The sequence below is a fragment of the Strix aluco genome, chromosome 5 (genome assembly GCF_031877795.1).
Source record: "Strix aluco isolate bStrAlu1 chromosome 5, bStrAlu1.hap1, whole genome shotgun sequence".
Lineage (NCBI taxonomy): Eukaryota > Metazoa > Chordata > Aves > Strigiformes > Strigidae > Strix > Strix aluco.
Window position 1 is genome coordinate 75,154,989 of NC_133935.1, and position 554,810 is coordinate 75,709,798.

Consider the following 554,810-nt stretch of genomic DNA (forward strand, 5'->3'; position numbering starts at 1 on the left):
TACAATGAGGCACTTAATCTGACTTCTTTTTCCGGGTAAGAGACCAGCATAACCAGAGAAGCTGCTTTTCACAATTGTATTTATTTTCTTTGAGTAACATATGTAATCATGTCTACTGAGGAATCCCACGAAGCATTTCACCAGAACTTACTACAAACTGTGCATAGGCTTTTCTCAAGAAAATCATCCTCTCTGGTAGATTCCCAAGTGACATTGTCATTTGCCCTTTCCAGATTCTAGGAAGTTCTTCCTTTTTTTCCATTCCTACAGCACACAAGGTAGCATGTGCATATGGCATGTTCAGTGTATGTGCTGTTTTATTTTTCCTCCCATATGACTGAAAACAATGAGTCATCTGACATTATATAGTTGTTAAAATAGCAAGGGTGACATAGCGCATAATCAATGGCAATAAAACAGTGACACTGCTATAAAATGTACTAATAAGCTTATCTACTGGTATAAAACTTTGGCAGACATAACTATGAAAACTGATACTTTTAGTCTGCCTTATAGACTTCGTCATTTCTCCTATCAGCTCATTAACCCATGTTTCAGTAGAATACGGAGAACATAAGAGAAATTAAATAAAAATACAGGAAGATGAAGCTCAGACCTGCTGGAGTTCCTGGAGTAATCAAAACCTGGAGTTCTCATAATTTTGCCTAAATGTTCTTCTCTTGAGCTTGCTTCATCCAAAGGTGACAACACTACCTTAACGGGCAGAGCACAAGTATTCTGAAGGACCGAATTAGGCTCTGCATGAACTTGACAATTTAGAGAAATACACAGAAATGAAATAACATAGCAAATAACATTCAAGGACAAAACATTGTCAAAGAGCAAGGTACCAACACACAAAGTGGATAAATACCCGGCTAGGCAGCAAAACTATAGGGGGAGAATCAACAGCATAAAGCAGTTTAAAAAATGCCATTTTTGCACTGTATCAAATAGAAGCATTTATGGTAAAACACAGTAAATATACATATGGCTGCCAGTGCTGGTAAAGTAGACAGCAGTTGTCCACTGTTGAGCCCTTCACTTAAATACAGATGTAAACAAGTTGGAGAGATTGCAGAGTACAGCAGCTGAAACAAGACCCTTGAAACCATGAGCTTCTAAGTAGAGAGAGCTGGTTTGTTTAGTCTAGAAAGGAAAACATTTGGAAAGAGACAGGACAACAGCCATAAACACGGATCTATGTTTTATTTACTTGCTAACCCTTCAGGGCAAATGTCACTGGGTGGAAATGCTGCCACAGCATCACCTCATCATTTATCCATCAGTGGGGAATGGGGTTTGGTTATTATCCAAGCAGGAAGCTTGTGTGGGGCTCTGTGACCTCTGCTGACAGATGCAGGAAGGGCCACACACAAGCAGCAAGGTACAGCAGATAAACCCCACTCAGTTCAGCTCTGTAGCAAGGCTTGACTAAATATGACTCAACGCTAGAGTAACAGGAACAAGCCAGCTGTAGAGGGGAGCTACCTTAATCCTCAGCTGGTGAGGGAGCCTCAAAATCAAATGAGATCAGCAAAAGGGCTTACCTACCTTAAGTGTGGCCCTAAAGAGCTTTTCAAGGACTGTTCGCAATCTGGAGCAGCTGAGACCACAGGACCGATTGCGGCACATCTCCTGGGAAGGAGCGGACAGAGCACCCACCATCCGCAGGTGGTGGATCTGCTGCTAGAAGAAACAACCATGAAGTCTGAGGCTGCAAAAGTCATATGGGTGACATGTGGACAAAGCGCCTAGTGTTCTCCTGGGTTACTGATGGTTTATGACTGTTGTTTTTTCTTCCCCGTGTTCTTCTTGGTTCAGCTGAAAGGACCAACCTGGCACCAAGCCTAAGGACTTAGGCTGGTGCATGCCTAATTACCACAGAGCCTGAGGCAGGGAGTTTGAGCTGGCACCTAGCAAGGAGGGGCCCAGTAAAAATGGTATGCCAGGGATGGAGGAATATTGTGGTGGAGGATGCTGATAAATGCTGAATCTGTATTTCTTTTGAAAGAAAACAAGTTTGTTAAGCTTCTTTAGGAAAAAATAAAAGGATGTGGTTGTGCTTTTGAGCTGTGCTGCTCAGGGGGGATCTGTGGAAGTTAGTGGCAAAGAAGCTATTTCAGAGGGCTCGGCTGCTTCCCTGATTCCCTCTGGGCCAAAGGCAGGACTCTGGGAGGTTCTGGGCAGTCACAGGTTTCTGGGCTGCTTCTGCATTAGGATGCTATTGCTGATACCTGCAGAGTTGGCTGATAGCCCCAGGTCCCTCTTTCCCTGCACACTGACTGTGCACATACACTCCAGCCTTCTGCTCATACCATACTGCATATCCAGATGTGCTAGAAACAGCACGTGCAAAGCCTTTCAACTGGTTTATATTCATGACTGGACATCCAACTTAGCTCATTTAAAATTAGACTTTTCTTGAGGGACGTTTTAAAGGATTTGAATTCAGCCACTTTCAAGGAACTTCGCACAGTAAAAAGGAAAATGTCCTAATGTTTGGGTCTCTGCTAGAATAATTGTGTTATTATGAACAATAACAAAGCTTGACATGACTAATGTATCTGTATAGGATGTGGGCAGCAATTAATTAACAGGAGCACTTCAAGAACCAAGCCAACTGCCACTGAAATCAGTGGGGAAATCCCTGTACATCTAAATGCATTTCACTGCCATCTGGAAATGTCCACCTCAACTTTACTAATTCAGCTGGTTTGACCTGTCCTAGGACCTATGTAAGACTCCATGGTCAAATATATACAGGGCTTTTTCTGACTTAGGAAGTTGTCTCATTATTGGAACTCTGTGTAGTTAGGGAGCAGCTGGGAGCGACCCAGTCCATGGAGCCCATCTGACCCAGTTTGCTAATTTGGGATGTCCATGCCAATGAGACAACCAGAAGAGTCAGAAGCCTCACATTCCCCAGCCCCTCAAGCTAGCTCCTGTGCCCGTACTCACTATCAGCGGTTGTTTGAGGACGTTGTGAACTAAACAGCCCAATGACTGGAGCTCTAAGCAGCTGTGAGCATGGAACTGGCCTTTGACAGTGCCTCCCTGCTTTCCTTATGCTACTGGAGAGCAATGGCTCCCGCTGCTCCACCCCCTGGGAGCCAGATGAGCCCTCAAAGCTCACACTGGGCTGTCTGTCATCACACAGCTCCAGTGGTGTGTGTGCCATTAACTAATTTCCCCCAATTATCCTCCACGGGAGTTTTTTTAGTCTAATTGTCCATGTTGTTTATTCTGTATTAACTTCCCCTCCCTTTTTTGTTTTGACAAAAAATCCTCTTTTCATCTTGTTCCTACTGAGTTCAGCACTGTATTAATCCTTGCCCTCCTCTTAGAGCTGAAGAACTGAAGCATCTTTTACCATTTTAGACAATGCTGGAAAGAAGCAATAAAAAGCTATTAACCTTCTCAGTGGGTTATGCTAAAATGCGCACAAGAAATTAAAACCAGCTTGTATTTAAATGCAACCATTGACACAATTAGTGTAACATAATCCACAGCGTGGATTACTGTAACATTCAAAATGATTTACATCTTTGTGGATTTTTCCAGCAGCAAATCTGCTATTCCCATGTTTGTTTCCAGCTTTCTCCTCTCCCTCTTTGTGCAGGGTTGTAGTGGTTTGAGCCCAGAGGGCAACTGAGCACCATGACGCTGTTAACTCACCCCTTCCCCCTCAGGAATGGCAAGAAAAAAATAAAGGCTCCGGAAATGAGATAAGGACAGAGAGGGATAACTCACCCATTATGGTCTGGGCAAAAGGCAAGACTCCTTAGGGGAAGAAAAAAGATCACTTTAGTTCAAACACTAACAACACCACCACAGACAGAGTGAGACAGTGGGAAGCATTACTACATCTTAAAAACACCTCCCCCCAGCCCTCCCTTCTACCCAGGCTCAGTTTTGGTCCCAGTCTCTCTATCTTCTCCCCCCAGCGGTGCAGGAATGGAGGTTATGGTCACTCCAGCTGCTTGTTCCTCCTCAGGGGGAGGGCTCCTGGCATTCTCACCCGCTTCAGCATGGTTCCCGTCTCACAGGAGACAGTCCTCCACAAACTTTCTCCAACACGAGTCCTTTCCATGGGCCACAGACGCTCCCATGCTGCTCCAGAAAGGGTCACCCCCGTGTGTTTCAGTCTTCCCAGTGCCAAACTACAACAGCAGGGGCTTCTTCCCACAGAGTCCCGGCCTTCTTCAGTGTGGGGTCTTCCATGGGCTGCAGGTGAGTCTCTCTCCACCACTGACCTCCATGGTGGCAGGAGGGGTGGCCCTGCTGTCTCACCACGGGATATGGTGTGTGGGGGGGTGTGTCTGCTCCGGTGCACCTCTCCCCCTTCTCCTCCTTCCACTGATGTTGGTGTTTGCAGTGATGTCCTCCTCACAACTCCAACTCCTCCCAGGTTCCCCTTCTTAAATACGCTATCGCAGAGGCGCAGCCACCATCGTTACTTGGCTCGGCCTTGGCCAGAGGCGGGTCCGACTTGGAGCTGGGGGAGCTTGGAGAAGCTTCTCACAGAGGCCACGGCTATGGCCCCCTCCTCCACTACTGAAAACCCCACCACACAAACCCAGCCCAAGGGTGTATAAGCACAGGTCTGCCTGTGGTATGTTACTGCAATATATGCTTATATAAAGCATTTCAGAATTTCATTACATCAATGGTGATGCCACACCGTCATAAGGTAATTAAACCTGCATTCTAATACAAGATACAGATACCCAAGTTCAGAAAAAAAACAGATTTCTAGATATTTTTTAAAAATTTAAATTTGGATAAATATTTTAAAAAACTAAAGTACTGTACTTCAGCTTGAATTAATTTAAATTTTACTTAAACTAGTCTTAAACGCTAAAAAGGGCTAACATGTCAAGGAATCATTTTAACGTTTTTAAAATAATACATGCCTGTAGGGACCAGTTTTACGATTTTTTTCATGGTCTCACTGCATAAGAATTCAAAAAAATTTTTTTCCTACCACTTTTATATCCAAAACCAAATCTCTAAGAATCTGAGAGGTGGGTCTGTTCTCCTGGGCAAGAGATAAAGCTGTCATTATGTTGGAAAACATTTATAAGTCAAGGACTGAAAGATGAGCTCTACGAAGACATTTCACTACTAATTCCTGCATATTCACAAGGAAATTGATCCCTATGTACCCTTTGCATCCCTAAAGAAATAAAAAACTACATCCAGTCACTTGTGAGACCGACCACTCTGAGGCCCAGGCTGACAATGTGCTTCTCAGAGAGCAGAGCTGGCAAAAACATGCTCCTCATTAAAAAAGAAGAAAAATAATTTTAAGTCTCTTGAAGCATTCAATCAACATGAAATCTTTCAGAAATTTCCGGTTTTACATTCATTTCATGACTGGCACATCTCCGATGCCTGGTGCATATACTACATTTCTTAAAGGACAGAGCACTGGTGCCTGCTTTTTCAAATTAATTTTAGGCAATAAATCCTGAGGCTTTTTCACTGCAATTTCAGGACAACCCAACTGGGGTTTATTTAACAAACAACACGGCGTTCCCCACGTGAGCACACCAAAACCAGCCAGGCCGTGTGCTGTATTGCATCACTGCCGGCCAGTGCCTGCCCCGTGCTCCCCAGCGGTCTTTTTATAAAATTTAAGTTCCATCTATGTTATGTAGTTCGTGTGTGTGCATACACATGCCAAAGGGAGGGCTGAGGGTGACCCCCCGGCTACACTCAGGGCCGCGCCCACGACGGCCGCAGCCACCGCCTTCCCCCCGCCCGCCCCGGCTAACGGTAACGACGCCGCCGGGCGGGGGCGCGCATCAGCCCCGCGCACACGCGCGCCGCGCGGGCGGCCCCGCGGCATTCTGGGACTTGTAGGCCGCGGCGGGCGCGCGCCCGGCGGGGGCTGCGGGGGGGACTACGAGTCCCAGCCGCGCCCGCGCTCGCCCGCGGCCGGCAGGGGAGGAGGCGGGGGCTGGCGGCCCGCCGCAGCCCGCCCCGCACCCCTTGCGCTCACCTTGGGCGCGGAGGGGAGGCGGTGCGCGGCCGCCGTCGGGCGTGACTCGCCGCCGGGCTAGAAGGAGGCAGTGCCTGGAGGTGAGTGAAGCGCGGGCGGGCTGGCGGAGGTGAGCGCGGCGCTGTGGGGCTGGTGGCGGGGGGTTCCCTCCTGAGGGGGGTTCCCTCCTGAGGGGGGTCCCTCCTGAGTGGGCGAGCCTTGCCGTGAGGAGCCGGGTCAGGGTCGCGCTCTCCCGGTGCCTGCGGCTCTAGCCCGGTCATTCCGGGACGGGGGCTGGTCTGGGGGGCGGGGGTCTCGCACGGTGCTCCTGCCTCTCACGGTGCCTTCCCTGCTCCCTTCGCCCCCTCTCCCCGCCGTCCCCTGCCGCCTCACCCCGTGCCCTCCCTGCCGGTCCCCGGGGAGCTGCCGGAGCTTGGTGGGTGGCGGGAGCGGTTTAAAAGGCACTTGTGAACGCGGTGCTCGCCTCGGCGCCTCACCGAGGCAGCGGGCTGGTCTGCGCCTCCTCCTTAACGCGCTCCTTAAAGCTCAGGGGCTGTTCGGGCAGCAAACAGCACCCACGCTGCTGGTAACTGTAAGATATACGCCAAACACCCGGGCTAGCTTGCAAAAAAAAAAAAAAAAAAAAAAAAAAAACCAAAAAAAACACCAACCAGAAAAAGTGGAAGGGGAAACCAGAGGAAGGTGGAGGGATCAGTCATTTCCTCGTCTAGTGACTGCAACTCGCTGACGTTAAGCTGCCGGCTGTCAGTTTAGGTCAGAGCGACTGTCCAAGAAGTCTTATAATTACAAGAAATAACCGTTTTGTGCCTTGTTACTAGCTTCAACGCAAAGATCTTCAAAACCTTGACTGAACTATTCCCCATCACCACCCCAGTTTTCTGGCAAAGAATAATGTTGTGGCTTTCCCTATGTCAGTATTTTTCAACTTCTGGTCTGCGAACTGTGGGAACATTTTGAACTCCTTAGAAGGGATCAGTGAAAGTAACCAGGGAAAGCCAGCCAGAGAAGTAAGTAGGCTTAAATTTGATGTGCTGGTGCCCATACAGCTGTTGCAAAACTTTTAATTGTCTGAACGTTGAAATACGGCTGAAAGTTGTTTTCAGGATGCTTCAAAATTTCAGATAACCCGATGGCTGTTGCAGCAGGCATTTAGAGATAGTCCAGTAGTAAGAAGAAGAAGGAAAAAAAAATTACTGCCATTATTTTTGCAGATGATTCAGCAGAATGTACATTCATAATTCTTCATATCTATCACAGTAACAGTTGCACAGCATTGGTTTGGATGGGAATGACTGACAGCCTTAACAAGGGTCTGGCCACTGGAATTTTTTTGGCCGAAGTTTTCACAAAGGAAGACTGAAATGTTCAGACAGACTTTTAAAATGTCTTCTACTAAATGTGCAATAGAATGTATTGTGGGTTAACAGGAGTCTTGATTTATATTACAGAATTTTCATAAGTGAGATGCTACTTTACTAGCTGCTGTAGAAATGGAAAAACTAAGATCGTTACCAGTGCTGTTTCAGAAGCAAGCATGTGTAGGTGACTTGCACTGCATTAACTCTGTGGGGATCAACTCTCGCATTGGCCTTCCTCAAGTGGTAGTAATCACACTTTGAAATACTTGGTTTATGGCAATTCCAAGTCTTCTCAGGATATGGTAGGTGTTCCAGTTCTGCATTTAGCAGTATTCCTGAAGTGTTTTATTAATTGTCCTGCAGTGTACTGTGAAACATCTCTGAAATGGAATGGGGAAAGAGTATAGGGAGAAAATGGAGTTTCACCCATGCGAAGCTGTTCTTGGTAGCTGATAAAGCATATTCATTTGAGGTAGCATTTACTCCCTTGTATAGACTTCAGGACCTTAAACTCAACAGTTTCATGCTAAAAGCTTCACTACGCTTAAAGGTATATTTGTGGGGGGAGCTGTGGCAATATTGGGTTATAACTAGAGTCACATTTCATTGAAAGAAAGCTCTTAAGTCCAATAAGAAAAAAACCTGCTACTACTTCCAGTCTTGGTTCTAAGTATATCTGTCCAGAGCTGATGGGTTTTTTTGATTTTACTGTACAAACTCTGTGTAGGGTAACAGTTTGCTTAAAGGCTGACATAGTTACAGTTTAAAAAAAAGTGAAGATGGCTGAGCATAGATCTGGAGGAAAGAGTTTAGGAAATGGTGAAGTCTTTAGCCTCTGCCACAAACTGAGCCCAGTTTATGAGATGAGTGGAAACTGAAGTGCTATGTCAGGTTCAGCCATCATATCTTAAGACTTGGGGCACCAAACAGCCATCAGGTATTGCCTTTTGTTTGGAGTTTCTAGTCCATTACGGTGGTTCAAATCATATCTTTAGCACACAGTTCTTCATAGGTATAGTAGTCTGTCCCCAAGGATGCAGTGTTTTTAGAACTTAATTATTCCAAAACCACATGGGAACTTGGTTATTATTTAACATGACACTAAAATCATACGATACTGAGGCACAGATGTAGCACATGGCTGCAGTACCATTGTTCTTTTGCTAGTAACTTGAGAAAGAAGAACTGAACATGTGTTTATCTGCTTTGACTAGTATTCTAATATAGACAGACCATTATTGTCTTAAACTGCTATTTATTTGGACTGTACCAGTAGGCTCTGTAAACATGACCAAGACTTTTGTGCAGCCTAGAGAACCGCAGAATCCTTTGAGCTCCCCTGCCTCTCCTGGTTTGGCTGATCATCTGCTTAAGTCAACCCTGTTGGGGAGCTGCAAAGGAACTCGTGACTCTGGAGCCTGGTACTTTTTCTGTGTCTAGAGGAACTTTTCCCCTGGAGAAAACAAGCCTCCAACTGGTGGGGGTTTTCTGTTCCATGTTTTCTCTGTGTTACCCCTCCCCTGTGCAGGCTGTCCTAGCCATGATGGTTTGCTCAGCTTGAGCTTTGGTTATGCCAGTTGTTACCAAGCTAGAGGTCAGTGTGGTAGTAGCAGCTACAAGTAATGTTGTAAACTTGACAGGATTGGCCTGCAACCAGAAATAATTAGGCCCAAACTATGTCTGATTTAATAGGCAGCTGTTAAGGCTTAATATATCATTGTCCCCTAGTTCCCTGTTTGAATGCACAGTGACTGAAGCATTTGCATTATGGTAACTTGCCTGGCAACTTCTTAAGGGTATCCAGACAGTTTCTCAAATTGTTGTCCTGTATGGTAATGTCAGATCTTTAGCTGGGCAGTGGATCTCAAAGAATAATGAAATTACAATGACATTGTATCTGTGCATGTACATTAGATGTCAGTTTGATGATTAAATCATAGTATGCAAAATTCCTAGAAAGAGCCTTTGTCACTTCAGCCATTCATTCTTCCTGCACTAACATTAGCACATGGGGAGAAAGCCAGAAAGCCTTTCATTCTTGTCTACTAATTAATGCCATCTTCTCTCCAACACTGAAGTGGGTTGGTTTAATTCATAACTCAAGGTTCAGTAGCTTTCATGGATTCCCTCATTTCTTCATACTAGTCACTTTTTTTCTGAATAGCTTTACACAAAGGTCTTTTGGCATCTCATGCGTTTCCCCACGATCCAGTGTTTACTTCCTTCTGAATCTGATGAACTGCTGACTGCTATTTTTTCTTCTATTTTATTGCTGATACAATTTTTCCATAAGAACTGGATTTCTAAAGCATGTGTTTTTCTGTCTGATCATTTGGTAGATCTATAACCTTTAGCACAAGAAGACCATGCTGAAGCTAAAATTCTCAAGCTCAAGTTAGCCTAATGATTTCCCAGTTAAGTTTAATGAATTGAACATCTTCCTTAGGCTGATGTGTTTCCTTCCCTAGATCTGTTAGCCAGCAGGATCTTTTCCTGCTAGGTGGTATTTCTTGATAGTCCTTCTTGATAGTATTTCTTAATATGGCTACAAGAACTGCCATTGCTATTATTTTATAGCTAGTTATCTACAGCTTTTTGCTTTTCAGAAGTATGAGCAGCAGTGAAGTCCAGGTCTTGTAGTTATTTTCCATGTGCCCAGGTAATGAGAAAGCTATAGACAAACAGACGGTGTCAGGCATTTCCATGGGTTTTACAAGTCAGTTGTATTGGTAAGATTTAGATTTTGTTAATGATCATAAGATCATTATATGAATAACTGGCCTATGTGGGAACTTGGACTACTATTCTCAAAGACTTGCATTAACTATTTCTTTTGTGCAGTAGCACCTTCCATGTGACAAACAATAGTGTGATTGCCATCTTGGAGCTTTTTGACAATGATTCTGTATTTTCACTACTGTGGTGAAGTCTCTCTTTCTCCAGCCTTCACTAAAGAATTCTTACTAGTTTTGCACAGGCGTTGGATCAAGTTTTGCTGCTCTGCTTTGGTTATTGCCTACCATTTTGTGTGTTCAATTTTGTTTGCATTCTTGTGGTGGTGTAGGTTGGTTTGGGTTGTTTTTTTTTCTTCACTAATTAATAGATTTTAACCTTTTAATTGAAAACCTGAGATTCTGCCACCCAGACTGGGCTAGAGATAAAGTCAAATTGTTCATTTTCATTTATTGTATGGAAATCAGATTCTGAGACAGGGCTGGGACTTTGGAGAACTTATCAGAAAATCTCTCATAACTAAAGCATGGACAGAATTTTCCAATCCAAATCAAAGATTGCAGTGTCTGTCATTTGAAACATCCTTGTTGGAGTTCGGTCTGGTAGGGCCAGACCAAATTAAGGATTGAGCTGATTAGGCATTACAAAACTTCAGTTTTGGGCACCTGGTTTTCATGGAGCAGAATTCAGAACTCCATATACCATTCAGGAGAAAACTTGGATTGCTGCTCAGAGGTGCCCACAGGCAGCTGCCTGTTCCTGTTCTCACGGAGCTCTGCTGAGCTCAGGCGTGTCTGAAGAGACATGTCTGAGGAGTCATGTCAGGAACAAAACCACAGATCTTTCATAGATACAGGCATCTGTAATATCTTCTCTAAATACTGAAGTTTTGCTGTTGCTGTCATAACTTTATGGCATAACATAGTTAGTCATTTCCCAGAGAAAGCTAGACCTGAGTTCAGTTACCACTTGAGCATGTTGTGATTTAACCCTGCATCTCGTGCTTTACTAGGATAGTGTCATAGCTACACAGCTTTGACTTAACATTGTTTTCTAAGCCCTCCCTATTTCTTTCAGGTTTATTGTTTCTTCTGTCTCTGGTCCATTTCATTGTTCAATTTGAATTTTGTTCTATACCACTTTTCTTGTTTTCAGTTCTGGATTATGTATTTCTGTTTTGATTTCTTTGCCAGTTTTGCATTTAAAATCAGTGCTATGATCTTTTTTTCACTATGGCATTGCAATGCTATAGATGGTGCTGTATTTGTGTCTACATAGCTGAACAGATGGCCTGAGTCTTTAACTTACTACAGATGTAGTGAGTCTGATTATTTTTTTTTCCCTTTCTGGTGACATTTGTTTCTTTTGCATATGTGTTTCTGAGGGAATGTTCTTACAAGAAGTCACCAGAAAATTACTCCATGAACCTTTCTTCATTTCATTTGACGATCCTCAGCCCAGACACCCTTGTTGCTCTTCCAGTTCCTTCCTTACGACACCCTGTTTTACTGTTAGATGTTGCAGGAATCAGTTCATGCTGGGCTGTTCTGTGAAACACACTTGAAGAGTCGGCTGGAGAACTCTTTGCCTTTACAGACCTGTTTGAACTAAACTCTGTGACTGACATCTTTACAAATCTGGTATAGGTGATGTTTTGGTAGGTGGATTCTTAGCTTACTGCATGATTGGATGATGAACACCACTCTCTTAGAGCTCTTCACAGAATATACATATCTTCAGTTCTACCTAATAAATGCCACTGATTTATGAAGACCTGACCAACACATCTGAGGGTCCTGTGTGCTTCAATAGCATAGTAAACCTAAAGTATAACTGCAAGGACATTGGCCTGGTAGGTTGTTTTATCATTCCTGTACTCTATAGCATAGAACCTTCAACATATGAACATGTTGAGCGCCAACCAGTAACTAGCATCAGGCCAAAGCAATTTCTGTATATTGTCCATCTTGTTTGATTGTTCGGTTTGGGTTTGTGGTCATTTCTTTAGCTGTGTGAAGGTTAGTCTTTTTACTTGTGTAGTTAAGAACAGACACAGGGCTCTTCACATTAAAATGTGAGCTCTGTCATGAGCTACAGAAGAAATGCAAAGCCACAAGGTGAGTCCGCAAATAAAGCGGGGGGGGTTGCTCTGAAGTACTTATCAGAGAAACTTCTCTACATGTTCATTTTGCTTACTATGAATTTTAAATATTTCAAGGAAAAGTAATGTTGGCCAGTGTTTGTGCACTCATGGCCTTTATATGTAGCTTTGGCATCAAGATGTTGAGGAAGGTCATTCCCACTAGTTGGCAATCACCTTCAGAACATGAAGCAACACCCTTAAGTACATAGGAGACAGGAAAACTCTATCACTTGGATAATATAATCTTAACCAAGCAGCAGTTGCATAATTGGGAACAGGATCTGTCACAATCGCGTCCTACTTACTGCTCATGTAGGATTTGGTTTGATACCCAGTGCACAAAAGATACATACAGAAAACATGTGTTATAATGTAGTGCTAAGAATGAAATATTTCTTCCAAATGCAGATCCTAACATCGATAGGGAAGTTGAACTTTTCAAAACTAGCAGGAAGAGAGTTGCAGCTTAGATAAATAGTTATCATTACTACTTTCCCAGAGAGTGCCTGCCCTATGCTGAAGTTCTTTGGCTTTGTCAGAAACAAGTTCTTCAGGAATTTCTTCAGTCATGGCAGTGACTGTAGCCCGTTCTGCAGAGGGGCAAATCCTTTCAGAAAGCATTAGGAAGAGGGCCTTGTAGAGAATGCTTGGAGACATTTCAAAATCTTGTGTTAGTTAAATAAGGTAGTTACTTGGTGCCTTGTTTTCAACAGTGAAACTGGAATATAAATTTATAATCCCATCCTACACCCCCTCTTCTTCCCTTCCCCCACCCCAGTCATTTCTTCCTGTGACCACACTGTTTTACTGTCCTCCAGCTTCCCCTGTGACTTGAGAGGTTTGCACTATAAACATGATGACTGAAATGATTCTGGTTATAAATAACAACCTTCTGCTTTGTTTTGTTTATTTTTAGCTTGATGCAGCACTTCAGGGGCTAGTGATGTGTGTAAACAGGGTTGATGAAGCAGATAAGGAGGGGGGACTCTTGGTGGCTTCTCTGCTGAAGGAGGTGTATCATGTAACTTCTCCCTTCTGCACAGACACTTGTTTGATGTCTGCTTGTTTCACTTTGCCAGAAAAGATGAACCAGCTGTTGGAGGTCACTGGTGCACTGAGGTCACATGAGCTATAGAAATTATTCTGAGTTAGCTTGGTGCGTATGCATGATCTTGATTTATGTTCTCTCCTTTGGTCATCAACTGGAGCTTTATGATGAAGACTGCTCCAACATTTTTTGGCAGTGGATTGCCTCTGGAAAAATGAAGCTAGCTAATGATTACCTGTCTCTGAGGGGGTGTACATCCTTATCAGATGGCTTAAGCATGACAAGGGGGTCATTGGCCATGGTAGCATTCTGATTAACTTATCTGATTCCACTATCACTAGCTACTGCTTTTGGATTTCAAAAGGGATGAGGATGGCAGATTCAGACCCAAGGTCACTAAAGCCATAAAAGGCAGGAACAAGAATGATCATATTTCCATGGGTTCTCATGGTCATCAACGTGTTTACACTGAAAACAGAAGCCATCTCTTATCTATATCTGAGAGGGAAGGAGACCAGTGTTCTGCTGCTCAAAGTGCTCCAGGTGTTTGCTTTATGTGGAATTGATTAAACAGCTCAATCATCATAACAGGTTCCCAAAACATTCTCTTGTTGAAAACAAACAAGATTGCTGGTTGATAAGAGATACCATTAAGATACTAATGAATTTATTAGTCCATGGAGTAAATCTTTAGAGGCTAAAGTATTTTTTGTCAAGGAACATGAAATATAAAGTACCCCTTATCAGTTACATAATTTTTTATATATATATATATATATATATAGGCCTAATTTGTTACCATTTTCTGAGACAAGAATCTCTGTGCCTCACATGTTGTTATTATGCTCTTTTCAGTGGATAAGATCAGTTTATTAGGGAAAAATATATTCCACTGAATCCAACAGCCTAAGAAGGCAAGGCTGCTGCTGCTCCATATCCCCAGGTCCAACCAGTATCAAGGCTGAAGATGTATTCCCAGCAGGCATACACACACAGAATACACAACATATTTCCATATGTACATGGCAAATTGCACAGATTAGACAGGCAACACAGCCTCATCCTCCTCCCCTCTCTGACCTAAGAGGTCCAATAATGAGACTATATATACATTTGAGGAGATATAGGTGCACACACACATCTGTACAAAGTGAATCCCTCCAGCAACTGGGCTCAGACACTCAGTCTACCCAGTGGGTAGTTCCTGCATCCGAGCCTCCCCAGTTGCTGGCAGCTGGGCATATGAGCCCTCAAGGCTGCAGCCCCACTCCAATTGCTGGTACAGACCATCACATGTGCATACATGTGGCTGTCCAGGACTTCGTAGGTCCCAATAGCTGCCTTGCTGTGCTTTTACTCTTAGAGGTATGCAGATGCTCTCACACCCAGAGCTGGCAGGGAATCCCATGGTCCCATAGCTGACCCTCCTATGCTGCTTTGGACTGGTGGAGATGAGCCTTTGATGGGCTGATGGCTCCTGTGATGGATCTGGGAATAGCCCAGCAGGATATTATCCAGGCTCTCTGTCCTGCCGTTGTCCCTCTGAGTAACTCTGTGGATGAGTGGAGCAGCTTTTATCACATAACCCAACACAGGTTATGTAGCCATCTTGCCTTTCTGTGTGGTACAGAGTGGAAAATTTGCCTGCCTAAAAGATGTATAGGATTTCAAGGGCCTGATTTTTATTTTTTATTTTAATTTTTTTCACAAAGGTTCTCTCTTGGAGTGCATTACTTAGCTTAGGACCTACACAAGGAAAATTCTATTTGCTTCACAAGTTATTTCTAAATTTGTGAAGCTTTACATGAAGGCTACAGGTCTAAACCATCTTTTTGTTAGTGGGTTAAGTGGGAGTAGTGGAGGAAGAATGAGGATGATAAGCACAGTCCAAGAAAACTAGGAGAATGCATTCCTTATGACCCCACCCAGTCATTTTACACCTTTGTGCTTGTTTTTAAAAAAACTTCTATTCCGGCTTGGTCTAGTTTTATGCATATCACTCAAGGTGATAAGTGGAAGGGCATAGGGCACTGGGGAATGAGGCCAGAGAGGAAAGAAAGAAATGAAAGAACATGTGCTTCCTAAAATTGCCTCGGTTTTTCTGTCTAGCATGTTCAGACAGTAGGAACAGACCTTGCAGTAACTCTGCTTTTCAGTGTCCATTTGGGAAAACATATTTTACAGAGTGGCAGTATTTCCACCAGCCCTTTGGCTGATGGCAGTCGCCTGTATTTGTAAGCTTAAAGGTACAAAATACTTCATAGACTTTGCAGCTCATAATCAAATTTGGCATTCCCCAGCACAGATGCATTTTTCTACTATAACACTGTACTAGTCTTGTCCACCTGTGCTTTTTCCTCTATTTAAAGCAACTCTGTGCTTTGTTCCCAGAAGAAAGATTTTCTGCTCTTTTAAAACAGGCAAATCAGTGGATCTGCCACTGACTCCCACCCGTTGCATTAGGTAGCTCAGATACATTTCAGGTTAGATACACAAGGTTAGGAGCAAAAGTGCCCCATTTTGTAATTATAAGCCTATTAAAACTGCAGTAGCCACACGGTACACTATTCTTGTTGTCTCCGGCTTTTTTTGTTTGTTTTCTCCCCACAGTCATATTTTGAATCTAAGGAACAGCAGCCAAGTCATGGTCCTTATAAATTTTGTGGCTGCATTCTAATTCATGTGGACTGGATCAAAAATTATTGTCCTCTACAAGAATCAGTATAGATGCTTAACAGCCCTCCTTTATCGTCTAAGATTGGGAAGAGAAAGTACTTAATTATTAGTGATAGTGTTAAAACTTGATGTTTGCTTTACTTTTTTTTTTTCTTTAACACCTTCAATTTGATAATAGCAGTAAAGACATAAGACAGGCCTTTATCAGTCAGATAAAGAATTGCCAACTCCTAAGTCTTTTGCATGCAGCTTTTAACTACTTCAGCTCAACTCTTATCTGGCTGATAAGATTAATGGCAGTGTTTCTTATAGCTTTTTAATGTTATTCTTGCTATGAAGTTCAAAGGTTGTCCAAGAGCAATATTCCACTATTAATTAAGACTCAGATGCCCAGAGATTGCTTTTCTCTTCCTTTGGGTAAAGGTCTGGCAGTTTTCAGAAATCATAGCAGTAAGCTTTGTCTTTATGAAAATGACAGTACCTGCTTTTGCCCTTCCTTGAGCATGCTGGGTGTGAAGTGCAAGGCTGAATTTCCAAGCCTTGGATATCTCTGGTGGTAGTTTGTCATACTGCTATGCAGCAAACACATGGAGAGACTCTTCAACCAGTCACCAAATGCTGCTATTTTGCTACCCTGTGGACAATGCATATTATCTGTTGTATATACAGACATCTCAATCCTTGTTCTGTGTGTGCTTTTGCAAAGGAGGTGGATGTCTTTATTGTATTATCTACAGCTTAGTATTCAAAATGGTCATCAGAGAACATGGTTGTGTACGGCTGTTAAGATTAGGTTGGTGACATGACATGGAATATAGAAAATTATGCAGCCAGCTGTAGTTTTGGGGTAGATTTAGGACCTCCTTTAATGGCATGTGATTTGTTCTCTGTGTTCTGGTATCCCCTGTGAACCATACCTAAACACAGGATCCTACTGTATCCTCCCTCAGGTTTCCTTTTGTGTTAGATGATTCTCGTGATTCAGTGCAGTATAACTTCCTTGTTCAAACAGAATCAGAAATGCTCAATTAAAAACCTTCAGACTGAGTGATGGTGAAACTTGAGTTGTGACCCCTGGTAGTATTTCAGACTAACACTTGCCATCATCTGGATAACTGATTGAGAGTTGAGCCCTGTTCAGTTAGTCAAATACATCTGTATCATTTATTTCACCATGACAAACCAAGCGAGGACTGAACTTCTGTTGTTCTGTATATTCTCACAGTACCTGGAAGAGTCTGGGCATGTGTACAGAAATGAAAAAGGAACTGGAGATCTTAAGACCTCTCCACGCCCAGATTTACATTAAAAACCTGTGTGGCTGTTCCAAATATTCACCAGTCTACTTGAAGCTTAACCAACTTGAATGTGGAAAGTATGTGTCCTGATCAGGACCTGAATTGTTTGGGGTTAGCAGGGGGCTGTTTTGTGTTGCTCCCTCTTTAGGAAGAGGATAAAAGGGGTGCATGCTTTTAAAATCTTCGATAGAAATGCTTTGATATTATATTCTCATTTTATTGGAACAGTTTGGCCAAAAACAGGACTCTGAACTGATTTGGTTTTTGCCTTTTGCGTGCAGCTGTAGTTCTTATTTGTTCTGATCTGAGTGGGTTTTCTGTTTAAGACTGATTAAAATTGCTTAATTTGTAAATGAGGCTGATGTTGCCAGAATGCACCAATTAATTACCGGAAAAGATATGTTCTGTGTGAATAATGACATAAGGGACCATTATGGAATCACAGAATTGTTGAGGCTTGAAGGGACCTCTGGGGATGATAGAGTACAACCCCCTTGCTCAAGCTGGGTCACCTAGACCAGGTTGCCCAAAACCATGTCCAGTCGGCTTATGAGTATCTCCAGGGATGGAAACTCCACAACCTATGTTCCAGTGTTTGATCATGCTCACAGTAATTTTTTTTCCTTATGTTTAAACATAATTTCTTGTATTTCAGTTTGTGCCCATTGCCTATTTACTCCCTGCTGCATCAGGTATTTATATCCGTTGATATGATTTCTCCACCCCCTCCTCCTCTCTCCAGGCTGAACAATCCCAGCTTCCTCGTACATCAGGTGCTCCAATCTCTTAATCATCTTTGTGGCCCTTTGCTAGATCCTTTCTAGGATGCCCGTGTCTTTCTTGCACTGGGGAGTCCAGAACTGGACCCAGCACTCCACATGTGCTTCAAGTGCTGAGGAGAGGGGAAGAACCACCACCCCCAGCCTGCTGGCCATGCCCTGTGTAACACAGCCTAGGATACTGCTGGCCTTCTTTGCTAGAAGGACACATTGCTGGCTTATATTCAAATTTTTTGTCCACCAGGACCCACAGGTCTTTTTCTGCATAGCTGCTTTCCAGGTGATTGATCCCCAGTGTTTACTGTTGCATGGGGCTATTTCTCCCAAGTGCAGGACTTTGTGTTTCCCCATGTTGAAGTTCATGAGGTCCCTGTCTGCTCATATCTCCAGCTTGTCAAGGTACTTCTGAATGACAGTGTAACCGTCTGGTGCATCAAACACTCTCTTCAGTTTTGTATCATCTGCAAGCTTGCTGAAGGTGCACTCTGTCCTATCATCAGGGTCATTAATTAATATACTAAATTATATTGGCCCAGGGTATCAACATCTGGGGTACTCCAGTAGTGACTGACCTCCAGCTGGACTTTGTGCTGCTAATCACAACCCTTTGAGCCTGACATCTCAGCCAGTTCTCTGTCCACCTCACTGTCTGTTGACCTAACCTGTATTTCATCAGATTGTCTTTGAGGATGCTATGGGAGACAAAGCCTTACAAAGCCTTAAAAAATACAAGATAAAGAATATCACTGATGTTTCCTTTTCCACCAAACCAGTCATCTTATCATAAAAGGCTATGAAGTTAATGAGGTGTGATTTTTTTTTTTTTTTTTTTTCCTTTATAAATCCATGCTGACTATTCTCAATCAGCTTCTTGTCCTTAACATGTTTGAAAATGATTTCCAGGGTTACTTGTTCCATCACCTTTCCAGAGATTGAGGTGAGGCTGACCAGCCTGTAATTCCCTAGATCCTTCTTGTCTGTCTTGAAAGTGGGAATGACATTGGCTTTCTTCCAGTCCTTAGGAAGCTCCCCAGTTGTCATAACATTTCAAAGATAATCGAGAATGGCCTTGCAATGACACTGGCCAGCTCCCTCAGCCCTCATGGGTGTGACCTTTCAGGTTCCATGGACTTGTGTATGTCCAATCTGCTTTAAATGTTCCCTTACCTGATCCTTTTGCATTGATTGAAGTTTTCCTTGCTCCACACTTTCCCACTGGTCTCAGGGGCTGGGATTGCTGAAGGCTGATCTTACTGATAAAGACTAGCAAAGTTCATCTTCCACCATGTCCTTTGTCACCTTTTCAGTAGAGGGCCCACATTTTCTATAGTATTCCTCTTGCTGCTGATATACCTGTAGAAGCCCTTCTTGTTACCATTCATGTCCTTCTCCAGATTCAGCTCCAGGTGGACTTTGGCTTTTATAACCCTATCCCTGCATGCTTGAAGTGTCTCTACGTTCTTCCTGCATCATCTGTCCAGCTGCCACCTCTCATACGCTTCCTTTTCATGTATGAGTTCTGTCAGGGGCTCCTTGTTCATCTACACAGGCATCCTACCACTCTTGCTTGAATTCCTGTTACTCAGGATGGACCATTCTTTTCATCCTTGAAAATTGGCCAGCTCTCCTGGATCCTTCTCTTCAGGACTGTATCCCATGGGATACTTCTAAGCAAGTACCTGAACAGGCCAAAGTCTGCTCTCCTGAAGTCTGGGGTTGTAAGCCTGCTATATATCTTATTTCTTTCAGGATCCTGAACTCCACCATCTCATGGTCACTGCAGCCAAGGCTGCCCCCAGGCTTCATATTCCTGACCAGTTTTTCCTTGTTTATAAGTATCAGGTCCAGCAGAGCATGTCTCCTTGTCAGCTTCTCCATCACCGGGGGCAGGAAGCTATCATCACTGTGCCTCAGAAGGTTCCTGGATTGCTTGTGCCCTGCTGGGTTGCCTTTCCAGCAGACACTAGGGTGGTTAAAGTTTCAGTTTCACTGGGCAGAAGTTAATACACTAGGAGTCATGGGATGTCACTGTCTGTGACAGGGCAAGATGTAAAGTAGGAAGTGGTATTTGTGGGTAGGTATACATTGACATGGAAAAAAAGTGCTGCAGATTTTAGTGGCCAAACATACATCTTAGTATGGATGTCATTGCTGTAAATATGAAATAAGATGCTTCAAATACGCAATGTGATAATATGAAGGTGAGAAAAAAGACAGAGGGCTGCCCAGATGGAAATTGCTGGTAGAACAATCCTATTCTAATGTTGACTGGATGAAATTCTGCAGGTAGACAGAAAAATTGTAATGCTGAGAGTTAGAATTTGCTAAACAATAACATGAGAAAACAGTTCACAAAATGTCATTTAGGCTTCTTAATTAATTGAAACTATGGAAAGATGCAAAAGAAGCTTCAGATGTGTTCCAGGAGTACAATGGTAACAAGCTCTGATAGTACCCTTGATATGATACTGTTCTTATAAGTTTTAAATATCCTATTTCACATGATAAAGCTGAAGTAAGGCTTGAATGTGGTGTAAATAAAAAAACTGTAATTTTGGTAAAAACATCCTTTTGTGACTATGTAGGAAAATGTTGCTTATGAAATAATGAGAACTGAAGCGATGCTAGGCAGTGTCTGTCCTAGGAGATGGAGAACAGCAAGCCCTGAGTGGAAAATTCCACCACCTTCATCAGACTAAAGGCTGAAGTAGCGATATTGGTATTTTGCTGCCGGGCAGACTGTATTTGCTGAATCAGAACGTTGGACCAATTGCGGTTAGCTTTGAATGTTTAGGTAGCCATTTGTTTAATTTCAGTGTGATAACCCTTTTCTAGGAAAGTATTGATGAACAGCTAAAAACTAAACACCTCTGGGTTAGCTCCCTTGGTTGAAGGCAAACACATGCTTAAGTGACTTGCTGGACTTGAGCCCAAGGGCCTCGTTCACAATTATGGCTCTGTTTCCCGTTGCACTCACGTTCTGTCATCAAATGTAGTGCTAGCCAGCATCTCTGCTTAACGATATAGCAGTCCTGTCATTTTGCTCATAATTTGAATGTTTCTTGCTCCATATTTCTAGAAGCAGCCAACATGGGGCAAAGGAATTAACAGAGTATCTCCTAAACATGTTAAGATGTTTATGGCACTGAATCAGACTGACTAATGTGTGTTTACAAACCTTCTGGCTAGTTTTAAAAATGTGTACATCTCCTGACTCCTGTTTTAGTAGGCGCAGGACTGAGAATAGCAGTAAGTGACACATCCATTGAAAGAATAACTTTTTGAAAGTAGTGAGTTGTGCGTCCTTGAGATGCTGTCTGGAAAAAGAAGACTCTGAAATGGAGGAGAAAGCAGGTGGATGGATGGAGGAAGCAACTGGCTATCTGGAAGAAAGAAATGGCTTTCTCAGTGTTAAAATTAGAGTTCTGTCTTTTGGGAATGAACGTGACCATTTGTGAGTAAGCAGGAAGTAACTCAGCAACGAAGTAATCATCTTTGGACATTGACATTTTCTTTAAAAACTGGGGAGGGAAAATCCAGATAAGCATGAATATAACCTTCCCATTTTGTTTCTGCCATTATTGACAGAGTAATTAATGCAAGAGCTTTCTTTACCTAAGAGAAGCATAAATTAATGGCTTTCATACAGTAAAGATTGAGTGTGGTTTATTTACTTACTGCTGTTAGACTATCTAATTGGTGCCTTTAAACTGCATTCACAGTTCTTGTCTCCAGCTTGTCAAAATACAGTCTTTGAAAGGAAATGCCAAATCCGAGGTTAAAAAAGTAACCAAACTTATTTTGTCTGCAACCAGGTTTTTCAGTAGAGACTGTGGAACTGTTTTTCCTTGGCTCCTGCTCCATGAGATCAACTATGGAACATGCTCAAGAGCATGAAGCATGTCTTGAGCAAACCCAGAAGTATTGTGTGGAGAGACCAATATATAACCAAGAGCTCTTGCAAGGACAGCTGCACAGACGAGAAAGAACACCTCAGACTTTAAGGCAGAAGATTGCACATTCTTGTCGGTAGGATTTTTTGTCTTATCTTTATTTTATTGGTTAGAAATATTCTAATTCTTAATTGATTCATGCACATAGCTCTTCAAAGAAATCTAAAAGATAAAAGCACTAGCTCTACTTTGATTATTCAGCAAGACTGTGATGAAGTTGATATGTGTTTCTATATGTTAATATATAACCATATTACAGTATGTTGGATAATTAGTTGAACTGTCTTCATCAAAGTGCAAAGGAAAAATATGAAGCATAGGAATGTGAAGTATTAGTCAAATCATGTGTCATGAATTCATAAGACACAGAAGAATATCTGTTCTATTTACATGGAAACACTTACAACCAAATCTGTGCTTCACATGAGCCTTTCACGGAAGAAGAACAGAGATGTATGACAGCTGTGTAGAAATCTGAATTAGTAGTCTAATAAGGACTTAATAGAGGCATTCTGTAGCTTTTAATTAACTGCCTTGGCATATAAGTATCATCTGGATAGACAGAAAATGTTTTTAACTAAGCAACTCTTGCTCTATGGTACCAGAGGACAGTGAAGAGAAACTTACTCTAGTTAAGTTCTCATTAGCTTTACATTTATCTGTGATTCATTTGCAGAGTTGATTTAATTTCTTGCTAGAACCTTGTTCTGCAAGATAACAAATGATTTCAGCTTGACTGCTTGTCTGTAAAATATTCCTGTTCACATGATTTGACATTTAGAGATTTGTTTTGGTCAATGAAATGGCCATTCTAATGGTAATACCACATAATTTCGCCTCAAAAAAACTTACCTGTCCTGAATAAAATTATGTGGATCAAAATCCTCCTGAGCTATGCCTTCTTGTGATTCAATCTGCTTAAATATGAAGAAGTGTGGATGACTATTTCTTCTCTCACTTGTAGCAGTAAGCTTCCTCACTATGCAGTTTAATCCCATGAGAATGCAGAAATGTTAACAAATCTCTGCAGTCCTCTTGCAGTTCCCCTACACAGAAAAGCATTTTTATGATCCCAGTGTTATATTTTTACCCAAGGTTAAACTTTCTTACCACACTACAGTCAGAGTATGATGCATGGCATTACTGGATAGAGATATTTATTTCCTGGCTCTGTTCAGTTGTCATGAGTCAGGGTTTCAAAAGGTTAATAACTCTGCTAAGAGATGCAAGGATCGGTGTTCCTGGCTTCAGTGCCTTTCCTTTCACAGTAAAGAAGGATTATGTTCTCAAATAGTCTTAAAGTTAGCCTATCAGTACTAGTGATAGTAACAAGCATTAGTAAGATAATAGTTTGGAAAAAAAAAAAAAAAGGCATAATAATATAGTGTTATAATCAAAAAAGTAAAAAAAAGTATAAAGCACACAAATAGTAAATAAAAAAAGGAAAAAGCATTGCAAAGTACTTTGAGTGAAAGCCGCTATCGGAAAGAAAGCAAGTTATCCTCAGGAGATTGTTGCTAGGAATGATTTCAGCAAAAAGTGTTGTGTGACTGCTCAATCGTGCATGGACTTGAATGGTTTCCTTCCCACTGATCTCCAGCCTCACAGGACTGTCATTCTCTTCCAGTTCCATAAGGTTTATGAACAGCAACCAACATGTGGTAGAGGGCTAAATTAACTGGAGTCATAGCTGTTTGTGCTTAAACTTTGTCCAGAAATTACTGTCATCAGGGGTATGAGCCTGCCTTTAATGAAGCTGTTTCCCTGCATAGGGATAAAAGACAATTTTTTGGACCCATTTGTCCACTGCTAGTGTCTAACTCTTTCTTTCTGCTTGGTATTTTCAGTTGTTCTTCTAAGAAAGCCAAGTCTCATCTTTACAGTTTCTTACCAATTTTAAAATGGCTTCCCCGTTACCCAGTGAAGGAATACTTACTAGGAGACATTATCTCAGGTATAAGCACTGGGGTTATGCAGCTTCCTCAAGGTGAGTATCTCTCTGGATTTATTTATGCTCTTTGCTTTTTCTGTGTGTGCTTTTATGGTAGTGCTTGACTTCTAGAACAGGTGCTCATGAGAATAGGAGGTGTATTTCAGGTGTGTGTGTGGAGATCAGTACAACATTCTGCAGACCAGCCCATAGTGATGATTCCCTTGAAACTGCAAGTCAGTGGTATGCAGCTAACTCTGAAAGAAGCTTACCTCTCTGATCAATACCAGCAGCTCTCGACAGAGCAACTTTTCACTGTTTAAGTGCATGTCTAAACCTTTGCTGAATGCACCCAATTATCTTCCTATCTCCTCATCCTAAAAGTTGTAGCAAAGTTCCTACAGAGGGTAGCAGTATTTAATAACCATATAGACATAATGTTTCAGGAGAGAAGCTATTGCAAAGTAACCAAATGAAATCAACCAGAGAAGAACCTGCAAGAAATCAGAGACTGATCCCTCTTTCTCTCTTAAGGCTAGAAGTCACCAGTTTAAGCATAGTAGTGGGCAGTGATTTACATGGTGGAAATAAATCAAAAATATCTTCTATAACAAGACTGTAAATCTGTGGAATTTCTATTAAATTACTTGGAAATGTCACCCCAAGTGGAGACTGGCCCTGAAGCAGGAGCAGACTCTGTGGAAGATGAACGCAAAGCCAGTGTTCACTGTTTTGTTCAGCTCTTGGTGACCAGACCAGTGGAATCTTTTGTTCAGGCTGACAAATTACTATCAGCAGTTCCAGAACTGCTATGGGGTTAGAAAGTGACAGCATTTTTACAGCAGTATCATTATGGGGTGCCATCACTGCTGTGGGAATGGCAGCTTCATGCCAGCTGCCACAGTCCCAGTAGATTTCCCCAGGAGGTCTTGGAGTAGAGGGGACTTGTGCAGAGCCCAGTCCAGAGGAGTCCTCATGCTAAGGGTAATGTAATTAAGCATATATAAGTTTACTTGCATTTTGGCTTATTTCATACTTCCACCTCAACTTGTTCCACTTCAGGTTGAGGCAAACCTGAAGAATTAATCTGTAAATCCAGGAAGCCTAGATTTTAATAGGTGGTAACCGTTAAAGCAATGGAATATCCTAACTTAGTCTGTGCAGTTGACTATTTCTGTAGCTTCCTGGTTTTGTGCAATTTTTTTATCATTAAAGATATTTTTTCTTACACAAATATAAACATCAACTTGTCTTAAACTGATAAGTAATGTGGTTAACTGTCAGGCAAATCTGTCATATACTAGACACAAACATTACTGGTTGTATACTGAAACACAGTTTATGTGATGACCAGATAAGGTACTAAAATTTAGGTGGTCAGCAGTGAACTTTATACTTAACTTTGTGACTTTGTTTTAAACTAAACATTATCCTTTCCTTCTGGTGGCTGCAGACATGCCCTTAAACTGCTCCTAATCCTTCCCTTTCTAAAAAGACAAAAGTTGAACTTTTATTTTTCTAGAATGGATGTAATTATAGCAAGCATGAGTTCAAAGAAGCCTGGGAATTATTCCAGGCAGTACTACAATGACCAGGGTGTTTAAGCCATGAACTCCTGTCATGTCAATATCTCTTTATTTCCTTGGCACTGACAGCCTTTAAAAATGCCAGTACAAATGAAAAAGAATAAAATGATATTCAGATCAGGAACTTCACATAGACCCACTCTCCTGGTTTTGAATCCACTGGTTTTCAATTCTGGTCACTTGCACTGTTAAGTTCATCACCATGGCTGTTTATAGTACAGGGTGTTCTGCTGATACTCTTGGCATGAGAGGTAGCACCTGGGGCAGAGAATATATGTGGAATGAGTTTCAGAAGTACTTAATGACAAGCTCATTACTGTAAGAGAATAATTGATATTATCAGTCCAGTTTGATAGGAATATGAATTCTTGGTTAGGAGTCAGACATTGCTTAGGGCATGAGCAAGGCTGTGTGAGCTATTACACTGTGCAAGCATGTTTGGATGACGCAGAAGATCCCTTCCTGGTTTTATTCTTTCATTTTAACCCGATGCTTTGGGTCTCAATTTAAAAATAAATTAATAGGGAGAGGTGTTTTCGAGTATCACTGGCTCTCCATGGTGGGTGAACCATTGCTTCCTTTTGTCATTTGCACCGGACCGTTGAGCTTTTTGGTCCTAACTTGGAGCAGTCTGCCCAAGTGTGGTAAGAACACACAGCTTCCTCAAGTGTTATGAGTCTGCACTTATGAAGGTGAATTGCAGAACCAAGCCAAGCCAGGATACAACATTTTCTTCTCGAGGCTCATTTGTTCAGTTCTGGTGTCTAATTCTCATTAATGCAAGCCATGTAGAACTATTGATTTTGCTGGAACTGCTCAGGACAGTTACACACCATATCACATGGTGCACACTATTTGCTTCTGAGGCTGGTCCCATGATAAGCACACGCTCAGTCACGCAGAGGGGGAGCACTGTGGGAGGTGTTCCTCCCTGGCATCCCTTAGAGCTGCTTCCTGCACAGCTCCATTGCTGTGCTTACCAGCCCCCCCTACAAATAGGAATGGTGTGGATCGCACTTCCGCTGTGTGGAACTGGACAGGGCTTAATAACAAAAAGGACTTAATTTTTGGGAACAATACCAGACTGTATAAGCTCTGTGACTTTACAGATTGTAAAAAATGATTCTCTGCTTATTTTACATTTTGGACCATGTTTTGTGGAAACATAAACTGTTACATCATCTTACTCATTCTGGGGTGAGGGAGGAGGGAAGTGTTTAACCAGTCATAGAATACCATGAAGATCATGTCTGATGAGAAAAAGAGGAGAAGAATCAAACATGTCCCACTAGTTACGGGGTTTGGGGTGTTTCTAATTACATGCTTTGACAGATGAAGACAAAAGCAACAAAAGTGTTTGTTGGCTATTAAGAAGTGCTTCCAACCACAAAGGCAAACCAGAAAGTGCACAGATGTACACACAGACATGCACGCACCTGCAGTGCCTGTGATTAGAGACTTCTGGTTTCCTGACTCAAGCTATTAGGTTTCTAGGCACTGCCCTACAGTATTAGACATATTATAGACTATTCCCTGCAAGACTTCTTGTTTTTTAAACCTGTGATATGTCACTAGATCTCCTATTAAGTGAGTTCAGTTTTAGTAGGCTTAAATCCTTTTGCTTCAGATGGTTTCTTTCTGTTACTTGCCTAACATACGTATTTGTGTCTGTTTTCTAGGTTTAGCCTATGCTTTGCTGGCAGCTGTTCCCCCAGTATTTGGCCTATATTCTTCATTTTATCCTGTCTTTCTATATACTTTTTTTGGAACCTCCAAGCACATATCAATAGGTATATCTGTATGGATAACTGAAAGTTTGTGTGTTTGCGTGTGTTTAATAAAGTTGTAAAAAATAAAATTGGATAAATAGAAAGTGTAGTTTTCCATAAATTCAAATTTAAGTGAATAGGAGAAACGCAAATGTGTCAAATATTAGCAATATTTTTTATTGTTCATTTGTCCATCCTACTTAGGAAGGAATAGAGGAGCATCTTTTATCAGATTAGATCTAGAAATGTGTGCTGTGAACTCCTGAACTATAGTTTCATTGCCGCAGTCAACCGTCTGTGTGGTCAGGATGAATCATTAATTTGCATAATAGAAACTGAGACTCAAAAAAAATGATGGTGTAGAGGTGTGTGTTCACCATCTAACTAGTTTTAATGGTGATGAGTACTGGAGCAGATTTTGGGACTAAAAAATACAATATTTAGGTAGAAAACTCTGTTATAGTTTAATTCCACATATCTCTTAAGAACCACTCCTAAAAAAACCAGGATTTTAACCAATTCTTTTCCTCTCCTAATTTCAGGCACCTTTGCTGTGATTAGTATGATGGTTGGTGGTGTTGCTGTGAGACAAGTGCCTGATGAAATTATTTCTGTAGGCTATAATTCTACTAATGTTACGGATTCCCTTGAATATTACCATGCTAGGGATACCAAGAGGGTACAGGTAGCTGTGACTCTCGCCTTTCTTTCAGGAATTATCCAGGTATGTGCTTGCAGTTTGCTGTAAGGGCAAGTTCAGATGCTGCTGCTAGACTTGCAGTTGCAGGGGGTGCTGGGTCATGGTGAATACCCTGTCAGTAGACTTGTGCTTCAGCACTGCACTGTGTAGAATACAGGCTGCTTCATGGCAGCCACATAACAGAAGTGGGGAAGGGATACACTGGAGGCAAGTCTTTCTCTGGCATCTTGGCTTGACTGGGAAAAATTAGACCTCCTCCCTTTCATTTTATCCCTATTCCATCAGAAAAACTCAACCTGATGTTCTCTAATAAATGAGTACAAACACATATGTTTACCTGTATTCCATACTTAACCTGCCAGTGGCATGGAAGATTTGGTGCCTTTAGGGCTGCTTACTGAACTGTGGCTTTAGAAAGTCCAAGTTCAGGTTTGCCTGATCTGGCTTGGGCATCAAGGTAAGACAAGGTGTCCTGTGACCCATCTGCTATGTAGCGGTGATGTTCAGGCTACAGTGGGAGTCACATGGTTAATATTTCTCTTCTTCGTTAGTTGTGTTTAGGTCTCCTTCGATTTGGATTTGTAGCCATCTATTTAACAGAGCCTCTGGTGCGAGGGTTTACTACTGCTGCTGCGGTTCATGTCTTTACTTCTCAATTAAAGTATCTCCTTGGCATTAAGACTAACCGATACAGTGGACCCCTCTCAGTTGTATATGTGAGTAACTACATTTACTAAACTTGAAAGTTTTGCATTGTCTGGATATAGTATATAAGGCTTTTCCTATTTTTTTAAAATTCTTTTGGCACTAAATGGAATAATGCTTCAGTATTCAAAACTGGGTATGAGGTCTTTAAGTGCCATAGGAATATTTGAGCATCTTAAAGTGCAGCTTGGGTGCAACTTGATAGATCAGGATGGTCTGAGATGGGCAGATTTTAGGATTCTGCTAAATGTAGTTTTGTAATATGAACAGATAATGTTCATTGAAGCAAGTCTCTTGTACATCTTCACTGAAGCAAGTCTCTTGTACATCATGGGAAAATGTGCTACTAAAATGCTTCACGGTAGACCAGACATGTTTTGCAAAGCTAGGAAATGTTTTTCTAAGAACCTTGCATAGTCTGTATTTCTTTAATATCACACACAATTCTTGATGGGAGTATTCTTCATTTCCTGTTTGTGAGCTATTTTGTAGTGTGGCTGGATGCAAAGTGCTGTGTCATCATAAATGTACCTGCTCTTTAGAGTAATGGGAAAAACTATTTTGAAATAGGGACACTCAGTGTAAAACATCACTGTTTATCAAAGACACTGAGCATTAAAACTGATTGTACAGAGCGTGTAGGGATCCAGTGTTTGACATAGCTCATAGACTAGCATTCCACTCACCTTCTGTCTAACACATAGTGATGCGAGAAGACAAAAGAAAAACTATGCAGTGTAAAGCTATGATTTGGTTAGTATGACTTAAGTAAAACTAAAAGCTCTTGTTCACTTGAATTTAAAATTGACAGTTGTGCTCTGAAAAAAAATGTAATGAATCCCATGCAGCAAATTATTAGTTTGTTTAAAGGGACATTTCTAACTGAAATCACAACCAAAGCTTTTAAGTTTCTATGAGCATTGCTTTCTTGCTGTTGTGAACAAGCAGAGTTGAAATGCATCTGAATCTAATATGCCTGCCAGTCTAGGAAGCCCCAAGTTGTTAACACCAAATCAATGCTCTGATTTTGCAGACGAGAACTCCTGAGTGGAAGAGTAGGGAAGATCTCAGATATCTGTGAAAACATAAGCTTTTGAGCAGACTGGTAGCTCAGCAATAGCGAAGCGTTAGGATTTTGGCTACACGGAAGCTACAGAAAATACTTTGTGGGAATCTTTCTTACACATTTGTACAGATAAAACAAACCTTTTGGAAACAAGGCTGCACTAATGATTAACTCCTAAATTTGCTGTTTGGTTCAGTAATCCAGAAACCAGACATACTAACTGCCAAACAAGTAGGAGGGAAGGTATACATTCAAGAGGTACTACCAGGACATCTTGAATTTATGATATCCTGATAGTTGCTGTAATTTTCCTTCTGTCTAAAGAAGGGTATGTATGTCTTCTTTCAAAGACCTCTCCAGAGGTGGTGTTTTTTTTTTTTTTTAAACAGTGGAAGAAAGAGGGGTAATTGGTAGGGGAATCATTTACCCTCTAGAAACTTGGGTGTTCCAGCAAGCTTTCTTTCCTAACACCTTTAATAATGTTTTCAACTAGAAGATATTTGGAATAATGGCCAGTTCAGCAGTGTTGCAAGATCACTGTTATTTAATCGTATTGCTATGGTAACCTCAATGGTTGTATCAGCTGCTTTACCATTTTAGAATGGTTTATGCAGCTCTAAGTAGATGTGACTTGCCAAAGAATATTTGAAGGTATTAGAAAGAGTTTGCATTTATTGCTTTCAGGTAGCTGCCAGTATGAAATATGTGTGAAAACCTTGAGGATAAGAGATGTGGTTTAGTTTAGACTTTCTCCCCCGTTATAGTTTTTTTCCTCCAAATTTTTGACCCATTTGAGGAAGACTGATACTGTAAATGATTGCAAGTGCATCTCCCTCATTGAGATACTCTGAACTTACATGTTTTGTGGGAACAATGGGGATTTTGGTGAGGCACTGATTCACTGTGGTTATAAATGCAGAATGAAAACACAGCTGAACAGCAGTATATAATTTGCTTTTTTGTGGCAAATCTTCATTAAGATTGTATTTTCTTAGGAATAATTATGATTCTTCTGTTGTGTTACAGAGCATTGCTGCTGTGCTTTCAAAAATAACAACAACCAATATTGCTGCATTGATTGTTGGATTAACGTGCATTGTTCTATTGTTGATTGGCAAGGAAATCAATCTCCGGTTTAAGAAGAAGCTCCCAGTTCCGATTCCTATGGAGATCATTGTGGTAAGCCAGTTGTGAAATTCTATAGCTAAATTATATAACTATTCTAAAGCTGTAGACTATCTCATTTTCTGTCAAGTCTTACTGAGCTTTAGAGTAACTTCTGTTGAACATAATTCATTTGAGGCTTGATCCAGTTTAAGATTTGGATACTCATAAGGTTAGGGACTGACATGCCCACGTTTTAGGCGTAAAGTCCCAAAGAAGAATTGAAAACCCAGTTAAACACCCACAGTCCCTTGTGGCAATGGGCAGGTAGAGATTTGTTGTAAAACCCACTCTATCCTGGAGTTTCGGCACCTGAATAATTCTCTGCAAGACGTGCCTCTGAGTGGCATTTCCCACTTGGAGTTCAGGAGCTCGGAACCCCCTCCTGAAGGAAGGTGCTTACAGATGCCCATTTCAGAGGTTCTGCAGGGCTTGCTTGCTTTTTAAAATGCAGTGGTAGAGCAGGAACCAGTGGGACTTACTACTTCACCTTCCTTTCTCTGTTTCTGAGACTGATAACTCACCGCAGCATTGATTCTGTTTCAAATGACTACTCTTAAAATACATGGGTAAAGCAGACTATCTTAATACACACAAAACCCACATCTCTGATAACCTTTCACCTTTAAAATTGGTCGAATTTAAGAATGATTTCTTGGTTAACTAGAGCTCTCAAACAACCTGCACAAAATCAGAGGCAAGAAGGGGAATAACTGAAGGTATAAGTACAATCTAGATAGAAGGAACAAAGAAAAGGGATGCTGTTAGATGATGGAACTGGTGTAATAGGGTATTGTTCGATAGTAAGGCAATAGCAAAGCACTTACACCTGTTCCTTTCACTGCTGCTGCACCAGTTCTGTTCACGGAGAGCATGCAGGTTATGCATGTGAAAATATGGCAGTGCAGACATCCTTGGCTTTTGTCCTTGCATTTAATTTTGCTATACACTATTCTGCCTGAGCTTGGCTCAGGCAAAGAAAATTCAAATGATTCAGATCATACCATAGCGTGTTCCATTTAACTGTTTCCAAGAAAACTTTATAAAATCAGTGGGGGTTGAACATGATGGAAGGAAAATTATGATACTTCCTCCTTTTTATCTGCTTCTTTACCCCCTAACTCTTAGAAAATTGATTGACAAATAAGTGTTATCCCTTGTATATTATTCATAATCAGCTAACTGTTACTAGTTCTTCAAGTGGCTTTATCTCTTTCTAGCTGATGTTTACAAATGTGTTTGTGGATTTTTAGGTAATTATTGGTACAGGAGTTTCAGCTGGAATGAATCTGAACGAGTCATACAGAGTGGATATTGTTGGGAATATTCCTCAAGGGTAGGGGTGATATATTCTTATTCAAACTATATCTTTTCCATATGGCATGTAGCTTTTAGTATAGTAATTTGTAAATATTTATTTCATCTCCAAGGTTACGTGCACCAGCAGTTCCTGAGATTCAGCTCATCCCAGCAATATTTGTGGATGCAATAGCAATAGCAATAGTTGGATTTTCAATGGCTGTATCAATGTCCAAGATCTTTGCCCTTAAACATGGTTACACCATTGATGGGAATCAGGTAAAAGTATTGGGATTGCTTTGTTGAAAATTCTCAGTAGCACCTTTGTTACCATTAAAGTAGAATGGGATATTGGACAAAAAAGTAGTTTTTCTTTCATTGTGGAATCAAGTCAGGTTTTTGACAGCCTACACATTTAAATGCCAGGAATTATTTGAAGTTCTTCTGGCTGTGTTTTAATAACCAGATTCACTTTTAGTTTCATTTTGGGAAACTTGCATCTGTTAGACTTGGACGTATGCATGAATATTAATTGTTGGTACAGACATTACTTAGCCTGCTGTTCTGATGGGCAGCTACTTTATCTCTGCTTTCTGTAATAGAGTGAAGCATAGAGTTCTCACATGATAAATACAATGCTTTATGTGTCAAAGAACTATTATCTAAGGTTTAGAAATTCCAATTATGTTTTATAGTTTCTTTTTATTCCCACCCATTGCAAATATGAGGCTTGTCATTTTCTGGGGTAGCAATTGGCCCTGTCCGTAGTTAGCATTCTGATCATGATTTAAGTGATAAAGACTGTGGTTAGGGACTTTCTAAAACTAAAATGATATGTCATCCTCACCTACTCTGTCCTTCCTGTGCAATTTACAATCAATATTGCAGTTGGATTATTGGTTGATACCATTGTGGTGTCAAGGGAGACAGAAAGTTCCTATGCTGTAGTGCATTTCCTAGAGCAAGCATCTGACACAGCGCCGGTCAGCTGTTCCCCCTTCTCAAAATGACTATCTTCCTCTGAGAGTAAATGGAGTTTAAATGATTTTTACTTCTGCTCAGATGAATCTCATCCTTCACGTTATTGTTCTCTGTTACCCAAAGAGAGAAGAGGGCAAATCCTTAGCTGTGTGAATGGAATCAGCTCTGTTTACATTAGTTAAAGTAATCATCACTGACCTGAGTTAAGCATCTAGCTCTTTTTCTCAGGAGGTGCCAGATGCTACTTCACCTGGATGTTAAACTATAGAACTCCTTGTCACGAAATGCAGTGCATGCTGTTTAAAAGAATCAAAAAAGGATTGTACAAATGCAAAGAGGAGAAAGTCACTGAGAACTATTGAAAATCTATAACTCAAATCACCTCAGTTACAAATAACGGAATGCAGAGTAATCTGGGGAGGCCTCATGAAAAGCAAATACTTCCTCAGGCATCAGAAACACAGTACTGAGGTAGATGGAGCTCTGATCTCACTCACGATAACAGTTCTCATGTGGGATCTTCCTGGTGAAGCAGTGGACACACATGGTTTTTTTCATGTACAGCAAGGGGTTACCACCCATGGAAACACAGCCAAGGCTGCTCTTGGTTCTAATAGTACTAAACAGAGAGTTTAGGGTGGGAAGCGAAGAACAGTGTGTGTATGAGAAGCCATTTTCCATGTATATTCAGGGTTAAAATCCAAGTTATCCCCAAGTTAAATCCTTAAACAAGCAATGCTGTCATTCATTTTAGTTTTCATTCCGACTCAGTACTGTAATATTTAAGGATGGGAAATGTCTCCAGCACTTCATCAGATACGTTATTTTACAGATGATTTAACATGCATCAACTTGTCCATGTGTGAGAACTACAAGTATAAGTAGGGCTGCTTATTCTTTACAGTAAGATTGCTAGAAAGCCCTGTAAATAAGATGTGGTTATTAATATGTATGGATAGCTCCAGCTTTGTACAGTTGCTAGGTATAACTGCCTTTTATTTTACTCTGTTGTTTAACACAGGAACTTATTGCCTTGGGAATATGCAACTCTGTGGGGTCATTTTTCCAAAGCTTTTCAATCACTTGTTCAATGTCTCGGAGTCTTGTTCAGGAAAGCACTGGTGGGAAAACTCAGGTATGTAAACCCAAATTTTGAGCCAAACAGAGTTTGCTTTTTGGAGCTTCAAAGTCAAAGTCTGAAGCTTTGCTAGATTGCCAGATTCCTCTGCCTGTGGCAGAAGGAATGACTGGAGTTTCCCATGATTCAAATCCAGGTTGGGCCAGGATAGAAAGCTGCATGACAGCCACAATGGGTGAACTGAGTGGGAGGGATCAGAAGTCACTTGAACAACCAGCCTGTGGAAAGCTCAAGAGGGGTTAGCTAATCGGTAATACTGCCCTTTGGGAGCGCTTATAAATTATTTCTGGCTTCTTTTGTTCAGATTGCAGGTGCTCTCTCTTCAGTTATGGTTCTGTTGGTAATTGTGGCTATTGGATACCTCTTTGAACCACTTCCACAGGTAAGGGAGTTTTGCCTGTTAGGCATTGCATTGTCTGTGAACTGAGGCCAGTGAGTATTGCTTAAAATAGAGGTTGTGGGATGATTAGTAAGTAACACAGTTAGGCCTAGATCCAGAAACCTTTAAATTTTGTATGCATTTTTGCTGTAAGTTAGGCTAGAAACTAATAATATTTTTAAGCATCCAGCACGCCTTTTGTTGTAGTTTTTAATACTGGACATTCTGGAGTCTGTCTTCAGAACATTAAAAATGATACCTTCATACACAGTTCCTTTTTAGAATCATTTATATTAGAAAAGACCTTTAAGATCATCAACTCCCACCATAAACCTAACGCTGCCAAGTCCACCACTAAACCATGTCCCTAAGCACCACATCTACACGTCTTTTAAACACCTCCAGGGATGGTGACTCAACCACTTCCCTGGGCAGCTTGTTCCAATGCTTGACAACCCTTTCAGTGAAGAAATTTTTCCTAATATCCAATCTAAACCTCCCCTGGTGCAACTTGAGGCCATTTCGTCTTGTCCTATCGCTTGTTACTTGGGAAGAGAGACCAACACCCACCTTGCTCTAACCTCCTTTCAGGTAGTTGTAGAGAGCAATAAGGTCTCCCCTGAGTCTCCTTTTCTCCAAACAACCCCAGTTCCCTCAGCTGTGCCTCGTAAGACTTGTGCTCTAGACCCTTCACCAGCTTTGTTGCTGTTCTTTGGACATGCTCCAGAACCTCAATGTCTTTCTTGCAGTGAGGGACACAAAACTGAACACACTATTCAAGTTGCAGCCTCACCACTGCCAAGTACAGGGGCATTTGATTGCAGCATAGGAATTCTGGGAAGAGGTTAAAAAGTTAAAAGAAAGTCAGAGCTCAGCAAGGAAAGGCTTGGGGCTGGGTGATGGCTTAGTATAATGGGTTGGTTTTGTTAAGCAGTTTTACTTATTTGTATAAAAATATATTTACACGAATAAATGTAATCTGACTAAAAAAGAAAGTTTGTTTCTGGTGACATGCATAGGATGATATGCATTTCCTGTTTCTTTTTATAGGAGATGTGTCTTGGGTTACGCTTACATGACTGTTGCATGAATTGTTGTAGTATGTTGTAGAGAAACTTGAATTTGATATTATAGTCTACCTATTTCAGGCACTAAAGGCACTATAATGGCAGCAGCATGGAGCTCAGGAATATGTGATTTCTCTTGCTAGGAAAGAGTAAATGGAAGTGTTCTGACTCTGGCTTGCCATTTCTGCAGTTGTAGTAAAAACATACCTCCACTGAACTACTTGAAAAGTTGGGGTTTTTTAAATGGAACATCTGTTCAGTAGACTTATGAGTTGTACAAAGCAGAGAAATACAGTTATTTGTGATGCTTTTAAGTTCTTATTTGGCATTTGGATTATTTTGCTTCTGAAAATTGCATTTGTGTAATATTCTTAGACAGTGCTAGCTGCAATTGTCATGGTGAACCTGAAAGGAATGTTTAAACAGTTTGGAGATGTCATGCACTTCTGGAGAACCAGTAGGATTGAGCTGGTGAGTAATGCACAGCACAGTGAATAGATTTTACTGTATTAGATTTGTGGCTTCTCTTCTTCCTAACCCCCAAAACAGGGTAGAAACTTATCAAGGAGTTTAACTGATGTTGCATTGCAGATGGACGTAAGACATGGAGCTGTAAGTACCCTACGAGAGTGATCTGTTGCAGACAAAAATGTTTTTGTTGTTGTTCAACAACCTTTAACTAAGGTCAGAAGTAGCTTGGTTGCAGTAAAAGCAAAGCTTTTGCAGTGTTGCTATAGGAACTGCACTGAAGGCTGTGGGAATGTCTGAGAAGAATTTGAAAAAGAGTAGCAAAGAAAACTACTTGAAGGTATTTGCCATCTTTTAAGACAAACCAAAATCCTGGCTGGAGTGGGCCAGAAGTAAGAGTTTATCAGAGGTAACATTTTGGTGGCATTTTTCTGGTGGATTGACTGGCTGATGGAAGTAAGTGAGAGCTATTTGAATTTTTTTTTTTATCCTAAGGTATTTGGAGTCTGATGGTAACACAGGATTCCTTGGAGAACAGGACTTAAGGCATTAATTAATATGTGACAGTTTGTCAGATGTTATGTTAGTGCGCCTTGACCTTTTATGCCCTTCTGAAAGGTTAAGGCAATTACAGTCTGCTATCATGGTGGATTGATTACATTATAGCCTATTCCTGAACAGAAGTGATATGTAGGTTTTGAGGTTGAATTATGCTATTGTTTTTGCTGTTAACAGAAAAGGATGCATAATAATTCAGACCTTTTCTTTGTTTTAGGCCATCTGGCTGGTAGCTTTTGTGGCTTCTCTTCTCCTGGGACTAGACTATGGTTTGCTTACTGCAGTAGCATTTGCAATGATAACCGTTATTTACAGAACACAAAGGTCAGATTTCTTCTTTGTCAAAATTAGTGTTTGCTGATCTTCTGTGTGGTTTTGTTTGTTTAAGGGGTGCAAATAAGGAGAAGATCATTCCACCCTCTTCAACTACATGCAGTATAGAATCTGCTTCATAATATAGGTCATGCCCTGTGTCTCTGATCCAGGGTTCACATTTTGTTTTCTGAGAACAAAATTTCTAGAGGGCATGAACTTGCAATTTCAATAATAAACAGAAGATTTTCTATTTCTTATAGTGGTTAATCTTCTTGTTTACTTTTTTAAATGACTAATGACTTTAGAACTTCAAATCTGCTTGATGCCAGTAAATGATAATATTTCATCTGCACTAGTTGTCGCAGTCAAGCAGAGGTTGTGTAAGGTTATCACTAGATGAATGTTTAGGTATTTGATAAGAAAGTTCTAATTCATCAAAAAACTGTGCCTGCCCTTCTAGTTTTTCAGATCACTTCTCTCCCCATTCAAAGTGATAAAGCTTTTACTGTGAAGCTTTTGTAGACCTGGAGGTCTACAGTGAAATTATTTCTTACATTTGTGGACAGAACTGCATGTGAGGCTTCTAGGCACAAGGTCTGGAACATCTAGGTGGAAAATGTGTAAAAGTCTTGGTTTTGGTCTGCATTGGAATGAAACCAAGTTCTGAGATTTCCACTCTGCATAAATAAGAGTATTTTTCTGCCATCTCTATACGGTTTTGTTCTTGCAAACAGAACATTAATGTACTTCACGGTCACACTGCTTGTGAGTTGGGAATATTCATCTGCTCAGGCATTGTCCTGGGAGTAGAGTGGCTCTTTGAAGCTGCAGCATGTTTTCTGCCGGTATGAGGTTTCTATATTTGCAAGATAGTTAATGGAGTCACACCAGTTCATCCCAAAGAGCATTTGCCCTGTATCTTTGCATGCTTTGGCCCATGCTTTTCAGAAAATGACAATGTTGCAGTGCTGAGTTTATAACTTGTTTTTGCACTGGCAGAAGCAATCTTGTCTAGTCACCAAATGGCCCCTTTACTGTGTTTCTGCCATAAAATGCCCACTGCATTTGACCATGTTTAGATAAGCCTGTACCAGACAGGCACTGCAGAATGACCATTTAAAATAAGTTTCAATGTGTATTGAACACTCACTTCTCCATTTCTCTCTAGCCCTCAATACAGAATTCTTGGTCAGATTCCTGACACTGACATCTACTGTGATGTGGAAGAGTACGAAGAGGTAGGAGTGTATTCTTCTGCATTGAAAAGTAGAGCAAAGACAACTGTGGCAATTTGCTGCTTAGTCCTACCCTACTGCATGTACAGTGCTGTCTGGCTAGCATTCACCTGTGTTGAAGGGAAAGAAAATAAATTTGATTTTAGTAGTAAAAGCTATTTTGTTCAAAATGCTAGCTTTTTGTACTGCATGTACATTTAACCAGGAAGTGATCAAAAGTAACCTTTATACTAGTTCCATTGTGCTAGCTTGTACAAAATGGTGAAGTTTATAGGAATGCCACTGCTAAACCTGCTGTGTACACAAGTGCATACAAGGCACCTTCTTTACTTGCATGGCCGTATTGCATGAAATCCATGGAACCAGGATCCAAACCGGTATGTTCTTCAGAATTGCACAAACTGTTCAAATCAACATCTCCCTGCCTCCACCCGTCCCCTACTCATTCAGTATACATGATTAATGGCACAATTGCTTGCCATGCCCTTAGCTTCTTATAAATGCCATTTTGTTCAATCAAAAGTTGGTGAAAGGAGTATATTTTGTCAATATAATGGATATAAACATTCTGTAACAGCAACTAGAATTTTCTGTGCTCTCTGCCATGTTCTCAGAGTTGCTGCTACAAAGGCTACATCCCCCTTTACTGAGGAACCAGTCTGTAAATGATGTAAATTGATGCTGTAATCTGAAAACATTATCTCACCAGCAGTTCTGCTTTGAATATTATACAAAGCAAAAGCATATGTGGGCATGTTTATAGCTGTGTGCAAAGAGGAGACTCCATTCTTGTTGCAGTGAATGCAGTTAGCATTTCCTCCTCCGGTATAAAGATGGGGTTGGCAACATGTGGCAGGCTGCATCTCTGTTGCTGGCCAGGTCATTTGCATGTAAAATGTCAGAGTGCAGCCTGTTTAGAGATGACTTCATTTAAAGTAGAGGAAAGAAGTGATATTGAGACCTATCTGAAGGCCTGTTTAAAATGAAAGATTTGAAAGGCTCTTCTTTTGGTACCTGAGGAGACAAGAAAAGAGAAAGAGAGAATTACGTCATTATGCCTGTAGAAAGGGAGGCTAAGAGGAAGCGTTCCTAGATCTGCATCATTTCCTCATGGTAATACCAGATGCAGATAGCAACATCAGAGAACTGCAAATATGTAATTCCTTTTTATGGCTGTACATTTCATTGTTATAAAGGAGAAACGTCATGTGGCATTAATGGTGTGCAGCATTACACCGGGAAAGGGGGAGGTTCTGGTCTTCTGATTGGCTTTGCTCACAATAGTGCCAACCTTCTTTATTTGACACGTGCTGATAGCCATTCAGGGTTGGCTGTTGGGCTGCTGCACGCTCATATGTCTTGTGATCACACAGGTGCTTTTCTTCTAGTGCAGGCAATACTTAACTGTGAACATCCAATATTCTTTTCCTTAGGTTAAAGAATATCCTGGAATAAAAATATTTCAAGCTAATGCGTCACTTTATTTTGCCAATAGTGAGTCATATACAAGTGCACTGAAGAAAAAGGTGAGTAAAGCAAATTCTTTAATGTCTGTATCTTGAAAATTCAGACTGGCTTCTGAAACATGCTCATCTTTCAGCTCCTTTAGTGTAGCGTCTAGCACAGTGTTTCTCAGCCTGAAACATGAGAAGGGGACCCTCTAGCCAACTGCAAATCATCTTAGGAAGCAACAACATGGTGGGAGGGAATAAATGGACAAAGTGTAGCTTAATACTAACTGCTTGTGAATGGAAAGTCTGCTGGTTGCAGAGCACAAACTGGTCAAACACTTTTTTTTTCAGAAGAAAATAAGTAGACGTTGAACTGAAAACAAAATGTCTGGGAGTAAAAGCTTCCTTCTTGGGTGACAAACTTTACTGGAATGTAAGACCATGGAATACTGTGGGCATTTAATGGTTCTCATGAGCAACAAGTTACCTGCATACAGAGTATGCCTCACCTCTTGTGTAACCGGTGTTTGACTGGGTGGGAACGGCAATAAAAGAACTAGCTAAGGGCAGAACTGCCTGACCCAGTAGCAATTGCACCCTTACTAACTTCTGAAACATTTTTCTGTAGCTCCCACGATGAGTCTTATGCAAAACAGGTGGGTGGTACTTACCTTCACAAAGCAAGAGGTATTAGTGATTTATGTCCAAATGCACCTCTCTCCCCTTTGCTCTGTGCACCCGAATCAGCATTTGGTTGAAACATGGCACTCTGATTTCAAGAAAAGAATGTGATGCATCTATTCCTCATCTTGTTAACACAGTGCTTGCCAAGATTATTCTTTCTTACTTTATACTGTTTTCACCCCCACCAAGGAAAGCTGAACAATGCAGGCTTGTGTTTTAAATTTATGACAGTGATGAATTCAATGCTAATTGATACTGCAATGTCATCCTAACAAGCCGAATCTCCTCTGATCATACTTTCTTTTTATGACAGACTGGAGTGGACCCTTGTGCCGTATTGGCAGCAAGGAGAAAAGCCCAGAAGAGGCACGCCCGGGAAATAAAGGCAGCAAACGAACTCAGAAAGAAAGCTGTACTCAAACTAGTGAATTCTTCGGTAAATATTTACCTCTGCTTTATCAGCTAACATGCTGCTTTCTTAAGTTATCAGTTTTGTTTATACACGGTGCAGAGTGCTACTCAGGTAGGAAGGCTTAGGGAACAAGCACTGTGCAATGTGGACAGGCTACTGAGGGGACAGCGTAAGGATCAGGGGCTCATGGCTGGATTGGATAACTGTGTTGAACCTTCATTACATTCTGGTAGCTCATAGCAGAGCAGAGCCCTTCCATGCTGTCATACTGTCTCAGCAGTGATGTCAGCTGAAATTGGCAGAGACCTTACCTCTGCCCCTCCCCACACAGTTGTAATAATCATGCAGAAATAGGATATCATAGACTCATAGAATGGTTTGGGTTGGAGGGGACCTTAACAACTTCCAGGGAGGGGGCAGCCACAACCTCTCTGGGCAACCTGTTCCAGTGCCTCACCACCCTCACAGGAAAGAATTTCTTCCTTATACCTAATCTAAATCTACCCTCTTTCAGTTTAAAACAGTCCCCCCTTGTCCTATCACTACACTCCCTGATAAAGAGTCCCTCCCCATCTTTCCTGTTAGCCCCCTTTAAGGAAGGCCGCTACAATGTCTTCTGCAGAGCCTTCTCTTCTCCAGGCTGAACAACCCCAACTCTCTCAGCCTGTCCTCACAGGGGAGGTACTCCAGCCCCCTGATCATCTTTGTGTCCCTCCTCTGGACCCACTTGAGCAGGCCCATGTCTTTCTTACAGTGGGGGCCCCAGTGCTGAACACAGTACTGCAGGCAAATAATATAATACTATATAAATTTATATAAATATATATAAATATAATAAAATTAATTCAAATTAGCAGCCCCTGTAATAAAAAGGTGTCATCCTCACTGCTGATCTTGGTGTGGTTAAGTGAGGCAGGTACATTGAAAAGGGTTGTTTGAAACATGCTTGTGCTTTTGTGCATGTTTAAATTCACCCTCATGGTGGGAGCTGGTGTGTGCTTTTTACCATGGGAAACCAACCAAATGCCTCAGTTAAGAGCCCAATTGCTGTTGCTTCTTTTGAATAGATAGGCCTTGACAGGATCAGCAGGGATAAGGCAAGGAAATGGAGTAAAAACATATGAACAGGTGTCAGTGTTTGAAGGAAATGTGTAACTCATTCCTGAGATAACAGCTTTAAGCTGCTTGCATGTGACTGTAGAAAGGCTGGGTCTAAGAGAATAAACCTTGATATACGTAAGATATGGAAGTATGTGTGCGTGTAAAGCCAGTTTCTGTAAGGGTTAGGAGCTGTACATCTTTTAAAGGCTGAAAGAATAGGTGAGTATGGGGAAGAAGGGGATCTATGCTGAAAAAGTATTGGCTGTTATTAAGCTTTATTTATCTTCTGTCCCAGACTAATGACGTGGAAGCAAGTGTAAAACATGAGATAGCAACTGATGAGTTACCTGTAAATGGAAAATTTGCATCTGCAGATGCTAGTGTACAAGACAAGTCTCCTGATGAGCATGAACATTTTGTGGAGCCCAAACCAAACATCCACTCTTTAATTCTGGATTTCACACCGGTGAACTTTGTGGATTCAGTTGGAGCAAAAACATTAAAATCAGTAAGTAGAGCTTTTTTCCCCAGAAAAAAACAATAGAAGACTTCTGAGATACCTGATAGGGCACCTGTCAGCATGAGACATAAATGCCAGCTCAAACGCAATCCAGTATTTCACCTAATCATGGTTTTAATTCTGTAACTCTGCAAGTTTTAGCTGAATACTGGGGAATGTGGACTGTGCAGCTTTCACGGTAATTGGCTTACATCTTCCAGGACTGCAATGTGTACACTGATATACCTGTGTTTAACTTCAGTTTAACTCTGTTGCAGATTATAAAAGAATACAAAGAAGTTGGTGTCTGTGTCTGTATTGCCAGCTGTAGTGGTGAGTTGAGATTTTGATTTTTTTTCTGTGTGCTTTATGGAAAAGACTGTGTTTTATCTCTTTCCCTCTGGCCCCAAACTTCCTGCTGCCAAGTGCCTCAGTAGTACCAGCACTTACTTCACATAAAATTGGATTAAAATTGCATTTGAGGAAAAGCAAGTCCATATGCATTAGAGCCTTCACTTTTGTGAAAGTAGAGCACTGATGTAATGAGTTCTGTGAGGACTAGATCCCCTTCCCATTTATTCCAGCTGGCAAATTGTAAATGCCACACGGCACTTCTTATCTTGAAATTGTTGTAATAATGTCATAAGGAGAAAAGCCTGCAATGTTCCAGGTTTCTGATATTTGAAATTGTAACATCTTCTGCCAAGAATAGGCCTCTGTGTATGTCTGGATAAGAGAATTACCCATTTGGAGTAGAAGTAGTATGTGATCCACCTGGCTATTTTAAATTTAAATAAAAAGTACGAGATCAAGTTGGCATCTTCTTCCTGATATACCATTGTCTTCCATCTTTGTACTTTAGTTTATGCACTAACGCCATGTTTGGTTTTATTTTTTAGGCCCTGTTATGAATGAGCTGACAAGACTGAAATTTTTTGATAACACTGTAACAAGAGAGCTGCTGTTTCACAGTATTCATGATGCTGTACTTGCTTGCCAAGTGAAAGACAGGTCTGCTTCACAGACTAACTTTGACCTCTGAAGAGTGGCATCGAGCAGAATGGAAGCCAGATTTATGCTGATGGAGACTCTTTCTGAATATTTAATTTGCACAGTTTAAAGAGAGCCTAAGGCTATTTGTATCTACGGGTATAGGGTGGTGCTTATTTTCTGTAGGAAGAGTGAATAAGGAATTGGAAGCCTTCATGCTCTTGAATTTTTTCCTTCGATCAGGGTATATCCTTCCAAAACATATGAGCACAAAATTATGCAAGACAAGAAAATTCAGTGTATTCTGCTACAATCAGAATCCAATAGACAAGGTGACATTCCTACTCCTGTTGAGAAAACAGGCACTTTAACTCACTGAGGTGGGATCTTGCAGGAAACAACTGTTCTGCAATTGCAATGCACTGTACCAGTGTCTTTAAAGAACTCTTAGATGACTTTTAAAGCCTGATGTCAACATCTACATACAACAGATTCATATAAATTATAATGATCTGCCAGCTGGATTAATGAATTCACACCGGTGGCATTTAGCTGCTACACTTTTTAAACCTGGATGGTACAGTTATTTTTTTTTAAATATCTAACCTGTCTCAAGCATACTCAACTCTTTGTTGCCTTAACAATTTCACTCTAATCTGAAGTTCACTTAGAAACCCATTGTTTAGTTATTATATTATCAATAATGGTACTTTCACTGCCAAAACAAAATTATACTTTCTACAAAAGAATACAGCTGATTTTAAGCTAAAATTAGTTTAGCTTCAAAGTGTGAAGACAAAACTGGTTTAAGGCAGGAATGAAGCCTATTAAATTATGAACTGATGCCCTATATGCAGTCTCGTAAGCTGGAATAAAAACATAGACAGGGTCTGAAGTCTCAGTGGTCTACAAAAACAACTTTCCTGTGGCCTGAGATCTTCCTACCAGCAGTGCTGCTTCTGCTTCAGCTTTTAAGTGCTTTGAGAAATTGTCATGGTTTAACCTCAGCCAGCAACTAAGCACTGTGCAGCTGCTCACTCACTCCTCCCCCACCTAGTGGGGTGGGGAGGTGAATTGAAAAAAAGAGAAGTTAAAATTGTGGGTTGAGATAAGAACAGTTTAATAATAAAATATAATAATTAAGATATGTTAATAATAGTAGTAATGAAAAGGAAGATAAAAAAAGAGAAATAAAACCCCAGACCCAGAGAAGTGATGCACAATGCAGTTGCTCACCACCTGCTGACTGATGCCTGAGCAGCAATCAGCCCCTTGGCCAACTCCCCCCAGTTTATACACTGAGCATGGTGGTCTATGGTATGGAATAGCCCTTTGGCTAGTTCGGGTCAGCTGTCCTGGCCATGCTCCTCCCAGCTTCTTGTGCACCTGCTCACTCTCCTAGGAAACTAAAAAATCCTTAACTTAGGGTAAGTGCTACTTAGCAACAGCTAAAACATCAGTGTATCAGCATTATTCTCACACTAAATCCAAAACACAGCACTGTACCAGCTACTAGGAAGAAAATTATTAACTCTAGCCCAGCTGAAACCAGGACAGAAATAGATTTGAATAGAACTCAAAAATGTTAGGTTTGAGTTTTTTAAAAGGAGGAGTGTGGGTGTTTTTTCAATTGTCTTCACAACCTGGCTGCTGTGGTACTGCTTAACTTCAGATGGAAGATGAAAAACAGGGAAATGTAATTCAAGCAAAAGAGAGCAATCTTCAACACCTGTATTTCCCTAACAACAATCACTATGAATCTGAGCAGAGGTGGGAACCTAAAAGTGTTTCTCTGTGGGTTATTTCAACAGCACAGGGGAAGTGGAGCGTCAGTGACATTTCATTTAGCACCCTCAAATCAAAGGTCCTGTGCATAAGGTAATTCAGACAACTTCCTCTCTTCTGAATGCAGAACTTAATACTTTCCTTTTGCTTCAAGATCTGTTGCCATTAGGCCTTGCTTCAGGTAAACCAAGTTTCCCAAGAACCGGGGGCAGGTGGGAAGATGTTTTACTTCCTCAGACTCCCCTGCCAATAGGGATAGGAAGCTTTCTGCATCAGAAATTACTGCTTAGCTGGAGTTCAAAGGATTAATTGAATGCATGTTAACACATTGTGTGTGTTTATTTAAACAACTTCTGGTACATTTTTATAACTAGTTTAACAAGCCTTTGTATCTACATACAGTATATTTTTCTACTTTCAGCTTGTCGCAGCTTCAGTTTTTAACTATGTAGTCTCTTCAGTTCATGTCAAAATCCTGTCAACTCCCAGAATAAAGTGATGATCCTGACTTGTCAAAATTTTCCACTTTGTCTTGGTGAGATGTTTTTATGTGGGACAAGCCAAGGTCCCCGGAGGCAAGTGTCTGTTGCCAAGGGGGAAGCTAGGAAGGGTCACCACCTCCAGGTCCTCCCTGCTGCTCAGGTTCCTGCTCCTCACACACACACACCCCCCCCCCGGCTCCTCTCCCTGCCAGGCCCCACAACGATACAATTAATGCTGCGTTTCCCATCCTGGCAGCAACAGCTGCACTTCCGGGGAGCTGCGGAGACGTGAGACTGAAAACCTTTGCCCAGGAAGGTCCTAGATCCCAGGCTCTGAGGCACTAGTACTCTGTCACCCACACCTGGGTGCTACCAGTGTTGCTGGTAACTCATCCAGCAAAATGAAATCGGGCAGCTTTTGACCAGTCTCTCCGGTGCTTTGCTGCCACCAGCGGAAGCATGGCTCCCTACTCGCCAGCCTCACTTATCTACTAAAAAGTAAACTGACTTCCTCTTTCCTATACTGATTAACAGACCGCTCTCTAAAAATTTAAATCCCACTTTAGGCTTGTCAGTGCTAGATTAAACAAACCCCCATCCTTTAAACTCATACTCTTTCCCCTCTCCAGTGTGTCGACAGTGACAGAGTAGTTAGTGCCTCTACCCACTCACTGCTGACGCCCCACCACAGCAAAGGTCACTGGATCGCCCAAGTCTGGTTTGACACCTCTTAATGATCAGAATAATATTCCTCTCCCCCTCCTTTTTTTGCAAGAGTACTGATGATAATTCAGGATACCCAGTAAGGTCCAGACTCCTCTTATGTACTTCACTTATCCTTCTTCACTAACAGGTACACTTAATTTCAAGTGCTGCTCTTGGTAAATAGATAACTTCCAGTGCTGTTCGCTTTCTTCTCAGGCTCAGAATGAAAAAAATTCTGTCCCACCAAAAAACTTGTATCCCTCCCTAAAATGTTCTTACCAAAATAACACATAACAGTTGAGATCAGTTTTTCAAGGAGGTATGGGCAAAACCACAGGATTGCTTAAGTTTGCATATCAAGTTACCGACACTGGCCAAATTCCTAATGAAGTTCACACACCACATACCCTCTTTCCCTATTGCACATGCTTCCTCTTTCAAAAAAAATAAAGTAGCTTCACAATCTAAGCTTGATAAATTGATGTTTGTTATATCACAATGAGACCTGATAAAGACCAAGACAAAGCAGTTCCCAAAAGCATTTTTCCCCCAGTTATTTCTTTGAGCTCTTCCCACACCCTCCCTCAAAAAAACTTTAATGCAACACTTGAACAAAAGACAACGAAAGGCTGTTGCTTTTCATTGTCCAAACCATCCAGCTCCGTAGGAACATGGCAGATGAGTGAAGATCCACCTTTCAACGTTGCCTGCCGCCAACAACTGTCAGCTATTGCCCAGCTACCGGAGCACCAGGATGCAATCAGGGTCCTCCTCTGTGCACAGTAGCATCTTAGACAAGAAATACAATGTATCAAAGTGCTCCTTAGTAGACTGATGTCTGTTAATAATCTTTTTTAGAGCAGGAAAAAGGAATCTTCCTTCCCTTAGCACTAAGAAATTATGCTTACTACTTCCTCCTTCTTGACCCACTTACTATTTTTTAAGAAATAATCTCAGCAAAAGAGATGAAGAAAACCACTGAAGAAAAACAAGTTATGATGGTACCAGAGGGTTCACCTAGGGGGAGAAAAAACATTCCTTCGTGTCTTCCCTAAGCTGGGCAGTCACTGCCAGTGACCACCAAGCACTGGAGCTGAGCTGAGCTATGTCTGACTTCTCCTCAGCTCAGTTTCTGCGAGTTTTCTTGGGACTCACCTACATCTCGGTGCTGAGCATCACACAAGCATTTCTGGGTGCACCCACAAACACTGCAGTCACATGGGGATCTTTCAGCACCTCTACAGCTTAGATGGTAAATTTTGGGGTGTAAATGGTCACTAGGGATCTAAACTTTGGATTTCTAACATTGCCCAGGTATCTGGTTTTAAAATACTCACTGGTTTAGGCTGTGTTGTTAGAATCTCACTGAGATTTTTTTCCTACAGCAGCAATACTCCACTGGTGTAGAACACACTCATAATGAACTCACAGCTCCTGTTTGAAATACTCCATTTATTTTTAGCTTCCAAGAACAAAACATGAACTACTGCACTTGGATTTTTGCTTCACAGCAAGTTTAACAACAGGAACAGGAAAAGCATCCCAAGATATTAGTTGTAGGTCATGTAGCGGGGGGTAGCACTGAACTTTGCATACGATTTAATGACTTTGTTCACTGCTTCTAAGAAGTCTTTCTCTGTTGCGATTTTCCGACGCGCTCGGATAGCAAACATGCCTGCCTCCGTGCAGACACTGCGAATCTCAGCCCCTTTGAAAGAAAGGGACAAACAAATTCAACACTGACCACCAGTGGAGATGAAGCATACAGAAAATTGTTTAAAAAAAAAATAAATTCAGCTTACCTGTGCTATTAGGGCACAGCCGAGCCAAGAGCTCAAATCTGATGTCTCTTTCAACACTCATGGAACGAGCATGTATTTTGAATATGTGAGTTCGCCCCTGAAAAAAGGATGAAGGACAGAATTGTTCGCAGTATGAAAGAGGTGGTGACTCTACTGTGCAGCTGTCCATATCCAGAGCAAGGACAGATGGAAAATAAAACTTTTATTTGCTGCCCAACTATAGCTTCCCATATCTGGACTAGCGTATTAACGTGTCCGTTACTAAGTTAAGAAAATAACTTTTAAAATAGCTTTAATGGTAGAAGTACCTCAAGAAATCTCTCTCAAGAGAGCCAAACAAAACACATTCTAACTTAAGAACTAAATCATGGATCTGGTTAAGTGATTCTTTATCTGTTGAGTCAGGAATATACAGTCAATACAGCTATTTACCATAGCTTCTTGGCCAGGGATGGAATCTGTGCAGTGTGGGAAAACCTTTTTGGCACATCTTTAATCCCCCAGCTTTCCATGTAGTTTCACGGAAATGAAGAGTGCTGCTTTTGTTAATTCTTGTAAACTGCTTCCAGACAATAATGCCCCAATTGAAGAAACACTCTGATATCAGAATATACTTAGCTGTGAAAGAAAGCATTCTCACCTCAAGATCAGGCAAGCTAAACTCTATCTTCCTATCCAACCTGCCAGGCCTCATCAGCGCTGGATCCAGAGTATCGGGTCTGTTTGTAGCCATCAGCACTTTGATGTTGCCTCGTGGGTCAAAACCATCCAACTGGTTGATCAGCTCCAGCATAGTACGTTGCACTTCGTTGTCACCCCCAGCCCCATCATCAAAACGAGCCCCTGGAGAGGAAGACACACGAGTTTTACAAAATAAAAGAGGGAGCTTCAGAGCCTGGAGGAGGTGTCGCAGCTGCTACACAGAAGACACTGGGAAAAATAATTTTAAGTTACATACAAATATTTGTGATGAGTTTAAAAAAAGGTGTGAGGGGGTTATTTGAAAATTACACATTTCAAACAAAGAGTGAGCAGTGTTACCCATCCGTTACAACAGGCGCTGTATCTTCATCCTTAGTACAAAAGGGCCTATCTCCCTGCCTAATAACCGGCCAAGCTGCTGACATTTATAAGTGTAGCTTGTCTGTTTTGCCTCCCCCTCAACCAAATCCTCCCCACCTTGTCTGTGTAAAAATTGTTCTATTTTCAAAGGACCTTTTTTTTTTTTGAGATTAATTTTCAGGCAGTAATAAAGGTTTAGTATGTAGTCCGGAAGCTGAAGGGGCTTTAAGTTAACAGTACTTTTTGCAACATAACACAGAGATTGTTCACTGAAGTTCAAATAATCTGGGTGTTCCAAATATGCAAAAATGTCTCCTCCTCTGGGCTAAATACATTCAAGATATATAAATCACTTCTTGATAGCTGCCCAGACACGGAACATGCTGGTAGTAGTTTTGCTAAATAGGTATCTACAAGCACATTTCTTGAAATGCAGCAATACAGATAAAGAATTACAACATGAAAAGAAAACCTGAAAGTTCTCATGTGAGATTAGAGCTATAGATACTACAAACATACCTCCAATGGCATCAATTTCATCAAAGAATATGAGACAAGCTTTTTTAGTTCTGGCCATTTCAAAGAGTTCACGAACCATTCGAGCTCCCTGAAAGCAAAAAAATCAAGATTTTGTTAAAGATTCAAGGCACGTTAAAGGAAAACCATCAAAATTAAACTTTTCATGCTTCCAAACATGTCTAAATTTCCAAAGATTAAACTCTCTCATTTGTACACATATATACAATGGAACATTCACAAATCTTAAAGCAATTTATAAAGCAGAGACAAATTGCTAATTTAAATTCAGAAGTGCAGATCAAGTCATTTCTCTCAGGGCCAACTGAAAAATAAGTGGCAGAGTTCGGAATAGAATCCTAATCCTAGAGTCCTCCTGAACCGCAGACTAAACTCTGTGCTGCAAAATCTGTTTCGTCAATGACAAGATACTTCAGGTCTCATAACTGATTGCCTGATCTGCAGCGATTTGTTTGACAGTTCCTCCCCCCCACCTCGTGTACATTCATCCACCGCACCCACTATGGCCTCTGGTCCCCACGACTGGAAATCTGCAAATCACTCCACACTCCATTTGCTCTTACCTCTCCCACATACTTCTGCACCAATTCAGATCCAATTACTCTGATGAAGCAGGCATCAGTCCTGTTAGCAACGGCACGGGCACAAAGCGTTTTGCCTGTACCAGGTGGTCCAAACAAAAGTACTCCTTTGGGAGGCTCAATTCCAAGGTTAACAAATCTTTCAGGCTGTAATGGTGGGAAACAGAAAGCAAGGCTATGTGTGAATTAAACATAATTTGCATATACTCTTTGATGCACATAAAGAAAATCATCAATGAAGAACAATATAAGCCAGGCTTGGCTGGATTTCACTTTAAAACTAGACTCCCTTTTATTTAGGTGTTTACATTCAGCTACAATATTTTTTCTTGCTTTTTTCAAATGCTAGCAGATGACCAGAATACTTTCAAAATAATAAAAGTTTCAATCTGGAGGTTACTTACATGAAGCAGAGGGGTTTCAACCACCTCTCTCAGCTTTTCAATCTGCTCTTTACAACCACCAACATCACTGTAAGTGACATCTGGTTTTTCTTCTACCTGCACAACAAAAAGATGAGCAAGCAGTTAACACCCTGATGCTGTGCATCTCTCTGGGCTTTCAACAGCCCAGAACAAAATCCAATCAAAGTAATCAAAATTACAAGACAAAGCAATGTCATAGTAAGTAAAGGCAGTTCTCACTTGCATCATGGTGACTGTGGGATCAATCTTTGGAGGCAAGGGGATATGGATTTGATACTTGTTCCTGTCCACCCTGGTGAGAAAACACAAAGACCATTACTTTAACACCGGTTAATTAAACTGTTATGTATAAAACACTCTGTAAATTAAAAGCTGAATTCTTAAACTGTTCTTTTCTCTGGCATCAAGACAGCCCAGCCCTGAAAGCTAACAGTCAGATGGGCTAGAAACTGAAATTCCTTCTGCAGGGAAGTTTAAGGTTTCCAAAAATATTAATTCCAAAGTATTTTGAAAACTACATTTTGAAATATCCCACAGAGCAAAGTGGCAAAATATTGATTCTAAAAAGTAACGAGCTTCACCTCCTCAGCGAACATGTCCTGTAGCCACCCTGTGTGTAACTGTGCAGCCAGCCAGAGGAAGCAGGCTACGCAGGCTCCCTGAAACCTGGGACTATTGGGGCTCAAACTGAAAGGTTTCCGTTCATGATGCACAGTTTTTGTCAGAATGACATCAAAATCAAAATATTTCAGCATAGCATGCAGGTAAATTACTGTCTTCCAACAGAAAGACATTAGTGTTACAATTTCAACCACTGCAAAAGTATGAAATGATAGTTGTTGATATGCCAAACTAATGGATCAGATGAGGAAGCTTTGTCTCCAGGAAAAATCTTAAGAACACAAAGATTTTGCTTACCCAACTCGCATGCCTTCTTCTATGTCAGTAGGTGCCACCTGGTCACTGAGATCCACCACGAATTTGGCAAACTGCTTGACATTGATAATGTACTTGGGATCCTCCGAGTCTGCATTGATTATCTTTGTACACCTAATACAGAACATACAATTAACACCACCAGGGAGAAAAACTAATTGGCTGGCTTGCTATTTGTATAACCATCAAGATGAGAGAGTCATATTTTCCACATACACTGAAATAGATATTGTACTTGTGATTCTATTATTATAGCATCACACAATAACTATAGGAATAAGTATAAGCATGAAGTACGTAACACATCATCAAACACAACACGGTTCCTTTTTGATACAATGGTAAAAAAGCACTTTCAGTATGCACAACGCATGAACCTTTTTTAAAAAAAAAGTCTACACATAAGCTATAAGTCACATTTTTAACACTATGCAGCTCCACTGCAAAGAGGAAGAGTACACCCACCTTGCAACCTGCAATGGTTGCTCACTTTGGAGAGTTTGCTTATCTGCAGCCAGATCCCACAGGGCAGGAGGAGCCAGGCCAGTGTCGGATTCCTTGATTCCTATGTACAACACACACAGCTGAGGAGGAAGCAGCTAACCCGTACGTCAGCGATCCTTCCCACACCAAAAACCTTAGACGTAACCCTGCAGGAAGCTTTCTGAGAGACCTCCAAAACACACGCACACACATCTTTGATAGACTTCCTAAAAACCAAGTTTCCTAAAGAAATGAGGCTTACGTGACTGTGCCAGCTGAACAGGCAAATACCAGTCTAGCCATCCTCTAATACAATTTTGCAGTGTGGGGACAATTACAACCAAGCTTGACAGAGATATCAAGAGAAACGTATTTCTGAAAGTTTCAGAAAAGGAGCGGAACTCTGCAAGTGCTTTCACTCAAGGAAAGCTTTAGTGCAAGATATCAGAAGCTAAAGGATTGACACAGATGAGAAACTTGATGAATCTTCCAAACCATGGATATAAAAAGTACCATCTCCATGATGTATTTGAAAGAATCAAGGATTTTACTGGAAAAGAGAAATTACAGCCTTCCTGGCAGAACTGAGGGCCACTAGAGGATTAGTAACAGGGCAACAAACATACATCAGCAAAACAAAGAAAAGTTAGGAAACAATTTTTATTCTGTCATAACCGATCAGCTGATTTTAAACCAGCTGATTTTAAATGCTCACTGCTCTGATACACATTTTTGCTTATACAAGGACTGGCACCACTACTTAATACATTGGGGTTTTGCAGTCTATGAAGTTCACTCACTATTCAAACGCAACTTGACACAAATCACAAGAAATTATCTAGTGAGAAAGGGGCATTTGTTTCATGCCACCATATAAATAAAAATTACATTTTTGAATAAAAATGTGTTAAACTACAAAATTAGATAATCATATGTACAGATTAGCCCTGCCCAATTGAGAAGACCATCACCTACAAAGCAAAAACCTCAGGTTACCAAATAAAGAATTGTATTCTTTTGAGAAAAATAACAATAATAAACCAATGCAGAAGTTGTTTAAAATCAGCTCCTTAAAACACTCATTTTGGTATATGTGGCTCTTCTATTGAAAGTTATCTTAAGAAAGAAAGATACCAGTGAGCTCATTGATTTTCTTAAGCAGTTGTTGAATATCATCTTCTACTTGCTTGATCTGCCTTGAGTATGTGCTCTGGCCCTGGAAAACAAATATGTAGATTTCGTAACTCAAATTATTTTATGTTTAGGAAAAAATGCCAATAGCTGCTAAGCATCAAGATGTTCAGCAGACTGTCTTGGTATAACAGCCAACTATTGATCACAGCCAAAAAGACAGTATTAAGTTCCAGTAACAATATTTCTGTTTGCAAAAACAGAGTGCAGCTACACACAATCAACCAATTGCGCAAGTGGAAATTTTCCACATTTGTAAACTTCAAGGACTTGTTTTTCTTTTAAACCTGTTCAGCCTTATTTTTTAGTTGTTTTTTTTCTAAAATTTAAAAAACACTTAGTAAAAATTGTATCTCAATAGAATTCTGTATACGTTATCTGTATACATTATCTGAAAATCATCTGTTCAAGTTCTTTAACTACTTTACCCAACCTTTCCATCACCCACAGAAGATAGCAGAAAGATCATGGGGCAAATCAGAAGCTAGATTCTTGCCTGGGATAAAATGCTTTACTATCTTGCCCTGCCTAAAGCAGGCAGAGCTGAATCTGGATTTCCTCTATAAGATCTCCTTGATATCAACTTGGCAACACAGAAGCCACCACAGTGGGCAGAAGCCATATTTCAGAGCTTTGTAAAGGGGTCTCAGTGTCAACAAAATTCAGACTTCTGGCAAACATACCCAAATGCAGACATACACCAAGTTGTAAGTTTCACAGACCCACTGTACTCTCTGGTGGAGTGAAGATTTGCATTTTAAGCCTTATTGTCAGTGGAAAATGCCTCCCAAGATTACATTCTTTTTGACAAGGTCCATGGATTGCTCACTAACAGTTTTTTAACTTGATGGCTAAAAGCAAGTAAATTTGATGGAAGAAGGGCTGTTATTGTTCTTTATAATGCAAGAAAATTGGTTAGCGAAAAGCCCTAGAAAAGCCCTTGCTGTTAGACCCCTATGACAATCAGCTATGAGATACAAAACAAAAACAGAAGGAAAAAACAACCTTCATTACTTTCAAGCTAACAAATCTACTGGATTTTTTTTAGGGTTTGGTTTGAGGCTTTCTCGTCAGAAGGCAGAAAGGGAGAAAAGATTTTGGTAGGAGAGAAAAGCATTAGGAGAAGCAGATTTACTAAGTACACATCCCTCCACTCCTGCATTCAATTCCTAACAGGACTTGCTTTTTTTTCTTTAACACTCTTGTGTATATATATATATGTATGCTACTTACATATGTTTTCAGCAAGGCAATATCTCCTTCATCCAGAGCTGAAACAAGACAGGAAAGACTTAGCTTCCAATTTTAAAAACAAAACCAGCAGTATCAATTCTGCTTCTACAAGATGAAAACATGTATTTTAAAGGGATTCTCTTGAGTTTCTACTTTTTCACTTAACCCAAGTGGAACAAAAAAGTATCAGACAGTCAAGAAAAACAAAACAGGGTCTCCAGCTACTCTCTTCAGTCCAAAAATCTGTACCACCCACAGCTCACAGCAGGCAAACTACTTAAACTTTGCCTTGCTCAGAGTAGCTTACTGACCTGTGACTACACAGAGAAGGAATTGAAGATATCAAAACTTCGTCTTTGTAACTTTTTGTTTCTTAACATGTTTTCTTAAACATCAGTGAAAAACTGTCACCACTTTCTACCAGTGATGTCTCTTTTCCAAAATGCCCAGTGTGAGCAGGAATCAGCAACCAAATCTAAGCTGGTCCCGGTAACAAAAAACTACCATAAACTACTAAAGCAGCCTAGAATCAGTAACTAACACATGCTGAGTTTTAGTATTATAAAATGGAAAACATGTGAATGGCTGTACCAGATGAGATAAACACTCTGGCCCAGTATCCCTTCTCCAACAGAATGGTCTACAAACGTGGCAAATACATAGTGAGCTCCCATTCCTGGGTCACATGTTGTTACCAAGAGCCCTTAAAAAAATCTTCCTTATGCAAAAATTTTTGTATCCCTGTAAACTTTCAACAACTTTCAGCAGAATACGCAGGAAAGAATCCCCCAGTTTAAATCAGCATTGTGCTTCCTTTACTTGACTTAAACTTGGAATCTAAAAATTGTACCTAAGCCTCATAATTCCTGCATCAGAACAAGCAGTGTGAGCTGTTAAATGCGTAAGCTTTTTGCACAGAGTCCTGCAGAAATGCTCCAGTGAACTCTCTCACTTAACTAAGAAAAATATAACTATTAGTGTCATCCCCTATTTACTCCCATATCACTTGACATTTAACAGACCTTTAACACTCTCCCTGCCTTCCCCCAAAAGCTATCTCTTCTCCAGACCAAATGACAGCCTTCACCTTAAGGATCCCTGGCCTCAGTTTTCTCTCTTTTCTAATTCCACTGTACCTTTTTAAGATAGAGGGAGTCCAAACCACACAGTATTGAAGATCTGGGTGCAGCATGTATTATACAGTATTTTGAAGATTTTTTTTAGTGTTGATCCTTATTTCTTTCCCGATTATTTGTACTAACCCATTGATTTTTTTATATGTAGTAAACACTGTTGCTACAATTCAAAAATCTTTCTTGAGCAGGAACAGTTCAAAGTCCATCACTAATTACATATAGTATTGCTTTTGCTTCCAGATGCATTATTTAATATTTACTAACATGAAATTAAAAGGCAAATGAAATTCAAACACGAGGAGCAACTGGTAATTTTCACACTATGCTGGTATCTCCAGAAAGATTTGCCATCTCATTCTCTCCCGCTTCCACTGAATGACTTATGAAAGTGGCAGCGCACAGGATTGGACAGCCAGCTCTGCAGGACTCCACCAGGGAAGAAAAAGAAATTACCGCATTTTATTAGGCTGGTCTTTTAGCTAATCATTAAACCACAAAAGGCCTTTTGTCTTACGAAGAGCAAACGAAGCTTTTTAGGAGCCTTTTATAAGAAAGCCTCAGCCTTGGAAACAGCGAGGCCAGACAGCAGCATGTGGATCCGGGCCGCAGGCGGCCAGCGGCTCCCCCGCAGCACCGGCCGGGCGCTGACAACCCCCCCGGGTGTTTGCTACCCGCTCCCCGATCAGTCCTTCGGCTTCAGCAACAGCCTTCGCGGACCTGACCTCCCGCAGTTTCCCCTCAGAATCCTGAAAAACCTGACTGATGTTTACGTTTAACACCACCGCCCTCTCCTTCCCTAGGCCGCTTCCCCCGTCAGCGCCGCAGACGCGGCACCGACCGAGGCCGGGCTCCGGGCCGGGGGCGCCGCGCCAGAAAGCGCATTAGAGGGATTTTTACGTCTTTTTTTCCCTCCAGCCGCGCTCCTTCAACCCCACCGCTCCCGGCACCGAAATGGCGGCCGGCAGCGCCGCCCCCGCCCCGGCGTTGCTCGGGGAGTTCCCCCGCCACGAGCACAGGGACCACCTCACCGCGGATGGGTTTATCCTCCTTCTCCTCCTCCTTAGTCTTCCTCTGGTCGGCGCCCAGGTAGTCCGGCATCCTGGCGGCCCCGTCCGCGGCCCGCTCTGCCCCGGATGCGTTACGCAGCACCGCCGGGGCTTCCGGCCGGGCCGCGCCGCGCCGGGGGGACACCAAAGGAGGGTGCACCGGCCCGTGCGCGCCGCGGGCCCCGCGCCACCGGCATCTCCTTCCCCCCCGGCACCGCTACCGCCGCCGCAGAGTTCCGCTCGCCGTCGGCGGAGCTGTGTGCGCCGCGCCGGTTAAACCCGCCCCGCCCCGAGCCGCGGGTCTGAGCTCGGCTGCTGCCGGCCCCGGCTGGGCCCCGCCGCGGATGCCGGTCCTGCTGCGGAGCGGCGGCGCGGAGGAGGCAGGGGGGCGAGGGGGTCGGCGGAGGGGCCGGGCCCCGCCGGGCCGCTTATCCCGCCGCACGCCGCCGCCGCCCCGGAAGCGCTCGCCGGGCGCCTCCATGCGCCGGCTCCTGGCAACCGGCGAGGCGAGGCGAGCGGGGCCCGGTGCCCAGGCCCGAGGCTCGCTCCGGCCGCCCGCCCGTCGCCGCCATGCTGCGGGGGGCGCAGGAGGGGCAGGTCACGGCCGTCACCAGGGCGCTGTCGGCCGGTAGGTACCGCCGGCCCCTCAGGCGGGGGGCGGGAGCGGCCCGGCCGCGGGGCTGTAGCTGGTGCCGAGCCCCGTCGGGGAGGGGACTGGGGCGGCGCTGCTGGGATCTCCCGCTGCCGGCCGGGGCGCAGGGCACCCCTCTGGGGATGCTGTCAGGAGCGAGGCTTCTCCCGCTCCGAGGAAGTGCGCGTTCTAGGGGAAAAACCTACCCGCCGAGCACCTGCTTAGGCGTTAAGAGTTGAAAAATGTTCTGTTTCTGAAGAACTTGCCTGTTTGATTTACTCTGATTCTATCCTCTTCACGTGTTGCATCTGCCTCGGTGCTCGTTTCAAGTCAGTGTGTGAGCAACAAGTCTGGTTTCGCTGCCAGAGGGAGTGGCCTGTAAAAGGGGGAGCGGGAACGCAGAGCAGATCAATCCAAATTTAATGTTTCTGCCGCATTTATCTTCTCTATTACCGAAGCAAGAAAAATATTAAATATCATTTAACACGGGCGTTCCTTTAACTTGAAAGCACCTTTCAAGATCTGAGAACACAGTGAAGTGTTTGGAAGATACCATCTGATAGACATGTGTGCTGGTTCTTGCAATTTTTAAAGCAGTCCGGTGTTTTTAGAGCAAACTAGAAGATTTGGCAGTCTGTGGCCTTGTGTGATGCAGTACTTTTATGGGCTTTAATTTAAAAAAGAAGAAAAAAGTAAACCACAGAAGGTGAAGTTGCTTTTATGTTTTTGCTTATAGCATCAGTACTCTGTCAAGTGGAACCTGTGGGAAGATGGTTTGAAGCATTTATTAAGAGGAGAAACATAAATGTTTCTGCCTCTTTCCAGGAGTTAGAAGATGAGAAGGAACTTTCTGAAGAATCAGGGGATGAAGAATTGCAGCTTGAAGAATTTCCTATGTTAAAAACCCTTGATCCAAAGGACTGGAAGGTATTCAGTTGTTATAGATTAGTGTTAATTTATTTTTGCTGGGAGTCTCCTACATACTTACCTGCCATTCCCAGCTAAAGATCCCTTTCCTCCTCCTCTCCCACCCCATCTGAATTGGTTTGTCTCCTTTATAGTGTTTTATCTGGGTTTATATTTTTCACGTGTAACAGTTGATGAGGGCAAACTCAAGCACACATCAAGATAAGATCTTAGTCTTGAACTGCCTGTAAGCACTAAAAGTCTGTCTTCTTCCTGTTACTGCCTCCCTTATTCTGCGTCAGCACTCTTAATATTAGAGACAGCAATTCAATTTTCTAATAATTGAACTTTCTGGGATTCAGTGCTTTAATCCAATTTAGATTAAGCTAATGGAATTTCTGTAACTGTGGCTTAATGTATTGATATTTGGTTATTCAATAATTACGGCCTTTACAACAATTTTTCTGATATTTATTGGGAAAAGGAGGAATTCTGCCGCTTGTTTTTAAAACATGGGAGGATAACTTTTTCTTCATGTGTTGTGACTTTTTAGGTTGTATTTATCAATGTTCATTAAGGTTCTTTGGTTGTTTTTTTTCCTCAGAATCAAGACCATTATGCTGTTCTTGGGCTAGGAAATATACGATACAGGGCTACTCAGAAACAAATCAAAGCAGCTCGTAAGTACCTTTCTTTCAGATGTACACAACAGTTTTCCACATGAAAATACACACATGTCACTGACAAGCTTTTTACTATTTCACAGGCCTAAAAATCCCTGCCCTTTGATTTGTGTTGCTTACTAGCCTTCCAGATTCACATCACAGATCAAAAATCCCCAGGCCTAAAGCTAGGGAATTCAGAAATTTCACCGAGTTCACGTGTTAGCGTTCTTGCCTGTGTATTTTTTTGTCAACAACCTTGAGACTGTAACTGTACATTTCTGCATTTTTGAGTCTGCAGCCAGGCTCAGTGAGAGGCAGAGAAATACAGGTAGCTCTGCCCTGTATATTTCAGTAGGTTGGTATCTTGAAGCCCCCTTACAGCGGTTAGCTGCCACATTAATGCTAGTGAATGTTCAAGAAGTACGCTGCTGTTACCATTCTGATTAGACTGAGCATTGCATGGGAATGGAGCAGCAACTCTTGAATTTTCAGGTATTCAAGTAACTAAAAGTTACTTAGGCCACTGAGAAGCTCAGGTTTGCTCTTCTTTGGTCATTTTACCATGTGAAAACTAGAGTTCCTCTGGCTGGATCTCTGGGGTATTCCCAAGCCATTAGTCTTGTGAGGTTAAGTTTCTTTGACATTTTGTGTAAGTGAACAATAGAACCTGGAAGTGCCAGTGTGTTGCTTAATGATACCAGGGTCCTGTGTATTAAATCATGACATGATTCAGAAATGCATGCAGGTGATTGGGGGTGTTTTATGGTACTCGCATGTGAAGGAACATGTTGGGCTTCAGAACGTTTTTTCCTAGAAAGCAATGCAATTAAGGGTTGACTTTGCAAGGAGGATGCAAGTATTTAGTGGAGGAAGATTTAAAAGTACTCTGAAAATTGTTTGATAGCCCGTATGAAATGAGCTGATGGTTTTGTGAATTGATCTTGCGGGCTGTTGCCTGTATAACTGTACTGGTGCGAGTAGAATCACTGTCCCCAGTGAAACCACAGGTGAAGATTAAGTTACTCTCAAATGAAAATGGGTGGAAATTAGCAGTTTATCGGCTGGCACAGGAAATTATGTTGCCTCAGGTACGTGTTGCTTAGCAGCACCACTGTGGAGCCTGTGCTAATACAGCATAGAGCAACACCTGTTCTGGTGCTGATTAGTGGTCTCGCTAATGTTGCTGAGCAAGAACTGGGGCATCTCTCTCTTTAGGATCCTAACAGCACTCAATTATTACATGGTGGTATAGAGAGGTGAGTCTCACCAGTATATACTGTGCTTTCCTATTTTTAACAAGGATTCTGATTTGTTTCTCAAAAGGCAGGTTGCTGTAACTACTCGCATGATACCTTCTCTCTGATATTTTATAGTGAGCCAGGAAGGTACATTTTATGTTATATGGTAATATGGCTAGTCCTTTTGGGAAAGAAGTCAGTTTAAAATCTGTTTTTACTGTTTAAACACTAAGACAACCTTGGTAGCATCTTTAGTAGCTACTCTATATGTGTTACATCTTAGGATTTAAGGCGTAAGCAGAGGGAGAACTTGACCACAAAGTCTTGTCTGTGTGCTTAATGTTATCCATGGATAAGTGCAGCAGTCTTCACAGGCTCACGGCTGTAATTTGCTTGCTACATTTCATCTTGGGTTGTGTTCAGAACTTGAGTAAAGGGATAGAATACAATTTTTATTTTATCTGAACTACTTTGCTTTTCATTAGAAATAGCAACTAAAATTACATTAATTGTTTTTCTTTATTTTTCAGTATGATTGCACAGGGAATTGTACAATCTTGCACAATTAAGGTCCTGAAACTGCATTATGCTTTTTGAAGCTAACTGCACACTTAGAGTTACTGAAGCACTTGGCTATGCATAATATTAGAATAAGTCTCAGAAAATCAGTACTTCTTCAGCTGGTGAAAGTGGAATAGAGTTTCAGTTGTGGTTATTTTGTGTCCCAGCAAAGCTGAAATAATTTTAATTCTGACAGTAGTGTTAAATCAAAGAAAGTTCATTAACTCATATCTGTTTTCTTCCCAATGTTTTGTGGGGTTTTTTAACTATCTAATTAGAGAAATGTCAGTTGCACTTATTGTATTACTTTGTAGTTTGTGAGAAATAAACTGTTGATGATGAAGCCTTTCTAAATGTAATGCATCTATTTGGTAGATAAATCCATGGTTTTGAAACATCATCCAGACAAGCGAAAAGCTGCAGGAGAACAGATAGGAGAAGGTGATAATGATTATTTTACCTGCATAACTAAAGGTAAGCAATTGATCTCTTTTATTAGATACACTCTTGATCTACTTGATAATCTGGAACTTATTTGTAGTGTTTTACTAGGCTTTTATAGAATTGTCAATTACTAAAAAGCCAGAGAAGTTCTTACTCTATTTTAGAAAACTGCCTCAATAAATCGAGATCACACTAATAGAACTTCCCTGCAGGTAGAAGCAGTACGGGAATGCAACTGATAGGCGGGAATGCAACTGATGGGCGTTTGTCGGCCATGCCACTTGGTGCCAAAATGTGAACCCTTGTAGCAGCAAAGATGAACCACTAGAGGTAGCCACGTACCTGGGATGAACTGGTGTGCTCTGAAGTCATTCCCCTGGGACACCAACAGCAATTGGAAAAATCTGAATTGTAATGCGCTTACTCTGCCGACAGAGCATCTGTTGATTTGGTGTAGGATATCAGTTTCTTCAGCTGCTCTTTTTGCCCACGGATGATGGAGGGAACTCGGTTGAATAACATTTCCCTTCTGGCCTACAGTGACCTGGAACACCACTGCTGGCTGATTCCAGAACCGTAGGGAGTGCTGTAGGTGTATGCCTTAGGCCTCTGGAAGTGCTTTGGAGTTTGGCGCTTTTGTTTATTTTAAACAATTTTGTTTGCCTCACTAAGGTTGGGGTGGGGGGAAATCTTGGAATTTGTGTATTCTAAACTTTCTTCCTCTGAGTGTCTTCTTGCAACGCTAGTTAAAATGTTAGATGCTGTGTTAGACAAGCTAATGATGTTTTTCAGCCTCGAGAGTTGTCAGAAGGAAAAGAAGTTGCCAAAGGAAACTTTTTTCCATAGTTGCAATCCTGTCAGAAACTGGCAGATAGTTATAATAAGAACAACCTGCATCGGAATTCAGGAATATGTTCTGTGCTCTACATTCAAGGAGCAAAATAGGTTTCCCCTTCACCACTTACAATCTAGGTTTAAGAATAAACAGAAAGGAAAGCACAAAGCGGCATGGAAGAGGAGTAATGCTCCCAGGCAGCACCTTGGAGGAAGGAAATGCAGTGGCAGGGAAGGGGAATCTGGAGTAGGAGCAAGTGGTAATGGGAAGGAGAGAAGAAACTTGGAAAGGCAGGAGTACGTAGGTGGGATTCAGAACTGGGTCCGACAAAGGAATGAGTGCGAGGTACAGTGCTGGGGGAACTGAGTATGTGGGAGTAGAATTGGGGATCTATATGGAAGAAGCATCTCTTAGGTGGAAGAGGAACCAATGGATGTGCACAGAATTTCTTGCATCAGGAAAATGGTATGAGGGTTATTGAAGCTCCTAGCTTGCAATGTAGAGAATCATTGGGGTCATTTAGAGTATTGGTCCCTTCCCAGACAGGAAGGGAAGCCTGGCAGGCAGCAGCTCGTTGGTGGTCCCTTGCATTCCTTCCTCTCCCCATTAACAGGTGCAGTGAGATCAGTTTACAGAACCACAGAGCATCAAGGTCTCCCCCAACTTACCACCTTCTAGATCTGACCGTCACGGTGCAGTGATCTCTGTCCAGGGGTGCAGTCAGAGAAGCCCATGAATGATCACAATGCAAATTTGATTCCTTCGACTTTTCACTCTTATTAAAAAATAGTGGGTATGCTAGAACTGACAAAATAATTCCATGCTTCCTTGAGAGAAAACAAGAATTACTGAAGCTACAGTGTGTGATTTCCAGGTTATAAGATTCAGTAATGTGATGCTCCCCAACTGCAGGACTGTAAGGAACGGGAAAACTGGGAGCACATGCATGTTTTGGTTAGTAGCTATGTGGTGTTCTGCACTCTTTCCAAGTGTCCTGGTTTCAGTTGGGATAGAGTTATTTTTCTTCCTGGTAGCTGGTATAGTGCTGTGTTTTGGATTTAGGATGAGAATAATGTTGATAGCACACTGATGTTTTAGTTGTTGCTGAGCAGTGCTTACACTAAGTCAAGGACTTTTCAGCTTCTCATGCTGCCCTGCCAGCGGGGGAGGCTGGGGGTGCACAAGCAGCTGGGAGGGGACACGGGCAGGACAGCTGACCCAAACTGGCCGAAGGGATATTCCATACCGTATGGCATCATGTTGAACAATGAAACTGGGGGGACTTGGCCGGGGGGTGGCGGCCCCCTGCTCAGGGACTGCCTGGGCATTGGTCAGCAGGTGATGAGCAACTGCATTGTGCATCACTTGTTTTGTATATTCTTCTATCACTATTACTATTTTCCCTTCATTTTCTGTCCTATTAAACTGTCTTTATCTCAACCCACGAGTTTTACCTGTTTTCTGATTCTCTTCCCCATCCCACTGGGGGGAAGTGAGTGAACAGCTATGTGGTTCTTGGGTGGGTTAAACCACAACACCACCAAGTCTCAGTACAACTTCATCATGAGCTGCAAAAATTCTAATGAATGGCTCCTGTTCTTGCCAGTTCTGACCTCATATTAACTCAGGGACTGCTTTTACTCCATGCCTGTCTTAGCAGACTGTTTTGTGAATTTATCTGCAAGGATCTGGTGTAGGATAAAAGCCTGAAGATGTCATGTCCAAACTCCCAGTGCCTGAACCAAATTTACTGCTATAAAATTATTTAAAATATAAACTAGTTTGTTACATCGTAATGGTTAAATGTGCTGTTTTTCATAAACATTTTTCCTTCTACTTATTAACAGCAATGCTATTTGGTGTCACTAAAAGTATTAAATATCAAGTTGTAGAGAATGATGGATCAAACAGATCTGAGAGTATCTTTTTAAACATTTAGAACCTTTTCTGTAACATTCTCACCCTGTGGGGAAGACTCACTTTGGTCTCACATTTTATGTCTGGTAACTTTTTTTTCAGCTTATGAAATACTATCTGATCCTGTGAAACGACGAGCATTTAACAGCATAGACCCTACTTTTGATAACTCTGTACCTTCCAAAAGTGAAGCAAAAGAAAACTTCTTTGAAGTTTTTTCACCAGTTTTTGAAAGGAATGCCAGGTAAGCTATGTCAGACTGCCTTTGCTGTTACTGGAGAATCAGCATTTGCAAGCTCTTCTGGCATTGTGTTTGTAACAGGTGTGAGTTTAAGGGATGCTGGGAGATGCATTAATTTGCTAGAAATGTAATACAAGTAAAATAGTGCATTCTTTATTTCATTTTAAAATAATCTGAACTGTCACACTGGTGGCATTGAGTGACCCATGAAATAATTAAAAAAAAAAGTCTGTTCTCAGCTCCATATTACTTACTGTCCTTTTTGTACAACACATTGTTTCATCTTATTTATTTACTATACCAAGTGTGTGTATGCTACTGACTAAAAATTCCTTTTTTTTATGATTTTCTTATGAGGGTGAGACATTAACAGGAGACAATAGTTATGTTCACAATTTAGCTGGTTAAAAGAGAAGATAAATGTAACTATCAATATTTGGTGGTTCTCTCTTAAGGTGTGTGACTTTTTTTCTGCATTTGATTCATGCTTGCCAATTAACTTTGTATTAAGGCTGTCACAATTGAAGTCTATTTCACCTTTTATCTGTATGAAAAAACGTTTTATTGTGTGAGGCACTTTATGACACATTCCGAACAATCTGTTGATTATTTAAAGACAATTTATTGAATGTTTCATCAAGTATTCTAGAGATTCAGACCTGGATCTGTGGTTGTCAGATGGGTCGTTCCCTTCTCTGCTTGGAAATGGATGCTGTGTCATGGAATAACAAATTCTAGAGCCTATGGAAGATTTCCCTCTTTGTAGGGAAAAAATGGAATGGAGGCAGAGCATGCATTATTCCTTCGTACTCCATTAGAACCTGTGGGAAACTTCCTGTAGCCTACCACAGAGCCGAGTTACTCACCGAGCACCTTTTGTCCACTTTCTGTAAGCTGCTCTACCAGGAGAATGTGTGTGGAGAATTGAATACCTACAAAGATAGCTTGTGCTCCGTCAAATCTCCTTGTAGGCACACCAAACTCAGGCAGGAGGAGTTTGCTTTTCTGGGGGAGCTCCCCAAAAAAGGCCTAATCTGGAGGATGTTTAAAAGGAACGCTTCTGTTTTCTCCCTCTTTCCTGGTGCCCCTCTGTGTTGGGGGGAGGGAGCCTCTGATCTGGTATTTTGATTCTGTACTTAAGACATGCCATGTTATGAAGTGAGATTGTAAATATTCTTTCTTGAATTATATCCATTTATTTTCAGGTGGTCAAATAAGAAAAATGTTCCTAAACTTGGGGACATGAATTCATCATTTGAAGAAGTAGATGCATTCTATTCATTTTGGTAAGTTAGCTGATACTGTGAATAGAAACTGAGGTATTCAAGACGTGTGATATAAAGGGCTTGCAGACCCTTTTGTATGTAGGTTGTTGGCTGTGGTCTGTTCTGACCTAGTAATGTCACAAAATTACCCCACAGCTGTTTGGTGCCTTCCACAAACCAGGCTGGCTTTCTCCTAGCTAAGGCATCCGTGTTGTAAATTCACAGTTGCAGCAGGAGCCTCTGACGCTTCTCTGACCACAACGGCTGTGAACCGAGTTGACCCATGGACTAGAAGTGGGGCTCATATCACTTAATTCATGTTTTCAGTGAAGGTGTCTACTAGGTATTTAAGCTCGTAGTTAAGGGGGGTCTGTCTAGTCCAGTAAAGTCAGTAGAGTTTATGGCTTGACTTACCTGCTAAATATGGATGCTTATATGAAGATTAAATTAATTTATCTCTAAACTTTACAGGCTGCACTGTATCTCCACTGCCTATAATGGGAGCTTAGAAAATGGCACTGTAGGCATTTAGAGTTGGTGATACTGATCCCGTCCTAAAATACACTCTGTCCTACAGTACAGATAAATGTAAATCATTACTTTCAATAGCCTCTTGTGTTTTGACTTAACACAATGGAATCACTGTAGGTGCAGTATAATTGTAAATTATGTATTATAAATTGTAAATAACAGTGTCATTGCCTCCAGAAACCTAATAGAAAAAAGGTAGATTGTTTGTAATAGTTTTGCTGTTTTCCTTTTTCATTCCTTTTAGGTATAATTTTGATTCCTGGAGAGAGTTTTCCTATTTAGATGAAGAGGAAAAAGAAAAAGCAGAATGGTATGTAAGTAAAAATAAATTTGACAGGAGACTGAGAGGTTGATACAGCAAGATTTTCCAACTTTCTATTGGACTGTAAGTCATAGGAAGAAAAGTAGCTGAACTAGGACTGAATTCCACCCTCCTAGCTTAGTAATCAGTCATGGACTTGAACTGGACTGACTGTGGGCTTCTCTTTGTTTTATTTGTGTAATTTGAAATAGTTCTTGCTTGCATCACAGAGGTGTTTCTGAGGTGCTTTGAAATGTGTGTTCATTTAAGTTCAGACTTGCAGTTCTAGCAAGTCCCAAACACAAGGTTGAACCTAGAGCCAGAACGGAGTGGATGAGTAAGCAGATATCATTTCTCACTCCAACTGTGCTGAGACGAGTGATACTTTCTAGAATTTAGAGAGAGTAGTTCTGATGGTTTGATGTTAATAAAAATTGTGTATTTGTTAATGTAGTGATAGTTGCTGAATTACATGGACCATGTTGCCATTGGAAAATACATTCTGTTTTTATCCTTCCTACAGTTATAAACACAGAACGTTCAAGTTAGAGCACCAAATCATTTAGTCCAATGTGTATTTCACAGGATGCAACCTTTCCCTTAGTCATCCTTGTATAACCATAACTTGCACTGTATGAACCTCTTCCAAGTTTGAATAGAAATCAATTTTGTAGTTTGATTCAAACCTGTGTCATTTAGGCTGTAGCTAGGCATTCATTCTTCTTCTGTCTTTTTCTGCTGTTAACTCTTCTGAGCCTCTCTGGACCCAGTGTTCTGTCTCCTGTGAAGATTCTGTGAAGGCACTGTAATGAATTCCTTATCACTTGTATTTTTGATATTTTTGATAAATTATACAGATTAATCTCTAGGCTTCTCGTTGGAAGGCTCTTGAATTATTTGCATAGCTCTTTTTTGTGCTTATTCCTGTCACTGGTGTCCTTTTAAAAAATGTTTAGATAAATGGTACATAGTATGCTGTACTTGAGAGACAACTACGTTTCAGCTTCTGTTTAGGTGGTCGTGATTTTGTTACCGCTTCTTGCCAAAGGTGATGTTGCTCGTGTTTTAAACCTTCTATCTACTTGTAGTACTCTCCTACTCTTATGGGGATTGTTTTCTTTGTTCTAAGATACTGTTCTGTATTTGGTTGTGTGGATGAGGATATAGACCCCCACTAAAAATTTGCCTCTTTACCGCACTGACAAATATTTCCAGATTATTACATCAGCCAATTTTTAATCTATTTAACCTGAGCTGTATTTTACTGGAGTGAATCCAGCATGATTTTACTAGAGCGTCAGGGTACTTTGTAGAAAGTGTTCTTTCTGTGCAGATGGGTTTACTTGACATGACTCGTATTCTGTAAAATAGAGATAATTGCCATTGATTATCTTGCTGCCCTTTAATTAAACTATACCAGCATTTCAGTTGTTTTGCTTGGGTTTAATGTTAGGTCAACAAGTGGATTGCATTTTGGAAATCAAGTCCATGATCTCATTCCCTGCAATGACAGATAAGCAGCTTGTTTTGTCAGGTTTATGTAATTGTGTAAACATTTAGCATTTTTGACAGGAGCCTGAGGCCTGGAACATAATTTTTTGAAGTCTATTTTTGAAATATTCAGAGAAGAGCATCTGTGTGGGGAAACATTTTTTTAAAAAGTTTGATGATGAATTTCTAGCAGAGTGACACTGTAGGGTATTACATGTAGGGAACTAACTATGCTTTCCCTTTTTAGTCGAGATGAAAGGAGGTGGATTGAAAAGCAGAACAGAGCTGCCAGAGCATTAAGAAAAAAAGAAGAAATGAACAGAATTAGGACACTTGTTGGTGAGCATGCACACTGCTGCTTTTTAAAGACAGATTTGTTAACTAGCAGTGGAAATGTCTTGTTTTTCTTTTGTACATGATGCATCCTTTCTTCTACCAGACAATGCATACAGCTGTGATCCCAGGATAAAGAAATTTAAGGAGGAAGAAAAGGCAAAGAAAGAAGCAGAGAAAAAAGCAAAGGTAGAAGCAAAACGAAAAGAACAGGAGGCAAAAGAAAAAGTAAGTTAACTACTTTGAGTTGAAGAACCTTGCTTCATTCACACCTGATCCACTGCTTCAGCTTCTAGATGTGTCAGAAAGCTACTGTTAGAATTGCATTGGGGTTTAAAGATGTGTTGTCTCTGATCCCTGTGCAACAGGCAGTGCAAGACTGACAGCCTTTTGAGAATGAGAAGAAAACAAGGAGCACAGATCTGAAACAAAAAACCTTCTAAACTGAGTTCTGTTGTTGCCTATACTTCCTCTGGTTTAGAGGTAGTTGTTAAGTTCTCTGGCCTACTTTCCTTTCTCGTAAAATGGATACAGCCACTTGCCTTGGGCATATGGTCTGTGAATGGTTGATTGGTATGAAAATCTTTGAGGTAACATAACATGTCTGATTAATATTAACAGCTTGGAAAAGATGGCTCTGAAAACAGTACCAGGAGTGAAAGGGAACTGTAAGGTGCTAAAAAGTGACTTAAAAGACAATACTGGAGCACTGCAAGATATTATGTTAATAATGATGCAGGAGAAGGGTTGGACCACTGCATTTTTCCAGACTTATACTCTTGGAGCGGGATAGGAAACTTCATACAGTTTTGTATCTTCATTGTCAAGGAAGCAAGGAAGTCAGGATTTATAAACTAGGGGTCTTCATACTGAATATCTGAGCTGATGAACATATACCAGTTAGCATTACCTCCCTCAAAATTCTTGGAAAACCAAACATTAAAGTATTGATGTATTAAAAACCACAAACAGCATATTTTAATACTGAATGGCCCTGTAACAGTGTGACTTTGAGGTTTTTTTCTTTGTTTATTCCTTTTGATTACAGCAAAGACAAGCAGAATTAGAAGCAGCACGGTTAGCAAAAGAAAAGGAGGAAGAAGAAGTTAGGCAACAAGCATTAGTGGCTAAAAAGGAAAAAGAGATACAGAAAAAAGCAATCAAGAAAGAAAGGCAAAAACTGAGAACGACATGCAAGGTATTTAAATATTATTATAGTAAAATACAGGTTACATCAGTGAAATTACTGTTTGCTTAGATCAGACCCTATCACATGCTTACTTGTTCTTCTGGCTGGAGATGGGTACAGAAAGTGGGTTTACTAAAAAGCAAAATACTAAAACACATACTTATCATACAGTTTTGAGTTACGAGTAAAGCTCACCAAATAGGTCAAAACACAGCAGTGGCTGAAGAATGCTGTGTGTTAAGCCTTTCTCTGAAGGAACAGGGCAATAAAGTTCAAGAACTTTGTAGAACATGTATTTCTGCTTCCAGAACTGGAATTACTTTTCTGATAATGAGGCAGATTGTGTTAAAATGATGGAGGAGGTGGAAAAGCTTTGTGATCGTCTTGAGCTAGCAAGGTAAGTCTTCCTGCTGCTGATTTCTGCTCGTTTTGATACCCATCTTTCTACTAGCTATCTGTTGTAACTTAATAATTTATTTTTAGTCTGCAATGCTTGAATGAAGCACTTACATCCACAACAAGGGAAGGAGGAAAGGCGGCTGTAGTAAAACAGGTAATTATGCTGAGTGTCAAATCAAAATAACAGAGTAATTTGATTTGTGAAATCTACATGACTGAATCGAAGTAAGATACAACATAGCTGCTGTGGAATCCTGCCCATTAAACACAAAGACCTGAGCTTCAGAGTCCCCAGGCGTTGATCTCTGCTCCATTTTACATAGTGCAGTTCATGGCTGGTGAAATAACCAGGGCCAGCTGAGAGAAAAGTATGCATTTTTAATTAGTAAAGGACACAAAACCTACCATTTGTACAGTATACATGAACAGTAGAGGAATTTAATTTTGCCCAACAATGGGTTGCAATTACCTAGAGGGGAAGGAGGGCAGCCTTAACCTATTCTGTTAGGAAAGAAAAATCCTGTCTAGGATCCGTGACCTGGGGCTAGATCCACAAAAGGACTTAAGTGCTGCAGGCCCTGGGCACTGGCAGGGCCAGTGGGTTGGATACCGAAGTATGGGAAAAGCAAGACACTTGTGATCAGGACTTACAAAACACAGCAATGATCTGCCTATATTTGGCAGCAGGGAAAAGCCATTTGGACTAATAAGGCTGAACCTAACATCCTGCAGAAAGAATAAGGTGCTTTCTCTCATCCACTTTGGATTCACAGCTGTGAACTTTCTTTCCTGGTGGGGAAGATGATCTGTCCCCAGTGGAGGGTCAGGTTTACTCATCAGACAACCTAAGACTCAAATCCCTCTTGTTCTACAGGGGACTGAATCCAAACTCCCAGTCTCCAGGAGAGTGTTCTAAATACAGGACAGTCACCTTTCTGTCTCTGTTAAAACTGTTCCACTTTAATAAAAATTATCTATCAGTCAGGTAACTTTCCTTTTGCCAGGAAGATTTTATTATGAGATAGACAGCAAGAAACCTATTTTGAGCATCCTGCCAACAGGCATAAGTACATATCTTTTTTAATATTGCCAAGACTGGACTGGGCATACTCAGATACATTAAAGATGTGTCACACCACAGTCTCAAGATGTGATTACAGTTCACAGAGATGTGTGATGGATAACTTAAGTTCTGCTGAATTGCTTGCTAACACACTACACATGGCCATCTAACCCTAAGCACTTAGTAACTAAAATCTGGGTTGTTGTAGTTAATGCTAACTTAGTACAACCATAGTAACAGAATTTCTGGCATAACCAGGCTTAGGTAGCAGTTAGGTTGGAAGATTTGGGAATCAGTGTATTCAACATGGATGTTTAACTGCCCTCACTAGTCACTTTAAGTCCTTAATACTTTTGTGGATCTGTCCCTGTAAATAAGGTGTTAGCCTGGACATTCATGCTAGATTTAGAAGTTTTGCCTTAATCCTGGGAATGTTCATTTAACTTCCTGGTGAGCTTGTGATGGATTCCTGCTCTAGTTCCTAACCTGGGATGGCCAAATTTATGCATGGGATGGAGGGAAATAATACTGGAGCAGATAAACTCCTCAATTTCCTTATGTATAACGTACAGAACAGAAACTAAGTAAAATTCAAGGCTCAAAGCAATTCCAGAGAGAGGGGTTTGTGTCACTGTAAAATGTAAAAATAAATAAATAATGCTTGTTTACAATCCTTCAGATAGAAGAAATAAATGAACAAATAAGGCGAGAGAAAGAAGAGGCAGAAGCTCGTATGCGTCAAGCAACAAAGAGTTCAGAAAAGTCAACTACTGGTGGTGGAGGGGGAAGCAAAAATTGGCCAGAAGATGATTTACAGTTGTTAATTAAAGCTGTAAACCTCTTCCCAGCAGGGACTAACTCAAGGTACTTCTCGGGTTTGGTGTTAAAAGCCCTACTAACAATTTTTAATTAAATAACAACCGTAATACAACTTATTTTCAGACCATCCAAAGTATGATGTCAGCATGAGGACTCCTTAAACTTCCTCCTTTTCTTTGTTGAGCACCCTGTGGTTTGTCTTCTCTTAATACCATGCTCTACACATCACTGGAGTTAGCTCTGGGCCTGTATTGTTTCCCCCCAGACTGGAGCCTTAGTCCATCAGCAAGATTGTGCTAAGGTGCTTACTACAGCATAGGCTCCGGTCATCAAAGCACAGAACAGTGACCATGGGTAGGAATACAAGCAAACTACTGCTAGTAGCTCCACAGTGAATGTGTGGCTGGTTTCTCCTCTACATGGTAGGAGGAAAACATCCAGAGATACAAGTTAAATGCCCCAGCTCTCTTTAGGGGAGAGACAGGGAAAAAGGGAAAGGCTGGGATTCACAGGAAGCAGCACTGGCAACTGGCTTACTAATAAGCATCAAGAACAGGCACATGCCTTAAATCCTGTTCTTTCCCAGGAGTGAAATGCTGCCTTCCACTTGGGATTTACAGACTTGAATCTTATTACAAGATTTGGATGCTTGCTTTTTAAAAAAACCCCAAGCTGTCATACTCTTTATGGAGATGATACCAGTACCTGTTTCTGTACTGCAGCTCAGCAGTCGAGTACTCATTGAGAACACAGGCCTAGATACAATCCTCCTGTCTGATCAGGTGCAAATATTCCCTTCTATTTTCTAAGAATGCACTGGGAATAATTTTGGGGCTAGGCTGTTCTAGCTCTCTCCTGTTGAAGCACCTTTATCTGATGTTTAGGTATTCTTCTGGGGGCCAGTGGACACAGGGTTAGTAACTTCCCAGCCCTTCCAGTGCAGCCTGTGGTATTTAATCACAGAGGTGTTTAGGGAATTCAGGAAAGCAACAGCTGAGCAGAGTTTTGAGGATTAGAGATTTGCACTTACATCTACATTCTACCCTGTCCTTTTTCTGTATTGGAAGCCAAGTTCACCCAAACTGACTGAATTCTTAAGGGAAATATCCACATGTAGTGACTAAAGCTTTCCAGAATAGTTATGATGAGAGTTTATATGTATTTAAGTATGGTTAAACTTAGGAGTTGATATAAATGTGTACAGGAGCTTGACCATAGCTTGTATGAAGATAAGCTATTATGTAATATGCTGGTTTACCCTTTCCATTCTTGCTTTAGGTGGGAAGTTATTGCCAATTATATGAACTTGCACTCCACTACTGGAATAAAACGAACAGCAAAAGATGTCATCAATAAAGCAAAGAGCCTCCAAAAGCTTGGTATCTATATTACCTTATTTTTGTAATAAGATGGTCTGCATGCTTCTGTACAGCTTGATTTTTCTTTGAACTGCATTGTTTCTATTATGTGAAAATCCTCTGTCTATCCTCAAAAGAAATGTAGTTCAGAGGGAAGATTAGAGGAGCATTTATGTGATTCAGTATTTTCAGCCTAATGGCTATTGTGTAGGTCACCACTGTGAGAGACTCTCAGGAACTGTCTTAACCTAACTTGATACACAGATGTTGAGGCCACATGTGTTGTCTAGGCCCCTCTACACTCACACAAATTGGCCTCTGAGAAAGCTCTCTACGAAGGAAGGCATTCAGAACAAATGGAGTTGATGAAGCTATAAAGATACTTTAAAGAGAGGAATGGGACTCAACACCAGAGTAAGACACCTAAATTAATGTGGCTCATCTCCTCTTGTGGTAAACGGAGCCTATAGAGCTCTGGAATATGTTCTCAAGGAAAATCAAAACATTCCACTATAGAAGAAGAAAACAAAGTTTTCAAGAAGTTTCACCATTCCAAACCACATACCTGCACAAGGAGGACCCAGATATTCCCAGTGTTCCTGCCCCTCTGACATGCTTGTACTCTGTGAGCTTTGTGCCACAGCCCGAATTTGAAAGAATAATCCCTCTTGATTTCACTGAAATTGCAGATTCAGGCTTAAACTTATACAGAGAAAGCATTCATCTGAGCAGTATAAAGCAGGATAGGGGGTGGACAGTCTGACACTTTGAGCAAAGTTTATTGGACCCTGAAAGACTTTTTTTTTTTTTTTAATCTACCAACCTCTTTACCATCATTTTAAAGGAACTACGAACTTGGTTTTTTGATTATTAGTTTACAGTAATCTGCTGCACAATGTTTTTCTTACTATATCTGGCTTTCATTTTGTTGCAATAATTATTCAATGTCTGTTGCTTACAGACCCTCATCAAAAAGATGACATAAACAAGAAAGCATTTGACAAATTTAAAAAAGAACACGGTGTGGTGCCTCAGATGGACAGTGCTGCCCCCTCGGAACGATTTGAAGGTAAAGGTGAACAGGAAGTCCTTCCTGCAGAGTTGTCTCCCCTGTGCATCTTAGTAAGAAAGTAATCCAGAATTTACTTAAGACTTGATTACTTACAAATTTACGTAGCAACTAAGTGATCCAGGCTCTGTGACTGGATTTGAGGGTTTCTGGTAGAGACAGTACAAACCACAGTTAACTAGTGACAGTTTGAAGTGCTTCCTGGTTCAGTCTGATGCTGAGATTATCCGTTCCTCAGAGGGTGTGACATTTTCAGGTAAGAGTAGGCCTGAGCAGATGCACTTGGGATACAGGATCATCCTACAGCTAAGTTTTGGTCTCCTCTTAAACCACAAACACCTCCCATCAAATTTTCCAGACACTTGCAGGAGGCTGTGTTTCCTTACTAAGCGTTCCTTAACATAACGCAAAAGCATTGCTGCCCTAATGCTGTGGCTTCCCGGGGCAGTTACAGTGATCTAACACCCAGCTGACAATGAAAGATGTTACCTTCTATAACTCCTCTGGGCTTTAAATAAAGATCCCAAGGGCCACTTGTCCAGTCAGTTTCAGGGTTGTTTGGGTGTTTTTTTCGGGTTTTTAGTTCTGGGTAGCCCTTAGGTCAGACTACTTGTATCACAAAACTGCAAGGATTTTAAATCAACTGTAATCAATTTTACAGTATTTTCTTAGGCTTATCTCATAGACTCATTTTCTTACTGTCACTTTTGCATTTAAAACCAGGATCACCTTTAGATTCATCCCCTTGGACTACAGAAGAACAAAAGCTTTTAGAACAAGCATTGAAGACTTACCCAGTAAATACTCCTGAAAGATGGGAGAAAATAGCAGCAGCTGTTCCAGGCCGGTCAAAAAAAGACTGCATGAAGCGATATAAGGTAAGGTACCTCACCTCCTTCCAGGACTGTAATTACCCAGGTCTTGTTAGAATCCTTTGCTTCTAATATTGCTTTCCCTACCAGAGACAGTATCTGACAACAGCAAACTAGCATAAGATGGAGCCTTATGGAGAAAGTGTTTGGTTTGGGGTTTTTGCTAACTCACTGCTCTTTTGGGGCTAAGGACTAAGTTCTCCTCAGTGAAAGTAGTGGCTCTGGAAGCTCGGAAGGGAAATACGTCTCATGAAGTCTGTCTTACAATTTGTCAGCAAGCTCTCGTAGATGGTAAAGTCCTATCCCTAGTCTTCTGTAGGTGATGTTCCTGCTACAGAGGAAGTAGATATGCATTGACCTTCCATGAATTTATTTGTTTCTAAGAGAAATTGTTTTAAGGTATTAAACTGTCTAGATTCCTCACTAGGTTGAGAGCTAAAGTGTTTCAGGCTGAATATATGTAGTGTTCTAAACCACAGTATTGTTAGCAATTTCCACATTTACGTAAGTTGTGTTTTTGTTTTCCAACTCTCCAGGAACTCGTTGAAATGGTCAAGGCGAAGAAAGCTGCTCAAGAACAAGTGATGAATGCTACTAAAGTCAAGAAATGACTCTTACTGACAATCTTTTGTTTTATAATAAAAATGCAAATACTGTACATGTTTTCATTCCTTCCTTAATTATACAGATACACAGGACTGGCTGGTTCTTGAGTTTTAATCTTCTCAAATGCACTTCTCCAACTCAAAAGCTTTAAACAGGGGTAGAGTTGTTTGTTGGGGGGGTTTTTGGTTTGGTGTGTGGCGGGGTTTTTTTAAAGTTCTTGTTATTCACTCACGAAGCCAATACATGCCACTGCAGATTTTGTTATACTCTGGAAGCTGTTCAATGGGACCTGGAAGTTAAAGAAAGTTGGCTATGACACATACTAAACTGATACCAATTGGTGTGGAGGGGTTATGGGTGGGTCGAGAAACTTATACAACATACCCACAGCAGCAACTGCAGGATGCTTATCATAGATGTACTTTGTGCAAACATCTCTAATAGTCTGGGCATCAATAGCCTAAAAGGGGCAAAGAGACATCTTTGTTACCAATCCCATCTAAAAAAGAACTAAGAGCTAGTCATCTTAATTTTGTATAATCCAGGGGAAGAGGCAACAAAACAGCTGAAAGTTTTCTCAGGTGGAAAGAGTCTAACTTCTCTGTGGTTACTTCCTGCAGCAATTAAATTTCTCAAGAGCCTAATTTAAAAGTTGCAACATGACTGCCACTTACTTCAATTCTTGCCTCAAGTTCTGGAATTGGGATTCGGCGCTTATAGCACAGCATTTGTCTTCCAATGTCTTCACAGATTGGTGTGGACCCTAAAATAAGGGAAAATATGCTTCAGTTATCAGCATACAACTCCACTAAGAATAAAAAGCTCTCGTAAGTCTCACCATCAAGTTGTAGCAGCATATTTGTCTTCAGAAGATTTTTTGCTCGAGCTACTTCATTTTCTGTAACGCTTGTGCAAAGTCTTATCCTAAAAAATAGTTTAAATCCAAAGGCATTAAATAATGGTAACCTGTAGCACACAAGATTGCCTGTGGTAAAGAGGTGCATATACATTAGTACACCTACCAGGCACATCTTTTCTACAGACAGAGCTGGTAAGAGAATCTGGTATGGAAACACGCCACAGCATGCAAAGCAGCAGCATAAGAGTAGGGTTTTTTGGAAGCATACCAATATACCCAAGAGCAAGTTCTTCACCTTGGAAGAGCTGTATTTCATTTTATTAAATGAAGCCAAGTGTAGTCCATACTTGCTATCTTGATAATAGCTATTGCTAAGATAGTAGGAGCCAAACAATTAGAGGTGATTAGCCCAGAAGGCAATCCTTTCCTTCCTGCCTCTTGCTGAGACAATGATTCACCAAACTGCATAAGGAACATTTCACTAGGACAGGGGGATGTACTCTATATCCTAACACGTTCTTGTCACAGGGATGGTTCCTATCTTCCCTAGTGCTAAGCTGCAGCAAACAGCTAAAATGATGCCATTTTTCTCCACAAGTTATCATTCTATGAGATCTTTGTAAATAAGTGAGCTATGTGATTAAAGAAACTCCTCATCTGCAATTCTTTCAACTTTTGTTTCAACCTCCCTCACTTTCAATCAGTGCTCTTAAATAGCATATGTCTGTTTCTAATCATATCTGCAATTCAAGCATTACACTTGCACCTATGGACATCTTTTCAATTTAGATTTAAGCCTTAGACAAATAATATTACCTAGAATCCCAGGTTTCAAAATTCCATATATAACAGCTCACCTACCTTACATGATTACACATTACTCCCTGTGTACTCACTAGAGCTCTATGTAACACCACGCCTGCTATGTCATGTGGGATACCAACTGCAGAATGGGTAACTACTAATGGTGTTTGTAGGTAATTGCACATTCAGTCTCTTGAATACTCTCTCAGTTGTCAAATACACAGTTCATGGGCACTATACACTGACTTAGTATTCTAAAAGGTGTGATGTATTTTGGTAACTCCTGGACTTGCAAGTCAAAAAAAAAAAAAAAAAAAAAATCACTGCCCTCTGCCCTATTTTCTTGTACAAGGAATACTATTATATTAACTACAGTTACTATTTATTCTTTCAGGACAGAACAAGAAAACCAAACCTAAACTTTAACCTATTTGCTCCAAGTAAGGGTGCCAGAAACTGGCTGGTGGGACTGTGCTTTGCGTGTCAAAGTTTAGAACTTCATGCATTTGTTTTTTCTAGGCAAACCTAAGCCGAGAAACAAAAATATTCTCTTTAAATGATTGCTATGTTTTATTTTATTCCTCCACTGAAAACAATGTTTTTTGGAGAAAGAGTTGTTAGCTTACCACTCCCTCTGAACAAAGTGCACCATGTCCTGTATAGTGGATGGCTCACAGACCATATAGAGTCCCCACAGCCCTGTATCAGTATAGCAGGTGTTGAAGGACTGGAAACTGTGACACAGGTTACCATGGCAGGCAATCTGAGCAAGTTTACTGGATAAATTCTGCTGAGGCAAAAGAAAAACGCATTATTTTATGAAGATGTTTAAAGCCTACTAGTCACCTCCATGGTCTCCTGTTTTCATTTCAATGATGAAGGACATGCAGTAGTGTCGGAGGCTCCAGCAGAAGCTACGAGATTATCAGCTCTTCATCTCAACAGTTCTTTTCCTTGCATGTAATCTCACATTTCCAAGTAACAGCCCAAACTTAAGCCAAAATCGTAAAGCTACTTAGGTTCAAGAAAGGGATAGTTACTGATACCCACAGGTTCTGAAACATCCTACTTTCTCTGAGGGCTGGCAGACCTCAAGTCACCTCTATTTTGGTGGTTTAGAACCACTTCCCAAGATTTTTCTAGATCTTGGGCAACAAATTCTCTCAGACCCACAATTTAATCCCCTCCTCCCGCTCAAAAAAAGGACCGTAAAGAAGCAGGAATGCCATCAGACAGGTTTGAACAGGTCTGTATGGGCAGTGCCCGGGTCAGAGAGATCTCACCAGCCCACCAGCCTCACGAGGAGCAGGAAGGTGCTTGCAGGTTCACTCACCACGCCTCCTCCAAAGGAACGATCCCAGTTACCTATCAGAGTATTCGCTACCATGAGGGGGATCGTATCTGGGTGCGACCAGCCAGCTGCTTCAACAGCTATGGCAATGTGTGCCAAGGGCATCTTGTCATCTCTTATACGGATCTGTGGGAACACATGAGAGTAGCTGTAGCACAACCTCTACACGGTAATGTATACAGGAAGTTACATATCAGGACACAGGCATTTCCATCACATCTGGATTATAAAGCATGCACATAAAGAACAAAAAATTAAAGCCTATGAAGCTTTATTTAACATCAGCCTTAACTAGTCTTTCCTGTGGTGATTTCAGAACACTTCACCAACAGCAAGCCTAATGCCATGTACATAAAGGCCATTACAAGTCATTTCATGACAAACAGCAGCAAGGAAAGCCGATGACTTTTCAAAATCCGAATAGAGCTGGGAATAGAGCACAGATGCCTCAGTTCTCTGCCCTACCCTTTAAATTAGCGATTCCCAACAAGTGGAAATGCTCCAACACTGCAGACAAGGGGATAAAAGTAAAGTAGCAGCAGGGGTAAGGGAGGTATTCCTCCAGGAACTGATGGAGCAGAGAAAGCGGCAGCAATGACGCTTGCCCAGGAAAGGTTGGCAAGTACTGCCTTGGAAAGCAGCTGCTCCATTGCCCCCACTGGGGGCAGGAAACCTTTTAACCTGCTGAGTCCATGGCTGAGAAGCACACTCTCCTTGGCAGAGAGCATGTGTCAGTTGTGCTCACAGGGGATATAAGGGCCAGCTCAAAACGCCATCTAACAGCTTACCTCACTACCTGTGAAGCTGCAAGGCGGCAGGGGTGGCAGTCCTCCTTCTGGAGCAGATGGCAAGTTACCGAAGTGGCACTTCGCTAGGTCAAGGAGCTCATCATGAGAGACCCCTGAACAGAGATGTTTCACGTACTTTGTAATGTTACTCTGTAAACAGTTAATTTAAAAGGCTGTGCAGTTTAAAGACTAAACCAAGCAGTAATATATTGTTCCCCTCCTTTTAATGCCACACTTTCAGATTTCTCAAACCTCCCCATTAGAGAGAGTAAGATCATTATTACCCTCCTTAATTCTCTTCAATAGCCTCTATTAACATTACATCAAATCAAGCCTTTTGCTCTCAATTTCAAGCTTTGATGTTACTTCTCTTTCTCTGCTTTCCCCTTTTCACACTAAACCCCTTCTAGGCCCCTCTTTTCCTGGCCAAATGGAAGAATGACCTTGGCCTCCAGTTCACTTCTAGTTACCGGTTTAAGAATGTTTCTGGAATACTACTGAGGGGAAAAAGGAACAAGAGTTCAAAGGGTATGAAGGCACAAAACATGCAGGGCTAAAAATGAACTTCCAGGACCTGCTGAACAATGGGTAATTCATCATGTTGTTCCCAGAAACTTAAAGACCATGGTTTTAAGCATAGTTTCACATGACCCAGGGTGAATATCTCATACTAACCTCCAGCAGCAGCCAGGACCATTCTGGGTCCTTTGTAATGCGTTGTTATGTACTCCACCAAGTCATTACGGTTTATGGATCTAGAAACAGTCAAGGAAACATCACTACTGTATCAGTAAAGTTTATTAGAGTAAAAAGAGAGAAATGTATAGAACAATACATTATCAAAATAATTATAAGTTCTGCCAATGCACAGAGCTGTGCACAGAGGTAGAAAGGTAAAATAAGAGTGACTTCCTGAAAAGGAAATAGCAACTTGACACATTTTGCCTTTCAAAGCTCTAACTTCCTGAGGAATGAGAATTACAATTCAGTCAGGTGGAGACAGCATCCATTAACAATCTCATGCCAATTTGAAACAGCACATTTAGCAGTCTCCTGGTCTGCACTGGTATAAACAAATGCTGAAAGAGCAGTTGTCCTGTTTTGGCTGGGCTAGGGCTAATTCTTCTTCTTAGTAGTTAGAATAGTGTTGTGTTTTGGATTCAGTATGGGATTTGGTATGAGAAGAATGTTGATAATACACTGATGTTTTTAGTTGTTGCTAAGAAACAAAGGACTTTTCAGCTTCCCATGTCCTGCTAATCTGCAGGTGCACAAGAAGCTGGGGGGAGCATAGCCAGAGCAACGGACCCAAATCAGCCAGTGGAATATTCCATATCATATAACATCATGCTCAGTATAGCTGAGGGTTTGCCAGGAAGCTCACTCTCTTCTGGGGTTGTGGTTTCAAGATTTTCTCTTCCCCGGGATGGCTAGCTGGAAACGGGCTGGGCACTGGTTGGCAGGTGGCAGGCAATTGCACTGTGCATTACTCATTTGTATCTTCTATTATTACTATTATTGTTATCATTATAATTTTATTTCAATTATTATGTTGTTTTTATCTCAACCTACAAGTCTCCTTGCCTTTACCCCTCCAATTCTCTCCCCCATCCCCTGGGGCAAGGGAGGGTGATTGAGTGGCTGTGTGGAGTTTGGCTGCCAGCCCGGTTTAAACCACAACAGCAATGCAAACACAGTTGTATTTATGATAATGCCTAACACCTGACTGATGGGAAAAAGGAACATTCCAATTTTGTGTCATGTGCATTTTTAACAAACAAGAGAAAAATACAGCAAATAACGAAGACATGCAGTAGACATCTGAAGTTCACGTACCCCCTGATGCTTGCATACAGGAGAATTAAGGCAATAGGAGAATTCTTATAGCTATATCCAGTGCAATTTCAGCTACCTTCCAGGGTAAAAATGAAAACTGACATTTCCCTACATTTTCAGATGAGTCTTTTCAATATATAAAAGTTACCACACAATTAAAGACAGTCACAAATTTGGACATACTTGATGTTTTCAGTGGGTCCTAAAATTGTCCGTCCTAGGGCTGTCTTCTGATAGGCTGTAGCATGAAGGTAATCAAAGACAACTTCTTGTAAATTGGTTTCAACTTCTTGCATCTCTCGAAGTATAACTCCTCGCTCACGCTCAATCTCTGCTTCTCCCAGGGTACTGTTCTGAATTATGTCGGCAAGAATTTCCACAGCTAATTGAAAATAGAGATGGGAACAGAAATCATATTTTCAGACTACCAGAAAAATCTGATTCCAGAAGTAAAACCCACCCCAAAGACCAAGTGGCCCAAGATTTGCTAGTAAGATTTGCAAGGGGACAAAAGACTTGTTCTGCAGGAAGGAAGAAGTCCAAAAGGTATTTTCTTTTGGGAATCTAAAGACAAAAATGTTTCAAACATCAACTTCCCCGGTGGCACTCTCCCTTTCCAAACCTGCATTCTCACATTCCTGTGCAGTTCAAGAAAGGACTTTTCACCCAGGAAGGAAGGGACTGTTATGCTGCGAAAGCATCATTCTGTGGTTTCTCATCAGGAGCTGGATAAGCATTTTGTTCTTTGCTGCTTTTCTGAAGAATGAAAGAAGTTACCTCTTGGTAAGTCTTTCAAAAAAGCCTTTGCATAATACACGGTTTGTTCCCTGGATGTATACGCATTCAGATGAGCTCCCATGTTCTCAATCTCTAGTTCAAGGTCTAACTGAGATCTCTTTTTTGTTCCCTGAAATAAAACAGTAAGACAAATCAAATTAGACCCTTTAATTCACTTACCCATCATTACTACTTCTCGTCTGGGTAAGTCAGGGTCAAAAGAAAGAAAAAATCTTCTGGAAAGAAAACTGTCGTATGAATCTCTCCAAGCTTGAAAGTCAGATATAAATCCTACTATGCTCCTAAATGAAAATAAAAAGCTGGCAAAAGGGGGACTGTATGTCTTATAAGGCTATTACAAGAAATTAAAAGTGAGTTAAAATTAGACCTGTGTTACTGATCTATAGTTGTGCATCAGCTACACAGAACTAGGACTTTAGCTTCATTTTCTGATGGAAACCAAAGTCTAAGTTGTCCACTTTTTTATTTTTTTCCTCTCCTCAATTTGGAAAATGTATTTATACAATTCTGACAAAGTTCTTATCATTGGTCTTTAAAGATAAGTAAGTCTGAAATCCATTGTAAGCTTCTACATCAATACTCATACTCACCTTGAAAGCCATGTGCTCAAGGAAGTGAGCAGTTCCATTGTTCTTCTCATTTTCATACCTACTTCCAGCATCAATCCAAAGTCCAACCTCATTGGGGAAAAAAAAAAAAAAGTCATCATTTCACCAGCTGACAATGCAGCTTTGCTGGTTTTGTGTATGAGCTACACTTGGATTTTCAAGACCTATTTTTAAATGGCTTTTTCCTTAAACAAAGAAAATCATATTCACAAAAAAATCTAATCACAAATAATTTACAAAAGCCTTAAGACTTCTATTTCCCAGCTTAAGTTTTACGAACAATTGTTAATTGCATTCTTTCAATGTTTATTTAGTTTCACAAGAAAATGAACACACATGAACAGTTACCAAAAAACCTTCCCTTTACAAGTTACCTACTGTGCATGTTGAGAGTCCAGAGTCTTCAGACGCTACTTGCAAGCCATTTTCCAGAGGACTCACTCTAGTTTCAGGAACATTTAAGATCACTTCTGTTGCTGCTTTGGAAGCTCTGAGCCTGCCTGTTCCAACATGTACACACTGTAAAGAAAAAGCATCAGTCATGCTCAGATTGTTAAGCTATATCCTAAGATGCTCTTCTGAAAAATGTATTCCTGAACTTGAATTTGTGGATCTTTTTTAAAGCATGCATTTAAAAAGAAAAAATTCAGCACTGATTTACTCGACACTACTTCACATCAGCAATGCATTAACCTAACTCAGAAGAAAAACATGAAGATAACTAAAATGGAGTAGACTGCATCTGCTTCCCTCCAATCAAATGATCTGACAGAAAAGCATGTTACAATCCTCAGCCAGCCACCCCGAGAGCCACGCTTGTTTCCCAGTTCTGCCAGCAAGAGCCTGCAGGACCTCAAATATATCCTTTAACATCTGAAATTCTTTTGGGTACCTGCTTTCTAAAGCAAAGTGAGATATAGTCCAAGGGCCTATGTCCAGGACTGCAAATCAGTCACCCGTTTTTCAGAACAGGGACAGATATTGAAACTGCCATCTTTTATACGATCATCTGACAGTTAAAGCACATTAAATCAGATTGGGGCAGAAACGGGAAGATGTAGATTAAAAAATAGGAAGTTTATTGCACTTTTTCAACACCAAGAAATTTAAATATGTATCCCAAATACATACTTCAAGCAATAAACTATTCCAAAAAATTTTAAATGTGTCAAATAAACAAAGGTTTCCCTCACCATGTGACTGCCCTAAACATGCAAGTACAAAATCCAGCTCTCACTCACTCTCCTCCTGAAATACCAATAGGCTAGATCTCTCAAAATTTGTGTATTTTAGGATTATTCAAGTCTGAAGGGACCTCAGGAGGTCTCCAGTCCAACCTCCTGCTCCAAGAAGGACCACCTAAGGGGTCAGACCATTTTGCTCTGGGTTTTCTGCAGCTGGGTACTGAGTATCTCCCAGGATGGTGACAAACTGCACAGCCTCTCTGGGCAGCCTGCTCCACAGCTCGCCTACCTCACGAGGAAAAGAAGTTTTTTATATATCCAGTTTTTCCTCTCTTGTTTCAACTTATGCCCATTGCCTCTCATTCTGCCACCATGCCCCACTGTGAAAAGCCTGACTCCGTCTTCATGACAATCTTCTCATAGGTACTGGCAGACTGCTGCCAACCGAAGCTGCATCTTCTTTAGGCTTAACAAGCCCCAGATCCTCAGTTTCTCCTCATAGGGCACATGCTCCAGTCCGCAACCATCTCTGCTGAACACGCACATTCACTAATGTCCTCCTTACACTCAGAAGCCCAAAACAGCTGCCCTAGTCCAACTGCCTGGCAAGTGCAAACTAATCACTTCCTTTGACCTACTGGCTGCTGCCAGCCTGCTCTGCTGCCAGGCACACCACTTGCCTGCACACAGCTTGCTGTCCCTTCTGTAGCCCCAGGCCTCTTCCACAGAGCTGTTCCCCTGTCAGTCAGTTCCCAACCTGTGCTGTTGCAAGGGATCACTTTCACTGCTAGTCTGCATTGCAGGGAACCAAAACCTTGTGTTTGAAAACAAAATCTCCCTCTCCTGTTTTCTGAAGGAATAGCTTAGGCTTCAAACTGGAAGGATGGGGAAAATGACAGAAAGGGAGAGTGCTGGGATCAGGGCCTCTGGTGGCAGCCTCCATCCAACCACGAGAGAGAAGGAGAGCGTAAACTTTCTCTGAGCATCCCTGGGGTGAGCACAGCAGACCCCGTGCTGGGGTGGAGGCCGCTGCTGCCCCTCTCTAAGGCATCACGCCCCAGTACTGCACCGCTCCGGCTGCCAGACGCCGAGCCAGCCCCGACGCCTCGGCCCCGCGGGGGACCACAGGGGTTAACAGCAGCCCCAAGGAGCAGGCAGCAAACCCCGAGGCCGGCGGCACCCTGGCTCATCCCGCAGACAACTGTGTCCCGCCGAGGGCCGCCGCCGCCTCCGCCTCAGCCAAGCAGAGACTGCCACTCCCGGCATGCACCGCGGCACGGCGCCCACCCCACGCCACCACTACAAACCCCAGCGCGCACCGCGGCCCGGCCGCCAATCCCCGCCCCCATGGTGGCAGCCTGAGCACCAGCGCAGGGAGCCACCGCGGCGCTTGGGCCCTCCGCACCCCCTTCCCCGAGCCGCCGCTCACCCGGTCGCCCGAGCCGGACACTCGCATAAGGCAAGCAGACCAAGGCAGGAAAAGCCGCCGAGCCGCCAAGCGAGCGATAGACGCAGCCATCTTGGCGAGCGGGTGGGCGGGGCGGTGGCGGCGGCCTTCCGGCGGGTGGCGCGCAGGCGCACAGGCAGCTGCGTTCCTCCCCCGCCGCTTGACGCTCCCTTTCTGTGGGTCCACCGTGGCCTGGCAGCGCTTGAGAGTGTCACCCCCCAGCCCCCGGTTAAAACTGCCTCCTCGCCTTTACCTGCCCTTCTCCTAGCTAGCCACCATGGCAGCGTGGTAATCTCTCCTCAGAGCCCCTTAGGGCGCTGCTGCTGCCCGTGGCCCCGGGAGGGGGTTGAGCCCTGTGCGAGCAGGTGTAAACCGGGGGGGGGGAGGGGGGGGAGGGGGGGGAGGGCCTCGACGAGGCCTCAGCGGTGTGGGCCCAGCAATGGGAACGACGCCCAGTACCTGATCCGAACTACAGAAAGTTTGTATTCTTCACAAAAGCACTACTTCCCCTACAATTCCTACTTTCAGTGGGATGCTCCCAAGCTATTCCAGAGCTGGCTAATTATAAACTGCGCAAAAATGGCCCTGCTTTCCTAGTCGCTCCACAGAACAGTGCAACTCAGGAAAGGCATCTTTCAATAAACCATTATTGCCAGTTTTAGTAACCACAAAGTCCTGCATTTCTTCAGTTAGTTTGTGGACTGCTGTGGGTAGAGCTTACCGCCCACTGAGGCTCCTTTGGCCACGTGTTTCCACGCAGCGTTGAACAAGGCTGTTTTGGCTAGTTGAGGGCGCTGCACTTCCTTCAAGACGGATCCACCCTAACTGGGGAAATCCCGAGACTGAGACATGATAATATGCTAAAGTTTTGTTTTTAAAACTATTCTGAATATATGCAACGTACCTAAAAGACTGAACTGTTACAGATAGGAAAGCTTCACCAACACCAGTAAATTCAGTGCTCCACCGCAGCCAGCTGGCAGGGAACTCCCTCAGCTCCCAGCACAAGACTGGCCTGTGCAAACCACCTGCTGGGAATGGTCCCTCCCAGCTGCCAGGGGCTGGGAAGAGCTTGTGGGAATGGTACTGGACAAGAGCCAAATTTGGGCTGGAAAAAGTTCTGGCAATGTACTAGTAGAGGCAACTTAATTTCAGTGCCAAAGATCATTCTTGAGTATGTTTGGAGTGTATGGCTGTAGGTAAGTAGGTATAGACATGCAGAAAGCAGTGCTCTTAGTTTTTACTTCCTGTTTACATTTTTTACTTTCTTCCTGGAGTTCAGGCTGTTCATTTGGCTAATCAAATATTATCTCAAAAATGAAGGAAAAACCGAGGTGACACTCTATTACTTGTACAAGTCCCACAGTGTGTTAAGTGTGACAGAATACAAAGAAACAAAATACTACTTAAAAAAAAAAAAATCTGTACTACTTATGCTGGGGGGAAGGCACTGGTTTTTTGGTACTATTTTCCTAACCCATGAAACGCCCCCTCTGCCTCAGAGTGTAGCACAGTACTTCTGACATCCCCTGCCTAAGTACAGATACTACAGACCTTCCCTACTGCTGTCTTGCTCTGCTCCAAAAAGAGAGAGAAAGCTGGGCTCTCAGTAGATGACCAGAAAGAAGATGATCTTGGGCCCCAGATGTAGTATTGCCTTTTCCCAGGTCCTTCAGCACCTACCTTCTGTGGATCCTGTGCTTTCCTTTTTTATAGATACAGCCAGTTTCTGAAGGAGCTCAGAGCTGAGTTGATGAGTGCCCGCAGTCACTCCTTCTCTTGCTCAGGGCTCTACTTCCACGCTGGGTCTCAAAAATGGTGGGAACTGGGGATCCTTTTGCTCAGTGTGAGCTGTCTCCTACAACTGCCAAGGTCCTCTTACCTACAGTTGATTTACAAGAGCTGTCAGAAGTGGTGCTCCCTTCCCCCTGAAACGTTACCAGTCACATGAAGATTTTAGGTGGCAAAACTACTGTAACTCACAAATGACAGTGACAGTTGTCCGTAGCTGCTGAGCTGTCTCAGATGCTAAAGCTTCAGAAGGCTATTCACCATGATTTACCTTCTCAGACTCCAAAACATGGAGCAATTTCAGAAAAAGCAATTGTATTTTAAATATATAGCTTTTCTGGAATATTTTTTGTGTGTAGGCAAGTTCTTACTCCCTTGGCAGTTCAGAATGGAATTGTACTGAGCAGCCTAAAAAGTTTGTGCTGCCAGTTCATATGCTGTGTGCTTAAACAGCAGCTTTAATCCTGCAGCAGGGCCTGTCCAGTTCCTGTCACAAGGACTGTAATTGCATGAAAACAGTAAAACACAAAAGCATGATATACTGCATACATTGAAAAATAAAAGTGGAAACTGTTGTTAACACACTCCTTAAAATACAAACCTAAATTCCAAGAAACCAGATGCTGCCTAATTTGACAATGACCCCTTGATCGTGTATGTAACTGTAGATCTCTGTGACTGAAATTATTATTGTTACTGTTAGTTTGCTGCCTGTACTATTTTAGTACCCACATAACCTATGTAAGAAGGATCTTGCAGCTGCAAAGTAGGCACACCCTTTCATCAGAGAATTTACATTGGAGGCAAATTAGTTTCCATGGAATAGAAAATCTAACCTTACATGAAGCTAGCTACTTCTTCTTTCTTTCATTTACTTTCTCCCTTTTAGTTTATGCATATTCAAAAGATCCATCCAGTTCCAGCATTTTTTAAATTTCAGATATATCTGTGAAGTTGTAAAATAAAAAAGCAAAGCAGCAAACTGTGCATTTGAAAATTAAAATTAAGTTTCTCTTCCATTTTACAGTTAGATCTAACTGATCTCATTATGCTGGGATTTATCTCAAAGATGTTTTACCAGACTTCACTAAGCCATTAGCCATCCTCCATCCTAGAAATTTGAATCCTTGCTAGACATAGAATTACAGCTTAAGATAAACTGATTATCCTCATAATATGTCTCCTACTTAACAAAATAGCAGTGTCTCATATGTAAATGCAATCTAAAGTTTAGCATCCAGCAAAGGTCATTAGAGAGATGCAACTTTAAATCAAGAAATGTCATTATTCAGCTAAAAATGCAGTATAATAAAACAAATACTGGTGTTCTAACAGTAGGAGCTGAATATATAACCATTCACCACTGAATTCTTACAAAACACTACTTTTTAAACAGCTTTAACAATCTCTTTTTACAATTAGATTATTTATAAATGGACTATTATAACAATGAATGCTCACAATATCCCTCTGGTTTAGGTAAACAATATTATCTGCAGCTTCCAGATGGAGAAAAGGAGACCTTTCTTCATAGTTCTTATGTGTCCAGTCTCGAGCAACAAAGTAGAAGGGCCAGGATTAACACAGGGGGTTCTATATAAAAAATGTCCTTGTTATTTATCCTGCAGTCAACAGCATGATACATAAATAGTTGCCTGTCAAGTTCAGGATGCCATGGAGCCTTGTGAAATGGGTGGATGATACAGGTGAGACTCTCAGGATGACAATCTGGTTCATTCAAATCCAAACTCCAGATTTCACCCCAAGTATGAAGAGCATTGTGCTTTACACTAAGTAGCTATTTTAGATTAGCATCCCTCATAAACAGGTTTCTGGAAAAAGACCAAATGGCACTTTCAGTTTTTAAGCAGGTTTTACCCTTCAAACTCGTCAGGAACTTCACCAAAACCAGTAGTAATATACAGTCTGAATTATACAATTCCAACTGGTTTTCTGAGGAAATGAGGTTTCCATGCTCATTATGGTACAATATCAACGAAATGACAGAGAGATCTCTAAGATAAGGCCATTCCTATGTCTCATGAAAATGAGCAGCCAGAAGCCGCCAGCTGAGGGGAAGGCTGCAGTATCAGCGCACACACACAGGGAGAGACTCTACGATACCCAATATGAAAAAAGTTGTGGCTGGTTCCAGCACTCATAGAACTAGCTGGTTGCTTCTAGAGTAATACTTCTACTTTATAAAACAATTCCATGTAGTAGCTGTGAAAGTGATATAAATCAGAAATCTCCATATACATACCTGATGCATGTATAACCATGTGTCAACACAGGGGCTGAACACAATACTTTGAAATCAGCACTGCTATAACTCTGAACTAGGATGACAATCTTAATATGAGCAAAGAAAGCATGATGACATTGAAAGGTTTTTCTTTCAATTATGTAGATAGAATATTTCTTCTGAAATAAAGAAAAAGTTCATATCAGCAAGACACACTATCACAATCAGGTTACTATAGAAGTAGTCGGGAGGAGCTACCCTGAATTACAGGTTGATTCAACTCCAGACAAGAGGCCACAGCAACTGAGCATCAGAACAGCATTGCTCAGGAAAAAGACCTTCAAAACTGCTGAAACCAGCACACAGTAAAAGCATTAACAATTGAAATTGCCTTCAGCTAAACTACTGTTTAGTGCTGTGTTGGCTTTTTGTAGAGTCATCATGTTCACTGTTTATTTACAATCCACTATGTTTTTAAAGCAATGATACAGTATTGCACTTAATGAATATGCCAAAATTCTGCTGCCAGGAATTGGCTTTAGCTTAGCCAAGCAAGCAGAATTCAAGCAAGCCTAAAAACATGGGCTCAAGAAACAATACTTTTTTGCAGAGGAGTGGGTTTTTTTGTGAATAAAGCTGTTTTGAGATTACAAATCAAACTTTATGGACACTGTGTTGTCCAATTTTCATACCAGCTGCTCACTGGCATCCAGATGATTATATTTATCAGTATCACCTGCAGGTTATCCTTCAGCTAATTAAATTGCAAATAGCTTTTCTTTCCCATGGTTAATCAGCGGGCAGCAACTGCAAAGGCCTACAGGCCACTGACAGTGGTCTTTTGTACTCTCAAACTGTAAGGATGGCTGTCTAAATTAAACATAAAGGCTGTTGGCTGAATTTATAACATTTCAGTTGCTCATTAACAGAGCACTCTTTTGAAGCTGCCGATTAAAAACTTTCTTCAGGGAATGTTATAGTATTCCATCTGCATGCAGGTTTTTTTCCTCATAGGTTATGCACTGAAATAAGAAAGAGGGACCTGTCTAAGTACCAACTTACTACATGACTTCTGAAGGCTTTATCAGAAAGATAAATTGAAGGATTTTGGATAGTTCATAACAACACTTTTTCAAGAACATGCCAAACAGAAGATTCAGCCTGATGCAGTAACTCAATAGGAAATTCCTGTGGGTAAGTTAATCTGATTTAGCAAAACAGATAGGTTTCTTCTTGCCTTTTAGCAGGCTCACTACAGAACAAGGATCTTAGAAATTAGTCCTTTTTTGTGGCATTCTGTACAAGTGTCATTTCCGTACCTCCCTTTGATTATAACCACATACAGGTGCATTGTTTTATATCATTATTCTGATTTGATGGTGGATGAGCTCCCAAAACTCCAACGTTTATTACAACGTTTTGCTCGTTTTAAGAAAAGGTCACTTTTCTTCACTGGTCACTTCTCCAGAAAATATTTAAAAGGTCACCCAAGTCTCTAGTATAATTCAATAGAAATGAACACAATGAAAAATTAAATTAATGCAATTACTGAAAATCTCAGAATCAGGCAGCCAAGACAGCCACCATTCCTTGAATCTGTGATTCATTCTTCTTCTATTCAGACATCGTTCTGGTAGCAATGCTGTGAGCAGCTTTTCTTAACAATCTATTGGAGGAGAGTAGATTTTCCATTACACAAAAATGCTGTTAATGCTACTTGCCACATCTTATAATATAGTAAATGTACAGTTACATGCTATTCTAATATCCAGATAACTGAGTTTTCTCTTTTATCTCCTCTCTTAAACCCTGTTTTCTCAATCTCTAATCCCCATAATCTCAGTAATGCTTAAGTAAGCATTAGCAAACACAAACTACAGACCATGTGGTTTTATACAGATATTAATACAGTGTGAGTATAGACTTACACAAAATAGTCATTGATCCAGGGCAGTTTTTCTTTAGCTACCACAGTCCCCTGTTGCAGTTTTAACTGTGGAAGGAATATATATAAGCATTCAGTTTTTACATCTGTGTCCAGCTTCTTAACTGGTTCCATAGCCTGGACTGATTGCCATGATGCTGTAGACTCTTCAGGGTCCATGATGCAACTGCAGGCTGGGCAAATTTGAGTCCTGGCTCATCTGAGTGTGCTGTAGGCCTGCCTTGTGCTCATGTACTAAGGTGGTATCACACATAACTGCAGCCGTATAAAACTAGTTCTTTACACTCTCTCAACAGGGAAACAGGCACCTCCAAAATGTGGATTATCTGTTGTACTCTGGACACCCCTCTTTGGATGATTACTAAGGAATATCTCTTCATGGTACTTCTCTCTCCCAGTGAATGTAGAGGAACAAATGACTAGTTCAGCAGACTAAAGATACCCAACTTCTAAGCAGCTACCTTCAGGCAAAACAAATCTTATCCTGAGCTTCAGGCTAGTAGCTCATCCCAGGCTTCCCTTATCTAAAGATCAGATACATATATTTTATTAAATTATTAGAGGATTCTCAAGGGCACAAGTTGAACTTATATTCTGTAAGGGCCTCCAGCATTTTAATGCAACAAGCTGGAAATTCTGCAGCATCTTTACTTCAATTTAAATACTGAGTTCTTGTCATTCATTAAATACAAATAAAGAAATCACTTGAGTATTCATTGTGTTATTTATCTTTATATTACAATAAGTTTATTTTTTGATGCTTGCACATGTTCAAGGTTCAAGACTCTGGAGCAACTGTATTTTGTGCTGATTTTTGTGCAACGAATAACTACAGTGTAGAAGTTATCAAGGGAAAAGCTAGGAGTGTTGACAGATGGCTGGCAAAGATAAAGTTGGGGATTTTGTAACCTGAGAAGCCAGCAGAAGGAGTTTGGGAATGTGGGATAACATTAGTTGGATATTTCTGCTCGCATCAGCAGCTAACTTGCTAAAGTTGATTTTTAAACTTTTACATATCAAGTTAACCATTGGATTGCACTGAGTTTAGTGGTGCACGTCACTAAAGACATTTTTTCAGACTGATTTCAGATTCACTGGCCTTTTTTTATAGTCCTCTGAAGGAAACAATTTCTGGAGTTTCTCAAACCCACTGTGTTCTATGTCCCAGAATGATGCCTTTCTCAAATCCTATTATAGCCCAGAGTGCCAGACCTACCTTTTTTTTTTTTTTTTGTGGGAGACAGCTGCTTTTGATGGTCATTTTCTTCCCTACCACTTTTCTACATTTTTCTACTAACTTCCAGATGTTTGGCAGCTAGTGCAGAGCAGTAACTCCAAGCAGGCTGCCAAACACCTACTAATCCCAGACATTGTGCATGCACAGGTTTTCTCTGTACTTGATGTGCATTGTGATGCTTCTTCAAAAAAGCCGTGCAACTTGACACATATGGTCAGAAAACCATCAGGTTTGCAATGCAGGAATTTCAGTGCATATGTTACTAAGTTGGTCTGTAGACAAGCAGTAAGTTTGAAATGTCCAGAAGACATTCAAATTGATACATACGCATAAAGATCCAGTGTGCCTTACATTTTCTTCCACATTTGCCTTTGGAACTTCATGGAAGGCATGAGAGTACCTGCATACCTCTGGAATATATGGGTTTTTTTTATTTGAAAATCCCATTTGACTAAGTATATAAGGAAGAACTGGGCTAATATGAGAGGCTGTTGTGGTTTAACCCCAGACGACAACTAAGTCCTGCTTGCTCACTCCCCTCCCTGGTGGGATGTGGGAGATAATCTGAAGGGTAAAAGTGAGAAAACTCGGGGTTGAGATAAAGACAATTTAATAGGTAAAGCAAAAGCCGTGCACGCAAGCAAAGCAAAACAAGAATTCAATCACTACTTTCCAGCAGCAGGCAAGTGTTCAGCCATCCCCAGGAAAGCAGGGCTCCATCACACGTAATGGTTACTTGGGAAGAAAAATGCCATCACTCCAAACATCCCCCTGACTCCTTCTTCTTCCCCCAGCTTTTTATTGCTGAGCATGATGTCATATGGTATGGGATATCCCTTTGGTCAGTTGGGTTCAGCTGTCCTGGCTGGGTCACATCCCAGCTTCTTCTGCACCCCCACCTCACTCGCTGCCGGGGAGATGTGAGAGGCAGAAAAGCCATGACTGTGTGTAAGCACTGCTCATCAGTAACTAAAACATCCCTGTATTATCAACACTGTTTTCAGCACAAATCCAAAATATAGTCCCATACTAGCTACTGTGAAGAAAATTAACTCTATCCCAGCCAAAACCAGTACAGAGGCTTAAGAGATCTACCCAAGAGGCATTTTCAAACACAACATGGTCTTCATAGCAGATGAGCTGTAGTATGTCAAATGAAAGAAGGTTTGGAATAGGAATCCGAGTCACTACTCCTAAGTAGATTCAATAGAATTAGGGGATGGGCAGTTACTCTCTAGCTGGTTGCAGTTACTGCATTGATGGTATTGCATCATGGTTGCACTACTTTAAGCATTAGCCATAATCTCATGTGTTTCTGACTATGACTATCAGTCATTCTGCTAGTCTACTAATGCTGGCAGATCTACTTTTTGTACTATGTAATGTATTTATCCTGAAACATTTTTCCCAAATCAGGTATAAAAAATAAAACCAGAAATCTTCAGAATTTACTGCCAGATGCACAGTGCACAAATTTCAGAGCTATTCCTTTTGACTTTCCCCCCTTTTTTTTTTACTATGATAACCCGTATTTTCTAGTCTTGGCTTTCTACCAGTGAAATTATTTAGTCTCAATCTTTTCTTCTTGAATTACAATTTAAGCACTAGGAGTAATTTTTTGTATAATTATACATATAAGTTGATCACATGGGATTTACTGTGAAACTCTAAATTCCCCGAAGCTTCTTGAAACTATTCTTTTTTACTATTTTTCAAAGTTTTCAGCAGCCTCTGGATAAATAAAAGAAAGAATATGTGGCATTTACATGCAATTTTTATTTCATCCATGTAAGGTCCTCATACATTTCTCAGAAGTTTATGGATTGGCTCTCTTACCCCAAATCATGTATATTTGAATAAGGAAAACCCATCTACACAGTCTTCAATAAAGCAACAGGAACTAAGTGCATAGTTAAGATTTGCTATCTGATCTTTACAGGCAAAGGCTCTAAAGGCCTGAATCAAAGTTCAGCACAGTCAATGAGATGTTCCAATTTAATTCAAAGTACCTGCCTTTAAACAGACGACTTGACTTGCATGAAATGGTGGCTGACACTCACAAGCAGAACATGGAATGGAATGGAATATTTCAGTTGAAAGGGACCTACAATGACCATCTAGTTCAACTGCCTGGTCACTTCAGGGCTGACCAAAAGTTAAAGCATGTCATTAAGGGCATTGTCCAAATGCCTCTTAAACACTGACAAGCTTGGGGCATCAACCACCTCTCTAGGAAGCCTGTTCCAGTGTTTGACCACCCTCTCGGTAAAGAAATGTTTCCTAACGTGTCTTTTTTTACCTCTTTACTTTGACTTCTGCAAATGCTTGTGTATGATGCCCTGCTTTGATTTGTAAACATAAGGGAATAAGACTTCCAGATAGAAAAGGGAAAGAACAGATAAAGACAACTTAGATAAATTACATGTTCTAAATTGTGTTGGCCTGATATAACTCTCTTAACCATTCTCTACTAGCTCTCAGAAGTAACTGCTTCATTCCCACTCTAAATACTGAATGTGTAAGTTAAATAGGAAAGGAAATGGTCAAGCATACAACAGGAAAAAAGGGAGAATACAAAACTCAGGAATTCAGGAAAGGGAGTTCTTTGCCTTCTGGTTCCTTTTGCCAAATAATAGGAAAAACAAAGTATGCCTAAGCCTCTATACAACAACAAAGAGGAGACTATCAAGAAGATGGAGCCAGGCTCTTCAAAGTACTGTACGGTGGGAGGATGACAGACAATGTGCATAAGTTGAAATGAGAGGTTCAAACTGGATTTAAGGGAACACATTTTCACCTTGATGCTGTCAAGCCATGGAAATGGTTGCCCAGAGAGCTTGTGAAGTCTACACTCTCGCAGGTTTTCGAAATCTGACAGGATAAAGTCTGATCTGAACTCACAGCTGACCCTGCTTTGAGCAGGGGGTTGGCCTAGAGACGTCCTGAGGTCCCTTTCAAACTAAAGTATCTGTAATCCTGTGGTGATAATTAACAGGTAATATGGTTTTATCAGAAAAGAACCTATTAAAAGCAACATTCCAGAACCAGGACATAGGCCTTGGGTACTAAGGAGGAGCAATAGATGCTTCATATCTTGCCTATAATAAGGCTCTGAACCTGGTCTTGCAGGAAGCATGCATGGCTAGCTAAGGAAATACTCTGGATCTGTTAGGTACCAGATTTAATTTTCCTTGAAAATTCCCCCATCTCATGCCCCATTCCCTTTTGTCTTCTCCTGAGGGCCACATGGAAGTGGGCAGGGAGTGGTAATGGCATGCATGAATTGTGCTGGTTCTGCCCCATGACACCTTCCTTCATGAGGGGTGCGTGGCCTTTCCTCAGGAGTCAGGAAGATGAATCTGTCACGTGGTCTTAATGCAGTGGACTAAGTGCTATGAGTGCACATCTACATCATATAGCATAAATATCAGAATAAAAAATGGTAACAAACCAGAGAAATGGTCTGAAAAAAACAGGATGTTGTTGAAGATGGAAGGATGTAAGGTATTATTTTTAAGACTAATTAGCTGCACAGGAAGATGACGGAGAGTTACTGGTAAGCAGCACACCCCTCAGAAAAACACCTAGAGCTAGTATTGCATCATAAACTGCATAAGCCAGTGCTGTCATACTGTTTGAAAATAGATAGACTTCTCACTGGGGTGTATAAACAGCTCTATAAAAGACACATGAAGAAAGGTTCTGTTCAAATCAGCACTGATAAGACCTCAGCTGGAGTACAACATCAATTTTGGGGCACCTTACTTGAAGAAAGACCAGTAACGAAACCACAATAGAGCCATGTAATTTTCAGGGGTGTAGAAAATGTGGCCCATGAGGTAAGATTGAAAGAATTCATTTGTTTAGTCTAGCAATGAGAGGACTGAGGGAAGATATGATATCTGTTCTCAAACACATAAAAAGTATTGCAGAGATACAAACTGTTCTTTATGTCTACTGATACATCAAGAAGTAATAGCCTTAAATTGCAACATGAAGATTTAAGTTATATTTTACAAAACACTTTTGAACTGTAAGGGATGTTATGCAGTAGCTCGCTCTGGAGAGGTCTGAAGAATCCGCATGACTGCAAACTTTTGAGATAAGGTTGAACAAATATCTGTCAGGAGCTGATTAGATAGAGTGGATTCTGCTCTGAAGCAAGAACTGGAAAACACTTTCAGATCTCTTTTTTAATCATGTCTAGAGAAGCAACTCCATTGTCCTCATTACTAAATTGGCATGGAAAAGGAAGAAAAAATGTACTGGTGTCACCTCTCCAAGTTTTCTTAAATTATGCCAAGAATTTTTTTTCCTACTTGTTAAATCTCAATCTTGTTTTATCTAGAATTAGGTGGAAGAACAGTACAGCATACATGAAACCAGAAAATTATTTTTATTATGGTTGTTCTATTTTGTGTTTTGTAAATACTTTTTAAACTTAAATCACATGAGCAGCTGGGATAAAAGAACCCTTTGATTTGTAACTTCTCATTTTGTTTAAATGACAGGAATGGAAGGGATAAGAGAAGAACCCTTTGTTTAGCTTTATCTGTGCTGGAGAACATCCCTTGCAATTGCTTTGTAAACCACCATTTTGTCTAGGTCTTTTTACACTGATTTCTAAACTCCCCAGAGTTCTCCTAGTGATACAGGTACACAGCCACCAAGATTTGGTGTCCTTTCAGCTAGGCTTGAAAACATGCTCCCAGTCAAACTTCTTCATTTCAACTCTAAAGAAACTTACTCTTATCTTTGTAGAGGTCCTGGTGAAACTAGGGGAAATCCCACTTGAAATTTTAATACTTCTATGATTAAACATAAATAGTGGAGTTAAACATCAGTAAGAGAACGCTGGTCCCTCACTTCATTTGCTACAAAGAAGCAAGTCACTTGTTCTTTATCTACCCCAAAATCCATAAAAGCTGTGATTTATAAAAGCTTCCATCCCAGGAAGCAGGAAGCTTAGAAGCAATCTTTTTTTTTTTTTTTTTTTTTTTTTCCATTTTAGAGGTAATTTTATCCTCTACTTATGTTATTTAAGTACTCTTAATAAAAAATATCTTTTATTAATTAACACCATTATTTTGTTATCTGACTCCAAAAGCATTTTCTATGGAAGAAGCTTACCACTGTGCAGCATTGTACTGTATGTTTGAGTCATTTTCTTTTTTTCTTTTTTTTTTAAGAAAAAATTGTCTATACCAGAGTACTTAAAGAAGCATCAGTCATTTCTCAAGTTATAAATTACATGATAATTACATTCCCTTTAAAAAAGACAATGGCACTTTTGTAGCTCTGTTACCTTCATAGAGTTTACATTGTCAGTAAACCACCATCAACAATTATGCATTTTAAGTAACAGTTGTGCAGTTCTGCTCTAGTTTTGCCAAAACTAAAAGACTTGGTTCAGATACATCTGTTTTCCAGTGACATCTATGCTTGCTTTCTTCCATTTATTCAGTGAACCAGCTGTGTTGACTGATGTCTGAGAAATCAAGTTCACTCCCAGAATAATTCCATTGTAGTCAATTTAGTTGCAGTGAGGACCAATTTGACCCATGGAGCTCAGTATATTGTAGAAGGTCATGCAGCCTGTCACTAGCTCAGACAGGATTTAAATAGAGGATCCTCCTGAATCCCAATTCAAATGAGCCTCTTTTGACATCATCATCGTGTCTATACATTCTGAGTGACATTTTGTCAAATGCCCCTCGGAGCATTGCTCATCTGTTGGCATACCAAAAAGTGACCTTCATGGCTTTAGTCACATGCCCTCATTCTTTATTTCTATTTATTTATAACTTGCTCCTCTATTCAGTGCCAGCTGTTAAAACCAAAGCGGATTTCCTTTCCCTCTCCCTCCCGGGAGCTGTGGATGAAGAAGAGGTTTCAGGCTCATTTCAGGAGGGCGGTAGCAGGGTACTGAGGTCAGCCTGGGAACCCAGCAGTTTCCATTAGTGCCAGAGCAGCAGCTTAGCAGCTGAAAGCAGCTTCATGTAGCACATAGCATGCCTGCATGGGGTGTTGACAGTTACAATAATACTCCAATTATGAAAGATCCTCACTGAATGTAGTGGTTTGGACTATGGGATTTCTTGAAGCCCTGTATTTCTAAGATGCTTGTATAATAAGTCCACAAAAACAGTTTGTGTAGGCAAGGAAAAGGATGGTCCATGATTCTGAATATCTACAAGCAATCACAAAGAGGCTGACTTATCTCATTTTTATACACCTTCTTTCTTATTCATGATTATTTCCCTACAGTAACTTTACATGATTTAAAGAGTCATTATTTTTTCTTGTTTTCAATTTCACAATGTATTTTTCATTATAATCTAAAAACTAACTTATTTTAAATTATGCAGAAGTTCTTGGTTACAATATCACCAGCATTATCTGATTTTAACCAGCTTTCTTGTGAAACCATGGTCTGTGCCTTTCTGTCAAACTAATCGGCCAATTTCAATGATATTTGAAAGAAGGAAAGAAATTTCAAGGGCTTTCTGTGGATTAGGAAATCTTAGAGCATTCCTTGGTTTCTTAGTAAAGGTGGACAACCCAGCTACATCCCAGTTCACACTGTGAAGAAAGCCAGAAATGCATCTGTCCTTTTCTCCGCAACCTTGTCGTCATAGAAAGTAAACTTTAAAAATTTGTGTTTGATGTGATCTAAATGATGCTCCAAAGGCATCTGTTCTGGCCAGTCAAGGGACCAAGGCCTCAGAGCATGTAACAGTACACCCCTGAAGTAAGCCTAATACAGCCCAAAGTAATGAAGTTCCTATAATTTTCTTTAACACCAGTATTTGGATAGAGGAATGAGACTCAGATTAGTTGCCTGAGTATGGGAAAAGTAGGTAGACATGGCAGCATGTATTATCTTAGCATGAGCCAGTTGGCCATGGACACATGCACTCGCTGGCCAGTCTGCCTGCACATACAACTAACTGGATTAACCACAGCACACGCTGTCTCTTGACCAAACAGATGTCACAGAAGGCATGGCAAGAAGTGGGCTCGGATTATTGCACTGGGAAGGTGAAACTACAGAGGTTTGAATAAAAATGAACAGGACACCAAGCTTGCTTAGTTTCATTCTTTCTGAAAAAGCTTGTTTATATATGATTTTATGTTTCTATGTGGCTTTGTCTTTCCATATGTGCTCTGAAAGTATATGTGTAAACAGTGGCCCCAGTTCTTCCATGACCATCATTGGGTTTATTCTACATTGTTGTTGGAGGTATTACACCAACTTTAAACTCAAAAATGAGATAGACAGTAAATTCAAACAAGTTGTTCCAATCCTAGGATCTCTGAATGGGTATGTCTTTGTTTAGCAGGAAATAAGCATCTATGAACCTCCAGCATTGTCTGTCTGTAAGACTTCAAAGGTGTTCTGTTCAAACACGAGAAGGAAGACGCTGCAGTTTTAACACTGCAGCTTTACAGACAGCTCCTTTGAAGCGTGTAGAATAAATGGTTGAACTGACTTGTCACACTCCCATGATCAGCTCATCACTGTTATTGGTGCACCCCCGAAATCATCCTGAGAGCAGCCTATTTGGGACACTGCTGGTGAAAGCTCAGGCCTGAGCACCGTATCAGCATCCTCTTCAGGCAGTCTAGATACTCCTTCTGCAGATGTACGCAGCCTGGAACACCCCCAGTCAGCATATTTCCACCATGAAGTCTGTAAGAGTATATTCTTCCCTACCATGCCTCCTTCCCTTCCTACACACTTGCATCTCATCCCTCTCTGTAGGCACTCTGTAGTACTGCCAGTGCAGTAACCCTCTCATTTTGCAGGCTGACTGTATGCCAAACAAGGAAGTGGTGTCTTGGCAGGATGAATTTTCCTCCGACATTCCAGAGGACTCACAATGGGCACTCCCCGCTGAAGGGCTACATTCACAGCCATGAAGGCAGACAGACCACCTTAAAGACCCGCTGAGACCCAGCATCGGGGTTGTCAGATGATGCGTATCTGCCCCACAGTAACCCACTTGCTCTGTGGTGAATAAAAGCACAGAGCTAGAGCCAAATACTTCTTAGAGGCACAAAAAAATGAAACCGCAGAGATATAAATGGCATGAGAATAAATCGTTACATCTACAGACAGCAGTCTGGTCATATCAGAAATTAAACTAGAAGGTATAGTTAAGATCTTAGCAATTGCCAACATTCACATTCAAGCCATGGCACTATGTGTAAGAAATGCTCGCTTAAATAAAGGATAGTCACAAACTCAATCCATTTTAGCATCAGTCTAAAATGACTGTTTGAGAGACACTTTTCAGAATACATTTAGACACAAAGAAACAGTTTGTCATCATCTTGTCTGCAATGAAAGTAGCACAATGTTCTACAATTTCTAATTCACAATTAAAAGTCAAGACACTCATAACAACCTAACCATGTTAGGAGCTACCCTACATATTCTTATTTTTTTCTCCTTTGTACATCCAGAAAGTCTTTTTCCTGTTTATTAAACCTGTTACTGTATCTTGTGCCCAATCACAAATTCAATTTTAAAAGGTCAAGGATTTTTCTTTCTGCGCTGTGCCACTGACAAGGGAATCTGGATCTGATCAGGCCTTTTAGACACTGTAATTGAATTTCCTAAATAAATTTTAGTGATAGTAATTTTGCAAAACGTTATGCAATATTACAATACATGATCAGGTACTGTAATGACTACACAGCATCATCTCATGGCACTGCTTCTTCACAATGACACTGCCAAGCTTCACCGATTTTGGAAACAAATGTAACAGCTTTAATTTCCCCTGAGATACATAGTTAAATCTCAAAATCAGGTGCTGTCTCAGGCTAGATGTGTTCCAGTAAACTATGGCGTGGGCCTGGACCTCGCCACACTTCAATAACCGTTAAATCGCTACTACGGTTGCTACCTGAGTTTTGGATCCTGCCAACTAGCGTTCTCCCAGATAGCGCCCAAGCATGCTTCAGGGATTAGTCTGGGCCAGGGAAGACTTTCAACAGCAATTTTGATGCAGCCACCTGCTCTTCAGGGCTAGGAAGGTTCATCTGTATGAAAATACATGCATTGTAGAATTTGGTGTCAGGGCTGCAGAATGCTCCTGGCCCATTACTCGTATAACATGGCTTAAATGTCTCTGTTATGGTTCCAGTTTATTGCCTCCCCCAGTTTTATTCCCTAAGTAGAAGTTAAAGAAATACCAGCTAGGCATCAGAGAGTATTTCATAGAGTATTTAGAAGCACACATTTGTTTAACTGTAGTTTTTAAGTTCCTTCTCTGGAGTCCCAAAGATTGTCAAATTCTTTATTATGTAAGAGGTTTGGATTTGTAATGGTAAACATAACATTTACAGCCATTTTATTAAGTATTGTACATTGATTATATATCAATTTTGTAACTAAGCCAATTTAATGTTTTGATTAAACATTACTGTGAAGCATTTTGTACATATATATATATATATATAAAATATATTAGCTGGTTGTTCAACCCTCTTTCACAGGGTAACTTAACATCCAACATGATTTGAAACTCCACCTGTTTCTGCCTGTAACAGGTTCCAAATAACTTTTCTCCCTTCTCTCCAAAACAGTGTGGATACCATAAGGGTAGTTTCCTCTCCACACTGTAATTAGAAGGGCTAGGTTAGGATTTTTGGTTATCTCCCAATATGGACCACTTTTGCCAGAGAGGCTTTTATTAGCCTAGAAGATTTTCCTTTGATGCAAAATTTCCATGCTACTAAAAATTTCAGTAGAGCTAATATTAAAGTGGTGAAAGACTTCTTTGCTAAGGATAGTTTATTTCACTCAGAGATTCAGCACAAACTGTTCCAGCAAGTGTGCTTTTTTGCTGCGAGAAACCGTATCTGCACTATAACAGTAAACATTGCCTAGCATATAGCAAGCCTAAGCCTAAAGGAATTTTGGACTATGACTCGATGCTCTAAAATGGAGCAAGAGATGGTACAACATTTTTTATTTTGTTATCTAGAAGGATTTTCAATCAAGTTAAGCCAGCTCAGTTATAAAACTATACAAATTTTAACTTTAAGGATTACTACCTTTTCCTACTTTAGATTGTGCTTCAGTTACTGCCCAAGACAATAAGCATCTTCCCCTGACACAGATTATGTCAACCAACTAAATTAAACTTTGTGAAAAAGATATTAATTCTACACTTTATAGATCTAAACAAAACACTCATAAACCTCAGTTGCATAGAAGGTTAAACCCTTCATCAAGAGAAGTTTTATAATCCAGTTAGTTGAGCTGTCCTGCCCATGATTAATGTATACACTATCTCCAAGGGAAAGGCACCACTGCAGATACAATTCATGAAACACTAACTGTGTGATTCTCATTAAGATATAGGTTGTTGCATTAAGCAGATTAAGCTACATTAAGGAACTCATCCTTCCAAGTGGTTAATGAAATGGTATACCCCAAAAACTTCTTAAATAAAAAATGATTCTATTTCAGCTGTTAAATTTCACTGTGAGAAAATAAAATGCACTGACCCCAAAATAACCCCACTTTGCTATCCCTCAGTATCTGTGCCTCTCTGCAGTACAAAGAAGCTCCCAAATCTTTTTTATTTCCATATATAGTGGACAATATATAGGGCCAGTCTGAGTAGTAAAAATGCCAGGAATGCGTGCCACTGAAGAAAATAAAATTATTAAAACTCCCTTTCTTAAGACTAGGTGCCAAGCAAAAAACTCTTACCTCATACACAGATGGCTGGAACCTTCCCATCTATTAGTAACTTCTGGCCTCCAACTCCTGCAGGATCCCAACCTCAGTCCTCTGAGCATATTAGCATGTCTGGGGTGTATTAAGAGTCAGAGAGATCTCTGTTCCGGATTTACACAACTATTTGAGCGCAGATGTCCCATTGGGACTCTTCCTCAGTTTAAATGTGTTTGTGTGCATAAGACATTGAAAGATCAAAACCTACCAAAGCAGCAGGACTAGACTGAGATCTTAGTTGGCTCACGGGAACACTGAAATAGGAAACTAGTTTAAAATTCAGGTTCTGTTGAAGAGCACCTCTGAAGTAGAATTTTATTGTGTACACTGGCATGGCAGAGTAGGTAATAGGTGCTGATATATACTTCTAGCGGGGTCAGAAATTACTTGAACATTATAATTCCTCACCAGTTGTTATACTAGAAAAGAGATGTTCCCTTTCAAATTGAAAACTGCATGGTGCACAGACACCAGTTGTCTTTACTTACAGCCTCCAAATGTTGACATCTGTATCTGTGAAGTGAGGAACCTTAATAAAATAGATGCAGGCCTCTCAGCAGGGTGGGCTCTCAGCAGGATGGGCTCTTGAGATAAGGGAGGAGCTGCAACTACTGAGTCCCAAGATAAGGAATGGGGATTCAAAGAATGCTAAATTGACATGCTGAAGAGACCTAATTGGGTGAAAAGTCACAAGAGGAAGAGGAGGCATCTTCAATCTTCATCCTGAAGACCCCTGCCCAAGACCACCAGGAGCCACTGCACAGGCACAACGGGGAGGAACTTGAGAAATCATTATCATAAATCCCGCCCCAAGACTAATCGTAATATCTCTCCCTATTCTTGGGATTATCATGAATATGTAAACACTTTACGCTATAGAAAGGAGTTGCTTTTCGCTCCAAAATGTGCACGTTTGTGGAGGAGGGATCCCCCATGCACTCAGCGCTGAATAAACATATCTTCTTTATAACCTTACTGGTTGTAAAGTCGATACTCTGCACGTCATCTGTAGTACCCACAAAATGCATTTAGTAAAGCAGAGCCTCCTGAACTGTGGCTTTTGCAGCACTGGTGACATACAAACTACTTCCAAATGACATGTGGAGGCAGGTCCACCTACCAGGAGATACTCAGCTGAAGTGTAGGATGAGCATCCCAAACCTGCTACTGTTGGCAATCAGTTACCACCAGTCTGGAGGCACTTACCTCGTGGCTTACACAAATTTCTATACATAGGCACTAAGTATTACTAACTGTTAACGGCCATTGATCAGAGCTATGGAGAGCAGCTTTATCACCTAATGCATTTACTAGGTCTTAGAATCCATACAGTAGAAATAACTTCAATCAATATAAATTTGTGGTTAATAATGTATGAGTAAAAGTCATTGCTACAAGGCCAGTTTAGCATTAGACGTACTGATAGGAGATGAAATGATCAGGAAATACCAGGTGAGAAGAGCCAGAAGTAAAAAATAAATTAGGATTTTTCACTGGCAAATCTGCCTGACTGTAAACAACAAACACATACCTCTCTTCCTCATACAGAACAAGATAAATTGGTGGTATTATGCTTGCTCTACCTTACCTAGACTAAGAGAATGATAGATTAACGATAAGAAGGGTAAGGCTTAAATTTCTAGCATCCCAATACCTACCTTGAGAGCTTTATGTCTGAATATAGGTAAGATTTATTCACTAATCAACTGGACATCCATTCCTGAGCTTCAAGATTACATGTACATAAATGTGTTTTCGGAGCTCCAGATAGTCTTAGATTTCATATTGCAGCTATATATGATTTTTTTCCGTATCACAGTTGCATAGCTTTGTCCTTTAACTTCCATTGTATTATGTGCTTAAGGAGGTAAGGAAAGATTAAAAAAATGCATATTTATTTCTAAGACCCTAATTTCTCTGGATTGGGTGCTTCAAAATCCCTCACTTCCCAGCCAGTCGGCTGGAGTCGCGTGTGAACTACTCACAAGCGTGAACAGGGAGGGAGGCGGTGGCTGTAATCCAGCACGTGGAGGAACCTGGGCACGAGTTTTAACTTCCCAACATTGGGGAAACGGCGACGGGGATAGAGGGGCCTGCGAGGCGGGAGGCGGCTCCTCCCGTCAGCGCCGGTACCCCCCGGCGATGGCGGCACCAGTTCAGGTTCCCAAGAAAACCGGGTCTAGGCAACTTTTCACTGCAGCACCAGGTGGTCAGAGCAGCTCGTACTCCCACGTGGGACCGCGGGCAGCGTTTACCAACCATCGGGGCCGGCCAGGAGTGGAACCAAGCCCTTCCCTTTCCCCGGTGCCGACGAGCAGCCCGGTGGCAGCCCCGCCACGGCTCCGGGCCCGAGGGCGTCCGGCCGCCACGGCTCCCTCAGCGCCGGCCCCCCCGCCGCCATCTTGCTAACGGGCGCCCGGCGGGGCCCCGCCGGGTGCGGGCAGGCCGCCGCGCCATGGTGCGGGGCAGGGCGCTGTGGAGCTGCTGCTTGCAGCTGGCCGCGCTGCCCTCAGCGGCGGGCGGGCCAGGTGGGAAGGCGCAGCCGTTCAACGGCTCCTGCTGGAGAGCCGCGGAGCCGCGGAGGGGGTGGAGCGGCACCATGGAGGAGGAGGAGGAGGACGAGACTTCTCAGGGGCAGCGGCAGCCCGGGAGGTGAGCGGCTCTCCGGCGGCAGGCAGCGCGCCGGGGGCGGGGGTCGCTGCCCCCGCGCCGTCCTGTGGGCAGGGAGGGACCGAGCCGAGCGGCGGCTCCCGCCCCCGTGCCCGTCCGGAGGAGAGGCACCTGCCCGACCGGCCGCCTTCACAGCCCGCCCGGCGGCAGGCGGGCCGGAGCAGCGCGGCGCTGCGCACCTGCTCCGAGCACGGCGGCGGGGCTCGCCCGACACACGGTACCGGCGTTCGCCGGGTGAGCGTGGCGGGGGGACCGGGCTGTGCCGCCGCGGGAGGCGGCGGGGAGCGGGGCCGAGGGGGAACCCCGCCGGCGGCAGCGGGGAAGAGCGTCCCGCCCGGAAAAGTTCGGCGGTGGGCGAGGTGCCGGGGGCGGCCGAGCCCCGGCTGCCGGCCGCAGGGGAGCTGTGCAAGGCGGCTCCTCCGGCGCGGCCCGGCCCCTGGCAGGGGTGGAGGCTGGCGGCGGCGCGGGCGCAGCGCGGGAACCGGCCCGGCCCGGCCCGGCCCGGGGAGCGGCGCCGCGGCCGTCGGCGAGAGCCCCTGCGGCTGCCTGGGACGGGGAGAGGCGTTTGCACCGGTGAGAGGAAAAAAGTCCTGGAAGGAAAATGGAGACTAAAAATACTGTCCGTAAATTGACAGTAAAACATGCTGCGGTGGTGCTCGGAAAGAAACAAGTTATATAATCGCCTATATAAAAAAAACCCGCTTTGTGGTATTGACGGTGTAGCGAATGTTTTCCTTTGAAGGGGAAACACGAACAGTTGTTTATCGCGAGCATTTTTCTTGCGTTGTATAGTGAGAAGTGGAGGATACTGACACAGTCATTTAGTGTCATCAATTCAGTCAAATAGTCTCAATGATCGGCAATTATCTCTAGTAAGGATTTAGGGAAAGTATTTGTTGAATGTCTTGACGGCGTGCAGTGGAGTCCATATTAAACTTCTGCAGTTTTTCTAGTGATGGTTTTTCTAGTGATGGTTTTGGTTTCTTACTCTGCTAAATGGCGATTGTGGAGCAAGTTTTCAGTTTTAAAGGAAAGTACTTAAGTATTTTTTCTTTATTTTTAAACTACACGGACTAAAGTGACATCAAAAATGAAAGGTAACGACAGGAAAATCACTTCTGTTTTCTGGCAAAAGAGCCTTGAAAAGAGTCATGTATTTTTTAATTCATAGTAGCAGCTTTATCGGTTATTAAAGTAGGAAGCCTGATCCATTTTATAGGTAAGAGTTTCAGGAATACAAGAAGAAATAAGATTTTTATCTTATTAATGCAAGAATTATCATAACAATTGCTTTAGAAATGCCCCAAATGATCTGAAATTGAAAAACCTCTTATATGAAGATAATGGGAATTTTGAATACCTGGAGATTGGAAAGCCCTGTCTGATTCACTCATTTAGATGGACAGGACACATTCAGGAGAGGAGGAAGGGATGACAGTGAAACTCTTCAGGTATAAATAACAGTTAATTTGGCTTCATTTTGGCCCAAACCAAAAGAGATCTGCAGCGTTTTTAAAAGGAAGCAATCCATTATTATTATTTTCTTCACTTGTATTGACTAAGTAGATTTGAGGAATTACCTCAGCAGGAATCTGCTATTTCCTCAGCCTTTATAGGCTCAAGATTAAACCAAAACTGCTAACTCTCCATTCAGAAATAGCTTTTCTTTTCTGCAAATGGGAAGGCAATTGTTTTGTCTATGATGAGAAAAATGGAAATGCTGCAGTATTAATTAGTGCCTTTATATGTAACACCTGCTGTGAAATTATTTTTTTCCTTTCCTTACATCTATGAGTCCCTTCCTGATCTCACTTTAATTTTTTTCAGTCAGTTGCTGCAAGTATGTAGTTTGCAGTATGCTGGTTAGCACTGTAATCAGAATCCTACTTCTAATACACTCAGAGCCAGGACCATGGTAAATCACTTGGTCATCTTGTGTCTAAATGCAGCTTTGGGTAAAAAGGATTTTTCTGTAAACCAAATGTTGCACTTGTTTCCTAGATTTTCTAAAAATATTCAAACCAAGTTACATTTTTTTACTGATTGCTTGTAATATCTTAATATTTAGCAGCTGTATAAAGAAAGGATGATTTGGGTTTGAATAGCATACAACTATGCCCAAGCAGATAAACCTTACAAAGCTGTTCAGCAAAGAGAATTGGGCGTTACCAAGTGGCACTATGAAAACACTTTGCTGCCATTGTGTCCCTACTGTGAAAAACAAGGTTTGATCAGATGTTGTGCAAGTGAAAAGTCAAGTGATAAGGAATGTATATCAAGAGATTTTTCTTGTTTAAGACCTGTTACCATGGTTGGAGCTAGTAGTGCTACTGTCTGCTGAGTAAGGCTTACGATAAGATTTCAAATTTTATTGCTTATACTCTTTGGAAATAGTATCAGTTGTTGCGGCAGAAACCTCCTGTGCTGTGGACTGGTTTTTGAGGGAGGGTTTCAGTGAGGTTCAGCTGTTTCTCATAATGTGATTGTGGCAATAACAAGTTGTTTATGTGTGTCTATTTAGGTGTGTTTAAATTAAACACTTAGTCTCCTTAAAACACCTACATATTTAGGATGGTGCCTCCAAAATTAGTAGATGGCTCACATTTGTGTTGGAAAGGTGCCTTGACTCTTCCATAAGAAAAAAAACCAAACCAAAACAAAACACCAAACCAACTTTAATATTAACACTTTTGTTGTTGACTAACAACCAAAGCACTTTGCATTTCATTTAGAGCACATGAAGAGACATCATAATCTAGAGTCACAGGGATAGAGTAGAAGGCTGGTTACCTATAGGAAAAAGTGTTGTCTTGAAAAATGTTAATGTGTTGCGACATTTCCAGTTTCCTTGGGTATTTGTGTTTTGTTGTGTCTGGTGTTCTATCACTTGCAATTTCTTTTAATGGCTGTGTTTCAGTTAAAGAACCATAAGGGTGCTGTATCGCATATGCTTTCTGGCTTTCCGGTATGAAGTTTTGGTGATTCAAAACCTATATTTGGAAAGGCAGATGACCTTCTAGCTTAACTCATGGGAACAGTTGCATTCAAGACAAACATATTTTTCAACAAAGAGAAACTTATGATTTCCTTATCTTAACTGACCTGGAAATGATTTGTTTGGATTTCAATAAATTTGAAGTCAAACGTTATAAATAGTTCTATAAAATTCATATATCTATGGGGTGTGTGTACATGCATACACAGACAGAGGGAGAGACAGAATGTTGCTGGGACAAGCAGAAGTTGAGTTTATGTTGAAATCTAAGTAGATGTACAAAGAATTTAGGGAAATAGTTTTATATTGCAGAGCAATGACATTGGGTCCTTCGTGCTTGGACTTTGAACTGAAGAGAAGAAGTCAAATAGACAAGCATTTAAATATGTATATAAACAAAATTGTATGACTATGCATTAACTTAAAAATAAAAACTAGTTTAGTGCTTGGGTGTTGCTGCACTTCCTGGACAACTGAGGTTTTATAGGGTTTTTAGGGTTTATTCTTGGTGTGAGTCTAGAGAAAGTTTGCATACGACTTTGTTCCCTTCTGGCATGGAGAGGAAAGGAAAAAGTAAATTAAAAGGCTTAGTAAATGAAGTGGAGATAGCAATTGCACAGTTGCAGACATAAAAGTGCCAGAGTTGTTTATAAGTGAACTGCTTCAGATCCTGCTTTGCCCTGTGGATCCTACGGATCAAGGTTTTAACATGATTTCTATGCATTTTTATGGAAACAGTTCTTACCTTGCCTCTATGGACATGTGTTATGAAGGAAATCAGATTTCTACCGTAGTATGTTAAAGTGGAGCCTTAGTTTCATAACAGGTAGTAGTATTTATTTTTAGTCATATCTAATTGACATAAGATGATAGATGGGAAACCTTTACTGTCAGGATGGAGTGCAAGCTTGTAATATATTAAAACTTTATTTTAGTTAAGGAAAATCTGTGCTAGCAGCTTCAACATTACATAATAACTTAAAATACTAAAACCAAGATGCGTAGGCTATTAACGCATGGGAATGGCTAAATTGTGTTTATAAATGCTAAACTTTAAAGTTTGGTTGTTTTTTCTAACAGTAAGCCCCATCCTGGAAAGGTTTGCCTTTTGTTATTACCGGTAGTCACATCAGTAGACCAACTGAAACCAATGACCTACTCGTTTGCATAATTACTTACAGGAGTGGAGCTGGGCCAGAACACTAAAGTTGGGGTCTAGATCCTGTAGCTGGGTTGGTACAAATTTCATGTTTGCTCTGTTGGAAAAGCTTTATTGAAATTCTGTACAAGTGTGAAGGGCTATCCATGGAGATTATCATTGCTGTTGGAATCCAGGGTTTATCTGCCCAGCTGTGCGCATGTGCTACCTTCTATTATTTTTCTGTTGATTTAAAAAATTGTCTGTATTTGATTTGTGATCCAGTTATTGTCTTGCATACCATAACACAGCTGTAATGCACAAACCTTGCTTCTGTTGTCAGTCCGAGTCCTGCAGAGCAGGTAAGAAAGCTTTCATTCCAGCTCTTGTGTTTTCTACATTCTTCACTATACATTATGTAGTCATATGGAATCAGTTGTTTAGAGAGAGCAAAAGAAAGCACTTTCTGTTCTGGTGCAGGGAAAATTGACTCCTGCTTTCCTTTGGTGGCTGCTTCAGCAATAGCACAGAATTACGCTGCTCTTGTGCTTAATCATAATGATAGTCTAGGCTGCTCTTTTAAATGTGATGGCTACATGCCAACTTTTGGATACTTTTATTCAAGACTGCAGTAAAAGGTGAGGGTAGAGAGGGAAAGAATTTATTTTAATAGGTTTGTATATCTAAAGAAATTGGCTACTGGGTCTGTCATCTCTGTTAATATTTGTAGCCTCTATGGACAACTACTGTCATATCAGGGATCATAAGCTAAGCAGAATATGCATGTAACAGAAAACTTCTATAATATTAAATACAGTTCATGAACATGTCTGGGGACTACAAAGTGTTCATATTGGAGAGGGACAGCCCCAGCTGGGGCACCTGGAAACAATGGGAAAGTAGTTATGTATTTTCCCAGTTCCAGGAAGAGGCATCTTTATGCAGCTGATAAAATGCCCATAGCTGATCAGGTTTAACTCAGGGTTGAGAAATAGCTGGCTCCAGGTACTACTGATGGACCTGACTGTGCAGCCTATTTGCATTTGTATCCAGAGGCATATAAGGGTGTAGCTGATAGGCACTCGTAATGGCTATGAATAACTTTCTGTTGGTTTGGTTCCCTTAATGAGTGCCAGGAAGGTAGAGGTCGGAATGTGTAGTAACGGGAGTGGGCTGCCTTTTGGGTGATAGGTAGCTATTAAATTTGATTATAATATGAAAGTTTAAGCAGCTTTAGTACTAAATGCGAATGAAACTTTGGATAGGGAATAGATTGAAAATGAAGCATATTAAGGGTAGGGGGGGAATCGTTGAACCTAACTTGGACCTGATTTGGTGGTGTATGAAGCTGAGCTACACTGCGTGAATTCTAAATGGAGGGTATTTAATGAATTAGTTTTTTTATAGCAGCACTGGCATAAGTAGTTCTTGTTTACAAGAGTAAATTCCTGTTCTCACCCTTCCCTGTCCTAGCCAGTTTGTTGGTATAAACACTTGCATGGTTACACAGTGATGCAGGTGAAAATTAAGTGCTTCTCTAGGGGATGGGAAGGTAAAAACTGACTATCAGCTAGATCAGTTTCTTGAACTAATTCACCATGTGGACACAAATGTTTGTTTTGGCAAGCCTGGGGGTGTAAGGAGGGCAGAAATGGCTTGGCTCATGGTGGCTGCTTAGGTAATACAGCTGTTGTAAGAATATGCCTAACAACAGAGGACCATGGGTAGATGCTTCACATTTGTTTTATTTGTAACTAAATTTTTTTCTCTGTTATTTTGCTTTGTTTTACTGTTGATCCTCAAAACTATATAAGAATGGTGAAGGATTCATCCTAATTCTATGAGGTTGTTAATAGAAACAGAAATAACTCTCCCCATTATCAACTCCATTATTCATCTTTCTTGAACAGTACACAAGATCACTGTAGAGTCAGAATACTTACAGATCTGTTGGGAACAGAGAAGAACCGGGCTGGCAACCAACAGCTGTGCTGTGCAATGGGTACATCCGAAAATGGAAGAAGGCTGTACTAGCATGGATTTTTTTGTTTTGTGCATGTTTGGAAAATACGGAAGTAAGATGTCACACGGAATCCCAAGCTGGCTATTGAAATATCAAATAATATGAATTAAAGTTTCTGCAATGTTTGTTCTTGCTTGCAACTTTTAATGGGAAATCTGTAGAAGTATTTATAGATCAGCTAGTTGTAAGCTAGAGAGATTTCTTTCTGTGAAATCCTAAGACCAAGAGCATCTGGAATAATTGCTGTTGCAAATGATGTTGCAGTCATAAAAAAGAATGTATAGTGAAAGAAAAATTCCAAGTTGTGTATCAGTATACAGTTTGCAGAAGGCTCAGGTTCTTGCTTTGGTAAGTCTACAGTGGTATGATGCTGAAGTACTGCACAATAAAAGTTTAAATGCATTCAGAATTTTCCAGTCTCAAACTGTTTGTTAATTAAAGCAGACAATTTCAGACCTGAAGGAAAAATAAAAGCACAGCCAAAACTTAGCTGACAGTTGTTTGATAGTTGAGCGTGCGGAAGCCTTTTTTCAAAAAATTACTTATATGCTCCCTAGTGTTTGCAGATATCTTTTAGCTGAAATATTTTTTAAGTTTCAAGCCAAAAAGTATGCTTTTTGCAGTCATAAAAAAATATGTGTGTTGAAAGAAAACTTCCAAGTTGTGTAGCAGTATATGGCTCAGATTCTTGCTTTGGTAAAGCTACAGTGGTGTGAGGAAGTGCTAGGAATTGTGTGCTGTCCCTTTTAGTTGATGTGTAGTGCAGCCCAGCTCTGGGTGTAGTCTATACAGAGAGGCAGTGGTTAGAAATGAACCAGACTTGTTACTTCAAAAATAGAGAAAATTAAGGATATTTGGAAAGCTATGGAATGTTTGTAAGGTAAGTGTAAAGTTTTGTGGATGTTACTGGGTTCCAGTAAACCATAGCTTCATAGTAACTCTTTCTTAAACTTTCTAGCTTATGGATTTGTTAAATAAGGACCGTGTTTATGTGTAGAAAAGAAAGATAAATCTATTCTGGTAGACTTCACAGTTAGTAGCGTGTCTGTATGCTTAGCAGGGGAACAACATCCATTTCAGTTGTGGAGTAGTGGATGTTAGAGGAGGCTGGGTGGAAGAGGTGAAGACTCACACAGTAGATTTTTATGTTGATGCATTTCTTCAAATAAAATTAAAATAATTTGGCTTGAAGCTCAGCTGTGTTTAAAAGACCATTTAAAAAGAAAAAAATTAATGTTAGAGTGCTTCTTGTAATGTTAATGTATCTTGTTTCCAACCTTCTTTTAGAACAGAAAATATTAAAATATTTAGTTAAACTTTTAATTATTTTCCTATATAAACAGAAGACTCAAAGCCAAAATATTTGTGTCCATGTTTCAGTTATATAAGCAATGCTAAAATAAAGAGTCTTTAGGACAACAGGTTTGGGGTCATATCCTGTTTGCAGGTGTAAACCTGTTTACTGGGACATAAGACATGGGTTTTCCATGCCATGCCCTGCCTGATCTACAACTTCTCTCCTGCTTTGTACTAGGGGCCCCTTAGTATTTGGTGCTGGAAAACCAGTTCTGTGAGCTCTGCGCTTTGATTCATGTTAGGCTTCATCCTATTCATCAGACGTTGGTGTTCTTCCCCTCTGTCTAGAGTACCTTCTGGCCAAGTGGATTTGGCATGACTAATGGTCTCCTTTAGTAGTCTGTACGTCTTGGTCCATTTCCTTTTCTGAATTCAGTCGAAGCAGTAAAGCATCTCTGAGCACAGAGAGGGTAGTTGGGTTGCATCTTGCCTGAGGCCCTCTCACAAATGGTGACAATCCACTTGCCCTTGTTTGGGGGTAAGTCACCTCATCCTGAAGGATGGGTTCCATTTGTTAAGAAAGCAGTTTAAGGCTTGTGAGTAAATAGTAGTTTTCCTCTTCCTCTTTGTTTAAAAGTGTGGACAATAGAAGATTTCTTGTGGAACCTTACAATAACAAATACTCATCAAGGACATGACCCCTTCCCCCTGCCCCTCCCAAGTGAACACAACTCTACTCCAGTTCGATTTTGGTGTCTCTATTGCTCATAATTTGGCTGGCAATCCAGTGCTTAAATTTATTTCTCAAATGTCAAACTGTTTTGTTGGGGGGGAAGAATTCAGGAAGGCTGGATGAAAAATCAGCTCATTTCTGGTTTTCTAATATTTAAAATATACCTGCCACATCTCCTTGTCTGTAGAGGCTTTCTTTTGCAAATGGATAAAAATTTCCTTGGATGAACAACTGTTTGAGTTTTACTTTAAGCTAATGATGAGTGGCTTTCAAGAAATGATCATGTACCTTTTTTTTTTTTTTTAATAAGAAAAATTAGATTTCTTTATTCCACGAATATTCTAGCATGTATTTTACCAGTTTAAATGAAACAGAAACGAACTGGCAGGATTGATACTTCAGAGGACTCTACAGTTTGTCAGGAATACTTTGTCAGTTAATTGTTTGTAAATGTGTCCCTTTCTTTCTTATGCATGTAAAAGGGTTTAAAGTATTCTGTGAGCACTGAGGTCTTTTATCCCATCAGTTGCTTATGGAATACTAATGAAAGCCATGTATGTGCATCATGTGGAAAATATGTTGGCAGACAGATACCTGCAGTGCCTTAAATGCTTTGGCATTGTCTTTGTTTAATTAGCGTAGTTGATCCCTACTTCCCCTAGAGGTTTATACTTTCAGAATAAGATCAAAGGTTTATATGAAAATTTAAGCAAAAGTAGAATTCACCTATTTTAGAGATGAATGAATAGATAAACAGAAGCTTAAAAACAAAACCTTAGGCACTCTAGTCTCTAATATAAAATGGCTCGTGGGAACAATAATTACGGGAGTTATATATATTTAAAAATCAGACATCTGAGATGTAAACAGAAGAATTTCCTGGAATTAAATACCTATCTGATTAAACTTTTGTGATTTGTTTTCATGATGCTTTCTAGAAGAGTAGATGTTTTATGCTGTGTCTGCGTGCTTTGCTAAATTAATAAGCTGACTTGGCATTGAAAATGCTCTTTGAAGAATGCCAAAAAAAAAAAAAAATCTCTTAAGTTAAAGTAACAGTTAAAATATCCATTACAATTTTTTGAGTATTCTGTCTGTCTTTTAGTGGTGCTGATTATTTCTGTTACTATTTATGTCTGCCTAAAATGATATAGAGCAAGTTGGGTGGCTGTTCCATTGAAAGCTGATTCCAGTAAATGTTTAGTGGAATAGAGGAAAAAATCCTAGGAGTATCAACAGTTAAATTAAAATTATGATGCAGGTGTGGTATCTTATTGCTAAATAGAAAAAACATAAATGGAGTAGTTTCAGTAAAACTACAGGGAAACTAGAGAACAAAGCAGTTACATTAAAACAAGATGATGACCAAGGGTGGTACTAACAAAAAAATTCTGTCAGCAATGTTTTATGAACATAGTTCATGCTTCTTTATTAGAAGTGAATTTTGATATGTTAATGTTTTATCTATACTGTATGGCAAAATTATGGTTCTTTTGTTAAGAAAATTTCACAATATTTATCAGTTGTCATATCTTTGCAACTGAAACCATACTTTCTGTTTGGTAATCAGTTGTTGATGAAATAGCAGGGACAGGCTCTGCATTTGAAGTTGAAGCATCACCAGTAAATGTATTTGGGTTCAATTTCATAACACTTATATCTGTATAAAATCTTAGCTGTAATGTCGCAGTAACATATTTCTTTTTCCCTGTAATTATGAACTTATGAGGGGCACAACGAGTTACACAATTTCGAAGACTGTGGGCTTGAATTCTGTTCTCTGAAAATGCTGTTTGAGTGGACTGGCTTTGGTACATCAGCCTAGTGCTTCTCGTATGAGTATGCAGCTAAAGTTTGAGTATCTGAGTTGCTGAAATAGTAGATAGGCTAAAACATGTGGTGGAGAGTTTTCCACAGGACAGACTTCACAATTTCTTATTTAAAATTATTCCTGCACCTAAGCAGTATATCATGCTGTCTGTTCATTACTGGTCATCTTCTAGTTTTTTATCAGGTAGAGTCTGTAAGTACCAGAAAGTTGTGCGATCTTTAAAATATCAACCTATTTTTTTTAAAAAACTGTCAGAACAGTCTATTTACTTTCAACTGAAATATTGAAAATAATTATAGAAAGCATTTAGCTTTAGCAACTTTTAAAATAAAGTAGGGATATTTGTTTCTTCTACCTTGGATATAATGAGATAGTAGGACTCCATATTCCTAAACTCTGCAACACGTAAGTGCAGTTTGGAATAAGAGACTCTGACTACTGGGTTTGCAGTTTTCAAAGAAATGTGCCAGAATTGTGGCTTTATAGAAATAAGCTTTTGTCAGTTATTTTCTCACTTTTTTTTGTATTTCACAATGGAAGTAAGAATAAACATTGCTGCCACGATTTGAGATGTTCCATTTTTCTGTGGCCTTTCACTAGTCAGTTCAGTTAAATGTGTATCAGAATTGTATTTGAAACAGTTACTTTTACTGTTTTTACAATGAGCTTTTCCTTCATTCTTGACAAAATAGGAAATAGGACAAATGTCTTTTGTGTTCTGACTTTTCTGCATGTATGTGCATCTTGTCAGCTACTAAGTAGTGTGTTATTACTGCTACATGAGTCTGGTGCTCTTACTACAAAACAAAGTCACTATACAGGCAAATCCTGAGGTACTGTATAGTTCCAATATCTATTGGACAGGTTTGCAGGATCATATTACATCAGGCACTAAATGTCATAAGTTTCAGGAGGAACTTACTATTCTTCCAAAATGTAAATTAAGGAACCCTTCCCCCTCACTTTTGCAGTTAGTAGACAATAGTGTTAGTATCTGAAGCTGTGCATACCGGGGAGTAAAATTCTGCCTGAACTACAAAGAGATCTCATGTCTGCTTGCCACAGCATGTTTTTGAAGTCTTTTGTGTAATAGCTACTGTTCTAAAAGCATATTTTGTTGAGGTAGAAATACAGTAGATCATAAAATGAGAAGGACAGGCTTGTTTCTGATGTGTGTGAGAACATTCAATCTTATTAATGTTGATGTTAGTCCAAGAAAAGATTGATTAATTTAAAATTTATTTTAGTTCTCCTCAAAAAGATATGGATAAGAAAACGGATGAAGAGCAGCCTTTGACTGCGTGTAACCAGTACCCTAAAGAAGCAGTGAGGAAACGTCAGAATTCAGGTCGAGGTTCCAGGGGCAGCGATTCTTCCAGGACCTCCAGGAAAAGCTTCAGACTGGACTACAGATTAGAAGAGGATGTAACTAAATCAAAGAGAGGCAAAGATGGGAAATTTGTCAACCCGTGGCCAACATGGAAATCACCAACCTTGCCAAATATTTTGAAATGGTCCCTTATGGAAAAAAATAACAGCAATGTGCCATGCTCAAAGCAGGTAAATACTTGCGTGTTTTCTGCTCTTGATTTAGACTGCTTTTTCCTCTGCTCTAATCAATAAAACAGGACAGTTTCTGACTAATACTTATTAGGCATCTTTTGGAGACTTTTCTAAGTCTTGTTTTTCTGATTTTATTATTACTTTATCTTTTCAAAAGATGGGTTAATACTTTCTGCCTCTTTAATTTTTTTCTCCTTTCTGTTAGTTCCATACCTTTTAATTTATTCAGCTAGGTTTATATCTACAAAAACAACAAAAATGGCCTCCTAGTTCAGTCATAAACTACAGTTACACTCTTTTTCATAGGTGTTGCCTTATGAAGCTTACTACTAACATCATTGGTATTGCATGAAATAGCTGTGGAATACCTAATTTTAAAAATTTTGCCTTTTTTTCCCAGATTGCTGTTTACTATGTACGTTACATCTTTTTCATAAAAATGTAGTAAATAGTTGCTGTCATTTATGTTGCTGTCATGTTCGCAAATCTATGTTTTTCTGTTTCTGTATACCAGGAGCAAGTATTTGTATTGAAATACTAAAGATGCAGTGCCAGTTTACACCAAGAATAGATAATGGTGTTTCCCTGTATTGCTTCTGTCAGATATTCTATATAAAGAAGGAGGCGGGGGAAGCAAGCTCTGAGGAAAGCTTCTTTTCCATGAAGAGTAATGGATACTGGAAAGCTACAGGTTATCTTTGTGGCCACAAGAAGTGTTACGATGGCTACAGTTCTGACAGTTAGGATTACTTCTCAGTGTATTTTCTAATGTGTTGACTGCATTCAGAAAAGCTGTGCTGAACTGTGCAGAACCAGGGAAAGTGTTTTTGAACAAATAGGTGTTGTTAATGCTTTTAAGCATCCAAGCTTTTCATTTTTTATCTTTATATGAATTGCCTGTGAAGGAAGGAATTTGATCAACTTCATGGATAGGAAGGCCATGTTACTTATTAATACATGATGGTCAGAGGTTTAGGGATTTCTTTAAGGATATTTAGTACTGAACACGTTTAAGGGAGAAATAATCTTGGCTGTAATTGTTCTATAATAATAATAATAATAATAATAATAATAATTTGACTTCAGAAAAAAGCACAGGAAACCTATGTTGGTTTTGGGATCCCTTCCAACAATTTACTGTTTTAAATTTGGTGTCTTGCTTCTAGACACTATCTGCACCTTGTAGTAGTAACCGCAGTTGTGCCTCTGTGTGTACAGCTTTCTAGGCAGTGTGGTGCATAGTGATACTTGGGCCACATTTGTGTAAAATTCATGCCCTGGCATTTTCAATTGCCTTTGACCGCTGCCCTATTCCGTATGTGCACAATAGACTTCGTATCTGGCCAGCACCAGTGAGAAGCCTGGTTAGTGACTGAAGTACCTAGAAGGCAGTGCTAAGGAGTACTACAGAGTGCAGAATATATAGCTTTCTGATGGCAGTGGACAACTGCAGCACTCCCCTTTAATTTACAGATTATCCCTGCAATAAAGGATGATTACAAAGAAATCCACGCTGTACCAGTTGCAAAGCTGTCTCTCTGACCCACTTGGGATTCATTTTGGACTAAATTTATTGCTTTGCATATGAAATTTTTTTAATTAAGTGCCTGCAATTATTAAGGAGCTCGGTGAAGTAAATCAGAAATACAAAAACCTAGATAGGGATCAATGAAATGCACTTCTGGAGTTCTCAGCCATTTTGATGCTTCTTCCAGCTATGTTGTTCCACACCTAAATCAACCTGTAAAGTACTTCTGAGCTTATTTAAAATTCAAACTAAGGACTCCATACTTTATTTAGCACTGCTAGATAGCATGTCCTTTGAGCAGACTCCTACTTTAATTTCCACACTGAGTGAGCCTAGTGATACCCTGCTATGCTGAGCAGGTTCAGTTTATCTGTACCAAGTGCTTTGCATATGTAAAAAAAAAAAAAAAGGCATATTATCCAGGATATGTACTTCACTGTGTAAAAGCTGTATGTATTCTAATCATGCCTTCACAACAAGCCTGTATCATTATCTAGAATGCATAGACTTCTTGTATTTTCATTACAGTCTCTATTAATAACTTTTTTCAGTGCTGTTGGAGTATCTTTAGTTGTTGGATCAGCAATTTAGATTGTTTTCATTTCTGCAAAGTCCAGTGGTATTCCAGTATGCACTAAGCACCAAAAATCCTAAGCTAATTAGCTAGTCTTACCAAAGCCTGTCATGTGTTTCTTCTTGCTTTGCATTAGGAAGGAAAGAACATGGGAGGGGGGAAAGGGCACAGCAGGAGGAATTTTTGTATTACTCCAGTGATGAAGATAAGACAGTATTAGGCACATTTTGCTTCTGTTGGTAGCTGATTTGACATTAATGCCATATTTCAAAGATCTGTTAGGATTCTTGTAGTATTAATATGTTTCTGGTTAGTCTGACAGAGAACAAAATGTACTATAGCAGGATAAGAGTTCCATAAGATTATGTATTTCGTTCATGATGTTGGTTTATCCTGTTGTATGAGTTTTAAGAATTTAATATGAAGTATACTACCAGTAGAACTTGTGTTCTAGTTTGAAATCTTAGAGTTGAGTAATGAGTCCTTATTGCTTTAAAAGGTAATTCTGGGGATTTTAGTGTACTTTTGTAAAATATTAAAAAAACACAACCCCAAACACAAACTCCATGCACTGAGAAGTAATTTCTTCAGCTTTTTCCCTGTGATTTAGTATGATAGCTCAACAAAATGCCTGATTTCTGATCTCATCCTCTGAGGAATCACTGATTTGGATCAGAGGCCTGTGTATCACAAGCATGTAGATCTCATTCAGAGTTTATGCTTTCCAAGTTACACTGCCTTTGTGCTCTTGGTTTGCCTTGGACTTTTGTTCACAGAATTTCGTTTAAATAGGTCAGGATACCGGTTTCTCGAACTGTGCTACTCTTTATTTGTCAGTCTTCCTGTCTGTGTGTCCTTTACAAATGCCTTTTATAGTGATTAGTTCTATCTTTAAATCAACTGTTTGAAATACTTAATAGTGTCGATCCTAGTGACATCCCTGTAAAGCCTTTAACAGTGCAAATGTGTTGTCGTTTTACCCTGGTAGGCAGCTAAGCCCCACACAGCCACCTGCTCACTTGCTCACCCGCAGTGGGATAGGGGAGAGAATTGGAAGGTCAAAAGTGTGAAAACTCATGGGTTGAGATAAAGGCAGTTTAATAGGTAAAGCAAAAGCTGCATGCACAAGCAAAGTAAAGTAAGAAATTGATTCACCATTTCCCATCAGCAGGCAGGTGTTCAGCCATCTCCAGGAGGCAGGGCTCTGTTGCCCGTGACAGTTACTTGGGAAGACAAGTACCATCACTCTGAACGTCCCCTTGCCTCCTCCTTCCCCCAGCTTTTATTGCTGAGCGTGATGTCATATGGTCTGGCATATTCCTCTGGTCAGTTGGGGTCAGCTGTCCTGGCTGGGTCACCTCCCAACTTCTTGTGCACCCTCAGCCTACTGGCTTTGGTGCTGTGTAAGCACTGTTCAGCAACAGCTAAAACATCAGTCTGTTATCAACACTTTTCAGCACAAATCCAAAACATAGCACCATAGGAGCAACTAGGAAGAAAATTAACTCTATCCTAGCCCAAACCAGTACAATATATTTGAGTTGCAGTTAAGAACTAATTGTTCACATCTGCCAATCAGCCAGTTCTTCATCCATTTAGTATTGTTAATATTGTATTATGCTGATTTTAAAAACTAGTTTGTGTCAAATGTCAGCAAAAATAAAGTGGATTCATTTAGAGTTCTCAGAATAATTTGTTGTCTACCTCTAAAAACAGCTACTTAAAAAGAACATTTTCCATAAAAAATGTATTTACTGACCTAAATTGCATTATGACAATTAATTATTAAATTCTATATCTGAGTTTAATTTCTTTGATATAATCTGACTTGTTGACTTAACCATGTGTAATTTGGTGGGTTGTCCTAATTTCCATTTTTGAGTATTATGTTGGTTTTATGGATCTTCCACTCTTTTTTAATTGAAATGTCACAATATAACACTCTCTGTGGTCCAGATTTCTGCTGCCAGTGTCATTCCCATGTACTTAGAATGAAATAGATGTAAGAAAGTGATGCTTTCTTGGAGAAGCAGCAGTTTGTCTCAGTTTAATACTCATACTTTGTTCTTGTATGAATTAAGTGGTTGTATTGTACTAACCTTAGATTCAGCTTTATAGAAGGTTATCTATTTTTCGTTTCTGGAGACAGTAATCAAACTCTTCCTGTAGACATGTCTTGTCCATTAGCTCTCAGAAAAAGCAATTTCATCAATATTTTATTACTTACAGTAGAATTGCAGGGGGATGGAGGTGTGTGTGTTTTGTTTTTCCCCAACATATGCCCTCCAAATCAATAAAATACTGTGGAGAAATTAACTTTCCTGAAGCTGTCAAGACTGTTTTAGCAACGGAAATCCTAGACTCCGAAACTGTCACAGCATCGGCTGGACTTTTAAGGGAGCAGGAGGTCAGCTCTGTATAAGCTTGCTGATAGCACTGATTTACTATCCTAGACCTAGAGAATGAGAGCACCAACGACTGCAGGGAGAACTTGACCAGGAACCAGAAGTACTGGGACATCTGTGATTACCAGGGAGGGAAGAGTGTCAGGAGTCTGTAGAAGCTGCCTAACACGGGAAAATTCTTCTAACGTGATGTGAGGAGTTCAGACTAGAACTGTTTGGGAGGAGACCCTTAGCCACACTGTGGCAGAGCTGAAGGTGGTCAGGAACTCTGAGAAGGCTTTTTGTTTGGTTGTCATTTTTAATAGGAAAACTCTTATTTATTATAACTCAAACCTCTGCTTAAGCATCTCAACCAAATTGCAGTGAAGAATGTAACTGGTTCAAATGAGATATTGAGTGGTGGTTGGGCAGTGAGTTTCAGCAGATAATGTACAGCCATGGCCTACTTTGTGCCAACTTGAGCCTACATACAGAGTCAAATTTGGAAGCTGATCAAGCTGAAAGGTGTTTATTTTCCTTCTCTGGATTAATGTTCAGCTGGATCAGTTCTCTCGCCCATCAGACTTGAGTGGGGACTGTGTAAGTATTTCTGCTGGAACAAGACGGGAGGTGGGAGAAGGTTTCCATAACTTCGTTACACGGGAGTATGGATTTAGGTTGATTCGAAGTCATTCATGGGACTGTATCCTGTACGTACAGGGAGTTCAGTACAGTGATTTATTAATAATTTTAACTACCTTGAAGGCTTCAATAAAACATCACAAGAATAATAGCTAAGTGCCTTAAGATCCATCTTAAAAATGAGTTTGTTTTACAAATGTTCATTGAATTATTGGCAGATGAGAAGAGAGAATTATAAAAGCTAACACTAGCCAAGTGAGGTTAACCTCCGTGTGCTGCTTCTGTATGTAATGGGGAGAAGAGAGGGGGTCTGCTAAAGGCTTTTGTGGAATGTTGTTGGGAACATGGCATTCTCTTTCATCGGTGGGTTTGCAGCTTGTTTATGTTAGGACTTAAGGGATGCATCATTTAGTTGCACAAACTAGACTTGAACATTTGTTACAGTAACAGTAATGTACATATTCTTTTCCAGGTTAGGAAGGCCAACCCATTGCAAAGCCTTTCCCAGGATGCTGTTAGTGCCTTGCAGTGCTTTCACTGCAATGCTTTGAGACTCTCTCTCTCTTAGTAGGTCTCCTGGCCTGATGGGATACTCTCAAGTTCTCTCTTCTCTCTCTCGACAGAGAAGTGAAAATGTTACAAAAACCTGAGACGAAACTAGGAGGAAGTAGCTGGGAAAGTGGCCATTAAAAAGGCATCTGTTTTGTGTTGCAGTTCTGTGGTTGCCTAAAAATATAAACAAAATGTAAATCTTGACTGTAATGATTTGTGCCTTGTATGCAGTTTTTGTTCCATGGCTAAGTACATTCTGAAATCTCATGCATATTGTGTTCTTTTTTGCTAGGAACTTGATAAAGAGCTTCCAGTGTTAAAACCTTACTTTGTTCAAAAGCCAGAACTTGCTGGGAAGACAGGAACTGGTATGCGAGTCACGTGGTTGGGACATGCCTCAGTTATGGTGGAAATGGATGAACTTATATTTCTTACTGACCCAATCTTCAGCCAGCGAGCTTCCCCTACTCAGCTGATAGGTCCCAAGCGCTTCCGAGGACCTCCATGCACAGTAGAGCAGCTCCCCAGAATAGATGCAGTCATGATCAGCCACACCCATTACGATCATTTGGACTACAACACTGTTACGAGTTTGAATGAACGCTTTGGGAGTGAGCTGCGCTGGTTTGTGCCTCTGGGGCTCCTGGACTGGATGCAGAGATGCGGTTGTGAGAACGTGATTGAACTGGATTGGTGGGAAGAGAACTGCGTCCCTGGTCACGATGCCGTAACTTTTGTCTTCACCCCTTCTCAACACTGGTGCAAAAGGACTGCGACAGATGACAACAAGGTTCTTTGGGGCAGCTGGTCTGTCTTGGGACCTTGGAATAGGTTTTTCTTTTCAGGAGATACTGGGTATTGTGTTGCTTTTGAACAGATAGGTAAAAGGTTTGGACCTTTTGATCTTGCAGCCATCCCCATTGGAGCTTATGAACCAAGGTATGAAAATCAAAGTTTGATCAAAATACATAAATGAGATTATATACTGATGACAAAGAAATACACCCAGAAGTAAAAAATGTAGGTATACTTTATTAAGAATATACATTAGAATGTAGAGGCAAAAGAAGGAAATTGCTGAGGCGAAAGGACACTGCTGAATGACAAAAAAGAAGCAGGCAATTGGAAGAGCTGAAATACCTAGGATGCGTGCCTGTGTATGTGTGATGCTCTTGAAGAGTTTTTTCTTCAGTCTTAAGCACAGCAAGATGACTTTCTTCCATGAAAAATATGGAGTAAAAATCTGTAATTACTTTGTGGGTTTTTTTTTCTGAAATAGCATCACTTAATCCAACCAGTTTAGATGCATGCAATTTGCTGCATTTTTCTCTTGCTTCAGGCTTTACTCTGTTTTTGCAACTTACCTGGAGATAAAGGTGACTCCTTTCTAGGGTATGAAAGATCCGTTTGTTTAGGCATCTGTATCCTACTTACGACAGGGTTCTAAACTTTTAGATGATAATACTCATATAAGGCTGGAAGCAAAGCCTGTATAGGCTGGGAAAGGAAAATAGGAATCTGAATAACATGGTAAAAATCCAGTATCTTTCAAGAATTGCCAGGTTCTCTTCTGTTTTACCACCGTTCCCTCAGGCTATCTTCTGAAGCACACACTTTTTGGTGTGCGCTGCTAGCATGAAATTTTTTCAGGGATGGATTTAAATCTATGGCCTTAATGCCTCAAGGCACCAGTAATATGTCCGTATGCTATTAAAAATATAGATAAGAAAAAATCCATTTGAAAGGGGAGTGAAATACATGAACTGCTGTTTCGTGGGTATGTTGGTATATTCCAGCTTGTTGATTTTGAGGGTTCCGTATGTTGTTCAGACATACATGATCCGTAATTTTTTTGATTAGGTGAGTGTTTAGACGGGGATTTTTTGTTTGTTCGTTTATTTAGTTAGTTAGTTAGTTTTAGATTCTTTGTCTCTTACCCAATGAAAGTAAAGAAGAAATCTTGCACTGAATTAGTGACACAAAAAAAATGTACTTTGTGTTTTGGTAGGTGGTTTATGAAATACCAGCATGTGGATCCTGAAGAAGCAGTAAGAATCCATATTGATGTTCAAGCAAAGAAGTCTGTAGCAATTCATTGGGGGACCTTTGCTTTAGCAAATGAGGTAAATTTCAATGCTATACATGAGCTCAGATTTCCTGTGTACACAGCATTAATGAAGGTTTGCTCTTGCAGTTTAACCTAGTATCTGTAAATGTATATTTAAAATGTAAACTTTGTATAAGTGAAAAGTCGTTACTATATGTACTGCAGTTAAAAACAATGTTTAGCTTTTCATTTCCAGTTACATAAAATATTTCTGTTAACATTTATTTGAAAGTACAGAGTTACTGAAACAAATGTGGAGGATTTCTGACATCCAAAAGGTGTGGACATGCATGCAATAATAAAAGTAAACTCAGCAGTGCATCACCTGGAGACAGTAAGAATTGCATGCCTGTAGGTCAATACAGTATTTATTAATCATGTCTGTCTCATAAATAAATGGAATAGTATTTTTAATAGTTGATTTGTAGTTAAACCAGCAAGAATATGAAAAACTAAGTTATTCTGAGATGCTGATTTCTTTTTTTTTAATAAAATTTTTTTTCACTCCCCTCCCACCCCGTCCCAAGTCCCCAGTTGTAATAAGGAAGTTACCCAGGTACATTCACAATGACTAAAAATGCATTGAAAGGGAAGTATCTACATCACCTTTGATACACCTTGTCTGGTAGCTGTTTTTCAACTTTGTAACTTTGTCTTTGTATCAGTTGTGCCACTTTATTTTATAATTCAGTCCTGATGCTGTTACCTATGCTTACCTGATATGTTTTCCTTAACTTGGATATAACATTTTCTAACCCGATGCTTCCAATAAACAGTCACTAGTGCCCACAGTACAAATGCTGCTATGCATTTAGAAGCACAAAATTGGATGATTTCTTCCTGATGATGCCTTTTCAGAAATGTAACAAATACAATGAAGTAACTTCAGGGGGACCTTACTGAAACGGCACTAGTTTTTAAACAGCAAAGCTGACAACTTTGTTTTACTGCCCGAGAGAAAGCGCCATCTGCTGACCTGCCAACTCTTACCGCATTTCTGCTTCTAAGGGAGCTACTTCAATACGTGGAAGACTGAATTTTGGATGCTAAGTTGTGCCTTGCTAGTTACTCTACAACTGTAAATCAGTATTCTTATCATTTAATAACTGCAAATGAAACCAAACATTTTGACAAATGTCTCTCCCCCCTTCCCCACTTTAGATAACGTTTAAAATATAAACCATGTCTTGTTTAGAGCAGCGATATTCTTTTTTTTTTTTTTTTCTTCCCCAAATGCTGCAATGGTATCTTTTCCCTCATATTATTCTTATTTTTCCAGTACTACTTGGACCCTCCAGTTAAACTGAATGAAGCTCTTGAAAGATACGGCTTGAAAAAAGACGACTTCTTTGTCTTGAACCACGGAGAATCACGGGAGTTGAGTACAAATGATGGGTTTGAGTAATGAAACAGTAGCAGTTCCTTGTACACCCTGTTTGATTTGAACTAGCAATTAATGTTACAAATATTAATATGATGTACTTACAAAATAGACTTTCTGGAGTGAATTGGATTTTCAGATGCCAGGTTTGTCAGTTTCAGAACTAAAACTTGCATACCAACTTCGTGATAAATTTTACTAGTTATATTGTTTATAAAATTTGAGAGGTGATCTAAAAAAAACTGGTTAATATTTAAGGTATTGTCTGGGAATAACTTGCAGTTTCAACTCTTATGTACACCACTGATAAATTACTGTTTTTTTAAAAAAAACCTCTTCATCTTACCTGCAGCAGCAATAATAACCTCAGCACAGGACATATTCTTAGAATTAATGGCTGACTTGAATTAGTCATTGTTAGAATGTCATCTCCCACTTGTTAGTCATTAATCTTCAGGTTATGTCCTGTGCCTTGATAGCTTCACTGTATGTTTTGTGGGGTGGAGTCTTCCAATACAGCTGTGTTGTTAAAGCTCAAGCACAGTAAAATAATTATTTTACTGAGTGCTTCTACATTTTCATATCTTGACGAACCACAAAAGCTGAATTTTACAATGATCTAAAGAAATGTGCCTTTTAAAGAGAGAGATAATTTAATATTGCATCATTGATGTGTAAAACTTACTGCTGGCCAGAGTATCTGCACACTTTCATTGTTTTGTCAATGTTTTTAAGTTAGGCCTGAATGTGTCTAAAATAACTTTCTTGTCAAATGCAGTACCTGAAATGGAAGAATCCCTTAATGGCGCTTGTCTTTGCATTGACTCAGCCTATTACTAAGTACTTTTTTTTTTTAAAGTCTTAAGCAAGGGCTGCGGTATTTTTTCTTATAACTTCCCTATAATTTTAAAGTTAAATGAGAGATTACAACATTGTTCAGTATTGTAAAACTTGGCTAAATGTATCTGTACCAAATTGCCATGCTAATTTATAGAATTAAAGCCTATTGTTGCCAATAAAAAGGCATATTGTTGTTCTTCATAGTTCACTGGCAAATCATTTTTTCTTGGTCATGATTTGTTTTGGTCTCTGGGATATGTGTGGGTTTTTTTGGTCTTGCTGTGCATTACATTTTATGTTCAAGAATATAAATAAAAAAGAGACACATTATTTCCCTGCAATTCAGATATGAACTTCTGGCAACTAATTAAAACCAGTTAATGAGACTTCATGCTAGGACCAAAACTGTGGTAATCTTAACTGTTGCCAGTTAACTTTTAAAAATTTATATTGGGAAGTCCTAGAATTCTTATAGATCTTAATACCAACAAAGAACAGCACAAGGAGGCAAAGATCAGTTAGTCCAAGTTCATACAGAGGATTACAATTTTATGTTAGGAAAAAGTAGCTTATATTTCTTTGGTGGGATTCATGTTTGACAAACACCAAGATTTCTTTATTTGAAGAGGTAATTCTAGCATGATCTGGATGTATTCACCAGAATTTGTTCAAAACTGGTTTAAAACTACTCTCAGTCATTCAGTGTTGATTTTGGGAGGGTATTTCAGATGAAGTCTCTGTTGGGCCACATATTTACAGAATAGCTTCAATAACAATTTGGATAATATAATGCATATTACATGTTCATAATATTGTGGAGGACATCAAGCTGCAGGATGTTTTGAGTACTTTGAAGGACATGGTTAAAATTGAAGTTGTTGGGGCTTTTTTTTTAGTTTTCAAAATCATCAGTAGACTATTCTATGAAATTCTGTACTTTAGAAAGAAAGAGTGAAGCTAAAATACAGCATACCTAGATAAGCAGCCACATGGCAGAGAAGGATTCGAGACTAAATGTCAGTACGGGCATATGTTTTGGTTTGCATCTATTAATTCATTTGTATGTAGAACAGTGACTGTTATGCTTTGCTTGGTGCTGGTAAGCTTCCATCTAGGGTGTGGGATAAAAAAGTTAGACACACTTGCATGAAGACACTTTGGAGAGTCCTGCCTGAATACAAAACATCTCAACAGCATTGCTCTATGAAGAAAGCATTTAAAAATAGAGGTGTTTCTAGACCAGAAGATGATGACTGAGACAACACTAATAATTTTCATGTTTTTTTAGAAAAGGGAACACTGGTCACTTGTTTCTGTTGGCTAGCAAATCAGAGGATGAAGAGATCAACTTTTAATTATCAAAAAGATGATACTTGAAAAACTTATTTTTGGGTTGGAGAACATGGGGAGGGACATCTAGACATCTCTTGTTGCTGAGCGTACAAAAACATATATACATCAGATATACCTAGAACAGACTAATCTAAGTCCTTGTCAGAAGAGAAGGGTGGGATTGGTAAATTCTTGGTGTCTGACCTAGCCTTTCTTTTCCTTTGTTAAATACAGAAGCAGAAAAAAATTAAAACTACAAAAAGTGACAAAACATTGATTGATTGTAATGTAACTTGCTTATTACAAAATAAGCAGGTTTTGGAGCAGTGGGAAGGAGAAAGGGAAGTTCATTGTCAATACAGCAATTGTCAGGTTCTGACTGGGAATCATGCCAACTTCGATTTCTGCCTTAATTGTAATCCTGATGAGTTAAAGCTACCTAAGTAGATAAATTGGATACATGTAGCTTTACCCCTGTATTGATCAGGGCATTAGATACATTGTTATTTTCAAGGTCATGTTTTTCTTGCAGTTTTAACTATGTGCAAAGTCACCTACTGAAAATAAGTATCTATTGAATTACAGAAAGAGAAGAGAGTAGCATTTTTATTAACAGCAGAGTGGATATATTAATTTTAGAAAGATGAAGCACCTGTAACAGTTTAGGTAATACAGTTCTCTTAAAAATGGTACAAGGTGGAAAACTTGTTTTCTAGCCTTTACATCAGACACTTTTTTACTTTATGATGTGTGTTCAGGAAGTTTTAGTAGTCTCTTTTTAGTATGAAGTGTTTTCTAGTATATGTTCACCAATGAAACTTCCTTCAGGTTCTTTTACAGTGATGTTTATATGTATTCCACTTCATTTTGAATTATCGATGGATGGATGACTAAAACTTTATGGGAGCTAACTCAACAGAAGTACTTACTCCGATGATGTTCTAGTTGCAGAGAAAAAGGAATAAATTTCTCCAAGGAAAGCAGGCTTGAGGGCTGCTACAGAACAGGAAGCTTTTGTAAAAATGTGTATGATACTGCTCTTGTAGACTTATAAAGATGAGAATGTTGAATTGCAGTTGCAGACAAGCTTTGACTCCCACTACGTTGAAAAATATGTATGCTTTCCTTAAATTGATAATTTTAAAGCAAGATAAAAATTCTTTCATTTTTTCTTTTTTTTTTTCACCTGTAGAAACCTTGCACAGTTGTGGTTAACTGCACTGCAGTTTGGCTAAACGGCATGGATATACTAAGCGTATGAGAATAGTTTTAGAATATATTCTGTACAGGTGAAAAAACATATGCTGGGTAACTTTAATATGCAGTTTTCATTGAAACTACTAATTTTGTAGGAAGCCAATGCTAGTTTGGTTTTCTAATTCAGTATTTTCTAAGATTTGCCTGCACCCATTTAGTAGATATCAGACTAATAAAATGTAAATGTCTAATCTCTAATTGCTAAATCTTTAATGCACCATTCTATAGAGGTATTTATTCAACAGGTGTAAATACTTAAGGCAACAAAAATTCATTATGGTATTGAGAAGAACACTTTAATTGACTTAGCCATCTAAAATGTTCACTGTACATATGAAAGTTCTCATGTTTTAAACTACTCCTCCCCCTTTGTGTACATGTACAGTGGTTTCTCAGTACTAATTAAGCTCTTGCTTTTATCCTGCTCAAAAAAATCTGTTATGCTCTCTATATTAAATACATTGTATTCTCTTTTGGAGTAACTGATTTGTGCCTAATAATATGGCAGTATTCAGTATTTTTTTGGTTGTTTTATTGTTTGCTTGTTGGGTTTTTTCAGCATAGCATTCCTAAGATTAGATATTTTCACCAGGTCAGTTTGTTTTTTAAAAAAATCACTACTGTGTTAATATTCTCACAACTTGCTCTTTCACTTCTCTATCAGGGTGATGCAACAAAGATGCCAGTTTCTGAGCAAATGGGGTAGAGTCCCTGCAGAGTGTAAAGAAAATTGAATCTTTACTGTATTGGTCCTGAATCATGGTGCCATCTTCATTGTTTACATTCTTCTTCAAGTTTGCTGCAAAAGCCAGGGATCTAAGCAGAATATCTCTGTTTATACAGTTGTCAAAAAGTAACAGCAATGATGGCACCTAGGATATTCAAGAAATAATCCATACTTAATCACCAGCAGTAAGTACATGTAATTAAATCTAACTTTAAAAAAAAATGGAAAAAAAAAAATCTGCACTGAAACCTTTTAAAACAGAAACCCTATGAAATACCAGAACTCCATATGCTGTGAAAGCATACCAGAAACTTGCACAGCATGCACATTTCCTCTTTAGAAAAGACTGGCTTGTGCATCACAGGCTAATAAATGCTTTGTAGTTTCAATCTTCAAAATGTGGCTGTCTGGAAAATTCCCATTTGGAAGAGAGGGTCTGGCTTTCCTTCTCAATAATGTTGCTTTTGCCCTCTGCAGTGATCTGAATGTTTTTAAGTTAGCATATCTGATAAACAAGAAAAGGGTATGTTTTTAACAACTGAATATTTAGCTACCCTAACCTTTTTAATAATGACATTTTTAATAATGAAAAGCCAGTAGTATCTAAACCAGCTTTGCTCATGGCAGATAGCTCAAAAATAAAAGCCACTGCATTTTTTAAGAAACTTACTCTGGGAGGGGGAGGAGGATATAGCACCATTCCAGCCCCTGATTCTTTGTTTTGGTGTGAGGAAAAGATGTAACTGAAATAAACCTGTACGCCAAGGCCAGCAATAGCAAATGTCAGATACAGTTCTCCACAAAGACGTAAGCAAATCCACAGGGACAGTTCACTTACAGTGCTCAGAGACAACAGTTTTATGGCTGCGTTCAAGTAAAGGGGTGGGGATTTCAGTGGAATTGGGTCATCTTAGGTAGAGTATGTTAGCTATAGAAATGGCTGTTGAGAAGGATCATTTACAGCACTGGTTGCAGTTGATATTTGTTCCTGGTCTTCAATCTGTATACTAACTGCATGTCTGGAAATGAAGTTTTGGGTTTGTTTTTGAAACGTACTGGGGTACCTTATGTGTATTACATACAAAAGTTCATGGTACTACCCCTTTGGTGGAATGCGAAGGTGAGAACAGGCTTCTGCAAGATGTCACTGATTGTTTGGAATGGTTCACAGCAGTATGACCAACTTTCCTCCAGTGCATAGGCCCTGTGACCCCTCAGCAAGCACGGTATCTGTACTACCCTAGCTCTGGAAGAAAGCTAGCCTGTGGAAGAATGCACCCTTCTACCTGCTGATTTTGACCAGGTACTACCTAAAATTTTACTCTGGCATTGTATATATACCTCTAATACATTAAAATTCTTCCAATGCATGCATCTACCTACACACATACACATCTATAAATGCTAAAAATACAACGAAAGAGCAAGAACCTTACTTCAGCTCTGAGGAGATGTCTTGTCATGGCTGGGTTTGCAGATAAGTTCACAAGTACTTTCAAAACTTGAATCTGAAATAGGGAACATGCAAGTTCATTGCAAGCTCCAAAAACAGTAAGTACAGCAGTAATGGGCATCAATGTCAGCGTTGACTTGGAAAGGAAACTGTAGAATGGGTCAACTAACATCTTGAGTTGCGTGCTTCAGTCTTTGGTATAGGAAAAAACAGCTTATGGAGTTACTAGCATGCATGTACTAAGAACTGACATTTTAGAAGCAAATTCAGTTTGACTTAAACATCAAACAAGGCAAGATACATACACAACTCACAGTAGGCAGAATATGGAATATTTTTTAAATGTACAGAGGATAGCTAAGTACTGTATTTAAAATGTGATCAGAAGCATATACAAATACACCTTTGTACTTTCCTGGACCTTGTGACACTAATCTTTTAACTAAATGCTAGGAAAAGGCCAAGTGCTACTTAATATACTTAATAGGTCTGTTAAGTTTAATGGAAATTGTTTTGAAAAACTGTTTTTGATCTGATAGAGCAACTAAGTGCGTTGATATTGATGGTACTGTGACATCTTGAATAAACGCTGTATTAGGTCCCTATCTGAAGCTTTTCTCCTCTTTCAACATTACAATAATTCACAAACAAGCACAATTTCTCATTGCAGTCACTAGTGTTGAAAGAGATGTAATAAGCATAAGGGAAGAGAAATCCGTAACTTAGGTTATCACAGCTTGGCATATTTCCCTACAGAGATTCATGCATCAGTGAAGCCTTTCACGTGCAGATTCTCCTTGCCCTGCGATGCAGTAGCAACATTTAGTGAGCAGAAGAGAATTCGGGAGTTGCTATAGGCATGGGACAACAGCAGTGCACACAGCACTGCTTTGGTAGAGCTCTAGTCCAGCAGTTCCACTATCGAGATTCTCTTCCTCCTCTCTTCTGAATTTACATTGAGAAAGTAATACAGATTCATATTTTACAGATTTTATGCACTATTTGCTACTATTAACAAATATTTGATTTTCTAAGCACAGTCTAAACCATTTTACAAAAGCAGTGAAAAGGAGGCAAGTAAAGCAGCTTTATAAAAGGTTTGTAACCCAGTACCTGTGTCCTTTCAGTTCCTTCTGAAAGCAAATGAAGAAAGCACGGAATTGAGTTTAGCATCTTATGGTGGTAGTTACTGGTAACAGACATATTTGTCAACAATCTGAGTCCAGCTAGCTGCAGATCAGAATTCAGGGGAGCTGACTCAACGTTCCTACAAACTTGTGTAATATACACCTGGGGGAAGAGGAAAGAGGATGAAAAGAGAAGACATTTTTTTATACAAGTAGATTCTCTATTCACAAATAGTATCGGTGGCCTAGCTACAGTAGCGTAAATACCTCTTGAACACCGCTGGCTGAATACATATCCTGATCAAAGTTCTTGGAAACAAGTACTTTTTTGGTTTGTTTTGAATATATTCAAGCATTCTATTGGCGTGATAGAAGCAGACGTTACAGAGTTATGCTCACTAACCTTCCTGAAGCATAAATTGCTCTGAAAACCCAAATTGCTTTGACTCCATCTCAGAAGTGGTACAGCTGCTCTAAGGAGTTATTTAAAAAAAATCACTTACAGCAACTAACATCATCTTAAATGTTGAGAACAAGCTAAGGACAAGTCTTGGAATGAAATCCTTTCTTCCAACCATGTGGCCCATTCACTGGAGTACTCCTCAGGAACAGTGATGACAACTGACATTAACAACTATTATTTACCATATTTTCTTCTGGATGACAGTATACAACGAATCTTGGAATCTTAACTAAGAAAAAAATTACTTTGCCTTTACCAAAGGAGTTGGTTTTTACCTATATGCCTATACAAATATTTGCTGTTGGCACTACTTTAAAAAAAGTTCCATGCTAAAGATGCTGCAAACTACCATGTACAGTCAAACTGCCTTTTCATCAAGCTAATGAAAAAACTAGTAAAAATCTTCAAATGTGCATCAGCTCACTGCTTGGACACTTCTTGACCTATTGATTAATCTGATAATGTCAAAAATGGATGCTTTTTTGATGGTTGGTCCTTTCACATGCATAGCATCTACTATATTTTGCCAGTGGGACTTGTTATTGTTTTTACATGCTATTCTTTTAAAATGAAAGTATCACCCTGAAAAATTGGTCTCATACGAACCCAGGGGATCAACTACTATTTTCTTCTCCCTTGCCCAAGAAGTCATGCTAAGTTCAGTCTGTAATCCATCCTATTAAACAACCACTGCTGATGTTCTAGACATGTTTCGAAATCATCTTGCCTCACATAATTTTACTATAAATTAGCAGCACAATCTCTGTTTAATAGCATTTGGTGAAAGCTGAACACAAACTGCCTAGTTTCCTAACCATCTTTTAAAAAAAGTGTCAGTGATACAAGGCAGTTTTAAGTAATCCTTTTGGCCTTGGGACGCACAGATCTTCCAGATCCGCTGACTCGTATGTCTAACATCAAAACATTTGGGCATCCTGGCTTATATTTAACCAATATGCTGAAAGCCCTGTACTATCTCCCGTGTCTTAATTACTTTGATTTTGCCCTTTAAAAAACTTACCTGTATCTCTTCCTGATTTTTAACATTCATACTCAAATTATTAAGTGCATTTAGTGCTTTTTCTTTAACTTTGGGAATGCAATCTGAAAGCATCCCTCCAATAACAGAAAGGCCATCCAAATTTCGGATTATATCCTGAAATATAAAACAGATATTTAATAAGATTTTTAAAAATTTCAATTAAATGCTGAGGGCTCTCCTCAAAGTTTACATTTTAACACAAATGGAATGTGTGAATAAAGACTTCCAGAACAGACGGTTTAAAGAGAGTGTTTGCAGATATTGCTTTACTGCTTCAAAATTTAAATTAAGAAAGTAGTCCTTGCTTAGGGTCAAAGTAATATTTGACATTATTTGACTATGGCACAACACCTTTACTTTTAAAATCCAGCTGCAAAGCATGTTTAAAGCATTCTAGATTATAAAGAATCAAAGGTAATTATTGCATAATGACTTTATAGAATAGCTGAGCCAGGTCACAGTACCTAAACATCCTGACTGAACAGAACAGGATGTCAAGACACAGCTTTATATTATTATGAGTAGAAGTTCTAAAACTTTATCTTTCTTTTTCATTACATTTCATTTTATTTTTTTTTAAATCTTTCTCACTTAAGACTCTAACCATCACTGAAAAAAACATGTACTGTTTTCAAGAAAATGAAAAATGGGCCAGTGGGCCTTGGGATTCAGTTATGTTCTGTTCTGAGAGATTTATATTAAGAAAACAGTTTTGAGAAGCCAGAACAAACAGCTATCATAAGTGCCATACAAAAAGGAAATACAAAAACCAAACAAACAAAGCAGGACCCTGGAGATTAAACCTTTATAAAGGCATGAAAATCTACGTCCAGCTCAAAGTTTATCGGCATCGTATTTCCAATTGATTCAGAGATACCTGGATAGTTGGAAGGTTGCTAAGATGTAAATGGCATATAACTTTGTAAAGATAAAAAATTAATTTAAATTATCTCAATAAATTTCAGATCTGATCCTGAAAGTATTTAACCCTTCTCCAATTCAACCCTTTCATTAACATTACATAACTGTAAGTAACAAAAGATCTATTTACAGCACTTTTAAAATATAGAACTCTGTACAGACTTTAAGTTGTACAAACATTAAGCTCAGATAAATTATGTGAAGCTGGTAAATTATATTATTTGGGTTAGCAGAAGTTAAGGCATGGACATAAATCAGATTTTCAAACACAAGCTATCCTAGCTCTCAGTCCTGTATCATCCTTCAGCAAAACAGCACCTCTTATCTTCCATACTGACTGGTATTGAAACAGTGGTGTTTTCTACAGAACAATACTTACTTGATTTACGGAGAAGGCAGCACTGTTGCTGAGAGTGATTAAAGCTTGCTCTTGAATTAATGGATCATCTGTGGCCTGGAGCAAATGAATAAGTTTCTGTAGAGCATCCGCATCCATGGTATGGGCTGATGCTGGAGGACTGTTGCCTGTCAGTATTTAAAAATGAAATACTTGATACCAAGTTTGAGACATTTCACATAGTTACCACTTAACTTTTTTACAAAGCAGAAGTTTAGTTCTCAGTTGTAGAACGTGTTGTTCTAAGTTTGATTGTACCCAACCGTCATATCATGTCAAAAAGTCTGGTGTTTTACAACAGCAAGACTTACATTCTTTTTCCCCTCCCCGAGTCCTCTGACTACCTCTTTTCAAAGTAGAAAATAAAAGGAATATATAACAAGAGCTTGAAGTATGTTACTCTTTGGTTAACCAACAGCAAAGCTCCCTTCAAAATTATTAGGAATATTCACCAATCATGTTAAGTTTTTACTTGTGTTCCCTGAAATGAAATGTGGAAATCTGTCTGGACACTGTAGGAAAACAAAACTTCTCACTTGCAGACTACTACTTCCAGAAATTATGATCATGTCAATTTGCTAGTACCGTGATGTCATTTGACAAAGTAACAGCCCCAGCATTAAGAACACTGGCAATCATGCCATCACTCAACCTGTGAAGGCTGAGGAAGGCTGTTTCTGAGTCAGGGTGATGTTATGGAGTACCTGACTTTCATAAAAGGGTGACACAAATGCCATCAAAGACCATTTCCAGCCAGGTTGGAGGCAGAACTATTTAGCTAGCTGAATAGCCTGAAGTCCCCATCTACGACTACTGCACTAGTCATAGATGACTTGAGATGACTTTTGAGAAGCTAACCAGTCCTTTATAATTCCACATATTTGCTGCCATCACCTCACCAGGCAAACATCATAGTATTCTTGGGGGAGGGGAAATCAAAGTTAATTATGATAATCCATGAGCTGGCTTGAAAAACAAAATTGTTTACCCTCATCTCATCCTTGTCTAAACACTTGATTTAGCTTTGAATTATAGGGGGAACACAAATAACTTTAATAACAGAACAGCAAATCAGCCCATAAAGTACATACACTGATTGGACGTACGCTTTAGGAGACTTTAAAAAAAATAAATTGGGCTTTTCTAAAAATAAAACATGCCTAGAATCCTTTAAAAACATCGCATGGCTGTCAGAGGCCGGTAAGCAGTACTGTGGTATCCCCTCGCACAGGCAGCAGACCTGCCTCCGAGGCCACAGGCGGGCAGCAGCCCGGAGCCGCGCTCCAGAGCCGCGGGCAGCGGCCCGCCGGGAGCTGGAACCGCCCCGGGCCCTCCTCCGCGGTCACCGGCGCTACCGAGGCCCTGCCGCGGCCGCTCCGCCTGCAGCCGCGCCCCCGCCCGCCCTCACCTGACGGTGGGCCCCGGGCGGCTCCGCTCGCCGCCCGCCGCCCCCCCGCCGCCAGCCGCCACAGGCAGTAGCAGGCGCCCGCGCCGAGCACGACGGCGGCCGCTCTCACCGCCGCCCCCCGCGGCTCCCCCATTCCCGGCGGCCGCCCCGAGGGCCCGCGGAAGCCACCGCCCCATCCGGCGCGGCGCCGGCCCCGCTTCCCTCCTGCGGCCGGGCGTGCCGAGGCGCTGGCGGGGGCGCTGAGCCCACGGCTCTGCGTGTGGCACTGGGGGGAGGCCTCAGCCTGCTGGGGGCAGCGAGGCGCGAACCCACGTAGCGACGATGCGATGCAGCTTGTTTTAAAAGAAAAAATAACCCGCGCCCCGAAGCCAGGCAGACCACCTGCACCCGGGACCGAAACAGGCTTCCCCTTTGGGAAGGCTGCTGCAGCCAGGCACCTGGGAGGAAAATAAAAATGCACTCTGTAGGCACTACGTTATTTGTAAACACATCAATTAGACCACATAGAACCCCTGTAAACATCTATTTAAAGTTTTAACAAAATACAGCAATATATTAAAAACATACATGCTGACAGCATTTGCTTCAGGGGTATGTATACCTGCCGGGCAAATCCTTCCCCTGCTAGTGCTGTCTGTCCGTGTTGGCTTTAAATATTAACACAAGGCCACAGTTTCTCGGCTGCCATCTTAGCTGCTGCCCTCTCCGACACCTGCGTGCCTGCCAGGCCTCCGCGCTGCATGCCGGCCGCAGCAGCAGCAGCAAGCCCCGGGAGCGCTGCGCTCGGCTGCAGCCCAGGCCGGGCCGGAGGCCCAAAGCACTGGAAGGAGATGCCGCAGTCAGGGCTGGAAGGGCTCTCTGGGGCCCCTCGGGTAGCAGCTGGTAGATGCTCCTCTCCCGCCTCTCGGTACATGGCTGCCTCTCTACCGCTCCTTGCCCCGCTCGACGGGGGAGCGGCCACCCGGCTGGGGCGGGCAGGGGCGCGCAGCCGTCCGAGGAGTGAGGACCGGGCGCCTGTCCCAGCCGGCTGCAGGTGCCGCGCAGGGCGGCAGCGGGGACCGCAGGGCACCAAAGCCCGGGCAGCTCCAGGCCGCGGGCCCGTTGCTACGCGACCGCCGCCGCAGCTGGGCCCAGCGCCGCCATGGCGTCCCTCAGGACCGCCAGCCCCGAGCTCCGAGCTTACTTCAGCCGCCACAACCTCCCCGACATCTATGAGGTAAGGGCGGCAGACCCCGCGGCAGCGGGCGGCTCACGCATCGCCGCCCCTCGCCATAGCGATCAGCGGAAGGCGGCCGCCCCCGGGACCCTCCGCCCGCCCCGGCCCGCGCTCCCGCTCTCTGCGCAGGCGCTGCCGCCGCTGGCGGGCGGGAAGGGGCGTCCCGAGCATGGCGGGGTCGGGCCGCGGCATAGCAGCCGCTGAGGGGAAGGCAGGCCCCTCAGCCGCCCATGGCTCTCCACCAGCCGGCCGGGCGTCCTCGCTGGTCGGCAGCGTGGTCTCCCCTGGAGCCGGTGGGACCACAAACTCCCCCGGTAGCATCCGCGGGGGGCAGGCGACGCCTCCGCCCCGGGTCCCCGTTACCCCTCAGCAGCTCGTTGGGTCGCTCAGTGTTGGCCCACCAAGCACCCCTAATGCGGCGCTCTCCTCGCGTGGGACATGTTTTTGTTCTGCTCCTTGTATTAAGCTTGCTTCAGACAATTGATGAAAACTTTAAAAGTAGAAATAAGATGGAACCAAGTAATTCTGCTTCTTAATCCATATTGAAACTCAAAACAGTAACTGAAATGAAGGCAAATGCAGTGAAGTGCGTTGACGCCTTCCCTAGATTGGCTGAAGTTCTTCAGTTTTAATTACAGAAGTACCTCTAGATTTCAGCTGGATACTTCCCTCCTCTTTGAGCACTGCGGGTGCCGTCTGTGGTTTTTAATGGCCTGTCAAAGGTAAAGATGGTGGTGGACCACGTTTCAGATATTGGTGGATTAGGTATTTATTGGCACAGGAGTAAATTACCATGAAATGTTAGAGGATAAAACTGTCACAACCTGAAGGACTGGGGGAGATGGGGTTGGTGGGTTTGCATGTAGGATTCTTACCTCATTCTCTATTTCTTTAGTTTCCTCCCTGTTTGTCACCTCTGCCAGTTCCAAAATCTGCAGCAGCTGATTTTCAGTTTCCTTAAAACAAAGAAAGGCACAATGCACAAATACAAGTTAAGAGCCATCCTTTTAAGCTACCAAAAATAGACCCCATTTGCAAGCAGCTATTACAGCCAGGATTTCCATGGAAACATTAATAAAGAAATCTTGAGCCAATTAGAGTAATTATAGAGCAGCACTGCCACGTAGACTGAGTACCTCTCCTGAGAGTCTGTCTCTTGATCATTCTTTGTTTTTTTAAGCACAGAATAACATAAAATGTATCTGCGTGAGGTATATTTCTTGATTCAGCACTTCAAAAATAGCTCATATTTACATTTCCAAGCAAAAGTTATAAACACCTTTATAGCAACAGTGACATTAAGTCAATAAACTAAAAATGAAAGAAGGTTAAGATTGAAGGGACTTTCTTAAAAGAAAGAACCAGTTAAAAATTAGCCTGTGTAAAATCTTTTTATGATTTTTTATCTTGTTTCTTAGAGGTTGGTGCTTGCTGATATCTAGCCTTGTTTCTTATTTCATTTTATTACATTTTAATTTCTTTATGAAGTTACAGTATGCTTGGCCTGAAGATAAATGAGATGATACTGATCCCTGTATTAAGGAACATCAAAGCTAAGCTGAGACCTATGAACATTTATACACATATTCTCAGAATTAAGGATATAGAGATCTAAAATGTCCATTTGCTTAAGTCTTTTTATGATTAGGCTGTGGTTTGGACATTGTCCAAACACAGTTGTAGTCCAAATAATCATGTCCAAATAATTTGGGATTCCCTGCTGCGTCTGTTTCATTCCTGTCTGATTCCTCTCTTTAGTTGTCATCCAGATTTGCTTTTAAACAGAATCCATAAAAAGTCAGGCAGACTGTAATCCTGCAAACACTACACATATGACGACTTTTCCTGTTGTTAGTAGCTGTATTCTTAACTGTGTTAGAATTAAATATGGATGCAGAGCTGGTTTAAGATTTTTCTGCTGTACGACCCAAGTGAATTTTGCCGTGAAGGGTAAATGGCTAAAGGGGTCGAAAGAGGAATGGGGTCATGGCTGGAAGAGAGAAGCCTTTGAGACAAGCCAGGCTTTCTACTCTGGGTTAGGGAAGGCAGAAGCTCATGGCCAGTCTCGGCTTCATTATGTGTTTCTCACACCCTCGTCTTTTTCGCCTCTTCCCTTCACAGGAATAGCAGTAGCGGACCAGATTTTCTGCGTCTCTGGAAGAGACAAAGTTGACAACCGTTTTGTCACTGTTTTGCATCAGTTTCATTACCATTGTTAATTTGCTGCTTCGGGCTGCTGCCCACCTTGCTAGGACTCCTCCTGGGGATAGCAGGCTTTCGCTGCCTTTGCAAAATACATCTGATTTTAGGGTGTAGTCTCTTATTGCAGGTAGATATGGAATAATAATAATACTTATAACTGCATTGACGTTGAAGCAAGGTGTTACAGAATAGCTAAAATGTATAATTGGTAATGTAGTTTGAATGTACAGTGAACAACACATCTTCAGTGCTGGAAGTATGATGCTGGGAAATAACGCACATTTGTAGCAACAAATAAAAATAACAAAATTCATACCTTTCTTGGTACTTTTTTTTAAAAATATTGATCTCACATGCTACTTCTTGTAATAGTTATCATCATTGTAATGCTTAGAAACCTAGGTAATGACTCAGGATATTATGTTGTGCTAGGTGCTGTACATTTATCAAGTGACATTACCTGCCCAAGTGCCTTATAAACCGATGGTGAGTCAGCAAATGGACATAAGAAACACAGTGGGCATGAAAACACAAAGACACAGTAAGATCATTATGGTGAGCAGGGAAAGGCAGTAGTCACAACACATCAAAACTGACCACGGTCAAGGGCTTTTATCCAAGCTTCACAGGAAAGAGAGTTTTTTGGGGAACCTATTTAGTTCATTTTTTGATATTCAACAGGAAAACATACAGTCTCTTCATTTTAGTAGGTGCTCCTGGAAAAGCACTGCACATTATGAGGGTTTGTAAGAAAACAACAGGAGCTGTTAACAAAATTACATCTGATTCTGGATAGCTTAGGGCGTTTGGGAGGATCATTACGTTTAAAGCTTGTTATATCTCTTACAAATGACTGTTGAGTAGATGCTGTGTTGATTTGTCCAGGATTAGGAGTAAGAGAAAATGATGAAAATAAGCCACTGTTAAGAATTTTTTGGTAAAATGAGTATGTTGTGTTTAGATTACCTGATATTTGGGGCATAGAATTTAGGTCTTGAAACATCTGGCTTTGGAAAACTTTATAGGCAAGACATGGATGTCTCTTCATCCTCTTAGGGAATATTTTCTAAGGCACAGCTGGTAGTCATCATCCATGCCACGCAGTCGTGCTGCCTATTTGGTGGTGGAAAGAAATGGAAGTTACTATTTAGAAAATGTCAGTGTCAACAAAACTATTGCTCTGTGTACTGAGGTCATTTCAATGATGAAAAAATGTTATAGCTGAAGAGTTTGTAGAACTTGTTAGATATCAATATATTTTACTTTATTCAGATGATGAATATGCTGATTCTCAATAACTCTCACATATGAATAAGGAATAAGAATATATATATGCAGGTATGCATGTATTTTTAAGAGTCGCTAAATGTACACAGGAAGGGAGGCTGAAAATGGTTTTCCATTACTGAACTTTAAACTGAATGCTGTACGATTTTAGGACTTTTTCTTTGTGAACTTTTAAACAACAGGTGAGCTTTTTCAGATTGATGAATAGGAACAGTTCATATAAAAACATGACCTAAATATTTAATTCAAGCCTGCTAACTTAGTTGCACTGTAGCAGTTTTGTTGATAGTTTTTTTAAATACTTGTTTGTTAGTTGGTTAGCTGGGGGTTGTGATGATATGTGACTAACGATCATTTGACATATGAGTATACTTTTAGTTGTTTAATGTTATGAATGAATACGATTTATAGATTGAGAAAAATTGTCAATGGACTCTCAGATTGTTGAGAGTTTTGTAGAAGTTTAATAGAAGTATCCAGACTTGTACAGATTTGTCTTAATTGTTTTTGGTTTTACACCTGGCCCAAGTATCACTGAAAAGTACCTGAATGAGGACTTCAAGACCAGGTGTTACAATCCTTCCTTATTTAAATTTTCTAAAGGAATTCTCAAATGTTAAACTGAGGCCTTGCACTCCAGTATATGGTCGGATAGTTTGGATTTCCTGTGTTGGAGACCTTTCAGAACATCCAAAGAAAAAAAGTTGGTTTTGTTTGAAAAAGGAAAAAAAAAGGTAAACAACACTTGAAATAATAAAAAATGGCGTTCATATGGAAGACACGTACTGGCTTAATCCAGCAGAGGGAGTAGCCGACCAACATTGGAATTGGCTTTGGGAAATCTGTCCATGGGAAAATTTGTGATGAAAGCCATTTAACTGCCTATATATTCTTTAAAATTGTATGTCATCAGAGATAAGTGATGGATTTATAATATTTTCTTAATATAGTCAACCATTAAGATATACTTTGCAAATTACATTTTTCATAAAATTGAAGATATGCTAAGGTTGGAATCAGTGTGTGGATTAGTGTTATAAATATTCAAGGTGTCTAAACTGAAGACAGTTGCCTTTCATTGTGTCTGTGCATAAAGAAATATTTTTCTTTGCCTTTTCATATTGGTCTTAACACAGAATCACAGAAGGTTTGAGTTGGAAGGAACCTTCAGAGATCGCCTAGTCCAACAACCCTGCTGTGGGCAGGGACATCTTTTGTTAGATCAGATTATTCAGAGTCCCGTCAGCCTGACTTTGAACACTTCCAATGATGGGTCCTCCCCAATTTATGTTCCACAACCTTCAGAGATCTCTTCCAGTTTACATTATTGTCTGATTCTGCACAGTATTCTGATTAGCATCTGGAAGATCTCTTTAGCATGCAAAAGTTCCCAGGCTTCTCCCTCTACCTGCCTGCCCTGCCCTCTGCCTCTTCAGAGTGAGGGCCCACTTTGCAGGACATTGAATTACTGGAGCGTGTCCAGAGAAGGGCAACGAAGCTGGTGAAGGGTCTGGAGCACATGTCGTATGAGGAGCAGCTGAGGGAACTGGGGTTGTTTAGTCTGGAGAAGAGGAGGCTGAGGGGAGACCTCATCGCCCTCTACAGCTACCTGAAAGGAGGTTGCAGAGAGCTGGGGATGAGTCTCTTTAACCAAGTAATAAGTGATAGGACAAGAGGGAATGGCCTCAAGTTGTGCCAGGGAAGGTTTAGACTGGATATTAGGAAGCATTTCTTTACAGAACGGGTTGTTGGGCATTGGAATGGGCTGCCCAAGGAGGTGGTGGAGTCCCCATCCCTGGAGGTGTTTAAGAGTCGGGTCGACATAGCGCTGAGGGATATGGTGTAGTTGGGAACTGTTAATGTTGGGTTGATGGTTGGACTGGATGATCTTCAAGGTCTTTTCCAACCTTGACAATTCTGTGATTCTGTGACAGGGTGCCTTTTTTTGCTCATGCTTTGCATGGCTTTTGCTCTATATCCATAGCATGTTTTTGATATAGAGCCTTCCTCTTTTCCCTTGTCCTCTCAGCATGCTTCCTGAAAAGGATTCAAGCACATGCTCCACATTAATGTAATAATAGTGAGAGACTGTATCTTCAAAGGAAAGTAGTATTGCATCATTTGAGTTTGTACAGTGAGTAAACCATTATATTACTGTGTTGTCTTGATCCATCAAACATGTAGCTGTTGCTTCAGATATTTCCTGGTTTTAAAATTTAGTTTTATATTTATATAGACCAGTTGTATTACGGTAATAACAAGTCAGAATCAATATGGATGTTAGAAAATGAAGAAAGTATTTCTACCCCCTGAGTGCATAGGTGAAAGGCCGTGGTTTGGGAAAATGAAACGTAAGTGGATGGTGAGATTGCATACTCAGAATTTTGGTGGTGAGCTTATCAAGGCCTGAGCAGACTCTGAATGGCAAAATTTAGATGTGTACCATCCATCTGCACCATGGAGGGTGATGGTAGTGAAAAGTGGGCAGAGGCAAAGAAAAACAGTTTTCTGAGAGTCAGGGCTGAAAGAAAATCTAAAAACTGATGTTGTGATAACTAATAAAAGCTAGTTTCTTTATAACAGAGGGAAGTATAAACAAGAGAGTGTCCCAGGACAGCATCTTTTGCATTAACATAGATTAATGACCAGTTAAACATATACAATCATGTTTTGAAATTTTTACCAGATGCAAAACCTTCCAGTTTATAATTTTCATTAAATATTCACTTAAATAACTGTAATTTGCCTGTATACTTTTAAAAATCAATATACTTTGGACGTTTTTGCTGTATGTGAGCTCACAATCCAAAAATAAATGATCTATGAACTTTAGCTGATGACAGCTAAAGAGCAAATGAGAAAAATGGTTCATTGGTTATTGTGCATTATTTCTAGAAGATAATACAAAGTAATGTGATAACACAATCCTGAAAAGGAAATATTTTTTTAAACTGCATTTTGTTTTCAATATTGGTTACAAGATCAATTTCTGGGCATGATTCCCATTCAACATACTCTTTACTACACAGGATTAATCTTCTTTTAAATTCTGCTTTTCATTAAGTAAATAAAATTATGCAATCTTCTATATATTCTTTCTTTAATGCACATTAAAAGCAATTAAATTCTTAGTAAGAATTGTTAAAGAAATACCACATATTTTATTACTATCCTAAACCCAGTGCTTTGAAGTCTATCAATTGAAATATGCTGATACATGCAATACTACCTTCAAAAATAGAATGAAAGGTAAGGTAAGTGATAAAAAGAAAAGCCTCTATTTTACAATATTTTAAAAGATGCTAGTAAACTTGTGTTTATTTTAACAGTTTCATGTCTAGATGCTATTTTGCTGTTAACACAAAGGCATTAATTTGCAGTTTCTTCTTGCAGGTGCTGCTTTGTGGTGTAATTGTTATGCGTCCAGAAGATCCACTTACATTTTTAGAAGAAAAGCTCAGAGAAATAATGGAAAAGGGATTAGATGCTGTCCTTTGGTACATACTAAATGATTGTGTGTGTGCTATGTGGTTTATAGTATTGAACTTGGACTTTTAAAACATGCTAATGGCACAGCATCTACTGTGTGGATGGCAAGTTACATGCTGATACTGCTTTTTTTTCAAATATTAATGGCATATGATATAGCAAATACAGTAAGACAATATCTTCTAAAAACAGAAAATACTTTCTTTTGATATCTATGTCTTTTTTGCCTAGAGGATACCTAATGAATATAACCTTTACTTAAAGCTCCTCCTTGTTTAGTTAATATATTAAACCCGTACTTTTGCAGTAATTGAAACAGAGGTAGTGTTAACTTGTTCATTGCTGTCCATGGTATACTTACTTATATGAGCCAGGGATGTGGCCTTCAAGCACTGAATCATTTATTGTAGTATTTCTCATTTTTTCTCTTCTCTGTGTGATCTTTCACCCTTTTAAGTGAAGTCATCACAGGAGGCGATAAAAAAGACTTAAGGATTTAGTTCTCTCTACACTGGAATCTTAGAAAATATTGTGATTGATTTAAATGGGAGGAGGCTTTGGTCTCTAAAATACGTGCAACTTCTATAGGCTAAAAATGCCATTCTGAATTTTTAAAAATATGTTTCACAGCAAGTGCTTTTTCTCAGACTTGTTAGTGCTTTTTGCCCACTTATAGAAAAAAGCCCTTGATTAATTTGGAGCTAGTCTGTACCTGACAAGAGAGAAAACGTGTATGTGTATTCTTAGATTACTGTGCAGAAAACAAGACACAAAGTTTTACATTAGTTTTGAGTACTGTGAGATCATATGTTCTTACCTTTTTTTGAAGCATGTTCATTACTGTTGGTGCAGCTCCTGTGGAAGTTACTTCCCCTCCTGCTTTAACTTACACATGTAATTAAGTAATTTCATGTGTGTTTCAAGAAAAGTTGTGTTTTGTAAATATGCCATCTTTAAGGTTTATAAATTCTGGTTCATTGAAGGTTTTTAATATCAGGATGAAACTTCAGTAGATGCAGAGGGAAGAGAAACAAGCTATAATGGTATTTGTGTTGACATGAATCACTAAGAAGATGAAGTACCCTCTTTTTTTAGTTGCCGAACTTCATCTAAGAATGCGGTTTCATTTGTAGGTGTCACAGCCGTGCAATATCAAGCCTGATGTTTTAGGATATCATCAGGATTAAGTTGCAGGAAAACTTCAAATATTGAGAAGAATTTCTACTGAGATAGTAGTGTAAGCAAGTAAGAAGAAAGATGAACAAAATTTCATAACAATAAGGATGCTTGGAGGAAAAAACTGCTGGGGAGTGAAAGAACTTTGTACAGGAATGAGATGGAAAGTGTTAATTCAATATGAATTATATTCTGTGTTACATGTAAAGTCTATACAATATAATTTTTCAGAGTTCAGGTTAAGTAGATAAAACTTTTTAGTAAGGGACTGTTCTGTTGAGATACTGAGTTCTGTAAAATGCCTCATTGTTGTCAGAAAATTGCAGTGTTCCTCACTTGATTAAAGCACCCCAAAAGACACTGCTGATCTATTTAGATGTGACCTAGAAAATCTTAGAGAATGAGAACTGGAAAAAAGAGGGAAGCCAATATAATGGACAAAGTCATGGTTAATGGTAAGAAAATAGGCGTGTTTTGCAGTGTGAAGAAGCTGTAATTTCAAAGCTGGTGAGGTACCTACCTCACTTTTATATTCTGTGCAATTGTCACTTCTGGTTGAAGTCTTCAGTAGGAGGTGGATAATAAATCCTTAATCTTTGGGCTCACTCAAGCAGAGATCTCAGGAGTTGTCTGGACCCCCAACCACTCTGCATGCACTCAGACAGACTTAAGTACGTTGTGGTAACAGGTAAAATCATTACAGTGGGTGATGCAGATTTGTGCCCTTATTGTGTCCTTTCCCTGGGGTTCTCATGGGGTAACACAGTTCCTCATATCACAAGGTGCACCAACAGCCTGAACCATAATGATGAGGTTTTGTTGTTTACTTTACAGTATTTGTGATGTCTTTCCTAGAAGTTGGAAACTGACTTGATTTCTCTTTTAATTTTGGCTCTCTGGTAAATACTTTTTATTTCCATATTTTTCATGGAAGTATAATGCAGCGTAGTCTTTTTTTGATTGGCTCTTGCAGTGTGTCTTCTTTTTTTTTTTTTAATGAAAAAAATCTAGTTTACCTACCTAGATGTGGTACAGCCTGTTTGCAACAGCAGGAAACTTTGCTCCAACTACTGAAAATTTGAAATGGCTGTTCAGTCAGTATTAAGATGAGAAATAAAGCAGTATAATCTGATGAGAAATGTCTAAAATACAGGGCTTAATACATAGAATACATGGAGTGTATTAAGCTCTGATGTACACAGTATTTCAACATAGATCTAAGAGCAGCAATAAAACATGATAATTTGTTTTCATATTTTGTAAACATTTAAAAAATGGGTGCTATAGGTATTTGTAATGAAAGTGAGATACGTCTTAATCTTTTAATAATGACAATATAATACCATAACATGTAACTGTAATCTATTAGGTACAGAGAAAAGATGTGTTTTCTTTTGGGAATACTAATATGGTTAATATAATTTACTTCTCTTTTAAAGGTATATGCATATTGATCTGTCTTTACACCCAAAATTAAAGAGGATTTCAGAAACTTACCTGAGCGCTGTTTTTGGACTAGATGGTGAACAACTGGTAAAAATTATTGAACATTTGCTGCATTAACTCTGTGCTGTGAACAAATCTTCTAATACAGAATACTCATTCTGGTTTTAAGTTTTCTCATTTTACTCTTCTATAGCTAACGCAAGGAGTATGATACTTTGCATTTCTTTCTATTGATACTGATTTGTATACAAAAACTGATGTCATCAGAGGTGAGCATGGCATCCAGGTATATGGTAGGGAACAAGTAGTTCCTGTTTCATATTTGATCATAATTTTAAAAAGAGTTCCACATAAATATGAATCTAGTTTCTGTAGCATGTTTTTTCTATGCATTATTTATTTTTACTTAGACCGATTTCTAAAATTACACTTGAACTAATACATCTTGGAAAGTGCTGTCAATGCTAATGATTAGTAGTTACAGGTAAATGCAGTATTATTGTACATAAAGCAATAAGGAGTTTTGCCAATCAAAAAATGTCACCTGTAGAGAAGAAAAGCTGTTATTTTAAAACATTCAGAGAAGGAGAAAGTTGCTGTAAGACCATGCAAGGAAGCAGTCTAAGCAATTTAGTCAGTAAGCTGGCATGCAGTGTCACCAGATTTTTCTCTTAGTTATAAGTGTATAACTGTACTTGATTTTGTCTTCTCTTAGTACATCTGTACTGTGAGTGTACTGCAATTTCATTTCAGCTGTTTCCTCTTTTACCAACCACTCAAATATTAATCAGTCTAAAAGTGGAATGGTTGATTTATATACTATATCTATAAATATACAAACGTCTCACAGTCAGATTTTCTCTCATAGATTTTCTTAGGAGTAAGAACAATAAATGAGATAAAAGACAGTACTTTCTGAGGCCCAATTGCTATTTGCACATTCAAAGGACCATATTTTCTTTTACAGGGATATTCTGATGCAGTTTGGTTTTGTAGAAGTTCAAGCAAGTTTATTATGAGTTAGAATCATATGATAAATTATTTACATAGCAATGGGTCATGAAAAGATTTTTGCAAAGAATAACTAAAGTATTTGTTTAATGTGCTAAATTGCTGGATACAGCTGGTCAAGAAAAGAGTGGATATGAGGGATGAAAGACCGAATTTCAGTTATTGAGCTTTCCCTCAAGCACACATATTAATTCTGTTTTGTATGCTAATGTAGCTTTTCCTTTAACTTCTGTATGTAAAAACAGAAGTATAATTTGGTAGCAAAGTACTTCTAACTATACACAGAATTTGAACATTTGTCTCTTTAAAATAGATTAATTTGCACCAGTCAACATGGAAAATACAAGATTTCATATTTTTGTCTGATTTTTAAATATTCATAACACAGCACTGTTTTGTGTACTAATGTCATAAATGATTTGTTTAGATGACTGAAGAATTATGTACCAAAGCATGGGACTTTTACAGCAGAAACTTAATGAAGCTGTATTTTGGGTAAGTACATGCATTTTACATATACCTCAGGAACATCTTGGAAAAATCTTTTACGAAAGCACTATTTATGTAGTTCCTTTGGGGAAGGAAAAAGTTTTAATTTTAGTAGAACAACGTGAAGAGAGATTAGAAACTTAGATTTGGCTTTACTTTTCTTCAGCAATGTTATTCTATGTTAAAACTAGTAAATTCTGAGTTTCTGCCTGATCCAGACCTGAACAAAGTCCTTTGACACTTCTGTACTTTAATCAGTTCTATTTACCAGGAATATGGTAGTATACCCAGGAATAAAAGGATAATTTGCATTTGGGTCTGAAGGTAAAAGATTTGCATTCTCTTCTGCTCTTTCTTCGGTTTCCTTTATGCTTGGAATTATGTAACTCATACTTTATGCAATTCAAATTTTCCTTTTAAAAATGGGGATAATATATAAATATGTTTTAAAATATGATAATCACAACACATTAACTGATTTATTTGTTATAAGCATGTGTATCAAAATGTAATGATCCTCCATTTAGAACAGATAAGTTTGGGCTGTTTTGTTTTGAAAACCATACAATGCTAATTAGATAGGAGGTACAACTCTGTAGGAACACTGTGTAAATCCCTGCTAAGAATCACAGAACTGCTAGGGAGGTGAAGATTTTCAAGCTATGCTGTGGTTAGTCTTGGTGAACATTTGTCTTGGCTGGTTTTAGTCGTCTTAAAAATCACAGGTGTTGGAGACATGACAATCTCTGCAGGCAGTTTATTCCAGTACTGCACAGTCATTTCTACTAGAAATGTTTTCCTAACACCTGAGTCGTTCTTGCTACAAGAGAAACCCTTTTTCTTCCCCTTTTTGTCTTATACATGAGGGACATGGAAGATTATTCCTTTTTCCTTTGCAGCGGTATTTTGAAGATTGTCTGAGCTAACAGTTTTGTTTAATTATCACAAAAGTCAGACTGAACAGTAGAATGTTACATTTATAATTACTCCCAACTATATGAAATGAAATTCTTTTTTTTTTTTTAAATTTGAAATGAGAGAGATTTTGGCAAATGAAAGTAGTCATGTAAAGTCTAATTTATTCAGTAGTCTTTCCAGCAAATCAGATATGGAGAGATAGTGTATTTTAATATATCAGTGAGATGTGATTAATTTGAAATACATTTTTTGTTCTGAATCTAATTATTCCTCATTACTTAGCTTAGAAGAGAAATGAGATTTTTACCAAAGGTTAAAACTGTTAAGTTATAAATTGAATTTGTATTCTATAATATTAATTTTTATTGGTATTGCCAAGAAAATGTAAATAGCACTTAAGTAGATGCTTGCAATCTAGCACTTTTAAATTATTTTCTATAAACACTCAAATGTCCTCCCTTAAATACAGATCTGTACACTAAAGTATAGCTGACAGCAGCAGGAGTAGTATATGATGGTGGAAGCAAGAAAGTTTTTATTGCTCAATACTGTAGAATATCATGAACAAGTAGAAATTTTATTAAAATGAGAGAATGAATTACTACTGAAAAAATTATCAATGCGTATTTTGTTTAAATTATAAATAACAAACATCAGTTCTATTCAGAAGTTTATATTGTTGAGCTTGACTGCTTTGTATTTTACAGCAAACTACAAGTTTTATAGGCTTTACTTCATTCTGGTTGGGAGCCATATTAAATTACTCATTCTGTTTTACAATTCAGAGGATGGATAAAATATAATCTGCTGAAAAAGAACAAAAGAAAAAAGGCAAAGCAGAAGATGGCTCTAGCAGTAGTCCATTATAATGTCCAAATATTAAGAATTATTATACAGAAGTGGAGCATGTGGGTGCAGATTCACAAGGAAAAAATGTCATGTAAGTCTATGTAACTGCTTTGCATAAGACAAAAAATACGTGCTATATAAAAGCAAATTATGCTGTATAAATATGCTTGGTCAACAATTTATCTAGTGATCTTTTTGCAGGATGCCATTCATTGTTTGACGTGTGTCAACTTGCTGCCACGAATGCCATGAGAGTCAGTTCCTTGTGTTCTTTGCTAGGACAGATAGTGCTGGTACTCTTCTCTAAAGACTGAGCAGTGATGCTGATCCAAAGCAGGCTTGGGAGGTGTTAGGGAAATGGTGTGTATGTCAGAAGTACACGGTGGAGTGAGTCAGGATGCTTTTCTGGGAGGTGAAGAGTACAGTGATACAGATAAAACAGGATGGATCACAGAGTTGGAGTCAGTTAAAGGGAATGCATGATGAAAGGTGGGGAAGGAGTGAAGATCAAAGTCAAAAAAGTCAGAAGACAGAAAAAATAAATACTTTGTTCATTCTGACTGAGACTTTGTGTCCCACAGATCTTCCAGGTATGGGTTTTTAAAAATGTCTCCACACAGCAGCATCTGTGAACACAGACTCTGAACCTGAGTCCTCCCAGACAGAAGTTTCATAAAAGTGAAGAATGGGCCAAAAGCTCTACCTATAGCTTTTGTTTGAGCTCAGGCGGTTATGTATGACTCAAACACTGCTCTTACAGAGCCGGAGGCCTAAGCTGTTGTCTCACTCCCCTAGGCAGTTTTCAGAGATTTCCTATTCTGTTTTATTACTTCCTTTTATATTCTCTTCTAAATATTACTTTCAGCCAAGGCACCTTTTGTTAATTTTAGATTCACAGAGGCAGAGGAGCAGATATCTAGAGGGCATAATTACACAAGCTATTTCCTTCCATGGCAAAGCTGACATACAGAAAAATGCCATTGAGCCCTTCTTGACTGCGTGACTCTTCATTGACTCTTGACTAGTACCAGTATAATTGTTGTGGGATTGCACTATAAACAAGGTTGCTGGAATGACAGAGAATAAAAAAAAAAAAAAGTAGGTCTTTTTTTCTTAAAATTTTATCACTTTGGGAATCTGCTTATAGTAGAACTCTACTGTACTGTGAACACAGCCCATGAAGGAGTGATCTGTGGAAAAAGTTCAAGAGTGAACAATGTGTTGTGAGAAAGAATTAAGGGGCAGGTCAGTGGGCTGTTAGGTCCTGATTGTTGAAAGTCAGAGCAAATTAATGTAGATGCAGTTTGAACTTCCCTTGCAGTCCTGAGAGTCCAGACCCCTCCCTTGGGCAATGAAAATTTGATATTATTTTGTAGGCATTTGCTTTGCAAATATTTCTAGTTTCTGTACCTTACTGGTTGTATAGCCTAAAAAGTTATTAAAGTTTGTAATTAAAGTGTAAAGTGTACAGTTATTAAAGTGTATAATTAAGTAATATCATACAATATCTTCCCTAGAACACATAGTGGTTGACCATGACTCAGGTAAGAGAAAATAGACTTAGATTTATACTGTTGACACTGCATCTCTTGCCAGATTTGAGATACACTGATTTTTTTTTTTTTTTCACAAACAAGAATGGATCTTAAATGTACCTGTATAATAATTTATTTCAGTTGAATTTCAAGACACCTTTTTGTTAAAAAAATAGTAGATAAGTGATTCTATAGAGTGCATTTAATATATCAAACTTTACATTTTAATACTTTTGACAGCAAAGACTGCATGTCACACTAATCAAGCTTAGTCCTTGTTCATAAAATAGGATTATATAGGGCTAAGCTATATATTCTTGAAAGTATCAAGAAGAGTCTCTCAGCTCCCTTTGTAGCTTATTGCAGGTTTTTTTTACAAAGTTAACTGATAAAAATTTTAATGATGACTTAATTTTTTGCAGAAAATTGCACTTATTTCCTCTTGATTTTATTTTAGTGGCTGTGAAGAGCATTTTTTCGATTGTATTTGTAACACCTTTTACAAATAAAAGGACAGTTATAGTATCCCCCATACCTTTTTTTGTGCCAGACTAAAGCAAATTCAATTCCTTCCAAACTTTTCTTAAAAGTAATTATTTAAATGTTTAATTTATAATGAACACATGATCTTTCATATGCTGCTTTACTCTTCTTTGTACATTTAACACTTAGCACTTGACTTTACTGAATTTATTCTTACAACTTTTGACTTCTATGCCATCTGAAATAGTATTAAAGTTTTGTTATTGTATTTTATTTCACTGAGGTCTGTATACATTTTGCACATCCAGGCTCTGAGAAATTACTGTGTAATTTGGTAGATCAAACTGTAGATCAGTAATGTCTTATACACAACTCTGATAAATTGGAAATATGTCATGTTTATGCCTTGCCTGCTAACTTGAAATCCTATTGCAACAGTCTTAATTATCTATTGTAAAAAGTTGTTATTTATTTCTTTACAGAACCTGAATTGAATACTATTTTATTGAAATGTAATTTGAGAGACAGTCATTCATCTGAAGCATTTAAATGACATACTTGTTTTTGCTTGTGGTCCTCAGATTGGTTATAATTATGTATATTTTCAGTGGCAGCGAAGAGACTGCAACAGGTCTTTAACAAAATATATTTAAATGCTGTCGTGAAAGCTTGGCATGCAGAGGCCTACAGTTCTTCGAAAACAAAAGCATATTTTGAGGTATGCAGTATAATACTTTAAATGTGGTAAGCCCAGTGATTAAAGATTAACTCCTTTAATTCTAACTGTTATGGAAAAACAATTCTATCAATATTAATGAAACATTTTAGTGTGCTACTGCTAATACTACTACTTAGTACTTTTGGCATTATGGAAAGCAGATCATTACCTCTATATTCTACAAGTAAAAGTTTGGTCATATCTTATGCAGCAAAAGGGGTTGAGTGTTGTTGTATATTATTAGTGATCTAGCTGGCTTGGATCAGGTGGCTGATGTTTTAGGGGTGATATTACCAGCTGAGATGAAAATCAGTAAAGATGATGCCTCTGGATCCCTGCCACCAGAATCCAAGAGGTGTAGGTTCCTACAGAGTGAGAAGAAGTCTCAGTAACCTCATCTCCTCCCCAAAAGTGTGAGGTAACCAAAATTGTGATCACCTGAGAGTAGACAGCAGTGGACAGCCCCATATACCCAACTTCCAGCAGCCCTATCTGGTCTCACTGTGAAAACAGGGCTCTTCTCATTTCTGGGAAGGTTTCTCCTGCCAAGGAAGAGAATGCCATAGGTTGGTGGGATGCTCAGCAGATACCATGTGGGGAAGGGGAGAGATAGGAGCTGTAAGACCCAGCCGCTGCTAATAACATGGGGGTTCTGAAAATCATGGTCACACAGATAAAGCTCTCCCGCTGTTTGGTTGCTTTTCCTTCCCCAACTGTAGGATGGTCAGAATGGAACCAGCTACGGACAATTTATCAATTGCTTTTATTTTTGTTTCTTCTCTCTCCCATACATTTTCTTTCTCCTCTTTTATTGCTGGTTTCTTAAAATACTTAAACTGTTAGTCTGACTAGATTGTGTGCACAAAAGGTATCCTGTTTCTGGAGCGTATCAGGGCATTCCTAGGTAGTAATATCCTTAAATTCTTTTCATTCTTAGTATCAGTTGCAAGGATAGGTTTGACTTCCATAATTAGATTATAATGCAAATAACAGAAAGCATATAACTGAATAATTTTTTAATTGTGTACTTTTGTATTGTGTACCCTTTCGTAGTCATTTTGGGTGCAACTGAGTCACCTGAAGATAGGTTTCTGGTGTAATTCAGTATGCCCTGGAATATCTCAGGCAGGGCTAGACCAGACAGGCCTCCATCTTAAAGCTCAAGAAGTGTAAGAATCATCTGCCAATCCTTTGTTGTATCTCCCAGTCTTTTGTAGATATCTTGGATAATCCAGGACATCTGAGATGACATTCATTGGTTTTAAAATGCAGAATTAAACCATCAATGATTATAATATGTAATAAACTTAATGGGCCAGAAGAACTCTCATTGCTACTAAAGGGCAAATAAATTTTCAGAATGGGAAGTTACAATCTAAAGCTCATTATTTCCATTTACTCTGTTCTTTCTGGCTTTCCCATCCCACTGTTTTCCTCCTTTCCATTTTCTTTATTCCTGATTTCTCCTTTCCTACATATTTCCTCTTTCTTTTCTCTTCTCTCTTCCCTGTAGCAATATTCAAATGAAAACCAATTTTATAACACCTGAAACTTTTCTGTTTCTGGAGCTAGAATAAAAGAATAAGAAGTTCAATGTTACTCCCATATTGAGATTATACACGAAAAATACTTCAGTATCTCATGCAGTATACATTGTTGGATACAATATAACATCAGAGAGGTTTTAGTAGTGATACCTTTTGAAGACTTGTGTGAAAAATTTGCATGTGCTAACAGTACGTTTATGTCATGTTGTGTGTACACAATGTTTTAGTTTGGAAATGCAGATCGTCTGTGCTTCTATATTGTGTTGCTACGATGGAAAATCATGAGATGCCCCCTAAAACTATGATTATTCTCAGTAATATCAGTTACAGATGTTCATAGATGTGTAACTATATATGGAGATTTGAAAATACCTGGTTAACTTTAGCAAATTTATTTTCATTTTTTGAATATTTAAATGTATTTGAAACTTTGAACCTGCAGTTAAGATAAAATTTTACTTCTCTTGTACCATCTTTTTTCAGAGTTTGGCAAAAGAAAGTCAGAAAGGCTGTTTTGAATCAAATGATCTTGCTGTCAGACATAAAACATCCCATTTACCAGAAAAAGCCATATTACAGGTTTGTGATAGTTGGTGTTCTTTTTAATTTTTAATATGTTTATTTCATAAATGACATGTATAATGTTTTGTTGAAAAGGATGTGTTTGTGCGATGGAAGGGAAGGTTCCTGTTTACATTGTTCATTTTGAAGGAAGGTAATGTTATTCTTCCCTTCAGTGGCACCTGATCATAATCTGTATGCCCTAACCTGACATCCAGAAGCTTCTCTGAGCTGAGACAAATGAAGAAAGAAAGAGACTCAAAAAGGGAGACCAAGAAATCAGGATATCTGTAGGACAGGTTGAGGGTGGAACTCCTGAGACAAGTAAAGGGGTTTGTTTGCAATGAACAGAAGCTCATAAGCCAGGCCCCAAATGTGATAGAAAGCAGTTTGTTTCTCTTAAAAAAATAGAGAAACTGTATGGATATTATGCAGCACCTTAAAACAGAAAAAACTGCTAGGCCAGAAAGCAGGAGTAGAGGAGAGGAGAATCTACTGCAAGGGCACAGTGGGTAGGGAGAGATTTCTTGCCAAACATTTTTATTCAATTTGTTTAAATTAGATTGTTTAAAAAGTTGCTTTGTTCAGTATTTTTGTATCCTTACAAAATGTAACTGTAAAGAGTGAAAGCTTGTTCATATGCTAACTTCCAGAAGAGAAGGTATTTCTTTCCAGAAGCAAGAAGATTGATTTGCGGCAGTATTTTAGAAAAAAGACAGAATTATTAACTACTGGTCGTGGGACCTTCAGTTGTAGAGGCCAGTTTAACTAAATTATAGGTTGGTTACTGAAAATAACTGCCGTTGAGGGATACATTGGAACTACTGCTAAAATGTTTTCATTTTATCTTCTTATTTATAAGCTTTAATTTGTCCTATCATTTTTTCCCCTTAATTTAACATTGGAAAACCAATAAAGTGGTATTTCAGAAAAACATGATATGTTTTTCTTTTAAATAATATGGACTATAGTGAACTCAAGATTCGATTTTTATCCAATAAAGTCTAAAACCCAAATGCAGGCACTTAATTTTAAGCATGTGCATAATGCCACTGACATCACAGGAAACTTGAATCTGTAAGCTAAATCAGGTACATAGTTTAAAGACCTTACTCACCAAAAACACAGCATGCATACTTTAAGTCCTCTTGATGTTATCTATATGGATTCCACTGGTGGTGCATATGGTCTTCATGGATGTGATACTGGTTTATTTTGACTTGGGTCCATCAGTGGGGTTTAGTCAGTGCTATTTTCTTAGTACTGGCTCATTCAGTAACCAGAGAACTTCTGCTATTAACTGATTCAGATATGGGCCCCTTGCAGCAGCAGTAGTATCTCTCCTAAAGAATTTAGGAGTCATAATACTCATACCTCTGATTACTGAGACATTGATACAAGTTAAGGAAGAATCTCTAGTATGAACCTCTCCTTCAAAAGCAGTGCACTCAAAAGGAAATGTTCTTCCCATATAAGTATAAACACCACTAAAACAGAGAGAGAGATTAATTTACTGTATGAGTAGCAGAATGATCAAAATTTGATCTACAGGCCCACCTCCTAATGTTCTCTTTCCTAATAAGGCTGTATTATACACTACAATAGTAGTATATATAAAAGATAGTACTATGTAAGAGAGTGTGTATATCTGTGTCTATATTGCTACATCTATATCTATATATCTCAGATAGAATAGCTTGCATGCGTCCATCAAACCTATCAAACTTGTCATACATCTAAATAAAAGATTATTCAAATTTTCAGGAATTCTGAGGTTGGTAGTAGCATCCTTTCTTCATTAAAAACCCTGAAACAGTGTAATCTTTCTGTTAGTCCTATAACAAACAATATTGACAGTATCATTCCGTAGCTTGGGAGAGATCTGTTTATTTTATCTTAATCTATGAGCCTTGGTTTTTTGACTTCCAAACCATGAGCTCAAAATATAGTGACATTTTAAGCTATCCTTGTAGGCTGCCCTTTTTTGAGGTCACATCATGTTCACAGTTACATGTGCTGCTGTCACAAAGAATCAGATCTCACATGCATGAAGATTTTGCACATGAAAACCAGAAAAACTGACATATCAAAAAGAATGACAGCTGTTCTGAGGTATGTAGCTGTACTTTTTGATTGAGGCTACAGAGCAGCTGTAAAAATACATTATATGATTTTTCTCTTCTGTTTATATACGAACTTAATTTTATAGCCTATATAAATCAAATATACTGTCAAGTGCTACTTTAGTGGCTTAGCAGAGAACATTGATGTCTTCCATTTCTAGAGCAATTCCAACTCTGAGGTCTGGAGCTGAAAAGCAAGGTAGTTTGCCAGTTTAGACTTTGGTCCCATCATAGTGTATATTTTAATGTGCCTTTAGGAGGAGAATGAAGTAGGAAGTGAGAATTCTACTGATTTGAATAGGAAATAATAACCTAAAGAATAAGAAAAAAGAAAATTGCATAATCCATACAAATTTCAAGCCATATTTCTGTGATCCATATATAAGTATGTCATTGTAGGAAGAAGAATTATTTTTGTTTGTCTATATTTAAATACATTTGCATATCTAAAATCCAAATCCAAGAGCTAAAGCTAAGGAAATTGTATGTCATAAAGGAAATCAAAACTAATTATATCACTGCAGTGAAAAAACCTGAGAGGTAATAAAATGAAAAACAGCAATAGGGTAAGGTGAATATATTAGGGAATGTTAGTAAAAACTGCATTGTAGTAATGATGATATTGAGTTTTTCACTAGAGAGTGGTCAATATCTGTTGGATTTTCAGGAAACAATAAATGGCAATAACATTTCTGAGTATTTTCAAATCTGATGATTGATTAATTAAAAAGATCTTTAATTAGCAGTATGCCCATTCAGGAGTATGCCTTGTTTGTCACAGTTCTTTTCGTGTGACTGAGCACACAGGTAAAGATAAAGAAATATAAAAATCCTGCATCTTAAGCAGTATACATGTCGCATAGCTTTGTATTCCTAAAGACAAGAGGTACAAACTGGTTTCTGTCTTTTCATATATTCCTATGTGTAATATCTGCTGCTTCACTGAACTGAACCAAATGTAGTTTTCTATTCTTATTTGTATGTTGTAAATAATTTTAAAATATTATTTTTTTCAGTCCTGTTTTCTTATGGCTGAGTCCTGTTATTTCCCTCTCTTTACAGCACAGGAAAATAAAAAGCTTTTAATATGTAACATAATATTATTTCTGTGAGGAATGCTCCAGTTCACTAAAGAATTACAAAGTATAAAATGAGCTTAGATAGGAGTTTATCACCTAGATCTAAAATAGAGATCCTTAAAATTATCCTTCAGTATCATTTAACTGCAAATGCTCAAGGTTTCAATATTCAGGTTCCTCAGAACTTGAAGGTTTTCTGAGGATCTTGGACCCACAATTATAATTGGAGAGAAGCTGTCCCAACCTTCCTGTTATTCCCATTTACATTTTCTTGCCCCAGCACTGTTCTCACCTTTGTGTTCATTACAGGGATTTATAGGAACCACATCAGGGAACAGATCTGTCCAAAAAATTTTCTTTCATTTTCTTCTTTTACTGAATCAGTTGACAGTTGAATCAGTTCCTTAATCCAGTTCTTTGTGTGGCGACATGAACAGTTATTTGGGTACAGAGGAGGAGGTAGGCAAGAAGTGGTGGAGAAATGGGTGAAGCAAGAGTGGATCTGCCTCATTTTGTAGGTGCAGGGTGTTCACTGAGCTGTAGTGCCTCAAGGCTAAGCTTATTGGGATCTGTCAGTGAAGCAGGTCTCTGCCTTTCTAGCCTGAGAGTCCATAGGCAGTTTTAAGAGCGTACAGGGTGTAGCAGCTGCTGTTGTTTTTCATGTATATTGGAGAAGGATATATCGGTGCCTTCCTTTTAGGCATTATTTAAAAAGTTGGTCCCTTCACCATCTGTGGGAAATGTGAGTTAAATTCTTGCCCTTACCAAAGAGGTTCAGACCCCTGTATCTGCTCTGAAAGCTGCACTGACCACAGAGATGTGAACTGGCAGTTTTCACGCAGAGTAAGGGGGAGATAGGAACAGGTCTTTCTGGGACACCCTGGGAGGAGGAAGAAGCCTCCCCAAAATTTCATTCAATCCATCCTCATCCCTCTTTTCTTGTCTGTCCCCCCCTGCCCCTGGCCCCTCCTCCCCCCCAAAAAAAACCCAGACAACCAAACCCCACCAAATCCTGTCTTTAACAGAATGAACAGAATAACATTACTTTGAGATAGTGAGGACATAGGTTTGGGATATAGATGAAGGCAGTAGCTGAGGCAAGAACAGGGTTTTTTTGTGTTAACTGGCTGGTGTGCTGCACAGGATTTGCCACCTCCCTCCTTTTTTTTGTGTGGTGTGGTGAGACAAACTGAGCTGTCGTGGGGTATGCTGTGGTTGTTGTGGACATGGGGATGCAGCAGTTTCCTGTTTTTCCTAGGGAGTTATCCCAAGAGAAGTTGGGCCAGTGGGAATGGGAACTGGTTATGTTGTGGTAGGGAGGGTTAAGGACTGGGATCAACAAAAAGACAACAGCAGCAGTGTGGGGATTTGGGGAGGAGTGCATGGAAGCATCTGGGGCTGGGAAGCACCTTCTGGAGAGTCGCCTTCAGGGCACGCAAGAGAGAACAGGCTGAGCCAGCTGTGCTGAAAGTATTTTTGCAAGTATTTTCTGTGTATGTGGGATAAGTTGATAAGTTGTGCAAGTTGTTACATATGTGGGCTGGAAGCTAGAGCTGTGGATGTTCAGGGAAAGCCAGAAAATAATGGCTTTATTTATGTGTAAAGTGTAGAGGGAACAAAAATTATTACAGAAAAGCAGGAAGCCTACTGAAATGCTTCCATTTTGTATTTAAAAAGAATGCAGCTCCCTTGATCCAGAGAGAAGTGCAAATCTATGTAGTTGTCACTGGGTTTCTTGAGCTGTCACTATTTTATTCAGTATGGAAAGTGCAAAAAGAGCTCTTCTGTTTACTGGCACAGACCAGAGCTTCCACTAGCTGAGTGCCTAACCATTTGCTGTAGAAAGGCAGAGCTCCCTCCCTCCCTCCCTCCCTCCCTCCCTCCCTCCCTCCCTCCCGTCCTTCCTTCCTTCCTTCCTTCCTTCCTTCCTTCCTTCCTTCCTTCCTTCCTTCCTTCCTTCCTTCCTTCCTTCCTTCCTTCCTTCCTTCCTTCCTTCCTTCCTTCCTTCCCTCCTTCCTTCCTTCCCTCCTTCCTTCCTTCCTTCCTTCCTTCCTTCCTTCCTTCCTTCCTTCCTTCCTTCCTTCCTTCCTTCCTTCCTTCCTTCCTTCCCTCCTTCCTTCCTTCCCTCCTTCCCTCCTTCCCTCCTTCCTTCCTTCCTTCCTTCCTTCCTTCCTTCCTTCCTTCCTTCCTTCCTTCCTTCCTTCCTTCCTTCCTTCCTTCCTTCCTTCCTTCCTTCCTCCCTCCCTCCCTCCCTCCCTCCCTCTTTCCCTCTCTTTCCCTCTCTTTCCCTCTCTTTCCCTCTCTTTCCCTCTCTTTCCCTCTCTTTCCCTCTCTTTCCCTCTCCTCTCTTCTCTCTCTTCCTTTCTGTCTTCCTTTCTTTCCCCCCATGAATCCTCATGCTCTCTTTTTGGTGGTTCCAGTATGTAGATACAGCCTCCTTCAACAGGAGATTGTTACTGGGTGCTGTCTCTTCCAGGCCAAACCTGTGTTTGCTCTGAACATTCACAGACTGGAAAATAAAGTATGCCTGGACTTCTCAAAGTTTTGGAACTTATGATAAGGAGACTTTATTGTCTCTGGCACTGTGGATGATATTTGGCAGTGGATCATTTCAAAATCACAGGATATTTAGTAAATATCATTATTAGTATGCTATCATTTATTGCAGCTTTCTGTTCTGCTTCTATGCAAAAAATATCTGTCAGTTTGTATGTACTGTTGGGACAAGATCTGTCCTCAGGGCCAGCTGGAAACCATTTGCTTTGTAAATTAGTTTCCTTAAAAAGTCAGTGGTACCACAGTACCATAATGTTGAGTTATTGACAGAAAATGATTGCTGTACTTTAAAGCTGGCTACTGTGGTCTTGACCTGACATGAAATAAATGTTTCAACAGACCTTTCCAGAACTGAAAATTCAAAAGGTTACTAGCAAGAGAGTGTCAAATTAAAAGCCTTGCTTTTGTTCTTCTAGTGTGAAACTAAACCCTACTAATGAATAATAATACAGTCAATATTTTCTTTCTCATTCTAACAAGTCATATAGTTCCATTTATTCACATACTTTGAATACTGTTTGTGAGCTGTGTCAAAATTCCTTCGAGTTTTAAATTAGATTGAGTTTTGAAGTTAAGGAAATAATCCACGTGTCCAAATTAAACAGACTTCTGGTTAGAGAAGCCTGTAATGGATCCAACTATAATTTTCATGGGATGCAAGTCTTTGAAGGGATGTGGTGTACAGAAGGAATTTGCTACTGAAACGGGCCTGCACATTTCTGTACTTTAAAAAAATCTTAGTAAGTCCCCAACTGCATTCTGAACCACCTAAATATCTTTAAAATGAATATGGCTATAGCAAGCTCCCAAGATTCCAGAATAAAAACATAAAGCCAGAAAACCTGATTTTTAAAATTGTTTTAAGTAGTTTGTATGAAGTGAAAACAGACAACTTGTGGGACAGCAGCATATTTTGAGGAGCAGGCAAATTGCTTGATTGTATTACCTCTGCGATTAAATGCTAGTAGTAAAAGACACATGATCAGTGATTTTCTTACCTGATTTGTCCTTTTCTAGCTAAAGAAATTGTAGCCTTTAGGTAGTTTCCATAGGTTGAAACATAAGATCTTTTTAAATCTTGGTAGAATAATCTTGAAATTTCTGCTTGTTTCTTTTAATTGTAAAAATGAGTTCTAGCTGGTATGTTTTTCAGTCCTGTTCTTTTCAGTAGAACTGCACAGAATATAAATCAGGATAAAAGTTTCTCTTAAAGAAATAATATTTCCATCAGTGAAACATCTTTTCTATTAGAACATTCCCTTTTGATTCTAACAGTTTTTAGTGACTCATTTATTATAAAGCATATTTCAGTATAACCAAGATAACCTGCACTTTGGTAATCCATGCACTCTACAGAATCACATAACCACAGAATTGTCTAGGTTGGAAAAGCCAACCATCAACCCAACATTAACAGTTCCCAACTACACCATATCCCTCAGCGCTAAGTCGACCCAACTCTTAAACACCTCCAGGGATGGGGACTCCACCACCTCCCTGGGCAGCCCATTCCAATGCCTAACAACCCGTTCTGTAAAGAAATGCTTCCTAACATCCAGTCTAAACCTTCCCTGGAGCAACTTGAGGCCATTACCTCTTGTTCTATCGCTTATTACTTGGTTAAAGAGACTCATCCCCAGCTCTCTGCAACCTCCTTTCAGGTAGTTGTAGAGGGCGATGAGGTCTCCCCTCAGCCTCCTCTTCTCCAGACTAAACAACCCCAGTTCCCTCAGCCGCTCCTCGTACGACATGTGCTCCAGACCCTTCACCAGCTTCGTTGCCCTTCTCTGGACACGCTCGAGTAATTCAATGTCCTTTTTGTAGTGAGGGGCCCAAAACTGAACACAGTAATCGAGGTGCGGCCTCACCAGTGCCAAGTACAGGGGTAAGATCCCTTCCCTGTCCCTGCTGGCCACGCTATTTCTGATGCAAGCCAGGATGCCATTGGCCTTCTTGGCCACCTGGGCACACTGCTGGCTCATGTTCAGCTGGCTGGCAATCAACACCCCCAGGTCCCTCTCTGACTGGCAGCTCTCCAGCCACTCCTCCCCAAGCCTGTAGCGCTGCTGGGGGTTGTTGTGGCCCAAGTGCAGCACCCGGCATTTGGCCTTATTGAAACTCCTACAGTTGGCCTTAGCCCAGAGATCCAGCCTGTCCAGATCTCCCTGCAGAGCCTCCCTACCCTCGAGCAGATCAACACTCCCACCCAACTTGGTGTCATCTGCAAACTTACTGAGGGTGCACTCGATCCCCTCATCTAGATCACCAATAAAGATGTTAAAGAGGAGTGGCCCCAAACGGAGCCTTGGGGGACACCACTCGTGATCGGCCGCCAACTGGATTTAACTCCATTCACCACAACTCTTTGGGCCCAGCCATCCAGACAGTTTTTTACCCAGCAAAGCGTGTGCTCATCCAAGCCTCGAGCAGCCAGTTTTGCCAGGAGAATTAAATGCACTTACACAGACAGTCACTCTCTCTTCACTTCTTAGCTCTGTTGATTACCAGTAGTGAAACAACATTTGCAATTATTTCCTTACTTTTACAAGACTTTATGTGTATTTCTTCTGACTACAATACTCATTTAAGTCTCAAATCCTCTATTTGACTCAAGATTTCTCTTGTGCCTGTATAGTTTGAGTGAACTCTGTACAGAGTATGCATTCATTTTTCTGGAGCATATTTCAAACCATGCTTCATATACCGCTATAATGGAAAACAAGTTTTATGGTGTGCATTATTGTATGGAAAGTTGTATAACTAATATGGAAATACTCTTCTATAAAACACACTGGCATGTTTGCTATGTTTTCTCTCTGACATCTTACTATTAAGGTACATATCTTAAGTGCTAAGCTCTTTGAAAATGTATATTAATAAAAATTAATCTTCAGTGACAAGTTATGGGATAAAGTTAGAAAGTTCTTTATGTATTTTTGCTATCAGTCAATTACTGTACCAGGTTTAAACTGTTGCCATTGATGTATTATTGTGCAGTTATGAAAGTAATGACATTACAAGAGTAAAGTTTTCCTTACATAAAAGTTGCTTTAGAAAAAGTTATATGGGATTTTATTCACTGTGTTCCTTTCAGCTGGTTTCTTTTTCATACTTAGAACTGCACATTTTAAGTGTTGCATTTCATATCAGATATTTATATTTCAGCATATGATGTAGTAATTCAGTTCTGCAAATGATTATGGATATGGGAGGTTTTAGTATGTAAATAATCCAGCTGTTTTACATAAAATTCTGCGTATGCGCTTTGTCTTTGAGTCTTAAATGCATCTTACATTTTCAGATGGTTGTAATATAATGTATATTTCCTTCTATAGCAAAGACATTAAATTTTACCATATTTTCCCTCATTTCATTTTACCAAGTTTCTTCTAAGATGAAACATTAGCATTCTGTTGGCAGAAATGCTGTTTGACACTTGGTTGTAAAAATGACAGGTGAGGAGCTATGGCAGAAGTTTGCCAAATGTTATCTTCATTCAGTCTCTTACTTTTATGGCCTGAGATTGCTGTATCTAAGATTATTTACCAGGACAAGACCTTTTTGGAATTCTATAATTTAATTCTTTCAAAATTTTGCTTAGTGGTATCAGTATATTTTAGAATATTTTAACTGTATAAAACAAACTATCAGTATAGTTTTCATATTTTTTCTACCATAATGCAACACATTGACTTTAATATTCTGGGGTTAAAGATTTATAGATATATTTATCTATATAGCTTGCCTTATAGTAGCCTTCCAGTACTTAAAGGGGACCTACAGGAAAGATGGGGAGGAACTCTTTATCAGGGAGTGTACTGAGAGTACGAGGGGTAATGTCCTGAAAGATGTTTAAAGTTTCAAACTGAAAGAGGGTAGATTTAGATTAGATATTAGGAAGAAATTCTTCACTGTGAGGGTGGTGAGACACTGGCACAGGTTGCCCAGAGAAGCTGTGGCTGCCCCCTCGCTGTCAGTGTTCAAGGCCAGGTTGGACGGGGCTTTGAGCAACCTGCTCTAGTGGAAGGTGTCCCTGCCCATGGCAGGGGGGTTGGAACTACATGATCTTTAAGGTCGCTCCTTCCAACCCAAACCATGTATGATTCTATGATTTACCAAATTATACTATATTAGTTAAATTACTTAAAATATTAAATCTAATTAAATTAAAATGAAATTATTAAATCAAATTAGTTAAATTATACTGTATTAGTAAAATTAAAAAGACCTCTGAGGTAGAAACTACAGAAACTCTTCACAGGTGGTTTAAAGTTGAATTTAAAACTACTGTATTTAATCTACAAAGCTTTAGTCCAAATTATATTGTCTCAAATAGGTTTAGGAGAGGTGTTTTAACAAGGGTTGTTTTAATATAGGTGAAATGAAACTGCTGATAGTTCATGAAAAATCTTCTTTTGAAACATCCCTGTCATTCTCCGTCATAGCTTGAATTTATGAGCTTTTAAGCAAAGCCATCTTTTCATACTCTTTGTTAAGGCTGTTAATGAGAGTAATTATTGACATTCTGCTATAAAAGGTATGTTTAAACTCCTAAGAAATAAGTATTTAATTTGAAAATAGTTCTGGTTGTTTAGGATAGATGAATATGTATCATTTAATAAAGCAGTGCTTCTTATCGATTGGTTTTTAATATCATGTATGTGTGTTTTTCTGATGTAGATTTTCCATTATGTAAATTTAGTTGATCTGTCAAGATGTGCTCAAGTTAGCCAAACGTGGATGCTACTAACTCAGAACAGCTCGTTATGGAGTGCTGTAAGTAAGATAATCACTTTCAATATTTTATTTTAATTTTATTTGTTTTAAAAAAGAGTGAGGCGAGGAGGTAGTTTAAAAATGTTAAATATCTAGGATAAAAGTTTTATCTCAGAATCTGACTTGTTCTTGTGATGGTTTAGCCCCTGCCAGGGTCTGAGACCACGCGGCCGCTGCCCCTACCCCACAAAGGGAGTGAAATACAAAGCCCCGAGACTGAGATAAGGAAAGGTTTAATACAACAGAGCAACAGCAACACAACAAACAGCAACAATAAGAATAACAGTGATAACAATGAACAGAGCAAAGTATATACCGATACAGTAGTGAGAGAACCGGCTGCGCCAACTCACGCGATCACCGATTCTTCCCGTGCTCGCGCCAGGATGTGACGTCAGCATGATATATGAATAACCCGGCTAGAGCTTCCCCCCCACTGCTGGGGAAACTTAACCCTATCCTGGTTAAACCAGGACATAATCCACCCCTTTATTCTATACCATGTGCGTCACATCCAGCTGCCACTTAGCAATTATCATTGACAAAGAAAAATTAACAAAAGCACAGTATAACTCACGGTGTGTTTTCACCCACAATCAAGTCCCCTTGTGGCACGCATCGGACCTCTCCATCCTTCTGCATCACCCACCAGGTGCACCCAGGTTCTTGAGCAAAAACAATCCCGTGGATGGGTTTGCCTTTGCCCGGCGCAGGACTAACCGAGACCATTTTTCCCAGCAGGTCCCTCATGCGCACCACAGGGACTTTATCCCCGTCTACAACACGTGGAAGTTTTGACTGAGCTGGGCCAGCTCGATTGGCAGATCCTCTTGTGTTCACTAACCAAGGGCCTTTGTCAGATGTGTGTCCCAGTGTTTGAAGGTTCCACCACCTATTGCTCTCAATGTAGTTTTTAACAGTCCATTGTAGCGCTCGATCTTCCCAGAGGCTGGTGCATGGTAGGGGATGTGGTAGACCCACTCGATGCCATGTTCTTCTGCCCAGGCATCTATGAGGTTATTTCGGAAGTGAGTCCCATTGTCCGACTCAATCCTCTCTGGGGTGCCGTGTCGCCACAGGACTCGCTCTTCAAGGCCCAGGATGGTATTTCGGGCAGTGGCGTGGGACACTGGATAAGTTTTGAGCCACCCAGTGGTTGCTTCCACCATTGTGAGCATGTGGCGCTTGCCTCGGCGGGTCTGTGGCAGTGTGATATAGTCGATCTGCCAGGCCTCTCCATGTTTATATTTCATCCATTGATCTTCATTCCGCTGGGGCTTCACCTGTTTGGCTTGTTTGATTGCAGCACATGTCTCACATCCATGGGTGATCTCTGCGATGGTGTCAATGGTGAGGTCAACCCCTTGATCTCGAGCCCACCTGTATGTTGCATCTCTGCCTTGGTGGCCCGAGGTCTCATGGGCCCACCGGGCTATGAACAGTTCACCTTTACGCTGCCAGTCCAAGTCCACCTGAGCCACTTCGATCTTAGCAGCTTGGTCCTCCTGCTGGTTGTATTGATGTTCATCAGTGGCCTGACTCTTGGGTATATGGGCGTCCACATGGCGCACCTTTACAACGAGGTTCTCCACCCGGGCTGCAATGTCCTGCCATACTTCAGCGGCCCAGATGGGTCTGCCCTTGCATTGCCAGTTGTTCTGTTTCCATTGCTGCAACCACATCCACAGGGCACTTGCCATCACCCACGAGTCAGTGTAGATATAGAGCCTCGGCCACTTTTCTCGCTCAGCAATCTCCAAAGCCACTTGGATGGCTTTCACCTCTGCAAACTGGCTCGATTCACCTTGTCCCTCAACAGCTTCAGTGGTTTCTCGTGTGGGATGCCGCACTGCAGCCTTCCATCGTCGATGTTTTCCCACAATGCGGCAAGACCCATCAGTGAACAGGGCATATCATTTCTCCTCCTCTGGCAGCTCGTTATATGGTGGGGCCTCCTCAGCATGTTTCACCTCTTGTTCTGGTGACATCCCAGCATCTTTGCTCTCTGGCCAGTTTATGATCATTTCTACTAATCCTGGGGGGTCGAGGTTCCCTATTCGAGCCCGTTGTGTTATAACGCAACCCATTTACGCCACGTGGCATCTTTTGCATGATGTGTGGAGGGAGCCTTTCCTTTGAACATCCATCCCAGCACCAGCAGTCGGGTTGCCAGGAGGAGCTGTGTCTCAGTGCTGACCACTTCTGAGGCAGCTCGAATTCCTTAGTACACTGCTAGTATTTCCTTCTCAGTCAGGGTATAGTTAGCTTCAGAGCCTTTGTATCCCCGGCTCCAAAAGCCTAGAGGTCAGCCTCGGGATTCCCCATCTGCTCTCTGCCAAAGGCTCCAGGAAGGGCCATTCTCCCCGGCTGCGGTGTAGAGCACGTTCTTAATCTCCTGCCCTGTCCGGAGTGGCCCGAGGGCCACTGCCTGGGTAATCTCCTGCTTAATTTGTTCAAAGGCTTGTTGTTGCTCTGGGCCCCATTTAAAATCGTTCTTCTTGCAGGTTACGTGGTAGAGAGGGCTCACAATCAGGCTGTAGTTTGGGATGTTCATCCTCCAGAACCCCACAGCGCCCAGGAAAGATTGAGTCTCCTTTTTGGTGGTTGGTGGGGCCATGGCTGTTATCTTGTTTATCACCTCCATTGGGATGTGGCGACGCCCATCTTGCCATTTTATTCCTAGGAACTGAATCTCCCTTCCAGGCCCCTTAACTTTCTGTCGCTTGATGGCAAAACCAGCCTTCAGGAGGATTTCAATTATCTTCTTTCCTTTCTCAAAGACTTCCTCAGCTGTGTCCCCCCATACAATGATATCATCAATGAACTGCAGGCGTTCTGGAGCCCCACCTTTCTCCAGTGCAGTATGGACCAGTCTATGGCAAATGGTGGAGCTGTGTTTCCACCCCTGGGGCAATCGATTCCAGGTGTACTGGATACCCCTCCAAGTGAACACAAACTGTGGCCTGCACTCTGGTGCTATTGGAATGGAGAAAAACGCGTTAGCGATGTCAATTGTGGCGTACCACTTGGCTGCCTTCGACTCCAGCTCATACTGGAGCTCTAGCATGTCCGGCACTGCAGCACTCATCGCTGGCGTAACTTCATTCAGGCCACGGTAGTCCACGGTCAGTCTCCATTCGCCATTAGGTTTTCTCACTGGCCATATAGGGCTGTTGAAAGGTGAATGAGTCTTGCTGATCACCTTCTGGCTTTCTAGTCGACGGATCAGCTGATGGATGGGGACCAGGGAATTTCGGTTAGTGCGGTACTGCTGCCGGTGCACCGTCTTGGTGGCAATTGACACTCGCTGCTCTTCAACCTTAAGCAATCCCACCACTGAGGGGTCCTCTGAGAGGCCGGGTAAGGTGGACAATTGCTCAACCTCCTCCAGGGCAGCTATACCAAAGGCCCACCGGTACCCTTTTGGGTCTTTAAAGTACCCTCTCCTGAGGTAGTCTATACCTAGGATGCACGGGGCATCTGGGCCAGTCACAATGGGGTGCTTATGCCAGTCCTTCCCAGTTAAGCTTACTTCAGCTTCTAATAGGGTCAGCATGATATATGAATAACCCAGCTAGAGCTTCCCCCCCCGCCACTGCTGGGGAACTTAACCCTATCCTGGCTAAACCAGGACAGTTCTACATGAATAAAAAAATAGGAGCAACTCAGATGAAGTTGTCTGTGGTATATCATTATAAAATCAGTGGAATTGAAAGAGAATTGGCCACTAAGGCTTAGCTATAGGCCACTAAATTTAGACAGTTAAGTGAGGTGTCTTAGGCTCCCTAGGTAATCTGAACAGGTGCTATATGACTACTGTGGAAGGAGAATGTAAACTCAGTTACAGATACTCTGATACTACTTGTATTTGCTCTAGAGAGGCTCTTGTTATCCCTGGAACAAGTGGTGCAGACCAGCTCACTTCCATACTCAGGAACTCTTAAGAGTTGTTGAAGTGGTCACTGTGTCTCCAGAGCACATGTCAGTGTCCAAGGTGCTGCGTTGTTTCTTCTGCCTTAGCAGTCCAATTCTCTAGCACACACGTTTCAGTCAACTTGCATTCTAATGCAGATTTCGTGACCATGCTAGTATGGTCTGTTTGGGGCCACACCTGACATAGCTACTCTGAGTCTTTGCCTTGAACTTAAAAATACAATCACACAGCTCATTGCTATTGCCTTCAGTGTGCTCATGATCAGCTCCAGTGAGAGTAACCAGGGTCAGCCACCCGCCAGAGACTGCCAGTCAGCCCTGTAGTGAAGAGGCATCTCCAAGGTCAAGTCAGGAAGTGAAGTCCATGAGTGAGGGTCAGGGTCAGCCAGACACATGGCTGGACACAGACACGCCTAACGTGTGGTTCAAGCAAAGACTCAGGGCCAGAACCTGAGCTTAAGGGCAGCTCTGAAACCAAGTGGGGAAACTCCTAATGAGGCTTCTCCAGCTCTTTCACACAGTGAATTATTTTTGCAACAGTCTTATCCAGAATTACACTGCTGCACCATGTAGGAGCTGACCTTGGACTCAAGTACCTAATCCCCTGGGGAAGGAAGAGGTTGCAGAGCCTGTTGGTGAACCCAGGGTCCTGACACTAGGCACCTCTGTCCCACTTGAAGAGATCCATTTGAGATCCAGAAGGTGAACTGAGGCTGAGAAGAGATTTGAACTTGGGTCTTCCAAATATGCTGTTCTGTCCCCTGAGTGGGTGGGACACAGGCTCTAGTTCCCAGGTAGCTGGAAGTGAATTCCTGACTGAGGCGAAGAAGTTCCGGAGGGCTCAACCAATGCTGCTTACATGTCCCACTGTCTGGTTCTAGGCAGCTGCCTGTTCTCTGTGAGTTTCTTTAAACTGACCACTTGAAGTGCTTAGCTGTCATGTATATTTTGTAGTCTCTGCTCAGATTTGAGTTGTTGTATCTACCCTGGGCACCAACACCTAAAAGTCACTGCAGTGCCCAGGTTGTAGGTCCTTGGAGCCTTTATTAGGTCTAGTCTTAAGTTACTATGATGAATTCATGATGTTAATGAAAACTGATAATTTTAATGTAAGAAGAAAAAAATCCTAATAAGAAATTGAAAGACTGAAAAAAGTTCTGAACTTCTGACTTCCTGGTACTGTAGCCACTTCCAAGCATTCTGCTTAGAAATAATGGTGATTGATTTTTCAAAGTGTTTGGATAATAAACACATATTATGAAATGTACAACAAACTGGTGCGGTATAGCTGTAGCAGTTTATACATAAGGGAAAAAAAAGTTTTTCTGGATTTTTTATGAATAAATTTAAAGAAGGCATGAAAAAGTCTTCTCCAAAAAAGGAGATATTTCTTATTAAGTGTTTGTATGTTGGCTTGCCTGCTTTTTTTGAAACACTCTGTAGATAGACTGTTAAAACTATTTTCTAGTAATTTTTGTTAAAACTTCTTAAACTTGAAATTTTGACAAATGCTAAAAAAAATTACAGTTTTAGTTAAAGATCTAGATATCCCCAGCCTGCAGCTTAAATCATTTAAGGATTATTGTCCTAAAACTAAGATGGTTGGTTACATATTCTTGATATCTTGATGTATCAATAGACCACCAAATAAAAAAAAAAAATTCAGCAACATTAGGATTTTATACATATTAAAGGGAAAAAAATAAAGTAAATATTCAAGTCTGACAAATTTCTTTACACATAATATTCTGACATGTCGTATTTAATCAGTTCAAGACTTGCCTCAGTTTCATAAATACTGTAGATACATGCTTTCTCTACATTTAAGTATTTTTAGTCAGAGGTCTAGAATTTTTATATTTGTAATACACAGACATTTCTGTGTTTTCCAGACTATTGATTCAGTGTTTACATAGAACTTCATATATGTACTAGTGATTTTCATAATGATGTGTATTTTGTATGTACTACCTATTTTTAGTACTGAATTATATATCAATTTTTTAAATTTTTAGATCAATTTTTCAGCAGTGAAGCATAAAGTTCAGGACCAAATAGTAGTAAATATTTTGCAGAAGTGGCGTCCATATGTATTACATTTGAATCTTCGAGGTTGCTATTCTCTTCACTGGCCTACCTTTAAAAGTATCAGTAAGTATTACATGTATTTTTAAAATTGTAATTATATTTTTAAACTGTGTCTTCACTCTGTGCTTTGCTATTGTCCCATTTTGCTGCCTATATTCTTCTTTATATGTCCAGCCATAATGAAGCAATGTGAGTATGAGATCTGTAAAATTACTTTAAATGCAGCCCCCATTCTTTCATTACAGTCTCCAGGCCCAGCAATATCCATATGACTGAACATTGCTAGAATGCCATAGAATGGTTTATATTATGTGTGAAATACTGTAATATGACAAATAAGATTGGAATGCAAACATGTGCTTAAATATATCAGAATGTCAGAATCCAACTCTACTGAGATAATTATCACAGAATCACAGAATGGTTGAGGTTGGCAGGGACCTCTGGAGGTCGCCCAGTCTGACCTCCTGCTCAAGCAGAGCCACATAGAGCAGATTGCCCAGGACCATGTCCAGATGGCTTTTGAATATCTTGCAAGGATGGAGACTCCACAGCCTCCCTGGGCAACCTGTGCTCAGTCGCACTCAGAATAAAAAAAGTGTTCCCCGATGCTCAGACGTCACCTCCTGTGTTTCAGTTTGTGCTCGTTGCCTTATGTCTCCTCTGTCACTGGGCACCACTGAAAGAGCCTGGCTCCATCTTCTTTGCACCCACCTTTCAGGTGTTTATATACCTTGGTAAGAACACCCTGAGCCTTCTCCAGCTGATCAGTTGCAGCTCTCTCAGCCTTTTCTTACAGGAAATATGCTCCAGTCCCTTAATAATCTTTTTGCCCTTTGTTGGACTCTCTCTAGCATGTCCATGTCTCTCTTGTACTGGGGAGCCAAGAACTGGACACAGTACTCCAGGTGTGGCCTCACCAGTGCTGAGTAGAGGGCAAAGATCACCTCCCTTGACCTCTTGGCAACACTCCTCCTAATGCAGCCCAGGATACCATCTGCCTTCTTTGTGGCATGGGCATGTTGCTGGCTCATGTTCAACCTGGTGTCCACCAGGAACCCCAGGTCCTTTACTGCCAAGCTGCTTTCCAGCTGGGCTGCCCCCAGCATGTACTGGTGCCTGGGGTTGTTCCTCCCCATGGACAGAATTTTGCACTTCCCCTTGTTGAACTTCATGGGGTTCCTGCAAGCCCATTTCTCCAGCCCGTCAAGGTCCTTCTGGATGGCAGCACAACCCTCTGGTGCATCAGCCACGGCTCCCACTTTGGTGTCATCTGCAAACTTGCTGAGGGTACACTCTTATCTCATCATCCAGATCATTAGTGAAGGTGTTAAACAGGACTGGACCCACTATTGACGTCTGGGGTATACTGCTAGTTACTGGCCTCCAACAAGAGGCTCACAGACACACACACACAAAAAGTAGAATCCAAGCATGGTCCAAGATATTAATGTGGTGTTCAAGATTTAGCACAAATAATAGGTACTTCATTCTACTGCCAAAACAGAGCCCCTCTGGATGTAGAAAAGCACTGATAAGATATGTGGAAGTACACGTGACCATGTGATCAGAGGTTAATTCCCTTCGTGACAGCATTTTGCAGTAGTTTCAGGTCAGTAATCTTTTTCTCAGTGCCGTTGTACGCTCCACTAAGCAGTGAAGTGGTCAGGAAAAATAAAAGCATTTATGATCAGTGTTAGAGGTTCAGTGCTAGCTGTGAAAGTATACTTGATTTGTTAGGAATTACCTGCATCCTAACTGCTATTCAGCCATTTTATCATGAAGAGTGTTAAAACATCTTGGTAGTGTTTTCATGAGAAAAAACTCTTCTGCTACAACTAGACAAGATCCCAAGAGAAGTTTTTGATTCCTGGCACAGCTTTATTTCAGTATTTCTCAAGCAGGAGAATGTTACTGATTGACTCTTTCCTAGCCTACACTTTAATTGAATGCAAATGCATAAAAAAGAAAAGGAAAATGTTTCTATTTTTCAAATAAAAAGTGTATTTTTATGTTTTGAGACTATAATGCATTTATTACTTAATTAGATAATACATGATTGAAATTGTTGATGCAGTCTGTAACAATTTCAGTGTGTTTTGTTTTAGAAAGTGACTGTGTAATTATCAGTGAGAACAATTTACTCTCTAGAGTGGTGATGGAAAAGAACAACTGGCCAAGAATAAAAAGTATATTTGATCATGGTCTTGGCTTTTAAATCACAGGATAAAATAACGTTCTTAATGGTATCAGCTTGCAAGTTGTTTAGTGAAGCAATTTAATTTAATATTGCCATGAACTTTGGCAGCTAATAAAGAAAGCAAGCCAAAATAAATCATACACAGCCACGTTGTCTCCATTGTACTTAGAAATGTTAAATACTTTTTTGATTTTGTTTTCCTTATGTATTTGAGTTCAAAACTAAAACCATAGTAATGTTTATAGTGTTTAAAGCTAAAAACATGTAAAGAACAGTTGCAATAGAATTAAATTCTCTATACACGCTGTCTTTTCTATCACAGTTTTTAATTGATTCGTATTTAGTTAAAATAATTTAACTTAAAAGTATCAGTATGTTGGTTATATCAGTTGGAATATCAGTAAGTTCATTGCCATCCATTTCCATTTATCTTACATATCAAAGATACTAAATTCAATTGTGTACAAAGTATGTATTTTGCATTTTTGTTGATAATTTATATTTTCTGTAGGCTCAATATTAAAGATTATGTCCGTTTATATCTACCCGGTGCTATTAATTTTAAACTGGTCCACAGGGACTTTTAGAAAACAGTGATTTATAAAGCTGTTTCTTCTGACTTTGAAGATACCCAGTAGTTCTTTTTAAGAGTGAAACGTCTTTATATCAGTGTACTGTTGCTATTTAGATTAATAACATGTTATTTCTGTTAAAACTGATTGATCATACAGCCTACTTGTGCCATTCTCTTGAAGGTCTTGTAGATAGTTTAAAATTGCTGCAAAATTATTTTTCTATCTTTTTTTGGTGATTGAAAATCATATTGAAATTCTCTTCCTTTGACGTTTCTTCAGTTAACAAACTGCGTTGAACTGTCTGTTCAGTTATAGGCTACAGATGTGATGAACCTTTCCATTTGAACTTCCCTGAGCTACAGTTCTGACCTCATGTTTCCAAATAAGTCCAGACTTACACAGATTTTGGCAACATGGTTTTATTGTTAATGGTAAAACAGTAATGATATTAACTGGGGTTTAGGTCTGTTTGGCTGGCTAATCATGTTGATAATTTTTTGTAAATTAATTAGCTGCAATGTTTAAAAATTATTTTTATGTACTGTAACTTTGGTATGTGGTATATGCATGAAATAGTAGTCATTGTTTAATATCTGCATATGAGTGTTATACAATTCCAGCTCAGACTGTTTTTGGCGAATTAATGTGTTATTGTGCCAAAGAAAAATGAGTATATGAGATGCGTGGATTACAGCTCAGCTGTTTGTGGTATTAGTCCACCCATTCAGTGATCTTAGAAAATCATTTGACTTTCATGTGTGACTGGGAACTGCATTTAAAAGCTGTCATTCATATTCATAGTGCAGGAGCTAAAATTTCCTCAGAAGCTTTTGAAGTTTTTTATTCCCGGTAGTGGTCACAGTATTGACAGACCCGTCCGTTTTCCCTACACCCTGTCATGGCAAAACATGGTGCAAAATAATCTTTTCTGTGTTTCATGTGTGCTGTGTAGAGGGAGGGGCACTGCTTCGATGGAGTACTGTAGTTTATCCCTTAAGCTGGCCCTCCTAGTATATACACTGCACGTCAGGAAGACAGTGCACTGCCATGCAATTACTTCCTGGATATGGACAGAGAAAGAAGGGGAATCAAGAGAGAAATTACTGAAAGAAAGGACTTAAATAGCATATAAAGGAAGAGGAAAGCCCATGATTTTCTTTTAGACATGGAAATGCTTCTGGAACTTTTGGGATTAAATAGTACAGAAACAAAGAAATGTCAGCATTAAATTGTGGTTTGTGGTTGTGGTGTTTCATGGAGAGTGTACTTTAGTTTACAGTACATTTCAGAGAAGCTTAGAGAAATAGCAATTAACCCTGTAATGCTGAAGGTTTTATTAACTGTCAGTTGTTTCCCCCATATGTATGTTTTTCAAATATATTTTTGTCTTTTTCCTTGGTCTGCCTCCTATCCTATCTTCATAGTTCCTACATGCTTTTCCTGTTAATGCGGCCTTTTCTCAAGGAATTTGCTACTAGACACTGTCAGAACATACTAGCCTATGTTACCCTTGCCCGAATCTAGTATTTCCATTCTTGTGGTCTTATATTATTTGCAATTGCAGTTACTGTCTATTCTGCTACACGCTCAGTATGGATGTCTGAAAATGCCAACATGCAGAAAATCCTAATGGGTTCCAGCTAGTTTTCCAAGGAGGGCTTTCCCCCCACCTCTTTAATTATAGGAAACTAAACTGCCACTTGAATACTCCTATATCTATTTTATAACAATTCTCCAGTACCATTGCAAAAACTGAAATATGAAATAGCTTTAGACAGTAAGGAATAAAATCATAGTGCATTGAAGTTAAAAGAATAAAACTTCTAGCTACTCATTGAAAGCTCCAGAGGCCATCTAGGGAAAATAGAAGCAAGGACAATTCCAGAATGCAAAACTTCAGTTCATTCTTCTCTTGACTGCTAGAAGTCTTTTCACTTGTTGATTCTCAGAGGTCTAGACAGATCTGCTCTTAAGTATTAAATTTTATTTTGGTGTTATTGCACAAGTGTTTCTTTCATGGAGCTTCTGAGATGACACTGATTTCACAAGTTCACATTGAAACCTTTATTTGCAGGGTAGTTGTTGAACCATGTTCCTCTAAAGCATCCTTGTTGATATGTCCCTCACTTACATATTTCACACTTAATAGCTGCTGCCAAACATCTTGTGCTGTTAGATATAGGCAGCATGTTCAGCTCATCACCCCCCTTGAACCTTCAGCAGATGCAGCACTTTCTGGTGCCACTATTTGAGAGCCTGAATGATCACACAACCACACCGCCCCCCACCCCTAACTTTGGCTTCTACTGAACAATGGCCACTGCGACCCCCAGCTTCTAGCCTTGGTCCTAAGAGGGACATTTTGTGGTCTGTTTAGGAATCCCCAGGGCCTTTGAACTTGTTATTTACAACAATTAGGCCACTGCTTGTGGTCCTCAGTCTTATTCGACTGCTTTTCCAACTGGTAACCTTCTGTTGACCAGAGAGATCAGAGACCTTTTACCCAGATTTTATCCTATATTCCTTTCCTGGATTGCCTTTTCTACCCAAACTTTAGCCTACCTCAAGCTAGTCTTTTTTCCTTAACACTGATTCTTTGCAGAAATTAACTTAACATGATTTATAAATTCATTTTTTCCTACTCAGCTTTTTCCATTGGCTCTGCTGCCTATAACAGATGTTCTGCTGTGGTTCCATTGTCTGTCCTTTTCAATCATTCCCAGTAGTTCCATTCTGTACTGAAATAATCCTCCAGAATTTGAGAGGAGGAGTTCTTCACTTAATACTGGCTACTACTTATGACAGATATTTTTTTCTTTTAGCACTTTTAAGTTTCTAGAAAATGCCCCATTTAGTGAATAGTACTGGCCAAACGGAATTTTCATCTGTGTTCCATTTTATCAGGATTAACCTTTAATAATTAAGATAATGCTTAAGAGATTCCCAGGAACAGGGATGAGTTAGATACTGTTGTATCTGTTGCTATGAAGTTTTTAAAATATGCTGCAGAAGAAATGATTAAATTATTCAGTTTATCAGTAAAGCACCATTAAATATATTAATAATCTGAATAATGGGGGACATGAAGGAATGCAGTTAATAATACGATGTGTTTGCCTAAGGATTCTTTGGCGTTCCTACCACCCTTAATAATTTCTGAATTTTTCCGTTATGTTGTTCTTTTATTTCATGTTAGCATAAAAGCACTGAGTGCTTTGTATTGCACTTCTGAAAAAAATTTTGACCTTTTGGGCTTGTGGCTGAAGCACCAGAGGAAACCACAAACACCGTAATTATGTGCAGATCATTAAAAGAGATAATTTTCTCCATGGAGTGTTCCAGAACTTCTTCCATGATAGCCAATAGATATTTGAAGTTTTGGCCCAGAATATCTATCGTGCACTGATGTATTTCTTACTGATCTAAGAGCAGGAGATTGGTCTAGGGCTTGAGCTGGGAATAGTGAAATTTTAACTCAGTGTCTCCTACGTCTCCACCATGTGAGCTTGGGGAGTTACTTGTCCTTTCCATGTGTAAAAAAGGGTTTACAATATCTGTTTTTAAGATGCACTAGGTCTGCTAGTTCAATAGTAACTGAGGCAAAAATTTAAAAAAACCTATTATGTAAAAGCTAAGAATAGTCATACAGTAAAAACAGCTTTTAGCCAGTATATTATGTTGCAAGGAATTTTGTCTTTAGAGATACTGTCTACTTAGCTGGGGCATTTGTACAGCTCTGTTACCATAGTATTTGAATAATCACAGTTTTTAATGAATGTATATTCACACAGACAGTTGTGTGATAAGGAGGTGCTATAATGTGCATTTTACAAATGAGCTGGGTGAAGGGTGAATGTTGAGAAGGTGTCACACTTTTAGTGAGCACTCAAAAGCTTACTTACCTTCAGTTTGTCTGGGCACTGGCGTGTTGGATGCAGACCACAGCAGCCTTCATGTGGTCCTCTTCACCTAGAAGTGATGTCATGTAATCTGTCTCAAACTGCCACAACAACCTAAAGTGCTTCTTAGAAAGACTTCAGCTCCGCCTATTGCAAAAACCAAACAAGGCAAATATGAGCATGTGGAGCTGGATCTCGGGAACCAACCATGTCTTGGCTACTCATGGTTTCAGGTAGCTCAGGTACAGAGGAGGCAGAGGCTGAGTTATTCACTCAAGACTGAGCAGGAACACTGGTAAATCAGCAAGTAGAGCCCAGCTTCTGGGTTTGAATCCTAATCAGTATAACAACTTCAATTCCTGTTTTTCTAGAACTGTATTTAAGGTTAGTCTTCAGTTTGATTTTTTATATATAATAAAACAACAGGAAACTGATACAAAAATCTTAGAAGTGTTTTCTGGGAATATTTCAGGAAACTGATAGATACAAAGAACTGTCAATACATTCAAGAAAAATGTTTCTTGGTCACAATCCTGCAGCAAGTTCTGTCTCAACACATAAGCAGCTGTGTTCATACATAAGACAGCTTCTCCTCACCACATTATGTACATTTGTGTCTATCTATTTCTACTGTATAGTTTCAAATATTTGCCAAAATATTTCACAAGAATGTCCAGAACAAATTGTCAGAGACTATTATTACTTGATGAAGGATGCTGTATAACTAATGTCATTCTGTAATTATTCACTGCAATAAACAGATATCTTTGTAGCCAGATAGTCCTACAAACAATCAGTATAATTAACAAAAAATGTAAACAGCATGTTTTTCTTTGTCAGAGTATCAAATATTTGAATGTACTAAAAAAAAAAAAAAAAGGATTCACTTATTAGCCTATCACAGTGACAATTACACCATGCTTCTTTACTGTTTGAACTGATTGTTCTTTGTGTCGTTCCCATTCCTCATCATCTTTGTCCAGATCAAAAGTTTCTGGATAAATGGGCAGCTTGTCTTTTGGGCACTCCTCATAATAACTTCGAACGTATTTTCCAACAGACCATCCTTTGTATTCCTCAGGCATTTTGCATTCTAGGCCGTTGTAGTGAACATTGTAGTGATGCTTCAGCCAGTAGAAAAGATAATGAATGTTGTAGTCACATCTCCAAGGGTTCTCTCTCAGCCACAGTATTTTCAGAAAGTAAAGATCTTCCAGTACTCCATATTCAAAATTCTGCAAGCTGTTGTTTGATAGATCCAGCTCCTCTAAGTTATTGAGGCCTGAGAAAGCAGCTAGTCAATAGAAAAATAGTTATTGGTACCTTATAAAGATAAGTTACAGAAAAACATGCATATCTGCAGCAGGAAAAACATTTTCATAATTATACATGTATTAAAATTTTTTGGCTAAAGGCTACAAAAAAGAATTTTCAAACAGTGGACTTTAAAATATGGCTTGTGCCTTAAGAAGTGACATATTGGTATAAACAGATTGACATTAGGGAAGTTGTACTGCTGGTAAAGTTATAAAACACCTAATGAGCATGCATGAGTGTAGAATAGGGACAGTGAAGGTGAACAAATGCTTAATTTGCTCATAGAATTCTACTGTTATCGCTCTGATATGGAAGTAGAAATATGGAAATTGATTATGTATTGGACAGTGTTCAGGGCTAGTAGTTTTTGTGTGTATGTATTTGTGTGTGTGTGTATAGAACCTTTAAATTAATATTTTAAAATATGGAACATAATAAACATGGAGCTTCATGATAATGCTTCTGAGTCACATTTCAGAGAGTAGTTCATACTTTTTGCAAGTATACTGTTTCTTTTCATGGCAGAAGTCTTAAATTGACTGTGTAATGTTAAATCTCAGAAGTACCATTTTACTGATATTGCTACTTTACTGTTTAACTTCCAAAATACTACTAGAGAAGGCTCTTTTTGCTTCATACTTTCTATCTCTCTTTTCTTGTGTCTGCTTTCATAATTAAAAACTGAATACACATAGGTGATAAGGAAATTGCCAACAAGGCCACTTGAGTTCTAATAATATATAACTTAAGAGCAATTATATGTAGTGATTTTTAACCCAAAAGAGTTTAAATCCTTGTGCTTTGTCTGTTACTTTATTGTCCAATATAATTTAAAAGCAGCCTCGTTATATGACAAGTTTTCCTATATTTGGCAAAGATATTTAAAAAATCATTCAACTATTTAACATTTTAGGAAATGATTACCCTTCAGTCTGCAGAATTAAATTTTTGCACTTAGTTGATTTAGTATTAAGAAAGGGCAGCTGAGATCAGTCTCTCCTTGTCGACTTCCTAGATGAATATATTTCAGTGCAAACCTTTACTCTGAATTGAGTGGTACAAAGGTAAAATTTGCACCAACTTCTCGATTTTTAAATCTTTTTTCCCCCTACATTTATATCTGATAGAGAAATTATCAAAGTTTATAATTAATAAAACACAAATCACTTTTGAAAGAATATTTAAAATTGTTCTTACCAGGATCAATGTAAGCTATTCCATTACTGTTTAGGTTTAATATCTTCAGTTCACTGACATCTTCAAACTCTTTGGCTCGTAGTTGTCTAATTTTGTTGTTGGACAAATCAAGTTTGACTATATCTGGAGGTATGTTACCTGGAACTTTCTTTAAATCTTAAAAAATGAAAAAGACATAACTCATGTCAGCTTTAGATTATTCTTACTGCTTAGGTATTACAGTTGCATACCACACAGAGTTTGGTCAGTCTAGCATTGTTTCTTGTTTTCTTTCCCTTTATCCCCACTACCAGTGTCAACATGTTTTTTCAACTTCTGAATTTCATTGCTTTGTTCACCTGTATCTTTACATTCCATGTGAAAATTGCTCTTCGTTAGTGCTTATAGTAAAGCCTCTTTCTGTGTTCGTATGTTTATTTTAATAGAACTGTACTATTTATGTGCATAGGGATAGGGTAGGTAGTGAAAGTACTGTACTAATAAAAAGTATGTGTGAAGGGCTTGATCATTTAACAAAATAAAACCAGACTATCTATATAAAAAAATGTTCATTGGTATGTGAACATCTTCCATAATTAAATTATAGTGTTCTGTCTTACATCCTTTGTTGCCAGAAGGTAAAATGTTCTAAGTTTTATCAGCAATAAAAATGCTAGTTGTTACAGTATTTATAGTAATATGTATATAGTTCTGTAGTTACAGTTATGTAGTGTTTTAGTAATATTTAAAACTTTATATTTGTTACAATACTTACAGTTATTATATGTCCGGGCAGCATAGTGTCATTCTGTCTATCTATTTCTTTATCCTAATTGTGTCACTGGCATTACCAAAGTAGCCAAGCATCTCTTAGTCATCTGTGTACATATCCTTACAGTGTTCCTTGCAAAAGAGTTATAGAAAGAATAGCTTCTTGTCCAGTAGTAAGGGCACATTCTTAAGAAGTGCAAACTGTGGTTTGAATCCTCTCAGGATACTGTTAATAAAACTAATCTCCAGGATTATGTTTACTCAGTGAATGTTCTAATCCTGGGCTGTTTTTACAAGAAAATGAGTGGTATCTCTTATTTCACCATCTTTGAATGAAAGCAAGTAGTTTCCAGATCTGTGCTGAAATCTGTGTTGTCAGTGTTCTTCTGAAGTTCTGAAGATGTCTACTGCATCAGATATTCTCAAGACTAAAGCAACATATCAGAGTCTTCCTGCCTTATATCTGATTTTGAGCAGAGCTTTGGTATTATAAGTACATAAATATTATAACTACTCCAGCCTGCTCTGGTTGGAGTGCTTCCTGCTTGTGCAGATGTCAAAGTTTCAGGGCCTATTCATCACCAAATGAATGCAAATAATGCTTGAATTTAGAGACTTGGAGAGTTTGGCAGTCCTAGAAAGCAGATTTTTTTCAACTGCTCTTGCAAATACAAATTCTTTTGCAGAAAAACAAACAAGTTACTTTTGCATCCAGCTTTTGTTGCTTTTTTTGGTAAAACAGAATCAAGGACATAGGGTATTTTCATTCTGAAGTACTGAAAGATCTGGCGTATCACTGGTCTGATGAGATATAAATAACAAGTTCTTCAAAAAGGAGAACATACACATGGTTATATGTATGTTTTAAGATGTTTCTTTCATGGGCTTTCTGACATTAACTGAAAGCTGCTGACTTGTCATATATCCTTAGAGATACATAGTGCTGGTATACTGCTTGTCACTCCATCCCCTCGACTGTAAAGGAATAATGGATTGCAGCTTTTCATGTCCTCTTACTGGTTTGGCAACTGATCCACGTTTTTTTCTACTTTGAAACCTTGTCCATGTGGGTTTTCCCAGGATTTTGGGTGCATACTCCTATTTCTGATGAAAATTCCAATGAAATTGTGCATCTGCTGCACAGTAATCATATGCAAATACAGTAAGTACAATGCTTTCATCAAAGATTACCATATGTTCAGAAATCCCAAATGTCCATGGCATATCTACATCCAGCTGTCAAGCATATGCACAGTAGATCTGATACTTCCTAAATAATATTGAACATACTCAATGTGTCCATGCTAGACATTCAGGAAGTCCTGAACTGATATCCTTAGTTCTTGACCTGAAGGAGGGAGTCCCTGTACCCTCTAGTACACTCGTGTAGAGGTTGAAGTGACTTTATTTCAGCAAACCATTTTTTTAAGATAGCGTAAAAGCCTGTGAAACTCATATGAAGAGCAGACCACATGGAATGTTTCTATGAACTTAGAGAAAAAAGTAACACTATTCTTGCCAAAAGTTTTTTAGTATATTCATGTATTCAGCTCTCTCTTTGATACCACTAAATGGAGAGAGCTGGAAAGTCTTCTCTTATATATGCCTGGTTTTTGTTCAGTAGCACGGTTTACTGGAGACATAAGGTAATGATGATATAATTAAGATCCTGTGAAGGATAATTAAGACTGTGATCTGTAATCTAATAATTAAGATCCTATCTACAAGGAAAGGTAACGTTAGTGAATATTAAGAAATTAGTGAATGTTAACCAGTAAAAAAGCATAAATCATTAATAAAAAGGATGTAGTAGCTGCATGGTAAAACAAAGGGAAAAGTGAGCCAGAGAAAGAAGAAAAGAATTTAACAGGGTAGAAAAAAGTAAAAATGTGAGCCATTTTTTATGACATACATAGTAGATAAACCATGTAATCAAATACTGAAATCATTAATTCTTTGTATTTAGGTATTGTCTCCTTATACTGACTTCTGAGCTTGTCTCTGGCATTAATGTCTAAGAATAAGGGCACACAAGTGTTGTTACATAAATTTAAGTCACTGTTAAAGCAAACAAGTTTAGCAAATACACTGCAAGATACAAGTGGGCAAAACATCCTGCAGTGATCCTGTATTGCAGGCTATGCTTCACAAACGTTGGGAAAAAATCCTCCCAATTTTGGCTACTTCTAGTAATGTTTTTTATTTCAGATTTGTAATGTTAAAGAATGACTCTCTTCTGAATTCTTTTGTTGTTTGCTTTGTTTCATCATGGGATAAAATATGGGAAATATAAAGTACGAATAAATGTGCACTTTTGTGTTGATATATGCCCCAGCTGGTTTACCCTTAAGGCTTAACTGTGGCTTTTAGAAGCCTGAGAAGGATTTAGGAATGGAATGGATCCAAGTGTCTGAAAACATTTCTTGAAGCCCTTCAACTTTGAAATGTTTGCTGGATGCTGGGAGGAAGAACACAGAGGAGGTATTTCTTTATGAACAAAAGCATACGTAGAAGAAATCTTGCACAGAAAATGAGAGGATGCAATGGCTCTCCTTTGCAGTCAGGTTCCTTTGGGCATTGTAAGCACAGCTGGCTGCTCCAGTCCTGCTTCACAGCTTGCTTCTGCCAAAGTTGTTGCTATCTTTGTTGCTACCTGTTTGTACACTGGAAAGAAGAAAAGACACTCTGTGCTTTTCTCTATCAGTACAATTTTAGCACAGCTGTAATTTGACTGATTAGTATATTTATAGTTGTAAAATAGGACTAGTGAGGTGCTGGTCCTTCAGTAACTTAAGTATGTGCTTAATTTTATTCCTGTTGATTTTTGTTGGATATCTTATACCAGAGCACTAAAGAATATCTGTGGAATTGGGGCTGCAGAGTAGAAGTAAAATGCAGAAAGGATTCCTGCTTCTTGCTTGTAGTTACGAGAGAAAAACAATCAACACTATTAGTTAAAGTAAGTAAAGTGAATACTAGTCCTATATTAATTTGCTGTAAATAATATGTGAATAAATGTAGTAAGGGAGCAAGGATACTAAAATAATTAATTCAGTTATAAGGACAGATACAAACCTTTTCTTTTGCAGTTCAGAGTTGGTACAGGAAACACATACATGTGGCAAAAAGAGGAATCAAATTCTGGTTTGACAGCTTCAGGCTTCTCTCGTTTTATGTTTTGGGGGTCCTGCCTGTCCTCTTCACTACATAGCTGTTCAGCTTTTATCTGCTTTAGCTTTTGATTTTTCAGTTCTATTGGGTGCACACACTTGGCATAATTTCCCAAATTCCTGTTTGTTGGGACCTGTAGCATTGTAACAAGAGCTTCTAGTTCACAGTTGCAATGCCAGGGATTATCATAAAGACGTAGATAGTTTAGACTGGGCATATAAATAAAAATCTCCTCAGATAAACTCTTGATTTGGTTATGCTGAAGTAAGAGTGTGGTAAGTTTATTCAAACCAAAAAAAGCCTCACTTTCAATTTTTGATATGTCATTCTGTTGTAAATCCAGACTTTTTAGTACTTTGTACTTGGAAAACATATTATTCTTCAATTTACGAATCCTGTTTCTTGCTAGCAGCATGTGTTTTAAATCCTCTGGCCAATCAGGTGCCACAAAAATCAATTTTCTTTCCTGACAATCTAGGTATTTCTCGTGAAGATAAGTGTATATGTCACATGGTAGGCCTCGGGCATTGCGCTTAACAGTGCTAGATGCTTTCCTTAAGATGTTTTCCCTTCCATTGTTTCTCAAACTCCTATTCCTTGTCTTCCTACAGTCAGATGCTTTACAAAGAAGAAATAGTAGTATAATAGTAACTACTTGCATCCTGACATTCAGCTGGCCCCAGTTACTTTCTGTGACAGCTGAAACAGTTGAAATTTTTGGATAGTCTTAATCAGTGTTGCACAGATCTGAGGAGGCACAGCTGGGGTATGTGGGATCCCTGTGTTGGAAGAAAAGTAAAACATTAGAACAGATGAAACAGTCATTTTCATGGAGGCTTGTACATAATATGCAGCATTCAGTCAAGAACTCAATCATCACACTACTTGGAGCTTCACAAATACTTTGAAGATTTAATGTCCTATTTTTTTGGTCATTTTTACTGTCTCTGGTCTACTGTCATTCATTTTGATTAAACATGGGAAGCTATATGGACCAATTTCTAACTGATCTTTGTTAGAAGGTTCTTATGTATTCAGTAGAATGGCATGAGGCTGAATCTTCTTTGTATTTAAGTTCATCTTGGAAGATGAGCTTGAAAGAGGATCTTGAAGCTGGTATTTTCTAGCTTTCTGGGTGTTGGCCCACTGGAACACGTACAGAGCCAGACCAGGGAAAGTCATCCAGTGCCTATGAAACCCCCAGTTTTAGACTGTGCTCAAGTGTGGACTTGTTTTCAGGTTGAGCCCCAATTTATAACTAGCCCTGCTACTACCAAGTGTCTCTCATGGCCCATGTCAGGTAGACAATGTTGGCTGGACTGCTCTGAGAAGGACCCAAAATTAGTATTTTGCAAGAGCCTATGAGGCTATATGTCATCTGAGCGTAGGCGGAGTGCAAAGAGAACCTGCAGGTCCTGGCCATGGCCTGCTTCAAACTGGTCTGGCCACTTGAAGAGGGAGAGTACAGAGGAGTAAGCCAGGAGCTTTTGCCTTTCCAAGAAAGCCAAACACAATCATTAGGAATTGTTATTAGGGGAAGACAAGGACTGCTCACCGCAACCATGTCCAAAATCGCCTCAGTATTTTCAGTAATTGTTTGGCCTATGTTCCCTCCTGAATTGTACTCCTGAATGTACTCCTGGGCATGTAGTCCTGTGAATGTACTTTTCCTTCATTTTCAGTGAAGTTTGGCCACAAGGTTGTGTTTCCTTAGAACGCCTCAGGTTTTTGTATTTTCAAACTTTTTTCCATCTCACAAATTTCATACTTTTGCTAGTCAGTATCATTCCTTCTGAAACTTTTTTTTTAATTCTTTGCTCTTTGGCTTAACTACTTAGTTACTTTTTTCTCTATGACTGTGGACATCCTTGCAATATGCTCAGTCCTTTTTGACCTTAGCAACTGGGAAGGTATTGAATCCCAGTCTTGAGTGCAGATGATTTCACAGATGTTCTGTTTCTAAAACACTGTTGTTTTGGGCTCCAAAAACTTATTTTTATCTAGAGGAAAGGTGGTGCAATAAATCAACTAATACCAGGTAAAATTCTTTTGAAAGCAAAGAACTTTTTCCTTTTTAAACAAAGTGGTAGATCAGTTTAAACCACATCCCAGCTGTAGGGTGTTCTCAGTATTTGTGCAGATTTTACTCATTAGACAGATGGAGCAGTCCTGTCTATGCATGCTACTGCATCCCTCTAATCCATGTGGCTAGTGGCTAGTTGTTAATATTACCTTTGAAAACCCACTGATTGGTTCTCCATTTTATTCCTGTAGTTTCCAGTTGTCTATCTGCATTCAGATACTGTTAGTTCACAGTGTGAATGAGTGTTTGCATTGACGACTTTATCCCTTACATGAAAAATGAAATTTTATTCATTACTTTTTGGCAGCTATATGCTAGTCACTGTAAATTGATCATGTGTTTTAATAACTTGAATCATAACTGGGGTCCTCTGTGTTGTTTTGAACTGTTCACCATTCTGGTAATGTGATAACTCATTCTATCCAGCAGAGCTCAGAAACAGAAAAAGCAGAATTTGGGGGAGGAAAGGTAATAAATAATTATGGAAATATTCTTTCCTCTTCCTTTCCATCTCCTGGGTCTCAACTGAAATTTTTTACTAGTATTACATTCTATCTGCTAACTAAATTATACTCAGCTATAATACCAAAATGAGCAGCTGTTTTCCGTAGCATGTATAGGTTCACATGTAAAATTATAACTATGTCTCATTTAGTGCTAGAGCTAAAAACGTGTAAGAGCTATGTCATTTTTGTGGCTTAGCAGCCTCAAGGATGATTTTAATTGGTTAGGTTCTTTTGAGTTGTACAATCTCTCTCAGTATTGTCCTACTCTTCAAAAACGTATCGAGTTTTACGGGATATCAGTGAAGTTACTGTCCCCGTAGAAAAGAATATACAGATCTATTTTGTACTAATGCTTGACTGCAATTGAAAACATGTATTTGGCTTTCAATGTGAAAATGTGTTTTTAAAGAGTTAAAAATGTATTTCTTTTATCTCTATAAACCTTTCATACTGCATTTTCCATATTAGGTATCTGTATCAGGCCTATTTTTTTCATTTCAGTTTAGACGGATCAGTTATTTTTGAAGATTAGGTTAAAGCAAAAAGTATTACTATGTTTAAGAGGAGCTTTTACAACTCTACCTTGGAGGATAGACTCCAAATTTGGCAGAATGCTGGCTGAGGGGATGTGTAAGTGTTGTTTCTAGTGTCAGACATATATCTTTCATTATTTTGTTAGAATTGCAACAATCTCTGCAAAACAGGAGTTTCTAAAAATAATAGATTATAAGCACACAGAAGATATTGTCTCAGGCAGCTAAATTCTCTGAAATTCCATACCTGCAGAAGATAAGCAGGGCTTTTCCTACAATTGGTCTGATTGCTGCACCTCTACTTTCAGAGGGAAAAAATTGTTCATGTATGTAATTAGATACTAGTGTCATAATATATGGGTGGGAGGGACAGATAAAGCTATGTGGAAAATTGAATTCTGGCATTTCCTAACACCAAATTGCTTAATTAGGTAGCTTTCTGGTCCTTTGGTAACATAAAACTGAAAACAGCTTGATTCCTAAGCCAGCCATTAGTTGATGGAGCGTAAGAAGAGACATTTCCTCAGGACAGCTTACTCCAACTTTGTATTCTAATTTTGGTTTTTTGTACTTTCTTCTCAGTAATCTGCTGTGGCCATGGTTTCAGGGAGGATATTGGCCTAGATAGACAGAATCTGTAATAGGAATTCTTATGTTTGTGTCGTACACTGAAAATTTGAACTGATCATCTTTAATATGATTTTTTTTTTATTTTTAGGTGAATGTAAGAATTTGCAAGACTTAAATCTCTCTGAATGCCAGGGATTAAATGTAAGTGCTACAGACTTTTCCCACAATCTAATTTATACCAAGAAGGAAGATTTTTTAAAAGTGATGTTGTTATTTGGGTACGCAATATTGCTGATAAAAGTAGAGACTTGTGTTCTTAAATACTTTGAAAACAGAGTTGACTAGGATTCAGAGATACTCAGTGAAGTTCTAATTTGTTTTGTACAGTGCCAGGGCAACATTATATATCAATCTCAATTAATTTTAATAAATGGGCTTCAAAACTTCACCAGTCTGGGGTGAACTTTTTTCTGTTCTTTTTAAGTTTGGATTTGTCAACAACAATACTTTTTAATCATAGAATCATAGAATCATACATGGTTTGGGTTGGAAGCGATCTTAAAGATCATCTAGTTCCAATCCCCCTGCCATGGGCAGGGACACCTTCCACTAGAGCAGGTTGCTCAAAGCCCCGTCCAACCTGGCCTTGAACACTGCCAGGGAGGGGGCAGCCACAGCTTCTCTGGGCAACCTGTGCCAGTGTCTCACCACCCTCACAGGAAAGAATTTCCTCCTTATAGCCAATCTAAATCTACCCTCTTTCAGTTTAAAACTGTTACCCCTCATCCTACCACTACACTCCTTGATAAAATGTCTTGCCCCATCTTTCCTGTAGGTCCCCTTTAAGCACTGGAAGGCCACTATAAGGTCTCACCAGAGCCTTCTCTAGGCTGAACAACCCCAACTCTCTCAGCCTGTCTTCATAAGGGACATAATTCTATATTGTTTTCAAGTTCCTTTATTCATTCAGTAGTACACTTGGTCTCTAAAAATGTCTCACTAGATTTCTAGATATTTGTGAGAGCCTTTGTTTGAAAGGTGTCTAAGTATGCAATCACCATTATGTATTTGTCTATCCTTTAACATTTTCAGTTTTATCTTGCTTCCATTAATTCTCTTTAATGTTTTTGCATTGCTCTTCTCTGATGGAAAAACAATGTTTGACTCTGCTTTAATTAGTAATTTCTTAGAAATGACACTGATATGTGCAAATTTTTCTAATAATAAAATCAATCTAAAAATAAAATCAATTTTTTTTTTAGAAATTATGGTTCTTAATAGATTCATATAATGTATACATCCATTTATAGGCTATTTATAGTGTTAAGTAAATAAACAAATAATTTGGTATAGTTTAGTTGTCTTTGGAGTGAAATGTACATCCAAGGGCCTAGCCCAGAAACATGCCAATATTTACACACAAAGTTTTAAAAATTACCACAGATAAACTACAGCTTATGAACTTCATACAAAAATGGCATATGATGGTCAAGTTAAAGAGGCAAGAGCTGCAGAAGAATCATGAGGTTCTATTTTATAATGCTCTGGTTTGGTTCTGCTTTACATATATCTTCATCTCTGTCCTATGTTGATGTTAGGTTTATTGCCAAATATCTTGTTCTCACTGTTTTCACAGATTATATAATTTTCTTTGCTATACCAGCTACAAGGATAAAGATATATTATATTATATTATATTATATTATATTATATTATATTATATTATATTATATTATATTATATTATATTATATTATATTATATTATATTATATTATATTATATTATATTATATTATATTATATTATATTATATTATATTATATTATGAAGTTCTTTGAGTAACACTTAGAATTATCTTGCTACATAACCTAATACTTGCTATATGATATTATAATTACAGTGTAATATTCAGAGGTTGTATGCTTCTTAAGGATCATGTTGATTGTAGGTTCATGCATAAAGGCAATAAGAGGGCCAGGTCTTGCCAAATTGTAAAGACTCAAACACTGTTTCATAACTGTCCATTCTGTTTGGTTGTTATCATGCTTGCTAATACACATTTGGTGTGTACCAGCAAGCGCATTCCTAGGTGATGCCAGGGCTTGGTTCATGGGATAGCAGGGACTTGCTGATTACACTCTTGCCAATACAGCCTAGTATGCAGTTGGCCACCTTTTTCAGAAGGGCACACTGTTGATGTTGAAATTGTTATTGACCAGGACTCTCAGGTCAGTGTGTTTGATAGCTGCTTTCTGTCTGGTGTCTAGACTGTACTGATGCATGGGGTTATCCCATTCCTGATGCAGGATTTTGCATTTTCCTTTGTTGAAATGTTGAACTGAGGTTTCTATTAGCCCATTTTTCCAGACTAAATCTCTCTGAATAGCAGTTCTAGCCTCCAGTGTATTGACACTCCTCCCAGTTTGGAATAATTAGTGAATTTGCTGAGCATGTACTCTGTTCCTATCATCTAAACCATTTATAAAGACATTTAACAGTAATGGCTCCCATACTGACCCTTGAGGGATGCCAGTTGCCACAAGCCAACAACAGGACTGAGCACCATTGGTGACAACCCTTTGGCCTGGCAGTCTAGACAAATTTTCACTCACCTTGAAGTCCACTTATCCAGCCTTTATTTTACCAATTTGGCTGTGAAGGATACTGTGGCCTGTGTTGAAGGCCTTGCTGAAGTCAAGATACACAACAGCCGCTTTTCTCCACTTATCCATAGATCCAGTAATTTCACCATAGAAAACTACCGTGTTACCTTGCCCTTGGTAAATCCACGCTGGCTGTTCACTGACACTTTTTCATCCTTCATGTGCTTGGACAGGACTTCAAGGAGGATTTGCTGCATAACCTTCCTAGGGACTCAGGTGAGGCTGACTGGCCTGTAGTTTCCTGGATCCTCCTTGTTCCATTTCCTGAAAATGGATGTGACATTTCCTATCTTCCAGTCATCAGGAATCTCCTCTGATTGCCATGACCTTTCAAAAATGAGTGAGACCTTTCAGTGACAGGAGGCAGCTTTCTTGGTACTCTTGGATGCATACCATCTCATCCCATTTCCTCAGGTGCTCCCTGACATTATCTTCTTCTGCCATGGGTATTGTTTCATGCCCACAGACTCTGCTACTAGGCTCCTGGCAGGCACCTGGGAAGCCTTAAGACAAGCCTTAGCAGTAAAAACTAAGGCAAAAAAGTAATTGAGTACATTGGCCTTGAAGAGCAACCAGTTCTCCTGGGCCCCTTTGCCCTCCAGGGCTGTCTACCATGAGATCCTGTTAAGCTCTCAAATTCAGGTTTTTTCTTCTACAATATGTCCAATTTTCTTCTCCCAGGATTTTAAACTCCTCATTTTCATGGTTGCAGTAACCAAAGTCACTCTGGTTCTTCACATCCTTGACCAGTTTTTCCTTGTTTGCTAAACAAGTCCAGAAGAACATGTTCTGTAGACCACTCATCAGTGACCTGGATCAAGTAATTGTCTTCAACACTAGAAGTCTCTTGGATTGTTTGTGCCCAGCCATGTTGTTCTTCCAGCAGATATCAGAGTGGTTAAAGTCTCTCATGAGTAACGAGGATAGGCAATTGTAAGGCTTCCTTCAGCTACCCAAAGAAGGTTTCATCTACTGTCTTTTCTTCACCAAGCAGTCTGTAGCAGATACCTACCACAATGTAATCCTCATAGGTCTAGCTTCTAATCCTTACAAATAAACTCTTGACTGACTTGTCACCCATTCCAATGCAAAGCTCCATGCATTTAGGCATAACTTTGCATAGAATGCAACCTGTCCTCACCTTCCTGGGTTGTCACTCCTAAATATTCTGTAACCATTAATTGCAGCCTTCCAGTTGTGTGTGCTACCCCTTTGCGTCTCTGGAATCCAAATGAAATCATAGCTCTGCATCTGTGTGTGGACTTTTATCCCTACTGGTTGATTCCCATGGTGCAAGTGTTTGCGTTCGCTTGAGATGGACCCCTGGTTCTGCTGCTTTCACATGGAAGGTTTCAGAGTTTTCACCATCATGTTATCCCCCCAATGCTTTCTCACCACTCCCTGTGCCTTCAGTTCATGGTTATCTTCTGTCAACACACCTATTTTTACTGGTACCACCTCTCTCAAAAACTTTGTTCCAGGAATTTCAAAAGCACAAACTGTCCTCCTCAAAGTTGATTGGTATGGAATTTCCAGCTACCTTGATAGTTCTTTTGCTTAATAACTGAAATAATGAAAAGGTGACCACAACATGGCAAAAGATACACACTCATCTATTATATTTTTGTATAAGTGCTGACTTTTTGCTTTTCTATTATATTGACATATATTATTGTGAAACTTTCTTCATACTAGGAGATTTGTTCCCATTATATTCTAATGGAATGATATATAGAACAATATAGGCAGTACCACTTTTGCAGGTCAATAAAACATGGAAGCCTTATAATTACTCAAGCCTAATGTTCCACCTAGAGAGTAGAACTAAACAGGAAGCATTTTGTAAATGATATTACTGGTTAGAGAAGTGTACCAGAGTTTATGGAGAAAACTCACCAGTGGTTTTAGATACTAGGGTTGGCTAACAAGAATCTTGGTTTAGCAAAATATGTAAGCATGTGCTAACCTTCAGTCACGTGAAAAGTCCCCTGTGCTCCGTAGGTCTGTATAGTGTATAATGTTTCCTTGAATTGGACTGTTAAAATTACCATACTTCAAGTGAGTAACAGTGGCATCACATGTCTCTCAGTAGAAGCTTTGAGGCTTCCAAAGAAATTGGCCGTGATTTATAAAATTTATGATGATGTTTTAAAGATACTTATTCATATTTTTTCCCTTGTTACTCCACATAAAAATGTGAGATAAATGAATACAAATATAATTTGAATGTACTTCTGGATTTTTTTTTTATTATTCAGGATGAATCAATGAGACTCATATCAGAAGGTTGCAGAGCTCTTCTCTATTTAAATCTGTCGTATACGGATATTACTGATGGAACACTACGACTATTGTCAAGGTAAAATTAAACAAATACAAAAGTGTATTTGTTTTAATCTTGCAGGAAACTTAGAGGCATATGTAGTAGAAATACTCTGAGTGATATACAGGATTCCGTCTGCTATACAAAATGAAAAAAATGCCCCATACCATTGACTTAGATAGCAGCTCTTTTCTTTTTTTAGTATAATTAAAAGTATATGCTAGATTACCCTGTATATTTCACAGAGTCTTACAGAAACTTCTAAAAGAACATGCTAGCTAAAAATTTCTTGGGCATGTCCAGTTACTCATGATGATGCAAGAAGTTTGCAAGTTAGATATGTTCTTAAAAATTTCTTTTGCAAGAGAGGGTTGTGGATAGGTGTATTGTGTGGGCCAAGGCCTTGTGTGACAACTGCAAAAGAAAGAGTTATTCCAAACTCTTATTTGGAAGATCATTGAGCTGAAGGCAGAGAATTTATATTTCTACAGATGTCTGCTATTCCTGTTTTAAATGTGTCTGTCCATGAGATTTGGAGTCTGTCTGGTAGGTAGAATTGCTGCATTAAAATCTGCCATAAAGGAAAAGAAACGTGCTGGTCCACGATCGCAGCCATCACAAAGATGTATATAGATTTGAAGATAGCTATACACTGTTTCTCTTTCCTATGAGGAAAACTAATGTCTTCCTTTCAACAGCAGCCCCACAAAGTCCAGAAACATGTTTTTCTTCGGCATTTACATAATACATTTGAATTTTGTTTTTCTTAGACTATAATGCCATATTCTCATATAACTAACATTTGTTTTGGCAAAGTTTTCCATTTAGTGTCTCCAGTCTTACCACTCATTTCTTCATCATTATTCTTTTCATAATGTGTGTTTTCTCCATGCTGGCTGATATTTTGTCTTTTAAAATTTCCATATATTTCTGTTGAAGTTTGGAACAGCTGTTCTATAGGTAATCTCAGCATATGTTATTCTGGTTACCTGAGTGTGCTGTTGCCACCAAAAGTCAGAACTGTTCATTTGTTTTGATGCATAAATAGCATGTCCCCAAGAAAGAATTCTCCAGAGTAGGTGAAGCTTTCAATGCAATAAAATGTTTAAAACAAAAAGAAAAATTCTCTGCTGACAAAATACATTTTTAGTTAACTTTTACCTCACTGGTAAGAAATTTTCCCAGTCACACATGATGCTTTTAATGTAAAACCATAAGGTACCACCATTTTTATTGACAATGTTTGGACAAAAAGCAAAGCTCATTGTTTCTGAGACTGTGGGGATGTACAAAAAGTTGCTGTCCTCTGAAGATATTGATAGCAGACAAATTTCATAAACATTTCACATGCCATCTCAAAAAGCATTAGCTCACCACAAATCCTGTTACCACAAGGTGACTAGAGTTCTTAGAGGTGGCAGTATTGCATTTCATAATACTGTACATGAAGTTTGCTATTGTATACCAGATGTCTGTTATTGGAACAAGGAACAAGTGAAGTGTAGGCTGAGTGTGCTCAAAGCTGTTTGGTAATTTTTTATTCTCTCCTACTGTTCCATACGAGCATTTTAACCTCCATATTACACAACACAGATCATCAGCTAAAACTTCTCTCTGACAAGTTCTGTTGCATATGGCAGACAGGAATATTGTCTGTCAGGAATAAATGTCAGAACGTGATTTTGTCAGATTGCTTTAAAACAATGATCCTGAGATTATTAATGCCAACATTAATTGAAAAACCAATATGACAGAATTCCTGCAGAATTTAGCTGTAACACAAACCAAGGATTTTTAGTAGTCTGTGTGCTCAAGCTTAAGTTTTAAGAAAGCTGTCACTTTAAAAATGGCAGAAGAAGGCATGTGTTAAAATTCCCAGATCATAAAAATGAGTCATATGACCTGTAAAGAAAATCAGTGACTCTTCAAAATTATTGGAAGGTTTTGATCATACTCTTCAAAATGCAGTAAGAAAGGCTTCCCTGTGTCTTAAGTTGTGCAACCTTGTAGTAAAAAACTAGCATGTAGTTTAAAAACACTCAGAACTGCCAGAGTATAAGAACCAGTCTCCTAATTTATTATCTATTTTGTCAGACAAGTTTGGAAGTGTAGTCTCTCTGAGTTTGATTTTTCCCCACTCATTTCTGTGGAATATGTCACTGAAATGCAAAAAGGCTTATGCTTCTACAAAGAAGGATACTTTTATTCCTGTATTTAATATGAATTAAATGTTTCCATTTAAAAAAACCACACCACAAACACATGCCCTTATATTCTAATATCTGGTTCTGATGCAAGTTGTGTCTTTTTTTTCATGAAATGTAATCTTACATTTAATTTCTTAATATTTTTCTATTATTTGTTTTTCACAATAACCTTTTTTTTCCAGCTTCCTATCTCTTTTTTGTGTGTGTTCAGTTCAAGTCAGCATGTTTCCTCACTTTATATTGAAAGTATAAAGTCAATTCAAAAATGTATGCCACTCCTTAAGCAGTCTTCGGTGGGTGTTCCCATCTTTCTTCAAAATGCCTACTTTTGCTGACTTGCAGAACTGCATGACTATCTCCCTACAACTAAATGTCTACCAGAGCAGTAGGTCCTAATTCTACGTTTTGATTTTCTGCATGCTTTCATTTGTGGTGCTTGTGGCAATTGTTATTTATTCCAGTTAGAAACGTAGTTCAGTAAAATGAATAGTTTGCAGTATGTTATAAACCAAAGCTGCAGATGGAAACTCAAGTATATTCAGAGTATAGATTCTTGCTTTTACAGAGTGCTGTTGATTAACATTTTCCACTTACACAGTTTGCTTTCTTTTAATTGACATTTGGTATAAAGAAATGTTTTCCAAAAGAACTGAGCAAAACCTAACACTGGATGTTCATTTTGGATAATTCCCTTTTGTATCTCTTTCAATTTTTCAGATTCTTTTAATAGCACTTTTCTAAATAATTGAGAAGTTGAGACTTAAGTTCTAACTGTACATTTATTCTTTTAACGTCCTTTGATAGAGTTCTAGTTTTCATTTCCAGCAGGCACTGCTTGTAAAATCAGTGGCAGACAGTCCAGCAAACTTACACTGAAAAGTCTACTAGCTTCCAAAGTATGCACACAGAAATCCCAGTTAATTTAAAAAGTATGCTTTTGCAGTTATTTGAGATAACTTTAAAATGATACTGTATTCAGATGGTGAGATATCTTGTATGATAGTGCTATTCCCCAGTAATTTGCAATACAAGGAGCAGAGGAAAACATACAGCAGAAGAAAGGGACTTTCAAACTTCAGCAAGGAGATAATTCTGTTTCATATCAAACATCTTTACAGTAATTGTCAGAATACTTCAACTATGTTATTTTATGGTTTTTTTGATTCTGTATCATACCCTTGTAATAATTTGCTCTCTGTTTTTTTTTGCAAAGCAGCTTCCCCAATTTACAGTATTTGAGTTTAGCTCACTGCAGAAAGTTTACAGACAAAGGTTTACTGTACCTGGGCACTGGAAAAGGCTGTCACAAGCTCATCTATTTGGACCTTTCAGGTTGCATTCAGGTTTGTAGTTCACGTCTTTCTTTCATTCTGTGAAGAAGAGAATCCTTTATGTGACTGGCTGCATCCTGCATTCATGGTATACTGAAGTAGAACAAGCACTGCAGCAGACTTCCAGGGTTTTGAATTACATGACTACAGCTGTTTAAATTTTACTAAGGAATAATAGCACTATAGGTTTGGATTGCTTCCAACAAACTGTCAGATCTATAAACAGCTAGTACTTACTGCATAATGAGACTTGCTTTTTGTAGCCATAAATAGACTAATTCTATGTCATGATTTGTTAGGATTTTAAATCAGGAGATTTGAAAATGCAGTTTTTACTCAGATATCAAAAAAATAAAAGCCACTCTGCACTGGAAAAGTACAATTTTACACTTGATTTCCTGAGAAGGAAATGAATTAAAAAGTGAACTTTTGATACTATTTTATAATGATTTAATGTATAAATTGAAGTAGTATTTATAACTGCAATCTAAGAATAGTTAATGTTTAGGATTATTTTCGTTTCCTACTAAACATCTAAAGAAAACCAAAGTTTTAGAATCTGGTACTATTTTAGAAACTTTTAAATATGTACTGTATCTTGAAACATACTTCAAAACCAATGTGAAGTGCCAAACTGTAAGGCAATAAAAGCTTGTCAATGTTTTAATAAAGACTGCCATGTATATTTCTTTATGCACTGAGAAGATTCTCCAAATTGCAAAATACATGTGAAATGATAAAGAGATGGAGTCTGAGGAATATAACAATTTAACTTTCCATCTAACTAAAACTTTTCAGAACCAAGGATGAAGGCAGATAGGGCAACAGTCTGCTCTTTACTGTGAGTGTCTGTTTCTTGTTCCTGAGAATCATGCTGAGACTATTGTGTGGTGATGGTGTGAAATTTGAAATGAGGGTTGAGGTTAGACAAAAGTTAAGAACTACCTACCTCTAAGTTACTTTTTCAAAATGCCAGTAATTGGTTATTTTTTCCAAAAGCAACATTTGTGCTTGTTCAGAAGTGTAATCATGAGCTGTAAGGATCTGCCTCTAGAAAGCATGATCTAATAGTAGTCAGAGAAAAGTGATCATCATCGAACCGGGAAAACCACAATCCTCCCCTTTCCAGAGGAAAGCGTGTTTGCTCACCAGTGTATTTGAGAGCTCTGAAAGGAATTCCACAGCTGCCTCCATTTTGGGTTTCCCCACGAATCTGGAACAGTTCTTAATGATTATGACTGAGTGCTTAAGTAAACAGTTAAAACCAAAAAGAGCATCAAATTGCATCACTGTTGCAGAAAGCATTTTAATAAGATATAGTTCTTTTTCTCCCCCCTCACTGGATGAACTAAACCAAAGGAAATTTCTATAAGGCTAATGTTTCAGAATTAGTTAGAAAAATGCAGTGAAGCTGTATTGTAAACATCTAAATTATGCTAAAAAGTGTTCTATAGAACAGAATATATATTCTATGGAACAGAATTTTTCCTCTTTTTTGATGTTTCCTGTTCTTCCTTCATTTTAACATTACAGTTCTTTTTATATGAATTCTTATATTACCATTACTACTGTAGGATTTGAACATTTATTTAGAAAGTCCATCTGTAAAATGGGTGATTATGCTAATGATTTTGCGAGTGGCAACTTGAGGACCAGGGCATTTAAATAGCTTGTTAAAACATAGTTAGGCAGAAAAGCTGGAATTAAGCATGCATTTTCTATTCTATTGTCATAAAAAGAAGGCAGTCTTTCCTTTGAATGTTATATTAATACATGGTAATAATACTGGATGAATTGTAGGTATGGATTTTTTGCATAAAATCTCGGTAATTAAGGTTGTGTCGTTATGACACACATGGTAAATATTTTCATTAATGAGTTTCAAGATACATAACAATATAGAGATTCTCCTGTGTCCTGCTCAGAGGTGTCCTATTACACCATTGATATTCTCAGAGAATTACCTAGAAAGCATAAGATTTCTTTGTTCTGCTTCTGAGACTGAACAATATAGGTGGAAAATTTTCTGCTATTAGACACAAACCTGAGAAGACGGAAGGGTATAAAGCAATTGTATGTCATTTACCAACATATCAGATTGAGATTATACAGCTAGAACAGTTTGGTGAGAGATAGTTTCAGCTAAATTAGAAAGATGGAGATTTTCAAAGAAATGGACTTTTTATTTTTGGTGCCAACATCCATGGCTGATTATCAGACTGGAACTATTCTGGCCCAAAATGTGCTAGAGCAGTCTACCAATTGCCGTAGTTTACCACAGCTGGATAAGAGATCACAGGCCACTGGGAAAAATAAATTTGACCCTTTGATTTCTTGACATCCTGCAGCGTTTGTGGGGATGTCAGAGAAGCAATTGGCAAATGGGTAGGCTTCACCAGTTTTCACCATTTGAGTTCCTCCTGCTCTGGCTTCATTGGGAGAATTCTTATTTTGGCAGCTACTGTCAAATTCTGGTGTCTTCATACATATCAAGCAGCAAAAATGGGCCATCACTTGAGCAGAAAATCTGAGCCATGTTCCTTATTTATTGGAGGACTGATTACATTTCCTGAGTACAAACTCGTGTAACTGAAGAGTACTTTATTATAAGTTACTCATGCACTAGTCTGTATTTTTAGAAATATGCTAATTCAGGAGTATGTTAATATAAGCTTTTTTTGGACAGTGGAAAATTAAAAGAAAAATAACATGTGGAGGCAAGCCATTGATGTAATGTGCCAAACATCTGAAAGGATGTCACAATTTGTTTTATCATTCTTGACAAACACAGAACAAAAAAAAAGATAGCCCCTTGTGCACCACAGGAGTACTTATTCAATCCTGAACACTGATTTTCAAGTTTCTGCACTCACAGTGCATTGACAATACTAGGTCATAGAACAGTGTTTCTTCAAAATCTTTTCAGTGCCGCAGACAGCATTCTCCTTTGCAGGGTGGATTCCACATATACAATCAGTTCAGGGGGTTAAAGAAAGAATTTTAAAGCAGTACTGGATGTGTAGCAAGTAAGCCAAAACCTGAATAAAAATTCTGTGTGTTCCTATTCTTTGGAATTAAGAAACTATAAAAAGATGGAATTAAATGAGTTTTGACATTCTTACAAGCATTTAATCATTTCACTACATTTATTTTCTAAATCTATGGGGACAAATCTTTAGCTGTGGTTTGCTCCATGTTTGTTTTGATGTACTTTCATTTCAGATCACAGTATACTAGCATACAGTTAAGAAAAAAACACAAATCAGTCATTTACACATTAGACTGAAAACTCCTCACAGCCAAAGAATTCTGTTTTATGTATGATCATTGCATTGACTTCTGATCCTGTACATGCAAGAAAAATAATACATTTATAAAATGATCTTGCTGAGTCATGCAGGAAAAGTCTGGTTTGCAGAATTTTATAGGATCTAAGACTCATAATAACCTTCAAAACTTCCTCCCTCACAACTGATTTGAAGGAGGAGGTTTAAGTGGGATTTTACTGATCCGGGGCAAAGAATGCAGTATTAAATTCCATATGTATCCTAACACTGATTCTCAGGTCAAGATGTTCTCTCTTGGGTCAATCTGCTAAATATTGAAATTCCAACTGAGTTGAGAAAGAAATTGTTTTACTAAAGAGTGCATAAAATTTCATATTTCTACACCTTATCTTCAAGAGAGTCTGAAGTTTCATAGATAACCCATGGGGGCTTTGGAAAAGAAATTTAAGATAAAGATTTTTTTGTTCTAGGAACAAAGGAAAATAAGGCAAATACATATGATATTGCAGCAGCATCTAAATGTTGACTAATTTAAATTGAATCTTATCTGAATGCATGTTTCACACTGGAACTTTCTCAACCTGATGCCTGAGATCCATTATTCAGCTTCAAGTTAGAAGGCAGTTCAAGTGAAAAAAATTTGAAACAATCTGTTCAAGGGTATTATTAGCTGCTTCATTATAATTGTTTTTGGCTTGCATGGAGGAAAACACTAAATTGCTGCTATTTGTAGTATCAAATGACTATGTTAAGCAAACACTTTTTCCAGACAAACAGATTAAAAGTCCTTTAGACTGCAGTTAACATTCTACAATCATTACTGAATTCCAGAAACAGATATGCTACTCTGTCCTTCAACATTGTTGAGTTTGATCTGATTACCTGCTACCTAATATCTATCCTTTTGAAATGGGAATTTCACTTAATTTTAGGTGTTTAACCCACGGTAATGCCTAGAAAATTACCTTAATTTATCTATATAACAATTAGAGAGGGAGAGAGGTCTCCAGAGGTCATTCAGACTTTTTCAGGTCTGACCCATCTTCGAATCTTTCTTACTCTTTGCTGTACAAAGATCCCAGGTTTCATAATGGTCTAACATAGACACCTCAGTTATATTTCTAATTTCAGTGGAGTAAACAAAGGCTTTAGCATTTGCAGTCTATTTTTAAAATCAACAATATCATTGGAACTTTCTTGACTTAGCATTTTTTCTACCTATTTCCCTGATTTTAAAGTCCCCTCAACTCTACAATTATTAGAACAACCTGTAAGCCTCACGAATATTTATCTTACTGCTCAGTTAAATGGCTAACATTTGCAAAGTCAGGAGTTTAACATTAGGCTTCTGAGTCTGCATTTAGGTTTTTTTCAATGATATTTTAAAAATCTTGGCCAAAGGAACAAGTAATGTAACTAAGATCCATCATTTAACTGTATTTGCATCCAAATTTTAGGTACCTATACATGAGGGATCTTGTATTCCTACTCTCTGTATCTAACTGTGATCACCAGCCTACGTAGGTACTTAACAGTTAACAATGTGTTTTTGGTAAAAAAAAACAAACTCAAGAACAGTTGGCAGCAGGCCCCATTAAGCCTTATACCTTCCTTTGATTAGCAGTCATAGGAGTAAGTTGTAGTTGGTTACAACTGATGCATGCATTTAAACTGAATCTTACAGAATCTTTTCAGTTTGAACAATAAGCATAGCTTAATATGGCATGTTCTGCATTATCTCAGCTTTTGAGTGACTGTTCCTTGGGAGCAGAGTTATCCTCATTATAGCAAATCTGTTCAGCAGTTACAAAGGGAAATCCTACTGTCCTAATAGCTAAAGCATACTCAAACTGCTTAACAAACTGCGGCAGATTTTTTTAGAAAAGTGAAAACCTCAGTTTTCTTTTGAAAAGGCACCATGTTCAGGTTATAATGGACAGTGTTATTACCACGTATTACAAGAAACTGCATGATGTAACATACCCTCTCTTCCCTTGGGAATGCTTTGTTCTTTGTAGTATATGGAACAAGAACAAGACTCAATTACCAGAAATTCACCTCTCAAACTGAAATTTCTAGGGGGTGATTCGTTTCACTTTAACATATTTAACTAATTGGTGTGTGTTGCAGAAATGTGTTGTCTTCTGTTGCTGTGCTGCTTGAGAGCCAATGAGGAGGAGGCTTGTTGCAGGGTTAGGTAAACTCTTGCTTGAATGGATTGGTCATGCCATGTTAAAGCAACTCGTGCTTCTTGATCAGCAGAGAATGGAAATTTCCCAATACGTCCCTCAGGCAGCTGTTTGCATGATGTTCACAGTGTAAGCTAATCCCTTTCTTACAGACGGGAGGTTTTGGGCTGAGGAAACTAGAGATGGGATTACATTGTACTACATTACACATACCGATAGTGAGTACAAAACTGTAGAATTTGCACAACTGAATTTCATATTCTGCTCTGAGAACTAGCAGCCATCTTTCCATGCCAACATTTTACACTCTGGTGATCACTACCTGTTGAAAAGAGGATTGCCTTTGCCACAGTAGCACTACACTAGTACTGGTTTTTTGCAGTCATTTGAGGTGGGCAAAGCCAATCTATCCATGCTGATGGGTGAAATCTGCAGTACTTATCTGCAGACCCTTGCTGATGTTACCCACATCAACCAATTCCCAAAGCCATGGTGTCCTTTTGTCCAGCAGACATGTCTCAGTTGGAGGGTGTGTGAGAGCCTGGAGTGCACCAACAGGCTCTACATGCTCTGACCAGCTTGTAGTTACAAGATGGTTATTTTTCAGTATAATCCTTTTCTGCAGCCTTTCCTCCTGCCTCCCAAGATTTTGCTCTTTTTCTTTCTTTGGCTCTTTCTTACAATGTAGATGTTTTCAGAGGAGCCTGATCCAGGGTTACACAGCTGCACCATATCAGACCTGACCTTGAACACAGGCAGCTGACAAAGGGTAGTTGATGAGATTTATATCACCATGCATTACCTGTATAATATTTCCTATAGTTTTTCTGATGGTAGGGTTTTCACTTTGTGTTTTTGCAGGCTGTTACAGACCCACTATAGGAAAAACATTCATGCTACACCTGTCCTGAGCTTAAAACACATCAGACTATTTGCATCCATTATGCTAACAGTGCCAGTGTGTGTCATGAGCCACACCATATTCTGTCTGTCTGAACATGAGACCTGCACGAACACTTCAAGACTAAGAACACATTTGACAGACATGTAGCCAGTTCCCCTCTAGTGCTGACACCACCCTGCACAGGGGAAAAAAGTACAGAGTGCCACAATCCCTTATGAAGGAGTGACAAGACATTTAACATCAAAACATTTTTTAAAAATTATAAATAATCTCTTTAAAAGGCCACTCCAGCCTGAAAATAAAGAGCAAGCCGACCTGGCCATAAGTTAAAAGATGGGGCATTATGCTGTCTGCCTTGATTATAACTTGAAGTCAGATACTCAGCTCATGAAAAAAAATCTCACACTCAAAAAGAACCCAAACATTAAGTTTGCAAAAAGAAAAGCCAGAAACCCAATGTGTTAACCACCTCACTCAATGCTAGAGTGGAAGGTAAACAGGCTTGGCCCTTGTTTCCACTGATAAGTAGTTGTGGGGAACAGTCAGATGTTCTACAAAGGCTGGAGGCTGCAAGTGCAAGAACTGAAAGCATCTTCTGGTGCACTGCTACTGTACTGATGTGTGATGGGTGATTAGCTGCTGTTAGCTTCTGGCTTGCTTTTCTGTGACTATCTCTTGTCTGCTAATGGTGTCCACTGTCAGACAACATATATAGCCTAAGCAAAGCCCGTGTTTTACACTGCCACTCCCCTTAAGCAATGTAACTAAGCAAATCAGGCTTCTGCAGCAGCTGGAGAGGTGGGGTACAGCAAGAATCCCTCTCAGTAGACTTTATCTTTGAAGTTTCCCCCTTTGGATTCTTGTCTCCAGAGGCCTTGTTTGGTACGCAGGAAAACATGTCAGACTGCTTTTTTGTAGATGTTTTGCAAATGAATTCCTGGTGCAGAGCAGTGCAAGATTATTAGATTATGCAACTTCAAAACTCTGGGAAATAGTGAGATCTCTACATGCAAATATCAGGGGGGACTATTTCATGGGGAGGAATGGTTCACATCCATGTTGTCTGTAGAACATGGAGCTAAAAGGAAACTGTCCTGTGCTTTACAGAGGATTTATATGTCAAAGGAACTACTTCATACGCCCAAGAGTGAACTGACATCTATTGAATTTGTTCAGTTGAAGAACTGACTCCCTGGAGTAACTCCCTAAAGTCACTCCCTGCAGTGATAAAGGGAATGAACTGAATTGACAGGTCCATCTGTCCATTCAGACTTTCACTGAATATTGCTCTGTTAGAGTATGCAGAGTTGGTGATGTGGTCTTACATGAGGGATTCTGTAAACAAGCTCCATGTTACTGTGACTGCATAGGACCTTTCTTTGTATCCCATCTGAATTTAACACACATTTTACTATGGAAAAAACAATGAAGATAGTTTACCACACTCAAACCTTCCTTCAAACTAGATGTGAGCACCTGCCATGTGCCTGATAAGGTTGGGAGAACAAAGGTAGAAGGATGTGACAATGACATTCATTGCTACTCCCATAAATGGTGTTGACTGTAGAAATTGTGCCTTAGTCTAGCTTGCTTAGTAGATACACTTTTGGAACAGATCCTGGATTTGGATGATGTTAAAATTTCAGAATAATATGTATATATCATGGGTCTGTTTTTCTTTCAGTGGGATTAATGCATATCTTGTTTTAGTGATCATCTAGGTACCTATGAATTTTAAGTATCGAAAAGATCTCAAGCCTTTCTTGGTATTGCTTTTGTTAGGCTTGCTGAGACATAAATATTTTATTTCTTACTCAGATTTCAGTTGATGGCTTCAGAAATATTGCCCGTGGCTGCAGTGGGATTCAAGATTTGCTAATCAACAAAATGCCAACTCTTACAGACAGATGTATTCAAGTAAGAAATTGAAAATAAATCTGTAATTTGAGAAACTTTCTGATATTGGAACTAGGAACTCTCAACTGACTTTAAAGAAAGTTATGCAGATACAATTTAAGAGAAAAATTTCTCCCTGAAAATATTTTTTTAAACTATTATCTGATTATGTTTATAAATCTTGCTCACTTGCAGTCACTTTCAGAAAATTTCGGTTGTCTTATCTTTTGCTACATGGGTAATGGCTAAATTATGGTCTTCCAGTTTATAAGAGTTTTTAATTTTGTTCAGTGTTAAGCAAATATAATATGTGGGCACAGCATTCTGCTACCAATTTTGCCCATCTAAAAAGAATTTTAAAGCTCCTGCAAAAGCGATTGTTAACTAGATCTCTGTCTCGGGTGTCTGCCATACTTCATGTCTCCAGTTACTTACTTTTCCTTGTGTTCCCAAACATAATGAATGTATGGAGAATTTCAGTAGTTTGTATACCGCTCACTGGCTAGAAGTTACTGTTAAAATGGATTATAACTATTTGCTTGAAATTGTAATATTTGGTATTATGTGCAGAATATTTGCTGATTTTTTTTTATGTGACAGCATAAGTATATGAATATTTTATTTCACCTTTTTCCTTTTGAAGGCTCTGGTTGAAAAATGCCAACAGATAGTTTCTGTTGTCTTTCTTGACTCTCCACATCTTTCTGATACAACTTTTAAAGCTCTTGCTGAATGTAAACTTGTCAAGGTCAGCATTGAAGGTTAGTATAACAATTCACAAAATTAGGACGATGTATTTTCAAAATTAATCCAGATAATTTGAAATAAATCTTTCAGCTGGCTTCAGCAGGTTTTGGATCAGGCCCTTAATGTATGTCAGATGTGTAACTTATGTCTTTATATATTTCAACAGGGAATAGCGAAATTACTGATTTAAGTTTCAAATTTATGAGTAAATGCTGCCCATATATCAGGCACATTCATATGGCTGATTGCCAGAAGATTACAGATGCTGGTCTTGAGATGATTTCACCATTGAAGCATATTCTTGTACTGAATGTAGCAGACTGCATAAGGTACTATACCACATCCAAATTTCTTCAAACTATTGCAAAGGAATTTTGTTAAAGTTAATTATACTTGTAATAAGTCCTGTTAGCATATCTTTCAGTTTTAAAAATAAGTTCTTAGAATGTTAACACATGTATGTTAATATGTAAAAAAATACTTTATACAAGTAGGGTTTTTTCCTGTATCATGTTTTCAAAAATCCATTCATTATTACTCCAGTTCAAGCAAAAAAATCAACTGTAGATGTAATATTACCTAATAGCCATGGCATATTTTAGTGCTGGAATGTGGCTACAAAGAAGATGAAAATGATAACCAAAGACAATTCCAATGCCACAACTCTATTAAGATTTGGATATTGTTTAATTTTGTGAATATTAAAATAATACTTTCTAACTATCTAGTACTAAGATATAAACAAAACTGCCAATTTTTTACAATTACCAAGACAACATTGTAATTTATATTGTAGAGGAAGGATATATTTTATGTGAAGACTGTTTTCTACTTCAGGTGTGTCATCTATCAGAGGAAACAAAGACAAATGGAAGGGCTTCCAAAACTGCACACTTGTTCCCTGTTTTGTGGCGTGGTGATGGAGTCAAGGGTGGGAGGGAACAGGGTAGGCAAAACCTCCAAACATTTCAAAATCAGCAGATCTATAAAATAATACCAAGAAGCTGAATTGCTGCTTATCTTAAAATTTCTGATGTCATATGAAGTTTTAGGGATTCTGCTTTAATGTGTAACTAGAGCACTTTTTGTGCCTGTTAATGCTGTATAAAAATCTGATAACACTGCGCGTAGATGAGCTGAGAAGTGCTGGAGTAATACCATGACATCACGTTGGTAGTTCAGTGGGGCAGATGGGACAGCTGCCTGCATTTTCTGGTTTAACATTTAGAAGGCTGGATTTTCCAGTCTGTTAGCCAAATCTTGGGCTGTGAGTGTGTTTGCACATGTGTCTACTGTCTCTACTGCTAAAGAATTGCCGAATTGCCTTAACAAAACTTTTTAAGCAGTTGTGAAGCTATTGTAAAACTCGGTGCTTATATTATTGATTTTCCAGACACTTGTAAAAGTTTCAGCATTAACAAAGTTATAGATTGTAACACATCTAAACTTGGTAAAGAGTTTCAAGAGTTATGAAACTACAAAAGGGGGATGTTAGTATTTGTGTTTCTCTTATTTGAACAGTGTGTTGCTATAAAAGTTCACATTGTGAGTTAGAACATTTAGGAATTTCTCATAGAAATCAAGGGAAGCGCCATACTGGTGGTAGAATCTTAAGAACAGATTTTGAAATGCTTAGCCATCTTAGTGCTCTTAATCAGTTTCCTTTTTTTCATTGGCATTTTATCTTAGTGTAAGATTCTAATTTTTTTCTAACTTAAGTGATATGGAAATTTTTTTGTGAAATGAAAGGGAGGGAAAGAGCAAATCTACCAATTCAGAATTCTTAAATTACGGGAAGTATTTGACTACATGTGAAATATGAAGAAAGAAAATTAACTGATCATGATTATTAGAATTATGAAATAATAGAGATGTGAGTAAAAACGTGTCTAAAAATGGACACAGGCAATGTGGTGGCTCATACCCTTGACACATTTTCCCAATTTAAGTATGTTATCTTCATGTATGATAAAGCAGTGTGTGGCCTGTGTTCTTATGCAGTTAATCAGCTGACTAGAGAAACTTAGCATGTATATTCACAGCACAATTATTTCAGCCCTCAAGCCTAGTGTGGTTACAGAATATATTTTTTTTTTTTTTTTAAATTCAGTTGACTGTATTGTCAGGTTCTGCATTCCTTACAGACCCTATGCAAGTTAATTATTCTGAAAGTATACTTCTTAAATTTATCTATCTTGAATGAAAAACAACTGCACTGTGAAATAACACCAAAACTACCACAGTTGTTGCAGAGTGATTAACGCTTTATGAATTATGGCTTCATCTGTAGCTTGTGGTCAAATGATGAGGCTCTGTTCAGGTTATCATTTTATTAGTAATGCTATTCTTACCCATATGTTTCTGGGACTTTGGGATTTGCAGTGATTCTTTGTGCTGCAACAAACTGTGGAAGCCAAAATATGATTCCATCCTACAGAATTCTGGGATTATTTTTTTATTCATCGGGGAACACAGAAGAAATACTGGGAATGTATTGAAAAGCTAAGTGTACAGTAATGTTAAGCATACCAGAGATATGAACTGTATTGAAACATCCAAGTTGCAGTCAGCTGTCCAACCCTCTCAATTTGGCTGAAAGATTTTCTGTCTACTTAATTTTTATAACCTTTGTGTATATTATAAACTAGCTGTGTTTGAGATTATATGCAATTAAGTGAAACACTCCAAGGATAAACTCAGGTTAACTCTCCATGCATATGTACAGAACAGCTACTACATACATATAATACCTATGACTTTTGCTTCTGTGCTAGAAGATCATTTTTCCTTTAAATTCTTTCAGTACCTTAAATTAACAGAGTTACTAATATAAATATTACTCTGAAATGTTTAAACATGTTCTGATACTTTCTAGATATGTATTCCAAGCTCTGTCTTTTGGAGTGCTGTCATATTTGAGTGTTGGGACTACTGGAAGTTCTCGTAATTGCCGATAGACTTTTTTTCATAAAGTTCTGGTTTTCAGCAGTTCCAAAGAGCAGCATCTTTCTAATTTAGCCATTAATGATTCTGATCCTTTTTGGGTTTAAAAAGCTATTTTAAAAATGCCATTATTAATTTCTGCTTATCTACAATGTAGGCTGAATGTAAATTGTATATTGGCTTATATGGAGTAGGAAAAATACATATTATAAATATTGTCTGCATTTCTCTTTTAGAATCAGTGATGGAGGTGTAAGGCCATTTGTACAAGGTTCTTCAGGAACTAAGCTAAGAGAGCTGAATTTGACTAATTGTATTCGTGTCACTGATGCTTCTGTCACAGAAATAGCACAAAGGTACCATAGTCCAGTACAATATTTTTCTAGTGTTGTTAGACTTTCAACATACTTCTGATGTTAGTGTTCTTAATATGTTAATAAATGGGTAAAATTATGCAGCCAATTATATACAGAAATTGTACTAGGTAAATGACTAGTCCCTTTTGGCATTGTGAATCGCTTAAAAAATGATCCATTATATAAAGGGGAATTCATCAATATAAATATGGAAACCTGAGAAGTCTTAATTTTAGGGAGGAAAAGGTGTGTAAATGATGGTCGTCAGTGACAAAACTGCATTAAAAGATTAGTATGTGTAAGTTACATTTTTGTAAACTCAATAAATACTGTTGTCTGCACAAGCAAAAAGCACTCTATTGCTAAACTGCTTCAATTCCAGTTCCTCGGAAGCAGTATTGGGTAGCTGAGCATCACTGAGCGTAGCTGCACTGTTTGAGGAGTCACATTTCTCAGGTTTTCTTGTTTGGTTATGGGAACGTATAGTTTACAGTGCTTACTTATGCAGTAAAATTCAGTCTTCCATGTATGGTCAGTGCTGTATCTGCTCATTTGCAGAACCTGGCAATGTTTTCATTTGCTGTGTACCATTATTTGTGTAGCTGGAACTGGATGTGGGTACAGCCATGGGGTCCTGAATCCTGTCATTGCAGTGAGCTTTGAAGTTCCTGTGCAAGATATGAGGGATTTGGAGATGTGGACAAGTCAAGTATCAAATAAATTTTTAAAATACTTTTATTTGTTACACAGCTCCTTGATTTTCATATTTTGATTTAATTGCTGTTCATGGTTTGAAATATTTGCAATGTTTATGCGTTATGAGTATAATCCTTGAAAGTGCCTATGTAAACTAGGTATCAGAAGTCTGGTATAATTCCATGGGTTTAGAGTGCTTATTTTCATAGGTTCCCTGAAAAAAACTTAGCAAGGTTTATTACAAAAATGTACTTGCTATACTACATTTCTGTAACAAAAGTGGAAAGGTGACATTTGTGTTTGGTTTTTTTGTTTTTAAATTTAATTTAGATGTCATGAATTGACCTACCTAAATCTGCGTTACTGTGAAAATGTGACTGATGCTGGAATTGAGGCTTTGGGAAATATGTCATCATTGATATCCATTGATCTCTCTGGAACCAGCATCTCTGATATGGTATATATATATATATATATATATATGATTAAAGAATGAAAAATGTGTTTACATTTTATTTAGGCTTTCTGAAAAAATGAAATAAAAAACCATTCATTTAAAAACCTGCATGGATATGAAGCAGTGGAGTTGCAGTATCATGAAAATATATTTTAGAAATGTATATAATACAATATTACCCTGTGTATAGGCAGTACCCAATAAAAGATAATCCTTATGTTGAACAATTCTCATGTTGAACAATTCTCACATTTGAAAGAGAAACAGAAACCATCAAAAAGAGAGAGTTTGGCTGCTGTGAAACTGATCTGGAAAAAATGTTTATTAAACAGAATTTTTTTGCTTCAGGATGATTAGACCTAAGGAAAACTAAAAAAAAGGTAATTTTTACAATTTAAATTTATAAAAATAGTCTTTTCCATGAACTAGATTTTATGGTGAAAAATCCTGAATGTTAGCTCTAGCAGTCACTGCTCTACACTGTGGTCTAGAAAATAATTACTAGTGAAAGAAATACTAACAAGGTATCTTCAATGTGTCAATTTGGTAAGACTCTGGAAAGCAAAATAATGAATGTGGGAGCCAGGTTAAACATTGCAGGCCTCCACATCAGATGTTCTTGGCAGGTCCTGCTTTGTGCACAGGGTTCAGAGCCAGTTCTGCAGTTTCTTTTACTTTTGGGGCAAACTCTTTTCACTGAACACAGAAATCTAGGAGAAACTTTGTGAAGAAAACTTGCCATAGAGACTAGTCACTGTTCCAACAGAATTCTGACCAAGAACTTTATTATTTGACTCTAACACAGAGTTTGTGCAAAAGTAATTAAAATGTGAGAAAAGTAATTAAAATGCCTGTAACTTTTCTGGAAGCCTAAAAAAAAAATTAAGCTAAGTAAAGAGGGTTGGGAAATCCAAGAAGACTTCATTTAATGTGGTAATTTGAAATATAAAATTATATCTGAATGAGTTTTATAATGCCTTGAATTACAGTCCCACAATGTTTCAACATAAATGTTTTCTTTCTCCTTGCCTGCCACAGCTAGTCTTTTAAAATGCTTTGTTACTTCTTACTCTAGTTTTCACACAGCACAACCCATGACCTTGGCAATAAACCAAGCTCTTTTGCTTACACTGCATTTCTAAGGCGTTCAGTTGCCTCCCTCCCACAAGACACATAAATTAACCCGGAAACTGACCATTTATCATTTTTGTAATTTCTGATCTGATTGCTAGTACTAGCTACAAAACTGTTACGGTTTTTGCTGTTCACTGTGTTTTAAGTATGTAACGTTCATGCATGTATAATAAATACATTTTCTAATCTTAAAACATGATTTGATAAAGGAAATCTAACAATCTGCTTTGCAACAAGCTACTATTTGTATGCATTGACTTCATATTATGCATTTTATTAGCATATAGGTGAAGTTGTATTAAGATACCTTTCAGTTCAGACTTTGTAAGTACTGTTGCCAAATTGCTTTAAAAATGTAGCAGAGTGTGCAATGTTTTATGTGCTGTAATCAACACCATTATGCTCTGCTGATAAAGAGAAATTATAAGGCTCATATGCTTTGCTGCAGTCTGTGCAGCAAAGAGATCTCTCTTGCTTTTGCTGTCTTGCTGTTTAGTGTGTAACATGTAGAATACGCAACATAGATTTGCACTACACAGGAGAATTTTCCTTTCTAGCTTTTCAAATGATGACAGAATCATTCTGCCCATCAAAGCAGAGCAGAATTTAGTGCAATAAGGATGACATATACTTAAGGAAAGGATAGAGGAGAGTCAGATTTTGTTGCAGATTTGTGCCTCAGTATGACTGATTTAAATGTTAATCAAAATGGAAGTTTTTTCCACTGTTGGTGCCTCCCTCTGTAGTTTCTCTGTTGCCAAATAAGTGAAATGTTCCTGTTGCACTCTGTCTTTCATTCAGGGAATGTGTTGCATTTGGAAGAAATATATTGACTCTTAGAATTTTCTTGATGAGATCTTGTTAATAAAGTACTCTGTAGGCTCACAGTAACTGAAATATGCAATGCTAATAAGAAATACAGCACTCGTCTCTCTCTCATGTTTGGAGAAGTTTATTATCCTTGTCCTGAGTCTGCTCGTCAACAGAAAGACTGGGAATTGCATAAAAATAATCATTGCATGTTTTCAAATTTTGGTATTGTATAGAAAATTATGCATTTTACATTGAGAGAAAATGCCTAGGTAAACTTCTAAACAGAACCTAGAATAAGGCAAGTAATTCATCACATGCTTAAGGTTGGGTGTACACTTACATGTCTTGCTAAATAAAAATCAAAGACCATTCATTAACAAAATCAAATATCATCCCATGAAAAGGATATCAGCTTTATGCATATGAGAGATTGGTGGCATACCACAGAAGTTTCTTCACTTTTCTCATTAGAGCTTTGACTACATTGCTCTTACTCATATAGAATACATGACAAAACATAAAATAAAACACAATTACATTTAAAATATTAATTTATTCAATCAGTTATTTTAGCATTCATCCTTTTACATTTCAGAAAATATTTCCTTCTTTATTCAAAATTGATTTTTTAAAGCTAAATTAACACACATTTTTAAGTCTCAATAACTTTTTTTAATAGTGGGAAGGACATTTGTTTTTGTCACTGCTGAAGTACTGCAAATTGGTTTCTTACAGTTATAAACAACTTAAAAGAGACATACAAATGAAAAGATTTCAAACTTAGTGACAGCATTTTTTTTTAAAGACGCAATGACAGTGCCAAGAATGTTGAGTTTTTGAAAAGACTATCTTTAAATTTTTTGAGAAAACTCCCTTTTTTCTTGCTAGCCTTCTACCCCTCATTGTTTTCCCTCACGCTTTGCTCTCCTAAACTCCCTGAAATAGAGACCATAGGCTTCTGGGTTTTAAATTGTGAGTATTGTGAATATTTTCAGGAATGCATAGATAATATTGTAATCATAACTCATTTTAGATATCATTGTAAAGGCCTTTACAATACATGCAAAGTGTTTAAGCTTCTATTATGGAGCTGAAAACACTGGCACTTAGGGCTAAAACCTGTTTATCTTTCTTATAAAAGCAGTCCTAGTGACTCAGTGGAAACGCTTCCATGAGTTGGAGAAGCAATTTTATTTATAAGCTTTATTCTAATGTTCTCCATATTTTTGTTAAAATGTCTTGAACTTTTTCTTGATGTGTATATTACACAGCTTTGGCAGTTTTGCTCCAAGTCTGAGAGTCTGAAAGCATTCAGCTGCCTAGCTTTACTCATTCCGGCACAAGCTGCTAATGCATATGGCCTGGACCACCCATCTTCTTGGGACATAAAAAAAACCATTAAGTATAGAAGTTCAGGACATTTGAAGAAAATGTCTTAAGTCAAGCAGGATTTAGACAGTCAGAAAAAGCATAGCAAATAATAATAAAAGGAACTGTTAAAGTAACTTAGTTGACTCCTGAGATATATAGAGCATCCAGCAACAAAAGCAGTATATGGTCTGACATAGACTCAGGGAAGCTTAATATTAGTGGTGAATTATATGCAGTGTAATAATGAGAGAGGAAAAAAAATAGCCTAAAACATAAAAAATATGTAAAATACTTTAAAAATGGGAAGAATCCTGATACACTTCTGAAATCAAAGATAAAAAGGAAATATGAAGTACACAGAGAAATATTCATTGCTTCTGTGTTTTCTTCTGCAATAACTGTCATGCATTAAATTCTCTCTTGCAACAGTCTAAGGCCCCATTCTCTCTTTTAGCTGAAATACTTCCTCAAGAATTATCTATGGCATCAAGTCAGCTGATCAGGAACAGATTTTTTTGGGTGCTGTGTGTAGTTACTCTTTGCAGTTGAGGATAATTTGTAATCGTTAGGAACTCTGGAGTAGTGGTTATAGGGATGTATACACAGTTAGCTCAGCTTTCTTTTCTTATGTGTTTGTACTTAATCTTCAGATCTTGGCTGGTCCTGAAGGCCAGGCTGCAACATAAATATTTACTAATATTTCTGTAATAAGTTTCTAAATAGGGGGAAAAAATTAAAACAAAGTGGCATTTTGGCTTTCCACAGTTATCTAGAGGAATTTCTTTGCACTTAGTGAATTCTGAATCTATGGTTACTTGAATCCATAGACTGGTTCCACATTTTGGTCTCTTAGAAAGTTAGGCCAGTAGGACTGAGTAAGAGCCTTGTGAAAGTTCAGAAAAAAAATATTATCAGGTCTAATAGATATAACCAGCAACAGACTGCAAATGAATTAGTTGCATTTGATTTCCAAAGGAAAGGATGTAATAAATCACACACATTCCCAAGGCAGGAAAAAGGAAATGTTAAAATTTATTAAAGTGGGCTCCAAATTCAGATGTTAGCACTCCAGTTTGCTTGGGAGAATAGAGAAAGAGAGAATTTGACCTGGAGACTTAGCAACTTAATTCAACATAGAAATAGGAAATACTAACACAGAGAGTCATTACAATTGATGCCAGATGTCCTAACACCTTGACTCCCAATGCAAATGTTGGCAACTGTATTTCATAAGTCATGATCTGGTCTAACCACAAATTATGTTAGGTACAGAAATTTAATTTTATGGCATGCATTATACACAAAGTCATACAGGAGGATTCTGCACTGTGATAGAAAAATGTCTCTACAGTTCCTGTAAACAGGTCTGACCCATCTTTATATCAGCTCAGGTACTGGAAACAGTATAGCTACATTTGCTTAAGAACTTACCCATTTTCAGAAGGCTTTTGCTATCTGAAACTGAACTTTGTTCTGCCACATATGTATTGTTATTAGCAAAATGGTACTGCATGATAGGAATTGCATTCTTCTAGTGTTTGATCCATGAAACTGGTGCCTGACTGTGGCTAATCTGTGCAGAAAACTGAGCATTTTAGAGGACAAACTGAATCATTTAATGTTAAATGGCTCAGAAATGGAAGGTGGGAGATGCCTCTTAAGAACTGTCTTCAAGATTGGAGTCACTTTGAGGTCAATCTGTTTGGTTTGGGGTATGAATAGGAAGTAACATCTGTATATCTCTGGAACATAAAGATACATTACAGATGCTGACCTTTAAGGTTACAAAGAGATATGTGAACAGGAATCTCAGAAGAAGTTGAAAATAGCATAGCACATGGTTATTGTTAGCGAGAGACAGTACATTCATTGCAGTCTGCAGTTGAAAGGCAGAGACTTGCAGCTTGTGAATATAAATAATAAAGAGTTGTTCTTTGGTATGCCATAGCCTCAGATGACTTTTGTCTCTAGCAAGTGAAGACCCTCACCAACTGGTACAGTTGATACTCATTTTCTCATCTACAAAAACCATGGTGAAATAATAATAAATAATGTTTTGCGAATGTTTGGGCCTCACATAATAAAGTTAATGAAACAGAACAAAAATGTAAAAATTGCTTGGAAAAATTTGGTTGGAGAGGAAGTTTCCTTTAAAGTTCTTTTCTAAATGGAAATGGTAATATACATGCTATACAAGAGATGCAGGACAAAATCTTCCCAGAAGATTGACACAAGATACATGGGGTGATTTCTTTATGTTAAAAAGGAAGTTTGTTTTTGGAGTCACATAGAGTGGGTGATCCTAGTCTGTATGCTGCACAGTATTTGTTTTGCTAACATCTATTTCTAGGAGATCCAATGATATTATGATAGCTCTGACCATATCTTTCAAAAATGTGGGGAGGCTTAGTATAGAAGATAAAAGTCTCTAGAAACAGGACAGTATCCTGGATGGGGACCTCTGATGTTACTTATCAGGGAATACTACTGAATAAATCAGGAAGTATAATAAAAACTAGTGATAACTGGCTCCTTTATATATATGTAAGGTACAAAAATAATAGTTAAAAATTTCACATAGATTAGACTTCCTGCATGGAGCTTGTTCGAAGAGGTTTATTTTTGGAAATGTAAAAGTTTCATAGTTTTTCTATGTAATAGACAGTTCCTAATGACATTCCTTGTCTCCCATGTCTTCACTCTTTCCCTTCTCAGATCTGGAATTACTAATGAAATGCCTCAAAGGAGACCTTGTTTTTCATTGAAAAAAAATAGTTGTTCTGTGATTCAATGTCACTCTAGTCATATAAAGCATTAGTTTGACGTCATAGCAGCATTAGTTGTCATATAGCAAAAAAATCTTTATAATATTCTTTAGTATTTCATTACCAAGTACATTAAAGTGGTGCCACTTCTAAATAAAGAAACCTGCAAGAAGAAATTATGTCCATAAGGTCACACCTATTACTATCAGTCTCTGCTGTAAGGAATTCAAATTCTGACATAAACCCATGTGGGGTTTTTTTGTCTTGAATAGGAGTGCTATGGTCAACAAAAATTTGAAATCTGTAGATTTTCATGAAGCTGTTGAAAGTAATGGTCACCACATAACTGTGTCTGCTGAGAAAAATGCAAATGTCTTTGTTTTCATAAGTAGCCAGGATTGGAAATCTCTTTCATTGTTCCATTTTTTGTTTTTATTCAGCCTGTGAGATTTCAGGAATTTGCAAAATTTGAACTCCAGCCGCACTCTTCCAGCATTATCATTACAGTGTCCACATCTGGATTCCAGACACTATTTACATGCACTTATTTTTTCAAGATATTTCCTCTCTGTGCAGTGCTGTTTGCTGCCTAATTGTAGATAATTTATTAACCATATGGAATTAAGTGATAATTTTGTTTTTCAGTGAAGTTTACTTTATTGATATGAAGCACAGAGATATTCTGTGACTATCTAAATACATTTTACAAAATGAACATTTAATTCTCCTTCAGATTAGAGAGGTTAGGATCAGAACATGGTCCTGTTTGCTGGTGTACAAGCAGCAAAAATCATAAAGCATGTTTGGATACTTTTGCACTACTAAAATAGGAATTTACCAAGGTTTTCACCTCCCTATTGTCTTGAATATGGGGATTGTTCATGCACCTAAGAGTGACTGCACCATTTCAAATGTTGCCTTGTACCATAGCTGTAGCCATAAAGTCCTTACTGGTAAACAAATCATAAAGGCAGAAATGTTAAGATATTATTTGGTCATAGCAAATAGTATTTTGTTCTTCCAATGAAAAAATTTGTGAAAAGTTCTTTCAAACCCAAATTTTGGAGGAGATCTGTGAATATATTTTGTCTAATGAGAGTCCTGGTCTCTGTCCTGTGGAAGTATTTCACACCACTCTACTTTTCTTCTGTTTCTTTTTTTCTGAACAGGTTTCTGTTTTCTTCTGTTTCTTTCTTTCTGAACAGGTAGGAAAATCTAATTTTTCGCTTCCTCGATTTAACTATTTCTGTAAAGAATTCTTAATCCTTGTACATACCTCAAGCAAAAATTGGAGGATAAACTATATGCATTCTGCTGAAGAGAATGTCTTAAAAGGTGCTGTAATTCTTAGATAGATGCTTTATTATACAGACATTGGATATTATTGACCATCTTAACATATTAAATGTAATTACATATAATTTCATGTATTGATTTTTAAAATTAATTTTTCTGGATTTTTTTAGGGCTTGAAAGCCCTTGGCCGCCTTGGAAAAATAAAAGAACTTTCTATATCAGAATGCAAAAACATCAGTGATACTGGGATTCAGGTAAAATTTCACCTCTCTTCTTGGTGTTTCCTGAAAACATCTCTATTTCTTCAAATTAACCGTGCCCAAAACGGATCTTACTTTACTTTATATGTCATCATTTTTCATTACACCATTCTGCACTCTCACTCTTACAAATGATTCTCCCCTTTCATTCCTTTCCTTTTTTTTTTCTTTCCTTCCATGAATTTTAATGCATCTTGAATTCTGCTTGTCTCTGAAATTCATTCTACAAGCGCCTTAATTTCTACTGAATTATACTGTGCAAATTTCAATCTAAATTGCTGGTACTATTATTTATTTCTTGCTCTACAAATCCTTCACTAATTTCTATCTAAAACATTTCTATCTAAAACTTTTCTCATTGCTGGTGTGGGCTTTCAGGTCTTGCTTTCTACTTCTTTAGTCAGTCATTTGTTGAATGCCATATTTAGAAGACTTAGCATGTCTACACAGTGAGGAAATACTTTATTTCTTGAATAATCAGCAATTATCTTAGAAATATTAATAATAATGCAGTATTTTAATTTCATTTTACAATGCTTATAATTTTTTTTATATTTTTGATTTACTAACTCTTGCTTTTTTTTAACGAATATCAACAATGAGACTTGCCATCCAAATATTTATTAGACTAACACTATCATCACAGCAGTAACTACAGACTAAATTCTGATTTATTAGTACTCATTGTCTTGTTTTGGTAAAATCAGTTATACATTGTTACTGTAATTCTTTTTATGGGTAAAGCATTGCACTGGAAACTGGAAGAGATTCAGAGAGAGTAATAGGGATGATCAGAGGTATGGTACAATCTCCATAAAAGGAACAGATAAGTAAGCAAGGAACCTGCAGTCTGGAAAGGGGATGGCTGAGACAGTATGACTGAGATCTGTTCAGTCGTCGCAAGTGGTATGAAAAGGTTGGACAGGGGTCAACTTTTTGCTGTTTACTTCCATACATAATCTAGTGGGCATGAAATGAACCTGGTTTGAAAATTCAGAATGAGGAAACGGAGGTGACTGTTTCCAAAATGTATAGTTAAACTGTGAAATTCCTTATCCTTGTCACAGGTTGCTTGAAGTTTACCTAAAACTTTATGGAGATTTGACAGATTCAATATGATTGCATGGATTTACTGCTTTGTGTTTCAGAGCAATATAAGAAATAAACACTAGTTGGTAACTTTACAGTAGAAAAAAGAACCATCCATTTTGTTAGGAAGAAGAGAGGATTTACATCCAAATAAGAGCACTTTTTTCAGTAACTGAGAATTGTTGCTAACCATATGTAACAGAAATGCTTAAATCATGGTTTTTAATTATATCAATTTCATGCCCTTAAGCAGTTGCAGATCATAAGGCTGCAGGTACAGGCAATGCCCTCACGTAATCCCAGTCCTCAGCTTCTACATTTTTTCCATTATAAAGCTCCAACATCCATCATTTTATAGCCATATATTGTAAGAATGAGTCAGTTGTTGCTGTACCACAAGGGATGCATCTGGATTGAATCTTGCTACCCAACATACATGTCAGGCTATTAGCATTTGCTTCTTTAGGAATAATTCTGACTTGCCTTTCATGAATGTTGTGTAAAGTTCCATGGTTTTAACCGAAACAATGACCAAGTATGTACATCTTGTGTACCTCACGGAAAGTTGTGTAGCATCAGTGTTGCTGCTTTCAGAGGAGAATATTCACTTCTGCATTGTGCTATGCTTATGGCTAAGAAGCTCTTTCAGTTGTCTCACTACATAAGAGTAAGTTCAAAAAAAGACTGAAAAAAAAAAAGTGTTTATGGTTTCCTTCTCTGCCATATGAATTTGAACTTTTTGAGAAAGAAAGCATCAGCAGGGAGTACATGTAGGGGTTACAGAAGCCATGGATCTAGGGGGGGCAGGAGATAGAAGTAACTTGAAACAAAATGGCAAGTCCTTTTTTGTAAGTTGAATCTGAAGGATTTATGGAAAATTTGTAGGGAGTAACCCCTTTGGATGCTGCATGACTTTGTTATCCTTTGGTTATATAAAGAATATTTAAATTATGTGAAAGAAAATGCATATTAGGAGGGCTTTACTAACACTGTTAAGGTAAATTGCTGGAAAGTTATAAAATACCTAAATAATATAACCAAAAATAATATAAACAGAAATAATGTTGACTGTACAGTGTTAATTCTTTTACTTGTTCTCAGGCATTATAACAGTATGCTTATGTGATCACATATTTTGTAAATACGATCTTTGCTCATTCATAACTCAGATGATGCTCACTTAATGAGCAGCAGTTTAGTATTTCATATTTTCATTGATGCTTATGTGTGTCCTCAGGCCTTCTTTACACAGAATTAAAATTGTGCAAATAAGTTAGAAAATTATGTTATTTCATTCTTTGTAGTGTCTAAATGTTTTGCAAACATTACTTATCTTCAAAACCTCTTCTGTTATTCTTTATAGGCACAGAACCAGGGATGCAGACATGAAGAGAGCAAACAAAGCTCCATTCCCTTTGATTGCAAATGTAATTTTAGTGCTATTTGCAAAATAATGTAGGGGTAGACTTAAAGTTAAGAGCAAATTCAGAACCTAACTTTGAAGGATATTTTAAATATGTATGTAGACAAACTATGCCAGTAAAAACAAGATAAACATATCTCACAGGCATTGAAATCTTGGCTTCAGCTTGTGCTACATACCCTAGCTGGGAATGTAGTGACTAAGTCATTACATCTGAGGCTTGATTCTGAAGGGAGTGCAATTTCTCTTACACATGGATAAAAAACATTCGGACACTGGGTTTAGAATGTTTCTGTATTGGAGGTTACAAACAGCCTGTAGAGCTATAATTGAAATAGGAAAGGTACAGAAGCCAATTAATATAAATTCTGAATTGTCCATTCTAACCAGTCCTAAGTTAAAACATTGACATTCTAATATTTTTGTAAAATAAAAGAAGAACCCAAAGCCCGATAAGCACTGCCTTCCTACAGCTATACTGATAGATAGAAAAAAGAAGCTAGCATGAGGATACAGACAAAAATTTCCAGTCTGTGAAACAAATGTCAGACTTAATACATTTCTTTGCATCTGTTTAAGTAAGACTTATGAAAATCACACAGAATTGCATAATTTTTGGTCATAACAAAGCTAACATTTTCCAGTGATCAACATATGTTATTGTCCCAATTCCTGTTTTACATAAGGATAAAATAGCTATGTGTCAAAGGCAATAGTCTGATTACTACAGAATTTTTTTCAGAATTATAAATATATAATATTTGTGCATGATAAATATGTGCATTTTTGTGTCTCTGTGTGCATGCACATGTGTTATTTATCCGTGTTGGCCTTAGTCTGTTCACCTCAGGACTAATTCCTGAAAGTTTTGAAAAGCTTCATGCAACCAGTGTTTTTTATTCTATCTACTACATAAGTATTTCCTTCTTTCCCCTACAGAGGTAGAATTTCCATTCCAGTAAATGACAAATTACACTGGCCTTAGGCCAAGATTAGCAGGCCTGGAAGATCAGCTCAGTTACAAATTTAAGACATCTATCTCACCATGGTTTTAGGCTGGATGTCACAGAACAGGAGAGATTCTCACTGAACCTAAAGTTTTGCTTGAGCCGCAGGATGTTCTGCGATCCTCACATCATGGCACCGTTAGGTGAAGAAATATGATTTTAGGTTGTTTGCTTCTTGAGTTAACAAATCTGCAGGCTCTTCAAGAGAAGATTATGGTCTTCCTTCTCCTCTTTGTAGGCCTAGAAGTGAATATTTTCAGGTTTGAAAAAGATTCAGGCCAAAAGGTAAACAAAGTTTCAGAGTGCAAAGGAGAAAAGTATCTTTTATGAATCTATGGGGCCTTTCATAGGAGTTTCATTGCAAACAATAAATGTGCATACTATGCCAAAGTTGTAACTACCCATGTTTCATGAGAAGCAAAGTTTTATGTGGGATTCTCTGATGCTATTTCAAACATATGCTTTAACATATGTTTTGCCAAAAATTTTCATTCATATGATCACCTGTTAGAGGTGCAAATATCAAATGTAAGATGAAAAATACATGAACACATTGAGGTGATCAGTTGTCCCTTTGGTCTTTTCAATTCAACTTGTAGAAGAGAACATGAAAAAGGTATTCATGCAAAAAATTAAAAACTCATGTAGAAGCTGAAATGTCTTGATAGTAGTAGTAGTAATAATAATAACACCATACACCTATTTATCACCTGCCATCTGTAGGTCACCAAAAACAGCTCTTACAATTTCATAATATGTGAAGTTATCTCCACTGGGAAAGGTCACTGAACAGTTGGGTCTGTTATTTTCCAAAATGATCTGTTTTACAGGGCATACAAAAAAGCTAATACCTGAGTTACAAAGGTGCTGGAATTGAAGTCAGTAGGATTTTCAAGTGCTTATTCGCTCTAAAAATGAGGATAGAAATTGTATTCAACAGGTATCACAGCAGGAATTACATGGCACTTCAGCCACAGTTAGCTGGCCTGAACTCCACAGAGGAAATCAGAACCCAGAAATCCCAAGTGACAGTCCTGAGATTCTTACCCATTCTTTTCCAAGAAAAAAATGTAATTTATACCTATACTCTTGTTTGTTCATTTTTGAAAAAAAACCCAGAAAAGTTAATATACAGACAAATGGGCATTTGCAGGAGTAGAAGAATAAATGTATAAGCAATAGAAAATAGCCTCTTAATGCATCTCGTCTTTTTCTAGTGACATTCACAGCCAGCAGCTGAATGGCTTCACTAGTAATAAAGGGTACCTAGAAAACTGAAGTGCCTGAAGTGGATCAAAGGATTGATGTAAAAGTATCGTAAATTGAGAAAAGCAGAGTAGGCCTGTCACCTAAGAATGACTGTTTTGTTTGTCACTCTTTCAGGAGTTCTGCAAGGGCACAAAATACCTGGAACACTGCTATGTCTCTTACTGCCCTCAGCTGACAGACGAAGCTGTGAAAACAATGGCACGTCACTGCCACAGACTAACATCTGTCAGCATAGCGGGTTGCCCAAAGGTATGTAGAAGAAATGGGGCAATAGTTCTGGGATTGCTATTGCAAAGAAGTACTTAGTATTTCATTCAGAAATTTGACCTCCTGGCATCTGTGTCTTGTCACGATTCTACAGGGTACTCAACAGATTTAGAAATCAGCTGTATCAGAAATAAGTTCAGCTGACCGTCCATGAGGTTTAAGTTCTGAGACTTGGCTCTTGAGAGTGTTTGGCGTTTTTCTAATGGTTGCAGTTACAACATATAGGTGTCTGTGCTATATCAGGTAAAAGTTTGTCTCTCCAGGGGTTGATGTCTAAGGAAGGGTGAAGAGAGAAGGGCTTTTAGTGATACTTCCTGCAAATACTCTCTCAGCTTCTGGTGTTTTGGGTGCTTCCAAAGGGTGGTGTCTTTGTTTTAATAACTGTTGGTGTTTTCATGCTTTATTTTTTCCCAGTGCTCTTTCTGAACCCAGGTGAAGCATAAACTGGGGCATGAGAACTTTATACCTCTGGCTTTACATAGCAGGGCAGTGGCTACTTTGAAAATAGCAGTAGTGCCTAAAAGCTCATGCACTCAGAGGTGTAAATTCATGCTTAATTATTTTGAAGAGTCTAAGTCTAAGCAACTAAGTCCTTTGCAAAATAAAATTTATGAGGTATTATTTAAGTAACTTATACCTATGGAAGGGAGTCTTCTTAGGCTACTTTTTATAGTCAGTGGAGCAAATTGTTCCTAGAAAGCATCTGTCAGGGAACCTTTCCTTGGTTCTTTGAGAAGCCCTGTCTCTCTACTGACTACTAGGATACTCAGAATAATAGTCAGCCCAGGGCTATATGAATATTCCCTTAATATCCAAGTTAGTGTGACAGTTTTGCTAGTGGTTCCCACTGTCACCAGTGTGCTTTGGTGAGTCTGATGTAGTGTATTGTGTTTAGTAGGTATCTATTACCAATAAAACCATGTGCAGTTGCAGCCTTATTCAGTTAACTAACATCTCTTCAGGAAAGGTGCTCAACTAATTTTCATTCAGGATGTCTGAAAAAAATGCAATTATTTCCAGCCACTCATTTATTTAGATTAAGATTCACCTATAGCGAAATTTAGTTCCTCTTTACCATGAGCTTATACTACAGCATGTTTGCTTCCTATATTTTCTGTATCATTTCTTTTTGATTCAAGTCTTGCATCTCAATTATCTTTTTCCTGTATCCAAATGTGTGTTCCTTTTTGAAATTATCACTGTTATGAAGGCCTAAATCTTCTTTCCTATACTTTCTGACTTAATACCTTTGGCTTCTGTGTGTTTAATTATTTCTGTGCTTTTAATTATTTTCTTTAACAGCAAAACCAAATACTTGCTGCATTTTGGCAATAAGCATTCAAAAACAATTTTTAAAATGATGATTTCATTTTTTTAAAATTTCATGGGAGAAGTTGTTGTAATGTTCCTTCCATCACTATCAAGTGGGAATAGACCAAGTTTATTACTACATTTGGAAAAGTTCACCTTGAAGTATCCTTTAAAATTTCACCATCTCATTAGGCCAGAGTCCCCCTTTTTTCCTACTGAAGTGCCCATGTCCTGTTTCCTTCCACAATATGTCTGCAGCCATCACTTGTCCCTGCATTCCTCCACTCCAGCACCCTTCTCCATAACCTTTGACTGTCCTTTCAGTCCTCCACACAGTCCTCATGTCCTCTTATTCACTGCAGTGGTGGAACACAGCCTCCTGGCCAACTAGTTTGAGATGACTTAGCTGACTAGCTAGCCAGCTCTGAATTATAGATATTTTGGTCAATTTGCTTGCCTTCCAAAAGTTCATAAGTTTCTCAGCCTCTAGGCCAAACCCCTATGTTTCAGATCTGGCAGGCCAAGGAAGTTGCTAGGTGTCTTACAATAGCCCTTGGTTAAAAATCTTACAGATACCTACTGTACACCATTAAGTATTATATACATGAGTCTCAATCTCCTGTATCCTTTGCTTTTAGATAGATGTTAAGCTATTTTCCCATAATAACAGTGACAACAGAAGTTGAGCATGGAGATCCTCCCAAAGTAGTTGAAGTTAGGTGGTGTTACAATCAGTCTTCTCTGCCATGCTTTCCACTACACCTTATATCCTAACACAGGAAACCAAACCAAACCAAACTAAACCAAACCAAACCTCTACAATAGCAGTAAATATATTTAGTCTGGAAATTGGGAGAGTTTCTGATTATCAGAGCAGTGAATTGTAAAACAGCATCTTGGGAAAGGAGATGGGGCAAAGTATTAAGGAAAGTTACGATGGCTCTTGGTAAGGGAATAAACTGGGTCATATTTTGTAGTTCCTGCAAATGGGAACAAGAAGGAGACTCGGTGACCTAGTAATCCCCTTCCAACACTTTGTTCCTAGATGGTTTCTTTTCTTTAAATGGTTATAAAGCCAATCTGTTAACTGCTAATACCCTACTATTTTCAGAAAAGAACATCAAGACTCTTCCAAATAAATCTACACATAAGTTTACAAGTCTTTTTTTGACTTGAATCCAGCTTGCAACTCCGTAAAATGAGATGGGTACACCTGTGGATGTTAAAACTAATGGGTCTTTCAAATCCTTTGGCAGTCTCTAGTGTAAATTGAGGGGATCCAGCTGCTAAGTAAGGAAATATTTTCCACTCAGAGACTGTTTAAAAATGGTCAGGAGATTAGAGTAAGAATGAACCTGTTCCAAAGGATATATGTTAATATGTCTGACAGTCATGTCCTGCAACATCAGCTAAATTATATTAAAAAAAAAGAATTTAAAAAAGAAAGCATAGCAAGAGAACATGGAAAAAAAAATCAGTAGAGAAATACATGTCCATTAAGAATTTTTTGGCATGTGCTATGCAGGTTACTCTAAAATTAGAAGAGCTTATCACTTTAATCATATCTACTGAGGCAAATTAATTGTCTTTGAACAAACTCCACTGGCTTCAGTGAAAGTGCAGTGAGTGTCCCTGTCATGCTTCTGTATACCTAGGATAGGTGTAAGTCATTTGCTAATGCTGATACTATAAAATATTCAGCAGTGCAGTTCTGGGTCTTACTCAAGGAATGAGCCTGAGTCAAGAGTAATTCTTATTTCATAGGAAAAAAATGAAGTTGCTGTGGGAAACATATCCTACACATGAAAAAATACAGCAAGAATTGAAAATAAATCTCTGGTTAAATAGATCAGCTATTTAAATAGAAAAGTTCTGGAGAGACAGTTTGATGGACAATGAATTATGTAATTCATTACTCTGAAGAGAGGATGAGTGTATGATGAATGTACATTTCTCCTAAATGCATCCAATATTGATTACTGACTTCAGAGTCAGCAACTTTTTATTTCAGTAGGCATGTTAATCTAGTTATTAACCTTTTAATCTATTTATTAATCTGTTGCAGATCTTAATATTGAACATACAGCTAAATCTGGAATAAGCAAAGCACAGAATTAGCTCTGTATTCCAGGAGGACTGTATAATGAGATAGTGTGCTAATTTTCTGTTCCTCAGCCCAAGGTCTCAGCTTCAACTTGCCTCCTTGACCCTTTTAGATTTTCATGAGATTGTCTGTTTAATGCAAGTGAAACCCTCATCTCTCTTTCCACCATCACTCCACTGATTTTAATCAAGTATCTTTAAAAGGTCTTTAGTATTTCCCCTCTTGATTTTTGGTCCTGACTGACCAAGGTAATTAAAGTATGTGCATAGTGTATTCTTGACTGTTCCCGGTGAGGTCGGTGAAGCAATTAAGTAGCTTGCATGACTGCTTATATACCATGAAGACTCTACGTCTCATGTTTTTCTCAAATGCTACTTCTAGCATTAATGGCAATGAATGTCAGTATCAGTTTAGAAAAATGGAATCGTGAAGTGAAACTAAGCAGCTCTGCTTCAGAGCTAATGAAAAACAACTATACATTAAAAAGCTCTTGGTGTGAGACACTCACTCGTAACAGAGAACTGAGATACAAAACTGATATAACTAAACTATAAGTGCAGCCTAATAGTTTAGCAAGAACAATGCAATAGCAAGTAAGGCTAAAGGCTTATATGTGCTGCATGCAAAATTATGAGGTTGGGAAAGTTAAACCATTCTGATTAGGTGAAAAAAAATTCCACAATATTTTTCACTGTATTGGAATTACAGTTAACTAATACCTAATATGCTTCTGATATTTAAGTGACAGTTCCCATAGAGCCTCTTGCATAGATTCAGAATTCTGCTGTGTCAGAAACTTTACTTCCATGAAGTATTTTAAAACATAGTTTTCCTACAAATCAGACACTAAAATTGTGGTCTGTGTTTTTTTCTTTTAACTATTCAATCATCATCTAACTTCTGTGTGTTTTGTTGCTTCATTTACAGATGACTGATACCTGTATCCAGTACTTGGCTGCAGCCTGCCATTATCTCCACTTCTTGGATGTCTCGGGTTGCATTCATCTTACTGACAAAGCACTGAAATATCTTTGGAAAGGTTGTAAGCAACTCCAGATTCTCAAGATGCTGTACTGTAGAAATATTACCAAGTAAGAGAATATTTCCTAATGCTATTTCAGAGCTGGTTGTAAACCCCAAAACATGAGGGTTTTTTCTTCATTGGCAGCGTGGCGTCATGCCAGGTATCTGGCTTGAGTCATCTTGCTCCTTTATGTAGGGGGTGTCCACACTGCTGTCTTAGGATTCCTGTGGCCTGGTGTGGGTATCTATGTATTCTAGTGTCATCCAGGAGTGAAGAGGAATAGGAACCCCCATCTATCTTTATGGCAGACAACGTCCTCTTAGGGACGTTTCTGCAGACACAGGGTGTCACCTCAAGGGCACTTGGGAACATGAGGGTGAAAACCAGAATGGGCCAGATGCTCTCAGCCATCGCACTACGTACTTGAGCTCACTCTGAGGGTTTGTTGGAGCCTGTTTTCCAATGACTGAATGTCACTATATGGCAGAAGTAGATGTCGGCCTGTGCTCAAAATGCGGCATGGTTACAACAAATGAATCAAGGTATCATATGCATATTTCATGAAGTACAAGTGAAACATATTTGTTATGTATCTACAATTGGAAAAAACAGGTCATCTACCACAATGTAATCTAACTTCCCCGCTGGTGTAAACGGACCAAGTCTCCTGATTCCCCATGAAATTTAAAAGCCAGTTAGGTTTAGAAACACAAAATCACAAAATATCTCAAGTTGGAAGGGACCCGTAAAGATCATCAAGTCCAACTCCCAGCTCCTTGCGGGACTACCTAAACACATGACTAAGAGCTTTGTCCAGATACTCCTTGAACTCTGACAAACTTGGTGCTGTGACCACTTCCCTGGGAGCCTGTTCCAGTGACCGACCACCCTCTCAGTGAAGAACCTTTTTCTAATGTCCAATCTGAAGTTCCCCTGATGCAGCTTTATTCCATTTCCTTGTGGTCTATCACTGGTCACCAGAGAGAGGAGATCAGCACCTTCCCCCCCCCTGCCCCCTTGATGAAGTTGAGACTGCGATGAGGTCACCCCTCAGCCTTCTCTTCTCCAAGCTGAACAAGACAGGTCACCTCAGCTGCTCCTCATAAGTCTTGCCCTTGAGGCCCTTCACCATCCTGGTCACCCTCCTCTGAACATACTCTAAAAGTTTGATGTCTTCTTATCTTGAGGCACCTAAAACTGCACACAGTACTCAAGGTGGGGTCACACCAGTGCAGTGTAGAGTGGGACGTGTTTGGCTATTTTGGCTGCCAGGGCACACTGTTAACTCATATTCAACTTGCCATCAACGCAAACCCTGACATCTCTTTCCGTGGGGCTGCTTTCCAGCCTCTTGTCCCCCAGTTTATATGTATAACCAGGCTTACCCCATCCCAGGTGGAGAATCTGGCAGTTACTCTTGTTAAATTTCATACAGTTGATGATTGCCCAGCTCTCTAGTCTATCCAGATATCTCTGTAAGGCCTCTTTACCCTCGAGGGAGTCCACAGCTCCTCCTAGTTTAGTATCATCATCAAACTTAATTAATGTGCTCATTTATAAAAACATTGAAAAGCACTGGCCCTAAACTTGAGTCCTAGGGAATCCCACTGGTGACTGGCCACCAGCCTGATGTAACCCCACTTACTATAACTCTTTGAGCCCAATCTGTTAGCCAGTTGCTCACCCAACATATTATGGACTTGTCTAGCTGTGTGCTGGACAGTTTATCCAGAAGGATACTGTGAGAGACAGCATGAAAAGCTTTGCTAAAATCCAAAACTGCCACACCTACTGGCTTCCCTTGGTCAACTAGATGGGTGACCTTGTCATAAAAGGGAATTAAGTTGGCTCAGCAGGACTTCCCTTCGTGAACCTGTGCTGGCTATGACCAATGACTGTGTTGTCTCTCAAGTGTTTTTCAGTAAATCCCAGAATAACCTTCTCCATAATTTTACCAGACACTGAAGTGAGGCAGACAGGCCTGTAATTACCAGGGTCTTCCTTCTTACCCTTCTTGAAAACTGGGAGAGCTGAGTTTAGAGCTGAGTTTTCATCTGTGAGTCTCAATGACAGCTTCAATATCTGTCACCCCTCCATGGCTGTTAAGAGCATCACAGACCAGACATTGTACACCTAGAACTGCACAGTGGCCAGATATGCCAAAGGGACTGAAACTGGAAAAGAACTAAAGTTTAAGCATGGTTGATATATCTGAGTATATAACTTAATCAGACTTTATGAGAGTAAGAAACATATAATACTATTTTATGTAGAGAGTATCCATACTAGGAGAGCTCTAACCCCACTCTAACAGGACCACTGTAGATAGCGCACTCCCTGCTAAACCATTCCAGGGTTTAATAGTCACTTTAGAGACCACAAGACTAATGCAGATGCTTAATAACTTAAAAGATATTTCCAGTGTGCTTCATGCTTTCCAAACCCTCCTTGGTTTATTTCCCTCTGTCTCACCACAAACAATTCTGCTGTCATTACTTTTATTTTCTTTACTTCTCTCTGACTTAGTTTTCTTAATGTCATCTCAGAACTTCCTTCTTAAAACTTCTAATTAAATACTTGTTAGATACAGAAAGTGTTTTTAAGGATTGGTATGCAAGAATAGTAATTGAGAAAATTATTGTAATTGAACTACTCTGTTCATTCTGAAAAAAGATATTTCAAATAAATTTAGTCCCTTCATAACTTTCTGATTTACAATTTTTCTCATATTAAGCCTCAAAGGATTTTCTTTTACCTCCAGATTAGTTGTTGACTTGCTTTTTCTGTGACTTCATATCTCCATTTAGAGCACTAAACAGTGTGTCATCCCTTTCAGACTCTGGATGCTTATACGTCTTCCTGTAGAAGTGAGATGTAGTAAGAACAGACATTTGTGTGAGTTCCAATTTATGTTGGGAGAGCCATGATCAAAGAGCTGACGTGACTTCTCAGAAAACCATTTGCATTACTGTGGCCTTTGCAGGATGACCCAGGATTATGCCTCTGCTTCAGAGTCCCATATGCTATGGGTTCTCCAGACGTCTTAAACTCTTCTGACTCAGCCAAGGAATTTCCCAACCAGTTATTGTTACTGTAAAGAAGGCCCTGGAGAGTTATAGATCTTTGCAAAACAAAAAAGAAACACATCTCCACCCAGTGTTATCTTTCCCCTTTTTGTGATTTTTAGAACCAGACAAACTTTGCTGATTTTACTTTCTTGAGCCTGATTTTCTGGTATGTGATGGTGGATGGTTCTTTTCTTTGCCAGCCTCAGTCTCTAACCCTTTGCACCATGTGCTCAATGATAGGAAACTCCTACCCCATGCCATTTGAGCCTGGGACAAAAACTATCAGGTGGATTGATTGTGTAGAATAATTCAGCACTGAAGATTTTTTGCTTGTTCCTTCCAACAGGTCTGAAGAGCCTCCCTAGACCTAGGCAGGCTGCAGAATAGACTGACCACATCAAGATCAGAGTGCTTGTCAATTAGACTCTAAAATTGTCATTAAAGAGACTCAGAAAATAAAAGGGTGTTCATAGCTAGATTCAGATATATTCCACATCCTGTATGTGTCACACATCAGAAAAATCTTTTCTTATTGTAGTTAAAGGCCAATATTGCAAAGATGATAAAAAAATTATCTTCTGCCAATAACTACATCAAAAGCACAGTAAAATACGGCAGTGATCCTACAGTCAGTTGTCCTGCAGTAGCTTTTCAATGACATCAAAAGCAGTGACAGTACTGTTACTAATATGTCACAATATGCTTTTATAAAACTACGTATTTAATGCACAATCTGTATGCTTTTAGTAAAGAATAATAAGCAACCGAAAAATGAACAACAGGGCCTCATTCTCTGTTTTCAGACTAACTCCTAAAACTTTATTCAGGTTCTTGGATTTTCAAAGAATGTGGAGGAAAAGGCTGGTTTCAGGTGTACATTCTGCAGATGTGAAACCACATTTCAGAGACATTTCATTCCCTGTTTAAGGGGATGGAAGAGGACATCTATGTAAAAATCACATCACAGCTCAAGAACTAAACATGCTAGTGGCTTAGGTTCTAAATAAGCAATAGAAGAAATATGGTTTTAGTTTAAAGTTGCCCTACAAAATCTATGTGTCATGTATACTTCATTTTGCCAAAGGAATTCCCCATTATTTATGATTAAACACTAACTTGCAAATATTGAGGTGTATCTCTTGTATTGTGTCACATTCTTTTTCAAAATTTTAGTTTTGCTTTTTTGTTAGATTAAAGTAGAAAACATATGGAGGCACAAAGTTCTTCAAGTTTCAGTCCAATGCAGCTTCATAGGAAACAGTTACCAGCATATAAATTGTCCATTCTTTCCAGTATCAGGTAGCATTCAAGATTATATTTGCCAGCATACTAGTCTGGTTCCTGGTTTATTAAATGTTAGAAGAAAAAAAGGTCTATGACCTGATATCCTGCTGCATATTTCTTATCTAGGGGCTAATGACCTTTCAATTAATCCTGTTTCTAAATGCCGTAAAGAATCGTGGATAATCCACCTGTGAGAGTATATGTCACTGCTATGATTGATTTCTTCTATTAGAGGAAAAGAAGCTAACTAACTGCTTTTCAAAATATGGCTTCTGTAGGAAAAGGTTGTATTGGTTGTGATTCACTTGGGACTAAGCCTACAAGAAGTAACACACTGCCATCTTTAGAGAACCACTTCTCTTCCCTGTAAAACACTCTCCTTAAACTTCAAAACAGAAATACCATTTAAAGTCAGCTGCAGTGCTGAGAAAGATGTGGTGCTCTATTAACATTTCTGGGTGCAAAATGAGAAAGGAAATCTGCCATTGCCTTGAGAAGCCCTTGCCAGCCAGCCTGGTGTTCTCACCAAACTGCATCTCGTCTGTAACAGTTTGGTTCCACCAAAAGCTATTCTTTGAGAGCAAAATTAAATGCTTCCTTCTTTCTTGTCTGCACTAATATGAAACCAGTTACATTTCCTTTAAAGTCAGGACTATGCTGTTAACAAGTGACTCAACAAATACTGTTACAATTTTTGCCTTTTAAATAGAAATTACATTGGGTCTTAATAGCTGCAATACATTTGACATTTGGAGAACATTCTGATTTTGGGGGTTTTTTGGGTTGTTGTTTGCTGATGGTTGCTGTTGGTTAGAAAGGAGATTGCAAGAACTCTCTTTTCTTGGAAAAGCAGAATTTCTTAGGTATTATCTAAATATTCAGGTCTCAAGGCAGGAAGGATTTGGGAGGCCAACACACATGTAATCAGAAATGAAGACAGCCGACACATGATTTGGTAAAGGACTAAGAATAATTACTGTTTTCTCTTGACAAAGCAACAAAAATATCGTAGTACTGTCTTCTCACTGACTGTAAATTGCTCTTCAGAAGGGACATGGAGGCTCCTGGAGTGCCATGTTTCAGCCATTGTGTGCACCTGAACTGGATGCCAGAATATGATACAACTACTGCAGCTGACATAGACCTCAGAATACTTCAGATTTTGTGGAGTCTTATCACTTTTTGTAGCCTGGAGCATGCTTGCAGGATGCTTTCTGCTCTTCTCCTTAGTGGCCTGCCTCTTTGGCTTAATTTCTCCTGCATTTGCACTATAAACAGTTCTCCCATGTTTAAGTTTTTATTTTCCATTACTTTTTCCTCTTGATGTAATCTCATCTCAAAAAGTCTTTTTCAAAAACTCTGCTTTTTAGTATGATGGACCCCGTCAAACATTTCTGAATTTTGGAATGGCTCGGGATTCAGACTGATGTATTTCCTACCTACTCCCTCTTAGTAAAAGGGAATGAAACTTTGGGTAAGGATTCAATTATATATTCCAGTGCTGCTCAAGCCATGTGTTTGGGCCAGTACTTTTGTCTGACTTATACCAAGAGATATTTGCTTTGCCAAAGAGAATTGCAATTATTTGCTGAAATGCTTTTATTCATCAATGTGCTCATTTAAGACAGTATCTAAATAAATAAGCAGACACTATCATAGTACAGTATATCTTAAATAAACGATCTATTTTGCCATGTGTTGATGATTAATGAATGGCTGTTTCTGGCAAACTAATCAACTGTAGCTCCAGGCATGGGACAGCGTAAGTTTCCAAAAAAATAGTAACAGATCCCCTTATACATGCTTCAGACAGCCACCATACATTGCAGTTTCCATGAAAAACAGCAATTTGGACTTGGATGAGTTGATTTTTATTTTATAGCTTAGCACATATAGCTCATATAAATTGTGCACACATTCCTCAATGGCACAGGCCTCCATAATATAAAAACAGATACAGCCTTGTGTTCATGTCGTTCATACAGTGTGTCAGTGTTAAATTTAAAAAAAAATATCCTGTAGCCGTTGAAAAGGAGCCCTCCTTGCTTCACTAATTTTGTCCCTTTTGCACCCCTCCCTGCTTCCCCCTCCCTGCTGTGGTGGTGCAAGCATCACAGCTGTGTGTGTCTGCCTCTTTTGTAACCATCTCCAATGTTTTCACTTTGGGAAAAAGAAAGATACTGTAGTAGCATTACTGGCAGAGAACAGACCGCTTTAATTTAGATTTTTTTCTATTATTGTCTAGATGCCATATATTATATTCTGTTACAGAGCTTAGGAAATCGGCCAGCAGGGAGCAAGGCTACCTTGCTGTGGCTGAGACACATAGATCAGGTTGAATCTCCTGAAGAGGATGGGAGATGTAGAGAGCTGGCTCTTCCCCAACAAGCACATGAGTACACTCAGCCCCGGGGAGTTTTCTGGAGTGCAAGAGGCAGTGATGGGGGGAGGCCAGGGGTGGCGGGTGCTCTGCGCAGCCGGGAGCGGGCTGGCAGCCAAGTTGCAGAAGTGATGGAAAAAAAGAGACGTTCAGAAGACTGAAAGTGGCGGGTTGAGTTTCTTCAGCTCAGGAAGGCAATGAAAGTTCCTGGACTGATACTGCCTGGAAATGAGGGAGAGGGGAGTTGCTCTTCAACTTCTTTTTAGGGTGTCTCACTCAGCAGGCCTGATTTTCTCCTATTTCTGTGTCATTTTGCTCTAGTTTGTTATTTTTGTGTTCTAACACTGCAAAGGGGCAGTGGCCACAAAATGCCGAGGGAGATCAGAGGGGTCATGGGTGTTTTTGGACATCACAAGCAATTCTCTTGTGGATCAGCTATCACAGAAGTTGCAAAACACAGCCCTGGGGCAAGCTCAGGGCTGGTGCAGGTAACTAAGGCTCTGTAACACTGCCCGACGTGTATCCAATTCTGTTTCAGAAACAATACACTTCAGAAAGAGGTGGGTGACAGAAGATAACTACAAGTAGAGACATTAGCCAAAAAGAAATCAGAAGGTGCACCACGAAAGGGTAAAAATACTTGGAGGTGCCACAGAGACTGTTCAAATTAAAAAACAGAGATAGGCACCTGCACAGTTACTATAGCTGTCCTACATAGCTATGAAAAACCACTCTGGAGACTCTGTGATATCTTTTGATGTAACTGGTTTCTTTGTTTGGTGTTGTCTTCAAAACACAATGCTATTATTCCAATGGCCTCACCTACTCGGTCCCGAAGATCTGTGCTTTAGGCTCCCCAGTCCAGACACTGACACACTAGGGCAAGTGCAGATGAGGGGCCACCAAGACCATTAAAGGGCTGGAGCACGTGGTGTGTAAGGAGGAGCTGAGAGAACTGCTTTACTCAGTCACAAGAAGAGAAGGCTCGGGCTGGAGGAGACCTTATTGCTGTCTGTAACTCTGATCAGAGGATACAGAAGAGAAGACATGGCCAGGCTGTTCTCAAAGGTGCACTGATAGGACAAGTGGTGTATGTGAAGTTCTGATTACACACAAGGAAACTATTTTCATCAGGAGGCTGGTCAAACACTTGAATAGGATTCCAGAGAGGCTGTGCAGCCTTCAGCCCTAGAGATATTCAGAACTCAGCTGGCAAAGCCATGGCCCACCTGGCCTAGTTGGATCCATTTAGAGCAAGACCAGGATTAAATGACCTCCAGAGGCCCCTTCCAACCTCATTTATTCTATGACTCTATGGCCTCACCAATTATCTTCTATTTTCCACACCACCTCTTCTAATATTGATGGTTTCAGTTAAAACAAGGAACTTTTGCTCATTAAACAGCTTTTAGTGCTCTTTGTAGAAACAGCCTCTGCAAAATTTTTTTTTATTTTTTTTTTATTTTTAAACTCTTGTTGCAGGCAAGCTGTCTCAAAATATACAGCCAAATTGGAGAAACAAGAACATAATGATGCTGACCCTCCTTCCTGGCTTGGATATGATCAGGATGGTAACATACTCACCTTCACCAAAAAACACACATCAGAGCCCAACTAAACAAATTCTTCAGAATGAAAAATGAAGAAATTGCGCAACATCTACAGTTTAAGGTTTTTTCACTAGAGCATGAAAAGAACACTGTAATATTTTACTTAAAACTAATCATACTTTAATAAAAGGCTGTTTGTTGAATCAGTAAGGAAGCATTGTGAATCCTTCTTGCAGGAGCGTGTGTGCCTTCAAGCAAGACAGCCGCACTGAAACAACACTGCTAACTTTCAGATATTGATTCAAGCTGTCTTCATCTTTCAGTAATGAAAGTTTTTGTAGTCCCGTGCAGAGCAAGCAATAAATAAATCTCTGTGTGTCTGGGGTTCTTGTTTGCCATGAAGGTCCTCTCCAGGACATAAACACTCTGGCTTCCCACAGAACTTCACACTTGCCACGGCTGGTACTCATCAAGTACAGTGTTCTTGAGCAACCAAGAACAGGTAGTGACTACCAATTCCTTAAGACAAAACTACACATGCCTGTTTAAGAACAGTTTTCTACTTCTCAACAGATATTTGTGCACCCAGAGCCCTAATTCTCCTAAAAGTCTCTCAGACTGAGTTCAACTTTCTAAGTGAGCTGATGTTTACATTTGTAGATCTGAACCACAGGCTGGCTGGCAGCTGACAGAGTCACACCACATAAAAAGGAGCATGAATGAAAAGAAGTGTTAAAAGGGTAAGTTTTCTCCAGTTACAAGAACATGTCTTCTCATCAAATGGACAAAAAAAAATAAGCACACAGGGGATTTGCCATTAAAGTCCTAATTACTAATAACCCACTAATCTTTCCTTGTCTAGAGAAAAATACAAAGTTTCACCTCATCACAGCAGAACAAGACATTACTCAAATGCCTTTAGGGAAACTCCCAAAGATTTGTCTTTCTTCAGCTCATTCTTGACCTTTATGTTAAAGTTCTAGCTAGTCTCAACATTTATTAGCTTGGAAAGACTATAATCAGAATAGCTTTAGTGGTAGCACAATTTTTCTGATGGCTTATTTAAACTTCTTTAAGCAAGTAACTAACAATCCTAATGTTTAATTCCAGCTAGTTTTAGCATATGAATGTCTTAGCTTGCTTTCTTTTGAACATGGAAGAAATAACATATTTTCTTACTGTGTTCTCCCTTAAATTGCTGATGCAGCAGTCTCAAAAGGCACAACCTTAATCGCAGAGGCTGACAGGCTTTGAATTCCAGGTGAATAATGGAACCATTAAATGGACTCTCCATTTTGTGAAATATCTACTACACTTTTTATTTTTCAATGCAGTGTGAATTTAGAGGTGCTTCTTTCAGTTTGTCTGCAGCAGTGCAAAAAAAAAATCATCAGTTTCAAAAATTTTTCGGGAAATCTAAAACCATTAAACATTTATTTTGTATCTTTTAAAAGTAGTCTAATATAATAACTAGTAATATCATATTACTAATATTATTACTAAAAGTAATGTTTTATATATTAGTGTTTATATTAAAAATACATAAAATTTGCCATACATATCAGTGCCCGCCTCATCCAAACAAACAGTACACACAATGCCAAACAGAATGTGGAGGTTTTAACCACCCTGAATTATAGTAAAAATGTTGCCCTTGACTATTGAATTCCAGTAACCAGGGGCAATTATACATCTTCAGGAATCCTGTGGCAAAGGAGAAGTTCATTTCATAATGTACCATCTAAAGTACATACACATATATACACAACTTAAAATCTGAGCTGACGCTCTGAACTCTGCTACTCTCCATCCACTCAGCTGGCAGAACATTGCAGTTTTAAAACACAAATTTCAGCACTTCTTTTATAAGGTGCCATATGTGTATGGAAAGGCTTTTAAAAGCTCTGTTTACTTTACTGTTTATATTACAGTAACACAAAATCCTCCATAAAAATCACGTATGCCCTTGGGCCGGGCATATGTCCCTCACCTCCCTCCTCTGCCTTTCTGCCTCAGAGCTGACAATCCGTCATGCAAAGTTGCAGGAAGGCAAGTCACTGGAAATGTAGCAACTAAACAGATTACAGATCTCATGTATTGGGCCAATACTTCCATTCTTTGGCAGATTTACTTTACGGGAATGTTCATGTAGACTCTTATCTGAAGTGCAGCTGGTGGAGTGTTCCTCCTCGAAATCAGGCAGATCCATTGCACTTCTGAGTATTTATTTTAAAACCTTTTTGTTGCAGCGGAACAGTGGTAGACATAGCTAGAGTTCTTATTTCTATCCACAAACAAGTTGTTCAGGATGACATGGAGCAAGTTCTGTCATTTCATATTAGTTTTACACATACAGTACCCATTGACAAGGCAGAAACTGCTTAACGGATCAAACACCAAAGACGACCAAATAAGAACTACAGTTCTGAAAGTGGTTTTATCCTCTCCACGATACAAATTGGTTGAAGAAAATTCTCCATCTTTTGCATAAACTAGTAGAATTCCCACGGTACTGAGACATTTAAAAATATAAAATAGTTTGCAGACCATGTCATCTTGGAAGTAAATTTTCATATTTTCAAATATGAGATGTTGAAAATGCGTTTTCTTTTTAAATGACAGCTCCAAACTTCTGCTTGAAAGTTACCAGTTTTTAAACTGATATGTTAAGTGGGTCAAGTTATACAAATTCTGAATATGTAAGATCTTGTCATTCCTAAAAGGCACTAAAAGTAAACCAGATCTGTTAAGCACCAGCCACTGTCACAGGCAAATCTTGGGTTAAAACACCCTAATTTTTAATATTGTTTCTCTCTTATATTAAGAATATACAAAGTTCCATAATTTTACAGAAGTGTTCCTTTACAATTTCTTGATTTAATCTCTTTGGCTTATTTCATCTTTAAGAACTCTTCAGCTTGACAGACTGGATCCAGCTTTGACTTTTAAGACACACTCTGCCATTTTGTGTGTCAGCCTTAATCCATTTGTCTGTTTCATTCCTTTGATTCATGTGACCTGGAAAAGAGAGTTCTGTTTAGTTTAGTTTGACACACAGTAAACATATCTCCATATTGCCATTTTTTTCAAGCTCCCTTGAAATACTTGTAAGACTTTTATTTGGCAGAATTTATATATTTTTAACAAGGGCTTCTGACATTTCATTTTCGATACAGTTTATTTGCATTAATCTAATGTAATAACATATTACTGGAAATGAAAGTTGTGGGTTTTTATTATATAGTACTTTATTTTCTATTATGGGCTAGGAAGTATGCTGTGGTGGGTTGACCCTGGCTGGACACCAGGTGCCCACCAAAGCCGCTCTATCACTCCCCTCCCTCAGCTGAACAAGGGAGAGAAAATACAACAAAAAGCTCATGGGTCGAGGTAACAACAGGGAGAGATCACTCACCAATTACCATCATGGGCACAATAGACTCAACTTGGAGGAAAAAGATTAATTTAATTTGTTACCAGTGAAATCAAGAGTAGGATTAATGAGAAATAAACCAAAACCTTGAAAGCACCTTCCCCCCACTCCTCCCCTTCTTCCCAGGCTCAACTTCACTCCTGATTTCTCTACCTCCTCCCCCTCAGCAGTGCAGAGGGATGGGAAATGGGGGTTGCACCAGTTCATCACACATTGTTTCTGCCGCTCCTTCCTCCTCAGGGGGAGGACTCCTCACACTCTTCCCCTGCTCCAGCATGGGGTCCCTCCCGCAGCAGACAGCCCTCCATGAACTTCTCCAACATGAATCCTTCCCACAGGCTGCAGCTCTTCACGAACTGCTCCAGCGTGGGTCCTTTCCATGGGGTGCAGCCCTTCAGGAGCAGACTGCTCCAGCGTGGGTCCCCCACAGGGTCACAAGTCCTGCCAGAAAACCTGCTCCAGCATGGGCTCCTCTCTCCCTGGGGCCACGGGTCCTGCCAGGAGCCTGCTCCAACATGGGCTTCCCACGGGGTCACAGCCTCCTTCGGGCACCCACCTGCTGCAACATGGGGTCCTCCCCGGGCTGCAGGTGGAGATCTGCTCCACCGTTACCCTCCATGGGTGCAGGGCACAGCTGCCTCACCATGGGCTGCACCACGGGCTGCAGGGGAATCTCTGCTCTAGCACCTGGACCACCTCCTCCCCCTCCTGCTTCACTGACCTGGGTGTCTGCAGAGTTGTTTCTCTCACATATTCTCACTCTCTCTGGCTGCAATTGCATAGGTTTTTCCCCCCTCTTTCTTAAATATGTTATCACAAAGATGCTACCACTATCATTGATGGGCTCAGCATTAGCCAGTGGTGGGTCTGACTTGGAGCCAGCTGGTATTGGCTCTGTCAGGCATAGAGGAACCTTCCAGCAGCCCCTCATGAAAGCCACCCCTGTAGCCGCCCCCGCCTGCTACCAAAACCCTTGCCACAAACTCAGTACATATATCTACGTTAAACATTAATCTGTCTATGTAATTTGAAAAGTTTTCTTCTTTATTGTAAACACAGAAGAGACATGGGTAAGACCTGATTTTCCAGACAACCAGACATTGCTACTATTACTGCTTTCTTACGATACTGGTTTAAAAATACCCCAACCCCGAGATGTCTGTCGTCTTACATGTTTCACATAAACTTAGTATGCATGGTCATGCTCTGAAAAGCTTACTGTATAACAGACAAAGGAGAAAGTTCAACTTATCCTAATTTTACAATCAAGAAACTGAGGCCAAGAGAGAATAAGTGACCTTCCAAATTTATACAGAACATTTATGACCAAATTGGGAATTAAACTGGGATCTTTTAAGTCCCAAATCAGTGCCTTTATCACAAGATCAACTTTCACTTTGGTTTATCTTTATAAAATACCTTTTATTAATACTTTAGTGTTTGTGTGACTGAGGGAATTCTAAGTTTAGAACTAATTTGAGCCTGGAATAGCATAAGGGATGGCAGGGAAGCAGATTCTGAAGCAAGTTTGCAAACATGCTCTGCTCTGACCTGTAACACAGCTGAAGTTAAATTTTGGCCACGTAAAAAACAGTGGCGAAACTCCAGCTGACATCACTGCATCGGTTTCCACAACTCAAGCCTATGCACCAGAACTTTTCAATAGCGTTTCAGCACTTTGGTACTTCTAAGTGGGATTAATTTAAGGTTATGGGCCAAACCCACATTAATTCACTAGCCGGCTGAGGTACTGTCTAGAAGTACAGGATTTCCAGAGGTGTCCAACACTGACAGAGTTCTCCCACTGAACAAAGAGGTATATCAGTGTCTTTTGTTACCAGACTACAACATACTTTCAAGGGTCTCCATGTGGATGTCCTAGTACAATTTCTGCACTCCTGACTGCTCCAGGCAGTGGCAGTCTCAGTCACACTCAGTCTCAATATCATTCCTACTCTAAGACAGAATCCATAGTTCTGCTCCCCATCTAATCATGGACTTATATCTATGATGATCACCACCAAATTGGACAAACATGTACATGAAATGTTAAAATCTGAACCTTCTGTTCCTCAGAAAGCTTTCCTGAATCATTGATTCCAATAGTATTGTATAAGACTACAGAACAGAAATTAAAATAGAATCTATCTTTTAAGTAGAGGTAGCACTTAAGACATTAGATCAGTCTGAATTTTAAACGGGAAATAGCCTCCAGGTGTCAAAAAAATAAACCAACAAAGAAGTGTAAAGGAAAACTTCAGCTGATCCCTGTTGTAGAGCACTAAAAATACAGCTTTTTCCCTAAGGAGAGAGGACACGATAAATGTAGGGCAGATATATACTTCCAGAAAGTGCATATTGGAGTGCTTGGTCCCAGTTCCCCCCTCTCATGTTTTTGTCACTATGGCTTGTACTTCTGCACAAGGAACAAACATTGAAGCACAGGATCAGCCCTGTCAATGAACAATTTCATGCACTGCTTATGCCCTGCTACACTTTTGCTAAAAAGTTAAAGAGTTTTGAAGAAACACAGAAACAAATTAACAAAAGCTGTTTTAAAGCTCAGTTGTGTCTGAGTTCTGTTTCTCATTTTGTATTTGCTATGTGAACTTAGAAAAATGTTTTGTTCCTTATGCTTCTCTTGGAGATTTGCCTGTGAAGGGAATGCAGAAAATATCAAACTGCCTGCAGGAAAGTGAGTGTCAAGTTCCACTCCCTAGGCATGAAGATCTTCAAACTACTTTAAGGTTATTAAGCCTATCGCCAGTAGCAGGTTCAGATCAAGCTTAAGATATTTAAATAGCTTTGTCTATGAGGCGCTCGCTCATCAAGCAACAAGTTTAGTTCGAGACCTTCTGATGACATTTTGGTCTTAACTGTACTCACTGCCTGTGCTCTGAATATTGTGGAAACATAAGTGGATTTTGAGGATGACTTTGCTAGCATGATTAAATCACGAAAGCCAACATCCTGCTGGATTGAGAAAAGGAGAAGGAAAAAAAAAAGGATTTAATTTCAAAAACCCACCAGTCAAGACAACAGCATGAGCTCAGGAGAAAACAGATGCAAAGGTATGCTGTGTGGCCACTTTTTCAATCTAATGTCGCAGAAAAAGGATTCCCCCTCCCCGCCACGTGTGGTATCTAAAGGCAGCACACCTTTGTAGAACTTCACACAGTAAAGTACTGACTGTTCATTCACTTGCCTTCCTGAAGACTGAAGCAGTTAGAGTGCTCTATTTTCATATCATAAAACACACGAAGAGGAATACATTTTAAATGTTGTTCACTGGTGTTAGGACTGTAGTGTATCTCAAAAGGCTGTGAACAGCTTGAGTTAAATGCAAGCTGAAACCAATAAAAGTCTGTAGGATAGCATCTCATCAAATGTGTTTTATAAAAGTTGGATGAACTTTCTATTTGACTTGAAGGAATGTAATCTTTTCCAGATACAACCTGGGTCTTTGTTTGTTTTTTTTCAGATACTGCTTAAGGATTAAGGCTTCACAGAGGGACAGTGTTTGGAGGGACACTGTAAAACAAAGCTCTTCCCACTCAATTCTAGTGGCAAAGAGTCAATAAAAATTGCTTCTAGGAAAGAAGGAAAGTTTTGAAGAAGTGCCTTGAGAACAGAGAAAACAGGGAGGGACACAGCAGCAGATAGTGTTACTCCCGGGATCAGAACCGTAACTGAATGCAAGACCTGAGTCAGCTGCACAGTGGGAGGAGGATTGCTACACTTGGACAGCTGTTAGGTTTCAGAACAAACTTAAGTTTCATCAGACTGACATAATGCAAACTCTTTCAGTTATTTCCCTTTTAAAGGCAAGCTGCTTGCCTCACATTATTCACTACTCCTTCAGCTGTGTTTGTATTTAACCCTGGAACTTCATGCAGCTAAAGAAACAGACATAACCTTAAACAATACAGAATTTCTGATAACGGAAGCAGTTAAACACATCCATGAAGTTTGGTGCATGGTATACGAGACTCATGCAGTGAGCTCCCTCCTTGCACACTGGCTTTGAAGCAATCCTAAAGGGTAAGTCCACAGCACTTGATAGGCTGCTCTCCCATTACTACCGTATGAGGGGCCATTGTGTCAGCAGTAAGTTATTCCCAAAGGTAGGAAACATGTCTAAATCCCCTGTGTTCCAGAGGGGAATCCACCAGATCTAACCTCAGACAGATGTGAAAGTCTTACTATTTCAGTGCATGCCTGAGCAAATGATTGCTGTAAGTAGAAAGGTGCTTCTCACCACAATCTACCTGGAAAACCAGACAAGGTGAAAAGACTTGAAGTACGTTATTAAGAGAAACCAAAAAGTCAGATAGGACAGTGGTATCAAAGCCCATCTTTTCAAGGGGATTTGGTAATTAGACAGGCTGACTCTCTCCAGAGGCACATGAAGAGGAAGGCGATCAAAAGAATAATTGGATGCTGGATCAACCCATAAGGTAGAGGCAACATATACATGGAAACTTCCACAGGAGAAAAGGGGTTAGAGAAGACAACAGGGGGTTCCTCTCCATAGCCAGGACAGAATTTGAGGGAATGCATAAGTTAGCCCTATTACCTGTGTGCACAGTCACCAGAAGCCATGGCTCAGAGGACACTGTTCAGATGTGGCTCAGCTCACTAGGCTGTAGATGGGGTTGGATTAGTACCAAAAGCTAAAAATCCTGTTAACTCCTGCAACTGTTGTCATGCTGGATGACATAGGGAACAAGTATGCCTCAACTTGGGAGAAGTCAGTAATAACTGAAGAGTATGTTCTTTGTAAGAGGACAGAAAAATACAAAGAGGTTGGTTTGCCAACTTGAGAAAGTAAGAATAGGGAGACATAATAACCTACAAACATTCACGGCCTCTGAGGAGCGCCTGTGGCACTGTGGGACTTTTACCAAGGAAACTCATGCAAGTGCTGAAAACCAGATGGAGTAAGTCACTGCGAAAGTTAAAAGGTCACTCGGCACCAAGCAGATGGATGGCGTCAGGTCAAAGGTTGCCGCTGGATATGAACTTGGCACTAGAACTGGGACCAGGGATGGAGAAAGATCTGGAATCCCATGAGTCCCTGGCACCAGAGATGGAAGATTTGCACAGTTTAAAGAAAGGGTTCATAATTGGATTTGACAATTGGATTGGACAATTGGATTTGGAAACTGACACTACCAGCTACAAGGATCCAACGAAAGTCTCTGAATGACTGCAAGACTTTTTCCAGCAAGCTTACAGTTGTCAACACACAAGCTGGCAATGGAAGGGGGCGGAAGCATGCCCACTGGCTGCATTCATTTAGTCCCCAAATTTATCTACCCACAGGCCTCAGAACCTTCCTCTGAGTTGCTGTGGAGTGGGTGGGAGCAGATGGTCACATCAACGTCAGACAAGAGCAAACAGGGCTGAAAGCAGCCTCCTGAGGATGCACTGTATTTAACCCAACATGCTCGCCTAGCCTGTTCTTCACAATCTGCAGTACCGACAGCCCTACGGCCTCACCAGACAAGTTCTTATTACCAGAAAGTTTATCTTACTATGCAGCTAAGTTTTCTTTACCACAAGGTCAAATCATAATTTCTAGTCCTATCACCAGTGGACAGAGAACAATTTATTTCTTTCATCTCTGCAGAAATTTCTTACATTGGAAAAATGCATCTTAATTTCCCTTAGTCTTCTTTTCTTTAGAAAAAACACCACTTTTTTAGTCTTCCCTCACTGATCATGTTTTTAAGCCTCTGATCATGTGTTCTCCTTTGGAGTCTCTACAGTTGTCCACATCCTTTTTTTAAGTACAGTACTCAAAGCTGGACATATTCCAGCAAAGTATTACTAATGCCATGTAAAGCCAAGGGATTATTTTGAGTCTACAGAACAGTCACGTTAATACACTGTTTATTTTTTTCAACTGTGTAACATTTTTGTTTCCTGTTTACTGATGTTTTTATTGAAATACTTCTCCTCTTGGGACCACAAAGGTAATTATTTCTACCTTCATACTTTGAACTTAAAATGACTTAGAAAAATGGCCTAAAAAGCATATAAATCAAGATTATCTGTATTTTAACCTTGCCCTTCAACATGTTTGTAACCCCTTTCACATGACAGTCTAAGGGTTACTTTTCTGCTAAAATATTTGACACTTTTTGGCCTGCTACCCTTCCTTTTACATATATAGTACCAGATATAGTTAATTATCTCTACAGGCTTCTTAAATCAGCTGATTGCAGAATACAGGCAGACCTGGAGACATGGGGAAGGTGCAGACATTGAGCAGCAAGGGCTTCCCTCTTTGCCAGGGAAAGGAAAAGAATGCCTTGACATGATTACCATCAGAAATTACTAGAGTTACTCAAGCATTCTCAAACTCGACAGCCAAACAAACTTTCACAGATGGAAGCTAGACCAGTGCTTAGCATGAAAAATCTGTTTTTATAACAGATTTCATTATACCATACATACTACTTCTAAGAGTACCTACGGGATGTCAGTGGAAACAGATGCCTTATCCTTGCAAATTTACACTGAAGAGTAAACTCCTTCGCACTGTTCCCTAGGCTCCTTCCCTTTCTCAGCAAGTGTCCCAATTCTGCAGGAAAGTCCCTTCCCTTTCTAAAAGAGCAAAACACCTTTTCACATTTACATCACTCTGCCTCTAGAGCACCCAGTCCAGGCTTTCATCTTCTTGCTTTGACTAAATCCTGCCCTATTCCTTGGCTATCCTGCAAAACCCTGCACGTGACTGCTTGTGGGATTGTAGTGTACTGACTTCTCCACACGGTGTGGAAATGGGAGCCATGAAGCAAGGTGATGGTGTTCATCATAACTACTGTAACAGCAGTAGGGAAGGCCTCCCTAGCACAAGTGATAAGACTAGGTGCATGTTTACCCATCACAGAACTCTACCATGTCTTCCCACCAGAGAGCCTCCTCTCTAACATCTCCCAGGGGCAAGTACAGCTTCCTGAAAGCAGCCAGTTCTTGTGTTATCTACATGAGAACTAGCCAGTTTCTGAAAAAATAATCTATTTTTAAACTAACCTTTGAGCTCAAAAAAATCATAAAAATCTAAACTGTCACGCTCTTGTGATACAGTTTTTTTCCACTTGGCAAAACCCCTCTTCTCTATTTTCTATTACTTCAGTTGCAGCAGCAGGACAGTTACAGACTGTACCTAAAAGTTCAACAGTGGATAGTGTTTTCATGATATAGAAACAGTATTAAATGATTTTTAATTATTTCAGAAACTACTTGTACCAGAAAATTCTCAAATATCAACTTTGAGAATGAGGGTACAAGTGCTTGGCCTGCAGAAAGAATACACTGTCCCCACAGGATAAAGAGAAGGAGGAGCAGGAAGCATCTTCCTTGCCATGCCAAAGCAATGTTACTGACTTGGCAAAGAATGGGGAGGTACTGTTTTCAAAATGGTAAAAAAAAAGGAGCAAAGCACATGATAAAAATCAACTACTTCATCTCCCTTTGGGTTTGTTGCTTCTTACTGACCAGTGAAGAAAAGGGAGGACAGAGCTGCTGTAACTGGTTACATTATGTGAGAAAACACTCAAAGCTAAATGCCAGGTATAAAAACAGATGAAGATACATTACTTCAGGCCAGCACTACTTTAGCTGAATTGTACCCCACAGCAAATCCACTCCAGGGTCTATTTTTCATTCACTTGTATTATGATCAATTTAGATCTATATTTAATACATTTTTTTGTGCAATGCTGTAACCTCTTTAAACAACTAGTAATCAGTGGCCTAATGCTGCTGCCTCTGCATAGTTCTTGTTGATTTTCATGCCTTTGGGATGTGTATATTTGAGGGTTAACTAATCAGAGCTGCTTTTGGCCTCAACTGCCAAGATCATTTCCATACATAATGGTGGGTTGAAAAATTGCATCTGCTTCAGTGATGACTGTCCTACATAAACACTGGCTGGGTCATGAAACCAGAGAAGCCATTCAGCTGTGTATATCTGAAACACCACTCTTATCTTTAATGTTCCCAGAGTGACACCATGATTGACTAGCCAGTGCTCCTCTTTACTGGGAGAAGTGTTGTTTTACTGCTAAGGCAATTCATTCCACAGAGCCTTACTAGAACCCGGGGTCCTTCCACAGGTTTCTAGCTGGAGAACTTCTAACCATGTTTTTTAAAGAAATTGTATTTAATAGTCACTAGTAAATTTAAATGCTAGCTACTGTTCAAGGCAGGAAGAGATATGCCTAAACATTTCAAGACTAATGTTTTATATAAGCAGGCTACATATTAAAATGACGTATCTATTTCTAACATTTCCTGACTTTGAGATTATCATCTTACATGAGGGAGGAAAAGAAGTTCTGTGCATATTTTCTTAGGTTTAAAACCAAAGAAAAACCTCAAAGCCTCACCCAATCTGCTATCATATCAGGTCATACTGACATAACACGTTCAAAAGCAAATCTGGAGCCTTCAGACACATTACGTTAATGTTTCCTCTTGAGCAAACTGAGTAATTGGTAACAGCAACAGTCTTAACTTTTAAATAGACACATCCGGAGAGGAGGAGAGAAATACACACACTGACATTGAATTGTACAACTGTTTTCTAAAGCAGGAAACAGCAAGACTTGGGATTCCCAAGTTCAATTTTAAATGCATTAGAAGAATGCTTCCAGTAACTGCAGGCACCTTTCCATGTACTCTCTATTTCACCGTGCTCCAGCTTCTGCTCTTCTCCCAGCTATCTCCCACCTATCATTTCTCAGCCTAACCTGCACTGTTTAACATTTATACTCTACATTTATAAATATGCAATATAGCCCTTTTACTTCCCCCTCCCACCCAACAGAGACAGAGAAAACTTTTCATTACGTTTTTAGTAGACATTCCCCAGCAATTTATTATATGCGACTTGCCTAAACCAACAAAGCAATGGGTCAAATTCAGCCCTGGATTGCCTCCCACAAGTTCACTGGAATAATGCTGAGGATGAATTTGACTCTAAGACTTTTGTTAGAGAAGCAGTTGTTTGCAATCACAAGTCATTTACCAAAAATGAAAAAGTCATCTAGTAACATGGGGAGTACAATGGCACAAGCAAACATCTGAACCTGAAACAGATGAAACAAGAAGCAGCCAAAAGCAATAAACTCATAACGAAACATAGATGCTTTTGACTAAGGCCAGACAGACATTTATTGGAAGCCAAGATTAGTAAGCCTTACCACTTATAGTTACGTGATCATCTTTGGAGGCACTGTGTGTTTCTTTTAACTGGATCTCTGAGCTCACATCCACTTTTCTTCCAGACAGCTGTAAATAGGCTTTGAGAGAGGCAGGTACCTTGACTGTAATTGAACCTGGTATAAATGTAAAGTTAGTGTAACATTGAGATCAAAGCATGAAACAGGCAATTATTTAGCAAACTTGAATCAAATCATCGTTTGTTTGTTGTTTGTTTGGGGTTTTTTTTAAGAGCCTTCAGACACACTATCCTCTTTTTTTGTCTCTGAAAGGATAAATGAAGGCACCTTCATTTCTCATAACCAGAATACTCTGTCACATGTAGAAAATGGTGTCACAGTATTTCCTTGGTGGACATGAAAATTAACAATGACATATACTGCTAGCAACAGCTCTTAGAAGAGGATCTTATTACAGGAATGATCAAGGGAAGCAAATCTAATCGATCTCACAGGTGTTTAGTTTCATCTTCTAGTTGCATATTTACACTCCTGAGAAAGGACAAGGGATTAGATTTGATGATTAATCCAACCACTGTGTGGCACATTATGAAAGAACCGCTCCTCTGGAACAATGAGATGCCACTTACATACTGTTAACACTAGCAACTGTCTTTGCTTCACCACACAGGGCCAGCTGTTCACATCCTTGAACAGATGCAGTCTCAAAAGTGACTATGGCAGGGGCACTCCCCCCAGTGAAGATGGGGCTTCCTGGCTGCTGAAATATAGTGGCCACTAAATTTTTTTTTTTTTTGTGCCCTTGTTCTCAGGGTTTCACAGTAACTGGGACCCTCAGCCAGTAAGGGCTGATATCAACCACAGATCAGATGCAGCTCAGGTATAAATGGAGTCCCCTGGAGGAGCCATTTTGAGCTAGTGCCCCCTGGAGCAGCATGCTGCAGTTGAGGACTCTCCCCTTGGGTTGTGATGCCACCCAGGGAAATTCCTTGAGGTTGAGAACCCTCACTTTTTAGGTGAGTGATCAAGCATTTTGGATTGTCGTTAAATCCTAGGAGTTTTGTGCAGTAATAGGTTTTTTTCCTTTCACGGACATTTGGATCTGTCATTTGTGAATAATTGCTGGAGTGCCAATTGATTGTATCAAGATAAATATATTTTAAATACTGTCTGTTTATTTTGAGAGCCTCCACAACAGTGACTAACCAGTTTAGACTATATAACTAAAATGTAAACTACTAGCAAAATTGCTGCTTTGGTGGCCTGAATAATTCTACCCTTGAGATTAAAACCAGAAATTCTGATTTCTGCTTCCCCTAAACATGTGCTTCTATGCATCAGGCTGATGGCAGATGCTGGGCCCCCAACCTGCCCACATTAGTCATATTTGGAATTACTCGGTCACATTTGGAAGCTGTGCCCTACACATTAAAAAAAACACCTACCAAAATTCAGAACACGCTTTCTGTATACATGCTCCTTAGTTTTTGCCCAATTCTAACATTCACTTTAGAAAAACATAAAAAAGTTTCTTTAAATATATCCTAAAATCTGAAGCAGAACACAGTAAGAAAACTGATAAGAACTAAGTAGCAGTCAGAAAGCAACCCTACCTATGCAATTTAAGTTCAGCAAAATCATTTGCCTGTGATGGTCCTGATGAACAAATAACTGTCAGCATAATTTAGGCCTAAATTTTGCTGGATACACAAAAGCCTTAGAGTACGAAAGGGAAAAGGTCTTCATCTTTGGGTCCTCCTTGGAGAGTTGCTCAGTGATGTGACTCATAAAACCCAACACACATGCAGCTAATTTATCACGAATGGGACATTTTCTACACTGTTGTTGTCAGCAGTTATTCTGAATTTACAGGGTAAATGAAAACAGAACTTCAACTTTGCCTTTACTAAACTGTGCTGCCAGAAGAGATGTCAGGCAATGTTTTGAAAATAACATTAATTAGCTTTTATTAACTACATTCCTCTCTGCTACTAATTCAAAGACATGTTAACTTAGTAACAAGTGATTCAAAATGTAACTAAGAAATAATATAAAAATAAATTTCTTTGCACCAATGGAAGCCGAATAGATTGTACAGAAGAATGGCACACAAATGATTTCAATGCATTTCTTTCATTATTCCCATTCTGAGTAACTGCTAGGTTTTAACAAGGCACAGACATTGTCTCACAGATGACAGAAGGGTACCAAATACCATATTCATTTAAACCACCTGAAGTGCCTAACATAATGTTAAAGTCAAATATAAAAATACTGTAGTGAGGTTTTTTTTTACAAAACTAGGTCTAACAAGACATATTCAGGGCTTTGTCATTTACAGTATCATATCTTCTGAATAGCAAAACTTTGAACCCAACTCTAGGAGTGAGCTTTTAAGTAACTGAAATTCTACCGAGTCATCAGGAGAAGGAAGGAAGAATCTTTGTTTTTCTGCCTCCCAATTTCAACAATGGGACATTTCACCCAGAAAGGTAGGAAAAAGAAATGTAAATATGTGTCAGTTGTCACTCTGCACACACATATATCAGCATCATGGAGTAAACTGTGCTCAAGGCAAAGTAAGACTGTAATCCAAGTCAACTCTACAAAATTCTGCTGGGTACGTTGGCAGGAAAAAAAAGAAAGCATTGAAAAATATAAAAATTCTGTAATCCATTTTAAGTATCAGTGCCCCTTAGAGAATTTACTGTATATTTATATACATCTATATTTATATACATCCTCTAATAATGAGGTAAAAATTAATGTAGATAACCAACAATCACATTTTTTTTCCAGACAGATAAACAAAAACCCCTTTACCCCTTTTTATTTTACATCATTAGTTGCCACAACAAAGATTTGGTTTAGTTTGCTAACCTTTCTGGGATTTCAGATCTACTTTTCTTAATTGACTGACATAAACATCTATTGTCCCATGATGTGTAGAAGCTTTTAGACTTCCATCTGATGAATCTAAAAAAAAAAAAGAAAAAGAAGAGAACTTGTATATTCACTCCTTTTAAATAAAAATTTACTAGAATCTTTCTTTGAACTGATTTTGTCAATTCTTCTGTGTTTGAGAAGTATATTTTATCCATTTACTGAACTGTCAGACTTTGCTTAGAAAAACCAGTTTCTGAACAAAACTTATCCCCTAGTCCAGAACTGCTGCATATACTGGTCCCAAGGCCATTGCCCTGCAGTTATTGAACCTGTGGCATCTACAAGGCCTCAACAACACTCCCCTCCTTCTACAAGGATGAATTTATCTTCGTGAGAAGATAAAGCACAAGATTTGAACACAAAGATCTAGTTTGGTTTCCAAAAGAGTTCATTTGCTCAGATTCTGCACAAGGAGAACTTTACCCAAGAAAGGAAATAATAAGCAGTTATGCATTGTAACATCTTGTTACAGAGAACTGTGTATCAGGCTTTGTAAACTCTGATTCACTACTGAATTTTAAACAAATCAAATAAATCAAACTCTGAATTTTAAACAAATGTTTGAGATAACCATTGCACTTTAATATACATAGGAAAACAGCATTCATTCTTTGCCCTGGAATAGAGAGGCCTACATTTTCTTCTATACCTTATTAACTGAAATTTGTGGTAACAAAACTTTCTAGAGAAAGATTTTTACAAATAGGAAGTCTTTATAATATACTTAAGAAGTAGTCTTTAATTACTTGCAATGTATTCCAGTTTTAAATACATGAATTTCCACAATATTCCAGTGAAGTCCTAAAGAGTTAACTTTTGAACTACTGAACAGACCTATAGCTGATAAAAATTGAAAAGAAATTCTAAAGCAACTCTAGTGAAGCATAAAAAAATTACATATGTACATGAGCAAAAGGCAGTCAGTGAAATATCTTTTTAAATACAATGCTAGAAATGAAAGTATTGGCAAGAAATCTTGAAATACTGATAGAGACTGTTTCTTAGTTTCTGGATGTGCATAGGAAAAGAAACACAGTCAAACTTTCAGAAGTAGATAAAATAACAATCAAACCTGAATGAAACTTCCCATTTTAAACACTAAAAACATTAATGAGAGAATGAACTTGATTAATCATAACAAGGATGTCCAGCATTAATGCCTTACACTTGCCATACAGTTTTAGCTCTAAACAAACTCATTTGGAACTTTTCTGATCCCAGATCTCAAGCACAGATGTTGAAGATCAGTGTATTACATATAACACTAAAAACAAGGAAAGGGATTATTATCTCACAGCTGAAACTGATTTCTTTGGAGGAGAAAGTAGTTTTAAAAAAAGTAGCTAATCCATATTCAGTCAGCTGAGAAACTGAGACCATCTTTGGCTAACAAGAAAACAGTAACACCTAGAATTGGATGTGAATGTTTCTACCATCTCAATGGATTTTATGTTAAAGAAGTTCTGTTCCAAATCTGAAAAAAAAAAAACCCTTAACTCTTAGTTAATAGAAATTAATGAACTGGAAAAAAAGGTTTTGCTTGTGTAAGTAACAGTGAAACATTTAATTGATGACTTTTTAAAAGGTTGTTCATGAAATAAGAAAAGAGTGCATAGTTTGAATTCAGAGTTTGCTATGGACTGACAGCTCAAGGGGAAATACAAGGATGAATCCTTCTACTGGAAACAGAACAGATGGTCACTCTTGAGCAATTTCAGCTATTTAAGAATTTACTAGCACAGGAAAAAAAAGGCAAGAAACAAAAGCAATGAAGCAAGATGTCCTTGACAAAATTTTTATTAAGCTTTATGAAAAATAAGTACAGCTTGAAGAATAAGACCTAACTCACATAATTTGAGAAACACTATACAATTAAAGATCACTGAAAGGCCCACAAAGGTGACAGAACTGAAATATCATTTCCAACATTTAGTATCTCTTCTTCCTTCATTTCATAAAGCCATGTACTGAAGAAAGGATTAAACACAAGTGATCTTCCCTTACATCTAAGTAAAAAGATACTTACCTTTCCTAAAGGCACATAATGATTGACCTTGCCCATCAGATCTAGGACTAAAATAAGTGACAAACCTGATTTCAATAGGAAAACACAATATATTTATTATGATTTGGTTAAAGACAGAAGATTCCAGCATATATGAAGTGTGAGGAACATTTAATTCGTACTTAACTGGCTATCTAGCATTGTTTGTTGATAAAGACTGATCAATTTTCTTGTTTCAGTTAATTTTCTAAAACTGTCACATGAAAAATATTATTAGAAACTGAAATGTATACATTAAATAGACTAATTGCACAGACTACTAAAAAATCATTAGCAGTGCTTACCATACTCACCATCTGGACCTGGCAAAACAAATGACATAACACAGAAAGCAAAGAAATCTCTCATGAAAACAATTTCTTTGCTAACTAAATTGTCCAGATTATCCTTTTACCTCTAAATGACCTGTTTTCTACCTAGATTTTAAAGTTATATCCATTGGTTTTAAAGGCCATAGTCTCTTTTGGGTAACTTACTCTGTTCTGAAAAAAATAATTACATGCCTCAATCCTGTATTATAATACGAAGTGCCAAATACCACATCACCTTGATAAGCCTCTGACCTATTGCAGATCAAATGGGATCTTCCCCTTTGAATATCTATCCACACTGTCCATATCTAGGCATCTTCCTCCACAGACTATATCATACTGTGTTTATCATCTCTGCAAACTAATTAGCTATAGTTCTCCATTATTTTAAATGTTTAAGAGACTAATGGGGTGGAAGCAACTTCTGAAGAGATAATGCGCATCTAGTCAGGAACATAACTGTCAATAATATGAAAACCCTGGCAAGGCCTCCTTTGGAAGTTTCAATAAATTACATAAAACTGCTCATCTGTGAGTCTGGAGTTGGAGGCCAGTAACTAGTGGTGAACTCCAGAGTCAATACTGGGTCCAGTCTTGTTTAACATATTCATTAATGATCTGGGTGATGGAGCAGAGTGTACCCTCACCAACTTGCTGATAACACAAAACTACAAGTGGCCAATATGCCAAAAGGTCATGCTGTCATACAGAGGGAACTGGACAGGCTGGGGAAATGGGCCTCATGAAGCTCAGAAAGAAGAATTGCAAAGTCCTGCACCTGCACAAGAACAGCCTCAGACACCAGTACATGCTGGAAGCCACTCAGCTGAAAAGGAGCTTGGCAGAAAAGGACCCAAGGGCCCTGGTGGACAACAGGTTGAACATGAGCCAGCAATGTGCCCATGCCACAAAGGCAGCAAATGGTATCCAGACTGCATTAGACAAATCATTGCCAGCAGGCCAAGGAAGGTGATCCTTTCCCTTTATTCAGCACTGGTGAGGCCACACCTGGAGTACTGTGTCCAGTTCCAGGCTCCCCAGCACAAGAGACATGGACATACTGCAGAGTCTCCAATGAAAGGTACAAAGGTGATTAAGGGACTAGAGCATCTCTCCTGTGAGGAAGAGCTGAGACAGCTGGGACTGCTCAGCCTAGAGAAGGGGAGGCTCAGGGGATTTTTACCAAGGTATATGTATCCAGGCAACCTGCTCTAGACAACCCTGCTTGAGCATTGGGTTGGACCAGATGACCTCCAGAGGTCCCTGCCAACCTCAACCATTCAGTGAGGCCTAGACACATTCATTAAACGTTATGTTTTCTTTTCTATGCCAAGTGCTTTAAAACTTCCTTTTTATTAACAATGAAAAAAATAACAGCCTCCTTTTAATAACAGGATTTCAGGATTTCATTTTCACAGTTTCAAAGTTCATAGTTTATAACACTTATAGAGGAGTAGTAAGAAAATGAGAGCCTTAATTTTAGCATGTTTAAGGAGAATGCTGACCTACACAGGAAAAAACCCCCCTCAAATTACAGAGTGATTTCTTAAGTTGGCAATGGTATTTTATCCCAACAGGAAAAGCACTTTGGGTTTTGCATGATAGATTTAATAAATAGTATCCTACAACACTAAATACACCCCTGTATTTTAATATGCATGAGACATGCAATTCTTTGATATCATAGCTTCTTCTTTCCGAGAAGGATGAATACATAAGCCTAGATTCAGACTTTCAGATTTGGTCCCTTGATTTAAATCCATAGAAACTAAATCTTCATTAGCCAAATTTCTGTAGATTAACTTTGGCCTAAGTGGGAAACGTGTATTTGAAATATAATGAAGAAACCTGATATTTATAGGATACTTCATTTCTTAGAATGTACCCCATGTATATTAAATAATAACAAGAGTACTTAAGGAGATGTAAGAGATCATTTCGTGTTCACTTATCAAGAGCTTTCAGTGCACCCGAACTAGTGAGGGAAGGAAACCATTTTTCAGAAGAATCAAGTATTTTTCCATTTGTGGCATCCTATGAAAGACTTTCAGACATCATATCTGTAGGAAAACACTGCCTGTTAGAAGTTATTAGAATTGGATCATACTTGGATGTCTAGTTATATTTGTACTGTCTGGAATGTAGACTGGTTAGCTCTATATTAGAACAGAATTATCCATCTGTGGATGAAATGGGTGGTGTGGTCCATTTTTCTCCTATAAACAAATAGGTATTGACAACTGTAGCAAGATATACATTCTACAAGTACAAAATACCTTATCAAGAGACAAAAAAAGGAATATATGGCTCCCAATACAATATAAACTCAAGTACTACAGTAACAACATCCAGAATCTTCAGTGCCATGATATGAGATGCTATAAAACATACATGGTGTAACTTCAAAACTGTTCATTGCTAACAGAACACATACAGAAACAAAAAAGTTTATTCTTTTAAGCTGCAAGGAAAACCCTGTTGTTCTCAGGCAGCAGCTACGTTTCTGTATGCTCCAGTTTTTGGAAGTAGTTTCTTCAAGACATAAGCTCTGTCCAGAATGCTATGTAATCTACACTCAAAAGGACAAAGAGAGGGAAGGGGAACATGGAAACAAGACTGATGGTAAAATCAAGTAGTAACTCAGAAGATATTAAAAAAAAATGTAGTCCACTATGAGCTAAAATTTTCATTTTTCATAACCTGACACCTGAGGGATAGGAAAAAGCAGCTGATTCCAACCTACCTGGAGAGCAGCACCCTTAATACAGGATGGTGTGGAAGAAAGTATAGGAACAATGTGGAAAAAAAGAAAATTACAGGTCTGTCATCATCAGAACACAGAAGAAGGTCCCGTTCCGAGATACGAGGTTGGAAGATGAAGTACACTTAAAATGAGAGCCAGAACATCAACATACTTTGAGCAAATGATAAAGACTAAATCAATAGAACTCATTCCTATTAAGAGATAAGTGCGAGCATGAATAATTTTTTTTAAAAAGTACTTAAGAGCTGTACTTTATGAAGTACATGTCTAAAGACAAGTAAATGTCTTTAATGGAATTCAGAAATGAGGTTTTTAATTTAAAAAATTAAGAATTCCCTAGATCACATATTAAGAACTGAATCCTCAAGACAGAACTCACAGATGCAGCCTTACTTCTAAATACATTAAGTTGTTCATTGTTTTATTTTTCAGTTATCCAAAACTGTCTTAAATACCATAGTTGATTCCCTACTTAAAACTCTGGCCTTATCACAACACTCTCATCACATAGCAAGTCACTGAAGCTTTTAGGTCATCTAGTGTTGGTTACTGAAAAAAGAAATTAGCAGAATAAGGCAAGTTGATGCAGACATTTACAAAAAAAGAGTTAAGAGTTTCTTGGATCTCAATATAGTTTTCCTTGTCAGAATAAGTCCCTGCTGCCCACAAGCTGGTTAAGGTTGTTTTCTCCCCACTGAAACAAAACAACCACCATAAGCTTTATCATTTCTGACTATGCCAAAAGATTAATTTCTTGAATGCATAATTGGGTTAAACCTAAGTAATCCAGTATGGAAAAAAATTTTCCTTTACCAGCTCAAAAAAAAAAGAAAATTTGGCTTGGCAGCAGAGTAGAGAATACATAATCAGACCATACCAAAAACATTGAGAAATAAGCATAGCAGGACTGAACATGAGCCAGCAGTGTGCCCTGGCAGAAATGTCATCCAACAGTATCCTTGGCAGTATTAACTGAAACATGACCAGCATATAAAGGAAGGGATTCTCTCTCTCTACTCAGCACTTATTAGACTACACCTAGAATACAGAATCCAGTATTGGGGCTCCCAAGAGAAGGGAGACATCAATAACCTGGAGTGAATTCAGAAGAGAAGCACCAAGATAGTCAGGTGTGGAAGCACCTTCCTCATGAGGAGAGGCTGAGGGATGAGGGCTTGCTCAGCCTGGAGAACGGACTCCTTCAGGACCTGACAGTAACCCCCTAGTATCTGTAAGGAGGTGATCAAGAAGACAAAGCCAGGCTCCTCAGAGCAGTGCATGATGAGAGCATGATAGACAACAGACATAAGCTGAAACAAGAGTGTTTCAGTCTGGAGAGAAGGAAAAATCTTTTTCACCCTAATAACAGTCAAGCAGTGGAACAGTTTGACCAGAGAGGCAGTAGAGTCTGCATCCTTGGAGGTTTTCAAGACCACAGAATAAAGCCCTGAGCAACCTCACAGTTGACATGGCTTTGAGCAGGAGGCTGGAGACTAGAGACTGCTTGAGCTGGGGAGCTGGACAAGATGGCCTCCAGAAGTCCCTTCCAACCTCAACTGTTCTGTGGTTCTACAACTTCCTGAGGTCTCTTCCAACCTGAGTTTTCTTATAAATTTACCAAATAAAAATTTAAAAGATTAAACTAGTTCTAAAAACAAAGTACTCTGTTACTTTTTGTAAGATTATTCAGATTTCTAATGACTACTTTTAGTAGTAACTTAAACTAGAAGTAAAAAAAAGTCTGGTTGTTTTAAATTAAAACCCATGCAAAACCCATAGAACATCTGTTAGAAGTAGGAAGCTTCTAATATAGGGTTGGAAAACAATTTGTCTGTGACTAACAAAGCTCACAGAAAAAAAAAATAATACCTACTTTCATATTTTCACAATGTCACTGTGAAACACTGCTGTATGCCAGACACAAAATCAGACTGAATTTTGGATAGAGTCTTCAAAAAATAAAAATAGATTTACACAAGCAAGTAATACCAAAATAAATAAAACTATTCCATCAATAATAAAAAAACAGAAAATTAAAGGGAGTGAGACAACAGCATTAGTTTCCTGTTTTAATGCACAATTATACAAGAATAAGAAACTGTTAATACAGTTGCTTATGTTTTCCCCAAAATATTTTGAAAAAAAATCCAGCACTCTCAACTATGTTTTAGTTTGACTTGTAAATAAATCTCTTAAAAGCTAAGGATACCTCCCCAAAAATCTAGAGATGAGTACATTTTTTCAGTTAATTGATAAAATTCTGGCTCCAGTGAAAAAAATTAACTACATCCCTATGAAAACCCAGCCAGAGAAGTTGGAAGATCTGATTTATTCTTCCTATTTCTATCAAAAAATCCTTGTCAAATCTCTGACAATCTAACAAATTATCTTGTGGTATAAATTTCTCATACACAAAAATCTTTCACTTAAAACTTTACCTTTTCTTTCTCAAGCTTTTAGAGTTAAGCCACTGGATCTTTAGTTATTTGCCTTTGGAAAAATCCATAAAAGTCTTAAGACTGTTTAATACTTTTTAGGAAAAGTCTAAACTAGTGATTTCAGAATTGAAATCTGAGAAATAAAGCTTATTCAACTGTAAGATGTGTCTTAATGTTTAAGCTGAACCTGGTTAATTAAGGAAAATAATCATCATCTGTTGATGGAAAAAGCTGCCTCCTGTGTTGAGACCTTTATTTAAACGCTCTTCATATTCTATGAGTTTATTTAACAGAAGGAAAAACAGACTAGCAACCTTAATTTAATTCTGTGGTTTAATGACTAACTCCTAAGAATGTGTATTGCGTTCATTTTCCAGCAATGTTAATATAGATCGCCTAAAAACATAAGAGTTGTAACGGTACAGCTCGTCCCTAAACAATGCTTAGTGAGTGACTATGGTTACTACCATTAGCAGAAGTCTTTGAGATTTGGGCCTATAACCAAGTTTATTTACAGAAGGGGAAGTCCTTCTATGTACATTCAGGACACTGAGCCTTGTCTATGATTTTGTTCCTTCAATTTTCTGCCATAGAAATAACCAGAATTTGAGTTTCTCACTTTTGTGTTGATGTACTATAAAAATGGTCAAAGAAGAGGCCCTAATATTTTCCGAGAATAATGCAACTGATATAATGTATACCATAATTGTTAACTCCAAGTTATACTGTTGCATAATACCTCAACTTCCTGATTTATGAGCTGTTAAGGGAAAACAGTGATTAGTGTAGTTTGGGAATGGTGTTTAAATTGTCACAAGCCTCCCCCCCAATATGTAATACATCAAATGACTAATGCTTTTTGATATAAAAATTAAACATAGCTAATCATTGATACAACAAATGTAAGATAGAGAACTAGGTTAAAAGCAAAATGACTGTATTTGATGCACGCTTAGTCTTTTCTTCATGTCCTTTTATCCCATCTTAATCTAAAAGACAACACCTAGACTCAGTCTAACTTGTACAAAGCCCAGCAGGTACTGTGGTATCAAAAGCTAGACAGTGTGCCGTGCCCAACTGCAAAAGGCTGACAGTCAAGTTTGGAAAGGATCTACTTCAGCTACACAGCTATCAGTGCTACTCCTGAAAAGAAAAGAGGGCGGAAACATCTGTGAGAAATCACCTCCCTTTTACTTTCCCTGTGAATATTTAGCTTTTAGAAAAAGTAAGAGCGAGAAAGAGGTATCTCAGAGAAAAGGTAGAACCTACCTACTGTGATACTCCCTGTTTTGGTCTGAAGGCTGGTGTTACCTATTAGAGAAAGAAAAGGGGAAAAAAAAAGCATATTATTTAACTGGTTTCTGAAATTGTAACAAAGGCTCACAGGTAATGTGATTTTATACAAGGGCATTACAGTTGTGTATCTGATTTGCATATAAAAGCAAAATAGTTAAACCAGTTATATTGCTTGAGTATTACAAACAAAAAAATCTCAACACATGGGTAACAATGAAGCAATTCCAGACAAGAAAAACACTCTGAGTAAAGCTTAAAGACACAGACTGGATGTGAGAGAGAGGCATTGCAAGGCTAAAGCATGAGATTTTTCTCATTTTATTTTTTTTTAATTGTTCCGATGCCTGCAACTGCACTGTGGATGATTTAAGCCATTTAATAGGATGACCAACAAACAGTTTCTGTTTTCCTCTTTTATATACACACATGATCTGCCTCCCACCCCTGGGTGATTTTTTTCTTTACCTTCAGAGGCTACTTCCTGGACTCACTGAACATTACCTACTCCCTCCAAACTTATTCTTATGTACATGACAACCCCTTGTCAATGCTTTTCATTTACTTCAGTAAGATCTGAGTGTGTTGAACAAACTGTAGAACAAACTAAAAGAACATGTAAGGCATAGAAGTAGAATGGTCTCCTATTGAACTTGCATTACTTTGAACAGGCACTGGTGTTTTAACCTTAAAATCTCAAAATACATACTCTTCCCCTTTATCTGTGGCATCAAGGAAATCTGGATGGACAGATGGACCTCATAACTACACTAACAGTCCAAAGTTGGTAGAAACTTCCATAGTTCCATGTAGATTATACATATATAATTGTCTCACAAAACCATTTTAAATTAAAAAACTAAACCACAACCCTCATCCTCCCAGGAGGATAATAGATTGAAAAATAAGATTTATCACAGTAATTCCAATTTAGTAATACAACAATTTTCAGATTTTTTGGGAGAGGCCTTTAGAATTTGCAAAAATCAAGCTCTGGTCCCATCTTCTGTAATTCTACAGTAGTAAACAGCTATTAGGGTTGAATGCATTCCACTGTATATGACCTGTAGTGTTGCTCTTAGTGGTCCGTGGGCTGAAAGCTAGAAAAGCAGCCTATCATCAATAGTCTTAAATTCATTATTTCAAGAACATACTGTACAAAATACTTAGGGGTTCTGAAAAATCAGAGTTCAGACAAAACCGTTTCTCAATGAACTTGAAAGATATTTGGCTTTACTGTTTGCTGTTTTTAAAAGGCACACTATAATTATCCCACCCTTTTCCCCATTTTATCATGACTAGTATTATTTTTGTACAAACTACAAAAAAGCCTAGGGTTTTGTCAGCCACCAACTCCCACGGAGCTGAAGTTAAATTATACTCTGTCTGAATAGACCCTGGGACTTGCAGATTTGCTGGTCTGTTCTTTGTTTCTTGTTTTCTGTTTTGATAAGCAGGTCCTTGAAAAATATTAAACATGTAGAAATCAAACTCCTATTAACCACAAACTTATATGGCAGATATGACTAATGTTGCATAATGTACACATATTAATGTGATAAGCTCACTTCAAACATTTAGTTAGAACAAAAGTTGCTTTTAAAGCAGGTGGGAATGTCCTGCTGTGTTGTGACCTCAACCATCTACAAGCAGCGCACAGAAGAGTACTTCTGGTCATGTAATTGTTCAGTGATGGCCAACACTTCACTTACAACTTTTAAGCTAGCCAAGTATTTTCTGGACACATCAAGGGCAAAGAGAAAGACCTGACTAGAGGTAATTACCAGTTTGATTATTACATCCAACTGACTTCAGCATTGTAGTGCAATACTAAAAAGTCTAAAATATACTAGTTTTAACAGAATATTGATGACAGTGGCTTGGTGTTTCTCTTTTTGTTGCGTCTGAAGAAACAGGGGTTTTTTCTATCATGTACAAGCTTTGCTTCTCCATAAACACTATAAGACTTCAGACTACTGTATTGCAAGTCACAATCAGTATAGGACCAGGGGCAAAAGATGGCTTTTGGGATATAAAAAAAAGGCATCACTTTACACTGTATTATTTCCATTCCTTCAATTTGTTCTGAAGGTACTCAAGGTGGCAGGGTTATTTTGATGCACAGAAGTAGTAAATAAACCACCATGCAGCTTTTTACCACTTTGACTTTGTATTTTAAATGTGCATCAGACTAAAGTACAAGACATGCCTAAAAAGGAACAAAATAAAATTAATTTCTACAATTCCACTTTATATACAGTGAAATCCAGAAACATTAGCAGAAATTTAATGGAATATACTTTGGTATATCAGATTCTTTTCAGAAGGGATTATAGAATGCTAAGCTCAAGTATTATACCATACTACCTTTGAAACATTGCAAATTTTCTACTCGTCTTATTCAGGCCACTGACAGGACAAAGCAGCTATATATTCACCTTTTCCTATATATTACTTAGTGTAAATACATAAAATAACTTCAATAACCATGTTTTCCAGTGTGATTCCCTCACATAATGAAATAGTTGCTAGACTATGAAAGAAGAAAAGGTTAAAAGCAAATATAAAGCCCTGCACATGAGTCTCATCCACCCTGTAAAGCAGTAAAAATTGAGTAGTGACTGTTTGCAAAAAAGCTTTGCAGGTAAGGACCTGGGCATCTTGATGGACACCAACTTCAGTATGAGTCATTAAAGAAGGTCAACTGCATACTGAGCTATATGATTAAGCAGGTAAAGGCCTCTTGTGAGACTGCATTTGGACTGTTGTGTCCAATTTTGGCCTTCCCAGTCAAGAAAGACACTGATGTACTGAAGTGAGGCCAGAGAACAGTATTGAGAAGATTAGGGGCCCAAAGCACACTACAGATGCTCAGAAAGTTGGGCTTGTTTTGCTTTAAAAGGAGAAGGCTGAGGAAGAATCTGTTGTGGTCATCAACTACCTAATGGGAGGGTATAGAAAAGACAGACTCTTCTCATGGTGATGCAGCAAGAAGAAGGGATAACAGTTACAAGTTGCCATAATGGAAACTATGATAAAAAAACAAAAGAGGAAAGCCTTTTTTCCCACCAGAAGGGTAATTCAAGACTGGAACAAGTCATCCAGAAAGGTCATGCAATCTCCATCCTTGAGAATATTGAAAGCTCAACCAGACAAGGCCATGAGCAAGTTCACTCTAATTGAGCCCACTTTAAGCATTAGTTTGGACTAGATGTCAAATTCCTTTCCAACTGAAACTATTTTGTGAATAAAACAAATCAATAATTAATGCAACTCAACCCAAGACTTTGGCACAGTTGCAAAGAGGGGTTTCCTTCTTCTCCTACATGCCCCTCTGTGGAGAGGTTTCACGGTAACGTTACTGCCCCTTGGATAAAGTAGCACATTTCTCAGTCTCAGAGCTGTTGACCTTTTGTTTTTCAAGTGTCAACTCGAGAGCTCAGTGGCACCCAACATGTCTAATGCCTGTTACAGAAGCTGGTGAAAATGACTCAAAACCAATTTATTCAAAATAATGCATTATTCATTTGCCATAAAAGTATGAAGCATGCAAAAGAGCAATTAAGAAAGCCTGGGCACTGACAGCATTGGAATTGTACAGCCCAAGATTCAATTACAAAATGAGTCTCAGGCAGGTCTGTAAAGTTTGTGTTGCCCTGACTTCAAAGTTCTCAGTGCAAAAGCTATGAAGTCTAGCTCAGCGCTGTGCACAGATGTGCTGATTTTATGGCAACTCTAGTATCAGCACACTATCAGCTATAGCAAAATAGGGGCTTAACTGCCCAAGAAACAATCTGTTCAAGAGTTTACAAACAAAACTACTACTAAAATTGAGCTACCTCATGAGCAAAGACTAGAAGTGAAAGTATTTTCTAACGTAAAATTATAATAGTTTATCTTTTCCACTAATATCTATGGTTTTGTATGTATATATGTATATGCAATATAATATTTTAAAATACTTTAAAAGTATTTGCTCTTATTATTAAAACATGATTGAGGAGTATCATGTTTTACAGAAAACATTTTTCTGAAAGAATAGACTAGAATTACCAAGCAAATGTTAGTGTGCAATTGTTTTTAAAAGATACACCTAAAATAACGTTAGGTGTTCCAGACCTATTTAGTAGAGCTCAAAAATAATCCTGAAATAATGCAAGAAATGTCTTTATAATTTGGATACAATTCTATTTGTTTTCACATTGTTCTTCAGCTAAATAACAGTGAGGCATTACTAAGGAAGTAAGTCACTAACTACAGCAGTTATTTCATTTTTGTACCAAGAAAACAAAAATAAACTTTTGGATGTGCAGAGAGGCATGAACACATTCACAAACTGATTATTCCACAGTATCATTATATCGGTTTGAAGTTAAAAAAAAAACCAAACCAAAACAAAGCAAAACAGCTTATCAGACAGAAGTACCAGTAACAACAAGAAAAAAAAAGTCTTATTTCAGACTATGCATGCTGAAGTGAACTTTACCTAACATGTTTAGAAAGCATTCTTAAAATTACTATAAATCAACAAAGGAGTTGCTCCTTTAAGAAAGAAATAAGAGTAATTTCTCAAACAAGATGACAACACAAAATTGCTAAGAAATTGCAGCAAGTTGTTTACAAGACATATAGCTGGAAATCTGGAACTCTGACTTGAGTAATTTTCACTCTTTGTACATCCTCCAGTTTGTTTTACTTAATGTTAAATCACCACAAATACATTACAGAACAGCCAGAATTCAGTGGGAATTTTTTTAAACTAGAAAACCACATCAGATTCCGACCTTGACTACTGTTTATGTAAAAGACAATTAATTTTAGTTCTAGGTGAAGGACATTAAAGGGTGGAAGGACTGGAGACTTTTTTCTCCCCCAAAGAACAGGAACTGTCACCACTCTTAGTATAGTGTGCTAGCACACACACACAGCCTATGCTAAAAGCTTTCTGCTAAAAGCTTCTAAACATGACCGAGTTCTACCATAGCAGATGCTGTAAGAGTTAGTTCTATGAAGAAAATAAGCATGGAGAGAGGGAAGAGAAGCCTCTTTACTACTTTTAGTATTATTTTCATTTCTGAATTTTAAAATATTTTGACATCCTTAGTATGTGTGATGCTTCCTTCCTATAATACACACTTTTTGCTATTTCACAAGTGTGCTTATAAAACTGTTTTTAAAAATAAATACAGTATGCTATATGGTAAGTTAATTCTCATCAATTCCATCTCTAACAAATACAGAACTGTTTTGTTCATATACTGTGCACAGATGATTTAGTGATAACCTACAGCATTAGTCCATTCATTAATGTGCACATTATTGATACCTTCAAAGCAGCTAAGTTTGTGACACTATCTTCCTAATGATGTGACAATATTTCCTTACCATGAATACTTCCCAGCAGAATATCACCACCTACTGAAGACAGAGATGATGATTCTGCATAGAGATACTTAGTTTTCAGCAGCCCATCTTCAGTAGATATGTTGATGGATGTCCCCTGCAGCTTCTCTATATTCACACTCTAAGAGAAATAAACTTAAATAAACATAATGGAAAACTTGTCATCACAGTTTGAAAAAGCAGAGGGAAGCAACAGTTTTAAGAGGCAAAACAAATGGAAAGCAGTTGTTGGTGCAGAGCAAAGGGAATCAAGTTCTTGGTTAAAAGCTACACAAGACAGGGAGAAAAAACCTTTTCATCCAAGAGCTCTGACCAACAAGTTAATAATTCTTTACAACATTCCTATGAATTATTACATTCATCATACAGGTGAAGAACCCAAATAGTCATAAACAAATGAAAGAAAAACTTGATTTATTTTTAAAAAACAAACTTAATTTTGAAAAGTAAAAAGGATTATTTTTAATTATGAAGAATTAACGTTCATCCAGCATTATGACACAAAAGTATTGGTAATCGGTTTTCTGCCACCACATACTGAAACATCCATTGTCTTTATTACATAGAGCTATTTATTCAGATTTTTAACTGGCTCACTTTGTAGATACAGCTTTAGTAAAGGTTTGCAAAATAGCCACAGCTGCTCTTTTTCTCAGTATAATTGTTCATATTACCTCAGTTAATCAGGCCCCTATTCTTGGACTGAAACCTCAAGCTATACAAAGCCTTGAAACAGGAGGGATAAGATCTCCATTTCTACTTCTTTTCAGTAGAAATTGAGAGAAAGAGTAAGATTTGACAAGTTGCACTGTGGATACATTTGGGGAATAAAAGGTGATAGATGATATTTATGTACAAGTCACCAGTCGTGTGAGATAACCTACACCGATCTGAACAAAACAGATCACATGCTTGTGCAACTACCACATGCATTTAATTCTATTATTCCTCAGTTAAACTTGGTTTATGATGGAATCATGCAATAGTTCATATTTAACTCCCACTCAATTTGGTTTTATTTTACTTACACAGATTTTAAGCAAATTACACAAAATCCTCATTCATTACATGACATTATATATGGCCTTCTAGACCAAACTGTGCCTTACGTTGAATTATCTTTAAATCCACTTTGTCATTTCAGCATTGTCGTCTTGTGGAGAAAAGTTAATACAAAAAAATAAGTCTGCTGACCCTTCCAGTGTTATATAAAAAAATAAACTATGGATGAAGTAAGGTATTCTGACAAACAGCAACCAGTGTTGCACAAACTCTATGCTGTATTGTGTCCCAAATAGTGACCTAAAGAGGCTGGCTTAGTATGGACTACACAACAGGCAAATTATACTGTGACCTTACCAATCCATACCTACTGAGCTTTACACCATCCTTACACCTTAAATCATAAGACTACAGAATGGACTATTGCCTTTAAGACTTTTGACATGATACTACAATACAAAGTAGGTCTCCAAGAATGTAACAAGATACATTAACATTTAAGAAAATCTGGTGATCAAAGTGCTGTGCTAAAATTAGATACATGACAGTCAACATCTACAATTCCTGCAGGTGATGCTGCTTAGAACTGTGCTACAGCACCTAAGCATCAATAGTAAACAAACCCAATGATATTAAGGCATAATTTGTCACTACTGAAAGTGATAGCAATTCAGCCTTTCAATCTTTCAATACTTCTAACAAAACTCTAACAAGCAGAGACCTTAAATATAAGTTTACATTGCATCTGTCTTAATGTTTCCCACAGAGTACTCCACTACTCCTTCACCCAGGATGGCAAAGTGTAAATCTGCTGTGGTACATGCCCAAAGCAACGAGTAAAAGAAAAGCCACTGTTATTTTAGGTTCTACGATCTAAACCTGTACTGAAGAGGAGTTAAATGACTTGTAGCGAACCTTTCAAGTTTTAGGAGGGCCATGATTGCTATCATGCCAATGAAAATAGAGTGAGGCACACTTTAAGGGGAGGGGGAATAAAATAAAAAAGCCTGCATAGTTTGGGTGCAAATTGGCTGCCTTGTGGCATTCCTGGATGGGAAAATGAAAGCTCCAAAAGCTACATCTGTTACTATGGTATGCAAGTTTTGACTCTATTTAAATATTTATCTTATTTACATATTATGAAGTGCTTTATTATAAACAAGCTCACATACCAACTCATCTTATTTACCAGCCTCAAATACCTTTCTTAAAAATGCACAGCAATAAAAAGAGTTGTCTCAGCACATGATAAGAAGAAACACTGAGTCAGCTAGCTACTGTAAAAAAATAAACCAAAGCCTACCAACACAATGAACATTTGTTTCAGAATAAACCAATTTGGTGGTTGGGGGAGGAAATCAGACTGCTCAAGTATAAGACTAAAAAAGTATTCTAGATAGGGAAAGCATAAAGAAAAGGATTACTTTTTACTGAGACTAAATATGTTTCCAATCCCAAATTCTTTAACTTGTATGAATTTTTGGCAGACCATAGATGTTTGGCTCTGCTAAATAAGTGCTACGGGAAAGTCCCCATGGCACAGATTAGCTAATGACTCCCCAGGCAAAAAAATTTGATTACTTTTGTCCATTGAACCATCAGGTTTTCTGGAAAAATTCCTTCCCTTGAGAGTACAGCCTTGGGAGTTGCAGTTACTAAGACTGACCACTGGCTCAAGTTCCACCAGCTTCTTACCCTTTAAAGAAAAGGTGTCACTATCTTCATAAATCAGACTAAGAATGTTTTGCACCTGAACACATTTTCTATATGAAAACTAGCATCTTGCTATGTTTAAATATGACAAAAAACTTCCCCACGTATTCCTCTTCTTGGCCTTCCTTTTCAAGCTATCCTTCCTCAACCATCTTACTAGTGTCTTCTCCATTTTTCCCCCTTAAAAATATTCTCTGTTTCTCAAGTGCTTAGTCTTTTACCACATCCTTTCCCTCCCCACCTCCAGGAGGGGGCTGGAAATGCTGACAGAGCCATAATTACATAATGATGACTACAACTGATGGAAGAAACATCTCATACAAACACACACTGGAGATGTGAGACTGACTGATTATTAACAGAAGAGGCCAATTGAGAAAAGAAATCTCACACTGTCCTTGCTAAGTACACAAAGTTTGTTAATGAGAAGTTCAATAACAAAAGCCAAAAGTGTTCCATAGCTGTAAATTCCTGTTAAAATGACTCACTTCACTCAAGTTACTACAGCTTTACAACTGTGACTTCTAGCAATATTACAGACTATGTAAATATTTATGATCACAAAGATGCACTTCAACTTAATCTGCATGGAGTTTGTTTTATTGTTTCAGGTCAGTGTCTGAAAAAAGATTTTTAAACAGCACTTAAAGACTCAACACAATTACGTTTCTCATTTTCATAACTGTATTTTCACATAGATACAGAGCTAATTATTTTTCCATCCACTTGTTTTTATCAACTTCAAATAGAATCTTGCTGGTGTTAACTCCACGGACTGCACTGGTGTAACAAACTAGTTTGGAACAAATGACTAAGCCGCACAACTCCAAAATACCACGACCACGCTACTATGTTGTGAACAGCATGAATCTACAGCAGTCAAAGCACTGTCTAGACTACAGTCCATCTTACTCACTGGTAGAAAGCAAGGATCCCAGTTTCCAAATGCTTCCAACAGAAGCCCTCTGCAGGAAGATGGATGACACATCAACAAAGCTGTAAACTACCTCTGCACTATTCCACCCCCTGTGGCTGCTCATGGCTTAGGATGGATCCCAACTCCACTAACTAGTAATAGTCCCAAGGGAACTGCAGACTAATTAGCACTGATGAGTCCAACTGTGGCATCAACAGAGCATGTCACAGTCAGACCTTACCCACTCTGTTTTATGCTGGGAGGTCTTGCTGGGATGAAATAACGTTCATGAGGAAATATCAATCATAGAATCAGTTGGAAAAGACCTTTAAGATTGAGTCCAACCATAAATCTAGCACTGCCAAGTCCACCACTAAAACATGTCCTTAAGTGCCATGACTACACATCTTTTAAATACCTCCAGAGGTGGTGACTCAACCGCTTCCCTGTTCCAATGCTTGACAACCCTTTCAGTGAAAAAATTTTTCCTAATATCCAATCTAAACATCCCCCGGCACAGCTTGAAGCCTTTTACTCTTATCCTATCACTTGTTACTTGGGAAAAAAGAGACTGACACCACCCACCTTGCTACAACCTCCTTTCAGGTGGTTGTAGAGACTGGTAAGGTCTCCCCTGAGCCTCCTTTTCTCCAGGCTAAACAACCCTCAACAATAGTACAGATGCAGCACCTCTGGGCTCTTTTGTACATAAAAGGCAGGCTAGCATACACTACAAAGAAATGCAGGTAATTTAATGTTGACAGTTTTGGAAAAATTCAATGACAAGTTACTTAGTTTACAGCAGGACTTTAAGAACAGCTCACGGCTGACTAAGTAAGCGAACACACGATCTCAGAAGCTAATCTACAAGGTGTATAACAGTGCTGAATGACACTTCACATAAGTGATTTCGGACTCCTAGAACTTAATAGCTTGGTCTCAATTCTATCCTTGGCTAGGGAGAGCTACCTGCACTCTTTCCAGTTCTTCCCCATGCTGCTGGTTTTAAGGATACCTACTGATTCTGACAGTACTGCATGCATTTAAGCTACTTCCAGACTTGGCTTGGCTCCACATGTTCAATATAGCAATGCTTCAGGTCTAATGAATCCAGTTGCACAGAAATTATGATGCCTAAACATTCAAGTTGAACCTAAAACCAGACTGGATGTGAGAACTGTAGTATTATGTAAGGGAGCCTAGCTCTACATTATTTTAAATAATGAAGAAATGACTACTTATGGCAAGAACCAAAATGAGATTAGAGTAGTATGAGGTTTGTCTCATACTGCCATCTGCTGAAAAAAACCCAAGCTACTCTCTATGAAACTTTTCTTGTTCATGATTCTTCTCACTGCATCTCATAACAAGATTACATGTGACTATTTCCTCAACTGCAAAGAAATATACAAAACCATCTACTCTTCCATTCCTACAACTATATAATGCCAGAAGTGTACAGCATGTATAGATATCAAGCCACTATTCATGAGACACTAAAATAAACTCACAGGCCTACTGCAGAATCCAGGTGCCTAGATATCAGCCAAGTAAAAAGTTTAAGAGCGTTGAGGGTCTGTATAATTACAGCTGATGAGTTGTACCAGCTAGCACAACCTCTGTGCTGATGGAATGATAACATGCTTATTACTGCTCTTTCTGTGGAGCCTGTTTACTAATCCAAATCAAGCATAAGACAGTATAATTAAACTGACAAATGTAAGTTAACAGTGAAATCAATCTACCAATGAGGGTCATTAAATATCCCTCAGCACATTCTTCAAAATTTGGTCATTTTGCAACAGACAAGCTGAAAAAGCCATTGTAGAGAAAGTTTTACTTCTTACTTACACCCTTCTCTGTTGCACGAATATCTGTATTTCCATAAAGTGTTCCAAGACCAATTACTTTGCCACCGTTTGTTCGTATATCAATTTTATGGCTCTGAAAAAAAGTTTAAAAAACATATGGTTAGGATAATCGTAATTAGAAAACAAGTTATCTTGTTTTTCAAGCTGTACCCCAATAACTATCTTGGATCACAAACTTCTAATTTACTGTGAAGATTTCTTCTCAAGTGGTTGCCACATGTGCTGTTTATTTCCAGTGGAGCCAAACTCAAAACAAGTTACCTTTCTTTGTAATCAGAAACACAAGAGGAAAAGAAAGATACTGAGGAACCCTTTACTCTCAATACAGGTGGGGGTTTTTTGTTTTGTTTTTGGCAACTAGAAAAACATTCACTCCGTATATATTAAAATAAGCAGCAGGAGAAGAAAAATAGAATTTTGTATTTCATTTATACTCCTTCCAGAAACCAAGGTATGCATACACCCAGTGTTGCAGCAGGTAAGAAACAGGAGCTGGCAGTGAGAAACAAACTTGCAAACTGGAGCCTTCCAGTGACCTGAAACCTACAGTGTTATAGAACTCTGTAGGATAATTATACATACAAACAGACCACAGAGCTACTTACGCTTGGAGTAGTATGTACAGCTGTAAACTTCTATGGATGCATCCCAGTGCAAACCTTAGGCCTGCAAGTAGAACTAGATTCTACCGTGTTTCACTCCAACCAGATTCTCATTCAAATTAGGTATTTTGCATACATCTGCATATTAGTATCAAGTTTTTCACAAAGAAAACAGGTTTCAAGAAATGCTATAGCTCTCATACCATTCAGCTGCTGTATACAACTGACAAGAAAAAAATACAGAAATACACACAAGAAAGGATATGTAGCTAAATTATATTCAAAAGATCTACCAGAAATTAAAAAACTAATTTCACAAAGACAAAAAAAATGTAACAAAAACCCACGAAAATCCCAACCAAGTCTTAAGAGTAAAAAGCAAGCATTTGTAAGAAGGGAGAAGGGAAAAAAGAAAAATTTAAAAGTCAGATTTAAATAATCTAACTGTATTCATAAACTGTAACTTCAACAAACCTGAGTTTATGGATCTCAGCAGTAAAGCTCTTTTGCTTAAGTTCACTAGCATGAATGCTGGAATAACACAGAATTAAAAAAATATTCAGCATTTTTTATACTTAATGATGGGTAAGCTTGCCTTTTTTTCATACACATATATTTTGTTTTCCCATACCATCACCTTCATTTTCAGATTTATCCATTTATATTGACAAAATTATTATTCCTGTAGATGATATTTAATTTAGGACACCATCCATTAAATTTGACCATCAAGCATATCAGAAATATTTAAGGTATTTAGATTATTAAACACCTGCCTGGATAAGCCATAATAAATTGCATTAACTAGGTCTCATCAGATTAAAAAGTTTAAAAAATATGAAATCAGGTTTCCAACATGGAAAACCTGGACTTAGAGTGCTCCAACACATTTCTGATGAAACACCAAGAACCAGACATTTCATGGAGTTCCATAAGACATGAAGAACTCTAGAGCAGTGTATCTTAATGTTTCTGTACCTGAGTCTTGCTTCCTCCTCTCCATTTAAGAAGCTTGCCCACAGTAAAGTAAAATGCCCCTAACTTTAGACTACAGTAGTGCTTCAGATCTTTTAAAGGTTGTAAGAACTTGGCTGTTAAGCTTCTATTCGAATATAATAGATGATCGTCTCCACATACAGTAAACAGAATAAAATTACATTAGATGCTTCAGATTAATTATCTGATGATTCAGCCAGACATGACAGTTCTTTTGAGGCAATTACATTAGGCACATTATCAGAATAATGGTTAAAGAGCAAATCCTCCAAACACATAACTTCAGGAAAATATGGGGACTCATAAGATCAGAAGAACTACGGTATAGCAGTGACTTACCAGTATGGCCACCAATACTCAAGTAAAATAAAACTACAGCCTACACACGTATTTCTCCCTCCCCCATCCTTTTTGGGATAGAAAAAGCTTTGTTAAGGTATAGGTCCCTCCACCTTTTTTTCCCCAGAATTATTAGACTATCCCTATCCTCTTAAAAAAAAAAGCCAACCAGGCTTTCAGAGGTAGGTATCAATGGAGACATCTAACAGACATCAGGATTTGCTGAGAGAGGAAGCAAGTTTTAATGAAAAAGCTACTTAACCATTATGAGGGAATATTCCACTAGCTGAAAGAAGTACTGATTTGTCACAGGGCTTCTCCTAGAAAGGGAGAAAGGTTTGAGTAAAGAAGAGATAAAAGGCTGTCAAGGCCATGACAGATGCTAAAATAAAAACAGAAAAATATGTTCAGTTCAAAGAAAGGAAGGACAGTGGTGCAGGACTTTAACAGATCAGGCTCAGACATGATGTGTGGTGAGGAAGCATGGTAGGTCTTCCACTGATTGTGCCTGAGACACCTGGAAATTCTTGTTATCACTGGCACAGTCAAGGAGTCAGAAGTAATCATTGAACATAGAGACAAAATTAAAGGGTCTCCTTGGTCCCACTGCCACTGCTAAGCTGATGGACTGTAATAAACAGCAGAGAAAAAAATTAAAAAGAAACAACACTGCTTTCTCAATATAGAATTTGGGAGTAATTTATACTCCGAAGATGACCTAGAAGTCATAACTGTATTTTGGAATTACTGCTACTATCAGCTGACCTAGAGACTTGGAAGGGATAGGGTGAACTGGTCTTTAGCCAATTACAAAACAATACCAACAAAAAAAAAATCTCAATAAAACAACCCTCAACAAGTCTCACTGGCTGGATAATGCCTACCACACCAAAAGTACCAGTCAAAATCCATTAAAAAAAACTCATACAGAATACTCATCTTTTCTGTTCAATTACTAGCATGCATGCTTAAGGAAAGTAAATGCCAAATTTTTGTGTCTTCTGTAAAGACACCATACAGTCTACCAAAAATCGGCAAGTTTTTTGAATGACAAATTATACAAACAACTTCTTGCAGTCTGTGGCAAGTTAAGAGAAGTAGCAGTTGTGAAGCTGTTTGCTACTGCTCTTGAATAATCCCTACATGACTAGCATTTGCTAGTCAATGAGGTTTGTGGACAGCATGACAGTGAAGCAACATTAACCAGCTCTTTAATCCATCCATGGGAGGGCAGTATCACTTCAGTTCGCTCAGTAAAGCACATTCCCTTAAAGGAGAATTGGCTTTTGTGCTGCACTACAGAACCTAGTCTATCAGATTTTCAGTAGCTTTGAACCCAAAAGGTTAACAATTCTGCTTTTCTGCTAATACAGAGTATAATTCCTGAACCTGTATTAGCAAAATTGAGTTACAGCTGCCTTACAAGAACTACAGTGCTTCTTAAAAACAACATTAGACTAAACACTGACCGTACAACTAAGTGATAATGTAATTGGACAATTGTTTGTTCTTGCAAACACCTACATGATCAGTAATTTTAATTCAAAACCTTCGTCTCACTGCGTCAGAGTTAACAAAACCAAGAGTGGTCACACATCTTCTCTAGTACTGTATGTTGAAGCTGTCATAGTAACCAGCAAAGACAACCAATCATCCCTCACAACCCAGAAGAATACTTCGGATAATTATTTTGGTTAGAAAAACCCAGAAGCTTTATAAGCTACCAAAGCTTTATTTTAACAAGAGTTTCAGTTGAAATCTGCAGTCCTTTCTTGACTCTTTAAATTTTAAATGCCTTCTGGGACTAGGCCATTCCTCTCATCTCAGGCGTACAGGAGCAAAGAAGCTTTCTGTGGCCACCACTGTAGAGGACACGTTGAGGCTCATGCCCAGGGGGCAGACCACTTTCTACACTTCTAGTTTTTACTGACATTTTTGTCAATCAAGCAAGGATCAAAGTTAACAGAGGAAAAAAACAACACCAAGCTCCTCTGAACTATAATAAGGCTGTGGAAAAGCTGGTCTCAGAAGCCCCAAACTGGTGACTTTTCAGCCTTCTTTTCAGTTCATTAGAGAGCATTGTTTCATTGCTACTTGAAGTCTCAAGGAAAATAGAACTGACTTCTTAATTTTTAAAAATAAACATTTTTCACATCTCAGACTGTATATAAGACGCCCACAAAATGTTAGTTATCTTTCCTCAAAATCCTCTTTTTCCATGACATCACAAAAAATTCTTGACAGTTGTGATAGCATGCTGTGATTACTGTCACTATTGCTGGTCAAAACTACCTTGTTATTTCATACTATGTAGTTTCGCAAGTACTGCTGTTTGCTGTTATTATACAAGGTCATTTGTAACCAAAGCTTTAGACAGTAGTAACATATAGTACTATTATTTTTTTGTTAAGATTTTAGTTACATTTTTAAGAGTAATATGGTCAATTACACAGAATCTGGAAGATACAAGCTGTCTGTAGTTCACTGAATATGGAGTAAACCTATCTCTATTGCATATTAAATTTCCCCTTAAGTTCAGTTTCCCATATGTGTGCTATAAAATCACCTCTTACCACAGTAAAGAAACATGTTGAAAGATTTTTCATATCTCAAAATACTTAAATTTAGGCTTTTCAAATAGGGTAATTCCTTTCTTTTAAATTTATACCAATTCCTGCAGATACAATCTCAATTATTCAAGTGAGATTGATTCCAAACAGCACCTAAGTCAGATATACTTAATTTCTACAAATGTCTATGTCAGCAAACTTGAAGTCTTAAGATTGAAAAAACAAGGTCATGATCATGATATATACAGCATTTATCAGATACATTTCAGTTGGGTATTTCGGACATGTAATGTGTAACTTCTGACTGAAAATTAACCTAAAGAGTTTGCCAACAGCACTGATATATCAGAATTATGAAAAATGCAGGCAAAAAAACTAGAAGCAGCACACTGCAAAGTCCCAACTGAGCAAGTGTAACTGTTAATCTACTAAACAGGAAATCCCAGTCTGTGTTTTTCTGAGGGTCGAGGGCAGGTATCAGGCTTATTACTGTCACCATTTCTGCTGGCTTTGGCTATCAAAGGTACACGGACTTCTGACTCTGCATTATTTAGGGTTATTGACTCTGTGTTGTAATTGTTGTGCAATAAAGGTGAGGTGCTACACACAGAGTACACTTAGAAATATCAGAATACTTATCTCTAGAACTGGAATTTAAGTTTTTATACTACATTCCACCACACAATCCCTTTTAAAACACTGATGGAGTGGGGGAGGGAGGGTTCTTTGTACCTTTATTGACTGCAAGACACTAGTCCCCTTCTCCGTTTCTATTTTGCAGTTATCACATTCTATTTTCTGAATCTTCACGCAGCCAGTCCCTGATGTTTTGATATCCAAATCTAGAATTAAAAGAGTTTTATTAGCAACAGAATAAGAAAAGTCAGATTTATTTAACATAGTACTTGATCACTTTATGTAGTAACTACATACAATAGGGGAAAAAAAGCAGCTTCTTCTGAAGAACCTTCTTGAAAAGTTTGGCCACACACTTTCAACTGCATGACTAGTCACTATCAATAATTGACACAATTGACACTGAAAATTCTGTAAGCCTGTGTATAACCATCCAGCTTCAAGAGAGAACATTAAGAGGCAGCAGAGTGACTGTAACCTCTGGCAAGGAATCAGGGTGTGGTCCTTTAGTAAAGTTTTATCTTTTATATTTAACCCACTCCCAAACTCCACCTCCATCTCATAGCTACCCTAGTCAATTCTACTGAGACGTTTGGGTACCCTCGCATGGGTTTTGGGGTAGGAAGTTTGGCAGGCTGTCTGAGGCCACATGTAGAGTAATAAGATTCAACAGCACAAATACATAGATCTTGTTTAGAACTATGCTGCTTCAGCTAGCAAGCAGTGTAGCACAAAAAACAGGTATGGAAGAGTCTGCATGTGTCATTCCTCCCTAGCCTTCTGGAAGGCCTGACTTACCCCCTTGACATGAAGTAGCATGTTTGCCTCTAGTCTGAATCACCTCACATTACTGTTCATAGGCTCCCACAAAACAAAAGTCATGAGGTCTTGTAGATAACTCTGCTATCAAGGGAGTAATTTGTTTGTTTTGACAAAGCAGGGAAAGCCAAGAGGCAAAGATAAAGCATGTTACACCTTTGCCGCAAGAGTGCTAACTTATTGCCACAGTAAGCTAAGAGGTTAGATTTAGTGAAGGATGCAGGCTGTGTTCCAGGTAACAATTCCCTACGGAAGGGGGCTAGAAGAGGTGGACTAGATAGGCAGGTTTTCCAGAAAGCTGTTTTATTTGCAGATATTATTTTCTTAGCCTCTTCATGGAAGACTTGCAAGAAAAAAATCTGTGACCAAGATTTTAATCAAACTGTATGTTTCTTAAATTTAAAGTAAACTCTAAGAGAGGCTTTGAGGCATATAAAAGCAAAAAACCTGGCAAACTGGACTGGTGACTATTAATCAGAGGCTTGAGGGCAAGCACCACAAGGTTTTGTGTTAGTAAAGCCTAGTCATTTTCTCCACACTACAGAAATATCTGAGTGGTATCTAAACTATTTCAAATTTGATTGATGCTGATCTACAGGTCCTGAAGTTGTTGAGACAGGCAGACAAAACTTTTCCATAACGTCTTACTTCTCAGGGAACTGTTGGGTTGTTTAAACACAGTTCCCAGAGAGACACAAATAGAGGCACTCTCCAAAGATCTAAGCTCAAAGCAGTATGCCCCTGCACAGCACAAATCTGGAGAGTTCAGGAAGAAAACTATTATTTTTGAAATACAAGCTTTCTCGCTCAAAACCGCTCAGTTCACCCACTAGAAAACTGCATGGGCCTTGGGAGGGTCTATGTCCAAGACTTCTGGTTTTTTGCTTTCAGAGAAGAGAGGTCCAAAAGCAAGTTGGCTTGTGCAAATCTTTGAATTCAATCCACTTGATAGCCTCTTGCCCTTATTGCTTCTGTCAAAAGGGTGGGGGAGGAAGGCTTAAGAGGAGTCAGTTTAGCCATGATACCAACTTACTTTTATATGAATAAGGTTAATAAAAACTTCTGATCCTGCAGGGCATAGTATGGACATTATTTGAAAGGTAGAATAGTGGTGTAATCCTAGATGTACTGAAGATGGGTGCCAAAAGACGACACAGAAGTCTGGCTGTTAAGAAACACCATGGATTCCTGGAAACAAGCTTTGTGCCTTGATCATTTGCAGAGTCACCAGCGCTTTGCGAGCCTTGGTATAGCAAAAATTAGTGTACAACAAATGAAATCCCTCTGTCTCAGAAATAGGCTTCCTGAAGCAATAAGTGACTCTACAAAGAGGTAGGCTAAGAGCTGGATAATAGTGCTAACAAAATTTGAACAAGCAAGGAGGAACAGGATACAGCCTGTTTCAGTGCCAAAGCTCCAAAAATAGCTAGTCTGATTCCTCCTTAGCAAAGCTGAGGGCTGAAGGCAACTTCAGTCACACAAACCTTGAAGGATGCATGAAGATCTTTGAGATGCAAAGGGCCTGTACTGGAAATAAAGGTACATAGGCTAAAAAAGACCCTTGGTATCAGAATGTAGGCAAGGGTATCCCAGAAACAGCACCTTAAGCTACAGTATTTGAAATAGACTGTAAAATACTAAAAGTGACTCTGCAGCCCTGAACCACTAGAAGTACTTCATGATGATCCACTTCTCTGTTCATAGAGGAAGCTTATCAGTAAGTGAGCATTCAGTCTGGGAAAAACTACTTATTGATGGCTACTCTGAGGCTGTGTATCTGCCACCCTTAGAAGTAGACACTGACGATCTTTTTTCAAACTCATTAATATGTTAAGACTTCAGAAACACACATGGTTGAAAACATTCACATCTGCTTTCTATTAACATTGACAAAAAACTAACACAGACCAAGAGGTCCCAGGAGCTTAGGTTCTCCCCTCACATAAGTAGGCAGAAAAATTGTTTAAGGGATACCATAAAATGATGTTGGTGATTCACCAAAATGCTCAAGATCCATTCAGTTTGCCTAGTTAAGTCCACAAGAATCTACAGTATTTAGCCAAAGAGGGAAGCAATCTCATGGGCTTAAATAAAACTGATGTGAAAGAACAAAGTTCTCCCATGGAGAGAACTGATTATAAAAAAAAAGAAAAATAATGATTAAAAAAAGCACAGCGGCTTATAAGTGAGCCTAGACTAGAAGTGCTTGATCCTGTGACAGAGGGAACAAAGTCTTGGTATTCTACTCAGTAAAGCTTGACCACCACTTCAAAACTTATGGTTCTCCTACTTGACTTTGGCATAGAAACCTCTGCTTGATTCACCAGGGGATAACACGGAAAAGCATTGGAACACCTTGTCAAAGGAGGTTGTGTAGTCATCATTCTTGGGTGTTTTCAAAACCAGACTGGATAAAGCCCTGAGCAGCTTCCTCTGACCTTGGAATTGACCCTGCTTTGAGCTGGAGGTTGAACTAGAAACCTTCTGAGATCCCATCCGATCCGAATTATCCTATGATTCTAATATATTATGTACCTACAAAAGCAAAACATAAGAACCACATGGGAAGACAGGACAGATGGTTCTCAAATTCTTGTTATGCAAGACCTCAGTTGAGTGTACCTCTGAGTACTCAGTCCACATACACTAACCAGAAATCAAAGAACTGGTTTCAGGTTTAATTAGCACGTGCAGTTTGATATGCCAAGACACAGGGTTTTCTCTGTGTGGAAAGACTCCAAACCTACAGCCATGTGCCTACGCTGTCTCTGGAATAAATAGCTAATATATACATGTGACCAGAAGGAAAATTAACTAGATTAAAGAGAAATTAATTGACATCTATCATTTGTGAAGGTTATATCAGATTTGTGTATGATACTGAACGACTATACACAGCGTTAACACTAGACACGAAGAAATAGAGGATCCTTAAGTAAGCAGCCCAGTAGGGCAACTACCAGCTGCCTTTGGTTTAAAATGTATATTTAACCTCACCATCTAGCATCTTCTGCACATGCTCTTCAGAGTCTAAGGACTTCTAGCTAACTTCGAGCTTAAGCTCCAACCTAAATTGCAAAAGCTGTTATGAAATGCTTTAACTTCCTAAATGAAGAAAGAAGCTAGAATACCGTAAAGTCATTCACATCAGCTTCTCAACTTCTTACAGAAGAGTGACAGAAAGATAGCTCAGATAAAACGGTCTAAACAGAACAAAATTAACATTCTCCTCAGATTCAAGGAAGGCCAGAGAAAACCCGAAGTACTTGCAGAGCACCAACAGCTTCTTTCTGATTTGAGATGTTTTTACAAGAGATAAGATCTCTTGCTTATGCAATGATGTTTAATGGATAATTCCTAATTAAAGGAATAACCCAAGCACCAACTACTACTCAGAGAACCCCAAAACCAAACCAGAGCTGAGAGGACACTTAAAGTAGAACCTCACTGAGAAGCGGCAATTCTACTTCACTGAGTACAAAAAAATATTTACGTTTTAGGAACTATATCTCCAGATATGCCTGGTTAACAGTATGAACAGATGTAATGCTAACACCATGCTGATTATGGGGCGACAAACAGCAACTAGTAGAATACAAGACTGTCCAGGGAACCTGAATTACATGAGGTTATCACAAACCCAAGTGGAACAGCTTGGAAGCCTACAAACTAATAAAGCCTATTTCAAGAAGGAAGACTGTAAGACAGTCTGCAAGGTTGGTTGACATTCAGAATATACTAAGAATCTCAAAGACAGGACAAAAGCTAGATGTTTTTCCTTCCATTAAACTGGATTCATTATTGAGACCTTTAGGAAGGTTCCCCACATTGAAATTCTTTATGAAGGCTGAGATTCTCCAATCTTAATACAATGAAATTTACACACATCTCACCCCCCCTGTCCCCCCAAGAGTCTGGAGTAACTCAAGAGATCCCTGGAAAAACTGTAATATTAGATTACTAACAGCTACAGTAATTAGACACACCTCGTACCAGAGAAATGAAGCGTAGTAAATGAGATGCTGGGTTTTGGTTTGATTGTCTGTAATCCTGGGACTGACTACATACAAGCCAAGGTAATCTTTGCACTTGCCAGGCAGGGGGAAAAAAAATAAAGAAAAACTGTAAGAATGTAACTGACAATTCTTAGTGAAGAGTCAATACTACAAAAGTCTCTTGGGTAATCCTGCTACAGTTCAGTGAAAGAATCAATGAATATATAGGTAAAAGTTTAAGAGAATGAACTTGGATTTTCAGATGTCTTTGACAATATCCTTAGCCCTATATTGCCTTTTAGCTGTAAACTATGCATCATCTTCACCACTGCATGATTTTAGAAATAAGCACAAATACTGAGGTTGAAAAGTTTCATCAACAACACTGAATTATTCAGACTAGTTAAAAACCCACTGACAAATTGCAAGAAGATTTTGGAGTCCCACATACTCAAATCATAAAATACAAGGAAATGAATAAATGGCATGCTTTGTGGGACTCTGCCAAGAGGCACAGAATTTGACAGGAAGCTCTCACACCAAAACTGTTCACACACGTAAGTGGACACTCAGAAGAGATCCACTGAGGGGCTGAGCTGTAACAGGCTCAGAAAATCCCCCAAGCTGAAAAGAGCTGACATCTAAGAGAACACTAAGATGAAATATCATTTATGTTTGTCCTGTTCTTACTTTCTGCTGATCATCTGTTTGACTAGTGCTGGAGACAGGACAGTGAGCTGGCTGGACTCACGGTACAAATCAGTACGGCCATTCTAACACACACCAAGTAAAGCACACTAAGGGCAGGGAGCCGGGGAAGCCCCTGGTTTTATTTACAGAATGTTTGTCTCTATGGTAGTTGTTAGGAAACAAAAGAGACCATAAGTTTTGGTAGATATATCTAAGAAACACCCATTCAGTTAACAACAGTGTTCCAAATAAAGAAAGAATTAAAGGGATGAGTAAGACTAGAAAATGAAAGAGAATACTGCTATGGTAAATCCACAGCACTTCTCCATTTTGAATGATACACAGTTCAGGTCCTTCTAAATGAAAACAAGAAAAAAACCAAACACAAAACCGAAAACCAACATAGAATTCAAGACACAGGAAAAAAAAGTAAGAGAAAATAAAAGGTGTGAATGTCTTTGCTGTAAGGGTTTGGAAAAGTGGTAACCAAGAGGATATGACACTATGCTGCACAAAAGTCATAGATAACATGCACGAAGCATAAGTAGAATGAGATTATTCACTATTTCTCACACCACAACTGCAGCAGAGCATCAAATGAAATAAAGTGGCGGTCTTGAACAACCACTTGAAGCAAATCAAAGGATCAGGTTTTTTGTACACCAAAAGGTTTTCCCAGCATGGTGAAGCTTATTTTGCACTGTAGAGACAATTGCACAAATCCACAGGAAAAAAACCACATCAATGACTAAACACAAATCTCTCTGGCTCAAGTACTCCCTAAACCTCTGCTCACTGAGGGGAATTATCCTAGCAAGCTTGCTCTTCTCCTTCCCTAAACTTAGAGCCGCTGTCAGTATTTGAGTCCTGCACAGATGTTTATTTGTTTCAGACACTACAGCTGCTCTCCCAAGTTGTTTGTAGGTTCCGTATCAGAAGCCCTGCACAGATTTTTGCCTCGTGCTCAAAAAGGTAATACAAGACTTGTCCGAGACACGGGAGCCCTTCTTGGCATTTCATCTGTATTGTTACTTCGGAGACTTTTTGATCCCTGGGGATGGCCACTCAGCGTAACAACGACTAATGGTGCTGGTAGGTCCCACACCCCTACCGGGAACTGCCCCTCAACTCCGGGTGTGCACAGCACATACTGAGGACTGTTGTCTCCCAGCTGAGCTGCAGTTACTGGTACACCAGCTGTCAGAGCAAAAATCAAAGTGTGCACTGCAACTACCACTTAATAGCACACGTTTCAGCATTAACTACTGCTGACAAAAGCGTCAACAACAAATCATGTATACAAACACCGGGAAACACAGAGAAAACCGGGACGCTTTGAATCTCCTTAATTAGAGGGGGCATGATGCCACCACTTCCGAATACCCGCTGCCGAGAGCGTTTCCAGCGGCAGCAGCGCCGGCACAGCCGCCGGTGAGCCCCACCGGAGGCAGAGGCCCCCGCGCCCGCGGGCTCCAAGCGCCGGCATGGCGGGAGGAGCGGGCTGGCAGCCGGGCGGGCAGCCGCCCCCCGCACCGAGGGCGCACGGAGACGCGCACCCCCGCTTCACCCACCGAACTTCACTGGCGTCCTGACGTCCACGGCGGCCTTGCTGTCCACGCCGTCCGCGACGATCGCCATCTGCTCCAGCGCCTCGTCGTACTCCACCCGGACGCGGTCCTGCTGCCGGCCGCGGGGCCGGGGGCTGCCGCCGGCGCCGCTGACGGCCACCAGCACGCGGTCCGCGCCCGGGTAGCGCTCCGGGTCCAGCGGGCGGACGCTCACCTGGCAGGGCAGCCGCACCCGCAGCCGCCCCCGCGGACTGACCGCCAGCGCCCACTCCTGAAGGGGCTCACGGCCGCCGGCCTCGGCGGAGCCGCTGCAGCCACGGCGGGGGACGGGCGGCCGCCACCACCCGCCCGCCGCCCGCACCGCCAGAAGCCCCCAGCGCGGGGGCAGAGCCCTCATGCCGCCCGGCGGGGCCGCAGGCCCCGGGAGCCGCGGCAGAAGCCCCCTGAAGCGAGGCGAGGCGAGGCGAGGGAGGAGCCGCTCCCGGCGGCGGACGGCCGTTACCTCCCGCCCCGCCCAGGCCACGTGACGCGGCTGCACGCGGACAGAGGCACCGGGGCGGTGGGTAAACAGGCGGTGGCCGCTGGCGCGCGCCCCGGCGACGACAGGCGCCAGCCCCGCCCACTTGCCGAAGAGTCTGCCGGGAGCCGTAGTTCGCCAGCGCGCGGAGGGAACTACCGCCGCCGGGAAAGGGACAGCCCCGGCCGCGCTCATCGGCCTATCAGCGAAGGGGAAAGGCAGAGCCTTTCCGCGCTCTGCTTCTATTGGGCAGCGGGGCGGAACGCTAGAGCCAATCAGGAGCGAGGGTGAGGGCCGAGGGCGAGGTAGGCCGAAGGCGGCGAGCCGGGTCGCCATAGGAACGCGGGACGCCGCTCGGCGCGGTGCGGCGCGGTGGGGCGGGGCCGCACAGGTAGGACCCTGCGGCGGGCCCGGCGCCGGCGGCTGCGTGGGCTGCAGGGACTTGCGGCGGCCGGGGTCGGGGTAGGCAAAACCGCGGCTCCAGCGTAGAGGTGGGAGGCGAGTCCAGCAGCGCCTCGGTCCGGTTTGAGGAGTCCCGGGTGGGCCAGGGCCCACCCTCCCCGCCCGCGTTCCTGGGTGCCGGGAGTCTCCCCCCCGCTCCGCGGGGCCCAGGAACAAAGTACCTCAGGGCGTGAGGGCCCTTTCCATGGTTGCCTTGGGCTGATCGTGGTGCAGCCAAGCGTTAGTTTCCAATGGAAGGGCCGTCCTGGCTGGGTCTCGGCCTGCGAAGCTCCTGATGCAGCAACCTCCGCAGCCACAGGGTTTAATTCGCAAGGGGGAGGTAGGGAAAAAGAGAGGAATGGGAAGGGGGAAATGGCAGGGCTTTGGGTGGCAGCCTTGGCTTTGTGACACTTAAGCCTACAGTGCTTGTGGTGTAGCAGGCTGGAGTGGAGAGACTGCGTGTGGACTGCAGGCTGGAGCGATGGGCTAACACCAACTATAGAAGCTTCAATAAGGCCAAATGCCGGGTGCTGCACTTTGGCCACAACAACCCCCAGCAGCACTACAGGCTTGGGGAGGAGTGGCTGGAGAGCTGCCAGTCAGAGAGGGACCTGGGGGTGTTGATTGACAGCCGGCTGAACATGAGCCAGCAGTGTGCCCAGGTGTCCAAGAAGGCCAACGGCATCCTGGCTTGCATCAGAAATAGTGTGGCCAGCAGGGACAGGGAAGTGATCTTACCCCTGCACTCGGCACTGGTGAGGCCGCACCTCGATGAGTGTGTTCAGTTTTGGGCCCCTCACTACAAAAAGGACATTGAATTACTCGAGCGTGTCCAGAGAAGGGCAACGAAGCTGGTGCAGGGTCTGGAGCACATGTCCTACGAGGAGTGGCTGAGGGAACTGGGGTTGTTTAGTCTGGAGAAGAGGAGGCTGAGGGGAGACCTCATCGCCCTCTACAACTACCTGAAAGGAGGTTGCAGAGAGCTGGGGATGAGTCTCTTTAACCAAGTAACAAGCAATAGAACAAGAGGGAATGGCCTCAAGTTGTGCCAGGGAAGGTTTAGACTAGATTTTAGGAAGCATTTCTTTACAGAACGGGTTGTTAGGCATTGGAATGGGCTGCCCAGGGAGGTGGTGGAGTCCCCATCCCTGGAGGTGTTTAAGAGTCGGGTTGACATAGCGCTGAGGGATAGGGTGTAGTTGGGAACTGTCAGTGCTAGGTTAACGGTTGGACTGGATGATCTTCAAGGTCTTTTCCAACCTGTGATTCTGTGAAATGTCCTCAGTCAGAGGATGAAGAAGCAGTTTGGCAGATGTGCTGGAAAAACAGTTTTTTCAAAAGTGGTATTGCGGAGCTCCGGAATTGGGCTCTGTTGAGAGAGCTTGGTTAACATCTTATTTACTGTGACTGCTTTTTAGCAGTTAACATACAGCCTAGCAGTTCTAAAGCCAGGCAAATAAACATTTTCCTGAGTTCTGTACAATTATGTCATGAGACAATTGTCATTACAGAGTTTACAAACAAGTGGGGAACTACTGAATTCAACTTAAAAGACTTCTATGGGCTTCATAGACAACATTATCATTGTATAATAATTTAAAAAAATTAGGTGGGGGATGTGGGCATAGATGATGTAAAGTCAGAGGCTGCATTCTTGTCAGAGATACAGTTTACTGCCAGTAAGGAGAGTGAAACATGCATAGAAAGGTGCATTGTTTTAGCTACATTGCAACACAAGAAATAATGAAATCTGAGGCTGTTACATTACTGATTTGCTGCCTTTCACGCTCCATGTGTTGTTTTTCTTCTTTTCCAAAAATAACTGTGCAAGCCATGCAATATGCTATTTGGTCATCAAGCTCTTTTCATCTCACTTCCATTTTTATCACTGTCTGGCATTGATTATTTAGGAATCTGAAATGAGAACTGAGTGTCCAAGAGGAAAGAAGATGGTGCTGGCTTTTTGGTCCATCTGTAATTCTCACTGTGGAAAGTTGATTAAAGATTCATATTCATCAGTCAAGCCCTTCAAGTTAAATTATTTCATTGGTTTACATTATTCAATCTCAAAAATCATTAAATGAAACACAAAAAGGGCTAGCCTGCCATATGATAGTTTAGTATAGAAAAAAAAAATTCTAGAAAGACAAAAATGTATCAAGAAATATCTTCAGACATGATGGGAGATAGAAGGGGTTTTTTTTCAAGTCTTCAGAAATAGTTGATTTTGGGAAAAAATACTACAAAAGTCTTACTCTTGAGACCAAATACAAAATTTAAACGTTTTATAATTTGTCAGGGAAACAGTTACAGACCTGAAAGAAGTGTGGTGCAATGTGCTATAATTCCGCTAGATGACAGCCAATTCAACAAATAACTCTATTAACCGACTCCTCAAAAACCCGGGTCTTTGGTTGGGTGGGGTTTATGGCTGCCACCCCTTTCTCCCTGAAGTCCGTGTTGCTGTTCCTTATCATCGTCTCCTACCTCCTCTTAAACGTTAGTGCCGCTGTCCCACTGCCCCCCTTTCCTCCTAGTATCTTGGTATTTGATGCTCCTCATGTAGGCAGAGGTTTATCAGTTTGGGCTCCATCCTATGCTATGAATCATCTTTAATATTGTCAAGTTTTGCATAATTGAGAACTTTATTCGAGAAACCATTGAAAGATGCTTTAGCCTCAGCTATGTATATATTTCACTGTTTCATGTTGGGTTTTTTTATTAGATACAGTTTAAGCATACTTACATAGCTAAAAATACTGAAGAAAAGAGATAAAAAGTAATTGCTAGGAAGAAGTTCTTCTTTCTCCATACATATGAAACTTCATGTTTTTAGTGCTTTATCTTGACTGAATTCCAGCCAATCCCATATCAGCTGGCATGGCATGTAGCAGAGTCCAACAGTAAAATCAGATTTATTTACATCTTTAATATTCTGACTCGTCACTTGCAGGAAAAGAAAGCTATATCAAATATATAAATGAAGATTTAATTGGAGCTCCAATTTCAAGATGCCCGTGTGATTCCTTAATGGATTACAATACCTATTAACCATTTTGCCAGATACTTACTTATAGTGTTGAAAGTCAAAGAATATTCTGTATTTCATGCAAAAGATAACAAAAACTAGACATTGTAAGTGTTACAGAATAGATTTTAAAGCCAAAACATTGTTAGAGGCACTTTTAGGCTAAGGTAAGTGAGAGAGAGATTTCAAGGGAAGAGGAATTAAATAAAAAGGATATACAGGAGAGGCTATAGAAGGAATAAATTTTTCTAACTTTTATATTTGGAATTAATCACAGAATAAGGTCAGACTGCTTCAGATACCCACAATGTATAAACTTAGTCTGGCTGGGCAGGATTAAGTTCACCCATTTGCTATAATTGTAATGAAGAAATAATGTGACCTCACTACTCAGGAAAACGGGGCCACCCTGCAGGAGTGTTCTTGCTGGTGTTACGCTCATGCTGAGGCTCCTACCTGCAGGTGCAAGAACACTTCAAGTTAACATCCAGCGTTTGGGCAAGGTTCACCACACACAGGGCTAGCTACTTATTAACATTCCTCCATATCATAAGGCTTAAGAATTTTGTAGTCAGGATATTTTTCATCAAGTTTATTAAAAATTCTGCTGTGTTTCTATTACGAAACATTTGTATTACGCTGTTTTAGTGCCTTTATTTGTATTTTGTAATTTGTATTTTTTCAGTGATGTGTTTCTGAACTGCTTCCATGAGCCTTCTTAGTTTTCAAGGCATGTCTAGGTTTCAGTGGGTAGGCAAAGCATGTTTTGTTTGTTTTCCCCTCAGTATTTTGGTGTGTGCGTAGTGATGGTAACCATTTCTTTTCACGGATGGCAGAGAGAGAGTCTCCAAAGCACACAATGGTTCGGATTTCAGAGATTTTTTGTTTGTCACACTACCAGAAATTTTCTGAGGAAATTTAAGTTCCTCATGGAAACCACATGAAGAGGGAAGTGGCAAACCTTACAATTCAAATTTTCCCTATCTTAGCCATACTGAATTAGAACTCCAGCAGATAAAGTCTGTGTGTGGTTCAGGGAGATTCCGTCCCAAATAGCAGAGACTTGAAAACAAAGGAAAACAATGAAACTTATAACAGAAATTGTTAAGCAGTTTAGGTATGCGGTGTGCTCTCATTTCCCTGAAGTAGTTATCTATGGAGCTGTACGGTCTAATCAAACAATCCATTCTCAATTACATACATACTGTAATCCCCTATTTTACATGATATAATTTTAATTTTAATGATCATTTAATGTTGGCATAGCTTTGTCATTTAAAGATACATCCCTTCATGCCGAAGCACAGGCTCTACCCGATTAAAACAGAAGGTCTGCTGTTTACAAGACTGCAAGTTTTAACTTTAGGAAAGAAGCATTAGGAAATAAAATTTTAGAGGATGGAAAGAAGATCACTGTGCAATTGAATAAATCCATGGTACTCCTATGTTATTAATATTATCTGTAGGTCTTATCTCTTCCCTTCTCCTTGAAGAGGATATGGTAGAACTGGAAAAGTTTGGAGAAGGATGACAAGGACAGTGGAAGGCAGAGAAGGGCTTTCATGCCAGTGACAGTAGGTGGATTGACTTCTTCAACCTAGAAAAAGGATTATCAAATGAAGATACAATGTTAAAAAAACCTACTGGCACAGAAAGGTGGTGATTATTCAGTAACTCATCCAGTAAAAAACCTAGGTGGCATCAAGGAGGCAGATTCAAAACAAACAAAAAGCACTGGTTACTCAGGTCATGCAGAGGTAAGATGAAAATCTCCATTCCCCTGGATTTTGCAGATACTGAAAGTTTTGTATGAGTTCAAGGGGAGAGGAGATGGGTTCAGCAAAGCATCACCACACTGTGACTAGTGGACCTGCTGGAGCAAGTCCAGAGAACAGGCTGGATCGATGGGCTGAGGCCAGTCATATGAGGTTCAACAAGGCTCAGTGCTGGGTCCTGCACTCGGGTCACAACAACCCCAGGCAACACTACAGGCTTGGGGAAGAGTGGCTGGAAAGCTGTCTGGTGGAAAAGGACCTGGGGGTGCTAGTCGACAGTGGCTGAATATGAGCCAGCAGTGTGCCCAGGGGAGACCTTACTGCTCTCTGCAACTACCTGAAAGGAGGTTGTAGAGAGGTGAGTGTTGGTCTCTTCTCCCAAGTAGCAAGCAATAGGACAAGAGGAAATGGCCTCAAGTTGTGCCAGGGGAGGTTTAGATTGGATATTAGGAAAAATTTCTTCACCAAAAAGGTTGTCAAGCACTGGAACAGGCTGCCCAGGGAAGTGGTTGATTCACCATCCCTGGAGGTATTTAAAAGATGTGTAGATGTGGTGCTTAGGGACATGGTTTAGTGGTGGACTTGGCAGTGCTACATTAATGGTTGGACTTGATGATCTTAAAGGTCTTTTCCAACATAAATGATTCTATGATTGATTTTATAAATGCAAGGGATTATGATAAAGTTTAAAGGGGTTCATCAGTATATGTTAATGAAGTCGACCACTTGAAGTGTAGTTCCCTCAACAGAGATTTTTATAATTTTTGTGTCTTCTTAATTAGTGTAGTTGATGTATCTTCATAAATGGAGCTACATCTCTTCACGTTCAAAATTAAATTTTACTACTTTTTTCATCTGTCACTCTGGAAGGTCAGTGCAGCTAATCCTATCTCGATTCTGCACTGATTTATGTATATGTATGAACGTTGATGTTTGCTAGAGTGATACTGAAGTAAAGATGCTGGCATTAGTCTTGGGAATCTGTGTTCAAACTGTTATTATTATTTCTGTCCTAAAGCTGTTTCACAAGACTGTTCTCAGCCTAATTTGACCCGGATTCCAAAACAGGCTTGTAATTCCGTTTTTCTGCAATTCTGTGTGTTGGAGTAAGGCTGTGATATTATTTGCAGTTCTACAGTTTGAAAACATCCGTGTTTCTTGAACTATTCTGTAAATTTAGAAATCATGCCACCTTTCATTTCTGTTTGAATTGGACTGTTTATTTATCAGATACTGCAAAAATACAATTTTTCCACTTTGCTTGTTGAACTTTATACAGCCAATTTTGTATAAACTGAATTTTAAATTTAATTGTGTAGTAGGTAATTGAAGGATGCTGAACTTATTTTAATGTCCCGTAGTCAGACTTATCTTTTGTTACAGTCTGTCCCCATCCCTCTTAAAAAGAGTGGAGAGTATTGCTTATCACACTAGCTAAGGCTATGTAATTGTTGCCCTCTGTCTCAGCTGTCTATAGTTGTGTCTTAACATAATATTATAAACTTTTCAGATTCAGAAGATACTTTTTGTTCTCTCCCTGCTCAGCAAATTGGAGTCTTGAAGAGGACTCTCTTGTACAACCATACTGTGAGGAAGTGTATTTTTTGACTGACATCAACTGTATGGTTCACATACTAGTATCAACAAAAATGCCTACACCCATAAAGCTCTCAGGTTTTGGCATTGTTCTGCTTAGAGTTTCTGCCACTGTGCTTTTCCCTCTGTCTAAATTCTTCCTGTATGTTTAGAGGAAGAAATAAAGCAGCAGCCATAAACATGAAATGCATATGCTAAAATATTCAGTGGTTCTTTAGAGATGAAAAATGGCTGTCTATTTATAAATGTGTATACTTGTTTATGTACAGTATTTCAGAGTTTATTTCTTGGCCTCTATGATGTTTACAGTTGTTTCACAATGTTTTGACTCCTCCAGGAGGGATCATGAAATTGCTTTTTTTTCCATAAGCAAATACAGCCGCTGAAATCTCTCTAAAAGTCAAAATGTTCCTGAAGGAATTCCAAGCAGCACTGAAGAAAGTCATAAACTTGCCAGTTTAAGTTTCACCACCCTTATAGATAAGTGATTTTTCAAAAGGTGCATACACACAACACAACATTTTTATATCCATTTTCCCACCACAATTATAAAAAGAAATGTTACTTTTTCTTAACTGTCAGCTTTCTGGCTTTGGAATGCAAAATTGCTCTGGTTGGTTCATTGGAGAATCTGGTATATAGTATTGCAATATTCTCAAAATTTCTTTTAGATTTTATTACTGTTTTAATTTTGATTGCCCTTAATTTATTAATTGCCCTTAATTTAAAAAGCTCTCTTTTAAAAGAGAAAGGTCTCCAATATGTTATGTGGAAGGCTGAATGATGTCAAGGCTGACTCATTTGAGGTGGGTTCTGCATCTCTGGAAGCTGATAGGGGTTTTATGGTTTTGTCCTATAGCAGATTACAATGTTCTCTGCATAATAGTTATTTTGCATGATAATTAATCTAGAAAGGCCTGCTGGTGTCAGGTGAACACTTGAAGAGGTTGGCAGTCTTTCTCCCAAAATTTTGAACTGATATACTGTGGTACTGATTTGTCCATTCATTTCATCTACAGCCAGCTTCAGTGAACTTGTGAAGGAATTCTTGAATTCCTCCATGTATGCTCCGTCTCCACCTTCCACTGTGCTTCGCTCTGCAAATACTCCATGGCTCCCCTATCTCTCTGTCATGGCAAGATTTCTGGGTGCTTCAAAAGTCCTTCTTCCCCTCTCTTCCCTCTGTAAGATGCTTATTGCCTCTCTTTAGTCATCCTATCTCTCTTATATCTTTCTCCTGAAATGTTTGTGTCTTGCTTCATGCTGCCTTCATGCAAAAGATCAATATTTCAAAACTCTTTGAATATACAAAACTCTCAAGATACTGTTGTGCCAGAAGATATTTTTGGCAGCTGTTAATTGGCATTTGATATAACGACAAGTAGCAAGCTGATGGATATTGCTGTCTTATCAGGGTACCAGGAGCATTGTATCCCCTTGTATTCAACCTCCCGTTTCCCTCTTTCATCTCGGCATTTTCACACACCTCAGACAATTCTGGTGATTGAAGCTTGGGAACGTAATTCTTAAGTGCTGGACTGAGATGGTAAACACAAAGTGAAGTTACATGAAGTTATAGTAACTTGATGACATTAGGTCTCATCTTGCTAAGAAGTAATTAATAAATTGATCTAGCTGTTCCTAATGCAAGAATCTTAGATTTCTGTTCCTAAATGAGAGCTATGAAAGTGGGATTTTCTCAAATATAATTGTAGGAAAGTTATCTTTTCCAACAACCCTACTTGTTCCATCTTTCTTTTATTTCTCTCTCTGTGTATTTATTAAAAAAACTGTGTTACCTAATTTGAAAAAGAGCTTTCTTTAGAATAAAGCTTACACCAAGCTATGATTATAAAATTTGGATTTTAGTTTCTTTTAAAGCTCCGTCTTTTGGGGAAGAAAAAAGGGATTTCCACACTGTACAGGAATCAAAATACAGCTTGTATTCTGTGAGTTTTATTATTACTCTTGAATTAGTTCACTTGGATATTTTTTAGGGTTGTATTATTTTAGCAGAGGTCACAGATACTAAAAATGTAACCTGGTACATAACTGAAATGTTAGTACTACATAGGAGCTCTGACATGAGGAGATCTCAGGAGATCTACATATTTATCTTGCACAGTCATATATATCCCTGGATCTAATTAACTGTATTTTGGTATTTTTGTTACTTCCTAGAACTTCAAACGATGAGTCAGGCTGGTGAAGAAAGTTCCAGTTCCAGTGACACAGAATTGGAAATCGAGAAGGAGCAACCTAATCATGCTCTAGCTCCAACAGTTTATCACCGAGATGAGGGATCCACTGATGTGACAGCAAGTCCTGCATTTCAGTGTTTAGATGAGGTACCACGTACCCCAGCTTTCTCTGACTATAACAGTGCATATTGTATCCAAATCAATTAATCTGAAATGTATATTTTGTTGTTAGTAATTGAAGGTTATTACCATAAGCTATCTGTAGCTTCCCTATTTCTTCTCTGATTTTTTTTCTAAGTGGTAAGAACATTCCGTGAAGCAGAAACATACATGGGGCGTATTCTTGTTGGGGATAGTGTGCTTAAGAGATAACCATGTTATTGTTTTCAATGATCATGACCTTAAGGGTAGTAGAGAGGTCTTGTTCCTGTAGTATTCTAATTATAGAGATAGCTGCATCGTGATTTTTAGAAAGGCTTAATTGTTGCAGGAAAAATCCAAGGTAAATGGCTCCTGAGGCACTAATAACTGATGATGATAGAAGAAACCTTTTGGAACTCAGTTTCTTTTGCAGAATTTTTTGCGTTAAGGAAACTTTTCGAATACTAGAAGTATTTTAGAATTTAAGATATCAAATACATATCAAATGGAATTCTTAAAAATGTAATGCCAGAAGAGACATTAAGAGATCATCTAATGCAAAATTTACACTGAAGTAGATTCTCTGCAGATATTTGTCTCATTTGTTCTTTAAAACTTTAAGTGATGGAGATAGCTCTTTCAGTATCCTTTTCCAACACCATCATTGCTATAGTTTTAAAAAAAGAAGCTTTTCCTAAATCCCAGTTTAAATTTCCTTTGGAGTGAATAATGTAGCTTTCTTCTTGCCTTACCCACAGTGACAATGGGGAGCAATCCATTTCTGCCCTGTTTATAAAAAAAATGTACATCTCTCATATTATAAGCAGGCTTTGTTCATACTTCACATTTTTCTTAAAGTTCTTAAGTTGCTTTACCTTGGGCTCTTTCCAGCTTGGATCTATCAGATTGGTTTGTCAGCCCAGCTCTCTGTCTCTGCCTTGGACCTAATGTCAGTAGAAAGGAAGGGGCAAGAATTTGTAGTGAAGAGAAAAATAGTACTGCCCCTTTCCTATCTTGCTATTAGATCATACTGAACATAGCATGAAGCTGCACAGCCAATCTCTCTCTAATCTCTTGTACATTCAGCAGGGAGATTTTCCCTTTCAGTCCAGTGCCAGTATATGGTGAGTCCAGAGCTTCCAGTATTGTAGCACAAAAACCCTTTCTTCTCAGTTCAAGCCAGCTGCAAAAGTCCAGGACAGCTCAACTCTCAAAGAGACTTGACCTCTCACCTAACAGAAATCCTTCTGTCTACTGAAACTATGGAAACTGCACTTCGGGGAGTACTTTATTTTCAGCTGCTCCTGTACGTTTTCTATAGATTTTCAGTTGTGGTAGAATTTTTGGTATGTCAACAAGAGGCATATGTCTAGTACAGTATCTTTACCCCCCACCCTTTACCCAAATAAAATAAAACTAAATGGTATAACATTCTAAAACATATTTTACATTTCTGCTTTGTTTTTCTTATTTTTAATCATGGTGAAAACTTGTTTTTCTGGACTTATTCTAGGAAATGATCAGATCATTTGGCTTATTTTTTTTTTCTCAAAGAATCTTTCCAATGAGTTTATTCCGCATGTCAAATTTAAGGCCAACTTGTTTAACTCTGATAACATTGTAAACCATTAATGGGAAATACAGGGTAACCTTAGTATTAGAATTTGTGCCCAACTCAGGAAAAAAAAAAAGTGCAGTGGAAAACTGAAGTAAGCAATTTGCATAAGATTTCATAAATGAGGTCTTTCGGTCATTTTGTCAATTTTTAAAAGGGAACTATGACTCATTTATTCTTACCATAATTTTTAACAGTTCGTACTTGTGCTTTACAGGCTGATTTGGCTTTTCATCACTTATTCACATTTCTTCTCTTCCACTGACGTGTTTGTTTTCCTTTGTTGAACTTTATACATAATTCAGAGATAAATATATGACTTTGGTCACCACAGAGGTTGTTGCATTGACACTGGCTTCACCTTCTTGGAATAGCTTTCAGAAGTTTTCCACAGAAGTGGAACTGTATCATATTATCTCTGGTTTACTGGCTAGTCATTTATGCCTGCATAGCAGCAAATACTTATCAGAAGGGACATCTTTTGATATTATTAGATTTATTTGAGAACAGACATATCCTTTCTAGCGGTAAACCTTCCAGTCAGGCCAGTCTCTTTTCTCATGTAAACAGCAGATAGCCAAAGATACAAATAGCAAGAAGTCACACATGCACACTATTTCTCTTTCATTTTTAATAACACATAGGAACATTGTTTAGCTTTGTGGGTTAGGTAAAAATATTAAAAACTGGACAGAGGTTTGAACAAAAGCCACTCAGTCCATCATGACTTGCTTCTTTTCACCACGTGTTTTTATTTATTACCAAGTTGACATCAATCTAACTCGGTACTTCCACTGCTGTTGGTTAGAGGACTGACATTCACAAAATGAACTTTCCACTTTTTTAGCCTTTGTTGTTATGTCCTTGAAATAAAGACCTTTACTCTAACATTTCTAATTTAATTTCTTGACTTGTGAATCTTTTTTCGTATCCTGTTTTCTTGTACTGCATGCCATTAGAAATAAATCAATCTGCATCATGTTAATAACTTCCATGGAAAACTACATAGTCTAGTACCTGTATGATGAAATAAATATATTACTTGGATAAATGTTACATTAATATGCAATAAATTATGCTATTTTCATTTTAAATGTAGTGCATTATAGACCGTGTATATGTACTTTGATTCTTAAAAGGCAGCAAAAATGTATTTAATGACATGTACAATGTCTAAATTTCAAGAGCTATTAATTTTACAAAATGAATATTTGACTAGCAGCTAGCTTCAGCAAAATGGTCTGAATTTATACTCATCCTTTGCATGCAAATTTATGATTTTTTTTGCAACAGGTAGTAATAGAATACATTTTACCTCTCCCTTTATCCTTATATTATCCTTGTTACAACACTACTATTACTGCTAAAGCCGCACAGGACATATTGAAATTTCCATTTGAATATAAAAACCAACAGAACATGACATGAAATTGGATTCAGTGCTCAAAATGACAAGATTAAACAGAATGGAAACAAAAAAGACCAATTAACAAATGGCCTCCTGCCCAGTTTCATAATTTTTGTCCCCATAATTTTTGCCCATCCCTGCTCTGTATAGTAACATTTTTTTCCTATGGACACTCAACTTGTTCTTTCCTTTCCTCCACCTGATCCAGGCTTTCCTGTTTTAATGGGAACATATACAAATAAAACATCAGTTGTCATAATGATGCTGTTAATGTTTAGTTTGTAATCTATTATAGACTTCAAATCCTTTCCTGTTGCTTAATTTTTGTTTTGTTACCCATATCACAATTAATCCCAGACACAAAAAAGACCCCTACTCTATACATCTTTCCAATTTGATAGTGAATCATTGACAGCTACGCTCCAGAAACAGTTTTCCATCCACTTTATCTTTGCAAAATTTTGACTATTTAATAAAGTTGATTAATTGCTCACAAAGCCTACTGGTTCGTGTTTTTGATTCAAGAGACTATCCAAAAACTAGTATTCTTCAGGTTCTTTCAGGTAGAAGGAGAATCAGTCATGGAGCCTAGTATCTTTGAATGCTGTTCAGTTAATTCTATTTATTTATAAATTAGGCACAAGCTCTTCTTTTTCTGGAAAAAAAAAGGAGACATCAAATGGTGGGAGGGTAACTTCTCCCAGTTTGAGGTCTTTTTCAGTTAGTATTTTATTAGCAGTTCTTATTAGGCTTTACTCAGGATTGATGTCTCTGAGCTTTTCTATGCTCTGTTTTTTCTTTCTCTTCCTTTTGTTGGTATTGGTTCTTCAGTTAGAAAGATAGTTGTTAGTTCACTCAAATGTATACATCTATTTTTAAAACATTGCTAGAAAAAGGATCCTGCAGCATTTGTTTTGTATGTCTTTGTAGTGGACTCTATGATGGAGCTATTCATTCCCTACAATAGTGTACTTGTGAATGAAAAGTGCTTTACTATTTACCAGATTCAGCCAGTGGATACCTTGTTTGGAAGGTACCCCAATAATCTCTTTCTGCTAATAAACGTCATCCATTTATGTACTAAATTGATACCTGCAGAAGAATAAACTCCTTTGTGAGATTTCTCTGATTGGTCTAATGTTGCACTCTGTATCCTATAAAGATAAAATGGACTGTGCTCCCTATCTGATACCAGCACCAAATCTTTACTTTGCACTGCTTTTTCTTGATGGCAATCGTCACTATCACGCTATGTTTCTTTTTGCTGGTGTCCAAGAATCCTGTTGCCACCATCCGTCAGGAAGCAGAAAGAACCTTTCATGAATATTTTTCATGAGTATTTTGAAACTTTGAGTCCTTCTGAGATTAATGAATGTCTTACCCCTGACTATCGAAAGTGGTTGAAATGCTAATAAAGATGTTAACTGAAATCCTGGTTCTACTGGAAACAGAGCAAATCTCCATGTTTACCAAAAAATGAACAGTATAGTGACAGTGACTTCTCAAGCAAATTTTGCTTCAGCTGATCTGGTGTTGACTCACGTGGATTTGCTTGCTGTGAGAGCTTTAAAGTCATGGAATGATGCGTGCGTTCAGTGTTTGAATGTGGTTCAAGCAGGGAAAGGTACTTTTCATTTTTCTCTTTTTTCTCATCTGTGCTGCAAGAAAGAAGAGAAAGCTGCATAAAGGTTGGCTACAGCTTTCAAATATAAATACTAAGAATCAGTATTTCATATATTTCTTCAGTGGCATTCTGACGTCTAACAATGCCACTCTAGAAAATACAGCCTTTTCCAATTTCTTTTGCTAACAAGCTGTTTTTTAATTCTCTCCTAACTTAGGTTAAATGGTAGGTGTAAATAACTTCTCTTTAAAAAAAAAAAAAAGTCAATACATCTTTAAATTAAAACTTCTCCTAGAAAAGTTAGCTTGGTAGACTAAGATAGAAAATAATTTTTTTTAATATAACCACCAATTTAATTTCTGTTCACCTACACATACTGTAGTGTGCTTTCTACTCTTATAAAGTATGATCATCAGTATATTTTTGCATGGTAACCATAGCAGTGGATAAAATGTAAAGCAGTGGGTAAGATGTAAAAATCTTAACACAGCTGTTGAATGCAAACAACATTTCAAACTTAAGCTGATCCTGGCACACTCCACATTACATGCTTCAAAGGCTCCTGGCACAACAAAAAAGCTGTATAAATATGTTGGCACAGACAGCAAAGACAGATGTTGCCTCCACCTCCACCCATAGGAATCTGACTGCTAATTAAATAAACCTTTTTTAACTTTGTTGATACGGTCACTTGGGAAGTCAGCTAGGGATGATAATGTGTCTGTAAGCTAGAGTCTGGGTTTTTTTGCAATAGCTTTCAGCAAGCAAGCAATAGTTTGCATAGCAAACGTTAAAACGATCGGTTGTTGCAAAAGGTAAGTTGCTTGTTCCAATTGGTGGTAACTCCTATAAAAAGCTGTAGCAGAGTGGGGTGAATTTACAGATGCTTTTAAAGAGCAGACCCAGTGTAATATGCTCCTTCAACTGAGAGATTCTTTTTACCGCTTGAAGTGACGTTGTGAGGAAACAAGGCCAGTATGCTGTTGCATGTGTTCATATTATCACAAAGCAGGTGGTATTTCTGTACATTTCTGAAAAGCACGTTTGAAAGCATTTGTGATGTGTTGTTTCTTCTATGCTGCTATAAAGTCAAGTGCAGATTTCATGCCACACAGAGGAAACACAGCTCCCTAAAGCTGTAAGACTAGAAGGAATAACCTGTAGCTGCAGCGTCTTCTTGTGTTTTGACCTTTTCTCAACAATTTTTGAGACTTGCGAGACTTAAAAAGACAAACATATTGCTGTCTTATGTTCCAAAGCTTTCTCTCTCTTCCCCTTTTCTCATCCAAAGTATGTATCGGAGATCTGATACTCCAAAACAGGGTGATCTTGTACTAAAATTGTGAGTCTGCCTGGCCTTGGCTTATGATATTTATGTCAGCACCCTACATGGTGAGGAAGCTACAGTTCACCAAATGTACATTCGATAAAAATGTCCAGTGGTGGAGAATCATCTGTTACACAGATTAGGTTACTTTAAATGTTAAAAAGGTGATTTCTGGTTTCCTTATTCAAAAAACCAGTGTCCAAATACCCCTTAATGAACAGAGCCTTAAAGATCTGCATGAGAAAGGATCCTTATCTTTGTGTTTAGCATCTAGACTTTGAGCTGCAGAGGTAAGGAGAGGGGCTTTTATATTCTGTCAGAAGAAAGAAGTGAGAATTTGTTTCTCAAAGTGGATCCTACTTCTCCATAAAAATCATTGACTCCATGTAATTGCTTAAAAGTAAGTGTGTAAAGCATACTTTTTATTTTCTACTGTATAATTCTAAATGTTGGCATACTATTTCAGTAGAAGTGTAATATTAATTAGACTTACAGTTTGTCTTGATTATATGAACATAATTAGGTTATTGGGGATACATTTTCCAGTTATTATTTTCCAAATGGATTCTTTTTTTACTGAGATCAGAAAAACTGATGAACAAGGACGTAAAAATATTGATTCATATCCTGTTCTCATGACATGTGTGAGGGTCGGTTTTGACACATCATCTTAACACATTGTTTTCTGGATTTGGTTACCATTGAGGGTGATGGCCAAATTTGCTTCTGGCAGAAGTATTATAACTTCATAAAAGTTTCATTAAAGCTGTGAATGAAAGAGATCAGTTTAGTAAGTGGAATGTTTGCATTTAGCAGGGCCTGTGGATGGCATTGCTCAGCCATTTTTCTTTGAAACTTATGTCAGTGTCTTCAGGTCCATATATACCATATTATTTTTCTTTTATCTCCTGAAAAAAAGAACACAGAACACATTTATAAAAATGTATTTCAAACCTCCTTCTTGGTAGGCCAGTATTTAGGTCTTATCTTTTTTCTCTATGAAGACTTGAAGTCGCATCCTTCCTGTTTTGATTTTTCTATCGTGTGTAAGTTATAGATGCTAGTTAAATTTGGCACCTTTTTTTTTTTTGTATTTTATTTTGCTTTAAGTTATAAACACGGTATTCTAGGTATGGATTGAGAACCATCTTAATTTCCTTTGAAAATAATCACATAAATGCCCGTTTATTTTCCACCAAATTGTCAAACTACCTGTTGTTTGCAGTTCACTCTCTGAGTTTGACCGCAGTGTTTCCCCAAAAATACCATTAAGGAAACAGATATTTGCATTAAAAAAAAGGAAGAAAATCACTGCTGTCAGACCTTTTCATTTCTTCTCTGTTTTTTTTTTTTCTGTTTTTTTTTGTTTAAGCAATGCATAGAAAGCCAAGACATTACAGTCTGCTTGGCTGATCACATTGAACAGATGGGTTTGTGCCTTTATTTTTTGGAAATAACCCATAGGAATTTTGCTAGCAAATCCACTGTTAGTAATCTTCTTCAGTAAAATTCACAATTTAAATATTAGTGAGATAAAAACCACAAGTGTTTTCATATGATAGTCAGTGTTATATAGATGTTTTCTGTAAACTGGAAGACCTTTTGAATTCTTAAGCCTTAAGCAGAGACCAAATGCTTTTGTTTGTATAAAAAATTGATGCTTTAATTTGGGGTATTCTTTCTATTCACATGCTTTGATAAAACTTGCATGTGACGTGAAAGGTTGTGTGTACTACAAAAAACAGATGAGTTTGCTTCTCCTCTTTCATGTTAAAGATATGGGTTGTGTAAACTCTTGATTGGGCAATTAGTTTTTGCTCTTCCAAAATATGAATAGTTTCAAAAAGATGTCTGAGATTTCATCCTTTGGTATCATCTGGCAACTGAAGTGTCATAAAACAAATCTCTTAAGAACTCTTGTTACTAGCAGTAACTCTCCTGGCACATCACACAGTCATCTTCGTTGGCCATCTAAAGTTAGCTGTGTTTTCTTATTGCTTCAATTTTTACAGAAAATCAATAAAACAATTTATGATAATTTTTTTTGTAGTCCCCATAAACATCTATGACAGTAGTACAGCTTTAACAGTGTGACTTAATTTTATTACCAAGGAAAACCAAAAATAATGCTTGCAACAAGTAGATGGAGTTACACTTTGTAAAACTGGTACACATCAATGGAGATTCAGCTACAAAAGTTCCAAGCAGGTAATACTCAGATTTGTGTAACAACATTACATTACCCCCCCCCCCCCTTTTTTTTTAAGACATCAGACAAGGCTTTTATAGGTGATATTAGTCACATTTGCTTATTCTGATAAAATTTCTGTGTTTTACAAAGTTTCCTTTAAACAGGATAAAAAAAGGACAGTTTCTCATCTAACAACTTAGCAGGGAAAAGACATTTTCAGGTAGAAGCTTGTAGATACTGTAAGTCATACTTAGCTAGTTACCGTGTAATTGAATAGGAGCAAATTGTGCATTTCATGCAAAATGATTAAATATGGTCATATGCAATTAGATGTTTACTCTTCTAACCAATACCTCGTAAGTTGTTTTTTTTTTGTTTAGACAATCCTTTTTTATTCCAAAATAAATATTCTATAGCTTCAAAACATGTTCTCAAAGATTATACATCTTGCAATTAAAATTTTCCATTAGTCTTTAAAATTGAAATAAAATAAACCAAATTACACTTCATACTGAAATATCCTTCAAAATATTTACTTCCTTAAAATATATATTAATATTTTACAATTTAGCAATTGCCACTGTTGCTCATTTGCATAACTTGTAACCATAATATTTTCATTATCATCTTAAAAAAAACAGTAAAGGTCATATTTGTAAAGTATTAGGTCAGGTGTATACTTTTTTTTTTTTGGCAGGTCTCTTTTAATCAAAAAGGCTATGCCAGCAAAGACCACACTTTAACTGGTAAAGAAATACAGTCTTAGTATAGTTTATGTGCATCTCAAGATTGGCATAAGCAATATAGTAAAACAGCCTCTTGCTGAGGTTAAGTTGCATCTCCGCTCAGAATGTTAGTCACTGTGATTATAGAGACATGTCCTTTCTAGGGGAGGCAATAGATACGTATAGTCAAATTTCTGCTTGCTATCTACAACATGAGCTTTAATAGTAGTAGCTCTAATTTGCACTTCTTGAAGTATTTGAAAATTTGATTGTTTCATTTGTTATTTTTTAGAAGAAAAAAGTATTTCACATACTCTTTTCTGTTCATCGTTGCCAGTTCATGTTTCTGTGGCTACAAAAGGGGTACTTAGAAAATGGGGAGAACACAATCTTTGTGTATCTTGCAAAATAAGTATATATAATCTTCCTTAAAATTTTAAGGTGTAATGGTACCTAGAGTGAGAAGTACTTAAATAAGAGCTTGAGTCTCTACAAGAATCATCTTGTAACATGTGGCTTACCTAAAAGATTCAGGAGAAAGCAGAATGGCACAGGAAACTCTTTTTGTATGTATTTAGAGGCATTAATACAAAGACAGGGATTCTTCTTGATGTGTCTCCTTCCTACCTGTCTACTTGGCTATATAAATGTGCAATAAGCTACATGGCGGCTCCTTTCTCCCATCAACAACAAATAGGACCTTGAGCTTGAATAGAAGAACCAAAATGAGCAAGAAATACTGTCTTTCATTACATGCTGTCTACATTATTTCCACTTGCTTTTATTAAATTCCTTCACCGACTTCTTTGAATAATCTTTGCAAAGGGAATATAAGATTTGAGGAATCATCTTCATTTTATAAGTTTTCTTCCAGGCTTTTTTTGTGTCTTTGGGCAAACCACAAGGCCCTCTCTTCCTAGACCTTTAAAAATAATAACTTGTAGTACTTTTCCTAATTTATATTGATATTGCCTTGGTATACCTTTTGAAGTTGTGAAGGACAAATGATATACAAAGTCAGGCTGTTTCAGAGAGACTAATTTTCCTTCTAAGTGTTGACAGATTATCAGTTATACCTCTGTGTTATTTTCAGGTTAAAATGAAGGTGCTCATTCAGACACAATTTGTGGAAGACCATTTAAAGGTTTTAAATTCTAAAATCTGGTACATCACAGTCAGTAAAAGCACCAAAAGCAATGTTTAGAATATTTACATAACAGTACCAAGACTCAACCTCTGCTAAGTTTTAGCTATAACTATTCAGAAACATTTATGCTGGTTTTAATATATTATATGGGTCAAACCATCTCTAAAAATTTATGTGGAAGTATGTTGTTTTGTCTAGAACTATTTTATGCCAAACATAACTGAATACTTGAATTCTGAGTATAATACTGAGTAAGTAAGATTTTGAGTGCAATCCAATGCAGACTAGTTAAGAGAAAGGTGTAGAATTACTGCACAAAACTTTTGGGTCTGATCATGATTTTTACTGATTTAAAAGCTTGCCTATATCCACTGGGAATATCATCAGAAATACCATGCCATGTACCCCAGAAAATGCCGTTGCGAACACCTTTGTATTTCTTGTGGTAGTACTTGCCATTGAGGTTGGCAGACAAGCATGCATCAAACCACCAGCCAGAGCTGTAGTATGCTCCACAGTTTCCTGATGGATACCTATCATTGTCCTTGTCTGGAGTTGTAAAGAACTTTTGATCATGGTTGTAATGCTTGCTGTAGTGAAGGGCATCTCCTGCTGTGCCACTATAGCCGTGAACACTTAGACGGTACTTTAGATATTCGTTGGCCACATAGAAGTGTTCATATTTCGCGTACTCCCTGATACCATTAAAATCTTCAAGTTCAATTCTTAGTTGCATTTCCTGGCTCTTTGTCAGAAGGTGAATTTTGTCATTCCCCAGCCAAAACTCCCTGCTGAGGTTTCCAAAGCCACTTTTGTAGTCATTCCAGGTTCTGTTAAAGTTAGTGCTACCATCCTGACGCCGTTGCAGCACTGTCCAGCCGCCTCCATGTGTTCGCATGTCACAGTAAACTTCAAAGCTATCATTTCTGGGGTCAGGGCTAATCCTGTAGATTCCGTTACTCCTTCTGCCTGCTGTGTAATGATCAGCACAGTCTCTCTGCATTATTTGTATAACTGGTGGAAGAGCAGACAGTGTTAGAATAAACATAATTTCAATTTCAAAACAAGCACATTTTTCACCCAGACTGATGTGGCATACAGAACTTGGATTGGATAGACTTCTACATAGGAAATAATCACAGCAATTTCAGTACTAGAGAGAAACAGTTTTCTTCCATCAGGTTTATTCTATAATTGATGCCATCTAGAATCCCTGCATCAGATAGTTGCCTGAAAAAACCCATTTAAATGACTTTTTGTATCAAAACTGCCTATTATGGGAGCATTTTGATTGTTTGCTTTCCCTCTTCTCCTTATCTCTACCCTTCTCTTTATCCTTTCATTACCTCCTGTAAATTCAGCCTGATTTCTTCAGTCAAGATTTCTAATGCTTTGTTTTTTCACACTTGCTGCTTTTTGTATTTAAGGGTATACCATCACACCCTGTCTATAATTTAAATTTTCATCTGGCAGTACGTCAGAGAAAAATCTTTCTCCATATGGGAATGACATTAACCTGGCTGTTGTTCAGTTGACATCATTTGATACAGAACATAACATCATTAGAAATATTTCATGTCTTAATGTTGACTGTACTTTAGGAAACAGGGAAAAAAAAGTAATAAAATTGTCTCATCTGTTGTAGTAATACCATTCCTAGAAAGATGAAGCTAGAAAAGTGATGGTGTTTTCCTGTTTATGTGGCACTGCTGGCTTTACAGTAAGAAAAAGTTTTAGCATCTACCATTAACATAGCTTTTTTGCACCGATAGATGATGTATTCTATTCAGAAGAAAAATACCCCCAGGTTTTTCCTGCAGAGTGGAAATCCATTTTTGATCCACAATGTCATCCAGTAATGACACTGTGTTCAACCAAATGGTATCATAATTCCATGTTCTTAAGTAAGTGATACAAAGAACTCTCAGAATTTCTGAGTTAACAGTCAAAATCATAATGTTCATTCTTATTGCAGATTTCAATTTATGTGCCTGTTCATTTGCAGGCTTAAATTGCATGTTTTTCCTATAAAAAAATTAAACAATTAAACTATTTCTTGAAAGAGAGGAGTGTTCTCAGGCTGCAGTAGAGGATAAGACTCAGGACTCCCTGTTTGCCTGTACAGAAAACTAGACATCTATGAAAGCTTAATCTGAATCCACAACAGTCTCATTTATTTCACTGAACTTTGTGTAAGATGTTTGGTGGACTAAGTTTCAGAGCAGATATTGACAGAGAATATACATTTCAGCTAAAATGCTTTTATAATCCAATTCAACTCCTATTTAAGTAAAGTTTTGCTGTTACTTTCAGTGGAAGCAGGAATAGCTTTTGTATAGGGAAAAGTTGTAACTGTTATCCTTACTAGTTTTCATAATGTACATATTGCTGCTACAAACACTTCTAGCATCAGTTACTGTAAAATATAAGGAATATCTACATGATCATATACTATGAACAATACCCAACATTTCAGTGTGAGAAATCTCTAAAATTAGTCTGTTATGAAGTACTGTACTTGGATTTGATTCATTTCCATTATCATTCTTTTTGTGAATGTTTTATATCTGAATTAAAGTAACTGATTTATACTGATATATATCTGATTTAAGCAGATTGTTGATATAGTAAAAGCACTACCTTTATTATTATTCATTTGCTGTTTTCACACTTTCAAGAATTTCAGCTGTACATACACTGTACCATCTGCAGATTCTTCAATTTTTAATATGGGTAGACAGAAGAACAGTTTTATTTTAAACTTGAATGCTAAGCAACAGAGGCTTAAAAACTGTAATGCAGCCTGATTTTTCTCTGCTTTATCTCTATAGAGAACCCTGTCTTCATATGTATGATATCTAAGTGGTAGAATACACAGACCATCTAGTGACTATTTCTTGTTTTCAAAGATTCTTATATGTGATATAAAAACTTTATGACTTTAAAAAAACCTTCAGTCTTCTCTTAATGAGTCAACATTACAAAGAAATTATTAGTTCTATTTCTTAATTTTAATTAGGACAATTAAAAAGTAATAGAAAAAAGTGTCAGTGATAACACCTGTTTTCTATTTTATATTGCTTAGATATTAGATCCATGTTAAGGGTTTAGTATTAAAATGATGGTGCATACATTACCCTCAAGAAGTACTGTTAAGCTTTTTTATCTAAGCCTTTCAGATATTCACTGTGATGGTAGAAATATTCTTTTATTATCCATCTGTTTAAAAGTTTACTAGATTCTCTTGATGTTTAATAATGACTTGCAGACTATTTCAGAATAATTGCAGTTTCGCATTGAAAAAAAACCATAAAGGCACACCTAGAGAAAATTTACCCCTTGTCATCCAAGGAGAAAACATACATAGTTCACTGATATTTAATATCCTTAATGAAGGGTAGTAGGGTGTAAAATAGTAAGTTAATTTTTCATGTTTCCTAACTGAAATGCAAAAAAAAAAAAAAGGTAATTTGAAAATTCATGTTTTAAATCCCATAATAAAGTCCCAGTTCTAGGAGGAACTGAACACCTGCAGTTCTCAGTAACCCTCTAGTGGCAGCTGAAATATTTTACAGCAGTATAAATAAACACTAAAAGAGCAAATACTTTACTTGTGAAGTTAATAGCACAGCTATTTAGTTAAAATATATTTTAAATTGTTTGCCTAATATTTGTAAAACACACAGAAAGCTTATACAGGCAGTAAGAATTAACAGGTTACATACCAGGTCGTGGTTGCATTGCTGGACATTTAGAAGAACATTTGTTATCAAGGCTGTTCACAACAAATGTCAAATTAGCAACTTTGCTGTCAACATAATGTTCTACATTGTTCATATTTATGAGGCTCATCTTCTCTAAACGACCCTGCAGTGTCTGAATCTGGCTCTTTGCATTTTTTAAGCTGGTTGCCATTCTGTTAACTTTGCTTTGCAGGTCCTTTACTCTGTTATCTTGGATTTTGCTGGTTTCTGCTGGAGTTTCTGCATTAGGTAGCTGGAATTCATTACTACTGTCTCTCTCTTGGTTGTCATCTGCCTGCAGCTGGCAGCATTTCTTCAGCTTGTTTACTGCTTCTTTAAGGGTCTGTACTTCTTTGAGAGTCTTCTCAAGCAGTCTGAATTCTTTGGGTAACTGGATGGTCATCGGAGGCAGATTTATCTGATAGGGACAATCTTCTCCTCCATCACATTTCCGATTAGTTTTGAGCTTTATAGGACAAGTGTCAGTAAGTTTTCCTTCTTTAGCATCCTCTTCATCTTCTAGAATAACTGCAAAGACATTTGTTAAAGTGAGGAGAGCTGTCTTCAGCAAGACTAAGTAAACGAGCAGCTTCATCTTCAGAGAGAAACTAGCAGTATGAGGAAGTGTGCAGAAGTGGAACAAACTTTATAAGGGCAGCTTGAAGCCTGTGAGTTATCAGACTGCCTACACTGTTCTCAGAAATGGGTGGGAGTGTTTGCATCACGAGTGATTAATAGCAGAGCAAAGTAGGTAGTGCTTGCAAGAGTAGCATGTTTCAGTGAGTATTCCTGACTCAGAACTAGTGTATGTAAGCAAAATTATGAAATGCATGTGTGCTGATCACTTATGCAATTTAATTTCATTCCTTGTTGCACATGGATTTTCTTTTTTGAGGAAAAAAAATCACTTAGTTGTGTGTTATAACAGTCCTCTAACATCTATTTCTTAACATCTGAATGTTCTAAAACTGCTTTTCAAAACCAGACTATGGTTTTACCACAGCAGGTGGAAAAGGGGAAAAACAGCCCCTTTCCCAGTTTGAGGTTTATCATAGCAATAGCTTTGCTGTCACTCAGTCCCCTTATTCCTAAAACTGTATAGGTTCATGAACAAATGTATTCATGAAAATGATTTAAATCTCAAAGCATGTTGAAATGCACATATAGTTTAAGTTCCAAATATTTTTCAGGATAGAGTCACAAACTAAGGAGGATGAACAGCAGTTTCTTCCTCCTATTTTGCCTAGCACTGCTTAGAATGGTTACCTGGAATATTCATGATTTATATGACACATCACAGTTAAAATTCACTGTTACCTGATTCTGAGTAATTCTTACTGAAACTTTCTAAGTGAAGGTAAGGGAACTTGAGAGACCCTCCCCTGCTTTGATGCCCAGGATCCGAGTTGTTGGATTGATTGTCCAGAAAACCCAAAGCAAGTTCTGGTCTTCTGAATAATGTCCTGAATTCTAAATCCAAAGCAAGGCAGAGAGCTAGGGAAGAAGCTCCCATGGGCCCATCAGTTTGGGGTATTCTTTTCTATATTCCTGATTTTCGGTTCCTGCTTTTCTTTTTACTGTGCCTTGTATCAGCTTTAAGAGTTAATCATGTACTTCAGAGGACTAATCACACCAAATGGAATACTTCAGCTCTAGGTGACATTTGCCATGTACTTCCTCATTTTTATTCTACAGCCACCTTTGCCATTCTCACGTGGTGCCTATGCAATTTTAATGATCTATGTCATTTTCCTTGTGCCCCAAAGCAAGGCTACACGGGCACATATTCATGCATTCATAGCTCAGTCAGGAGCCAAATAAATTGCATGAGTAAAGGGTTTTTACACCAGTTCTTGTTTAATTCGTCCAATCTGAACAATTTATGTCCCTAAACCCTATTTGAAATTACTCATAATACAGATTAAACATTAAACAAACATTAGTCACACACATACTCCGTAAGTTCATGATCTCTGGAATGTTACTAGCTTTTATAGAGACCACAAGCTTATATTGATAGTACAGGAGGGAGGCTTGATAAAAAAACCTACTTGTCTAACCTGCTACAACAATTCCTTCAGATTCCTGGATAGCACAACGGTCTGGGCACTTTCTTGAGAAAAGGGGTTTGAATCTACCTTTCCCATATTCTAAATGAACATCCCAGAACCTGCCATGGCACTTCTAGTTATGTGGCAAAACTGTGTATCTCTCCTTTTCAGATCATGGTAGTTCCTCAGCAGTGAGGTGAAAGATCCGCCACAGACTGCAACTTGGGTGTAAGATACTGACACCACTTTGGTTTTGTTAAAAATGCATCAAAGCTGAAATGTTTGTAATGGAGAAATGTATGATTTCAATTTGTGACTAAAATTTTAAAATTTTTCATTTGATTGATAGGATCCTACATTTTTTTATCAGTCTAAAATCAGGTGTTTACAGAGCCTTGTTCTCCTTTCGGCTGCTACTGTCAAATTGAGGAAAGCTATACCAGCCTATTTTGAGGGCCTTTAGAAATCCAATAGAATTCCTAAATCCTAGTTATTTAGGAGCCATATTGCTACCACACTGTTGTTTATTCAATTTACGATGAACTCTGCTGTGGGACTTTGGACTGGAAAAACTATTCTGTATCTGTAAAATTAATAATAATAATCCTTGGTAGACCACATCTTATGAATTGCCTTGAAATGTTTAAATGCTTGTCAAATATTGTTATAATTTATGACTGTTGCGCTGCATTGAAAGCCTAAAATATCATTGGAACTTAGTAACTTCAAGAAGGGCAGAAATTTCTAGTAATGCTGAATGTCAAAGAAAAGAAAGTTCAGATAGTAATGTGAGGTATCTGAGATTTTTGATCATCTTTGTCCTGAGACATTCATTCCTTGGTCCCTTATATACCTTCATTTTGGGATACTTACTTCCTCCTTTGGGTGAGATTTCTGTAATCTTGAGATGCTCTGCTATCCTCCTGATTTTGTTACTAGTCTGAGGTTCTGCTGCTAGGCTATCAGCAGTCTGTTTGGAGCCTGAAAGACCCATTTCTCCATTAGATATCTGTACGCTTCTCCTACCTGGAGCAGTCTTCAAATTGAGGACTCGTGTTTCTTCTTGTTCTGTCAGGGAATGTCCATTCCCAACAATTTTTCAGATCTCTCTTCTTCCTTCCAGAACTCAAAGTAATATGCCCCAGCCTATTTTGTGTTTTGCACCTCTTATTTTCCTTGGAATAAATGAAGCAAACTTTGAAAACTGAGTTTTTAACAGGTCTTTGCCCTTAGAAAGGGCACTGAGCAATCTTAAACTGTAAGATGCTTATGCATCTTAACTAATGGCAGAAATACTGGACCAGATAAATCTGAGAACTGCAGTTTGTTTATAAACAAAGTTTCTTCCCAGATGGGCATTTCCAGATCCCTAGAGTGTTCTGTTTAATACTTAAAACTTCAAAGTAGTTAAGCAATCACAAAACCGCGAAGCAAAGCCAATCTTTTTCAACTGTGAAAGGATCTAGCTGAATAACAGCCAATGACCGCAAAGGAGAATTTTATACCAAGGTCTTTTGTTTGGTTAAAGGTCATTTTCTTGTAGCTTTTCATCTCTTTTAGTCTTCTTTTTAGGAATCTACTTTTCCTCCTGTGGACTGAAGAGATATCTTAATCTTACAGACATATCTTCCTAAAGATAAGAAGATAACTGAGAGCTAGTGATATTTTTAAATTCTGCTGAAGATTTTATATCTGTTCCCAGAACTACCCAGTGGTTGCAAGGTTAAAGAAGTAATATATTTTGGTTTAACAGACTTGTCTCGGGACTGTTTATTCAAAGTTTATCAAAAGCAGCATGAACCATTTCCCATGATGTTTTAGAGCAAGGTTTCTTTTCTGGCAGATAATGGAAAGTAGGTCAAATAGGAAACAAGAAAGTTAAGACTGTAGGCAGATGTTAATTTAACTAGTGACTATGGCAATTTAAAACACAACAGCTTGCCATCTGTTGGATTTCTGTTTGTGCTGGGAGTTAACATCTCCTGCAGAAGAGTTGCTGCAAAACATCCAGGTTTGTGCAGGCTGTTTGAATGATTGGTATGAACATGCCTGAAGCATATCTTGGCTCATTCATATAAACCATTTTGGTGGCAAAGGTGGAATGTGTTAAGATTTAACTGCTGCAGTAATATTCTTGATGTTTTCTATAGACTTCAGTGATTCTGTGATACGTTTTGGCTGAGAAAGAGGATGAAAAGCAATTAGATTCATTTTCAGTTTTTCCCACAATGTGGAATACATACCAGAAGTCCATACTAGAAACAAATTTTGATTTAGGATTCTTTTTGATTAATTCAACTGGTTTCTTTTTTAATTCAGTAGTCATTTTTTCATACAAACAGTCTTTTTGTTGTCCACTGGATCGTGGGACTACCTGTTCAACTTCTTCATGTGTCTTATGAGAACACATCGGAGCATGAAGAGGAAGGCAGTCCTCCTCCATTTAATTTTAATTGTTAATATTCTAATTGAGATGCAGATTACATTGAGCTTGTAGCCACATGGATTCCCTATCTGTTTAAAGTGGTCTTTGCTTTATAAATTCTGGTGACAGGCAGAAAGACAACACTGACATGGAGCATATACGTAGTAGATAATGTATTTATATAAGCAATTGTAAATGTAATACATATTACAAAATTCATGTGATCAAAGAATATCACTCCTTCTGTTAAGGTGTCAGGACCATGTTTTAAGAGAGAGATCCATGAAACTTAAGTTCCTATTCATTCTGTTTCTCCCATGGCATCTGAAGATCTGCCCACCCAAAATCTAGAATTTACTGCTGAATACTTCCTTTTTCTATAGCCACAGAAGATGCTGTAGTTGGCCAATTATATGGAATACATAAACCAGAATGCATTGTAAGAACGATGACATACCAAATACAGAAGCCTCTCCCTGCTATGTCTTTTTGGAAAAATTTCTTTCTGATTCCTGCAAACCTGCTCCAATAAAAGCAGCCAGTGTAAGACTGTACTGGATACTCAGTATCCTCTCGAGATTCATGGCCAAACAGGTGATAGCAGGAAAGCTGTCTCCTTTCCTGAAATGCCTACCTTGCCAGTCTCTTATCCCCCCTTTTACTGAGCCATCTGAGACACAGTTGGCCACCAGATGCAGTATTTTCTCACCACTGTATCATCTTGATGGTGGCCGATTTTGATATTTGCCATGTAGGGATTGCTTTTTCCCATGAACTAGGGGACAAAACTACTGTTATGAACTATGCCTTGGGAAAGAATTCATGATATTATTTTTCCTAGTTGTTATTTGTTAGTTTTAGAAGGCTTTTCAGCAGTTTATTTTTCATTAAAAATGAATGCCTGACTGATCCATCTGTAATTAAAAAAGTAAAATTGTAGAAATTCTGTGTAAGGCAATACAGTGCTATATCTACCGTAAGTAGGTATATTAATGTTTTTCATGTATGCCCTTACTTTACCCCACTCTCAGTTTTGTCTTGTTTATGTGGCATCATCTGCATATAGCTTTTTTTGTGCGAAATGCTCTGTAGTAGACTATGAGCCTTTCAATGGTATCTCGATATAAAAGACTCTATATCAAAATAAAGTGAGTAGATATTAATAATTTCTTAGACTCATTTTTTTTTTAGCATTTGACTTTTGTCTTCTGAGTTACTGGCTTGTTGTATGTGGAACCAATGCAGTCAAGTCACTTTCCTTTAGACAGCAGAGTTCGAGGAACCGTAAACCTTATGTCTTCACTTTGTGAAATAATGACATGCAATATTTAAAAAGTGCATGCTATCTTCTTATTCATGACATTTATGCTTTGCTTGGAATAGGAAAGAGGACAAAATAATTTGTGAAGCACTTTATGAAATACAAAAAATAATTTTATTAAATTATTTAAATTACTTTAGCTTCCAAGTAGAAATGGCTTAGAAAGTAACAAAAAATAGCACTTTTAAGGGAAAACAGATTTACATATAAATGTGATTTTATACTAATGTACTTGTTACTTTGTTATAATTTTGCTCATCACAAACATCAGGATGGCAATGCCTGACTCCATTTGTGCAACCAGTAACCTCATGGCTTCAGGTATCATTGTTTATCACCTAAACTAAATGTTGAGAAAACTCAGTGACAAACTTTTTCTACTTGAATGACTAATAAATAGGCTTTTCCTGGGGACTTCCCATGCTTATCCTAAAAAATCTACTGCCTATCAGTATGTGCGTAGTTACAGATGAGAGGGATTTCACCATATTTTTTAACTCTAATGACAGCATTAACTTAAAAATCGTACTGCAGTTTTCTTTACCTTCTACCATCATAACGTTTCTCTGGCTTAGGGCATATTGTTCCCTAAATATCTGGAGTATAGCTATTCCTGTCTGTACTTTAAATGTTTCCCAATCTACAAAATGGAATGCAGGATGGCATTGAAATACTGATAACTACAATTTATGGTGTAACTAAATATTTACAGTCTTAAATTAGTGATTTTTATCTTCTTCTCTTAAAATACTTAGAAATATGTGCTGAAACCTGGAATATTGTTGAGTAGAGAAATTCTAGTTTTAGAAGTGTTAGTGTTCTATAACTGTATAAATATTTGAGGCATATTGAAAAATGAGTGATGTAGATGACTGAATAAAAAGTGTAATGATGATACTTAGTGGGCATATATAAATTGTGATGCAAAATACATCAAAAACAGAGTTCAGGTCATCTAAATATCTGTTGCATAGTCTGAGCTAGTTAGTTATCTTTGACTTCCTCTGTTATCAAAGGCAAGTAAGAGCCTTACTGAGTATATTTCTTGTTTCTTATAAATGCTGGAAAGCTCTCTGAAATAATTTAATGAGTTAAATTTTATTATTTAAAAGAATCAGAATCTTAAATACACTGGCTTAATTATTATCCTCTATTCTGGCATCTCTTTTTGCCTTCCTTATGCTTCCTAAAGCCTAAAGGCAATACATTTCAGTCTAGCTGCATGGTTTGGAAAAAATACGCAAGTGAGTCAAAGTAAGGTAGTCAATATTTAGACTCAGTATACTTCAGGACAAGTCAGTATCTTCTTTTGGGTAAAAAGTAGAGAGTTGTTGGTACATCAGCAGAATACAGAGACTGTCTTATAATGGGTGCAATATTTATTCAGCCACTGCATCCTTACTCAGTCACTGTATTTTAAAACTTTGACATGACAGGGCCCTGAGATAACCTGGTCTCATTTCGTAGCTCTCCCTGCTTGGAGCAGAGGTTGGAATAAATGGCATCCAGAGGTCCCTTCCAGCCTTAATTTTTCTGACTCAACTCCTCTCCTGTATTACATGGAGTTTATTTTTTGCTTTACTGTATGCTGTAATAAAAACTATGTAATCAAAACATTCTGGAAAATGAAGTGCATACTTCAAGCCCTGTAGCAAAAGTGGTGAAGATGGTAAAAACTGTCCTATGTATTGTTCAGGGGAATCTGTGAAATTGTCAGAGAAGTCATTATGACCATTAAATTCTCTGGCATTGCAACTTGTAGTTTTTAGAGCAATTTTCTTGTGGTTTTTTTTTGTTTTGTTTTTTTTTTAAGATAAATGTATTGGCAGAGGTTACAAATACTACCCCTATAGACTTTTAATTGTTGTTCCTACGTTTTTGGATGCCCCATCTTGAAGTAGCCAGGACATGATCTTCAGAAGTAATAAGTCATAGAGATTCTTAGAAATTGAGAACAATATAAACTATTATATTTGGCCATTTAGAAGCCAAGTTAGTATGCTGCATTTTTCTTCATTTTATTGTTAGCATACCACTGTCAGTTCAAGTTGATGGCAATGGTGATGCTAAGGACCTAGAGCAGATGTTCCTTGTTTTCCATTTCTGTGTAGACAGTTCTGCACTGTTCTGGCACAAGTGCAAGCTCAGTTATGAACTTGCTCTGAGCAATGGGCTGAACTGGAGGAGAAAGCTTCAGTTCAACTAGTGCATTACCATGGGTCCAAGCTTTTGTCTAGATAATTTGGAGATATCAGGCACAAGCAAGCCAACCACCAGCAGATACCCCTAGCTCACCTCTTCTAAAGGTTTAAATAGATTCTGTGGGGACTGATAGCCAGCAATATGGATAGAAAGAAATGCAAGAGTCATAGCATGGGTTCAGCATGCTTGTACACGTTGTCCCCCTAAAATGTAGAAATAACCCCTGAAAAGTCAGTGGGAGATGTTGCTGCCTTCTCCCCAGACTAAGAAACACCTGAGCTGTGTGGTAAGTGTCCAAACAGTGTAGACTCAATGAGGATTTTGACAGAGGATACAGAGCTTTCTGTTCAAAGAGGAGCACTTACCCCTTTTCTTCCCTGAATGTTTAAACATTTAAATATTACCCAAAAGAGGTAAGACAAGCTCTTCAAATAAACAACACAGAGAGAAAATTCCAAACCTCACATAGCAGACTGGCCAGAAGAGCCATTTGCCAAGTGGCTAATACTGTACTGAAATCCCGAGTGTATACAAACTATAAAATATATTAACCCCTTGATATTTTTCTGTTGTCTCCTATTATGAGGCAAAAGAGTTGTTTGCTGAGACCTTTCAGATGTTTGAAATAAACAAAATTAATGCAAATTATTGGATATTTTATGCATTAAAATCAAGTGTAGTCACGATGTCTTGTTATAATTACAAAACCTACAGCTTAGAGTGAAGATGTGGAAAGTGTTATTATTCCATTCAAGCTTAGAATACATTTTAGTTATTTTGCAGTATCTGCAAACATAATTAGAAACATGTGTTAGCCTCACCATTTCTCCGAAATGCAGATTCTAGGGACTGTTGAAATCCTTTCCTAGGGAGCCTTCAAGTGTTTCACTTTCATAATGATTATGAGTGATGGTAATCAGTAATTTCTCAGTGATGGCTATATTTATCTTCTGTGCTTTTCTTGATGCTTTTTATCAAAAGAGCGTGAGGAGTTAGACCAACATTCAGAGTACATCATCTTTTTAAGTTTAAAATTTGGCTTAGTTTTATTCACTTCTGGAGAGTCCCAAAGGAAGCTTAAAAAACTTTGTACTTAGAGTTCTTATTTATATCACATTTGAGTTAGAGAAAACTTGTTTTGAAATTCCAGGTGAGTTCCTTGACGTATTGCTTTGAGCTGACTGTCAGAAAGGATTGAATATAATCTGTTAACATGGAGAATGTAAAAGCCTACTGCACTTAATGCCCGAGTGAGGAGTTGTTGGTGTAGTTAGGGCCAGATTTCACTAGTTTTGCTCACATGGAAGAATACCTCATTTATCAGGTGGGTTGTCTCCCTTCTGTGGTTTTAATTACCATTCATATTCTGACATCTTCTCTTTCTTACCAACATCTCATCTATATCCACCTTCTAGCCTTGGAGAAACTACTGTGGTCCTACATCCAGGGGCTAGTGGATTTACAGCTAAGATGGAAGGATATACAAGAGCTCCCTCAGATTGTGTGTAACCTCAGATTGTGCTCACTTTTTCTTGGAATTTTCTTCAAGAGATTTTGAAGAGAGCTTTGATGGGGAGCTGTTGGTAGCAAGTGAATATGAACTTATTACTGATATGGGTATAGAGAAAAGTTATGCAAGTGTACAGGACAGCTATTTGAGCATAAGTATTTTCTGTTTTTCTCATGGATTCCTATATTTAGAAGGTTCCTGCCCAGAGCCAGAAAATCCACCTTTTCCTGCTAGAAAAATATGAGGGATATGCCCTTCCCTATGCCCTTTTCAGCAAAATCTTCCTCCACAGTCTGTATAGGAGAGGATTATACAGTACTGTATTTCATGGGACTTTTCACTGATGGAAGGAAACAAATTTGGTTTGGAATTTGGGTTTGGGTTTGGGTTTGTTTTGTTATGTTTTGTTTTTCTGGTAGGAAAGCCAAGCTTCAAATAGTGAGGTAACATGAAAAAATGTGAGAAAGTTAGAAAATTACACTCATGTTAATCAGTTAAAGGTGAGTGTAAAGTAAAAGAAAGGGTAACTTAATAACCATAACAGAAATTTTAAATTAAAAGGGAAAGATACAAATAAATCCAGTAATAAGATACATACTTCTATCTTTTTTATGTAATTACATTTATGGGAGTATGGGGAAAAAGAAAGCAGAAAGTCGCCAAGCAACCATCCGTTAGCAGCCAAATTTTCATCCAACTTTCCAATAATTCTCTGTTTAGATAAGAAAAATCTATTTTAGTTTATCCACATGATCTATCAATTTTGAGTGTGTTTAAAAATGTATGGTATCCCAGTTCATTGTATAATGAGAAAGAGAAGCTGAGATAACCAAAACACAGTTAAGTACAACTGACATGGAAAGGGACTGGAAGACTCCACAGTTTAAGAATATTTACCCAACTGTATTCCAAACTCCAGATTTGAGATCACCAGTATAACAAAATTATCTCAGTTCTTCCCAGGGCATTATGGTTAACACAGGACTGAAAAAAGACATCCTTAGTTGCCATTCACAAGCTCTTTTTTTTCCTTACTACGCTATCTTCTCACTTGTCCTTTTCCTTTTCAGTGTAGCAACATAATTAGTTGAATTAAGGAGAACTACCATTTTACTTACCCCAGCAACGTGAGAGCTTCCAAGCAATAAAATGAACTATGAGTGTGTCTTGGGGGGAAGGGGGAGGAGTGAAATGTAACTTCTTTTTTAAACTTGGGATATTAGTCTTGTACACAGGTTTTTTTATAGAAACGTGGCTAATACAGATCCAACAGACCAGAAGAAAATGATTGTGAACATTCTTCATTTAGAAATGTTTTGTTTGAGTGTGTGTATGTATGTATATATATAAATACTATTGTCTATTTAATCATTACTTGTTTTATTTGTGTGTTCTTTAATTATTTTTTTTTTTAAATTTGAACTTTTTTTGAACTAACTTGCAAGCTTACTTCCCTAAGGTTGAAATCTGGAAGCTCTAATACTTATTACAGTCACTGCTGCCAAAGTATAATGTTATTTGAAATAACCCAGAGCTTATTCAAACATATGTTGTTTAAACTCAAGCATTTTTACAAATAATAAAAAATGCAGAAATATTTTCTATTTTTTACATTGAATTTCCATGATGCTATTATTAGGAATTAATCAAATTATTCAGTGTAGTCTTGTGTTACATGTGCAAGATGGGCCATTTTGAGATTTTTTTTTTTTTGAGTAATCTTTGCAAGACTCTTAGCACCAGTTGTCACAGAAATCTGGGGACTTTAGTACCGACTTTTATACAAGACATTAATCCTCTCTGGCAAGCATTTCTTTTCTGAAAGTGTGAGGTGTTAGGTACCATGTACAAGATACCTCCTTTCATACGGCATTCTGTCATGCATATTTATAATTTGCCTGCAAAATCAAATTTATTCTGGATGAGGTGAAAAGCATCAGGGAAGTGAGTATTCACTTAATCCATTTCAAGTAGATTTTTTAAAATAACATGCTGTGTTTTAAAATGTAGTTATGCTAAATACTGTATATGTCTTTTAAATGGTTATTATGAACATAGTATAAATTTTATTTAGTAACTGGTAGATATAATAGGCATGAACATTTTTACAAAATTAAGATAATCCGATTGTTGCCCTTAGATTGCAGTTTTCCAAATGCTATTTTGCTGTCTAAAGGGAAACCTAGTAGCTAATATTATTCTCCACTGTAAGATGTGGGTCCTTGTAAACAAAAATACATAAAAGATATGTGAGGAGATGATTTGGAATGGAATGTCAGAGACAGAAGCATATCTCCACAGATAGGGGATAGGCAAGGTCTGTCATTACAAACCGAGAAGGCCAAATGTTCTTGTTTCCATACAATGGACTAAAGTGTAATATATTCTGAGGAGAAACTATACAGGAAAAATTGTTGTAGTAGTTACTGTAATTTGCCATTGAGCTGGAGGATGTCCATGGCTACAAGAGGCAGTTTGCTTCAGGATTGTGAATAGCCTTTTCAGAAGATGGAAGGACAATCAGTTTCTTGACTCTAATTCCATTCTAGATGTTTCCAGATGACTTTGGTTCCTAGTCATCCCAGCTGGAAAACTGTTCACTTCTCAGCCCACCTGATGGCAAACAAGATGGACTCTATCCTTTATACTGTCCGCTGAGTACTGGCTCTAAAAGAAGGTGACCCCTAGCCATTTTCAGTATCTTTTGCAAAAAGCTGTTACTCATTTTCTGCTGACTGTGCACAACCACAGTTCCAGGTCCAGACAGTTACCTATTGTCATTCCAGTCCTATGTCTAATTTTTGTTAGTAGACAGGGACTGGAAATTTGCTATTCATCAATATGATAGAAATGTGTAAGAAAGACAATTGCTAGCCTCATTCTAGGCATTCAGTGAATTTCTGGGAGCATCTGTTGATTCAGCTAACATAGCTTCTGAGGTTCATTTCTTTTACATATCACCTGCTATCATATATGTGGGAGAGGCAGCCTTGAAAGGGACATCATCCCTTCTCTGGTTTTACCACTACAAATAATACAATTTTTCTACAGTAGGCTCATGCTTTTCCTCCCTTCTTCCACAACTATTTCTTCCCCTCAAGCAATTGCCTCTTTCCCTTCTGCTTTGCTGAGAATCTTGGGGAAAACAGTGTGGTGGGCTATAATAACAAATCCTGGGATCAGGGTAGCCCAGTGCTAACTCTCTGATAGCTTTCCAGATAAAGTTGTGGTAGTGGGAACTATCTGGTGATGATGCTTTTCACAGAAGTCTGACTCCCATCCTTTGACATGATGGTATGCCATCCATACAGTCTGTCTTGTGTAGTCCTCAAAGCTACATGTCTTCACATTGTATAGGACTAGCCTTATTGGAATAGAGCTCTTACCTCTGAACCGAACTGAGAAATTAAGTCTAAAAGGTGTAAAAAGCTTATGGATATGAAGGAGAAGACACAGCCTCAAGGACAAGTAAGTTTATTTCGACAGAAACATTGTCAAACATGGCATGTCTGCAGTGAGAATCTAAGCAGTAAGAAAAACTGGAACTCATAGGTGTAGATCAGAGGAGTATGGAGAAAGGACATTAGTGAGGTAACACTCAAATAAAATAACTATACCTACATATGAGCCTAGGAAATAAATAGGTTGAGATAGAGAAATACTTTCTTTCTCACAGAAGAGCTAGTTAGTATTGTGAACTTAAGCGAACAATATCTTTGGATCATAGAGGATGCCAAAATAAATATTTGAGAGCTGCTTATCTTTAATCTCATGAAAACAAATGAAAGACAGATCTACTTTCCTTTTCTCAGGGTCTCAGACAGCAAAGATTGTCTTTGCTACCATGAAATATTTTGCAGTGGATCTTAAAAAAATACATAAATCAAACAGTTATCAACAAAATGTATACTTCCTTTGGCATATTAACTTGGATTCTGCTTCTTGACCATAGGACTGGTTCTGGATAGTTTCTCCTGGATATTCAAGAAAGGGGCATCTGCAGGATAGCCGACAAATGAATCTCTTAAATGGCCCTTAATTCAACTTAGAGAAAGGTCTTTCCCTGGAAGCCTTGTCAAACATAAGGATTGAAGTATGACTTCTGGGATTTTCCTGGTGCTGTAGTCACTTCGTTTCTCATTTCAGGAGATCTGCACAACTGCGTTTCTTGACAGGTTCCCATAGAAGTTGCAGATTTGACTTGCTGCCTCAAAAGTCTAGCTATGGACTTTTACAGAGTTAGATCACCTTACATTTTTTTACCTGGATTTAACTTGGATTTAAACCTTACCTGTAACCAAAGGAGGGGAAGAAAAGTTTTTCTGAGGAAATATCCCAGAAGATACTATCGTATTGCTGCTGTGATATTTCCCAGTGGCAAAATTGGGCTCCTAGTCCTATTTCCTATTTATATTAAGAAGAACTGGCTCATTGGCCCAAGTTTCTGTCCTCAAGACGCCTGAGGAATCACCTAAGAGATGGATACACTGCATCACACACGTACGGGTTTTGTAGTACTAAATATGTGGAGTGGTTTGATCTTGGTGTTTGCTGAAGGCCTGCACAGGCATGTAAGGCAATGCATTCCGTGGCCTGGGGATGATCCAGCTCCTCTTTTTGACAACCATATTGCCTGTGGAAACACTTCAAGCCTCAGTTTCACTTGTGCAGGCCAGCTGGTATATACCAAAACTGAACCAGTTAAAGGAATGAGGTAAACAGGTGACTTTTAGCTTGAGTTCAAAGTCCAGACAGAATTACCATGAAATATTAATACAGACAGAAAATCAGAGAAGAAAAGGTGGTGTGGGTAGCACTGTAGTTGTGACAGACATATTCTTTATATTCTTATATTTATGCTTTAAATTATTATGTAAATAAGCATTTTTTCATCTGTGTATTTTATTTGGTTGTATATTTGATTTGGTATGTTAAAAGACTGGTATGAACTAAAAGGCTGCAGCAGAATGAAAATATTAGTGCTTAGGAGATTTCATAACTGTCTGTTTCCCTTCCATAGCTATTTTCTACTGGAAAAATCACAGGCACCAGAGTAGCTGAGCTGAAGGGAAAGTACACTCTGCTGCATAAGACTGTCATAAGGTATAATCTTTTTTTAGACTTTCTTTAAGTAGCCAAAGCATTACATATTTAAAGTAATTTTCTGCTCATGCTAAGGTCTAATTATCATTTAAGGCTTTCTTACAGTGATTGTTCATAAAGAGGAAGCGAGAACACAAGGTTGAAAAACAGTATTATTTAAAAGGAACTTTCAAGGTAATTTGGGATATTTAAATACTTGTTTGAATAACATCTTTGTTTTTAATATAACCATAATAATAACGGCAATGGAGGGAAGCACAAACTGCAACAGACAATATGCAATTTAAAATAAATATGTATTAGAAGATCGTGTAGCCAGAATTGTAACATATGAAAAGACTGTGACCTGCAGAGCTAACATCATAGGGAGAAACTGGAGAGGCTAAAGGCTGGTTTCTAAGAAGGAAAATCTAAATAGGTGTGAATTTTACCCTGTTGAAAATATTGACAGTCACATTAGACAGGAATACTAATAAATATAGGTTAGAACCTTAAGCTTCAAAGTATAAATAAAACTCGGAAGTTAGGTTTAGTAGTTGTGAGTCTACCCTGCTCCAGTACTTGCTAGAGGAAAGAGAAGAGAAGACATCATGCTCATAGCCTGATGCCAGGCTTGAGCAGGGCATGTGTGTGTGTAAGGAAAGAGGGAAGGACAAAGTGGAATGGAATACTACAGTTGTACTAGGTGAACAGTGTGTCACAGAACAGAGCAGTGCTATCGCAAACACCATTTCTTACTACTAATAAAAACATTAGTGTTTGTGACTAATAATTTTGATATTACTTATGGTATACCCATAATTATCAGTAAAATCAGTGTCATGATACTTCTGTTATATTTCTGTAATATCTACCATATTAACAGTATATTAGTCTAATTTCCCTGAGAGTCCACTTCAAAACCTTTATGGCAATTCTACTTAATAAGAGAACCATAGCTAAAGCCTAATTTAAGGAGTTAAACTAACTCAAGTTGTACCTGCTGAGTTGGGTTATGCTGGGATTTGGTGTGCCTCCTGGCAATCTGAATAGCTACAAGTGTTAAGTAATGTAACGTAATTTGAAAAGAGGTTCCCAAAATCCTGAAAACAGAGTTTTTCTTGAGGTTAGCTGAGTCTTCTAGTTTCATCTTAATAAAGAGTTAGAATATGGCTCTGACTCTGTAAAAAGTCATAGGATCATAGAATGGGTTGGGTTGGAAGAGACCTTAAAGATCATCTAGTTCAAACCCCCCTGCCATGGACCAGGTTGCTCAAAGCCTGGTCCAACGTGGCCTTGAACACTTCCAGGGAAGGGGCATCCACAACTTCTCTGGGCAACCTGTTCCAGTGTCTCACCACCCTCACAGGAAAGAATTTCTTCCTGATATCTAATCTAAATCTGCCCTCTTTCAGTTTAAAACTGTTTCCCCTCATCCTATCACTACACTCCCTGATAAAGAGTCCCTCCCCATCTTTCCTGTAGGCCCCTTTATAAGTACTGGAAAGCCGCTATAAGGTCTTCCTGGAGCCTTCTCTTCTCCAGGCTGAACAACCCCAAATCTTTCAGCCTGTCCTCATAGGGGAGGTGCTCCAGGCCCCTGATCATCTTTGTGTCCCTCCTCTGGACCTACTCGAGCAGGACTATGTCCTTCTTATGTTGGGGGCCCTGGAGCTGGACACAGCACTGCAGGTGGGGTCTCATGAGAGTGGAGTAGAGGGGGAGAATCACCTCCCGTGACCTGCTGGCCACACTCCTCTTGATGCAGCCCAGGATACAGTTGGCTTTCTGGGCTGCAAGTGCACATTTGCTGGCTCATGCTCAGTTTTTCATCCACTACCTCTTCCAAGTCCTTCTCCACAGGGCTGCTCTCAATCCACTCATTGCCCAGCCTGTGTTTGTCCATGGGATTGCCTTGACCCATGTGCAGGAGCTTGCACTTGGCCTTGTTAAATTTCATTAAGTTTGTGCAGGCCCACCTCTCAAGCCTGTCAAGGTCCCTCTGGTTGACATCCCTTCCCTCCAGCATGTCAACTGCACAACACAGCTTGGTGTTGTCAGCAAACTTGCTGAGGGTGCACTCAATCCCACTGTCCATGTCACCAACAAAGATGTTAAACAGTGCTGGTCCCAGTACAACCTCTGAGGAATGCCACTCGTCACTGCTCTCCACCTGCACATCAAGCCATTGGCCACAGCTCTTTGAGAGCAACCATCCAGCCAATTCCTTATCCACCGAGTGGTTCATCCATCAAATCCATGTCTCACCAATTTAGAGACAAGAATGTCATACAGGACAGTGTCAGATGCTTTGCAGAAGTCCAGGTAGATGACATTAGTTGCTCTTTCCTTATCCACCAGTGCCTTATCCACCATCGCCTTATCCACCATCCTACAATGTAACCCTATTGTAGAAGGCCACCAAATTTGTGAGGCACAATTTGCCTTTAGTGAAGCCATGTTGGCTGTCACCAATCACCTCCTTATTTTCCATGTGCCCTAGCATATCTTCCAGGAGGATCTGCTCCATGATCTTGCTGGGCACAGAGGTGAGACTGACTGGCCTATAGTTCCCAGCGTCCTCTTTATTTCCCCTTTTAAAAATGGGGGTTATATTACCCCTTTTCCAGTCAGCAGGAACTAGCACAACTTCTCAAATATGATGGATAGCCACTTCATCTGCCAGTTCCCTTAGGACCCATGGATGCATCTCATCAGGCCCCATGGACTTTTGCATCTCCAGGTTCCTTAGATGGACTCAAACCTGATCTTCTCCTACAATGGGCAGTTACTTCTTCTCCCAGTCCCCGCCTTTACCTTCTGCATATTGGATAGTGTGGCTGGAGCCCTTGCCAGTGAAGGCTGAAGCAAAAAGTCATTGAATACCTCAGCCTTCTCCATATCCTGAGAAGATGACATATAAAGTCATCTGACTTTATTCAGATTTCTGCATAGAAAATATTTTTGGGAAGCAAAATTAAAAACAGCACTCCTAAACCAGTTCAACTCCCTAGAAAATGCAAGAAGCATTTTCTTAATGCTCAGAACTAAACATATTATGTGGGTTTTGGATTAGTTGATTGAGGTTTCTGCCACACTGGTGTTCACTGAGCTGAAGTAGAAATCCAGTAGCTGCTGAATTTGATTGACTTTTAGCCAGTGTTAATTTGAGACCAGTCTTTGGTTGGAAAAAATACGAGCACATTACTACATATTTTATTTTATATATTTATATAGCATTTTTTTATATAGAACATTCTTTTATGTAAAGAAAATTCCTTTGTTTGTATAAGTGGAATATGGCCTGGGTGAAAACAGGACTCAGCTGTCTTTTCTGTCACACATAAAATTACTGTAAACACCATGCACCAGAAGCATGAAAATGTTAGATGGTAGATTACATGTCTCATTCCTTCCATGATTCTCACATGAGTACAAAATTGCCATACTTCTGTAAGAAAGTTGATCAGAGAGAATCATGTCACATTCTTTACTTAAATGTAGTCATGTGTCAAAGCAAAATGCCAATGTGTGAATGAGTACTAATTCCCACAGATAAATTTCTCTTACTGATAAAAGAAAGCAAGGGATATCAATTACCAAAAATTGATCGTGATCTCCAATATATTTTAAGGACTTTTCAGACATCAAAAGTGGGATTCACTTGTCAATATGTTAACATCAGTAGACATGAACATCTGAGCTAGGTATCTAGAGTCCCTTAACAATCAATGGAAAGAAATAGGGACCACACACTTCCTCCTCATAGGAACATCAGCAAGTGTCTGGTTTTCTCCTTTGGTTATAAAGAGAGTCCAGATGATAGGTTCAGTATGTGTATATACTCTTTTTCCTGCAAGGAACCCTTTACAGAACCAGTACCACTTTTTAATTTTTAGTTCTTCACCCTTACATGCGCAGTACAGTTCTGTGGATCAATAACTTATTTTTTCACTTACTACAGTTGAATTTCCTTTCTTAATTAATCCCCATGTGTCCCAGTGCTGTTACAATGCCATGTGGAAACATATGATGCTGGATGAGGTCTTCAAGCTATGTGTTCTTTCCTTTAGTTGCATACAAAAATCTCAAGGAGAAAGTCTTGTGCATCTTAAGCAGTGTAGATCCCTGTGACAGCTATGTCAAATGATTGCAACTGATCTCTCTGATACACGGTACAAATTTGTCTAATATGATGAGTGCAGCTAGTCTGTTTGCATATAATTTCCCAGACCGTTGCTAGAGTACACAGACTTATAAGTTTATAGTGTGGTCCTTTAGTTTAGTGGTAAATATCCTTCATTTCTTGGTTTCAGTTTTGCACAATTTGGAATTCTGAAAAGCTAAGAGATGTCACCTAACAGATAACATCTTTGATACATTTCTTCGAAGTGTTATGTGCTTTTGAATTTATGTTTGCTGCACGGCTGAAGTTCTGGGAACAGGCCGTCATCCCGTTCTAGTGCTGTCTCACCCATCCACCTTGCAGCGAGGCTGCACCTAAAGCTGATGTACCTGAGCTCATATTTGGCCCCTGAAAACTCATTTAGTCACACAATCATGTGGCCCAATTGTAAATTTTAATTTTCATTATCTTAGTTTAGGAATCTAATATGAATATTCCGATACAACAATCTGTAAGGAAGTCAGGTAATCATGATAGTTCATTGACAGTTTGGGAATCTTATCTTAAGCCTCTGTTAAATTATTAATCACTTCACAAATTCAAAAGGTGCCACATCAGACTTGGCAAGCCTGCTTTTGCACTCATGTGATTCTAGATGTGTACATTATTTTAGGCCCATCAGTCTTACTGCAATCCCTGGTAAAGTTACAGGACAAATCCTTCTGGGGGCTATCACAAGTCCAATGAAGCACATGCTTGACAAACCTTTGTCACCTTCTATGACAAAGTAACCTGCTTGATTGATGTGGGGTAAGCAATGCTCATTGTCTACCCCGTTTTCTCCAAGGCTTTCAAGGTGGTTTCCCACAGCCTCCTCTTAGGGAAACTGATGTGTTACAGTCTAGACAAGCAGTCTGTGTGGTGGATGGGGAACTGGTTGACAGGCCGCACCCAGAGGGTGGTGGTAAATGGCTCCTTTTCAAACTGGCAACCTGTCACAGGTGGGGTCCCCCAGGGATCAATATTGGGCACAACACTGTTTAGTATCTTCATAAGTGATCTGGATGATGGGATCAAGTGTGCCCTGGTGAAGTTTGCTGATGATACCAAACTGACTTGGGAAATGGACACTTCAGAAGGGAGAGCCACCCTGCAGGAAGACCTCGATCGGCTGGAGGATTGGGCTAACAAGAACCTTATGAAGTTCAACAAGCACAAGTGTAAGGTCTTGCACCTGGGAAAACATAAACCAGGAGTGCAGCACAGGCTGGAATCTACCTGGCTGGGGAGCAGCTCTGTGGAAAGGGACGTGGAGGTCCTGGTGGACAACAAGCTAAATATGAGTGAACAGTGGTGCTGCAGCAGCAAAGCAAGCCAACAGGATGCTGGGTTGCATCAACAAGGGCATCACCAGCAGAGATAAAGAAGTCATTATCCCACTCAGTACTTGTCAGGCCACACCTGGAATCTTGTGTTCAACTTTGGTCCCCACTATATAAAAAAGATGTGGACAGGCTGGAGAGGGTCCAGTGAAGGGCCACAAAGATGATCAAGGGACTGGGAAGCCTGTCATATGAGGAAAGGCTGAGAGAGCTGGGTTTGTTCAGCCTTGAGAAGAGAACACTTAGGGGACACCTTATCACCATGTTCCAGTATTTAAAGGGTGGCTACAAGGAAGATGGAGAGTTCTTTTTTTACAAGGAAACACATGGAAAAGACAAGGGGTAATGGGTACAAGTTACTCCTGGGGAGATTCTGATTGGACACGGGAGGAAAATTTTTCACAATGAGAACAATCAGCCACTGGAATAATCTCCCCAGGGAAGTGGTGGATTCCCCAGGGAAGTGGTGGACACTTTTAAGATTCAGCTGGACAGGGTGCTGGGCCATCTTGTCTAGGCTGTGCTAAATATTGTATAGGATCTTGTGTCAATAAGTCAATTTATTTTCCCCTTAAAAAGTTACTATGTAAATACATCACATATGAAGTTATTTGTTCGTGATAAAGGCACACTCCTGCTTCCTGTTGAAGTCTGTGTTTTTCTTATTCTCTGGTTTAAAAAAGGAAGTGGTTATCTAAGTAGAAATGTTACACAAAACAAAACTTTTTCTGCTCTATTAGTTCAGCTATGTTTGTGCAGTATAGTCAGTTGTATATTTTGTTTTTATAGTTACCATCTCAACTCTATTCTTCAGTGTGATACATAATCTTGGTTTTGTTGCTAAGCCATAAATGTCACCTTTGAAATAAAATTTATATATAGACTTCCTCAATAGGGGAGTTTCTAAATTCATTTGTTTTAAAAAAATATGAAATTGCATTGTATTTTTAATTAATAAAAGGCAAGTAATAGAGTTCTTTATTCTTCCACATCATTTGTGACTAATTTTAGTATACCATTATACAAAAGTTATAATGTAGTAATATTGAGCAGGCATACATGATGATTTCTATAGTATAAAGAATAGGTTTATGAACTGTATATGAATTTTCATACTGTTCCCTTTAAGAATTTTCCATAATAATCAATGTATTTTACTAACAGCCTTTAAGATCTGTTATTCAGCTATCACTACACAGGTTCCTAAGTATATTATGAATACCTGTCTCCTAACATCAACAGGATATTACAGTTTGTTGTTTCTGTGAAGCTAGACTTCAGTGATAGAAGTCAGATCAGATAACTGGTCGTGTCTACAAGCCTTATAAGCTTCCACAGAAGTCCACAAATGTATTTGCAGCTTGTGTATCATTAAATGACTCAGTTCAGATGCTGGTAAGAGTACAGCAATAGCAACATGCAGTTCATCAGCGGGTAGGTGTTCCAGTATTTACTAAGAATTGAAAGGTGTCATATAGCCTAGACCGGGCCTTGTTCTCGTGAATACTTCCCTGTTATTGGTTCCCACACTGATTCAGATCTAGCCTTTGGCACTTCTTAGGATAAAACAGACTCCCTGTCTCTTCACTGGTTCTAGGAGAACAAATAAATTAGGCATATAAATTAGACAAACTAACCATCTTTCATCTAGTTAAAATTAGATGAGATGAATCCCACTTCAACTCTAGGTATGCAGAAAAAAAAGTCAAATTAGATTTCACTGCTCTCATGGCATCATAGGATAATTCAGGTTTGAACAGACCTCAGGAGGTCTCTGGTCCAACCTCTTGTTCAAGGCAGGGTCAACTAGGAGGTCAGACCAGATTATTCAGGACTTAATCCCATCTCACCTTGAAAACCTTGAATTAAATATTATAAGTAACTAAATAAGTATAAATACAAAGCTTATGCTTCTCGTTACCCCGTTCTAAATTTTTCTATTTAATGTAGTTTACAGGAATCTGAGATCCAGCTGTTGCAGGAAGCCAAACGTCTTAGTGTAGAACTGGAACAACAACAACATGAACTGGAAAAAGCAGAACAGTTCCCTGAAGAATCCTCCAGTGAAGTTTCACGAATAAGGCAACAACTTCTTAGTTGCCAAAATGAATACAGTGCTATTAAAGAAAGAGAGTATGAAATTCAATTCAAGATGCAATGGTAGGTGATAGTGGTCAAACGCTGCTAATTTTGTCATAGTTTAACTAGAAAGATAGACTATAATTCAATCTCCTCTCCATTTTACATGGGCACATTTCTTGATGCCTGTTTTTAACAAATTGCCACAAGGTTTCCCTAGTAACGGCAACATTTCAGTAATGAGTAAAATTGCCCCAGCGTGAGATTTGTAGATAATTTTAATTTTAGAACATGCTATGGTGTCCTCTGAAATGCTGTTTAAAATTTACTACATTGCATGATTAATGTTTAAGTAGGCAAAATTAACAGGAACACTTTAGTCTAGGACACCTTTAATACAAATGATAAAGTGTCTCAGAGACCTGATGACTGGGATTTTATGGAAACAATGTAATAAATAGACCCAATGCTATTTTTTACTGTCAGAAGCACAGTGTATTCAAGTTTTTCTGTTCAATTATTTAAAGGAGAAGTACTTGTATATTCTTATGTCAGAAAAATGAGAAATTTGCTGTGAAAGAAGTGAATATCTGACATTTCTATAAAAGGAAAAAAGTCCAGAATAAGCTTGTTGTTGTATATATTTTAATTTTCTGTATTTATGAGTGTGTTGTACTTGAAGCTTTTGTAGTAAAATAGTACAAAAAGTACTATTTCATTTTTAAAAATACATACCTATGAAGATGAACTCATACTTTCATTTTGTGGGGTGCTTGCTATTTTTACCCATCTTCAATCCAGCTGTAGTATAGTTGGTGTATATAAATACAAACAAATAATGCAGCAGCTCAGCAGTTAAAACTATTTTTCTGCAAGAAGAGCAGGGGCACTGTACAAACTGCATAGAGCAGATTTTTCTGGCAGTTCTTTCTTGATTTTTTTTTAGAGCCAAGTGTTTGCTCTAAAAGAGAAAGAAACTTGAGAAAGAAGCAAATTGGGAGGGGGAGAAATAAAGAAACATGGAAAGCATCTGGAAAAAATTATTTGCTATGAGATAACTAAGCAACATGAAGTTTCCTGAAATAATTATTAAATACAGAATTTATTGCAGTTTCCAACAGTCCAGAAATGAGCTCTTCAAAATATCATGCTTTTTACCCATTTGTCCTCATATCTTGCAAACATTTTTCACTGATTTTGCATCACTTTTCCAAAAAATGATGGGGTTTTATCTGTTTAGGGGATATTTACTCATACTCTATTTTCTACTTCTAGTGAAAAAGATAGTTCTGTCCTACACAAAATGCAGTTTAGGTATTGTTTCAATTACCCTTGCATATTTACTGCATTAATTTTTATATACTAATTTATATATGAATTCTATATTTCAGATCAAAAATATACCTTTTGGGTCAGTCATACTGTGAAAAATGTTCTTTCGCTTTAATAAGACACTTCCTCTGTTTGGTCTTACGTATTGCTTGAGACCAAAACCAGCTGTATGGTCTGATCAGAGGTCCATATGGCGCAGTATCTAATGACAACAAAAAGTGCAGCCCCCAGCCATTTCTGATGCACGGTTTTCATGAGCCAAATACAGTCCTCTGTAGTTATGAATCCCCAGTTGACCCCTCTTCCTTGAACTTCTCCTGTCTCCTCCTCAACTGTATAAATTTCTGGCATTGCAACACCCTGGGCAACAAGTTCCACGGATTAACTATGCAAGAACTGCCACCTCCTTTCTTTTTTGAACCTGTCTCCTACCAGCTTCATTTTATGCCTTGTAGTTCTTTTATTGGATGAAACAGTGAACATCTGAGCCTGTCTTCATTTTCACTGCTGCAGGATGGTTTGATAGATCTCTTTTACATCCCCACCCCTTAATTTGTCAACTTTCTAAACTGAGTTGCTACAGATTATTTAGTTGTTCCTTGTTTGGAATCTGTTTCATGCCTGGTGGTAGCATTGGGTCTTATGTATGTTGTGGGTACGGAGCGAGGAGAATGTGCCTTGGTTTATGTGTGGATTTGTTTATTGGGAGAGAAGATACTGCTTTCCAGAAATGACAGGGATTTTAATGTTGGAGTAGTGTAGAATGAACAGAACTGGCAGAATACATATCTGTGTAGGAAACGGATGAGTGAATGTAGCAGGGAAATGAGAAATGAGCTATGAAGAAAAACAGATAATGGATGTGAATACATGTTTGTAAAGAAGGGATGTGTTTGGTACCTGTGAAAGACAGTGAAAATGAATGTCCAGAACAGAGTTGTGAGTAGCAGGTGATCTAATAGTAACACTGATGTAAAATGAAGATCAATACGCCTGATGGTTTTATACAAATAATAACGTGATGTCTTCTGAAATATCTGCATGCATGGGCAGTGTCACAGACAGAGGGGAAGCTGCACCAAAGATATTACAAGTTTGCTGTTAGGTGACTGCTTGGTTTCCTTCATTTTTCAGAAGGATAGAAACGCACGGTCCAACTTCTCTTGACCCTTGATCTCTCTGGAGGACAGTTTCCCTTGTTGTCCAACTGTGTTAATACAGTCTCAGCAGTGCTTGGCACCTGCAAGTAAACATCTCTTTGAGAATTAAGACTAATGGCTGTTTAGTCTGAAAATAAACATATTGCTTATTTACCTCTTAGGTGTAGCAGGCGGGGTAACATGGAGCGGAAAAGCTTTTGAAGGGATTATCTATGTCTCTTATCTATTGCTTTATCTTTTTCTTAGAAGTCTCAGATCTCGTCTACTGAGAAATACTGCTGAGCTAGAAGTGAGAGAGAGCCTCTGCAGATCTTCTGCTTCCCTGTTTCTGTAAGCCTTTCTTTCTCTGAAGCATCTCTCTAATCTCTGCTGCCTTTACTTCCTGCCTCAATTCACTTTCTCTGATAGCTAAGGGCACTTAGCACCCTTTTTTCACTCAGATTCAAATCTGACAACAGTGAACTTTTTCTCTTGAAGAGTCATATAGATATACCATAACATTAGCAAAGTTATTTTTTATCTCAAGTTCCCTTAGTAGTCTATGTTCTCTTTTCCATATTTCATTTTCTATTTGCTTGCCTCTGTAAACAGGTTTTTTCCAGATAAGATACCTTTTTCTGAAGATGATATTTCATCTTCTGTTTTAATTCATTATTGTTCCAACAAGTAGTCAACATTCCAAGAGTAAATTTAAATTGCTTTCCACACTGTAGTATCAGCAGGTTTTCAGGAATTTTGTGAGTTTTCATAGCTTGACTTTTTTCATAGCTTGAATAGGTAGATGAGGTGTTCAGAAGCAGGTCTGATGGACTTCAGCTGTCGGGGAAGTCACCCCAAGAGTGACTGCATGGGTGTGGTGTACTCCCACTGTTGGTGTGCACCTCCTCTTCCGTTTTGTGTTCCTGTTCTGCTGTACAGTTGTACTGGGTTCATTGCTAGTGTGTCTGCCCGAGTGCTCAGCACAGGAGGGGAACAACAGTTTGAAGAATTTTACTGAGGTTATAAACTTTGGGCCACTACCCAAAAGTCAGAGCTGACTCCAGGAATATTCTTCCTCTCAAAAACTATTAGGCAAGTGTAATAAAGGAAAAACTGTGATCCCAATTCAGTTCTGGTACAATTGCATTGAGATCCGTGAAGTTTCTTCATATGACTGGGACTGAACAAGCCTCAGTAAATAAGACTGAAAAATCAGATAGCACGAGAATGAGGGAAGGATCAATGTGATCAGCAAGGATTTGTTCTAGTTTGAGGAAACTTTTCATTTTTCATGTCCACGTGAGGCTTAAAGTCCTGGTTTGTGAGACCAAATAAAGAAGACCTGCTTTTCTTTATCAGGTGATAGTATCAACAATAGTTTATTATTGAGAAATAATAAATATATCATCTAAATTTATTTATAATCTAAACCATATATTTAAAAGTAAGCAATTAATTTGCAATGAAATTATCTATAACAAGAGTTTGTGAGATTAAAGGTGCCTGATTCTTGAAAACAATTTTATTTTAAAGCCTAGGTCCAATCTACAGCCCTCACAGTCATTTGTGCAGGTAGCAAAATGTCTATTCACCAAAGTACTACATGCTGTTGCATTCAAGTCAGTATTGCAAAACGGAGTTTGTCCTTGCAGAAGCATTGCAAATATGGAAAATTATTTCAATGCTTGTAATTATTTCAGGATTAGTCACTCAATAATTAAAAAGCAAAAAGTTAAGCTTTTGTCCATAGTTTTTCTAGTAAAGAATTACAGGCCATAAGTAAAATAAATTGAGTTACAGCTGAAGTTTTTATCAAGTAGTCTTGTGACTGCATTCTCTGGTACACACAAACTAATTACAGCTAAGAGCCTTACAGGAATCTCGTGCTGGCAGCTTGTCAGCTGTGGTATCTTCTACCTGTGGTCACTAGATTTTAGCTGTGAGGTGCTGAGCACCTTCTATGGATTCCTCAGCAATCCCAGCTATGTGTCAGAGTAGCTGAAGGAGTTTTCTTTCTTGCATGATAGGATTCATAATGCTAACAACATTCTAGCTGTTTTGTGAGCTGAGGAATTGAAATGAAACTCTGTTGCCAACTACCACTACATTTCTTAATCTCTCTGACTTAATTTTTTTATTTCTGTGTCAGTTTGCAGCTGTAGACATCTCTCAGGGAAAAGTCTGGAATGTATTTTCATTAATGGTCCAATTTTCTGAGTGTTTTTTTTAACTCATTACATCTGCATCCATGATAGCTTTTCATATACGGTACCGCTATTAAGCTTTATGAAAATAAGTAAAGCAATGTGAGAAGCATTTGCAAACGTTAATGCTTAAACTTGAAGAGTTTAATCTTCTTTTCATTATTTATGTTGTTATATGTATAATAATGATTAAAACCACATGATGTTGAAAAATACACACATCAAAGAAGGGCTATAAAACAATGGGGATTATAAATGCCTAATGCCAGTTGCAGCTATTTTTTTTGTTGTTGTGATTGCTGTCTAAGTATTTTACAGGCAGTCATGAGGCTGATGTCCATCTATCACAGATTATGACATTCAAATGCTAAATGGAAAGACCAGATTTTTCTCTGCTTATCTTACATTAAGCTTCTGTGTCCATATAACTATTAAATCAGAGACTGAACTTAAAATCCTTGATTTCTTAATCTGAGTTAATCATCCTGGTCTCCCTTTAGAGTCAAAAGAGAGAAATATGCTATCTTCTACCGGTACTTTATCTCATCCTAAAATAGGCACCTGGGATATAAAATGACCTGCTCTTTGGAAGTTCCTGTTTTTATCCCTGACAGTAAGGAAGCCTGGAGATGTTAGCACAGGCGCTACTGTCTGACTTTTGGATGTGGGCAGCTGGACCAAACCCATTGCTCAAAAGGGAGACATTCAACTTCTTTCTTTTACCCCCTTTTTCTTTTGACACCTTCCCTAATTTTTGTGTGGAAGTAGTTGGTCTGCTAGCTCTTAAGGTAACTTGATGCTTGCTGTTCTGTGGTGCCTTTGTTTATGTCACAGAAAATGAGGTGTTCAAATCATTTTTCTTTTGCTGGATAGAAAGGTCTTTATTGTGAAACTGGAATGGCTCCACAGGAATCTGTCCTCATGAGTGAAGAATGTGACAAAAGAAAAACTGTCAACTTTGCTCTCCCTCCTGATTTTTGGGATTTCTCTTTTGATCGTCTGGCATGATATTAAAGAGGGCACAGCATGGAATAATGATGAGCAATGCAGTACAACTTTAATCAGTTTGCACAGGACTTACTAATCAGAGTTTGTGGCAGTCAAAGAGTTACGTGTATTTGGGCAAAGTGCACATTCATTATAATTAGTTTGATTATGCCTGTCCCAAGGAGTTCAACCAAGAATCCTGCCAAAGTGTGTTGGGAATATTAATTGTCCTTATTAACATATTTATACATTTAGACAACCTGTTGGTAAGTGCAAACATTGTGTTTGGCCCTCGTGGCATTCCAACACAATATACTCAGTTGTAACTTATGGCAAGAGTACACAGGAGCAGACCAAAGCTGCTATCACAGAATTGAAGTAGCTCAGTCTTTAATGCAGTTTGATCCTTGTGCTCTCCCTCACTGACTTTAAACTGTAGAACATACAAGGAGTAGTTGCTGAGCCCCACTGCAGCAGAAAAGAAATCACCATATGGTGTTTCCTTCTAGTCACATGTACTTGTACTGTACACCTGCAAAATTCTCCTGTGTGTTTCATCACTCTTCTGTGCAATTCCTTAAGTTATCATAGATTTTGCAATAGAACTTTTTTTTGTAATTCATTTTATCAGTTTTTGGGAAAACTGATCTAAATTCAACTTTTTTCTTTGAAAGATGTTTTTTTGCAAGCTCATTCACTCTGTGTGTGTTCAAACACTGGTATTCAAATTGGGTTTTAGATTTACCAGTCCCTGTAGAGGCATACTTGTACTGTGCCCATTCAAATATACATACATGCTGGAAATCAACAATGTCTACGCTGCGCCTTTATTTTCTCTCTGCTCTTTATCTGAGCCAGAGCTTGTCCTTCATGGGGTTTTTTTGAGAGTGATTGCAACACCACCAACCCAGTTCTCTTTTTGACTATTTTCTTTCCTTGACTGGAAAGATGTCATCTGAGGCATCCAGGTATAAACGTTGCTCCTTCTGTTGGAGGGCCAAAATATAAGAAAATTTATTGGAGATGGGGAGGGAACCTTAAATCATCACTGATAAAGAATTGAGCACAAGATCCTAAGGATGATCCTCCACAAGGCTGGCTGCGAGGAGACTGATCTCTCTCCCCTTGACCACCACCTTCTGAAACCTGAACCACCACCATGCAAAATCTTGGGTTGCCGCTGAAAGGTTTTGAAGAAAAAAAAGAAATACCAATCAGCTGCCTCTCTTTTGTATCAGCCACATTCAGAGGCAACTGTAGTATCTGCTTTGGGTAGGTGAGGCTGCCCTAGGACTTCCTTGCCATAGTTTGTAGCTCCAAGTGACACAGCTATTTCATGAAAGCCTGTCCCCTTCTCTTAATACTCCCCTTATTTAAAAACTTACTTATTCCAACAGACTGCCCTGAGTCTCAAGGAGGCCTGACCAGCACATCCTCCAGCTGGAGTTACAAATGCAGATTTAAGTGATGAAATTGATTCTTTGCTATATCTGGGACAGATGATTTGGTTGTTCCACCTATTCCCCAGCTTCACTCTTTACTCCTTTATAGCCTGAGACTCAGAAATGTCATCATAGGTACTAATTACATTGCAAGAATCTGCCTCCTTGTTCCCAATAAGTAGCACAAGGACTTAATTAAATTCAGTTTGATTGTGACAACACGGAGACTGCTGTAGTCCATTTACCTCCTATAGGTGCAGAATTGTTCTGTGCATGCACTGGGGATGTATTGATGTATTTCTTCACTGGGGCTAATTTTTTATATTTGCAGTATTTAGCTGCCTGCCCCCAAGCAGCTTCCTGTTAAGTCCAACAAGCTTGTTGGTTCAGCTCCACTTTTGTAGTCACTCCTTCATCTTTCTCAGGGTAGCATTACTGAAAACACACCCAGAAGATCTAAGAGCTTTCCTATTTTTGCTTTCTTTCTTCTTTCCTCTTTCAGTATCTGTCTCTATTGTTGCCTGAAATTAAATTGCAACATAGTTTTGGATATAGGTTAAGATCACCATGGCTATTCAATTTAGTTTTCTACTATGCCCCATTGACTTAGTCTACAACCCCTGTCCCCTTTCAGGATTTTTTTTCACAGAACCCTGTTCATATTTGAGGAGGTTCACTTACAGTTGCTTAAAGTGTGAATGTGTGTGTGAGCAGTCACTCAAGAACGTTTCTCACTAGCAGCTGCAATTTCTTTGATGTGTGATGTCTTTGTGGATATTTATAACGCCACCTCCTCTTTCCTTTTGCCTCAGTTCCATATTAAAATTTTATTTTATGAGGTTGGGAGGAACTGTGGGTGTAGGGTGCCATCTGACCTGTTACACTGTGCTAGTATAAAGACAAAGGTGAATGAGGCATAAATGCATCCCTGCAGGAGGTGGTAAGACTAAGAAGAATCAAGTTCAAATGTTTAGATGTATGCACTGTAGAAAAAGCCTGCATGTGTACAACATGTCTTTTAGGACTTCCAGTTAGCAGTCAGCAACCTTCCTTCAAATCTAGACACCTTTCAGTTGTCCCTGATGATAATTCACGATACATTTTAGTCTAACACAAGATAGGCTTCCATACTTTTTTACCATTTACTATATTATAGCAATATTTATTATATTACTAATATATTTAATTCTGTTTTTATTTTCCTGTAGTTTGCAGGAAGAAAAAAGGCTTCTGGAAAATGAATATGAAAGAATTCCAAAACAAAGGGTAAGCACAAAACATGAGAAAAACCATGTTTTATGTTCTGTCAGCTAATATATAAAAACAGCAATGAAAATGTTTTCACAGTGTGTAGCTCTAGAATCTATTTAAAATCTGGAATACATAGGAAAATCAAGAGGTAGATTTTATAGGAGAGACTATCATATCATTTAGGTTTGATAACTCTAGGGCCAGCAATGAGTAACTGATTCAGAAAAGATCTGTGTATTCTTAAGTTTACTCAACAGAATTTTTTACTGTATTTAGCAAATGGATACTGCATATAGAGATAGCTGCAGGTTTTTGGTTCTAGGATGAGAGTATGGAAAACACATTTGCAGTCATAAATCCTGATGAATATATGTGGTTTTGTTGGAAATAAAGTTCTCATGGTTATTGATAGAAGAAATACACATCTAGTAAAAAATGATATTTCACACCTTGTTTTAAAAAAATGTTGTCAACATTCAATGTTAATGATTCTGTAGTATCACAAGCCTGCAAAATGTAAAAGGGAAAAGAAAATTAATCTCTTTTACTTGATTTTTAAAGGAAGCAAATAAGAAAATTAAACAGTTGAAAGAAAATTGTGATGAGCTCTGCAAAGAAGTAATCCGAAGGAAAGCCGAAATTAATGCAATAAAGGAAGATATTTCATCCAAGCAGAAGCTGGTGTTAATAGATATGAAAGAAACGGAAAAGCTTCTGGAGAAGCAGGCTAATTTAAAAGTAACACAAAATTAGTTGTGTGTATGTATATCTCTGGGTGTGTGCGTGGTACATGCTTTGTGCAAGGAAACAGTGAATATTCTGGATGTGTTTGTCATTCCAGATGCATTAGATGGCATTACATTATATATTACATAATTTTTCAATAGGTGTGAAACGTGCTGCTGTGCTATGTCCTTTATTACTCCTTTAGGAAATAATAATAGTCATGGTTTTGATTTAAAAATAGATTCTATAATGACATTTGCTATGTTGTGTTATTGTAGGCTGCTCTAACATATGCTCAGATCCAAGTTAATACAGATCTATGATGAGAATTAAAAACCATACCCAGGTCTTTGCTGCTTTCCTCCCCATGGTATAGATAACAATCAGATGTATTAATAATATTCAAGCATAATTTTTATCTTGCAGACATAATGAAATCATAAATATCAATGTTTAGTTTCAAAAGTAGCAGCTACAATTCCCTGGGACAAGCTCAAGTAGTTTGAAAATATGTTTTCTGCCCATTTTCACAGCAGCTCTAGATGAATATTACTTCTATGAAATCTCATCAGATTTTGAGGCTATTGGTCTAACCTTTCTGTTTTGTCACTAGGATGAGCTAGTTAAGATCCTTGGTGTTCCATCACGACTTGGAAGAGAAACTGAGAAGATGAATCAGAAAAAAATGTATGCTCTTAATAAATAATTAAATATACGTGAATATGTATGTATGACTTATTTTCATCCATTTGCTACAGAGATGATTGAGTATAGCTGTTGATTGATATTAGGATCAACATTTAAAAAAGCATCTATAATCCACTTAAAATCCATGCACTGTACTGAAATATATAGTATGTGCAGTGAAACATTGTAAATTTAAGTACAACAAAGAAAAATTTAGAACAAAGCTTGGTCAAAAATTGCTTAACCATCTTACTGTGCTGCATTACTGTATATCAGATCTACTTAGTAAATTTTTAATGGAAAATAATGTTACCATGTAATCTAGCAGTTAGGCTTTTTTACAGTTTCTAGTCCTCAGTGACTGTCTATTAGTTTGTCTCTATTGGCCTCAGTGAAACTAGCAGCTTTCACAGCTACGTCTGGCCTGAGCTAAATAATCACTCTCCCTTGATACTTCTGTACCAGCTTTTTAGCCAGAGGTGCTTTGCTGTAAGCTCCTGATGTGAATTCTGGTCTCTAATATTTCAACAGGGAAAATGTAAGCCAGTAGCTAGCCTTTTCTTTCTATCTTTTGTGTAGTTGGGGTTTTTTTTCCCCTAAAGCGTGACATGTACTGCTTTCTGTATGTGTAAAATCTGATTAGCTCTGAGCAGTTTCAGCCAGGTCACTTGGAGATCCCGGCAGTCCAATTGTCATCCAGATGAATGAAGTTTTTGTACCATGTTCAGGCACAGGGTTACACTGAAGTTTTCATGTCTCCTGCTTGCAGTCCTTATTTGTAATATAGAAATTGTTTGACTATGTTAAATTTCTCAGTTTTAAAACTTGTATAATGGTTTTCTCCTACATTTTCCTCACTACTCTGCTTAATGCAACTCTGCCATCATAAATATAAGAAGTTTTTCCTATAGTGTTACAGAGAAGCAATTTTTAAAAAATAGTACATTGTATAGATTGCTATTAGTGAAGTATTTAAATGAGTCTTTATACTTGTGTCACATCACAGAATGAACTAACCAGAGTTCCCAGTCTTGGGAATAATATTTAGAAATGTCACACCCATGTACCTATAATGTTGACAGAAATCAGTTTACTAAAACTCTTTTTAATACTGTTATGGGTATAAACTCCCTGTTAGCCCCATGGCTATCTGCAGTTTTATTGTTGAACTGTATTGGCATTTAAAGACTTTCACTGTACGTAGTCTGCTTTCAAACATGTGATGTAAATAGTTGTGTTGAAATTATTTTGTGTGTCCATGAAAACTGGCAACTTACATTTTGCCATTTAAATATACATCTGGAAAAGTTAACCCCTACTGTTTTGTTAAAATCTATCTACAGCGATGCAGAGAAGAAGAAAGAAGCCCTTAATGACCAAATAGAAGAGTTGAATGGTACCCTGAAAGCCATTGGAAAAAGGACTGAAGAGATTTTGCAAGAAAGAGAAGATGTAATGAAGGAAATGGATGGGAAACAAATTTTGCTAGAAAGCAAAGAACGAGAATGCATTACTTTGACAAAATTACTAGAAATTAGCAGAGAGGAGGAATCAGCAGTCCTATCAGACAGGTTAGAGTACTAGACATAAGCCATGTAGTATGGCTGAACAACTCTCTGTTCTGAAAGATGTATTTCATTTCTCTGCTATATTGTTTATGTTTTCAAGTTTTATGATGCAACCAGTGTGGACTAGCAATTATTAGGCTTGGTTTTGACTTCAGAAATGTTTATATAAACTACTGGAATCTAGGATCTGGCTTGAAGTAGAACATCAAAAAGCATAAGCATTTGATAAAATCCTGGGAGAATGAACCTGGATTTTGCTCTGAAAGGGAAATCTTTTAGAGGGTTTCTCTCTCCAGTGAAAATATTTCTTTTTCTGTGTAACCCACAGAAAGGAAATTGAGCAAGAAGAAAATATGTCAGAATTTTCACTTTCAAATGAGGATCATAGATTTCTGCACCCACGTACTACGGAATTTCGGTGGGGACTGGTTACTCATCTCTTTAATATTCCCTTGAGTTATGAGCTTATATATACTTGGTAAAGTAAAATAAACTGTTAGGTTGATTGCAAGCTTCAAAGGATTCCTTCTTTTCAGAGGAAGATGTATAGTTGTAATCATGGCCATACACTTAGCAACAATGATTTTGCCTTTAAAGTTTTGTATTAAAGGATAGTGGCACTTTAAATTGAAATGTTTGAGTGAAGCAAATATGTAAATATTCCCTCTTACTAAAAAATGTGGTTTCTTCTTTTTATAACTAATAGTTTCTCTGGAATTTTTAGCATATTTAGAACAGGCTGCGAGATCTCATTGACATCATTAGGAATAATATCATTGATTAAAGTGATAAGAATGCTATCTTTTTAGGTAATTTGTGTCAGTAGTTTATGCGTTTAGTTTATGCATTTATCTTGCTGCTCAGCCATAATGATGCAGTACTCAAAACCAATTAAAAATGTTAATGCCTGTTTGCATACATGTCTTGGTCAAGTTACCTGCTTCTAAAATTCTGTGTCTATACAGAGCAGCTCTGGAAGATAATTTAAATAAATGTGTCTTGGAGAAAAAAAAGCAACATGATATTCTCATTCAGAAGCAAACACAGAAAGATAGAGAACTGAGAAATTTAAAAAAGATGCAGTTACAACTGAATATGATTTATGATTCCTTGGAACAAGTTAAGTCACAGCATAAAAGACTCAAATTAGAGGTCTGTATGAATGTATTGATCGCAAGGATTCTACTGTCTATGAAATCTTTTGACTGGTCCTAAAAGGGTGAAGGGGAGAAGACTGTTTTAAGTCTTATGCACATAGAAGTGACAAGAGTGTTGCTACAACTAACAAAGAAATCTCTAGGTGCTCTAGCTCTAGTAAAAATACTGCACCAAGATATATTTGGACTATTCTTAAGAAATGGATTTAGGTGGGACCATCCTATCAAGGAGAATTGGGAGATTATATTGGCACTGTGGTGTCATGTCTTCCTCTAAAGCACTGTAGAACTGTGGTCATTTATGAGTGAAATAATATAGTGACTTTCTCATTGGCATCAAAAAAATTTGTGTCGGAAAAATAGACCCAAGTACTCCCTGGCTCCCAAATGATTAAAAGATATACCTTTTAAAACTTGAGGTTTGTTTGTACATTACTGTAAATTTATAATGTATTTAACATTATTTCAGGGGACAGGAAACTAGCAGTATATAAAATTTGGTATTAAATAATATGAAATAATTCCCTATGTTCTAATTGTTTCCACTCAAATTTCACCTTCCTCATTTCCTCCCTGCATTAATATTTCACCCATTCCTCTTCCCATACTGATTTACTCTTTTTTGTTTTATTTGTGCCTTCTACTATGCAGTAGAGATAAAAGTGAAATTCTAAGCAGTATTTTACTCCAGAAGTGCAGGATGCTACCCTAGCGCAAACAGGCCATGGCAATATAGTTTTTTTAGCTTATCCTCCCATGCTCTGTGTTTTCTCTGATTCCTTTCTTGTTGCATTTAGAAGAGAAAATGTGAAATCACCGCTCCTCTGCAGCATGGTCCATTCAAATGCAGTACTGGAGTATGAAAGACTAGAGTGGCAAGCTTGATTATGCTTGACTTTTGCTATCTTGAGACTATTTTAATTTGTAAGACTTGGGAACACACCGAGGAAATGTTAAAATATTTTAAGTAGTTAAAGGAACTTTAACTACTTAAAAAGCCAGATTTACATTTATTCATTGTGATTCCAAGTGAAAAATCCACAAGAATTAATTGCTAGTATAAAAATGTGATTGCAGAAGCAGCAGTACATCAGTGTGCTTCCCCAAATTTCTCTTACTTTAAATCACGTGCTAAGTGCAGAATGACTGGTTTGTAGAATAAGGAAATTACAGGAACACTTCCTTCAAATGTGTTTTTCTTCTTAGTAAGTTGTGAAAGGTCAGCTATTGCTAAACGACGACATTCTGTGTGAAAGAGAACTGGCTGCCACCAGCCCCAAGCAGAACACGTTCCTCTCCGTGCACGCCTTCCCTTTGGTCAAGCCAACACAGAGACAGCCAAAAGTGCCTAAGTTTAGTCATGTCTTATGTGAACAAAAGTCCTTAATGGATTAAAGATGTTTATATGAGCTTTCTACTTTTAGACTCAAGAACTTGATGGCATCTTTAGAATCCCATCCTGAAAATGTGGAAATGCCTACTTACAGACGCTACAGACTTTTACACAGCAGAACTTGCTTAGAATAGGTTTTATTGACCTTTTAGCAAACCTAAGTCAAATAAAATCTCAGAGTTGGCAGCTGAAACCAAAGTAACTCCGCAGCTTGACCTTTACTGTGCCTCTTGTTTCCCTTTCTCTTAATGCAAGTGAATAACTTCTAATTTTGTCACAGAGGTGAAAGAAAACCCTAAGTGCAAAACATCTCATTATCTGTATTGAGGTATAGTGTTTTGACCTCTAGCATCTGGCTGAGATCCGAGAAAGATAACACAGGGTTGCATGTATTATCTTTGAATAGTTTCCAGATGCGTCATTTAGTGTCATTTTTCCCCACCTGTATGAATTACAGATTTGCAATTACAGACAGGCAACATATGCCTGCATAGTTAACCTGCTGTATTTAACCGGAAAGAATTTTTAAGTGAAGTTAGTCACTGTGAGGCCAATACAACCTTTTGCCTTACAAGTCGTATCATGCACGTAGTTGTAGTGGGATTGTTCAGGTATATTTTAGTCAGAAGGTAGTTTCTAATGTGTCTTCCTTCACACACTTCATTTTATAATCTGATTGAATAAACAAATTTTCCCATAATGTACAAGAAAAAATAGGACATAACTGTTTGTGTTGTTAGTTTTAACTTCTAGAGACTAAGAAGAAAACAGGAAAATCCTACTTTAATAATGAGAAGCAAAAATTATGATATCAAACCTACACGGATGAGAAATACTGACTGTATTAAAATCAGTGGTAGATCTAATTTTTTCCTTCAGTAAGGTCAGAATTTCACTCAGAAAATCCTATGTGAATTTAGAAGGTGACATCTTTGCATAGACTGTGTTTTGCCTTTTTAATGGCAGTTTAGTTGCTGAAAAACACAACCCTCATAAATTCAGTGCTTAAACTGGTCTTTGTGAAGTTTAGTGTTTATAGTTAAATTCTTAAAAGATAAATGTGAAAAACTTGGGTATGTCATTGAGGAACTCTACTCAACAAAGAACTCTTGGACTAGCTATTGTAACAAGACAGAAAATTCACTTCTTGATTTGTGCAAGTACTTCAAGTAGATTATCTGCAGTTTACATTTTTCACATCTTCTGTTTGCTTCACTTGGTGTCCTTGCTTTATTTTTGTAGGTAGAAGCTATCCCTAAAAGAAATGGAGTATTATTAGAAAGACGACGAGAACTGCAGAAGGAAATTGAAATGACCAAGAGGAGTTTAGCTGAACAGGTGTTGAGTTTTGCTTTCTCATGCTTTTTCACTATAACAGTTGGGTTTCGGTCATGAGAATAAAGGGACTGTTTGAAGAAAAAATGGTGGGAGTTTCTAGCTGCAGCTTTCTGGTGAGAAAACATGCGATAGTATTTATTCAATTTTAAAGACCACTTGTTTGTCATATTCAAAAAAACATTTATCAGTGTTACTGGTCACACATTGGAAGGCAGAAAGCAAATTACTTTCTAGGTTAAGTCTTTCTGAATATCATTAACGACGTTACAACTAGTATATGGGTATAAATATGGGTATAAATTTCTAGTATATGGGTATAAATTTCCTTTAGATATGGCACAGTGTCTTGTTGAAACAAGGGCAATTCAGCATTTGTACATTATCATTTTTCATCTTCAGAGTTTTGTCATTTGTGGATGTCCGTCTCTACTCAGCACAACCATATATAGTGTGGAAATGCAGATGTCTTGATTATGAGAGTATTAGTACTTGCCACTCTATAAATGACACTATAAGAAGCAATATATTTCAGACGTACCTGCTTCTTAAGATCATACCTCCTTATCTTCTTTCCCTTATATCCATTTTCTTTTTTGTGCTGTCTTTGAATTCATTAGCATTATCAGGTGGGATTCAGCTTGTGTTTGAATACATATTTGTTTGGTATCTACATGTCACTATTTGTGTAGGGGATATGTATCTAACGTGCCACGGTAGTCAATAACAACTACTCATGTAGTCGGTGGCGCCTAGGAAGCCATCCATTCACCTCCTCCTAAAGAGGTCAGCCTACACTGGGTAGAACAAACAGCTCTTCAGAGTTCACTGGCCGTATTGAGTGAATCTTCAACAACTCTAGGCATCTACTTTATCTGTTTTAAACTTGTTCTCTTAATGTGAAAGCTCAGTGTCATCCACTGTGTAGTATGGACATGTCAAGACCTGACAGTAAGCTTATCTGAAGATTACATGGCTATAAGGAACCATTCTGCCCAATGGACAATAGCTGAAAGATGTGCTAGACTGAGGAACAGAAATGCTTCTAGGTGATAAAATATTTTGACATGTTATTATAACAATTGTGCATGGTGTTTCAGATGGTATTTTAAAGCTTTTTTTTTTTTTTTTTTTAAATCCACATAGTCTGTATATATGTGTACTTTGCAGATAAACCCAAAGGATTTCCAACTTTGGGTTTGCCAACACAGATGCATTGATGCATAAGGAACTGACTTCAATTTTCTTTAGGAAATGATGTCAGATATGGATACCCACATGTTAGAAGCATGTATTGCTGAAGAAGGCCGGCTTTTCAAAGAGCAGGAAAAATGCCGAGATGAGTTATCCAGACTTGCACATCTGACTTGTCTCAAGGTTGAAGAGAGGGAACAGAAATCTAGGGATGTTCAGAAAACCCAGGTAAAAAATGATCTCATATAATTGAAAGACTCCTCTAATGTGAAAGCTGGGATATGGAGAAATTAAATTACTAGTGAGGAGAGCCTTATGGACTCACTTCATTATTATTTCACTTTATTTATTATTTCCCACTTTATTATGAAGTTCCATCACAACACAGGAAGCTCACAATACTGTGTTGTTTTATTGGCAATTTATGGTGCAATGCAATAGCATATTGAAATACCATGCCACAGTTGAAATAAGGTATTTGAAAGGACATTTCCTTTCAAGCCTATGGAATAAAGAGGCAGAAAACCAGATAGCCTCAACTGAGATTCTCAGAACTACAACTATGTGTTTTATTTTACAAATATGTGGACATTAAAACATAAACAGAACTGCTACTCATTCCAAGGAGAGACAGCAATTTTTATTTGCCTGACACGTTTCCAGGTGTAAATTGTTATATTAATGTGAAGAAAGATGGAAAGGAAACTTTTCCTACTGTCACAGAAACTAGGACTAGTCATTGGATTTGCTGCCTGTGGTTTGCTGGCATTATAATATCATATGTGCTGTGATGTTGCACAGTTTATACTAACTCTCAGGTTTATATATGGGAACAAAGTATTTATGCTTCCCCAGTGTATGTCTGTATTCAAATAGATTAGATAAGATACTCTTCTAGCACTTGAGGAATCTTCGACTGTCTGTAAACAAACATGTCAGGCTTTGCACCTTCAATAAAAATCAGTCCCAAAACAGATAAAAAAAATAAACATACAAAGTAATTAACACACACACGTGCTCAGAGTTGCAACCCAACATGCACCAGCTTTTTTAATAGCAGTCTTCTCCTCCTGATACCAGTGGGAGGTGAGAAAAGGCCTGGTCCACTGAAGGTTAAAGACGTGGGGTATTAAAGACTGAACACAACTGAAAACAAAAGGTCCAGAGCTGTAACAAAATGCAGATGTACTGTTCTACTCAATCATCAGTGACTACTTAAAAGACAGAAAAAAGTAAAAAAAATTACATTTGAAAAGGTACAATTTCAGTGGTGCATATGCCAAATAATTATATAGAGGTGGAACCTAGAGCTTGATTAACAGAAACAGTAGAACTCCAGATACAAGGGATCAAGCATTTTAAGATGCAGCATCAAATTATCTACATTAATAACAGTCGTTGTAAGCTTAATATACATAGAAAAACTGTGTTCTTTAATGTTGTTACAATAAAAGTATTTCATTAGAATTTGAATAAGTTCTTAGAATAATCTTACCTCACTGTCTTTTCCTTGTAAGAGGAATAGCTGTTCTGAGTCATTTCTTTTAAGAGATTTCTTTAATATATCTAAAGTGCTCACTGAATTCTATTTAAATTTCAGATACAACTCCAAAATATTATTAAAGAAATAAAAAGAAAGGATCTTGAAATAAGAGAGTATAAAAAGAGGAAAAGAGAAATCCAAAACCAGTAAGAAAATAATCACAACGATACATTAGCTAAAAAAGTCTTTTAAAGCTATTGTTATCCAAGTAATGTATGCATAAAATTATAATAATTCTTTCTTTCCACTTGTCATTTCTTCAGACTCCAAAAATTTGCTAAAATACATGATGTTATTCAAAATGAAAGGAATAAATGTATAAATCTGGTGCATGCTGCTCAGCAGAAAGCAAGTGAAATTAAAAACCGGGTAAAATTGCTAGGAAACGAAATAGAAAATTTAAGGAATACTGTTATAACCAAGGAAAGGTGAGTTTTAAGTAGGCTGTAGATCACAATTATAGAAATGTAAGACTAGAAAGACTCAAGAGAGAATCTAGTCCAACTTCAGCTATGCCTATATCATCCTTGATAGTTATTATCCTGATTTTTGAAATCTGACTCAAAGACATTTAGCCACACCCTTACACAATGTGTTCCAATTTCTTGTCACCCTAACACTTCACGATTAGCTTGGGCATCACTGCATGGCACAAAGCATTTTTGAAGTTTGTCTGGCTACTCTCTCACTTTCCTGTCCTTTGAAGGGATAAAGTATCATTGCAATTCCTTTGTATCACAGTTCTTGAACCTCCAGTATCGGAATTATCATGCTATTTCATTCAGTATGAACAATACTGTTGCACTCATACTTGCTTATCCTTAGATAAAAAGAGGTCCAATACATATGTGATTCCACAATAGACTGGTCTTTGGTACTATTAAATGAGTCACTAGCTAGTAATGCAGCTAATTATTAAATTAGAACAAACCGGGTTTCTTGGTTCAAACTCAAACTGAACTTTATTGGATAACATTTATTTCAGATCAAACAAAACATGGTTTCAATTTCCAGGCAATCCTAGTCAAAATGAAAGGTTACATTCACAACATAGAGGATGAGGTGGACCAGGTGGTGCATGTGATTCTGTTTTCTCATAGACCATTATTTAGTAGAGATGTCTTTTTGTCATCCTAGTGATGATATTCTGCAATATAGATAGAATGACAATGTCTCTGAAATTGGTATTTGGGCAAGTAGGAAACTAGTGAATAGTTAACTGTGTGTGCAAAACAACACCGCCAAAATTGAGTAGTTTAAAAGTATTTTTTTCCCCAAAACTTCATTTTTCAGTGCCAAAAAATTGCAGAACCAGACCAAGGAATGCATGCAGGATACATTCACTCAAAGTATATTGTGAATCTCCAAGTAGCTTGATTTCAAAGTCGTGCTGGAGGTAGCTAGAAAAGAAGTGGAACTTCAGTGATTTACGTGATTTTGTCAAGATGCACAAGCTGACTTCTTGTGCTAAAATTTTTGAGGCCTTCCCAATCAATCACTGTTGAAAGGAGGGGGAAAACAAGGCTAAGGCGGCATATATATAGTCCAGATTTCATAAACATCTAGTTATTATAGAGGACCCAACTCCAGTATAGATCCCACAGACATTTTGATCTCTGCAAACCTAGTTTTAAAACTAGCAAGAGTTACTGAATTATCACTAATTCTCTTGCCTATGGAAAATATTTTTAATCCCAGTAACACACTTCAGTATCACAGTATCACTGACTTAACTGCAACCTACATGATTTGGAGGACAGAGTATCAGGCCAAATAAGAGAAAGTTTTTTTCAGAAAAAATTTAATAACACATTGCATTTCTGCAATATTGTCATGCTTTCAGTCTGAAATTTGCTTTACAGAAGTTTAATTCAATTCAGTAATACCCTGTGGAACTGGAAAATGTTATACACATGGGGAAAATAAATCAGAAAGAAGCTCATTGCTTTGCACAGAGTAATTCAGCAATATAATGATGGAGCCCGTGAAGAGAGGCAGGACATTTCATCTGCAGTTCTGTATTTTAACAGGACACTATGCTTCTCCTTTCACTACCTCTTTTGTGAGTTGACATGTCTATCTCCCCAGTGTAGATGAAGTAGTGATACTTGATCAAGAAGTGATACTTACCACAATCCAATGCAGTAACTTTAAGTTCCATGTTGTGAGCAAAGGAATGATCCATGTGGCAACAAGAATCTGTATTTTAAGTGAGGGACCATCATTTAGTGGCCAGCAAGGTTGCTGGAAAGAATCAGTTCTGTTCTTCATTTTTGTGGGTCTAAAATGTGATCTTGTCACTAACTTTTCATTTTGATTTTTTTTTTTCTCATCTGTCAAACAGAGAAACTGGTAATTTTCTTTCTTGTGTGCATGTTGTGATACATTGTTTTATAAACAAAAAACTTGGAGACCTCTGAATCGAAACCACAAAATTGTTTAAATATCGCTCTTTAAATAGAAGGGCAAGATTTCTACACATTAAGACTTTACCTCACAGCTTATGCTCTGCTCTTGAACTTTATTTCTTACATCCCCTTGGATTAGCCAGTGGAGAAGAAAAGAGCTATAGTGCAGTACTCCATTTATAGCATTTTGTGGGGCCATAATCCAGTTCTCTTCAAGCTGGCAAGAGCTTGCAGATAGAAGCTGTTCTCAGAGAGTCTTTCCACTTGTAATGCTTCTGTGAAGCAGAGTTAGAAGATCCTTTGTGTATTTGAGGAATTAGTTTAAGCTCTGCTTTTAGTTGCTGAAATTGCTTTCAGATTGAAAGGACTAAAAACTTTCCTACTTTTCTGTTATGTTAAAGAAAATTGCAGAAACAACACCTGAAGAATACAAATAATGTAGCAATTACAGACAGTCTCAAAAGTGATTATTGCAAAATTGTACAAATCATACATGAGATGGAAGAAAAGAAAAAGCAACAGTGTCTGGATCTTGAGAGACTTACCAATATGGTCACCCCTATTGAAGAGGAAATTGTGCAGCTACACAAAAAATATGAAAGGGCTATTCAGCAACGAAATGAGAGGTATATATCTAAATTTGATGTAATGTAGTGTTTAATTTTGACATTCATAAATCAACAATATTTTTCAATTTAGGAGCACTCCAAATTAGGAATACTAAAAGGCTGCCTCACAACAACGTTTCGCTAAACAGTGTGCCTCACTGCAATGCCAATGCTGCTTTGCATTACACAGCTGTTGTTTCTCCATTGGTGATGACGTTCACTCTTCAGAAATATTATTAAAAAAATATGGTGGATTGGCTACTGAATGCCTTGAGAACTTGTAGCCTCCTGCTCTGTGCTTTGTGCACAGATAAGGTATAAAAATGCAGAAGATGTAAAGCTCCCTGATTATGATAATCCAGTTTCAAATGAATGCTGTGGAAGGCCTGAAGAGCTTTTAAAATTACATGAGAGACTCGAGTAACCTTTGCAATTGTTTGCACTCTGATTTTCACATTGCGATTATTTTGTTTCTTATTTAAAATGTTGTCATGATATTAAAATAATGTTTGTGAAAGCTTTGTACATTTTCCCAGATTATTACTATATTTCAAGGTTGCCAGTTATGTTCTTGAATGGAATACACTGAATATGAGTCAATTTTTTTTAAATTTTACCTTTTCATTTTGGGTTTATTGCAGTGGTCTTCTGCTCAGAGATCGAGAAGAAGAACTATGCATTTTATATGAAAAAATAAACATTCAAGAGATGTTGTGTAGAAATGGAGATACTGAGATGCAAGTTATGGATGAAAAGATCAGATTTCTGAAGCTGAAGGTAGCAGAGAAAAAGAGACAGATTAAATCGTGGTTCAAAGCACTCCCAGTGAGGAAAGCCCTGGATGCACATCTGGTGGTACTTCAGATACAGGTTGGTGGGAAAGAAAGCCTTTTTTTGTTATTTGTATTATCTTGTATTTTAAAACTTAAGGTAATTTAATAGAAAAAAATGTGTGGCGGTACAATGTTTATTAAAACAGAAAGGTCAGTAATACACCTGTCTAGCAAAACACTGATGCTGTTTTTTAACTTCAGATATGTGAGTTTCTACACTTATGTGTAACTGACTGATGCACTTTGTTATGCACATGTCAGATGCTTCCTGGGTATGGAATCTCAGCTAACACTTCCCATAGCCTGAAGTGACAGTATGACTAAGCTGGAGAATGGGAGTCGTGGGGGAAAAATGGGAATGTAGATAAAATTTGTTAAAACTGTATTGAGGGGGTAGGTGGAGGGGTGGGAGATATACTTAGCTCTTCAAATTTCCAAAATAATAACTCAATTCACACTTGACCCTGAGCCTACTCTGGAAGCTGCTGCCTACAATGGTATAATCCACATATATTTTCTTCTACAGAAAAACAGTGTAAGTTTTAGTTCTAGTTACAAAATGACATTAAACAACGAACAAACTGCAGTGTTTGGGACATTCTTTCCTTGGTTTCTGAAATGGCTCATTTACTTTTGACCTTATCTCCAGATGGTAATTTTTTCCATACATATTCTGTTAGTGCCTGCACAAAATCATAAATTCGGGTGTACCATTGCCTTTCATAATTGCATTGATGGGAGCTGTGACTCACTGTTAAATAGTTCTTGCACTATTCTGTTACTTCTGGCCTTCTAAAGAAATTGTATGCTCTGCTAAAAGAATAAAATGTTGTACAATACCTTACGCAAATCGTACCCCAAAGAACTTTACAGTGCCATTACAGATTTAAATGATGAACAGAGGCAGTATGAAAAAAAAGAGGATAGACTAAAGAAAAAAAAAAAAGAGATGTTTTCAGGTAAGATTTAGAATGAGACTGAGAATCACTGAGTCAAATACAGGAACAAAATGTAGATTATTTTTGTGAACTGACAGAGTCAATCATGAAACTTTGCTTTTTTTGTTCTGCACTCCTAAAACTTCTCCTTTGTGATGATGGTTCATGTGAAGCCTAAAATCACCCTTAAAGGGAGGCTATTGTTACAGGTACTTTAAATCTTTTTACAATATTGACATAAATCTAAAAAGTAGGAAAATACAGTTTGCTGTGATGTTACACATGGAGTGGTCTTAATACATGTTCCCAAATCAGAGATTTTCCAGTGAACAGTGGCAAATAACCAGTTATCAGCCTTTAAAATGTAACTAGATACTGTGTTGTTGCTGAATATTATGTGGTTCAAACTGGCCATTAAACCAGCCATGTCCTTATACTCAACTATTCTAGCATTAATACTCTTCCTCCCACTGCCAATAGCCATCTTTTCTAGTGAGAAATAGTTTCAAATTGTTTGGCTTTATCTTCATGATTTAAATAAAAGCCATAAGCCTGAATCTGAATTCTAGTGTTGTTTGCCAAATTCAGATTGCTAATTCCTGTACTGATTACAGATTTGATCCCATGTTGAAATCTAACTCAGCATCTGTTCAGTTATGATGTGCAAAGGATCTTACAACAATGATCAAGATTTTGACTTGATGTGGTGAATACAGATCTAAATCCCTTGTCTTGCCTATGAAACCAACCTCTGAAGCCAAGCTGAAATCTGAAGAGGTGGTATCAGGAGCTCCTTTTGGACTACTATTTGTCTATCTTTCAATTTAGATAATTATAAATGTTCGGAGAGAGGATCAGTGCACCACAAAGACTTTGAAACCCTGATTTTTATCAGAGGCCCTTAGACCTCCTCTAATGCAGACTACAAGTCTCATTTCTGAGTTCTCTTTGTTTTTATTTCTCCATTCTGTTGTGACCTTGTGTAGGAGCCAGCGTGCCTAATCTTAACTTCATGTTAGTAGCCCACAGAACAAATTATGTAGATAAGTGAACAAGGTCTCTTTATTAATGGAAGAACTGGGTGTCTTTGCCTCCAGGGAGAGATTCTGATAACCTTGCTTAGGGAGCACAATATTCCTCTTGGAGATCTTTATTCTCAAGGCATCTACCTCTCCCCATCAATGGTAGGGGAAGCTTTGAATCGTGTAAGAAGGATGCTTCAAAAGGCGTCTACAAATTGAAATACAGTTTAGACCATCTGAATTAGGCAGGCTGAAACCTGTACCCGTACCTCTTAAATTTCCTTCTTTCTTTTTCCTACCCTTCCTGCCTCCTTAAGTCTTGGGTATTTTTCAGACTTTGTCATCTTAGTCTTATCTGTCCTATTTTTCTCCTCTCCTTCATTTCCCAATCTTCCCATTACCCCAGAACTTTTTTCCTTTTTCTTGCTCCACAGGTGAATTAAACTTTCTAGTACTGACTGGTGAATGATTTTCCAACAACAGATATACATCATTGATAATACTTCAAATATATAAAGAGAGATCTAAAAGGAAAACAAGATTCAGTCTTACAAAATAGAAAAGATTTCAGTATTTGTTTGCATTTGACTGAGATATTTTGACTCATTTAGAGACAGTTTGAATCTATGTCCCATATATTCTCACCAGATGCTTTAATCAGCACTAAATTAGCTGTTCTGAGATAGGGTATCTATTCCTGTTAGAGATGTATCTCTTGGCATAGATGAATGAAAGAGTACTGTGTATTCAATAGGCTGCAGAAGGTGACCCCCTGTCTAGGTGGCTGTGGTACCCATTGGGAAGGGGAGAAACACAGGACAGGGCTGTGTGGCAAGTCAGCAAGAACAAAGGTTTCACCTGGGTCTCCTATATTCCACATGAGCTGCTTAATCATCAAACTGATGTATGTTCCACTTGTACACTTTTCATCAGAAGCTGCATGTTTCCACAAAAGAATGAAACATTGGTGAATAGGTTTTAGCTAATGAAATACTGTTGTCTTAAGCAGTACCAGGCCTTTTCTAAGCAAGTGCTAGTAACGTGGACTAGGTATTTTTTTTACTATCAATGTAAAGCACTAAAACAAAAATATTTACAGGTACTTCCTTTATCTGACACAAAAACTACCTGGTGAGATTCTAAGGTGGTTTTCTCTGGGCATAAAACTATGTAACATCTAATTGGGACTGCACATCAAGACACTCTTCCTGCTGACTGAAATGACCCGTGAAATCTAATCTGCCTTCATGCATTAATGAGAAATACTTAGCATTAATCATTCATTAGTCCAACATGTAGACCTGCTGAGCTGTCAAGATGCTATAAATGGGACTTTAATGCCTCAGAGTTCAGCTAATGTACAGGGACTGTCAGTTTATTTGAGGCATTTGGCATCAATGTTTGTCCAGCTTTCAACACAATCCCATGAAAATCTTCAGACTACATCACAGTCATAGAAAAACAGGGCTCATAGAGTGGTAAAGAGTTTATCTAGGCTATCCTGCTCCTACTCCAGCATCAGATTGCCTGTCATTCCTGAGAGGGCTAAACTGTGCTTTCAAGCCGCCACCGGGAAACCCCAGTTTTACCAGCAAGCTATCCCAGTCCTTTCTTAACAGTGGAAAGATTTTCTTAACCTTTAGCCTGGATCTCTCTTGCTGCAGTGTCAGAACAGTGATTTGTATTCTGTCCACTGGGGACATGACAAATGGATTATTCTCTTCCTCCCTGCAACATTTCATGTTACTGGAAGAAAGTTAATCATGTTCCTCTCCCATTCTTTTGCTAAGCAACCCTGTTTCTTTCAATCAGCCCTTACAGATTTTTCTTTTTTTTTTTTTTTATTTGCCCTTTTCTAGTGCTCTATGTACCTTACCTACCTTTGAGATTTCTAAAATAGGCACCAGATCTTCACTTTTTCAGACCAGTCCCTTTAGCTGGGTATGTGTTCCCTCTTGTCTGTTCATCCTTCAACAACTGATCTTGACTGATTACAATCAAACATAGTAAAGTCGCTCCTCTAAAGCTTTTTCCTATCCCCTGTATCAAATCCACTCCAAGAAAGAACGGATTCTTTTTGGTTTTAAGACTTAGAATCTCTTAGAACTCAGATAAAGTCTTGTCCAAGGAAAAAACTACAATTAGGAAAAAATAAAGATGCCTATAGTCACAGAATAGCGTGATTATCTCTAGATGTCCTTTGTTTTCTGTACTGTTGGACTAGCCTGCATCTAATCATTCTCAATTCATATTACATTTAAAAGTAAGCCTAGTATTTAAGTTTAATGTTAAGATTTTTATGGATTTTTTTTTCTAATTTGGACAGTGCTTTTGCTGCAATATTCCTTCTTCTCTAAATTAACTATTTGAAGTGCTAAGGCTTGGACAACAGGCCCAAGCCAGAGTTGACCTATAGATGAATCCTGTATATTTTATAACTGATAACCATTGTGCTAGTAGGTATTGTACTAAGTTATAACAACCCACTTATGCTGGTGTAAAAAGTGCTAAAGCATTGAAATACTGCAGCCTGAACAACAGGCCCCAAGCTGAAGCTGCTAACTTAGCATGTAGTCATTAATAAAATATGTAAACTCGCTAGTGAAAGACAAAATACAATCAGTAGTGAGGAGAGAATGTATCCAACTTCCCTTTCGCAGCCTTGTTCAAGGCTGAGAACCCACGTATTTGGCCTTGTTAGAAACTCCCTTGGTTTCCCCCCCCCCGAGCCCTGGCCAGGCTTTGGGTAGAATCCAACAGGAGAATGAAACCAGAAATTTTCCGCTCAAAACAAAGGTGCCAGTTATTCTGGCTTGTCAATCTCTGGTATGTAAGGCTGAACTCGCTCACAGCGACTTTGGAAGCCTCACCTACGGATGGACACACCGCGTAGGATTTCCCACTTGCCGGGACAGGCTCTCCAAATCCTCGCTGTAACCGGGGCTGCCCAGCGACTGCGGGTCTGGATGATGATGATTATATATACAAGTGGTGATGTATTTCTCTTAATCACTATTCTCTCTCTCTCGTGTAGTAATGATTTGATGCATTACCCTGTATTTTCCTGTTAGTTGCTTTAAGTGCACTGTTCTGCTTCTTCTTACTGCATGTTTTCTGTATTACACTGTTACATTATTTGGTTATCACTAGTAAAGTACGCCTACTCTTTTCACTCTGGTGTCCGAGTTTAATTGGTATCCTTAATCAGCAAAACACTATTCAATCTTGCAAAATTTTACTTGGTGAGCTGTCCCTACTCTCATTAAGAAAGCATAAATGTCTCCAACAAGGCATTTTCACATGAGTTAGTGGTTGAGAAATTTGGCCCCAGATAGGAAACATCACTGGAAGCATAGCTGCATCCTGTTGTTTGTGCTGGTCCTGATTTTACATTCTTCCACTCTGTGTATTTTTGGACTTGAGTTTTAGTTGTCTATAATTAAAATAAATCTTTCAGTACCTAGTTAGGCACTGACTGAATCATGGTTTGCCAAAGAAATTGTTCATTATGGTCATTTAAGGTTTTTACTTTGCCTGCCCTTAGATGAAATGTAAAAGAAAGAGTTGTGTTTTTATGAGGAGAAGTATTTAATTCAAGTGTTCTGGTAATGTTTCATTACCACCCAAGAAGATCTGTCAGTTTTCCCTTTTCCAGATAAACATGACTTGTTAACTTCCAGTGAACAAAGCCCTATCCCGGTAGCAACAGCTAAACATTTACTTTTTATTTTTGGTGACTGTTCATAACTTTCAGAGCCAGTGACCACTTATTTCCTTAACAATATCATCACCTGCAGTTGATGGTTAGCATTTATAGCAACTTACTTGCATTATGTTATGTCAGTGCTAATAGATCAAGGTCAGAGTGACAATGCACTGACAGATGGCCAGGTGCATATCAAAGCACAAAACCTCACCACTGTCAGTCTTGCAAGTTCAAACATGAAGAAATGGTCCCAGTCGCTCCTTCAGCGAGTATTTACGCGAAGCATGGATGTCCATCTAGTGTATTCTGGCAAGTGTTCTTCCACGGGAAGGGCTCACACTGGAGAGGTCGGGGAACACCTGCCTCTCTGGGTCCTGGGAGTACCACATCGCTCAGTGTCACCACTGAGTCACTTCAGGACATGTGCCTGGCAGCTTTAGTGTAGAAAACTTGGATGCCTGTAGGGATGAGACCTTTAGCATTAAGCAGCAGGGAAGCGGGACTTTCAGATTTAACTTGCAAACAACCTATCAGGCACTTGCATTCTTCCTACAGCCCTAGATGGATCCTGTGGGTCAAACAGATAGTTATAGGGAATAAAGGAAGACATCTCACCCAAACATTTGATGTATTCCTGAGGATAAAAGAAGTAGCCTGAGGACAAAGAAACGGGTAGAACTCAATTTCTGTTAGACAGCAGGGTTTGCTTCCATCCTGCTACTGTCATACAGTTGTCTCCTTTAAAAAAAATTTAAAATGGCTGGTAATCCTTTGTATTAACCCCTCTCCCCCGCCCCTGCACAAGGAAATCTTGTCTGTTAGTGTTGAGAAAGGCTGCAGGGATGTGCTCAAGCTATGAGTCCCACAGGAGCCCCAGGCATCCACCACTGCCCCCCGCACAGCCACCTCCACGGCTGGAGGCACCAGCTCGGCCAGGCTGCAGAGACCTGGGGCGCAGGGAAGGATGTGGACACCCATGGGGGCTCCCACCCTTCCCCAGTGCCCCTCTCCCTCCTCAGGACAGAGCCGTAGCTGTGGCAGGTCTCAGCTCGCTGCCCAGCCCCAGCAGCTCCGCTCCATTCCCCCGCCTGCTAACAGGGGCTGTGGGGAGTGGCCCTGAGCCCACCCTGCTATGGCCCAAAGGACATGAACGACCTGTGGCTTTTCATCCAGGCCACCCAGCAGAAGCTGAAGAAAGTATCAGTCCCTGGGACACCCTTTTTCTGACTTAACAAACATGTTCAGAAGATGAAAATCATCTTCCAGTCCAGGGCTCTTGTGATACCTGATGGCTCAGAGAAGCCTCTTTTGTGTGGCTGAATTACTTATACACAATTTCAGGTGGTTGTGTTGCACGTGGAGAATGAGTCAAGGGAACAAGCATGGAAGACATTTAAACCATTCATAAGATGAAGCTGATTTGTATTTGTGCATTATAGGGATGACCATCTGGACATGATCCACTGCTTTTTAAATTCATCTTCATTAGCAATAGGACAGGAGGATGATGTACATCCACCTCTGGTTTCATAGGGAAATGTTTCCCAGTGTTTGACCAGTATCGTTTTGCTTAGCCCTACGCCACCCAAGCATCCCAAACATCTCCCAGCAAGGCTGGAGTCTTGCTTCCAAGCCCAGATGTTGGCAGCGCAGCCACCCCAGCCACGTTAGTGCAGCTCTCCTGGTGTAAATCAGGCTGAGACCTTCCATCTCTGGTCACGCAGTAATAGTGGGGCTTTTCGCTTCTTGTCTGAAAAAATAACTGTTGTGCCTTTTTGTTTGCTAGTATTCCCAGTGCAAGGACAGGATTAAACAGAGGGAGGAGATCTTTGCTGACCCCACAAATGAGAGTAGAAAGCGAGACTTGGGAGGGGAGGACCCATCTCCACCTGAGCTGCTAAAAAAGATTGAGCAGGTAACATCACTTCTCACATCACAAGCTCTCCTGCTGTGATTGACCTCTTTTGGAAAAAGCAAATGGTATCTTTTATTTTTAAATTAAACTTTCTGTAAGCAGAATTAAAATAATTATGATTGGCTAACGGGCACTCCAGCCCAGCGTCAGCTTTCCAGGACAAATGGTTGTGGGACATTTTGACTTCTTCCAGCAGAAGCTGGCGAGGAGGAGCTCTGTGCAGCACACCTGGCTCTGCAGCATCCTCTGCTAGCTGGTCCGTCTGCATCATTGGCATTTCAGTGCAGACCCTCCTGCTTCACTATGGGAAGGCACAGAAAAGGCAGCAGAAGGAAATAAATGCAGAAGAACAAACTGCTAACAAAGTTGTCATTCTTCTGCAACTGGCTATTAGCTGTTCCACCACTATGCACGGGCTGTGAGCAGGAGGCAGTTCCCACTGCCTGCTTAACAAAGGCTGCATGTGTGACCTAGGACCAAACAAACACCCTTCTCAGGCTTTGGCTTTAAGCTTTGTTTCCATGCTGAACAGGGGCCACAGAACAGACCTTCATGGAAGCGTTGGCCAGGCCGCTGCACGCCTGACTGCAGCATTGCCAGCGACTGCCACGAGAGGCTTCAAAATGAAGCATTAGGTCCCACATGAAAGCCAGCTTCAGGGCACCTCCTGTATGGCAGCGTATGGGGGGAAGGTAAAGGAATGAAATGAGCAAGCATGGTATTTTCTTAGATAATTTTGTCTGTCCCATTTATAGGGGCACAAAACTCCCCCCACTGTATTTAGTATTCAGGGGGATTCATGTGGAGCTGTTAAGGTATTAGGGTAACGGCAAGCTCAGAGCAGCACACACCTACATGTTCCTTTTGAAGTCTAAGTATTTACCACAAACACCTCTGCTTGAATTGCTTGAGCTTTTTGCTTTACTGTCCCATATTCCTTGACAGGAGGGAGCTCTGCATAGCCAAGCAGGTTACAACACACGCAGCCTGCTATTACCAACCCACACATTGAAAAGCCAGGTTTCTTGGAGTTGTGAGATAAGTTTAAACATTCTTTCAATCTCCTTGTGTTTTTAAAGTCCTTTTAGTTGCACAGCACTTTCTTTTTTAGTCTTTAGAGCCCATACTTATTTTTTTAGCAGCAGAAGTGAAAAGGTATTATTTAAAGCAAGAGCTGAAACCTGCTCATTATCATGTGACTCAAGAAACCAGAAGTTTAAAAACCAACAAAAAACTCACAAGAAAAAAATCATTGTTTTCAAAAAAATCACAGCAAGGCAGTAATAATGCTGGTGTAAGCCCCTGTCCCTGAAAAAGGGCCTAGTCTGATATGGAAGAATTGTACAGCTGACAGTAACCAACTAAACCAACTTTGGCCTGATACTTGGCAGAGAAGGTGAAAATTTTGAGAAAACTGATGGTGATTATTTATGGCTGTTTGCTGGTATTACTTCAGCAGCCCTCAAAGCAATCACAGGAACACCTGCTGCACCTCCCCCCATCATTCACCTACACCCTGTATGCTCCTTCTCGCTGCAGCTAGAGGTAGAGCTGGTGCAGAAGGAGAAGAAGTTGCTGGAAACAGATTTTCTCTACGAGCATGTTTCCCGGCTAACGGACAGAATGCGTGTCGCGGCAGAGAACGGGAAGCAGGACACACTGCTGTTCGCTAAAAGGGTAAGAAGGGCATTGCAGGCTCTGCTCGCTGGCCGATACGAAATGAAATAGCATTTGGGCCAGAGGTAAGATGACTCACTTGCAAATTACAAAAGTGGCTGGAAATAGTGATAGGCAAATCATATGTTAGTCTTCAGAAATTATAGACGTTTAGTAGCAACGGTAATACAGACATACCAAAAGCATTAGGTGAGCGTACTTTTCTTTTTGAAAGAAAGTTACACTATAAATAGTACCTTTCACCAAAATATAGGATTAGTTCTTTCTCAGATAAGAGAGAAGATTAGAAACTTGGCAGAATCCTCCTTTTGCACGTGTACTTAACAGCCTTTCCACAACAAACATGTCAAAGGCTAAAAAAGAAATAAGGAAAAGCCAGGGAAACTCTACTTCAACATACAAAAAGATAAACTTGATATCTGGCTCAAAGTTTCTTTGTTATTTAGGTAGGGAGAACCATACAGGAAAGAGATACCGTTTTGAATACAGTTACTTTTGTATAGCTATTTCCTTTTAACTACCAGTAATATCGTTTGGGGAAGAGCAAAAATCTTCTCACCTCCACCTCCTTAATGAAAAAGCTCCAAATAGAGCAGAGCTGAGTGAAAGACAGAAAAAAAAATGCTAATTAATGTAAAACGAGGCCAGGGTTGATTTTTCTATGTTAGGTTTGACACGCCGAAAGGCTTAAAACACAACATATCTTTATAGTAAACCTTTAATTTTTCACAGAGAAATAACATGGCTGTTTGTGAAATTATGGCCATGGGCTAATAAACTACTGTAAAAATGTCAGCATGCCAGAAGTTACATTCGCAAGTGCTCTGACTCTCCCAATTCCCTATTAGTCACTTAAAAAAAAGTATTTAAGTTTTGTTAGGTTTTTTTTGTTTAAAGTGTCCAGTCAGACTCAAGGATTCTTGTCCCATTCCTCTTCTATTCCTCCCCCTGCCAAGGATAACTTCACAACCCACAGCCCCACTGTGTCCCCTTTATCACTTAATTATCTTGTAAGGATTTGGCTTATTACGCCTTTATTACAAAGTTAATTGTGCATAAACTCAATGCAGATTGGGTTACCAGGCCTTTGAGGGCAGGGGAAGTTTTGCTATTCAGCTGAAAAGGGCAGGAGGTAATTACAAACTTGCTTTTCTTGTATTGGCGTGAATGTGACTTCTTATGCTGCCAGTTTCTGTGGTTCCAAGCGTACACAGAAACACAGATCCTGTTTAAGTCATTTTCAAGCATGGAACTATTTTTTAAAACCTTATCAAGTTGGACTTGTTTTCACATGCCTAATACATACCTAAGTGTCATGCCCAGTAAGTGTCTAAAGGGAAGCCATAACTAAAATGCAATTGTTACTTATTCCAGACAAACGCACTGCAGAAGAAGGTAAAGGACAGAACCCAGAAGACGATGGCTCTTCTTGCAGAGTTATCCATGAAGCAAGCACTTGCCATTAAACTCCAGCAGGAAATGAGAGACAAAGAACGATTTTTGATGACTGTTTCATCCAGGATAGATCAAGGCCTTCCCCCGCCTAAAGAAACAGAGAATGAATGGTTGAAGGTATTACGCAACGAGAAGATGCAAAAAGAAGCAGCTGAAGCCAGAGCTAAAGTAAGTTTTTGCCATACGTTGCAATTAGATCTTCAGCCCCAGCTTTTCACTGCTCTAGCTTGTCCTTCCAGAAGAGCTGTGCTAGCTCACACTGTGGCTGTTCGCTGCCAAACACGGAGCTCCAGGAGTCAGAGGAGATGATGGCACAGACAGAGACAACCACACATTGTGGGTTTGTGGAGATATAAGTGCAGTCTGGTAACACTGCTTACAACTGGTCATTGAATCTTAAGAAGGGAATACACTAAAAGGAAATTATTAATTTGTGTGACCACGTTTTGGGATGATGGGTGGGATAACCATTGGTGAAGTACTGCTTTCCCTTTGATTTCAAGGTAAAGCTGCAAAAGGTGGGGTGTGGTGTTCAGGAAAATAAGTTTAGTGTCTTCCACACACCAGATGCAGTGAACATCAGATCAGAAGCAGCAAGAAATCAGATTGCTGGGCAAGATACTGAGGGCCAGCAGGGCAGCATATCAAATAGTGCTTCAAACTCTTACCCTGTGGGATATGCCTCCTTAGCTGAGACCGTCAGTGATCCCTGAGCAGAGCTCCCAGACAAGAAAAAGTAATATAGAATTGAGATGTGCATGCTGAGGGAACTCTTGCTGATGGGAAATAAACTCTGCTATAGGAATCCTTTAGCTGATCACTCCCAAGGGAATCTGAAAGGTGCACAAAGCTGGGAGAGGAATACACTGTGCATACACTTAAAGAACTCGATGTCACGCAGAGGTGCTGCAGCAAAACTGGTTTAGCATAAGAAACTTCTCTGTCATTAACACTCCTCCTCATGCTGTGACTCAGTTTCCTTTCAGTGCCAGGGATACAAACTCACTGCAGTAACAGTATTTGGGAACAGCTGCTCTCAGCATAAATACAGCCACGTTTTGAAGCATCAGAACTACTGTCTTGTTCCTGAGATGTTCTGTGCACACTTATTACAACCTTTAGAAGTTCCTTTAATCTGTTTTCTTCACAAGCAACAAGAGCATTACAGGCTCAAACTGTATACTGTTTAAAAGGACAAACTCACATGGTCGATAACTCACGCTTTCCTTTTAATACCCCTCTGGGTTTCCTGGTTTGCTAAGGCCTAGACTGACGGTGTTTCCTTTGTTAGGCATCCTGACACTGGCTGGTGTTTTAAAGCATATAATCACTCGGTGATCAAAATGTGTTCCTTCACAGCATGCTGCAGAAGAGAAACAAGCTGCAGCACCCAACTGTGTCCACACGACAGCTGAACAACGCCCAACCGCCTATATCCCAGATGATGAATACAGCCTCCCGCTGCCGCGGCCCTACGGCGCTCTGGCTCCTTTCAAACCGACTGAACCTGGTTCGAATATGAGACATTTCAGAAAACCTGTTGTAAAGCCAATTGAAATCTGAACAGACAGCACCTAAAGCAGGAGAGGCCGTACTAGCTGCTGAATCTCAAGGGGCAACAGCATTTACACTGCACTGAAGAAACGTTCAGCAGTGCTTAGTCAAATTCCATACTGACAACAAAGCAGTTGTTAGTGCCACAGTGTTAGCTAGATAGTCAGGGATCCAAGTTCCCTTCTCCTGACGAGGAGGAGCCTGGTATCCCAAATGCAGTGCAGTATTTTAACACGTTAAGAAAAATGAATGATGGTCATATTACGCTTATTTTTTTCCAGGTGAAGTTTTATTGCATCTGATTATATAATACATTCCATTAAAAAGAAAAGGCTAGAAAATCTTCTGTTGTTATTCATACAGTATGAACAAAGTCCCCATCGCTTACACAAATACACCGAACAGCTTTCTGCAGCCTGGGACTGGAGTTTACACTTGCCAGACAAATTTTAGTTACATTGAGAAAAATATTCCTTCCCTCTATGCAGTTACTGAGAAAGCCAAAACTCTTGCCCCACTGATGGCAATGACAAGGGAATGACCATGAACTTGCTGAGTCGCTCCTGAGAACTGGATCTTTTTATTTCTCTGGTAAGGAACAGGAAGTATCAGTGGAAACGGCTCAGAGTGAATATCACAGGTTGCTATCGAAAACCTGCCAAATCTATCAAACTATCAATGAGTTTCACTAGTTTAATAGTCTGAAACTTTGAGAGAGTTGTTTTTAAATCCAATAGAGACTGCAGAAATCCTACGTGTCAGAATTTCAGATTTTCTCTGCATAGCAAACCACTATTACTATCTTAAATTAATGTCACAGTTCAGAACAAAACAAAAAAAAACCAAAACAAGAAACCAAACAACACTAGTTCAGTTATATATAAATAAAAGTTGAAAATGAAGAAAAAACAATCTCCATCATGTCTTTTTGAAGCCAAGGTTTGAACTGTAACATGAAAGAATGTAAAACTCTGTCCAAGCCACCGTTAAGGTAAATTTCTAAAGAACTTTTTTCTTGTCCTGTACTGCTTACAATATATTATACATATCTTAAAAAAACAAACCCAAACTCTGTCATGTGCACTTTAAGAAGTTTATATTTTGTGCTAATTACAAAACTGAATATATTAGAATCCAAGTCCAAAGGCAGAACTACCGTAAGATAACGCATGACAACCACAAGGAATGAATACATCGTTACTGATGCATTATATACAAGACTGATTCATCATTTGTTAGTCTTACCTGCTTTACAGAAACACAGCAAGAAATAATTTTATTACCAGTTTCTTGTTACTGTACAATACAACTGGACTACCTTCTTCAGGATTGTCTATCTTGTTAAAATAATTGACATTAATACCAATTCTCACAGTGTGCTTTGATACCCGATGTAGTTCCCCTTATTTGGCCACTTCAGCACAGAACCACAGGTATCTTTCACTGGAAACCTGGGTTTGTGTCAGACAAATTTCTCTAGGGTTTATCTAGAAGTCAGTGATTTCAGCATTAATTCGTTGCACCAAACAATATTATGAGTAGCTTATGTCAGTAATGGTGACTACACAAAACTGCAGGTTATTTAGGAAACAACATGACATTTAAGTTTAAAACAAACAGGAAAAGTAGATGGTTGCACACTTCTGTGTGAATACTTTTTATACAAGAGTACCACAGTTATCCTTCTTCACCAGCATGTTATTTCAGGAATATTTGAGGCCCAAAAGGTTCATAGTGTGTTTGAGTGCTGTTTCCTCTACAAATCTTACATTAACATGATCTTGGTTTTCATATGGATGCACATCTAGAAAAACATTGTGAGAAAGTTAGTATGTACAAAGTCCTAAGTGTTCTCGTACACTTAGTCCTGCAGTCTATTCAGCATCTTAATCTGCATTACCAAAAGATAAGGGAATAGATGGACCTGTGTTTCCATTCACACAAGACACCTACAGCTTTCAGTGGACTCGTCTGGATGCTCACCCATGGCAGAAACTTTCCTGTAGTGGGATGTAAATGACAGACCATCTCTGGAGGCTGCTGGGGATTCCCGTACTAATTCCACACAGGAGATCCAAACCATGATTTAAGCACAGTAGCTATGTTTGTGCTAGTGCATAAAATGGACCAGGGCATATTCTCATATGATTCTATGTGGTTTAACTCTTCTTCCTCCCCAAATGGGATGATATCCATACATGGACAATCCTGTTTTAGCCTTCAGGTCCTTATCCTGACTTTTGTTTATTAGTATAGGCATAGCCAGTAATGCTAAAATGTAATGCTTCCCTTAATGCACCTTGCTTTTTCAGTGGAATTCAAAATCTTCAGATGCTTAGGTTTAGTCTATGGAGCAAGTGCCCTAACCAATTTGAATTTAATTTGAAAAAAAGGAACATCATTGAAATAAAAAAAGCCTGTTACTTCAGAGCAGCTCCTGACCTAGTGATCTGGGTGCTCTTTTCTGAGGTGGAAGATCTGATTTTGGTTACCTCTTAGCCACCACACCATCTAAATAAGGAACAAGGCCTTCTCCCCATTTGAACACAGAGTAACAGCTACCCCCACGCTGTACATGAACATTTCATTACATATGTTCTGAAAAATGCAAGTTTGCCAACTGGATTCAACACAGAGAGGATGTGGATGAAAGGATATGCAGCAAGCCCCCTGACACTTCCCATCAGCAGAAAAACAATCAAACCTACATGTTCAGACATCACTGGAATTTTAGCACTCAGTTATGGTCAATATAGCCAGAATACAGCTAGTGAGAGTATCACAGGGTAACAATTACTGTCTTCCAAAGTACAGAATTAACATTACCTTGATTCTCTATGTCTGCCAGCATATTACTCAGGTAGTTAAGCGGCAAAAACTCTACAGGGACTGAGAGTCTCTCAGGGACAGGCCTGCTACACTGTAAGGGAAAATATTTCAGGTTAGTTCACAAAGTCACACAGTACCAAGTTTCAGTGTTAGTCTAGAGAAAGGTCAGGAATCTCAACACTGTCAAAGCAAAAGGTTTAGAAAAATGGCCTGCGTGCTCTTACCTGCCTGTTCCCCAACTTCTCAAGCAAAAGTTTCACATATTTCCGTGCAATGAAATTAGCATTTGTTGGATGATTCCAGAACTGGCGGACCTTTTGACCAAGAGCCTAGTAAGCAAAAATACAGAAACCAAAAACCTGAGAACATAAACACAGGACAGTGAAAACGTAGGAGAGGTAAAAGGAGGAAAAAAAGGGAAACAAAATCCAGGCTGTAACACAGACTGCTTTGCTTTCAGACACTGATGACAGAAGCTAAGACATCATTTTTAGCCACGGAGCCTGGCTTTCACAGCCAGTAACTGAGAGATTACAATATGCTCCCAAAACATGGGAAACAATAAAATCCTTGCTACTCACTGAGCTACTCAGTAAGTTTCTATCAATCAGTCTGTCCCACTGCCTCTGTCCTTCTTTGCATGTGTACTTAAATATTAATTGAGGCTTAAAATGACCATTTATCCTTTACTGTGACTCTGGTTTAGATCCACTCTTGTTCCAAAGAGTAACACAGACACCCCACTCCTCAATGCTCTGTTCAGGACAGGGCTTCTCTCAGGCTCAGTCTAAGGAATCTTACAAAAGCAGAATGCCGACAAGGAGAGATACTGGGAACACAATTTGTATCCCATTATTTAGGACATCATCCTGGGAATTGGCAACATTGATTCACATTCCAAAAGGCAAAAGCGATTCAAACCCAGATGTCCCAAAGCTTCCAATCCTAACCAATAAGCAAAGAAGTATGAACATACTGTGAAATTAGCTCCACCAATTGTTATTTTCCCTGTCTAGATCTTTTTTTCCTCCTTCACTTTTGGTTGTATACAGACTACTGAAAGAGTTCATTTAGGAAACACCGGACAGTTTCAATGGTGCTTAAACACTTGCTTTTGATGTAACTGAAGTCATCTAGTGAATGTAACCTCCTGAAAATAGTCTGAGTGACCCCAAAGTGTCCTTTTTGGCAAACAAACTATTCTCTGTAATTTTTCCCAAAGCTCTAAATAGATACAATAAGGCACTGAGCCTACTGTGTGTAACCAGCAGTACACGTCCCCTAAAGCGCTCACGGCTCAGCCCTTCACGTCAAATCGCGGCTGGAATGGTGTTCCCCACCCACCAGGCCTGGGGCTGACAGCTCAGCGAGGCCCTGTGCTGACCCCAGCTCACCAACCCATGGCCAAAACAAGACACAGAGGACAAAGAACCTCCTGTGGAGTTCTCCTTCCCTACCCCTTCTCAAAACTGCTGCCAAACAAAGAAACCCTTGTTAGAGGAAAACCAAAGCAGCACTTCTGGCCATTTGAACTATACGTTAACAGCCCATAATGAGCAAACAATAAGCAACTTATGTTGAGAAAAGTCTGTACAGCAAGGCAGTCCCCGAGGGGGGATCCCTGGTTTTCCTCTGCTCACTGAGATGTTGTGCTTCCTCTGCAGTACTGTGGTGGGCACTAAGAACCAAGGGGAAAAAGTCAATCTCCCATTCTGTTGGAACTTTTAATGGAGCATCAGTAATTAGTTCCAGCATTGAGGCTGAGTCACCTTACCAGTGGGTGAGGCTGGGAGATTTTACAGAGGGGGAGATCTTGTAATTCAATCCCTGCCACAGAGTTGTGATATGATCAGATTTAACAGCTTTTACTGTACCAGCTTTCAAACATATTTGATAAAATTAATAAAACAAAATGAAGAGGTCACAAGTGAGAAGGGTATTTCTGGATGCTAAAACCACACACAAAAATCCTCTTTAAAACATGTAAGACCCTTACTGCTTTATGCAGATGAGTACATAGCAGAACAGTGTCAGTCCTGTCTATTTGATTCCTGCACCCTGGAGACACTGTAAAACACTATGAACAGATCTGTAACTTATCAGGGTACGCTACAGGTCATGAGCAGCAGATGGAGAAACTGTGGAGGTTCAGGTTACATCTGTGACCTCTTTGAATCACATCTAAGTCTTCTGTTGGCTTGATCCTGTGCACAGGGAGGAATTTCCTATCGATTCCAAAAGCCAAGAAGTAACATCTAAAGTGATTAGTTACCTCAGGAAGCCTCATGACAATACTGAACTTCAGCTTTTCATTCTTCTCAGTGTTGTCTAGATCTATAAGAGAAAGGAAAAAAAACCCACCCAACCAACCAGTAACCACATCACTAAAACTTTCAACTTTCACTGAAGACATTCTGAATAAGTATCATATCCGTAATGAAATTAAAAATTTAATTTTAAATAAGGGCTATTAGGAGTGTTATTTATGTTTATAGCGTTTATAGAAATATTTTTCTGTACATTCATACACAACTTCACCATGTTATGTAACAATTTAAACAGTAATTCAAACATGTTTTGACTAAGTAGAACTCCCCATATTTATAATACTTCATTTATCAAGACTAGGCACAGATTAATACAGCATATTGTGTTGTCCATTTTCTTGAACACCAGAGAAATAGCACATTACAAAGGAACATGGTTGCAGCTGTGAGGAAATGCATTACAGTTGGAGAGTCTTATCATGGTGCTGCTGCATCCCAGGAAACTCATGCTACACAGTTCTCTCTTCCTCCCTTCTGATCTAGAAAAGGCAATTAACATGGCTGCAATGCCAACTGTGCCTGCAACTGCCAATTTGTCCCACTCTCCATTTCGCTCTGAAGCCTTAGGCCCCAGTCATTCCCACCATACATCTGCTAGTTTGCTTCTAAGCCGCCTTCGCGGGAAACGAGCTACTTGGGTCCTGCTGAGAAGAAAGCCACATACAGAACGTGATCTGCTCTTGATGAATACACTGGTTCATACAGAACTTATTTTAACTCTCGCTTTCAGTTAACATTACATTATACTTAGAAGTCATCCACAAGCTTAATATTTACTAATAATATTGTGATACTGGGTCAGGTAGGCTTTTGTTTGCTTATTTTGAAGTTCTACTTCCTAGCACAGAGCTTCTAGCCATTTGCCAATCCAAGCACTAGGATTATCTTAGAATCATGGAAGTGTTTAGGTTTGAAAAAGCCCTTTAAGATCATCAAGTCCAACCATTAACCTAACACTGCCAAGTCCACCACTAAACCATGTCCCTAAGTGCCACTTCTACACGTCTTTTAAATACCTCCAGGGATGGCGACTCAACCACTTCCCTGGGCAGCCTGTTCCAATGTTTGACAAACCTTCCGGTGAAGAAATTTTTCTTAATATCCAATCTAAACCTCCCCTGGTGCAACTTGAGGCCACTTCCTCTCATTCTATCACTTGTTACTTGGGAGAAGAGACCAACACCCACCTCGCTACAACCTCCTTTCAGGTAGTTGTAGAGAGTGATAAGGTCTCCCCCGAGCCTCCTTTCTCCAGACTAAACAACCCCAGTTCCCTCAGCTGCTCCTCATAAGACTTGTGCTCCAGACCCTTCACCAGCTTTGTTGCCCTCCTTTGGACACGCTCCAGCACCTCAATGTCTTTCTTGTAGTGAGAGGCCCAAAACTGAACACAGTATTCAAGGTGCGGCCTCACCAGTGCTGAGTACAGGGGGACGATCACTTCCCTGTCCCTGCTGGTCACACTATTTCTGATACAAGCCAAGATGCTACTGGCCACCTGGGCACGCTGCTGGTTCCTCTTCAGCTGGCTGGTGACCAGCATTCCCAGGTCCTTTCCCACCAGGCAGCTTTCCAGCCACTCTTCCCCAAGCCTATAGTGTTGCCTGGGGTTGATGTGACCCAAGTGCAGGACCCGGCACTGAGCCTTGTTGAACCTCATACAATTGGTCTTGGCTCATCGCTCCAGCCTGTCCAGATCCCTCTGTGGAGCCTTCCTTCCCTCAAGCAGATCAACACTCCGGCCCAACTTGGTGTCATCTGCAAACTTTTTGAGAGTGCACTCAATCCTCTCATCCAGATCACTAATAAAGTTACTAAACAGAACTGGCCCCAATACTAAGCCACTTGTGACCAACCATTCCATTCACCACCACTCTTTGGGCCCAACCATCCAGCAAAGAGTACACCTGTCCCAAGACATGAGCAGCCAGTTTCTCCAGGAGAATGCTGTGGGAAATGGTGTCAAAAGCTTTAAATTCCAGGTAGACAACAGCCACTAAGAGGCTCACCTTGTCATAGAAGGAGATCAGGTTAGTCACACAGGACCTGCCTTTCATAAACTGATGCTGACTGGGCCTGATCACCTGGTTGTCCTGTACATGTCATGTGATGGCACTCATGATGATCTGCTCCATAATCTTCCCTGGCACCGAGATAAGACTAACAGGCATGTTCCTCTTATTTCAAACATAATTAAATCAAAAGCTGAGGACTGGATTACAGACTACTTCCTTACACATAGGTGTGCACTTTCATACAGTCACAGAAATCCCCCAACAAATTCTATGACGATCTTTAGTATTCACTTTTCTAAGAAGTCCCAAGTGGAAAAACTATAAACTCAAATTCTCCCCAAACAGGTATTTCTTTGTCTACTACAGTAAGGCTCAATTGTATAGTCTGAGCCCTAATTTACTCCTTTCAGCTGGGCAACACCATCAGCTACAGACCTCACTGAAACAACACTCTGTGAGAAGAGCTGAGTCTCCTGGGTGGTAAATCCTGTGTCTGAGTTTGAATGACTGAAAAGACATCACTCCCAACTAGCTGGCTGGTAACAAGTGAAACACATGAAACTCACTGTACCTTTCAGCAATTTCCTGACACCCGTTTCTGTCAAATGCAAGACTCCATGATCAATATAGTGCAGGAGGGTGTGCAGAGGGAGACATCGAACACCAAGCCCCAAGTGCAAAGTGTGAAAACCTATGGAAGAGAGACAAACTTGTCTAGTACAACAATATATATTTTTTTTCTTAGTCTGTATTAGAGACTGGCATTAGTCTAGCTAAAGCCAACACTCTCCTTAACTTCTCACTGTTTTGCGTTGGTGAGGAAATCAGTTTGTCAAAAGTCATGTAGTCTTACTTAGGCATCCTTTAACTCCTCTCAAGTACAATCCTGCCAGAAAGAGGAAAGCCAAGGGGACTGAAAACAGTCATTATAGTCATATACAATCATTAAACATCTCCAAGCTGTTGCCTTATATCTGAATTGTTCTATTAATTTGCCTTTTATCTCCCTCTTTCCTCTCAATTAATCAAAACCTGAGACCTCACTGCCCTGAGTATGTGGCTGCCACCCACACATTCTCTCAGGCAGACTTCAGTTTCTCACTTAACATCACCCGGACGATGGTCTTGTCATCACGTGACACCATTATGTGGCAGCATTTCCTTCTAAACGTTGTAAGTCTGAGGGATAACCTCATACCAAAAACGGTTTCAAAGACTGAAGACAGATCAGGAAATAAAAACTAGAAAGATTCAAACAGAATCAGAAAGAATTAAGATGTTAAGAAGTCTTTCCGTTACAAAAATAAGCAAGTGATTTTAAAAGACTAAGCAATTACGAGGAGCTCTAGGAAATTAAAGTCTGCTATCAACATCATCTATCAAGGCTGGAGGTAATCCTTTCAGAATAAAACTGAAAAATATTAGCAGAGCAACAGCATGAGAAAAAACTCTCTTTTTTCTCCAAGACAGGATTTTCCCTTGTAGCCCTTGACACTAAAATTCAGTTGTCTAAGAAAAATACGTAAGTGAAAAAAGTCTAAATCTTAGTTCTAAGCTAAGACTGCACCTGAGCATTTCACTGGAAGCTGAAAACTGAACTAAACCTCTGATTTGTTGTCTCTATTTGTAGTACTATTCAGTTTTGTTTCATTTCACTTGCACGTGTTTATGGAGGGTCTTCCCCTCTGTAACTGTCTTGAATAGACTTCAATACTACCAAAGCTAATTTGACACATGTGCTAAAACTAGTGCTCTTCTGGGAGGAACTCATAGCATTGTTCTCCTCACTTATGATTAAAACAGCAAAACACAGGACTTACCAGGAGGTAAAGGCATGCACATGCCATTTGCAGCTTCCAGAATCCGACTCATGATGTGGAACACTGCAAACTCTCCCACACTTCCTCTCTCATCACTGTATTTAACAAAGTAGCAACATATTAGGAACCCAAGATGCCCACACTCTCCTGGAGATATGGTCAATCTGTTGTACTACATGTGCACTAAGTGCATGTGTTTTGGGTGAATTGTCATGGGATGCTATCTTCTTTACTAGGTGCCTGTCACCTAACAGCACTAGCTGTTCAGTGTTGACATAAAGTCTCTGTGGTGTCGCCCCTTTCTCCCTCCCCCACTATGGCTTATTTCCAATTCTCTCAGCAGTACCTGGTATCAACAGAAATAGGTTGTTTTGAGTGCTGGTATAAGTGACCTGGCTTTCATTGATGTTTAACACCCATTACCCAGCTTAAGACCACTATGAACTCAGCAACTTTGAAATTCAGCTGTAAAACTGCCTATATGATTAATATTCATGTCAGCTTACAGAGGAGCAGCAGGATCATTAAAAAGAGTACATGACAGTCATACTGACAGTTACAGTAGAGTGAGCACCGACTGTTCAAGCGAGTAGTACTGTTGAAGACCAAAATTATTATGCCCATATTTTAAAAGGTAGGCTGAAAACTTTAACAAAGGACTTGCTCACAAGCAGAAGATGCAGGAATGAAGCTGGTATCTCCTCCAAACTTCTTTCAATATTCGATGTACCAGATTCAGCTAAAACAAAAAAGAAAACATTGAGTGTTTCTAGGAGCCTGTGTACAGCAGGCCCTTGGCCTTCTTTATTTCACACACCAGTTTATGTTAAAAACTTCTCATGAGACTCCTACTAAGACTTCAGCATTTGTCTTTTTTTTTTTTTTCCTAGGGGCTTCAAATGTAAAATTGATTAAAATTTGAATTGTAACTGAATTGCCTTATTCCATAAGTTTACAGTAAGTGCTTCCAGCTCATCAAAGCATTGTGCAAGACATATAGCATCTTAACATGTTCGTGCTCCTTGGGGATCAGCTGATCTCACGTTCTTGCATCAAATTCTCAAAAGATGTTTGCCATGAAAGCAAAAACTGCATGTCCAAGTGGCTGAGCATTTGGCAGCGAAAGGTCCCGAGGGCCCCCACAAAACTGGATGATGCTGAAGACAACAGAATACTCAGTTTGCTGAGAAAAGTCTGCAGGAGAAATTGCAAATCTAGTTCCATCAAGGAGGAAAAATGAGACAAGCAAATGCCTCTCCTCCCCTACTGAGTTTCCTTTTTGTCCATAGTGAAGTAAAACAGTGCCTTGGCCCATACTGTTGCTTCTTTGTGCTCCCAAACTGACCTCCAGTATAGACTGTCAGCATACAAAAGGCACAAGCCCTGTTCTCACTTGGGCCTCCTAAGCCTCTGCAGCTGAAAGAGAGAAATCACACATGAAAGAGTTGAAATAACTTCTCCTAGCCGGTCCCTCATAGTTGTCACATGTAACCACTTCCATATCTCAGTAACAGAATTGAGACACTTCCTCTATGCCTTTTATCTCTGGGCCTCAAAGTGCACTACTCAATCCACCCTAGGAAACTCAGGAAGCAAGTCTGACCCCTGCTTTGCAGGGAGGTATCACGAGAAGTTACAAACCCTTTTCCCCCAAGATGGCCAGAATCCAGGAATCCTTTTTCCCACTCTCTTTTCTTCTCATAGGCTATGCCCTCTCCAACCTCTAACTTGTCACAGGCTCTGAGCAAGAGAGAAACAGGACACACAGGGGAGGTTCATATGCAAAGGCCAAAACAGAAGTATTGGTCTTCAGTAATGCTCCTGAGTGCTCTCCTCTGTACCTTGGCCAGAAAGCTCTACAAGGTAGCACCTCTTCCCTCCACAACCACCTAATACTTTCCATCTTCATACTTTCTGGATGCAGTGGAAACCTCCAGTTTAATCTCTCTGGAGCATGGCAAGTTTTCTCCACTCATTCTCTAGGAAATGCGTGATTTCCAATTTTCAAAGAAGGGTCACAAGAACTACACCTGTTGCCGGAATGACTTTCATCTCTGGCCAGCACACAGGGTGCAGCTAAGGCCTCTGCATCAGGAGCTACAGCTGGATCTGAAGATCAGTGTTGAGATGAAGGGAAGGTTCTTACAAACTCCAAAATCACGTCTTATGATTTGTGCAACAAAAATGGTTTTCACAGGTATGATACTCCAGAATCAATATTCTTTGCTTAACAATACAGCAAACTATACGGCTTTTGCATGGTGTAGAAAGATAATAACTTCTTAAGTCACAGTCAACCTAGCTATCACAACATATTTAAATATATGCATGCTTGTGACATGACACCCTCACCAACAGCACTACTCACTTTGGAGATCAGCACCTACCATCTACAGTGGACATCAGAGAAAATACCTACAGAAAGAGAAGCCATGTCTCCACTCTTTTCAGTGTATAGCACACAGGATAACGTGCATGAGAGAAAACAAACATGATCTGATTTATAGAGGGAGTACAGGCAGCTTTATCTCCAAGGCTAGCAGCAGGTCTCTGGGGGAGCTAAGTTAAGAGCTAAACCCATACCTTCAGTGCAAAGCCATTTTTAATTTAGTAACGAAGATGTACAATATGAGGTTTTTCTGGGTAAGTATCAGAAGCCATTTCCCTTGCAGTGCTCTAAACTAATGAGAGAATACATGATCAACAGCCAGACAGTGCGTGCAGCAGGGCCTAGGCTGACATTTGCAAAGCACCTTGCTGTCTTGAAACATCTACATTTTCAGGCAACAGTGCTGAGTAGACTCAAGTTCCACTAGTGACATTTGGACAAGTGCTCAGCTCCTGTGGCTGTTTCTACAGGAAAGACATGGATGCAGCCAAGGAAAAGAATCAGGAGCAAAGGACTAAAGGGAGTGAGACAAGGTCTTGCTGTCTTCCAGATCCCCTCCTGCAGAAGGGATATGAGGCACTCCTCCTTCTCCTGAGAAAACTCAAATCCAAAGGGTGTCTGCCTTCTATTCCTCTGCAGTTCAGATGCCATCAGATGATAGCTGGCCACAGACATCAGTGAAAAAGGTACAGCTATTGCAGCTACTTCCAGAGACATTTCAACACTTTATTCTGGTCTGCCTCTTTCCTGTGCCACAGGCTGCCTGTTCACTCTGCCTCCCCTTCTGCTTGCTGTCAGGGCAGCAAATGTCATACCACTTCTGTAAGTTATTTCCCCCCTTTCCTGCCCCACTGAAATGAAAAGAGTGAGAGAAACAGATATGGAGTAAAGCTAAGACAAAGCGATTGCAGGGGAGAAAGAGAATACGGACATACAAACAACTACTGCAGGCTAGGTGGCACGTGGACCGTTAACCAGGCAATCTTGGGCTCTGCAGACCTCCTCAGCAAACAAGGAATTCCCACTGAGACATTTCATTCACACTTCCCCACGTTACTTCTCTGTATACAAATACACCCAGTCCTCCGACAGCAACCAGCCGCTAGCCTGTTGTTTTATGAGAAACTGTCAATGCTCCCATGTCTTGGCTACTTCAACTTCAGCTGTAATTGATTTATAGAGTGGCTACACACCACAGAGCCCTATTCTCAGCCACTCCTTTGCTCCTGAATGTAATAAAAAAATACTTTATGAAAGCAAACAGACAAGCAAATAACTTCAAGTCTCTTCCTGTTTCAATAGTTTCAGTAGCTCAGCTACATGCTACAGAAAACTGTTGGAAGAATCAAAACAATTCACTCCCCTGAAGAACTTCCAAACATTTAGGATATAGAAAGATTTAAGAAGTAGGAGTTTCTGACTAGGATTCTTTCTTTTAGTGACATTAAAAAAAAAATTAATCCTGAGTTTGCTGATGGGGAGGGCTGAGATTTGTTTTGACTGTTAAGATTTAGTCTACAATAATTTAGTTTTGAAGATCAAGGCTGCATAGGTGTTTTCATATTTTATCTTAGTTTATATTAAGAATGAACAAATGATAACTGGAAACCGAATGAAAGGAAAATAAACATTCCCCTTGTGCCTTTTTTCAGCACTGTTTTCAGGTACAAAGCTTTGGTTCATGATGTACTGTTCCTATTTTAATCAGCCATTAGTTTTAATTTCTTTCCTGCAAAGATATAGAAAACAGACTGACGATTACCAGTGAAACAACTTGTCAAGCTATAAAGCGAGGCCTGAATAGTAAAGTCAGTAACCTCAGTGGAAGCCGCAGCGGTTCAGAGAAAATTGTAACATTGACAGCACAAATGATTTGCACAAGACATCTGAAACGATGCAAGGCACCAGTAGCCTCAAGAAAAGTTTCCAGAGATTTTCATCCTTAGGAAACAGCACTGTGGGGAGTTTTTCCTGAACAGTGTGGCAGGGCTAGCACAAAGGCAGAGAACATGATTTACTAGTTGCCATGTGAGCTTTCATGGACTCTGCATTCTGCACTTCAAGGCCTTGATGTTGAGACAGACAAAAACAGGTACAATAGAAATTATTGTATGCCACACCAGCCACAGTTTTTACAGCTTTTTTTTTTTTAAAGTTTCCCTTAAGAGGATGAAAGGCAGAAAAATAAGAATTTGGAAAGCAAATTTTCACTGTAGTTTATGTGGATTTCTTCAGGCAAACCTCTGTCTCCTGTTACACTCACAAAAAGCCCACTGAAGTCAGTATGTAGCAGTGATGATATACTCTCATGTCATGTTGGAGTGAAATATTTTTTTCTTGGTCTGTATTTCCCTGATGGCACTTTCGTTATTCAAGACATGCAGCAATGTATTCTACAGGAAACAAAATGGATCTAAAGACCATTCTTTTGCCTTTCAGGATGAGTTCACATTTTCACTTCTGAGCGTAGACCATATTTATACCAGCCGTAAAGGCAACTGTTTCTTCTGTGTTCTGAGTGACCAATACAACTCTTTTTAATATTAATATTTCCTTTATGAATACATAATATTAAGCAGAAAAATATTATTAAACATCTTTAAAACAATGTCCTCCCATCAAATATATGCTACATACACACAGTACATATGCAAGACCCTGCCCTCCAACAAATACATGCTTGACTCACAATAGTGACTATGAAATCAAACTAACCAGGTTTGCAACGTAATCCAGAACTATTTGGTCAATCTTCTTTTTTCCTACATACTGTAGATGTCTCATAAGGTGATCCTTTAGCTGAGCAACCATCTAGGAAAAAAAAGCCAACAATTCAGTGTCCTTGGGCATCTTCAAAAAGATCCAAAAGCTCCAGCAGGTTTGGGGCCTGATCAATAGGCATTAGCACAACAAAATGTTTCCTTGTTAGAAAACTCCAGTTCAGAGTGAGTCCCAAGCTACCATACAATCTTGCTGAATTCAACAGCAGATGTGAATATTCAAAATGGTTACTTGGTGTAAATTCAGAAAAATGAGTGCAAAGCTGAACTTTCAATGACATTGAAGAGAAAAAGCTTACAGTTCTTGTATCTCTCTGGGTCAAGCCAAGAGAACAGGGAGAGAGAAGGATTTTAATATGAACATTGAATCATGAGAATATAAATATTTATTACATACAAATAAACTTGAGGGATTTTATGATAGGGAAAACTAGCACAAGTACAGTTTGTGGTAGTAGCCAAGAACCTGAGAACCTGAGTGATTAATGGCAACTTCAGCTTAAACATTAATTGTAAAGTCTTTAAAATCAGGTGTTTGTTATCATACAGTACATGCCAGTCCCTACCTTCTCCTCTCTGAAATATTCTCTGACCTCATGTAGCTTTGGATTGCAAGTCAAGTCCATGCTGGTTCTTTGCTGAGAATTACTATAAGGATTACTTGCCTCCAAGCTCAGAGTAAAACTGAGGCAAATAAAAATCTCTGTCTCAAAGAGTTTACAAGTAGATTAATTTCAATGTGTCAGGACAGCAATACAGGTATTAGGAAAGCATAGACAAAGGACAGCAGCGACCTGTTTTTTGGATCTGTCTGAATAAACTGAAGGGAAGGAATGTAGGGAAGCTTCAGAGAATGAGAGGCACAACTTGGAAACAACGGGACAAGACTGCAAAGAATGAAAATTTGCCTTAGATTTGGACAGACAGGACAGTGTTGATATGCTCTTCACAGATGCAGTGCTGCGACCTTCCAGTGCATGCTGAAGGGTTTTATTTGGTTTTAGTAGTAAGAGAACAAAAGATAACCAAAGATGTGTATTTGGACAGAGGGAGGACAGGCAGGGATTTGAGACAGGATTTATTACCCAGAAGCATAAGGATGGTAGGTCCTTTAGGGAGATCATCAGTGAAAACAGTGCAAAAGATGAAAGGACCTCAGAATAGCCATAGCAGTCCCAGAAGTGAGGTAGAAGGAAAAGGAGACAGTAAAAAAGGTGATAAATTGAGGAGCAAGAAGATCTGTGATCTTCTCTTTGAGGGAAGTAGTTGGTGGGGAATTCACTTATACATGTTTTAAGGACATTAAGTAGTCCAAAAGTAACTGACAGATTAAGACGAATTCCAGGGTAACAGTTTCTAGCCAAAGGAAAGTTGCATTGGGAAAAAGCATTTTGACAAATCAACTTTCCAACGCTGTTTTTCCCCTATGCCTTATGATATCGTGACCTGTTAAGATGGTATCATGATATGATGACTATGAACTCTAAACTCAGGAAATACCAGGTTTGTCCCATAGCTACTATGAGTAAGCTTCCACTCAGCACTGAACTCATAGCCTTACTCTACATTTGTTGAGGCTGTGCGTCCTCTAGTGCACACTGTGACAAAAGCACATACCAGTCCCATCAGTAATTGCTGCTCATAATCTTCCTCTTGAAAGAGAGGTACTAGCCTTTCCTCTGAAATACACAAAGCAAGAATCATTCAAGGACATGACACTATAGACATACCACCAGACTTCAACCAGCTTCAAAAGTACTTAGAAACATGCACAAACATACAGAAGTTGTGGTTTGATCTACTCACCTACAGAACTAAGATAGTGAAGAATCAGGACTGCGTGAGAGAGAACTGAGGAATGGAAAATAACCCTGTATCTGTCATCTTCTCTCTCAAGTGCTTAACACAGAGGGACACAAGCCTGTTGCACCACTTTACACTTCATTTGCATTACTCTTTTCTTTGATATTTAAGTAAGAGTTATTACAGTGTGGTGATTCAGTAGAGCAAAGAGGCACACCTGGTAACACCAGTGCAAATGCATGTGCTAGTTAGATCTTGTCATTTACAAACAAACAAGCTAAGACACCTGCATAGGCCTTCAGGGAAATGGCTGGACAGAAAGTAAATACTCCACAGAATCACCTCCCACTTTCCCAGTTCTGCCCCATGGTCTGGCTGCTTCTGTTATTCAGATTTGCACACTGCTATGTAAAAGAATGCAACTTTTCTAACTAAATGGAAGGAGGTTATAGTACTACTGAAATCAAATACCCTGTATTTCCTAATCAGTGCTTCCTGTCTACTAACAGCAAAGGAAGAAAAAAAATCTCCTATTTCATCATGTAGCATAAAATCAAGTCAACAAAGTTCTTTTTTACAAAGTTCTTTCCAGCCATCTTTGCTCACCTTGAAATATATTTACTCCACCACTCAGCAGCACAGAAACCTGTGTTGCTTGATTTTAAAGGACCTGAAGAAAAATCTACAGGGAAGATCCACTGCACCGATGCTTGTTACCAGCTGCCAGCTATCTAGAAATTCTCTAGTAACAGTTAAACATCTGCCTTCTTTATCAGTAAGCACCTCTGGAAAACATGAATCTGAGGCTCACAAAGTTGGTACAAGGTCCCTAAAAGTCAGAGCCCATAGCTACAACCAGCAGTGGTGTGAATAACTGGTGTTAGGGGATGGAAATGAATGCACTGAAAATTCCTCATAATAAAAGGAGTGAGCAGCACTTAGATCAGCATCATTTCACAGGACACAGTGGCAGAGCACATAGAAGGCACTGATGTGTGAACAGCAGGAACATAATTTACTACTAAATTCATTTTCACTTATTTTGACGGAGGAACTGAACATCCCAAAATCTCAAGTGTTCCTGGCCTAGGAAAATTCATTACATGTGTTTCGTCTACACCATGGTTTTTCACCAGCCATAATCTCCTACTGTACGCAAGTTCTAGAGTTGCAAAGGCAGCTATACATGGACAAGACTCAACAGTAACATGGCATCATTGATACTCTGCTGCAGGAGAAAAATCCTGAAGAAATCCTTAGGCAGACAAAGGTTTACTGCTTATGCTGTTAGGTCCAATATGAAGTAGGAACTTTATTTTCAAGGGTTTCCTAGTCAGTATATGATCCTACCACTACTATCAGAGAGAAAGTTTTCCTCTGATTTAATAACCAATCATCTTAACGCCTCAGACTCTTTGGTGCTGAAAACACACAGCAATTTATTTTTAGCCAACAACAGCTAGATGAAAATATTGTAATAAACCTTACAGTTAAGATCTACATCAAGACAAGTTTTACTTACCAGAGTCCCAAGTGTCCAGATGAGAAAGCACCCTGGAGTTTGAAACAAAAGTCAGCTTGTTTCATATGCATGACTCTAAAGGATTTCATAAGGACATTAAAAAGCTTAAATGACCCTTTGATCTTTCAAAGGCAGCTAAAGAAATTTAAGAACTGTACATGTCACTGCATTTAGTAAAGATATTAAATAGCATTAAAAAAGTTTTATCTGTCCAGGTTGCATAAGATTAACTCTTCACATCTACCATAAATACCTTAGCACTAGAGGCCTGGATATTTTGGATCATACTGTAGTGATTACAAGGATTCCAATAAATGATTTTCAGCTGGATAATCTTCTTTAAAGTAAGATATCTAATCAGGTACCTAATCAACTATTTAATGGCACATTAAGTCCTTCAACAAGCTTCAACAAAATAACAATGGGTAAATGTAATAGACAATAGTACCTACTTTTTGGCATTTTCAAAAATATTCCTCAAATACACTGTGGTGGTTCTCTCCTCTCTCTGGTTTATAAACAAACAAAAATCACCAAATGAACAAAGTAGAAGGACAATTAAAATATTCCCTGATAAAATGCAGGTGAAAAATGAAGCTAGTTTTCCCTCTGAATAGAAATAACGCACAGTGGGGCTTCAACTCACCTTCCAACTACCCACGCTCATAGGCACTCACACACCTACATGGCAATACAGGTATGTGCAAGCTCTGTGTGTGTTTAGTTTCCCACATTATTTTAATAGAGTAAGACTTACAGGCAATCACCTTATAAGTAAAATGACTCTAAGCCTTTTCACTTCTCATAATCAGATTCCCATTTCTTTATCCTCAAAATAAAAAACCCAACTCTTTCGTGCTTGGCTTTAAAACGTCCACTTCAGAGGCAGCTCTGGAGACTGTTTTGGGGCATGCATATTTACCTCTTCCGAAAGTTTACGCCATTCCCTCCTGAGCACGTTACTGTGGTAATGCAAGTGTGGCTCTGCATACTTCACACTCTCCAAGTTTGAGTTGAGTTTCTCCCAGAAGCCTTTGGAGTTTTGGAACTGCAAAGTATTGCAGGGAAAGCATGAGTACAGGCTGCACTATTAAAGAAATACCTAATCACTCTCCCAACTAAGTGATTGGAAAGAACTGTGATTAATGTACCATCATAACAATCCAAGTCAAGAAAGTTAAACAAAAGTAGTTACACTGTTTTTCCCCAGTACTTTTATTTCCTTGATTTGATGGCAGGGGTAGCACTTACTTAAACTTGAGGTCAAGATTTGGTGCCTGTAAGGCAGATACTTTGCCACCTTAGGATCCTTTTAAGTCACTGGGAAGAAGTAAGTACCTCTAAGTCGTACTTCATCTGACCTATTTCACGTGTTTGGGACGGAATGAGAAGAACTGCACCACAGACTACACTGGCCATGTTGCCTAGACTTCCACTGACTGTAAAAGGAGCCTTAGGCAACTGACTTAGATGTAAATGTTTACATTTGGTCAAATAAATCCCATTCTGGTTTTCTAGTAGTTCCAAACAGAGGAACACCACTGTAACCCTGGCAGCTGCAAGCCACCACTATTTTCAAGCTGCATTAATACTTACACTGCAAACATCCATTTGCCAACCTCAAGTAGGAGTGCCTCATCCCAGAAAAGAAAAATCCAAACATTTCCATAGTAATTCTAAAGCCTTTGACTCTAATGCTGTTAAACTCAGCTGTGAACAGACAGGAGGAAAAAAACCCAAACAAACACACACTGCTTTCCTGAGCTAGTTCTTGGACTGGGTATAAAGATTTGAAGCTGCTGTTTATAAAGGGGGAGTAATGTGATCATTGCTGAGGAAGAGATGAGATTAAGGCAAAAACCAGAGACATTACTAGCTGTATATGCTCTTCATATACATTTATCCCCCAATACAGACACTACAGTAGTGACATTTGCAAGAAGAGAAGTTTGAGTTCACAATATTCCTCCATCTAGCATTAACATGCTGGATTTTGCTCTTTCCCCCCTACTTTTCTACAATGACAATACCTTTAGAAGAAAGACTCAGAAGCCTTTAAAACCACTTCGTACTATAAACTAGAATTTGCCAAGGAAAATAAATTGCAGAGACTCAATCCTGCCAGCCCCTTCCCTCTTGCTGCCAGTGCTGATTGTCGCTTTATTGTTGTAGCTGCAGCAAAGAAAAACAAATCTCATTTTTGCTTCATGTTAGTTATATTTAGCATTTGGGAACTAGGAGTGCATGTGGCACCATATGTTCACCCTGCTGGAGCTAACTAACAAGATCTACAACCTACTACTGCAGTATGTTACTGCCTAAATGTTACCAATATAAAATCAGAGAAATATCAAGAATATAGCATAAGGGTATCATCTAGTGACCAATTTATGCAACTACGACAGCACCACCACTGCAAAACTGCATTCAGGCCACACTGGATTTTGTTTGATGCGTGGCAGGGGGGAAGCAAGACAGCAAGTTTCTTTCATATAGTGCATCTGTAACAGGAAGTGGTAGGCTTCGGATTAAAAGCAGACACCACTGAAAACCTGCACTGTATTAGATCTCATTAAAAAGTCAAAAGTTAAAAATAAAGGATTATTTTAATTAAATCTGTTACTTCTTGAGAGTCATTAGGGCAAGGACTAGAAAGAGAAGGCTTCGTCTTAGGTGGTGTATATTTTGCAGGCATTTCTAGAGAGCCAGGAATTAATACCTAAGCATGAATACCTATAAAAGCCAGTGTATTACCATAAGTCAATGCAAGGCCCTAGCAGGTTGCAATCCATGAAAAGCTCCCATGAAGCCTTGCATAAGTAGTGTTTTCTTAACTGAAGACAGAGAGAGCTCTCTGCTATACCCCTCTGAAAGGATGCAGGGTGGCAATGACCTTTAAGAAGCACGTGTCCTACCCAGGGGAACTGTAGTGCTATGTCTCTGCAGCAGTGAAGGTATTCTGAGAGCCATGGAACTAACTAAAACATCACTATTCACCGCACTGGCTCACAGCACAGCATGAGGGAGAAGCTGCCTTTTCCTGTGCTGATCTCTGACAACTGCTTGCACTACACATTTTCACTCTTCTCCTGGACCTCCTCCTATTTTCTTCCCTTCTTCCTCCTGCCCCTTCCTTCTCCCCCTCTGATCAAGCCTGTTTGCACCCCTTCAAGTTTGGTTTCTGTGTTTAAAAAGGAAAAAAAAAAAAAAAATCACTCTTAGTAATTGCAATCACTATGTAAAGCTTTTTAACAATTGCACTGACTGTTCCTCCTTTCTCTCAGACTCTCTCAATATCTCTTGCTGAACAGGAATTTAGTGATAAAAATACACCTGTTGCCTAAATAGCACATATTTTTTTGTGAATATGGACACAGCCCTCCCAAAGGCTCTCAACAATTCACGGGTTTGAGAACTCCAAAAAGATTCTCAAAGCAACAATTCACCATTGTTTCTGTGAAATGCCATAAAATATTTGCAGAAGAAATACTACTTGTAGGACCAGATTTGTGACCAGGGTCTGACTTCTGATGCCAACAACATACATCAACTGACACCAACAACTGACCACCTGAACTCGAGCCACGGTGGGTTTGTGTCACTAGAGTGGTACAAAGTAGGCAAAGCACTAACCCTCACCCTGTGTACTATCATCTTTGTCCTCACTCAAGAGTCAGAGCAATTTGTAGTCAAAAGTAGCAGGAAATATTTGTCTTTAGTTCAACTCTGACCTTTTCAATCTGTTTAGGTTTCAGACAGAAATAGGAAATGAGTTCCACAATCAGGAAGTATAGCTGCTAAAGGCATTTGCCCCGAGGGGCTTGAGGTTCAATCTCAGACAAATTAAAGGCCTGCTAACTTTGACCTCAGTGAATTACAGGGATTATCTAGCAACAAATTTTCTCAAGATCTGATTCTCCCAGGTGTCCCAGCTCTCAGGGCAGCCTTCCCAAGCCAAGCATGCAAAGCCCGATTCCCTGACAGCAGTCATGTGTATCTGTAGCAGCACAGCCGTGATGCACTGTTGTGGAGTGAGTGAGCAGTGGGTATTTCACTGATTTTAAAAGACTTTGTGAACAGTGAAGCTTTATGAGCTAATTATAAGCACTGGGGAGGAAACAGACTCTCACCTCTTTAAAGTGCTACATGAAACAATATTCTCATGTATCCAGAGTCTACTCCCATGTGTTGCTGGTACTGTTGTGTTCAAGCTCTGACTCTCCCCATTAGCCCTCCACAAGAAGCTGTTTATTAAAAGCCTCTTTCAGATTTTGTATGGGAACACTTAGGAAAACTTCAAGTATTTCTCTAAACTGGATCTGAGGGAATGGAATGGAAGACGGGAAGAATCATTCATGTTGTTTTCAACGGAAAGTACAATTTCCTACCCAAACAGCATGTGCTCTCCCCATCCAGCTCACTGCCTTTTCCAGGCTGTGCAGGAATTTGTCTAGATTTAGCTAGCCAAAGCCCTGACATCAGTGCAACCACAGGATGCTCTGGACAAAACAAAGTGAGAGGGTCATGAACCACTGGTACCAATGGCAGCACAATGAATTATCCCTCAAAGTGGGGATACATAGAGATATATAGAAATCCTACATGTCTATTGTGCCAAGTTTACTTCCAGATAACAAAGTCACAAAATGAAGAGGTATCAATCAAATATAACAAGAATTAATTCTGGGAGGATCTTCCCTATTGAATGGAAGAAGTCTTTTCAGAAAGGGGAAAAAAAAATTATATCTTTGAGCTAGAAAACATCAGTCTGAATAAACGATATTTTAGTAAATGCATAAGTCATTTCAAACAGGGTAATTTTCACCACTATTTTTGGATAGGCCTGTGGGGTCACTGCTTCCTTACTCTTTAGCACACCCACACCCCACAAAAAAAAGCTCCTAATCTGCAAATACTAATGGCTTTATGCCGGAACTTACCTCTAACACAGGTAGAGAAATAATGTCTGTTGCACATGTTACTCCGGGGATAATCTATAAATACAGACAAATTACAAGGATATGAATCATTTAGCGTAAAACATTGGCCTGTTTGGGTATCTAAGTGAATGCCCATTACCCGTTCCCTTTGTGAAACTAGTTAGCTAACCAAAACTGTACATTCAGTTTTGCCAAGAACAAATATGGAAGATCTTTCTCTCAATCATCGCATTTAAAAAAAGACAACATATTAGAACAGTGTCAGATCAGAGAAATTAAACTATTTGCTCTAACTGTAGAGTCTTGCCTAAAGTTATTTTACTTCTGCAAACTTACTCATAAATCTTAATTCTACTGATACTGTTTGTCTTGGAAATAACTGCATGATTTTGCTGGTGAAATATATTCTGCACTAATTATAAACCTCATATGATAAGCAAAAGAATTAATATCTTATTATGAAAACCAAGAGATTTAATCATCCATTCAATTATGTTCTTGTTTTATAAATGTTTTTATTTGTTGACAAAAAATAGAACTTATGAAAAACATCGCTAAGGTTAAGACTCGGCAAAACAAAATGGGCATACAGCAGAGATATGGATTTAGAGCATGTCTATGAAAAGGTAAGGCATCAAGTTAAAGGCTCTATTAAGGGAGAAAAAACAGACTCCCTCTAGCTATTAATTAAAGTACCAGCTGTTTTCTTACCCCTATCCAGTCAAGCAGTGAAGTGTAGGGCAAAAGTTTATCCAAGTCATGAGTTTCTGGACACATTCTGCAGTACAGGGAGGCTGAATGCAATGTAAAAAGATTTATAAGGGCAAGATTGTATAAACTATCAGTTAACAAGAGTAGGCTTCACAGTCAGTTCCTTATCTAACACTTCTTTAGGGACAAATCCTGCTGCTGTCTCTGAAACAGCTTCCTCCATGGTGGAATTGGTCCCATTCTGTGCACAAAAGGAGGAAGAGAAGCCCAGATGGCTGCAGAGCTGGGTCAGCTGCTTGGCTACAGCTCAGCGCTGCAGGGGTCCTTTGTACAAAGGCTCAGGGCACAGGACAGGCACTGGCTAAGGCTGAGGAATCAGCTATTAGAGGAGAATATCATGATATGCCAAACCCTTATGAAAAAATGGTTTGGCTGGGCTAGAGGAGATTTGTTCCTCCGCTCCAATCTCAATTATTTACATCCCAGATATCCAAGACAGGAGCCAGATGGAGAATTTGCTCTCCAGTGACCTAAATAACAAGAAATCTCTTTGTCCCATTAGACATGTGTAATTCAAAGAATGAATTTGAAGTTTTACTGCCAATCTCATTTTGAAAGCTCTAGGTATCTCATAAACTACTGATATTGTCTCTAACACCGCAGAATGCAGGTCAGTTAACACAAATCATAACAAAAAAGTTTGGAAAGAAGAGAGTCAGTTTGTGACATTGTGGCGTCTCAAGTCACAACTAGGGTATGCAGGAAAATTCAGTATGCAGAAAAAGAAATACCTACCGATGATAAATTCTTGAATGGGGTCAAAAGAATGACACGTTGACAGGTTGTCAGAAATCCACCAAATAATCTGTCAGAATGAGAACGGGGGAGTTTATCACATCTCTCTGTTTAAGCATGTGTAGTAAGAGACTATAGAAACTTTGGTTTTGGTAGTAATGCTTTGCATGAAGTAGTGATATACAGATAAATGTTTCAGGACAGCCTTGACCAATAGAGCTGTTTGGGCAGCCCAGCTGATCAGCCTCTTGGCACTGCCAAAAGGTACATGTGAATAAGGACTTTTCTTCTTTGGCTGATATCATCCACGCCCATGCTTTGTATAAGACGACATCAGTCACCGAAAAAAAACCAACTTAGAGGAGGTTCTTTTCCCACCTGCATTTCCAAGTCTTCTGTGTGCCGGAAGTACAACAGGGCACAATGTAGAGCTGCCAATCTCTCGCTGTCGCGTTTGCTGTTCTGTAGGAACTGCAGTAAGGCACTGTCACTGATGCTCACAGCATACATACTTCCTATGTGGCAATCCAAGACTGTTGACATGAGTGGGGATTGGATGGAGCAGTTTTGCAACATGTCAATTCTTGCATCCTCACCTGTAGAACATTGGTTTGAGAATAAAAACGTCTAAGAATATGAAATCTGGCTGCTACCAGTATTTCTCTTAAGACTCCTAGGTCCCCAGCAGTAGGAAACAGTCTGCCTCTTGTACTAGCTGCCCTGGTATTATGCTGAAGAAGGGGACGAATGGTGCTGGCTGGGTAAAAGTAGTAAATGAGGAACACAGTCCATACTCAGTTCTCTCCTCCCCTACTGCTGAAGCAGAGAAGGTGTACAGATTTGAGGATCACAGTGCTGTCATAACACAAATTAGAGTACACAGGATGGAACAGAGAAGGGCACAAGGTTAGTAACAGAGATTCAACACTAGAATTAGCACCTAAGCAGATTGGTACAGTTCAGAACTGCTCACATGCAGAATCGTAATACAAGCTTGTATTGGTGGATCTGTTACCATCAATCCCAACGGCCACAACAGGAAGGTTCTGCTCTACGGTTACTGACTGAAGCATCAGATCAAAACCACTTTTTTTATGCTAATACTAAGGGTCACCACCGCAGTACTATACAGTAGGATTCCAGACCCTTTGCATGAGAAAAATCACGGCCACCATACAAGTGATGCTTTTCACTCATTTCTAGCAGAATGGTATTTCATTATGTATATACAACAGGTATTAACTTCTTGTGATGCTGCCCCTGCACCAGTTCCCCCTACTTACCTCTCCTACACCCAATCAGAAGAACAGATTTCTGTTTTCAAACAAAGGCCCCCCACTTCCAAAAATAACCCACTTCCCATAAAGACATGTTTGTTGGAAATGAAATAACATGCCTCTCAGATGAGATTCTAAATCAAATTGCATCAGCCTGATCAGGTGAAGGAAACACAGATTTCCTCTCCCCACACCCTCCAAACACACACATTTAGAGCAACTCAATTGGAGGAAGGAAATGTAAAATCAAATTTACATCTCCACGTGAAATTTGAGAACAGTGGAGGACCAGAAGCATGTGCAAAGATGGGGGAAGGGAAACCATGAAACCAAGAGAAAGAATTTCAAATTCAGTGAAAGGTCTTCTTCCATTTCATAACAAGCTAGAAGTACGTAACAGGCGAAGTACGAAATGTCACTTCAGATTCTCTCTTTAAAATGGAAAGTGCAAAAAAGCCATTCTTATTTCTTCAATCTCTCTCCTTCTTCAGCATAAAGAAAATGTTGAGAAATACAACTTTCATGTAAAGAGATCTGAACAAGTTTCCACTACAACAATAAAATTACTTCAAGCAGCAGTCTTACTATACCTGTCAGAAATAAACTATAGCACGGCAGGTCAGGATGCTGAATATTCAGGAGATGCAGGAACTGGCCAGGCAAATAAGCAGCCACATAATAGTCTATTTAAAGAAATAACAGTGGTCAATTTAGCACTTGTTCACTTATTTGCTTTAAGAGGTTGTTTCACATGATTCTCATCTTGGCCCACCTCTCTCTGATGGAATTGATTATATCTAGGAAATATAAAAGGAGTTAATTAAAAGCTGCTGTTGTATTAACACAGGAAACACTAGCAATACATTTGGGTTTCCAGGGGAGGATTCAAGAGGCTTGAGACACTCAAGAACTCGGCAGCTGATGTCCAGAGCAGATTGAGGCAATTTCAGAGGAAGTTGCTTAGTAATAGTGAGGTATTGCAGTATTGAATGCCAAATATAAAAGTTAAGCCAAAAAAAAGCAGCAAAATAACACAACTACTTAAAGAAAAATGGTCCTTTCCTTCTAGGGAAGGGGTAGCCATTTGTCTCCCTACTGGGGACAGAGAATGGCAGTCACACAGGGAATTAACACAAGTAACCTACCAAGATTCATAAAAGCCACTTCCTTCAATTGATGAGATTCTGTTCTTTCTAGAGAAACTGTAAAAGTTTTGTTGTAACCTGGGGAAAAATAATAATACTTTTAAAAAACCCAAACAGTAAACACCATCTGTTACAAGCCAAGTATGACTTTACAGCTAGAAACTTCAGCAGTGCTGATACACCCAAACAGATATTTTAGATTGCTTTATGGGTTTGTCTGCACAGATAGACTTCATCCTAAACAGAGTTGCTGCATACTTAGTAGACCTGCACCCACACAATGCAGTTCTTTAGTATGCGGAAAGTGGCCGTGCACTGCACAGCCTATGTTCGTGTTTGAAAAACCATTCCACCCCAGAGCAAGCTTGTGTAAAAATACCTCCCCCCAAAAAACCCCCAAACAAAACCTTTAGGTATCTTTGCTTCACGTTTTGGTGACCTTTCAACTGCTTTAAAGAATTTTCATTTTGTTTATCTCCATGCCCTATTGCTGTAATTTAGTTCAGCTCTGTTTAAACACAGGCTAATTTCAGACATGCTGTGTTTGCATGAGCTTTGCATCAGCACAGCTGTTATTTTATTCTACACTTGCACCATACTTCTTCTGACATCCAGTAAAAATGACACAGAGCCCTCAAACTTCCTCAATCTCTGAGAGAAGCTGAAGATTAAAATAACTAAGGAGACAATGACAGGTGTCCAAATGTCCCTGCTGTAATAATCTAAATGCTGAATGGTGTCATGATCAGGATGCTACTTAATAGTGCATGAAAATTCAAGATAAGATGATAGATCCACAGTTTACAGGACCACCAAGGAAAAAAAGCAGATCACGAGCCATGCTTCAGCCACTCATCTAGGACTTTGATTCTCGACCCTAGCATTGAGATATGCTTTATCTATGCTGCAAAAAAAGAAAAATGAGACCTTCAAGATCAAGAGCAACACTATCAATGAAGGCGTGTCTAAAAGAAATAGTTTTTCACACAAGATACTGACTGAAGTTTGCTTGCAATGAGTCAGTATACCCATGATCACCACCCTGTTACATACCAATGCAAATACAAGCAAGCTAATGCCATCACTGCAGAATATACCTGCAACATCACAACTTTAGTGTTTATGCTACATCAAGTGACTGCTTTAACAGGGGATGGGAAGCTTCCTTCCAAGTTTACAGATGCTGCAGCACAGACTGAACTCCTTATATGTCTCCAAAATGTGGCTTATGGACCTGATATACCACTGCTTCTGTGGGTCACCTCAGGACCAGTCTTAAAATTCTCTCGTACGACTGATGAATCTTACATGAATCCACAAACAGCTCTGCACCAAACAACTCCTTTCCCTGGAGGTCATTTCAGATGCAGCCGGTCAATGTCACCATATTTACCCTCCGTTTCTTCCTGGTACAGATGGGGATGTACAAGGGCCATGGCTGGCTCCAAGCAGTGCAACCACCCTTCAGCTACACATCAAGTACATCTGGGGAAATCAGCCCTTCATAGCAGTACAATGCAGAGTGCTACCACACCCTGAATGGACTTTTCCAATTTGCTAATGCCTTCAAGAACACAAAAATGCAGTTCATTCAATCCCACAATGTTCCAGCAGCAAAGCAACATTAGTGCAATTCCAACATATGAAAAGTTTCCTGACACAAGGAAGCAAACACTTAAAACAGAGGTATGTTGTTCACTTGAACACGGTTACTCCACACTATGCAGCTTCACAACTGAAAAATAATTCGCCTATCTCCTCCGTGTATCAAATGAGAAAAATCCTGCTAATGACAAGTTTTATTCTGATCAGAATAAAACAACGTTCTTTATGCCTTTCAAGAAAAAAAAAAGTCTTAAAATTAAGAGCTAGAGCACCACTTAGATAGCAACTATTCTTACAGTCAGTGGGTGTTGTACCTCTTGCTGTGAAAATGACATGTTGAACTGGAACTCTAAACAGACATTCAAGCTAAGAGCTGTTGGCTCTATTTCCCATATAAATGCCTTATGGCATAAAGACAACACACCTGCAAGCTCCCACAGATTTCATTGATGTTTGTGCTCAGCACGTCGGAAAGTCTGGCTAGAAATATGGGACCAAATTAATAGCCACTCACGAGGTCACTGGTTTGAAGCTACTCGTTCAGCATCAGGCAGGAAGTCTACAGCAGGGAAGTCAACTTTGCAGCTGAAGGCAGCTGCTGCCTTTAAACACCAGCCACAGTAGTTTGTCTGCAGACTTTGGTAGTTATTTGCTTTGCAAGGCATTCTGTGACTCTTTAAGCCAAGTGACATTCTCCAAAATAAAGCATAACTTAACAGGTTAATCTTACCTTTATGCAAAAAATATATGGAGTACATTATTTCATCAGGAATATCAGAGGCTAGACTACAACATACACACAAGCCTCCTAAAAAGACAAAAAAGGAAAAGACAATTTACTTGTCCACCTGAATACCTAGACATCTTTACACTGCACAGAACTAAAACAAGACTGTTTCTAATTAGAAACTAAAAATAATCTCTCAAAAAAGGTAAACATTACAGAAACATATTACACATCCTAACCACCATTTACCTAGCAAAACACAAACCAGGAGAGAACAATATGGCATAATGGAAACCTGGGTTCTGACGTGGCCAGTTCTTTTTAGGAGAAGTACATTTTTAGCCCTTCCCAGTAGAAATCATGCTTGCAGCCAGAAAACTAATCAAGCCTTTCTCTCCACAGACTGCCTCAATCTCTAGATATTTTCTGTTCAGGGAGTGTCAAATATGCACAGAACAACATAGTAAAATACAGTTTGTTTGCTTTCTAAGTGATTTCATATTGGCAGCAACTTGATACACTACTGGAGCTTTTGGACCCTAGAAACGATAGTCACTTCTCCCTTTTCCAGCCCAAAGAGCCATTACTTCCTTTTTTAGGAGAGAAGTCAGTCCTTGGCACAAGCTTATTTCAGCCAAGGTACCCTGTGCAGGAATGCTCCCCCCTCCCAGCCTAATTCTAAATCAGACTGATACTGTTTTGACTCCACTGGATGGTAGCCCTCCCTCCATCTCTTACAAAAAACTTTTAATCCACTTACTCTGATGCTTTGGCAAGCTGCTTTGGCATTCATGTTAAAAACAGCTTCCAAACCACATTATCCCAATACAGCTGGGAAAGCTGGGCCACAATTATGACCATTCACCTTTTATCTTTATATTTAAAGTTTATCACTTAAAAGAAAACAAAGAAGGGTAATACTAATACAGATACTGTTCTGTAAAAACATAGAGGTTTAGGTATACAAGTTATACAGAAGAAGGCACAGTATGGAAAAACACAAAGCACAAAAAAAGAATAGCTACCAAGATATTTTACTTGATTAAATGCCTCATACTTCAGAGCACAAGGCTGTACCATAGCTGTGATACAGATATGGCTGAGGCACTTCATGCTTCTGGGGAAGGTAAATACTTTCTTCTGAGATGCAATTTTTTTTCCTGCTTATTCTTAGCTGATTGAATATTGTTTGGTACAGTTTTGCTTAGATATTTGAGTCATTTAGACAACAGACAGGGCATTTTGCCAGAGCACTTGGCATCTTTCAGAGTATGCATAATTTTTAAAGTAGCAGCATCAGGACTCATGAGGAAGACTGGAAAAGCTCCAGCAACCCACAATGCTGTTTTATTATCAACAGCTCCCTTTCAACACTGCAAATTTCTTTCTTGTATGCTGGAGGCTAGTGTATACACTGTTCCATAAATTGCGAAACATGCAAGCGAGTCTGTTCAGATTGAACTGTCAGTGAGTAATATATGCAAGCTGATCACAAAAACAGTGGCTATGGGGGACTAGTAATAGCACATGCATCTTTCAACTCTAGGATACTGGTCCAAATATCAACAAACTGAACTACAAACAACAGAAAATATCAAACAGGGCTTCATTAATACAGATAGAAACAGGACAGTCTCAGATCAGCAAGTGTCCAAGCAATGTTACATCCAATACCATCTTGGGAATCCCATTAGAACAGCCAGCGACTGAGAATATAAGGCTACCCTTACCACTGCTCTCTGCAAATTAGACCTGGGTTGTGCTGATGCAGGGCAAGCTTGTTATCCTATTGCACCTATACGGTGTTTCAGGAAAAGGCAGAACCAGGTCTTCTACACTATTAACTTCAAGATCATCTGCAAACAGTGAGAGCTGTAGCTAAATGCCATGAGGTGTGAAGACTCACATGAAGTTATATTTGGATAGACTCTCATCTTTTCAGAAATAAAAGGGAAAAGAGAACTTAACCACAATAAAGTAAAAAAAAAAAAGGAAGCATTTAAAAATTAAGTTCTACTCATACAGCAGAATTAGGGAAACAACAATTACAACTCTGCCACTTGATAAATAAACATCATACCACTGAAATTCTAAGAGTCACCTGCGAAGACATGAAGTTTTCCCTAGGAAATTTTAACTTCAAATTCCTCATTTCTGTTCATGCAGAAGCATAAGATGTAAGGCTGTACCAACATCTCAACATGCCATCCAAGTGTCACAATTCAAATACAACATTGCACCAGGGCATTTTGTCTAGTTGTACTAGCTTAGGAGTGACTTGCCTCACGTAACTTCAGCCATCCAAACATCTCTCATTTAAACTCCTATACAGGTAATGAAGAAATGTGGATAGAAGCAATCATCCTCTGGAGATGCCTGTTTCTCTCTATAATAGTCCACATGCTTAACCGCTAGGCAGGTAAAGTTAGGTGACAGTAATCCAGGGTTTATGTCATATTAGTGCCTGCATTTTTTTTAATACCGAGCAAATTTAACTCTAAAGTACTTCTAAAGCACGAAAAGAAAACCTAACAGCCCAGTGTTGTTTAAATAACCACTGAATTCTAGATATACAAAGTTAATTCTGAGACTAGAGCTGCTTGATCTCAGCTAATCTAGAAGTACATAGTGGTTTTTATGTGGAGACATTTTGTTTGTGCTGTGTATAAGGAACAGGGCTACTTTTCTTCTACTGCGGAAGTTTGAGAAAGGAAGAGTGATTTCATTCAGAGTTCAGATTGACAGTAGCCAGTAACAGTTTTATTAAATGCGAAATTGCATGGAATATTCCATTTTGAAGTTATGCCAATTATTTTTTGCCAGAAATGTCCGAATGGTACAAATATGGATATCAGCATTAATATTTGAAGCATGCTAGTAGTTCCACAGAAGGCATAGTCTGCGCCCCAAAGAGCCTGCAGTCCAGTTTTGTAAATCACAACAAACAAGAATCACAAAAGGGAACTTTAGTGTGATTACCCACAGTGTCCCTTGACAACAAGATATGGTCTCAGAGCCAAAACCATTTGTTTCAAACTGTTAGTTACTCAAAATGGGTTGTGCAAAGTAATCCTCAATTTCAAACAACATTCAACGAAAAGCCACATACAATGATCTCACTTAATAAGTGTAATTGTCAAATTATGTGTTTTACATTAAGCGCAGTGAAAAGTGCTCGTGAAAGGTTCCATACAGAATTTAAATACTGTGTCGCCAGATGGAAAAGAACATTTTACTTCAGGGTAACCAAACAACAGTCTTGTTGGAGGAAGAGTGAATTTCATCCTAAACTAAAAAGAGGTGCTTCAATCCGAACAAACTGTAGAGAAGTATAGGTTTAAAAGGAAACATATATATATATTTATATATATCTATACAAATCAATTACATTTTCCTTTATTGGACAGGCTGTTTGTATAAGAAATAGTCTGTCTTGCTAAGACAGAAAAAGTAGCCTAATTTACATTTGGTAGATAGAAATTTGGCTTTCTCTTATTTCTAATTCCTCCCCTTTAATCTTTGTAAGTGTGCTGTCTGCCTTGGTAAGCAAAAAATCCATGTAAGGAAACCATGTTTCACTTGATTCACATTAATGGTCATTTCAACGTTAACTGACAACCTCAGCAATTTGCCCGTGTGCATACAGCACACCTTAAGAAGTGAGATGTAAAGCCACTTCTCCAACACGTCATATCCTTATACAACTCTGTAGACTATTGAAAGGTTAACCAGACACCATCTCTGCTTGGTGGAATGGTCTAATTTAGAAGCTGAAAATGTAAGCATCTGTGATGAACAGATGCCTCTTGAGACCAGTTTTTAATCAGAGAAAAAGCTCATGGCATTAGGGTGCAGGGAGACTCCTAAATCCTAAGGGTTTAAAGAACACTTTAGGTTTAAGTTTAAAGAATCATATATATATATATACACTAAACCCTTAAGTATCACATACTAAGTTTAGTATCATGTACTTGGACCTTCTAAGTATCACATATTAACAGCAATATGAAGCTCTCAGAATCTGTACTGCACATCTGTGTCCAATCTGTAACCCACTTATATACTATGTTAGATACCCAGACAACAGGTGTAGCCAAAACCCTCCCTGAATTTACTTTCTAACACATTTTTGGTCAGTTTTAACATTAAATTACTCTAATGTAATACACAACCATGCTGTGGTACCACCTGTGTTCTGAACTAGCAGAAAATGCGACAGTGTGCTTAGACCGAGATATTTCACCATATGAGTACATGATACCAGTTCTCTGAAGTTAGGCTACCAGAAAATTTCTGGGTGACTGTTTTAGTGTTGGTGTTGATATATAAAACTCTAGGTACTCTTCAACTCAACTTGGAATGCAGCTTTCAGAGGGTAAAAACTGAAGAAAAACAGGGCACAGTTGCCTTCTCCCTCTCCTCAGTTACCTGTCAAGTATATTCTGACGGAATAAAAATCTCACACTCATACAAAAAACACACACAAAAAATACAAAAATATATATAGCATCTTATGAAGAAATTTAGTAATCAATTACAATTACACTGCATGATAATTACTAGGGGAGATCATTTCAATAATATTATATTTATTCATTACCTGCTTTACTTGTAAAAACCTGAAGATTCAAAGATTTAGATGCAACATCTTGGTCTTGACAGTAATCATATCCAAAATTCACAAGTCTATGAGCAAAGAAAAATCACTAAATAAATCACTTCTTCATCCACAGTGAATCATCACAACACAAAGATCATGAGAACAGTCTCTAATGCAAGTTAAATTAGGCTTTAACAAACCCACTCAATATTGTTAAAAATCAGCATCCCAAGACTGCATGGTTATCAAAAAACAGCAATTTTGATTACACCTGCAAACTTCATATTCACTTACTGCAGCATTGTCCAACCACTCCTACACTTTGAAGTGAAAGCAAGTTCTGATGAAGTACTGAAAATCCAAACATTCATCATACCTGAGAACTCAAAGGCTTTGCAGCCTAACTCTACCATTCTTATGTCTGTAAAGCTACATTTTAATCTGCAGTTAGGCACACTAATTTCAGAGGAAATACTTGAAAAACAAAGCACAAAAAACACACTCACATGGAATTTGTTACACCATGACATTCTTTTTCAGTCTTGTGCTGCCTGTGCTTTAATGGTTTAGGTATCTTTGAAATTTACAAGTCCTATTTTTGCCATGCAGAACATGCAACAGAAGATTGCAGTCAGTCTGCTTTGGCTTTTTTTTGGTTGGTTTTTTTTTTTTTTTCCAGACAGGATTTTGATCCTGTAAGGGATTTTTTCGGTACTAACTGCAAGAGGACATACTGCCCTTTTAGGGCATCCTGCATGTGCGGCAGCACCACACTGAGCCTTCTGCACAGCACTGAGACATTCTGAGAGTCACAGTTTGGGCAGGGTGGAACTCAACTACCTTCAGTTATTGGTATCTGATCTAGTAGCTTTGGCCTCCCTTTTTGGTCACAAAGAGAAACAGGCCCTTTTGGAATGTAAATTCAACTGATTGAAGACAGATGAGAATGAGATGAATTATGACAAGTCAGACCATCCTGACTAGTTTTTCTTCAATTAAAAGAGAGCCTTAAGAAGACAAGCTCAGATGCAGTCATGTGCACGGTAGACATAGATAGAATCAGATGAATCTTAGCCTTTGAAAGGGTAGGTTGCCTGGAAATAGCATGCTGGAGGAGAAAAGAGTACAGGCAGTGTCTCATAGGCTATAAAAAGTAGCTACTGGTCTGGTTAACTGCCCAGTAAAACATGTAACAGCAATTAAAAATGGAGAGCTTCCCTTCACAGGAATTTTGACATCACTACTACAACATGCCCAAGATTAAAAGAAATTAATTTAAAATAGGTACCAAATACTCAGAGGAAGGATCATTTAACCTATAGCTAGCTCTTCAGACAAATAATTTTTTTAAATGGCACCAAAAAGCAGTCAAGGATTAAGTTACATTTTACAGCTGACCCCCATGAAAATGAGAGAAACTGAACATTTGGACACAGTGTTCATATTATTCTTATGTTCTAGTACCATGTGGGCAACTGCAAACAGACACTGTGGTTCAGATACAAATTTTACTTAGGTTTGTAAAACATTACCCAATATATTACAAGAAAAGCAAAACAAAACATAAAAACGCCTTACTTTAATTGTGTGTCATTTACAGAAATATCCAGGTGTGATTCCAGCTGTTAACCAAAAATGAAAACAGTTTAGTGAAGTTACTACTCTATGATTAGTATTTCAGCCCAGTAAAATGTGTTGAACTCACATTTCACCAGATTCAACATTTTAGCAAAGTTTATTTATCCTCCTCTAATCACCCCCAAAACCAAGTAATAGACTCTTTAAAACAAAAAAGAAAAAGAGAAGAATTTGCAAGCTATTTAACCCCCTGCATCCTGCATTAGAGCAGATTTCATCCACTGGGACAAAAGCCTAGTAACATTTACATGTTCAACACCTGTAATTTTTATGTTCTCTGTATTTTGGCCACAACAGATTTTCGTGTCTCGCTTAAAACTGACACAAAATTAGTACGTGGTTTCTTTGTCTAGTGCATTTGATAACCCTGCTTTTCAATACTTGAGTATAAGATTAGTATAATGTCATGAAGATCAAAATTTGTGCATTTCCACTTAAGTTACCTTACTGTGGCACCACCTGAAACTGACTGAATATATTCTTGGAAAGAATGTAGCAAGAAAAAAAGAAACAGAAAAACAAAACCCAGTTTTCCTCTGCAAAAGTTCCAATAATAAAAGACACTGAAATAGACTTCCCTATCAGTGTCTGGAACACATAATTAATCCAACTAAAAACCATTGTATAATAAAACACTAATGACTTACTATTGAGTTAAAATTTTCATCAGGATAAAACTGGACACATTTTAACGTACTCCTTGATTCCTGGAATTAAGAGGACGTGTTTTGTAACTGATAAAATAAAAAGCATGTCATATAGACTGAAAAGTGACTGGATACTCCACAGCACTCTACATACTCAACCCGCTTTGCTAACAGATATGCAGAAGTTAGGGGACAAAAGATGACTTTAAAAACCACATATAACCCCCCACAATAGCACTATGACATGCTTCCTTCCTGTCCCAGATCATTATCTGCCAATCATCTATAATTGCGTGGGCTCCCACTTGAAGCACAACATTACATGTCACACACACACACACATTCTAGAAACTTAAAAAAACGTTTTCCATAACTACCTATATGGCAAAAGGAACTGTACCTTATTTTGGTCAGTTCAGAAAGGGTATCTCAGAAACAAAAACAGGAATACATTTCTCCATCACAGTTCACTTCCTGTTATTTCCTAACACTTGTATATTTTTGGTGGCTAAGAAGAGTTAAGAAAAATCAATTTTCACTTATGTAGAATACATCAAGTGCAAATAGTCCCTCAGTCAAAACAAAAAAACCCAAAGAGTTTCAGCATTTCTAGCCAAGAACCTGCCCTCATTTAGTCACTCAGTAAGTCTGTGTACAACATAACTTTCTAGATGTGAATTTTCTAGAAGAGGCATTATAGTCACAATGTTTTTTGGTAGATTTAGATCCTTTTGAATAAAAGACCTTTTTAAAGTCAAAGACTAACAAACCCACCCTTTTTTACAGAAAGCGCTGAGACCACCAGTCTTCTTGCAATTTACTATGCACAAATACCAGTTAAGGCAAGTCTGGCCTTTGCTTTAGTTTTATTTGAGGCAGGAACAAGACAGACTACTATAATGAAAACCAAATTCACACTATTATTACCCCACACACTCAAAATTTTACTGTCATGAGACAGGCAGGAACAAAACTACTAGAATGACTTTCATCTTACCTTTGGAACAATGTAGAAGAGCCTTTGTTCCATCATATCCCATTGTGCCCAAATGAGATCATCTGCAACTCTGGCTCTTGGAAGCTGACCTGAGTTTTGAATCACCTAAAAGGAAACAAAGAACATTAGAAGTCATCAAATAAAGATCTGTAACAATTGCACACATCCTGGGCTTCAAAGAGAAAAGCAATGACAGAAAAGGCGCAAATACTGAAGTGCTTGGAGGGAATATGCCACTTGTCAGCTGTACGAAGTCCACTTCTGTCATGTGCAAGGTGCTCAGTTTAAAGAGATCAGAAGCAGAGTTTTCAGGGTACACCTACTACCAAATATTTTGAGATTTCCTTGCTTGCAAGAAATTCACCACTCAAGCTGCTCAAAGTGAACAAAGAAAAACAGACTGCACTCTTCATCACAGAGAAGGAGAGGAGAACCCAGCTACATTAACTATTGAAGGAAGATGTGTTAGCTACAAAAGGGATTTCTGCCCAAACTCGCAGCTACATGATGTAGAGTACTGGCAGTAGGGAAAGGGCTAGAATTGTGGAAAACTGTTGGCATTGTATAAGTGCACTCTTGAAAGATGTAGGGAGGTTTCATGTCAACCAAAACAAATCTGTTTGTTAGAAGGACATCAGATTGATCTAGTTTTTCTGATGACACTCTTAGTCTTGGCTCCAGTACTGTAATCTAGTATACAAAACCCACCTGCTTTAAAAGCAATGATAAACTGAGAAAACCACGAAAGACTTCAAAGTGACTGAAAATCAGGACTTTTTCCTTCCAAGAGTGCATTTGTCTCCATAAAGTGAAACATCGGCTTTTGTGACACAATTCTTTACTGTATTAGATGTATGTTTATTAATAATAAGTAGTTTAAGCAAAACATTCACAATCTCTTGAAGATGAATTCATTTTGAAAACAGGAAAAAGAGATGAGGGGAAAAAGAGATTGGAACATTCACAGTACTTGGAGTGTATCTAAGTTTTATGTCTTTCGTTTGTTTACTTGTTTTTTAAATGAATGCTTTACTGGGACACACAGACTCCCAAAAGGCAAAGTTAGGAAGGTGATTCTGCAAATACTTTAAATGGTTTACATATATATATATATACACACACACACATACACTATGTTTACTCCCAACTTCAATGGAAGCATTCAGCAACAAACAAAAAAACAATAAGAAACTTTCCTCATAAATTACATGGTATACTGGTTTTTCAGCTTTGCGGTTAGCTGCATAAGTTGCCATACTATCAGTACTTTCTTTAACATACTCTGTGTTGCTTACGCATAAAACTACAAAACCAGCTATAATTACAGATATTTAAATTTTCAGTTAAAGCAAAACACCTCAAAACCCAAGATTTTTCAAGTCTTACCACTTTGTGTTCTTCTGCAACAACACGAATGTCAAACTGTTCAATATCTTTAAAACATATAAAAAAAATAATTAGAAACATACATTTTTATATGCTTTTATGCAGCTTATTAAACAATCTCACCTCTTAGAATGTTATAAAAACACATTAGGGCCAGGAAAGTTCAACTCGGTGTAAGAGGAAATCTGAACACAGGTGCCTCTGCAGAGACCTGTACTCTCTTCCCTTCCTGAGCCGAGGGTGGCCTCAGCCAAACCACCTCATGGAAACAGTTCTCTGCCCACATCAGCACAGCACCGTCACAAGAAGCGCTAACTGAAATATGCCAAACCAAGCCAAGGAGCAGACTTACAAAGAAAGAGCATGCAGAGCTGCCTGCCTGTGCCTGAGACTACACCCTAGCCCTGTTTCACTTCACAGAGTGAATACCACCTCACAGTCCTTTCCCACACAAAACTCCTAAAAGTTTTTGGTAGCTTGCTGGTGGGAAGGGTGCAGGATTCACTCAGCAGATGTTACAAATGTTTGTGATACAGTTCACAGCACTATGTGGAAGTCCAGCTACCTGAAGGTTGGTGTCTAGCTTAGCAGAGAAGATGGGCCTCTCCAAAAAGATGGGAAAAGTAATCTCAGTCTATAATAAGACTGAAAGACAAGAGGGATAAACAGCTTTTTCCAAGTGTCCACCTCTGTCCATTCCCTCCCATTAGATTAGGCTGAGCATGCAAAGTTACCCGAATCCAAGGAACTATTGTCCTATTCTTTTCCCACTTGTCACGCATTAAACCACAATCCATCTCTTATAGTCAACTGATCTGCCCTGAATTTATATAGGCAGCTATAAAAGTCTATTTTAGCTTTTTCAGAGATAGAGATAACTGATTAATGCATGAACTAAGCAAATAATTGCAGTCAAAGCTGGCCCTTCTGCTAACATTGAAAAATTCCCACTAAATTACAGTTTCTGAAAGACACACCTTTTTTTCTGTTTTTTAACAAAAGTCTACCAAAAATATAATCTATAATGATCATTTTAAAGTAAAAGAATTACAATGTATTTTCAAAATATGAACTCACATTTATCTTCTGAAACTAGCAAGAGGCGACTTTCTGTAGCAGTATTTCTGTCTTCAACTGGATAAAGAAACTATACAGAAAGTTTCACAAAAGTAAATAAATAACCAAAGCAGTTTAGAACACTTATCTAAAATGGGTTTTTTAGCTGGATATTTACATATTTTTAAATGAAGACAGGCAGGCTAATGATATTTAATTAATAAAAATAGCTATTATTAAAGACTAATAGTCACCAATCACTATAATTGCAAGCTTCAGGGGATTGAAGAGAAAAAAGTAGCCTTCATGTCAGAAAAATATTCTACATCAAACATTTTATGAAGTTTGTCATTTTTTTGTCCTATGAAGAAACATAGGCACACTGTTGCAAGATAACACCAGATATTTCTGCAGTCAGCCACTTTTTCTCTCTAGCACAGTGGATTAAAAAGGCTTATATATAGATTAGTTGAATAATTTACCTGCACTCGAACACAGCTGTCCACAGCCTTTAGGACTCTCACATTATTAATGGGTTGAATTTCAATTAGCAACGTTAAATACTTGGATACTGCAAAAAGAACACATTTTAGATAACATTTGGTTTTATACACAATTTTGTTTTCTAAACAGAAATTACATGGGGAAAAAAGCAAAAGGGTACAGTATTTCTAACTGTATTAAAACAATCCACTTGTAGTACCTGACTGTAATAGCCGACTTACTCTTGCTTCCTCTGTATATTGACGGAAGCTGACAGCTAAAGAAAAAAACCAAAAAACACAACCACAGTGAGCATGCATATTTGATATTAATCTCATTAAACATTCTTGAACAGCAAGCATCAGAATTTTTTTTACCAAAAACATTTACGTTAAAGGAACAACAGAAGCTCTTCTAGATGTAGGAGGCATGTATAAATGCAGGAGGGGGAAGTGAACAAAGCGTCAGTGTGTCTCAGATTTTTCTTTTAATAAAACACAATATTGTTAGAGCTGTCTCTTTATGTTGTTACCTAGATTATTTGGTGATGGATCCACTGAAATACATAAACTGCTACGGGCAACATATGGGTCAAAATAGATTTAAGTAATTCTAGACACAAATGTATCATCCTACTAAACTAAATCATCTTTACCGTGACACAAAAAAATTTAATGATAAAACACATATTTACCCAATAATGTCCTTTCGTTGTTGACTGAACAACTGATTATGCGTAGATCCCTCTCAAACATATAGAGATGCTATAGAGAAACACATTAATGCTAATAAATTATTTTTTTAACTATATAAAGAAAACCATCTAATTACTCCTCCTTAGGAAAACACTGCTGACCAGTACACCATTTTTATTTTTAAAGCAAATCATTTCACAGCCAGAAGAACCATATTTCAAGCCTGAATTGCATCACTTCTCCTTTTTCTCATTTGTTTGTTTCTTACTGGTTCTTTTGAGCAGCATATTCCCACTAGAGCAGCACAGCAGACCTTTATGTAAATACGAAATTTCACCCATTTCATACTGTTATGGACACACCTGCAAAGGCCTGTTATCATGATTCCAGCCACTGAATTGCACTACATTCAGTTTTAGAATAATTTCTTACAAACTGTAGCACCAAAGAGACTGAGGATGCACATATAACAACTAAACTCCAAAACATTCACCTCTTAGCACACTTATTCAGTGTGAAGAGAAGCAGAAAGGGCGTGAATTGGTTGTTCAGAAAGAAAGATTGCAGACATGATGCTTTAGTACTCCCAAGTCATTCAGATATTCTGAAATGTTCTGCATCTTAATACTACACAGCATCATTCAAATACCTTCTCTGGTCTCTCTTTTGTCTCAAACAAGCGTATACTCCTTAAGGACGTAACATACCATGTTGCAAAGCATCAAAATCTGAAACACAACAGCGCTGTCTTCACCAGGGAAAAGCCTGGTATTACTCTCACCTCATTTTGTTTAGTTTGAAGATCGTACGATCCAATGTGAGTATTTCTCTGATTTCCCTATGGATGAAAACAAATTAGCACCGGCAGTGTAAATATATACAAAGTTAAACACTGGGGGTTTTTTACCTCCCTCCCTCTCCTCTCCCCCACCCCTTGACACACATCCCCACACACTTCCCTGTCCTATAAACAAGCAGTTAATTATCTAATTCCAAGAAAGCTAGGCAAGAAGGAGATTTTTTTTTTTTTCCTTTTAAAACCAACATATGGGATAAGGCTGAGATGTGGCCAATCCACAGTCCACAAGGCATTGCATAAGCCAAGCGCCTCTCTCACTTCAGTTCTAAAGTGGTTTTAGTTATAGGCAGTAGGGGCAGGAAGAGAGATGTCTGTACAAGAATGAAAGGGGATGCTATGGCCCCTGGAAGATTTAAGGCTGGTATTCCAAACTTCACCAACACGGTGGGTCATTGCTCCACAAGGGAGCACAGAAGCATCAAACATCACCAAACACATCTTTCAGTGACCTGGCTGCAGGCTGGAGAAAGGATTTCAGCTCTGCCTTAGGAAATGATTGTTTGAAGGCTAAATACATTTCACAAGCTCAGATGACACCATTAGCCTGCTGCCTTTGAAAAGAAACATAATACACATCCTTTCTAGCTTATTGATAATAACGTACAATGGTTTTGTTTGGGGCACTTCTAAGACTATACAAATCAAAACTTTTCTTCTTGGTAATTTTTACCATGCTTTAAATTTTCAACATATTTTTAAAAAAAGTAAAATAAATTCTGCTTGGCAGCATATATTGTACATCAAATCAAGCTGAAGTCCATTAATGTACTCTAAGGTATAGGCACTGAATTGCTAAACTGTTGAAATGAAATGCAGCCACATAGGCTTGTACTCAAACAGTGAGCATCATTGTTTTAACTACAGCTTGGGGGGAGAGGGGAGAAATCTGTGGTTATTTACGAAGTTACAGCATCTTGCTTTGTGAAGTTAAAACAAAAGCCTGAGTATTCTCTTCCTAAGGGGTCTGCTTCTGAGTGTCTCATTATTGTTGTGGCAATGACAAAAGTCTTTGACTTCTGACTTAAACAAGGAAAACAAAATGTCTTTATATTAAGATACAGGCTTCAGGCCTCCTAATTTAAGGTTAAGCAAGTGCTTTCACAAATGACCGTTCTTTCCAAGTGTGTCTGAAATGCTAACAGCTTCTGTACTTAGCTACTGAAAAATATACAAGACTGGTAACAGAACTACATCAGTGTTCCTATCTGCACGTAAGCCAAGACACTTGTTTTCATGTTTACTCTAAAGATTCTTGTATTGAATTGCAAAACACAAGCACTGACACTAGAATTCACTTGTTAAAAACATCTTCCTTTACACCAACTATCAATGTCATAAAAGACAGACACTGTCAAAACTACAGTACAATGTAATACTCTAAAATAAGCTTTGAAAATAAAGCTCATTCTCCACCTTCTCCTGATTTCATGCAGAATGCACTTGATTTTCTTACACTTAGCAAGATGAATGTTGTTTTCTATTTGTATCTATTAGGAAACAAGCCAGGGCAGCTCAGTTTAGTTTACATCCTTGTTTGTGCACTATCGTCACTGACAATGTCACAACTGAAGTTTGCTGCTCTAAAACCAACGGGAAAGGCTGACAGACATATAGCTGTGTCTTGCAAAAGTGGCAGCTCGTTAGTTATAAATAGTTTATCATGAAGGTGGGAGAGAGAAAGAAAGAAAAATAGATGTTAAACTGCCTTAACAATTCAGTAAAATCTGTAGTTTGTTAGAAGCTGTAATTACATTGTGTTTTCTCCAATGTAAGTTTAAGGAAACAGGACTAACTGCAGACACTAAAAGGAGTCTGTTTTCCTCAGGTAAGCTTTCCAGTGTGATGATGTAATTAGCTGAACACAATAGCAAAGCACACAGAATACTTACATTTCAGAACAAGTTTGTAAACATTTAAAAGAAGTGTCAAATTGGGGCCTAAAACTACTTGCCATTCGCTAAGATGCATATACCAAGACTTTTTTTTCTTCTACGTGAATATGAATGGATACTCCTCTTAAAAGGTTTGCAGAAATCTCCAGAACCACAGAACTATACCCATACATTGTCAACAGACTGTTTCAGAAAGAGAAACATTTGGAATGAACCCTTGCTAAGTCAGTAGTGTAAAAAGTGTAAAAAGACAGACACACAATACGCCCAACACTTGCTGTTTCTTAGCTTTCTACTCTTGAAAGGGGGGGAAAAAAAATTCAGTCCTGCTTTAAAGTATTACAGTCCCAAAGTGTGACTGCAGCTGACACAGACATAACTAATTTAACAAAAGCACAGACATCAGGAGAGGTGGAGCGTTAGCAGCTCAGGACCCAGCCTGTTCAGGACACCAGGTGAGGGCTATGCAGCTACATCCTGGGCCACCACACGTGCTCCTATCTATATACAAGCCACCTAGACAAATGTGAACTTTGGAGCAGACATACCCACATGTTCTTATCACGTACACAGACAACTGCAGATGTACTGACTCCCACTGACATCAATAGCACCTAAGCGGGTACCAACACTTTCAGCTGGTGAGCAGAATTTTTATTGATTCAAGAAAGAAAGGTGTACCATACACTATGAACAACTTCTCTCTGGAAAAAGCATCATATATTTAATGCAATATCACCTTAAGACACATTTGTTCTTTGTGAGAAAACTCCAGGAATTATCTTCCAGTTTGCCCACTAACAAGTATAAAATCACTTATAGTAGAAGCAAACAAAATATGTCAGCATCCTTCCCAATAGAGGAATAAATAGATGATGGTTCTTCAGCAGGCTGACTCAGGAAAAAAAGCTTGAACTACTTTATCATGGTAAGAGAACAGGAAGAGAAGCAGCATCAGCATCTCCTTCGGGATAGCATTTGAGAGGTGAAAACTGCAGCACTGCTGTGCAGTTTCCTAGTTGCAGTTCTCAGGCTTGGTCATCCAGCCATTCCTACCACACAGGTGGCAGAGGTCACTTTATTCCCAAAATTAAGAAAGAGAAACTACTAGTGAACATTTTCAGTGACTTCCTATTTACCCCTAGGTTTGGGGAACTAAGCCTAGGTGTTTAAATCCTCCTGAGAGCCACTGGCCTATTCAGTCAGTGGAGTCTAGTGGGTATTTGTCCACCTCCTCCACCTCACACACCTCTTTCTGAAGTACAGGCTACAAGTGGCCAGTTCTCTAAACTCCACCAACTCTTTTGACCAGATCCCTACTGACTACAATGGGAGCTCAGTCACCTAGCACGAAGGCAGACACCTATGTTTAGATGTGTGAACCTTGAGCTACAACTCATCCCTGGGGCCAGTTGCAAGAGCCTGAACAGCATACAAGGCACTTGGACTCCACTGCCAGAAGCCCAAAAAAGCTTACTGTGAGATTCCACAGATGCTAGAAAGCAGCAACATCACACATATACAGTACCAGATCTCCTGTTGGGAGCTAGATGAGTTACTTTCATTAAGTCTTTCTAGAGTTTTGAGCAATGAAAAAAACCCAAACTTGACACATTCTTTAGCGTTGTTTTTATGGTTACTGTTGTCTTGTACAGACTCCCCTCCCTATGCTCATACTAAAGGAAACATCCACCCACAGTTGAAATGTATTATACCTTGATGAAGGCCTCGCCTCTTCCCTTAACCCTAGGGAAGCTGGAGAGTTTTAGCATTGTTGAGCCAGAGGGGAATGAAAGGCAGTCCTATTCTACCTGAGTCTGCTACCTCCAATCTGTAGGCTGCAAGAACCAAGATCTTCCAGAATCCAGCTGGGTCTAAAAATTTCTACAAGATGCACAGACAAGAAGCACAGCTTCTCTCATCGAGGGGAAACCTTCTCAAACCATTTAAAAATCTCTTGGAACTACAGGTGTTTCAACCTAAAAGCTATACATATGCCATGGAGAGCAGAATCCTACATTAAAAAAGATAGCTCTAGATACTTGAAGACATCAAATAAACAATGGTTACTTCAGACTACTTGCAATAAAATGCTATAGATGAACCTTAAAGTAACAAAGAAGAAAGGCAGAAGCACAATTAAAGTTAGATGAATGGCATCTTAACATATATATTGGTAGGAGGAACTATTTAACTAAAAAGCAGTGCACATGAATTTAATAGTCAGACTTCCCTGAGAAATTCTGAGGGTGAAAGAATGTGCTGCTTACAAAGAGTTTATCTCTTAAAGAAATTGCATTTCATTCAGGGTGAGATTCCGGCCCTTCAAAAAAGTCAACAGAAAAAACCCTATGGATTTAATTAGGTCAGTACTTCACTCTCCATTTCAACATTCTTAATCTTCATCTGGAGACAAGTATTTTCCCATTGCCCAACCCCTAAGTTGTAATCAGTCAAGTTTTCATGTTCTAACCCTCACCACAAAGGGTTACTCACTACAAGGACTCAATTAGGCATAGACACACATACAGTGTTATTCTCTGCTATATTTTTATTAAGTTACGAGACAGACTTACCTTCCAGGTATAAATAATTTTTCCATTTCTTTCAACATTTACAACATAGAGTGCTGATGAATTCTCGGAAGTATCTGAAATGATAAGTATCAAAAGGCACAGGATTTTCATTTGAGCTGGTTCACTATACAACTTATGCATGCTTTAAGCAAAGATACTAAATATATTTTTACATATGAATACTTCTTTGTATATGCCAAAATTACTCCCTTTGGGAGAGAGTATTTCTTACATCATGATTTAAACCTGATAAACTTCAGCACAAAACAGTTAAGGGGTTTCAAAACACACAGGAAAGAATTATTTACGTAACCCCCTGACCTTTTGTTATAATTCTGATTCTAATGGCCACTACCTTTTGAAATGAAAATGGAATGTGCCTTTTCACTATCTTCCGTTCACAGAAAAAAAAAAAAATTGCATTTATTCATTATACACAACATGGGGTTCAAACAGTTATGTTGCACTCCAATCCTCAGAAGCTACAGGGAGGCAGAACTAGCCTGAGGAAAGTGTCACTTGCTCCCACCTGCCCCTTCAGCATCCCAAAGAAATGCCTGGAAATAAACTACATCTTTAAAGATCAATTCTGCAACAACACCACCGCTCACCCACCCCCCTCACTCCCAAAAAAGCAATCCCACCCAAACCCCAAGAACGACAAGATTAAACACCATATATATATATATGCAACATACCTACAGTACAAGAGAATTAAGCAATGCAGGACAAGAGATATGATGCAGGGTATGAATAAAAGGGAAACAGATGAGCAGGAAGCTAGGATGGTCACAGAAAAGAAAAGCGCATCTGGACAAAGCAGCACAAAATAAAAAGTAAAGGAAAATACCAGAAAAAAAGATAAAGTATCATACTCAAGGCAACAAAAATGCATGCTTTCCTGATGCTGCTTTTCAGTTTTCTAATCACTGCTGTCACCAAAAATGTGTTTATCTCAGATGGAACGTCCACTAAAAGTATAAATTTTGCCCTTAATAAGGTTGACAGCTGCATGATTGGTACCAGCTTTAAGATAAAGGTAGCCTGTGGTTCAGTAAACATCAATGAAAAGAATTCTCCACAACTCCCGGCACTTAGTCTAGTTCAACACTAGTTACTTTGCAGTTATCATGAAGGAAGACATGTGAAACTTAGTTTCACAAGGCTGACATTATAAACTGGCTTGTACAGTTTGCAGTGATAAGAAAAAAACCTTTTTACAAGTATTATCAGAAGGAAATAAAGTCTGTATTTTGTTGTGGAAGGCCAATGAAAATCTCTAGTGTACATTTAATAACTCATCACTTTCTACCGGTTTCATATCACTCAAAGTACACTACAATACCACCACATTAGGGCTAGCTGGTGACGACTGAGAAAGTCTCAAATAACCATATATTCTGCTCTTCTTTTAGTGGAAACTTCCGGTAATTTAACCACCACCTCCATCTTTCAAGATGAGTACTACAGTCTCCACACTTCTCTCTCATACACTACTTCCTCAGAACCAAATTTAAGCTAGAGAAGAAGGTCCACAAGAAATCTCCTAGTCAATGAATTTACCAAACACAGAGATCTTAAAGGTGTTGAAAAACTTCTGCATCAAAAATGAGTTTCATGTCACTGAACATTGTCGGGGGGGTATGGGGCCAAAGAAGTGGCAATCATCTCTGCCCTTGTGAAGTCCTGCAGTAAAACTTTGCATGTAGAACTACAACTTCTTCCTCATCCCACAGCTTAGAACAGCAGATGAAGGACTGCAAAATAGCCAACCCAACCTGCCTGCCCAGCAAACAACTCTTATCAACATACTCAGAATGCAGTGTTTGATTTCCTGAAGGCCATTATATGCAGCTCATACAAAAATAAGTGGAATAAAGAGAACAAGGCTGGTTCTCTTTACGTGCCTCTCCCCTGCCATCATCATAGCTGCTCCCAGCTCTCATGCAATTACAAATTCTCACATGGTATCAAAGGTTTTCAGGTCCTCAGAAAAGAAAATAATAAATATGAGTAACATCTGAAACCACTGACACAAAAGTACCATGACTCCTAAAAATTACTTGCTTTCTGTGAATAGGTATTTCTTTGATGTTTAAATGAATATTTTCAAAGTCCTGCCTCCCACCTTCACAGTCCTAACCCAACAGCACTACACCAGGTGAAAAGTCAGTATACACAAACAAAAGTTGAAATGCAATGCAGCAATGTTGGTATCTGATCAGATGCACCTTCCAACCTAGATTCTTCGGATTCTGTATTACCAGAGGCATTTACTGAACAAAGAGTCTGTATTACATTTTAAAAAGCTGAATACGGTTGTCCCTTTCCCAAACACAAGTCAGCACCATCTTGAGATCGTCATGACATAAATGCATAGGTTGACTCACTGAATTCATCACAAACTGATAAATTCATAGCCAAATTGATTATGCATGGAGAATTTCAGAATTTTACCTCAAATCCCTTCAGTACGCCCTTCAACAGTGGTTCAGTAAACTAGTACATGTGAAATAATTTTTAACAGATTTTTTAACTGATGGCTTGGTAAGTAATTTTCTTCTATAAAACCAAGAAATCTGACACTTTCTTGTTTACCTCCAAACAAGTTCTTATGTTTGATAACATCCCTCAATGTGGGAAGCAAATTAACTATTTGGAATTAATTGAAAACAAGCAAAGGACCTGAGGTTTCAAGTTCATCACACGGTGCATTAGTGATCATCTATTTGTACGGAAGTAGTAATTATTATTTTTTTTCAGACTAAGGTTTCCATCAGTTTCAGGAGCCAGCTGCCCTGTCAATGAATGAGAACAAACACAAGCAAAAAACCACAGGGCCAAGAATACAGGGGGGTCATTCTTTTTTCCAACCACAACATCAAGCACTCGCAGCGTAGCGTTGGCTATTGCAAGCTGCTGTGACAGCTCACACGTTGCCTAATTTTAACCAGCACTCATTTACCACATAGACAGGAGTGTTTGGGTTGTCTTGGTTTTTTTTTTTTTCCTCTGAGAAAGGGGAGTAGTGTGGGAGAGGGAGTCATGCTAAAAGCCTTTTTGGGGAGGAAAAAAATAAACACCCAAACGTGTTTGGGTTTTTTGGCAGAAGAGATAATAGAATCAAGCTGTGCAGTGCAGACGTGCAGAAGTGCTTCCCGCATGTGAGAACCTCCTTGAAGACACCAAACTTCCCCGCCTCAAGCACCCCGGCCACCGGCACCGGAGGGGCGACCCCCCCGCGGACACGCGGCCGGGGGCGGGCGCAGCTCGCTGCTCTGGGCCCGGCCGAGGAGGGCAGCGGCCGCTCCCCCCGCCCTGCTCCGGATGAGGGAACCCCTCCGCGACCGGAGGCGGCGCGGCCCAGGGCGCAGGCCCCGGGGGTCTCGCCTCAGGTCCGGCCCCTCGGCCCGCGGGAAAGCGCAGCGCACGGAGGCGGCCGAGAGCGGGCGGGCGGCCGGAGTGAGGGTGGGGGCTCTCCTCGGCCCTCCCCAGGGAGCGCGGGAGCGGGCGGCCCCGCCGCAGCGGAGTCCGCCGGTGCAGCGCCACCCGCCGCGGCGTTACCTAGAGCCGCAGCCCAACCCCGCGCCGCCAGCCAGGGGACCACATCCCTCTGCAGGTCAAACTCGGCTACCAGGTGAAGCAGCATAGCGCCCTCCGCTCGCCCCGGCCCGCCGGGGACGCGGGGCTGCCGCTAGCCTAGACCAGCGCGGCCCCGCTCCGCTCCGGCCGCCGGAGCGCCCCGCCCCACCGCACCGGCTCCGGCTGCCTCCGCGCCCATTGGGCACGGCGGATGTCACTCAGCTGGCGACGGCGCGGAGTGGCTGGGTGCGCTCCCGCCTCCCTCCGCCCCCCTCAGCCGGTGGCGGGGCGGGGAGGGGCGCGCTGGGCTCGGCTCGCTGAGGGGTTCCGGCGGGGCCGGTCCCACGCCGGGGCCTGGCGGTCTTCCGCTTCCTACCGGGGGACGGGAGCAGCGGGGTCAGTGCCCCGGAGCGTCGCCACAGGGTGCAGCCTGCGTGCAGGTGATCAGGGGGAGCCTCAGGTGGACCCGAAGGCCCTCGTTTGCCTCTCGGAGCTGGCGCGCAGGCTGCTCCCGAGGCCGGCCGTTAGAAGGGGTCATCCTTCTCGAAGCTCACTCACAGTGTGACTCAAGTGTGTTAAACAGTTGCCCGTGGTGAGGTCTGGTGTCCACTGATCAGAAGGCCACAGTCATCTGTTACTCTCCTCACATCCCCACTGGAAGTGTTAGGTGTTTTCCAGAATGTCAGAAAGTGTCCCTGTTTTCTGAGGTGATGCGCTCTGAAATTGCTTGTTGAATAGATCGAGTCTCTCTGTGCAAACCGCTTTGGGAGATCTCAAGGATGTCCTTTCAGACTAGGTCTGGCCTGATGCTGCTTTTCATCTGTCTACTAGCAAAGAAGGTAAAGCTTAGTGTAGCCTTAGGGTTTTTTGTGGTTTGTTTGCTTGGGTTTTTTTTTAGCTTTTGAAAGTGTAGCACTGGTAAGATGCTACTCCATGGCTATCTATAGCCTGCCTGTAATTACCATTTCCCTTCCGACATGCGCTGCCTGATGTCAGCCAGCTAAAAGTAGCATAAAAGTGGATAGGCGTAAGGGCACACACCAAGCTAGACATACGTCGAGTACAGAACAGCTTGAGCCTGTTCTAAGAGGTAATCCAGTACCAAGTTTTTTCCCCTCATTGCTAAGCTTTGGAGCTATATAAAGACCAGATGAGAATCAGGTATGTCTGCAAAGTGAGGATGAAAGGCAAGTTGACGATCGAAATGCAAAGCAGACATATGCTTTCTCTCAAACTCCATATTGCAAACTTTTACAATTTTATCACAAGTTTCATAATCAGCATTCTTCTTAAAGCTCCTTGGATCAAGTGATTGTGCAAGAATTTCAGCTTATATGTTCACTGTTGTGAAATAAAGCTTGAAAAGGTGACTGGAATATTTATTTCAAAGACAAAAGTAGAAAACAGAACAAAGGTCCAAAATGGATGCATTTTTTAAGAGATGAGGTGGGACTAATACATGATTATGAGTATTTGGGAATGACACAACTGGAGAAGCAAGCAAAGGAGAGAAACGAAGCCAATGAAATGGCTGATTCTGTAAGTATTTGCAAAAAGGAAAATTTTCACATGGAGAAAATCTCCCGTGCCCAGGGCTATAGAGTGCATTTAAGGCCAGGATGAGGCCAACTGGCACAATTTTTGCTTTTGCTGTAAAGCAAAACAAAAAGAAATGTGGAGATGGGTAACAAAGAGTCTGCCTGTAATAGCGGGCACTCCAAATGTGAAAGGAAAAGAAAGAAAACTAAATATAGCTGCCTAGTTTGATGGTTCTGCATTTGAAAAAAGAACCCAAACAAAACAAAACAACTGTCATTGTTCTTTTGTTTCAAAATTAACCATGTCACTTACAATTCTTGAAAGAGAGCCTGCATAACTGATGATGAGTTATTCTGTAATATTTACAGACTGAGAATCATATGACAATGCTGTTCCTCTAGAGTATCTTACACAATATGTGAAAGGCCTTTTGGACAGTAGGAGCTGCATGGAGTTAACCAGAGCAACTCTTGGCTCTGCCATAGAACTTAAGCTGGTTAACATGATTAAAGGAAATTGGAAATATTCTTAGATGGTGTGAGCTGGCGAGTAGGTACGCAGACAGGTGGGTGTGAAGGAGATCCGTTCACTCGTGGTCTGTGCATAGGATCCATTCTCCAGTCCATATTCGGGAAAGGACTGGAAGAGTTTGTACAAGTAGAAGACTTCATGGTCAGCTGTGCAGTAGGAAAAAGCTTTCTCATTGAGAAAATAGTTAACCACAAAATTTCCCCTTGGATTGTGTTTTCACTGCAAAGGACTCTTCATTATTTTTGTATGCCAAATATGTTTGCATTATCTCACTGAAGTTTATAAATATGCTTTCTCAAGACTCCTGGCATAGAGTGGGACCTGACCTCCAGTGCACCATCCCAGGAACTTGGAAGCTTCTCTGATATTAGTCCCTGAAACTGAGGCAAGAGAAATTCTCTCAGAAGTTTCCTTATCTTTCCAATGAGAAGAAGGAAGTGGTAGCTTGACAGATGAAGAGATCTGAGAAACAGAAAGGGATGAGGCGATTCATGATGACTATCAGGGTTTAGAGGTACAGAAACATAAGAGCAACCACATAGAGCTGGGGAAGATGGTACCAGCAGGAGCTGAGGGAATTGGTAGCAGCAAAGAGCCAGAACAGAAGGGAATGAGGAAGAGGGCATCTGGACAGACAAGACAAAGGTTTATAACCCATGTAAAACTGAAGTCAGTCTTCCCAGAATTGAAGTCAGGATTCCTAAGTTTCTCTGTTGTCCAGCAAATGATTTGAAATCCACTATTTTCCAGTGGCTTATCCATATAAAAAGACAAGATACTACTTCTGCTAGTTTCTTTGGTTCAAGTGGTAAAGGTTTCCTTGTGACTCTTAAAGATCCAAAACTGCTGATGACCCTTGGGAATGTAGTTATGATTCGATGGTGTAATCTCTGCTTTCTCAAAAAATCACACACAATTATATGTAAAAATGACAATAAAACCACTTCTGGTTTAGGTAACAGTCTCATTTGTTGTATCTTCTTTAATTTCCAAAATGTAATCCATGAAGGAAAGGGGAATCTTAAGGAAAATGGACTGTATACTACAAGATGAATGATATTTCAAAGAGAAATAATTAAGCTTGTATAAACCATGCTTTTCTGGCCATTTTTTATTTTTGAGAGCCTAGTTTACAGTCATGATATACATTAGGATTACATATATCCGCATTCAGTTGCCAAAAATATATTTAAGAGAAAGCAGATGGTTTGCCTGCCTGTTTGTGTGTTTATATAGTACAGAGGAAATACTCCCAATCAAATAAAGGAGGTTCACAGTAAATGGAGAAAGTGATGCATTTTCTGAATTGATTAGCTTTAGCAGTCAGACTTTTAAAATTATCACAGGAAACATCATAAAATGCTGACAATTGATGTCAGCGTTAACCTTAAAATGAAACTCGAATGCCTATTTACTAACATGTACAAGATACCCATCTTTCAAGAAACAACAGACAATCGCAGATTTGGGGCTGTACAGTCCTACACTTAAGGAACAAGAAAACAGTCTCTCATAAGAATTTGCAATGCCACGAAGAAAACTTAATCCACTGCTGCTTTTTCTCTGCGAGATACCACTAACTAAGTGTTTGGTACAGCCTCCATCACCCGAATAGCACCTAATACTTTGAAGTAGGATGGGGTTTCTTCTTTCTCTTCCTCTGTTCCCATTGTTACAACTGTAAAAAACAATTCACAGATTTAGAGTTTGCTATGTAAAACTCATTATTCCCTGAGCTGTCAGCCTGGCTGTGCACATTAGAGGCCATCTCTACAGGCCCAGAAATCCAGGTTGAATTCCTAGAAGCACAACACATTCCTCAGAAACCACAAAGCTGACTCATTCAGAGTACGTCACGTAATAACTCAGCACAGTGTATCATGCCACCTCGATCCTGATGCATGAAATTAAAAGCTTGATGCAAAAGACATAAGGATCTAAAAAACCCCTTATACTTTCTTCAGCAGGCTTTGAATTAAGACGAGGGCCTGATGTATTCTTGATAACATCTGCCAGCTTTGCTAGATGGAGAAAGAAGCTCTTGGTTTAAAAAAAAACAACCTAAATTCTTATCTCTGCCAAGTGAAATTAATGTTATAACCCATTTCTGACTTTTGCTTCCTTTTTACTTGCACCATGAAACCAAACCATGAATTTCACTTTCTATTTATACTCAGTTTCCTTTTCTGATTATCACGCTCACTTAGTTTGGTTTTCTAGAGCCAGGCTGAAGCTGTGTGCAGGCACACAAGCTGATCCCAATGGAGCAACCTCCAGGATAGGCATGTGAAACTAAAGCTCTTAGAAAAAATGACAGATTAAATTTTTCTATCTTTTTTTACCAATAATCTGTTCCAGCCTTAGTAATGGGATAGGATCTCCCTTGAGTTTTCAGCTGGAGTGGGTCTTGACCATAGACAGGCAAATCATCAGAAAGCAGTGGTGGCCCTACTGATCACATTGTAACCAGCGCCAGCATTTTTTTACCAATAACAACAATTTTTGTGCTAATTGCATATGTGCCTATCATCCCTTTTCAAACAGTTCATGTGGCAGGAATTACAAAATCATACCATGAAATAAGTGTGGGGCTGATGTGGCATTGCCCCCTGTCCTGGCATTGACAGGTGTAACATGCTTTTCAGCTCTCTCAACAGAATAAAGCTTCGTTCATGGAAGAAAACATACGGAGCCATAAATTGTCAATGTTTTCTTCATCAGGAAATTATACTTAAGACTTCTTATGAAGAATGAATATCTGAAATAATTATTTAAGCACATGACAGCCTGGCAAACAGCTCATGACTTCTTTGGGAAATGCTGCTTACTGAGGGCAGCGTCTTTTCCCGCCATTCTAGCAACAGAGGGTTTATTGTGATCATGTCTAGACAGTTGTTTCCTTGAAGAATGTTTTCAGCCAGTCAAATACAAAATATATAAATAAATTGTTTTCCTTAAGGAGGTAGTCAATATGTTTATTAAACCCTCTAGGAAACACAAATAAGATGCAATTAGAAATCAATATTTTGATAGTAAAAATAAAGTCTGTGATTCAAGGGTGGTAAAGTAAAATACCTTTATTTCAGTGTGTGAGAATAACATTTTTTCAGTATCTTTAATCACAGATTTCAACATAAATAGTAGTAGTTTCACTGAAGTCAGTCAGCATCTGTTACAGATGCCAGTGCTTTATGGACATGTTTTTCTATGCTTTGTTTAATAATTAATCATAGGAAATAGTCTTTTAACTACTAAGGAAAAAATTCCATCTTGCTATTAATGCTCATATTGAACAGCACCTTTTTTAAAATAGCTTCATTTAAGGCAATACCATGCTCAAGCCAATAACATATTTCAAGTCAACGAGGCTTCTGAAACAATTAAGGTATTCCTCAAAGCAAGGGAGGGGAAGAGAAGGGGACCTAACGAAGTCCCTGACTGTCGTCCAAGTGGCCTTTTTGTTTCCGCCCGTTCTCGCTCCATGGCCCAGGCTCTGAGGCTCCTTTGTTCTTTCCACAGGCTAACCCCTGCTAGTGCGGAGGAAAGCTCTCTGAGCCCACACTGTCTCAACAGCTGTTGAAGGAGATCTTTGCTCTGTTTATTCTTCCAGCTACAGCCTCATCAGGACTCATCAGTAGTGTTTAGAAACTTGCCCTTTTTTCCTTTGTGATCTTTCAGTTTTGACTTCATTTTGCATTGCAAGAGGACAGTGTCAATACTCTGCAACAGACTTGCAACTCTTTCGGGAACAGATATAATAACGCATTTATCAGCGGAACAATTCCAATGTCTTTCACTTTTAAGGTGTCTTTTCATTTTCATTGTCATTTTTATTGTAAAATATAAAAGAAATATTTAGCACAAATGCATTCCTTTGACATGTAAGGCTACAGCATGGTAGCGTGGTGACTGCAGACAGGGACAGCAGAGGATGAACTCATCAGCTGAATTTTGTCTCATTGATCTTCAGCTGTTTTGAAACCAGGGTTCTAGTGTGAGTTCTTTGTATAGGTTCCTGCTAGTTAATGAAGAAAGATAAGAGCTCCAGAGGGTAATTGATACAACCTGGTTTTGGCACTTACTTTATGATGCATTTTGTTCAAGTCTGGATGCTGGGTCTCCTGTCCCCTCCCATCTGCTGTCATGCCTACAAGAATGTGCAGCTGGAGGCCTGGAGGAAAGTGGGATTGTCCTTTTCTGTGTCTGCCTCCAATTAGATCACATACAATGTAATATGGAAAGGCACCCTGAGGGTGTGGTTTGACGAGCAGCTGATCTAACAAGTCATGACTGTTGAAAGGATGGTCCCAGACATCCTTCCCTTCTCATTTTTTTCTCCCTGCCCTCATCCTGAGGTCACCCAGCCTCTTTGTTTGCCAGCTCTGCTGCACATCTGACACCTCTGTGATCCAGCTCTACTTGCTAACCCACTAAAACCTATTTACTTTTTTTTTAATGGTTTAATTTTCTGTCACGTTATGAAGGTGTCTCTGGTCACAGAAAGCTTTTACAAATGTCACAGCCATTGCAAAGGGAAGTGGTGGTAGTGTGCAGCTGGCAGCAGGGAGGGGAACAGAAGAATAGAAGAAGACCCCCCTGTACTGGTAGCAGTGAAGTGTTCGACCCAATCCAATTGAAGAATAACCTTGAGGGCAAAATGGAGGGGATGGGAGAGCTACCAATCAAGTTTACTGAACCCTTATGTCAACAAAAGTGAAGATACTCCACAGAACTGGAAACAAGTCACTCATGCTGGGAAAAGGGCCTTGGGGAAACTGCTTTTCCCGATGTTGGTACTCAGTTAGGCCAGTTTAAGTTTGTGCCAAACTATAGCCTTAGGATGGGGTTAGTTGTCCATGGAGGCATCTGCTTTTCTCAACTTACAGTAAAAGGAGTCTAGGTATCACCTGTTAGCTGATAGAAGGCAGGCAGGTAAACCCCATTCTTAGGATCCTTGGCCTGTTTTCCTGTTTCCATCAGGATCAACAGAAACCACTATTTTTTAAAACCTTATTTGTATGCTGTAACAACCATTCCTTTGATACAGTGCAACACTTTACATACATTCAAATTATTCTCTCAAAATCTGAATACATTTCCCTGGCACATCCTAAAAATATCTTTTATTTATTATATGTGTTGGTTCCAAACAAATGTCACATTAATAAGCAGAGGCGCTTGGGTAGCTGTACGTCATTAGTCACGCAGTGGTTTCTTTTTCCAAAATACTTCTAGAATTCAATCTGACCTCTTTTAACAATGAACTATTTATAGGATTCATAAGGGCCTTATCCTCCAACCCTGACTCAGCCAAAACTCATCACTGACCTTGACCTCCTGTAGTCTATTCTTATAGCCTTACTCATGTGAGGAGCTTTTATTTGCTGACCTGACTTGGGGAGTGTATTCTCATGAGTATGGTTTTGCAGGCTTAGTTCCCAGCTCAGTGGCACTTGGTAAATGTCACAGAATCAAGTCCTAAGATGCATATATTATTTTTACAATGTTATAAATACAAAAACAAGGGAAAGATATGCAGCTAAATTCTGCTTCCAGTACCACAACAATAAACTGAGTGTAATCACATAAGTTTTTTACGGCTACGAATGAAAGCATTGAATTCTCCTTATTTTGGAAGAGAGTGCATATATTTTTAGAAGAAAGCAGACACTAAGTTTATGAATTATAACAATTATTACTAAATAAAGCAGTTGTTTTTTCTCAATAAGATATAATTATTGTTAAGTAGAGTATTGTTGCAGTTTTAGGTGAGTTCACTAGCACAGTATGACAATGGCCATTTTCTTCTGTAACATCTAAAAAGCTTTTGATCTATAACTAGTGTTGATGTCCCTAATAATTTTCTATTTTTCATTCTGATACAGGACAATACTTTTTTAGAAGCTTGTATATTGTCATTAGTGGAGCTGGGTAACAAGATGTGTTGTCTGTATTAAAAAAAAAGTACTCGTAGCAGTCTACAATCTTTACGTTTGAATGACTCTTCCAATTACAGAGATTATAAATGAGTATACTTGATGTGTCTTCTTTCCAACAGATATTGTGTTACATATCTCTTTCATTTCCTTTCTTATTTTCTCACTTTAAAGTAGAAGAGTCCAACTTTTTAGATGCTTTTTTTAAGTCCCCAGTGCTTTTTTCTTTCACATATGAACCACCTCTTTTTATTTCCCTATATTTTATTGTACGTGGTGAAAGTGTATTTATTATATACTCGAATCATCAGCATATTATATGGTGGTCTTCCGTAGCTCCTGTATTTTATCTGTTCTTTTGAATATAAGTGTGCAATGAACAAGTGTCTTCAGTTAGCTGTCTACTACGATTCCTAGGCCTTTTTCCTGAGTAGTTGTGGTAAAGGTGGAATCCATTCTGCTTATGAGTAATTGAAGGTATTCCTTCCAATCAGCACTGTCAGGCACTTATCAGCATTTGACTTTATCTGTCTGTATTACCAGTTAACCTAGTTTCACCAGTCCTTGGAGCTTTTTGTATTGTTTTATAGTTTTAAGTGAACTTTGTAAAAAAATTTGGTAATCTGCAAATGTTGCCAATGTACAACATACTTATTTTTTCTAAAGTATTTTCTAAAGTACAGATACCTCCCCAAAGCTAAGTGGTAGCATTTCATTCTATGGTAGTTGCCTTCCTCTATATACTTAGTGAGATGTACTTGATCATTGTGATAATAGTGCAACTGCTTCAAGGTTTGCTTGGAGATCATGTAGAAGGTGCTTACAGGACCTGCAGACTTTAGCATCCTTATCCTCTTGTTTCTTTTTCTAACTTCTTCACACCGTGAGTGTAATTTCCACAACCCACTGTTAAAAAAAATGTCTCGGAGGCACATGGTCCCAGAGGCACATTTCCTTGCTTCTGAAAACCCATGAACGTCAGGGGCACAGGCAGAAAGGAGTTGCCCTTTATCAAACATGTTGGAAGCTGAGGCTCAGCTTTTTTTTTTCCCCAAGACCAGGCCAAGGCCATGGTGGAAAGCAGACCATGTCTGCCCTAACTATTCCATTACTGGCATCAGAGGAGACAGTTCTGTTACTGGATCCCAGGATAATTCTTGTCAGTTGGGTGGATACTTACAAGCAGTATCTACAAGGAGACTTGCTTGCTTATTAGTTGTATGAAGGCTCCACACGGATAAACACTAGACGTGGGTTCAGCACTTCTATCCATTCCATCTCCTTCATGTAGTCCTCATGTTTAATGGCCATTGACACTAATGTCCTACAGGCAGCAGACTTCACGCCTTGTCATTTCTTTTTTTCTAAGGTCTCCAGCCTCCCTCCATTCCCTCCAAAACATGGCTGCCACAGATATCTGTGCCAAGTTCACTACAAGTACTTACTGGCCAGCCTCCTCTTCCATCTTTTCCTCTTGCACTCCTCTCCTTTAACCCCAGTCAGAAAACACAAGCATTGAAATCATCATATCTGACATGCTTACAGCTGCCCAGCTGCCCTGGTGTCTAACCAAAAACTTCTTTTTTCTTTCCTCTTCCTCTTTCTCTCATTTTGGACTACTGGCTCCTCATTCCACTACAAATGCCACCAGTCCCAAACCGAGGAATGCTGCAACTGGGCTTGATTCTACCTCTTCCCACAGCACTACTTAATTGTTCTAGTCATGGCAGGAGTACAGAAATTGAAAATGCATTTAAAATTACATATGGATTGCACTGTTGTAGCTTCAGAAGTGGTCAGCATCAAATGCTTCTGAGAAAGGTGCAAGAAGCCCTGCAGTTGTCAACTAAAGATATTAGGCACCTGTCTTGGATGTTAGGTTTCATTCCAATCTCTAATAGTCAGAGTCTAACATCTAATATTCCAGGGTACTGAGATTAATTAGAACTCTGCATATTCTTGAAACCCATAGAAATGTTTAATTCCTTTTCAACTTTTAGTCTGAATAACCTTTTTTATCCACAGTCTAATTACAGGGTACGTGAGAAGTAAGAGAGAAGTAAGAAAGAGAATTATTTAAGAAACTGCCATCATTTAGGTGCTTTGAATTAAATTTAAACTCCTGCACTTTTTAGTCTTCGGTGCTCCTTCCTAAGTTAATCACAATCAATATTTTAAATTTGTCTTCAGAGAAGATGCTTTCCATGCTCTGGATCATTCTTATAGCCTTTCCTGAATGTCTTCTGAAGAAGGCCTTTGAAAAGCTTTCTTTAAAAATCAGAAATAAGGTATATGGACTTCTTTTTCCATTTTGTCAACAAACTTAGATGATAAGTAGCATGGTTTTCCTTTACATGGGCAGAGCTGTTTGTCCTATCATGCTCATGGCTAGGCCTTTTATAAGTCTGTCGTTAGATACTGTGTCAACCACTTGACCTTGTGATAAAGACTCTCATAATTTCTAGAAACCTTTTTTAGTCTTAGAGTTTTGTGGATATATACACATGCTTGTCATGGTTTGACAGACTTATAATACTGTTAGATAATTAGATTATTTAAATGAGAAAGTTTGTATGTTAGCTCATGAACGTTCTCATTCTTAAAGTGTGGGTGGATGTATATGGCCTGGTTTTTATTTTTAATTTATCAGTTTATATTAACATTTATGTTATTTACTCTGTATTCCTTCTGCTGTTGTTGTATTTTTATTACAAGAAAAATATGATTTTAACGAATGTTCTGTGCCAGAAAAAAAAGCTAAACAGGGGTGATTATTTGTTTTGCATAAAACTTCAGACTAACTGTGCCAATCAAATTAAAGGTCCGTCTAACTAGCATCTTGCCTCTGACAGTGGCCAGCAATAAATGCTAAGAGAAAGCATATATAAAAATGTAAAAGATTATATTTTCTTCTGTTGTGACTCTTCTAGATTATAAAAATCAGGAATCAAGACAATCTGGAACCTATTGATTCTTTTGGCATCCAAAAAATCCTGTGACAATTAGTTTAACGATTTAACAAATGTGAAGTACAGCTGTCTATTTAATTCACCCGCTTGATAATTGTGTGATGTACTCTAGTTTTTATACTAAGAAAAATAGTGCATAATCATTCTTTAATCAGGATTTTATATACATTTATCATGTTTTCCTTCCCTATAATCTTCCAAGGTGAGGAGTCTATTTAATGTTCTTCATGTAAAATATATCTGCTACCTCTTATCATCCTTATACTTCTTCATGTTTTTCTGTGGCTGCATATTGTATTTGAAATGGGCTACAGGGGCTTTATTCTTTCTAATTGTTTTTATTTTGTCAGGAGTCATATTGATCCATAATTTATATCTTTAACATTATAATAAGGTTCCCTGTAATTTATTTTATGTCAATGCCTATTTGCTTGTCAAATTCTCACCTACGTCTTCTAGTTCCCATTTTATACTTTACTTTCCGTAAGTGTCTTTTATGAAGGCATGTAAATGAGTGGTTTGCTTTTCACAAGCACAAAAGCCATCTAATGTTAACTATCAACTGTATTTCACACATTGCTTTTAGCTGTAGCCCTAGGGCAGGTAGCAGCTGATTAGGACAGAAGACTGGTGGGGACAACAAAATCACTGTAGAAACAGTCTGTACTTGGCACCATCCACACTGAAGGTTTCAGAATGTCAAGATGAACTGAATTCCTCAGCCCCAGTAGTAAGACACTATAGAATCATGTGAAATTTATGAGGTTCAACAAGGCCAAGCATAAGGCCCTTCACCTGGGTTGGGGCAAGGCCCAGTATCAATACAAGTTGGGGGATGAAGGCATTGAGAGCAGTCCTGTGGAGAAGGACTTGGGGGTACTGGTGGATGAAAAGCTGGACATGAGCTGGCAATGTGTGCTTGCAGCCCAGAAAGCCAACTGTATCCTGGGCTGCATCAAGAGAAGTGTGGCCAGCAGGTCAAGGGAGGTGATTCTCCTCCTCCACTCTGCTCTTGTGAGGCCCCACCTGGAGTGCTGTGTCCAGCTCTGGAGTCCTCAGTACAAGAAAGTCATGGACTGTTCATGACTGTTCAATCAGGTCCTGAAGAGGGTCACAAAAATGATCAGAGAGATGGAACACCTCTCTTATGAAGAAAGGTTGATAGAGTTGAAGTTGTTCAGCCTGGAGAAGAGAAGACTCTGAGAAGATGTTATTGAGGCCTTTCAGTACCTAAAGGGGGCTTATATGAAAGATGGAGAAAGATTTTTTACCGAGGCCTGTGGTGACAGGACAAGGGCCAATGGTTTTAAACTGAAAGGGCGTAGATTTAGATTGGATATAAGGAAGAAATGTTTTACAATGAAGGTGGTGAGACACTGGAACAGGTGGCCCAGAGAAGCTGTGGATGCCTCATCACTGGAAGGTTGGATGGGGCTTTGAGCAACCTGATCTAGTGGAAGATGTCCCTGCCCACAGCAGGGTGGTTGGACTAGATGATCGTTAAAGGTCCCTTCCAACCCAGCCATGCTATGATTCTATGATCACTACTTGCCAAACCCATTTTCTTAAGTGCTTCTTGCCCAGCAGGAAGACAGTGGCCACACAAAACAGCAGTGCCATGCAGTCACAGTAGGGTTTACGTGTTCACACATTCCTGGTAAGGACTATGGGTAGAGAAATGTTTAGGGTGGTGCTGGGCACGCAAGCAGTGGGACCATGGTTCCTGGTTATGGGAACAATAAGCTTGCTTAGTTTTCATGCTCTGAACTGTTTAAGGATTTCAGATTAGATACTCTGAACTGCCTTCTGGACTGAGTCTAAGGAGGTTACCTAATGAGTTGTACATATTGTGCTGAGTGAATGTTTCCACACAATTTTATTTTAAGAACTACATGAATAATAGCCTTGAGTGTTATTCTCAGGCTGGAAAAAAAGAATTTACAGCAAAAATGTAACTACAGCTTTCAAAACCAAGATTTAATTATTTTAAGAGTTAAATGCACTAAAGCATGCCTTAATTCTAATCATCTGATTGTTGTGTGACTTCCCTCTGAAGTACGGTTACAGTTGTTTAGGTACCTTAAGGACACATTGCCATTTTAACCTATTTTGTTTCTACCATATCTAACCTGAACTCTGAATATTCTGGGCTTAAAAAAACATTTCCTTTTATTAATTACTACAATTTTATTCTTTATTCTACACTTTAATTACTGGTACATACTCTGTATCAATATTATTCTCCTTTTCTTAAAATCCTGAAATAATATTTTTGGCTCTCAGTGTAAAGGTCATCTTCATAGGTCACTTTAAATATCAGTACATCTCAAATTGCCTGAACTAAAGCCAGTGAAGTCAGTGGAAAGTAATACAGCCTACTGCTGATCCGCTTTTTGTCATTTCTGGAAAGGTTTGAAGTTGTCTAATGTGTGGAAAGTTGCACCTATGTGGAGTTAGAAAATTCACTATTTTCTCACAAAAGAAGTGATGAAGTAATCATCAGGGTCACTGAGGAGGGCAGGCAGCATCGTGCAGAGCCACACTTCCAGCTGGATCAGGCTTTGCTCATGCAACTGAGAAATGTGTTGAGGAGCACTGTACAAATGTACAACATGCAAATCTAACCAGTTGTTTGTACATTTTGTAGTTCTCGCATGACTAAGAAGCTAACGATCATGAGTAATGTATTTCAGCCTTTTATCCTATATCTTTTTACGTAAAGATGTGATCCTCAAGACACCACCTTCCCCAAACCACAGGGAGCACAGAACACTTATTTGTAGAGATCCTCTCAGTGCTTTATTTTCAGACGTTACAGTCTGTAAACCCGCCACTTCTCCAGCACACCTAATGGACTCACCGGGTGTGCATGATTTACTTCTCACTTTCAAACAATTGGTGTAAGTACATCTGTCTCAGTGGACCGCAAAAACTACAAGAATAGCTCTGCTCGTGTCTACTAGCTTTCGTTTTGTTCAGGGCTGCAGCCCCACTGCAGTGACTGCTCTCTGACCATCCTTTCAATCAGAGTTGTCACAAGCAGCGGAAGCCAAGTGTTTTGAAAAATGCTATTGTTCCTGGAACACCAGTTTAATCAGAGCAGACTGGGCCTTTCAGGTGAAATGCTATTAATTCACTTGTAGGTCCTGGATGCACAAAATTTGGCATAACTATGTGACTACTTCAGAGAGTGAAATAAGAGTCATCCCCATGATTGAAGGGGATGAGTGTGAGGTGGAAGGCTTCATCTTCTCCAGTGGGGGCTACAAAGTTTCAAAACATAGCCAATGGCTAATGAAAACATCCAAGTCTTTGAGAATTACCTAAGAAACTAAACTTGTGAAACTATTTAACCAGTGGAGGAAAAAGGGAAAGAGTTGTTCCCCCCCTGCCAGGTGCTTTGTAACTATCAATCCTGTAATACAAAGCCATGCAAGCAATGTGTAAGAATAATGAACTCAACTAGCAAAATGATTGCAACCAGGAGCTGGCCTGCTACTGAACTGATCTGTGGGGGTGAATTGTGTTCATGAAAGTGGGGGAAATGTGCTTTTCTCTTACAGGTTCCTTGGGATTGGGCTAGATGGGGGTATAAATGTTGCAGAAGCAGAAAAGCACAGGAATTACTGCTGGGCCTGAAAGATAAAGCTGCAACTTTTAGCACAACTGTGCACATGTAAGGCATGTATAATTTTTGCTTAAAATGGGGTATCTTTGAACAGTGAGAAGTAGATATGTTAGGGTCTGTAAGTACCACAGTAAGTATCTTCTCTTTTTATTTGCCCAACAGAAAAGAGAATGTCATTGTAAATTAACTGGCTTATTGGTCTCAGACCATCCCAGATGCTAGATTCATATTTCAGCTGCTGTTACCCCATGAGTATATAGTTGAAGCTACTAGGACTTATATTTTACAGCACCCTTTTAAACATTGTAATCCAATCTTTGATTAGGTTTCCACCTTTCCCAACCCATCCTGAATACAGAATAAATGCAATGAGAATTAGAGGCAGATGTTAAAGTCTTGGAAATATAACTAATAAATATAAAAGCTGGGAAAAAATTCTGTGCAGCAAAAATTAATTAACATGATTAGCGTAGCATCTTTAAACTTTCTTTTTTTAATTGAAACAATTCCAGAATTAAAGTCACTTAAGGCTTGTCTTCAGGCCAGACTGACTGGAAAATATTTCAATTTCAATAAACCACTGTTTGGTTTAGTCTAAAACTGGTAGGACGTGAAAAACTTCAACAAAACCTCATTTAAATATAGTAATGCCCAATTTCGGTAATGTAACATGTATAAACAAGATGTCCATCAGTTTAGTTGGCAATTTTGAAAGATTTCCACTAAATACTCTGCAATCCTCTGAAGCATTTGGGAACCACAAATACTATGCACTTATTTTGTTTGCTATTTAGAGAATAAATGTAGCTTACTTTCTACTGTTATTTTATGCTAGTATTTCTTATTCCTTCTCCAGTGTGGTTGGTGCAGTAATGCTTTAGCTCAGAGCTCAGCTAGAGTCTTTTATTCTGTTGGCTACTGGTTGTGCCTTTGACCTGTGCTGGGGATTCACTGGTGCAAAACTGGAGCATAATTTAGTCTTGGTTTGGATCAGAATGTGATGCAATGTTTGTAGCATTTGCATTCCATTTGCATCTTTACAGGTTATACTTATGAGCAAAGTATGGGTGCACATTTGAAAACCAACTATTAGCTTTCTAGACACCAGGTCAACAGATAATTTTGCTGGTGGGAATAAAATCAGGATTTAAGGGGAACATTAGCGAAGTTTATCTGCTGCTTTTTTGTTTTGTTTCCTCTAATATTAATTAGAATGTCTGTATATTTTCAAATTTCAGGTTTCAGTTTCTAATTTTACAGTATTAGATGGCCAAGACTGCACTCAGGTCAGAGTTTAGATTTTTACAGACAAATATAATTCGTACCATGAAAAATACATGTGAAAAGTCACAAATTTACAAAAACTGAAGAAAGCGAAAGTCAGTTTTATACATATCAAAGTAGTTACACCAGCAAAGAATTTGGTTTAGAGGCTGAGCTCTGGCTACTCAAAAGGATTTGCCCTCTCTAAAAGGGTGATGCAGACAACATGACTGCAGTAGGTCATCAGTTTTCAGTTTGGTTCATTTAAACTATTTCTTTACCAGAAATGCAGGCAGCTAGCCCTAAAAGTGGCCAAGCCAGAAATGTATTGTTCTAATGTTTATGCAGTTAAAAAAACTCAAGCAGAAACTCTTCAGCCATTCTATCCCACTTGGTCAACTCTTATAAAGTTTTGCAAAGACAGGGTGATATGAAATATGTTTAATTTACAATAAAACATTCCCAGAGAAAATTCTGAGGGCATAAGCCACATCTCTGAAAATTGCAGTGACTCAAGTGACCTCTTGTTCTGACAACTGCAATTTTAAGCCTCTGCTACTCTGATCTGTAATCAAGATAGGGAAAAAGAAACAGTGATGTGGGCAACACAGACAGGACTGGATTGCATCAGAATATGGTATTTGTTTTCTTGGCTGACCCAATATAATACACAACTTTGAGATAAAGAGTAGTAAGAAAACTGTAAGGACATTTCCTTTCTCTGAAATTCATTCAGTCGTACAATTGTTTCAAGTTGGTCATTTGCTTTCAGGATTGTTTGTACTGTACCAGTCTAAGGGCAGTCCTGCCCCTCTTAAATCATTATACTGAAAAGCTGGATGGGATTTCAAGAGATCAGTGGTTTGTTCCCCTACACTAAGCTGGTCAGCTGTATCCTAGACCATCCTCAATAAAAGTACGCCTAACTGTCCCTAAAATTTCCAGCTTCCTAAAGTCTTCCTCATCTGTGGCCTTCTAAGCTAACCTATTTGTTGTTTAACAATCCTTTAGGTTGGAAAGCATTTTCCTAATGTCTGTACTAAATCTCCCAGGCTATAAATTAAGCCAGTTATTTCTTGGTTTTCCTCTTGCAGCCATGAATAAGAATTAACCATCTGTTCTTCATTGAAGGAGAGATTGTTTCATTTTTAAAAATCTACAATTATTTAAATATGTTATTAATATGATAAAATGCAATAGTACTGGTAGGATGAGGATTTGCTGTATTGGACCTGGTTAGTGGTCTGCAGGCTCACTCTCCTTTCTCTGTGCCAGCATACAAGTGTTCCTCTGCAGTAAGAGAAACCCTCCCTGCTGCTGGATGAGTGTCTGCCTATATCTACATGCACTGGTGTAGCCACGAGTAAATTCAGTAACATTTTGTCCTGTTCTGCATTTTTGCACTTGTAGGGCAGATGTAGCAAGGACCTAGGGTGTTGGCAAATAGCTGTGTTCAGTGAATTTGTCTCAGGCATAAATTTTATTCCACAAACATAGTAACCCCTTACACAAGCTTAACCTCAAAATGAGTAGATCCTGCCATTGCTTAAAACTATGGAATCCTGTAAGACCACAGCAATGGCTTTGCAGATCAGGGCAAAATTTGATTGAACGTTTTAACCTCTTTAAAATATTTTTAACCACTAAAAGCCGAATTATATTATCATGTAAAGCTGGAGAAACTGAGTTCCGCTGAGTTAATCCTGAGTAACACTGCTGCCCGTAAGATCAAGTTTGACCTCAATGTGTATGACAGACAGGATTAATCAATTTAAAATGTTTTCAGTATTTCAGAAACATGAAATGCTGTGTAAATGGTAAATATTAATTTTGCTACATAATGTGGATTTTAGTTGACAATGGAAAAAAGTATTTACCCTAGTGACCAACATTTGGTCTCAGTGTAAATTACAAACTGTATCTCCGCAGGGTGGCTGTGGTCATCCTGCTCTTACTCCAGGCTACGTAGAGGGAATTTAGTGCAAGCATAGTAAATGGGGATAGTAAAAATATTGGTATAGTAAAAGCTCAAGAGCAACTAAGCAGAGCAAAACTAACTCTAAGAAATAACAAGTACATTTTAGCAGGTCCCTTTACATCTGCACCCCTGCATGCTTTGAAACAGGATTATCACATACACAGACTGCACAATGGATCTCTGTCATTTAAAGGGGCATTTATGGGGCCTACCAACAAATTCAGACTGTCCAGAATTTCGGGAATCACTAACAAAAAGATATTTTTTTTTTACCTCATAGTTACAGAAAAATCTCTAACACAAGCCATTTTGTCCAGGCTGCAGAACTGATGCTGCGCTATCTTGTTCAATTTGCAGAGATACCAGAGATCTTCAAAATGTTGAGTATTTCTGCCTTCCTTTAGGTCTTGTGACAATAACACCTTTATAATACTTCTTCAGTACTATGACCTAACTGGTTAAATGATTGCCAGATTCTACCCTTGATTGTTGTACAAATCACCCTCTGGTATTAATTGAGAAGTGACTAGGGCAGGTGTAAAGTGCAGACTTGGAAATTCTGCATTCCCTTAGCCTTTCTGCAGCTCTGAACATCTCTGGTGAGATCCAACATTGTATTCCTGAGTGCAAACTAATGATGATAGCTTCCCCAGAGGCATCCAGGCAACACAGTCTTAGTCACTGGTTTCATACAAACCTAAGTATTCTGTTTAAAATTCAGTGGGATTTTCCCAGAAAATTCAAAGTGTGTATTTCCATGTGGGTTAGAAGAACAGAGGCAATACAAAAATGGAAATAACTCCACATCTTGCACTCAGCACTCTAATGGAAAACCCAAGCGCTCAGTTTCCCAGTAAAACTTCTCAATGCTAATTTTCATGCAAACAAACTACTGCTTAGAGTGCTAATGTGTCTTTTGCTATGACTTGCGAGACGTGTTTCACTGTTTCATGATATTCTTTTGTAGGTGCAATAGCAATCTAATTGCCTACATAAGATTACATTTTCAAAATGCAGTCGTCTTTAATATATGCACCATTGTTCTGGCAATTTGCATTGCATATAAAAATTAGTGTGAAATTTTGCATTGTAAATTGGCTTTTAATGTGCAAATTATAGTGCATGCATGAAAGTTTTGAGTCAAAACATCGAGAAAATAGACATAAAATGCATTTTTTTTTAAATGAACTGATAAGGAGTTATGTGGAATATGCAGAAATATGTAAGAAAGGGAGGAAGGGTAGATAAAATGTCAGCCTTGACATTTTTGTCACTGCTCATTTACATTTTTCACAAATGAAATAAAGTTCAGTAAAATGCCAGATCAGCTTTTCTTTTCCTTACTTTGAAGCAGTATTTTTAATAATTAAGGTTAGACATTTACTATCTAGTGCAGAATTGGTTTTCTGTAGTCCTAGCTTTAAGCTGTACTTCCAAAGAAAGTTTTCCAGAGTAAAGACTTTGAGATTTAGTTCTCCCAAAACATGGCATAGAGTTCATGGAAGAATTCCTTCTGCTTGAAACAGGCTTTGCTTCTCAAAACAAAGAAGAAATGGGATGGTATAGATTTATTCTGTGCTCACTGCAGGCAGCAGGAAGTCTTCCACAGAACAGCATCAACCTCATAGGGAACATTATAACCAGTAATAAGCATTTGCTGCAGCAGAGCCTTGATTGCAAATTTTTCTTTGCATCAAACACACAGTCAGCAAGCCATCTAAATGCATTAGAGCTCTTTGGAGTTGCAAAAAGACTCAAGTGGGCTTTGAATTACTTCCAAATGGCCTCCAAGCCTATATCTACAGTTGAACTTGTCTTTGGAGCTCTGCAAATGCATTGTATCAATTTTTTATTAATGTTCTCTTGACTTGTTGTACACACTACAAAAAATTAAAAGATGTTTTAATAATATAACTACAGACATCTGGATGATAATCAGCTATTAATAATCTCCTTGTTTACTTTTGCAGTTGATAGAGGATATGGAAAAGAAGCCTTCCAGGTGCTGTTCTAAAACAGAAAGGTCATATGAGGAGAAAGTCCGTATGATTGGATTGGTAGAAACTGTACAAAATAACACAAAAAGTAAACACCTTTTTCAGATCGATATGTTGGAGAAAGATCAACAAAACGTCCTCATGTGATGTGGTGTTGCACAAAGTTATTAGACATGTTAGAGGTCAAACGGGCAAGGGTAACCCGGTGTTTATAGTATACTTATGTTTTCAAGTTTTTTGAAAGCTTAGGTCCCTCACCAAAGCCTTTGAAATAAATGGAAGTAACATATACTAAAAGAGAAAATTCTCTTCAGGGTTTTTGGCTTCACAATGAAGGATGTTATGAGCAGTCTCTGAAAGTATCTGTACTGAGATGGATACTACTCAATAAACTAGCCATAAACAATCTTGGATAGACAGAGATCCCAGTGATAAGTTTGAAAATTTATTTGAAGAATTATTCAAGATAGTCAAGTCTAAAGATGACAGCTGAAAATTGCAATCATTGAGCAGCTAGAATAGCTTCTGTATGAAGAAAGGCAAAACAGATTTGAACTCACCAGCTTACAAAAGAAAATTTAAGGAGGGATTTGAGAGAGAACTCTGAACTAGTGAATGCAAGGGAGGCTAGTCATAATTTTCTGTGATACAAGGAATTAGGAGGAATCAAATTAAATCCTACCAGGCAGCAAATTTAAAATGAAGAAAGGGATGTACTTTTTCACATAACATATAATTATGTTGTGGAACTCAATACCACAGAATGTTTTGGACATGAAATATATAGTGTCAAGTACAGGAGCTGACAAATTCGCAGATACTGTTTGGTAACTATAGCACAGGATGGTCAATATATAAACTCTAGCTTAGGATCTCCTTCAGCTGCTAAGTGCCAATGCCTCTGGAGTCCCACTCTATCAATGTGTCATCTCTTGCATTCATTTCCTTAGCATTCACTGTTGGCCACTTTAGAGACAGGTTACAGGGGGATGTGGACCCAGATGGACTGTGATCTGACCTACCATGACAAAAAATTGTTTTCATACTTTCTTCATTGAAATTTTGGAAAGAAACACAATTAAATGTTTGCTGAAATTCACTCTTTGACCTCTGTGTACACCAAATACCAGTACAAAAAATTAAGAAGTGTAAAAATAGACAAATTGTTAATGTCAGGGCTTTTAGTGAATGTCACTGAGTGGCCATTAACTGACCATTATGGTGGGAGACCATTACCTGTAGACTGCCCACCTGCTGAATTTGAAGAGAGAGGGAAATAGGGAAGGGTTTTAATGTATGTTGCTAGTTGTTACATGCACATTATTATGTCAGGTACATTCAACAGACCTACATTTTCTACACTCAATTCCTAATCCTTAGAATTTTATCCTATTTCAACCGACATTGTTGGAAAAACTCCTTTTCTATTGAACTATTTCTCTTGATAGCAAAATTGACCTGGAAATATTCTGTCGACCTGTCTCACAAACAGATATAGAAAGTAGAATGTAGGATGTAGAAAGTAAGATTTGGATTTTTAAAGCTTGCATCATGAATCTTTCTTGTTCAACTTTAGTAGAAATTAAAGTCTTAGTGAGTAGAAATCTACATTTAGTAACCATCTATCATAATCCACTGGGAATGATAAACTCAAAAGATTACAAGGAAATAATAACTGAAAATGTATTACCATAAATATTTTTGAAAGGTAGGTTCTGTGAAAAACAGCTGAGATCACTGGGAAGTCAAAACAAAGAAGTCTGCATTAGACAAGTGTCTAGTGAGCAAAGTGCACAGAAATGACAACAAAAGGAGTGAGACGATTACGTATTAGGCATTCATAGGACATAATCTACACACAACTGAATTATGAAGTAATAATATTAAAAAATAATTACCCGATCTTCAGAAAGGTATTTAAAAACTCCTGGGTTTTGAGACAGATGCTTCACAGTTTTTCATGCAGAAGCTGAAAGTATTTTAAAATGCTAAAGGTTCTATGTGTGTTTTTTGCCAAGATGGAGTATGACATTTATGAGATTAAGTTTGTTTCTGCCTTTGCAAATTATTGCTAATGACAGAATAAAAGTGCACATCAGAATTCTCTAATTATTAATGTTCTTAAGCTTAAGTCTTCATTTCTTGCAGCCGCACCACAAAAAAGAGATTCAGAATTCAGCAGCTGTCGATATACTCTAAATAAACAACTGCTAAAGCCAGTGTGAACTAGACTCCAGCAGCACTATCAGTAATTCCCTGTACCCCTTTTCCTGTGGTTGACCTGAATGAATGTTCATGCTGGCTCCCTCCATTCCACCTCACAGAGCATGTGGAACAAGAAGTCTAAGCAGGGCCGATCTGCTCTGGCAGAAATACTGTATAGGACAAAAGACCACAAACATCTGCTCCCACATTGCCCCTGTCCCCTGTACAGCTGTTGGCTGCATAAGAATCTCCTGCAGAAATTGGATTGCAGTTGCTGCTGGGGGTGTTTGCAATCGACATGTATTGTCATTCAGGACATTTTTCAGCTTAAAATATGACTCTTTTAAAAATATAAACTAGGCTGTTCATTGTTGATGAATTACATTTGCTTAAGCCTTTAGGAGATGAGATGAAATGAGAGGAATCTCTAATAAATTATCTATACCCATGTATAATGCTTCCTTTTAGAAAAGCCAAGAATTGAAATTAATGGAAACTCCAGCTTTTTGGTGATTGACTGCTTCTGCTGAGCTGACTGCTGAAAGCAGAGTGTGAGCTGGAAAGCCTCATAATTCCTGAACATGTGCAAAACAAGGGAAAATGATACAGGTTTATAAGCTGCTTCATAAGCAGCCCTTGGAGCAGCCTTGTGGCAGGAATGGAGCAAATGGAGAACATTGATGCTGAGGTAGCAGAATTATGCTCAAGCAGAAGAAGAATTATTTCACATTGTCACTAGATGTCAGAAAGTTTATCTGTGAAAATTCAGCAACAGTCAAAATCACCAGCCTCATTAGTCACATCAGGAAGGGTAAGAAAACTTTCCATATTTTGTTGTGAGACACATGAAAATCATAATGTGTCAAGTGAGACACAATGATAGGGACAGCAAGGATAACAGTCTGGGCAAGCTCTGGATAGGTGAATTGTATAACAATTCCTAGAAAATATTCTTGAGAAAGGTTTGGTATCTCCACTGCCAACTTTTCAGTGACAAAACTTAAAAGATGGAAAAATATAACTTGTAATTTAATGTAAGCCTGGAGGCTTACATTACATTTAGACAAACAGATCTCACTTTATTTCAGAGTACAAGAATATGTAAAAGATATAAGACCAAGGAGGAACAAGAGCACAATACACTTACCATAATCTACAAATAATTTATCAGACAGGGAGAAGCAATGTTATGTTTAAAGAAACAAAAAAACCTTCTGGATGACTAGTAGGGAACTTCACCAATTCTTACAGACATCTAAAATAAAGGCAGAGAATTGACTGTAGGAAGTGGACTAGTCCTAAAAGAAAAGGAAACAGTTTTGAGGAAAATGTGTAGATTTGGGGAAAATCCCAGAACTCATACTGGTATTGTGCTGACCAAAGAACATGCAAGAATAATAAAAATCCAATAGAAGGCAGAAACAGAAGAGATTATTTTTTCACTGTACAGAGAATATTACGGATAAACTTACAATAAGTCTGTGCTCATTTGTGAGGCAGCTAGCAGAGCCTGGAAGCATTGGTAATGGAATTATTTGAACACAGAGTTGACCAGGACCTGCTCACAGTTGACTATTGCACTAGTTTCATTAAAGAAATTCAGCTAAGTAACTCATTAGTCAGCAGGGAAATGAATCACAACAGGACAGCATTAGCCAACATCTATGATAAAGTTGTTTCAGATAACAGAACACATTAAATAGTTCAGGAATTTAAAATATTTTAAAGGTATAGAGGTTTCATAGACACACTTGCAGCCTGTATTATTTAGAGGTCAATGCACTTTGAAAACTATGTTGAAAGAGCAAAGCAAACACCAAGGCAAATTAAGATCATTAAGACCCTATCTTAGTTTACTTCACTATAGAGCCACACCTCTGCATTTGAGAGCCTCATTCACATGTGTAATACAAACCAGGAAGATCAGTTTGGCAAAAAAGCAGACATTTGAGTGTGTTATCATGAACTCAACCACCTCTCATTATGAGGGTGAAACTTGTGACGACAAATATAACAAGGGTAAAGAAAAGTAACTGTCTAACAAACCTTTAGATCCTACCACCAAGCAGAGACAAAGAGGCATGTCATTTGCAGCAATGAAAACAAGAACCATCAAATGATATAAAACCTTATCTTTCAAGTCAGAGAAGCCTCATTCACTCCAGATAAAGACGATATTCCGACTAGGACTACCGTCTTTCTGTTTTCTCACTTAGAAATCTTGTCTGGCATGATATAGAGGAATTCAGTATTTATCTAATTTGAGGTATGCAGCAGCCCTTTTCCTGGTGAATCTGATGGTTTTGCAATTACAATGAGCATGCACAGTTGTGAGTGGAGGCTTGACATAGTTTTGGAAACCCTGGACATTCATAACACATTCGAGCTTGTGGCTCCACGTGTACAGTAGGTTTGATGTTTGCGAAAAAAGTGCAGCTGTGCATGTGCAGTAGGATGGCACTGCCTCAGAAATTCCAGGCGCATTCTGCAGGTCTGACACAGACCTTTATTGTGCACACCGACTCTACACTGGCAGTGCATAACCCCAGTTCAAACCTGAATAATAGCAATACGGGTAAGATCAGAGTTTCATCTAGCTCTGCACCTTGTCTCCAATAGTGACCACCAAGTGAGTGTCCTGAGAAGATCATAAGGACCCTCTAGAGACCATTCCCAAAATATTTTTTTAGTATCTAGTGATCAGTTATTCTAGGGCTTCCTAAACTAGATGCTGTGCTTTTGTATTGAATAGCCCTTGGTGTCATTTTCTTCCATGAATTTATCAAATTCTTTTTTGAATTCAGGTACATTTTTAGCATCCACAATGTCCTGTCACAAGTTCTACTGGTTAATTATGTGCTGAATGAAGACATAGCTCCTTTTGTTTACCTTGAGGCTGGCATTTTCTGGTTTCATTTAATATCTTCCAGATTTTGGATTTAAAGAAACAGTTATTTCCTATTCACCTTGTCCAGGCCACTCCTGATTTTGTTTATCTTTGGCATAGGTGTTCTTAGTGCTTTTCACAATAAAAACCTTCATCTATTTTATTGTTCTTCATCTTGTAACCACTCCATATCTTTAACCATACTTGCTGTGCTTATCTGTATCTTTTACAGCACTTCTATATCTGTCTTCAGATGGATACATAACTATGAACACTGTTGCAGATGTGGATGTGTCATGTATTTATACAACAGCAAAAGGATATTTTATGTTCTTGATTCCTTTTGTAGTGATTTCTAGCATTGTTTGCCTTCATTTTACATTTCTCTACAGTGAATTTTTATTGCCTAGTCATTACATGGTAGGAGGTTCTTTTGTGAGTCTGCAATCAACTATAGTCTATATCACTCTGACTAATTCAGTGTCATCAGCAAACATTTTCATCCCTTTTTGACACTGTTTTATTATTACTTGTGATCTGTGTTGAGCAATGCAGGCTTCAGCACAGAGCCATGTGGGACTCCATGTGTAATCTGTTTCTACTGTGAAAGGCAACTATTAGTTCCTCTCCCTTCTTCCTATCTTCTGAACATTTCTTCATGTCTGATTAGCTTCCTCAAGAGCCTCGAGGGAGGAAACTTTTTGAGTGCTGAGTGCCTTCTGGAAATCCAGGCAGATGGTATCAAACAGATCTGTGGTGCCAACATGTTTTATTGACTCTGTCAGAGGACTTTGGTAGATTAGTGAAGCATGACTTCTCTTTACAAAAGCCATGTTGACTCTTCTTCATTGTACCATATTTATCCCGATGTCTACTGATTCTATTGTTTATTATTGTTCTGGTTTAATCAGTACAGGTTATTAGTTCAGAGTATTGAAGATCTGCCCTGGAGTCCTGCATAAAAACTGGTATCAGGATAATAAGCACTAAGTTTAGCAACGGATACACAGTTAGGCAGCTGGAGCTCTGTGCCTGAAGTATATGCAGGAGACAGCTCCAAGATGCTGTGTCTCTGCTACAGCATGGGTTGAGCACTGATGCTGGGATCACCGTGTTTGAGAAGCCACTCCTGCTGAGTGTTTGCCTTCACGTGTGAATCTCCATTTCTGAGAGCAATATAGAAGAGAACCATTCATGTTTCATTTAGAATGAAACAAGGATTAAAAAAAAAAAAAGCTTAGGCAGCATGTAGATTTGAGCTTAACCATAGATCAGGCTTTTCAGGAATGGCAAATTTTGTTGAGCATATTAAAAGACTGTTTATTTGGTTCTACTAGTTTTACAATACTGTAACTGTTGACTTCATTGGATTTGTATAATGGAAGTAAAGGCTAAAATTAAAAGCAGATTTAAACCATGAGTACAGCTAACTTCATGAACATTCTGCTTTAGTAGTTGTGTGTGGACCTGAGTAGTTTAGTTTTCTCTGTTTTTATATTTAGTATTCAGAGCATTCAGCCATGATATTACCTAATCATTGACTTTGTCAGATAGAGTATGGAAAAAAGTAGGTGATTTATTATGTTACAGGCTCTTGGGTTCTTGGTTGTTTGGGATAAAAATATTGCAGTCCAAAGAGTTTCTAATGGATACTGCAGGTATTTCCAATAAGACAGCCTATATGTATATATAGCAGATTTGATCTATTAAATGTTTGTCAGTTATGTATATTATTCTGGGAGACTTCCTAGACACTTCTTCAGCAGATATATCCTTCCAAGACATTGACACCATAGTCATTTGTAAAAAATATCAACAGTCCAGGTAGTATGTCTATTATAGGGCATGTTCCGTAACTCCAAAATCCATTAATGGAACAGATTTACCTCTTATTTTTTTTGTACATTGCCTGTGTTTATTGCTAATCATAAATTAGAAGTACTCAACTGTGTTCTCCATCACGCACACTTTCAAATTAGCTTTGTTGTTTCTTTGACATATGACAAGATGCTGTCTGTAATGAAAGGCACAACTTTGTCTTTGCTGCTCTACCCACATGCTTATGCCATCTTTCTCTTTCTTGATATTAATAATTTCCATTCAGTTACATTCTCTGACACACAGTGCTTTGAAAATGCTTAGTAGATGCCATAATACTCAATGATGATTTATATCTTGCTTATTTAGTGAGTGAAATTACATCAATAGAGGAGGGAAAGCCATTCTCAATTTGTAAACACAAAGTCCCCGGACAGCATAACCATCCAGATGGCAGTGAGTGTGAGTTTTGCATTTTGATTGAGATGGTTAATACTGATGTGAAAACAACAACAACAAAAAAACCCATGTTGGCAGAAAATTGCCTACTGACTATGCATCTGGTAATGTAGCAGGTATGTCATTTATTCCAGGTACAGAGAACATGTTGCACTTAGAAAACATAACCAAGTATAATGGTTTCTGACTCTAATCAAGTGGAGTTTCTTTTGTGATGAATGGAAATTGAGGTGTTCCCTACTTGTGGAAAGTATAAATTGGTACAACAACCAGTAGGGAAAAAGCAGTGAGCTGTTTTAAAGCTAAATAATTATAAACATATATACAATCAATACTGCAACCAAGTTATGTTAATGCTGAAGTCTTAGCGTTTTCAGGAGTGCATGCTCAAAAATGATAGCCAAATATATGTGCAGAATAGTTTTATGACTGATTTATTTGAGCAATTACTGCATTTTTCTACAGAAGAGCTCAATAAAAGGAGAAAAAGAGATACTTTTAAAAGAGCCTCATGTTACTTTTCTTCAATAAGTGATGCTGAAATGTAACAGCTGCATTGTATTCTACCCTCATTCTTTGTGCAGATTTCCTATTATCACAACTGAATGAATTTTTTCTTCCTCTTCCTATTTTACTTCATAAATTTATAGATTTTACCACCCACTTTAGTTTGCTATGAAACTAAGTATGATGAACATGGAACAGTTTTAACCACTGAACATTGCATGCTAATATTTTTGATTCTCTGGATTCTTTTGTTCCATCAAATTTAAATCAACAAGTGTCAATATAGGTGCCAGCAGACAGAAATCAGCATTTTAAGAGGAATATTCCATCATAATAGTCTGGTTAGAGAAGCCAAAACTGTACGCCAACATTTTTTTTTTAATGATCACATATGTTAGTATCTAGCTTCAATGCTGATATTTATTTCTTTACAAAACAAAACCAAAGAAAACGAGATAAATCTAACCTTAATAAACAGTCAGGCAATGCTTATCAATGACTAGTTATGGTAAGGAGATGGAGATTAGTTCAGAAATTGTAAGGTAAATATGAAACTGTCTAAAGCAAAGAGCGGGCTGTCCTTGCAACATCTTCTTCTGGGTCTCTACTTGCAAGTGGAATTCCTCAGAATTCAGTCTTGGGCACAGTATCATGCAATGGTTCTATTCATCACCTTCATTAATCGAAAATAAGAATACACTAATGAAATTTTTGGTGTCAGAAGGCTAAAGTATGTCAAGAAGGAAGAAAGGAAATCCTTGAGGACATGAGGACTAGGAACAGGGTGGAAGTTAGAGTGAACTCCATTGCACTGGAGGGCAGTTCCTCTATAGGCCTTTATCACAGAGTCTGCATTTACGTCTTGTAATCATCTCATCATCTTCTAGATGGTGTAAAAATCCTTCCCTTCAGAGCTTGCACATGAATGAGAACATGCACCGCCTCTACTATATCATGATTCCTCTTTCTTGTGGCAGCCACCTAAATTCCGCCCCTGCCATCTAGGATGTCCCGTGTGAGTCTCTAGGTCAGAACTGTGACTCCTAAACTGGGATGCTCAGCTTGTGGCCAAGTCTGTCTGGGCTTTTCTCCTTCTACCGCCTCCAGGTTTCTAAGGAAGTTCTATACCTGAGGAGAAAATAACAGGCACTTTATTTATTCATCTATTTATTTATCCAGCTTTTCCAGTGGGCCTGAGGTGCCAAGAATGAATCACACAGACCATTTTCTGAAGAAAGAGCCCTCTTTGACTGCTGGACCAGTTGACTTACTTGGTTTCTAGGTCTTATGCCAATGTCACAAAGTCTGTGGCAATGCCACTGCCTTGATTAGCTGTTAATGGAGTATGCTATGAATGTCTATGTTTTATTGATATCTGCACTGTATTCATATATGGCTTATGATGGGAATAATGACAGCCACCCATTAGGGTACCTTTGTTGTTAGTTGTGCCTACTTTCAGTCCCACAGATTTCAGCTATACGTGAGGATATTATGCTTTTTTTGCTCTGTCACTAATAGTTTGTCATGCTCTGAGCCTCTTGTATGGCATCTGGCATATCTGATGGAGATGGTGAAGTAACAAAGGCTAAATGAATTGCCACATTTTTTCTATATTTTCATTAAGAACATGATATGCATCAAATCACAATATTTAGAACAGTACTGCAAATAGATTTCTGCAGAAGGGAAACTTCACTAATGGTTTGTGTATAATGTGTATTATTCATGTCTTCTAAATTCTGAAGAATTCCTCCTTTTCTGAAAGACTTTTCTTCTGAGAAAGATGTGGTCAGCAGACAGAATTCATAAGGAACTGAGGACTGCAGAGGATCTCCCAGGTGAACTCCACAAGATGGTCTCGAAGGCAATAACATTAGATAATTCTGTTACAGAAAAAAACACCTTCTCCTCCTCACTCTGTAAAGGCTGCCTGAGAACTCCTTATTCTTCTCTGAACAAGATGCCTAATCATTTCTAGATTTCACAGTCTGTTTATCTTATGATAATGTTGTCTTTTAGCTTAAGTAGAACTCCTTTCCCCTTGATTTTTTTAATACCTTGATATATTTATAGAGCAGTCATATCCCTTTTCAACCTTCATCTCCAAGTCCTTATTATTCTCCGAAAAGAGAGACTTACCATTCTTCTTTTCACACTAGTAGCCCCTCTGGATGTGACTGCAATCTCATGGCAGACATATTGAGAAAGCAATACTAAAACTCATTTTATTTGAATTTTTCTATCAGGTCTTGAAAATTCAAGCTGAAAAATGAGTTTACAGAGAGAATTGGCTTTCCTACCTCTATTCAACCTGTTTATTTTTAGCTGAGTATTACTGAATATGGAAGCAGTCCAGTTTACATCCTGGTTTGATTTCCTGTTTACATGAGCCAGTCTGGTGTCACCATCGTATTTCTGGACCACTCTGGAAGGCTGTGTGCAGCTTTCCTTCCACCTCTGAGAAGAGCTGCCCTACACAATAGAACTATTGTTGTGCTCTCTGATAACGAAATATGAATATTGTTGAACATAGTATATATTGGGCTTATGTCACTTTGTTAAATGTGTACAGATATAACATCAAACCTCTCACTGAAATGTGGGAGAAAAGCCACATTAGAGAGTAAAGTCAGAACTGTACTCATATTTGTTTTTGAAGTTAATATAAAAACAGGCCCGGTCACATGTAGGGTGGCTCCCTATGGTACAATTTTCATGGCCTTGAGGGGGAGGGGTGTCTTTAGTTTTCTTTGGGTTTTTTTTTCCCATCTGGTTTTGTTTCCCAAACTATAAAGCTCACTATTTCCCTTAAGAGACTATTAATTTTTTTTTTTTTTTTAATCTACAAAATAGTCGAAAATCTGAACTGGTCATTATGGCAACTAATGGTCATAACAGCAGGCATTTCACAGGAGGAACTCTTAGGGAGCTCAGTTTCACCAGCATATCTAATGCATTAGTAGCAGCAGTCTCAGTCCTTGTTATTATTATTTTAATAGGATTTTCAGAATAAAGTGGAATAGTATGTGCATCCAGAGAATGCTAATGGCAGGTAAAAGAGCAGCGTTTATTCATTTTGGCTCAGATTTTGTCTAATCATTTTTAGTTTTATTTTCAGTAAAGATGCATTTTAAAGAAATGGAAATATTTTAATTTGTATAGATTAATATAAAACTGGAGACAAACATTATTAGCCTGAGGTTTGTTTAAGGATAATACAAATATTGCTACATTAATGGATAAGAACAATTGAAATAGAACTGGTAACAGACTAATTCTTTTGTTCTTGAGGCTGATACACAAAATCTAAACATCATAAATTATGTGAAGCTCATTCAGTTTTTACACATATTTCATATTCATTGATGCAAGATTTTAGTACTAAGATTTTATTATTTTTAAAGGGATACGGCAAACTTAATTTTTGTTCAATTACTTGTTTTCAAAATCAAATTTTGAATGAGTGCCTCCCATTGAAAATCCAGATTCTTCTCTTGTGTCTTTTAAATGGGCTGATTTTTTTTTAATGATGCTTTTTCTGATACTTGCAGGCAAAGATTTGAGAGCACAAATACCTAACATGCCCTGTGCACAGGCTTACCTTCTGCTGCTGGTATTTCCATTTCAGATGTGCTGCAGCCGTGCCTGGGGAATACCCTCGAGGAAAGCTTTGTCACAAGGAGGCAAATGAGGTTCCCCCAGAGCAGCCCACTCTAGTGCTGCAGCTGGCTGCTGGCGGACAGCAAACCAGATTTGTGTCATGTTGTGTCAAATGTATGGCGTAGTCACAAAATAGAAATATTCCCGCTTCAGAAATCTTATGTCCAATTTTATAAGGTCAAAAGATACAGATGGAAAATGGCTCCTGATTTTCCTGATCTTATGTCCAACAGTGTGAAGCAGGTATCCTACTGAAATTAGTGTTCCTGTGAAATTAGTGTTCCTAGAGTGACATGCATAAATAACAGTCATCAGGCCTCTCAGTAATTTACAATGAAACTATTGAAAAGTAGCTATCAAAAGGACACACAGCAATTTATTTGGGGCCCATATGCTTTTATTTTAATACCGTTAAAATCTTGCAGAAAATATTAATTGTATTCTGAAATTCCCTTTTTTATATTCACAAAAATCAAACAAAATACCTCAATCAACAGAGTGTATCTAATTATATGAAAATTTTAAAAAGTTAAGCAGAAAAATGTTAAGGCTGGACAGTATTTCACAGCTGTTTTCTTTTTAGAACTGGTCATGGTAGAGGATTATTTTGATGATCATAATGCACACAATTATATTAATTTCAGTTGCATGTTAGCAATACCTAAGAAACACTTTAAACCTGAATGCTGCTACAGTAAGTACAGCAGCAAGAACAAAGTTTCTTCTATGTATGGAAACTGTGTGCATATGGGGTGTGTGTGTGTATGTTACAGTTAGAGAGGAATCCAAATTATGCACTGATTATGAAACTCAGTAATTATGATCTAAAATATTTATTAGCTGTATAAGAAATGTCACATTTAAAGTGTTTTAGCAATATTGTGCAATGAATCCCAGAAGATGGTAAGTGAATAAATAAAAACTAAGCAAGCCACGTAAAATTAAATTGCAGTAGTAGTATTTTCAGTGGTAATTATAAGAGTCTGACATTGCCTAACTGAGAGTAATAGAGGCAAATGTCAAGAAATCCAGCTGTCACATGGCACTTAATTAGTATGAATGGAACGTATTATACAGACACTGATCAGGTCTTTATGACTCATTTAAAATGAGATTAGTTTCAGGTTTAAATCAGAAATTCAATTTATTTGTTGTATACAAAGGATACAATGCATCTTTCTCAGATTTATTGTCTACAATGTTCTTTGTGTTGAAACCAAGTATTTTGAGCCTCCATGGGGATTCCTGTTTGTTAGTTTGTTACTTACAATCTAAGTGGTCAAATTGTAACTGAGGATCTGCCAGAAAACCCAGTATGATTATTTTTATCCTCTTCGGAAACTAAAGTGACTAAATACCAAAATGTTTTGAGGGTCAGAGTATACAAGAAGTACTTGATGCTGATATTCCTGAATGTTTCATTTAACTATTTTCAACCAGCATGAAACACTTTGACATTTGTGGAAAGACTCATTGCATTTCAGTTCATCAGATCAAAGACAAATGTTTCATCTGGACTTAGTTTTTATGTGTACCCTTGAGCTGCTCAACAGCTTCCTGGCACTTATACTCCATGCTCCAGTTCTTTCATGTACTGGGTTCCTATCCCAAGTTGTACTGTCTTCAATGGCAAAGACATTTCTGCATCTGTAAGTATAACAGCACATTGGTTTTGTCAGAAAGCAGAAAAAGTTTGGCAAAATTGTTTCCTGTGGAAAATTTTTTTACATAAACAGCATTTTCCATTGAAACACCACATTTTTAGAAAACTTCCAACCAACTGCACTTAAAATACATTTCAAGAGCGTTATTTTAGAATCTATGAATGTTAGCATCTAATTTTTATCCTAAATGATCTTGATTACAAAAACATTTTTCAGACTCTCAGTATAGATAAAATTAATTGGGATTTCATGTACAGGGTATACTGATCATAATTTAATGATAATTACAGTAATATAGTAATAATTACACACCACTGTAACTAATAAGTTACTCCAAATAGGGAGTTAAAATCTAAAAGTTTGTAGATTATTGCAAAGGAAAGGAGAAATTAGTGAGGAAGTGAGCTATCATTGTAATGTAGTCATGCTAAATTACAAGGAATGCATCAAGTCTTGTTTTGCTGGACAAAGGAGAAATCAAAGCATAGGAGACGATGCCCTTACTCAGAGCTGTTGGGTTCTTTCAGCCTTCCCTCTCATCCCAGTTCTTCGATTTCTTTCTGGAACACAGTTTTGGGTAGATATGCATTGGACTTTGAACATGGCTCCAAGCCACACAGACATTGCAGCCAAAGAGCTTTGAGGTGAGCCTGTGCTCCATCCCAGTCTTCAGGGAAACCCCTGAAGCTTGGTAAACTAGGAGGTTTGGTACTCCCACCCATTGACTGGGCCTAACTGTGGTATGCATGCTGGGAAACATTTACCAGTTAACACATGCTTACCTTGTGGGAACATGAGAAGCCACCTTTGAACAGCAAAAACCTGGCTGTCTTCCTTCCCTGCAGCAGCTGGAATAGTGCATGGCAAGGCAAAATGAGATTAAGAGCAGAGAAGCTGCCAGTGATCTACTTGCTTTTCTCCAAGGACCATACTTGTATGGATTGTTAAAACACAACCACGATTTTCTTCTACAGATTTTGGTTGCAACTTCCTGTTCTATCTATAGGGTGAGTAATTCGCCCTGCGTCTCTCTCTCTTTTTCCGCCTCTCTCCTACAGCTACACAAATACACACTCATGCACACATGCTAGATTGGTCAGATGTCTGGGTTTAACCCAGACAGTTTGAGTTTCAGATCAAAAGTCTTGGTTGAAGCACTGCTTTTGCTGCTCAAAGTTTATGTTTCTATGTTCATAGCACAGAGATGAGACAGCCCCGTGCAACATTTGCAGGGCTGAGGGAGATAAAACTGGCGCTATTGGGTTTGTGCTCAGGACTGTCTGGCAGCTCTCACAGGTAGGCATGCATATGCAAACAACGCTAGGCAAAGTTCTCCACCCGGCTATTTCTCATTTCTTTGTTTTGTATGTGCCTTTGTTTTGGCTAGTGACACATGCCTGGTTTGGGGGGCTTTTTTTTCCTTCTGAGATTATATATCCTTTTTATCAGTAAACCCAAATGAAAGGTCACTGTTACACTTGCTAGTCTACAACAGTTTATTACAATGCAGTGACAGATTATGAACCAGGCCAGACTGATTACTGGGTCCTTTCAATGCGAAGCAGTAATGACACGAGATTCAAATGCAACATGTCATGATGTTTCTTTCTCTCCTAATCAAGTCCTCTGTAACTCTGTTCTGTGAATAAATGAGCGGAGTGAAGGAAACCATGCCACATTCAAGACTTCATCAGTTGTTTAATCCCAAGTATCACTTTTCCAAAGTTACATGCCATCTGGCACTGGGAGCAGGTTTGCCAGGGCAACTGCTGAGCAAACTAAGCAACCTTCCTGAAGCAGAGATCAAACAAGGTGGTATGAAAAGATTGTATGACGATCCAAGTCACAGCTATCCTTGGTGATCTCTGTGCCCTTTCATCTATCTATCTACCTACCTACCTACCTACCTACCTTCCTTGTTTCTATATTTCCCTTTAATGCTCCTTTTTGGTAGGAGAGAAAGAGGAGTCTTAGAGAAGGAAAAGGAGAAGAGGGATTAAAGCAAGAAAAGCAGGTGTCTTTGTGGCTCTTCAGGGCTGATCGATTAGTTTATGGAGACTGGTGCCAAGGACATGGAGAGGAGACTGAGCTCTGACAGTTGATGTGTTTCTGTGGGGTGCTCAGGCTTCAATAAACCTCAGCACAGGAGAACCGATGCCCTCTCCCAGTTCCTTGGTGTGTCCTCATGTCTGCTGCATGTTAGGCTCCATGAACAACTGCTAAAAAAATAACCGTTTCATAAGAGGCTGAAGTCTGCAGCAAATCATGTGAGAATGCTAACCCTTTCCATTTTCCAACCTGCCTCTCTGCCAGAGATGACTGCTTCTGTAGCAGATGCAGAAGGAAACGTGTGTCCATGCACCAGCAACTACCTTCACTAGCAACATGATGAGTTGATGGGCACTGAATTGGGCTGAGGGTGATAACATGACATTTTGCTAATTCTGATGTAGGGGTGGTAATCTTTGGTAGTCATCTAAACCAGTAATACCTTACACCACCACAAGACCAAGCTTTTATGTAGGTTTGTTTCGGTAGCAAAGCCAGATTAATTGACTCATCTGAGAAGAAAAAACACATTTTTTTCTACGGGCTTATATCACAGTTCCCTGAGCTGGCTCAGTGCATTGTCCAACAAGCGGTTGTGCTGGTGCGACTGCAAATGCAACATACTACAGTGGGTGGGAACGAGTAGGAAAAAATGGGCAATTTGGTAGGAATGCCTTAACCATGTTATGGTTCTCAGCATGGACCTTTATCATTAGTCTGTGTGACAAAGTTTTACTGGATCAACTACATCAACAGAGGCGGTGTAGTTCTTCAATAAAATTATACTTTGACAGACTTCAGTTAGTATATTTACTATGCTATAAGGCTATACATATACACACCTCTAAAATTATTTTGCTTTGCTGAAGCATAAGTTATAAATGTAATCAGGACACCAAGCATGAAGATGTTTTCATGTTTAACTTTTCCCCATAAAAGAAAGGCAGAAATAACACTCCCTTTTCTTGCTGGGTCGTCATGTTTTGACATTGTCAAAACACCCAACATCAGGTAAGAAAGGAATTTTCAAATATTTTCTAGTAAGAAGGCCCGAGGTGCCTGAAGACGCCCCCACCGCAGTGCTGAGGGGTGAGGGACCCTCCTCCTGTCAGGACGGACTCGCTGCGGTGTCGCTTACTGCCACCGAAAACCAACCCACAGCCCCTGACAAACACCGACGGGCAGCACTTCCGCGTTTCATCTTCGCGTGCGGACATTTTTATTAAGTACAGATAGACAGATGTACGCGGGCGGGGAGCAGCCCCCAGTCGGGAGTCTGCGTCCGGCCTGTCACCTGCCCCGGCCCGCCCGCCATCTTCCCGCCGCCCGGTGTTTACCACAGCGGCGCCGCCCGCGGCCCTGCCCCGCTGGGCGCCCTTCGCCCCGCCTGGGTCACCGCCACCGTGGGGAGCCCGCGGGCACGCTGCACGGCTTCGGGCTTCCCGCCCCGAGGAGGGAACCCCTTTTCCTCCGGGCGTTTCAGTGGGACGCTTCGTGAGGAGCCGACAAACCCCAGCCCCGCAGCCCTCCCCCGCCGCGGGCCGCCGAGCGCGGAGGACGCGGCGCTGGCGCGACTACATGTCCCGGCAAGCCGCGGCGCCGGCCGCTGCCTCCCGGCCGCGGAGCTGTAGGCACCCACCGCCGCCCCATTGTACTCCAGCCAGAGGAAACCGCACTTCGCTGCGCCCAGCCTCCCCTCCCCCCCACCTTCCCAGTGGTCCCTTCCAGGGCTCCATTCGGCGCCCTTCGGAAGGTCCCATCCGTGGGAAACGGGAGGGGCTGGCGGAGCGGGGCGAGGCGGAGAGCGCAACGACTGCTCCCTCGGGGCTGGGCTAGCCGGTGATTAGCGTGCACGGTCACCAATAGGGGAAGGCGTCTGTCAGAGGAGCCAATGGGCGGGAAGCGGGGGCGGGCCGGCTCCCAGGAGGGGCGGGCATAGGAAACGCCGGAGGAGCGGGAGCCGCGCCTGCGCGGGGGGAGGAGGTGGGGACATCGTCGTGTCCCTGTGTCGGCGGCGGCGTCCAGGGAGGGTCGGGCGGAGGGAGGGGAGGATGGAGCGGGCGGCCGGGCGGCCGTGAGCGGGGTGTGGAGCCGCGCCGCGCCAGCAGGCCGCGGGACAGGCCCGGGGGGTGGGAGAGGAGAGGCGAGGCGAGGCAGGGAAGGCAGCCGGGTGACGGGCTGGTGCGGCGGAGGGGGCTCGAGGCGGAGAGCGGGCGGGCGGCCGGGGCTGCCGCTCCGCGGGGCGGCCGGCGGGGCAGGATGAGCCAGGAGGAGATCCTGAGGAAATTCATTAAGCGAGTCCAGGCCATGAAGGACACGGACCACAATGGGGAGGACAACTTCGCCAGCGACTTCATGGTGAGGGGCGGCGGCGCGGCGAGGGGGGGCGGGCAGGGCTCCTGCCTCCCCTCGGGGCGGGGGTGGGGGTGATCCCGCCGGGGGGGCGAGGTGCCAGGATGCCCCCGCAGCCCCTTCCCCATCCCCCTGCGAGCCAAGGGGGGGCCGGGGGAAGCATCGCTTCCCTGGGAGTGACCTGCTATTGTGTAGTCCCGCAGCTCGGCCGGCTCCCCCGTGCCCCCCACCACTTTTTGAGCCTGGCAAGGCGGGGGGGGGGAAGGTGGCCGCCTTAATTTACCCTTCTTCCTGCCCCCACCCCTCGGGAAGGTTTGTTACCGCAGCCCCCTGCCCCGGCCCTTCTGCGCTCCTGAGGAGAGGGTAGATGATCGGCTGTTGCAAAATTAAACGGGAGCCTCCTTCCACCCCCCCGCCCCCCCCCCTTCCTTCCCTGAGCAGATAAAGGGGACAGAGGCGGCTCTGCGAGGGCTGTTTGCGCTTCCTCTCCCTTACAGCCCCTTTTCTCGCGGGGTTGCCATGTATAATGTCATCTGGGGATAATTGGGCACTCCTTCCCTCCTTTCCCCCTTTATCTGCCCCTGTAGCCGCCTGCTTGAGATTTCTCTTCTTTCCGAGGAGACGTGTTAAATGCACTGAATAGTCCTTGGAGGAATATTCATCTTCCCTTCCCTAACATCTCCCTTCGCTCCCCATCCCCCATCGCAGCCCTGCCTGTATCCCTCGTCCTTTCTTCATTCCAGATCAGTTCACCGTCAGCCTTTGGTTAACGTGCGCGCTCGGGGGAGAGAATTTATTGGAGAATTAGCTATTTTCCTGGTTTATTTTAGCTGTTTAATGGGGCTGTTGAAATGTTTGAGGAGATATATCTTTTGAATAGATGGTCTGAGCTGTGAACAATAATTTTGATTGGGTAGATGTCGCAGGCACTTTTCAATATTGCCTAATTACTTCATATTAAAATACAGTTTGACCCACAGAAGAGCTGAAGATGAGCAGGATAGCAACCTCCGTATACGTGTATCTTTGTAGCTTTGTTTTATTATCCGGTGCTATTTGGGATTAAAACCACATCGTTAGCTCTTTAAACTGTCAGTCTTCGCTAGTGGTCTGAGAACAACAACAACAAAAAATCTCAATGTAAATGTCGCATCAGGGATTGTCTGAAATGTGGGGAGGAGGCCGCGGATATTGCGCAAGGCAGAGGGGCATTGGGAGCGCTGGCAGGTCCAGGGGTGGAAGAGGAAGTGGAGTGGACTTTGGGAAGTAACGAGTTCATCCAGGGTGGGGTAGGAGCCCGTGGGAAATCGGCCACGCTCTTTGGGCAGGATTTTGCGAATACTGAAAGTATGCTGCCGAAAAATCTGACTGTGTGGGAAAGGAAGAGAGAAATATGTGAAATGAAGAATGGTATTGGAGCGATAGGACACTTCTAAGTCTGTTTTGCTGAATAGAGTGTCTTCACATGAGAATTCAAAGGTTAAACACTTTGACAGAACTGTTTCATTAAGTGGTAGTTTTAGTAATATAATTGCTGTTAAACACAAATTGACGTACTGACGAATCCGTCTTGTTCACGTAAGCTACATGTACTTTACAGAAAGGATGGCCTAGACTAGTGGAAAATGCAGGAGTTTTTTAATAGCCTTTATGTTAAATACTTTCTGCTAGGTCTCCTAACCCAGTTCTACCTAATGATAACTAGCCTAATGCTTTAGCTTTGTTATAGTTGAATGGTATACAGTAGTTTTGTCAGCCTTTCTTCTAAGTAGTAGCACCTCTGTATGGAAAAATACCTTTTGTTTCAATTTCTTTATTTGACGGCATGTTGTTTCTATAGCTTTCAACTGTATAGTCAGTAAGCGTTTCCATCGCTTTCATAGAGCAGCAAGGAAAGAGAATGCTGCTAAAAATGGGAAAACTGTAGGAAGTAATTGGCAAGGCATTTCAGGAGAAAGGTGTATTACCTGAAACAGTGTTAAATGCTTTAGAAAGAATTGCATTCAAAACTTCTTTTGTCCTCTTAACACTTTCTCTTTCAAACTTTTATTTCTGATTTTTGCATAATAAATTATAGGAAACCCAGGAAACTAGGATGAGGATCTTCTGCCTTAATATTTGCATTAGTCTCCATATTCACTTCCATGTACTAAAGCAGATATAGATTAGTGTGGCAACATGAATCATAGTTACTGATTTATTTACTTTTTCACTGTGAATATGTTGGGGTATTTTGTTGTTTTTTTGGTGTGTGGTGTCTTGTTTTGCTTTTTTTTTGTTAAGAGCCATGCTTAGATGCTCTTTAAAATGATTGAAAAGGGAGAAGAAAAGAGAGGTGAAGGGGGTAAAGAGCTTTGGTGTTATTGGTATTCTCTTTAAGATTTAGCAGAGAATTTTTGGCGGGGGGAGGGAGGAAGTTGTATTTTCTCATTTAAGTGCAGGATGTGCTGCTGCTGCTAAGCAGTGGCAAATTTGTGGAATAGGAATTGCTGTTACTCATCGCTTCATTTCCAAGTCAAAATGGAATCTAAAAATAGGAATGGAATAGTGGGTGAGTGCAATTGAAAACAATTCTTTATTTTCACATCTTTATTGCCTTTGAATGTGTTGAGTAATAGGCTTACAGAATTATATTTAGGCCTAAGTGTATGAACTAAAAGTGCTTGATAGACAGGTGCCAGGGAGCGCTGGGAAAGAGGGTAGAGAAGCTAGAGTTATGTGCAGGTAGGCTGATTAGTCTGGCTGAATGTTATTGGAAGTCCATGGTGTAGGTGACTAAGTGCTATTTAATAATGCTATTGACATGCCTGAAAACATGGTCCACTTTGAAGGTGGAAAGTTGATTTTTTTTTTTTTTTTTTTTTTTTTTCCCCCACTGCTTATAAGATAAATTTTATAATTTGGACACCAGTAACAAGTTTGTTACTGGAAATCAAATGTATTTAATTTTATTTAGTTTGCACTAGAAAGTAAGCAGGACATAGCAGATCAGTACAGTGGGTGTGCACAATTGCATTTAAACAAAGTGGATGGTTTGAAAACAGTATAGACTTGCCTGTGTGTTTTGCCAGTAGTGTATCTGTGGTTATAGGGGCAAGTGGGCCTTTTCCTGACATAATATAGGTTAGGATTTTACTCGTATGGTTACAACACATCCAAGAGTATACTTTTTCCTTGTTTTCTGCTGACCATGCTATTTGGGCAAAAGGAAGTAAGTATACATTGCTTCCTCTTGGTGTTTCATGTTGTATGAATGCAACCAGCCTGGTCTAGATTCGGATTTTCTATAATGAACATGTGTCTTACATCAAACAAGGGTTGGAAGTCAAAGCTCCATATGGAAATAAACAGTTTTGCTAAATTCTAGGTTTTAGAAAGACTTCAAAAAATACTTTTTGCTGATTTTCATTTAACTTATCCACAACTAACACATTTTTGTTTTCCTATGAAATAGTCTTGGCGAAAGCATTGTGATACTCTTGTTTCTATCATTTGTCTGATGTAGATTGCCATTGTTACAGGAGAACTGAAATATGAATGGTGTAAAGTAAAGCTTTACCTTAAAAAATCAGGTGTTATTTTTCAAATGCTTTGTGGTATGTGACAATCTTGCTTAATCTTTTGGGTTATATCTCTGGCTAATCTGTTGTCATGGAACACAGAGTGGCTGAAAGTGTTTGTGGTTTTTGCAGTGGGTACTGTGTAGGGGACCCTCAGCTGTTGTTTGAAGGTAGTGGTGTCAAAACGATCCTGTCTTAGATCATCAGTCTTCTTATACCTTTCATTCAGGAGGACACCGGTAACTAACTCACAACTGAATATTGTGTGTCTGTGTGCTGTTCAATCCATCTAGACTGAAACTCTTAGGTTTGGAGACAGTAAAGAACTCGATGTGCTCTTTTCTAAAGTATGAAAGGGGATTTGAACGGGTCATTGATTTGAAATGGGTAAAAAGGTAGTTTGTATACTTTTAGCCTCTTAATGGTTTTATTTTTGAAATCTTTATTTTTAAGTACTTCTACCTCATTGTTCTCTGAAAATCCTATTTAAAAAAAGGGTAGGAATATGCTTGACTTCTAAGGATAAAAGCTAAGTTGATCATATGCAGTGCTATGCCAGATGTTATAAAACTTGCTTTCCCTGTTTTGGTGGTTTTTTTTTTCAGGAAAGTGCATTTTTTCTAAAATGCCGAAGATTACTAAAAATGAAAAGGCAGTCTAGACTATTCTAAATCACTGATCAAGACTATTAAGATACATAGTGAAAGTCCATGTACTAATGGCAATTGTGACATTTTGTTCTAATTCCTGTACATTCTGAAATACCATTGAAGATATCAGAAATACTATATTTGACCATCGCCATAGCACTTGGGAAACACCGTTCTTAAAAGCTTGTCTGTGTATTAATGTACATTTCTGTAAACCTTTCTGAATCAAATACCGTTAATGCACCTCTTGAGTATCTGTGAAGATATTTTTCAAATTTATAAGGCAAGCATATAATCTGGAAATTTAGTGAAGAAAGATAAGGGTATTATATATCTCTGTGTTACTATTTTTGTTTTTAAAAAATACAGACTTTTTGGAAGTGATGTTTTCCAGTATTTATTTAGTTAATGAGTTTCATGTTTGTAGCACATAGTTTGAAACATGACCTCTCAACTTTATCATATGCGTTATAAAATACAGGCTGTCTCTTCAAGAGAAATAATTTTTATCTGTTAAGGCTAAACTAGGAAAAATGCTTTGGTAGAATCAACTAGATGATAAACTGGTTTTTGAAACTTAAAAAAAAATTAATTCACGTAAATATAGTTTTGCATGAAATTCTTGTGAATTAGGGGCTTTTCAATGAACATCAACAATTCTGAACACTTATCTTCCCTTAAGTATGATAGAAAGAGTGATTCCCTTGGAGAAAATGACCCGTAAGTATGTTGTGCGGCCAGCTGATCTGTTATAAGAAGCTCTGCTCTTACAGATGTGTTAATAGGTCATAGACAACTGTCACTTGAAATACGCTTTAGGCCTTTTTATAATTTCAGAGTAAGAAATGGGTCTGTTACTACTCATCTTCCATATTAAGCTTTAATTTGAGTGTTAATGTATTTTTTAAGTTTTACTTCCATTAACTATATTTCAGCTAGATGCTGTTAATTTGATTGGGGACACGTGCACACCCACAAATTACTTCATTGTGAGCAGTGATAGTCATCTAGGCCATTCATAAAGCTTCATTTACATAGGCTACATCTGGTTGGAGCAATATGACTGAATAGTAATTTCAGTAACCCTTAACTTCAGAGGCTTCTGAAATTTTGTGAAATACTGTTCTTTAAATGTTATACAAAAATACAACTTTCTGTGAACCACCACTCAAGTTTAAATATTCAGCTTTTTGTCCCCTTCTGAGGAAGTGAGTGCTGTTCCTGATGTTTCAAAGATGCCATTCTGAATTTTTGTAGAGGCAGTTGAATACAACCACAAGGCTGCTATAGTGACCCTGGGGTATAAGAACTTGCAAACTCTGCCTAAAATTGCAGTAGTTCTTTTCTTTTGGGCAAATAAAACTAAACCAAGGCAGTGTCTGGGTTGTGTCAAATAGCTTGCGTGATGGTAAGTTGTGTTTGCTCGGTCTCTAAGGACAGCAGTGTCTAAGTCTACTGTTCTTGTGGAGTAAAGGGTTGTGTACTGCTTTTGCTGAATGTTACAGAGTCGTTCAGGAGGAGCAAGCAATAGTCTTGACATTGCACCTCATGGCACACTACACGCACTCCAAATAATTCAAATGGCATGTCAAATACATACTTTGCTTTTATTCTCCTCTCAATCCTACAGTGCCTTTTGCTGTATATAGTTACACGTATATACAGATACATATACATAGATACCTAAATACCTATATATAGATGTCTCATATGACCATAGTTCATCACCCTAGGCCCTAATCTATAGTTATGTAGATCTGTGTACCTACAGGGATATATGCATATATATGTATATATCTGGATGTATGTCTATATACTATTCAGCATATACGTGAGACCGATTGCTATAGTATGAATTCCTTGTTTTGGAGTGTTCATAATTTACCTTAAAACTGCAGTAGGTTCAGGGTATTTTTCCCTGATGTTGTTATAGCTAAATAGAAGTTATCAGCTCTGCAAGCAGGGAAAAGTTAATCTTAATATCTGCTTATCTAATGTGTATACATTTGTTAATAGCAAGTGCGACAAAAGTCTGAGGTTTTTAAATTTATCTTCAAGTCATTGATTTGTAATAAACGGAAATTCTGTTTGGTTTTCTTCACTGTTACTTTTTAAGATCTGTGGATTTTGTGTTGTGTGCTGCTACAGTTGTACTATACTATGCTTAGTACATAGGACATTTTGGCATAGGGAAAATAGTAATGCACTTGTTAGTGTTGGAGAAAGGTGAAACTATAGTAGGACCTTGAGTACTCATTTGTAGAACTGAAATCAGAAGCTAGATGGCGGGGTTTTTTTCTTGATCTTATAAAACTGCCTTCATTTAGGCAAAGGCATCAGTGTTAAAGGTCAGGTACGGAATAGAGTAAAGCATAAGTTAATTGGGTAGAGCAGAAGCCCTTTGTGCCATTAGGAAGTGTGGTGGTTGCATCCTGGTATTTGCATCCTGGTGTTTTCCTCGGGCTGTTGTACTCTACAATTGTTACAGTTATGCCAGTGCAGGCTCGGATAACTCAGCTGTGTATATTTGTCTGAAATGAAGCATGGATATGCATTTCTATTTCTGTTAACTAGCATGTGAATGTTGCAAAGAGATTAAGCTCTTTGTTTTCCTGCTTCATCTGGCAAAAAAACTTGCCAATACAAACTTAACTCATGAATTATTTGTTCAAATTTGAACAGTCAGGATGTGTTCATGGAAGGAGAACACTCTGGTATGGCTGTGGAGTTTTTGATCCGGAACCGGGAGCCCCAGAGAGCAGCTGTACTGTTAGAGTACTGTCTCGAGTCCCTCTACATCTTAGAGAAACAAAATTGTGTTCAGACCCAATACCACTGAGACAGTACAAGCACAAAGCTAGTAGCTTTATTAGGGAAGCTGAGAGTACAACAGCAAGGTAAGGAAAGAGTTGTAAGAGGAGAAGAGCACAGTGAAGTCTGACAGACTTTAGGACCATCGTTTTGGATTTGGAACTGTTGTTTTAAAGTATGTTTGAATACTGATGTCAGGATGTTCCAGTCACTGCGAGGTTTGCATAGGAAAGTTATTGCTTGTATCTCTGAGGGCCTTGTTCTAGCTACACTTTTGCCATCATCTTTAAAATGAAAAAATTCTTACACAGCTAAAAAGATAGAGAAATATGTTTCCCAAAAGGTACCAGATAAATAGAGGTATAAATGGATGACCTAGTTTGGTTGACCTAATTTTTCCTTCTATCTATCTGCCTACAAATTGATACTTTTAATTTTTGTAAAAGGTAATTTTATTGGTGGTAATCAATTTATGGGACGACTTAAAGGCAATATTGCTCTAATGGAAGTGTCTTGTGAAAGAAAAACCCAGAAGAATTGAATTATCAGCTGTAAAAAGTAGGAAGCTGATGTAGCCAGTTCCTTGAATGGAGAAAGTATCTAGCTATTATAAGAGGACTGAAGCTATGAATGATGTTGCCTCATGGGCTAGACATGTCATTAGGAACAAAAGCAAATAAAGATACATTTCATTCATTCAGATTGCTAGAAGGAAACAGCAGTAATTTTGAAGGAAATCCTACGACGATGTTTCTGACAGTTAATTTTTTAAATTTATTTTACTTCTGAGCTCCCTTAGTCCAGTAAAAAGAATTGAATTGCCTGGTGTTAGGAATGTGCCAAGGGCAACTACATTAGTAGACTGGAAGTTGTAAGTGCTGTATGGATTGGTTGGCTTGTTCAATTATTAATTTGTTGCAATTTGGAGAAACCCTAACACAGTTGTTAAGTGTTCATAAGTGTATCCATATAATTTAGGTTCCTTTCTCTTTGGAGGAACAGCTATATGCTCTTATTTTTTATATGTTGGAAAGCAGGCCTCGATTCTTAAACATGATTGGAATATATTAGTTTCAATTGTATGATCATAGCTATAAGTTTTGGTGTCTAAAGTCATGGGTTGGAAAGCATCAGTCTCTAGGGGGAAGTTAATTTAGTCGAAACCATATTGCTTTAAAGAACATATGCACTACTTTAATCTCTTTTATTTAGTTATAATACTGAACTTGTCAATTTAAGACAACCTTTTTTCATTAGCTTCCTTATGCAGTCTGCTAAGTTGTAGCAGGTTTTGTTTGTTTTTCTAAGGTCAGAGCACAGTGGTGCCCTCTTGAACAGTTTTGCATCTTGCTGCATTTGTCAGTCTTGCTGTCTTGTCATTCTTACTGTCTCATGTGGATGACATCTGCTTTTTGTTTTTCGTCTGAAAACACACAGATGTTTTGTACTCTTTGTGATCACAGGAAGAACAGCTTCTACGTGGATCAGTGAGATTGAGAGCAGTTTTTTCTTTGGTTCCGAAGGGGTACATGACCATCTCTCAGCTCTGCAGCTGGGCTACAGTGGAAAAAAGGGGCCAAGACTTCTGGACAGCTAATAAAGGACAATCAATGGGAGACAGAAAAGAATGTGGTACACAAGCAGCATTGTCTCATCTTCCTGCTTTTATTGAGGTTGGGCAGTTAGCACCTCTGCTATATTTGTGATCTTTCATATCTGCTATATGGTCAATATCATGGATGAGAAATCCAGTTCTTCTGCTGAGCTGGATGTCTGCAGCTGTTTAGTCAAGGTTGTAGTTCATGCAGGTTTTGACTTGACTTCAGAGACATAGGCGTTATTCCTAGCTACTCGCCACATTTGAGTATTTCAGGAGGCTGTTCGTCCAGAATTTTCATATTGTTTTCTTGATTATTTTTTTGATTATTTTTTTTTTAAAATAGATGTTGTCTTTCATTTATGTTAGTATGACTTTATTTTTATTCCTCTGATAGTTCTTGGAGGACACACAGTTATCTTTGAACAACTGGGTTCCTAATTTAAAGGATGCTACATGGGTTTCCTGTCTTTAAGTGTTCAGGGGACTTGCCAGTGTAGGGTATGCATCATGTTGAAATGACTGATTGCTGTGGGACCTGCCCAGCTCTTGAGAAGCCTGAGTGGTGTTCCACTCTGTCCTAAATGTTTAACTTCTTATTTGACTGTGTTTGACTCTATGCATAATCCTGTGGTGGAACAGTGTCTTTTTTTTCCTCAAGGCACTCAGTGTTCTGGTAGCATATATGGTGCTTGGCTATAGCTTCCTACTGAGACAGACGTTTTTATTGGATTAGTTGTCCAGGATTTGCACAGTCCTACTGCACAAAACTGAGAAATTAATTAATATTAAAAGCTGAACAAACAAAGAAAAACAAGTGATATAAATACTGCACTGCACTTATACTGTGGATAGGTTGGGTTTGTAAGTTGATGACTAGCTGCTCTGTTAGTGAGTAAAATTGAGTATGGGGATGCCTTGGTAAATGCATCATGTTCTGCATTTTTGTAGTGCACAGTGGGGTTTTTTTATTCCTTTTCCACATGTAGAAAATAAGTCTTAATTCTTCCTTTATTTTCTACTTGAATCTTTGTTCCTGCATAGGAAGCAGGATTACAACTGGAAGCTATGCTTTCATTATTAGTTGCTCCCTCATGTATATTCTGATAATTTTAGCAAATAGGTAATTGTTAATTGAAATTAATACAGTTGTCCAGTAGGAGTACTCAAGGGAATTATTTAGCTCAAAATAAAGCTGGAAAATGAAACACTATTCTGGAGGGAAGGGCATATATAGGTTAGTTTAACTGCTTCAAAAACCTGAGAATTCCCGCAGAAATGAATTAATTCTAAATTGCCTATAGGGCAGCACCCCTATTGCACAAACTATTAAAGGAAGGAAATAATCTCTTAGATATTGTGAGTCTCCCCAGATAGCTCAAAGTATTTGACAGTTTCTTCAAAGACTTCAATTTTTATTAAATAGGTGGTTACAGAAAGCTGCATTGATTCTTATTATGACCAAATCAGAATGTAAAACTCATTTTAACTCATTTCGTGTGAGGTTGCGTAAACATAACTGTGTAAATGCTAATGGATATATGGGGAACTATATGTAAACGTTAATGGAGAAAAGTGAATGTGATTTAGTCAGGTGGAATGATCTTGGAAAGTACTTCAGGCACTCACTGGAATTTATTTTAGTAAAGAAATGTGTTGTTTTATAGATACTTTATTTTTCTGTTATTTCTACTTCATGAAGAGTAGGCCCAGAAGGGAGAGATGTTACTTATCTTGTTTCCTTAACAGCTTTTTGCTGTAAAACTGGAACACAGGAGCTTTGCACTCTAAGCTTTGGACACGAGTCTGGTTTTTCAAACTGAATGTTCTGAAGTAAGTTGTCATTAAGCTGGATGTTATGCCATATCTCTCTCAAATCTCAGTCACAAATCAATCCCAACCTCTTATATTTTCCTTACAAACAGAAGAACTTTTCCAAAGGCTATTCCACAGAACTGCTGTGGGAATTGCCCTGATACTCAGTAGTAACATTGCTCCAGTTACTTCAACTGGTGCCAGATATTTTCTTAATATTTTGATAAAGATGATGAAATTTGAGCTTTCATTTCTTTTCTTTGTTTTTTGTTACAGTGAAAATGCAGCCTGCAAGTTATTTAGGATGTCAATTTCCTATTTTTCTTTTTCTGAAAAGAACATGTAGAAACTTGAATACCTGAAACTGTAGCAGAGAGAAGCCTAGTTGTATTTCTTACAAATCACAGATATCTATAGCCTGTTAATAAATGATTTAAATTGGGAAACCAGAAACACTGAAAAAATGTGTGTACGCTAAAGTCAGCAAGATGTTGCCATAAATCCATGTATAAACTGTGATTTCCTAAAGGGAAATAATGTTTTCTTCTAAAATGCTAGTGAATTCCGTAACTAGTTCTAATGTGGAATAGCCTGAATGAGAGCTTACATTTGGTAACTTATACATTATTATATCCTATACCATTTTTGGTGCAAAGCTATAGCAACGTATCTTTCTGGCACAGCATTTTAAAAAGCATTTGCACTGTTTAAATTGGTGATTGTGTGAAAATGAAGCCAGCATCCTGTTTGTACAGTGTTATAGCATACATAATAGGTTTCCCTTCCTGTATTCATAGAAAAAATATTCCGTGTCTGGTAAAGTAAGCTAATATGATCATCCAGTGAAGAAAGTATGTGGATATAAAAACCTTGGTGATGATACTTTTAGCTCTTATGGATGAAGATAACTTCCAGATATATTAAATATACATCAGGCCAGGATGTATTTAGAGGTGAGAAAAGTAGCAATGAATTAAAAAGGGAATTCAGTGCAGGGATATATTTAAGTAGTGAACTGATTTATTTCTAGAGAGACAGTACCTTTGAACTAAAAATGACCACGATTTTAGTCAGGTAAAGCATCTTGTAGGGCATTTCAGAGACACTGGAATTGGCTTCAGTAAATAAAATTCCTTCTATTCTTGCATTTCAGTGCCATGTCCTTTAGATTTGATGGGGCTGTTGTATTACTACTTTGAAACCTCCTGAAGTCAGGAGTTTCCTGAATCATGTACTGATGGTGTAGATTTTCAGGTGTTGTTCCTTGCAAACTATTCCAAGACGAGTGATAATAACACAGCAGAAAATATTTACTTATAGTATTTGTGTGTTTTGTTTTTTTTTTTTCCCCTTCCCTGTTAAAAGGTTATTGCTAGTGTGATACTGGAATTTAACATTTATTGGTAACAACTGAGAAGGTGAAATACCCTGTTTGTAGTTTACCAACTTTATATGCTTGAGCTGAAGATTTGTTTGGATAGAGATCACAACCCGTGTGGGAAGTTAAGTACATAAAACCTTTTAATTTATAAACTGGGCTTGAGAAAACCTCCAGAATGAAGTTGGGGAACTTTGCTTATGCAAGGTGTATTGTGACTTTTAAGGTTATCTCAAATGCCATGGAGGAAGCATTTCTGCAGAAGAAAAGACAGAAGAAACACTTGCTCCTGTGGGCTTCCTTTTACATTCATACTGCTGTCTTTTACTTTTAGCTTGTTGGATCTAGCTTCTGGACATTGTATAAACAAGATACCCTTTAGGAATTCTGCATTTATGTCAGCTAGTGGTTGAATCATCCTTGCAAAGTGTGTAGTTTTCCACTGGGCATAGTACTTCTGTCAGATCTTATGCAAATTGCAACATGTATTTTTGATTCAACACATACCAACTCTGATCTATCTTGGATATTTTGTTTTAATTTTTCTTCTCTCTCTTTTTCTGTTGTGGGGTTGTAATTTTTGTGGTCCATCTGTCCTTCCTCCCTTTTACTCCTGTGCTTGTGCTACCTTGTCCCTGTACTGCTAGAATGATTTCCTTATTTTTTTAAACCATCCGTTGTTACTGTTTCTGGAAGATAGAGGCCTTTGCAGGGTGAGCGGAAAACCATGTGAATAAGTTAAATATATTTCTTTAACTTTGCCTTTGCCTTGCTTTTAGACAGGAATCTCTTCAGAACAAGCATTAGCTTTATACAGGTTGTTACGGATTTAATGAACTGAAGGTAGATGATTATCTATAGTGTAGTTTGGTACTTCTTAAACTGTGCAAGCATTGCTTGATTGAGCAATTGTTGGGGTTATAATAAGAGAGAAGGTGTATGGGTGGATTTTTTGCTGGTTTTTTGTTTGTTTTGTTTTCATTCAATGTTCAAAGTAGAACTGGCTGGTCTATTTCAGTCTGGTTTTAAATTCAGAACCGAATAGCTTAGCAGAACGTTTTATTGGCTTTATTATCCTCTTAAAGAGAAAGTTAAGTTTGCAAATGTTATCTAGCTCTGATAATCAACATTTTTTAATGAGTAAAAATCTTAGAAGTGTGTTAGCTCTGGACAATGGGATAAGAGCCTGGGAAGCAGGACAATGAGGCTTAACCAGACTGGTTAAAAGCAACTGCAGGGATTGAAAGGGTTTCTCCAAAGCTGTTCTGAATGTAGCAGGCATGCCTGCATGTCTGAAAGTTGGACTTTTTTGATTCTGTTTGGAAATGGTCTTTGTAAAAATCATCATGCGCACTGTTCCTTCTGAATTTTCATGTTATGGCTTGTTCATTTCACCAGGATTAATATTCTGGGGTTTGCACTGGACCAGGTAGTATTGCTTATGAATCCCTCTCCTCAAAAGAGGAACTGTAGTATTGAACTATTGTCTAAGCTTGATTATTACAGAGATTCCTGGAGACTAAAACCTAATCTGAGTATTTTGAAATAAATGTTGAGTCCTGACAGCTACAAGGGATGCAGCCAATATTCAGAGAGAATAGAAGTGCAGCTTGCACTGGGGTCATGATGCGATCTTCTATTCACCATAATGCATCTTTAAGAAGCATTTGCATCCTGATAAGAAATTGGGATATGTCACTTCTCCTGTGAATTGATTCACTTTGGCTGTTGAGTATGTATTTCTGTATTCTGCATTTTAAAGCCAGGATTTAGCAATCCTGTATGTCTCATCCTATTACTTGTCATGCAGTTACTGTCTCTTTAGAACAAACCTGTATTCCTGTCTGGGCTTATTAGCATTAATAGCTGTTCTGCTTACCCAGTGGAATACTGATGCACAATGCTAGCAACTGGGAATGAGAAGAAGGTAGCCTTTAAGGGAAGGCACAATGCAAGGATTAAAGAGGGCATTGCTTTAGAAAAATGCTACTGTTCCTTAAAGTCAAACTGTGGCAGACATTAGGGTTGAGGTTAAACTTAACTGATGCATTGAAAATAAATTGAAATCTTTTAAAGCTATTGATTTTGTTTGGAATGCTGTTCCATTAAGGGAAAATAAGATTGAGAAACTTGGTTTGTGTCCTACTTATAGTGTGCTTAAATAGTTTTTAGTAAATGTGGGGAGTTCTGATATTTGGAAAGTGTCATTGTTTCTCCCCAGTCCAAACAACACGCAATATCTAGTCTTTTTCATGGCTAGAAATGCTGCAAGAGGCGGTCTTCCACATCTATAGGAATTTAGAAGCTTGGGGTTTTTACTGACTAAAGGCATATCCTTTCTATACCGAAAAGCAAGTCACTTAGTTTTCATGGCTGTAAGCAGCAGTACAACCTGTTCCTTGTAAGTTGTTCCGTGCTATGTAGCCTAACTTTATTCGTTGTTGGGTTTTTTCTTCTTGTATAACAAAGAAACCCACACTTTGCTTGCTTAGATTCCATGCCTTCTTATCTAGCCTTTCCCAAGAGTGGCTTTGATAGATCTGAGGAAGTAACTTTGGTAATGCAACTTTCCTCATTTCCTGTATTTCATCTACTTATTTTGTCATTCTGAAGAGCCGTGACTAGTGGTTTTGCAAACTTACATTTCTATTATCTAAAAGTGGAATTAAATGTTGGTTCTCCAATTTTAGATCTGTAAGTTCAATACTCAGTAAAAAGCTATGAAGTGTAATTTTTTTCTTGAGGGAGGTAGAAAAAACATCTTGATGGAGAAGGAAGCAATGAAGAGTAAAATTTAGGAGGAGACTGTTCAAAACCAGGAATTTCTTTGTGGAGATTACGTTGCATTTTAGTGAGCTAAAACAGGAAGGTATTTGTAGCTTATTTGTATGCAGGTTAGCAGCCTGCTACTCTGAGTAATGTAAGTTGAGCAATATACTGAGTTGAAAGAGATAGTAAAAATATGGTAGAAGTTCTGCTTGTGCCAGGAACTGTCACCAGTATTTTACCGTCAAACAAGGCCTGACTCCGGTCACTGCAGGCAGTGGGCTTTGCGATGCTAATCCACCCACTGCCTTTCTTCTGGTGTGTCCAAAGTCCGAGTGTCTCACCGAGTCACCTTGTTAATTCTGTGGCTTTGCTGAAATGGTTTCCGCTTTTCCAGAATTAGAATGTGAATTTGACCACAACTGTAGTATTTTCTCAGAATTTTTTAAAAAGTATCTGTAAACAGAGAAAAGAGGAATACTTCATTTAGTGTTGAGCAACTTTCCTGTTCCTAGATGGGCAAGTGTGGGCTGCAGCCAGTGTCAGCAGCAAGTTACTATACAGACAGCATTTGCTCTGATATGAGGAAGGAATGGCAATAAAAGAGATTAGGGTTTAGAAAATAAGATTAAAGGAAGCAGAATTGGAATAAAAGGCAAAGAGGTGGGAAACTGTTAAACTTGGTGCAATGGTTAAGTGATTGATATGTAAAATCTCAATTATATAAATAGCTGTTGTCATTGATGTTAACTGTTGCCTCCAGTATGGTAAAAACAGTGTGGCTAACCTTTGTCTGTAGGGGTGGATATGAAACTCTGTCCTGGTGATAGTTCATTGTACGAGAAGTTGAACAGGCTTGCATTGGTGAAGCAGCATGGCTCCTACCAAACTTAAAAAACCCCAAAGATATAGAAGTAGGAAACCCCTCTATCCATATCTGATAATCATGTAGATCATCAAAAACTGTGTTTCCTGTATTCCTTTTGTTAGCTTCCATAATATGTGATGAAAAGAAGCAGATGAATAGCAGTTTATGCACTTATGGTTATAGCTAGAGGGACACTTATTAAAAATCTGAAGTATGCCATAGAGTTGTATCCAAAGTATTTATTTGCCTTTCGCTAAAAAATGGAAAGACCTAGAATCTACTTTTGCTGCTTTATGATATTTTTGCTGATTTCTTATTTTAAGAAACGTGATTTCCATCAATCCCACTAGTTCATTAGCATTTTAATTTATAGGGTTTTGATGGTATCTAAATATTTAAATACATTATTAAATTTAAATAATTGTTGAATCAGAATTAATAAACCACTAAAGTATTAATCTGTAAAGGTTACTTGTATGCTGAGGTGATGGGTTTGTTACTTGAACACACTAAATATTAATAATTTTAATTGTGGTATTTGGGACAAAGGACTAATATGAATGAGATTGCTTATGCTGGCTGGAAAGGATCTCAAAATGTTATAAACATTTTTAGTCCTATATTTTTTTTATCAGTGTTAAAATTAGAATCTGCCACACATGGTACAGTAGGTATATTCATGACTGGAGAGAAGGATGAGTAGATTAAGCGATAGATCAGTTATGTTGGTGCTGAGTACACCTGTATTTGGCCAGCCAATAGTGTCAGCATGGTGGATGAAGGTACAGTGCAGATACAGAAAATGTTGCCACAGTTGGAATTTGGCCAGGATGCTCCCCTTATTGCCTTTGTTGCTGTTAAAAGACCACTTGTTCATCGAAATTATCAAAACAATTACCTTGGAAAGAGACGGACCAACAACCACAGTATTCTTGTAGTGCATATATGCACGTAGGAGGAAAAACCTGGTGGTGTTTCCATATTGAGGGCAGTTTTCTTGAGATTACTTTGGATTCTCAACATAAGAGCAAAAGGGTAAAACTCTGAGACTTGCTCAGGCAAATAGGAGCTGGGTAGAAGACAGACTGTCCCTTAAAAATAACTTGGTTATAAAACAATGAACAGTTAAAGTGATCTTAACTACGTTTGTGGTGTTTGAGGTGAAGCAATAACATGAATGAGACTATTTCTTTATCCTTTCTAGGCAGTGCAATACAGTCTGCTGTATGTGGTGGAATAGGTATATTCTTAACTGGGGAGGAAGAGAAATAGGTAAATTTTAGCATCATATGATACTTCATGGTCTCTTCAAAATATAAAAAAAATGCTGTAATGTGTTAAAACAAATGTACACCTAGTCTGATACTTTATTCTGACTGGTGGATACTGAGAGAAAGAATGGAAGAAATGAAACAGAGCTGTCCTCCCACTTTCTCTCAATGGCAGATTCTGAGTAGAAGCTCCCAGACTGCGTACACGGCAGCAGCAAGTTGATGATCACAGGACACCAGGACCCATCATTGCTGTATTGACAGTCAGGATAGTAGCAGATACTACTACCTGGCATGTTTAAACAGGCCTTGTGCTGCTTGCAAATGTTTTACTTTTTTAACTCTATTATTTCCTTTCATTTAACTTCCTCATTTGTTCTTTTTTGTTCTTTTTTTTTTTTTTTTTCAGAGTTCCTATTTCTAAAGGAAAAAGTTGTGGTGAATTTTTTTTTTTAGCTTTTTCCTGTCTGGCAAGGATAGCAGATATAAGTATGCAGTAACCTTAAGTGGTTCTGCTGGAGCTGCATCTTTAGCCAGGTCCTGTGCTTGCTCAAATCTGCTTCAAGGTGTTTTTCTTGCTGGGGGATTGAGTGACAGAGTTCTCTGGCAAAGTGATCGATATCTTTAAAAAGAAAGAAATGTGTATTTTGTACCCCTCTTAATTTCTTATTTTTTCTTTTCAGAGCCTTTCCAGTCTCTTCCACAAGAACCACCAGGTTTCTTGTGCATGCTACCACTACTGGGATTTCTTCCTTGATAGTGTAGGTCTTGTACAATCCTGGATACATTAAAATATATTATAGAAACTTAGCTTGATTTTTCTCACTTTCCTCTTGTTCATGTCTGCTTTTGTAATGCATGCTGCTGCTTCCCCTCTGGCATGCCCTTGCCCGTCAGTCCTCCATAATTTGTATGGGTGGTATTAGTTTCTGAGTATGTGGTCCTGCTGCCAAGTTTAAGATTCCTTTTATATCAGTATTCTCCTTTTAGACTCAAATTTAGACACCCTTGCAGTGCTCAGGCAGTTGGACTGGATGATGGTTATAAATGATTCCTTTCAACTGAAATATTCTATTCTAAATTTATAGCTTTTCTTTAAAATCTAGATTTCATGCAGTTGAATGGTAACACCTACCCATTTCTTCTTGCAACAGGCACTTAGTGTGCCTGAACTTTGACTTCTGCTCTGTCCTTAGGGTGTGGTGTTTTCATGCCTATCACTGAGGATTTCACACTGTGCTGTAATAATCTATTCTATTGCTTCTGAGTCTAAGCCTATTTAGATCTGATTGAATTTTGGTGGAGGGAGAGCCCATTCTTGTGTCTAGCATTGTTTTTGTCTGAAAGTGGTGGTTTGTGTTTTGGGGTATTTTAGGAAAAAGGAAACAGAAATACCTTTATCTTGCTGTCTTGTTATCACCCATTTTCATCATGCTTCAATGTCTATTGACCGATGTCCTATACTTTTAATCAGTAATGTTGCATGAAACAGCTCTTGGTCTTTAGCCTCTTGCCTTACTGGCTAAACTTTGTATCTAGGACTATGTTTATGTTCTGTGTCCGGTATCCACAAATGTTACTGTTGCTGGCTGCTTCTGTTGTGGCCCAGGTGATGCCCAGGGATGCTTTGTAAGAATATCCTCCTTCACAGTTGACCTGATAACCAAGGACTCTCAGCTCCTGCCTTTTCGTTGGGAATCCAAGGTTTTCCTCTGCCCAAGAGGACACTGACATCTAGTGGGTGGGTTCCACTGACACAGAGCAGGCAAACTGCTACTTTAAGGCCATTTTTCTTCTGGACTTTTACCGAAATTTTGCTTTCATTTAGATCCTCAGGGTTGTTTGGAAGAAGGGGAAAAAAAAGAAAAAAAAAAAAAAAGCTTAGCCAGTTTTGTGTAACTTCTGGGGTTTAAGGAGTAAGGTCTGTGCTGTCAAACTAGTTTGGGTTTTTTTTGTTGTTGGTGGGGTTGGTTTTTTGCTCAGTCAAATCACCTGCATGTGAGCCTCAGATGTTTGTAATGACATGATTTAAGGTACTGCATTCCCCACTTGTCCTACCTGTGTAGCACAGCAAGAAGAGGCAGATGTTCCAGCTTCTCACCTCTGAGACAGATAGTGCTTCTAAGTTGCCTTCAGTTCTGGGCCTGTCCTCTCAATGAAACTTGAAGCCTAATAACATGTGGTAGTGTTGCTTTGCAGCTTGTCTCAGACATCTGTTAGTTTAACTGGGAAGCAAGTAGCAGGAAAGTTTTAACAAAAACACAGTTTTTCCAGGAATGTTCCTAAGCAGAGAACAGTACTTAGAAATCAAACTTTCCGAAAATGTTCATCAAAATGTTAGTATTGCTTTAAAGACAAAAATAGACATTTCAGTTGAAGTAATAAAATCATGATTTCTTCATCCAAGAAAATAAACACTGCATAAAGCTTGATAGTTTTAATAGTTAAGCATGGCATCTTCTGCTACTAGAGACACTTGATTTGAACTGAGTGAATCATTGTGCCTGTGAGCAGCTAACACCATTGCTGCAGACTATTGTTTGATCTCTGAGTGTTTAAGTCATTCTGTACTAGTGTTCATTAACCAAAAACATACTGGTTTTGAATTTGGTGACTATCTAGTAATGTCCTAAATGAGGTTAAAACAAGAGACACTTTCAAGGCACTTAAATTATGGCTTAAAATCAAAAGAAGCCTTTCAGGCCCCATTTAACAGTGGAAGAGTCAGAGAAGGTGTACCCTGACAGTGCTTAGAATGAGGGTGTTAGACTTAAATGGCCTTTAAAAAGGAAAATATTGCTTCCTTGTCCAGAGAAAACATTGATTTTTTTGCTGAAAGATGCTAAGATTATTTTACTGTTAGCTTGCATACTTTAGTTACAGCAAAAGTATCCTCAAGTAAAAACAGACTATCACAACAAAAAACATTAATATAAAAATGAATTCATGTTTTATATGAAATACCAGGAAATAAAATGTAAAGACTACTAACGCTTTTTCTGTGCTAAAGTGCACTTATGCAATCAAGCAATAGATAAAGTAGGATATGAATGTTTCCCAAGAGGAAAATTTCAGTAATTTCAAGTTGAATCAGTTTTATAATGTCAAACCGTGAAGAAAAATAAGAACATACAAGCCATAAAAAAAGAAGAATCACAGCCTCAACTGACCTGTTATTTTAATTAAGAAAGAAGAAAAATAGCTTTTATCTCCTGTTGGATGTTGAGAATTTACATTGTCTCATCTCTAGCTGGACTTACTACTAAATACAACTTGTTCATCATAAATATCCCGTGTCTTTATTTCCTCGGTGACTACTATAAACACCAGTTGCCACTTAATTTGTGATAATATGTGTGTGTGTTTCCTTCATTGTCAGCTTCTAGTATTCAACTTTATTTGTCATTTTTAAAGTTTAGCCTTATTTCTTTTACCCTGAAAGTCTGTCTGCTTGCTTTATGTTATATTCCCATCTTCCCCTCTTCTTGATTGTTTTCTGACTTTGTCATCAAATATCTGTTAGTGTGCTCTGCTTTTCATGAGAGGTCATGAAGGAAAATGCTTGATTGCCCTGGAAAGCTCTTTGAGAAACTCCTCTTGTGAAATCCCTCCAGTCAGATGATTTTTTTTTTCCCCCCAATATTTTTCCTTGTAAAAACAGACCAAAGAGTCTCTTGTCTTGCTTAAGTTATTGTAAAAATTCACATACTTTCTTTTGAATTGGCACCATATCAAATACTTATTCAAAGCTCAGTTTAGAACAGCTTCCTTTCCCAAGAAAGGAAGTAGAGTCTTATTAGTTTGTCACTTATTCCACATAGATGAGAATTATAGATAAGCATCTTGAGGCTGGATCTGAAGGTATTCCCATGTGTTTCTGAAATACCTGGAAGTAAATCTGTCATGCAGAACTTGAGGGTGTTGAATAAAGTTGTTTGTATTTCAGATAGAAAAAACTTGATGAGGGTTTGCTGTTGTTTACCAAACAAACTATGGACTTCTACATTCTGGTTTGTAAATATTCAGCTTTTTTAAGTGATGACAGTTGAGGGTTATCTTAAATTTATCAACAGCTTGATTGACAAGACACTTGCCTGAACCAGATTCATTTTACCAGTTGACTTGAGTACCTTTTTATTTGTTGAGATTTGGCACTGTAGAAGGACTGTATTTCTCAAATTATTTGTGTAACAAACATAGCCTGCAGGGTACAAACATCAATGAGAGGCTACTTTAGAAACCTCTATGTGATTGAGTTATACTTCATATGAGGTAAACATTCCTCTGCTCTTCAAAATAGAAGAATTTTGGAAGTAATTATATTATAAATGTAATAAAGGCATCCTACAAACTGGAAATTAATTTAAAGTTTGACTTGCAGCTTTGATGTACAGAAGGCAATGAAATATATGTAAAGGCTTTATTTTAGAAGTATCAGGGATTTAGATTCTAAACGCTGGTTTTAAAAGAGGACATACACAGTGTGTTTGTTACTTGGCTCTTTGGTTTGATTCAAGCTTCCATGAGTCTCCAGAATTAAAATTTTTCTTTAAAACATTCATGATTTAAAAAGGTTAAACTTCAAACCATTTGATTAAAACAGTATTTTAATTTACTTTTTAGTAACTTCACTGTAGTATTCTTGTCTCTGGATGTTATAACGAAATCACAGTATAGGCTGCAGAAGAGGCAACTATATATTTTGCTAGTCACTTCTAGGTTTGCATGGCCTGAGAATACCTGTGATTAAGGTTACCATGGAACTTTTAAGTGTTAATGGTATGTCAAACAACGTATTTGAAATGGTTATATTCAAGAAAAATCTCAGCCTTTTCCTTTTTTTTGAAGCAACTCATTGATCAAAATATGAGGAAAGTAAGAAACATTTTCAGTATGAGTGGTAGTGCTATAAGGTTGTAGAAAATGCTGCATATATGCCTATGTTACTTTTATAGAAGAGAATTGCATACGATATACCGTGTGTGGAAAAGGTTCAAGGACTTTTTTAAAAATTTTAGCAGAAACAAACTAGATGGTATAGTTTATATTCAGGCAATTTAGCAGTGTTACTTCCAACTCTTGAATGTTCAGCCATTAAAACAAAAACTCTAATGGAGATGATTAATCTAAAATTATGCTTGTGAGTAACTTGTCTAGATTTGTTGTTTCTGTACTTGCCATTCTTGCTTTGGTTTCATTAGAGTAGTTGCTTTATAGCTCTTTTTGCTGGAATTATGAGAATTTTGTTGGCCATTGCATTCCCTGTTCTATCTCATTTTTTTAAACCAGAATTGGCGTAATCTGGTTGGAAGGTGTGTGGTTTTGAACTGATGGGGACACATTTGTTAGGCAAAAATGGACAGATACTACAAACACAAACAATTATGATACACAGTTCCTTTGCCTGTCCATAAATACTGAGCTGGTTATTAGGTAGAGTTGTTAGAGTTGAAAACTTAGTACAAGTTTATATCTTTAATGAGGCTACTTCTTTCTGGCTCTTAAAATGCTATTGAACTCAGTCATAAATGGCCTCTTTATAACTAGCACATTCCTTGGCTTCCAGACACAGCCTCCAAGAAGGGGTGAAAATACTTATAAGCATGTTTTCTCCAGTTAGTAGAAATTTATTTTCTATTTGATACCTTCTCTTTCTCTTCCCATTCCGTTATATATTCCCTGCATAGAGGTACTGATTCAGTGCTTGTCAAAAGTTTTGGGCTTTTTTTGTATTTCTGTCTGGAAAGATTTTAGATTGTGGGTTTTTTTTGAGGGGGAATAGTCATTAAAACCTTGTGGGTGTTCTACTTGCCAATTATGAACTAATATAACTGTATTAACAGTATCCTAATCTTGTCTGCTGAATACTGGGGGTTCTAAACTACTGGAAGGCTCTACAGATACTATGTTTCTATACAAGGTTTAAACCTGCTTCTGGGGAAAAGAAAGTTAGACTTCTGGGGTGTATAAAACTGGTGTATTTTATTGGAATTGCTTGCATGCCCAACATTGACATATGGGACACTGAACTCATGTCATCACATAGTGATACAACTGAGTGCTAAAGGATGCCACGTAACTGAAAGGAACAGCACCTTTGAGTTGTAGAGGTGTTTCAGTAAGGTAATTTGGACCCAAAACCAGATCTCAGTTGCAATGTTTCTTGACTGCACAAACAGCTATGCTTTTTAGCCAAAACATTGTTAGGCTCCAGCTTTTCAGCTTAAAGTCATTCTTGGTGAAAGTCTTACAGGGCAGGATGTCAGTTTCAGATAAATCAGCAAGACATAGCTGTTAAAAAGCCCTGATGCCTTTTTGGAAGGCAGGACATAACAGGTATAGCAGACCTTTTTTTGGGGATGCAGATTTTACAGGCTTTAAGACTGTTCTCCTATACCTTTATTTATGGCAGCTTTGGTAATGGAGGACCAGCAGGTAGGAAATTCTGGTTTACTTCTGTTGGAGTGAAAGCTCAGTGCTTCCTGTTTCTGGTGTGGTGCTTTTTTTTCCACCTAGTATGAATTAGGCTGAAAACAAACACTGACCTCAAGGAAATGTGTTCCAAGGCATGGGAAAAGAGGAAGAGTTTTGCATCTTGTGAAGGAAGAGGGAGAAGAACTTCGGGAGATGTTTTTTTTTTTTTTTCTTTTTTTACTGTTGAGCAGAAACAAAAGCAAAATATATTTGCCATAGAACTTCATTCCACTTATGAAGTCACAAGCAAAGGAATGGTAAAGACTTGGGGGGGGGGGGGGGGGGGGAGGAGCAGTTTTCGTGGTAATAAATTATGAAATTTCTCTGGTAGTGGTTAAACAAACTAAATAGTCTTCAAAGACAGAGGCTTAGCTAATACCTGTTCAGATCCTTATGCTGCTTATTTGTATGAATTGTACCCAGTCTGCATTGACAGCTCTTCCTTTGAATACTTGTCACAGGGTGCTTTTGGCTGTTTAAGGGTGTTACATGTGTTAAGGCATGAGCATTGAAACTAAAGAGCTGTAGAGTCATAACCGAAAGTGGCCCAGCCCCTCTCATGTGGCCCTGAAAAAAGCATAGCTTATGTTCCTTTTAGGTGCCCGATTGAGCTGGAATAAAACCTCTTGCCTCTGGGATGTTCTTTGTAGAAAAAGTCTCAACTTGCCTTTAGATAACTTCTTCTGTGCTTCTGTGGGCTGGTCCTGGGGATGCTGTTACTTTGGTATCCGTTCTTACTACATCATAGCTGTTGGGTTTTGACTTTCCTGAGAAACATTAATCTAGTGTAAGGGAGGTAGGGCAAGTACCTACTTTCACCTCTCTGGTGAAGGTCACACTCTAGAAAAGTCTTCACTCAATTCAGATGTTGCACTGACAGTGTCAACATCACATCTAGGATGTCAGAATTTGACTTTGGAGATCGTCTGTCTAGATAGAGTGGACTGCAGTGTGGTCACCTCTCCTGGATGAGTCAAAGGGTGGCTCTTAAGAGGAAGTTTATCTGGACCTATAACTAGTTTTCGGTTTTAAAACAAGCAAACAAAACCCACTTCTAGCATCAGAGTGGAAAGTTCATCCCACCTGTCTCATACTTTCTCTGAGACTTGTTCCTGGCAAGGCTTTTCAGCAGAGCTCTGCCATGGCAGTGTTGGTGTTGCAGGCTTACTTCTGCTTGCTTTTGCAGACCAAGATGAGAAATAAGGTGGCCTCTTAAGCTGTTCTCTATGTTTTTTCATTTAAGGCTAAATCGCTGCTTAATATCAGTGATTCCACTTCTAGTTACTGTTGTACTAAGCAGCTCAAATCATTGGGACCATAACAAGACTAAGCAATCTTCCTCTTGGTTTTGGATGCCTTATAGCAAGGCAGTCAGGATTCAAGGTGTGTTTGCACACTCCCAACCGACCTTTTATTGTGGTGTTGCTGAATTCCCCCAGAGATTCTGGAGGATGTCATGGTCTAGGGCAAGATACACAGTTTTCTTTTGCTTATACTGTAAATGCCTGCATTGACTGCACATATAGATGACATCTTGGAGAACAGCTACTATATATATATAACCTTTCCTGTTGTCCCTCACATGTGCCTAAGCCCTATTCTGTAGGAAGATGCTGAAGGTGGAAGGGTTATTCGTCTTTGTACCTTTGTTATGGGATGGTATGGTAGCTTCCTGCTAAAATGGAAATATGCATGTAATGAAAACTGAGTCTGACAATTCTTTTTGCAAGTTATTTATAGCCATCATGTGATAAGACCTTACATTTCTGACTCTGATCTGAATGCAGATTCAACCTAAATGAGGCATAAATATGCATCCACCAGTTTCTTGAACAAATCAACATTTGAAATGCTGGCAGTAAAATTGTACAAGAACTACTAATACCGTTAGCATCTACAGTGTTGTTGACAAAAAGGTCTGGAGGTGGGGAAAACTGTCTTTTGCTTCCTTATTTCCAGATGTTTTGTATTCAGTAGATTGGCATGCATAGTTATTCTGCAAGTTTTAAGAGTTTAAAACTCTTTAGATGTTAATAATTCTTTTTCACATAAGAAACAATTGCTATTCGTTTGGCCTAAAATGAATGGTGTTCGTTTTCTTAAAAAAATGCAGAAAATTGTATGAAGGACAGCTCAGGCCTTTAGCTACCATCTTGACTTGAAAGTTCAACTAGTGAAAAATGAATTAATGAGGAAATTGGTATAGAAGGCTTGAATATGAAGATGGCATATTTTATATGCTCCAGTTAACTGAGTTTTTTACTGCATTAGTAGCTGTTTTCTTCAGTAACAAGCTGCTGGATTTTTTGCAGATATGTTGATTAATTCCACTGAAACATTTCATCAATTAGTGTTGTAAAAACATTCTCTTAAAAATCATTCACCATAGCTTTCTTTAGGAGCATCTTCCCTTTTTAGGTAGGTAGAATAAGAACTGTATATGTTCAAAGAGAGACTTAAAGTGAAAATCGAGATTAAATGTGATGGTTTTTTAATATACTTGTGCTGTCAGCATGTACAAAACCACCGAAACCTAGGAGCGAAGGAGTAAGTGGAAAATAATGAATCCAGAAACTTGGAAATTATGCTTTTAAGCAGGGGGGTTCCCTGGTTATGAGTTTTGTTTCCTTGTTTGTTTCTTTAAGTGCTTTGCTTCCTTATGGTGTTTGTGTTGTTGGGTCTGAAAATCATCTTGTTGCAAAATATCTGAGGCTTATTTCTGTTTTGATTTATCAAGAATTGTTCCTGAATTGCTTTAATGTTGTTAAGAAGCCTGACTTTTATAGTGTGTGCTAATTTTAAAGACCTTTTCTGGTTTTGCATCGACATGCTTCTCACCCTTCAACCCAAAGCAGTCGACTTTCTAATCACGTGGTTTCAGACTAACAGAAATTTTTGTGTTCTTCACTCATAGCCTGTAAGTGTCACTGCTGTGTTGTCCCGCACGTTTTCACTTGATGTAATGTGTTCATAGTAGTCTCACATTACCACACATTGAGTGTGCTAAGGAAACAGTATGGTTCAGAGATAGAAAGTTATTACACACGCAAGAATTGCGATTATGAGTATGGTGCAGAGCTTTCTAAAGTATCTCAGAACACACATTACTAACTTAATAACTTGATTATGCTTTAACAATTTAATCTTTTGCTTTGCTTATTTACTTGCTCATCAACAGACCGCAGATTTCTCTAGTCTTCCCCATCCTTGTAAAACTAGCCCATTACTGGCAGTACATATGTTGCTTAACTATTATGCTGAACATAAATTGACTGCAACTGTAATTGATAGTACTGTTAATTTAGGCTGGGATTAACATGCAGATAGTATAAAAATAGTTTCAGAAATGAGGAAGAGAAAAGGAGAGTTTTGAAACAATCAGCCCACATTTTGATAATATGTCTGTGTAAAGTTATCTTTAGTTATTAGCAGTGTGGGAGACATGCCTGGTTCTAACATTTTTGTTAGGGAAAACATAGGTTTGGAAAAATGGAAAATGTTGGGCTTTCTGGCAGTACCTATTTCTTGAGAGTATGCTGGGGGTTTTTTTGACCTGTTTTACTGTGATACTGGAGAAAGTAGGATATATTCCTTAACTGGCTTCTTTCGGTACTGTTGTTTGGCCCTCTCTGTATGAGGATCTGCCAGCATTGTCATCATTGACTGATGCTTCTTTTATCAGCTACAAATCTACAGTTAATACAATAACATTAATTCCCCTCCTCCCTGAGAAAAAAACCAGAGTTAAGATGTTATAGAGTACACTATACTATCTAATAGTGAAATGATGCTGTTCTCAGTTCCCTGGGTAATTTTGGAGAGATTTTTTCTTTTATGTGGTTGACACAATCTTCCTTGAACTCAGTGGGGTTTTTAGACCCATCATTGTCCTGCTGTGAAACACAAAAGACAGAGCTCCCAAGGGACTGTAGTTATCAGACTTGTCTGTTAATCGCTTCAACAGAGATTCCCGTGGAGCACCTAGAGCTTGAGAGTTAGTAGGTGTTGCTAGAAGAGAATGCCATGGTAATGAAAACTCCTCCTTCTTGTATCTCGTTCTTCCTATCAATTCAGCTGCAATCTCCTTTCAGGGCTTTATTTCAGAGAAATCAGTTAAGTCCAGACTGCTAGCCTGTTCTTGCAGCCAAAGCCATCTGCGAATGTTGAGATAGGGTGAAGCTTTTATTTTACAGAATCAGATCATTCTCCTTTCATTGTTTATGCTTGGCTAGCATTAGGGAAGGCTTTTTCCTATCATCGTGAGGGCTAGGAATTCTTAAAAAGAATTGTTGTTTGAAAGCTGACAGGAATAACTGGGGAAAGATTGACATGTGGCACAGGTCTGTGCTAATTTCCAAATACTCCTAAGGCAAAGCGTTGAGAGGGGTACTTTTAAAAATTAGCTTTATCTGTAATTTCATATGTATGTACTAAGTGTTAGTATGATAACTAATTTTAATTGTCAGCTTAGACTCTTTGGACATTATCTTGCATGTAGGTCTCTTCATGTTTTCTTGTTGTGTTTATTTGCAACAGATGCAAAGCATTTAATGTACAAATGTAAACCACAGAGGTAGTTGGGAGACTTAAATGCAAGTATGATACCCGAAATTATACTAAACTCAGCATTATTTGTACTACTTAACCAGGGAATGAGGTAACCAGTGATATCCCCTATGGGACAGTTTAGTGTTGATTCAGCCCAACTGGACCTGACTTCCCCACAAACTTTGTGCTAAGCGGCACTGTGCCCCACTCTCCCCACGCAGCTCTTGTTCTGGCAGAGCAACTAAAGGAAACCCAGCTCACTGTGTTCATTCATATCTTGCTATTGCAACATGGAGCTGCAGAGGCACCCCCGGCTTGGAATGGTCCATCCTCCAACTGAGTTTATTAGCATCAGCTTGTCTTGGTGTCTCCCAGAGCTGTCAGTGATAAGAAAATGGTATAGGAAAACTCCAGTTGGATTTGCAGGGACTTTAAGCTAAAATAATTCTGGAACCAAATCAGTTTTAGCAAGTCAGAGCCCCGTTTGAGCAGTGATATATCTGAGTTTGCACTTGGAGCTGTCTTTTGACAAAGGCATCTCTGGCAGCTCTGTGTTCATATTATTGTTACAGAATCCGAAACCTGTGTAATCTGACCAAAGATAACCAGAAGATAGTTATTTTGACATTTCTATGGTAGTTTGGTTCACATCGCTCCGTACAGGTACATTTTTCTCACTGTATGGAAGTAATAGGGAATTCATTCTGCCCTAGTAATGTTTATCTAAATTAATAGGATGAGAGAGCACAGCTGAACGTAGTTCATGTGTTTGTTCTTTCCCTGCTGCTAGTAAGAACAATGCAATATCAGGCTTATGATAGAAATAGCTGTCTTACTTCATGAAATGAGTGCATTAGTACAACTTTTAAGAGTTTCCTAGTATCTTCTTTTATGCTTTGATTTTTAAGGTAACTTTTCTGGAAGCTTTTCTTTAATTTCAGTTCTCCGAGTAGATGAGCTTCAAGGTCTTTTCCAGCCTACATGATTCTATGAGTATTTCTTAATGGACTTAAGCACATTTTGCAAAACAAAATATGGTTTTGTGTGATTGGTGTTATCTCAGGAGTCTGCTGCCACAGCTGGCCATGTAGAGCTTCCTAAGCCTGTTGCTGTTGCCTGTTGTCACACAGCAAATGAACTACGGGTGCAGTGGAATATTCTTGCAGCTGACATCTGACACTATGATATGTACTGCTCCTCTGGTATGGTCAAAAAGGAGATTCAGGCAAACATCACTGTGTTACTAACTGATGTTTTGACCATTGGAAGTGTCAGATAAGGCTTAGGAGACAATTTGAGGACCTAAATATTTCACCAGAGCTTCACTTATTTAGTTGTGCTTTCCTTGAAAAGAAGCCTGGAAAGGAGTCACAAGAAAATTTGAATCTTGAATTAGGTTCAGGCTTTTGAAGCGAGTTCTTCAAATCTCAATAGGCAGTATAAATATTTTCTTTAATCCCCAAACAACATTTCTAGGGTATTAAGCAATGTGTCTTTACAGGCTTTCTAAAGTGTTAAATAGATGAAATAGATTGACTGCGAAAGAGATCTGTGTTTCTGAACTGATTGGACTAAATTCTTCTTAATATGGTAGGATTCCACATGCTGGGTTTGAAAAGCTGGTTTGTCTTTTTGTAAAAACACTAAAGTAGATTTGTAGTACAGACTGTAAAACCGCTGTGGAAGTACGTTTCTGAAACTCAAATTGTTTCAAAGGCTCGTCTCCCTGCTGTCATATGTGGTAAGTGTTTGTCACCATCCCACAAACCACTTCTTGTCACGCAGTGAATAAGCAGAATTAAACTTTTCTAATGAGAATGGAACTTAAGGCCTTGTGAATGTAGTTCTTTAAGTATGATGAATTGTGTATACACACTTACTTTTTGACCATTTTGTTCTTAAAAGAATAGATAAATGAAGATTTTTGTGGTACCAGAATAGCAGTTCCAGTGACTATGCAAGTGTCACGGAAGCATCCACTGTTATCTGCAGAGGCACCAGGCTGGATCTCTGATGTCCCTGCTGTTGGCATCCGAACATCTTCTGGGAAGCAATTTGGCAGTTTACTGGCCTAACCCAAATGAGTGCTCCTTTGTACTGTAGACAGTTGTTTATTATGAATTAGCATGAAACTGGACTGTGACAGATCTTACTGGCTATCTTGTCATTAACTTACCATAGTCTGAACAAAATTCTTTCTTCTTCTGCCCTGTCATTACCCCCATTCTCCTCCTTCTGGTCACTCTAGGTTGTAACCCAGGAAGCACTGAATCTCCTACATCGTACAGCAGGCTGTGTGTGCACATTGCAGTAGCTTTCTGCCAAAATTTTCTGTTGCGTGTAGGGCAAAATCTTCTGCTGAGTCTGACAGTTTTCCATTCCTGTGGTAGTTCATTCAAACCTCAGTTTTTAGAATTCTTTCCTTACTCTTTAGTCAATTATTTCTCTTCCAAAACATGAAGTAGGTACTATTCTATGTAGCAGATACTACTACAAATCATAACGAGCACTACTTACTCTTTTTGATTGCTCTCAGGACTGTACTTACTTAACTTCTATTACCCGTGTCATAGAATAGCTGACAAACATGCATTAAAAGCATGGATCCTAAAGTATTTTAGGAACAGATGTGTGTTAAAATCCACCTGTATTTCATTTCCAGTCTTTGCCTTGGAGCTGGGCTATGCTAATTCTACTTTCCAGTCTGTTTAGTGGATTATACAGCTATTGAATCATGCAGGGGGGAGGCTGTGCTGAATTCTCATATCATCACTTTCTAGAAAATGGAAGTTGGTAATAGTGACTCCAGCCTTTTTGGCTTCCAAGTTTTAACTCTGAAGGTGTGGGTTTTTTTCTTGCATGCCTTTAAAATGGGCTAAATCCTAGGGTGCTTTTTGATACTAACGTTTTTCCTGTATCACTTCCTCAAGTGTATCCTTTCTCATGCAAAATAACTTCTGCTTCTACTCATGTTTTTTAGAGGTTGTGTTTTCTCTAAATTTTTTTCCGCTCCTTTTTCTAAGCAGAATCATGACATTTGTCCCATCAGTAAGATGGAAAAACACACACACACCCATTTCTCCCTGGCAGTCCCACTCCCCCCAACTCACAACCAGGTTGAGATGCAAAACAATATACAAAATCATATTAATGGCTGTTTTTGGAAAGTATCGTTGTTTCTTTTTGCCTTTTTTGTGGATATTTTTTGTCTGAGTTGGAGGCTTATAGCCTATTTCAAACTATTTCTCAGTCTTGCAATTCTTAGCTGATATAGCTAAATTATTTGTGTGTATTTTGCTATTTCTAGACTGCTGGTTGTGTTCAGTGTTAGCACAGGCAATATTTTTTATTTTGACACCAGTAAGGACAGTGTTACATATGACAATGTCTCCCATGTGCAGTGGTGGTATTTGTCTGTACCACGTTACAAACCGGGTTTCTCTGCCTGCTATATATACAGATTACGTTGTGAATTGTTTTTTAGTGTTGCAAAGATGAGTGTAGTCTGCATGGAAGCTTCCTGTAGCTGTTTACATGTCTTATCAAGAATTGCATCTTCCTAGTCTTCACTCTAGCTATGTTTTTAGATAATATATTTAGCACTTGGATCACTGTGTGGTCAGAGACTTACTGTCCCACCTTCAAATATTTACTGCTTTTTCTTCATCGACTAACGTGGGAAGTTTTTCAAGATGAATGTATTTTAAGAAAAAACCCCTGTGTGCTAGTTCTGTTACTCCTTTTAGCGTTCAGTGATTTAATCTCTGAGAAAGTCCTCGAAGAAGAGGAAAAAAAAAAATTGTCTGAAAGCTGCTACTTCTTGATTTGCCTTTTTTAATTTTACCTTGCCATTGTTTTTGCTCTGTAAATACCACTTTTATGGATTATTAGGTGCATATTATTCAACTAAATGCAAAGTTTTACCCACATTTGCTTATAAAATTTGCTGGTTTTTCTCTATATCCAGAGAAGTTTTATAGAAGTGGTTTTCTGTATGTAACAGAAATGCTGAGTTTTGTGTGTTTTTTCTTCTCCTCATTTGCTGGAAGAATTATTGGTGGGCTTGAGCTGCCAATTAATTTTTCCTTCCTTTTTAAAAAAATTGACGTGTGCCGTGAGTCTCCCAAGCGTTGTAGTAGTTTTAGAAGAATTCAAGAAGAAAACTGGCTTTCCAAGCAGATTGTCTTGTTTATGATGCTCTTCTGCCTGTATGTTGTTGCATAGTGATAAACAAGATTTATATTTTCAACTAGCAACCATCCTCCCTTGATTCTCCCCTTCCCCAAAAGTAAGCAAGCCATGAACATTTTAGGTCTTGAAGGATGATAATCGGTCATTAAAGATGGAGGGAGGGGAACATGAACAACCTCTATCCTTCTACCTGTGCAGAATACAACTCGATGGGGATGTTAACTTCTTTGAAGCTACACTCTCTGTTTTCCTCTTGATCGTCTGATATACCACCACCACATCAGTGTTGATAGAATGGCTGGTTTCACAACCACCTAGCTTTAGCTGGAAGACAGAGTTAACTGAGTTCTTCAGATTCCTTTTTAAATCTGGATGTCCACATAGTCTAAAATAACAAGCACTGCTGGGTCCTCTTGTAGTTTGGGGTTTTTTTTGTTGTTGGGGGTTTTTTTGTTGTTTTTTGGGGGGGGGGTTTGTGTGTGTGGTTCCCCCCCCCCCCCCCCCCCAGGAGAATCTATACTCTTTTCTTCCTCCTGAGTTTTAAGGTTGCAAAGGCCTAATTTGAGTGGGATGATAAAAGCTGTATTGCTCTTGTTACTTCCTAAATTGCTGGAAGGCATGGGCTGGATTTTATTAGAGGTTTTGACTGTTTCAAGTTTCTAGGATTTGAAATAGATGGAGGTGAAAAAAATGACACATTGTTGCGAATACAGCAGACCTCCTGTCACTCATCCTAATTGCAAGGGCCTTGTACCTGAGAGGCAGGGACCTTCTTTCTCTGGGTGAACTTGAAACTGAACAGGAGTTGAGCGTTAGTTGATGCCTGTTAAAAGCTTTCTGTTCAGTTGTCAGTGGTGGAAGCCATGTGCCTCAGAGCAGAGTACCAGCTGCTAACAGCTGTTTCTGAACCAGCCTGCTCTGTGCTCTTCCTCCAGGTATTCTGAGCAGTAACAGACTTTTCTGTTTCTCACAGAAATACATCAGGGCAGTATATTTCCTAAATAAAATACAGCTGTATTCCATACTGGTGCGGTAGTGGCTTTTCTGAAGTTCCGCGTCTTGTGATGTATACATCTGGCTTCAACTTGGTTGTAAACTGCTGATGAGCTAAAAGTACTGGATAATTAGATTTTTAAACTTCATCATAGTGAATATTGTAAAAGGAGAGAAGAGGGGGGTTTTTTTGAGTGGTGGTCTTCATCGATGAAGCTAATACCCTGTGATGTTTCTGTTATCTTGAGATGTGAAAATATAACATACATTTTTTATCTCAGAGGTTAAGAAGATTATCAACAAAATACAGGACAGAGAAGATTTACCCCACGGCCACTGGAGAGAAAGAAGAAAATGTTAAAAAGAATAGATACAAGGATATATTGCCATGTAAGTCTGATTTACATGTTAATCAAAGGCTAAGGGAAGTGCTTGTTATTCTAAATGTGTTTAGTTATTACTGAAAAGCAAAACTGGAGGTAATTTGCTGAAAGATAACTCTCATAACATTTTTATTTTTTACTTGGAAGATGAAATAAATGAACATTTATATATTTTATTAGGAGAGCTATCGCCTAGAGATAAAATGTGTGGTAGGTCGCAAGCCATAACAAGCTGACACTTTCATTTTAGCTTGGAATAGTCTAGAACTTTACTAGATGCTTAACTGTATTTTTTCCTTAGGAACATGTTATTAATGGTTGAAAACAAACAAATGTCAGCATAAACTCTAGATGAAATTTTAAGGAGCCTTAAGGAAACTTGTTTTGTGGGTTGAAGTAAAATAGATCTCTTTTTTTTTGATTGATTGTATCCTGCAAACAGTGTGAGAGAACTCTCAGTGTTGGATTATCTTTGGTTTGTGCTTTGCTAGAGTCCAAATTAAATTCTGTTTAATCTATGAGCACAGAAAACAGCAGTCAGAGCAGAACTTAAATTTTAAAACCACCAATGTGTGGATATAACAGATCAGTGATCTGTAATGACAGGATTGCCTGTTACAAGCTCACTTTCTGTAGCTTGTGAGGCCGTGTATTTCAGAAGCTCTTACTGTGCTTCTCAGTAAGGACAACTAACAGTGAGATGAAAGGATAGCCTTCTGACAAATGCCATTTTTTCATATCCCAGAAGATTCACAACGGATACATTTTACTGCTTAGCTTTCTCAGAAGTGTTAGGAGGTTTATAACCAATTTGAAGTTGAAAATGGTCTTAAGCATTGTTAGCTTTCACTTTCAAAATGCATTCTAGTGATAAACTCTGCTGAATTACTGTGTGTTTCAGATTGTTGTATACCTGTGTGCTGTTTTTCTAGTGCTGGAATTTTTTCTGTTTATCAGTGCTTGGAGCAACAAGCACTTTGCCCTGAAGCCACAGGCCCTAGGTTGTTTAACAAGGTGGGCATAGCACTTGCTGCTGCAGTGAGAAGGAAAGGCACATGTTCGTATTTTGATGGGGGATATATGTATAGCATACATCACATGTTGAAGGCTAGTGTGGTACTAAGCTTAACTGCAGGAAAACAGTTAAATATCATTCAGGTTTTTCTGTTTGTTCTTTTTTTTTAGTTGGGAGGAAACCTGTTTAATGGATGGAGTGAAAAAGAGGGGAAGTTGTTATTGTTGTCTTATTATTAAGAGTTGTTATACTTTTTCTTCTGTGCTGGCATTTTGATAGCTCAAGAACAATATAGCAAAATCTTAGCAGCACTTAAACTGAATCAATGAGACACTTAAAAGTTACTACAGTAGTGAATGGCTGCAACTAGAGTGGTAGATGTGCTTTTCTTTCATCTACATAAAAATAAAAACTGAGTCGTTGGGACCTGAAAGAGTACACAGATCACAGTGGGGAAAATGAGCAAACATCAAAGCTGATGTTGAGCAAGATTGAAGGTATATTATCAGTTAAAGCAAGAGTATCTTCCAACATCTGAAGCTTCCAGCAATGAAGTGATGAGAGATCAGCTGGACAGAAATGAAAGCCAGGAGATGTTTTGGAGAAGGAAGGGGGATGATACTTTGCCAATCTTTTATAAATCCAGAAAAAAAACCTTACAAATGTAACTTAATCAGAGATTAGTGCTATATTTATCAGAAATTGTTACTCCCACCAGCGAGATCAGTACCTCAATTGTAATGCAGTACTGGCTTCAGTGTAAAAGGTGTGTGCGTGTTCACATCATAGTTTGCTAAGCTATCCTAAATGATAATTAAATGGTACATGGTGTTCACTGGTTACCTGAAGACACCAATTAGTGATGTGAACGGAGCATTTAAGCTATATATAAATATCCAAGCACTTAAATGTTCCGAAGCTGGAACCTGCAGTGGAATTTTTCTTGGAGAATTCTGTTCCAGACCTAAAACTCTGAAAGAGGTGAACTGTGGCAGATACAGTCAGGCTGGAAATATTAATGCTTGGAAACTGCTCCAGAACTTCACGTCAACTCTGCTGGGAAGATAGGAGCCCTCATTAGCCTACCACTTTAATTAGTCTGATCCACCATGTAAAAGTAGTTTTTAGTATTAAGTCTATGACACCTTTGCATGCTTATAAAGTGTTCTTGCTTTTACATTATGAGAGTGTAATACAGTGTAGCCTATTTTAAGGGTTTCTCTAGGCCTTTATGTGAGAGCGCGTTGTCTTCAGATCTGTGATCTAAATGTCTTGTAATCTACACTTGTGCTTTTTTAGGAAGCATTACATGGTAACACAAACATTTTTTGCATGTTATCAGGACTCTGGCAGAAAATATCACTGTCTTGGAAGCGAGGATCTTGAAAGCTTTTTGGAAGAGCTTTCTGTATAGAAATAACTCTTAGCATGTACTTCTTGTGGGCATGGTTCCCTGTTTTATTAGCAATGATGTTTTGAAAAAAAAAAGACCCCACCAAACCATATTTCCTCTTTTTAAATAGACTCTTTCTTTATGTTTTTTTCTTGAATATAGCTCTAATAAAAGTTTTAGCAGCTGTTCTGTGGTTGAGGAATTGACCCTGGGAGCAGAAAGTAACATAAATTGCTTGAGCAGATGCTGTTGCTGCAGATAGTTCTGTTCCCCAGTTTGAATATAATTTTTTTTTTTAATTCTGGATTTCCAGACAGCCTTTATTGTAGAGATAGTTTGAATGATTTTTATGTGATAGCTAGAAAGTGTTGATATCATCAAGAGCTGGAAGGGCTGGCGAACCTGCCAACCACCTACCTACCTTCTTAGTAAGAATCATCAAGTTTTTTCTGTAATAAAGATGCACTTAACTTTTTTTTTTTCAATGCCAAAAATAATTCCAAGATGTTTAGCTTATTCTATCAACAAGAGTAATAAAGGATATTTTTAAGACGGCTAAGGATTTTGGTCTCCAAATATCTGTTTTTATAAGACTCTTTCTCTGAAACAGTCAGTAATGCTAGAGGCAGAAACTTGCAGTGTCAAAACCCCCTAAAGGAAGGAATCTGCTGCTTCTGGTTTAAAAAGGTCCCAGCAAAGTGCCTAGCCCAGTGTTTGGGGGATAGAAGTCAGTCTGTGCCTGAGCAATAACCCAGTGCATGTTTCATGTTGTAATACCTGATAGAGTCCTCCTTGAAAGAGACTTTAAGATCTACCAGCTGCTTTAATTATGCAATGGTGTTATTCTTTCTGCTTTCTGTAAATGTGCCTTTAATTCTGGCCATCATGATCTGTGTTAATACTGTGTAACTGCAATTTTGATTACTGCTGATCAATTGAGTTTTGCTTCTTTGTAATGAATCGCTCTTGGAATTCCAGTAGTTGGTACTCTGTAAACTTGAGCATCAGAAGCAGATAGCAGTAGGAGCTACTCTGCTTATCCCTACTTGAGTTGGTTCACCCATAAATTAAATTGACTGACTTGCTTGTGTGACTTAGCTTTGGGAAACATTCTTTAATGCTTAATTTCTTCTATACATATCATATCTACTATATATATTATATTTACTGTTACATATTGATTTACAAGTGTTGTAATTCTTGTTTAAAAAAAAAAATAAATTCTTCTTTTAGTTGATCATAGCCGGGTTAAACTGACCTTAAAAACTCCCCCACAAGATTCAGACTACATCAATGCAAACTTTATTAAGGTATGTATCTTAATGGTTCTTAAATTCTTTTTAAGCTTTTATTTCATATCAGTGCAGTTTTAATATTATAGTCTGAGATAAGAATTTAAAGCTGTGACGGAAGATTCTTTTTTTTATTATGGCTTGAATAAATGGCAAACGTGATGGCATTTATAAAGAAATTTTTAAGGTTTTAATATTACTCTTAAGTGTAAGCAGAATATGAAATACTTCATTTTAAAGTGACAAGCATCCAAACTGGAACTTTATACCATAGGAAACTTGAGATATGATTGTTTTAACAGTTTATGGTGTCAAAAATACCAGATTGTAAGAGAGGCTGTTTTTAGGGATCTTAGAGGCATGTGACAAATTGTGTATGTTAATATGCATTTCTTGCTGTTCGTGGCAGAAGTGTGGTAATGGAATTATATCTAACGTTCTTAAACAGAAGCCAGAATTTGGCTAAAAGCCTGTTACACTTTTGTTTCAAAGTGTGAATACATTGGGCTTTCCTTGTGGCCTTATTCTGCTGCTTCTACACTGTAATGCTTATTTGGAATCAGGTGTTCCTATAAATCTCAGTTCTTGAATGTTTAGTCTGAGAAGCTAAATGTAAATATCTTCAAGCTTTATATAAAACAAACTTTAAAAGTTTGGCTTTTTGAAATGTGGTATTACTGGGAAGGGGGAACTTAAATTTGTTCAAGGGATGCTTTTTAGCAGAAAGATTTTTCAAATTTTCATCATTAAATGTTAGATTAAGAAAGAAAATGCAGACTCAAAGGGAATCTCCAGAATCTGAACGTACAGAAACAGTCTGTTACGGTCTCTGGCAGCACAGTAGCTGTTATAATCTTGGGCCCCTTTGAAATCACCAGCAAAATTCCCAGTAATGTAAATGGGACTTAGATTTTTATATTCACCCTTCCTGTTGTATCCAAAAAAAGATATTTTACATGATTATAACCTAAAGCCTTTTTTATTCAGTGCAGATAAATTTTCTTTATAAACATTAATGGTTCCTTTGTGCAATCCTAGGGAGTGCATGGGCCAAAAGCATATGTTGCTACCCAGGGACCATTAGCAAATACAGTAATAGACTTCTGGAGGATGATATGGGAATACAATGTTGCCGTAAGTACCTACTTATAAACCAAAATTGGGTATTACCTTATTTCATGGCAAAGTGATTGTGTATCTTTTACCTCATCTGGCTATTATCAAAAATGTTAACCGTGATTTAATCCATTTACTTGTCAAATATCATTTTGGTAAATAGCCACTCTATATTATTAATATTACATATTCTATTTAATAACGTAAATTCAAAGTAATAATTTTATTGAATGAATAAGGAATCATGCATACTTATGAATAGGTCCTGTAGGAGACCTTACAACTCTGACTTAACGTTGACTGACAAAATCAGATACAGAAGCAGCATGTGAAACAAAAAAAATAAGTCTGTCTTTTTATGCAAATTTTGTGTTACTTGTTGGTTTATATATTCTACATCTGTTTAAACAACTATTGTCAGGAGTTAACTTTTAAGTACTGTGAAAATTGGATAAGTTCAAGACATTATTTCTGAAAATATTTTTTGTTGTATCGGACACTTAAATCATGGTTACTTATTGTAACAAATGGCTTACCTGTTGGTGCATTTTGATGGTGCTATTCACATTAATCTGTCTGAAGTAGCTTCCCCTGCGAAATATGATTCTTGTTTTTTAAGTAAGTTTTGCACCTATTTTAAGCAGTCTATGTCATTTTAAGAAAATACAGCTATGTTTCTTCCAGTTGGCAAATGGTTCTATATTTTTGTGATTGTTTAGACTTTACAGTCAGGCTGAATAAATAAGGTATTTGTATAGGATTACATTGAATTCAAATTAAGTAGCCTTACAATGTTGTATTAGTGTTGCAGACTATTTTGTGCAGGATAAAACTTGAGTACTATTTTAGAATTAAAAGAGCATGCATCTGCAGGCAGGAAAAACAGTATTAATGTGTCTCTTCAGTAGTAACCAGTTAAGGAGTGTCAGTATCTGCCCAGGCAGAAGCAAGCAGTAAAGTGTTGGTGAATTTACTTTATCTAAAACCAGTTAACTTTATGCATCTTTGTTTCGTTTCAGATAATTGTAATGGCCTGTCGAGAATTTGAAATGGGAAGGGTACGTACAGTAAATACAAAACTAAACGAGCATTGCCCATGCAGGCCAATATGCCTGTGAAGCTTCATATGCCAAATCCATAACTGTAAAAATAATCTGCCAGATTGAATGAAAATACCCATCCTTATATTTGTATGCATATAAGATAGTGAATGCAACTGCCTTTCTTTGCTCCGTTTATAGTGTTACATTACTATTTAGGTGTCATCTCAGTAGAATGTATGTGTTTGTATCCAGAATTGTACCGATGGCCTGTTACTGGTCATGTCGCTATGGAAAAAAATCTTGCTCTTTGTGGGATGTAGGCCAATTATCAAAATCCTGAGCCCCTCAGAATTTCCTGTCAATTGATACAGCTGCAAAAACAATCTGTCTTTTAAATTTCTCTGCTATAGTCTTATGACCTGAGAAGGAAAAAAAAAAGTGTGGTCCAGAATTGTGAACTCCAAACTTTCACAAAAACTAAATTAACTCTCATTGTTTCCCTCTGTATGATATGTGTTTGCACATATGTAGGCAGTCATGAAGTTCATGTCCCAATTTACAGAGTGTCTTTTGGCTGTATTTATTGGTCATCGGGGTTTTTCGTTTTGTTTTTCTTTTGGTATCCAAAAGAAAAGACATTTTACTATCTTAAAAGAAGTCCAGCAAGGCACCAGTGGGCAGATGTTAAGGTAGAACACCAAATAAGAGAGAGAATAAGGCATTCGAGATGATCATTTTGTCTGCTCTGCTTGTGTTAATCATCATCTTTCAGTACTACACATGAATTAAACTAGGATTCTTTGTTTTAACAGAAAAAATGTGAACGTTACTGGCCTCTGTATGGAGAAGCAGCTGTAACTTTTGGACCATTTCGTGTTTCTTGTGTAAGTATAAAGGTTTATAAATTAATTTTGAAGGATTTAATGCTTTTGTAACTTAAAATAACTGTTCAACAAACAGTTTGCATTACAAAACAAATGCTTTTTTAATTGTTCGGTACCAAATATTGCACAAAGACTTGCGAAGGAATGCAGTGGAAAACAATGTGTGTATCTAAACTGTGTGGTTTTTTGAATCCTCCATGCTTTTTTATTTTTTTTTTTTTAGCATGGAACCTGTGTACCTTGGTCTCGTATCTTTTTGTGTATCATTTCTTTAGCTTTATGTGATATAGTTTTGAATGTCTGTACCATACTCAAGAAATCAAATAATATCCATGCTCTTGTTTCCTTCTGTTATGAGTTGTGCATTCTGGATGTGCACGAGAAATGAAAGTAACACTGGAATACGTTACATAAAGTTAATTAGCAGTTACATAAAGTTAATTAACATGAATAAAGAAAATAGAAACTAAATTCCTGAATTTTTTAACTTGTTTCTGTTGGTAATAGATACAGGTTTATTTGGAAATACTTCCTTTGCTTCTTTCTTTGTTTTCATTTTAAAAGCAACAATAGAAAGAGTAGCAGGTCACCATGAGATCTGAATCTTTTCCTGGAGAATTCCTGAGGGTTAACTGTCAAGTAAGCTATGATTCCAGAAAGATGGAGAAAAGCTGAATGTTTCAATTGCATGTTGTTGGTGTTATCAGGAGTTCTGATCTCTGAGCATAACTACTAGAGCCTCTTCCAGTTTTGGTACTTGTACATAAAGGGGTAACACAAGGATTTCTGACAGATAAATATGCAGGAAGAGGGACTGTGGATAACTCCTACACACAGCACAGCAGGGAGTAGAAAGTAATCATTCCTTGGCACCTGCCATCAGCATCACACAAGAGTATATACCCCAATGGGTTTTTGAAATCATCTTTCCTTGGTAGAGAAAGCTGAACAGTAAAAGAAAGTAAATACCATTTCACAAAAGGAGACCACAGCAGAAACTCCCTTCATTAATTGTGAGGTTTTCAGGGTATGGGTGAGGATACAGTGTGTGGGAGCATAGCCACCAGAGTCAGTATGATCAACATTCCTTAGGTGTGGGATAGTATCCGGTTGCCTTTGTACACACCTGTTTATGTATCTTTATTCCTTCCTGCTTTGAACACATTTATGGTCTGTTTGTTCAGCTTCTAGCTCCTGGAGTTGTGATCACATAGCCTTCACTTCTAGGTGACGCCAGGAGCCATCTGGCCTATCATATTGTGTTCAATGACAGCCTAATTACTTAAGGGAAGAGAATAGAAAATAAGTGTCCTTGTACTTGTTGTTGGCTTCTACCGATGGAATAGCAGGAATTCCTTAATTGGGTGTTGCCCCTGGATTATCAATATTTTTATAATGTAGTGGATGATGAATTTGGCAAATTTTTTTGTTTGGATTTTGTTTTTTGTCACTTGTTCTTTCTGACATTCATATCATTGTGTTGTTGGAAGAAAACACTCCCTTGTGTCTTTTTTTAATCTTACCACCTGGTAGTTTAATCAGATTCTATTATGTTCTTCTAGTTAACATTAGGATGTGAATGAAACCTGGCATCAAACTGTTGAGTATAACTGTCATTGTTATAAATGATCTTGCTGTGAACTCTTTACACTGGAGTTCATGACTGGCCTTAGCTGTTCACATACTCTAAAACAGTGGAATTGATACATTCAAAATTGATCTCAAAACTGTTTGTTTCTTTTCCTTAACTCAAAATTACTTCGGTTTGGACAGGAATTGTTGTTTTCTAGCTGAAGTGCTTTAACTTGTTCAGAAAGAGCTGGCATGACAGTTTATCGAGCTATTCTTAATCCTACTTTGAAATAGTTTAGCAAGAACATGCTCCATTGCTGCTATCTATGTACTATGTCCTTTAAACCTGCAAGGTGTTGCAATTGTTTTCTTGATGGAAAATGGTAAATTTCAGTAGTAGATAGGAGTGCACTAAAGTATATATGCAGTCTCCTAAATTCACTGTGGGAAGCTGTAATGTTAAGCTTGTAAAGGCATCTTCAAATTGTGATCTTACTGATATTTTAAGTACAGTAATATTGTTTGGTGTCTACAGTATAAACTTCCCTTAATGTTCCAAAGGCAGATTGGAAAATTCTGGGACTCTAGATGCTATGCTTTTTGGCCACAATCAAGATAATTACAACAATCCATTCAGATGCACCCTTAATTGAAAATAATAGAAGGGGAAAAAATGAAAGGAGATGTCACAGGATAGGGTGATAAGAGGCTGAAGTTTATACAGCAGAATCATTATAGAAGGATGGTTGTGGGAGGCAATCTGTAAATTAAATGTATGGAGAAATAAAGTGAAAAAGTACTTTGAAATACTCTTACAAGGTTTATTGGTTTCAGGAGAAGGCTAGACACTTACTGGTTTGAAAACTCACATTTTTATTTTAAGTAAAAGTAACATCTTTCACACATAATGTGTAGTTGCTGCTGTTTTAAAATGAGTGCAGTTTTGATTGCCTATCTTTTAGGGCAATCGTAGATACAGACCCAGTAAATTTAAAAAAAAAGACACGTAAGTTTAAAGTTTGGGTTTTCAGTTATATCCTGTTCACTGCATATTGATCTTTTTTCCAATTCATTACTGTTCCCTTGTGTTTAGGAAGCTGAGCAAGCAAGAACAGATTACTTCATTAGAACATTATTACTTGAATTTCAGAATGTAAGTATACAATTACTTCTGTTCTCAACTTTAATGGTTGCTCAAAGGTCTCTAAAATGATAGATGGAGGAAACTCATGAAAATATATCTTCACTTTTTTAGGTGCTGACTCTGTGTATAAATCAAGTTGAGAAGTGATGTTAAAAGCTTAGTATATAAGAAAAGAGTAGTGAAACTCTACCTGTCTTTTATGTATATTCTTGGTTAGCCAAAGGTGTGTATGGTCTTCATTAGCATGTGTTAACAACTAGAAAGCTTCTGGCACCCTTTGAGAATTTCACTGTTTACCCCAACTGAAAATATGATGACAAACTCAACCAAACTTGTCAGAAAACCTGGTTTCCTCTAATTAACTTATTTTTGGGTAAAGTATGTGTACTGGTTAGAACTTGCCCTATATTTTTGGGTTTTACAGGGTTAAAAGATATTTCTGATGCCTGTTGATATATTTGTATTGCTAAATAAAAATAAAGCAAGAATGACAACAACTTAGTGATTCTCTTTTTTTTTTTCCTGAACTTTCTCACTCTAGCTTGTAAGAAGTTACTCTTTTTGGAATTGAAATAGATATGACAAACATGGAATGTTCTTGACTAAATTGAGTTGCATTGTCTTTTTGCTTGGAGAACTTCTTCATGGGGGAATTGTATGTAATATAGTCAAGGGTCAAGATAGAAATGTACTTCTAAAAGTGAGCTCAAGACTTAGGAATTCTTGAAGATTTGATATGCTAGTGTTCAAGATGTAGAATTGGCTTACCAGACAAGTATTCTGACAAACCAATTCATTTACACTATTTGTTAAGTTGGCAACTGTAAATTATTACTACTATTAGTTTCTTTATGGAAAAATTGAGTTTATTCATCATAGCAAAAACTTACGACACAAACGTGAGACCTACTTCATAAACTATGTTATGTTAATTGTGAAAATTGTCATATTTTCAATGAAATAAAAGTGCTTTCATTCTCATAAGTGTTAAGAATGAATGATTTAAGCCTTTCTTGCAAACCTATGCAAGTGTCAGATTTCAGGTGACTAGTTTTCTGAAAAGAAACTGTCAGTAAATAAAAATAAGTGTGGAGCTGTCCTGCAAAACCGTGAAGGCTGACAGTCTATTTTACAGAATACCTGTCACTTTATTTGGCATTCTGTATTAAGAAATTATTTAGTACAGGTTAGTCTCACTTACGGTTATGTTTTCTTTAGCAATGCTTTGTTCCTTTTCAGCAACTGATATCACAGCAGTTATGAAAACTGTTTAATCATGAAGGGGGTGATTTTTTTTTTGTCTGCACTAGCTTGCCAGGTGCTTGTGTGGAATGCATGAACCTAATCAGTTAATTTCTGTTAGTGTGTCCTGAATGCTCATAACTGAGCATGCTGTGAAACTTCTTAGATAGCAGAAATTAACTGCATGATAACTGTGGCATTTGCAACACTTTTTGAAATGGTGCACTTAGAACTGAAAAGATACCAAAAACCCCAAAGCAGAACCTACATTACTGTTAATATCTTAACATGATAACTGGTTACTTCAGAAACTATAGCTAATTTATATTTTGCTTGCGTATACTATACATGCAAATCATGTTTAGCTACTTGACTTCCATGAGTTTCCGTTTCAGTTAATATTTATAGGATGCCTGTATACTACATAAAAACTAAGTAGTAACAAAAAGCTACAGTTTGTGCTATGCTGTTAATCTTAGTAAAGATCCCAAAGTTTATGTTCCTTTAAGGAGCAGTGTAACTGAAAGGATTAACAAGATAGGTTGATATTAAATTTACGCAGCTAATAAAATGATCTTTCTTCAGACTTACGTAGCACATTTGTTTCAGTATTTCTGTGAGTGCACATTTTGGTGATGAATTGCAGACTTTTCATCTTATTTTGAAGAATTCTAAGTGTTGCCTTGAACTGCGGAGGAAAATAAGTATTTGTGGTATAAAGTATGGAGCTTTGAAGTTTACTTTCTGGTTTTTGAAATAATGAAAACTTTTGTCACTTCTGTAAAATTTTCAGCGGAGTATCATACAAAATACTGTGTAAAAGAATTTAAAATTCATATAAATATACAAAGTTACTCTAATTTTTAGGAGGTAAACCAGTTTAACTGAAATTTGAAGAATGTTTTAAGCTAAAACACCAGGTTATTTCTTAAAGTGGCAGTAAAAAAGGACTGTGAATGTTCCTTTTAATTTTTAATTTCCATCTAAAAAGCATAAATTCAGAACTTTTTTCCCTGAAAAAAGATTTTTCACGTTCTGCTAATGTGAAAAATCCCTGGCTGTGTCTCTTTAAATGTAATTAAGTGAAAGTTACTGGTGGACCTTAATAGGCAGCTGTAACTTTTCTTTCTCCTTACTGATGACATTGGTTTTACATAATCAGTTGGATTTTTAAAATTTCATTTCTTAGGCTGGATTTTCTCTTGTTTTGTCTAGTTTTTAATAGCTACAGTGCTTCCACAGGCCTGGCAAAAGTAAAGTATCAAAAATGGTTGGTTCAATTGGAAGATGATACAAATTTCCATGTTCAAGAGCCCCACTATGTTGCTTCTCAAATAACTAAACAGAAGGTAGCATAGGTCTTGTAACGTGTAACATTGATGAAAAATTCATATGCCTCTCTAGTAGATTATTTTGAGGATATACTAGAAGCCAGAGGTGTGACAACAGCATGGAAAGGGGCAGTAGAACTAGCTATACTGTGGATGGTTTGGATAATGATGAGAAAGGATTTGGTCTTTGAGGGATTCAGGTAGCTGAGTAACTAGGCTGTTTTAAAGCCTGCTTCTTACCTTGTCTTTAGTACTACTGTAACATGAGAACTACTTTAAAAGTTTATCTACTGTTGTTGCAAGTGTAATCCGTATTTAGATATGGCCTGAATTATTTCTCTCATTTTCTTCATTTCCCTCTGCACACGCCTGCACACACACACTTTATTTTGTAATGTGACAAAACAACAACCACCCTCCCCCTTCCCATTTTTTTTCCAATGTAAGTTACTGGAGTACTATTGGAAGAAGAACCTTTCATGGTGGTCTTTCCCTTTCTTTCTCCCTTTCAAAGTTTATGACTAAGGACAGAGAATCTTTTAACACAGTGCAACATTGTGGGTTCTTTAACCCATATATTGTGGAGAGGGATTTCTGTGAACTGTCTCATAGTGCTTTCTCCTATGCATTAGCAGCACTCAAAATACTATTTCAGAATTTCCTTTTTGTTTTTCTAAGTGGTACAAGCTGTAGGGTTTTTAAATACAGTAAATGGCTTTGCTTGTCCACGTTCAATTATGCAAAAAGTGAAGGTTCATAGAACTAATTTTCATACAAACTCCTCAAACATGTATTATCATTAACACCTTCCTCCCTCCCTCCCTCCCTCCCTCTCCTTTAGGAGACTCGTAGTGTCTATCAGTTTCATTATGTTAACTGGCCTGACCATGATGTCCCTTCATCTTTTGACTCTATTCTGGACATGATCAGCTTGATGAGAGAATACCAGGAACATGAAGATGTACCAATTTGCATACACTGCAGGTATCAAATATATTTATTTTTTAAGTTTATAAACATTTCGATTCTTTTGAAGTCTAGACTTTTGGTATGAGATGTTCTAGTTTGATTCTAAACCAGAATTTATTTGCTTATTCCTTTTTGGAAAACTAAAACAAATATTTCCTCGTATCAAAACTTGGCTCAAAATCATATAGTCTTCATTGTCTTAAAACTCCTCCCACAGTGAAATTCTGCTTCTATTACAGTTTAGGACAGAATATCAATCAGAAAAGAATTAGTCTTTGAAAATGAAACTGTTGCGTGGTTCTTAAGACATTTAAATCATCATTAGGACAAAACAGACTTTGAAGATCATTCCAAATCAGATATGGGAGTGAAAGCTCCATTCTCAATAGGAGACACTATATAGCAGATGCATCACTACATAAGAACTTTTCTGTCTGTCTTCTAATATGACAAAAAAGAGCTGTAATGAGCAGGCTGTAGCTTCCAGTTGGTAAGTCTTTGCTTCTGAGCAGCGGTTTCATCTTTGACATGAAATTTGGCTAACAGAAGGACTGGTGAAACTTAACTGCCATGAAAATGTTTTGGTGAATTGACAGTTTCTGACAATTTCTCTGGTACTTGATACTTTTTAAAGCAAAAAATGTGTTGTATGTCAGAAAAACTACATTCAGAATCATAACCCAGGAAATGTTAAATTGTTTGGAGTCATTAACTCTTTAGAGCTTGGTTATTCTCCAAGTATATAGAAATCTACTGTCTTTAGCTGCATTCTTTTTTAACTTGTCACCCTAAGTGACTGATATCTACCACCATAAAAAACTTACGTAGCACTGAAATCCACTTTACTTTGTCCTGTTTCTCTTGAATTTCAATAGAGTTGTGAAGGTTGGCTCTTTACAACAGTATAATTATAATGTAATAAATATGCATGCATAGCTCTTTATCTGTGAAACAGAGGAATTCATACTATTAGGAAGAATAAATGTGATACTTCACTGTTATTTTTTATAACTTTCACATTTAAGTTTTTTAGATAAAAAGCAGAAAATATACTAAATCAGAAAAATGTGGAAAGTCTTTCAACATATTCTGTTCTGCCATTTAACATATCTATCATTAAACTTCGACAAAATCCCTGCTGTTGAAGCAGTGGTAACTAGGAATAATGTGACAAAAAAGGCAATCAGCATGTCAGTGTTGAACCATCTTTCATGACTGCAGTTCCAATTGGCTACGAAAAACTTGCGTTAAGAACTTCAGTGCTTCATTTTGCACTTTGCACTGCTAATTCTTTTATTTTTAAGACACTATAGTGTCAGGTTTAGTGAGTTTTATGGTAGTTGAGCGATTTATATTTTTTTCACATGGACTCTGGGAATATAAAGGTTATAGTGTGTTTTTAACAAAATAATTTCTAACACACCTAAATGTTTATGTTCATAGTGCAGGGTGTGGAAGAACAGGAGCCATCTGTGCCATAGATTATACATGGAATTTGCTTAAAGCTGGGGTAAGGAATCTTAAAAGAAGACATTTTGTGGCATTTGGTCATTTCGTAATAGTGATTGAACTCCCAAATGTTCTAAAATAGTGTAAGATGTTCCAGGACTCTTTTGATAGGTTGGATGTTTAGTTTCATTGCATGCATGCTTTAGTGTGGACTTACTTTCCTTTGACAGCAAATTTTTATCTAAAAAAAAATCACTGTGAAATTCTAAATATTTTAAAAATATGTTTCAATCTAAAGTGATTTTTAAATTCAACTTTTTCAATGTCTCTGTTTAATCTTGCAGCTCCTAAAGGCTATTTCAAATGTACAGTGATAACTTCTTTCGGGGGGTTTTTAGGTTATGAAGCATCATTAATGTTGCAGTGTCATATTAATGCTTTAATTGAATGTCTCATTTTCAGAATACTTGAAATGCTCTCATCTGGTCTAAATCAAATATTTACAACCAGTTCTGGAGAGGAATTGCTTTTTTAAAAATATTTTGAACAGCTACAATGTGTAGAGAACAGATTGGCTTTACCTACAAAAGTTAAACATACTTTTGGATGTCGAACAGCTTTTGTATTGCTGTTCTGACAGTTACATCAGTGTAATTGACTTCTTTCTATATTTCAGAAAATACCTGAAGAATTCAATGTATTTAATTTAATACAGGAAATGAGGACACAAAGGCATTCTGCAGTGCAGACAAAGGTATAGTTTGTTTTTAAATTAATCTTTATCATACAATAACATACCATCATTCTTTGTAAAGATCTCATGCACTAATTGTTATCTGGTAACCTACTACAGGAGCAGTATGAACTTGTCCATCGAGCCATAGCACAACTGTTTGAAAAGCAACTGCAAAAATATGAAAGTTGTGCAGACTGGAAGATTGCAGATGGAGTGGTATGTGTCTTTTCCATATGAGTTTCAATCAGTTGTAGCTGTTAGCTTCTGATCAAGATTTTCCTCTAAAGTCTAGTTTTTAAAATTAAGTATTCAGTGGTGTTAAGGCACATACAGAACTTGTTTGGACTGCAAGTGGTTTTTGCTGAATAGGGACAGCTAGCCTGTATTCAACTTGCACAGAGGACTTGGTTGTAAAAGTTGAGTCAGATAATTAAAGGAATACTTATTGCATATACCAAATGCAATTGCAATGGGGGAAGCAGTAGAAAGAATTCCAGTATGGATGAAATGTAGGACACTCAACTCAATATTTAAATTGTGAAATGTGCCCTTACCTTGGTGAGGTGGCAGTAGTTGACAGCTGATTGTTGCTTTGTCAGCACTTACCCAGCTCTGATATATTGGCAGCAAATGAAATTTTGTCTAAGCCTAGCCTTCTGCAAATTACCTGTTAAACAGTATGATAAAGAGCAAGTTAGAAATACAACTCTAGCCTACTTCTACCTGTATTTATATATAAATAAAAATAAATATACACATAAACAAAAAATATATACACATGTGTATGTGCATGTAGGTGAATTCTATCTCATCTAGGTTAAACTTTTGAAAGGCAAAAACTTCATTAAAGTTTTCTTTTCTTCCTTCCCCCCAGTGTGATGTTGGGTCCGATTTTAAACCAGTAGATAAGCATTGATCTGACTCTTCAACTGAGACTTAGGTATTGCATACTGTTTTGTACTGCCTTGGTCTTGGCCTAACACAGCCTTGATGTATTTGAGCAGGGCTGGCAATGAATGGTATTATTAAGTTCTCATATTGTATTGAAGTACTGTTTGCACTGGAACAGATTGGGGGAAGGAAAAATAACTTTAAAATGCCTGTGCCAAGGAAGCTTCATAGTCTACCCTTTTAACAAAAGGATAAAAAAAAACCCCTTGGAAAAATAATATTCTTCATTAGTAATCATGGTATTTGAGGATTTTTCTGTTTTTTGTCATTCCACTTTAAATTTCATGTCCCTTAGGTTTTTTCCCTTTTTTATGTTTAGATATGTTTTCTAGGCTGCTACACCATGAAAAATAGCTTTTTGGATCGATATGTTCTTTCTCCCACAGTCCAGAACTGCATACTACGCTTTACCCTTGGACTGTGTTTTGTTTATTCAGTAATTTTATTTGTCCCTTCAGTACCTAATTGGTGTAAGCTCTATAACTATCTAGAGGGAGTATGAGTAGTATCTTCAGGATCCTTTGAAATATCTGGAAGCATTTTAAAATCTACCTTTATTAAGAAGCATCCCTTTAATTTTAGGGGTTTAGCTGTTCTATACTGTGCTTTCTAGGAATTCTAAAACATTTTTTATTCTTGGAAAAAAGGTATATAACCTTCTGTTAACTCTTAAGACTTTATCAGTTCATGCAATAGTTCTGAGGTCTTTAGTCGTGGCAAGAAACCTGATGGACTAAACACAATGTGGAATAGGGTAGGCTATTTTAGTTTGTTAGAGGTTTGATGTTCAGCCTAGCTGGTCAGTGAACAAAATTTCATTTTATTTCTGAGGAATGAACGTGATAGAGTTTGGAATGTGCAGATTTATTAGCTTTGTACAGAATTGATTCCTAACTACTTGAGTTTTGGTCATAAAATAGTAGGCAGATCAGTCTACTGTATCTTCTGGTTAATTGACTTTGATCAGACTTCCTTGTCTGCACTCCTATGTGGAATCAAAAATGTCTCTTATTACTTACATGTATTCCAGAACATCTGAATGAGGAGGTGACACAGTATGTCTGTAATAAAGGCAAGTGCTGTCTGAAGCACATCTTAGGAGATTTGAGTGACTGAGTAATAAAACAAGAGCAAATAGATTATGCATAGCTAATGTGCATGGGGGTGAGACAGGGAGAAATCCCAACTCTGAATATGCAGTGGTGGAGTGTGAGTTTTGAGTTTTGCTTGGATATGATCTTGGCTATAATCAGTAAGCTGTAAAGGAAATTGGATTTTAGCAATTCTGTGGAAGCTAGTAAGAGCAGAGAACGTAATGTCATTGTGTGGATACCTTGCAACTTGAATACTGTCTGCGGGTCTGGTCTGCTTATCTCAAAAGAGTACTACAAGATTCAAGCATTAAAAATTTGGACAAGGATCAAAGGTGTCGGAAGGTTCTGTCTAAAGAACAGCCAGATTGAGCTGGAAAAGAAATGGCTGAAGTTAGGTATGATAGAGACTAAGTAACAGTGAAAAGCTGATTTCTATTAACCTTTTCTAAAGGGTATCAATGACACCTGGCAGACTTAATATAAAAGGAGATAGTTCTTCATGAAACATGAAACTGCAGAGCTCCTTGCAGCTGAAAGCCTGTAGCTTTAAGGTGAATATCTCATCATCTTGGAATCTTCATCCATGAATTTGCCCAATGTCTGACCTATGAAATTCCAGAGTTGCAAACAGTTGGAGAACATCCTAGGCAAAGATCCCTGCATGTCTGCTCTGTCCTTATTCTTCCCTGTAAGTTTCCTTTTGGTGACTGCTGGAAACAGGGCAAAATGTATCTTTCAGTCTGACTAGGTACAGCCTTTTTTGTGTTAGGAAGTGATGCTTCTTCATATTGTAGCTTGAACATTTCTGCAGGAGGGTTGAGGAAAAAAAGTCTCATAGATAAAGAGTTCCTATATCTAAAAACTTGGTACTTAAAAACAAATTTGCCATTTGTTAGTTAGGAAATATGCCTTCAGGGAATGAAGTGGTGTAGGCTTAGCTTCTATTTTGGTTTTATAAGGTAGTCATCTACCTCACATATCTGGTTAAATATCTGCTTTTAGCTTTAACCTGATTCTCAAAACTTTGAGGCTCACTTGAAACAGTATTTTTGCTATTCTGAGGGTGTTATGTAGCATCTGTTGCATATAACATGTTTTCCCCAGAAATGTTCTAGTCAGTTTTTTTAAATAAAATATATCCTAGACTGTTTGTTTAGTTTTTAAAAGGAGACAAACTCTGATGTAGAAAATTTTCAAATAACTTTTAATAAATATAATATACTAAGGTTCCTTCCAAGATCTTACTCTGCCTGCAGATGCTACAGCAACTGTGGAAATGTGTACATGTGAAGAGTTTTATTTAATTCCACTAATTTAATTCCATAATTAAGTGGAAACCATTCCAAAAAAAAAGAATGTGACTACCTTGGATATATCACTGTTAGCTATATAGGAGATACTACTGAACTGAAAAGGGAAATTTTCTTTCATCTTTCACTTATTATATTTCAATAGTACTCTGAAGAGTTGGAGTAGTCTGTAGGGTTGGTTTAATGGTTTTGTCGTACAATTGCTTTACCCGTTTCAAGCAGTGTTTGAAATGAATTGAGTTACCTAAGCTTTGTAAGCAGTGTTTGCCAGTAACATCGCAGTAAAAAGTTAATCTGATTGGCAACGAGTAGCAGTATTCATAGGGAAGTGGCTTAGACACAATCCTGAACGTGTGTTCCTGTAAACTTGCCAGCTTTGCCCTGCTGGAAACAATACTGTAAAAAGTCAACAAAAACCCACATGCAGTGTTTGAAAGTAGACTTATAATAGGGTTAGAATTTCTATTAGAACTTGATAGAAGGATTCCAAATCATGTAGAAAATGCACATATGATATAGTATAATGTAGTGATAGTAATTGTGTACTCTTACTATATAGTTATACATATTGCAAATGCACAGAACTATAAATGTGCTTAAAATAATACTAAGTATGTAAACAAAATTATATGAAGAACAGCTTCCTTCATATTCTTTCAGATAGAGTACTTTCCACAGTCAAATTTCAGGGCAAAGATGAAATTTCTGCTCAGAAGCAATTTTTTTCTGATAAGAAAAGACTCGGATGCTAAAGTTGATAACCAGAACTATTTTTTCTCTCTTCCCCTTCCCCCCCCCCCCCCCAGTAGAACTCTTAAATTATCAAATAATTAAATTGGAACTGAATCTGGGTCTCGGCCTCCTTTCCACTGAAACTGTTGATCATATTGTCATGTATTTGAAGTCATTAACAGTGTGCTTCTCAATAACATTGGTTTTGTTAGTATTGCTGTGAAAATACACTTGGTTTTCTGTTTGGAAGCTTTCAAACGTGAGCTGATTAGTCTTGATCATCTGGTATCAGTTAGATTTGTATCAATACAATATTTTGTGAGTTACTTGAGAGGCATCTCCATCATCTCAAGTAAACCATGGTTGTCTTCAGAAAGTCTGAATCAGATGGAATTCTGTCAAGTTGGATGTTCCATAGGTAGAAAAAGGAAAATTGATTAAAAGACAAACAACAAAAAGCTTACTATCTCTTTAAAAATATTTTTTTGAATTTTGTCTCTTGACAGTAACAAGCATGTTACAGTACTGCAAGTCCTTGTTTTACCCTTCTCCGCTAATAGAAGCTTGTACTAATAAACACTTTCTCCAAAATATGGCATTGCTAGTACTCAAGTATCTCTTGCATTTCTTCCTGTAAAAGTGACAGAATTTTGTTGCTGCGGTTGATTGCACTTCTAGAAGCTGTGGAGGAATTGACTGCTGTAAGAATGTTGATATTCAAAACATTAGTGGTTTGGAAACTAAGTGAAAAGACTTTGCTGTTCAAACTGTCTTCGCTGTTTTGCAGCTTGGAAAGAGATTTTTTTACCATTATAGCATTCTAAAAAAATAATATATGTCTTCAGAGACATTGATGTTGTTTCCTATGCTTGGAAAGTTTTATTTAATCTGAATCATTTGAGTGTATCATTTCAGTCTGAAGTATTTCTCTTTCTATCTACTGATGCTCTGTGGTTCCCATGCTGCTTTATGATAAGGCCAAAAGGAATGCCTCCATTCCTTTTAAGGGAAATCATGAGATTACTTCTGGAAGAGTCTTTGCAGTAAATTTGCTAGTACTTTACCAGTACAGAAAGCTTCTGAATGACATTAAATGTTTCCACTGTGAGTTCCAAAAGAAAATTATGCATTGCAATTCCTGGGCAAAATGTTTTGAATTGTAGGCAATGCTTGTGAAATATCAGTCTCAAACTGTAATCCTCTCTATTTGCTCAGTCAGTGACAGCTCTGTTAGGTGATTCAGCCATTGGAGGAAGTGAGTGGGGAAAAGACCCACCCTTGGGAGATGATAGCACAATTTAGGTCACCTTAGCAAGTTGAATTCAGATACTGCATTTGCCATGAGAATTCCTTGTTCCTCTGCATTACTACAGAAACATGAGTTACTCTGTATTGTTGTAGACTAGATGAATCTACACTACTAAATATTTGACTTTATGGTCTTTTTCTTAATGTAGTCTTTCATGGATAGATATACACACATTTAATGTATATAAATACATACATGTAATTTAACAAAATACCTAGAAATTCCTACCTATGAACATTTTCACTTGATCTGAGTAACTGCTCCCTCAAATCAATGAGGACAGAATCACAGAATCATCTAGGTTGGAAGGGACCTTGAAGATCATCTAGTCCAACCATTAACCCAACATTGACAGTTCCCAACTACACCATATCCCTCAGCGCTATGTCAACCCACCTCTTGAACACCTCCAGGGATGGGGACTCCACCACCTCCCTGGGCAGCTCATTCCAACACCTGACTACCCATTCTGTAAAGAAATGCTTCCTAATATCCAGTCTAAACCTTCCCTGGCGCAACTTGAGGCCATTTCCTCTTGTCCTATCACTTATTACTTGGTTAAAGAGACTCATCCCCAGCTCTCTGCAACCTCCTCTCAGGTAGCTGTAGAGGGCGATGAGGTCTCCCCTCAGCCTCCTCTTCTCCAGACTAAACCCCCCCAGTTCCCTCAGCCGCTCCTCGTACGACATGTGCTCCAGACCCTTCACCAGCTTCGTTGCCCTTCTCTGGACACGCTCGAGTAATTCAATGTCCTTTTTGTAGTGAGGGGCCCAAAACTGAACACAGTCATCGAGGTGCGGCCTCACCAGTGCCGAGTACAGGGGTAAGATCCCTTCCCTGTCCCTGCTGGCCACGCTATTTCTGATACAAGCCAGGATGCCATTGGCCTTCTTGGCCACCTGGGCACACTGCTGGCTCATGTTCAGCCGGCTGTCAATCAACACCCCCAGGTCCCTCTCTGACTGGCAGCTCTCCAGCCACTCCTCCCCAAGCCTGTAGCGCTGCTGGGACATTGGAACATTGGAACTCGAACTGTTCAGCAGTTGATGCATATAGAAGCAAAGGTTGGGGAAAGCTCCAATTCTCTTGTTTATCCACGTATTGTTAATGCTTCTTTTTTCTCACAGCAAGAAGCCTGCCACAAGAGGATAAGTATCTTCTGTAAGAAAGCAAGGTGCTGCACTGAACACTTAATTAATTGACTGAATTGCACATTTTTTAATCCATTTAAAAAAAATTCATTCTGTACGATGACCCTTGTGAACTACGTATGTTATCCTGTTTTTTCTGAGCTGATACTTTTAAAAATTGTATTCTGCCTGAGAATGCAACATCTGTCTCGAAGTAAGAGAGTGTTGACTGATGCTAATAAGCTGTGATTAGGAAGGCCATAAGGCTTTTTCTTAATGCTGCCATCTGCTCGTCTCAACAGATGTGGTCATCCCAGTGAGATATCCTATATTCACTTTTATAGTTGAGCTTCTTTTGTTCTGCTCTGTGGTAGTTGTTCTGCATGTTTGCCAATTCACTTATTTTGATGTATGACAGAAGGGGAAATCTGTAAGTTGGTATTGCTCAGGGATGTTCAAAATACCATACCAGTTCTTCACTATCTCTTGTGACGCAGAACTGAGAACAAATAACAGACTTGCTCTGAGAGTTCAACAAACAGTATTTCTTCAGTTAAAAACAAGAGGAGATCCAGTAGTGACTGAGCACGATTACTTAAAAATGCTGCGGCAGCATAAAGTTCATATGAGCACTGTTTTCTTTCCTGCATGGGTCACTGTGTTTGGTTGCTGCCTTTAAACTTTTATCATCTTCAACCTTTGAAATAAAAATCCTTCACTTACTGGGGAATGAGTCGTCTAAAAGTAAATTAAGCCTTCACAGAAACATCAGTCTGTTGAACTAATTAAGCAAAGTAGTGAGGTACCTCTTTTTTGGTGACAGTAATTCCTGTAACATTCTTGCTCCTGATTTAATATAACTAAACCAAAGTGAACTGATCCTGATTTTAACCTAATGCAGAAGTGAAAGCTTTTGAACACACATCTGCCTGAAGCCTTCCCAGTGTATGAAGTTGAGGTAACTGCTGACTTCTCTTCTGGGATAGAATTTAGAAGTACCGTTTTGTGTGCGTGTGTGTTTTGTTGTTAGTTGGTTTGGGATTTTTTTAAAATTTTTTAAGGAATTTTTTTTTATAAACTCTCTGTGGTTGTATATGTGCTTCAGACATTTGAGTTTATACACATTTTTGCTAGGTATATCCATACTAGTAGCAAAAATGGTAGTGCCTCTTCAACTACTTGTGCCTGTCAACTAGAAACAGCTTCTATGTATGGCGTTTAAAAAAACTTTGACATATGTTAGCATCTTTAATAGACTGTTTCTTCTGCCTGTGAGAAAAGCATATCTCAGGAAACATTCTGTTCACAAACACTTCACTTTACAAACATAGAAGGACAGGGATGCAGTTGCTGGTTTGTTTTCTGGACAAGTTAGTCTACATCAGAGCCAGCAGGCACACCCTTTCGCTTGCCAGTACCTTTTAGAAAACTGAGTGCATAAATAAGAAATCTTTCTCAAAACTTCTGTGGTGGCGGAACTGAACTGGAATACTTCTCTGATCTGTTGTAGGATGGAGAGGTTGGTAGTAAGGGGGAGGAACTTCTCCTGTGGAGTCTCACTCTTTCTAATATCTCTCTGCCTTATGAAACTTGGATGTGCTGTGGTGCTGAAACAAGGTGAACAGCCTGCTCTGTTCTCAGGATGCTGTTGCATTAGTTTCTAACTCTAGTTGCTAGTACTTAATATTAAGGGAGGCCTCTTTAGTACAGTAGCAATGCATTTAGTGCTGTCTGTGGTAATGACTACATATGGGAGAGATTCAGAGTTTGTTTTGCGCAATCCGGGGAAGCGGGAAGGAGCATGACGCAACCATTGAGCAGGAAACTGAATTGCAGCTGTTGGATACTGTGAGCCTCAGCATCTTTGGTACCAACCTTCAGAATGGTACTCTGCCTGAATGAGGGCAATAAAATTCATTATACTCTACGTTAAGGGCAAAATGGTCTGTACGGTCTCTGATTACCTGAAGTCTAAAAGCTGGAAACTGCTTTTCTGCATATTTGAGAGGAGGCTGGTAGAGGACTTGTATGTCCATGTCCCATGGTAATGTTTCATTCCATAAACGACCAGAAAAAAAAATACGAGGTTTGGTTTTTGGTTTTTTTGAATTAACATGTCTGCAATAGTTTGCAGCTAGATTTTAGAAGTTCCTTGAGCCATTAATGTTTTTCAGTAAGTCATGGGAAACTGACAAAGGACTTAAAAGGGTACCTTTCTTCCTAGAAAAGATAATGAGGTTCTGCATTCAGTTTATGGATCAAGCAGGGCATTCATGCTTTTTTTTCAATATCTTATTAACCATTATTGTCACTACTTTTTTGGACACTATGTCTTGATGACAGCACTTTTTGCTGAGGATGATTGTTAAGGTAGTGCTGATGCAATAAATCTCTGAAGGTTTGACTTGCAACCAATGTCGTTCATTAAGAAGATAGAATGATACAAAACCCAGTACATTAAATGTATTAAAGCCTAGTTCACAGCACACTTCCTCTGAGAGCCAAAAACTGGATAATAATCCTAGTTCAGTAAGGTACATGATCAATTGGCCTGATAAGGTTATTAGTTTTTTATGGATTACCCCAGGAAAACCAAAAGTCATTATTAATAAAAGTAACAGAGCTTTAAAGAAACAATGTGTTCTAACATAAATACCAAAAAAAATCTGAGCTACTTGGCAAGTTGAGCAAGAGTGTGCTTTAATGTTGCAAAATGTAAAGGCTCATATCTGGAAACAGGGGCAGAATTTGGTTTGGAATGGAAGCTTTGCATGTGGTCTACATGTCTAAGCTCCAGATGAAGTTAGTAGGGCCAGCTGATCTGTTATCTTCATTCCACAGCTTACTGGCTGGTCACTTACTGGTGAATGAAATGCTGGACAGGAGCTGGCGGTGTGCACTTGTAGCCCAGAAAGCCAATCATATCCTGGGCTACATCAAAAGAAGTGTAGCCAGCAGGTCGAGGGAGGTGATTCTCCCCCTCCACTCTACTCCAGTGAGGCTCCACCTGAAGTGCTGTGTCCAGCTCTGGGATCCTCAGCACAGGGAAGACATGGATGTGTTGGAACAAGTCCAGAGGATGGTCGCAAAGATGATCAAAGGGATGGACACCTCTCCTATGAGGACAGGCTGAGAGAGTTGGGGTTGTTCAGCCTAGAGAAGAGAAGGCTCCGAGGAGACCTTATAGCGGCCTTCCAGTACTTAAAGGGGACCTACAAGAAAGATGGGGAGGGACTTTTTGTCAGGGAGTGTAGTGGTAGGACGAAGGGTGACAGTTTTAAACTAAAAGAAGGTAGATTCAGACTAGATATAAGGAAGAAATTCTTTACTGTGAGGGTGATGAGGCACAGGAACACGTTGTCCAGAGGAGCTGTGGCTGCCCCCTCCCTGGAACTGTTCAAGGCCAGGTTGGACAGGGCTTTGGGCAACCTGAACTAGTTGAAGATGTCCCTGCTATTGCAGAGGAGTTGGACTAGATGACCTTTAAAGGTGCCTTCCAATCCAAACTATTCTATGATTCTATGAAAACCATCTAACCTTGGTTGACTGCAGTGGGAGCTTCAGTTGTGGTTGTCTAAATGTATGTGGCTTTTATCTGCTAATTGAATCTCACTCCAAAAAAAACTTGATAGTTACAGCCAGTGGTCGGCAGGACAATGAACTCCCTGTGTGATTTGTTTGAAAGGGCTAACACAAGCCATTGATATAGGAACAATAGGGTATTTCTGCTGGAGTACTTCAGTGATATTGTATTGGACAGCTAGTTAATGGGGGAGGTTAGTAAAAAACAATAAGAAAGATTAAAATACTTTTTTCTTCACAGGAAAAGCTTCAGTTAGTACACTGAGGAATAAAATTTGATAATAGACTCTTCACACTAGCAGACAGTGATAGATAACTGTTTTAAGACTAGTCATGGAAATTAAAAACATGTAACTAATAAATCTAAATGAGGGTAGTTAGCTGTTGAGAAAACTTAGTTATGGTTTATCTTCCAAAATTGAAATTGCTTACCAAATTGAAATGCAACTATCACATTTGAAGCAGAAATTAACAGTGAATTCCTTTTTGCTTTATAAGACCATAGAAGGTCAGTCTCTGCCACCCAGTCTGAACAGGTAGGCTGGCAGATAGTAGACCCTGTTGCATGAACCTGGTATTGTGCTTTGAAATACATTACAGAGATTTGGGATGTTTGTGGTTCTTTTTTAAAATTGCTTTTCAAAAGAATACTCCTGCAAGAAAAGCCTTTAGTAAAATAGAAATTAAACTCATGATAACACTAAGGTCCTCCTTGGTTTTGTTGGATCTTTGGCTGTACATGTGTATGGAAATGGTATATCAGCTTTAGACTCTTGCGTGTTCTATTTTTATACATATACATTTATACATATTTGTACTGAGTCTGGGTGGGTCAGAGTTAATATTCTTCACAACCACTCTTGGGGTGCTGTGTTTTAGATCTGTGACCAAAACAATGCTGATGACACACTAACATTCCAGATATTGCTGAACTATGTTTGCAGTCTCTGTTTCTTAGTCTGCCCTCTTATTGAATGGACTGGGGTGGGAGGGGTGTGTGCAAGTGGTTGGGAGGGGACATAACCAGACAGATGACCTGAACTAACTAAAGAGATATTCTATAACACCATTGCTGTGGTTTGAGCCCAGAGGGTAACTGAGCACCACACAGCCACTTGCTTACTCCTTCCCTCTCAGGAATGGGAAGGAGAAAATAAAGCAAAAGGCTTAGGAATCTAGATAAGAACAGGGAGGGATGACTCACCCATTATGGTCACAGACAAAAGACAAGACTTGTTAGGGGAAGAAAAAGAACATCAATTTAATTCAAATACTAACAACAGCAACACTTAACAGACAGAGTAGGACAGTGAGAAGTATTGCCACATCTTAGAAACACCTTCCCCCACCTCTCCCTTTTTCGTGGGCTCAGTTTTGCTCCAGATTTCTCTATCTCCTTCCCTCAGCGTCACAGGGGACGGGATGGGGGCTGCAGTTAGTCCCACTGCTCCTGCCTTGTCAGGAGTAGGACTCCTCCCATTCTTCCCCTGCTCCAACTTGGGGTCCCTCTCACAGAAGATAGTCCTCTATGAATTTTCTCTGACATGAGTCCTTCCCACAGGCTGCAGCTTTTACTGAGCTGCTCTGGTGTGGGCCCCTTCTGCACGTTGTAGTCCTCCCAGCACCAAAGGACAACAGCAGGGACTTCCCACAGAGTCTTCAGGTGCAGCCACCTGCTCTGGCATGGGATCCTTTGCAGGCTGCAGGTGGGCATCTCCTCCTCTGTGGACCTCCATGGGCTGCAGGGGGGCAGCCTGCCCTCTCACCATGGGCTGCAGGGGAGTCTACTCTAGCGCATCTCCCCCCTCCTTTTCCTTTCTTCCACTGAGCCCTGTGTTTGAAGAGGTGTGTCCTTCACAAATCCTCACAATTCCAACTACTCCTTCCAGGCTTCCCTTCTTAAATACGCTATCGCAGAGGCGCAGCCACTATCACTAATCGGCTCGGCCTTGGCTAGAGACGGGTCTGACTTGGAGCTGGGGAAGCTCTGAAAAGTTTCTCACAGGGGCCACTGCCACACACAAGCCCAACACAACCATATAACATCATGCTCAGCAATAAAGAGGGAAAAGAGGGGTGTTTAGTGAGGTTAGCCATCTTTTGCTCAGGAACTGGCTGGGCATAGGTCTACCTGTGGGAGATGGTGAGTGATGGGTTTTGCATCACTTGTTTTGTTTGTTTTCTTTCTCTCTTGTCCCACTTCTCTGCTTACTACATTTTATCTTGACTTACATGTTTTCTTGCATTTCCTCTTCCCTCTCCAGGGGAAGGGGGGAGAAATGAGTGGCTTTGTGGTGCTTAGCTGTCTATGGGGTTAACCCACAACAATATTTTATAAGTATTATACAGATAAATGTGTATGGATACATATATTTATAAATATGTACATATATAAAATATATCTCTTATGGCCCTCATAAAATGAAATAAAAATCTTCATGCTTTGCTAAGTTAAACTTCATTGTACACAAACGGGAGATGATTTGAAAGTGGTTTAGTACAATGTGTTAACTTATCCACTTGTCACTTTATGGTAGCTGAAATTCTTATTTTCTTACTGAACTGTAGATTAGTCTTACCTTCAGTGGAGTGATTGTACAAGTCAAAATAATTAGTTTGACTGGAAAATAAATGTTTTCAATATGAATAATTTGGAGGGCATAAGGGAGCTTGCTCACTACTAACCTCAAAGATCAGCTTTGGAGAATTTTTTCTAGTGTATTGTACAGTTACATGCGAAACAAAATGTTTAGTCAGAAAAACTTGAATTTGGATACACAAGATAAAAAATAATATTGTGGATTTAGAGTAGAATTTTGAAAGTGATCTCTATATGATAGCCAAAAATATGTAATATTATACATTATTTTCAAGTATCCTTATGGATCTTTGGACCTTACAGTTCAAGTATTGTCTGTATCAGCTTTACAGCAATGAATAAAAACTTTTTCTTTTAATCAGGATGAAAACAATACGGAAAATGCTGTCAGTTCTTCAGATGCTGAGAAACAAGATTCTCCTCCACCAAAGCCTCCACGGACCCGCAGGTAGTTAACTATGTTAATACACTATTTTAAACTGACAGATTGACATGCTTCATAAATAAAAAGTAGAATAAAACCACTGATACTATAAAGACTGTTAAGATACAGTTTTTTTCTGTTTATAAATATAAATATACATAATACAATCAAAGTCTTATAACTGACTCTGTAAACACAAGCTTTAATATCTTTGGGAAACCTGATCTTGCAATGACTGCGTGTGAGTAGACAAGATACCCCCTTAGTAGTCATATACGTTAGATCTACTTGTGCTCTAATTCTGCTAGGTGGTAGTAGCAAAACATACTTCAAGGTAGGCTCAAGTAATGACTGAACCTTCATTTTCTGGAGGCAAAACCATAATGAAACATACCAATTTATTCAAGAAAATATTACGTTACAGACAAGTGCTGCTATTGACTACAGTATGCCAACAAAATGCTTTACTTACTGAGTAAAAAATTTGGTCTCAGCAATCCTTTCATTTAACAGAGGAAAAAGAAAATACTTTCTAGCTCTTAAAATGCATAGACTTGACTTTGAGGAAGCCAAAAGTAAATCTGAACTAACAGATTCATCTGCTTAAAATGGGTACCCAACCTGAACATCGGACCGCTAAAGAAGCAACTCTCCTGAAGTAAGTGCCTAAGTTCCCTAGCTAGTTTCTGGAAGGCTTGTAGGGACCTTTGGCAGGTGATCTTGCCTGTGCTACATTGCCTGTAGTTAAATAGATATTTAAGGTAAGCACTTGGGTTTCCTAAAGTTGTACAATGACATGAGAAACCACCAGCTGATTAATATTCTTCCATAATATTTAGTCATATAGCGGAAGCAGTCTTACTGCTTTAAAATATAATCAAATTGGATTAGTGCAAGGTCAGGTCACTAGTGGGAATTCCTGTTCTTTTGATACTTTAATGGGTAAAGGTAGAAGATGAGAATTAACCACTTCTTTCCAGTACTGCATTTAGCAGGGTACAAATGATGTGGTAAAGTGAGCCCATTTTTGAGGGGCTAGCAAGAAAGCAGTGATTATACAATAAAATGAATTTTAAATCCTAAAATATTCTAGGTTTGGGAAAGGAGGAAGTTTAAATATATGCATATGTTTATAGACAATGTCATTGGACATAGAAAGCCATTTGAAAATTGGTGACTCAGAGTGGGTAGCAACATGTGTGTATATTCAACACTGCAGCAACATCTTGTCACAGGAATAAACGTAGTTTAAAACTGGGTATGGAAGTGTTTTGCTTGGCTATCAACTAGTAATTTGGACTAGATCTGGAATATTGCAATGTGATTCTAACACCCATTCTAGTGAGGATACCAGAGAACTGCCATAAATGGATCTATTGCTTTACTTATTTAGTGGCCCCAGGGGTGGTATTTGCAATAAGATAACTTTGGAAATAATGTATGATAACAACCATTAATGATACAGTAGGATAAGAATATGAATAGCTGTTATAGTTACCTTAGCATTAATTATGTCAGCAGAAGTTAGAGGGGAATACAGCATTGAAAGAGAGAGATGGAAATGAGTTGTGGCTTTTCACAAACAAATGGCACAGTTTATGCTATGTAGGTAATATAATTTTTACTTTTAGATTGATGGTAATGTGATAGTATTCAATTAGGTAAATTAAGATGATGACAGAGGAGTCTGTTAACCTGGGTTCATGATGAATTCTAACCTCTTCTTGAAACTTAGTCACTGAACTTAGATATGATTTCTGTCCAGCAGGTAATTTCCTTATGAATATTCCTGGAAATAATCTTAGGTGTACCTAGGTTTTTACCATTTTTATGTATTCATGTAATAATCATATCTGCATAATTAATGTTATAGCACACATCTGTTTTATGTGCATTGCATTGTCCTTTACTTCTTGCATTCAGTTAAAGATCTTTTAATCTCTCTTATAAAACCTGGTCTTTTTTGGGCCTGCTTCCATAAACTCATACTTGCCCATCTGCCAGCACTTGCAGGAAGGTTGGTTCCTTAGAGGTGAATAAATGGAAGCTTTTAACAAAGCTGTTGTCTTTTTCAAATGGAGATTATTTTTGAAAAACAATTAATTACACCCCTCATGGAAGACACTTCTGAGGAAAGACTTTATTTGCTATTAGTCACATCTGCTCAGAATACTCACTGATGAGCATGTTTTTTCTTGATGTGGGAGGTAATTTTACAGATCTGTAGCCTGATTCAGTCAGGATTTAGAGCCAGGTTTTGCATATTGTGGATGTTCTGGCATAGGTTAACATCTTTTTCCTGGGGAGGATGGGAGAGCAGAATCTGTGAAAGATTCTAATTTAATACCAGTATGGAGAAGGAAACTGTTAAACATGATACATCTCCTTATTGCATCTGTAGCTTTTTTCCCCAAACTCTTACCACTTGTTTCATGTCCCTTCTAATTTCTCTCTACATTGCTGTGACTAAAAATATCTTAGTACAACTATTTTAAGTATTTGCCTACATCTTCTCTGTAGTGAATGTTTTCAAGAGGTGTCTAAGGATCATTGTGTTTACAGATAAACTCTCATTCAATAGGTACTCTGAAATAAGGTAGTTTAACCCATGGTTTTAGTTTGATTTATAATTTCCTCTGGGAACTTGCTTAAAATACTTTATTCAGTAACACTTTTAGGTTGCCAGCCAAATGTGTACTTAAGTTGTACATGCGCTGTTTCTGAAGAAGTTACAAGCAAGTTGCTAAAGCTAGTGTTTTTTAAAAGGAATAAGGCTTTTAAAATCTTTGTGTTGTGTTGTAGTTGGCTCTAGAATGTGTAGCAATGTGCATTTTTTTAAGAGAAGGTTTAAAAGTTGATTTTTTCCTAAAGAAAAAAGGGCTACAGCAACTAATACTGAACAGTACTGTGTGCCAGCTTGGGTTTGGGTAAACCTGCCTGAGATGGTCCTGACTGAGGAGGAGGAAGATTGATTTACATCTCTTGACCTCAGGGTGCTTGTCATCCATATTGCTGTCAGACCAAGTTGTGTTTGCTTAGATAGTAATGCTTATGATTCCTGCTAGTTGTTTTCTGACAGCCCTGAGGCTGTTTGTTGGATGAGATGGTGACATCTCCTCTACAGCACTTTTCAGTGGCTAAACACTCAGTATATTGTAGAATTTTTCTGTAACGGTGGCTTTCTCACCTATCTCTTCTCTTGTTCGTGACAGGATTGTAGGACAGGTCATCTCTGTATTATCTTTACATTTGTAGGTCTCTTCCTTTTAAAGTGTAGCTAGTATCAAGTTAACTCTCATGTCTGTACTAGTTAAGGATGAGATGCCACTAAAGGCTTCTGCCATATAAGATAGGAAGCTTACTCAGAGGGATATAAATCCTTTTAGTACTTGCATTGGCCTGGGGCTATCTTGGGGAAAGAGTGATAGAAAGTATAACTTCTAATTGATACTGATATTAAATCAATATGAAATTGGAATTTTGTTTACTTCTATTAACTCACCATGAAGCATCTAGCTGTACTGTTTTGCAGAGGTTCTGGAATTGTATTGCCTTCCAACCTTTTATCACCTTGTAATGTTTTAATGTAATTTGTATTTGCTGTACAATATCTGAATGTAGTCATTTAGCTTAATGTCTACCTGCATTTGATGTCAACATAAAAAATTCAAATGCTGTTACTCCTTGATTATTACAAAGGTAAACAAGAACAACTCATGAGTGCATACATCAGCATGTTACTCTAGAAATGGCTTGGCTTTGCAGTTTATGATCTCTTCTTGTGAAAGTCACCTTGAATTTACGTCTATGTTAACTTCTTTTGGAGGACTTGGGGGGGTGGAAAGCATTCTTTGTTAGACATGTTTCACTGCTTTCAGGCTAAGATAGGAAGAGGGCATAAGTAAGTTTTGACTTTGGTTCTTTGCAGTCTTATATCTAACGATAAAGTTTTAAATTCATAATTTAGGACTGTACGTGATTTAACATAACTGTACAATTGGAGCTTTTGCTTCAGATCTAGAAGCAATGATTGGTACTTCAGAATTCAGATCGAGCATCTTAATACCTTTAAGGAATAGCCCTTGAAATATTTGCGTGTTTAGTAGTTCATTCTGAAGTATTTGGAAAAAGAGGTTGTTTATTTTAATCAGAAAATTCTTCATTTTCAAGTTCAAATGCAATTTGAAAGAAATGGAGAAACTGAGACAAACTCCCAAAAAGAAAAGATGAGGTAACAACTTTTTTCATATGTAGTGTAATGAAGAGCTACATGCTACTGTCTGAAGGAGAACAGGTAAAATACTGTAGCTGTTTAACTTTTCTTCAAATTATGCTTGGACTTCAATCTCATGACGTTTAAATACATTTCAAGGGTTAAATGTAACTGTTTCATTTCGAGCCCTGCAGAACACTGTCTCTGCATCTGCAAAGCGAAGATAAAAGCCATTGATTGGTGTTCCTTCTTAGCAGTCTCTGATTTGTGTGTCACAATTAAAAAACCAAAAAGCCTCATGTAACTAAATTTTACAAGAAAAATTCACCAGCTGGTTATTTTTATTAATTCCTTAAACTTTTATATAAATGATTTGTAGTGTAGTTTATGACAGCATCACTAACTGCAGCTTTTCTTCCATGTGGATGGCAGTGATTTAATGTTAAGTAGAATAATGTGGTTGTCTAGCTTCAGCCTGCTTACAGTGAGTTTAATTTTCCTATTTTAATTATGAGGGAGGATGTAGAGCTTGGTATCTATTTTTAGTTGATCATAGCAGCTGCATTCCATGACCTTGGCATCACTCTCTTTTATTTGAAAATAAAACCCTGCAGTATGCTGTGTAGAATAACCATGGATTTTTTTTTTTTTTTTTTTGAACACTGGCCAAGTTTCATTTAAATCTGAACCGGTGGTGCCTTGTTTTAGTAATAGAGCTCTTTTCCATTAAGGCTAGAATGGCTTACGTTTCAAAACATTCTAAGAATTTAGAATATATTGAAGAAAAAGCAAATTGCAGAAAAAATTTTTTGTTTGTTTTTTTTCCCCATGTGTACATTTTTGGTAGAAAGTTGTGGGAGGGCACTTTTTTGACAAATTATTGTACTTTTGACAAATTATAATTCATTCTTATTATGACAAATAATTTTTTAAAAAATTATTATTTCTTAATGCATGGTTTACCTGACAGTTGAGAAGCCATTAACTTTGAGATCTTGGGCACTAAAGCACTGCCTCAGCCTCTCAGGTTGTGTGGCAATAAAAGCATATGAAAAAGCTGCCCTGATCATCTAGGGAAATTCCATATACAGTTAAGTATGAGGAAGTGTTAAGGTAGTGGAATTACAAGATAATCTGTAGCAGTTGTCTATGAAGAGATACTGTCAAGGCTGATTTATGAGAAGACTTTCAATTTTCTATTGCACAGTGTGATTTTACAAATGTACTTGCAAAATGCTTGCTTTTGCAATATATAAAAGCAATGCAGGATTAATTTAAAGGTCTAATACAGAAAAAAAATACAGCTTACTTCACTTTCTCAAGTGGTCTGGCATTCTTTGGTTCACTGACTCTTTTCTGTCTCAATATCCTCTTTCATGAGCTTTCGATTAGTTTCCCGGTAATTTAAATCAAGCTGGTTTTACTATACTGTCTGTTGTTTGTAATAATATTAGTAGTTCATCTTCAGATAATTTTCTGCCTCTGGGGGGAGAAGTGTCTATAGAGCACAGCTGTTGAAGGAAGTACCCAAAGAAAGCATTATGCAGCAGCCCAAAATGCCCAAGATTTTCTGGCAGAGTTTTACAAAGAGCTGCTGCTAAACAAAGACCCCTTAAATGTATACGTATCCTTATATTTCTGCTTTGTAAAAAGAAACAAAAACATTATTTGCAATGCAGAACATGTGAAATAATAATACTATGATGTCAGTAAAATGGAAAAATTGTTACCTATTCAGAGAAAACCAGGAAATCCTGTGTGGCATATATTTCCTTAAAAAAAACCCCAAACATCAGAATGCTATTTGGGCATCTCATTTTCTGAGGAAGAACATTCTTCAATATTAATAAGGCAAAGAATGATTTTGATAGATTTCTTATTTGGTCACTGTAAGCTCTCATTTAAGAGTGAAAGAATGAAATTTAGCTTCAAATATTATGGGGAACATTTTAATAGCTCTGTTTTAGATGTGTACAAGGAAGATGATTAAGCAACTTTGGGGTTGCTGACATGCAGTATTTTCTGTATTATCAGTTCTACCTACACATACCCCTAAGGGGGCTGTTTGTATACGTGTGGGGTTCTGTTTACTAGTGAATCAAATGAGAGTGATTTCATTAAACAGTAATCAGTGAAAAACTTTATGAATTTTGACTGGTATTATGGGCCTATAATCCTGTCATATCTAGTTTAATGTTAAATTGCTTCTTTAGCTAATTGTAATGCTAAAGAAAAGAAAATTAAGTTTTGCTGATTGCATGTATAACTCTGGGTCAGGAAAAGGAGGTCAGTAAGGGAAAAACATTTTCAGTAGGAGGATTTAGTGAAGATTATTGATAAGTATCACTGCTGGTAAAGGGGGCATGTAAACATTTGTGCAAGTAAACTTCTCTCTCTCTCTGTCTCTCTTTCTTTCTCCTGGCATAGAGGAGAGAAATCCAAGAGGAGGAAAAGTCTCCTGTCTTCCTTAGTGGGTATTAAATTGGAGCAAGACTTACTCTTTCTTCCCCCCCCCAGCTTATCTTTACTAATTCAAGGAAACGACTTGTTCTCAAGCATGTTTATTTTTCAAGAACATCTAGAGGCAAAAGAGTTCCCAAAATATTTTTAATTAAATTGTTTTGATGTGCTTTGTATTCCTCCTATTTTAATGTAAAGCAAAATAGCAATATACAAATGCAAAGAGGGGAGGAAGAGAAGGAATTTGAGGCCCAACCCATTGTGACAGGAGTCAGGCAGAGAATGGGAGAGGGCACCTGGGACAACTGCAAGGGGATCTGGGATTTTCCAGGTACGAAGATATAGTAACTTTTAGAAGATAGTTTGGAAGCTGGGGAGCTTGCAGTACTTCAGTGGGTGGGGATTTTCATAAACTGAAAATCCAAACGGTTTTCTTTGGTTCGGAATCCCTTGTATAAGGATTTTAGTTCTTCATCCCATACTGCTATAGCTTGGTGCTAATAAAATCACAAGGATGAAACTCATGCTGTAGTCTGTCCCAAGACAGGTATGCTTTCAGTTCTGTAGAAGCTTCAAGGTGTGAGGCAGTCTCTTATTTTTATTCTAATTGTTTTTTAACATAGGTCATGATAGTCTCAAGAATTTGCACTGGCTAAGTCCTTTTTAGGTCTTGTTTGCAAGCAGAGGAATTAATAGTATTACTTTGGTTTGGTTTTTGTTTGTGATGGGACATGCAGACAAGTAATGAGAGCCTATCTGATACCTTTCATTCATGAATAGACAGGCAGGAATTCTTGTGAAATTGTGTGGTCTTTAGCTGTGTTCCCTATGACTTTTAAAAGCGAGCCCACTGTTGGCTTTATTCCAGTGTAGCTGAAACAGCCTGTTTGATACTTAACGCCTTTTTCTGTTTTATTTAAATAATGTCTTTGGGGAAGAGGTAGCAATTCAGTTTTGTAGCTGTCAGGGTTTTTTATTTGTCTTCTACACTCTCCAGTAACCTTTCTGAAAATATGATTTCTGAATCATTCTTGCGTCCTCTCTTGCTGTCTGACAAAGATAGGCTGGCATACATGAGAAATATTAGAAGAAACCTCACCATGGATTGCTGGATAATACAATACTGAAGGGATACAGAGTATAACTTGGTAGTCTGCATTCCTATAAGCCTTTCTACTTGTTTTTTTTTTTAATTAATAATTTCTTAATGTTGGCTGAGAAGGTAGAAGATTCGTTGTCCTAGAACTGCATTACTAGCTCATGTTCTCTCAAGTAAAAAGGCTTTTTCAGACTTAATAGGAGCAACAAAAGGAAGACAGAGACTGATTGAGGCATTTGGCTTTCCAAGTGCAGGAGTCCAATGTTAGCCTTTGTCAGTCTTCTTCAAAGAGAAGTGATTGATTTACCAAGTTTCAGAATGTCTATTTTAAAGTATTTATGTTTTATCATAGAACAGTTAGGGTTGAGAGGGACCTTTAAAGGTCATCTAGTCAAGCCCCTCTGCCATGGGCAGGGACATTTTCCACTAGATCAGGTTGCTCAAAGCCCCGTCCAACCTGGCCTTGAATGTTTCCAGGGATGGGGCATCTACCACCTCTCTGGGCAGCCTGTTCCAGTGCCTCACCACCCTCATCATACAAAATTTCTTCCTTATAACTAGTCTGAATCTACCCTCTTTCAGTTTAAAACTATGACCCCTTGTCTTATCACAACAGGCTCTGGTAAATGTTTGTCCCCATCTTTCTTATAAGCCCTATTTGAGTACTGAAAGATCACTATAACTGTGTTAGACTCCTGGTTTCAGTCTGGGCTTCCTAGGTGAAAGATTTGTAGGAACGAGATAGTGGTAGAGCTGGATGCTTTCTAACTGTTCTAAGTTGAATGGCAACCTCTATTTGGATGTCAGACTTCACCTACAAGCCTGAAGGTGTGGTTTCATTATGTAGCTGATGGCTCATTTATGAGACTTTTTTTTTCTCTACAGAATCTGTCAGGTCTCTAAAATGCAAATACGTTCTCATTCTTAATCTGAGTTAGTAAGATATGATTAACTGCTACTGTGATCATGGAAGCTTCATATAAATAGCCTGAAATTACAGGGCCTAGAGAATATAATCTGTATATTATCCTGCTGGTCCTTACAACATGAGTTTTTACTGGCACACCTTCTTCCAGACCTGCCCGATATGCTGTGTTCTCCCAGGTTTTACACAAATGCAGCAGAGAATACTGTCACAGTGATCTTGAATCCAGCAAGGTAGTAAGAGGTTTTGCCTTTTTGAAAGCCTCTGCTTTCTGGGTTTTGGTGTGTAGCCTTGAATTCATTTACAAATAAAAGTCTACTTCACAACAATACTGTGAACACTCTTCTGAATAGATTCAGTTCTTCAGGATGTTAGATTGTGAAAGGAAGGTACAGTCCAAGGTCTACCAGTGACTTCATTTTCAAGGGAAGAGAATGTCCTGCTATAACCTTATCTCCAAGAGGAGGTTCCAAGTTTCCTACTGCAGAGCTGGTTTTGGGTGATTCATGGTGCCTCTGACATAGATTATCCAAAAAACCTAAAGGTATATGAGGATTTGTCTAACTCTTGTTCGTTCAAGGTTATCACTGTTTTTGATGTTAATTGCTGGTCTGTATATAAGGTTTCTTGCTTCCTTATGAAGGACATCTCTGCCAACAGCAGGAAGTGATCTGAGCTTTGTATATAAAATGGGCTGGTTTCTCAGCTCAAGCATGTGGCCAAATTGCACTCCTTTGCAAGTCTGTTGTGCTTTGATTTATCTGTCTGGATTGAAAGTATCATTTCTTTAAAGTATTTCATTGTATTTCTGTTCTTGTCACACATTTGTTTTGCACCTCAGTTATTACTATGTTACCAGTCTTACGTAATGAAACAAAATATTTTTGAAGGCTCTGAATGAAAATGCCTAATTCCTGGTTGTAGACAAGACCTCAGTCAGTTGTGCAAAATGTTTGTAGCCAAATACTCTCTATCTAATCTGAAAGTAAATTGACCCTATGTTTGAACAGCTTCTCCTTTTAAGTAGCTTAAGATGAACTGCAATAATAAGTGCTTTGGTCTGACTAATATGCACTGTGATTTGGATCATATATTCTACTGTGAATGGTTTTTATATAGACTGCGCCTCATGTCAGCTAAATTTGGTCTGCATCATTAGCCTTACAACTATGGAGAAACTATTAAATGCACAAATATAAAAATAAAACCTTTCTGGACATGTGCAGAAAAATAAAGGAAGATATTTGGTATAGAGCAGGCTGTAAGGGTTTTTTTAAAGAAATTTTTCTTGGCTTTATTGAAAATTGAATTCTGTATGTCAAGTTCCTCTGAAGCACTTCTTAAGAAAGAAGAAAGCAGAAAAGTACTGAAATCCTGCCACAAGAGGGCCTTTCTTACAGAGTCTTTGAAAAAATGCTTCTGGGAAAGGATGTGAGGAATCTTTGAACTATCAATGAGGATTAGCTGTGGCCTGAATGCATGTCTTTGTGATATTCTGAAACATGTTTTGAGTGTGTTGACTTAGTTCTTGCCTACCCCATTAGTCATATTTCATAACTGTTGTCTGTATGCAGTGGAAGTGCTGCTTGGAGTTTAGTATTGGTATGAAATCATTACTACTGCAGAGACAGATGGTAGATATCTAAAATATTGTCAAAATACAGAAAACTTACACAATTGTGTTTTGGGTTTTTTGCAGTTGCCTTGTAGAAGGAGATGCTAAAGAAGAAATCTTGCAGCCTCCAGAGCCTCAGCCAGTACCACCAATCTTAACACCATCTCCCCCATCAGCTTATCCAACAGTCACTACGGTGTGGCAGGACAATGATAGATACCATCCAAAGCCAGTTTTGCACATGGTTTCGTCAGAGCATTCAACAGACCTCAATGAGAATTATAATAAGTCAGCAGAACTTTCAGGGAAGAATGAACCCAGTGAACGTGCAGAGAGAAGGCTGGAGCGCAACTTAAGTTTTGAGATCAAGAAGGTACCTCTTCAGGAGGGACCACGAAGCTTTGATGGGAACTCTCTCTTGAACAGGGGACATGCAGTTAAAATAAAGCCTGTGTCATCCTGTGTAACTGATAAGAGCTTTAAGCCACAGGAACAGATTTCAGGGGGTTCATTTGTAGATGCTTCTCAAAACTCATGTATGGAATGCAGCGTGCCACAGTCTAACACAGCCTTAATACCTTCACCGGAAAGTCTGCAGAGTCAGGAGCTTTCTGATACTCCACCAAGACCAGATCGTCTGCCTCTGACAGAAAAGGGACATGCCACGTGGTCACTGCATGGGCCTGAAAATGCACTGTGTACGTCAGCGTCTGAAGACATGTCTTCAGACATCTTATGTCATGGTGTTAAAACTCTCTCTCTGGTATCAAACACCACAGTTGAACATCCTTTCAGTGATAATGTTGGTCATACTACTATTTCTGTTCGAGCACCACTCTGTTTTACTAATCCTCTTCATTCAGATGATTCTGACACAGACGAGATGAACTTTGACGGAACCATGAGCAAAAGCACGTCTAATGTTTCAACCGCAAGTGCCACAGTTTCTGCTGCCACTAATACTGAAAACATTTCTGCCAGAAAAGTGTTGCCAATGTCTATTGCTAGGCAAGACTTAACAGCTGTAACATGCTCTGAAGATGGCAAAGGTAGGTTTCACTGTGGTTCATAAGTGCTACTCTTTAACCTGGTTGCATCTGTGGAGTTGGACAATGTAAATTTCTTTACAATGCAGTTTTTTAAATGTAAATTTAAACAGTGTAGTATGGCAGCTTCAGAAAGGGCACAACTCTTCTCCTCCCAGTTTTCAGTTTGCATGTGAGCCATGCCTGTTACAAGGTACTACAGGCCTTGATAAGCTGCTTCAAAAGCTTTATTGCAAGGTATGAATGCATCCTTAATTGCAGGTTTCTGTGTTATTGGTTGGTGCATTTTTTTCTTCGTGTCCAATTTCATGGAAGTGTCTATAATAATGGCAGTTTTGAGTAGTCGAAGTAATTTAAGCAGGCTTGTCCAAACACACATCAAATGCATGCTTACTGGTTGATGTGCTGGTCCTAAAAATGTAGATGTAACCTCTTTCACTGTATCACTCTTTGAAGTTGCTCATGATTTGGCTCCTGTGTTTTAATAGCATTGTAAATACTTAGCCCTACATTCCTCTTTTTCTGTACGTGGCTGGGGGAGACAAAGTAACATTGCTGTTTATCTCAAAAATCCAAGTTCTGCTTTAGCAGTGCTTTGAAAATTATTCAGTCGCTTTTAATCTTTTACTGCTTTTTGTAGTTTTTTGAGCAAGAAAAGTTTGCAAAACTACTTCTGCAAAAAGTTATAATATCACTTATCAAAGGCAAAAGGGTCCTAAAATGTGCTGGTTCAGATTTCGGTCAGGCTGGCACACTTAGATCAGATGGAGGACGTAACTGGGAAGAACAAATTAGGCCTTGGTAACTGGCTGTGCAAAGTCCAACAAAGCGTGTAGTAAGGCTGCGGAGCTGAAAGGAGAACATGAGCTGTGTTTAGATCAGACTCTTGTGCTAGGAGGTCCTTACAGTGATGGCCTCGCTTCAGGACTCTCTGCAAGCTGCATGACTTTGAGGTGAAATGGGGCTCACTGTATGATGCAGGATGCAGAACCAACTGAATTGAAAGTACTTGCTTTGTGAACTAAGTTTGCACCAAAAGTCAGAAATGTGACCTATTTTGCAGCTTTAAAAGCAATCTGTTTTTAGAGATTTTTGTGATACTGTGTATACACACAAAATATTTGCACATACATGTATGTTTTTTTAACCCTGTGACAGTTTAAAAATGCTCTGCATAGCAGACAAAGCCCTTTATGTCATAGTTATTTCAACGTTTATATCAAGCAGTCCTCCTTGGATTTGTTTTCAGTAGATTTGCATGCTATAGTATTTTTCCAACACTGCGCTTAGCCGGGCTTTGTTCCTTCTTTCCCAGGGCAATCATTGTTTATCACTGTTTGAAAATCATTACCTCTCTACACATCTCTTTACATAGATGCTGTAAAATAAGTGATATGTCATAAATGTGATAAAGAATGGGAGAAATGTCTCTCAAGAATTTGTTTCATGTAACTGCATATCAGAAACATCCTGAAATAACAGTTCAGCCTTTGTGCTGCTGGTATGTTGCTGCATTCACAGGAACGGCTTAAAATTTTTATATTAATTTTTTATAATTTATCTTGTTATCGAGGGTGTGTCTATTCTTTTGTACCGTAGTGAACACTTCCCATTTTATTTTCAGGTTGCAGGTCTTGTAATCCACCTCAGACTCAAGAATACAGGGTTAGATCACTTTGCACCAGTGATCCTAAACCATGTTTTACAGTGGGTTTCTCATTCTCAATAATTGTTCAGGACTCTTCTGTCTGAAGCTGGGGATGTGGGTACAATCAGCAATGAAGCTTCCCTGTGAACTTATCAGCACCCTTGTTGCTTAACCATAACTGTTGGTGTGCATGATCTTACCACATAATTAAATCTTCTTTTTAATTCAAATGAAGTGAAAAGTAGTTGTACCCTGAGGTTAAAAAAAAAAAAAACCAGCAACAACCATCCCACAAGAATAACAGAAAACAAAAAACCCCAAAACCTCACTTTCAGTTAGTGCATACTCCATAGTGACTTCATTTGCTGATTTTATAGAGACTATTTCAATAAACGAAGATTTTCTTATGCTGTGTAGTGAACTTGAGATGGAGCAGGTCTCAAAGAAGTCACTTTGAACACAGTGGCTTGTAAATCATGGTGGAGTTCCTGTCCCTGCTGCTGGCATGTTGGTAGGGCAAGTTTCATGGTTTCATTAGTTGAAATGTGTCTTCATTTTTTTATGTCTAGAATACAGTTGTCAGATGAGACTTCTTATGGCAGCAGCTACTTTGAATTGTTTTAAACCTTTAATTTCTACCTCAAATTCCTTAGCAGGCTGGAGAGGGCCTTTTGCTGCCAAAACAGCTTGTGTTATAACACTCCAGAGAGGCAAGAGGGAACAGACTGGGAACAGCATGTGTTACTGGCACAAAGAGTAGCCTTCTCTTCTGGCTCCTATTTACCCTTCTGGCTAGTTAACCTTACACTAGATTGTTTAACTAGTTTACACTGGTAGTGTGGGAAGCCAGCTTGGGTGGGCTCCGAGATGGACTTGGGAAGCAAAACTGGGACTTGGGAAGCAAAACTGGGACTTGGGAAGCAAAACTGAGACTTGGGGCTTTAGAGAAGTGGTTAATGTAGAGCTTCCCTGGAACTCAACTGTCACACGATGCAGTCCTGAAAAGCAACGTTGCTTAATGTCCTTGCACCGTGCAACCTAGCTGCACAGTACTGACTTTGGACTCATAACTAAGTATGGTTAGAGCCACTTAAGAAAAGCTCAAAATTGCTGCTCATCAGCACTAAGTTACTATCTTCAGCACAGCTGGAGAGCTCATACATATTTTCAACACACTTCTTACCAGGGTTTGGAAGCTGCACCAGTGTTTCAGTTGGTAGGCTCCAACTGTGTGCAGTTACCTGTATCTGCAGAAGAGTTCAAGAAGCCAATGTGTTGTAATGAGCTTAACTCGCTTGCAGTGGCAGCAAATAGACATGTAATGAACTGCAATTAAATTATGTTAACTACTATGGTTACAGTTAGTGGCAAGTTACTTGTTCAAGAAGCAAACGGTACTGCTCCAGTGCAGACTGTTAATTCTGCTTATCTTCTGTTTCTGAAAGAATGAAGAAAAATTTTTCATTGGAGTTGCTGAAGTTTTTTTTCCTCCAAATTACTTAGACTGAAAATGGATTTTACTTTTTTTCTCTCATAACATGTGAACTGATCCTACCCCCTTAATGTGAAGATAGTGTTGTTATCATGAAATAGCTCCCAAGGCATTAAACCAAAATGTTTTATAATATATGGAACAAATTTTCCTTTTGCCTGAAATTTAATACCAAGTTTAGGATGATCTCACATATCAAAAGATCAACTTCTAAAAACCTACAAGGAAAATTTAAGTGTGTGTTTTAACTTATCTAAATGTCATTTTTGATTTAGATGCTGATACTAGTGAAGATTCCTCTCCCCCACTCCCAGAAAGAACACCAGAATCATTTGTATTAGCAAGTGAACAGAGTGAGTTCTTAATGTTTTGTGATAATTGGGGATAAAAAGTGAAATATGTTTCAGTATTGTATTGGAATACCCCTGCTTTTTGGTTAATCTTAGTGTTGGAGCAAATTGTAAAATGGTATGAAATCTAGCATGTGTAATGGCATATTCTGAGGTTTAACTTTCACAAGCCCTTGAACACAGTCAAATTATTTCTCATTTTATGACTAAGCATGCTGTTACATGATAGTTAAGTATATGGGAGACTTAATGTTGATTTTAGTAGAATCAGTCTGAAGAGTATGGAAATGAGATACAGTGGGTAAATGCAGTACAGCTAGGGGATTCCCCAGCTATTTTAGTTTCCTACTGCTCCCGGGGTAGGGAATGGGAAAACACATGAACAGTGCTTATCTGATTCTTCTTTCTTAAGCAAAGGAAAGATGATGACATTTCATACTGCACTGTGTCTAGTGAACAAGCCCAGTCTATTTTTAAATTTAACATAGTTTACTCTTTGCCTGTATCAAAAAAGGTAACTGGAAGAGAAAACTGACACTTACAAAGGATGTACTTCTATCTTCATATTTCATTCAACAAACTAGTAATGGCAGAATACAAAAAAGATTAATTGAAAGGAAATGATAAATTAAGTTGATGTTTGGTATCTTCCAGAAAACCTAGTGTGACGCAGTTATTTAATGAGACTTTTGTTTAGTGTCACTTTGTGTGTGACATTTAAAACATATTTGGCCAAAGTAGTTAATATAGTTATTTTCAGCATAAAAACAAGGAAGTTTTGTAAATATGGCCCTTGAGTATCATAAGATGGGTAGTTCAGAGTCAAAGTGATCCTTTCTTTGGATATTATGGACTTGCTTCTTTTTTGTGAGAACACAAGAAACAATAAAAAATCTTTTTGGGTCTGGAATCAGTAAAATCACTTCAATTTTGATGTTTTTGCATGATGTCAGTAAAGGACGGATATGACTGTCCTGACTTGTGTGTTTTCTTTACTTAGCATGGGTTTTTTTTCAGAGCTACTATTATTGCATGGGTGGTATAACAAAATTTTTAAAACATCATTGGAAAAATAAGCTAATTTTCCTATTGGTTAGGAACCCCTAAATGAAGGAAATTAACATCCACAATGCAAACACTGCAGTCTTGTGTTTTGAATTATTTTGTGGAGTTTTCCCTTATCTTGAATGCTCTTCATGTAAACAGAGATTCATGTTTTTACAAGCATTTAATTATAAAAATGTTGCTTTATAGCACACTTCAGATGCTGTGTTCTAATGCCTCATCATGGAGAAAACTCATGTATGTTGAGTTTGATGTAATTTTTCCTAGGCACACCCTTGCCGAAGCCAGTTACGATTGCACAGTCTGAGTGGAGCATATTGCGTGATCAGCATCTCCCTGAACAAACAGTCTCTACAGTAAGTACAGGAGACAAGTCTGTACTAATCAGTCGTTTCTAGCTCAGTCAGGAGCTACAACAAAAAGCAAAACACATATTTGTGAAAAGTCACAGCTGTTGATCATCTACAACTAGCCAGTTTTTCCTCTGCCTGTGCTGCTGAACTGATGTGTTAAGAGCATGTTTTCTTTCCAATAAAACTATCTAGTTTTCTAAGTTCAGCAATACTTTAAAAAGTCATCCTTAATACGCTCCTAAAGCCCTAATTTAAGGCATAAATATGCTGCTTTTATGGAGCTTGCTGTCTGCCATTAATTGATCATAAGCTAACTCAAGCTGGAGGATAATTGCAGTCTCTAGTCTAACCTTCTGCATGAAACAGGGACCCAGACCAGGCTGCTCAGGGCTTTATCCACTTGGGTCTTGAAAAGTCCCCAAAGGTGGAGACTTCGTTATCTTCTGTGGGCAACCTACTTCACTGCCTGATAAAGTTCTTCCTTATATCCGTACTTATTTTAAACAAACTCTTTTCTGCCCATCAGATTCCATTTTTCACATCAGTCTACTAGTTGCTCAAAGTCATCCAGCATAAACATCTGGCAAAACTTCAAAAGCATGTGAAACCTCTTTACGTTTGTGCCTTTTTTCCATGCACCCCCAATACACTTTACAGCCACCTTTACACATGGCTTAAAAATATGACAAAAACGTTACGTGTGAATTTTCAGGGACTGTATGAGAACTAACCTACCTAATTTTGCAAATAATTTGTAATGTGACAATTTTACCTTTTTATTAAATATTAAGTAAGGTTCTGATAGTAAATTCTTTATTAACTACTGTAGCATTTTTTGTCAGTGTTATAGCAAGTCAGAAATGTGGGAGGAAGTAGATATTTCCACAGATGTTGTATATTTTTTAAAAAATGTTTTTATTGTCTTAAATTTCTGGTATTCTTTAATATTTTGGAAGCATTTTATAGAATTATTTTAAATATTTCTCATTAACAGGGTTTGAAAACAAGTTCACCTATACTACCCGGTAAGTGAGGGAAACAATTTTTTTTTAATACATTTTTCCTACTGAACAAAAATTTGCCTGAACTTGGCTTTTGCTCTGAAGATATTTAAGTATATTGTCAAAATACTGGCATTTCTGAAAAGGCCTTCTGTTTTTAAAAGCTGCTAAGGTTTTCTGAGAAAGCAAGTTACATGTCTAACTTAAAAATTTATGTTAAACTTAGGGTGTGCTAAAATAATGAAGACCAAAAATACTGAGTTTAAATGCATATTATAACAGCAGTATTTTTTCAGCTTAATTAGAACTTCCCATGTTACTGCAATAGAAATTGTAAAAGTTGGTGCATTAATTTCTTTAGTTTCATAAAGATGGGAGTAAACCTGAAATACATTCAGCAGTGATGTGTGTGTATATATGTATGTATGCTGGATATTTACCAAAGTCTTTAATTTTGGTCTCTGAAAAGGCTTCAGTAAGAAGTGCAGTATATCAGCTGATGTTTAACTTTGCAGCAACCTGCTTCAGCTGTAAGCTTATGTCTGCCATGTGTCTTCTGCATATGCTTGAATGGGCTTGGACAGCCTATCTGGAGCTGCATGTTAAATACCTGGTAGATTTTTAAAAAATAAATTAATTTTCAGAAATATTACAGATTTGCTAATGGAGTGTTATACAAGTAATGCAACACATAGTTACACCATGTGTACCTTGAGTTTAGAAAGAATATGAACAGATGCATTTATATTGATGTATTAAATGGTACTGTGAGCTCTTGCTGTAAATAGGTGCTACACAGGATTTTAAATATCCATACAAACTTAAAAAAAAAATTCCATATTTGGCAAACCAGAATGTATCACTGTCATTGAACATCTGCTTCATAAACAATTTTGAAGTATGCTTTTTGAGAAATGAGAAACTGGCTTTTAAATCTTTATTTTTGTAAATAATACTTGATGCAAGTTGTGTTCTGGACTGAGCTATACTTAAAAATAGTATTTACACAGTGCTGACTAAATGAATGTTACAGTAAGGGGGGGGTGTGTGTGTTTTCCAGATCGTCCTGAAAGAAGCAACAAAACACCAACTGACATTTTACCTCAGATTTCTTTTTCTGGTGCCACTGATGCAAGAGGTCAAATTTCAGAATTTCCTGCAGAAGTAACAGATATTGGTAATTACAATTAGTTCAAAGCATGATCACTAGATGATTTAAACAGAAGACTTACTAACAGTGCTAGTCTGGGTAGCTGCTACTACTATCTCCCTCCATCTCGCTGAGGTGGAGGACCCAGCCAAATGAGCCTGTCTTGTCTCTTCAGCAACACTGAAAGAATTTTTCCCAGAATAAGCGATTCAGTCATTCTTCACTTTGTTTTTTAGAGTGTATCAGTCAAATGGGATATCACTTCTGTAATTTTCAGAAATAATACCTGAGAAAACTGCTTTGATACACAGAGAAGGAAAAAGAAAAATCAATAAATGGTAACAAGGGCTGTAATACTGTATTTGCTGAAAAGTATTTTCCAAGTGAGGTTTAAATAGTGAACTATAATTATATGCACATTCTTCATGTTTGTATTACATATGGCCGTAGTGCCTTTAGAACTTCTAATACTACAAAGCCATCTTCTAGCCCTGAGAATAAACCTCTTCCTTTAGAGCTGGAGCATGTGTTACAGTGATCCTTCTGACTGCTGCCAACATTTGTGAGACAGTGTCGTCCAAGTGGACAGAAATATTAAATACATTTCTTCCCTTAGGTTTTGGTAACCGCTGTGGAAAGCCCAGAGGACCAAGAGAGCCCCCTTCAGAATGGACATGATGCAAGAACCAATGGACATACTACCAATAAATTATACTGGAAAACTCAAGTGCCACTGAGAACTAGAAAAATAGTATTCCACTTTTCTGGGGGGCGACTAACACAGAGCAGTGTAGATCTAACTACCAAATGGTACACTCTTACAGTACATCCCATGCAAAACCTTAAACATTGTTCACAACAGTGGATTCCAGTATTACAACTTAACTTTTTGCTGGGGCCATCTACCTGCCTTATTACACTTAGGAGAAAGTATTACATATGATTTATTTTGTAACTTCAAGTATTATTGCCTTAATGTCTTTTAACCCTGTTACACGCTGCTTGTAGACATATGTTAATATAGTAATACTTTTGACAGATTGTGTTTATGGACTACTTTTTGCTAACGTTTGATTACCATGTATGCATTATTTTGTATATGTACAGGGCAAGTAAGTATATAATTTGATAAAGTTGCAATCATAAAATATTAACAGAAGATGTAAGAAATCTCTGCATGATCTAAAATTTTGTGTACCTTATTTGTAAATTATTTGCCCTGAAGTTTTAGAAAATAGTTTCTGGGGTTTTTTACAAAAATTGCTGGACACACACAGCCAGAATTGCAGGTTAGCAGAGATAAAGATTGTAATACATTTTGTAAATTGTAAGCAAAAGGTTATTTTTATATTATATACTGTTTAATTGTCAGACATAATTTGTTCTGGTTTTCATCTAGTCATGGAGATTCAGTAAGTGCCTTGGAACAGTATTGAATTCTCTTAGCCTGTGTATGTTACTTCAGTGTTTTGAGTTCATCTGGAATTAGATTATCAGAAATATTTGTATGTTTCTAGTATATTTGACCTGCCAGTAAAAGAGAAACCATTCTACATAATCAACACTCCTTAGTTTTCATTTTAATGTTTCATCAGTTGTAATCTTTAGAAATTTCATCTCTATCAACATTCTGTATAGTAGGATTTTACAGTTTTAGTATGGTGTGTTTCTAATTTGGGAGAACCAGAACACACTGGTAAAAGGACTGTTTAAATACCACTGTCTTCTCTTACAAATGGTAAATACCATTTTTGTTGTTCAGCAACTGTGTATGTAAGAAAGCAACTTATATGAAGGTTCACATAGAGCCCTTGCAGCTACACTGTATCTTGGCAATATATAATGTCAAGAGTTAATCCTTATAAGGATTCCTTACTTAAACTTTTCTGTAATACAATCTTTAAATTAAAGAAAGTCAAAATCTCACTATGGGTGTTTTTACTCTTAGGAAAAAAGCTGTATTTAGAAGCAAACTCAGATAGAGTGAAGGATGGCAGTCTGGCTTAGTTTATAGATCTTGTACTTGAACAAAACAGTGACCCTCAGGACCTTATTTTTAATAACTACTTTAAAAGTTCTGGCTAACAATAGTGCCAGAGAAGTGATGAAGAATGTTTAGAGGAAAAAATGTTTATTTTAAGTAGTGAAATGATCTATTAGTCTGAACTTTAGCAATGGAAACATTATGTTTAATTTGCTACTTGTACCTTTAGGGCCTCTCTGCTAAAAGAGAGCTAATACCTAGATAGCAGCCCTATTATAACTTTCAAAAGGTACATAACTTGCAATTACTGTCTTTGGCTGTGGATTAGTCACCATGCATTTGGTACACGACAGACTGCCTAGCTGGGGAGCTATTTCAAACAACTGTATGCACTATAAATACTTAACTTCCTGTGGACATAGTTTTGCAATTATTCATTTAAAAATAAATAATTCTGATACATGCCATTTGAGATAACCTATATCAACTGGATTCCTGCTTTGTAAACAGTTCAGACAGTTGGAATGTCTTGCAGTTGGCAGAATAAAGTTGGCCTGAACTCTGTTCCCCTTCCCCTGCATTGAAGATGATTAGCTTAGACTTTCACTCTTCCAGACCTCCTGCGGTTTTGTAGTGCGTGATGGGCTGTCATCACCGCTGGACAGTCCAAACCATTGTAACTTTTTTGAACCAATTGTTAAATAAGAAAATTCCCAAATATGTTTTGGATGTACTTTTTAAGGATCACTTCCATATTTCTCTACTAAGAAAGTATAGAACTGTGCAGATTGTAGATTTTTTTTCCGCTTTCCACATTTGAATTTCATTTAGACCAACGGCTGACAAAAATCTGTGCACTATATACAGACCATCTGGTAATGTTTAATTGAAGTACATCCAGGTTCGTATTTTTTCCCTTAGATTTGCATGGGTTTGGATAGTATTCCAGACTTGAGTTCATCACATAAAGTTCTCAGCCTTTCTTTTGCTTTAGCGATATGAAACTGCAGTTGTCCTGTATGTATTTCTGTATCCTTTGACAGACCTGTTTTACAACTCGCTGTTACCCGCTTACATTTATCTAAGTTTTATATTTTCACCTATTTTATTTCAGGTGAACTAACAGTTTTAAATGCAAGGCATAACCTACCTGATGTCATTACTTTCTGTATCCACTCTCGTGAGTGGTGCAGGGGTAAGTGCAGGGTTGGGTGCTGTATGCTGGATGGTTTCACATCATAACTTTGAAATGGTATCCAGCTGTAGCAGCTTCTTCAAAAAACAAGACCTTTCTTTGGTGTGGTTTATTTGAAATTGAATCTAAAGGGGTTTAGAATATTACATTAGTTTGAAAATTATCACTGAATGCAGATCTGGACCAAGTCATTTTATAAATGTATTGAAATCAATCATGGAATAATCTTTCCTTTAATTTAACTCCTGTCTTCCATGTTATTATTTCTGAAAACAGTCTTCAACTTCAGTCTCTAAAGTGCAGCTTTTATCAGGCATACAGTTGACTTGATCACTGTAGCAAAGGACGAGTAACACTACTCAACCCAGCTATTCTTACTTAATAACCACTGCATTGGCTTGTTTGTTCCTTCAGTATTTTTCTAATATTCCATTTATTAAATTTTCTACATGTATTAATATTGAATAAATCATGCAGTAAATTATTACATCAAGAGAAGAATGAGTTCTTCATGTTTTAGGAATGTAAATACTCAAACCTTTAGAAGAAAGCTGACCTCTACTGATATCATTGCTCATCTCTTGTGCAGCATATTTTAGGTTTTGTATTGATTTGGCAAGTAGCTTTCTACTTTTTAGTTATTAGAGCATTACTTTAGCATTTTTATTTCTTACTTATCTGTTAGGAAAGCCTGCTGCATTTACATGTAATTTTCCTTAAAGAAGTTTCTAACTTGGGAACTGTGCAGAGCAATGAAAAATCTCAAAGAATTACCTCTGAGTTTTTTGTATATTGACATCTTGGCTTGGGTTTCTTTGGAGACACAGTGACTGGGCAGCGTGATAACCCCATCCTGCTGGAGGAGTTGCTTTTAGCTGCGGATCATACTGTCTTTAAACAGTCTTCTGACAATTGAACACTTAAATATTTGCATTTGATGATTAAACTGTGTGTTTAGGTTGTAATTCTCACTGTGCCACGTAGCACTTGGTATGAATTGGTGACTTTGGCTTTAATATATAGTGAGTACAAATTCCATGTTTCTAATGGTTTATTTCAAGGTCACTTAACACAATAATGTATCTCATCTAATTCATTGTGCTTTTCACATACTTGATAATACTGTACTGTTGGTGACAAGTGGCTCCTCCTGTATTATCTGGTGCATGTGGAAGGAGAGTTGCGCAGCAATTAAAGCCACTTTCATCAAAGTCAAGCAGAGGCTTTGGACTGCAAAGGAGGAGCTGGGCAGTGACTGTATCTTGTAGCATCTGCTCTTTGTTGTACCTGAGGATTGAGGAGATGGTTGTAAGGATGGTTGAGGGGATGGTTGTGAGGCAGAGTTGAGATTAAGGAAGCTCCATGTAGCCTGGACACTTTTGAGATTCTTTTTCCCAGTGCCAGGCAGACCACCCACAATCTAACTATGGCCATTCATAATTCATTCAACTCCTGATTAATGTATCTGCTTAATGTAAGGCAGTTAAGATGTTCTAATGACAATTGGCCAGAACAATTATGACTGTTGAAGCAAGGGAATAGCCTGGTAAAAAGTGAAGATCATGAGTGGCATCCATGGAAAAAACAATATTATTATTTGGAGTCTGAAAATATTCTTTCCTCTGGTAGATCACTGAAGAAATGAGAGCTAAGCCTTGGACTTCCTGGCTGGAAGGAGGGAATGGATTGTCGGTGTTAAGCAGGTGATGAGCCTTGGACCACACAGGGCACACTGCAAACAAGACTGTGTTTCTGCTGGTCTGACTTGGCAGTACAGCTGGGTTAAGAAAAGCTTGCAAACACTGGCAAGGATATCCTAAGGTATAATGACCCAGACATAAAGGCTTTTTTGTTATTTTTGTCTGTGCTGATTTGTACTTACAGCAGGGGAATAAAAGAATAAAGAACTTTGAAAACGTAATTTGAGTTTAGTAACTGGCTTTCAGAGCACTGGCATGAAAGGGCTTATGTGTCTCAAAGGCAGCAGGAGCAATAGTAAGGGTGGAAAAGCAAGAAGAGTATCTCTGAGATCTAGTCAGAGTAGTTGGATGACACTTCTGAGTGGGAAAGACAGAAAGCCAGGACCGCTGCCTCTGAGGTGTGCCTAGGAGGGAACACAAGGGGTACAAAAGATCAGTTTCAACCTTAAAAAAAAAAAAAAAAAAAGTTGAAACAAGTCACAGTAAGTAGTTATGAACACAAACTGGCTTTATAATATGGCAAGTTACTTGAAATTGATGAATTCAAGTATTTCCATGGTGAATATTACCCAGAGGCAAACCAGGCAATAATAAATGCACAGCTATAACTGGATTTTGCTGCAGTCAGACTGAATTTGTCTGACTAGTTGAGTAACTGTATTTATGTTGATATATTTAATTGGAAGTATTTTCTTCCTTCTCTTCCATAATAGGAATATTTGCAGGTCAGTAGATTGAATTGGTTAACAGTCATACCTCGTAGGTGTACAGTGCCTGATGGAGTACTAACCTGATTTACTGACCCTGCTAACAGGAGCTTATGAAGCAACGTAGCCCTGTTATCTCATCCCAGAGGTTGATGACTTGGGCAGTCAGAGATTCAGTTTGTGCCGTTGCTGTCGGTCTGCACACACACACCAGGAGCTGCCCCTGCCCTCGGGCTGGATCTTCCATGGATGCTCCCAGCTCTCTTCCTCCCACCTTCTCTCTTGACTCAGCATTTTCTTCTAATTCACTTGTTTTCCAACTACCATAAGAGCAGTACCATTTTTCTGATAGTTGTCTTGATTTTAGTTGTTTGGTATTTTGCTGTGCTAATTTTTATTTTGACTAAACCTTGCATGAACATTTGTGTGTTCTCTTCCTTTTAGCCACCTTGGTACTGTGTCTTTGTGGCCAGGTTAGTAACTCTTATTTAGGCAGATGTAATACCTGATATGATGGGTGAGAATGGACCAAATTCAAAAGTGCAAGTGCTTTCTTCTACTCAAATCTTACTTTGCAGACTTTGCCATAAGCAAACAATCCCATGTGGGACACCTCCTTCCACTGGCCTCACAGGCTGGATCACTAGGCTTTAATTGGTATGGGAGCATGACTCGGACTTTTGGGGGTTTGGCATTTAGGTCATGGTGAGAATATAGTGTATTTTGTGCATAATATATCATCAAGTCAACAGAGAAATACTGTGACATGAGTTAAATAGAAAACTGACACTGTATCCTAACAGCATTTATTTTGTTCTTTTTTTTTTTTTTTTCAACCATTATTTCTCACTCATGCATCTCGAAACTGGAGAGGGCAGAGATCACCTACTCCTAAACAAAGTTTAAGTACAAAGCGTAAATACCTGAAATGATGATGCAGTGACTTCTTGTTTCTTATCTTCATGTTTTTCCAGGGTATCAAGTTACCTAAAAATGAATTTCTTGAACCTTGCAGGAGCTTGTGGACTGAGAAATCATATGTGAATCCTAGGTAGGAAGGCAGCTGATGGAAAGCTGCATACACTCCCAAAGCAACTGTTCTTGGTTTGAACGCACTTCTCTTTTGGCTGGGATGTAAATGTAGGCTGATTTAACTTCAATAAGGTGATAGTCTGCTGTTTCTCATCTCCCATATGACATCAAATATGTCTGGAAAAACAGTTTTTCTTATTTGGCTGTGGCAAAGAGCAGTTTCTCTGCCCTTACTACTAAATCAGTAACGCAGTAGTGGGCAAGAAGGTCAAGTGCGAGCAGGGGGGTACAGTGGAGGAGCATTGGATGTTTAGAAACCAGCTGTCTTGCAGTAGAGACCTGTATTTAAGTGAATTTACTTTAGTGATGACAAGAGAATTATTTGGTATATGGGTGAGGAATACACCTTCAGTCCAAACTTGGCAATTCTGAACTGAGAGCATCATTTTTCCTCCCAGGGGAGGCACCTTGCCTTGGCCAGCAAAGGGCTTTTGGGCCCAGTGCTTCAAGGAAAACAGCTTTTTGACCGCTGCATTGATGGCCAGGCTTGCTTTAAACGTCCCTGAATCCCTGTACAAGTCTGTTATTAATTTCCTCAGGCTGGGGTAGCTTTTGTGCTAATCACTCCTTGGGATATCTTATCTCTAAAAATATTTGTACCTCAGTTGCATACCTATTCTTTATACTTGTCCTTCTCATGTAGGACTTAGAAAGTGTACAGGGTGCTGCAGGTGGTGTTGATTATACCCTGAGTTATGGGACTGCCCTAAAACCTCTGTCAGGCTTTTAATCGTGCCCCATTGTGCTAGAGGATGTATGAAGCAAAAAGGATGTGGGTTCCCTCCCCACCCCGAGTCACGGATGGGAGTGCAAGGAACCTGTAATAGCACTCCATGATAGGAAATGAGAGACACATGCCATCTAAACAAGATTTTGTTGTATCTCAGTCAAGGAAAATTCTTAGAGGAGGAATACAAACAGTAAAATGGCTTTGGAAGGATTGAAGGAAACTTGCAAACTTGAGAGGCAGCATGGAAGAAATTACAAGGTTGGCCTTAAAACTTGGAGAGGACCATGAAGGCTGGCATTGACAGGTCAGTCATGCAAAAGCTGATCTCTTAGAACAACATGAAGGGCAAACATAAGGGTGTGGAGGACACTGAAGCTGAAAACAAGTAGTTCTGTTAAGTGTGTTGGAAAACAGCAGAGCAAGAGGTAAGATGAGGATAAATGATGCACTTGGCAAAAGTCTGGAGGGCAGCTGTTCTCTCATGGGTATAAGCAAGACACTTGTGAAGGTGAAATGAGATGAGATGGGCAAGAACTCTGTGAAGATAAGGTCTTACATGTTTGGCAGGAAAGACCTGCAAGATCTGACTAGCCTAAATCAGCACCTGGAGAGAAGTCCAGGGGGAAGGGAAGAGGCATCAGTGATGGTTGGGATGGTGGCAGCAAGCACAATGATGAGAAAAGTGGGTAGAAGAAGGAAAACAGGAGAAAAGGTCTGATAAAGCCAAACAGAGCTTCAGCTCATAACTAGGTGTGTATAAAACCAGAAGAAATTGTATATCGCAGGAGACAAATCTGGATTATAAGAACACACCTATGTGATATTAGGGTTTGTTAGAGACTATTCAGAGCACCCGTGTTGAAGGCTTGGGGAAGGACTGTCCTGAAGTACACTGAAAGAGTTAAAAAGATGGGAAAGACGTCAGAAAAAGCATGAGCCACAGGAAGAAGAACTTTCAGGACAGTGTGAGGAGGAAAAGCATCCTGCATTTAATGTCTGAAATTAAAAAGCTTTTGGAAACTGGTTTGAGAGATAAGCCAGATTGGACATAGTCCAAAAAGAAATTTCAGGAGATGAACACAAGAAGTGAGCATGAAGGTAAAAATGAAAACAAATACTAAATGTTTTGGGAGGTAAAGAGCTCAAGCATTACATTTACCCACATGCACACACCCACACAGACACTAAAGAGTGTACTGTGAAGGAACAGAATAGCTTTAAGGGGAAGAGCAAAAGATAACAGCAAGATGGAGATCAAGGTTCAGATGGAATTGAGGGCAAGCAGAAAAACTTGAGAAAAGACAAAACATGCATGCATTTGATAGAAGAAAGATGAGCTGTGAAAGGAGGTAAATCAGTGGGAGAAAATGGTGCAGTTAGAGGTTTCATACAGTTAAGAAAGGGCAGGAGTTGAGGAGAATTTGAGGAGCTGAATCAGAGGTATTTCAGCTTCTACAAGGGGACCCCTCACCTGTCTTTGTTTCTGTGTAAAGCTCACTTCCACATTATCCCTTAAAGCTGTGCATGTGAAGGTTTAGGGCACTTATTGAAACAGTTTACTTCCCTTTCTTTGAAAATACGTGAAAATCTCTCAAACCTAGGTAAAGAAAAATCCTCTAGCTCAATGCCTCTTCATCCCCACTCCCAGCTGAACTACAAAACAACCGATTTTGACCTCTGAACCTTGTCTGGGATGCTAACATTAAGATGTGTGTATGGAAGCCATAGCCTGCTCTTTCTCAAAGGTTTATCAAAATCTTTGTTGTCAACAACAAAGCAAACAATGTCCAATTTTGTGTACATGTTCATTGCAGCTGTTAGCTCTCTTGACATATATAGAACTGGAGAACATTAACCTCGTTGGCTTGGACTGAAATGAAGGGTAACATGAATCAGAGTGGGTAAACGTGCCGTGACATTGATGTATGCGGGCTCAGAGACAAGGTTTAGTATCTGAGGGCTTTTTGTGGCAACATAAGTCCAAACCGCTTTAAAATCATCTAAATTGATAAAGCATAAGCTGAAACTTTCTCATAAGCTGTAGAGAAGTAAATTCTTTACATCATAGGGTTCTCCGAAGCTACAGGCTGGAAATAAGGGCATAGCTTTTCTCAAAGTCAGGTGTTAAGCATCACCAGGGTTCCACCAGTTCAGTCTGAAAGTCTTAAAAGCTGCACTTGACACTGAATGTGAACTCAGTACATGTCTATACATACCATGAAATCACTAATGCTTGTGATGCAACTGCAGCTGCCTTTGAGAAACTACACTCACACAGCTTTTTAATAGACTGCATCTGCCCTGTCCTCTGTGCCAAACTGCAAAAGTAGTGTCACTCAGCTGCAGGTTCTAGGGTATGCTGTTTCTTTTGATTTGGAGCCTTTTCTTGCTTTCTAAGTATCTTTCTACCTCCAAGAATGAAAAGCAGTGCTGAAAAGGCTGTGCTCAAACTCTCCTTCTAGGGGTTTTATTCTTGCTGCTGCTGCCATAGGTGGGATTTGGTAGTTAAGGCTCAAATACAGTTGGATGATATGAGTGTATGTGAGTGTGCTCAGGGTGCAGGCTCAGTCCTGGTAGCCAGCCAGGTCAGTACAGCTTTGGGCACTGTGCAGGCCCACCTGGCATTTGCCCGCAGCATTGGGGAGCTCCGAACTATAAAGCTCTTGCCTGCAGCATCACCCCAGCTCACTGCAACCAGAAAGAGAAAACCAAGCAAGAGAGGGTTGGACTACAGAAAGAGTAGAAGTTAAAATGACCTTGAAAAGGAGAGTTTGATGAGGAACAAGTTGTTAAGGACTCTGGACAATGTATCTGAGCAAATCTGCCAGCATATACAATTGCATGCAACTACCACTTTGAAAGTTTTCTCAATCCTTGAGGGAAAAGTAACATCTTGGCAGCATAAACAAGTTGCAATTACTGCAGCCTTTCACATCATCTTGAAATGCTTTTCAACTCTGAGGAGCTGAAACAGCTTCCATGGAAGGTTATGCCATGTGGGCTAAAAAGTGGGGCTAAATGCAAAGAACACGTTAAACTGGGACACAGCGTAGCTGGGCAAGCCAGTGCAATGCACTGACTGGCCTCCTGGAACCCTCAGCGTATTTTGAGCCTGTTAAGATAGAAAGTCTGCAAAGTGGTTAATAACAGTCTTAGTAACATGCAGTAATAGCCAGGCTCTCTCTGACATGACTTTTTCTGACCACTTCAATACATGTGCTTAGTCAAAACACGGGTTTGCTGAGTGTTGGGCCATTAACTAGAGCTAGAAAACACTGTTTTCTCTGCTGCAATACCATGGTATCCCCAATCATTCTCAAGATCTGTACCAAATGCTGAACTTCACTCTAAGACTGTATGTGGCAAAAGCTTAGTATTTGCAGTCTTAAAACAGTGTGCTTAAATCTCAGTGTCTGAATTTCAGAGGTAAATGGTCTGTCCTTGAAGAGACTTAGCTGAAAACATCTTCTGTTTTGATCTATTAAGTCGTTGTTGCTGTAACAGTTGATTTCTTTAACCACTTGACTCTTGCCTCTGAAAATATAGCGTGTCTGTATGAAGAACTTACTGTGGTGAAGCCAAGGCAAGAAATCAGTTTTGCATTTTGGCTTAAATCCTGCAAACAGTTACGTGAGTAACTGATGCCTGTAAACAGCAGTAGTGAGCATAATGAGGCTATTCATCCACAGAGTTAAGCATGCGTGTAAATGTTTGCAGTTCTGGGGCTCTCGGAAGGAGAGTGGTTAGCTCAGTCCTTGGCAATGTGACTGAGCTCCACGGATTTCAGCTAGTAAAGTGGAAGTTGTCTTTCACATCTACGATTCCCACTTTGATCCACAGTTACAGTCCTTACTGTAAAAGATCACAGGCACATAAGAAAATTGATCTTTCGGGTAAGTAGGGCCAAAATCCCATGGAGAGCTTGACTGTTAACTCAAATGGAGAGCTGGACTGGGTTCAAAGAGGATCCCATTGTTCAAACGTGGAATATCAATGACTGTGCTGAGCTTTTCTTCTTAATGACTCTTCTCACTCTTCACCAGAAGATGTCTGGTGTGTGGTTCCATCCCAGTATACATTCTACCTGCTATATCTCTGGCCTAATGTCAAAAGGACCAAAAAAAAAATCAGGTTCATGAATCTGAGTGTTTTTAAATCTTTTGCTACATTTGTTCATATTTTTATTAGCTCTCGCTGTTTTTTACATGGTGTATTTGTTGTCCAAGTGAGCCTGGAGAAGCTGGCAGGAAGAAGACACAAATCTTATGAGGAAACGTGCAAGCTCTCTGGTGTCCATTAGCTGTAGCTGCTCTCCTTTTACTTGCTGCATCTCCAAAATAGTTTCTTCATTCACTGCATATGCTTTATGGTGAATATTTAACTTTTCAGTATCACACATTTATCAGCACTGCCCAGTACACTTCTCTTTTTAGGATTTCACTCTTACATGCGCTGAACACAACTATTTTTCTGTAAGTGAAGGAAGATTAGGTCTGGTACAGTGCAATTCCACATGTTACTCTGGTATCTGAACAGTAGAACCTACCAGTGAAAAGCTGGCAATTTTTTTGAAAAGTAGTAATGTAGCTTCTGATCTGTATTTCATTAGACACAATTAAAAACTAAAACAGCCATCACTGTGATCTCCAGTGAGGAATGTAGGGTTGCATTTCCCATTGATGTGAACCATCAGGCTTTTTTGAAAAAGCACTTGTACAGTGGGTTTTATAAAAGTTAATTAAAAAATGACTCATAACTCAGGTCACGAGATCTGTGGGGAGTAATTTGTGAGCTCTTCAAAAGTGAAACAAGTTGTCTGAATAGAGAACCTGATCCAAAACATGTTCATGAAATATCATGGTCTCTGCTTGGTGTGTGGTAAGAAGAGAGCGTGGCAGAGTCTGGAAGAATGAGGATCACGTAGCTCAGGAGGAGAGAGGTGGGAAGAGCTGAACTGTAGCAAGTACAGGGAGGAAACTGTCTTTGCCTGTGGGTAATAAAAGGCCGAAATAAACTTGTTAAGCAGGTTCCCAGTTGAGTAAGATCCTCAGAAGGGCAGAAGAGGTGTGGTTGGGTAACAGGAATGCAGCACCAGGAAGACGCTTCTTTCAACAAATTGGTGGGGTTTGAGTTTCCTCAAAATGTGCAATTGTGTACCGGCCTTTTTGGTTTTGCCTGATCTGGCCTTAGGAAAAATTGCTCCCAAGGGTGGGAGAAAAATTGGTGGTGGGGCATAATAAGGATAAAACAATCCTTGAAATGTCCTGGGGTGGGTGGGAGAGGTAAAGAAACATCGAATGACAAGTTTAGAAAGCAATCTCTTGTCACCTGTAGATTTTGAGACCTCAAAGTGACACCTGAACAGTGGCACTTTATGATACCATTGCCATGTATTGAATACGTATTTATCTAGAGGTCTGTTGATATGTAATCCACTGATAAGAAGAAAGCAATACAAGTAATTATTTTGATACCATAAATCAACCTTGTGACTTTGTGACCTGTGGGACACCTAACAGTTCCAAAAATTGTTGCTGAGCAGCTCTTTCCCCTTCTGTGTCCTCAGTCAGCAGATCGATACAAGTTTAGTGATGCTGGAAAGAACACTCAAGTCGATTTTTTGTTTTTTAAATCCCACTGGTTTTGGAAATAAATTTTCAGACCCTGCAAAAATATTTCTATAGATAAATTAGTTCTTTACAGTTTGGATTCTGTGGGGTGGTCAAAGTTGTTCTGAATTTACCTCTCCATTATTTATGCCTTTCACATTTTTCATTTAGGAAAACTGACCTCCCACTTGGGCAACTATTACATAACAGGGAGGGTGGTCTTGGACTCCTTGATTCATAAGACAGAGGGGTTTCTAGTCTTATAATTAAAAAAAAATGAAATAAGTCAGGTCTCTTCTGGACCTTGGGCACCTGCCAGCCTTTGCTGGGCAATGAAGTTGGAATGGCTGTATGAGCCAAAAAGGTGTCTCTTATAGATCTTTCAGTTAGTCTACAAGATCCAGCTCAACCCTGCCTCCAGGAGGGGTTTGGCTTCTAGAGAGGCAGCTATTCTCTTAGACCTGTCCACAGCCTGAAGATCACATGGAAAGTATTTTGAAAGAGACTGGCATTTGTCACTAAACTGAGTGCTTTGTGTTTTGGCAGTTCAGGGCTCCTCTCCTCACCACTTCTGGACTGTATGATATGCTCTAGGGACTTCCTCATAACTCATGTTGTATAGGTGGTCTTACAGACCACATCATGTCCCAATATACATTTATATTTAAAACAATGAAACAAATCCCTGCTTTGCTAGAGACCAAAATATGTGTCACAGTAAGATCCACAGAGAGGACACCAGGCACCAGGGTACGTGGCTTCTTGTAAACTCGCTGCATGCTTCAGTTACACAATTCAGGAGGGTGGCTGGAGTCAATTTTTATCTCAATGGTATTATGTAGCAAGCACTTTACGATGTCTCTTCTTTCAGTGATTCAGATCCATTTTATGTGTGAAGGATTTTTCCATCTGTTTGTCTCTCTCACTCCCCTCCTCCTCCTCCCTCCCCATTATCTCCAAGCGTCAGAAGCGACCAGCATGAGGGAGCTCACTTAGAGCACCCTCTGGGCCAGAGTCTGTGGTGAGATGACAAATCCTTTCTACATGATTACTGGAATTTGGGGCTATCCATCATGTAGGCTTAGCATTCCTGCCTCTAAGCCAGGGCAAGACCGTACAAGTAACAATGCACAGTACAACTGCCATTTTATGTAAACAGGCTGGGAGGAGCTAGGTTATCTCTCATGTTCAAGACAGTGATCCAAGACTGACAGTGATGTGTTAGATTTACATTAATGTTATTAATTCCATCCTGAATGGGTCCCAAAGCCCCTAACTGCCATCCAGTACCTATATTTAAACATTTTTGAGTGACTTATTTAATGTAAATATGTTCTAATGAGAAGGAAGTACAGTATCCTCCTCTTAAACCCAGCCTGCAGTCTCTGCTTTCCTAATCCCACGGTCTAAAAACTTCAGGTACAATTATCTTCCAGTTATGTTGATACAGCTGAGAAAATCCAAAGACATTATGGCAAATGTGTTTTTACTTGCAGCAGTTTGTCTCAAATTAACTGTTTCCAAGAATCACTGAGGCCCCTGTTCTGAAGAGTTGCTGCCTCTAATGTGGAATAAAATTTGTGAATAGACAGAAAGCTCTTTATTGTGGATTTTTCCATGTAGATGTTGTTTATATGAGAAGCTGAGGTGAGCAGTGAAAGATTAGCTGCTACTTGTAAGTAGCCATTTATTTTTATACATACATATACACACACACACACTTACAAATGCTACTCTACAAATAAGTGCCAGTCTCTAAGACACAAGATGTGAATTTCCTAGAACTAAATGTACTCCAAAGAAATACAACAGCTTAGATTATAAGCATCTATGGATAGGAGAACAAAAACCATCAGGAAATCCATTTGGATTTCAATTTTTAAAAGAAACTACACCAACCTATTGAGAAATACCTCATGCTTTCATTGAAAAAGTGATGGAAATAGAGGGAAGAAAGCAGTGTTTAAACCAGTTGTTTCAGGGGGTGGCCTTTATTCCCTTCTAGATGCATGTCAATTTGTCTGGCCAGCTGTGTGTACTAGTTCACTACCTGTACCCCTCTCATAAAGGCAGAATGACTCCCAGTGACTGTGCACAGGTCCTCTTTGTCCCTGTGGTTGAGAAGGAATTCCACAGACTTGTGGAATTCTGTCCTCCTCTTTTGCCATTGACTTGAACTCTGACAACAATAAGGGGTATGCATAATTCAGGGGAGTTGCTTGTTAAGGAATAAGTATTCTTTTAGAGTTTAGTTTGGGAGAGTCCATGACTTTCCTTTCATAGAATCATAGAATTGTTTGGGTTGGAAGTGACCTTAAAGTTCATCTTGTTCCATCCCCCCTGCCATGGGCAGGGACACCTTCCACTAGAGCAGGTTGCTCAAAGCCCCGTCCAACCTGGCCTTGAACACTGACAGGGAGGGGGCAGCCACAGCTTCTCTGGGCAACCTGTGCCAGTGTCTCACTACCCTCAGAGTGATTAATTTCTTACTTATATCTAAATATACCCTCTTTCAGTTTAAAACCGTTATCCCTCACCCTACCACTACACTCCCTGATAAAGAGTCCCTCCCCATCTTTCCTGTAGCCCCCTTTAAGTACTGGAAGGCCACTCTAAGGTGTCCTCAGAGCCTTCTCCAGGCTGAACAACCCCAACTCTCTCAGCCTGTCCTCATAGAGGAGGTGCTCCAGCCCCCTGATCATCTTCGTGTCCCTCTTCTGGACCTGCTTGAGCAGGCCCATGTCCTTCTTACGTTGGGGACCCCAGACCATGACTGGTTTTTTTCTTTGTATTGCCATCAGAGTTGACTCCTTTGAAACTGTTATCTTTAAGAATTTTCCTTCTGCAAGGCAGCACTCCCTTGTGTTGATTGTCACTTTGGAAGTGTAGGCTGTGTTAGAGCTTCCATAAGCAGCAAATCTGCAACTAATACCTTTTTTTTTTTTTTCTGAAAGGATGTTAAAAAGCAGAGTTTTGGTTGTGGTGCCTGTTTAGACACAATTCTTGTGTTATTAGTTACTTTCTTTTCTCTTGGGAAAATACCCTCACACACTCCAGCCCTGGAGGAGTCTTCTGAGCTGGAAAGTATCTGGCTCCAAATCAACATCTTCCCTTTATCCAGTTCAGGCTCCTATTGCTTTTCTGTGTGTGTTGGGGGTGGGGGAAGGAAGTTAGAGACTCTCTGAAACTGAGAAGTGATGGAAATGCTGGGTTTATAGGTGTTGCATACCTACCTGTGCATGGATACCATGTTCCAGCTCTAAGAAGACAGTACAGGGAGTTCACTGCTAGTTTCTTTGTCCCTTGCTGCTTTAGCCCTGCTAACATCAATAAGTTTTATTGCTTCTGATCCCACAGATTTGAAACTTATTGCTTCTGATCCCACAGATTTGAAACTGTCTTATCTGGTCTTCCAGCAAACGTTATGCACAGCTCTAAATGTTACCTCAGCAGTACTGATAGCTGCCAATTTTTATGTCAACCTGTATTTAGAGGGGACTTTGACAGTGCTTCCACTAGTTTTAGCTTTTCTTGTTTCCAAAACCATAGCGTCATAGACTAGGGATTAGATACTCACCAAGGGATTCCTTCCCTGGATTGCATGGGTTGAAGTAATCTTGGATTTAACTTGGACGAAGATAGAGCTGTCAGGATATTAATACTCTGGTAGCTCACTCTGTGGCCTTCATATTACAGCTGTGAAACTTGCCTTATTACAATCATCTCCCTCAGTGCTACCTGTCCTAGATGACAGCTGTCCTTTCCTGTTTGTTCAGCTGGTTCACTCTGGGTTGTCCACATAACCTGAAAATTAATCATAAATTGTCATCCCCTGTAATAGTTCATTGTTCAAGTGACTTCAACTTTTCTAAAATCTGCAGTGGAGAACAACAGATATTCTAGAACTTAGCTCAGGAATGCCCAGAAATCACTGTATAGATTTGACATTGTAAGTGGGTTTTTTTTTGCTCTTATACTATGTAACACCCTAATTTTGTCTCTTTCAAAGATCTACATGAGCAAGTTTGTGCTACAGTCTCTACATCACAAAATATTCAACCTGTCTATATAGCATATTTTAGCACACATCTGATGCTAGACCTACTGGGTAGTGCTTCTGCATATAGGAAAAAATTATTACAACAGTTGGAATGAAAAAAAAAAAGATACCAAGTCCCTTGATTTATTTAGATAAAACTGCCTGTAGCTTTATTCTCAAGAGAAGCAACAACAGCAAAAGCCTGAGATAAGGCATTAACATTCTGAACTGGGAAAACCTGATCATTTCAATTCAGCCCTACAAAAGAGTTCAAAGGTTTTATGAGAGAGGGGAAGCTATAGGAAGACCTTCTCTCCAGAGAGTTCTGGACATGGATGATAAGAGATGGCAGCTTTGTGCCAGAATTCCGGGTTTCTCTGTAAAATCTTTGTAAGTAAACAAGATAAAGTTTCTTATGGTCTAGACATCTTTAGTATAAAACTTCAGCTTCCTTTTACTTGCTGACAGCTGCTGGATTGTGCTTTATTTTCCTTGGGGTACAGTGAACATATGAAAAGAGAAGATGTTCCCCAGCTTCATGATAGCCTTTCACATGTCACTTGCTTTTATTTAACACCATCAGAGGCCGAATAAGATGAAGATACAGGTTGCTTTAATCACGCTATCATTTAAACAGGTTTGTTGGGTGTTGTTTGTAACTGGACAGCAGTTGGATCCACTCTTACCTCCCTGTTCATGACACAGTGCGTGAAAGTGCTTGAGGTTATGTGTAACCCCATGACCTCTGCTGCTCCAAAGACTCCAGTTTTGAATTTGACATGAAGTCTAATGCAAATACTTCTTCAAAATGGACAATGCATTTTGCAAAAATTCAAATTACTGTTTCTCTCATCTTTCAGAGAGATAATTATCCTCTTGCTCATCGAGCTCTATCTATGTATATGTTACGGAATCATAGAGTGGCTGAGGTCGGCAGAGATCTCTGGAGGTGATCTGGCCCAACCTGGGGGCCACCTGTACCCCAAGCAGGGCCACCTGGAGCAGGTTGCCCAGGATCATGTCCAGGTGGCTTTTGAATATCTCCAAGGATGGAGACTCCACCACCACTCTGGGCAACCTGTGCCAGTGCTTGGTCACCCTTACAGTGAAAATACGTCTCCTGGTGTTCAGATTGTACTTCCTGTGTTTCAGTCTGTGCCTGTTGCCTCTGGCCCTGTCACTGGGCACCACTGGAAAGAGCCCGGCTGTGTCCTCTTTGCACCCTCCCTTCAGGTATTTATATACATCAATAAGATCCCTCTGAACCTACCCCTCTCCAGGTTGAACAGTCCCAGCTCTCTCAGCTTTCCCACACAGGGAAGATGCTCAGCTGCTCCAGTCCCTTCATCATCTTTGGGGCCCTTAGTTGGACTCTCTCCAGCTGATTGGGTTGATCAAGCCTGACTTTCCCATGGTGAATCCATGCTGACTGCTCCTGATGATACATAGAGGTAGGGTTTGTTTAGGTTTTTTTTGTAGTGTCTGTATTACAGTTGAATAAAAGACTTAATTTACACACAAAAAAGGCAGTGTCTGCTATGAATTTTTTGTATCTTTATCGCAGCTACAATGGCCTTTGAAAACACAGGACCATAAAAAGATATTCCTTCACCCCTAAGTGACAGTCTGAACCCAGCTGGTTATCTCTAATAGGACTAGCTGCCTGCCTCAACTTTGATCATTTTTCTTATTGGTTCTCAAATATATTCCTTTCATAATAACAAGCTCAGTTAAAACATCAGTTTTCCTCGGGGTTGGCTATTCTCCTTATTGCTTTTCTCACCAAAGCTTAAATTCAGCTGAGCTGTAACTGAGGAGCAGTTAGAAATATTAAGAAGGGGCAGGAAAATGCCTTTAGTATCAAATAAACTCATTTTATGAACTTGTAACTTGGTCACCCCATTGTTTGTGAGGGGACTGCACTTTAGGAACAAACGAAGAACTGTTTAGGGTGTATGACAAGAGAGACCACTAACTGAAGAACTGTGTCCTATACTGTGGATGAATTTTACCCTTTATATGTGAAGATTTGAAAATCTACACTCACGGTTTAAGGAAGACTAAGGAAGGAGTGGTGGATTCTGTAGGCATATGCAACTGTAAGTAATAGGGACTGTAATTGACTGTAGACTGGGAAGAGCTTGACTAAAATGTAAGTAATGTCAAACTTTTAAAAAAGATCTTGCGAATACATCCTAATTCTCAAAAACATCTTGGTATTTTCACTGTGTCAGTAAAACAACAAATGATTAGATTGAAGAACATGGTGCTATGAGGACATCTGGTAAAACTAGGATTTTCAGAATTACTCAGCATTGCTGTAACAGAGGTTATGTTAAAACTTAAACCAAAAAAGCCCTTAGTCAAAACAAACTAGATCCACAATCAGCTGTGAAGCCCCCAGGTTCTCCTGTTGCAAGACTCCTGTAGAATTTCCAAGAAAGAAAGGGTGGGATATGGGGCTATTTTAATCCCAGGCAGATACAGTTCAGCTTATTTGTTCCTGGAAACGTGGCCACGGTAACTCCTTGTCATAGCAAATACGTATTGATTCCTGTGCCTGCTTTTGCAAAGGAGATGACTTGCAGGTCCTTCTCTCTGTCACATTCAGAGTGGCCCATAGCCTGAGCACCAACCAGAGGAGAAGATGGTGATTTCCAGGCACAGCCCTGCAGAGCACCGCCTACAGAAAGAGCCCTTCTCTGACCACCTCCTGGTCACCGAGGACAGGGCCAACTGCAGTCTTGCTCTAGCAGCTGTGGTATGTACACTGCAAGAAGGCTTAGGTTCTGCACTTTTTTTTTAAAATGCAGCTTGGATATCGTGAATAAATCTTAGCGTGGTCAGACTCTGAAGGAATTTAAGTGAAGGTAGCTACAATGGTAGTGGATTCTAAGGGAAATGAAAAAAAGGACTATTTGTGTCACTATCTGTACAGATCTGTGCAGATGGAAAAGAAATCTCAAATGGTAGTGAGGAGGGTGTTAATCTGTAAAAACTCCAGAGTTGCAAACAAGTAGCTTCATTTGAAGAAAATTAATTTCTAAATGGATTTTTATTGAAATAAGAAAATGAGTAAGACTTTTATCCACTTTTTTTCCCCCTTAAATGCAAGGAAATAGAGTTTTGCTTGACTTGCATCCTCTTGCTTCCATATTCAAGTTTTAGTCATTTATTATGTTCCTTTTGTATTGAAAAATCCTAAAGACTTTCAAATAGTCTAAATTTTTTGGATGCTATGAAGACAGCAGCAAAGCAAATTATCTTTTCAAGTGCAAGAAGATATAATTTGAAATTGTGTATATCACAACTTTCCAAGTTTGCTTCATTGCTGTGACTGTTACTACAGTTCAGAAAAGAAATATAGCTCCTACAAGGCATTTCATGTTAAACACAAGTGAGAAAAAAAGTTATAAAGACTGAAGAGCAGTTACAACAGTAATATGTAGCTATCTGAAAAAACATCCAAAAAGAAACAATTAGTGTAGGTCCTCTCTGAAGTGCAGACTCCCTTTTGTGGTTTTCATGAATTCTACAAAGTGTTGGCAGATGAAGAGTGTAACAAAAGACATTACTGTCCCCAGTTGTCTGTTCTTCCAAGTGTTTAACCCACTACCCCTGAGCAGTCAGAAAAGAGACATCATCTGCTTCTGTGGAAAAAAAGGCATTTTAGCATAAGCCCGGCTTTGTCACCTGTTTAACTGAAGATGCTGGGCTGCACATTCACGTTGCTTAGGTGTGGGGATACTGTCTCTTGCGAAGGACAGCGGGGGTGGAAATCCTTATCCCCCTGCAGCAAGGTTTGTCATGCTGTCAGCAGGTCCCAGTTACCAACCAAGTTAGTCCTGACTGTCTCATTTAGTTCAATTGTTTGGGAGGTAATTACAAAAGAATTTGGATATGCCACTGCTTGTTCTGAAAACTTTTACTATGGAAAATGAGGCTTTACTAGACTTTTGTAAAAAGAATGACACTTTTACATGATTAAACTACCTTTGTAAGCACATAAGAAGGCTATTTTTCATCTCCCTTTCCAAAGGTGAATAAATTTAATGAATTGTAAGAAAAAATGAATAGTATTAAAAATTACATTTAGCTAATTTTGCAGACTAAAACCAGCATAAAGATGTCTAAGTGTTATCAAATGTTTTCAATTTACTCTTGGCACAATTATTTCCATGCTTGAATTAGGAACTGAGCAGATGCCAAACCAAGGAAGTAAGCACATGGAAAGCAAACTGTTGAAACTATAAAGAGATTAAGTAACATTTCTGAAAATTGTATTTCTATTTGGAGACCTGAGTAAGGTTCCAGAGCATCACTTTGGTAGGCAACTAAGAGCATAAAGCCAAAACAATGTAATTCAATCTGCGTACAGCACTTACACATAGCTTTTTATTTTATAGGGGACATCTGAAATTTGACAAGGTTTAGGTAAGCAGCATATACACTAACTCGTTTAGCTTCCTTACTTACTGAAAGAAGATACGTATTTGAACAAATTATTTGATTAATAACCAATTATGTCAGCATTTCATAATTATTCTAATTAAAATGACAACATGTTTGTAATAAGCAGGCCAATACTCTGGTAAGCTTATCCTCAATGAGTGTTAGATACTGGACTGATATGTGTCTGGCATTTTTACTGTTATGGTTTTGCCTGTTTTGGGTTTTCATGGTCTAGAAAATCTTCACAGATTTTCCTAAGTGCATGTAAAATTATAGAGAAAAGCACATTGATATAATTTCCATAATCAGTTTCTACCAAAACAGATAATCTTCTCTGTGTTTATGGATTCTGTACCATGCTGCAGTCACTTCACCAAGGACCGAGCACCACAAAGGCTCTCTGAGTTCATAAATCTCTGTGCAGTCACTGCGGGGGACTGGAGTTGTGACACGAGATGCTACTATATTTCTCTATAATAGTTTGGTTTGGGGGGCAATGTTTTAGACGCTGTTTCTCAAGATTGCATCATTTTATTATAAGCATATATATTCCGCTGTTTCCAATTAATATCAGAACAACTTTGTGATTCTAACCTATATGCAATGTATATTGCTTGCATTTACCCCCTTTTTTAAAAAAAATTATTCTTATTCTGAAGCATTTTTGGTATTTCTCATTTTGTCTGTGTCTTGCTCACAAGTGTCTGTCTGTGGTGTATGGGCCAGGATCCAGAGGTTTAACTGAAGTAAAAAGAAGTACAAAGGAATACGCACTGAAATTTGGTCTAAATATTTTAGAATGCGTGCTCACCTCAGGTACGGCGTAGCACTTTAATGTGTCTGTGTGACTGGTGACAAAACAAGTGACAGGAACACCACCTATTCCTCTAGCGTGCCTGCCAGGCTGGCTGCCACGCGGCAGCAGGACTGTGGGATAGGAATCACAGAGCTGGCTTCTGAATTTCAAACGCCCTATAATTTTCCTTGCTGACAAGTGGGTATGAGATAGCAGCAGAAAATCTCCAAACATTAGTCACACTGCTTTCTAACAAGCAACAATTAACAGGTACTCTGTCATCTTGCTCCAATTGAATTTTCTAAAGAACTCACTAATAAAAACTTAAGCTTACAAGCATGATATACTACTTCAAAAAGCAAAGGAAACAATTGCTTGACTGAAGTTTACTAGCATATTGTCAGCTGTCAAAGTTTACTGCACGTTTATTAGTTTAGATGTCAGTTTTTACATCTAGTTTTGGGGTATGACTCCCTCTCCCACCAGCTTTATCTTCATACCTATTTTCACATTAATATATTGCATGATGATGCATTTTTTTTAGACAACCAGCATGTCCAATTAGAAGTTCAGAAATATAAATATTTCTTAATTATTAACTACATTAATGTAAGTGCACATTTAATGATATTCAGCTATTTATATAGCTAGCTATCTAGCCTAATTAACCCAATAAATCTTGCTAAGCCTGCCATGTGGAAGAAAGTGATGTTGTACTCCTAGGCGACCTTGGCATTTCACAAAGGTTGTGGTCAAGTTTCTTGGACCAAAAGCACGCCCTAGCATTTACTCTAAAGATCAAAGTCCTTGGGAAACACTGTTCTGCTTTTCAAAGCCCCCAAAAATGAGAGTGTGAAAATACAGTTGTGGCTTATCTGAAGTATAAGTTTATTGAATGAACTTACAATACTGTTGATTTGATATCAGCATAGAAGTAAGATGAACTGGGTTGTAAAGCCTGAGAGGTTGAGACAATGCCACGAGGTGCCTTTCTCATTCTGGAGGTATTAAAATGCGTAGATTTTTCTCACCTACTGATACAAGCAATACATTCCTGAAGGAGCTGAAGATGACCTCTGTACTCATAGGTCTAGTCCAGTTGTATCAGCCTACGTACATATGGGTAGATTTGTACCTGGATTTCAGTTTGGGATTGGATGTTAGTTGACTACTGCTCACACATGTGCTGTGAACTGTTCCTCCTGTGCTTTGCCGCAGACGCCATTTTCCCCATCATGCTCAGAAACACAGTTTGAGGATATACTCTCAGT

The 554,810-nt window shown here is 38.8% G+C and overlaps 13 protein-coding genes across 25 annotated transcripts; 6 read left to right on the forward strand and 7 right to left on the reverse strand.

The window, feature by feature from the left end:
• Positions 1-5,957: 5,957 nt before the first annotated feature.
• SLC26A5 (solute carrier family 26 member 5) lies at positions 5,958-44,341 on the forward strand. 3 transcript variants are annotated; one of them, XM_074827863.1, is made up of 19 exons: positions 5,958-6,087; positions 21,858-22,071; positions 23,843-23,982; positions 27,191-27,301; positions 27,823-28,004; positions 28,532-28,696; positions 30,778-30,930; positions 32,169-32,251; positions 32,346-32,493; positions 34,217-34,330; positions 34,638-34,715; positions 36,155-36,250; positions 37,023-37,129; positions 38,289-38,358; positions 39,789-39,881; positions 40,804-40,926; positions 42,299-42,511; positions 42,781-42,835; positions 43,402-44,341. In XM_074827863.1, exons 2-19 carry the CDS (start codon positions 21,905-21,907, stop codon positions 43,542-43,544), a joined length of 2,241 nt encoding a protein of 746 aa, XP_074683964.1. In that variant the 5' UTR covers positions 5,958-6,087; positions 21,858-21,904; the 3' UTR covers positions 43,545-44,341. The 3 variants fall into 3 exon arrangements, with proteins under 3 accessions (XP_074683964.1, XP_074683965.1, XP_074683966.1); XM_074827864.1 differs by lacking the exon at positions 5,958-6,087 and adding an exon at positions 6,155-7,014; XM_074827865.1 differs by lacking the exon at positions 5,958-6,087 and adding an exon at positions 17,323-17,340.
• Positions 44,342-47,896: 3,555 nt separating this feature from the next.
• PSMC2 (proteasome 26S subunit, ATPase 2) lies at positions 47,897-57,051 on the reverse strand. Its single transcript, XM_074827879.1, has 12 exons — positions 56,879-57,051; positions 54,715-54,752; positions 53,425-53,506; positions 52,273-52,372; positions 51,790-51,921; positions 51,091-51,163; positions 50,851-50,946; positions 50,429-50,593; positions 49,848-49,935; positions 48,907-49,109; positions 48,267-48,363; positions 47,897-48,172 (listed from the first exon to the last, which is right to left on the reverse strand). Exons 1-12 carry the CDS (start codon positions 56,946-56,948, stop codon positions 48,015-48,017), a joined length of 1,302 nt encoding a protein of 433 aa, XP_074683980.1. The 5' UTR covers positions 56,949-57,051; the 3' UTR covers positions 47,897-48,014.
• Positions 57,052-57,366: 315 nt separating this feature from the next.
• Positions 57,367-75,682, forward strand: DNAJC2 (DnaJ heat shock protein family (Hsp40) member C2). Of its 2 annotated transcripts, none has more exons than XM_074827853.1 (17): positions 57,367-57,524; positions 58,264-58,454; positions 59,038-59,113; positions 61,273-61,371; positions 64,196-64,337; positions 65,540-65,620; positions 66,375-66,440; positions 68,170-68,261; positions 68,362-68,483; positions 69,304-69,453; positions 69,753-69,841; positions 69,928-69,997; positions 71,586-71,770; positions 73,004-73,104; positions 74,045-74,152; positions 74,876-75,030; positions 75,561-75,682. In XM_074827853.1, the coding sequence occupies exons 1-17, from the start codon at positions 57,467-57,469 to the stop codon at positions 75,633-75,635; spliced, it is 1,860 nt and encodes a 619-aa protein (XP_074683954.1). In that variant the 5' UTR covers positions 57,367-57,466; the 3' UTR covers positions 75,636-75,682. The 2 variants fall into 2 exon arrangements, with proteins under 2 accessions (XP_074683954.1, XP_074683955.1); XM_074827854.1 differs by having other exon boundaries at positions 57,397-57,524; positions 58,353-58,454.
• PMPCB (peptidase, mitochondrial processing subunit beta) lies at positions 75,643-85,417 on the reverse strand. Of its 2 annotated transcripts, none has more exons than XM_074827857.1 (13): positions 85,288-85,417; positions 83,053-83,193; positions 82,657-82,743; positions 82,046-82,175; positions 81,452-81,650; positions 80,108-80,187; positions 79,433-79,545; positions 78,627-78,770; positions 77,920-78,080; positions 76,469-76,554; positions 76,305-76,393; positions 76,015-76,090; positions 75,643-75,919 (listed from the first exon to the last, which is right to left on the reverse strand). In XM_074827857.1, exons 1-13 carry the CDS (start codon positions 85,375-85,377, stop codon positions 75,855-75,857), a joined length of 1,461 nt encoding a protein of 486 aa, XP_074683958.1. In that variant the 5' UTR covers positions 85,378-85,417; the 3' UTR covers positions 75,643-75,854. The 2 variants fall into 2 exon arrangements, with proteins under 2 accessions (XP_074683958.1, XP_074683957.1); XM_074827856.1 differs by having other exon boundaries at positions 77,920-78,083.
• A 20,271-nt stretch (positions 85,418-105,688) lies between these two features.
• On the forward strand, positions 105,689-127,718 carry NAPEPLD (N-acyl phosphatidylethanolamine phospholipase D). 3 transcript variants are annotated; one of them, XM_074827869.1, is made up of 5 exons: positions 105,689-105,931; positions 117,213-117,525; positions 123,501-124,147; positions 125,217-125,331; positions 126,595-127,718. In XM_074827869.1, exons 1-5 carry the CDS (start codon positions 105,735-105,737, stop codon positions 126,718-126,720), a joined length of 1,398 nt encoding a protein of 465 aa, XP_074683970.1. In that variant the 5' UTR covers positions 105,689-105,734; the 3' UTR covers positions 126,721-127,718. The 3 variants fall into 3 exon arrangements, with proteins under 3 accessions (XP_074683970.1, XP_074683971.1, XP_074683972.1); XM_074827870.1 differs by lacking the exon at positions 105,689-105,931 and adding an exon at positions 105,938-106,183; XM_074827871.1 differs by lacking the exon at positions 105,689-105,931 and adding an exon at positions 106,231-106,522.
• Positions 127,719-129,447: 1,729 nt separating this feature from the next.
• On the reverse strand, positions 129,448-138,969 carry ARMC10 (armadillo repeat containing 10). 5 transcript variants are annotated; one of them, XM_074827876.1, is made up of 6 exons: positions 138,265-138,969; positions 136,238-136,383; positions 134,917-135,051; positions 133,419-133,595; positions 132,289-132,360; positions 129,448-130,997 (listed from the first exon to the last, which is right to left on the reverse strand). In XM_074827876.1, exons 2-6 carry the CDS (start codon positions 136,352-136,354, stop codon positions 130,743-130,745), a joined length of 756 nt encoding a protein of 251 aa, XP_074683977.1. In that variant the 5' UTR covers positions 136,355-136,383; positions 138,265-138,969; the 3' UTR covers positions 129,448-130,742. The 5 variants fall into 5 exon arrangements, with proteins under 5 accessions (XP_074683977.1, XP_074683976.1, XP_074683979.1 ...); XM_074827875.1 differs by having other exon boundaries at positions 138,231-138,969; XM_074827878.1 differs by having other exon boundaries at positions 138,847-138,867.
• FBXL13 (F-box and leucine rich repeat protein 13) lies at positions 138,805-237,565 on the forward strand. The gene is made up of 20 exons (XM_074827867.1): positions 138,805-138,879; positions 145,762-145,865; positions 148,473-148,566; positions 149,918-149,985; positions 151,683-151,837; positions 154,373-154,482; positions 156,513-156,608; positions 167,029-167,124; positions 173,073-173,208; positions 190,095-190,147; positions 194,868-194,968; positions 198,353-198,482; positions 206,669-206,767; positions 207,390-207,507; positions 207,660-207,822; positions 210,673-210,792; positions 211,819-211,945; positions 219,495-219,578; positions 228,982-229,145; positions 237,293-237,565. Exons 1-20 carry the CDS (start codon positions 138,805-138,807, stop codon positions 237,426-237,428), a joined length of 2,229 nt encoding a protein of 742 aa, XP_074683968.1. The 3' UTR covers positions 237,429-237,565.
• Positions 180,264-198,524, reverse strand: LRRC17 (leucine rich repeat containing 17). The gene is made up of 4 exons (XM_074827880.1): positions 198,423-198,524; positions 186,159-187,033; positions 182,334-182,489; positions 180,264-181,113 (listed from the first exon to the last, which is right to left on the reverse strand). The coding sequence occupies exons 2-4, from the start codon at positions 186,913-186,915 to the stop codon at positions 180,710-180,712; spliced, it is 1,317 nt and encodes a 438-aa protein (XP_074683981.1). The 5' UTR covers positions 186,916-187,033; positions 198,423-198,524; the 3' UTR covers positions 180,264-180,709.
• A 1,088-nt stretch (positions 237,566-238,653) lies between the features above and the next one.
• FAM185A (family with sequence similarity 185 member A) lies at positions 238,654-285,520 on the reverse strand. The gene is made up of 8 exons (XM_074827872.1): positions 284,928-285,520; positions 277,949-278,058; positions 272,690-272,782; positions 267,190-267,328; positions 261,781-261,822; positions 252,868-252,963; positions 250,009-250,143; positions 238,654-240,378 (listed from the first exon to the last, which is right to left on the reverse strand). Exons 1-8 carry the CDS (start codon positions 285,319-285,321, stop codon positions 240,263-240,265), a joined length of 1,125 nt encoding a protein of 374 aa, XP_074683973.1. The 5' UTR covers positions 285,322-285,520; the 3' UTR covers positions 238,654-240,262.
• A 244-nt stretch (positions 285,521-285,764) lies between these two features.
• CCDC146 (coiled-coil domain containing 146) lies at positions 285,765-364,845 on the forward strand. The gene is made up of 19 exons (XM_074827858.1): positions 285,765-285,832; positions 294,463-294,629; positions 322,933-323,015; positions 330,453-330,662; positions 338,894-338,951; positions 339,498-339,674; positions 340,276-340,349; positions 341,693-341,920; positions 342,883-343,069; positions 345,710-345,805; positions 347,054-347,224; positions 348,597-348,685; positions 348,803-348,967; positions 351,349-351,573; positions 352,197-352,425; positions 359,841-359,969; positions 361,509-361,646; positions 363,021-363,269; positions 364,461-364,845. The coding sequence occupies exons 2-19, from the start codon at positions 294,474-294,476 to the stop codon at positions 364,662-364,664; spliced, it is 2,868 nt and encodes a 955-aa protein (XP_074683959.1). The 5' UTR covers positions 285,765-285,832; positions 294,463-294,473; the 3' UTR covers positions 364,665-364,845.
• On the reverse strand, positions 302,675-309,125 carry FGL2 (fibrinogen like 2). Its single transcript, XM_074827868.1, is given in 3 exon segments — positions 302,675-305,674; positions 308,386-309,046; positions 309,048-309,125. Coding segments are annotated over 3 exon segments (1,446 nt in total). The 3' UTR covers positions 302,675-304,967.
• An 889-nt stretch (positions 364,846-365,734) lies between the features above and the next one.
• Positions 365,735-413,895, reverse strand: GSAP (gamma-secretase activating protein). 3 transcript variants are annotated; one of them, XM_074827859.1, is made up of 31 exons: positions 413,734-413,895; positions 410,170-410,243; positions 405,624-405,680; positions 404,842-404,911; positions 404,368-404,424; positions 404,147-404,235; positions 403,686-403,755; positions 402,609-402,655; positions 401,223-401,327; positions 400,226-400,285; positions 399,519-399,562; positions 397,941-398,026; positions 393,344-393,421; positions 391,009-391,086; positions 390,454-390,546; positions 388,965-389,182; positions 388,587-388,656; positions 387,792-387,874; positions 387,081-387,134; positions 383,063-383,188; positions 382,593-382,648; positions 382,141-382,172; positions 380,433-380,494; positions 378,751-378,846; positions 374,315-374,385; positions 373,647-373,741; positions 372,398-372,517; positions 369,757-369,818; positions 367,709-367,813; positions 367,482-367,575; positions 365,735-366,459 (listed from the first exon to the last, which is right to left on the reverse strand). In XM_074827859.1, exons 1-31 carry the CDS (start codon positions 413,816-413,818, stop codon positions 366,359-366,361), a joined length of 2,538 nt encoding a protein of 845 aa, XP_074683960.1. In that variant the 5' UTR covers positions 413,819-413,895; the 3' UTR covers positions 365,735-366,358. The 3 variants fall into 3 exon arrangements, 2 of the variants coding, with proteins under 2 accessions (XP_074683960.1, XP_074683963.1); XM_074827862.1 differs by lacking the exon at positions 393,344-393,421; XR_012623657.1 differs by lacking the exons at positions 365,735-366,459; positions 369,757-369,818.
• A 37,098-nt stretch (positions 413,896-450,993) lies between these two features.
• PTPN12 (protein tyrosine phosphatase non-receptor type 12) lies at positions 450,994-533,161 on the forward strand. The gene is made up of 18 exons (XM_074827881.1): positions 450,994-451,202; positions 484,400-484,508; positions 488,143-488,219; positions 489,240-489,335; positions 490,337-490,375; positions 491,173-491,244; positions 493,910-493,969; positions 497,375-497,517; positions 498,946-499,012; positions 499,628-499,705; positions 499,805-499,903; positions 512,757-512,842; positions 523,215-524,179; positions 527,592-527,669; positions 528,999-529,087; positions 530,079-530,109; positions 531,146-531,262; positions 531,852-533,161. The coding sequence occupies exons 1-18, from the start codon at positions 451,104-451,106 to the stop codon at positions 531,911-531,913; spliced, it is 2,367 nt and encodes a 788-aa protein (XP_074683982.1). The 5' UTR covers positions 450,994-451,103; the 3' UTR covers positions 531,914-533,161.
• Positions 533,162-554,810: the final 21,649 nt, after the last annotated feature.

Bases quoted from the DNA above. Each gene is read 5' to 3' on its own strand.
- SLC26A5 (XM_074827863.1), top strand. From the start codon at position 21,905: ATGAGATCAACTATGGAACATGCTCAAGAGCATGAAGCATGTCTTGAG. The intron at 27,302-27,822 runs GTATATCTGTAT...TCCTAATTTCAG, and splicing joins CTCCAAGCACATATCAATAG to GCACCTTTGCTGTGATTAGT. The intron at 38,359-39,788 runs GTAGGAGTGTAT...TCTTTTCCTTAG, and splicing joins ATGTGGAAGAGTACGAAGAG to GTTAAAGAATATCCTGGAAT.
- PSMC2 (XM_074827879.1), bottom strand. From the start codon at position 56,948: ATGCCGGACTACCTGGGCGCCGACCAGAGGAAGACTAAGGAGGAGGAG. The intron at 53,507-54,714 runs GTAAGTAGCATA...TTTGTTTTCCAG, and splicing joins TTGCCTTGCTGAAAACATAT to GGCCAGAGCACATACTCAAG. The intron at 52,373-53,424 runs GTATCTTTCTTT...TGTTGTACATAG, and splicing joins GAAAATCAATGAGCTCACTG to GAATCAAGGAATCCGACACT.
- DNAJC2 (XM_074827853.1), top strand. From the start codon at position 57,467: ATGCTGCGGGGGGCGCAGGAGGGGCAGGTCACGGCCGTCACCAGGGCG. The intron at 68,262-68,361 runs GTGAGCATGCAC...TTCTTCTACCAG, and splicing joins CAGAATTAGGACACTTGTTG to ACAATGCATACAGCTGTGAT. The intron at 69,998-71,585 runs GTAATTATGCTG...ACAATCCTTCAG, and splicing joins AGGCGGCTGTAGTAAAACAG to ATAGAAGAAATAAATGAACA.
- PMPCB (XM_074827856.1), bottom strand. From the start codon at position 85,377: ATGGCTGCGTCTATCGCTCGCTTGGCGGCTCGGCGGCTTTTCCTGCCT. The intron at 81,651-82,045 runs GTAACTTCTTTC...ATTTTCAATTAG, and splicing joins TTTGAAAGACTTACCAAGAG to CTGTGGAAATTCTTGCCGAC. The intron at 76,555-77,919 runs GTAAGCTAACAA...ACTATTTTTTAG, and splicing joins CACTTTGTTCAGAGGGAGTG to GATAAGACTTTGCACAAGCG.
- NAPEPLD (XM_074827869.1), top strand. From the start codon at position 105,735: ATGGTGCGGGGCAGGGCGCTGTGGAGCTGCTGCTTGCAGCTGGCCGCG. The intron at 105,932-117,212 runs GTGAGCGGCTCT...AATTTATTTTAG, and splicing joins GGGCAGCGGCAGCCCGGGAG to TTCTCCTCAAAAAGATATGG. The intron at 125,332-126,594 runs GTAAATTTCAAT...TTATTTTTCCAG, and splicing joins CCTTTGCTTTAGCAAATGAG to TACTACTTGGACCCTCCAGT.
- ARMC10 (XM_074827873.1), bottom strand. From the start codon at position 137,796: ATGGGGGAGCCGCGGGGGGCGGCGGTGAGAGCGGCCGCCGTCGTGCTC. The intron at 136,384-137,663 runs GTGAGGGCGGGC...AAATACTGACAG, and splicing joins CGCCCGGGGCCCACCGTCAG to GCAACAGTCCTCCAGCATCA. The intron at 132,361-133,418 runs GTACTGGGTTAC...TCCCTATTTCAG, and splicing joins AAGGAACTGAAAGGACACAG to ATTCAAGTTTTGAAAGTACT.
- FBXL13 (XM_074827867.1), top strand. From the start codon at position 138,805: ATGGCGTCCCTCAGGACCGCCAGCCCCGAGCTCCGAGCTTACTTCAGC. The intron at 138,880-145,761 runs GTAAGGGCGGCA...TTCTTCTTGCAG, and splicing joins ACCTCCCCGACATCTATGAG to GTGCTGCTTTGTGGTGTAAT. The intron at 229,146-237,292 runs GTAAGAGAATAT...CTCTTGTTGCAG, and splicing joins TACTGTAGAAATATTACCAA to GCAAGCTGTCTCAAAATATA.
- LRRC17 (XM_074827880.1), bottom strand. From the start codon at position 186,915: ATGCAAGTAGTTACTATTATACTACTATTTCTTCTTTGTAAAGCATCT. The intron at 182,490-186,158 runs GTTTGTATCTGT...TCATTTTTTAAG, and splicing joins TCTGAACTGCAAAAGAAAAG to ATTTAAAGAAAGTTCCAGGT. The intron at 181,114-182,333 runs GTAAGAACAATT...TCTATTGACTAG, and splicing joins AATAGCTTACATTGATCCTG to CTGCTTTCTCAGGCCTCAAT.
- FAM185A (XM_074827872.1), bottom strand. From the start codon at position 285,321: ATGAGGGCTCTGCCCCCGCGCTGGGGGCTTCTGGCGGTGCGGGCGGCG. The intron at 267,329-272,689 runs GTAAGTAAGAAG...TATTTCTCTTAG, and splicing joins TTCGTGCAACAGAGAAGGGT to AGTGTGAATATAGAGAAGCT. The intron at 252,964-261,780 runs GTAGGTTCTACC...TTTTTTTTTTAG, and splicing joins AACAGGGAGTATCACAGTAG to ATTCATCAGATGGAAGTCTA.
- CCDC146 (XM_074827858.1), top strand. From the start codon at position 294,474: ATGAGTCAGGCTGGTGAAGAAAGTTCCAGTTCCAGTGACACAGAATTG. The intron at 341,921-342,882 runs GTTAGAGTACTA...GTGTCTATACAG, and splicing joins TCAGCAGTCCTATCAGACAG to AGCAGCTCTGGAAGATAATT. The intron at 359,970-361,508 runs GTAACATCACTT...TTCTCGCTGCAG, and splicing joins TGCTAAAAAAGATTGAGCAG to CTAGAGGTAGAGCTGGTGCA.
- GSAP (XM_074827859.1), bottom strand. From the start codon at position 413,818: ATGCTGCTTCACCTGGTAGCCGAGTTTGACCTGCAGAGGGATGTGGTC. The intron at 410,244-413,733 runs GTAACGCCGCGG...TTATCATTTCAG, and splicing joins GGGTTGGGCTGCGGCTCTAG to ATACTTCCGAGAATTCATCA. The intron at 402,656-403,685 runs GTGAGTTCATAT...TATGTTTTAAAG, and splicing joins GCTAGTTTCAGAAGATAAAT to ATATTGAACAGTTTGACATT.
- PTPN12 (XM_074827881.1), top strand. From the start codon at position 451,104: ATGAGCCAGGAGGAGATCCTGAGGAAATTCATTAAGCGAGTCCAGGCC. The intron at 488,220-489,239 runs GTATGTATCTTA...GTGCAATCCTAG, and splicing joins TCAATGCAAACTTTATTAAG to GGAGTGCATGGGCCAAAAGC. The intron at 530,110-531,145 runs GTAAGTGAGGGA...TGTGTTTTCCAG, and splicing joins AAGTTCACCTATACTACCCG to ATCGTCCTGAAAGAAGCAAC.